The sequence below is a fragment of the Buteo buteo genome, chromosome 2, assembly GCF_964188355.1.
Source record: "Buteo buteo chromosome 2, bButBut1.hap1.1, whole genome shotgun sequence".
Taxonomy (NCBI): Eukaryota; Metazoa; Chordata; class Aves; order Accipitriformes; family Accipitridae; genus Buteo; species Buteo buteo.
In genome coordinates, this window is record NC_134172.1 from 61,083,889 (window position 1) to 61,660,604 (window position 576,716).

General features: G+C 38.5%; 10 protein-coding genes across 34 annotated transcripts; 5 read left to right on the forward strand and 5 right to left on the reverse strand.

The window, feature by feature from the left end:
• Positions 1 to 14,621: 14,621 nt before the first annotated feature.
• Positions 14,622 to 328,527, reverse strand: BBS9 (Bardet-Biedl syndrome 9). Of its 6 annotated transcripts, XM_075057110.1 has the most exons (25): positions 328,313 to 328,510; positions 327,898 to 328,053; positions 327,585 to 327,707; positions 327,092 to 327,212; positions 321,846 to 321,996; positions 321,210 to 321,274; positions 318,617 to 318,730; positions 295,895 to 296,069; positions 291,243 to 291,327; positions 289,327 to 289,510; positions 288,168 to 288,297; positions 271,975 to 272,156; positions 268,918 to 268,994; positions 266,563 to 266,616; positions 263,810 to 263,912; positions 262,749 to 262,853; positions 260,611 to 260,625; positions 256,585 to 256,725; positions 254,266 to 254,361; positions 249,384 to 249,556; positions 246,491 to 246,643; positions 191,165 to 191,347; positions 170,427 to 170,649; positions 141,025 to 141,135; positions 14,626 to 18,251 (listed from the first exon to the last, which is right to left on the reverse strand). In XM_075057110.1, exons 4-25 carry the CDS (start codon positions 327,201 to 327,203, stop codon positions 18,211 to 18,213), a joined length of 2,673 nt encoding a protein of 890 aa, XP_074913211.1. In that variant the 5' UTR covers positions 327,204 to 327,212; positions 327,585 to 327,707; positions 327,898 to 328,053; positions 328,313 to 328,510; the 3' UTR covers positions 14,626 to 18,210. The 6 variants fall into 6 exon arrangements, with proteins under 6 accessions (XP_074913235.1, XP_074913211.1, XP_074913202.1 ...); XM_075057101.1 differs by lacking the exon at positions 327,898 to 328,053 and having other exon boundaries at positions 328,313 to 328,527; XM_075057118.1 differs by lacking the exon at positions 327,585 to 327,707.
• A 319-nt stretch (positions 328,528 to 328,846) lies between these two features.
• NT5C3A (5'-nucleotidase, cytosolic IIIA) lies at positions 328,847 to 357,814 on the forward strand. 5 transcript variants are annotated; one of them, XM_075057085.1, is made up of 10 exons: positions 328,847 to 329,170; positions 345,288 to 345,394; positions 352,372 to 352,470; positions 352,921 to 352,990; positions 353,691 to 353,737; positions 354,139 to 354,224; positions 354,479 to 354,568; positions 355,845 to 356,007; positions 356,473 to 356,673; positions 357,436 to 357,814. In XM_075057085.1, exons 1-10 carry the CDS (start codon positions 329,059 to 329,061, stop codon positions 357,535 to 357,537), a joined length of 1,077 nt encoding a protein of 358 aa, XP_074913186.1. In that variant the 5' UTR covers positions 328,847 to 329,058; the 3' UTR covers positions 357,538 to 357,814. The 5 variants fall into 5 exon arrangements, with proteins under 5 accessions (XP_074913186.1, XP_074913154.1, XP_074913170.1 ...); XM_075057069.1 differs by having other exon boundaries at positions 329,054 to 329,196; XM_075057061.1 differs by lacking the exon at positions 328,847 to 329,170 and adding an exon at positions 344,784 to 344,908.
• A 7,239-nt stretch (positions 357,815 to 365,053) lies between these two features.
• On the reverse strand, positions 365,054 to 383,717 carry FKBP9 (FKBP prolyl isomerase 9). 2 transcript variants are annotated; one of them, XM_075057145.1, is made up of 10 exons: positions 383,238 to 383,705; positions 379,156 to 379,301; positions 378,383 to 378,572; positions 377,518 to 377,663; positions 376,076 to 376,265; positions 373,623 to 373,768; positions 372,213 to 372,399; positions 370,144 to 370,289; positions 368,454 to 368,617; positions 365,054 to 366,673 (listed from the first exon to the last, which is right to left on the reverse strand). In XM_075057145.1, exons 1-10 carry the CDS (start codon positions 383,489 to 383,491, stop codon positions 366,491 to 366,493), a joined length of 1,752 nt encoding a protein of 583 aa, XP_074913246.1. In that variant the 5' UTR covers positions 383,492 to 383,705; the 3' UTR covers positions 365,054 to 366,490. The 2 variants fall into 2 exon arrangements, with proteins under 2 accessions (XP_074913246.1, XP_074913251.1); XM_075057150.1 differs by lacking the exon at positions 368,454 to 368,617 and having other exon boundaries at positions 383,238 to 383,717.
• Positions 383,718 to 398,343: 14,626 nt separating this feature from the next.
• On the forward strand, positions 398,344 to 406,462 carry RP9 (RP9 pre-mRNA splicing factor). Its single transcript, XM_075057162.1, has 6 exons — positions 398,344 to 398,579; positions 399,997 to 400,027; positions 400,834 to 400,963; positions 401,283 to 401,374; positions 402,842 to 402,903; positions 404,058 to 406,462. Exons 1-6 carry the CDS (start codon positions 398,359 to 398,361, stop codon positions 404,308 to 404,310), a joined length of 789 nt encoding a protein of 262 aa, XP_074913263.1. The 5' UTR covers positions 398,344 to 398,358; the 3' UTR covers positions 404,311 to 406,462.
• Positions 406,463 to 409,600: 3,138 nt separating this feature from the next.
• On the reverse strand, positions 409,601 to 419,174 carry LOC142044576 (uncharacterized). 2 transcript variants are annotated; one of them, XM_075057182.1, is made up of 6 exons: positions 419,132 to 419,174; positions 417,707 to 417,869; positions 415,034 to 416,962; positions 413,910 to 414,035; positions 411,757 to 411,879; positions 409,601 to 410,542 (listed from the first exon to the last, which is right to left on the reverse strand). In XM_075057182.1, exons 2-6 carry the CDS (start codon positions 417,852 to 417,854, stop codon positions 410,505 to 410,507), a joined length of 2,364 nt encoding a protein of 787 aa, XP_074913283.1. In that variant the 5' UTR covers positions 417,855 to 417,869; positions 419,132 to 419,174; the 3' UTR covers positions 409,601 to 410,504. The 2 variants fall into 2 exon arrangements, with proteins under 2 accessions (XP_074913283.1, XP_074913274.1); XM_075057173.1 differs by having other exon boundaries at positions 418,852 to 419,139.
• On the forward strand, positions 412,435 to 434,793 carry KBTBD2 (kelch repeat and BTB domain containing 2). Of its 7 annotated transcripts, none has more exons than XM_075057221.1 (5): positions 412,435 to 412,639; positions 419,682 to 419,778; positions 428,017 to 428,543; positions 431,447 to 431,612; positions 432,052 to 434,793. In XM_075057221.1, the coding sequence occupies exons 3-5, from the start codon at positions 428,374 to 428,376 to the stop codon at positions 433,585 to 433,587; spliced, it is 1,872 nt and encodes a 623-aa protein (XP_074913322.1). In that variant the 5' UTR covers positions 412,435 to 412,639; positions 419,682 to 419,778; positions 428,017 to 428,373; the 3' UTR covers positions 433,588 to 434,793. The 7 variants fall into 7 exon arrangements, with proteins under 7 accessions (XP_074913322.1, XP_074913330.1, XP_074913313.1 ...); XM_075057194.1 differs by lacking the exons at positions 412,435 to 412,639; positions 419,682 to 419,778 and adding exons at positions 421,476 to 421,817; positions 425,820 to 425,885; XM_075057229.1 differs by lacking the exons at positions 412,435 to 412,639; positions 419,682 to 419,778 and adding an exon at positions 420,714 to 420,824.
• A 2,801-nt stretch (positions 434,794 to 437,594) lies between these two features.
• AVL9 (AVL9 cell migration associated) lies at positions 437,595 to 483,296 on the reverse strand. 4 transcript variants are annotated; one of them, XR_012654373.1, is made up of 17 exons: positions 483,122 to 483,296; positions 467,637 to 467,757; positions 465,505 to 465,590; positions 463,702 to 463,773; positions 462,837 to 462,926; positions 462,397 to 462,463; positions 461,678 to 461,718; positions 460,521 to 460,559; positions 456,797 to 456,866; positions 455,600 to 456,147; positions 452,597 to 452,731; positions 451,547 to 451,766; positions 450,083 to 450,200; positions 447,043 to 447,096; positions 444,999 to 445,087; positions 438,395 to 443,566; positions 437,595 to 437,644 (listed from the first exon to the last, which is right to left on the reverse strand). XR_012654373.1 is itself a non-coding variant. In XM_075057263.1 (16 exons), the coding sequence occupies exons 1-16, from the start codon at positions 483,185 to 483,187 to the stop codon at positions 443,472 to 443,474; spliced, it is 1,911 nt and encodes a 636-aa protein (XP_074913364.1). In that variant the 5' UTR covers positions 483,188 to 483,296; the 3' UTR covers positions 437,901 to 443,471. The 4 variants fall into 4 exon arrangements, 2 of the variants coding, with proteins under 2 accessions (XP_074913364.1, XP_074913380.1); XR_012654374.1 differs by lacking the exon at positions 437,595 to 437,644 and having other exon boundaries at positions 437,901 to 438,428; positions 438,928 to 443,566; XM_075057263.1 differs by lacking the exon at positions 437,595 to 437,644 and having other exon boundaries at positions 437,901 to 443,566.
• A 3,270-nt stretch (positions 483,297 to 486,566) lies between these two features.
• Positions 486,567 to 499,873, forward strand: LSM5 (LSM5 homolog, U6 small nuclear RNA and mRNA degradation associated). 5 transcript variants are annotated; one of them, XM_075057318.1, is made up of 5 exons: positions 486,567 to 486,716; positions 494,173 to 494,268; positions 494,502 to 494,529; positions 495,194 to 495,266; positions 497,046 to 499,873. In XM_075057318.1, the coding sequence occupies exons 2-5, from the start codon at positions 494,214 to 494,216 to the stop codon at positions 497,076 to 497,078; spliced, it is 189 nt and encodes a 62-aa protein (XP_074913419.1). In that variant the 5' UTR covers positions 486,567 to 486,716; positions 494,173 to 494,213; the 3' UTR covers positions 497,079 to 499,873. The 5 variants fall into 5 exon arrangements, with proteins under 5 accessions (XP_074913419.1, XP_074913428.1, XP_074913400.1 ...); XM_075057327.1 differs by lacking the exon at positions 486,567 to 486,716 and adding an exon at positions 486,902 to 487,013; XM_075057299.1 differs by lacking the exon at positions 486,567 to 486,716 and adding an exon at positions 492,994 to 493,174 and having other exon boundaries at positions 497,046 to 499,871.
• Positions 499,874 to 517,523: 17,650 nt separating this feature from the next.
• Positions 517,524 to 522,220, forward strand: LOC142028689 (uncharacterized). Its single transcript, XM_075022534.1, has 2 exons — positions 517,524 to 517,625; positions 519,942 to 522,220. Exon 2 carries the CDS (start codon positions 519,964 to 519,966, stop codon positions 521,158 to 521,160), a length of 1,197 nt encoding a protein of 398 aa, XP_074878635.1. The 5' UTR covers positions 517,524 to 517,625; positions 519,942 to 519,963; the 3' UTR covers positions 521,161 to 522,220.
• A 20,185-nt stretch (positions 522,221 to 542,405) lies between these two features.
• PIK3R4 (phosphoinositide-3-kinase regulatory subunit 4) lies at positions 542,406 to 568,318 on the reverse strand. Its single transcript, XM_075057350.1, has 20 exons — positions 568,210 to 568,318; positions 567,193 to 567,977; positions 565,709 to 565,842; positions 564,956 to 565,538; positions 562,572 to 562,706; positions 560,443 to 560,664; positions 557,842 to 558,015; positions 556,596 to 556,741; positions 555,926 to 556,129; positions 554,877 to 555,078; positions 553,119 to 553,318; positions 551,959 to 552,169; positions 549,879 to 550,044; positions 549,006 to 549,170; positions 547,606 to 547,817; positions 547,206 to 547,337; positions 545,703 to 545,803; positions 544,495 to 544,583; positions 543,960 to 544,068; positions 542,406 to 543,019 (listed from the first exon to the last, which is right to left on the reverse strand). The coding sequence occupies exons 2-20, from the start codon at positions 567,920 to 567,922 to the stop codon at positions 542,849 to 542,851; spliced, it is 4,086 nt and encodes a 1,361-aa protein (XP_074913451.1). The 5' UTR covers positions 567,923 to 567,977; positions 568,210 to 568,318; the 3' UTR covers positions 542,406 to 542,848.
• Between the last annotated feature and the right edge of the window lie 8,398 nt (positions 568,319 to 576,716).

Below are 576,716 nucleotides of genomic sequence, written 5' to 3' on the forward strand. Positions count from 1 at the left end.
GAAGGAGGAGAAGGTAAAAGAGGAGTAGGAGGGGAGGAGACGTGGATCCTCAGACAGGTCCGGTGCGGCGCAAGCCCCGGTACCTGGGCGGAGAGCGGCGGCCCCGGCTGCCTCCGGCGGGCTCGTCCCCGGCACGTGTCGGTGCCGTTCGCGCTTGCGGGCAGGTTTTACCGGCCGTCGGCGAGCGGGGAGAGGGAAGGAGGGGAGAGCGGGAGGGAGCCGGGGGGAGGGAGGCTGCCGGCGGGGAACGCCGCGGCGGGGCTCCGCTCCTCCGGCTGCCCGCCCGGCCGGGGCCGCTGAGATCCCCTCCGTCCCCAGTGCTGCCCCCTCTCTCACGGCAACCGCAGCACAAACTCCGGCAGCCGGAGCCGGCCGCTTCCCGGGGCCGCTGCCCCCCGAAGGGGCTTTCTCCGGCCCTCCCCGCCCAGCCCCGGGGCTCGGCAGGGCTCGGCAGGGCTCGGGCTCCCCCCGCCCGAGGGGCTGGGGAGCAGCGGGGCGGCTGCTACCGGGGCCTGACCTGCCGTGCGGGTCCCTCACTGTAGCCTTGGCAGCTTCTCCTTAGCGCTCACACTTTGCAGGTCCGCGCTTTGCTATCCTAGGTATAAACACAGGCGATATTAGCCACAGGCACCACCGAAACCGAGCTTTGGCATGCACAAATCCACGGATGGACTGGACAGGATGACACTTGGGGTGTGTGGCGTGAGGTTTTTCTGGGACAGACCTTCTTCCAAATCGTTTGCCCTCCAACTGTGATGTTTCATTTGGGGACATGTAGGCTCTCTGAAATAAACTAGTCTGACAACAAGCTGAAAAACGTTTTTGGATTTATACACGTTGTTATTTTCTTTCTTTGGGGGTGGACGTGAGCTGCTATTTCAAAAAAAGCTTACAGTAGTGGCAAACCAGGTGCATGGCAGGCTGGTGTGTACAGGACTACTCTAAATACATTTCACTTCCCAGTAAGATGCAAGACGATTAGATTTGCATGTTCATTTTAAGAATAAAACCCAAAAGCCAAGACCTCTGAAAGCCTGCATCTTTGTTTTAAAAAGTAAGATATGTATACCTCATTTCCAACACAATTTGCCACCTACCTTTAGGGTAGGAAGCAAAAGTCTTAAAATAGCTAAAATTGCACCTATGATAGGGACTATGGAAAACTGATACTGGTAAACTTGTGGACATCCCTAGCAAAATCCCTCTCTATGAGAAAAGAGAGCCTACTTTTTTCTCACCTCCCAACCTCAACTTGTACAGGTTGAAGCTGCATAGGCAAATATGATAATTTAGATGCCATTAAAAGAGGTTTATATTCCCTAAAGATACAAGTGGGATACAAAATTTGCTCCACATTGTTTGAATACGTAACAAACTCAGTACATAAATATGTGTGCCACCTGGATATATTTTTTCCCTGGGAAATGTCATCTTCACGATTCCCTGCATTTTAAAAATAGATGAGCCTGTAGAGGTGTGTATTATTATGCGCTACTCCAGCAGAGATTTTCACATGTCCGAATGTTTTTTCCATTGGAAAGATATACTGAATGTTTTGGCAAGCTGGCTTTTTCTTACTTCTCTATCTGTAATCAGTGGCTACATTTCCCTTTTCTAATTCCAGTGCAGCCACAGCCCTTCTAAAGCAACAGCCATAGGAAATAAAAATCTACCCTAATAATTTCTCAAGTGACAACTACCACAGGAGACTACTTATAGCATTATGTGCATTGAATCATCTCTTCGTGATAGTCTAAAATTCATTAAATATTAATGTCACCCGGTGTGAGAAACATACAAACCACAATGAGGGCATCAAATAGCAATTCAGGCATCCAAACAGCAGCAGGGAACTTGCTAAAATACTCTGAAAATGCAAAAAGTTTCATCTCCTTTATAAAATGAAGACAAGAGGTGGCAGCAACTGAACTTCACACTCAATCCCTGCCATAACTCATTCAGTTAACAAGAATACCTAATGAAATCACACCTAAGGCAAGGCAGTTACAGAGCAACACACCCAGACTTGTTACACAGTTTTACTTTTCCCGTGCAAAAAAAAAAGCGTGATCATCACTAAAGCACCTTCAACACACTAATTAGGCCTAAAACTTACCCTGAAACAACACCTGCGGCATGAAAATATTGTCCGTGGCGTGAGCTCCCTGGGTCCATGCCTCTTTCATGGTAGCACCGGTGCTGGGGTGAGGAATTTGCCTGTCTTCCTTGCTTGAAACACCTGCTGAAATGGGACTCCAAGCCTCCCTGTACCATGCCTACACCAGAATTCACAGATTGTTAGCTGCCCAGTAGAAGAGCCTGCCAAGGGCTGGTGCTGTCTCCGAGCCTCCCGATGCCCTGGTTCCCTATCTCCCCTCATTGGGGAAGAGGGGAGATGCTCATTGTTAGCAGCAGCCTCTGTTTCTTCCTGATATTGATAATGGTGACATGTCACGGAGGAAGATCGCTCTTCCATTTAAATCTCTCATGAAGTAAAACCCAGCCTGGGAGGGAAATATGCCATCTTAATCCTCCCACCTTAGTTTCACCCATTCAGTGCTACAGCTATGGTGTTTGTCTCAGCTTTTTACCTCTCGCTTACCCAATCTCCCAAGTCTACCTTATCAGAGGTCAGCATCCTTTCTGGTTGTAATGCCGCATTAAGTGCAGTTTCAAGGTTTTTTCCCTTTTGCATCCCTATTTGAAGAGGGATTGCTTATTGTTGCTTATTTTTCCAAGCGACATTCAAAGCTGTGCTAATTTTAACAAAATCAGAGGGTTGCACTGAAAACCATGTCCTGCTGTCAGGTATGCACAGATTTTGTTATATGCCAGCAGTTAAAACAGAAGTCATGTCACGAAAACCCTTACTTCTTTTGTATAAGCATTACATGGTATCAGTTGTTATTGCAAGTTGTTATTGAATTACGTTGTATGTAATTCAGCTCCCTCTCTAGTGATGCTTTCCCAATGGCCAGCCATAAAACTACATCAGCCATTAGCTGGTCATAATAAAGGTTCAACTTAGCACCCATGTAAAAAGAAGAAAAAAGCTTTATGGTTAACAATAGTAACAGTAAAGATGATGGCAGTGATCGCATTACATCTATCTTCATGATTATCTGTTTTACTGGCAAGTCGAAATCACTAGAAAGCCCATTCTTCATGGGCTAGAGAATTCTTCCAGAAGTGGAGGAAGGCACCAAATCACTAGAATTCATGTATATTTTCTTTTGTTTAGGAAATTCACTCTTCTAAGTCTTCAAAGGCCTTCCTAAGGGTCCCTTACCACACAAGAAGGTGTGCAATAAACATGCTACATAGGAACATGTATACATCAGCACTGGGAGTGTCCCTGCTTTTATTACTTTTATGTTGCTATACATTATTTTAACACAGTTTCTTTGTATTTATAAGGCATCTCAAAATAAAGAAGAAAATATGTCTCTGATAAACACTGTATTAAAGGCTATGTCAATTGGCACAACTCACTGTTTCCAGTTCTATTCTGCTAAATGACTATGCATACACAAGGCATTGAAGGTGGTTTGCATATCAGATTGAGTTTACACATTTCCGTTGTTATTAACAGTTTAAAAAGACAAAGGTTTCTCAAACCAATAACTTAGATAATCAGAAAGAACATCACACATCTGCTGTAGTTGAAGGCATGGATCTGATAAGCTTCAACCCTGCAAATTCTTGCAGAAACACCTGTAATTTGGGAAAGTATTTTATTATCATTGTGCAGCAGCACACGGCAATCGGGAAGCTCCGTAGTAACTCATAGGATCGTGATGGAGACATCGCACTTTCATGCAGGAGAGCAGATGGGAGTTACTCTACTGCTCATCCTTCGGTGGCCAGACAGGTCTTCACAGTTCAGTCACACTGAGCTGGGCTAGAGCCTTTCAAATGCTTATGCGTGTTCATTAATTTCTGTGCTTAATCATGTTGTAAAATTAAGAACCAGTGTGAACAAACAGTATTTCTCACATGGGCTCTTTTCCTCCAGGAGATAACGTTAATAAGCCTCGAGACTGACCTGAATGTGTCAAAGAGGTGCTCCTGACAAAGGTCCCCTACTGCAAAATATTCAGAAAACTAAATGAATGTAAATGAGGTCTGGAGACCACACTAAGACGTTTTAAAACTGTAACAGGATTAAAAATGGCATATGGTCAAAGTCCTTAAATAAAAGGAAAGTACAAGAAAGTATCTAAAAGTTACAGTGAGACTTACTCGAATAAATGTTTATAAATTTTATCAAACAACTCATCATTTTGACAGTTTTCCATAAACCCCTGGAACATGCAAAGCATTTAATTTATTTGCGGCAAGATAAATATAATGAGTAACATTTTAAAAGTTTATTAACATAGAATGTCCTGGCACAGTCAAACTTGCATACTCCAATTGTTTAAATTCTATTTTCTAAGAACTCAAAAAAAGTTAGCCTTACAAGAGGGAGTTTCTCATTGCAAAAGTCTTCAGAAGGATCCTCATCATCTGTACTGGTATAAATGCAAACCAAACGAACAGAGCCTAAACTAAACTGGATATAAATGCCACCAGTACCTCAAACTGAAAAATACTTGTATGCAGCAGAAAATATTGCTCCAATATGGAGACAATGGACTGCTATAGTAGTCCATATCAAATATGCTTAACCAACAAAAAGAGTAAATTATAACAGAAATGCTGATGCCATCTTAACGATGGGATTCCCAGCAGAAGCTATTCAAGAAGCCAGAGGCCAAGCAAACAGAATGAAGTGGCATATGCTCGTATTCCTTTTTGTTACTTCGCTGCTGTAAATAGTTTGTCTCCCAGAGATAATTAAAATCATTTTGTGTGAGTTATGTGTTTGTGTGTTAGGTTTACCCTTGAACATCTGCTGTGTCTGATAAAGGATAAGAGCTAATGAAATCACATGAAGAGTGCCAGACATGTGGTACTTCTTTGCTTTCAATTTGGGAGAGAAACCAAAACCTGCATTTTGACTGGCTGCCATACTAGCTAATAAATGCAACAAACAGAGTACTCTAGAAACATTTTTAAAAATGGACGATTGATGATAATAGATGAGGATGGACCCTCTCTGTACTAGAAACAGCCGCTCTGCATGCGCAGAAATACTTGTTCCCCCCAAAAGAAAACACATGCTTATTTTGACAGAAGTTTTTTCCCTCCAGCCAGGATCCAGTTCAAAAGCACCTGCCCCTACCAAGCACAGAAAGGCAAAGACTTGCATTTCTGCTAAAAGACAAGTTTCCAATGACACGCATCCTGTAGGAGCATCACTTCACCTACAGAGACTCTACCCCGTGAGCTCGTTCCTCCCGTTGCTGGTCTAGTTTTACAGCATAATTCCTCCCAGGACTTTTTTTGAATGACAATGAAAGGCTTAAAAACTCAGAGAGCTGAGGTCTAAGGAACAAAATACATCAAGCTGGAGCCTTCTCTCCTTCACATGGGTGCCCTCATTCACACTCAAATGAGCGAAAGGAGACTAAGGGCCATTAATTTTAAGTCATCTATAATAAAAAGTTACAGCTTGTCGACAACAGTAGGCGAAAAAAAGGAAGCTGCTGTGCGGTGCAGTTGCTGGCAGGTGGCAGCCTTGGGCGACCAGAGCCCTGCAGCCGGCAGCCCCCGGGCAGGGCTGAGCCGGAGCTGCTTCCACAGTTAACTTGAACCTCAGATGGGGTTACAGCCATCTAACCCGTATGGGCTAACGTCTTGCTCCTACACGAGCGAAACGCTCTCTTGGTTCTTTCTCAGAATGTGCTCTTTTTTTTCACTCACGTGGCTTTGGCTGTACAGGACATTCGCTTCTACTGTCCCTGCAATTAGTACAACATACCTTATCTGGAAACAAAACAAACGACAGTTTTACAGAGAATGCCTCTTTATTGTTAATTTCCAGATACAAAGCTTAAGCAATTTACTGATTACTTTTTTTCTTAAGAAAACTGGCTACACAACATTACAGCTGGTACAGGTAAGAAGTCCCCTCTATTTCTTCTGGGCTTCTGATTTAAAAGGAGCACACTCGATTAAGCATTAATACCCGATCTGTCCTGCTGACTGACAGTACCTGCACATAGAGAGAGCAATGAACTGACAATCATAAGCAGTCTTTTTCAGTTCCAACCGTCAGGATATGTACAGATAATATACATGAGCAAATTGGGGTAATCCTGCACTGATCTGTTGAAACTTCTGCTAGTTATGCAGTTCCATAATGAGTAATATAGCCATTATTAAAGAAGCAATACTACAAGATTTAATAATTATACTGAACTGCCCACCAATCTGACTGACTAATTAAACCCGGGGTATTTGGCATGTGCTTAACCCAAAAGTAGACAAGAGTAGGCAAAAAAAGCAGAAATAAGCAAGTATACTAGCAACAAAGTAGAAATTTGTTAAAGACCCATCTGATTTTGCTACTGGTTCACTGAGGTCAGATTAATCTCAGACCTTCGCCAAAAAGAAAACACACAGCCACTTGGGCAAGAGAAAAAATGTACTTCCAGAAGGCAGTGCAATTCATTTACTTGCCACGCAGCTATCTAAGGCTCTTTCAGAGGGAGATGAGAGCATCATTAATTGTGCCAGACGTGGGCTTTTGGTGTCATTACACAGATCTGCAGGAGGTTTCTGCCAAATCCCTAAGTTCTCTGACAGTAGCATACCTCTAAATACATCATTTAGAAGCATGAGGTGAACAGAGACACGGAATAGTATTTACTTTGGAAAAGTATCAGTCACATGTCTTGTATATATTAGCAGGTTAAACCCAAGAGAGTCAGCTGAATTTCTTATGACCAAAGAAAACAATCAACAGTTTTAAGGCTTCACAGAATTTTAAATATGTATTTACATGTGGTTTATGCTATTTATTTTAGGTATCTTTAAAGGTAGACTCTGAAGTTTCAAGGTAGTGGCTGGCAGGTATTCTGACTTACAAAATGTCATCTTGTGAGAGGCTGGTTGGTGATAAACTATTTTCAAAACAGAATTTGTGGCTTTGGGGTTTTAATTAAGCTAGTTTGAAAAACACCAGAGAGCTACCTCTTTACAAAGTCACTTAAAATTCTAACTGGTTTTAATATTGTTAGGGTTTGATCAAATTGGCTTTAATATTCTTATGTTTTGATCAAATTGAAGTCAGTCTGTATGTTTGTATCAGTATGGAAGTCCAATAATAAATAAGATAGCTATTATTAAACAAAAATAATGTTACAGTGCTGGATGTACTTTGGAAACCGCTCACCATGCTAATAGAACCCATAATTGAGACCCTTCCCTGGGAAATGTTCACACATCAGAGTAGCCCCAACAAGGTCAGTAAGAATAATCATATCATGGGCAGAAGGCCCTTCGGTAAGCACTTGTTGCAGCAGGTCCCCAGAGGAAGGCAGGATAATGCCATTCGAAAGCAGGGTGACTACAGCATTGAGGAGCCCCCGTGTTCAGGTTCACTCTGTGTTGGGTTACCCAAGGAACAGGTCTCTTCTCCCAAGGGAGTGCATCTCCTGAGGCCCCCAGGAGGAGGAATTTGGGTCCATAGCCCTCTGAAAGTGGCAGCGCTGAGTGCTGTGCACACAGCCAGCCACACCTTTGGCCTGGGGGTGTGTGATCATGGTCCCAGAAGCAGTGAAGGACAGTTCACCCCATTGCAACCTGTTTAGTTATCCCTCACATTCAAACTGGTGCCGGACCTAAATTAATCCACAAACTCAGCTAAGCAGCTGTCAGTGTCTAGGGTCTCCAAGGCTTTCCTTGAGAGCCAGTGGTTTCATGGAAGCTAGACAGAAAAAAAACCAAAAGTCAAAGTGGAAAAACCTTCAGAGAAAAGGCGTGAGACTGCCCATGTACTTACAGACTACACCAAGCAAGCTGCGTGACTTGGCTGCCCACTGGCGTTGCTTGGATGGCTTGCTTGGGACACACACGGTGTGGAGCACCTACAGGATGGAGACCCCAACCTTTCCCTAAAAGATAATCCAGGGTGGTATTCTTTAACTTTCACAATTAACTTCTTAGATGGACTTGTTTTGAAGCATGTGTTTACCTTCATAAGTGTTCGTATTAAGAAAGAAAAATATCAAATAATAAATCACAGAACTGAGGGTTTCGCCACCCCACAGTGGAGCTGCTTTCAGTTCTGTCGTGCCAGAAGTAACGAAAGCAACTGGACTTCTTAAATATAATTTCTGTGCATCTTTATCTAAAAATAAAAAATCATCCCCACACTCCAAATGATGATGAATTGACATCTGAGAATTCCACAAAATGACAATACAGGCCATCTATTAGAGAAAGTAACATTGTGAGCACTAGCCAGTGCTCACAATGGTTCCACACTTTGGTTTTGGATTCACTCCAACTGGATGAATAGACAGCACAATTCCCAAAATGCAGGAATTTTGCTGCTATGAAGCACTTGGAGGACAACAATCAAGCCACAGCTTTTTAATGATAGGATTTCAAAAAATGGCCACTTGTTTTAAAATAGTCTGTGGTTTGTAAAGCTGTTTCTGCAGAGCGCACAGAGGATAAAATGCACATACTTTCGCATGCTTTCCACTGCTGGCCCAAGTGCAGGAAAGGATTAAGACAAGACAGTTTGAATTTACATGATGCAAACTAGAAGAAACGAGGAAGAAAAGATGGCTCTGAAAGCTATACTTTGTTTTTTGCCTAGAAGAGGTGTAATGCAAACTATTTTTTCACAGCTAGCAGGATCCAACCAGATTGAAAAGGTATGAGCAGGGGAGCAGCCAAACAATAGCTCTATTCACCCACAACTCCAGATTCTCACTTTCTGGGTTCCCAGACTGAGCCACAAGCCTCGAATTTAATTGGGGTATCTAAAAAAATGAGCACAATCCAAATTATCAGTTAGTTTTGATAATGCAGGCCTTAGCGAGGGAAAGGACAGGGACTGAACCAAGCCTAGCAGAGACAGTGTGGTACGTTAACCTAAAAATATCCCCATGGGCACACAGTGAAAACAAAGAGAGACGTGGGAGCCAGTAGGGAGAGGCAAAAAAACTTTATACCGGTTTATGAATATTTTCTAAGCACCACCTGGTGCTATAGTTTACAAGGGGTGGAAAATATATAAAGGGGATCCAGATGACACCTGACGTGAGCCAGGCGGAAGCACGGGGCTGCAGAATCCGTGGCAAGTCCTGATGACTGCTGTGGCACAGCCTGACTGCCGACACAGCCTCTGCTGCAATTGTGTGCTGGAGCAGGAGAGTCACCCTTGAGAAGTAAAACTGAGCATTCCCACTTCTGCCCTGTTCAGGAGCACAGAGCAGCCTGTGCATGTGTGGGGAGAGGGGGAGAAGGGGAAAAGGGCTAGAGCACGGCTCTGTCAGCTCTAGCTGGGAGTCAAACCCACAATCTTCTCACTGCAGCAGCCACATGACGACAGTGTAGCCCCGAGTAACGATGAAGTAGGCCCAAGAAATTAAAATGAAGGGTGCTCCTTTTGCTTATACCCTCTTGCTGTTCTTCTTCTAAACAAAAATGTCTTCTGGCCATTCTGGTGAGTAAATTTCCCATTTTGGAAACTGCTCTGCCACACCCACTGGATGCTCAATCAGTGAGAGTTGTATACAACTTTGCTACTGACTGGTGGTTTGATCTGCTTACCTCTGCTGTGCCACTCACTTCACTTGCAGTAGTGCACGCCTGGTTTTGAAGGAGAGGTAGCTATCAACAGGTGTAAAAATGATACAGAGAAGGAATAATTTGTCTTTACATTTGGTGGCTGTGGGGGCACCTACAAATTTACAGTAGCAAGGCAATGACCAGTGAGTGCAAAAGAGAGGAACAAGTTTCAATCGGAAGTCAACATGGAAGCAATTTGGTAACAAACCTCTATACACAAAATCACAGTACATGCAGGTTTCTGTAAATGTTATCATAAAGCCTTCTCCAGCTCTACTATAGCAACCCAAATAAATAAACATACAGATAAATGCCCAAACTCACTTCCTAGCTTAGCCACAGAGGGATGGACATGCCTGCTGGTTTGAGACCTAAGAAGCCTAACTCAGCTAAAGAGTCAGGATTCAGATTTGTCTACTGGGTATCTCCAAATGACCGAGAGATGAAAGAGCATTTGTAGAAATTGCTTTTCTGGCCAGTGCAATAATCCTGAACAAGTAGGACCAGACTGTGGTTTTTTGCCTGTTAGTTTTTGTGCAATCAAAATTGTCAAGCTGAAGGTAGGAAGCTCACCTGGCTTAGCAATTAGGTCCTCTCTTGGCATGCTGTAAACTGGAAGCCAAAAATCAGTGGCCAGGTTTGAAAAAGTTGATCTTAATGAGAAGCAAGAAAGGTTAAATGTACGAACTCTGTTACTCATTGGGATTTATTTGCTCAGCTCTAACTTTATCTTTGGTTAGCCCAATAAAAGGTATCACATCGCTGTCTGGTTAGCTGTCATACAAAAAACAATGCAGCTACCAACTTTCCTCCATTGGATGACATACTTGGGCAGTAGCCCTTTAAAAAAAGCTTCAACTTCTTTAGAGCACATTTGGTTTTCCATTCATTATTTTCCTGATGCTGAAAGCGATGTTATTCATCCCAGAGAAGAATAGCTACATTGTATTTCAAAGGTTTAACCAAAACACTCATTTTGCTGCAAGTTTTCCTTCTTTCAGGATTTTAAAACACATCTACAAAGTGGCTGCTGGGCAAAATCATCAATTTATCATCAATGGGATCTGGTAGGAAAAAAAAAAGGCAAAAAGGAAAGGAAATGAATATCATGATTGCAAGAGTGACTGCTATCTACAAAAATGTGGAGGACGAGATGAAGGACTAAAAGCAAAGGAAGGAATCCTCTCCCCATGAGATGAGCTAATGAATGCTGAAAGTGGAATGACTTTGTTAAAAAAAAAAAAAGAGACAAAAATAGAATAAAATCAATTCTTAATACACCAAGTATGTACCATCCACAATCTATAACCACTTACACATTCACAACTCTCTTCCACCTTGTTTTTGCCAACCTCACCTGTAGCACTTACACAGAAGACCACCCTTTACCTTCTCCAGTCCTGCTGGCCTGCAGTAAGAAAGTATCATCCACTTCTGCTTGCACCTTGCTTTCCTGTGACTCTCCATCTCTTCATTCTCGGTGGTGGGGGACTAGATAGGTACAACTGACACAGCAATGACAAAACCATTAGCTATTCTGAAAGACCAGTCATATTGTCCATATTCTTCTTTGACTGTTTGGCCACAGAAACATTCATTTTCAGTTGTCCTTTTACTGATGTCAAGCTGGTTGTTACCACTGCATCCAGCCCTGCTGCATGACCGCCAAACACCCAACCGTACTAATCCCAGGGACACAGCCTTACCCAGACGAGGCAGGATTCCTCTTCTCAGGAGAATATATTTCTCTGTGGCAGCTGGCATGGGAGCTTTAGCACACGATCCAGCTGGGAATCCAGCTCCTTGGGTCTCCTCTTCCTCCTCCCAGGCCTTCTAGTCACTGCCATATGGGGCACATCCTTACAGCTAAAATACTGTTGCCCAGAGCAATGGGCAAAGCACTCCCCTCACAAGTCACACACCTCCCAACTGCTTGTGGGACTTGCACCCTGAAGTCCGCAAAGCAGCTGTCTGGTGTCATGATGAAAGATACGAGTCATACCACCATGAAATATCTAGTTAATGCTGGAACATGGCGCTCAAATACGCTGTCAAGAGAAACTCTCTTCTTTCTACTGGATCAGAAGCAATCACACCATGTTAACCAAGCTGTATTCTCACCAGTTCCTAGTTACAGTCATTGCTCAAGCAGAAGGAAGACACTACACGTCCAGACAGCTGGAAAAGCAGTTCCTGTTATATATGTAGCAACTTGACTGTTCTCCAATATTTATGGATCCCAATTGCCTCCACTTCATTATACCATCAGGGGAAGAAAAAGACAATAATCCCCTTTATGTTCTCTTGTAATTGAATCCAACCATGATTATAATATATCGTGGGCACTTGAAGTAACTATTAATTATTGAATGCTTGCTTCATAATGAATTGGAATATAATCTGTTATAGACCAACTTCTTTATAGATTCTCTAGCACTTCCAAGATGCTGTGGAACTGGTCTATCCTTTAAAATTAATAAAGTAATAAAACCAATACAATAAAAACTCATTTCTTTCCCAAACACACTGTAGACTTTGTGATACGGTCTCATCAGATTTAGCAAAGTAAGAGGACTGGTCCAAGCCATCCTTGGACCAAACCCCTTGCTGTTTCCTAAGGTTCTCTAAGAATAGCACCTATGCTACATTCATTAACAATGATAAAATGTCTCAGTATAATAAGAGGAGACTGGAGGTGCCAATTTTTCAATAGTACATGAAATTCAGGAAATAGTAATAATAACAACAACATCCAATTTAGAGAAACCATGGCAACTTTTTAAAATACAGAGAGACGAGCTTTCTGTTGATCAAATGTCACATTAAGTAAGTGCATTCTTCTTAATAGAATGTGTCCTGGAAATACTTCTCTCCCATACTCTCTCAGTTGGGGAGCAGAAGGGAAGCATGCTGTTCATTGCTTGATTTCCTAAACTACTTAACAGTGCTGCTTTCGTTGTTGAAAAGCTGCTATACATCACCCTGAGAGTGACTTCATCTCATAAGTCGCTGAAGTAACATGTATAAAATGCTCTGGGGTTTTATTTTGCAAGGGCCTATTTCACATGCAGCATCACTCTCTCCAGAGAAGCAACCACTTCTGGGGTGGAATGTAGCAGCTATTTAATTAATACTGACTAGCTAACCCTCACGCATATTTTATTTTGGGAATAGTACCTTTTGGAGTGACCCTCATAATTTATTACGTCATCTAGCTAGGAGTTAAATGGTGCTTATATGTCATCTTAATATGACATGCAGCCTCCCGCAGAAGGGTATGGATGTTCTCCTGTCAAAATTAATGGCAAAATACTCAAATTCAATGAAAGTAGATTTGGGCCTCTCACCAGGTTACAGTAATGACTCAGGATAACTGACCTCCCTTCAAGATTTCTCATCAGGCAACAGCTTACATAATTGGAACAGCTTTTATCCTGTCTCTGCAGCTGAATACGCTGCCAGCCTGCACCCAGCTGGAGCTGTGGTGGAGACTGAGCTATGAGCTGCAATGATCATTCCCACTTAGGAAGCACTCCAAATCTCTAATCTGCTTATAAAGATGAATCAAAATATCTTATCAAACACTGCTATCATTTTGCTCTGGAGCCTTAACTGGTTTTGCCAAAAATAATTTCCAAAAGACTTATTTTTTATGATAACAGTGTAAAGTGGTGCTAGCAAACAAGTGAATAATACAATGTGCTCATGCTATATCAAATAGAAAATACTCCCATTAGAGCTAACATCACTTTACATGCTGTAGCCTGAGGGTGTGGATCTCTTCCAGGGCTCCTACTTACTTTGAGATTTTTTTCCTGCTATAAAATCATGATTTTGCTCAATCCTTTCATTTTAAGAACAAGGATGGATACTGAAATCTTCAATACAGCAGGTTCATCTGCAAGCATGGATGCCTCATACACACGTAGTAAATCTAAGCACATGACAGTGCATGCAAAGGAAACATCAACCTACAATGACTGCATATGAAAATATAATGGTATTTTACACCCTTTCCTGCTTTCGACAACATGAAACTCTTGGAAAAAAACACAGTATACAACAATTATACTTCTTTAAATGTGCTTGCGTGTTGCATTTGTTTGTAGTCCTTGCTATAGCAGATGTAAAGATAAAACAATCGGGACATGTTGTAAGAGAACACCAGGTCAAATCAATTAACTGGGTTATGCTTCCATCCCATGATTAACTAAATCACTTGCTATACATTTAATGCTAACAAAAGTGCTAGGTGTCTCTGCTGTGATCTGCTGGTCTCCTGAATAAAGCATATTCCCCCAAATTAGCAGCTTCTATACAGCAACCAGCCAGCTATCTTGCAAAAGAGAAGGACAGAAATAATAATTCCTGATACTATTGACCATTATAAGGATTTACAAGAAGGAGATGGGCAAGTAGAGAGGAATTCCAGACTCTAAACCAAGCAATATTTTTCAGTCTTTATATAAATATCAAACTTGTGTTAAACTTGGTCTACCAGAATATTAGAATAAATTCTCATAGAAACAACGCATTCAAAAACACTTCTAGCTTGGGTCACTTTTGCTAATTATAAGCCCAGGTCTGCAGACACTGAGTGCCTCGGCCTCCTACTTGTTTCCAGAGGACCTGAGGGCATTCTGTCCCCTTGACAGGATCAAGGCTCATGAACCAGCGGAAAGCTATGTAAACTTTACCTTTGAGCTGCAAAGGAACTAAGTCACCTGCAAACTGCTCATGAAGATACCACATAAATACCAGAGGAACCTTATGCTACAAGGGAGTAAATGAACAAGGCAGCATGATGTCAAGGGGTGACAACAAACAAGGCTATGGGAAACTGAAGGTTAATTTCAAATAAAGCAGCAATAGAGAATCTTGGTTTCAGGAGTACGTCATATTTTACAGCACCTTTGCAGCAGTTTTTTTAACAGATTATTTATAAACAGGATATTCTGATAAGAAGGAAAGATACTTATTCAATATGATGCATACCCTGTTTGGTTTTTTTTTATGCTGAAAGGACTTCACATAGCAGTACAATCTCTGCTCAGGAAATTTCAGTTTATGGCAGTAAATTACTATTTATAAGCAAGACAAGAATATTAAATCTTATCCCTAATGCTTGCTGTACAATAAGTGCTGAAGAAGAGAAAAAGACAAGACCTTATAAAGCAAAACCCAGCCTCTTGAAAGTAGAGAAATGTTGTTTTTCTGTGTCATAGTTTAAGAATAGTTGGACAGAAGAATCAATCTGAGGCTGAAAACCACAGTCCTAGTTTGAACTTAGCATTGTGTTCAAAGCCCAAAAGATCAGCAAAGCCCAGATCTCCAGATTTTGGTCATCAGACTAGTAATTGTTTTAATCTGTTTTTCTAAATTGCAACAGCACAAAAACAAAATGAAAGAAAAGCCCATGGACAATAACATTCAGAAAATAAATTCCACCAAGAAAATAAACTCTATAAGTATTTACCTGTTTAACAGGAAAAAAAAAGTATATATTTTACGTTAGGACTTATTTTAGAAAATGCATTTCAAAGTGCTCTAGCACAAATATAATAAAGTTGCCATGACTCACAGCGTGGTTTTCAAAATGTCACAAAATTCCTTTTACATATATGTATATGAAATTAATTTCAATAAAATGGTCATTAAAAAAATCTTTTTTATCTGTGAGCCACCTAAACATATAAAATTCTCCTCGAATAGCTAAACATGCAGACAGGCTGCATATCTAAGCTGACCAGAACAGCTGACCAGGCATTACTTTAAAATCCTGTTCAGAATAGTTTGATGGCCAGCAATGTCTGTCTTGGCCTCAGAAACATCGCTGATGAGAACAAAACATTTGGTCCCCCCTAACTAGCAATGCTTCCTTACATTTTTCTGTTGGACAACTCTCTAACTTCAAAACTTCCTGTAATTGGCCTGATTTTTTTCCAGCCAAAAAGAACTTTCTTAAAAATTCAAACTACATTTGAGAACTGCTAAGAATTACTTTACAATATTTCCTCTTAGCATGCTGCATAAATGACTACCTTTCAATGACTTCCTTCCTCTGAGTTAGATGGACTATTTCACATTGGGGAAAACTAAGTAATTTTTACTCAATGCAACTTTTAAATCCTGATGATACTATCAAATACCACAATTTAGTGCGATATACAAAGAAGTCATACATTACTACTACAGACAGTTCTACCTTTTTTTTTTTCCTCTTTATTAACAGTATGTTTTTCCCCTTTCTGCAAAACTATTCCCATGAGGCCTCATTTTACAAAGCATAGAACAGAAAAGGCAAATAAGAGTGCTTCTGAGCCTTACATCTTAAAATGACATAAAATAACTTAAATAAGAGTGAATGACATAATTCACCTCAGTGCCTACTTGTTGTTTACCCTACACTCCCAATGAAGCCAGGCAGCTCTGACCACTGGGATCACATTCAATAATGGTAATTATGATAAAGTAATATATTTTACAGAAGTCCCATTCTACACTGTTATGGCATGGGGTTTCAGTAGTAACTGTGGTTGATTTTTCTAGATTACCTAGTAGCCGCTGACAAGAAGACAAAAGAAGATTTGAGAACCATAGTTAAAGTTTAAGCCTAATAGCTACAGTAATTGATTAGTTCTCCATGGATTTTCTTTGGTCATTGAGGTGCATACAGAGACTACAGGAGATTATTTTATTGCATAATTTTTGCAGTGCAGCAGGGTACCTTGACAATGGGTTGGATATCACCCTCCTGACAAAAACCATGGGGGAGGGATCAGAGTGAAGAAAACTCAGCCAGCAAAATCACTCCATAACAAGCAGGGGGTAGGATTTCCTTCCTGGGAAAGCAGCAAGATTTCTGGCCACACAACTCTGAGAACTCAGTAGATATCTGAGGTCTCTTGGGGGACAGAGTCATTTTTACAGGGAGTTGCTTCCCACTTCAGTCCCAGCGGTATCAGAAGCCTTACCCAGTTCCCTGGCCACTTAGTTCTATTTAATAGCTAACATGTTGAAAAAGGCTCCATGAAACATGGTTATATCAGGTTTACTGAACCACAGTTAGGACAGAGGGTTAAGCAGCAGATGCATAAGTGGTGCAAAGCTGGTTTTGTTTTGGGGGTGGATGCAAAGAGGTTGAAAGTAGATATGGAGATGATGAAGGTTGATGGCTTAAGACATCCTGAAAAATAATGTCTCATTTTATCCACAGATCAAGCGAGCACAAACCACAGCAAATGTCACAACCACTGCTGAAGCAGCACAGAAGTGAGTTGGAGGGAACTCTTCTACAGCTAGAACAGGAGTTGGTGAACCCCTGTTGAGGAAACCACCAGGAGTGTGGGATGTGGAGATGGCGCACGCAATTGCATCCTCCAGAAACTAAGCTGAGAATAGCAGCGCTTTCTGTATCTGCCATCTAAAAGACCGCAACTTGTAATTTAGTATGAAGCAGCAACAGCCAGGAGAGGCCTCGTTCAAATGCCTGTTTTTACACTTGATCCAAGTCTCAGTTATTTTCAGTTCCGAGAATCTTTTATTGACATCTCAACTCACTTTCAGGAATCCAGACATGAGCCTGAACACTTCCAAACCGTAGGCCAAAGTCTTCTCAAAGGTTACCTCAGTCGTTGGGTGTTGCATTTCAGGCACCTTGCATGGACCTGACTTTCAGAAGGTGAATACTCAGCACTTTCTAAAAACTCAACCCTCAAAGCACCCTCCAACTGGATTAATAAAAATTAAGGCACTCAAAAATTGCTAGTTAGTTTTGAAAAATCTTACCCATAACTAGAACAGATTGATTGACAAGAAAAACAGAAATCACAGTTAACCATAAAAAGATCCATGTCTTGCTGTGCTCAAGGTACTTATAGTGTAAACTTTATTCATATTCATAGTGACATAGTTAATGGCAAAAGGGTTTGCCCTTTATGTCCAGTAACCATATTTTACTCTGTATCTCTAGAGAGCAGGAGTCTGTATAAGCAATGAGAGAGGGGAGAAAAAAAGTTGATGGATTACCAGTTTTTCTTCTGGTGGTGAATTCAGCTGTCTGGAATCGTGAATGTTAGTACAGGAGGAAACGAGATAGTTATTTCTTGTCAAAACTGTGATATAACAAATGTTAATATAATCGCAAAGGGAGGTACAGTTCAGAATATCTTTTAAAAAAAAGATAAAACATATCCTGAAACAAAGGTTGCTTTTAACTATGTGTAAACAGTCTTTGATCAATCAACTGAATCCTTAGAAAGGGCTGATATATCGCAAAACGTAACACAACACCCATACTGCAGTTAGGAAGTGCTTAAACTTTGCTCACAGAAAGGATGCTAGTAGTTGGCAGGACACCCAACCAAAATTATTAGAATGGAACTTTTTTGTATAAATTAGCACAGTCCTCTCCTTCCGGAAGCTGCAATCAGTACAGAGTAAAGTGGATTGGTACTGCTGCATTATAAATGCATTTGACATCAGATAGAAATTCCTCCTGAGGGTCATCTTCAGATTTCATGGCTTTTCTGCCTCCTCTGCTGCATCCTCAGACAAACCTATAAAGCAGAAAAGAGATGCTTAAAAATTCAGCGTACTTGGCAACTACATGCACTATATTGTTGTAAAAGCCTTGGTTATAGCTGGAGGAAACAATTTATTACATGCAAAACAGGATAAAAATGCATAACTTGCAAATTCAAGCACTCACAAGTTTAGAAAATACAAAAAAATTCAGGCAATTTCACATCAGCTGTTTTATGCATATGATGGGTGATACAGTCTAAGTTATAAAATAATAGAATACTTTTACATCAGAAAAAAATGACCAAGAACAACTGGGCATATGATCTGAGACACAGTTACTCCATCTACTTGCACTTTGCCTGCCCCTTTTTCTAGGTAGAACTGGTAATACCAATTCCAAAACAATAGAAAATTAGGCTCCATAAACTCATTAACAAGGGGGGTTTTGTTGGTTGTTTTTTTTATATAAGACTAACACCTAACACTTTGGGCAAGGGGAAAATAGCAACACGCCTGTATCGAAGATAACTTCTGCCTTAAACCAAGAGTACAAGTTTCCTATTTTCAAATACCAGTTCAAGAGATGAATCCATCTTGGATTGGATATTAATCTTTGCAAATAAACCTGACAGAATTGGAAAAGTGGGTAGAAACTCATAAGAATTTGCTTGGAATGTCTAGGGAGGAAAAAGAACAGCGGATAATCACACAGATTTGTATATGCATATACCTGTATGACTTCAAATTAAAGTGATTATTTAACCCAGCAGTTTCTTACATGTCCACTATTAGTTTAGGTTGAAAATGATTTAACTTAAATCCTTTTCTAATAAATTTAAAGCAATCCAAAATAAATTGGCACCATCTCCAAATGATATATGAATAATAATAAAAATAACACACAGCTTTTATGGGTTGTGGGGTTTATGTCTTTTTTTCCTTATGAGCCATCTCTGAAGAAGGCTGAATTCCCCACACACCCTGTGAAGTGAAATGATCCAGCAGGTCAGCAGAATAAAATTTGAGCATGCAGGTCTTCTAAACCCAAGACACCAGTTGCTTGTCAGCCCGACTGCCTTCACAATCATGTTCAAACAGAATTTAGCACCAACAATCTATGTAATATTAAAAGAATATGCTTTCATTTAGGTCCATGCAATTCCACATGAATAAACAATCTAGATTTCTTTTTCAATTTTTATTTTACACTACCAGTGTTTTTTGGTGTTTGGGGATTTCAGTATTTACAATGGTTTTCATAGCTGATGGTGCTAAACTGAACAAATTTTATCTCAAGCCTTGAGACTGAAGGAAAGCATCAGTGAAGCTAACAGAGCAGGAGATCAAGGATAAAATTGCCAAGATACAAAAGACTAAAGCAGTAAATTTCAGCAACAGCTGGAAGCCCAAGGGGCTAAGAAGCTCCCCTTACTGAAGCTTCTACTTTTTTTTTTCTTAAAGGACAATTAAAAATACCATGTTAAGAGCTGACTTGGGTTTACAAAGGTCAGCCCTCGAATGGTAGTTCTTTTGTTTAAAACTCTTACCAAATAGCACATGCTGGGATGCCAAAGGGACCAGCAGCAGGTCCCATCTTGTTTCGTTAATGATCTCGGGGAAGGAGTTAGGCAGCATGATAATGAAATGTGCAGATTATAAGAAACCAAGATGAGCTACAAATACTGAAGAGGAAAGAAAAATATTGCTCTAGGACTAAGACATTAACAAGGCTGAGAGAAGATAAAAGGAGATACTGCTTGAAATATATCATGGAAATAATTTCAGACACAGATACTTGCTGAGGAAAGCCCTGCAGAAGTAGCATGGTGGGAAAAGCTGTTAAAGACATGCATTTGCAATGAAATACCCCATGTAGCTCAATGCAGTGTAGAAGCCACTGCAGAGCTCACAGTTAATACTGTTCCTGACTATATAGCTTTGTCGAGATCATACCTGGAGCTGTTTACAGCTCTGTACTACATAAAAAGATACTGGAGAATATCTTACTTTCCCACCATAATCAAGGAGAAGAGTTTGCAAGAATTGTGAAACTGGTTTCTGCATGCTCTTACAAAAGCTGGACACGCACATGTTTCTCGGATGAGAAACAGCAAAAAGGTGGTATGATTATGGTCAGCTTTTTGTACTTGAAGAGAATAGCCACAGATTTTCTAGAGACCAAGAGGCACTAACCTGTGCATTAGCACTGCCCACTAAGTTGCACACTTAAAACATGGTACACTGCCACTGCACAGTGCCCTCAACTTCAATACATTTCAGGACTGGCTAGAGGACATCTAAGAAGCGTAACAGTACAGAAATTAAGGAAGGGAGGTTTACAAAAATATTGGGGCGGGGGGGAAACCTTAATGAAAAGGCTGTAATATCCTAAAGCATCTTTTCCTTTATTAGGCTGAAAACATAACATGTTAAAAATTAAAATGTAATTATAAAATTATAACGTAAAAAAATTTGAGCCATAAAATAGTGCCCAAGATACTGCTTTCAAAACCTGTTACATACATGACATTGACTTCTTACAAATAACCCCTGTGTCTACTTCTACACATTGCCATGCCAAAATGGGCAATGTGAATGATTACTTTCAAACTCATGAAACACAGTGGATCCACTAAACCTAATGCGTTAACTGTAATTATGGGCTGGCAGAACTGAAGTAATATAGCAGGATTTCCCTCAATTTCACACAGCTTTGCCCAACAGCACTATACACAGCTATAGGGAACCTGGAATACTTCTGCATGGATCAAAGAACTACCACATGAGTAAACTGTGGGAGAGGTGAGCTGACAGGTGACGTACAGACTGCAGCTATTTTTATTGTGTAACTACAAAATGGGAGGCAGTATGAAAACATGGCTTGCAATAATCAGCCTTCCCACCTCTACCCTGTATTTTTTCAGCACAAATTATTTATTAGTCATCTAGGAGAACAACAGTAATTTCACATTGATCTAACTGGCACATGCTATGTCATAGTAGGTGAGATGATTAACATCAGAGAGGTTTATCATCAGTATATTCTGACAAGCTTAGGCAGATCCTAAGAAATACAGGGTATAAAATTAAAAATTCTGTAGATTAAGGCTCCTTTACCTCATTGCATCAGGACAAAAAGCTTCCTTCCATCTTCATATCCCCTATTATGAAGTTCTCAATGTTTCATGTTATAGATCAACCAAAAATCCTACCAGAATAATACTGGCCTGAGCACACACTTGGACAAATGTATATAAAAAGGTTTATGTCTCTATTTATCAACACCATTAGGAACTGGGAAGCTGCTTTTGGGAATAATTGTGATAAATTTTAACTCCTCTGCAGCAGGCAACCCCAGGAGTTTTTGGAGGTAAGTTTTCAAAACAGAGTTAAAATATATGATTAACTTAATATCCTGATTAGTAACATGAGATTGCATATATCCGAAGTGAAAACCAGAATCCACCTTCAGTCACTTAAATCCCTCAAACTGTTTTGTGTATTTGTCAATCAGAGCACATTAGCACCCTCATGAAAGCAGCTTCTATAAACAGACACAGAGTACCTCAGTCGTATTAATTTGCCTCTTGAAAAGCATGACTTAATGCATACACATCATTGAGTCACAGAAAGTTCATTTGCAGATCAAAATGTATTTTTGAGTCTTGAAAACTGAGAGTTCAAAGAAAATCAGTTACAGTGATGGAAGCACCAAAGACAGCTAAAAACCCCCAACTTTCCTGGAATTATTATTCATGCAGTTAGAGGAAAAAAAAACCCAACCAAACAAAAACCCCAAAATATTTAAAGGGAGGGATAATATTTGAGCATGATGGCAGAAGGGAGGAGAAAGGTTCATTTTCTGTAGTCATAAATTGTTCACACTAAGCATGATGGTGTAAGGTTTAAAGATGTTCAGGTTAAAGAATTAGGCGATGGAAGAAACTACCCAGGGAGGTGGCTGAGTCAAGAGTGAGAGAGGTTTGCAAAGACAGAGTAGATGAAATCCTAGTGGGGATTAGTGAAAAGGAAGATACACAGGCTTTGAACTGGATGACCTAAAGGATCTTCTCCAATCCTATCATTTATGCTGTTATGATTCATCCTAAGGAGAACATTTTGGACTCTCATGAATTACTGGCTGAGTTTCCTGGATACTATTGTACATTAGTCTACTCTGAAGCATGCATAAAACTAAGTCAAAGTTGGCTATGAAGTGTTTGATCTACAGTATTCAACAGTCCCCAGTCTCTTTTTCATACAGTGACTCAGAAAAAGGGCTGTTATAACAAAACAACAAAAGTTATTTTGAGTTCAGATTAAGTTAGAGAAGGGAGGCACCATTTTCTTCAGCTATTCCCACCTAAAAGAAAAGAGGAAAAAACCACCCCATCTCATGGCCTGATGGTTAACATTGCTATTTCTAGACCTGACATAAACTAGCCTTAGAACAAACTACAGCTTTAAAGTAACTGTTTTTCATAAAATTTTGGATCCTAAACTAAATGTTCCAAGTGACCAAAGCTAATAACTCTTTTTTACTTTTTTATTAACAAGAGATGACAAATTTTTCCCAGCGCCTTCAAGTCACATTTCTGAAAATCATGATAATTTTCTTTTTAAGAACTCCATTTATTCACCGATAATAATTTTCATTATCATTATAAACTGCTTGAGGAATATATCCTTTTTCTTAGCATAAAATCTTTATTCCATGGACACAACCCAAAAGGTTTTTCAGAAAGTTTAAGAAAGTGACAATATCTCGCTTATCCCAGGCAAACTGGCACAGTAGAGCTTGGAGTGCAAAAGGGGTTAGTGCAAAATCATCAACTTTAATGCAGTGCAGAAGATTTATCATGATGGACAAGCTACAAACTCTTCTACACTAACGGGAGAAACTGGACTTGATCAATATTCTATATCACTTTTTATGGAATAATAAACTGAGAGTGAGCCTTACCATTGCCTCCCAAGTCATCAGTGAGTCGCATACATAATTTAAAAATGATCAGAGTTTTGTATCTGAATGGCAGCTGAATGAGTGGGAAACATGGTCTGACTCATTCATTAAAGAGTTGTGTAAAACAAATAAATTTGTTTTTTATTTAGGAAGTAGTGTGACTGATAGAAAGGACTTCATTCAGTGAACTTTTCTTTGTCCTAAGGCACCATACACATCACAGGATGGATAATGTGAAACAACAATTTCCATCACTCTTAAATACACCCCCTACTAAGTGCAACTAACGTGACCAAGTCCAACCTGTATGAAGCTATCAACAGTTAAATTTCTAAACAGCCACAAAACAGCAGGGGTAGAAGTGGCAGCTCTTACCTTGAGGACAGCAGGGTCTATTCCCACAAAACTTAAAAAAACTTGCTAAAAATCTTCCTTTTGTCATTCAGACTTAATAGTGACATGTAATAGCAGTGTAACACAGCGGAGATAACAAGGAGGTAATGACAACGGTAGCATTTATCAAGTGTCCACGTATTTATTTTTTTTTTATTAACTTTCAAACACCTTACAAAGTTCTTGTGCCTTCATGCCCCCAGGCAGCAGCCCTCAATGGAGACTGCAGATGTGGGCTTGTGGCAACTCAGGCCGACTGTGAAAAATGACACGTTAGGAAAAGTGACAGTGCCCCTTCCAAGGCAATTTCTTAATTTTGTTTCTTTGTTTTCCAAAGTACAGCAACTAAATATCCCTATCATTAATTTTATCCTGACAATTGGTAACTTATGCTGTGCTTGTTTTGTATAATGCTGTTGTCTTCAACCTTAATTATATTATATGGTGCACACACACAAACTTACGTACCCATACACATCCCTACTACAAAATTTTCCGCTGAGAACCCCAACATCTAAAAGCATTAGAGCTGCCACCAATGGGTCCAAGGAATGAACAACTAGACTGAATTACTGCCCATCTGTTTTGGGTAAGGTAAGGAGGTGTGCACCAGGCCACAGTTCCTGGGATTATCAAGCACTCAAGCTGTAAATGGTAGAGTTCAGACTCCTACATTTATAATGTTGCAAAGTTTCTATGCTTTCTTTAGGTCTTTCTTCTGCTTTGTATTTGGAAAATGTGCAAGACATATGAAATGTTTCTAATATGAAGTTACTAAATTTGAACATCAGGAAAAACATCCAGTGACATGATCAATAATTCCCAAGGCGCACAGCTGCTTCTTCTAATGATCCCCCACACACATATATATACACACACTCCCCTATACACACATATATACAAACTGCTGGAATAAACACGTTCTGTAAGAAACAAGGAGCTGCTGAAACACCAAATCTAGCTTACATTTATAGATATCAAGGAGAGAAGAACAAGAAGATTGGGATGCTGTTTAGTTTGAAGCAATGTAGAACTCTGTAAGCAGCACTCTAAGCTCTGTTCCAGAACAAAAAAAACCAAAAAAACCAAACCAACCAAACAAAAAAAATTCCAAAAATTATTACAGAGCAAACTGTATATGCTTGCAGGAAGACAAGCTGCTTAAAAAGCAGTTACCTATCTGAAATGAAGTCATTGATCATTACTGCAGGAAATGTAAATTCAATGAAGCCAAAATTTTGGATGAAAAATGCCTATTTTCTCCAAATACCTGACTTATCACAATCACCTATCAAATCCTGGACATTTTTCTAGGAAAGTTTGCAAATTTTTTGAGACATGGTTGTTTTCATTTAGAGATGATCACAAGAAGTCATCACAAATGACACATTTTAGCTGGAACAGATATTTCCTGTCAGGAATTAAATCCCTAAAAATGAGTTTGCTTTTCAGTGGCCAAACCTCCCTTCTTTCTAATTAGCTATCAGCCTTTGTTAGGGCATTAAATTAATTCAGTGGCTTCTATGGCAAATACATACAACACAAATCTAAAACTTGACTAATCATGGCCACACAAATGTCAATGCTTCAATTTATTCTTCATCACGCTTATATCTTCCCATTCACTGAGACCCAAAATCCTACTAAGCTTTTCAGAACTGTTGGCTCTTGAATAATTTGCTGTCAGAAAAAAAAAAAAAAAAAAAAAAAAAATCAGGGCCATGTACACTGAGATTAGAGAGATAATAATATATTAAAAACAGGGTCTCTTTTGCATAAGTCTTATATAAGACATAAATCTTTGCTTTTTCCTGGGGAGAAGTAATGCCATAGTAATCAGTCTTTTGCCTGCTTGATTGGCTGTGCTGGTTTTTTGTCTTCCCAGACAGACAGACCGACCAGCCAGCTGACTATTAACAAATCCTTTATCTTCCCAGATGAGTGATCACCATGACAGATAGGCAAAACTCCAGGGGTAGGTTAGCTTTAGGGCAAGATTTTCCACCATTTTCATATGAATGGCAGCGAATCCTACTCCTGGAGACAGCCCCCCAGTGTCTGCCTGCAGGAAGATCTAAGATCCTTCACTGATATGATATACATACATACGTATATATATATATATATATTTTGCAGTCAATTTCTACTCCTTATAGGTTGGTTGCAACTCATAATCAACATCTGAAGACCTACAACCTCCCTGTTAGTATAACTTCAAACATTCCTCATCTACCTATGCAAACTTTAGCTAATACTGAGCAAACTTTCCAGCTGAGATGATCTTCCTTAGAAAACTGCAAATGCAGGTCAAACAAACCATCAGTCAAATTTCTGCTGAATTTGTCAGATCAATTTGTTTAAAAAAAGTAATTACAGCATTTTTTATATTTTCAAAATCTTTTGAATTTTCATTTCACCCTGAAGTATTGCAAATAAGCTTCCTTGAACATAATGTGCTTGTTTTTTTAAAAAAAAAACAAACAACACACTTAAGTTAGCAGATACAAAGTCTAAGCGAAATACTTCATTTGAGGAGAAAACGAGAAACCTGAATCAATCATTGGAGGTTGTCCCAAAATAACAAATTTTCTAATTTTTTTGCTTCAAGTCAGAAACTTAAAAAAACCCCAGTTATTCACAGTCCTCTACTCTTGTTAAGAGTGTACCTGTATCTTAAGTCAAAATAGTGCAGTTATCCTTTTAATATGCATGATACAATTGTCAGAATGAAGCTTTCAACAAATTTAGCTACAATATCTATATGCAAAGTACATGCAGCTTTATTCAACACCAGCTTCAGTAAAACATAGAATAAAAGCTATGTTAGGTCTATAGGGGAAAAAACCCACCTTTTTATAAGTTAGTCTGTATCAGACTTGCATTTGGGGCCTGTGCTGTGCTTCTTGTGCAAGTTTAACTTGTATGGCCACAAAACAACTTAGTATCTTCATACAAAAACATCAGTTTCTCCAGTAGAGATTTCCAACATTTTCTTTATAGCCTACAGTACGCATAAGCCCATGGCTCCTCAGTACCAGAAAGATAGTACAAAATAGAAGAAATTCCAAAAGGAACAGCATAAATAATTGTGTGATTTTGTGGAAAACAGAAAAGACGAGAGGGAGCAAAATAAAATAGCTAAAGGCAAAGCAAGATTAGGAATTGTTTAGTGCTACAAAGAGATATGAAAGAGGATCAAGAAGATGAAGTCAAGGAAAGGAATATTCAAGGCTGCTTTAATGATGTGTATTCTCCCAAGGCAAGTGGTGGAAGCCACATGGCTTATGACATTTGCAAATTAGTACCACAATGAAGACAACAATCTGGTGGTGTCAGGGAGATGGTCAAGCTGATATAACGAGAGTTTTCCATTTCTAACTCCTATTATCATACAACCAATCTGAGGTACTACAAATTCCTAAGTGTTTTGTAATATTCACCAAAGCATCAGCTTTTGCTTACCATCAAGTATTCAGCAACTGAATACTCTTCCGTATGTTGCTCCTTTTAACAAGGGAACATTACAGTGCAAATGATACAATCATATTCGAGATTTCCATGGTTTCTTCTGGAAATAACATACAACAGGATTTTACCATTTGATGTCATTTTTCCTTTGGAGTCTTGTGGGAAAAAGACATTGGTAGAGAGGCAGGTTTGAGGAAAAATGTGTTTAAAAAAAACAAAGGAAAAAGAATACTCGTGTAATACTTTCCAATCTTGAATGTCACACATTCCTTTTAAGCTACACTACATGAGAAAAATGCTGTGAGTTTTTTTCCAAATGCAATCTTTTGATAAGTCTCAGTGTTGGCTTAAAAGCAAAAGAACAAAATAAAAAGAGTCTGTATTAAAGTAACAGATGAAATTTCTTCTAAATGGACACTTAACTCCTTTCTATTGCTCACCAAAAATCTGTATCTGCTTTTTTGTCATTGTTGTTTTGGTTTTTTTGGGTCTCCCCCCCAGGCTAAAATCTTATCTTTGCAAATGCAAAGAATGATTTTTGGGGGTAGAAAGGTAATGTAATAGCAGTTCATATTTTTTCTCTGATATATATTCTACACAGTCTTAATATCTCACTATACCAAAGACCTGTAATGTAATTCTCCTTATTTCCACTGCTTTTCCACTGGTATCAGTCTTTTTTCATACAGATGGAAGTAGAGTCACCCCCTGCTACACCCTCTGGATAATATTTTCAGGCATATCTTGGCCATAGTAGCTATAATGGCAATTTCAGTACTCACAACAAAAATTGTAAAGCTACTTAGATTTGATGATCCAATTCAGGATTCCTTAAGGCCTGGGCATTTCTGAACAACCACTAGAAATTTCTGGGCCCTCCAATCTCACACCAAAATCAGCAGAACCAGAAGGAGGGCAGTACTTCACAAGACTGAGCCTTTTAGTGAGACAAGAGGAGTCAAAAGAATATCATTAGACATAATAAAGGGGGATGAAAGATGATGTTTAGCGCTTACATTGTTGAAATTAGCTGTGGCAGAGACTGTCCTTGATAAGAAGAGCTGGCCCCAAGAACTAGCCAATGAGGCAGAGACAGTTCCTGATAAGAAGCAGGAGTTGGCCCCAAGAGCCAGCCAAGACTGGTCTTGCGGCTTGGGTAAATACCAAGAAACCACTGAGCCTGCACAAGAAAAAAGATTATTAGCGATGACAAAGAGGAGTCATCTATCTTCATCTCTGCGGCCACCAGATGACCACCATAAAGAGGCACTGCGCAAGCGCAGTTGAGAGGAGACTATGGAAATGACCTCTCGGAGCTAATTTTAATATGAAGCGGGGATAGGTCATGCATATGTATAGGCGTATTGTGAATATGTAACACTTGACTGTATAAACTTGAGGCGAACTACCGAGTCGGGCGCGCACGACTACCTCCCGTGCTGCCCAGCACTGAATGAACATACCTACTTTACAATCTTACTGATTGTGGAGTCTGTTTTCTGCACGTCATTAGCACCTCCAGGAAGGGCAGTAGAAGCCAACACACCCGCATCTAAGGCTTGGAATGATGAAAGTAACCGTTTTAAATGTATTATGGATTTTCTCATGGGCTCAGGAAGCAATAAAAACTAAGTATAGTCAGACTGCATGAGAGCAATACAACTTTCATAATTTTCTGTGACTTTAGGGAAAACATGCTCAACTTTTATATACAGCCAATGCAGTATTACAAATTTTCAAGAAACGTCACTGCTACGGGATTCCTACAAAAAACGCAGGTTATGTTGAAATTACTGTCTTCTGCAAGGACACTGCTCAAAATAATTTTGTGTCATGTAAATGGGTTGAGTTTAATTACAGTGCAACACAACTAACTGTCCTAGATCACTGGCTTCTCATTGAACTGGATACCAATGATGCTAGGAACAACAAACAATTTCATTATGGTGGTAATGTAATGTTAAGATTATTTCCTCATTGACTAATAAGGTAAGTGCCCAAACAAAGCTAAGAAAGCTAAGACAAACATGCTAAATCAGAAAAAACCCCAAAGATCCAATAAGGTAAACAATTTCCAGAAAATACACTGAAATACAGTGAGAAGATCTTTTGTTATGCAGTGCTTCAGTTTATCAATCACTTTGCAGTTCTTTCCAACTTTGGAAGAAGTTTAAGCAACATCAGTGGCTTGGTACATTTAGAAACAAAATGCTAAATCCCAACATAGTTAAAGAGTATGCCACAAATATTTAAAAAAAAGATCTTTGATTTAAGGTCAGGTACTGTAAACACTTACCGTGATTTATGCATAAGTAATTCCACTGAACTTAAGGAGTCCTACAGGAATTCTCAAACATGTAAATGCTTGCAGAAGTAGAGCCTAATTTTCATGGTATATGTTTTTTTAGGCTGCTAACTGATTTTTTATTCTGATAAGTAGTATAATATTATCAATTAAATATTATTAATTAAGGCAAACAAATGATCTCTCTTCAAGTATGAAAGTCAGGTTTCCCAGACTCAGCAGTTGTATCTATATAGCAGAGAAAGAGCTGCCTTTGGAGCCGTTTTACCTCCACAGTCTGCCTCTTGTCCACCTGAAATAGCCTAAAGAGAGTTTAGTCATGCTTGAAAGCAACCTACCTGACAGAGGAACCTCACAGGCTTCTTTATACTTCAATTCAATTTAATGCTGTTCTTCACTACTTGATGCACACAAGTTCCACAAACCTGTGCCTGAAGACATCATCTAGGCCACCATCACCTGTCCTTATTTATGTAAGCAATAACATATGCCTCGCCAAGAAGGTGGACATCCAGGTTTTCACAAGCCACCTTGAAGCCAGTGAAAGTTTTCCTCAACAACATAAATCTGCTCCTGCTTAGAGTATAGGACAGAGCTTTAAGATTCAGGCTTACTAGTTCAGAGAGTAGCCAAGTACTCATGCATGATACTTAATCAGCTCCAATTCCAGTTCAGAAAACTGTCTCCAATCACTTAAGCATATGATCAATTGAGATCAGTGGAACTGAACGCACCTTGTATGTGTTCAAGTTGGGTGCATGCACAAGCACTGTCTTAATAAGGAATCTAAGTATAGTCTTAAATGCTTTCCTAAATAATGCCCCAGAATTCTCTAATGCTACAACACGTTAATTCAACCTATATTCCAAAAGTGGTGATATCAATGCATTTATGTATGTATTTCAATATTATTTCAAATTTAAATTTGCTAGAGTATGATTTTTGAAAAATCTTTGAAAAGTGAAAGTGGTTTTGTGTATAATTTTCTCCTTTTCTCTTCCTCTCTCCATCCTTGCTTTTGCTAATGATCTCTGAAAGTCTGGTATAAAACAATTGTGGTGAAACAGAAAATAAAATTAAAAAAAAAAAATCTACATTCATATTCTGAATGAAATGTAAAATGCTAATGAACAATGCTCATTTAGTAACAAAAAGAAAATGAGTTCTGGGGTTTTTTTTTTAATTTTTTTCATTTTGCTGTGCACAGGACTTGCAAGTAATGTTGGTATGCGTTTTTTGTGGGAGGTTTTAGGTCCAAAAAGAATCTGGTGACATCACCCAAGGAAATACCTAAATCATATATTACATTTAACTCAATACAATTTTGTTTAAAACTTTCTTAGGAAACAGATACTTTTCTGTCTCCAAAGTGTTCTCAAAGGAGTTTCTGCTTTTACACATGGCATTTCTGATCTCTCACTGCAGGAGAGCTTTACGTCAAAGTTCACACAGAGCTCCAAAAGCTCCATTGGAGCCTCTCAAGGTGATAGTTTGGGCAAAAATATAAAGAGAGATATGTTATTGAGAGAGATTTTGTTGCAGCAAAAGTGAAATCTAAATACAGTAGATGGAGATCTATCAAAATGTAGACATAGTCCCACTGTGCCTGACCATTATCTGCTTCTGCTAGGATCTTGCAACAAGCTGGATGCTATTCTTCTCTCCCAATGCATTTGCAGTTTAGAAGCCTTGTTGCTGTAATCAGGGATTTTGTTGGAAGAAAGGCAACATACATCACATGTAAGATGTTTTGGAAGGAGCTGTGAATTAAGGTCTAGATAATTTTTGCTTTTAACCCTTACTTGGAAAGGTAAGAGTGTTTTCCAATCTGTCATCCATGAAGTCATGGGTCTGCAGCCCATGAAATCACATTGAACAAGAAAATAAACATCACCCTTGCAATACTTTCAGCTAAAGGTGCAAAGATATGATCATCTGCAGGAAATGGGCCAGCAGAAATACATGATTGTGAAAGTGTGAAAACCACTCATTCAATGGTGTGTGAAGATGAAAAGCAGAGGATCAAATTGCAGTTTTACCAGTGTTCTTTTAAACTACAAATGATGAAAAAGAAAACAGTAAAACATATGAACAACAACAACAACAACGTGTAACGAAGTTTCAAATACACTATTTAAAGTAACACCTACTCTTCTCTCATGCCTTTTGGAAGGCAGTAAAACAGAAGCACTTTTCAGATAGGTCCGGGTATTAGCAACTCATTCCAGGCTCTTCCAGGAAAGACAGAAATATATAAGGAGAATGATAAAGTCTGAATACAACTGGAAACAAATAACTTATTTTTGTGAGATCTTTCTGTGTCGTTTTGACAGACTGAGCTCTGGATTGGACTTGATGACATACTGAGCTCTACAGTTGGACTCAATGATCTTAAAGGTCTTTTCCAACCTAAATGTTTCTATGATTCTATGATTAGTGCAATCTGTCTAAAACTTTGGGTGGAGACTTCTGTAAATCTGAATAAATAATTTTAATTAACTTAATTAGCTGACAGAAATAACACAAGGCTCTACCACATCTTCCCTAAAGGCATGTGCTCATTTGTCCACAAAGCACATAATCTACTTTCTTAATCAATGGGTATTCAACTCATGACAGGAACTGGCACTGGGCTTCAGGGTAGGAACAAAAAGTGACCGGCAAAACTCAATGGGATTATGAGTCAACTGAAGTCATGAGTCAACAGCAGCCTGTTGCTGATTGAATCTGCCTCACCAGTAGGTGTTACTTCAGCCATTAATGCAGATTGCTGTATGGCTGCATGGATATGCATGCCTGCCAAGGTACATTAAAAAATATCCAAACCAAACTAAAATCTGCCAGATTCTGAAAATATCGTGTAACACCCTGCTCTGTAGCTGCAACAGCATCCAAAGTAATGTTTGGGAGAGTTGACCATGACCACACCCATCCCTATGTCTGCAATACAGCCTGAAGGTTTTTCATTGACGGCCATTCCACTTAATCATTCAAAGCAATGCTCGGTTATTTGATTGCTGTGATTTAACACAGTAATAACAATAACCCAGACTATGCTTAAACCACTCACAGTACTTCCCAAACTGTTTATTAGCATTGGCTTCTGCTTTACTAGCTATTTTCAACACCCTTAATACTGAAGCTTGTCCTCTGGCACCTCCAAGAAGACCAAGACTATATGAAAAAGGTGGCCTTATTTTTTATTTAACTGAGTATTTGATAACTGCGCTTTAACTTCACAGTTTATTTAACCTCAGCTCAGGCTAAAGCCAGCTAAAATGCCCTGTGTAACTTTAGGTCCAAGACAAAACTGCATACAGAACACAGTCTCTTTCATTTCTCTGTTAAAATGAAATTCAAGAGCTCCTCTTCAACCCATGAGTCAACTGCAAGGCCATCATTTAATAATCCCATCCTCTTATCGCAATCATAGTCTGAAAATTTAGGTCCCCGTGCTCAACATCTCTGAGCAGAGTATCAGACATATCAGACAAAAGATTTCTGTCATGTTTTCACTAAATCTTATCTTTGAGCTAGTACCTTCCAACAAGTAATTGAGCCTCTTTCTGAAGACCCTCAAACGGGGAAGCTACTCACTGGCAGTCTATTCTATCATATTCTGTCAACACAAATAACTCTTTCCATGTACTGGAATGACTTCTTTCTTAATGTATTAATTTAATCCTTCTTAACATTAGAATTCACAGGAACTGAATGCGTAATTTAAGACTTACACCCCAACAGAAGTCAATATTTTACGAAGCAGTCATTAAGATTGGACAAAGAAAAGGGCATTTCCCCTTAAAAGTAGGTTTTGTTCAACAGGCAAGGCACAAGAGCAATATACAACATAACAAAATAATTGGTCTATTTAACATAAAATATCTCACATTTGTTTTCTGAAAAATGTTATCTGACTTTAATGTACGCACTATTTTTATCAATGTTTCTATAAAACTTACATGACTATTTTTGTCTACACAAATACAGTACGTGAAAGGCAGAAGTATGCAGCCTTTCTTCTATACACAATATGAAAGAACAGCATTTCTCTAGGAGACTTTTTTATTGTAAATCCAATGCTTATAAAAGCAGTACAATTAAAAGCAGGTGGGATGCAGTACAAGGGTTTCTCGTTGTTCTAAGCATACAGTTCGGCTCACTCAAATAATAAAGCCTCTATGCTTATTCAGTCTTGTACTTCTCTTAAAGCTAGGACAGTCAGTTGTGCCAAATAATGTGTTGTCCAACTTGGACTAAACTGAGAACACTGAGCTCATTTTCCTAGTGAACTGTGCTGTACTTGTATGATTTCTACATTACAAACGGACATTATCTATAAGAAAAAAAGAAATTAAAACTTTCTAAAGTCACCACTGCTTCCAATTTCTTATATTACTGGTGAAATCTTGAAGGATTATATACTTGAGATTAAAAATTAAAAGGAACATTATTACCATGATGTAAATATACCCACACGATCGTATATAATTAGGTAATTGTATACATACATATATTCACTCTGCTGAATTCTGCACTGTTGCTATTATTTATATTTGCTCTGATAGCTGGAAGACACTCTTTAGTCCATTTTCTTTGAAACTGTAAACAGTAGATAGCATCATCCTTTAGAGTCATTAAAGATTAACAAGTTGGGAACAAAACTTTTACTACATTCATTTTTTGCTAACTTAAAAGTAAGAAGAAGATAAAAGGGTAACTTGCATCTCATTATGTTGAATTGTAACAGTGAGAAAGAAAAACAAAGAAGATAAAGCAGGGGTGACATGGTAAATCTGCTAATAGCTGAACTTGTTGAGATAAAATAAAGCTATAAATCAGCTTCAAATAGTTGGAAGTATTAAAAAGAAGAGGTAACTTTCTGATGTCTTTCATTCTTCCCAACTCACATTATCTATTTTCATAATAATCTTTTAAATTTGGCTTGTGGCTGGTATCAAACACTAAAATGAGGAGTGACAGTAAGAATGGCTTTTTTCTTTGAAATTCAACTTGCCAAGGAGTGGATCTGTCACCCAAATTTGAAGAGGCAGTTCTTCTCAGATCTGCATATAACTTTGAAGTGCCATGAGGCCAGGAGAATGAAAACAGCATTTTTTAAGTCTGATTGTCAGTACATGTACTGGACAAATATATATACTCTGAATTATGCAAAGTCTGTGACTGCAACTCAGTTCTGGAAGCGGAATGCTTGCTTTATGGAAAATGTTGGTATTTGCCATAGGTTTTCATTCTCAGCTATATCAAAACATGGAAATAACAAAAAAATGAAACTTTTCACTAAGTTTCAGATTGGCAGTGTCACCATAAAACAAGTTGTGGTTATGAAGAACAGAAACAACAAAGTCTCATTTCCTATCCTGATTCCTATCCCTGATTTCTGTCAGATTTACATACTGCCTCTCCCACAGTTTGCCCAGCTAATCCCACCTATGTCCCCTCTCACCTCCCAGTACCTTCAGCTACCCTTCACATCTACTAATTTCCTCCCAAGCAAGAGCCACAAATTAGGCTGGTTTTGAGGTAAGGGCGTACTTACTCAAGATCTCATCAAACACAACAGGAAACACTGAAACTCCTCTTTGAGCGTTCCCCCTAGTAATCTGAACCTTTCCTTTACACCCACCTGACAACTTCTATGAAATTTGTATGAAATTATATATTTTTGAGATGTTTATCTCTCTTTAAAACGCATAAGAAGCTGGCAATGGGGGTTCAACAAGGGTGGGGAGAGAAGAACAAGAGACAACCATTGATTACATAAAGTTTCAAAGCAGGTTAAAAATGAAAGGCATTTTCGTTAAGATACGAAGTAACCAGACATAACTGGACATTTTTAAATTATAATTTTGAGAGATTCCAGTTCAGCAAATCCAAATGTTCCATTTCAATATGTCCAATTGCCTCACATCAAACAAAAATAGATGCATTTTCAGCTTGTTTTCCTGCAATCCATCTGTGTCTCAGAGATATTCACTGAAGTTGTGTGAAAACCTTTACATAAACTAATTCACCGGGGGGTGGGGGTGGGGTGGTGGTATTGTTGATTTCCCCTGGATAAGAGTAGCTTTAGATGAGAAATTTTGGAGAATCAAAAAAAAAACCAAATCAAGAACCCACACCCTGACATTTAATTATATAATCTACTAGGAAAACAGTCTATAAGGAAGCACTTCTAAGTTAGAGGCTTGTATTAAATTTAAAAAACAACCCTGTGATTTATACCACCAGTTAGCTTTATAAAATGCCATATGTTAAAAAAGAAACGTAATTAAAACAGCGGTTCTCCATCACCTCTGATGGAGGACACTGACCAAAGACTGTGGCTGGTGGTGAAATCTTCAGCCAGGTTTGCAAGATTAAATGGCACACAGGAACAAAGCAATGCAAGCTGAAACAGAGCTCTCTGTGAAACACTGGCTGAGCTGAGGTAGCAGAATTCATAGTGTAAACATGATGTTTCAGAAAAATATCATTTTACCATGTTCATCAACAAACCAAGAACAATACTAGGAACACAGTTACATCCATGTCTACATCATCTTTTACTAAAGCCTCAAGCCCTAAAGCTATTCCTGGCAGCTGCTCTGCAGAAGGTAGTATTACTAGACTAAAGACATCAGCTTCGTAATTTAGACATAGACCCTGGGACCAAGGTGCCCTGGTCGGGTCATCCTGCTGAGAATCAACAGGCTACTGTTGCTTTGTTTCTAACCACTTCCTGACTCTAGTTTAGCTATTTAGTCTTTCACCACCTGGTTTGTATTTGATTTTCAAAAATAAAAATAAACAATCTCTCCCAAGGAACACCAAGAATATTCCACAGTATGCAGTTTGTGACCAAAGAGGCTAGGAGCTGAGGCAATACGTTATCTGGTACCTAAGCCACAGGTCAGACTGGTTGCCAGCTAAGCCAATACTTCTGGTTTGAAGCATCTGCTGAACTCTCTCAAACAATAAGAAAGATATGTTCCATCACTGAAACAGAAAACCAAACTTAAGAACGGCTGTGTAAATAAAGTGGAAGTTCACTCAAAAACAGTGACCCAGAGGCCAGCTATTTCTGGAATATGAAGAAAATTAACCTGGGAGGAGGTCTTAAGTTTGGAGCTATAATTCTACTGATTTTCTTCAATATGAATGTAAACACAGGAATAAAAATGGCTCTGAAATATAAAATTTGAAGAAAAAACTGAAATTTTTTTCAGATGTTTCTCTGTGGATAGAATCCATGTTTTATTTTATTGTTAACTTTAAAAGGCACCTGCTGAATTAAAAATCTGGGATTCCTGTTTTTTTCTAGTAATTAATATTGTATGTTTTATTGCATATACTTGTATATAATACTGTAATACTGTAAATATTTTGTAAATAAATCAATCCATTATAACATTTTATGGATATCTCATATCTTATAATTTTAATTTTTCCACTTTTAATTAACTTTGGGATTAGTTGTTCCTACACAATCAAGCTTCAGGCTTTAAGTAAAATCTATATTCCAAATGCCTGCTTAGTTGCTCACATAGCATGTTTGCTTAAAAATATAACTTGTCCATCAAGGAAAACTGAGTAACAGCATTTCAAAACTCTGTGTAGAACTTATATTCTCAAATGAGTTCAGGGTTACCCAAATCTCAGTAAAATTTGATTATCATTATGCTCCTTAGCATTCTTTTAGCATGGTGATGGGAACCTGAAAAGAATCAAATAGGCACTTACCATCTATCTCCAGAAAGTATATAGCAAGCACATTTCACTCCCCTTGCAAGCTGTACAGTTAATGCTCAGTGCTGGCAGGAGGCCAGGGCAGAAGAGAAAGAAATGCTTCTGTTGACCACCACCTTACTTTCTTATGCCCCAAACCAGCTGCACATCTGGCTCCCTATCTACTGATTCCAATTCCCAAGTACTCAATCTGCATAGAAAAATCTGTTCTCTGGCAATGTCTACACTTAATTTCACATTGAATAGTAGTAGGAAAAAACCCCCAACTTTCGACTTGCAGTTGTACATGTTCATATGTTACCACGTACCATGGCACTAAACCAGGGAAGAAATTACATCTATGCTTACATTTTAGCATACACATAGTTCCATTTACTTCTGTAACAGTACTCACAAGTTTAAAGTCAAGCATGATCCAATTTTTTAGAATAAACTGGGTAACTCCTGCTTCCCATTTCCTTCTATGCCTTGTGTTTCTGCCTAAAAACAAACCTTTCTTTACTTTCAAGAAAGAAATCCTTCAGAAAGTACTTACGTAGAAGCACAGGAATGGCATACATAATCCTACTTAGCCCAATAGCCACCTTTTGATAGTAATCCAAAGTACATACTTTGGTAGTGTGCATAAAGCAGAGGGCAAATACAAAGCAATGTCCACCTTCTAGCACTCCGCAGCTGGAAAGTTTCCCGAGCTAGAGATCAGTTTTACACCTTTGTAGTTAGTAGTTCTCAACTGACTTTTTTTTCATAAATTCACCCAATCATTGAACCCATTTGTACTTCCATGTGGTTTCCACAACATACTGTGAGAAGGTGTTCTACAATTTATATGCCACGTAGAAGGGTATCCCCTTTATTGTTTTGCAACCTGCTGCCTGATATTTTACTCAGTGGCCCTATTTTTAGTATTTTGAGAACCATTGAACAATCCCTTCTAACTCCACACCATTCGAGTTTTCCTATGTCTCTATCATATCACCTCATGCCCTATTCACCTCTCTTCTATCTAGAAAATGCTACCATGAAGCACCTGGTCTTTAGCTTGAATTTTGCCCTTTGGATCTGTCTCCTCCCCCCTTCTTTGTCTTTGTTATCCCTACGGATTATGACCAGCACCTCCCCTCTTCATTTTCTAATAGATCCTCTAAATGTCTTTATAAGTCTATCACCTCTGCACACTGATCTCCTACTTCAAGTAGGAATTTGTCCCTCTTTGGTTAAGTGGTCACAGCTGGATAAACTAAGTCATGTCCCCCCCAACCCCCGTCAGACTCTGTTCCAAAAAGACTTCCAGTCACATACCCTTCCCTCCCGCACCAGGCCTGGGAGGAGATAGCACCAGTACAGATGACACTTTTATTTGCAAAAGGCCCCATTGTTCCAGCAGGTGAGAGACACATGATACCAAAATGGCTAGATTGCTTTCTTGCACCCTTCCAGACACCGTGCTTCCACCACTGCTCCTCAGGTGCCAAATTCCTGCCAGCAGAATGTCCTCATTCATGACTGTCACAAGTACAAACAGGACTCACAAAATAAATGGATTCATAACTGAACCTAATCCCCAAACTGTGACAGAAGCCATTTGAGTAATCCCTTATCTGTCAGGGCTGTGCTCCACTTCCTCTGCACACTCCCCACCAAAAAGGGCAGAGATGAGTAGAGTAGTTCAGTTGTGGGAAGCTGCTGGCATGGAAGGAAGCTCCAGCTGAGCTTATAATGGAAACCACCTGCCCCTTGGGTTATGACAGAACAGGATTTCTCATTATATTCCCTCTATACTACTTACTTACATGACAGGAGATTTTCAATGTCATGTTAAAAAGAAGGCAATTTAAAAAGATAAATGCATATGAAGAAGGTTAAAAATAAAAGATGACTTTTTTTTTAATTGGTACACTCAGCACTTTGTGGGTTAGTAAAACAAAACGCATACAAACAAGATGCAAAATGTGATGGAAAAGACAGAAATGGAAAGTAAGAGTTATTACAGCAATTTCTTTTCACCTAAAGATAATGCCATCATTGCAGAGAGTAGGAAAGAAATTCCTTCTGCTTTCAGTAACCAATGTATTGCTGACCTATGAATGTCCCAGCTCAAGTTCCCAAAGCAAGTACTAAGTACCACCAGCATGAGCGCCTTCCCCCATTCTCCACCTCAGTTAAGTTTTCTAATTTGGGCAAAAGTCATGCAGGGTGTGTTGAAAGTTAAAATTCCATAACCTGCTACTCTTCAAAGCAAAATAGCCACAAACAAGTATGTTTGTATTCTACAGCACTCAAAAAGTAACAATGGAAAAATGCTTTGTTGGGGGTCTAAGACTTTGGTAAAAGTAGATTCAATGCATTAGCTCAGTTTTGAATGTAAAAGCAAAATCAGCTACCAGAAATAGCAGTCCATCTTTTTTTTTGGCACCATGACATGACTTGAGAGGATAACTGTACCTTGCGCTATGATCCCATCAGAACTTACAAACAAAACTGGGATGGACCAGTGTCCTACTTGGCATGGTAAGCTTCCAGGCAAAAAAAGGTGCCGCCAGTCCACAACTGATGACAGAACAGATGATATGCTCCACTCTTTAAATCAGTATCAAACTATCAACGCATGAAAGTAAGAGACATTGTTTATTAGAGGGGACACCTCACTGAATGCAGTATCACAGCACTTCGAGCTAAATCACAGTTAGGCAAAGATCGTTTCAAGGGGACCTAGAAGACCTTTGCAGTCATCAAAAAGATGGTGGAATTTAACCTACAACTAAGAAGGCAAAGTAAGAAGCAAACAGATATGCTGTCTAACAAGATTCACCCTGCAGTCTCAGTGGGATACAGTATTTTCTTCATGCTCTCTCCTGAACCATTGTGTAGTGTTGCTATGTACTATTAAATACTTACCACATTCCACCCCAGGGGTGGCTCTGTTTCAGTGCTGGGTGAAGTGATCCTTATTTAAACATTACTTAGCTCACAGGAGTGCTGTGAAACTTAATTAAATTAAGGTCTGCAAAGCGCTTTGAGGTTCTCAGTTGAAAGGTGTTATAGAAATCCAAAGTACTATTAATGTTTCTAAGGATGGGTGAAGCAAATTGGGTAAACAAAAGACCTACATAAATCTTCCCTCAAAGCAAAAGATGTTTGCAGTTTCAGTTAACCTATTTTTTATTTTTGTTTTCATTTTTAAGACCTTTACAATTCCTGACTTCACCTTCAATTACAATAACCATTTTATAACTACACAAGACAAAGCATACTAATATCTCATTCATTTTCAGCCTCAACTTTACCTCTGCTTAAAAAGGCACTCTCAGTATTTCAAACCGCACTGCTCTCAAAGATCATAGCCATCTTTTTATCTGTGATCCATTACACAGACAACTTTATTAGATAAAAAAATAACCAGGTCTTGGATCTTCAGTGAATCTACAGTTACAGAATTAGCAATCAACTGTTACTGGAGAGTTAGCTCCAGTCTCTTAACTATATCGAGCAACGATAACATGCTGAAATGAAAATGCAAGCTGTAAGTACCATCATCTTGATTCTACAGACAGGAGAAACAATAGCTTTCAGAGAAGAAAACAATATCTTGGAGAGAGGGGATTTTCTCCTGAGTCTCCGTGACTGCCTTTGGAATAATACAGTTTTTTGTATGTCTAACCTAAGACATGTCAGAGAATCTTCTTTCTTAAAATAAAATAAAATAAATAAGTTCAAAAGATTATAATCAAAGTAGTCTGTTACCATGCAAACACAAGGCAGCCTTTTACATGACATGTAGCTGAAGACTACATGAGAAATGCATTTCTAAAAAGCATAAATACAGAGTATTATTAAAACCATGTTACAACATGTAAAACTTGTATCAAACAGAAGGCAATTAAATCCCAGAAAACTAATGAAAATGCTTGTTCTCATGAAATTTCCAGCTTAGTTTTGAAATCAAAACAATATGAATAAATACCCTAAACAGAAAAACTGCAGGAATGGAGCTTTCAATTCTTTCGAGCTTTGCCCCTCACCATTTATTTCCTTTGCAGTCTGGAGCTGAGGGGAGGAATGCTGCAACTCTGTCACCTGCCAGAGAGTACCGAGGGATATTGGTACATAAAACGGTCTGGCCACTCCACTTCAGTATCACTTTATGCAATGCAGACCAAGAGGAATTTTTATTGATGCAGTGCACTTTGGGGCTTTGGCATCTAGTTACAGGTTGTATAACACTACTGTGAGAAACCATTTTTAACCTTGACTGCTTATGAGTACTTTTATATTATGAGGTAACTATACAGGAACAGAGAAGGCTGTGGTCAAAAGGAAGGAAGTCCCAATCTTTGCCCTATATATATTCACTATAATTGCCATCTGCATATAAAAATATATGCTTGGTTTGACTAAAACCACATAGAATATATGTGTTCTTTTGAAAGTACACAAGAACATCAACATGAAGCAAGAAAGTATAATGCATCGAATGTTGCCCAAATTTAAAAGTGCAATTTGATGAGCAAATAAACACCCACCAGCCCAGAGACTGATCAAAATACAGTGTATTCTACTTAAACACAATCATAAAAGTGAAATCTGGTGACTGTACTAGAGCACACACATCAAAATACTACGTGCCACAACTTCCATGGCGAACGGGCCCTACCAGAGTCCTGCACATATTTTCCTTTCCTGTGTTGCCTACCACCATGGACCAGGAGCCATCCGTAGAGAGATTTCCATTCATTCAGAGAAGCCAAAAACCAAAAACCTCCTCAGTTCCTTTCACACATGGCACTCACATCTTGTCCACATCTCCTTGTTTTCTGCCCCAGACTCTAGTTCAAAAAGTCTTTTAAGACCAACTCTTTCAATTCCCTTAAAAATTACACACATTTTAAGTGGAATCCCTCTTACTTCAGTAGGATCCCCTTCTTTCCTAAAGAACTCAGACCTAGTTATTTTGCATACCTGGAACCCCTGTATTACATTATTCTAGCTGTCCTTTGCTCTGCTGAAACTTTTCTCCTTCTGTGTTTTTCACTCTTTTAAAATAACATGCATTCCTTACACAGACCTAAAATTATTTCCCACAGCTATTCCTGAAATTTTAAACAGCGTTTTCTGCAGTTTCATACAAACAGTATTTATACAATGCCTTCCATCCAAAAAGCTTGAAGAACTTAACACTTTACGTTAAGTTTTACCATATCTCCGTGAACTGCCTCTTTATTTACAACTCTCTTCCCTCTAGGCAAGTAAGACTATATCCGCGTTACAGAACCAGAATCTAATACAGTGGGGACCAGAAAAGCCTATGGGCATGGCTTCACCCTTGGCTGAAGCTCATCTAAGTATGGGCTGCAGCCCAGAAAGCAGGCCCACCCTTCCTCCTCCTCCCTCCTCTTGGGTCCCTGTGAACAGGGCTCACACAGCTAAATCAGGGAATGGATCCAGCTGAAAATAGACCTCTTTTCTTTTGTCAGGTTGCTAACTGTCTCTTAGCTCAGCTGACCATCCCACCATGCAGACATTGGTAGTGTCACCACAAGGCTGAGACAACACATGACTGAAAGGCAAGCAATAGCTCCCACTCCTTTCAGCAGGAGCTTGAACTTAAATATGATTCAGGTAATTGTAAAAATGCAGCCACGGTGTAGAGGCAGGTAAGATAGCTGCTCTATGGGTGATTAATACAAAATGGAGTCTTATCTCCTGTCTCTTACTCCAGCTGCTTGCTCCCATTCCTTCCTTGTGGTGCCCATCAGACTTCACAACCAAATCAACACATAATGCCACACAAAGCTAAACCAGCAAAAAATGTACAAATATTTATTTTCTGGTGGTTTAGTTAACAAAGTGCTAGCACATGAGCAAGGCAGGGGAGCGGGCTCCAGAGCTGGGGGACAAGAGCAGGAGGAAGAAAGGAGAACAATCTCCTCCCTTCAGCAAGGAGTGATCCTAGACCAGCTCAGTCATCTCACGTAACTCCACGTTAAAGGACTTCTCTAAAGGGCCACAGCTAGTGAGTTCTGAGAATTAACCTGGAAATAGGTACTTCCCATCTAGTGCTGTACTCACAAACACTTTAGACCTTTATTTCAAATAGCCTTAAAGACCTTTTGTCTTGCTTATTGTCTGCCAGTATTTGTCAACTTCCTACTTTCTTTCTCAATCTCTTAGTTTTTAATATCTTATAATTCACCTATTAAGCTCTATTGAGTGTTTACTGACTCCCACATTCCCCAGTTACCCAAATTCGGAATCACACTGTTCTCTCTGTATTAATCCCCTTCATCTTCCTTAACTGTTTTACCTTTCACCCAAATTCTTCAAAACATTTCTCATAGTACAAATGCTGTCCTCCTTTTAACTTTTTCTTCACTCGAAGTGGAATTTTCGTGGATTTGCTTTCAACTTATGATCACGTCTTTCCTTAACATATCTCTGAATCGCCAGTCTTCCCCTTTGAGCTAGCTGTCAGCAGACTCAGTTTGTTTCCTTCACTAGGGAAGAAGAGCCAGCTCTTTCCAAAGCCAAGAATGGGCAGTAGCTGTGTGGTACCCACCACAACAGAATCCCATCCCAAGCATAACACATACAAGTCAACAGAGACCATACAGCTACCAAATGGTACATTTAGTGTAAGAAAGCTGTTGCAGTCTACCAGTTACCTACATTATCAAGTGTGGTACAAGCACTGTAAGTTTTAAATTGGATTTCACCTTCTGTCTATTGGTTCTCAATCTTATATTCAGATCTAATCAGACTGTGTTAATAGACAATGTTGAATGGGACGGAATGGGACATAAAAAGGGACAGAACAAGAGCTGAGCAATATCCTCAGTAGAAGGGCCTGATCCCATGAGGTTCCAAGTGCCCAGACGTCCAACACTATTAATGTAAGTGAGGGTACCAACTGAGCAGTAAATAAATGTACTGTCTCAACAACAGTATGTCACTGCTAATCTGAACAAAGTTTATGTGACAGGCTATACAGCTCTGCTGCCGTGAATCTCTGGAGACTCAATTTACAGGAATGCTTTTCCAGAAAACAGTAGATGATCTCTTCCCTACATGGCACAATCACAGACACAAAAGCAGTTTTGAAAATCCCTCAGCATTGCTCCAGCCACAAGAACCTGTGGTTGCCCTTAACTTTAAACTCTTGACCAGTCCTAAAGCATTAAAGAGAATTACACAATTGTGTAAAGATAGACACATAGGCTTTTGCAGGCCTCTTCGGAGAATGAGATGTACATTCCTTTAAAATAAGAGAAGAAAACCTTTTTTATTTTTAATGCAGGGACACAATGTATTTTGTAATTTCAGTACTTATTTTTAATATCAGGGCACGTTTAGGTTACTGTGCTTTCTTACATAAACAGTCATGCAAAGAGTGAAACTCCCAAGGGGAATGTGGTCCCTACCTTCAGCTTAAGAAGCCTTCAAAAGCCAATTTTAATACATTACTACTAAGAGGACAAATTGGCTATTCTGTCAACAAAGAACACCAAGAAGTTGACTAGTCTTGTTACGAGATGGCCAAAGATGAAATGTGATGAATATACAGCTGATGAAGGAAACGTACAGTGAAAACTCTTCAGGATGGTACTCAGTCTGTTAGCAAGAGGGCTCTGCCTTGCCAGCTGCCAGAGCTCAAACAAAGCCTTTGATGAAATCACAACTACCCTTGTCTCAGTTTCGGGAAAAAAAAAAAAAAAAAAAGAGAGAGAGAGAGACTGTGGACAGTTTAATTATCACAGAACCATTACCATCAGCAGCAGTTTCATAATCTTGAAATGCTGCCATTCTCAAAAGCCATTTGCCTGGGAAAAAAAAAATAAATCCTTAAAACACAAGAGGCCGTCATGCTGTCCAAACAATAGAGCAATTCTTATACAATCTGATGCTACAACTAATTATTCAAAACAAAAACACCAGCCACCCACCCCTTAATTTTAAACAAGGGAACAAAGGATGTAAATTTTATCCAGAAATATTAGATTTTAAAAGGAGTAAAAATATCCAAAAATCAAAACAGATGAACACTGTAGACTTGCCTTTCTTTCATGCCTGTACATGCACAAAACTGATTCTGTGTTGAATGAATGAGTACATACACTGTTCGAGTTCCTAACAAATGCAATAAAAAATAATAAGTAATAAATGTAAACCCTGTAGGAGCTTTTTTGGTCACTTTCACTTACATTTCAAAGGAACCGCCTGCTTCATTCACACTCTATCTTATTTAGGTTAATCAAACTGTATTTTATTTTTTCTTTGGCACCTATAAAGATTGTACTGATATAGTGCCTGTTAAGATAAGTGTTTCAATGTTCTTTCTTCTTACCATTAGTCACAATTTCCTAATGCTGATATTTTGGCAGGAAGATGGAGGAAGCAGTTACAAATGCAAGTGATTAGTATGTGTGCGAGTGCCTTGACACACAGTTTTGGTCACTTACTAATACAAATACTGAGCTGGCCTAAGGGCATCTTTTTGTCATTTCCCATTAATAGAAAAATATGAACTCTTTGTAACAAGTTGCTACTAAGCATTAGTTCCTTGACTTCTACTGAGTTAACTTTTCAAACATCTGATGTTTGTTATTCATTTTGTACAGCGTTTGGACGTTCTAAAAACCTCAGTAATCAAAGCAATATGCACATTGGAGAATGTTCTTTTTGTTAGCCTATACTGGTCATATATCAATCATCTGACTACACAGAGACTGGAGTAAGTTCAGCTTATTTTTCTTTTATGAGACAGATCCATATGTAACAATTATATATGCAAATAGTGCCTAAACACATGAGAAAAAAATACACGAATAGGTAGATGGCTAAATCCTCAGCCAGTTGACTTGACTAGGGCCAGAATTATATTCCTAAAAGTTTGGCTTAAGACATCCTGTTTGAAAAGGTAAAAGGAGTCCAAAATGATGGAGTTTGTGAAGAGAAGGCTCAGAGGCTGGAATAAAATCACACTGCCAAAATAGGAAGACAAGTGAGGGACAGCTAGAGAGGAACTGCTGCAGGGAAAGCACAAGTAGAGCTGGAAGTCTGAAAGGACAGTGTGACAGCAGTGAAGTGACAGGACAGATGTAGGTGATTCAGACAGTAGTTAATGGAGGCAAATAAAACCAGTGGCTGTCAATAAAGGAAGCGATGGAAGAGATGTATCTAGTTTGCAGTACATTTCATTTGACATAACTGAGTGGGAGGAATATGGTTATTACCTGTCAGAAGGGGTCCTGGACTAGCAGGGGGGGTTCAGGAGAGGTCTGTAAGCAGGTCAGTAGCATGTTTGATCTGAGCCTGAAGTGGGCGTACAGGCCACACTTCTTGCTTCTGATATCCCAATACTTGGAGGTGAGGGTAGTAGCATGGGGATTTGAGAAGTCTGCACGGTATGTATGGGGAATGGATGCAGCAAAGGTGAGCAGAAGCAGCCCAAGGCTTGAAAAAAATGAAGTGACAGGAGCAGACTACTGAAGAAGGAAGGCTTGTACCTGGAGGCTGTGAACAGTGTTAAGTAGCAGCTCCTGTTACTAAGGTGGCTGACCTCCATTAAGATTTAAAAAAATCCTTTGGAAGAAATCCTGAAGGATTTCTGCTGCTATAGGAGGGTCCTGGGATTTGTGGCCACCTAGTGTCCAAGAGAATGTTTCACTGGCTGACCTGAAATGAGAACAAGGCAGAAAAGTTTTCTTTGCTTCATTCTTCCAAGCTGGCTGCTTTTCCTGGAGTCTCTTAAACCAGAAGCAAAATGTGTAAGACTGCTTCTACAAAGATACATCAGTGGCGATCCATGGAAACAGGTTACCATAACCAAGACAGGTCTTCCTTGATTTTAGCTAGGTATTTTCTAGCCGCATCAGAAAAGGAAAAATGCTTCTTCCTCTTTCTTCAGTGCCTGCTTTTTTTTTCCCCTAACAAACAGAAAAGTAACACATAAAGTCATTAGGGAAAGGTGTGCTGCACTACATGCATTATCTTTATTAATACATGTAACAGCCCACAAGGAGTAACTTTGAAGATGGCTTTAGGCCACATCCACATCCAAGTAAGTTCTGCACAGCCAGCAAGATGGGGACCTCAAAAGTCACTTCAGTGACATCTACTTCCATTGCCATCGCAACTTTCAACTCTGCCCCTAGTGAAAGAACCATGTCTAGAGCAAAATGTTTTAAACTCTGTATAGACATAAGGCCAGGAAAAAATAATCCCTTCGCTTTGACAGAATCAGTCGGGAAAGGGATAAATTACAAAACAAATTATAGATGTAACTAGAGTTGAAGTGAGGTGAACTAGTAAACCAGCAAGGTACTGCTGGCATCCTGCGAGACATTTCCATGAAGTCTACCTTTTTTTCTTTTCCTTAGAAGACACACAAAAAGGTTGTTCAAGCAGCATGCAGAACCCTAACTAACCACATTCTGAACACAGCCAAAGACTTGGAGTCTCGACAGCTGCCACCATGCAAACAGGGAGAGCAGACTGGTGTGGCAAGAGATTCCTTATGCGTGTGGCAAAGCACTTGGATCTAGCAGCCATTGCATCCACGTCACCTGCAAGAAGCTTGGGATACTCTGCTTGGCCGTTTGATAGGCTCCACATTGTACCAGAAGGTACACAAATGTCTGCGTGCCTGTGTGTATTTATGAGCGTGCATGAGTGTCAGGGACAGATACCAAAGCTTTTCTTAATCCTTTACTAAATACATAAAACTTTAACTTTCTATAGGAGCTAAAATACAATGCAGAGAATAGCCCAACCATCCTGATAACAATGAATTTAAGGCACATAAAATAATATAATGTAATATAGGTGAAATATAATTTATACTATCTGTCTTCTACAGAATTCAGATATATATTAGCTGAACTTATAGACAGGAGGAAGAAAGATTATTTTGAAAGATACCACATTAAACAACAGAACAAATGCATAAGAGAATATGCATCTTTTATTTGGGACTTAGCATAAAACTGAACAGAGGGAAAACCACCACCATACATTGTCGACAGAACAGAAATGTATTTAACACTTCTTCTATCTTATATAAATAGTAAGCTTATTCTATGAAGATTTATGACACTAATTCCACTAGATTATTTATTTTAAATGAGGTATTTAAATCAATTCACAAATGGATTGTTCCACGCCAACTTGGATAGCTCACAGGCACTGTACAAGGATTTTAACATAGTAGCCCTTTTGGCAGGGGAGGGGAAACAGTCGTGTTCTCCCTTCCTCACCAAAAAGGGCTTTTCTATTAGAAATACAAACTCAAATCCAGGGTGACAGCTCATCTCTGCCTAAACCTAGGCATGTTTTTTTAAAAAAGCCTATGAAATTATAAAGAGTTAGGAATTATATACAAAATAAAAATACGACAGAAAGGGAAGCTTTCATCTCTCATGGAAGCAAAGACTGTTTTTGTTGATACATATGGAAAAAATTAGGCCCAATTATATGTTGTGCTTTGGCACTGGGGTTCCAACTTCACCACAGGCTTATTTTTTTCACAGATATACCATTACAGCCAATTCTACCCTTGAACATTTGAACTCAAACCTTGTAACACAGGCATTTTTGTTGCTAGATTACTTGTACCCTGGATGAAATGTTCTGTGTTACTGTTGTACTACATTTAGAGGTTAAAAAAGGGTTATCTGTATAGACTTTGGAGAACATATATTCATAAAAACATAAGAAGCTTAAACCATCTTGTGAATAAAGCACACTTCATTGCAGTATAACTTCTCATTTTCTAAATTAGATCATGAATTACAGTCCTTGGTATCATGAGCTAAATATCCACTCAAATTAAGTTTTTAATACAGCAAAACCATTTTATTTTATGTGATAAATCTCTGAATGAAGATAGTTGCTTTTTCATGTTAAAAGGTGACATGATTACTGGGAGGAACTAGTCTAGCTAACCCTTCAAGCCAGAAATTTTGGCTGATAAAAGAGGAAAATTTCAAGAGTTTCAGAACTCTTTTGCTACAACAGCCAGAGATGCTAATTTACTAAAGCCTAATTTACTAGAGCCTGTGGACAGCTTAAATATGGACGGTCACACATTGACCAAGATAACACTGTATCTAGCACAGACAATTGGATGCTCTCTTTCTCTTGAGATTTTTCAGAGAAATAGAATATCCTTAACCAGTGGCGAGTTGGAAAGTATCTTCTCTGATTTCATAAATGCAGGATATGGAGGATCCATCTCTCCTTTACACCACAAATGAGACAACCCAGTTAAAGCCTACAGCCAAAACTTGTGATTCCTATACAAAAAGAAATGCAAATACAAGCATTTGTCCTCTGCACCTCTCTCTTCCCCCTGCAAATTAATGTAACTGCAAATATTTGGAATCAGACAAGCAAAGCCAAAACTCCTGAGAAAGATAAGGTGCAAAAAATGGAAAATGGAAAGACTCATCCTCATGACTGAGTGACAAAAATTAAACCCTGCTGCTCAGCAACAATGGTGACAAAAGCTTCTATAATCTTTATAAACTCCATTTCATAGAGGTTGAAGCTAGAAGGGAATCAAGTAGTCTGACCACCTGCATATAAAAAACACTAAAGTTCATCCAGGTACCTCTGTACTGATAACTTAATGCAAAACTTATGTTTGGTGGAAAGATAGCTTTCTGAAACACATCTCATTTTCATATGAACACACCAAAAATGCAAAGTTTAACTACTAAGCATTTCTTAATGTAGGAAATCTTAACAAAAGACAGTTTTTCAAATCCCCAAAATTCGAAACAGGGAGTCAGGCTCCAAAATTCATGACATTCACTTTAAAAATAAAGATGTTAAAAAAATAGTACTAGGGTGTTTTGGTTTTGCTTTTGCTTTCTCATTCCTGAGGTTTTAATGCACATCTTTCCACAACCATAATTTCAGGCAAAAAAAGTGGGTTTAATATGGATGTTGACATACTTTTCAAATCTCAAAATATCTTGTGTTCAAGAGCTGAAGGTCTTACTGAACCATCAGATTCTGCAAGACATACAACTGAGAGCTAGCAACACCTTCAATAATTTAGGCACCATTAACTGGAATCCCTTGCCAAAAAGCACATCACCTATGAGACATAAGAAAATGTGCAGAGGAGTAGTTAATGAAACGATGTTGTCCTGGTCCTGAAAAGAAGCTTTAGAAGGAATTTGGAAAAAAGGATTCTTGAAGGATTGTTTCAGGCCTGGAGCATTAAACACACAGAGAGAAAATAAGACTTGAGAAGGACTGTACACACCAGCACAGCGTACACCAGAAAGTGACAGCAGCCCAAAAGAAGGAAGCAAAGCAATGGGATTCTTGGCAGCTGGGGACCAAGAAACTGAAAGTCATGTGGTAAGAGACAGAAGAATAGAGGTGGTCAGAGAGACAGGGGAAAAAATTATCTAGAAAAAGATATTTGTACAATTTGTAACCAGGAGAGATGGAGTGGAAGTTGTGACGAAGAGGACCATAACAGTCAAGGTAATGACCGAAAAGAAAAGAAGGGAAAAATACGTGAAAAGTGTGAGTTTTACAGATGAAGGTTATTACAATAATTCTATTAATTGTCACTTTAGGAAGGACAATTAATAATACTAAAAAATAAGTGTCTTAAATTTTTAATCAATGGTCTACTTCTAAAGGCCTTGAAAAATGAATTCTCATTACAGTTCTGCAGCTTTTTTGGAAAAAGTGTCATAGTCTACAAATGAAAACAGTTTGAAAAAGCACTAGTCCCAATTAATCCATAAGGATCTCTGTGGCTAAGTCCTTATATAAGTTTAATTATATTTTATTATTTGAACAGAGAACACAAAGACACAGCTATCTTAAAAATCTACATTAAATAGATCTGTCTGAAATATCTATGAAGATCATTAGTCATATCTGGACTAAAGATACAAGCTTCCCAAAGATCACAGGCATAAAGTAAAGGTGGCCAGGCTGTCTATAACCTGGAAGAACGAAATGCCACAGCAGGCAAACCATCAACCATCTATCTGTGGTATTTCCTAAATGTCTAATATACCTCGATATACAATATCACTTAACTGAAATACTATAACAATAATTGGTTCTTCCTGTACTTAAACAAGAATGAACATTATACACAGAAAATGGAGAAGGACACTAAAACCAAACATAAAGGACAAGGGAGAAATATTCAATGGAAACATAACGCATGTAGCGAATACTAATAACTTGAGCTATTGTGGCTTATTGTGAAGGGTACTTCAGTTTTCCCCTTGTGTAGCAAGGGCTGCTGCAGAACAAGGAAAGGATTCTTTTCAAATGGATTCATCTTTGCTAACAACTACATGAGCATAATAGGAAAAAATTCTGCAGGTTCATATCAGTTTTAATTAAACCTTAAAATGACTACAAGTTCTTCAAGAATCAGCAAATTATGTATCTTAAATAAAGTTCACAATATCTCCTCACTTTAAAAATAAAGGGAGGAAAACTGAAAGTGACTAAATATACCCACCTTCATCTAATCTTTGGTGATGAAGACACCAGAAACATCTTTTCCTGATGCCTGTATAGGCCATGTAACTGATTTTCTTAAAAATTAATATTCTCCAAGAATGTCAACAACAGAAATCATCAATATTATTAAATAGAACATGAACTTAAATGGTTTATTTTAAACGAACTCCAGCCATCTTGAAAATACCAAAGATGCTTTTGTGAATACAGTGCCCCTCCAGTCTTTCACAGGAAAATACAGCTACTGTTGATATCTACAATCTTGACAGTATGGATAATCATGTTCTGATAAGATCATGTTGTCTGGGCACTGCAAAATTACATAGTTCTGTAGTCTGCTACATGCTTTTCATTACATGCACGAAGACAGAATAAGCTGCAAATTCTGAAGCAATGCAGCACTCTCTTTCAAAGCAATACACCTATCAGGCTGATGTCATGTTTTCTCTGGATTATCCAAATCAAATTTGTAACGAAAACCCAGAGTTTGATAAATAGACTTGAATATGGACTTTATGGTAGGATTTTAGAGCTGGTGTTTAAAAACCAGCAGAATAAGTATGAGATGAACGGAAAAAAACCCCCAAATATACAGTCTTTTAATATACCTATTGTTTATTTCCAGTTTTCCTATATTCCAATTTTCCTGTTTCCCAAAAACTCTATTAAGGTGTTTATGCTTTCAGAAAATTTTGGCTACCCTAAATTAGGAATAAAAAAGTTACCATGGATGAAGAAAACAACTGCATCAAGACAACATTATTAAAATGAATTGTTATTATATATTTGCCCTGGTATGGCAAATTTTAAAAAACAGCAACTACCATTTTTATCTTTTCTCTCCAGCCTTACTAATTCTGCTTCAGAACATAAAGCAGAAAATCATACATATGTTTGTAGAACTACTTTTTCACTAACTAAAAATGGGATAGCACAGTAAAAAGTTAAAAAAAAAATAATCACAAACACATCCATCCTTTAAAGGTAGGCACTCAATTACAGTACTCATTACAGTAGCCACATTTTCTTATAGGACTAGCTATTGATTCAGTGGTATTTGAAAAATATAATGCCATTTTACATTTTATGTTTCCTGGAAAGTTTCCTAGGATAGCTTCTTATGAATGACACTCCATTTAATAAGAGACCAAACTTTCTCACTGTAGTTTCACAACGCACAATGAGAATGATGCTGAGATTGCAGAAGCCTAAGCTAGTACATCTACATAGTGCTACGGAGTACCATATATATTTAACAGAGTGGTATATTTAACACAGTGGTTATGGGAGTAGCGTAACTGTCTTCGCATGCCACTTTCACTTTTGGAGTAGAAGGTGGTTTTGGTTTTTTTTTCATTAAAATAGAAGGAAAAAATCTTCCTATTCTGTCCACATGATGAAATCAAGCCTCAAATAAACCTCATGTTACCACCACAGAAGTGGAGCAGTGATCCACTGACTGGATTAGCCCCATGCATCTGGGTTCATTCAGGAAGTTTAAAGTGATTAAGCAAAAAGATTTGAAGACAAATGCATCAAATAACATTTGCTACACCTTGTGAAGGGAGTATTTTTAGCACCCTGGTGGCACACTCTACCATCATCTTAATTCCAGAAGGAGACCCTCTACAAGCACATCCATCCAATTTTGGCTTACGAGCTTTATTTCTCAATCTTAAATAAATTCACTCTCACTTTCTTAAGCATCCCTATATATACAAGCACTCTGGAAACAATTCACTGCAATCCTTTTCCTTTCCTCTGTCTCCACAGAGAATTATGCAGGCCACAGTTTTAAAGAAAACACAGTCTATGAGTCAAAAAGACTGTTTGGGGAAATACAAAGTAGATGACAGATTTGTAATACAATATGGAACTTGTATAGGTGTATGTAGGGGCACACAGGTTAAATTATTTCCTGATGCATTTCCCATGGCAGTGAAATACAGGCAGTCATTCTGACCTTTTAGAAATTGTTCATTGGTACTCTGAAAAACAATCATTAAAAATTATTTTCTGTAGTAAACAGATGGGTCACCTTTGCAAAGGAGCTCTAAGGTGTTCAAGGGCATTGGAGAATGACTCCTCTATTTCCTTACGTTCCACCTGCTGGTCACGAGGTAAGGAAAAAGGAGAAATAACTAGTGACCCTAACTCTGACTGGACTCTTGCTGTCAGACAGCCTTTTGGGCACAGAACAGGTACATGTAATTTATGACAGCTGTTAGAAGAATGATTCTGAAAACTACAGAGAAACAAACAGACCTCTACTGCTCATGTATGTTAGGTCACCTAAATCTCTGTTAAGTCAGTGAACGGCAATCCAAGAAAGTAATACATTTTTATTAGACACATTTTTGGGGAGTTTTGCCAGAGTAGCATTACTTCTTTCTGGCCTGAGCGGGAAGCCAAAATTTAGCATCCTTAGGGCATTTCTACTACAAAAAGAAAATGATGAGAAAGTCGCATGTTTCTTTGAAGCAACTTTTCACCAACAAGGTTATTTGCCTTTCACTCAGGATTGGGCCTGATCTTAGCTTGCTCTTTGCTTTCTCCTGAGGCTGCGTTTTCATAGTTTTGTGTCCCGCAATTCTCCACAGGCTCAGTTTTGTTTGTCTTTCATATATTTCCAGAGAGAGGGAAGGTTTACCAGGAGTTCTGATGGGCATCTCTGTGAAGATGTGGCACCACGGACAAGCTACAAGCCTGCCAAGCATTCTCAGTGCTCTTTGCGACTGCTGGCTTGTGCCACCTCATTGCCACTGCTGGTGCCACCAACACCCAAGTAAAGCTTCCTGTGCTGAAGTCACATTCATTTACTTGCTTGGACATACACGGAAACAGTATTCAGGAAGACTCCTCAGTCCACACATGTTTTGCTGATAGTTAATATTAAGTGGCAAAAAACATCTGTATTTTGGCTGGAAACAGCTTCCTCCCCTCGCCCCCCAGCTGATTCCACAGAAGTTTTACTGCTTCTTACTCTGAATAAAGTCTTAAATTGCAACATAATAGTGGTGTCATAAAAAAAACCAAAAAAAGCGATTGTTTTCAGATTTAAGTTTTTGATTGGATTCAGAGACAACATTGTTGAGGAACTGTTCAAAGATAATAAGTCTTGGGGCATAATCAAGAGAAATATAATTACCCTAAATTCACAGAAATAAAACTGGGCACTTACCATTCACTCGGAGCCACATAGATACAAAATCCAGCACTTGCTGTCACCAAGATGATGCCCACAGTTCAGACTGAAATTACCACAGACAATTTAAAAACCCAACTCTGGAAGATACTTTCCATCTTCAGAGATGTTCACTGAAGCTCAGACCCTCTCACAATAAAAATGTGAAAATATTGCAGCATTTTTTAGCTGCTACCCAAATACTATGATTTCACTGAAATTTACTGAAATCTGGACCTATCAAGGAGGATGTTTGGGGAATTTGGGGGGGTGTGTGTGTGTGACAGATTACACACATCTTAATTTGAAAGGAATGCTATTTACTTTTGATGTTTAGTATCAGTAATATATTTTTCCAGATTCTGTGTAATTAATGTACTTGTATCTATACAGATGCACAAAAGCAGTATTTTGACCATGGATTTACTAATTATTTGAAGTAGGAAAACTCCCTTTTTTAAGCTAACACTACCCCTTTGGTGGCTGTGGTACAAGACTACTTAACTAATCATTTCATTTTAATGATGCAATGAAAATACCGCAAGGCTGTCCTTACAGTCCTAATTACTACTAAAGGGATCTAAGGGGATACTTTAGAATATATTTGCATCCTGTACTCTGTATATCATAAATTCAATTAGCAAGCTATATGTTCATATTTAGATTAATATACTTTCAAGAAATTAATTCTTTATTAGTGACAGGTATACTAAATACTTCATTCCTGTTTGTACCAGTTGCTACCCTAATCATGATTTATTCCAGTGATTAATTTTAAGACTTTGATGTAATGTAAGATTACTGTTGACCAGTAAATAGAAGTGAGATTTAACAGTATATATATTTATCATTCTCAAGAAGTTGATATCAACAAGCCTATCTATCTTAAATAAAAAAATATTCCCCATTTCCAGCCAGCAAGTGTCCGAGATAGATGTAACAGCAGAATTTTAACCATGGTACTTTTTGGATTTCTTGTTTTATTGTCCCAGCTTAAGTATTTTTCTATGTAGAAAATAACCCATGTCTTCCTGTTTTTTACATTTAAGTTGTATTTAATTTTAAAAGGCTCCACACAAAAGGACAAGTTTAAACATTCTAAATAATGAAATTAGATCCTTAGGAATTTCTGAGGCAATTAAAAAAGCTATGCCCCAAATATGGAGTTTTATATGCTTGGTCTAAATTCTTCTCTGAAGAATTGTTAAAATAATTGTCTTCCTTCCAAATTTCCTCTTTCCAGGAGGATCTTGAATATGTTGTTAAAAATCAGCAGGCTGCTTATTAACTATAATATTCGAGATCAACATTACAACTACATTATTCAAGATTGACATTCTTAAAGCAGATTTGCCTTTTCTGAGTCTTTCAACATGTCAAAGAAAGAAACCATGGGTTCCTACTCATTTCACTGCAAGTGTATATAAGTCGCATTATTTCACTGTCCACCAGCACAGTTTTCTTTTTCTTTTACATTCTATTTATAAATGAAAACATATGAACTCAATAAAAGATATGTCTACAGAATTATGGCTTCCTTTATTCTAGTGGTAAAGTAGTTTATACATAATTGGCACATAATTTTATCCAGTGGTTTACACTTTTTCTTGAACTCGAGAAAGGAACCATTCTGTTTAAGAACCTGATGGTTTCATTTCAGTGCAATCCATCATATTTTCTGATACTAGTAAATGTGGATTGACTACACAGCACTGACCTACTATGCTGCTTGATGCTCAGGAAGGCTTCCCTATTTCAGTCTCAAGCCTGAAGTGCAGACCAGTACCGTGGACCAAGACAACCAGTAGCTTATCAATAATAAACACAGGGTGGCTTAAAAAGATGGAGGTCAAATTCTCCTTTCACATTAATGATATCAGGAAATTGAATTCCATTTAACGGAGAGCAGAACTTTGTCCTCTGTCATGCCAATACAGTATTAGTGAAACGTACCTCTCTATACACTTCATAGTTCTGTGCCAAGTTTTATTTGAGGTATATATTAGAGCTTAATGTTTTGGTTTCCTGCCAGCACTCAGATGGCAAAAACTGCTTTGTATTTTCATCTAGTTATTTCGGGGTCAAACAATCAATTATCAAACCTTCTATGTGGTTCATGAGCTATTAATAAACGTCAATTCTAAAAAGTGACTGACACAAATATATGGCAGTGCAGCGTGTTTTTGAAGGACTAATAAAGTAAAAGGTAAACACGAAATGTCCTCCACACTAGCTCCAGAACACAGGCCAGACCTTCAGCTCATGTAAAATCAGCACAAGTCCACTGACTTCAGTAGAATGGCACTGATTTTACATGCAATGAGGTTCTGGCTTTTTAGTTAAGGCACTATTTCTTTCAAAGCATGACACAAAGCATACACAACACACTAAAATAATGTTAATGTTTCATTTATTACCAGCTTCAGTTTTATCTAGCAATTGACTTCATTGGGGGGAGGGGAAGTAGGATCCAGCTCACCTAATGGTAATTGTGCAAAAATTAGGCATCTGCTTTGATATAATAGACTCCTTTGATAGCTAATGGAGAAAAGAATTCACAACCAGAGAGTAATCCATTGCTTTATGTAAGACATCCATCTTAGAGTGGAATGATGTTCCATCCTATCCTACTTTTCTGCATACTCTAAAGCCTAAGTAGCTAGCACTGATCACACATCCAACTTTGAAACTGTAATTGTGAAAAGTTCTTGATTTAGCTATTTTATATTTCTTTTTCTGCAGCTTACCTGGAGCTGAAAGACAAATTAATAACAGTGCAGAATGTACATAGTAGCTGATTCTTTGCTACATTGTGAACAAACTAACATTGATCAATAGTCTACTTATTTTTTAAACTATGTGGAACTGTATGAGTTGAAAATAGACAGGACGTGTAGCACTAACGTTTTTCAACACATCACTGAAGATAAGTGCCTTTAAGATCACAAAGCAGTACTGTTTCCATCTTAAACTACAATATACTCAAAACATATAGCTGCCTTGAAAAAATAAAATGGGAACAGATTATAAATTACAATCCAGTCATTAGCTTGAAGTTCATTCCACCATAAGGAGATCATATGGAATTGCTTTTCCCTTTTTAATCTCTCTCACCATTCAAAAGAAATTAGTTTTGGAAAATCTTAATGGTATGAATACATTTGTGTGGATGAATACAAAAATCCCACTTTTCAAGTCACTTAGGTCATTCAGCCAAAGACACGCTGTTTTATAATGCACACCTTGTTGCGTGCTGTAACTTGCACAAAAATATTATTCATACAAAGTTTGTAATAACATACTTTGAGCATTATGATAATAAACATTGTTAACAAATGTTCTGTAGTTGGCAAAGACACTGCTCCACCTTACACTAGCTACTAGCCTTGCAGAATAAAGTTTCACTTCTTAAATAAATAAAAAAAAAATTCAAAATCTAGAAGATTTTAGAGATCTTTTTGTGAAACTACTTGGAAACGCAAATGACCACAGAAGGAGATAAAAGACACAAAATGAAGAAATGTAGAATTAGAAATCTCAGATCTTACGTTACAGATCAAATTAAGCTTAGAACTCATCAAGAAGTTTCCAATAGTCTTTTTAAACTGGAAAATGCAAATTTGCCAGATTCAAAAAGGGGAATAGAGGATGACAAAAATACCTCTAGGTAGGACATTCACTTGGAAAGAAAGAGTCTTCAGTTTAACTGCTGGATTCCACTATTCCCCCAGATACCCAGGCATTCCCTACCTATCAGTCTATTGGCTCCTCAGAGGTGGTTGACTCACTCTCTGCAACCATTTCATTCTGGATAATTAAAATTCACTGAAGCAAGGATGCAAAGTCAAAAATCTCTACTTCCTAAGAATTCAATGGCACAACCCTTTACTGTGGTCCTTCCCTCACGTTAATAATTTATTTAAAGTGAAACAATTCCAACAGGAGAGACTGAGAAACAATCATTCCAAAATTATCAGTATACCTGCAGGTAAAACACATTCATTTGTGTCTTAAGAGAGTCATGATCATGCCTCTGCTTAAGTCAGTGAATAAATATCAATTATTAAAACACCCACAGGCAGAATTTAAATTGATTTTTCTCATTAAAATTACTTCAAAACTAAAACCATCTAGAAGTAAACTGGAAAGAAACAATAACTAGCATGATAGAATCTACTGAAGGTATTTAATTAAGCAGGCATACCTTGATTTTGCATGGCTGAACCAATCTTGTCCCTCAGCTTCTGCTCATGGGGCAGGATCTCCAGCCCTGGCCACCTGAACTTGCTCCAGTTCATTGATATCCTTCATGCATTGAAGGCACCAGACTGGATGCAGTATCTACACATGGTCTAACATGTGCCAAGTAGAGGGAGAAAAAAAATTGGTTCTCTCAACCCACAGGCTGTGCTCCTGCCCATGGAGGCCAGATGCTGGTCTCCATCGCTGCCAGGGCATGCTGGGGGCTCATGCTCAGCAACCTGCCCAACCTCAGCAGTCCCTCCCCAGTATCACTGTAAGGGATTTATCCTTCCCAGCTGCAGCACTTGGCACTTGTTTTTGCTGAATTTAATAAAGTTCCTATTGGCCCTTTCTTCCAGCCTGCCCGGGCCATGCTGAATGGCAGCCCTGACCTTGAGGATATCAGCTGGTCACCCTAATTTCATGTGGTGCTCACCTGATGAGAGTGCAGTCCATCACCTCCTCCTGCTGGATGATACAGATGTTCAATAGCATTAAATCACAGATAGACCTCATTTATGACTGGCCTCCAGGCAGAGTATGACCCACTGCTGCCCTCTGAGCCCAACCATCTAAGCAGTTACTTGCTCATCTACTTGTCCCCCTCTCCGAACCATCAGGCCCCAACTTAGATACCCTTCTTTTTGAGTTGTTATAGTATAGAGCTATGTTCTCATGTCAAATCTTTTATTTTATTCTTCATAACTCCCAAATCGCAAATGGTATATAGGAGATTTAAGACATGGAAGCCAAAGCTTCTTTAAGGAATTTATCTTGCTAGTGGACTATACATCATAATCTAGAGTCCAAAATATGACGCCTCATTTGGATAATTAAGATTTTTGGAGTATTTCTTCAATTTCCTTCACTGTTTTTCATTTTTATAGTTTAGGTTGCATTATCTTAATAATATTGTACCACGCCATATTTAAAATATGACCATTGCCATAGCAATTAAGTATATGTAGTTCATAGTTTCTTCCCAGCTCAGTTTGGTTACTAAATCTGCCACACTAGCAGCAGCATAACTTGGTTCAGTAGTTTTAGGCTATATACCTCTAAGACTTAGACAACTGTCTGGATTGATACACACGTTGCACTATAATAAATTGTGCATCTGTTTTATCAGAGATTTGTCCAAAAATGTTTACTATTTAGACTGTGATTTCTTTTTCATTTGAATGACTTGCAAATTTACTTTGCTGCTTTTTCAGCAAGACTATGGTATCAGCACCATGCAAACAAAGCAGCTAAATAAAATTGCAGTAAATGTCCTATTTAAGGGGAAACTTTCAGTTTGTTAAGAACCCCAAAGTGCAACATAACACACACTATATATTCTCAACAAGAGCCTTCTACTCCCACCCTCCTAAAAGTATTGTAAGCAACATTTTTTTGAGCCTTTGGAAGGCTATCAATAATTTAATGGTTATATCAGAAATCTTAATCCCTCCTGAATTTATCTTAAGCACTCTTCTGATTAGATATATCCACACCACATGAAGGCTCCTTTTGCTTTCTTTGTTTGCATGAAAAATCTTTACAACAGTAGCAAGTACGTTCTCATTAATTAAAAAATGGAGCCAGTGAAATAAACTAGGAGATGCACAGAAAGAACATCCTTGTTTTCAGTTATACACAAGGAAAGATTTAAAATTGAGGTTGATGAAGCATCTTGGAAAAGTTAACATTATCAGACAACTGACATTTGGTTCCTGTTCCAAACTTTGGCAGACACAGCCTAGTATTACAACCGGTAGTTGATCGACTTCTTGTTGGGAGTGTAGCTTCAACAATTTTGATCAGCCATATTAAACATATTATAATTTTAGCATAATGAAAATATGACCTTTATTTTTGTACTTGACTCAGTCACTATGCACTTAATGGGGTAAGACTCCAAATTAAAAAAACAAATGGATTTCTTTGGCAATTTGAAACATTTGACTGCCCTCTTGGTTTTAAAGAGTCACTTCCTTCTTTCTGGCATAACCTATAGTAAGGCCAAATGAAGAAACAGACCTCTGATCCCTTGATTCCATTGAAAATAATTGCTTTTTCTTTTTTATACAAGTATTTGAGTGGTTCTTTTGATCAGACAAGAAAATAATCTAAATAAAAAGAATGATGTTGAGAGGGCCTTTGATCCCACCAGTGACTAAAAGCAAGGTCAAAAGCACGATGCAGAAAGTCATGAGCTTTCTGGTGGGTTTTGCAAAGAAAGCGTCTTCAAAGGGGGAGGGAGGAGAAGAGTCAGGCAGGAAGCTACAGAAGTCATGCTCAGAGGAATGAGAGCTGGCTGGAACTAGAAATAGGGCCAAGAGAACAAACTCCTAGGGAAAGAAAAAGCATCCCTGTGTATTCCCTGGGAGAGAGAAGGACCACCTTTGTAAGTCAATTAGTTCAGCTACAAAAAGTCCGTAAAATGCAGAAGCCACTGAGTCTTGCACAAAGAATAACTCCTCAGAAGAGAAAACCCCAGCTCCTCCATCTAATCCGTTTTTCAGTTCAGAAAGAAACTACAGATGCTTAAAGAACAGACTTTCAGCCCAGCTCTCTCTGTCAGGAACAAGCTGAAATCCCAGGAAAAATAAAGTACCCTGAAGCACTCAAAACCTTTCAGAGTGTCAGCTAAGGTGGAAACAAGATTCATTGCTACTGTTACTCTTTGTATGCTAGCCACATCCTTGAGAAAAATCTGCCTAACTCTCCACAGCATTTGGACAGTATTTAGCCAACAAGTAGAAATTCATTACTATGAACATTGATACTCACTTCATCTTATGTCATTAACGTAATTGGCCTATGAGTTTCACTGCCACAAGAGTTTAACAGAATTTCCAGATACATTAGTCTGTCTATAATCTAAATACTGAAAACTATATGAAGATTAAGATTCATCAATAGGACTACTCTTCCATCTAAAGCTACTGAAAGGGTAAAGGCTCTTTTGATCCAACACCAGGTTAGGTTCTTTTTATTCTGCTGCTAGCATGAATCCTCCATGACTGCTTCAGTCTCATCTTCTGTCATTCAACCTCTAGTCATTTTTAGAATTCATGTATCATTTGGCTGCACTTTACAGTAAATGATCATATCTGCTTCTCTCTTACCACATTGTATCCAGGTTACCGGGAAAAAAGATTAGTCAGGAGTGCAGACCACAGCATTAAAAGAGTAAGTGTCTTGGTTTTTTTTGTCAGAAACATTACAGGAAAGCCAGAGATGGGCAGGTCACATTAGGAAAACAAGCTCATTTGAGGAAAATATAAATACTTGTTGTAGGTCAGAGGCCTTTGAACATTGCATAATGATCATTGTAAACCTTACATAGCACCCTACATGTAAGTGATTCTGAGAGTCATCATCCTAATTATTCAAATCAAAATATTTTAAAATCTTGCATAGATACACTTACATACTCTAAAGTCACAACAGCATAAAACCAGCAATAGAATCAATAAAACAAGACGGAAGCCTCTAGGCTTGTCTCCACATGCCCAGATTGAAAATAGTGCAGTTACAATTTGAACTCTGTAACAGAGATGGGTAAGTCATTCTCCCCTGCCTGTACCCTCATAAAGAGGTGATAATTCCAGCACTCAACAATGCTCCACAAAGGAAGTTTCAAAAATACCACCATGGGCTCGTACATCACTGCCTAACACAGGATGTGCTTAATGCTCGTCAATGTACCTACCTTCCATTAACACCTTCGTTTAATTGCTCAATTTACTAGCACATGATTCATTACTGTCAGGAAAATGTCTTGAAATTTTCTAAGATGACTCAAATTATTATTATAATTGGCATCAGCCTAAACTACATTTACTTTTCCCACAGCTAACTGTGAGCATCAGATGTGATTTAGAAGTCCTACATTTCTGGATAGAGGTATGAAAAATTGTAACACTTTTCTCTGACTTTAACTGGCTTTCTGGTTTGGTTCTGAAAAAAAGGTTTTGCTCTGGCTAAGACAAGTCACCACACTTTCCTTTGCCAGGATCCTATGACATATTCAGCACTTTCTATTCCTACCAAGTTGACAGCACTTTGATCTTCAACTTCATGTCACCTCCAGCAAAACATTTAGGAGGTTTGGGAGTAGCTGCTGTTTACTTCCTTTCTTTCTCATGAAAATGATAATGCCAAGTCACCATGTCTGGTTTGCAGCCCTGGATGTTATCAAGAACTTCCTGAAATTTTTCCATCATGTTGTTTTGCCTTTTTTGAAGAATACAAACAGAAATTCTGTCTTGAAGGTAAACAGCTCTGCTGTGAAATCTCTGATCCCTTCCAGCAATCTCTGTAAAAAGTTAAACATTCACATTTGCTTTTCCAAAGTCACTCACTAGCCTTTCCATAAGGAAAAATAAATCATCTTCACTAATGACCACTAATCACCATATTGGGTTAAAAAAAATTTCTCAAGTCCATTTTTCCTTTGATTTTGTCTTTGGGGAATTGGTTCCAGTTAATACATAGCACACCCCTCCCTTGGCTAACCAGCATTGGCTGGAGGTGATTTATCCGACTGCCATTACCTAGGTAATTTGCCATGTATCATTACACTGTTGACCAGTGATTTGGGAGTCCCAGCAGTATCCCTGGGATGTAAAACTAGTGAAAACCTACTATATGAAAGCTGGAGTTATTATACTGCTCCTCTCTGAGCTATTTAAGCTACTTTTAGGAGACCCTGGAGCTTGCTCCTTAAAGTCAGTATTTATTTTCCATGACAGTTACAGACTTAAAAGCTCAGTGCCTGATCCAGAGACTCTTGTAGTCAATGGCAAACTTTCTACTGACTTCCTTCATGTGAAGACTTCACACACCATTCGCAAAAGTTACAGCCACAATAGGAGCCTGTTTTAGACACAAATAATAGTTCATGAAGGGTGAGCCTTTACACTTACCCCTACTGCTGCTAACACCTGGAGAGAGGAAGAATATACCACAGAGCTGCTATATTGCCAACTCAAAAACAAGTATATAGGAAGCAAGAAGACCCTTGACTTCAAGTCCTCAATTTTAGAACTGGGAAATAGTTTGGTCTCTTGTCCTTTCTCTCTCTCACACAGAGGATTCATTTGGGGGGGGGGGGGCATTTTTTTAAAAAAATTGTATTATATACATTTTCCATGTGAACAGAAATATTTGAGTTCCAATGGCAGATTAAAATGTCCTTGTCCTTCTAACTGTTCAGGATTTTGCGGATGGCGTCATTTCTACATGAAGTTTGCAAGTATCAGCTCTGACTTCCTACTTGTAAGAATACTTACTAAGTTAAAAAAAAAAAAAAAGCCAAAAAAAAAAGCCCAGACCACTCAGGGAAAAAAGGGTATGGCTTCTGCAAATTATCCTAATCTGCAAATTTAAGGATTTTAAAACAGATACAACCTACGTACAAATATGTTACTCTCTGATACAGGAAATTTTAAAGCAGCATTAGACACGTTTTATACCACAATGATCGTGAATATAATTTTTCTTATAGTATAGAGGCAGTTTACAGAGCCCTGAATCTGTGATTTATCCATTGGGTTTGCTGCATATTTAAAATCTCATGTTTTACATTTAAAACATTTGTTGTTCTGAAAGTTCTTAGCAACAAGGAGGGAACAAAATCCAAAAGCAAGATCATAATATGGCTAAATCATTCCTCAGTTTTACTTTTACATTAAAGCTGCTTTGGGGTTTATGAGCCAGGGAAAGTTTGTCTCATTACCAAAAGGAAATGAACATACACCTTGAAATGACTGTGACTATTTAGAGCACAGATTGTCATCAGACTGGGAGCTGGTGCTTTCAGTAGCTAGAACTGAGCAATGACATATACTGAAGGCTATCAAAATAATACAACATGACTAATATTTTCAAATACTTTGGCCCATTAACTGTAATAGAAATTAATCTGTTTTTAAAATATGAAATAGGAATTCTCCCTCTCTTTAAAATATTAAATAGGAATTCTCTTCTTCCTTCTTTTAGGATCAAGCATGCAAAGTTCTATCTTTTTTCTAACATAGATATATAGTACAACTTGAAAAACTAAAAGTACTTTTACACCTAAAGAAAAGCAAGAACAGCAATAAAAACTTATCAAAAAGTAACTTGCTTTTTTCCCCTAGATATCAGAATGTTAAAAAAAAAGGAAAAAAATAAAAAAGGACAGAATAAGATTAAGCATGAAATTTATGTATGCAGATTTATATTTTTCACATAACAGAATGACAGCAATGTCCTAAAACATTTCTATTGTCTATTTCCAGACCACACATCCTCCTGGCCTTCCTCTTGACTCTAAAGCTAGCTGTAGTATCTTTCAACTTGAATATCCTTGTTTCACACCTGCCTTACAACAGTGACATATGTTTAAGTTATTGCATTATGCACGTGTTCATATGACATGCCAGGAGTTAATGTTTCGGATCTGTAAAGAAAACAATGGCTTCCTATTACCAGTTAACCAGTATATTGTGCATATGAGTGCACTACAGCACAACTGCTGGGAAATTATATGCACCACATACAGTTCGTTGACCAGTGCCAATATTTTCCCCTGTGTCTAGCTTTTACACTCTACTCATACAAACTCTTCTGAGGATTCCTCTACTTCATTTATTCCACAAACCAGATCTAAGCACACCTTGGGCACAGCAGCTGCAGGCAATCCTTTCAGGAGAATTCCACAAAAAGGTTAGCTATGCTTGTTAAGATATTTAAGGTGTCTGTTCTGTTTATATCAAGTTTTAAAAAATATATTGAATGGAGTCTAGTAAGAGAGAACAATTCCACATAAATGAAAAACACGTGGAAATGTTCAATAGGTCAACTATGTAAAAACGTGTTATATACTGTGTTTATAGGTATTTTATTCACAGACAAGGCTGGCATTAGGGTTTTATTGATATCCTGGTGAAAAGCAAGTTAATCTAAGGGTTGCAAACCCCTTTTCTCTGCATTCTAATGCAGACCACAAAACAGCATAGTAACATGCAATTATTTTCAAAACATATTAACTTGCACTTAATTTACATTATATTTTGATTGTAAATCTCTTCTGGCTTTGTATCCAGATTTATTTGCAGGTGAGCTGTACGTATATGCCATTCCCATTCATATGCTGTATGAACATTTCTGAACTTCAAAGATGAGATTATAGATCCAAAATCGGAATCCTATATTATACTACAGGCTCATCTTCAGTCAAAATTGCTGGACATTTTACAGCAGCTAATTAGACAATCTAATCCAAATAATACAGTGTCTGGTTTTGTTGTGCCTGGGAACATTCAAAATTTGCCAAAAGCAACTAGGCTAAGTCCAAATGTGGAAGTCCAAAGGAAAAAAGCTATCACATAGCAAAGACCTTGAGGGTACAGAAACATCTACACCCAGAAAACAACTTCAGAAAGGGGGAAATTTGTGCCTGTACATAATCTTTGCTTTCAGTGAAACTAATGATATGACTGTGAATAAAATGCAATTTAGGCACGGTGGTGTATTGAGGCCTCTATTTCTTGCTTCACTTTGAGGTGGTTTTAACCACCCTGCACTCAATGGACTTGTCAAGCAGCTTCAGTCGCTTCCTGAAATCCTATGCAAACTCTTCTTAGATCTGATTAGACTTTGGACTTTTTTAATCTGAAAACCAATCCACATTTACATAGTTCTCTAACTGTATCAATGTAGCACATTATATTTATGTTTGCCCCCAGAAACCATGCCAGTTCTGTACAGAGCACAGTAGTCAGTTAGGTACTGCTAGGTATCAGTTTGGAACCACTAGGTACCACTTTAGGAATCTCAGTACAACACATAGGATTCACTTTAAAATACCACCTTGGTAACTGTCCTTATCCAGCTATACCACTAATGCATTTAAGGAACTAGACCTCCTATAGGGAATGCAAGAGCAACTATGGCAGGAATTTGTTAGCTGCTGGGCTCACGACTCAGGAATCTGCCTTCCATTTACACCTGCTCCAGCCAGAGTCTGTAGACCAGAAACAAACCTTTGATTAAGATTGGGAGGTGTAACAGTAGGTGTGATTGTAGAATACAGGAAAACATTTGTGGGTTATGTTCTTTCTCAGACACTATTTAAGAATTGTGGATGCTGGATATTATTTTATTTTTTAATCAACCGGCATGCATGGTACAAAGGATCAAATTTAAAGAGAGATACCTATAGTAAAATTGATATTATAGACTAACATATTTGCTATCTATACTTCTACCTATAATAAACACATTCAATACATAAAACTAGGTTATAACCCTACAATATAAACCTATGTGCAATATATATTTATATTAACTAGAGAAAAAATATTGTACAATTTTGTTTTCCATTCACTAGTTTTAGACTTGGAACAAATTTTTTTATCTAAATACAAAAAAAATCAAGTGACGGTAAAAAAATCTTTCACCACAAAGTACTGTATTCTGCAATTAAAGGTCCTATTTTGCAATTGATATGAGTAAGAAGAAAATCTGAGTACTAAATACAGGTAATTTTCAAACTATGCTTTTATTTTTTCATGTATAACATAGCACCTTCAATGAATGTGGGAGGAGAGAGGGATATTAAAAAACTAGAAAAACTGAAGTTAAGACCGTCTTCTATGCATAATTAATTCCATTTGTAATACATCCAAATAAGAGCATTTTATTTCAGAGGTATAAAAAGTATATTTATCTACACCCTTTCAGAAAACAGCAGAGGCCTCAATAAAAAAGACATAGACTGCACTAATTAATTAAAAGGCCAAACAGGTGCTGGAAATGCTGCACTAACTTGGACTCATCTCATAAAAAGAGAAGATGACAAACCTTCTGATCCTCAGTAAATGATGTTAAGTCCACCATTTACATAAACAGATACTTCAGGTTCTATGTCACTATTCAACTAATTTCAAATCCTTTTTTCAGCCACTGATTATTCCACTGAAAAGGTAAGGTACCTACACATCTGAGCATGAACCCACATGTCCATAAGGGTTTATTCAGAATTTTAAATGGCAGCATTGAGGACATTGATCTGAGAACACTTATTTCAAAACACATCTAGAAGAATGAAAAGAAAAGATTATGTGAATGACTATGTTGCTTTTTAAAATTGTCATTAAGAGTAATTATTTGTTATGATAAATTCTGTTGATAAAATCTTACCATGGGATTTACCTGTTAAAAGATATGTTTCTACTAAACATACTCATTCCAATTTTCCATGGTAAATCCTAAAAACCATGCTTCCACTTCCTCCTCACACTTATTTCAAAGAGAATTTACTTATCTGCTATGTTATTCTCTTTAAATTATGCTTAATATCCACTACAAGAATTGAATAATAAATCTATATTCCCTGTTTCTTCAGTCTTTCCAGTGTTAAAAACATTGTTCCATCCCATAAATATGACAAAGTATATACACGTGTACACAGCACTTTTCTGTTTTGAGTATTCAAATCAGTAGCTGCTAAGTAAAAAGGAAAGCATTCTAGATAAAAGAAAACCTGCACAAGTTCCTGAGACTACCCTCAAGAAAGTATTAGGCATGTGATGTGCATTAGCCTCCTCTTTGCTGCCTATATGATTATTTATAGTAGTGCTGATGCACATATATTGGCTACTTCAGCACAGGAAAAACCTCACCCAAGGATAAGAATATTTTTCTCATGTCAGGCTCCAGAATCGGAAAGTGGTTATTGATCACTAAATCCCTATATGGTTAGTTCACATACATCAGGGTCAGATGAATTTTAGCGCAATCCAGGACTCCATATGTGTTACTGTCTGCTCCAAAGCAGAACATTTATCTCATTTGTCCCTTTCTCCTCCCCTTTCTTCCTCTTGTTCAACAAAAATTGAGATGATTTCAAGTCTCAAAGATCTTGGGAAACTGTCATTTTATGAGAAAACACTGTAGCCAGCTGAGTTTCAGATGACTTCCTTATTCTACCTACTTGGATTTTTCTTCCTCCTCTCTTTGCTCGGTAGCAAAATCACATGCAACAGTTTTATTACTTCTCTCAGAAAATAATCTGGGAAGGTACATACTTCCCAGCTGCTTTGTTAACCTAGGCCACTTGAAATATGGCGTATCAGGGTATCTCAAGGATCAAGTCATGGTCTGAATGTACATAAGCTTCTCCTTAATTAAGTTTCATCAGGATTTTCAGAAGTTGCATGATTCTCCAATATTCTGATCCAATAAATTTGCTGTACTGAATCATTTTGGATGTCCTTAGGCTCTTTTTTTAAAGAGGTACTTCTTAATTTACTCACCTATAGCTCTAAGTGTATAGACAAACCAACTTAGACTCTGGAAGATGGGGAAGAAAAAGGACAGAAATTTCAAGAGAGAGAAATGACAAAAAGGAGAAGATTCATTGGAGAAGGGAGGTAATCCTCACATTAACTTTAACACACATCTCCCACATCCATGCCCACTCTTCCATTCTTACTTTTTCTTGAACTTTAAACAGTCGTTATCTAAAATTGATGACACTACTTTCGAAGACACAATTACTTTCTGCTTGGCCACGATTTCTTCTGCCTTTATAATTAACTTCCAAACTCCTTAGCAAGTCCCATTTAATTAGAATATCACACAGATAAAATTTAATGAAATGTTATACGTGAACAACAAATCTCTGACAATTCAGGCAACAGTTGTCTGTCACTGATGAGATGGGTCAATTATAAGATGACTAAATGCCTACAGTTAAGCAACCAGAGCTGCTTACTTTCATTCTACACAAACATCTGAAATGCTACATAAAAACAGACAAATGTTTTAAATATTACAAAACTCCTTCTAATGGAATCCAGTCTGGGCAAATACAATACCCAAGATAAATGATCAACCTTAAGCTTCTACACAAAAAATGCACTTGCAAAAAGAATTTCAGAGAGAGTCACCATTCAACATACATGAATATGAAGTTTGAAATGCAACAGAGATTTCAACAGAGGAGCAAAGACAAAGACATTAAACACTGCCAGTGAGGAGAGGATGATATATACGAAAGAGAAACACAAACAAACTGAAGTTGGTGGAATTTTGCAGAGACAGAATGAAAACAATATAAAATTGGGACAGATAATGAGAAGAGTCACGTAGCTCAATCACATGGAGTAGGGTTTGGTACAGGGCATATTATTTGTAACAGTGTTCTAAAGATTGAAACTTCACAAGCTTACTTTCTGGGATTTGATCTGAACAAGATTTTCAAAAGCACTTAAAAGGAACTTTGCTTTTTCTGAATAAAAAACTCAAAACTCACATTACTCTTGAAAACACACTAGCTCTTGAAGCAAGCATTTAAACCACACACATCTTATTTCTTACAATTTCCATTCAACTCATTTATGTGGGGAATGAGTGAACTGCAAGAGTTTTTGGTAGTCTTATCAAAAGATGTAAAAAAAAATACAGATACTGGGAATAGGAAATCTTATAATTAAAAGCATGATACACAGCTCAAAATCCTGAAACCAAACTGTTTTCCCTAAACATCTGGCTTTTTTTGTGGGATTTTATTTCCATAATAATAAATAAGTCACGTTTAGGAGTGCCAGTTTATTAAGTATTTAAAAATGGCTAAGCCACAGCAGCTGCCTGGATCTCACAGCACATCCAAATAGACCAAATGTTCCCTGTTGGTAACAGTATATTCAAATACAAGGATTACTATTATGGATTGATACTAATAAACACAAGGTTTAATTTTAAATGGGGCTTAAAAATCCATTTCCTTCCCTTACCATTTGCTATTTCTTTTTTAGCTACTGAATATTCCTGGACAGTTAGCAAAAATCTTAAACTTTTCATCACTTTGCAGTACTGTTGAAGGCTTCGGATGTAACAGTACAATATTTCTGAATTAAAGTTACTTTTCTGGAATCAAGTAAGTAAATACATACCACGTCTGTATATTTTTCTTTTCAAACTTTCATATCGGTTCATGCCTTACAGTTTCAACTCATCAATTCCTATCATCTGCACTGAAGCTGAGGGACAGTGAAAGAACAGGCTTTTAATGTTACCACTCCTACTTTCTACTCTCTCTAGTAGACTTTTCACTCTTACAAGCCTATGAAGATGATAAAAAGAAAATATTTTTCATCTGGATTTAGTTTACAAAATGTGTAAGCTCCATTTCTGAAACTAGGCAATGTTCACAACCCGCTAATTAGGATTTTTGATCCTTTGGGTAGTCATTTGGATTAGGTCACTAGGAATTTTATTGCTTTAAAGGAAATCTCTGGGTAGCAGAAGGACAATTGAATTGTAAATAAAACTTGCTTTAGAGAATCATTGCATATCAGGTGCAGCACGGAGAAAGAAAAGAAGTTAACTATAGAGCTGTAGAGCTACGAGTGCTCTTGGTTAACAGCCAACAGCTGTAGACAGCTCCCACAGCCTATTTATCAGGTTGGCTAAGCTTTGTAATTTAGAGTCCACTACAGTGACTGTATTCTAAAAAACTAACTTTGTTTCCAGTTGCTTGGACATGAAGCAAGGAAGTCATGGAAGAGAACACTCTTCAATAGCTGCATATGACCACTGTAATGACTGAAAGGGTTTGAGGTCTGTTGTATGCACATGACAGATATAAAAAGACATATAAATACATAAGCATCTCTATTTTTGCAAAATATGCAAATTTCATCAAATATTCCAGTGTCATTGACTAGCCCTTCTCAAAATTAGAAACAAGATTGGACAAAGGTGGGGTTAATTTTGGAGACCCAAACAACCTATTGAAAAGATGATCTCTGCCTTCTGCCCACAATAAGACTGAATCTAACCCAATATCATGACTATGAGCAGTATGCATTCTAGTATTTGGCATGTGAATGGAATTTTTTTGCCTAACATTTTTGCTGTGATATAAGGATGACAATTAAAATAATTCAAGCCAAAAAGAAAGGAGTTTTCCTTTAAAAAATATTTTAATCATTTGGAATTTTTGGAAAAGAATTTTATGATCCAAAACACAGCCTGCATCAAAACTGAGTATGTTAACTAAATGAAATTTTTCTTTTCCTCCAAGAGACACTGCCAAAACTGCTTTTCAGATTTTGAGCTGAATTTGTTGTTATTTATTACTAGAAAACAAAAGTTTGGAGAATAACAAATATATACTAAGCTATTTGTAACTAACAATGGGTGCAAATAATCATTAAAATTACTCAAGGGATTTCACAGCATCACAAAAGACATTGATCTGAACTAGTTTAACGTGTTTCTATTCTATCGAATGCTATCAAAAGCAATAAACTTGGAAAATGGCCATTTTGCAAGTTTTCGTTTCCTCTATAATGAATTTCAATAAGCCAAAGTTTCCTATAGCATTCCATATATCTTTTTAAAAAGCATGAGAAATAGGGATTTATTAGCCAAAACTAGTAAATCTAGACTATTAGTCAGAATCAGATTGTATAAGAAAGAATCACCTAAATAATTATAAGCAATTACCTGAGTTAAGACACTATTTTTCAAGTTCTGTGTGGTTTACTTGATACATGCTCTGCAAGCCTCTATTTCAGTAGAGAAAGTTGATGCATGCTGAAGCACTTGCAGCTACTCATCTCAACGCTCCTCACCAGAAATGCCCACCTTCTCCAGACCAGCCTACAATCTACTTCCTTAACCTATTCCAGACTAAACAAGTGAGGTTAACTTAAGAATTTAAATGGTAGGTTTTTGCTGAGCAAGGTCATTTTGTCTGAAGCAGTTTAGACAATATTCAGCAATTAGCTCCACTCACAAGTCTAAACTGTTACTAGTCTCTGACAGGGGGAAAAAAGAGGGGGAAGAGGGAGAGGGAGAGGAAAATTATGTGTATCTGTGGAAAGATTATGGATTATTTCTTTTACTGACAAGCAGAATATGAAAGACTGGATGTCTGTGACCTAAAGCCTTAGACAATTGCACTTGTGAATTCCTATAATGCATATTTCATGGAATAGAAATCTTTGGGAATGAAAGCCTGTCTGGATTGGTTAACTCATCAGATGCAAAGTGTTAGAATTGCTGGTCTTGTTTCCCTGTTTAATCTCTTGTTGAGGGAGTCCCCAAGGTGCTCTTTAATTGTGTTTATACAGCAAAGCAATGCTATATCACATGTGGCAGTACAAAAATATTTTCATGCTGATTATATAGGTTTGTATAACTCTGATTAAGGTACTTCTCCTGTTTTAACTTTACAGCTGGACTTTCAAACTTACACATGAACTTATAACTGAACACTTGCAAAATTTGCACTCACATAATTAAAAATATTAGCAAAAAATTACATCTGTTTTCATTTTAATTGCCTTTTTTTTACATTATTATATTAAAACAAAATTTCATTTTGTCTACTGTGCATTTATTGCATGTACCTTCACAATCAAAAGCAAGCCTGTTCCTCTTGTGATCACCCATTCAGGTAACAGAGTAACTAAGATTTTTCTTAAGAAAAGCAGATTGCAATTGTTTTGTATTTTACTCACTTGTTGTTACAATGCTGCACAGTTTACAAGCACAAATTATATGAAAAGTATCAGTTATAGTCTTTAATTGTAACAGATTCAATTCTCAGAGTAGTTACAGTTTCACTTGTAAACTACCATATGAAGAAAACTCTCTTTTCTTTTGTAAAGCCTGACAGATGTCTAAGGTTTGGGGGGCGGAGGTGGGTGTTCTTGTTTCTTAATATTTGCATAATTCAGCATTTTTCAGAGGAGGCCTGGGTGTGGCCAAGAAAAACGCTCTAATGGTTTCCATTGCAAATGGAAGGCCAATGTTTCAGGTTGCAATCTAACAAATTCACATTATTTTACAAATATTTTTGGAAGGAACACCAATTAAAATTTTTTTAATAATGCTGGAGTAGGATGAGCTACATTTGAAGCTGCAAACCCAGAGGAAAAAACATCAGTTCACCATAAATACATGAGTTAGTACTTATGTTGCAGCACTGCCATGTGAAAAATGGAAGGATAACCAAAATGCAGCCCCCCAATAGAACTAGTCTGAAGAAAGAAAATTTGTTTGGTTTAACTCCTATAAACAGACTCTATACATGGCAATACAAAACATTGATTTTTACAAGCAAGGAAAAGGCATCTCAAGCCTCAAAAGTAGAAACAATCATACATTTCTAAAAAAATCTCAGGTCTTGTTTGTGAAGTTTGGGCTAGCAGAGCCCTGTAAAATCTTGTTTATATCTATTTTACACACAAATATATGCATTCTTATATACGAACTGTATGTATAAATGTTTATAGATACCCTAATACTATATACTACACAAGTAGACTGTGACTTCAATTCAACAGCATCAAGGATTTGCTTAATCTATTCTGAACCTGGGGAATAATGATAATCACACTAGATTTTATATTGTTTAGCATGTATAACAGCTTTGCTGAATGTAAGTATTTTCTTAAGATATAGTTGCATGGCAGACAAGGTATGTAAGCAAATGAAAGTTACTTGGGCATGTTCCTATATAGTTTGCTGACTTAGGCATCGCACATGGGGCAGGAATTGCGCCTCCAATAAACTACAGATTTTTTTCACTTTTAAGGAAAATTTATCAACACCAAAAAACAAGCCAACGTGAAACATTTCTCTTCAAAAGGTCCCGTATGGCTTGTGCAGAGACCTCCAAATACTGTAGTTGGTATTATTCACCACACAACAGTTTGACACAACAGTAGAAAGCCGTCAACAGTTAATCCTAACTGGTTTGCACTGGTTTCTGCCACTGCCAACACGCATTTGAAGTCAGATGTGCTTGTTTGCGTGCAGACCCTGTGCCTATGCCACTTTCATACTGTGACAGAACAAAGTCTTTGCACACTGTTTTCAAAAGCAATTTAATAAAAGCAAATGAGCCAGTGACTTTTTTTAAAAAGAAATAGCACTCAGAACCCAAATTCCATTACATTTCAAAGGAATTTAAGAGCTCAACTCCCTTAAGGTCTTTAATATAGGTTAGCTATATACCATTTATCAAAAGAGTAACTATTTGATCCCCACTTGTGTAAAAGAAGATGGGTGCCAAGAGGCAGCTTCAACATCTTAAAGTCAGTGATTTACATATATCAATTTAACCTTATACATGGTGCCTCCACAGTCATTACCTAATAACTACTTTATTGCTTCCTGACAGGGGCCTCCTCCACTGTACCACAGCCATTAAATAATACACTCAGGCTCCCACACCTCTTCCACTTCACAGGTCTATCACTGCATCACTAACCAAGCAGTTGTCATCCTAAGCCGGTAAGAGTTCAGAAAAAACCTGAAGACAAGACCAGGTATGATTTATCTTTTCAAAATAACTCAGGAGAACTTTCATAGAGTGCTATTAAATCAATTGGGTGCACCCAAAACAATTTATTTTTTTACATACTGACTTCATAACTGTAAAAATAATCTTAACACTGTACATGCTCTTTGAGGGAAGGAGATATTTGAAAAGTGGATGCTCACATGTTTTCCAGAATATCTTCCTACTGTGCCTAGGCATGGTTCTTCAATGCCATCTAGGCAAATTTTCATTCTTAATTCAGCAATTCTTCTTATACACTGTAGGAAAAGTGACTGCTATTCTTAACACGCAAACAGTAATAGCATGCAACGTTTAACACAAAAGCTAAGAACACAAATATATGAGGCAACTACTCCCTCAGTATAGATCAGCAAGAAAGAAACTAACAGCAGAATCTAGAGGTTGACCTTGTGTTGTTTTGTAACATAAGCACTTTCCACCCAAAGGGCAAAAGTCAAGGAGGGTTTGATTGTGGAGTCAAAATAGTCCTACCACTCTGTAATTTTAGCCTCCCTTTCTTCCTCCTGATTATTCCACTCAACATAACCTACAGCGTCTAGTGATAAACCTGCTGGCACACAATTTAAAGAGAAACAACACTTAACTCTCTCTCGGCTACTTATCTTTTTAAGCAGTCAAAAGAAAAAACCCTACTCTATATAGTGACTTCTTGGTGTCTGCCGTTCCCCTCCTCCCCCGCCCCTCTTTTTTCTGTATGCAAACGGACCCGAAGGCTTTAAGCACAGCAATAGAGAACAGTTCACTTTCCCAAAAGGACATAATAGATGCTTTTTCACAGAACCAAAGGCAGCTTGTAAATGCATGGTTGACCGTGAAAAGTAACTGCGAAGGGATGGTAAGATCGAGTATCTTTGCCTGTATTGAAGAACCCAAAGCCGTTAATAAGTTTATGCCACTAATTAAGAATTAGTATGTACTTGCATGTGATTCAAACAAAACAAAGATTATTCCATTATAAGAGTAATTTAAGGTAATAACAACAGCTTATTTTTATAATTAGACAAGTATAAAAACAGCAAGGGGGAAGGAAGAAAATTACTAAGTAAGGAAATGACTTTCCTATTCTCATGAATCTGGGAAACACCAGTGACTGATGTGTGGAAAAAATCGTGAGGGATGTGAAAGGCATTTTGTAACTACTTTGTCAATCAGTGGTAGAATTTATTTTTCCAAAGGAACACCTCTAATATTGCTATATGGTTACCTTATGCATCGTACTATTAAATGGCATAACTATTATGATTTTATAATTAGACAAATTAATGTACAGAAAATAAAACACTTAAAAAATTGTAAAGGGCACCCCAGCACTAATTCAAGTAATCAAACATTTTCAGTTCAGATTTTTAAAATATCAAACTGTTATTCCACTACTGATATAACCAGTGATCAAAAATAAGACACTTTCTCCTCAAAATTTAATTTGTAGACCAATGCCCACCACCTTCTCAGGTTGGAGACATAGCTTTTTATGGAGTCACCCAAATGTCATATTCAGTGCTGTATTTGGGCTTCTCTCTTTGTGTCCAATAACATGACCAAGAAAGAGCTGAAGGACCTCAAAGAAGGTGTGAAGGAGCAAGTGAACACTGGACTGAAGAAAAAATTAATACCCATTGCAGCCTGCATTCTGGAAAGATACTGGGCAGAGAAATTGGCCTCATACATCTCAGCCAAAAGCAAGTAAGTTCAAATCACAAGTGATGTGCACAGAAAAACAACACTTACTAATGCACAGAGAATTCTAACTTAAACCAGAGAAAGCAAGGAAATGGTGACTTTGCATAAAGAAATTAACCCAGAAAAGAGTAATTTGAAATGTCATCAAAATTTTAGAAATTTCAAAAAGTTCTCTATATTTTTTAATTTCTTGTAGCTTGGGCAAGAAAAGAAGAAAAAAGACTTTGCTCCATGTACTACAACCCTCCTCCTGTTATAGGTATCTTTCTCAGCCTGTATCTGCTCATTTTCTAGACAAAATAATAATATTTTCTTTAATCACTTACTACAAAACAATAAAAAGAGGCTACAAGAAAAAAAATCTGGATTTACACTTTTTCAAAATATCTAAGAAAGAAAAATATTAATAAGAAAGAATAATATCACTTAATTCCAACTGTGGGTTCTGCATGCCTATACGCGGATGACACATGAGCCTATAAGAACCTAACTTGATTTTTGTATAACAAGCTAAGTTTGCAGAATTGAAATTCACAAAATCAGTGGTTTGTGCTTTTTCATAATAGGAAAATGGATCATGTTTGATTTAGAAACTTTAATTAGAATACTAAAAATTATATTACTATTTTATTCTACAGTACAAAAAACTCTCTTTAAGGAAAGAGTTTATATTTTTTAAAATTTAAACTAGCTTATAATCAGTAACTCCCAAGTAGTTTCAAAACCCACCTTGTTCACAATCTGTGGTCAACATTAGGTGACTATTGAAGTTGACCATAAAAACAAATTAATCAAATTAAGTGTACTTGAGAAGGATGTTGGCCTTCTGAGAGAACATAACTGAGCCCTTTCTGCAAAGGTTTCTGCAACACAGATCTCCTGTCTGCTTTTCACAACTGTCTAACACAGATTAAAGGACAATATGAAATTAGGATAATGGTATCCTAAAAACAACTCTAGAGAAAGTGCACCTACAGACAGTGGCAATAAGTTGACTTGGCTCTTACATCAATAGGAGTGAGTATTCTCGTGTGCTGGCCATATGCAGACCGCGTAACAGTGTTAGAACTATGAAGAAACAGCCAAGGGACTCATTTATATCTGTTTTTGCAGATAAGACAATTTAATATGAGGATCCATGGGGTGGATGGCTGTAAATCTTTGACTGAAAATTACACATGGAGACAGAAATCAATGGAATTATTGCAATACTTTGAGCCTAACAACGAACATCTCAGAGCTCCTACAGCATCGGTACAGGGTGCCAAAGACATAAATCACTAGCCTGAATGAAAATGAGAAAGAAAATGTTTTATTTGTGTAAAACCATGAGAAAGGATGACTTAATTAGCGAACAAAACCCTCACTATATCCAGTTGATTTATTTATTATTTGATATCCAGGGTGTTTTTTATCTATGAGACAACAGTATTTTGCATTACATTTCTCTGCAATAAAGGGCATGACTTATCCTTCACTACCACAGTGAGCACAATAACACATCAAAGGGTTTAGGAAGGGTAGATTTGATGTTATCCCTTAGATAGTCCATAAAGTAAAACAACACTTATTGCCATTTCACTAATACCAACCATCCTGCCTCAGTAAGTATCTCAAAAGGCAGACAGGCTCACCACTATCTTAGCACAGCTTTACCAGAAAGACACTGCTGTGAGTCTCCTACTGCTAAGACAAAAACATTATACGATATTATACAGAATATTTTACAGAGTTTACAGTACTAATTAATAAACTATGAATTAATACATATATACAAGACAACCATACCTTTACAGAACAGAAACCTAAGTGTCTCTGTTCAATTCACTCCTGCCCACAAGCCTTCTCAGTGATCTGGAGAAGCCTTTAAAATTCTCCCTGCCTGGGTTCTGTGTCCTCCTGAGGTGGGAGATCGTGCACTCTGAAGCACAGGATGTCTTCAAGACCCAGAACTTAATATTCTTATTTGTCTGAGTTCAGGCTATCCCCATACCTTGCTTGCCCAGCAGCAATGAGGTCAAGCTTCTTCCAGCCCTCCTTCCTTATCATCACTAGTCTCATGAGGACACTTTAAGGGCAGGTGAGATCAATAAGCCCTCAGGCTATGCAGCATGCCTAGCTTTCTATGTTGTAGCTGAGTGAGTCTAGGATGTCCTCAAAGTTTTCTCTGCAGGGTTGTGACTGCATTACACTGGAATCAACACCTAAGCTCAACAGATAGCAAATCTGGCCTTCCTGTGCATAGCAGGTGCAGGCAGAGCTACTATATTACCATTCTCCAGTGGGGAAAACAAAATTCTCAGGTCCCTAATGTGCAAGGCTTAAAGGCAAGGGTCAAATGTCTATCTTAGGCATTATACCACTATACATTATACCAGAGAGCCTCAGTTCCACCTATGTTCCTGCACCACAATCTGTGGTACAAACCTTCAGAAACACCTAAACATAAAACACAAGGTGGAGATGTGTTACATGGAATTTAGGCTACCTGTATTTGGTGTTGGCCCCCAAAAGAGACTTAAGTAATTAAGCCTCTATTGAGGTGACAGAGTCAATTTTCTCCACCGTGTAATTAAGAAAAGTTTACATAATAAACAGAAGCTTGTAGTAACAGCTAGTACTATTACTTACTAGGATTCAGGCAGCATATATAACTGAGCAAGGCACATGTGTGCATCTACCTTCTCCAATACCAGCCTAGAGGACACAACGCTTTTGAAGAAGCAGGAGACAGGAATCGATTCCTTTTTCAGACTGAATCAAAAACATGCTGTGCTCTTCTCAGAATACTAAACTGCCAGGCTGCTGGCAATTTTCACTTCTGAACCTCCCCCTCCAGGACTTGTTAGGCATTTTAGAGCTTTTAAAGCAAAATCTTCCCAGAAGGATTATCAGAACACAGCTTTTACCACTCCACTCCCCCCCCGCCATGAAGTAATGATTCAGCTGCATAATAGTAAGGCTTAAAGCATGCCTGAAAACACTGCTTTGCATGCACAGTTACACTGTCTCCTTGTACTCCATTGTCTTCTCTATTTCCACTTCCTCCCTCCTGTTTTGTCCTCTGACTGAAAGCTCAGGCACGGGCTGCCATAGCGCTCTCCGTTTATACAGCGCCTACTGTAACAGGGTCACAGCCTGTGAAATGAATCCCAGTGCACTACAACACTATGAACAACCACCACCAACAGGCCTGTCAGAGCAAATTAATTAAGTATATTTTGGTGATGCATGGTTCCCAATGGCTTCTTAAGCAGTTCCTCCTACTGATTGATGAAATCCAGTCTTCCACAATGAATTAGATGGCTGTTAGTGCAAATTATGAAATTCTGCTTGACTTGCACAAAACACTTCACGGGCAGATCCTCTGCTGGTGTAAACTAAGAGCTTCAACAGAACAGTAAGAACAAAAACTTACACTGCCATCTGCCCTTTTATCCCCATCGACCTCAGCCCTCCTCATAAACACAGTTGCAAGGTTACGACTCAATCCACATCTGTATCTGAACTATCAGTCTTGTGGAAAAAAGTATCTATTAGGGTTGGATGCAGGTACGCTTAGTGAACTTTTCTATTGCACCTTGACACTGTACATACCTGTCGGTGGTCCTAGTTGAATGGGAGGGTGGAGCAGGGAGAGGGAAGGTTACAACTTCACCTCCACTCCTCTGCTATTGGCAAAGCCGTCCTTATGTTTCAACCACGAGACAGAAATGGATGGAGTATAGAGGACCTCACTGGCATGTAGAAGATTTTTTCCCAGCGGCAGCTGGTTGCTACAGCTTGGTCTAGACACAAAGAATTTAAGAAGTTTCCTTGTAACTCCCATGGGAAATGGCCAACTGTGAAAACTGCTGGAATTTCCTGATAACCACAGTGTCCTGCCCTGTATTTTAGAATAAACAATGTTGACAGCAATAGTGCGCCAGAAGCAGACTTTACCAGTTTGCTGCTGGGAACTTCCACCTACTTTTCACCACGAGCTGCTCCTGACACACTCATACACATTCCCACAGTTACACAAGTGACGACATATAGAAGAACAGAGAATATAGAGCAAAGCAGGATTATTTTGAAAGCTTATAGCCATTCTTCTTATTTCTTTCATTACACATCCTTATGACAAATACTATAATCAATACTCTTTTCAGCCTATTTTTATGAAGTAATTACACTAAAGTAAGATTTCACATACTGTATAAAATCATGTATGGGGAAAAAATAATATTTAAAGTATACATCTCTTTTAGCCCACCTTTACCTTGAACTACAGGCAGTCATAAAACCAGCTTTATGACTTTTCTTTTTAAATCAGACTCTGGATTGTACTGCCAGAAAGACTAAGAGATACAATAACCTCAAATACACACACTTCATAACTGTACATTTTTTGCAATAATAATTAACAGATTTTAAAAATCAGAACTAAGAAATGTATACTACATTATTTTTAGCTATTATCACGAACACTATCTTTATGGAAGTCTGAAAAGAAACCTTTAAATATCCAGTGAAAATTATTTTTACACAAGGAACAATATGTCAGGCCATGAACTCAAAAAAAAGAATTCATGCCGCCTACTCAACAATATGCTTGCACTTCTTAATAAGCAAAACCCACAAAACTTCAGCAGGGTTTGGTTTCCCCATATGATTCTAGAGATAGGTGATCAGTTCAAGTAACTGCATGTTCAGCCGTCAGCTGACTGAACGTGGTAGCATGAACATTAGCTATGGTGACGTGCCATTACGCATGATACAAATACATTACGCACGTATTCAGAATTTGTCAAAACCATACTTCAGGACTCCAGGAAACTCCTGCATATCCATCCGCCAAGCTTGGTTAGCCTGCAAAAACAAATGGGGGGGGAGTGGCAGCTACCAAAGGTGAGCTCAAGGGCAGGTCAGAGAGTAAGAAAGCTCCATATGAAGGAGGATCAGTTGGCTTCAGCTGCCTGCTGTATCATCAAGCAACATGGTAATGTCCCTCTTTCATTAGGACTACATCCCATTCCTCCATCCCTTTTTTCCAAACTAAACTTCAAGAGCCAACTAAAAATATCAAGCAGCAGACCCACAGCAAACGAAGGGTGACAGTAGCATCAAATGGACACAAATGCTCACAAACATCACCAGCTGCTTCTGGGGGATGAGGGCTGCAGGCGACCAGCTATACCTGGCCATGCTGGCCAAAGCCAAAGAGATGAAGAGAGTTGGAAGACGCCTGTAAAGTATCTTGGTATGGCCTTGTTGGGAAAGGCATAATAAAAGATGGAAATTCAATGGCTAACAGAGGCCAAGAATAAGAGAGAACAGATATGTTCAAACCAGGATCACACTTCTGATTGCTTTCAGTTAGACTAAGCCAGGCAGTTCATCTTGAATTACATTACACTACTGTGGCGCTTCTGTGAAGTCTGCGTCCAGCCCCTGGTGTCAAAGTATTAGTGCCAGACACACCGAGTTGCTCGTGCTTTCTGTCAGGCTGTTAAAATGTGCTACAGGTCCCAGACCTGGCCCAAGAGAAGTTTTATTTGACCGCCTGAGCCAGCGAAGGTGGCAGGCAGCGAGTGTGCGCTGATGTGCCTGCCACGGGAGAAGTTGAGTCACTGTTCACTGTGCCAGCTGGATTCAAACCCGAGTTTAATAAACTGGTTCACTGCAGTGATCATGCCTGGTTGCTGCTGGCACAAAATGCTTTCATCTCTAAATGTCACAGGCAGGTTAGTGCAGCTTCCCCCCCCAGCAGGCGAACAGAAATGTGGAAACTCCAGATATAAAACCCCAGAATGAAAGAGAACAGAAAAAAATTAATCTACTTTTGACATTGTTTGTTGCCAGCATAAACTGGCTCTGCAATTCTAGCTCCACATTAGGAAAGGGAAGCAACAAAAATAAACCTGTCCTCTGTGGTCAGTTATAATTGCTGAAATCTTTGAATTATTTTCAGTGCAAGTTCATTCTGCAAAGGTTTTCTTGGAATGGGTCAGGGAAATACCAGGCAAGGAAGTAACTTCTTGTCAGACAACCTGAAGAAACATGTCCAGACAAGTGAGATGTAAAGAAGCCATTGCTTGCCAGGAAAGTTGCATGTAAATGCCACTGAAAATCCTCAAGAAAGGCATAATCTGTACTGCCTTGTCATTTGCTAAATTCCTTCTCTGGTTGAGGTTGGTCCATTTTGAACTATAGTGCACTTCAGGAAACGAACTGATCTCTAGATGGGTATAAATGCTATTTAGACCTTGTTCAGAGCTTTTTAACCAGATCTCAGTGTGATACTGGTAAACATTCATCTTCTTGTACCACAAATAGGAACCACAAGGTCAGCAGCAAGATTTTCAGAAAGAATCTTTGAATCTTGCTGCCCTAGTTGATTGTAAAATATGCTTAGCCCTCACCGTTCCCAAAGCTTCCAAAAAGCAAGTTAAAGTCATCCCAAAAGTTTGTCACTCCCAAATGTTGGCACCCAGTAGCAGAGGGACTTTTATAAAATTCCAGTTTATCTGTTTTGCTGTCCCACACAAAAAAAGGCCAATGATAAAGAAAATGAAGGTAAAGGATTGTTTTTCATTCCTCAGCCATCAGGTTGCACATGTCTGCTGACCATTGAACTTGTTTTATTTGCAAGGGCAGCAGGGAACAATAACGGTTCTCCAACAGAAAGGGAAATAGAAGAGTTAGAATCACACATAACCCTCCCCTACATCCTTTTAACGATCAAAGGAAGAAAGATAACCATATTGACATTGTGGACAATGACATTTGAGATTAAGGTCATCTTCTTGCCTGCTTGTTGGCAGAATTAAGCTAAGGAGCAAGTCCCAGTTTCCCACTTCAAACATTTAAGCCATATTCAAAGATAATTTATACTTCACTTATCTTCTTCCATCAAAGAAACAGTACAGATGCAAAACTGGCTTTTAGAAATGTGAAGATCATAAATTTGATTATATTTAAAAGGAAAGAATGTTTGTGTATTTTTATACACTTCTCCAGCATCTAAATAGGCAAAATTACTTGCTTTGCTCCTGTTCATTCTGGATACAGGTCAGATGTGTCTCTCAACTAATCTGCCTCACCCATGGCCTCACCAACGACTGCCAACCCTTCACAAGGCTGTTCCTAAGCTTTGAATATTGCCAAGAGAGCAAAACTGCTCCAATATATGTCAGGGAGACATTGAGGAACTTGTGTATTATAATATTTGTGTTCTATCTGGAGCTGAGATTCAATGTGGTCTTGTTTCTTTGTGATAAAAGCTATTTCCTTAGAAATATAACAGAAATATAACTTTACATGGACAACCAACAAGTGAAACAAGATGAGACAGTTAGGGGCATTCACAGCATCACTACCAGACTAGACAGGCATGCAAAATACTATGCTCTGTCTCACAAGGTTCATTATATGAAACCATACAGAAAACAAAACAGGACTGAGTCAGTGTTTTCTGCCAGGAAAAATATTATACAGCTTACCAGCTACTGAGGACAGGAGACTGTGAATTCAAAGAAAAAGTAAAAATTATGTGATTCAGGACCTAAATGTCTCCTCAAAAAGAACTGGAGCGGGATGGAGTCAAGTGGTTCAGCCAGCCCACAGCAGGATGCATTAGCAGGATTACTGGAGATGATTTATACCAGTTCTGTACCTCAGACTAGGAAATACAAGCATGTGTATGTTCCTGCCTCAGTGCCTTCTTGGACAGCACATCAGACCTTTTAGTAATCTTCTAATTTCTCTTTCCTAAACCCATTTGCACATCAAAAGTTCAGACTGCAATTTCTTTTGTTAATATTATGATAATCCATGTTAAATCAATGATGTTGCTTTATACAAATGGTTTAGTCTAAATTGATGGCAGTAAATTTTTACCTCACTAGACAGTGTGGGGATTTGGGTGCTGCATTTTAATCAAACAGGCCAACTGTAATCAAAGCTTGGAGACAGATGCACAAATTTTGGCTTGAACCAAACACGATAAACAGAAACACGATGAAAAACCTCAAGCCCAATATTCTTTTTAATTATTTGCACAATAAAAATGCACTAACATAATTTCTCTTGTAGAAGCAATTAATTTTTCCCCACTCTACAGATTATGTGAGGTCTGACTTTCATATTAGGTCCAAAATAACCACCTCTCTAACCAAATTCCTTTGGAGTTCCCTGATAAGCAAACACTGGTCCAATGACATAACTGAAGTTGTTTTGGTTAGATACTGGTAGCCTAATAATGATTTCACTTTTCTAGAAACTCTGAAAAGCAGTGTACCATGTGGCTGGAAATACAGCAGCTTGGGGTGGAGCACCAGATTGCATCTCTTCAGCTCTACTAAAATTTTTAGTGACGATCCAAAGCAGCATTTGGATATCATGTGTAATATATATAAAAAACATTATAGCTGTCTATTTACCTCAGAAAAAAGGCAGATACTTAGGTCATTAACTACCTTCTCTTGATACTTTCAAAAAAATAATAATAATCAGTTCTATATTCCAATGTAGAAGCTGACTTACACTGATAGCAGATACTCAGTACTAGAGAATAATTCCTGTAATAGCAGAGCAAAGTTTTAGAATAAAAATTGACTGATGAAGCAACAAAAGCAGAGTTAGGCTTTGAAGATTCATAAAGACTGCAGATTGGAAATCTAAAATGTCAGAGCTAATTGCAAAGATTTTTAAAACGGGCTCTTGGCCCTTTGGGTCTTTTTTCCACAAGGCCAGAGAAGTTGCACAGGGCGGTATCAAATTATTTTAGTCTGAAACATTATTATCATTCAGGATCTTTCTCTTCCTTTGAACTTGAAGTGAAGTCAGAGCCATCAGTCATCTGCAACATTTGGAAAAACTCAGCTTTTCACAGTCAGCGCAGTGATTCAGGTTATACCTGAATTTTCTCCATGTCCTTATAACTAGTGAATTTGACTGGCATTAAGTGTAACACACATAATAAAAATATCATGGCCTAACAAACTGTGAGATTCAAGTTAAGGAAATTCTGTATTTTAGTCCTTGATTCCTCCTCAGACTTATTCAATTCATATAATGTGTCTGCTTTAGTTTCTCCCTGTGTACATACATATAATTACCATCACCTGCATCACAGTGGGGTTTTGCTGACCAATGAATCTACGAAATGCTTATGCTCAGATCTGCAGAACAATCATGCAAAAGTCTCTTGCAGATAGGTGCAACTACTCCCTCCCGTCCCTTGCAACCCTAATTTCCACAGCTGTCTCTTGCAAACCACTGTCAAATTTTGGTAAAGACATTCTATGTCGAGGAGTTAGCATCATTCCTGGGACAGAAAATAAGGCAGAGAAACAAGCAACTACGTAGCACATCCACATACATTACAGAAAATGAATCAGAGTTAGGATTCACCAAGTATTTTTCTTAATAATCTGTGCATCATTTCTGTAGCACAAATAAGACTACAGTTGAAAAAAGGCAGAAACTGAGTTAGAGACTCCTCCAAAAACATTAATACCAATATAATATAACCTGCTTTGGATACCTATACAAAGCATTAAAGATATTGAAATGGACTGGCCATCTGCACTTGGCAGATGTCCTTAAACAGAGATAGTTAAACTTTTGGGGGCTTCCCCCCACCCCTGGTTTTCTAAATTTCAGAGATGGACCAAATACAACATTCCCTCAGTTCTGGGGTGATCAATTTGTGCAACTGGAAGCACTTTTTATCCAGGGATTCAAAAGTAAATAGCTGCATGCCCTTCCACCATTCAAAGGGCTCTAAAGGGTAGAAGAAATGTGCCATTGCCAGTTCAATGACTTCTGCAACTACCACTCTATTGAAAGCAATTTTGGGAGGCTTAGCTTTAGACTTCCTTCTTCTACATAATCAATGACTTTTCCTTTGTTGTGTCTCTCAAACCTTTTTCCTATCAGAAAGCTCAGCATTCAAGCAATACCACCTGTGCAGATGAAAGTACTAAAAAAGACAGCAAAAATGAGGAAAACATGAATGTGATTCAGATGCCTTGGGTAGTTTGCAAGATCACAGAAAGCCACAATATGAAATTCTTTCTTCCAATGAAAAAGCAACTTCCAACTGCTTTAAATGTAGTATTTTCTATCTACCACAGTGACAATTTCCCACCCTGGTAAAATACTGATTTTTTAAATTGAAAACCTTTGTAGTAATTAAGGGTTTGAAGTGCTAGTATGAAATCTTTACTCTTGACTGATTATATTATATCCACACAACTTATTTTATAGTGTGCAAAACACAGAAGAAAATATCAATGTAAAAAAAAAAAAAAAGCTACTTTATTATTTACCTGCTGCTGATTAATTCTGACAATTAGCACCATTTGCATTCCTGTGGGCTTAATATTTTAAGAGTATTAAAGTGAACAACAAGTTGTGTGACACTTGTCAGTTTACTAGAAAAAAATGACCCATGGATTTCATTAAGAAAGAGGAAGGTCATCAGAAGTTATCAAGATTTGATGAAACCTTCTTGATCAAAAACGTACCCCTCTGACCTTTCCTTTTCCTGTACTTGCAAGAAAGTTATTCCATACAAAACATTTCTTGCAAATGCTCAAATTTCCTAAAGACGACTGGACTGTCTGTTTTTCCAACTGTAAAGGCAGCTAGCAGCAGTGTTAATGATATACCTACTTGATATTTTCATGCAATTACATTGCATACAAAGAGTAGAATGTTAGTAAATTATTTCCCTTCTGCCCATCAACAAAGTTATTTTCTGCATATCATTAGATAAACCTATTTAGACATTATTTCTCTAAATTATGTTGTAAATTACCTTACTTCCAGTATCCCCATGCTATCAGCTGAATGAATATGAAGAGAAGATGTTGCCATTCTCTTTAGTGACATGATATTCCACAGGATTAATTTCCACTATACCTTCATTATTTGTAGTGATGCTTATGCTAGTAATCACTGTTAATGTTATACTCAATATATTTAGCATAAAATTTTGCCAAATTGCAAAGGCAATGAGCAAATACTGAGAAAAAAAAAAAAAGAATGAACAGTTAGAAAATGAAAACAAACCAAACCATGGTCCAGTGAACTCTAGCTTTGCTTTAAACACATTAGCAAATATGTACCTCAGCTCCTCATTTCTCCTGCATTTCATAAAGCACTGTTAACCCCTTCCTTTTGGTTGTGGGTGGGAGCTCAGTGCATGGATAAGATTAAGTTCAGAACCAGACAGCCTTCAATGAGTTAACTGTTCTTCCACAAAGGTGAAGAGTTTTGCTGACCCAGTGCAAGTTGGCTTGAATAAAATCCAATTCTGCTGTAGTCAACAGGAAAGTAGGAAGGAAAATAGGATTTAACAAACAAAGTAAAAAAAGTCCACAGCAGGAAGTAATTATTTGGGCAATTGTTCACTTTGTTAAGAGACTGGACTGTACTAACATCTATCAGGGCATACTGCTGTGTTTGTGGTTTCTCTTCAGTGCCACGTCTAGTCTAATTAGTTACAAAGTGGTCGTACAGGCAAGCGAAATCTGCAGTTGTGTGAGGTTTCCGAAGAGTACAGAATACATATGTCACTGATGCATAATCTGGCACCAGTTTATTCTGGTTAAAGTTTGAGTAGTTGACTAAAATTAGATCAATACTGAAGGAAGCTCAGAATGCCAATAGAAGTGGTTTACAGAAATAGTTTCACTGACCATTACAACAGCTGCTATGGATTAGGCATGTTAAACGGTTCAGTTCAAGTTAACATTTTTAGTATAGATACACAAAAAACTGCAGCCACAGTATTCTGTCTGCATGTCTGCAGCTAAAAGCATTCTAGGCACACACATAACATTGATCCAAGTTACCATTTTACATTTATCAGTTTCAGTTGTGCTTCTCACCACAAGAAGGTTAAATTAAAATACATTAAAATACAACATTAAAATATGTATATATGTGTGTGTGTATATATATAACACTGCAGTTAAGAAATAGATTTGTAGACAAAAATCCTGTAAACCGCTGGGGAAAGCCTGACATTCTATAGGGTTTTACAGATCACAGAGCCTTACTCATATAGTGATCATAATCATTATATGATGAAACATAAAAAGCTATCAATAATAACTGGTGAACAAGGTAAATCAACGATGTTCATACTGGAACAGTTCCTTAACTTTTGTATGTATGAGAGCTGTCACAATCCAGTTTCTTTATATTCTGAAGGTTCTGGATACAAAGCAGCACCACAGGCAGAACACTCACCTCACGATCTAGCTATATTTTAGCTCCTCTTTTTCCAGCTAAAGGGAAATATTTCCCTGGCTGCCTGCCTTACTCAAGCTTCTTTGAAGCTACCTTAAAAGCTACAAGCAGCCTCTGAGAAATGAACTTTTGGTTACAAACTGCAGGTGGTGAGGTAAGAGAAGACTTGCAATGTAACACAGCCAAATTTTTTTATCAGACTCGGACAATTTAGATCAATATGAAGGCAGCAGAGTGATGCCAATTTACATTGGTTGTGAATGCAATTCAGTGGTTTGCACTGAAGAAAGATTTTGATTTACTTGTTTTAGGATGGGAGTGTGGCCCTGCCAAACACTATTTCCCAATACCGCAGAGACTTAAATGAGAGACATGCTGAATGGATCACACTCTGATCCATTAATTTATCATCTTTTATGGAATTTGAGGGATTTAATAGAGCCTCTTTCTTTTAACTATTAACATTTTATCCAGTTCACAGGGCATCAGCTTCTCAGAAGATAACTGGAAAAGGTCAATTATGCACAGCCAGCTATTGCAAAATGCATCACATGCATTGCATTTCACTCCTGACCCAGTATCCCCTTTCCCAACCTCGATATTTCAGAAAATGTGTCAGATAACAGTCAGTTATATTTGACACTTCGTAGGACTATCATTTGCCAGCTTTCACAGTACTATGCTTTGATCACTTTTCAAGGTGTGGGATCAAACGCAGTATCTGGCAAACATTTCTAATCTCCTCTAGATGGGTCTTGTGCTGAAATGTAGAAAACTGGTGCATGGCTCCTTGTAGCAGTTAAGCCCCACATAAAACCAGTTTGGGAATAAGCTGATGAGAGACCTGTGTAGGTTACCTGTTCCTCCTCTGCTTTTTGTCTCTCAGCTAGCCTCACATTTGAAAAGTCTCAACCAAGGCAGCCTTGGGCTTTAGATTTACACAGAACCAGTGACCCCATTTGCCTCCATAGCTAACATGGAGGAGATGCACTGGTATGCTTGTTCACCCTCAGCCGCAACTTTTCAAAAATTAAGTGGATAATATTAATTACATGTGCCTCAGTATGCTGCAGGGTGGGTTTACTAATCTATGTATCACAATAGTGCAGGAGTTTCCAAAATTTTATGTAGATTACTTGATTATTCTATCAACCATGTATTTATTAAAATTCTGTTTCAAGCAATATCAATTTAACTCTAAAATAATTATTTTCACTTTTAGTCTCTGGTAATTTGAAATCAGTTTCAGGTATGAACATTAACAGAGATTTTGCTGGAGTTACCTGTAATTTACAGATTCATAAAACCCCCCACATGAATCTGAGGGACAAATCAGGTTGGTAATAACCTGGATTTACAGAACAGAATTTGGTCTGCTTATTGTGAAAGGTTATCTTTTTGTCCTGGTTTCAGGTTAAAACATGACACTTTTATATTGTACTTACACTAACTGCCTTTTTTTGAGATAATTCACTGTAAAACTAACAACCCAATACTCACTGTTACACAAGATTGCCATTCATTGAAGTAATCCTCAGGGGTGAATTACAAAGCATTAAATACTTGGTTTCCACGAATTATTAGCAAGAATGAATGTCATGATTTATTTCAACTTCAGGTACTTGAATACCATCTCAGTGCACTGAATTCTGCTGGAAGATGCCATGATATTATTCAGGAAAAAATTTTGTAGGACAAATTCACAAGATAACATTGCAAGTTTTGTCAGTCAGGGCCCAAGTATTACATATATAAAACATTCGTTCTAATTATTAAAAAGAGAACACGATACATAAGTCAAGCCTCATAGTGAGAACAAGTAATCTTGTGGTTTTGACACTAGGCTGGCACTCAGGAGATGTGGACCCAGTTTAACTAAAACTACACTATGCTTTTGAGAATATAATTTGAAACATATTTAAGATGTCCCTCTGAAAAATGGGAAAAGTGATATTTTTTTATTTGGGATAAGATTGCCTCTCCTAGTAAGATCTCATTTGCAGTAGCACAACAATAAGATAACCTCGACAAAAACCTGTTCTAAAACTTCAGACCACAATCTGCACTGACCTGAATTCAGGAAGAAAAGAGGCACATATGGACATAAACGACTCTGAAGCAAATATGACAATAGAAAGAGGGCACTAAGTGCCTGCGAAGTGAAACCTAGGCATATTAAATACAAAACCTAACATGAACATGTAAGGAGAAAGTATCCCCAGCTATTTTATACTCCCTAAATTATGTTACAATCATTTAATGTCTTTAGCACCTCTTTTATCCAGTGGCATATGAATTGTATTTCAATGACATACCCAATCAATACTAAGACAGCATGAGACTTTTTATTCCTTACATTCATACAATAACCCTGGATACAACAGTCTAAATCTCATCTCCTGCTCAAAGCAGGGTCAACACTGAATTCAGACCAGGTTGCTCAGGGTTTTATCTAATCTATCTAGTTGTGAAACCCCCAACAAAGAAGATGCCATAGCCTCACTTGGAAGCCTGTACCAAAGTTTTACTGCTCTCATCATGAAAAGTTGGTTCCCCCCCCCCGCCCCCTTAATGTCAATTTGGAAACTCCCCTTTTTCAATTTACGACCATTGTCTCCTCTCCTGACTTGCAGGTCTGTGAAAAGCCAGACTCTTTCATCTCAAAACCTCCTCCTTAATGCTGGCAAGCTGCTTTCAGGTCCAACCTGAGCATCCTCTTCCCCAGGCTAAAAAAGTCCCATTCCCTTGGCTTCTCCTCATAGGAGAAGTACTCCAACTCTCAACTTTGTAGTCCTCTGCTGAATTCATGCAATTTTATTACCATCTTTCTTGTACTGGAGGGGACCAGAACTGGACACAATATTGCCAATGCGCACATTTCCAGTTTTTGTTTTGTTGGGTTTGTTTGTTTGGGTTTTTTTAATGTAACAATATTTTTGCCCAATTACTTGAGCTAATCTAAATATAGCCATTAACCAAAACCATTAATATAATCATAGAATGGTTTGGGTTGGAAGGGACCTTAAAGGTTATCTAGTTCCAACTCCCTTGCCATGGACATGGATACCTTCCACTAGACCAGGATGCTCAAAGCCCCATCCAACCTGGCCTTGAACACATCCTGGGATGGGGCATCCACAACTTCTCTGGGCAACCTGTTCCAGTGCCTCACCACCCTCACAGTGAACATCAACTTTTCATATTCAATTAATTATCATCTCCTCTAACTCACAATATTTGTGGACTAATCCCTGCATCAGCTATAATTATTCTGTTAAAGAAAGTACTAAAACCACTCTCATAAGCCCCCACTAGGGTTCTTTCTCCCTTTGGACCACATGCAATTTTTCCATCTGCCAAGCTCATGCTGTACTCAGTCTCCTATATTCACAGTATAGAAAACTCTCTTCCTGCACTATCGCTACCAAATTTAATCCTTCTCCATTGCTGTCTTTTAGAAAGCTAGAACTGTCATCCTTGTCTTCATAGACCTCAGTCACTGTTTTCTCATCTCACATTTTTCACTGGAATTCTTATGAATATAAAACCTTTTTCAGACTAAAACACCAAAACCCCACAAATCCCTACCAGCTCTGCAGTAACAAAGCTTGCCTTATTTGGTGTCATCTTGATCTTATCCGTTTTTCAGTACCTTCAATCTTCTCCCTCAACCAACATAAGTCATTGGAACAAAAAAAAAATGCCTTAAATCTTTTTGTAGGCAAAAATAATTATTGCAGTGCATGACTCCTGTTATACACAAAGAGCCATGCAACAATTACTTCATTTATTAGGAAGAGGTTAACATCACTTGTGGGCTCCTTGTAGAGCTCCAGCAGTTACAAAATGTCTTTGTGTAATGCATCAGCATTCCTGAGTTTTTGTGGAACTGGGGAAAAAAAAATATCAATATTAAAAATCAGGGAGCTGGAGCCTTTACATGAAATACAGTTTTGTTCCTACCACAAAGCTAAGTGGTTTTGATCTTTCTGAACTTCTCAATCATGTGTGACCAAAGAATTCTTTGCAATGAATTATGTTTGCCTTCTATGTTAATGAAAAGCCAACATGCATAATTTATAGAAGCTAAGAACCAAACATTAAAAAAAAAAAAAAAAAAAGCAAGCCATAGGAGTCTTTAATGGGAGAGTCCTCACCATCTAAATGTAACTGCTATACAGTATTTTTCTGTCAGATTTATTAGGTTTTATTTGAATATATTTGACTTTGCAATGATGGTTGTACAAAAATGCCAAGGAGCAAACCCATTAAAAACCAATAAAAATCCAACAAAGGAATGGTCACAAGAAAAACAGGGAGTCTGTAGAAGACTCCATTTTCTTTTAAAGCCAGTATTAGGCTTAAATCTCAATCACAAATATCTTAAAATGTCCCTCTTTCACAAACATGGATCCTGATATTTTGCTTTCTGTTTAGCTTTTATGCTGCTACTCCTTGGTACAATGACTTCCTGGAAGGAGTGGTATTCCATCAAAATAACCGTCACCCTCTTTCTATAGTGACAGAGAAAGGCTTCTTCAAGCGGCAGGAATTGAAGAAGTAGTGGAAAATAACATAACGTCTGAATCCTGAGCCACAAACATCAACAAGGAGCACTTCCATTAGCTTGTGCAACTTCAAAGTGTGTGCCACCCCCCCCACTCCCCACTCCTCCCCCCCCCCAAGAATAAATGAGATTCTGTAGTAAATATTCTATTGAAAAACAAGGCTAGCAATAGAAAACATGTTTTTTCACCCCATTTCTTCTTTTGGGACATACTATTTGCTTGTTATACAGAAAAATTAGCTTTTTCATGTAATGAGTAAGAAGCATCTCTCACCCTTTTAAAATCAATATACTTCATTACTTCATTTAAGTTTGTCTACATAAGGCAAGATTTTTTCATCCACACCATCTTGCAAATCTTGCAAGACAAGGTAGTTGCTAGACTACCACTCTAAGTCCTAAGCTGTCACTGTAGGTATTATGCCATCTGTGGGCTTATCTTCGCTGCAGAATTAACTGAGCAATTAATCTGAAGTTGCTCCTACCCTGAGTCATGTCTACACACATGATCTTTCACATGACAATCCAACTTGCTTGAGATGCATTAACACAGGTTTCCAGATAAAACAACTACTTTGTATATCTGAAGAATTGATTTTCCAAAGTACCCTCAGTAACTAAATGTCAAGTTAATACAGGCATAAAAAACTTGAGCAAATGGTGCATACAATATTCACATTTACCTCACTAGACCCCTGAAAATACTTAACTTGCATCCAAGTTATTTTTATTATTTTTTTAATATTTATTTGTAGGGTTCAGTTATAGGGAACTTAGCTATTGGGCCTAAAAGTAGCTTATGGTCACAAGAGCATTCCAGACACCTTTAGAAGGCCTTGAACAGAATAAACAAGAAGATAGAAAAAGAAAGATCCCAATTAGAAAAACACATGTGCACATTCCACAATAAAGGGAACTTGGCACAAACAACCTCAATTCAGGGGCTTATCTTGACCAACTGGACTAAGACAAGTCTTGCATGCTCTAATTAATACAGACAATTATGTCCTGTGTTTATGCGCGTGTACAGAGCGGGTATAACTAACTTTATCTTACGTTTGTGCGCGTGGACAGTACCGATGTAACCAATCACCATTTATGTTTGTGCGCGTGGACACCAAATGCTTGCATGCAGCAACCAATCAGAGTTTCTAAACAACTTAGAGAACTGTATAAAAATGATCAGCTAAGCTCAATAAAGGGGCGACTCTAATCATCATATTGGTGGTCTATCGTCCGGGCCCCGCGGAAATAAAACCTAAACCCTACATTTATTTATTTTTATTTATATATATTATATATTTATATTATTTATATAAATTTATTTATATTTATTATTATTTTTAATAGGAAGAAAGGGTATTGACAGAATATAAATCTCAAACCAAAATGTTCAACTGATAGTAAGTTTGAAGGTATGTATTGGGAAAACATTCACAAACTGTCAATAACACAATCTTATTCTGTGCTGATGCAAATTACTCACAACAATTATGAGTGAGGTTAAATAAGATTAGACTGCTTACGTGCTACTTGTGTAAACAGAGGAATGAAATAGTTTGTACTTTGAAAACAATTCAAGAGCTGGATCTCATTCCCAAGGAATGCCTCATCAGGCCCAAGTGTTTGACAAGTGAGCTGGTTAGACAGCACAAAACACCATTTACCTACAATAAAAACTGGATTGTCAGTGCAGTTGGGAAAGAGCTCTTTTGAACAATCCAATTCCCCACGTCTTAAAATCAGTAATTGAGAAATTTGTCCTATCCATTTCTTACAGCAATATTCTTTATGAATCATGAAAGAAAGTATTGATTTGGAGAGGAGCTGTTATGAAATCCATTGCTAAATTTAATAAGGTAATTAATTGGATCCTACATTGCTTGTAGCAATAATTGCAGATTACAAATCCAGAAACAACCTCTGTTCACTAAGCTACTACCTTTTGGCATTTCCTGTTCGCCTGTGGTAGGTCTGTCCAGAGGTTACAAAGAAAACAAGCTAGGAGAAGAAATGTGTACTTTTCACTCCAATAGCAGTCTTTTTTTTCCTGAGCATAGTTCCTATGGTAAGCCATTTTTCTTCTTTAGAAACATTTTAACATAAAAACCTGCTTCTCAAGGACAATCATAATAAATTCATCACCTTATTTCCAAGAACACATACATGCAAAGACCTGTTCCACAGGCTGTCAAAAATAATTGACTAATTTTCTTAAACAATTGAACGAAAGGAAGCACTGACAAGATATTACAAGACAAAAATTATAAATTAGTTTGGGGTTTTTTTTGCATTTCCACATATAAGTTTTACAGGGAAAATTACCTGAATAAAGAAAAAAAAAAATTAAAGAATTATTGTCAGGCATTTGCTTCCTGTGCTGCATGTAAGAGTTAAAACCATTAACTTAACTGCTTCAAAGTGTTAGCTTGGCTGTCATTATTACAGAAATTAAGTCTTCAGACATCTGCAAGCCTCACTAGCTTCATACAAAAAGTATAAGCAACTACATGTATCATCCTACACTTCACGATGGCATTAACTCCATGATGATTAAACAGATCAGGAATGAGAGAATAATTACAATAATTCAAAATCTTCATTTCATATGTGGTCTTATTCAGTACCGCTAGTATAAGGATCCTGATGACTTGATCATGTACCAGTGGGCAAGAAATCAACACCATAAAAAAATCTGTGCAGAATTTGACAAGTTTTTTTGACATTTCTATCATCCTTAATTACATTCCTCTCAGATTTCTATGGGAAGATTCAAATTTGACACTGACTTTTATTAATGTGTTCAGACATATTTACAACACACAGAGCTATTAGATCTGCTTGGAAATTTTAGGTCTTAACTATTATTAAATTTTACAGAACTTTGCATCAGGACCCTGGACACTAGCAAACATGTTGACAACCTCAGAGGCCAAAAATTAAAGTATCTTTACATGCTTTGATTTAGCTTCTCAAATACATGACAGACATACCATGGCGATATGGCGTGAAGGAATCTGTACCACTGCTGTGTTTGATGTTCCTTTTCTTTGGAATACACAGTTAAACAGGCAATGAAGTAATAACATGGGTTCTGCAGCAACTACTCTAGCAACCTACTGAATTACTGGAAAAAAAAATCTTTACTATTTGGAATCAATGTATAAAATCCCATAGCAAATAAGGGATTTTTCCCTACCCTATACCAAAGTCTTCTATAGGACAGTTCACAAAGATTATGCAAATGTAACCTCCAATACAAGTTAAGCACAGACCCAACTCACCAATCATGGTTTATCTTGCCGTAAGGAAAAAAAAGCCACTGCATGTAAGATGGCATGCTATTCATTGTAACGTCTCAGAAATGAAAATTCCATAACTACATTATTTATTATTTAATAGACTGCCATATTGAGTAACTAATTTAGTTATTGATGTTAAACAATGTGAATTAATAGTAAATACAATACTGAAAGCTGTAGATTTTGCTAAGGTACCTGCTGCAGTTAAAAGTCTAAATTGCTACGACGACCTGTACCCAAGAAGACATTTGGCTGAATTCCAGTCAGCATTCTACTGTGTTATGCAAATTTAAAGCTTCACAATTGAAAAATAAAGATTGTTTCTCAGTGTGCAAAAATATAAATTTTTTTAGTGTGAAAAAGTAATAGCATATCTGTAATAGCCTAGAAAATTCTTATAAGCTTTCTTCACCGATACAGTTATAGTAACAAAACCAGCAAAAATTCCCCTCCTCTGTCTTAATCATCTCAAAGTAAAATGAATATCAACATCAAATAGGGTCACTTAAATATCATTGACACTTTCCTTCACCAGTTTTTTTATAGAGAGACCAAAGGAAATTAATGCAATCCCATACTTTAATAGGAAAGTAGATCTCCATGGTTAACATAACCAAGGAACTTAAATAATTTCTAATCTGGTCAAACTGTCATTCAGGGTCCTTTCTCATAATGAGAGATCAGGAGAATGAAACTACTGCTCCATTATCTTATGCAAACACTCTAGATGGCCAAACATGACTTTTACAGTTGATATCCTTCTCATTTAAAAAGTGTGATTTGATCATGCACCTTTGATGCTTTGATAGACTAAAAAAGCTTCAGTGATTGAAATCATCAATGCTAATAAAAAGATAATTGGAAGACACATGCATGTGATGCTTTTTAATTCATTTTTATCTTTTTTTTATATTAAACTCTGAGTTATCAATCCTAAAATAAAATTTATTTTGACTAAGGCAGAATTATATGTACAAACTTGATACACATGCAGCTCAAATTATTCTTTCCTACAAAGTTGGAACCAAGTAAAGCAGTAAATAAAGCATGATCAACAAGATGACACAAAGACAAACCTGGAAATCTCATTTCTGATGACCACAGTTACCATATGTCTCTCTGCAAATACAGACAAGCAACTTGCTAGGTCGAATTTTCAAAAGTTATCAACATTATCCTAAGCATGGTTGTATTTAAATAAAATAAAATTTCACCTTATGTGTTTCTTTGGTCTGAAGACGATAAACAACCACTGACCAAAGTGTAAGACAGCTGGCAGGTTTTCACAGCTCAGGAAGTGACTACGTCTTTTACTGGCATGGTTTCATTTTTCAGTCAAACTTAGGTAAAACATTGAATGGTTTAGAGCCCCAGTAGTAGTAAGGGTGAGTATTCACACTCTTGACCTGTTTATTAGTGCTTTTTAATATAGCTATCAAATATTATTCAACTGTACATTAGTTCTTATTGATCAGCCTGCAAAAAAAAAAACCCTCCTAAAAAGGCGGGGGAGGGGGGGGGGGCAAAGCAAACATGGAAAAATGCTTTATATTAACTTTCTTCACATTTTGCAATCTTCATTGTCCAGTAAAGCAGCATTTCAGTGAAAAAAAACCCCAACAATAAACAAGTAACCTTAGCAAGCCTGTTTCTAGTTAACTATTTTCCTCATTTTGACTTTTTAACAGCAAGAAGAGAAACACAACCCATACAAAGAATACAAATCTTCCTATAAAAGCTCCTTCCCAGGTTGACTGTTAGTGCACATGAGAATTTAGTACATTTTCTGCAAAACTTCCAGTTTACACGTTGACGATTCAAAATATTACATCTCTCAAACTGACTTTCTATTTATTGGGAAAGTCTACAGGGGAGACTGGTTTTGGACAAAATATTTAAAACTGAATGTAGACACGGCACAAAGAGAAACACTTTTCACTTTATTATTGAAAAAGACTTGCCTTCTACATCTCCCATTTGATCCAAATACACAGATGATCTTATACTTAATTAAGCTGTCACTGTACACACACTGTATTCATCATAGGCCTAAGCAGCAGAAAATTGCTAAGGTCTAAACTATTTACAACCACCATCCTTTTTTTTTCCTGAAAGAAAACACTGGCAGCATTACGTAATTGTTTTACAATGTCTATTGTTGAAGATTTCACAAGGAACATACAAGTTTGTGTGGAGAGCTGTTGTCTATAAAGGGAGTAAGGTTACAGATCAACGGGAGAATTTTACAAGGATTTTCACTGTCACCAAGAGGTCAGTTTGGTTGACCCTTTATCAGTAAAGCTTTGCCTCAGGAATACAGAAATTTTCCAGTTTCAGAGACTTTTGCCCTTGCCTGTCCCAATAGCTTCACTCCTCCTCAGAAATCTCTGCTAATTTACTTGTTACAAATACTACTCCTGTCTTCACACTGTGCATTTTGAAACACTGCCCATGCTACAGGCACTTAAAAAAGTCTATGAAAAAAAAAAGTAATTATAAATATTCACTGCTTTCATGCACAGAACTGGACCAGAAATTCAATAATGTGTCAGCAAACTTTCAGAACTACATCCACATGCTCTCTGGCGATATGTAAACTTGCTGCCTCACCCTCACACATTTTTTTCTTCAAAGCAGGTACCAAAGAAATAAGTTTGTCCCCAGTTTTTTAACATCAGGTCAAATTAATCCCTAACGTAACTCAATGAGATTGTTCCTTGGTCTTATTCCCCAAGGAAAGCTCTATTCCAAAACATACATTTAACTAATATCCTCTCTCGTCTATAGATTCCTACAGGGCTTTTAAACTTTTCCTTATGGCATAGTATTTGCAACCAATGTAAGTTAATACAAAGGTCCCATCTATGCTGGTGCTTTATTAGTGTTAGGAAATAATAACACATGTGTTTAAAGATGTTTCCACAAGCACATGGATAACGTGGAGCGACCACTCAGCAGTGGAATTATGCAACTAACCTAAAGCAAAACCAAGGAAGTAGCTTTATAGTCTGTGACAGCATATGGAAAAGCAGTGGAAGAGAACGAGAAGCAATGCTTCAAGATAGATAAAACTGGTCACAGGAAAAAAATATTTGATTATTGATCCTATCTCACCCACATTAATAATCAAAGGCAAAGCTCCTATTAGCTAAAATTACATAGGATCAAGCTTTTAATGAAGAGGGATAAATGTCTCTCAGGGCTCACAATCAGAGATTATTACTAAATTGACTTAAGCATATGCTTGAGAGTTTTCCTGAAAAAAGTCATCTTGGGTGTACACGTAAACAAAGGAAAGATGGGCAGTTTTTCCTGAATCAGACCTCACATGAGTCAAATAGCAGCCAGGAAGGGAAAAGTGAATGGAAGTGTAATGGAGAGGAGTAATATAATCTTCTAAGTGCATTTAGCTTCTTGAAATTAGAATTAGACAAACCAGATAAATAAAAACTCAGGCTTCAGTGAGTGCCTGTTCTAAAAATCCTTTAACTGCCTCTGCATCCATTTATCCTTTCTAGCTCTGAACTGAAGCGCAGTGATGCTGGACAGCAGAGATGTGTGAATATTTTAGGTTATAATTTGCAAATGTGTATATTTTCAAAGAAGTTTTCTTGCAAACAAGAGACCACAGGACATAATTTCTGAATGGGACTCTTCTGAAAGGTTGGGACTACGAAATAACAAAAGGAAAAAGAGCATGTGGGAAACTCTCCATGACACTGAAACAAACAGCATTAGCACACTTAGCCTCCAAACACTGTTCTATAAGAGAGAGGGAGTGAGGAAGAGAGCATTAATGCTACTCAGAAACTTTAGTTCATACCTAGGCAAGTTACATAAGTTTGGAACTTTCACCTTGAGAAGAAAAATGTTAGAGGTTAGATTTGAAAAAGAAAAATAGTCTTGTTGTGAATTCACTATACATTAAAAAAAGATGTTTCCAGAACCTACTGCAACATCGTTCAGCTCCCCAGATTACATCTAATGTCGACATTTAGGACCAGAGATTCACAGAAGAAAAGATCATTGGAAGACCATGTGACCAAACCCAATGCTCTTAGCAAGGTATTTGTCAGATGAGGCTAATACTAAGTATAGAAAAACTGTTGAAACTTTTGGTTCTTGGACTTTATCCTCTGCCTTATACTTGCTCTGGAAATAGCCACCTGAACAGAATCACTAGCCATGCTAATGCAAACGTCTTTGATTACAAAGCATCCATGAGGCCAGAAAAACCTCAAATATCCAGAATTCATCTTCTGGAAGCATTTTAAATGACATCTCATTTTCCACAGCTGATAAGAATATGACTTAATAGAATATGCACTTTGTGGTGTGATGTGATCTTCTAGTAAGAAGGTCATGCCAAACATTCCACATTTCATTATTTTCTCATGTGTGCAGGCTTTTTACATTAAAAAATTCAGCTTTTATTGTACTATATTTTCAGCTGCTAAGATTCCTAAAGTACAACATGATTTTTTTAGAAAAAAAAATTAAAAGTAGTAAGAGCTTGAAAACAAAATGAAGTTGGTGCCTTTAAAATCTCTTCCCAAAATTTAAGTGATCTTGCAACACACATCCAATTCTGAGCACAATCCAGGTTAAAGTAATTGATCATTTGTAAAACCATTCAAAGATACAGTATTTACATGCTTTTGCAAGATAAATGGGGTAATTTATTGTACACATTGTTAATTTGTACTTTCTTTTCCAAAAATTTATAACTGAGTAAAAAAGCCCATCAGAACAGCACTCAAAATCACTCAAATCTCACATTTGGGTGAGATCCTAGACATATTGCAGTAAAAAGGAAAGTACTCCAAACTACTTCAGAGGAGGAAGCTTTCAGCCCTGATATGAAGTATTACTCCACAAGCAGTTCCACTGGTCAGCAATCATGCAACAGCAGCAAGACATGGTAGCTCTTTTCAATTCTCAAGGAACAGCTATGCTTATTTGGCTTGCAGTATGATTTTTAAGAAAATATTTTGGACTCTCAAACTTAATTCTGATCCCGACTTTCTGCATGACCTTGGGTGAATCTCAAACTCAATATACCTCAGGTCCTCCTATATTAAAATGAATGCAGCATAAGTTATCCACCTCTATAAATCTTTATCCTGCTTAGATGAAAGGCGTTTTGCAATGTAAGTGCAAAACCTTGTTATTTATTAAAGGAGGCTTCTACCACAGCCCCTCACTTAATGTTGTTAGGGCCAGCCTTTACCTTTAAATCTAGCAAGACAATTATTGATTAATGACCACATCACCTCTGTCAGAAATATAAAAGCAATATAAACATGCCTGTGCCTGACAAATCAGCCGCCTTAAGCAATGACTTGCGTAATTTTATCTTTTTATCCTAATGCACTCCCACTTTAGTAGTTTCTGGCAGTCTTAAGTGGATATACTTACATTAGCCAATCCTAATTCCTGTGGGTGGTATGCTGGCGCTAGCACTGAGGTGCTCTTAGCTTTAGTTTATGACCTACTCAGAGGTTATTGCACAGATCAGTTCTCTCTTCCTCACATTTAGGTTTCTCAACTCATTGCAAACACAGGTTCAAATTTCCAACCCAACAGGTAGGACTGAAAAGTAAAATATTGTCTTAACCTACAAAATACTTATAGTAGCTACCCTATTAAATTTTATAGGAGTCTACACTATCCAGGACAATATTGGCCAATTCATTTCTAGAAAAAAGAGAATTTACACTGACTTCAGTGACACCATATCACGAGTGATATGCAGTTGGGATTACTGTAGTTCTCAATACTGAATGCAATTTATTGCACACAATTAATACCTACCTACAAATAGCAAGGACTGAAAAGATATAATTAATAGTTATTATTAGTAAGTAAAAGCAGCCAGTTAAGAACCTATTTTTTGGAGTGTATCTTTGAAAGAAATTTCCCAGTTATTACAGGGACCAGTTCATTGGTGCTGCTGGCAACAATTTTGTAAGTTACCAAAATTCAACTTAAAACTACACTTTGCCTGAATGAATCCTACTGGCAAGCTGCTTAAGAACATCGCCGTGCTTTGTAGGTGGCAAACGGGTGACTTATTTGGAAATTATTTAACTTGGCAAGAAGTAATAAAAAGCAAGATATTCAGCTAGAAAGTAACAATCTACCTGAACCAGATTATATTTATCCAAGAGTTGATATACTTAATAATCAAATATAGATCTGCTAAAATTACTTATTAAAACTGGTAGACTGGAAAAGCAAAACTCTTTAAGAATGGTAAGTGCTTGCTGATTGAAAAACATTACATTAGCAATAGATAAACTGACTGAAATAATAGACTGTCACAATATGACAGGAGCAAACTCTTGCATCCCAAATATGAGGACAGGTTTTTTTAACATGGCAATAAATTATGACTAAAGAAGAATGCGCACAAATGACTTTTTCATCCCTCACCACAAAAATTCGTTACAAACAGTAACTGACTACACATTAAAGATAAAACACTGACAAAAAAAGTGAACTTATGAGACACAGGAATAGCAAAAGCAGTTTCTAAGACAGTGGAATTAAAAATAACCAACCCAAATATAGCTCCTCTCCATTTGTTGATTATTAAACCTATCTATAGCTGATTCTGAATTAAAAAAAAACAAAAAGGCACACACCTGCAACTCCCCGTAGCAGTTTTGGTAGAAGAGCAGCATTATTGTTTTTCTAACAGCTGTAAAGGTATATCATCCTAAAACAAGCAAAAGGTGTGAGGCATGCTCTAATTGTGAATCTAGGTCTAAAAAGAACCTCAAAACCTTATGAAGCCTAAAGGAAAACCAAAGCTTCAAGGTACAGTGGAGCTGTTGGAGGCATTTCTTTTACTGTACATTATACTTTGAAAGCATTAGTATCTGCTTTATTTAGAAACTGACACTATCAAATACAGTGTCTGGTCATACGCAGAAAGATTACCAAAAAGGAAGTGCAACCACAGTAAGAATCACTGCTTTAAAAACCCAGCCCAGCCTGAAATCAGGGACATTGATAGTTTTTCATCAAATATACTTCTGTATCCCAGTATCCTAACATTTTGCTGGAAGCATTTGTATCCAATGGGTATCACAGGCAGTGCTGCCAGGCCATTGCCACGTTAAGTCAAATGTCTAAGAATTTGTAAGAAAAACAGAGACAGCCTGTGCCAAGTTAAACACCTTGGTGCCTCTTGCACTAAGTTACTAGAAGTCCTGCCACTGGACCTGGCTGCTTTTGCTTTCTTTATGCTCTGTTTTCTTCCTTGCCCCCTGGTACATTTCTTGAGCAGAGATATTTGTTACCCCTCTAAAGAATCAGAAGCTTATAGTTCAGCATCCACAGATCTGCAGGACAATTTTGCTGCTGTCAATAATACAGCAGTTGCCTAAGTACAGTCTTGAAGAGCTTCAGTGTTTAAATGAAGAAAAAAACCCAGAATTTGGAAGAGGATCTAAAAAACAATTACCCTTTATTTAGTAAAAGAGATTTACATACCCAAGTAACCAATACATTATCTGTATGACCTTCACAGCCTCTATCTCCTCCCCTTTTCTGGGAGTTCAGTGAGTACAAATGAGATCTCTACTGCATATCCATGATCCCCTTTCTTTTTCTACAACATCGTGTTGCTCTGAGTTTTTCCTTCTCTCTTGTCCACTTGGTAGAAAAGTTACCTTTTTTAAAGTTGCTCTTCATCAAGCAGATGACCTTTGATCATCTTTACTGTATGATCTGTTCAGTATTGATGAAAATCATAATCAACAGAAACACTTAAGAAAAAGAGCACTGGGTTGTTTATAATTCAACACTGGGAAAAAATTATAAAGAACAAACTTTTAGCCATTTTTTCAACAAACGTGTTTGCCTTTGAAACAGTTATAACTTTCATAATATAACTGGATGGACCTGCTCTCTACACCTACCATTGCTAGCACTGTGCCATGAGCCTGGAATTCTACCACAAGACTTGGAAAAAAAGAGAGGAGGATGCAAGTAGCCTTAAAATAGAAATGAAATTTGCAGTGTGATAAAAGTACATGCAGGGAGTTCAGAATCTCAAACTGGTATGCATAAACTGTAGATACACACAGTCCCTATGGAAAGCTTTTATAGTTCTGCAGGAGCTGCAAATAGCATCGAGGCCTAAAGCAAAGCAAAGCCAAGGAACACTTGGAACATCTGAGAAATTGAATATCAACACAATATCATTTATGAAAGTATGCGGTGAATTCTGAGAAGCTGCCTCACAAGTCTCAGTTCAACCAAAGACTTTAGCAGGAGGCTTAACTGCTTTTCCTGCTACCCTTCTTCTTGAACCAGTTCTATTTTGACCATTGAGTGAAAAGCAACAGCCAGTGTAAATCTCCTAATCTCTCACTCATGACATTTAAACAGACAGCACTGTCATGAACAGCATGATTCAGGTTAAATTTCCATTAAAGGACTTCCTTGTTTTAATTATTTTTTCATTGAAAGTTGACAATAGTAATGCACACACAAAAAAAATCATAAATGGGCAAATAGGCTGGAACTCCATCTGGAAGCTGTCACTAGGCTCAGTGAAGAACTGAGTATCGGATGGTATCAGAAGGTTACACATCAACAGAATAAAACTCATCTCCGTATTAAAATGCTCATCTTTTGGGTCTGTATGAACTCCTGCTGATTATGACATGCTTATTGTTTCAAATATTTAATATTGGAGTTCAGAGGAACCAAAGAACTCTGGAAATTCCAGACAGCAGAAAAGCAATGCAACACAAAGTTTAGTGTCAAATAACTATTACTTTTCTCTGTATTAGAGCTAATAATTCCAGGTACTGATATAATGAATGCTGCAACCATGTAAGAATGTATTTAATATTTATACTGCAATGGCAATAGAAATACAGAGGACCTGTATATACAAAATAACTGTTCCAGCCTTAAATTCCAGCTCAGTGCATGAAATAATTACATGGATAAATCCATTCCACGTCAGTACAGCAGTCCATATCAAAACACATTCTGGAAACCATTAACGTCAGTGGCCTGGATATCACAATTATCACATTGAAACAGGTTACTAAAGAATTGGGTCCCCATGCGGCTATTTCCATCATAAAATGTATCTCATGACTTCAGTGGTTTAAATGCCATTACGAAGAGGGATAATTGAAAAATCTGGTGCCTGTTCATTTGCATAATAAATATTACAACTGTAAAATGGGATTTTTTTGTAATTGTTAGCTAGTAAACAGCTACTTGTTCTCTTTATGTGGCTGCTACTGTTTTCAACATATGAAGTCACAGTTGAAAATATATTAAAAAAAATTTACAACTGCAGGAGGAGTTACTGGATCAATATCATAATTTTAAGAAAAAATGTAACGCTTACAGAATCATACGAGTGACAAAATGCAGTCAATTCAGGAACATGTCCTTTGGTTGGACTGAAGAATATCCAATATATTGGCATCTGATAAAATACATAACTTAGTAAAAAATTATTCAAGCTGACCAAAATCTGTACTTAATTTTATGAAATGTGATGACATAACAATTAGATGAGACTTAAAGCAAGCTGCTTCTACTGCATTCCGCTTCATCAGAAAACACTGAACAAATTTTGAAGGACAAGGATGAAAGCCCCAGCATTTTTCTTACGTAGAGAGAACTATTTTGGTTTCTAGTTCTTGTGTCCCTCAAATTATGTCATTATCAAACATGAAGGAAAGCATAAGCTGGTTTAGAAAATCTATAGATGTGGCCAATATCTATAGGAGATAGAGATCTTTCTGAGGAAACTGGCAGCCTGTCTCATTCATTCTTCCTTTGCCATTAAAAACAAATACAGCCCCTGGAGAATTTTGGTTGGTTTTTCTTTTAACCTCTTTAACTCCTAGGTGGGACACAGCCACAGTCAGATAAAGGGAATATAGCTAAGAGGTGGTATGATAACCTCCCCCTCATCTAACATATAAAGCGTGCCACAAGATGCTAAAACTGAGCTCTGATGCCTTTTCGAAGTACTTCCCCTTTCTCAATATGACTGTGAACCCCTCAAAAATAAAACATCTTGTAACTGAAGCGAAGATGATATAGACAACAAAAAGGAGATCAGCAAAAGATCAGCAGGAGGAGGAATTAGTAGTCTCTGAGCCTATTCAAGTACATCAAAAGACCTGGTTCACCTCTCTGTTCACTTCAATTTCTTCCAACCAATAGCCCAATACCATCTTTTGCTTAAACATGGAATTCCACAGTCTATAATATGGGCTTCCTTTTAACCTCCTCAGACATACAGAAAATGCAGGATGGTTGGTTGAACACACAGAGATAAAATCAGACAAGGTATCCATGATCAATGAGGTAAGCTAAAACTGTATCAGCCCAATTCACTTCCATTTAGGCAGAGGGATATAATTAGTTCTTCAAACTGAAAGTCGGTACAATACAACACAGATCTTGCACCAACAATTTTAAAAAAAGGTCATTTATCTGAGCATATCTTTAACTTATACAGAGTAAATTTAAAAACAAATGATAAATTTGTCAGTTTTGTCACAAAGGCTGTTACTTGTAGTAATATAATTGTCAAGGAACATACACATGTTATAGTCAAACCTCAAGCACACAGCTTCTTGCAAAAGGCTATAGTGTCAAGGAATGTTTTTACTACATAGCATTTCCTGAATGAATGGGAACATAAGACCTTTTTACTGATATAAAACTATAAATATGAAAATACATAACGTTGATGATAGTATAGCTTAGGAAGAAATGAAAGTAGGGGATTACTTAGATTTTTTTTTCTTTTTAATATTCTACTTAGAGCATCCACTCAGTAATGTACCACATATGCATCAAGGAAAAGGGAGTGTGACAGAAAGTTATACTGTACAGAGCTATTAAAAAGTTTTTATTGCGTGTTTAACACATCGAAAGCATAGAGTTTTAGCTGCTACAAAAATTCAAATAAGCCCTTCAACTCAGTTGCACATGAGCAGGACCACTGTCTTCAAGCTAACTCATGCTGTTTCATAAGTAGTTATTAAAAAATAGTTATCTATTTTCCCAATGGATTTTTTGTTTATCCTCCAGTACAGTTAATCTTTTTTCCACAGAATAATATTGTATATGACCACAGAGTCTTTTAGTGCCTTGTGTCTAAGTCCCTAGGCCTACTTTTCAGAGAGCAGATCTGTCAGCCTAAAACCCAAGTCTTTTAAATTTCAGAGATACATTCAAAATGGCAAGGATTATTAGTTTTGCTGTCAACTACATTTTAATAGTTTTTACAAGTCTAATTCTGAAGTTGTGTGAGAACTAGCTGGCAAAAAAGTTAGCTATAACTTATCAGGGAAAACACAAAGAAATATAAGCTATCTTGAGTGATTCTCAACAGCTGCATTTTAAAAACAGAATCAGGACTGCAAGTGCATAACTCTGATGAAAGCACTGATTTATTTTTAAGTATGTTGTACTTGGAAAATCATTATAAACCAAAACAAGGCAGAGCTCGGCAATGGAAAAGAAGCTAAAAGAAATCCATATGGGCTTCATCTTTTCACATTTTCTCCCCAGACAAATCCCACTGCTCTCACTGTTCTTTTCCGTGCCCCAAACTGTATTCCCCTCCCTCTCTTGTATACCTGCCAGCTTCAATACAGACCTCGGAGTTGTTAGTCTCTCTCCTTCCCTTCCTTAGAGCTAATTATCCATATGCTTGTCATTCAGATCCTTCCCAAAAGTTCCTTTCTCCAACAAATTTTCTTCAACGCTCCACAGACATGCATTCATGTGTACCTGCAGGACAAACTCAAATCCAGGGGTAATTAGGTCCCTAAGTGTACTTGTGAACTTGGATCTGAAAAATCAGACTGGAAAAAACGAGAGCTAACAACATAGTAGTTAAATTTATTCTACATTTGATTCTGCAGATTGGATGACCAATGTGCTAAAAGTTGAATTGGAATTGTGGGAGAGATCCAAAAATACCTCCTCAGGAATCTCTAACTTAAGGGTTTAAATATCGAAGAAGTGGATGTCTGGTTCCAGAATGCAATCCTGGTCACTTGCCTACATAGCCTATGGACACAGCAAAATATCTTCAAGGTAAAGGGTCCAAAAACCCAAAAACCCAAAAACCTGTGTGTAGAGCCACTAAGGACAGCCAATAGGAAACACTGTACTTTACATGTGTTGGAACTTCATCTCTCTTCTTCCTTCAGGAGTATGACTGCCTACCAAGTGTCTCCAGTTGGAGTGGATCAAGGGCAGAAGTCTCCACTGAAGACAGGCACCTTAATAAACGGGGTTGTCTTCTTTGTAACACTCCTTTCTTGTGTTTTTGAATATATATAGCTGTCGTGCCTGAGTTTTGCTCTGAAACAGATGGTGCAAGCGCATTTTAATAATACTCAGGGAACGTGACTCTGGTAATACTTGCATATCCCCACTTACTCGGTGAAAGGCAGTGAAAGTGAGGGGAACTTTTAGTCCAACAGACATCCCTAGTGCACTTACGGCATCTCTAAGGTTAAAGTAGAGCATGAGCTCATTGTTGTTTTCTTATGATTTTTGTCCACTCCCAAGTCCCATTTTAAACACCAAAACAGGTGTTTCAAATCTTGCCTTTAGAAAAGGGACACTGTGAAAGCAATCTTTCAGTACAGCATCATGAAGACTATGTGATCTAATAAACAGATAAACTACTGTATATCTTAATTTAAAAATAAAGATCCAAGTTGTTCTTGAAAAATAATTATTGTCAAATGTATCATTTCATGGTGGCAGTAAGAACAAAAGCACTTTTATATGTTTAAAGATATAAAGACCCCATTATGAAAGGAAAAGAGATCATAAAACTGGGCTTCTACAAAAAAAAATAAAAATGCTGGCTTCATCGGAGAGTATAGACTGTACAATAAAAATATTCAGACTGAAAAAAAACCCCACAACACAAGAAAACATTATCTTTCCTCAGTAAGAAATTCTCTGTGGTATCTCAACTAACATTTATCTGTAACTGCAGCCCCCCCGCCTTCACTATTCATAGCATTACCTATGTAAAAACAGCCAGCAATTGGGAAAGACATCACCCAATGAACAATGACCTGGTATACAGTTTCAGAAAGGAAGAAGACTGAGAAAGACAATAGAGGAAAAGTAGTTCCAGTAGAAAGTTGAAGCTACGGGTTTTGTTGTTGGCAACTAACTTCTGTACCTCAGGAGAAAACTCCTTTCCCGCCTCCTTAAATAACAGCAACGGACATGCGCAAAAAACAATGAGAATACAAACCGCTTAAAATTTTGGCTCAGCACCATACTTATGGGCGATATAAAAGCACCAGATGAGATGGACAGCCAGTAGGTGCTATATGTTGGGAAGTGCCAAACGCTGCATGCAAGATACCAAGAGACTACAGCCTGTGCTGAAATAATTTGCAGGCACTCGGGATCATGCCTCTGGTTGTGCACTGCCAGCTGTTACACAACACATTCCTGGAACGAGATCAGTGTAAATGAGCAATGCTATGTTTAGTGCAGGACATAATGGGTTATGAATCAGAAGCACTAAAGACAAGAAGCTATTATCTTTTTTAAAAAAGGTGTATTTCCAACACACATTAAACACACCAGTAAAACAGTGACTGCAACTTTGAAAATATCACCGCAACCATTTATTCCACTTAACATACCACCTGTGTGACAGAAAACAAAAATATGTGAATACAAATGGAAAGTAAAATTCTACCATGGTTAAATATACCACACACAGAGACCTTTTCATACAACATTATCAGCCAAAATAAGAAATGTCAAAAAACATAACCTCAGTGAAATCTACTAATAAAATTAAATTTCACCAAGGCTCACGCCAGAGGAGACAGCAATAAAACCTTGGTAAACAATGTTGCACTATGCTTTAGAAAAAAAATTAGAGGGAGAAAAGTTAGTACTATTTTTTATTTTTATTTCAATCTAGACTATTTCAGTCTAATAGAGTTCTTTTTGCAATTAACTGGAAAATCAAATTAAGGGGTTTAGTCATCTAACTACCTAGTAGGCAGGTGCAATCAAGTGGCTAGGTGACTAAATCCCCAAACACAGCTGTGCAATTAAACAGCAGACATAAATTTGTCCTTACAAAATTGTAAGTCATCTTTCAAAAGCAGCCCCTTAAGGGAAGAAGAAGAAGGAAAAGAAGAGAGAGTTCCTTATACTTTCTGTAAGACTTGCAAAGCAACTGATCCTTATTCTTCATCGCCAGAAGGCTTTTCTGTTAGAATGAAATTTGGAACAAACAAACAAAATAATTTAAAATTAAAAGGACCTGTGGGAGGTACATTAGTAACAGGTATGCTTTTTTCAGTTTCCTTTAACCTGCCATATAGCTTTATAATTAGACAGATCTGATCCAAGTGAGCCAAATTAATCCATAAACCCAATTAAAGCAAAACTCTAATTGAGGTTTCTACTCTCTGTTCTGTGGATCAAGTTATTAAATTACTTTTGCCTATACCAGCACAGATATAATATGCTCTCCTTAAAAGCCAGCAGTTTTGTAAAACCATGAATTTTTTTTTCAGAAGTCTCTGGACAAGTTCAAACACATGCAGCCATCCAACCTGGCCAATGTGAAGTGGAGGTAGAGCAGAACAAACCCCTCTCTCTTTAACTAGCCCCCAAATTTCTGTTAAATCAAAACTATGAAGTTATACGGTAGGGCTAATAATCAAGTGAACTTGGTTACTTTTTCCTTCCTGGGTCTTTCCCTGATGTAAGTCTTTAAACTTCTGCCCATGCTAAGCCTGTGAATCAGTGTGATTTACAGCACGCATTAAGATAACTGAATGCGGTAAAGAGGAAACATATAGAAGACATCTACTATTTTATGTAGAGAGGATAATTTTGTCAATGAAGCAGTACACAACAGACCGCCTCATGGTGTTTTTCACACGCTGAGTTAAAGAAAAATTAAACTGCGAGAACACTTAAAAAAAACCAGGTTTTGTCCTACTCTTAATTTCAAAAAGATAGTTTTATATACTTCACTAAAACATAACAGAGAACCACAAATTCATGATACATTGTATAAGAACAACGATGAATGCTGCAGTTCAAAATGGTTAAAACAACATACCTGAAGAGCACAGCTCTCTAGTGGTAGTGAAGTGCTTTGGCTTAAAAATACTTCTACATTTAAACCAAAAAGCAGAGAATAAATATTGACTGCATAAACTAAAAGATCAGAACTAGCTCAGGCCTCAGTTCTGCAAACCACCTGCCTATGAATAGCACCACTACTTATACACTAAGTTATTGTCATAGCTGCACGACCAGGGCCCAAAATAAGCATACAATTTTGCTACAACATTGGAATATCCTGTTTGTAATATTAAAAACATGCATATAAAAGGTTAAACTCGAAGTGGTTACACATATATAATTGATCCTAAAAGATGACACAGTGAAACGTCAATGTTTTTGTTGGGTTTTTTTTCAGTATGCTGCTTTTTTTATCCTGCAGAGCAAGATGAGAGAATATAAAAACTAAACAAAACTTCAATTCAGATAAGAGAAAAGTGAGTTAAAAGATATTCAGCCCTTGTGCTGATAAGACATCATTCTTTTGAGAAAAGGCTTTGCTTATCAGACAAATGTCTAAGGGCAAGTGCCCTTGAAGAAGCACTTTTTCCTAAGATAATTTCTGTTTAGAGAAAAGAAAACATGTTTGAATCAGTGGCGTTTAGATGCGTAAACCTAGTAAGACACAGCTGTACTTTTCGCCTCTCCAAAGAAATAAGTTTAAATTAGATTGAGAAAACAACAGTTAAGAGTCTAAAGAGGGAGAAAGAAGAAGAAAAGTAGTTATGATAAACACTTTTTAGACTGACCTTCTCTACATATGTACATATAAAAAAACCCAGGTAGATGTTACTCAAACAACAGATGAGTAACCTCCTCAGTGATTACTCACATCCATGGCACACCACAAGCATCAACAGCCTACAGCTAAAATTTCAGCTAAAAAGCAGGATTAAAGAGCAGAGAAGGTTGATGCAATGTAACAGCCCTGGATTAAGAAGTATGGTCACTTCCATCCCTACCTGAACTGCTGAGGAGTGCTTTGCAGATAAGTGCAGACGGATAGATGTTTTATCTACACCTGCACAGCTAGACAGAGATCTCACAAATCTCATTCCTCGACCTCCTAGGAAAGGAGATAAGGGCTCTGAAAGGCCAGTAAATGAAACTCTGGCAGGGGAAGCTTTTCTGTAAATGATATAGGGGATCAAGTCAGATCAAAGTTGAAGCTGGTCAGAAAAACAATATCCCTATAAAACAATCTAATGGGAATGAAACTGTATTGTCTAATAAGAACCCTTGAAAAATCCAACCCACATGAAAAAATTTTGCAACTCCTGATTAATATTCTAGACATTGGGCAACTATTGAGTAACCCACTCTTTCTTAAACAATACATGGCTACTGAAGTGTCCTGAGCATGTTATTAAAGGTTCATTTCATTGACGGGTAAGTGTAAACTGATGACAAAATTTTGCACCTGAGCAACAAAATAAGAAGCTAATTTCAAAATTATACTGCAACTTTCAAGATTTCTCATGGTATTTGACTAGAGATAAACTCTCAGACTAGAACAATTCTTAAATTTCATCATCTCCTCATTTTTGTAATCTATAGATATATACACAGGTCTATACATTAAAAAGATGGCACAGCATGCAACCTAGTTAACTTTTATTCTGCTTATATCAACGATGTATCTGCTGAATGACAAATGTAAACATGACTGTTGCATGAAGACTAGCCTAATCTGAATGTGTAACCAGTACTGGGCATCCACAAAACACAACAGAAAGTTGATAAATTTTTGCTAAGTCTGTTTCATAGCCTTATAAGAGGGAAGTCATGGAAGGTAGTAGAAGGTAAACTAAAGTAGTATCAAGGATAGTCAGAAATAGGTTTTTATCAAAAAGACACATTTCTAGTTTTGCAAAAGTTGATCGTGGATCAACTGCACATATCTCTTAGGTACTTAAAAATTCAGCTTATGTTTCATTGCACTGATAAAGACACATTTGGCCAGTTCTTCACACAGTAAGATAGCCCTTACCAAGAAGTATGTTTAATTTTTTTTAGATTCATTGCTCTAAATTTCTACACAAAATCCACCTATAACACAGCAGTATAAAGCACTGATAGATGCACTCAGAAAATATCCTTTAAGTAGAGTATCAAAATGTAGCAACATCTCCTATTCCAAATTGGGGGAAAAAATCTAGGTATGTAGGTAAGAACAATGAGATTTGAGATTAAAATATACTTTTCAACTTTTACTTGCATGTGGAGGCACACTTAAATAGAATCCATACTTTAATGATCTGTAACAGGAAATATTCAGTTAAAAACAGAACTGGAGAACAAAATATTCTAGATGAAAACAATTGCATCCACAATTACCCTAAGAATATTCTTCATTTAAAGCTAAAATAGCATAGTGTCGTGGTTTCAGCCCAGCCGGTAAACAAAGGACCACGCAGCCACTCGCTCAGTTCTCCCGCCCCCCTCCGGTGGGATGGGGAGGAGAATCAGAAAGAAGAGACAACCCACTCCCACCCCCCCCACCCCCCCCCCCCCCCAAAAAAAAACAACACACGGAACTTCGAGGGTTGAGATAAGGGCAATTTACTGGGACAACACACACACAAAAAAGTTACAACAACAACAACGGTAGTAATAAAAGAATATACAAAACGAGTGATGCACAGTGCAACTGCTCACCACCTGGAACTCGATGCTCCGCCACTTCCCCCTCTGCCCCGGAAAGTCGAGAGAGCTTCCCCCAGCCCGCTCCCCATTTATATACTGAGCATGATGTCACATGGTATGGAATAGCTCCTTGGCTAGTTCAGGTCAGCTACCCCGGCTATGCCCCCCACCTCCCAGGTTCCTGTAAAAATTAACTGTATCCCAGCTGAACCCAGGACATTATCCACTCCTTATTCTATACCATCTACATCATGCCCAGATCCTATATTTTCCAATCAATCACCACCACTTTCCTTGTCTTATATACACATATGTATATGTATATGGACACCCCCTCCACACACCCACAAATAGCATTCCCTTAGTCGATGGGCTATCCCTCTAATGTGTCCACCAATTCTATTTAGTCCATGACTTTGGGGCTCCATCTGTTGTAACAGTCCTTCAGGACAGGAGAGATAGTGTGAGGTGTTGGGTTGTTGTATGCTGCCTCTGGAACTTGTGGCTAGTACATTTAGTGCAACCCACGCCCTTGGTCTGCAGGTCGAAGACATTGATCTTGAGGAAATTGCTGGGCACCAGTTCAAGTTCTATCACTGTTGTATCTGGCTCAGTTTCAAAGTCCATCCTTCAGTCATTTTGGGTAATTCTTACTGTAATACCCTTGATATGGCATATAGACACTATAGATACAATGACATACATTGGCAGGTTATTTAGCGGTTAACTTCATACAGCCTAATTCACTGACTATTCTCTCCCAAAATCAAATCTCCTTGAGGTACACATTGAACTTCCCCATCCTTCTGCATCACCCAAGTGTACCCAGGTCCTTGAGCAAAAGCAATCCCTTGGATGGGTTTGTCTCTGCTTGAGGCAGGACTAACCCAGACTGTCTTCCCTAACATATTTTTCATGTGCACTACAGGGACTCTATCTCCTTCTACAGTATGCGGAAGTCTTGGTTGGGCAGCGCCAGCCCAATTGGCAGATCCTCTAGCATTAACTAACCAGGTGGCTTTCGTTAAATGTGTATCCCAATGTTTAAAAGTTCCACCCCCCATTGCTCTCAATGTAGTTTTCAGCAGTCCATTGTATCGTTTGATTTTTCCAGAGGCCGGTGCATGATAGTGGATGTGATATACCCACTCAATGCCATGCTCTTTGGCCCAGGTGTCTATGAGGTTGTTTCGGAAATGAGTCCCGTTGTCTGACTCAATTCTTTCTGGGGTGCCGTGTCACCATAAAACTTACTCTTCAAGGCCCAGGATAGTGTTCTGGGCAATGGCATGGGACACAGGATATGTTTCCAGCCATCCAGTGGTTGTTTCCACCATTATAAGCACATGGCACTTCCCTTGGCGGGTTCGTGGGAGTGTGATATAGTCAATCTGCCAGGCTTCCCCAAATTTATATTTCAGCCATCGCCCTCCATACGACAGAGGGTTTAGCCGCTTGGCTTGCTTAATTGCAGCACATTTCACATTCATGGATAACCTGTGCAATAGTGTCCACAGTCAAGTCCACCCCTCGACCACGAGCCCATCTATATGTTGCATCTCTTCCCTAATGGCCTGAAGTATCATGGGCCCACCGGGCCATAAATAGCTCACCCTTATGTTGCCAGTCCAGGTCCACCTGAGACACTTCAATCTTGGCAGCCTGATCTGCCTGCCGATTGCTTTGATGTTCTTCAGTGGCCTGAGTCTTGGGTACATGAGCATCTACGTGACGTACTTTTACCACTAGCTTCTCTATCCGAACAGCGATATCTTGCCACAGTGCGGCAGCCCAAATGGGTTTACCTCTGCGCTGCCAGTTCCTCTTCTTCCATTGCTGTAGCCATCCCCATAGGGCATTTGCCACCATCCATGAGTCAGTATAGAGATAGAGCACTGGCCACTTTTCTCTTTCAGCAATATCTAACGCTAGCTGGATGGCTTTCACCTCTGCAAATTGACTTGATTCACTTTCTCCTTCAGCAGTTTCTGCAACTTGTCGTGTAGGACTCCATACAGCAGCCTTCCACCTCCGATGCTTTCCCACAATGCGACAGGACCTGTCAGTGAACAGGGCATATTGCCTCTCATTTTCTCACAGTTTATTATACAGTGGGGCCTCTTCAGCATGTGTCACCTCCTCCTCTGGCGACATTCCAAAATCTTTGCCTTCTGGCCAGTCCGTGATCACTTCCACAATTCCTGGGTGACTGGGGTTTCCTATGCAAGCTCGTTGTGTGATCAGTGCGACTCACTTGCTCCATGTGACATCAGTTACGTGATGTGTAGAGGACACTTTCCCTTTGAACATCCAGCCCAGCACTGGCAGTCGGGGTGCTAAGAGGAGCTGTGTCTCAGTACCAACCACTTCTGAGGCAGCTCGAACTCCTTCATACGCTGCCAATACCTCTCCTTCAGTTGGATTATAGCGGGCCTTGGATCCTCTGTATCCCCAACTCCAAAACCCCAGAGATCAGCCTCGGGTCTCCCCAGGTGCTTTCTGCCAGAGGCTCCAGGTGGGGCCATTCTCCTCCGCTGCAGTATAGAGCACATTTTTAACATCTTGTCCTGCCCAGCCTGGCCCAAGAGCTACTGCATGAACAACCTCCCGCCTAATTTGTTAAGGCTTGTTGTTGTTCAGGCCCCCATTTAAAATCATCATTCTTCTGGGTAACTTGGTAGAGAAGGCTTACAATTTGACTGTAATTCAGAATATGCATTCTCCAAAAGCCCACAACATCTAAGAAAGCCTGTGTTTCCTTTTTATTGGTCCGTGGGGACATAGCTGCTATTTTGTTGATCACATCCATAGGGATCTGATGACGCCTGTCTTGCCATTTTACTCCTAAAAACTGGATCTCCTGTGCAGGTCCCTTGACCTTACTTTCTTTTATGGCAAAGCCAGCCTTCAAAAGGATTTGGATTATTTTCTTCCCTTTCTCAAAAACTTCTGCTGTGTTGCCCCATACGATGATGTCATCAATGTACCGCAGGTGTTCTGGAGCTTCACCTTTTTCCAGTGCAGTCTGGATCAGTCCATGGCAAATGGTGGGGCTGTGTTTCCACCCCTGGGGCAGTCGATTCCAGGTGTACTGGACGCCCCTCCAAGTGAAAGCAAACCGTGGCCTGCACTCCACTGCCAAAGGGATGGAGAAAAATGCATTAGCAATGTCAGTTGTGGCATACCATTTGGCTGCCTTTTATTCCAGTTCATATTGAAGTTCTAACATATCTGGCACAGCAGCGCTCAGCGGTGGCATGATTCATTCAGCCCACAGTAATCTACTGTTAGTCTCCACTCCCCATTAGATTTCCACACGGGCCATATGGGACTATTAAAGGGTAAGCAAGTCTTGCTGATCACTCCTTGGCTCTCCAATCGGCAAATCAGCTTATGGATGGGGATCAGGGAGTCTCGGTTGGTGTGATATTGCTGTCGGTGCACTGTCGTGTTGTACTGCAACCCTCAGCAACCCCACAACCGAGGGGTCCTCAGAGAGGCCGGGCAAGGCGGACAGCTGTTCAATTCCCTCCATCTCCAATGCAGCTATACCAAAGGCCCAAAGGTACCCCTCTGGGTCCTTGAAATACGCCCTCCTGAGATAGTCTATGCCAAGGATGCATGGGGCCTCTGGGCCAGTCGCAATGGGGCGTTTATGCCACTCATGCCCAGTTAGACTCACTTCAGTTACAGATGCTTCCAATACAGTTAACTCTTGGGATCCCCCTGTCACACCAGAGATACAGATGGGTTCTGCCCCTTTATAACTTGATGGCACTAGGGTGCATTGTGCACCAGTGTCTACTAGGGCCTTATATTCCTGTGGGTCTGATGTGCCAGGCCATCAAATCCACACTGTCCAGTAGATTTGGTTGTCCCTTTCCTCCACCTGGCTGGAGGCACGGCCCCTCTAATCCTCGTTAGAGTATCTGTTACTCACTTTTCACGAACGTGAATCAGAAGTCCCTTCAAGAGGATCAGAAACGAGATCAGACCTTCTACTCCATCTGGGGGACTGCTCATGGGAAACTGGAGCAGCAGTTTTGCAAGAAGAATCCTCTTTTCTGATTGCTTTTTCTCACAACTCCCGTACCCGTGCATCTAGGACTGAGGTAGGTTCTCCATCCAACTTCCTCATGTCCTCTCCGTGGTCATGCAGGTAAAACCACAGGTTAGCCCGTCATGTGTACCTTCTATCTCCTTTCTCTTGGGCAGGGGAATGCTTACTCCTAATAGCTGCAATGCAGGCCTTTACAGGTGGGGAGGAGGACATATCCACTTTGAATTGCTGGAACTCCCAGGACAATTCCTCTACAGCCAAGACACAGGCCCGTAGGGAGGAAGAGAGACTTCCTTCATATTGCCAGAGTTGGACAGCCAGTTAGTCCACCATTTGTCCATAGCCTTCTTTCCAGGACATTACTGCCAATGAGTTGGCATAGGTTGGTGGTGCACTTCGTAGAAACTTCCACAACATTGGTTGTGTGCATTGGACTTCACCTGGATCTGTGGGTGACTGCCCATTTTCTGGATCATTATAAATCACCTCCAGCATGGCTAATTCCCTCAGGTACTGGATACCTCTCTCCATGGTGGTCCACTTGCCTTGGTGACATGTAACTTCATCCTTGAAGGGGTATCTTTCCTTCACACCTAACAGAAGTTGCCTCCAGAGGCTGAGGACTTGTGTTTTTCTTCCAATCACCTTGTCGATGCCCCCTTCCCTAGACAGAGATCCCAACTGCTTGGCTTCCCTACCCTCTAATTCCAAACTACTGGCCCCATTATCCCAGCATCGGAGCAGCCAGGTAACAATGTGCTCACCTCGGTGGCAGCTAAAATCTTTTCGCATGTCGCGCAACTCACTCAGGGATAGAGATTGGATAATTATTTCAGGTTCTGCCTCTTTCTCCTGTTCTCGTGATGACCCTGGTTCACTTTCATCTCTCACTAAGCGAACTGATTTCTTTGTGTGTTTCTTTTTCTGTACAGGGGCGACTGATACTGGCACAGGTTGGTTCTCCGGTTTAGCTGCAGTACCTGTCGCCGGGGTTGGGGTAGCCATGCTGCCTATCACCAGGGTTGGGGTAGCCATGGTGCCTGTTGTCGGGGTTGGGGTAGCTACGGTGCCTGTTGCCTGTGTGGAGGTAGCCACTGTTCCTGTTGCTCTGTTTTCCCTCTCTTCCCCCTGAGGGTGCTGCCAAATATCAAGCAGTGTTTGGTAAATACTGGCCAGAGCCCAGCACAGTGCAGTAAGTTGTGCGTCTCTGGAATAGCCACAGCATTTTTCCTTTCAAATATTCTATCACTTCATGAGGGTTCTGTAGTTGTTCGGAAGTGAACTTCTAAGCCACTGGAGGTGAGAAGTTCTCTAGATACCTGCCCATATACTCCCACATGCCGTGCCACCCATGAATATCCAGCTTTGGGGCAGATCTCTGGGTGGTAAAGAACCTTTCTGTAGCCCTAAACAAGACCTGAAACATATTCAGGAGACATAGCACTAACAACACGCTGGCTTGCACATCCCAAGGATATTCAAAATTGTCAAAAGCTGTTGTAATTAGCCGGAAGGAGAGAAGGGAGGTGAACGGAAGGGGGGAAGTATCCCCCACGACTTCCCCATGGATTGGGTGCAATTACCAATAAAATCCGATAGAAGGCGCCCGAAGTACGGAAATGATATCACCTGCTGCATACAGATACCAGCTTAACCTCATGACCAAACATGTAATCATTTCACAAGTGTACATTGCCCAGTATAGCAAAATGATAATCCCGATCCCTCTTGCAGAGGTGAGAAACGTAACTACAGGCAATACATAGAGCATGTAAGAACTTACAAAACGCCACCATGTGAACAAATGAACCAACATTGTGACTAGCATCTATTTATCTAACATAAGAAATGCATATGACAAATTTGTTTCAACACGCTCTGGCCAGATCTGTCGTTATCTCAACCCTTCGTGCCCCACGTTGGGCGCCAAAAAGGACTGTCATGGTTTCAGCCCAGCTGGTAACAAAGGACCACGCAGCCGCTCGCTCACTCCTCCCGCCCCCCTCCGGTGGGATGGGGAGGAGAATCAGAAAGAAGAGAAAAGAAAAAAAAAAAACTAAACCAAAACAAAACAAAAAACCCAAAACAAAACAAACCCCAAAACCCAAAACAAACAACAAAAAAACCCAAAAACAAACAAAAAAACCCACCCCCCCAAAAAAACCCCAAAAAACCACAGAACCTCGAGGGTTGAGATAAGGGCAATTTACTGGGACAACACACACACAAAAAAGTTACAACAAAAACAATGGTAGTAATAAAAGAATATACAAAACGAGTGATGCACAGTGCAACTGCTCACCACCTGGAACTCGATGCTCCGCCACTTCCCCCTCTGCCCCGGAAAGTCGAGAGAGCTTCCCCCAGCCCGCTCCCCATTTATATACTGAGCATGATGTCACATGGTATGGAATAGCTCCTTGGCTAGTTCAGGTCAGCTACCCCGGCTATGCCCCCCACCTCCCAGGTTCCTGTAAAAATTAACTGTATCCCAGCTGAACCCAGGACACATAGGCAGAATTCGAATACTTTAATAAGCAGAAACCAATTACTGAAACTCTTTACTCAAATATGAGTAAAAATTGACCAGCATGTTCGTTTAATTCTGCTGCCACTATCAGTGACCTATATTGAGTGCATCTATGTTACAATTTAAGCTTAGAACAGAAGTGAGCTTTTGAAGTCATCCCCACTTTCTGTACTGTGGTTCATATACCATGAAACAGTCTCAGAGAATACAGATGAGACTCCTTTTAGATGTAGCAATGCTAGAAAATGTACTTCAACCACTAATGGAGTCCATTGGACCAGATCAGAGAGAGTCAGAAGTGAAACACCCTGAAATATAGATAGTGTGAACATCAAGCTCTCTGCATAAACTGTTTCCTTCCACAAATGTTTGGGGGGGTTTGCCCTGCACTGTTTAGCATAGCCATTACAATCACTATTTAGACCACAAATTATGCCTACTGTCATACGCACTTCCCTTTAAGTACTGCAGAGTAAACTGGATAAATGGCGCTGCACCTGTTACTTATCCCTGCTCTTTGGCATCTGAACTTAAGAGTGCTTAGTCTCCACACTCCCAGGCAGACAGAGGTAACCTGCTGATACTACGCTTCTACAAACCTAATAAAAGAGCATAAGCAGTATTGATTCTGAAATAGGCAACTGCACTTTCCCAACCCTCATCTTTTAACTTTCCAGGACTGGCTCAAACATTTTTGCAGCTGTGCAGAAAAGTGGATCAGAGAACTGCTTGAGGTAAAAGCAGCTCAATGTGCAAGCATGGCATGAGAAGTCCCGAAGCAAAGACAAATTCAGTCATGGATGCCTGAAGCTAGAGCTTCCTCCAATACCATGTGGCTCCCTGCATGGCATGCAGGAGCTCTGAACTGCCATATGCAGGCATCAGAGTAAGCCTCAGAACAATCCATGGAAAGATACTTGGTATCTTCACTAGTTCTTCAGTTTATTCTTTGGAGGAATCTGCTTTCTTCACTAACTATCCAGAAGTTTAGGCTGCTAATGTAGGTGGAATGAATGACAAAGCCTGAAACAAACACTCACGTTTTCAGGTACTGAAATACTTTGTAAGGGGTGTGAAGCAAGCAGTCAAAACATAGCTCTTCGTGCTTGATGCAAAGTGCATTTAATTCAAAAGAAAGCCTATCAGTGGTATCGATAACCTTGAATTTATTGTGTATATATATCTATATACAATGTTAACATATAGTAACCAATAGTAATATTCAAAATAATTTCAGAAAATATTGTCATCTGCTTTCTCTATACTGAATAGTGAGGTCAGTGGAACAAAACTCTAACTTTTGGATTAACTGGAGACAGTAGAAAATTGTCTTCCCTTTTTCTCCTTTTAAAATGCTAGCAATCTGGTAGGGTTGACCTTTGCAAAAGGCAAAAGTCTGCTCTTTCCAATTCTAATAGATCAAGTCAATAACCTGAATATCTGGATAAACATTCCAATTAAATATCAGTAGTTCTACGTAAATCTTATACAGGTCCAGACGCGGAATTCAAAGCTACAGAGGCACAAACCTTCAAATAATAAATTGTATCTAAAATAACTCAGAAGTTCATTCCAGGAGAGATTTAAAATGTTCATCATTTTATAAGACATTTTTGTTTAAAGGTTTAATCAAGGAAATGTAAGATACTGGCAGCTTTGCCTCATTCCACTGCTGTGAGCTCAGTAGAATTAAAGGAACAGAGGTGGGGGGACATGTATTTCAAGTCACATAAGCATGAGAAGTAGGAGTGTCTTACACATATGGTTAGCACCGTTTTATTATACCATATGCTTAGTAATGTACTTGGCTAAACATATTTTCAGGTGCCAAATGCACCACTTGAGCATACTAGAGAGCTCTGCAGATCCTCCAAAGGTGAAAAAGCTCATACTTTCCTGTTCACACCCTTTTTCTCTTGAATCAATCTAATCAGTTACACTCAAACAGAACTGCACTACTTGTGTTTGGTATTGCATGGCCAGTGTTGGTGGTCTTAAACTTTCACTGCCGTCAAACCTCCCTGCGGGTGCTCAGTTACAATTTTTCCCTTCTCTATTAAATACCTGATTTCTAACACATCATCTAAAAGCATGGCAATGATTTGAGACAGCATGGAAGAAAGAGTGGAATACCAAGTTTGTAATGTAGCTCTGCCTTAATGCGCTTCACTGGATAGGAGAGTGGGGAGCCGGCATTTGAAGATAGTTTTCTGCAGTTTATTACTTAGAAATCATAATTTTAATTTAATTTCTCTTTAGTTTTTTGGAAAATATTTCCTTACAATGTTGTTAATCTCTTATTGGCCTAAGATACAGCAGAAGTTGCTATAGGGTATCTGTTACATACGGCAAGATTCAACCATACTGAAAATGGATTCAGAGTTTGTTCAGCCTATAGAAAAATGGACTTCATAAATGTTCAGTATATTTTATCTCTGTATAAATTAATGATCAAATAATTTTAAAGCATCACTAATCAGCAGGTTGATCTATATCAAGGCTCCTGTAACTGCAACATGACAGACTGTTTCTGATCTCACCTGAACTGATACTAGCCTTAAATGAAATGAATATGCCCAACCAAAGTTTGGGCAGAAGAAAAGATTGGAGCCTATGCCACAACTACCTTTCAAGTGCCAATGTTTTTATCATCAAAAGACCTGACAAATCAGTTTGTTTATCATTGCTCCAGTATCAGAATTCTTCTGCTCCTTCAACAGAGGTGAATCAATTACCAAGACATTCCTTTTTCTATTCGTCATAAATCTGTGTTGGAAAACAAAGTAAAATTTTTAACAAACTTCTCAAATTCAACTCAATATGAGACAAATTGCCTCTTGCCAGAACAACTTAAAAATACTGACTCCAGTTTCTACTGAAATGGCAGGTAGAAAGAGGTGTCATATCACAGGACAAATGGACATGAACAGATACGAGTGACAGATATTCTTCTGGAAGAAAGGAGATGCAAAAACCCAAGGGGAATGTACCTTGTCTATTTGGACATTTCCTGTGGCAAGTTTTGTGGGCTATTTTATACATCTATACAAAGACAGCAGGTGTCTTGGGATCTCTCTCATCATGAGACTGTTAATTCTACTTCCAGCAGTGCCTGCCAAGAATAGTCTCCCCCTGAACTGTTACTTATGATAAAACCAGGCAACATGCATTACTTAATGTACATTGCAGATTTTAAAACCCATCCTGTTTGCTGTAAAAACAGATTTTCTTTGTGGTGTTTTAGAACGAAGCACATCACCACGGTTCTGCAATGAGGACAACAATGCATATCTAGCAAAATCATTGTCCAAAGATCTAAAATGGCTTTAAAAACCTATCTCAAGAACTCAAATACAGCTCTTATTTTTCTGTGGTAGCTGACAATGGTGAGCAAGCATGCTTCAAACACCTGCTTTCAGAGAGTTAGCAGAATATTTCACTATTTAAGATTTAAGGAAGAGAGGGCAGGAGGGGAACCCCCTCCACCTGCTTTTGTGACATAAGAACCAAGTAATTCTCAAAGCTGGTATAGCCAAAATTACAAACATTAGCACTCAGGTTGCTTTTTTTAAAAAATCAACAACAAAACAAAAAAACCTTTACAGGTTGTCTCTCCCCGAACTACAGAGCACTCAGCAGGAAAACCATGAAAGATGACTACTTTGAGAAGTACTGAAACCACAGATAATTCAGAGACTAAGTAACTGTTGGCAAAAAAAAGAAAATAATTTGTATTTGAAGTACTGATTTAGGTGGAAGAATTTTTGAGAATTGGAGAATGGCGTATAATACCTAATTCATCCTAATGAATTTTTTAATTCCTATATTAACTCTAACTGTTATCTTCTTTTTCACAAATGTATTCCCACTGATTTGCAGAAATAAGTCTGAAAACACTTTCAGGTTCTCTAGACTAAACTGCATGGGTACTTAACATTTCAGTTGGCTACTTTTTGGTAATTTATTAACAATTGTATTAGATATTACTAACACCTCTGTTCTGTGATTCTGTAAATAACCTAGAATCTGATTTTAGGAGCAAATAAACAAAATCAGCTTCACACACAAACCTGTGAGGTATGCTTCTAGAACAGTTTTAGCTGATATCTTTGTTGCCTTATTTGTGACTGCCCGTGTGTAACTCCTGCTTGTATCAACATTAGTTCTCATTTGCTCTTCTGGAGAACAAGTTCAGGGATGCAACCTGGCAGAAGACCATTCTGTCAGGTATTAGGAACTGAGAGGCAGTGCTCAGTTCTGGAGGGAACGGCAACCTTGAGAACCATTGACCTAAACTGTTGTAGAAATAAGCCTGAATTTAAAAGAACAAACAAATGAGTAGTAAATACAGATAGGGCAAAGTTCGGTTTGGGGAAAACGTACTCTAATCACTGACCAAATTAATGAAACCTTGCATTCACTTCAACTACCTTTCTCTACATGCAATACAATAACTTTTAAGTGCTACCTATGATTGTCCTTTAAAATTCAGGAACATCCTACACTCTGAGAAACAGTTACCTGATTCTTCTTAATGAAATTCAGACTACAAAACCACAGAACTGAATATGCACAGCAGCCATGATATCTGGACAGGAAGTCCAGCAGCCCTGATCACCTTTGCCTTCATAACTACCAATAACCATTAACACCTTCTGCATCTCTACCAAACATTACAAGCTAAGCACTGAAAAGAATTCATTACTCTCCAGGAAGAAATTAGTTTTGGCTAAATCTTCTATGTTTTCTAGTTTGTCTTTGCATTAAAGTACACAATACTGGCCATGATGTATTACATGACTATAAATATCAAATATTGAGGATCTAGAAAATAAACAGTGAAATACAGGATGTGCCATATTAAGTCAGTGCATAATTGTCAGAACGGTACTCCAGAAAGCAAATGAAATTTAACAGAGGTTCTTGTGTTGCCCTCTTTTTTTATTATTATTATTTTTTAGTTTAGTCCCATTTATTGTATTACACTGTGCGTATCAGACAGCTCCTCTGAAAAATCCTTTTAACAAAGGGAAAAGAAAAGTAAGAATGGTAATTTAATTTTAGACCATTCCAGATTGATTTCTAGTCCATGCTCAGATGTCTGGAATTCAGCCAGAATAAAAATTGTATTTTAGAGAAAATGAACTAACACAGCCCATGAACAGTTTATTATCATAAAGTTTAGCTGTTAGCAATAAATATTCCAAAATGTTAAAACTGCTGCTCAAGGATATTTATGTGTTGGCTTAGCTTCATGTTCATGATGGAGTCTTGACCTATTCTCCATTTGACGAAACCAACAAAATGCTAAGGAGGACAGGAGAAGCAGCTGTCCTAATGCGACATTTCTTTCAGGCTTACAACCAATTTTACTCCAAGAAAGACCAAACACAGTTCATATAGAAAGACCAGAGGGCGTTTTCACTTTACTATACTCCCTTTTGAGTCCAGTGAGACTACATATACTTAACAGTGTATGTGCTTAAGAATACTGTTGGATTAGGTCCTGGTCTACAATTTTAGAGCTGTGAGATAATTGCCAGGAAAAAGCATAAATGAGTTCTGGCACGATGGACTGTGAACACAAGAATGAAGAGGCTCCCCATCATACACAAACCACCTTCCACAGCATAAAAATAAACTAGTGTTTCCAGCACTGGTTTATTAGGTAATGGAACTCAGAATAACTTTACGATTCCACTTAATAAGGCATAGTGCACAATTTAAAAAATCCTAATAGCATTCTGGGTTCTTTTCTCAGTGCTCCTGTTTACTGAGGGTCTGAATCTGCTTCAGCTACCGTGGCTTCGAGTTACATGGCAGCGTAAATTAACGTATGCTGGGGCAGTCGTGGCTTCCCCATTCCCTTCTCCTTCCTTGAACCAGCACTCATGCTCCTCCAATTACATGGTGAATGATTCAGGAAGCTGATCGAGTCAAAAGCTCGGACACAATTTCATGTTAGACTTAATTTGATGTATCTATGGCCTGCTGCCAAAATGGATAGTCATGTTCTCCTCCATGCATCATGATGCACATACCAACCTCCTCCACTGCAGAACTCGCAGCTTTGTACCTGTAGACCCAGTTATAACTCACTGACCCCATAAAATAGTAACCTTTCCTTTTGATGGTCGAACCATAATGGATAAAGACTAAGCAGCTTTAACCATATTTGGGGCAAGGTTTCAATCAGTTAAGCTCGCTAAAACTGCCTTATCACCTGGTCATGTAAACAGTAGTGCTGCCACCAGCAAATGGAGAAACACTTGGTAGCTGGAAGGAAGAGAATATAAAGCTGTGGCAACTGCCTGGATTCAGGCCATAGCTCTTTCAGATACAACCAATCTGGTTTTAAGTTAGCTAGCCTAGGTACTGCTAGCAGCCCAGCTATGCAAAAGTTAACTTTTCAGGCACATTTTGCAATGTGCACTGAGGAACAGTTGCAATGATTGTTTGCTTAATGCTGCTAACAATGCAGGCCAGATGAAAGCATGCACATGTTTTTAATCATGCTTTTCACAATTAAAAACTTTGCCAGATTATGGCTACAGGGGAGAGAACTAATACCCATGTGATGTGGAACATTTAGTGTATTTTCTATTTTCCTCACTTTCTACTGTGCTGTTATTCTATCCTCTGTTCTTACCTTGCTGCTTTTTCCTCTTTCCCACCTGCAATGATAGCAGTTGCCAATCTCAAAGTGACAAGTTGTTAGTACTCATGAAAAAAACCCAAACCTAACATTTGCTGGAATATTAAAGACACCAGAATAAATCCACAGAAGAATAAAATTTTCTTGATAAACAGAGCCACAGGAGAGCTCTAACTCTGTCTAACTGCATATAATTTTGGTATTTTTAACTCCTAACTTTCACATTCAAGGTTTTCTTGAATGAGATCAGAGATCACATCAAAATCCAAGTTACAACATTTTCCTAAAGCTACTTTCATGAAAACAAGCTCAGCTTCTAATTTTTAAAGTAGCATTCTCCAGGGTGCTAATACATTGCTGGGGTATTGCACAGTGTTACACAGCCCATCACTCTGTCCACGACACTCAGAGTACTAGACTTGAAGACAGATATAACATCTATGAGCCAAAATACATTAAAAAAAAAAATCACATATTAAATTAATTATTAACGTGAAGGTAAGGGCAACCTTTATAGAGAAATTTTAAAGAAAATTAAATTAAATATGAGTTCAGATTTGAGTAAGTACTATCTCACTTGCTGTCTTACTAGATAGGAGCTATAGGTAGAGCTGAAAAGTAATCTGGCCTAACTGGTGTCACAAAATCTTTTACTCTATTTAGGAAACGTAGCAAGCCAAGGAACTACAGGGTTTATGTTGTGGTTCACCTTCCTCTGTGAGGCAACATGGGCTGTAAATAACACACCACTGACAAAAGCAAACACGTCCTCAGTAAGTGGCATAGTACATTTGTTTTGAGGGTAGCAGGAAAGGAAACAGACCTAGTTGTAACGCCACTTCAGATACCACATCCTGCGCTGCTAAACGTTTTGGAACATCTTTCTATTTTTTCACCTGAAATAGAACCAAACTTTGAAACCAAAGTCTGCGCTAAGAAATACAAGCTGTTTTTGCATCCACCATACATTACCAAAGACCTAAACTTGATTAGCCTTATGCACTGGCTCACTGCTTACTAACACAAAGGCATGCATATAGATTTACTCATGCAATAACACAGGGTGGTAAGACACACCAGCACTGCTTCATGCAGTGTGAGTATTTCTGGTCATATGTTCCAGTAGCTATTAGAAAATTCAGCACTTACATCTTTTTTTCCTGCACTTCTACTTCATCCTCATATCCTACTTTTGGAAACACTGCAGTAGGCTTAATACTAAATTGGTGAAGGTGACACAATAACCACAGGAAATGGAATTACTGTAACAGGTGAAAAAGATGAGAGGATACTCTGTGGAGTACAACAATACAAAATAACTCAGAATTAGAAGGTGCTTAGCAGAGATGGCTGATAAACATTTGATGAGGCTTACAAAATGACTGCTGACTTCAGGGTAAGTAATAAGCACTGCATTGTTGGAACTGTTGATTTTAACAACAAGGGCTACTGCTCTGCTGTTCCTTCTCCCTTTTGTGGAAGTCTTCCTAATGTGTAATATTGTTTGGTCCCAAGGTACCAAATGATTCTTTAACAAAGTCATCCAACTACCCTCACCCAACGTGGTGAACTTGAATCAGTTTTTGAAGCCTAGCTTTTTGAATTCTGTTATTGTAACTGATGGGTCTCTTGATCAGAAAATGTCAGAAGACCTGCATTAACTATAGTCAAACTTAAAGAGTCATTAACTACTAAATTTTAATTCCCCACTGAAGTTAGAAATATGACACATTCAAGCATTAGGGACAACATGGTCACATGTGCTGCATCTCACAGCCACACCAACAAGAACCAAGTCATGAACCAAGGAGTTTGTGACAGGCCATCAGCTATGATTGTTGTGACAGCACGCAGAGGTGGGGCCCCAAAAGACATTACTATTAAAAGCAAAATGTGGTCTTCTGTGAATTAGACATACATTCACACTGGGGAACTGTGTCACCAAGCATTAAAAAAAATGCAGAAGAGCTCTTAACACTACTGCATACAAATGTAAAATAAGAATTTTACTGTCCATTTTAAGTCACCAGTTTTAAGAGCTACAGCCAGCATGACCAAAATGCGTACTGCTCCAACATAGCAAAGTGAGAACAACTTTGAGACACAATAGACTATTGGGATTGGGGGTTCAAGCCTCTTCTGAGACATGTCAACCCTAGCATCGCTGTATCACCTACCTGTCCAAACATGGAAATCACATTGCTTCCATAGGAAAGCTCCGAGTTGCAGAACCTTGGTGGTACAATAACATTTTGAATATTTCATTCTAATAATTAAGAGAAAAAATTGCTGATTCCAACTCTGGACATGTTTTAGTACTAATCACAGTATTATTTAACTAAGATGATATGCTTTGGCACTATACATCATCCATATTACCAACGATGCCCATTCCTTGAGAATTCAAAGCTCTAGCAATGCTTCAAAGGGGCTTATAATGGCACTGATAATTTCCACAAAACGACATGGAAAACCTATTTGCAATTCCAGTAACACTCTCCAACAAAGAGCATGTGGGAATGTGCTCCCTCATTTCAGGCATGTCAGCAGTTCTTTAAATGAGAGTCAATGTTTCCATTCAAACGCCTTATGTTTCAAGAGGTTGCAGAGTCAGCCCTCAGGGAGAGAGAACTGATACTAGCAGTTTCAGGTGCTTTCATGCAATCTAGTATCTCAAAATCAGCCTTTTTTTCTTTTTTCTAAAGAAAGCTTAAGCCATTAGCTCATAATATGGATGACTGCCTTCTGGAACTGGGAGGGGAGAAAGGGTGCAAGACACTAAAATTACTTCCAAAAGAAGATATTTTGGAAAATAACCTCTAACACCTCCACAATGTCATTTTTTTCCAGCAAACAGTTCCTAAAGACCTAGAGCTAGTCTCCCTTTGGTGGCCAATGTTGACAAGCTATAAAGTGAGTCTTGGCATTTTGTGTAACCTGGAAAAAAGGTCTGGTAAACCATTTTACAGCCTCATCCTGGATTTAATTAATACTTATCTGATATATCAAACAACTACATTAGTATTAATATTCTGAGAAAGTTAGTGAAACAGTTTGAGGACAAAAGTAACCTTTATTACGTGTAATCTGACTTTTGTATAAAACTTAAGCCATACAATTCCAACCCTGAACTTCTGCATCAGAAAAAACTCCTCCCTGGAGCGCTCGATGAGTTTTTGGAATTTCCTAAAACTTGCAGTACTGTTTTTCAGCAGTAGACAAGTTCTTGAAGTGGAGCACTTGGCTCTGTTTTGTGCTATAGAACATCTTACTTTTAATTACCTCTTTTTTTATAAAGACAGATGGTAAAAGCCAAAAGAGTCTATATTCTCCTCTGCCCGCCAACCTTGTTGTCCAGGGCCATGAACAACTGACCAGGATTCAATAATATACCTGGCTGCCACTAAATCCTTCTTGGCTTGGAATGCTGAGCAGGCATTCAAATAATGTTTTGATGAGTTTCTCTATACTCTTTCTTTCTTTTAAAATAATACTTCATTCAAAACCAGAGCAGCCTGAAATTTTTATATTTCTCAAAGACTGCCAAGAACGTATAGGAACCAGTAACATCTAACACAAATGCACATAAAGAATCAATAGTGGAAAGTAAATTTTATAGACACACTTCTGTAATGTCAAGAAAACAGCACAGATATCTGTGTACTATCTCACTAACCAACAAAGATCTAACAAAAGAAGTGAAGCCAGGAATAATACACTAATCCAAACAACATATGAAATTCAAAGCTATCCATGTTCTGAACAAAATGATGATTTCCCAGTTAAACAAAAAACTAGGTACAAAAATTTATGTAGAAGAATTGGAGAGCCAGTAAAGCATGTGGTGGGAAAACAAATGTCTTGAGAAACAAGCTTTACTGAGTATTCACTGAAAAGATTTTGCCACAGTTAAAGAAAACAATAGCCAGCAGCTCCTGTCTACCAGAAACAAAGTCCTGGGCATATCTGCAGTGCGCACTTTAGATGGCAACACTTGATATGATGGAGAAAATAACTGATGTGTGGAAAGAAAAGCAACACAAGAAATCTTACTAACACTAGCAAGGAAAACAGCATTAACCTTCACCATCACAGAGGAAAAGTAAGCAGCAGCAAATAACAGAGAAGTCAGACTAGTTTCTGTCCTGCCCATCTTTACTGGCAGAGGATGAGCGAGTGAATGAATCCTAGTGACAGACAATCATCTTCTCTTAAGCGCAGTTACACAAGATAACTGCCAAGGAAATATGAAAAAACAACATTTAGTCATATAAAAAGCTTTTAAATTTCTCTTTCTTTTGATTCCTTCCACTGTGCTATAGTTCCCCTTTCTTGCATACAGGACCTATTCAGAATTCTTAACAATGTGTTTAGCTTTGATTTTCATTTTGTTCCATATGTGGCATGTCCCTTCTTCTCAACCTATCTTTTATGTGCTCCTTATCTTCTATTATGCATCAGCAGTTCTCATATTCAGGACTTGATAAAAATAAGGAAAGGCTTTTTCATAGATTTCAAAAAGCTCTGGATATGGCCATGAGTATGTTGCTATGCCTTGTATCACTTTTTACTGCTCCCCTAACTGCAACAATAGCAACCATTTGCTAGTAATTTTAAGAGTGCCTTTGAATTCTCAAATCATAAAAGTGCTTTAAACAAATGATTTTTTCCATTAAAGCCACCGAATTTGAAGGAAAAGGTTCAGACTCTATAGCATGACTTGTTCATTTCACACCTTTTTTCTGTGATCTCATAGCAATTTCCAAGACAACCCATGAAGCAGAGTGTAAGGTACCCCTCAGTTCTTTGTTTCATTGACAGTCATGAAACAAACTGGAATTAGTCAAAGACTTTTTAACCTTTGAAAGGAAATGTTTTGTAAAACACTACCACAACCATTGGCATGGGGCAAACACAGAGAGACTGATCTCTTTACCCACTCTGGTGGATAATACACAATATAATATACTTGAATCTACAAATATTAGAACATAAATATGGCTTCCTATATTGTCATGTGTTGTATTACATTTCACAGGAGATGTATATACAAGCTCCTGCTAAAAATGAAACTGCACTTCATTTGGTATTGACTTAATGAAGGAATTCTCACGTTAATCTCTTAAGCTGTACTGCTCTTTAGAAAAACAGACTCTGTGGAAAAGAAAACCTCCATAAATCTCTTCAGCTCTCTCCAGAAAAATAGGCTTTTTGTAGCCCAGTGATTTTCTTTGCACCTTTTCTTGTGGAAACAATTAGCTTAGCAATTTTAAAGTATTAGGTGAGACCAGCTGCAGGCTCCTGGTATCTTTCCTATTATATATCAATGCCCATACAGAAAGAAACAAGGATCTTACTCTCATAGTACTACAATACGTCAGTGGGAATTACATAAGTGAGCTACTAATAAGGTTAGGTCTTGAAGGAGCTTTCACTTACCTGAGGCCATCACAGGTTTCAGCATTTTTGCCTGATTTGTTTCTAATTCAAGATTCTTTGTTAGCTCAAGGACAAAATATTGTGTTGGAACTCCCTTGTCAAAATGCTTGAAACTGAACTCAAACTGTCAGAAGCACATTTACCCCCTCAGATGAGCCCCATTAATTGGTCCTTCAATGATTGTCAAAAAATAAGTCTGAAGTCTGACTTCTTGTTCTTACTTTTGTCACGAGCATAGTAACCAAACTTCAGAGAGATGTTCAGGTTCAAAACTGTGGCCATGGACAGCTGAAAAGTCTGCATTGCCAACAATACTGATTCGTTCAACTGATTGTTTTGAAAGCTCATTATGGGCATGAAAACCTATTCCAGACAGCATGTACATTTTTCCAAAATGATCTTTAGCTTAATTTATACATTTCCCTTTTATTTAATCTCATGTACAATTCAGTTAGTATTAGGATTGATTTCTGTCCTATTATACTGTCTAACCTCAAAAAGTTAATTGCTTGGCTACATTCATTGAAAATACTTCTGCTGTAATTGGCAAGAACATCAGTATCCAAATGATTACCAGTGCAGCAAACAATGATAATTACAATAACAGTAGTAAGGCCACCTGTATCCTACTTGTGTATGTTGAAAATTTAGTGCCGCTATTAGTCCAATACATAAATAGCAGATGTCTGATCTACAGCAAAGAAAAATCTTTCATAGACCTGTTTTAGAGTTTTTACAGCATATTTAAACACCCTTCAAAATAAATTCAAGGATATGTCTCTGCTCATTTCTGTAGGTAAAAGATAATATTAAGAACAGTACAGTACAAAACTAAAAAGACTCAGTGGATAGCTGGCAACAATTTATATCCAAAAGCTCTTTACCATCTAACTGTACAAAGCCAAGTGTTTAAGAATACTCCTTTCTAAAATCAAATAAATGAAACACTATCACAAAACTTCATCTTATATTACATCACTTTGTGATTAGCTACTTCATAGATGGCAGTTTCACACAGTTGTGTATTCATGTAAATTATGAATTATAAGATAAATTAGTCACATAGCTAAATTTAAACGTGTCACTAGACTCTCTGAAGTAAAATAGTTGCAAACTTGTTTACTAACAAGAGTTGTTTACACAAGGTTGTGTAACTAAACATCTTTATGGGCTGGAATCATGTGATAGTTCCTAAAATTGTCTAGGCATAATAAGGACAGCAATCTTTGATTAGACGGGTAAAGTTGAAAGATCCTCTTAAATGGCACCCACAACATCTACATGAACATTGTAATGCAATGCTGTACATAAAGTAACAAATAAAATTAATAAAATACACTAAGTAAAAATCGTAGGAAAAGATGTGCAGCTGTGCAATGTCTGGGTGCAACTTTGGAGGGTGTTTTGAAAATTTGGCTCAGAATGTCTTGTTTTATTGGAATTCATAGCTCAACCTCACAGTCATTTATGTATAGCTGCCTGTGTATTTAGTCAAAAGTAATAAGCCAGATGCTTCAAATTAAAGACAGTTAAAAAAAAAAATCTATTTGAATACATAAATATAAATGCTGAGACAGTTTTTGGTCTTAGCTGCTATGAGTATTAAGCTATGAAAGTTTATTTACTTTACTAAATATAATCATACAAGTTGAGAACTTTGAAATTTAATCTTTAAGTCATCTAAATATTTGTATGACAGCAAAATACAAAGAATTTAACTAAAAACAGTGGCAGCACAGTAGCAAGTGCAAATGACAAATCTTTGGTCTCATTTGGTCTCATGAATAGCTTCTCAGAAATGTTTGTATTTAAACAATAAATGTAAATACTGGGCCACGTTCTCTGTTGCTCTCTCCAAAAGAGACAATGATTATTCTGAATTATCATGGTAAAGTGAGGCAAGTATTTCCCTTAATTAAGACTTTTTTCATTTAGATAGATCATTTACAGGATAGACTTGCAGGATCTTTGATGAAAAATTCTGCCAGGAAAATCAAGTCTTACAAGTTGTGAAAATTCCAGCAGCTGCATGACATGACACTTGACAAATCTGATGCCCAGTGTTGCAAAATCTTGAACGACTAAGCAAACTACAAAGTAATTGGCACCATTGTTAAAAAAAAAAATAAAAAAACCAAACCCTAGCAACCAAGATACATTTTTCAGCCCAATCATTCTTTGATTCATACTAACTTTTCATCTGGTTTTCCATCAACTTAGTGGAGTTACTCATGATTTACCAGCATAAAACTCTTTACTCATAAAAGAGCAACCAGATCCTCTCTGTCTAAATCATTCAGTGGGAATATTGGTTAGAAAAATACGTCTTAGGAAATTCTCTTTTATAGTAAGTAGTATGCAGCAGTAGTATATGAGGAATCCAGAATACTTACGTTAAGGGCTACATCCTGATAAATACATACGTTGTTATTTCATCCTGAAGCTCATCACCAACACAGTTTAATTGTTCAGAGAAAAGTAACTTTAAGGTTGTTCACCATATCACTTACAGATGTCTCTAAAAAGCCAGGATAAACTTCCTTATTTGCTACAAACCACATTTTCAACTCATTTCATCAGAAATATTTAAGTACAAGGGAGAACTGGAGAAGAAGAGTTCTGAAAATCTCCGTTAACTGTTACCTTCTGAAACATATGAAAAGTTCTCCTTGAAATCAAACCATTCACTCAAGCAGACTGCAACTCCAGTAAGAAATTCAAAGTTTGTAAAGAAGAAAATGGAAGACAGCAGGAACAACATAACAAAGAGAAAGGAAGTCCACAGGACCTACATGAAAGAGTCTACAACCACTGCATTTGTACTTGTGATTGGAGCAGATCTGCACTGGTATTGTAGCTGTGAGCTCATGGAAGAAGTAATGATGTAACAGCAGAGACTTGAAAGTGGACTCAACTTCAAATTATATTCAAACTCTCCATCAGGCTTTTGCAGCCCATGATGAAATCTGTGCTGCTCTGTCCTCACTCTTAACAAAAACACCAAGATTAAAGCTAGCAGGGATAGATTTATCATGCTAACATCACTCTTGCAAATGCAACGTGTGCAGACTCAGTGCCTTGAGGTGGTAAGCAGGAAGAATTATTTTCCATTCACTGAGATAGAGAATGTTCAAGGGAGTACTTTTGTACCCACTCAAAGCAAAAGTTGTTGGCAAGAAGCTACTCCTACAACTGCAATAATATCATTAACTTCCACATATCATGAACCTGATCCCATTCTTTACTATGGAATCACAACATACTTGGATTAGAAAAAAAATAAATAAGAAAAAAATCAGTTTGAACTATTTCAGCAATAAAAAGAGAACATCATGCAACCATTAACTCCCCTCCCTGTGATTGGGTCAGAAGCATTCATTCTCTCCTTGCACAGACTTGCAGCATGACTACTAGATGTCATTTTCTGCTGTCCTAAGTAACTATTCCAAATAAAGCCAAAAGCCATATTGACATGCTTAGCAACTGCCTGGAAAGTCTCAATATAGTATTTTGTATGAGAAAATTTGCAAGTCTGTGGCAGGATGCTACCGTACAGCACACTTCCTCATAGCACAGCACAATCTTCCAGGTCTTAACCCCCCATTTCCCTCACAGTTCTTTGCATAGCTCATATGACATACTTAAGGCAATGACCTCTTTCCTAATTCTACGTCTACTCATGAAATTCAAAAGTTCTTTAAAAATTCTCAGCATGTCCAAAGAGCATACTAGCATACAATGCAGTGACTGGCAGCTATCTCCATACACTACATACAACATCTCACCAGCAAGAGATTAGCAAGCTCAGATATTTATTAGCAGAAAGAGTTTCATGTAAATTAACTGTTGAGTATTTATTTTCAGTTCTGGTAAATTCTACAGCCAGGGTTTAATGCCATACTATCACAGGTAGATTGCTAGCAATACTGGAGTTAGCTAGCTCAAGACTAACTAAACATCATCTGTGCAAGTAGAAATCACAGCAGTAATAATGTAGACATACTCATATAGAGCTTACAGAGTGTGGCACAGAATTCAGGCCTCCTCTTGCTCTTGAGGCTTCCTCCTTTGCTCATCATTTCTCTATGTTCCAACCTTCTCGATAGCACTTCTCTTCAGCAGATTTATACACACAAGCAATTTAACTATAAGCAAGGGTGTCCAAGTACAGGACACCTCTGAGAGAAATTGTTTCTTCCTTTCTCAGTGAGGAACTCCCACTGCCTCCTGCTGAGACCTTTGCGATTCAGGTCTTACACTTCTTTTCAGTAGATAAGGCACTTTGTTCTGTTTTGTTTTTCTACCTCTATACTTGTACTTTCAAGAACTGCTTGAGTTTTTTCCTAATCCAGCACACTGTATCAGTGGGAGAAATCAGACCCTTTGTTCCGATATAGAAATACATATGTTCCCACTAAGGCAAGTTCATTACTCCTTTTTTTTTTTCTTTTTTTTTTTCTTTTTTTTGCATTACATTGTGTATAACTATTAATAGAATTCAACCTGTACAAAATCCCGTTGCTAAGATTTAGTCTGGCACCAGATGTTGCAAGTATGTAACTACACTTTTCACTCCGTTTCAATGGATGGTAGTCCATTGCATTCAGCTGAAGTTCTCCTGTGACCTACAGAATCCTTTGGAATATTTTAACTTGATCAGCTCATTTTATTCCTTTGATTTCCATCTTCCTCTGTGAATGCAGTCTGCTACTAGAGATGTTTGTCTTCAGGTTTCCTACACAGGGATATCAGCCATTGTGCCCATGTTCATACTAAACTGCAGCTGAAGAGACCCTGTTTTTTCTCTTCAGTTTTGAGCTATTTGGTGTTGTAACCTCAATCTACTTTTATCTATTTAAACCTCTATCATTAAACAGTGGGGATTTTTTGGTAAAGAACATTAAGAAGCTTAGGCAAGGCATATCAGTTCAGCTGATACAGCCCAGAGAAAAATACTAGCTCAGTGCAGAAACCACTCTAAAGCCAGTATAAGTTTGTATTGCCATTAAACTATCTGTATAGCTAGAGATATGGATAAGAAAAGCCATCTACAGGAAGAAAACAAAACCTCTCAACTTATAATCAAAATCTATCTTGAACTGCCTCAGGAAATGAAGGAAGATACATCAAGAAATACAATTTTTACTCTGTTTTGTCCCTTTTTTCTCTTATTGACTGAACATAGTTAAATTAAATGCAAACTCATAAAACAAGGTACATAAGACACAACAAATATTGTTTGAGGGCTCACTGTAATCTCCATGGTCTTGCTGCAGTCTCTGGTGCCTGAGCAAGAACTCAGGCCAAAAATATCATGTACAGAAAAACATTTAAATGCTGTGATTTCATGCCTAGTGTTACCTTATGGTTTAAGTAGCTCCCTTGGCTCTTACACTTGTAGCAATTGGAATTTCCAGACAGCTCAGTGGCAGATAATCTAGGTGCTCTCTATATCGCAGCACTAACTGGCAGATGGCAGTCAATTCTTACTGTGAATGAATTAAATTCACTGGTATAACACATGGCTGTAAACCTAAAGACTTTTTTAAAGCTTTCAAAGTTTTCATTCTGTCTTTTATAGTTATAAAGCAACAACAGCCAGCTATGTGATGTAAGTCTCAATGTTTATCATGGGCTAAGACTTACAGAAGGATACGCAGGTCCCCATGCTGCTGTTTCTGGATCTCACGAATACACTTCTACACTTTTCCTCTCATGCTAGTCTTTTCAGCAATCAGGTTATTTAAACATAGCAGAACACTATCTACTGAAGAACAAATATGTGCTTGATCAGAAGACTGGAGCATCAGACAAAGAAGAGGTATTGCCTGCCATATGTTCTTGATTTATTGGTCTAGTTGCCTGAAGTTAGAATTTTATCAGGATTGTATCCTACATCAGAGAGATGATATACTTTTCCATTACCAGAAGGGTACTTAATATATACAGATGACAAAGGTTAAACTATACGTACGTCAACTTTGACATTCAAGAAGAAAAGAAAACTTCTCAACTTATAATCAAAATCTATCTTGAACTCTCTCAGGAAATGAAGGAAGATATATCAGGAAAAAGAATTTTTACTCTACTTTGTCCCTTTTTTCTCTTATTGACTGGACATAGTTAAATTAAATGCAAATTCATAAAATAAGGTACATAAGACAACAAATATTCTTTGAGGGCTCATTCCCTTCTTATGAGCTGAAGTCTGTGAGGACAGCAAGTAATTAGCACTCTAGAAAAGTCAGAGCTCTAGGCCTTCAGTGGATTTTTCAGGTCATTTTTGTGAGCAGATACTAATTTCGGAGTTTCAAGTTACACTGTGGCATTATTATATATTGCTGCATTAGATGTCCTTCTTCCCTGCCCGCTATTAAAAATTTGCTCATGTCAATTCTGCTATTGCAATTAACTATATATTCCAACTCCCTGCCTGGCTGTGCAACAGTTAGCTGGGCAAACAAGCAGCTGAATGCATTTTAAACACACAATTAACCCGTTTTTGCAGATTTATAAGGATTTTCTGTCTATTTCTATTGTTGCTTGCAGCCTGGAAGCTGCTGCTCTTAACTTCAACACCCATCTCTATAATGAACACATTTGATTTACAAACAACATTCAAGTACATTTTAAAATAAATGCTACAGGGAAAAAAAAAAAACCACAAAACCAAAAACAACAAACAGACAATGAGGGGGGAAAGAGGAATGAAGGTACAACTTAGTAAACAAAATGGGAAATAGCTGCAGTCGAAGCCTGAGAGCTTACCAGGCACTTTATTAAACTGCAATGCACTACTTTACAGTGCTGCTTTTAAAATATGTTAACACTGTATCACAGTTCCCGGCAGCATGAAGACTTTCCAGAAAATGTGTCATCACTGTATGCAGCATATTTTATAGCCAGTATAATTTCATTTTATTATATACAATAATATTTTTCTGAAATTCTAGTAAGTCTCCCCACAAAAGATAAGTAATGACCATATTTTAATCAGCTGGCACAAAGTCTAACCACCACACTGCAGGAAAAAAGCGCCTTTATTACACCAAAATGTCCTCAGTTTCATTTTGCCTCTGTGGAACAGGTCATGAATAAAACCTGTGAGAATCTCATTCAAGTATTATGTAGCACAGAACCCTTTAACTGTGAAGTTATTTAATTCCAAGACTGATCTCTACAGTTTAACTATTCTTGATAGAAGAAGCTGAATAAATTCAGAATCCTACACATTGTACTATTATCGCAAGAAAAATTGAAAATTATGCTAAAAAAGCCTGAAATATATGTCGTTTGTTTCGTATGTCCATAAGCATTCTGAAAAGACAAGCTGTACACTTCTAAGTTAAACAACGTAATTTTCCTTTTCTTACCAGGCTTGGATTTCTGCTTTGTGATCTGCCCGTGACTGGGAAACATTGCTGTAGAGCCCAGTATAACCGTTCTTTCCTCTAAATCAGACTCTGTGATTGTAGTACAGCCACCTAGTTGAAAATGGAAGAATCTTAATGTGGTGTTTATGTAACAAAACAAATTTACCGGTGCATAATTAAGGAAAAGAGGTGATAAATTAGCTGACAGGAACATAAAAAACTGAAACAGTCTTTACTTTCACTTGCCAGAAATGTTTGTTAAAGAAAACTATTACCATTGTTTAGAAGGCTGATTATGCCTTAATGACTTCTCTCTACTACTAATGCTGGTTTGAAAAAAGTTTGAATGTATTAAGACCACAGAATATGTAAAACCGGTTCCACATAGAAGATAAAAATAATGTGATTTGTGTTAAAGATCAGATTATTGGGAGCTAGGTTTGTAATAAAAGTAATTAAGTGAGAATCAAATAACTTTACAAAGTCAACAAATCTTATGAAGATTGTTAGCTGCCACAGAGAATAACATACGATGATATTTTTTGGATGGGCTATTAAGTACAGCATTTTTATTACTTAGTGCTAGAGACGGAAACACAGGGAAACATTCACTGTCCAATAACACACTGCACTGGCAATGCCTTACTCATAAGTGATCTTAGGATGCATGGCATAATAGATTCTTTGTATTTTGCAATATTGCCTTCTGAGTATTTCATTAGAGAACACAATGACTTAAAGCCTTTCTTCAAACATGTTTAAAGGCCTATGTTAAAATATGAAGAGAGGGACAATCTAGTAGTAGTATCACCTGAAGACAGTTGCAGTAGCTTGCAGTGGAATAGGCTGATGTAAATTAATTTCAAAACAGCTGTGATCAGGACTTCGGAGGATGTGCCACTGTTCCACAGCAAAAACACGGCCTTACAATAACTGCATTGCCAAGAATACAGTACACAGCTGAGTGGCATCTCTTTCTCAGAGCCCTCCAAGGATCACCACTAGCAAGCAAACAAATTCATGTACTTACTGTGTTCTGAAAGCACATGTTTATAAACAGCGCATCAACTCCCAGTGGCAAGCATAGACTTTTCACCTTTATGTCAGAGTTGTTCTATTTTGAAAAGAAATGTTCTACTCCAGGCCTCATAACCAATATATCCAATTTGCAGCAACACAGGCTATTCTGTCCTTACAAACTACACGAGTAAAACAGTTGTTAAAAATAAGGTTGCATCACCAGGTAGGAGAGCTGCAATTTCACCAGCAGTTTCAGAAGCACTGGCAAAGCAATGCACCATGTCCTGCAGAATCGTACCCTGCTGTCTAGCTAGGGTAAAGCAATGCAGCTCCAGTGAACCCTGTGAAAAGATTCATTCCTACCAGCTCAAGAACTGATACAGCATCCTTTGCTTCCTAAGGAAGAGGAAAGACACAAGCTACTATATTCCAAATACACCCTGACAGAAAGTGCAAGATACAGCATGGGGTTTATGTTTGATTTAGAGCAAGCAAGTTTTTTTCAGTTAGAAAGGAAGGTTAAGAGTGAACGTGTCAGCAACATGTAGGCTTATGACCCATGACAGCTTCTGATATTTAGGGTGCCTGCTATGAAATGGAAGGAAAAAATGGGAAATTAGAAAAATATCTCCATGTTAAAATACTGTAACACTGGGGCAATGTCTGACATTGCATTAAATATAAATGTAGCTACACCCTAAATGAAAATAAAGGCCAGTAAACTAATACTTCTGTTCCCATTTGCAAATTGTGACTAAAATGTAAACTATGAGATTTGATGAAATGGAAACCACTGCTTTAAAAGTCAATTAAAATATTTTTCATTCTTATTCTTCAGATAAAATCTACCCTATTAAACAGTAATCTGTAAATACAGTACACAAAATTAAAGTTTTTTTGCACAAAAAGAACTATTAAGAATGGCATGATACATTTTAAAAGGTTTTATAACATTTCTAACGGCATGAGTGAAAACTCGCCTAGTAAATTAGTATCTATTGAATTTCTACATGGAAACAAAAGAACTTTTACAACGTTCATTCTAAAACCTGAAACTCAGTAACTTACATAGCTTTGAGAATTGATGGCTTTTGATGCCAAAATATTTCTTTAGTCATTAATGCTGATAGTAACTTAATAACAGTCAGAAAAGGTCTATTTGCCCTTAGGTACAACACAATACTTGCTGAAAGGAAACAAGACTTCCTGCTCTTGATTTTGATGCGAGAGATTTCTTAAGTTTTACTTGTCATCTGATACTATCAGAAGTTATTAAAATTAAAAGCAAAATTCACTTCTTCCATAACTTTATTTTCTTGACAGAGAATAGTGAGAACTGAAATGTTACCAATGATAGACTGTTTTACATACAAAGAAAGTGTAAACAGAATACACACAGAAATAGTATCAGCATCAATATTAAGAGCAGTAATTATTCTTACTTCTGCAACAATACTAATAACTGTTCCCTATTAATTGTTTTTTAAATATCACTGTTTCATAAAAAGAGCACTGTTCTCACTGCAGCAGGATTTCACCAGGACTCTTGCACCAGTAATTATTTAAATGAATGACCAGACAAGAAATCAAGATAAAAGTGATATTTTACTCTTCAGAGGCAATGAGGCTCACATTATCAAGGTCTTTGTGCCCCCGCATTTCCATCTTACTCTTCTAATACCCGTATGACCTTCTAACTGAAGGAACTACTAGAATTTGCTGAACTATGTCCCTTAGCTTGTTCAGATGCCTAGGACTGGGTAGAATGACTGGACCCTCATCTACACATCAACCTGCATCAGCATAAGTGGTATCTGCTTCTTCCAGTGGAATCAATGGCAAATTCCATTTTCTTGCTCCAATAGGCACAGGTACCCATCCTCAAGATAATGATGGATACCCTTGACACCATGCTATGATTTCCCACAGGAAGAAAAGAGTGGAGACCACACTAAGACAATTGTCACACTGAAAGAACCAAAACGTTCAAAGTAAATTGTAAGCTTTTACTAGACTAAAAAAGAGACTGGATAAGGCACAAATACACACCACTGAATATAATATTTAAACCACACTATACCAGGATTGTGCGATTCAAAAACATTTCACAACTCAGAAGGACAGCTATCTGAAAAAAAGAACCTTTCTTGCTAGGACTCTAAACTTTTTAATTTCATACTGCAGGGGTTCTACTGAGGGTATCTACTCTGACTTCTCTGGTCAGAGACTAACAGAATTTTTACTTTAAGTAAAAAATCTCTGAATTCTTGTGTATCTCTGTATAAATTTCAAAAAGTATCCACTGAATGTCCATTTTAGCAAGCATTTAAAATTTTTATGCACCTGGAATCCTAAAATAAATCAGAGCAGCAGAATAATTTGCATTCATTGGTAATTAAGTGAATAGTACAAATCAGAAAAGTGAAATATTTAAGGGAAAAGGAGGGAAAAGAGAGGCAGGAATAGTAGTACATAAATCTACACACTGGAAATGATCCAAGTTGAGAAGTTCTCCAGATGTCAGTCTGTAAACAGTGCTTCATAAAATGAATTTCCCCATTAATTGTTGGCAGGAATAACTTCTAGAATATGTTATTACATTTGACCCACTCTTTCACCCTTTTCTGTGTAGCTAAATTCTTGTCTGACATCACAGATATTTTATCAGTTGTGATAAATCCAAGAAAGCAAGCTTTGGTCAGCAAAACCGTTTGATAGGGCACAACACGCATAAAACTACACTCAAGCTAATTGTGAACTTTGTTCGCCAAAGGAAATGAGACTTCTCTTGTTTATTTTCACTACATCTGTTTTTGTAACACATTTGGTTCTTAAGTTGGAAAAAGGTACCCACACCCAAAGGAAACATAAACATGCAATACACGTTGAACAAAAATTAAGTACTGACAGTTTTCCTACAGGTTCCTCTCACCATGGTTTTTACACGTTTTAGCATGGCTCTAAAAGTTGAAAAACAGGAAAACAAAAGTAGTATACATTTAAAAATGAAAAGGCACTTTGAGGAAAAGACTATTTGGGTTTCCTTTTTCTCTTCCACTTGCTCACAATCTAAACTATGCATAAAGTTTCCATTTTCCTCTGAAATTAACTCTTGCAACAGTCTACAGAAAGAAGGAGAAAAAGCCTCCTGAGCAGTCTTTGGCAGCGAGTCACAATGTGAGCAGGAAGCTTTCCAAATAGCAGCTTTTGTCATCCACATGTATACCATTATACAATGGAGACAATCTAAACAGCAAAATTATTTCATAGAGATTCTAAGACTATATGCAAAACCATAATCAGTTGGGTTTTCTGTGCGGTCCATAATTTTTAGGGAAGTGTATACAAAAAATGCAGTCTAAGGGATTAGAGATTATTCTCTCTAAAACAGTGTTAATCAATTACTTCTACTGATTCTGCTAGCTACATTTATTCAAGTCCTGTAAATTTTATTACGATCTGCCTGTCAGAAAGTACCTTGCCTGTTGAAGTAAACACTGCATGCAGGCTTTGTAGATAGGCAGTGGAATTGCTGCTTTCTAGAAGGAAGACAAAAAAATAACATCTACAGAGGAAAACCATACATATTTGAGTGTAGGATGAGGTCCAGAGAGCATTTATTCACATACTGGGCCTGGATTAGAGTCTGTCATTTCAATAGACACATTCCAGAAATGCAAGCCTATTTCCACTGCAGAGGGAAAAGGGGAAAAGGGAAAAGGGAAAAGGGAAAAGGGAAAAGGGAAAAGGGAAAAGGGAAAAGGGAAAAGGGAAAAGGGAAAGAAGGTTGTTGTTTTTTTTTCTAAATGGGTGTGTGATAATGAACATGGTTACAATTCGCAATAGAAAACAACCCAGGTTTAGCAGCAAAATGTAGTCACTAATTAATCAGTTACAGATTTCAGAACATAGCACTTAAGTCTAACAGTGTGGCTACAATTGTGCAGTCACAAAATTCCATTGTTTTGTGCCTGATTTGACATAACCAAATTCAATTAAGTGATGGAAAATATTTCTGTATTACATTCCATTAGAATAATAAATTAATGAAAAATCATACCAACCGAACATGCAGTCCAAGGCTATTGAAGATCACCAAAACATATTTTCAATGGGAGTACACAGAGACATACCAGACTGTTGTTCTGCTTTACCCTTGTTTTACTGAAATGTTTCTTAACAAAACTTCCGGTTCATAAATTCCATAGCTTTTCTTATAATAAGTTGCCACTATCTGCACTGAGAGCTATGCAGAGATGTTTTGCACCAATTGCATGGCTTCAGTTTGAGCTTGTAACATGTTCAAATATTTTGAACATGCCTGAATTCATAAAAACTTGACTTAAGAAGTTCAGGGTACTTTGGCAGTATAACCTCTTTATGGGAGCAACTATGCTGTTTAAACTGTCAAATTGCCTTAGCCATTCTTCCAGGATGAGGTTCAGTGCCTGTGGTATGCAAGTCATACAAATGGCATCGTGAAACACATTGCTAAGAACAGATCTAACAGCTGTTTTCATTAAAGAAGCATCATTGGACGTTCAGCCAAGTACACAATCAAAATCAACATTCAGTAGTACCCTTACTAACACAGGACTGAGAATGCAGTAACATTAAACTACATTACGTCATTCAATATCTAACAAAAGTAATTTGTTACTATGAACAAAGGATAAATGACAACAATTGTGCTTCAACCACATAAGTGTACTGTTCCATCCAACAACCTATTCACCTGATGAGCACGGACTAGCTGAATGTCCTGGTTTCAGCTGGGATAGAGTTAATTGTCTTCCTAGTAGCTGGTACAGTGCTATGTTTTGAGTTCAGTATGCGAAGAATGTTGATAACACTGATGTTTTCAGTTGTTGCTAAGTAGTGTTTAGACTAAAGTCAAGGATTTTTCAGCTTCTCATGCCCAGCCAGCGAGAAAGCTGGAGGGGCACAAGAAGTTGGCACAGGACACAGCCAGGGCACCTGACCCAAACTGGCCAACGGTGTATTCCATACCATGGGACGTCCCATCTAGTTTAGGAACTGGGAAGTGGGGGCAGGGGATCGCTGCTCGGGGACTAGCTGGGTGTTCATCGGCCGTTGGTGAGCAATTGCGCTGCGCATCATTTGTACATTCCAATCCTTTTATTATTACTGTTGTCGTTTTATTGGTGTTATCATTATTAGTTTCTTCTTTTCTGTTCTATTAAACCGTTCTTATCTCAACCCAGGAGTTTTACTTCTCTTCCCGATTTTCTCCCCCATCCCACTGGGTGGGGGGGAGTGAATGAGCGGCTGCGTGGTGCTTAGTTGCTGGCTGGGGTTAAACCATGACACTGTTATCTAATTATGAGTAGTTATCTAACCATTAGGACATTAATGAATTACTATTCTCTATTTATCTAGCAATATTTTCACAGCATTCAAAGTGAACATGAGACACCACAAAAAATAGGCTACCTGACTACTTTAACCTGCTATAGGAAGTAAACCATCAGTTCACAATGGAAAATGAAAAAAATGTAAAGATTCTGGGAGCAAAGTATAATTGAAAATACTTCATTACAAAAATAGCAGTGATATTGTAAACACTTAAAAACCCTAGTTCTGACAATTCTGGTTCCCAAAAGTATTTGGCAAGCAAACTTATTAAATTTACATTTTGAGAGACACTGGACTATAAAATATAAAATGCCAAATGCTGAAATTTAATACAAGTAATCAGACATTGCATTTTTAAGGGGGTAATGAACTAGCTTCTGTTCTGCTGTATCTCTAGATACTACTTGGAAATAAACAATTGAAGTGATGAAATAAACATGGATACCAGCATCCTCTTTTAATGTTATTGAAATAAACCCTATAAACATCTATCTGGTGCCTTTCCAAGACAAAAAGTATAGAATTTCTTTGGGCACTAGGAGTCTAGGAAATCAAAGTATTCATAAGAGAGAAAGAGAATTCTCTTTTTTATAATGCAGAAGTTCCCTTCCACACTTGAAATGCAACCTTTGCCAAAAATACTTGTTTTTCATTAATTATATCAAAGATAGCATGTGGTTTTCATGTATTGTTAATTTCTACTTTCTCAATTGTACTCAAATATCAGATTTGTCCATAACATGTAAAACCTAAGTAATATTGTATTTGTTTAGTCTAAAAAAAGTCACTTTTACTTAATGACCAACATGATTTTTATTGTACTAGGAGCTAAGAACAAATCAAGTGATAATAACCTATCTTTGCTCCAATACTGCAATTAGAAACATACATTACTTATATTTACTTTAATCCCACTAGTATTTAATACTCCATTTACTATATACTCCACTGACCAAATAAATCCAAATATTATCTTGTGTTAGCTCAACCTTTTATGACATTAAAATCTCTGGGGTTGATTTTAGGAGGAATAAAAAAAAGGCAACTTTGGCTCCAATTATTATCATAATGCCATTCAATTAATCTAGTTTATCTGGAGGAAATGAGCATAGAACTGTACATAATGCTTCAAAATTATATCTTATCCTGCAGACAGAATTTTCTCTTTTGCTTAGAGGAACTTCCTATTCAGCAAATTTTACTCTACAAAATGCATAGAATTTCATTTTTTCACTAATACCACACCTATATCTGTGTAAATTGTGCAATTTTACTAACATCAGTAGCGTTCAAATGTTATGAAAATGATAAACTGAAAGATAAAAGTGATGTTGCATTACTGGGGTTACTTTGGAACCCAGAATAAAGGAGAATTCATAGAAGCAAACATTTTGTATAGTATCTTCTGCAAGTATTTTCAGAAGTAGCCAGGAGACTGGGGGGCTTCATGTGATAAACCTTAAAGAGAACCAACTTTACAAAACTGCCAAGTACCTTTCTACCAAACACAAGGTATCTGAAGATATGAGAAACCACAATCCCCCAAACTTCTAAACTCAGAAGAATCTTGGCACCGAGCTTTTCAGAGAGAAGGGAGAGACTTAATTTGGCTGTCATCAAATGAGTTACATCCACTAGAAGATAATGGATATTTAGGGAGAACTGTGTTTAAATCCAACCTGCTTTTTTTGGTAAAAAGCAAGGTCTCTTTTTACAATAAAATGCTATGTCTGAAACAAAGTGGCTTTTTATATGGGAAGGCACAGGATTAACTGTTCTGTTTCATCTTATTTAAAAGCTGACATTGCTGCTACTGCCCAAGATGATAAATAAAGTGACAGAGCAAGTAGAACACAGAGATGGTCTCAGTCAGCTACTTGTATACCTTACGCTTATTTCATTCTCTCCATCAACTCTCTAGTTTTTAGGGATCATCTTCTAGCCTGACTGAGACAAGGGGTTACTCATTTTAAAAAAAACCTATTTTTGTAACTGTGACTGGATACACTGAAATCTGCTAAAGTACAAAGTGAAAGTTGTATGACAAGAGTAGCCCCTACTTCCCTTCCCCTCCAAATCATATTTTTCTTGGTTTTGTACATTAGTACATGCTAAAGAAAGTCTATGTCAAATTAAACATAAATCTTGTAATGCACAGTTTAAATAAAACATAATTTAGAAATGTCTACCTCATCTGCATGGAAGCTACACAAAGCAATTTAAAAACTAAAGGATCAAATATGCTATTCAAAATACAACTAGAAGTATTAGACAAATAACCTGAAACTGGAGAAAAAAATTAATTGAAATGACAGAACTTTACAGATTACTTTGCACAATCACACCAATCAAGAAAAAGAGAGGAAATGAGTTTAGAGCTGCTTTTTACTGATTTGTATAATATTGTTCTGTGCCTGCATACCTCTTTTTTTAAAGTAAAAATATTTTTCTCCTTTAGTGATAAAACTGAATCTTAAACTGCAGCTTCACAGATATTTTAAGCCAGTCATGTGAGCCTATTTTTTGGTCCCTCCCTGTTATGTCCTCTGTGCTGGCACAAAGGTACACCTGAAGTTCTGTGATACATCAGATCTAGAAACTCATCTAGCTGAAAACACAACGGTAAAACGCACAAAGGCTGATCATGAGAATCATTAAATAATTTGTTACAAAGGACCTCTGGAGGTCGCTTAATCCAACCTCCTAATCAGACCAGGTCCAGCTAGATCAGATTGCTCTAGGACTTATCAAAAGGAGTTCCAAGCATCTCCAAAAGAGAGGTTTCCACCACATGTCTGGGCAACCTGTTCTGGTATTTGACACAGAAAAAAGGATTTTACCATGTTATATGTCACACAAATTCCCTCCACTTCCTTTCCTACTATCATCAGGCACCTTCAATAAGCATGAGGCCCCATCCAAGCCTTCCTTTAACAAGTCCTCCATTCTTAAACATGAAAACAGTTCAAAAAGAACTCCAGTAATGCAACACAAGTGCATACAAAGGAGGCACTCCATTCCATGTAAGTGCAGGACTTCAATACTTTTGCAATAACTAAACACAGTTATATGACACATATAACTAAACACGTATTATATGACATATCTAAAGAGCAACAGTTTTCCCACATTTTGCTTCTGTGCTGGTGAAAAAGCTGGTGATGCAGGACTTAGTGAAAGAAATGTCTTCCAGTGGATATGGTAGTCAAAAAAACCTCTTGGGCATGCAGCAAGAAGAGGGTGGACCTGACCAAGGGGTCTTTGAGAGTATTTCATAACATCAAAATTAAGTAATGATGTAAAGTAATGGAAATGTCAAAAAGTGGGGGTTTTTTCTCATTTATCTTAGGGAGAAAAATCACAGGCTTGTTGTGTACCACTGCATTCTGACCTTCTTTAAGTGTAATTTAAAACCTCTTCTTGTCAGTAATCTCATCTAATATATACATGCTTCATAACACAGCACTTTATGCACAGGAAAAAACAACAACATGACTGGGTCTCAGTTTCAGTGTTCTCCCTACAATCCACAATGGAAATCATAAATGAGATCTTATGCATAGGAACCTGTCACTTAAAGACAGATTTTGTCACACAATTTGAATTTAGTATTTACTACCTACAGTATCTACCCTATAGCATTTCTGAAAACTTTCTATATTTGATTAACAAAACATCTGATCCTCTATTTATCTCAAATATGCCATTTTCCCTACAGTGTAGTATGGAAAGATCAACCTTTCCTTAATTGTGAGGCTGAATGTTTTAGAATTCCTAAATAGTATAACTTTTTTCTCATATCTAGTGATATTATTCTTTAGGTTTTTTTCCAAGGAGAATTCGGTGACTCTTAAGTGACAGATTTATCAATACAGAGGCTTTTCAGCAACAAGCTAGGCTTGTTTATGAAAGCCATAAAGAATCCAGTTAGTAATTAGAGCTTCAAACTATAATAAAGAATTTCCCAAGGTCTAAAACATGTTTTTGTAGTTTACAACTACTCTGAATAACATTACACCCATGTGCATGGTGGGTTGACCCTGGCTGGCACCGGGTGCCCACCAAAGCTGCTCTATCACTCCGCTCCTCAGCTGGCCAGGGGAGCGAAAATATAATGAAGGCTTGTGGGTTGAGATAAGGACAGGGAAGGATCACTCACCAATTACTATCATGGGCAAAACAGACTCAACTCGGAAATTAATTTAATTTATTACCAATCCAATCAAAGTAGGGTAATGAGAAATAAACCCAAATCTTAAAACACCTTCCCCCCACCCCTCCCTTCTTCCCAGGCACAACTTCACTCCCGCATTCTCTACTCCCTTACCCCCCACCAGCACAGGGGGACAGGGAATGGGGGTTGGGGTCAGTTCATCTCACGTTGTCTCTGCCACTCCTTCCTCCTATGGGGCAGGAGTCCTCACACTCTTCCCCTGCTCCAGCATGGGGTCCCTCCCATGGGAGACAGTCCTCCCTGAACTTCTCCAACGTGGGTCCTTCCCATGGGCTGCAGTCCTTCACAAACTGCTCCAGCGTGGGTCCCCAACAGGGTCACAAGTCCTGTCAGAAAACCTGCTCCAGCGTGGGCTCCTCTCTCCATGGGGCCACAGGTCCTGTCAGAAGCCTGCTCCAGCATGGGCTTCCCACAGGATCACAGCCTCCTTTGGGCACCCACCTGCTCCCGCGTGGGGTTCTCCATGGACTGCAGGTGGATATCTGCTCCACCGTGGACTTCCATGGGCTGCAGGGAGACAGCCTGCCTCACCATGGTCTTCCCCACAGGCTGCAGGGGAATCTCTGCTTCCCCACAGGCTGCAGGGCAATCTCTGCTTCAGTGCCTGGAGCACCTCTTCCCCCTCCTTCTTCACTGACCTGGGTGTCTGCAGGGCTGTTTCTCTCACATGTTCTCACGCCTCTCTCCAGCTGCAGTTTTTGTTGTGCAGCAACATTTTTCCCCTTCTTAAATCTATCATCCCAGAGGCACTACCACTGTTGCTAATAGGTTCAGCCTTGGCTAGCGGTGGGACCGTCTTGCAGTCGGCTGGCATTGGCTCTATTGGACATGGAGGAAGCTTCTAGCAGCTTCTCACAGAAGCCAGCCCTGTAGCCCCCCCACCATGCAAACCCAATACACCATGTTACAGAATTAGACAAAAAGAACATGCTAGAATCCCTAATTCTAGACCATAAACACTAAGTGGTTTGGAAGATCAAGTTGAACATTATTTGAAATTGTCTTTTACTGTCTAAAACCATTCTCAGATGAAGCTAGGTTTTTGCAAATGTGGATATGCTTTAAATTATTTAGTGGACTTTTCTGTATGAAGGTACTGATTAAAATAGCACTGTGGCTGCTGCTCCTCCTATATTTCAGCAATGTCACTCATCCTTTAATTTTTTTTTTTTAATTCCACCTCTTCTTTAAACCCTCTAGCCACAGCACTAACATATCATGTATATTTTTCTCCTCTACTTGTACATCACTTGAAAGAAAACAACTTAAGTCCAAACACCTGTATCTGAGTGGCAAACCAAAGACCATCTAACTGTAGTTTGCTGCCATCAAACCTATGATCTTTTATATTAACTTCTTTTGACAGTGTGTTTTAACAAAAGATTAATAATAGCATGAGCAATTTCTTAGTCCCCACAATGTGCACAATAAAGTTATTCTGAATATTTTAGAGTCAAATTGACTACAAACACTATCAAATATTACCCTCTTTATATCATTAGATAACAGAAATATTTCATATGAAAAATCAATTACATCTTTTGACTGATTTTTTTTTTTTTTTGGTCTCACTTGATATCAGCTTTTACTCTGACAGCACCAAAACTCATCCTGACCTCAGTAAGACCCGAATTCCTTCATTAAAAGAAATAACTTGATGGCAGACAATTTCTGTTAAAAAAAAACACAACAAAAAAACCACAAACCACATACCCCACAAAAAATCCCACTAGGTAAACATTATGGTATTTAATTTCCTTGCATTAGAAGTCTGTGTTCTTATAAAGAATTTGTTGTATAGTCAAGCTCACTGAATGACTGTCGCATTCTGATTCTTTTGCCTACTCAAAATGACTGAAACACAGTGTAAGTTGGCTCAGCTCCCCTCCATAAAATAAGCTTAATGACTTTGTACACAGGATGAACAAAGGCCAAGGATACATTCTGTTGGTAAAAAAGTGTTCTTTGTCCCTTTGCTTTAATTTGGTCATATCTACAATACCAAGTAAAGCAAAGCAATAGTAGCCTTTCTTGAGAGTTGAGCACTTCACATTAAGGATTCAGCTCAGGATCAGGCTCTGACCATGTTTAAAAGATTTTTTTAACTCTGACCTGTTCTGAAACTTCAAATTCTGTTCATGATGTCACATTCAACAAACAGCTCCCTACAGGTACTTTCCTCCTTATGTAAAATTTATGAAATCAGACCAGTATCTAGAATGCAACACATCCCTCAACTCTCTATGAGTACATGACAATACATTATAGGATTTTAAAGACTTGAGAAAGCTTATTTTATTTGAGCAGTCATTTCAATACATGCTCATGAAGGTTTCTTCTATGTATAACTAACTGCCATTTCACAGATGGACTCAGGAATTTATTATTATGAAGCACTACAACATTTACATTAAGACACTAGCTATACTTCCTTCATATACAGAAAAAATATTTCTTAGAAATACTAAACAAGAAATTCCATTGACTGAGTATAGACTTTCCCTTTCTAAATGGCCCATAACTAAAAGAGAAATTGGAAAAGACGTTGTTTAGATAATGATTTGGCTAAATAGAGTTACTGAAATCCAGATTTAGTTTCCGTTATGTAGTCAAATAGCCTGCAGGTATAGTATCTTCAGCTGGCACCAGTCTTAATGCTTTTTTATCGATCTGCCCATAGTTTAAGTGCATACATAAGGATATGGATTGTTAAACAATTCTTGTTATCTATCACTGATTATGGAAATATAATACAACTAGCAGCAGCATCTGCACTTTCTCTAACATGAAATGCTACTTACAGCAGTCTGTTCATTTTATCCTGTGAACTCTCTAACATTTGTTGTATTTTTTGTGCATCAGCTAAATGGCTGAATTTAAGTACCAGTTACACAACAGGTCCTTTCTATTACAGCCTATGGTGTAAGCAGTAATGTATCATTAGATTCTTTGTATTTGAGTTGCATCAAATATAATATACCATTATCATTGTAATTAACAAGGCACATTCAAATTCTTTGTATTTCTTGTCTTCCCAAAGAGATCCTTAGCTTCTCCTCATTTGAAAATTTCAACCAATAAAAAAAAAATACTAGGGGAAATAGAGTATTTCAAGTTCACATTTTGTGGCAGTTGCTAAAGTCAGCCTTTGAAAAGGGTTTGGTACAGCTATTAATACCACATGCTGAGTGTTTCCTGCTTGGTGCTCAGTAGGAATTAATAGAAATGAATCAATGTAATTTTCATATTTTCTTTATGCTTTCATCTCTATACTTGTCATGAAGACAAGAGGTAGCACTGCTGTCATTGCACCAAAGTTACAGGAAAAAAATGAGGCTTTTACAGTCCTCTAACAGTTTTTTTCCTCCCAGAACATATAATTGTGTATTTCTATCTTCCTTTCTACTAACACCAAATCCGCAATGAGCTAAAAAACATCTTCTGTACCTTCCTTTTTGTCCACATACTGAATGAAAACCAACCTGAAGTGAATTCAAACTCTGAAGGTACTTTTAAAAGAAATCTGCTTCAGAGTTCACTCTCATGTGTCCTGCTAAGTCAGAAGGTTACCAACCACTACATGAATAAGCATAAAACAGTAACATACAGTACTGTCAAGTAAACAGGAGAAATCCTGACTAAAATAAGTCAATGGCAAAACTCCCAGAGACTTTAACGGGGCCAGGACTTCAGCCTTATCTTGTTGATCAAAACAATTATTTCGCTGTTCAGAAGGACCAGACTGCTGTGCCTGCCAAGAATTTCTTAATGCAACCTATCGTGGTGAGTCTTAATTGTATATACCTCTATTCCTTTTTCATTCTACCAAGGTAAACTGTTGACTCGCCAAAAATATTACAACATAATCAAACAGCATCCACAACAAATATCCATCTCTCACCTTAGCAAAAAGCCAGATGTACCAAAGCTCTCCTTAGCACAACCTTACCACTGGTCAGCAAATGAGTATTTATCACTCCCTCAACACCCATTACCAACCACTGATGTTCATACCTGCTGAAGTGGCATACCTGCATTAAAAAGGAATGGTTTGAACCAAGAAATAAAATGCTTTCTTGGGTTGGCAATGTTGTATGGCAGAAAGCTTCCTATTTTTCAGTGAATCACAAAGTACACAATTGAAGGAATATCTTCTACATAGCATGGACCCAAATTCAGAGTAGACTAACCATGAATAGTGTAACTGAACACCTCTTATATTTCTTGACGTGGTTTGCAGTATACACTGTAACTACACTAACCAAAATGATCTCATGTATATGCAATTCAATAGCCAGAGAGAATCAAGTTATCCAGGAGAATCAATTTTACACTAAACTAGAACAAAACTTTGTTTTTAATGTGCTGCAAAGACAACCAAAAATAAAGGCTCTTTTTTGACATAGATACCAGTACTTTTTCTTTGGAAATATTTGAGAAATATATTGTAAGATTGCACAACAAGCATATTTCTCTTGATAACTAATTAAATGAAATAATCAAGCAGAACCAGTTAATTTGTTGTCCTCAGACTGGGAAAGTATTGCAAAGTTTTAATTCTGCCAATACAGTGCCTTTGTAGGGAAACATGGCAGTTGTTTACTACCACAGGCATCATAAGAACCTGTCTTACTTTCAGAAGGGCTTTTAGGATAGAATCACAGGAACATAGGTAAATCCTATTTATAATACACAATACGGCCTTTGCTAGATCTTAACCTCTTTAATTACCTCATCATATCTGGCTGGATTCTACTTTAGTCCATAGAATTTCCTTCTTCTCAACAATTTATGGTAGAACATAATCAGACCCAGGATATCTAACATAATTTATTCCACTAATTTTAATCACCTGCGTAATTCCTGTCACATTAGTGCCTGCTTTATCAATGACCTGATTGAAATGAGAATGTCAGTTTATACCTTCATTTAAGTATGCCTGAACAGCAACCTAATACCCCTAATGACTACTCTGGTTACAAGAAACCCTTTCCATTTTAGAGAAGATAAAAAACAGGAATTACTAATTCATATCTATTTAAATAGATTTTAAGATTAGAAGGAAACAGTCTGATCATTCAGCTAGGCTTTATTCTTAAATGTCCTCCACAAATTCCTATGTGTAATTCAAGCATCCATTTATTTCCAAGCTGCTTTCAAAAATGTCACCAGCAATTATTTTTACTTAAAAAAAACCTCAGTTTTGACTGAAAAGTTTATTTTTAAAAAGTGCTAGAAGAAACACATGCTTATCAGTATTCTGGTACAGTTCTAAGATAATCGTGAAATATTTCTCAGTGCCACTATAAAATTTAATATAGTTCAGCACCACATAACTTACATTAAAAAAGGTTGTTCATAATATTTATTACCCTATAGTTGCACTATTTCTGTTCAGCCATCCATTCAAAATGAGGCATCCTTCATCATCCACATACATCAGACCTTCTCTTTGATCTCTAATGGTAAATTTAAAGGCTGAGTAAATGTTCTTTGAAACACAGTGTGGCACAGCTGGTTATTGTTACACAGAAGACAGTAGGTCATTAAAATTGAAACTCAATTAATACAGTGGAACATCCCCCTAATCATATCCCAACTTTGAAGTAATACCCCTTTTGCTGATATCTCTAATCTACAGTTAACTAGTTTTCTTCAACTGGAATAACAATCAAGCTTTGGTTAAGGTCAGAATTAATAAAGTAGATCTTGCATCAAAAGACAGAGAGCTACTGGCAATGCACCCTGCTGTGGTATTTGCACTTACAATACACAGCAAACACCCAACAGATATGCAGCCTACCATGTTAATTGCATGAAACTCATCAAGCCTGTGGTTTTTAACAGTTTGTTGAAGGTTTTTATAATCCTACAAGAAAGTACTTTAGCATTATTTAGTTAACTACACATTATTTTTTTATTAGTGCTTTAGCAACATTCTAATTAGCAGAGCATGAGCTAAATCTTTGCCTCAAAGTGTGACTGAATCAAAACAAAACCTTAGATATTCAAGTTTATGTAGCTTTTCACTTTTGCTTGCCCCCTTATCACCACTGTTGGTGATTCAGCCAGTGACACCATTAGAAAAAAAAGAACTATTTTAAAGAACTTTCAAATCTGCCAGCGTCATGAAGCATCTCATGTTTGATTTCATTACATTTTCCAGCTCAAATATCAGATCAAAGTATTAGAGATGGATGAATCTGAATAAACACAAGGCCAAGGAGAACATGAATTTATGGACCTTCACTTACCATATGAACACTAGCTGAACCATCGATACCAGCTTCATTGATAGACCAACAGCTGACTCCTCACAAAATGTGGAACAGTCATAAACATGACTGGCCTTCCAAAATGCTTTCATTCTTTAAAAACTAAGAAAAAAAATCTGCAAGTTCAATATTGATGATGCACAACTTTGTAACAATGTCAGGCATTTGGATTCAGGAATATGTCACGCTTTTTCTCCCTAAGAAAAAGCCATCAAGACCGGGGCGGGGGGGGGGCGCAATTCATAATGTAGCTACTGAGGAGCTTTACTGCAGCCAGACCTGCAACCTATCTGTGCTGGAGGTGACCACTCAAATAACCAAAACAATAAAAGGGAAATTGAGAGAGATTCTACACCTCATTGACCGCCATTCATACCCAAGACACTACCTTAAAACACCACTATTTTAATCTCAGGCTGATATGCAAGGGCACGAGCTATGCTTGCTGAGGCTGTGCCCCATGCTCTCTAAAACCCAGCCTGTCCAATCACATCTACCTCCAAGTCCGGTGATCCAACCACCCAGAGGCAGCAAAAACCGCCCTGCATCACCAGATGGATCTGGCTGCGTAATATGTTCCCTGAAGTTCAAGAGCTCTCTCTCAAATTAGTGTAGTTAACCTTGGGGAATTATTCTTTAATTGCATCATAGTTTTCCATCGCAGCAAAAAAAATAAATCATTTATTAGAACAGACATCCCTGGCTTTCTGAAACTCACAACCCAAGAAAATTTTAGCTAAACTTATAATAAGACTGTAATTTTAAGCTTTGTTATTATATAGTTGTGCATTTAAAAAATAATCTTCTAGCATAGAATTTGTCATGCTTAGACTAAGACCCAAGGCAATTTCAGCTTCAAATGTTAAAGCCACTCTTTTACCTACTAAAGTTATAAGACCTTTAAAATTACTTTTTTTGTTTCAGAAAAGCATTGGGAACTTTTCTGTATGCAACTCAAAACCAGCTGTACTTTGCAAGTAAAAACTTTCCAAGTGCCTGGCTCTGCAGATTTTTGGCAAATCTATTTGAAAAATTGAAAACTGGAGGCCTGAGCCAAAACTTACTGAAGTCCATGGAAAAACTCCCATAGATTTCATCAGGATTTGGATTAGGCTCTAAAAAACTCTGAAGTAATTGAAAAATCAGTTCTGCATGTACAAAATATGAAATTTTCACTCGGTTTAGATTTATTAGACTCCTTTATGGTCATGTGGAAGAGCAAATACATTATAAGTGGTGTTAGTGAAATACATATATATTTTGCTCTGCTAATTCACCACAGAGTTCCACAGATTCATACATGTTACTTACCCTGCCTACATAATAACAATGATGAAATCAATCCCACATACACAGACACCTTTACTTCATTTTAAAAAGACCTGAATATTAAGAAAAAACATTAATACCATCATAACTTGAGTGATTTTTTTTAATTTTTTTTTAATTTTTTTTTTTTAAATTGAGGACCAAACAAAATAGAGAGAAAGAGTTTTTCCCCTTCAAAAGCTGTAAGCCAAATTCAGTGATAATACAAAACAAAAATCATTCTGGGCACATTTGCTTGTAACAGTTTAGAATAATGTAACACTAGCAATTTCAGCTAAGATGCATCTAATTAATAGCAGCATAAGAGAAGAGTCAGGTTTACTCAACCTAAATATGCCAGAAAACAAAGAAAAATAGCAAATGCAAAACAAATGGGTTGTGGTACCTGAAGTAACAGCCACACCACCTCCTGATGCATAAACAGTTGCCTCTCTGCTGGCTAGTGGATGCTACTTCCAGTCAGAAGAAATTGAATAAGCCTTTAACCTTGACATATTCTGGCTTAAGCTACATATCACATTAAAAGAAATACTAACAATCAATTTAAGAGAAATGTTGCGCACACATATTAAAAAAAAAAAAAAAAAAAAAAAACAAAACCACCCCCCAAAAAAAACCCCAAAAGGCTCCCAAAGAACTTGTTTTCAGCATTTTAAGAGAGGAATGATAACCTGGAAATTATTTTTCACCCCCACCCTTCATCTGTCTGTAATATCTCTCCTGCAATACCTTTTTGTGGATAAATATGCAGTAATTTTGTGGTGGGCTTGTCTAGATAGGGGCTGGAAAGGACAATTAATGCCGCCTAAACTGCAGAGCTAATTATGCTCTTAAAATGCCTAGAGCTCATGTATGAATACCAATGCACTCCATCATATAGGCTGTTCTTGAAATATCACAGGAAACAAAAAGTTAAAGGAACCAAGGGAAACCTGTTAAGTGGAAATCCAAAGTATGACTGGACATACAAGACTGACTCCCCATTAATAGCATACCTTAAATAAAAGGATTATGCTACATTATTAAAGTTTGGCTTCATGTAAAAATAGATTACATCATTTTTTACAGCCTCTTAAAATAACTATCTAGGTTTTACTTTTACTGTTGTACTTGCTACTATTGAGTCTTCTGAAATGGAAGGTTAGAGGCTGTACACTTTCTCCTTTAGCAGCACTTTTTCCATAGTTTTCAACAATTAGCTTATTAGTGCAGATTTCAGAAGTTTATTTCTGCTTGTGGTCTCTCAAGGACTCAAACAACATAGAAAATAAAGCCCAGTGACAAGCATGACCATTAGAGGAAATTCTTTCAACTGACAATTATTTTCACCAAAAGCTTACCTCAACATTATGAATCATTTGTGACCACTTATACTTAAGTAGGACATATTAAAATTTAATGGATTTCAATGCAAAGAGCCAGCAATAGGATTGTACACATCAAGGCACTAATGTGTTGATCCTAACTGTACTTAGATGAGGCAAGCTGGAATTGCAATGCTGCCAACTAAATTTCATAGTACAATAAATGAATGAATCCCAAATCTCAAGGGGGATTTCTTTTTTATTCATTATGCATGACATTTTCCTCTTTAAATTATTCATTTAAAAAAAAATATTATTGCTTTAGCCTTCTTAACCTTTGTACTCCTTCCCTCTGTGGTTTTTGCCAGCTGTAATATCAATTGAGGGGGAGAGATTATCTAAACAACATAATAAAACCTTTTCACAACCCTGCACACAAATGTGTCTTGTTACACTTCCACCTTATTTTGCCTCTTTTCACAATACTGGTATCTTGGAATGTCCTGGGGAAAAAAAATGTATTTTCTATTAGTAGTTTCTTTTCAAGAAAAAAATTAATTCCAATGCTTTACCATTGTTTATGTAATCCCTGAAAACTAACCACTTGGAGAACCACCATTTGAGTCCAGCAAGCTGATGAAATTTGACTGAATTCATTAAAATTAAAGACCACCTCAGACATTCTTCTTCACTCTCTTCCCATGTCTGATATTTAGATTTCCATTTTTAAAATGTGTTCACCTGAATCATGCAGAATGACATAGCAGGTTGCAAGACAAGCTGCCACCACAATCTATTAATCTGTAACCTGTGTTTTAATAGTAAAACACCTAAAAACAACTGTACATAGAAGCTATGACACAAGACTGCAAGGCATATTTGAATTCTATTTATACACAGGTGTTATTGACTCATGGTATGACCTCGGGAAAGTCACTTAATTTCTGTATAGTTCAATTTTCCTTTCCGCAGAAATAAATTACCAAAGTTACTAAACCAACAGAAATAAAAGCTTTAAAGAGTAAAGAAAGTTACAATGGAAAGAAGTTACAAAGAGTAAAGATTCACATCAGAGAGCCAAACAATCAATGTTTCTGGCTCCACCAAGCTGTTCTTAAGCTTTTCTTGAGCAACCACAAAATCTTGTTGCTGTAAGCACTCCCAAAATTCTCCCTAATGATTTGCTACTCCCCTTCCTTTTCATTAAATCAGCTTTATGGGGCAAGGGATATATTTTAGTCTCAAAAATAGAACCCAAATAATTAGTTTAAAATGTTTGATATATTACTATTAGCTTATTTCTAGGCTTTTATATTAAGATAGAACTGTTTGTCATGAACAGCCGATGAATTTCTGCAAAAATACTTTAAACATGGAGAACTAGAAGTCACGTTAAAGTTGCAGCACTGTATCATGTTCCATTATATACCATATCATGTCTCATTATTAGCTGGCATGACACAATGTAACAGAAATGCATGACAATGCTAAGGGCTGTAAGAGTTATGGCAACTTCTTTGTTCTTATGATCATCCTCATGTGATTATCATCTGCAATTAGATGGAGAGAAGAAAGTTATGTTTAAACTGGCACAACAGCTCAGCCATGCAGAGCTGCACAAAATGGATAGAGAATTACACAGTGATCATGCTGTTTATGGATTTAATCTCCATTACACCTTTGTCGAACCTTGCTAAAATCACATTGCCAGATAGATCCACACTAGTACCACAGGATTTTCTCTGCAGTTACTGCTTTGGGCCGCCCAGATTGACAGCTGACCAGGAAAAGGGTCTTTCTACCCTTTTATTGCTACCTCTCACTGTCAGAGTCATTTACTCCCTTGGGTGGCTAGTGATAGAGCTACTTGCTCCAATTATCACAGTAAAGGAACTGCGCATATAGTTGTATGGACATCAAAAGGCACAGTATGGAGAAGGAAACCAGTTGAAGTGTAGTGTAGAGAGGAGAAATGCAAAAAAAATTATTGAGGATAACCAGAGAAAACCAAACAAAGCAGAGCCATACCGGTAGCCTTACTAGAAGGAAGAACTACAAAGAGAAGATAAAAAGTACACATTTTACCAAATGTTTGTTTGCCTTCAGGCAGTATGAGAAGTATGGGAAGTTTGAAAAAACTCATACAGTGATGATGGACCTGTTTTGGTTTCATTGCAAGTAGTACACAACTTCACACAGAGAAACCTTTATCTGGGTATGGGAACCCCAGCTTCTACAGGCAAGTGAGAAAAACCATGTACTTGTTAAAATGCAAACATACATTAATTTTTCAGTCCGATAAATATGTCTATAAGTTTTGAGCACTTAAGAAAATGAAGGTTAATCAATATGATACTTTAGTGATACATAGCTATACTTCATATATATATATTTATATTTTTTAAACAAATTTAGCCAGCAAATGTAAGAAAAAAATCTTCTCTTTCTGTTTAAATGCAGAGTTCAGTCTTTTTTTAATGTGTAAGATGATATAAAAAAGATATGTTTTCACTCTTAGTAAACAACCCACTTCCTGGGGGAACTGGTGTTTCAAGGTACTTTATTGATTAATATTGATTATTATTGATTTAAAATCATACAACCTGTACGATTTTATAGAAGCTAGAAAAGAGGAGTTAGAGTTTTCATTGCAACAGTTAAAGTGAGTTAATGTCATTTCATATTTAAGGGCCTGAGCCAACAAATCCATAGGAATGAATTGGCATGCAGTGTTTTATAACTGTGCTTTAAAAGCCTCTAGGTACATTTAAGAAAAAATTCCTCAGCAAACTGACTTTCAATGAGAAATAGGCACTTTTATTAAGGTTTAGATTCCTGAGATCACAGATACTTACCAATGTCCTCTAGACACTTTTGTAAATGGTACTGTCTCAGGAAATAGTGGAAACAGGTGAGAAACACTACGAAAAAGATGGGTAAAATGCTGAATCTAATTTGGTCAATGACAGTTTCCACTGACCTCAGTGGACTACCAGTTCCATCAATCAGTACTGACCAATCTTGAGGTATACAAAATCCTTGCAGCAAGCGTTGTGAATGAAACTTTACTTTCACTTTTCCTTACAGAGATTTAATAAGCATTGTTAAAAAGCTTTATGATTACACAATATATTTAAACTAAAGTAAGAAAAAATATCTAAAAGCATTATTTTAAGGGTTACTAAAGGGAAAAAAAGTAGTTTAGTATTTTATTTTTACAGACAACATATGGAAAATATCTTAAGTGAGAATCACACTTCATAATGGACCATAGTCTTCTGTGGAGATAAACACCACTGGACTTGTGTCACATCTATGAGAAAAAAAATATATTGGCAATTTTTATACACTTCTCTGTACCAGCATGGCGGGCTATAAAAAGCTGTTGATGCACCATGATCTCAGGCTCACAATACGTAAGTTACAGGAAAAGTTTTCAAACCACCTCCCGTGATTTTAAGAATATCTGCTGGTAGTTCAAAAGCGTTGTCTAGTCATTGGTGCTAAATTCTGTGCCCTCTTTGGGCTGCTAAATTACTGTTGAATAATTTCTAACTTCTCCAGGCAAAAAATTACTGTAGTTGCTACTGAGATAACATTACCACTACAGACGGGAATCTGTGTGAGCACAAATGGCAGGCACTACATTTTGCAAGACATTCTGCGTTAAAAGTCCACATTATGAAGTTTGAGAATACCTGAGTTATACTGCTTGTTCCTTTCCTCTAATGACCAATGAAGAATTGATAATTAACAGTGTAAGAGAGCAGTTTGCAACAACAAAAATCCTATTTTTTCAGATCAAACTATCACTAGTCTTTCTCTACAGCACACTCTCTGTATACTAAGAACTTCGCAGCAATGTTTATATCTTTTATATAGATATAAAAAAAAAATTAATATTGCTCTTCCAGGAACTCAAATCCACATGTTTTTCCAATTAATCCCGACATTCTCCTCAAGTTTAGTAGCATGTAAACAGAGTTCCTTAAGGAATATGACACATTCTGTTGCATCCCAGTTTTCCAGTTAAAAGCACAGCTTCAGAATAGGCGATATTCACTCATGGATATCAGTACAGGATTTTGTAAAGAGGTTTTTATAAGCTTATGCAAGAAAAAAAAAAGCAAACTAGAAAAACTTTTTTCTTCCAGAGGATGACTTTGAATACATTCTGGGTGCATATGTATGTTTAATGTGGTAAAGAACATTGTCTTTAAAGTTAGCATTTACCCATTCATAATATGAATGATAGAATCATGATTATACAAAGCAGAATTATAATCAACTTGATAAATTAAAAAAGCTATGAAGACAAAGTGTCAAGTCAAGTATATACTACCATGCTTAGAAAAGTAACATAGGATGTATAAATACAGAATGGGAAACATCTGGCAACAAATGCATAGGAAAGGGTCTGGAGATTGAGATGGAGCAGAGTATAGCAGGGTATACTCCCTGCTATAGACAAAAGGAATAGCATTCCATTTTGGAAAACAAGCAGTAAGAATTGAAAGTCATCATAAAAAGACTGGGATAATTTAGTCACAATTAGTACAAAAGAAAAAGTTACTGAAGGGATATACTAAAAATCTTCCAAAGCTTTTACCATTATAAAGAACATCATTAATTGCCACCTCCACCTTCAATATTCACAATAAACCAGTCTGATTTGCAGGAAAAAAACCATATATCAAATATTAGGAAAACCTTCCAATAAGGACACTAAGCTACCATATAAGCTATCAAGAGATATTGTTCAGCCTTGTCCAAGGTGTTTAAGAGTTCAGATAAACTTTGTCACTGATAGTCTGGATACACTAACCCCATCACAACACAGAGGAGAAAACTAGATGGGCAGTTGGCTTGACTTCTAGCTCTACTTTTATATAAGTCTTAAATATTACACTTACACAAAACTATTTGCAAATCCTATTTCCTGGCTGCAAAATATTCCTCCTTTTGCTTTTGATTTCAGTTCTGAAGATTCAGTTGACCCGAGGAGATGACAGTCTGGCATTCCCCGGATTTCAGTGACACAGTACTCAGTAACTGATTTTCACATTAAAATATTATTTTCTCTACTGCTCCAGTTACATTCAACTGTGTAAGCAAATCATGCTAAGACACAATACAAAGATCTCCTAACCAAACAAAAAGGAGAAAAAAATTACTGAAGCCCAATTAAAAAAAAAAGAAGTAGAAGAAAAAGGATGGTTTAAAGAAAAAAAAAGTCCTAATTTAAAATTAAAAATCCTTGCTTGAACAAAACGTTGAACCAATACAGGTGCCATTTGCACACCAGGAACTACTATAGGAAAAGCAGAATCACATTCTAGCCAAAGAGTAGCTGAGATACCCAAAATATAGGTGAGGCAATACTGCAAATAGAGCTCCAGTCAGACTGACACCTGAACAAGCCTCCAAACAGCCACAGCTGACAATGCTTAAGGTTTTCAAAGCAATCCTGCAAAACACACAGATATTATAAGAGACCTTTAAAAGCTACAGAATTAATTCACTGCAGGTCATCAGGATTTATGCTCTAAGTTCTCACACCCATTAAACTCAATACATGACAACCTGGGTGGTCTACAGCACCTTTCCTCAGCACTTCCCTGGCACTGACCAACACTTTTTGGGTTCACACCACTCCCTAAGCCCCTCACCATTCCTCTCATGCAACCGTTTACACATTGCCAAAGGCAACACAGTACATAATACAGCCTGATGTGGCTTACAGTTATAAACATATTTAGCCAATGATTCTGATTAACTTTTAATCATCCTTCTAAGAACATTTTACATACTGGAAAACTATCATATCCCTCCTCAACCTTCTCTTTCTCTTTCCCTCAGAAGAAAGAGAAAGCAAAATTGTTTCAGTCATTTATAATATTTGTGCTCTTCTCTGAACTCTATTCAATTTGTCTAAGTTTTCCTTAAACTATGTTACCCTGTAATTTCAACTGAATCTTTCTCATGAATAACAGAAAGAAATAATTTATCTCTTCATTAAAAGTCATATGACTACATCCCAAAGTTGGAATTCGCCTTTAATGGGATCATATCGCTGACTTTTATTCAGTTGCTGGTCCACTATAGCCCCCAGGAGTCAATCCTATGGCACCAGTGCTTATGGAATTATTTCTCAATTTTTAGTTTGTCTGATTCTTACTTGCCAGAGTCCTTTGCACTTATGTTGACTAAACACCATCTTAGTGACTTCAGATCGTTCCCCTAATTTATCAAGGTCAGAGTTATTGCTCTTTCAGTGTGCTTGAAACTACTGCTAGTTTGTTGCAAAACCACAATTTTAACATTCATGTTCCATATTCCATCACTGAAGCTGTTAAAGAAAATAATGAACAAACTCAGACCCAGCAGAGACCATGGCATACCTCTGACATATACTCTTGGATTAACTACAAATACTGATAACTATCTTCTGAAGGTATCTTTCAAATAGTTGCACACTTAAAGATAATCATCAGCTTTTTGATGTGGCTTCAAGCAATTTCTCTAGATTTCAGGGTACACCATCTTGAACCTATTAAATATAGCTTCTAGAAATGCAGCTTACTGTTATAGTGCTGCAATGCCAGAAGGGTACTAGGTACTTTTAAATAAATTTTTTAAAAGTTGGTTGCTATAGAAAAAGGAGTATCCACCATTAAGAAAAAGAATGGGCCTAAGAAAAAGTGGCATTGAACAAAATCCTCAAGCTAATGACAGCTACACTACTGAATAATTATGGGACCATCTTTGGCTTGGCTTGGAGCTTAAACATCCTGAAGAACTTTCCCCTACATTAACATCCAATATTTAACCATAAATCCTTGGATACAAATTCAATTCTCAACATCTCCCTCTCCATGTATAGTTCTACCTCATTTTCCTCTACCTATTCCTGTTCCCTCCTTTAAGAACTGGGAGAAGGAGTTCCTCAATTTTATAGGCATTATCAAAGAGCTCTTTACTCAACAGCATATAGTTATTTTGTATACCAGTTCCCCTTTATAAGACAGCATTCTCCATTTCTTCCTAGTGTAGACTGAACACGTAGTTGGAATCAAGAGTGAGGCAAATTTCTTTATTATCCCCATTAACTGCACTGTTTGCACACTGACGAGTGGTCTTGGGCACATGAACTTGGTTTTTTTAGGTGAATCTAACTGGGCAGATGAATCCCAGGAACGCACCTAAAGCACTCTAACTGCTAATGGAGGAACAGTACATCAGACAGGAACAGAGCTAGTTCAAACAGCCTCAGAAACACATAGATAATACAAGTCATGTTGCCAGGCTCGGTTACTTCCCCCTGCAGATCTGCTTCTAACAGACCACACTACCTGCCAATGTCGAGATAGCCAAAGAAAACCCAAAGAGGTGACAAACATGTTTAAAAAGCATCAGTAAAACCTTTATTCTCCCAAGAAAGCTCCCAGTTATCTCCAGTCTGTCCAAAGACAAACACCCACACAGTTTCAAAGCATACAGCACATCCTGCTAGAGAGTAACTATTTAAACACTATGCTATTCTAAGCATTTGGCAGAAGTGAGCCTGTCCTGTAAATGAAGGTGAGATTTCTTTTTTTGAAGCTCTTCCATACTTTTCCAAAAAGCATATTCTGTCAACAGTTAATGAGTAAATATAAATGTACAGAACCTTTTATGAAGGCTTCAGGCTGCACTCTTAGTGAACATAAGAAAGTTACATTAGGTTTTATAATTTCTTTAAATGATACCTTCTTGTGATACTCTGAAGTGTTAGCCTAATTAGGTCATAATTTTGATTCTTAATTAGGCGATTTGATATTCAAAAGGGCTACACACGAGAGTCAGCAATTTTGAAAGTAAAATTATTTATTTTGGAATCTGTATTTGGGTTACAGATTTTAACTCTTTTTAATGTAAGTCATGGCCAAAGGGCATTTCAAATATAGCTAAAAGAGTTTATGTTGGGTGGGACATTGCTATACCAGGTCTCAACCAGGTCCCTACAGGTACTTCATTTTTCACTATTCATCATAAGAAACTGTAAACCTGGTCCCACATATCATCAAAACATGGCTAACAGCCCACTGTCAAATATCTTATGTTTTGCTTGGAATGTACTTCTTCCTTGTATTATTTTTATTTGAGAGGTAGTATAACTGTACCACAATGGTAAAAATTATTGTAGTAGATGTCACTCATGCCTTCTTGGTGTTATTTTGGCCTCATGTAATAGAAAAAAGTGGGTTTAGTGTTTTTTTAAATTTTAGTCTTTATATATTCAATGTGGAGACCAGATGGTTTTCCCAAGGTCCTTCATCTAGAGCAGGATTTCTTCTAATTTGTTTACAATTTTTAAAAATTTTACTCTTTTCCTAACAGAATTAATCATAACCAAATTGCATAGTGCATTGAACCCAATAACACTAGTCAATTGAACAGGCAGAAGTGAATTTCCGTATTAAATCAATTCACCTTATTAGCTTAGGTGGAAAAAGATGAACTGCAGCTATTAACACCTTTTCGAAATTTTGAGAAGGAAAAACAATGCCTATATAATCTTTTCAAAGTTCAACAGATAAAATACCCTTAACATATTTTAGGCTTGCAAAGAAATACTAACAAAAATTTGTAAAACTAACTTGACACTTATTCTGGCTCACTTCTTCACTTCACATGATTATCAGTCCACTTCCAGATATGGGTATAGTGTAACTCTAAAGAAAAATTATATAGAGAGTTTCTACCACAGCACAGTCTGCAGCTGTTTGACCGAATCATTTAAAGTAGCACATGCAGAGGAGGGCTGTACATAGTAACAAGGACTTCTCAGTTGCTGAAACATTGCACAGGTCATTCAGATTATATTAAACAGGAATTAAATTATTATTTGAAATGTAAGAAAACAAATACAGAAAATCAAGATACTGCCCTAACACAACTCCAAACTTGATCAAAAACAATACCCATGAAGACAAAATAATAAACTCCCAATTTTAAGCATGAAACATGCATACAATATACTTTTCCCTACAGATGTGAAGACTGCTGTAGGTGAAAGAGGTCATTGAGGCCAAAGACCATGGTGATATTATGTGGTCTAGGAGACTACGAAGCTGAATGAACATCCAACCAAAATTCAGAGCACGAAGCTCGTAAAAAAACCTGCTTCCAAGTCAGCAGGAGTATCTGGTGTTTATTAAGAGATTGTCTGTCTCACTAAAGAAAAAAGACAAGAAGAAAATGTCTTGCAACAGTACAAAGACACTAGCCTTAAGATTCTACAGAAAAGATGTGGCTTTGCTTCCACTGTTATTAAAGAAGTAGGAATATAGAAAAGGACATGAATAAAATTTCTGTCAAAAATGGTAATTCCATGACATTCATTTAAATCATTGTGCAACACTCTGAAATCTTCTCTACATTCCTTTTCCAAATTAGAAATATTCTTCAACACCTACGTAAATTAGCTTCATCTTTAATTTCATGCTTTCTGTGAGCTATCACCCAGCCAACTAGTACTTTTTAAAGTTGCAGATTTTTTTATTCAGTGCTATCACTACTTCATAATTAGTCATAGGCATATGCCATAAAGCCAGTAATACAACCATAATCATTTCTCTATCAAGAAGGTAGGACTTTTCGCTCCTCACTGCTTGCTCAGCAGCAATAAGTGATCAAACTGAGATAAAACTTAGATTTAAAATTATCTCATTACCAACTCATTCTACAGGTCAGCAACACAATCAGTGTTTTGGTTTTTACCTGTTGTGGAAACCAACTGCTAACACAATCAGATGTGCATAATTTTTAATTTTAATATACAAATACATATTTTGAATTGAGAACATATACTTCATGTCTTACCTGGCATGACAGCAGCTTGCTGAGTGGCTGAGTCTGTACTTAAGGAAAGGCGACCACCTTTGGCCAATCTATCACAGAAGAGGGTGATGTTCTTCTTCAGTCTGCTAGTGTCTTTGGGCATGCACAACTGGCTGCTGAGAGTCAGGGCCTGTTCCTTAGAGCTCTTTGACAAACAAGTTCTTAACAAGTAAGAAATGGCAGCATCCACAGTTTCTTCCCAACCCTGAATTAAAGAAAAGGAAATTAAATAAAATTAGATGAACTGTAATATGATATAGCATATTAAAAACAAAGTAACAAATCAAGGACTAAGAATTTTCAAATTATAGCAATACATACAATACAATTTGAGGGTTAATGAGTGTCATGAACACCCAGTTCTTCAGCTTGTACAAGCAAAAACTTTGCCAGCGAGCCTAAAAAAAACCAAACATGTCCCAATGTTGACAGAGAAATATAATTTCAACAATGATAGTAATAATAATATATCAACAGTATTGTGACATAACAGTTAATTTCAGTAGTTATATTAACAACTGAAAACGAGAAGTTCCTGGATGCAACATTTAGAATTAAGAACAGAATTGAGATGTAAATACAAACATAATATGTAGTATATAACATTATGCTGAAGATATGTCAAGGCCAGGGAAAAAAAAAAAAAAGTATCCAGTTATACATTCTTTGGAATCACTGTCTAAGATTCTGACAACATGCCAATTGCACAGAACACCATGACTGAAACTCAAAGCTGCAGATATTCAGTATCCACATATCAGATTGATTAACTTCAAGCTATGATACCCACAGCATTACTACAGGTGTGTCAGCGCTCTGATGAACTGGGGCTTAAATTTCTGACCGTGTAGAGGGAAGCTGTAAACATTTATAAGAAAAGCAGCTTAGTAATCAGTTCAGTTAAAACAAACACCTATCTATGGAAAAGCTTTCAGGAGGAAAAGCTATATTCAGTATCATATTCAGTATACATACTTCCACAAAATAAAGTGTGGAATAAAGTTATTACTCCTGTGAATAACACTCAGTAAAAGCAAGTAAGTTTCTTTACATAAGGCACCTTGAAAAGCACCTTTAAAAGTCAGGTTCAAGTTTGTAATCTCTACTATGGTTTTCGGTGACACAAACAAATAAAAGACATTCCTTCAAGTAAGAATCCTGGATAGCAGAAGTCTTGTTATTTGCAACAACGTTATTAGGTTAATTTGTAAAATGTAATATATGACATCCATCTCATTTATGCAGTGTGCAGTGCAGAATTGACTCTTCCTGATGCATTCTGTAATCTTAAATTACACTCTATGATGAGACCATGTGATTAATCCAAAGTGTCTATAATTAATGAACCTGCAAGTTGATCACAAAGCCTGCTCACATCTTTTCATGACAATCTTGCAGAGCTTGGACAGAGTTAGCAACTCATATCAAGGCTTTGTGGTCTGCTAACTTCAGGACTCATAACATCTCCTAGTATTCAGCTACCTGTTAGCAAGTTTTATGTATGTGCTGCCTACATGTACACGGAAGTAATATTCAATCGCTGCACTATTAGTGTCTGCTCTCTCAACACTCCTCATTGGTTGGGACTTACTTTGGCAATAGTCTTTATTGACTTCAGAAGTTTTGAGGCTACAGTCTGGAAACACCCAGCTCTATCTGCTGCTAAGCTAACAGAAAGTAACACCAAAGTAGCTCTTTACATGGTGATTACTCAGACAGAACAAAGAGAAAACTCAAGTATCCAGTTGCAGTTAATACAACCCCAGAGTCTTCTCGTTTTTAAGCTCTTCCTCATGATGCATTCTACTTGATTGAAAATGCTCAGCTGAACTGCAAAATCACCTACCTATCCAAATTTCCATGACGGGGTAAGTGTAACATTTTAAAAAATGATGGCATCAACCCTGTTGGAGTCCACTGTCGAGCAAATAAGGTTTGTGAATCTCTTTTATTAGGTACATATGGCTTTTGTGAAAGCTAGGGTACTACTTGAGACACAGAGAAGCAAAGGCCACCCTTCCTGACTTTGTTACTTCCTAAGAACAGGTCCAGGACGGATGCTTACTAGTGGTGAAGTATATCAGTGAGACCACACAGTCATATGCACTTCAACCTGGTCCAAACAGACACTATTCCTAATAGTGTCCTGAAAACACACTGTATAAAACATTTACATTTTGCAGAGGAACAGGATCAACTAGTGGGGTTTCCTTAGTAAACGTTTGCCCTTCCTGATTTCAGAACAACGACAACAATAACCTATTGTCTTATCTGGATTTTCCCCAAAAAACCCTGCAAATTAGAAAAATCATGCCAGTCCATCTGTACTGTGGTAGCTCAGCATTTTTCAAATATTCTAGAAAGATTCCATTGGAGTGTAATACACCCACTGACCTGTGATGGTGACAGGAAATAATCCGCCCCACAGTCAATTTAAAGAGGTTAATGAGCTGGTAAATGCTGTCTCCATTCTCACATACTGGGCAATGAAAGTTAATATGTAGAAAGCATCAAAAACAGTCAAGCCAGGCACTCCTAATTATACTACAAATCATGAAAAATAAGACAACATAAACGTAAGAATCTGAGTTACACTAGAAGACAAAGAAACATGATCAACTGGTGTCAGCATACTGTAGCTGAGAAGCTGGCCAATATATCCCTCCAAATAAGTTATAAAAATGCAGGCAAAAGGAGCATTTAAATAAGGAGACTGAAATACAAGCTAACAAAAGTCAGGAAATTAAAAGTGGCTAGTATTCTCTCCTTGGCTCACACAGGTATGTTTTACTTTATACCATAGCCTTAAATACAAGAACAAGGGTTGGAAAATGTTAATTTCCATGTAAAAACTGGTTTCTCAGTAGACCATAAAACTATCTTCTCCAAGTCAAGGACTGTTGACCTAGTAAGTCCAGTCAAATCCAAAGCAGCCTTTATGATTAGTGAAAGAGTACACAAAAGCTACCTCTACATGGAAAAAAATCTTGATGGAAACCTGTTGAGGTGGTTTTATACAACTAGGAATTAATGGCCACAAATAAGACTGCTTTTGTCAGCAATTTTTATTGCCACAAGGGGAGAATTGAAGGAACAAGAAAAATTCTTCACCCTTTATGTATTAAAAAAACTAAAAGATGTTTGAAAATGAAAGTGTTCTAGTCTATGGCCCACACTGAAGAATGATTCTACAGCCATAGTTGTAATGTTCACTACTGGCTTTTTGTGTAGTATTCTGCATATTTGAGGTCTGAAAAGAACACCTTCAACAGAAGTGTGATACCAGTAATCCATCATCCTATGACCAGCAAGCATTGCCATAACTGCCACAACGAATGTGAGTCAAGACTCACAGAAAGAGGTATTATTAAATAATGCAAATTCTTCATATTGATTGTATCACCTGGAATAGATATGAAAAGTCCTTAATTCATCAGTTTAACTTTTTCATTGGGAAAGGCTTGGCTTCATATTTCACATGTATACATTATTATTTTTCTCTTGTAGATAATGGGTGGAGATTGGCACTTTCATTTTAACCAAATCATATATAACGCAGGAATCTGAAGACCAAATGTAGATTTGTGATACTAGCAGGACTAAGATTGTACTAGTACACACCACTTATATTCCATATATATTATCATTAAGGAGCCTCAGGTGTAACAGCATATCTGAGTGTGACTGTGATTATACATTTGATCTCACTTTGGCATAAGGTTTAATCTAGAGTACCTAATTTTTAGGAAGATTTTTAGGTTCTACCATCTGCCAAACAAGAAGAAACCTCCAAAATTATGTTCCCTGCAGGGTAAATGACTAACCTACTGTTATTCTAAAATTGTAGACAATAAAACTGGAGGCCCATTCAGCATGTGAGATCTCCCACTGCAGATAAATCGTCAGGCTGTAGAAAGGGCACTGATCCTGTGACACAATATGCAGGTGGGGAACGTGGTTACTAGTGACATTTGAGGGCAGGCCCTGTTAGAAGGCACAGCACTGCTGTCTGCCACCTGGCTTCAAGTCTCCACTCCCCAAGAGTTTAGCTGGTCAACAGACAAGGTCAACTGGACATACATAGCAGCAGGATCCAAGAGAAGAATTTCAATATTGTTGTTAAGATGCATAGGGCACGCATAAATAGGGAGAAGCAGATAGGGCCTAACTGTTGTCAGACTTGATAGGTTTACTCATATAGTTTAGATTCTTAACACATTCATACTGTATAACTGTCCACAAACATTTTCTTAAGTTTTTAGACTCCCCTTGACTCCACCAATAGTGTTATTCATAAATCACTGGAAGTTAATGAAGTGAAACATTAAGTACTGGTTAAGCTACATTGCTCCAACTGAGGTCCAGTCAAAATCCTATCTAGCTGCATGGCACAGAAGTTTACAGCGTTTGGTTTCCATTGCAAACATGTACAAAAATAAAAGTCTCAAGTGCAGTTTCTAAAGACACTAAAGTGATTTCACTTGGAAAACCCTAAGAATCTAACAGCTCCTGCTGCAAACATCACGCTGGAATTTCTGGTGGATAAAGTGGTCTTCCCTCACATTTCCCCTCAGAACTGGGGCGAACTGCTGCCAACACAGACAAGTTCTAGTAAGTATGAGAGAGAGCCAAGTAGATAATAATACAGCACAGTGTCACATCACTTTGGAAAAAAAAAAAAAAAAAAAAAAAAGGATGTTTTACCTACAAGTTTTACCACATGCATTTTCTATTAAAAAATAAAAGCATCTGTTGCTTTTTAACTGAAAATCTTCAACAAGTTTTACTAAATTTTAAGCTGTACTTATGCAGATAATGAATAAACTGAAAGTCTACCTTTCTCCATATTGTTTCACATTAGACTTTATTAAAATTTGTTCTGAGACATTGAAGGTTTTGACACACAAACCACCGATTTAGCTAATAGCAAACACACATCTAGATGGCCAAGCCAAACCTCATCTAATTGATGAACTCTATAGATAGACTGATTTCACTAATCATTGAGAAACAGTGGGCAGTCAAATCTATGATTTGCAAGGATAGCCTACATACAGGACTATCTTAAACACATAAAGGGTGGATAAAACCTCAGTAAAGATTTTTAAAAATATTATCAAGCCTTCTTATTATCAAGACCAAAGCATGGAAACTGAACACGCAGGGAGTTTTGTTAAGTGTGAAACTTTAACTAGTTCATTACATTGCATCGTAACACAAGTAAAAATAACATTTATATTCACAATTTTAACCAGATGACCCCAATGACTTTTCCTCTATTTTAATATAGATAAGCATGGAAACTCAATTTTGCCAAGCTATTAGTCTTCCAATGTTTTTCTTCTCTGGATATAAGAGATGAGCAAAGGGTTCTCTTTGAATGTAAACCCTAGTTCACTTTGTGATGCTTAATATAAGAAAAGTATATAATAGGTCAGTAGAATTAACTACTGCACCACTCAAACTGATGAAAACATCCTCTTATATGAAAGCAAAAACCAGTAAATCTGTTAATGCCAACCCCATAAAAGACATTATTTAGCCTGGAGATTATACCTACAAGGTTTGAAAAGATACAAAATTAATTAAAGATCTAGTCTGCAAAAGAAAGAAACATTGTTCTAAATGCCACAAGATTTTTTTGATAGGGAAATGATAAAAGAACCATAGAAACAGAAGATTGTTTTGACTGTAGTTGAGAGGTGAATGCTGTCTCCTGAAAGTGTGCTTACACCAAATACATAGACAGGACTGGAAGTTGCTGCAATCTTTGCCATACCTTTGACTCTGGTTAAAGGGCTTCAAGCAGAAGTGTTTGTACAAAAGGCTAACAACAAAGACTTTCCAAACCAATTCCATTCTTATACTAGTTAACGCAGAAGTGCAGCAACTTTTCAACAAATGATTGCTAATGATATAAGCCCACTACAACACAGTACTATTCTAAAATGGTTAGATGTTTTCATAGCTGTGTCTCCATTAGGCCGTTTAGTTTTCCTTCAATTATATCTGCCAGTTCCTTTTAGCAAGCCAGATAAACTGACTTGTGATCATCAGGGAAAAAAAATCTTTAAAGTTTCACAAGACCCACAAGAGCAAGAAAAAGTAGAATTAAAATAGCTACTTCAATCTGTGGTTACAATATTTAACACGATATTGTGCATATCCCTAAACTGCAAGAACACTGACTCCTATTCGGGACCAGAATCTAGAGGTACAAAAGTAGCTCTAAGCAAGCACTGCAATCAGCTGAACTCCATCCTAGTAACAACATCTGCTGCACTGCATCTAGAATACCACAACCTGCCATGCTAGGAATTTTTTTTTTTAACACCCCCCCTACCCCCCCATGCCCTAAAAAGGCCCAGTAAGCTACATCAGTACAGGATAACAATTTGGTTTATTGTCCAAATAATCAGAGAACATATAGAAGAACGTGTTAAAGTAAATTGAAAGATGTAAAAATATTTCTTAGAGCTCACTGAAAGGTAGTCACAGATGGACAGTTCATGCCAGTAGGATTACAAGTCTTCTGTACTTTGCAAAAGATGTTAATGATTCTCTGAAGAACCTTCTCTAAATAGGCTTAAGACCTTTGAAGGCAATCTTTTAAGCTACATGACTTCATTGCTGCTCAAGAAAGAAGTCACTTTGCCCACAGAAAGCTTCTATTTCTAATTTAGTTTATAAAATATGAAATAAGTTGACTTAATTTCACTCAAACACTAACTATGGTTACTGGAATTTTTAAGCAACAATAAAGCCTCTATTAAAAACTGTAACAAAATGCTTTATAACAGCAAAACAAGGGAAAGCCATAGATGCCTACAGAAATCTGTACACAGTAGTGCTTGCTGATAAATCTCTTCATAAGTTTAAAGCATCATAAAATTCATTCAAAACCCTTCACATAAGATATCTTAGACAGGAAACGGCATGATCTTTGTGAGAAGATTAGATTAAAATAAATTATAGTACTACTTAGGGCACTGTTTCTCCAACATGGAGGTAACCTGGACAGGGTTTCTGGCTGGGGAAAGAGTGCTCTATAGGGAGCAGACGTGGAGATGTGAGCAGAAAGAAGCAGCTCCTGTAAGAGCTCAGATATATTGTAGGGCTAACGACATTCCAGGGGAAGGATGGGGTGGACAACATGGAAGGGGGGGGGGGGGGGGAGTGACTGTTGGAAGGTAAATTTGAGAACAACTGGTTTATGGAACTAACAGAACTCTAGGGATTGTGAAAAATTTAGTTAGAGCGCTACAAATTCATACTATTTATCTTAAGTGTAAATCATTCTAATAGCACATCAGTCAAACTTGAACAAGATTGTTCCTAAGTTGTGTTCATGAGCCAGACAGATATGTGATTCTGTATCTTAAGAAGTCTTTCTTAAAAAGCCTGAATTTACTTTGAAAGCCTTTATCATTATTAATATTATTCCTAGGGCAAAAGCCATTTTTCAAGCTGCCTATGAAGTAATTTATCCTGGACTGGTAACCAAGATAGTTCTGAAAGAACTCAAATGCAATGTGAAACATACTGAAAAACTATGCAAAATTGGTGCAAGCCAAATTATGGGAATTCTTACAGCTGTTAACTCAGGAATTTGCCTGGCTTTATCTTATTTCTGAATTTTAGTCACAATAATGATTTCATCAGCTCTCAAAAATGCTAGAATACTTGGAAGCTCACCTCATGAATAACAACCTTGGCATTTGCTTATCCAAACCACCAAAGAAGAGGTTTCTGTATCTGAAAGCACTGTATATGCTAACTCACAAGAAACACCAGCCATGTGTCTTTCAACAATTTGCTTTTACAGTGATTAAAAAAATCATCTTATTGTTACACATACAAACTCGTAATCCACTAATCCAGGGCTACTGAACTGGTAGTTTCCAACACAGGCACAAACCATTAGCAAATTCTGCCAGGATTTCACTGTTCTACCAGTCATCCTAACCCACATTTTTCATGTATATTCTGTATTTCTAACTGACCTATTTGTCTCAAAGCGGAGATAACAGCCACAGCAGCCATGAAGATAGCACGTAACATTTGCCTGTTCTGCCAGAAATGAAGCTGGCAAGCTTTCCTTGTGAGTGTCCCTGAAAAATAACTACTGAAGTTGAATTGATAAGGCATTTGGGAGACCTTCTGAACAGAGTCTGAATAAAATGAAAGAAAAAGCCAAACAAATAGACTCTGTATCTACTCTATATCTATATTGCAGAAAAGATGCAGTAAAATATTACTGAAGTGTTAATGTATTAGCCTTTTAACACTCTCAAGACATAGTGTATTTTTTAAGATGCACGACTTGGTTGAAGAATTATCCTTGTAACAATGTAAAAACAGTTTTCTTCAACATAGTGCATTAAAAACACCAGTCAGACATTACTTTAGAATCTTCTACAATTCACTTTTGTAAAGAAAACCCCAAACAAAAAAAAAAATGCAAACACAAACAACCCCACAACACCCAAAAACAAACAAACAAAAAAGACTTACATATGTAAGTAACAAAAACCTACCACTGGAATACCTAAAAAGCAGGGAAATGGTAAAATCCTACAGACTAGTGGAACTCAAGTCTGATGAAAATCCAGACAAATGACTAAAGGCTAAATACATTTCAAATCTATTAAGTGCCTAAGAGGAACATTTGTCGTAAGCATACAATAGAAAACGCACAAACTGAAATCCTTATACTAATCCTGTTCTCTCTAATCATATCTTCCTTTAAATCAAATATTATGTATAACATCTAGAATATTAATTGATCTGATTTTTATTACTACTGGCATCTAAAATAAGTCGTTTCTAATGGGAATTTGCAGACTGATGAAAGCAATATCAAAATGAGGATATAGCTGAACATCCAAGACAAGGCAAAAGACAGAACAACTAAAATGAAGAAAACTAATAAGATACATAGTTCTAGAAGAATAGTTCAAAACAGCTGATGAATCAATTTCATTTTCATTCAAGGAAAGAATTTTAGGCAGAAAAACATCCTTATTTGTGCAACAGTACTCTGAAGTCTTAACCTAAAGTCAAGAGCTACATTATAGACATTTAAATCTTACTAAGGATTTGGACTTAGCATACTTACCTACTCCAAACAAATTACAATTTACTTAAAACGCAAAGGATAAAGACAAATGCAAAACCAGGGAAGTACAACGTAACATCTTCATAACTCTGATCACAATTTGTCACGTCCTGAACAACCAAGCTCTGTAGGGATCCTGATACAACGGATATTTAAGGTATAAAAGATTAAAGAGTCTATGAGCAACAAAAAATAGAAGAGCACAGAAAGGAATCGAGACTTATACAGGAAACTGTATGAGATCTCTTTACAATATTTATTGAACTAGTCTGAGTATAGCACAACAGATCTGGGCAGAGCTATTTAACAATAACTATTCATGCTAGCAACTATTTTCAAGCTACTTCAGAGCACCTATTTCAAATATTCATACCTCACATTTTTTGCTAGTGGATTGCAAATATCAGCTTTAGAAAAAATCCTTTGTGAATAAGTTTTTTTTTTAAAAAGTCTGTCACAGATACACTTGTCATTTCTGCACAGCTGTGCTGTAATTTCCAGCAACAATAGAAACAGCAACTTCATCTGTTCAGTTGAGAAATATTTATTTAACAAAAACTCCAGAAGCAAACAACTGTCTACAAGAACCCATTTTGAGTCCTGCTGAGTAAACGTATATTGATATCCTACGTCAAATTCACCTGAGAGAAATCTATACGACAGATTCTTTCCTGAAAAGCACACTTGGCATTTAAAAGTTTATTCATTCTCTGATATTTTTGTCCTCTGAAGCACAATTCACAAACCACTGAACACTTCCACACTAAATAACAGACTACAAGTTTTTGGAGGATTCTATTCTATAGACATTTAACTTTAAATCAAGATTTGCCAAAACCTCCTTCTATAATGTCTTCAGGTATGAAAGGAAAGCATACGGCTTAGAAATCAAAATAGCATTTTTAAAGATATCTCATAGAATATGCAGTATTTGTCTTTTAGGAATGGTGCTCCTAAACTAATATTTTACCAAGGATCTTCTAGAAAATTCATCATGTAGAAGAGTAGTGTTAAAGCAGTAGGTGTTTCAGGAATCTAGCAAATTGAGCATTACTAAACAAACGTTCTGAAAGCTGCGTTCCATCATGATGATGGCTGCTATCATTCAAGATTCTAATATATTTTTCAAGTCCAATTCAGAAGAAAGTCCTGCTCACAGAAACAAATTATGATTATTAGCAGTTGTAGGGTTTCATGTATTAATGAAACAACTGATAACATGATTAGAGAGTGTATCACCTGTAAGAAAGCAGAAATCCTTCAGGTGGGGACCATAGTCATAATATTTCTACAGCTGCCTAACTCTTCCATGCTTTTGGGTTTAATAATTTGCTCTCAGGAAAGTGCATGCTTCACCAAAACATGACATATCAGGATGACTATAGATGGTGGTTTTATTAGCTCCTTCATTAAAATGTAATTAATCTCTGACTATTGTAGCCAAAGTTCCACAAGGGCTGCGTCCTTTAGGATCAGATGTTCTTCATTTGCACAGAAAGACTTTCAAAATTAGGTTAGAATTAGGTCAGAATTAGACTAAAATTAGATCAGTAGTTTTCTTCTTGACGAGTAATGGAGCTATATTGCCCAACTCCTCTTTCAAATTGTCTCATATCTCAAAATCAGAGCAATACAGAGTGTGTCCTAACACCTGTTTTTTATTATTTTATTTCTGGACAACAATGAAAATTATGTAGATCTTTGAGGCAGAGTGGGTGAGAGGCAGTGAAGAGAGCATGTTTTTCAACAGATAAATTCTAAATACCTAATCGTACAGTTACCCCTGTAGTAATGGTTGTTTGTTGTAATACATCCTGTCTGGAATCGTGAAAGTTCACACACATCATGGGTTTCTATACAAACCATTCTTGAATCCTGTATTTTTGAGGGGGGGTTGTAATCTTAATTTCCTTTTTAACTTGACTTCTTACAACCACTGATCCCTTTCTGGGAACTGATGAAAGAACCTCTTGTATGCACTACATGAATGGATTGGGTTGTCGTCTTTGTTGCCAACTTCAGAGGTCTGTTGTTTTGCTTTTTAGCACTGAAATCATCTAACACATTATCTTTCTTTTCCTCAAGAACTTTTCACCAGTTGGCCAGGAAAACTGAGGTGCTGTTTGGGTTTTGCAGATGCTGTTAAAGCTGTCTGCAGGCATGCAAACACATCAGGAGTCATGCATCTTGCTGAAGAATGCTATACATCCAACAGTAGGTCTATACATGAGGTCTATAATTTCAGTGAGGTTCAGCAAGGTAATTTTTGATACGGGGAAGAGGAATCAGACCTTGTTATACTTGGTCTGCAGAAAAAAGTAGGTAAAACAAAAAAAAAGCTTCTTGAGACATCTCATTGCAACTCAGCCCATATTTTATTTTCATATCAGTGATACACTTGGGGAAGAACTTCTCTTACTACAATATCCTTTATTAGATTACCAATAGAAGATGCTATGAAAGCCTGACAAATGAGGTTTTGTTTCCAAAAGCTGGCAAACATGGAACCATGCCCACTTAAATATTTTAGCTCTTTTTTTGTGAAAAAAACACAATTGACAAAAAGTTTGTTTCCTATTTAAATTCTCACAGTACTTTACATCTACTCACCACTAACTTTAAACTCAGCTCTGTTGCTTCAAATTGTGGAATTTCTATTCTCCCAAAACGGAGAGGTGAGGACAATGAGGATAGTGGCAAACTGGACTTGCATGTTTACTTCAACAGCCAATTTTCAAGCTTATGCTAGAATTACTGGGTTTTTGCTTGAGACAGTAGCTTGAGCAAAGATCATTAACTTCTCTATTGTTTGTACAGCCTTGTCTTATGACCCATTTTCTTTTGAGGTATCAAAACCATATTTTGGCTATATTCAACTCACACTTCGTTAAAAAAGCCAGGAGAAGATGGCAGAAATAAACTATGCAATCTTCATGTTCCTTTAAATTGAACTGGCCTGTCCTAATGCAAAGTGAGTCTATCACCAGCTGTGCAGGTATGAGAGAATACTAGTATATCATTCTTAATCAAGGAGTTAAGACAAAGCATCTTACCATTAACTAAAAGGAAAAACTTCCATCTGAAAAAATTGCTACTCTGAAAATGGTAAAAAGAGACTGATTTATTTTTTTTCTGGGATCTTTTAACAAGATGAAAGATTCATATGACGTCTTCTCACACTACCTAGCAGTATCTTTGTAAATTCCAGTAGACAGATTATACAACAATGCAATGTGTGAGCAATAGCTATAGGTTATCTAACAACGACCAACAAATGCAACATTATGATTGCAATTTACAACAAAGAACAACTATCAACAACCTCAGAACCAAAAGCAGTAATACCACAACTGGTTCCCCTGCAAGAACAAAGATTGGATGGTTTGATCTTGATATACCCTCTCAGAAACATTACTGACTGTCAGATCTGAGGGAAATGATGAATTCAGCAGCATATCATTAAGTCATATGTTCAATATAAATGGAGAGCTTCATAAAATTATTGGGAGTATCTCTATCTTATTTTCTCAGAAAATGCCATGACACATGGTTGGCTTTTTTTAATCAGATACTAACATACCATTACAGTATTTAGAATAAAAGTATCACAGCTTTGAACTGGTGTGAGACAATCAGAATATAAAACCAACAGTAAATATGCAACTTTTCAGTCTATAAACCCTGTCCTACTATGTAATATAAAGGCCATACATTAATGATGCTGAAACTGATAAGTTTTTTCAGTATATAAGTAATTCCAGTGGAATTTTGCAATCAATCTTAAATCACATTATATTTCTAAAACACTACTACAATACTTTTCAATGCATAGCAAGAGCCTGCAGACCTTTCAATTAGGACACAATATCAAGGAATTCTCCACTGCCAGACAATCAGCTTCTTTAAAAGAAACAACCCAAAAGAAAGAGTGACTGATTAGGTATATCGAGTGTTAAGATGTTTTCGTGAACAACATTGCTGTAATCACTGTAATACATCATTCTTGTCATTAAGTAGTTTAGATGACAACTGATCTGAACTCCTGGTGTGCAATGCATATTCAGTAATTACTACTACGCTAAAATATTTTATCTTCTCTTTGTACCTGAACTAGATAGATTACACTACCCTAACAAAGAGAAAGTTTAGAGCTCCCCATTATAATATTACATAGAGAAAGATGTCTAGTAACAGAAACTTATTTAAGCTGTCAAACAAAGGGTATGTCTCTTGGGACAACTGCAATACTTTGTAGGATATCCAAGTTAGTTCTAAAGGAGGTAATATATGCTGGAAGCAAACTAATCACAGCAGAACACAGTTCTGCCTTGACTAATTTACACAAAGAAATAAGATACCCGAGTAGGCTTCTGCTCACAACAGAGCCCACTGAAGATTAACTTCAGTATCTCTAATACTAGCAGAATAAATAAGGTGATAGCCCAAGTTAAATACAAAATAAATTCTCAAAATGTTTTTTTAAAATACATCTAACCTACAGATATGTCAGATTCTCCATCAGCATAAGGTTTATACCAAGGCTGAATGTTTGTTCTGAGCTTAATACAAATTCCAGGGAATACAATTAAACAATACAAGAATACAATGATTCCTTCTGTACTTACAATTCATAATGCACATCAAAGCCTGTTTCTGCATAATTTTGTTTAAACTAATTTTATGCTATCTGGAAGAAAAAAAGAAAGCTTTCTGTTTTCAAAAGCAGTACTTTTACCAACCACCAGATGTGAGCCTTTTAAAAAATAAAAATCTCATGTCCCCTTCTTACCAGTCACTGCAAATGACAAAAAAAAAAGTGAAAATACAATTTGGCATAGCTTCTTCTGCTAGTCCTTTGAAGTGGGAAGCATCAGATAAAGATAGAGTATAGATTTTCATTAATACACAAAAGGTTTAAAACAGACCACACTAAGCCTTTCTTTCTGGAACCAACAAAACATTGGCACTTTTCTATTCTGCTCACAGAATTCACTGTGAAGAATCACATGAATTCAGTTTACAGATGAAGATGAATAGATAGTGGTGTAATTTGCCTCCAACTTGCTATGTTTGCCATAACCCACTGTCTTCTCAGTAAATAAAATTAACTGCAGGAAGAGAATGATTCACAAACTTTTAAAGGAACTGTGATAGTGCTTAAAGTAGTGGTGAGACCACCACCTCACTCTTCAAATTCCCTTTCCCCCAAATTACTTACCACAAACATTTGATCTTTCATTTCTAGACATTATAAAATTAACAAGTAATCAATCAATTTGAAACCCTGCTTTTAAGGCATCACAAATAAAAGTAAAGTAGAAATGGTTACACATCAACTTGCAGTAATTTAGTGGCTTCACAACCACATGTCCTTCTCTCCACCTACTCTAGTTGTCTCTGGGGTACTCTGGTCCTCTTGAAAGCAGGCTAGCAGGCAGAGTGCTCCGCAAAAGAGTTTAACTTCCATATCAAAAGATAAAATCAAAGAAGGCTGGTACTTGAGCCATGCTCTTACTTCTCTTGTTCTCCAGCTGGGTCACATATACATGCCCGAGCAAAGGGCACTGACAGGATCCAAGCACCACAACTCCATTTTTAACCTCTCTCCCTCATACTGGACCTTCCCGGCCCAGGGAGGAGTGGGAATCTCATTTCTTCACCTTCATCTTTCCCTCACTTGATAATCTTACATTGCCCTGAAGCAAAACTAAACTTCAGACTGAGGCTGACCTTTTTTACTCAAAAATTATGTTTTGTACCTGGAAAAGCTTAAAGCTCCTTTCTTTTGCTTTGGTGATTAAAGGTTTAAAACTCACTAGCTTTTTTTTACCACTTATACTGGACTTAGACTCTTCTGGTACAGTCAAGCATCTTTCTGAATGGTTCTGTTGCACGGTCTTGATTCAAATAGGAGGAAGACTTGTTTATTAGTTTTGATTTTTGAAAAAAGATAGTCAACATCATTTCATGTAAAGTATTTTTCCCAGCTGAAAAAAAGGTAACAAATTTCACATGCTTCTCCCTCTAAACCTACTTATTTTCAGCTGTATTATCCACCTTGTTTCTAGAAAGAAGAAGGGGGGGGGAATAAAAAAAATAATGTATCAGCTATAAACTTGTCCGTTCACAGAAATAAAGAAAAGTTACCCGTTGTCACTGCCCACTGCCTTAGGGTGGTTTTGGTTTCTTTCTTGGTTTGTTGGGTTAGGGTTTTTTTTGTTCTTGTTTAAGAAATTTTAAAAGTATTTACAAAATACCAAAAGAGAATTTGTACTGGCCTATGGCAAACAACAAAATATAAAATATTTCAGCCTATTTTAAAATACTTCAGTCTGTTACACAGTTGGAGTTTTCTGTTTAAAAAGTGGTTAAGACAACAAGCAGAGTATAGAATATAAGACACAAAAACCTAATTCCAGATGTATTTTACTGTGATTAAGACCTAGGTTGGATTATACTCTAACTAATTACAAGAATTAGTGAAAAGTGACAATTTCCAATAAATTCTATGAATTAGGGCTCATAAAAATTACTCTTGCCAAAGATGTAATTATTAGCTCAAAGCTTGAAAAGTACTAAACATTAATGGAAAAAAAATCAGTAAAAAGTTGGCTACTGACAGTCTTGACAGAATTAAGCCTCCTAGTATCACAGAAATAACCTTATCTTTAATTTTGAGAACTTTCACTCAGTAAAGGATTCTTTCCACAACAGGGTATTTTCTACGTTACTCAAGAACTCTACAGTAAAACCCATCTGGTATCATGCCTAAAACCTAGCAGGCTATCTACTCTTTCCCAAGTGACTGATCTTTTCTTTTTCTGGTGATTTACATTCAGATCATCTTGTTACAGAAAGCACAGACGCTTCTGATAGTAACTCCTATGACTCTTACTAGGCACTTCATGATTTTCTTCTGACACCATCTCTTTTTCATCACTGCCTTAAGAGTATTTTTCTACTTTATCTAATCAACACTGTAAAGTAGTAAATTTATAGTCACTAACTTAATTTAATTACACTAAATCATAGAGTCACTTAAAAATATGCATTTCACCCTGAGGCATTATTTTCTTCCAAATTACAACTTCAATAAGAAATTAAGATCGAATACAGACATTTACTTGGTTGGTATGATTCCAAACATAAATAAAAAGAGATGAAAATGTACTACTTTGATGCCAGTTTACAGCTGTTACTATTAACTATAGTATCACAGAGGTGACTACAACAAGAAAGGGATGACTCTGAGCCATGAAGCACCTGTATGTCATTAGTTGGTAACATCATGAGAACTATGAAAATATTTATTCTTCAGTAAAGTTATTAATGATGGCCATACGGCTGATGGCCCTCCATCAGTCCTGAAGTTAGAATGTTAGTATTGACAGACATTTTTTCCCTTTGTAATATCTTAAACAAAGAAAACATTAATAGCTTAATGATCAGACAACTGAGCTATCAGTCAATCCAGACACCATGCAACCATTATATCAAAACTATCCTGTGTAGCATGAACCCTTTGAATCCTTTAAATTAGCCTGGACAAATTCCCTCCTTTCCCAAAAGGATTTCCTATTGTAAACATAGGCTTTATCACAAACTCAGCATTTTTCAAATATCTTTTTCCATCCAGAGAACTCAGCTTGGTAAAGTATAATCACTGAAAAACACCCCATAAAATGTTCTTTGCTTTTTTCATTTTTCAGATTTTATAGTACTTCTCTCCCTGTTACAGCTAATAACAAATACACTAGTCTTGCAGAACAGTCACTAACTCTCCTGAAAAAAGTGAATTGCATAATAAAATCTCTGATACATCATTAATATTATTACGGTGATCATGGATTCTTTTGTCTCCAAAAGCACTCTAAAGTAGTTTCCTACCATGTATTTCAACAGATATCAAAACACAGAACTCAAACCCAGGATCCATTTTAAAGTATTGTTTGCATGGAGCTGTAACACTATGCTCCGAAATACTGACGATGTATACTTCTATATTTTGAATATGGGTTTAATTTTAGTCCCACAGTAGCAAAGTACATTGGACAAAACTGCACCTAACTTCCGTGTGAATAAGATTAACTTTTATTTGGTTTTGGCATCACTTTCTAAACGGTTTCATGAGCAGAAGGATTAGCTCATTTATCCCACTGGTCAAAAGCAGACACCTGAGAGATCTCATCCAATTTCTGGTGTTATACTTCTCAGACTGTGCAGAATTCATAGAAGAATCACTGAAAAAGGGGGATGTCCTTGTATTTCGAATACTAAACAAGAGCAACCGTTTTAGTCAGTTTAATCAAAGCAATACTATTTAGGTACTAGTTAGAAGTTTACTGCTGGAAATAAAATATGATGCCAACTATCTGTTACTCCCAGAAAATATGCACGTTTGCAGTATTACCTCCACTATATCTTTGTAGACAAGAAAAAACAAATTTTACATGTTCTTAGACAAAAGTCTGCAGCAACAGAAACCATTTAGCAGTCTGAGAAAAAATTGGTGATAATAGGAACACAAAACACCACTTTTGTATTTGCTTGCCAGGTGTAGAAAACAAGATGCAATCTGTTCTAAATGGAATGGCATGTATGAGAATAATGTTGCTGTTACGGTCAGAGAAGCATTTCTTTTTATGGTAGCAGTATATTCTAAACATTCCCCTTCTATTAAAAAAAGCACTTCCATAGTTTAATGCTCACAGGGCAGAAAATATTCTGGAGATGTAGACTGCATCCAACCTGTCTTCTAACACATTCTCTCCAAATAAAAATGCAACAAACCATTTGTTATGGGTCTGTGTGGAACATTTTTTTCGTAGCAGGGGATGGGATGCAAGGGGTGGCTCCTGTGAGAAGCTGCTAGAAGCTCCCCGGGCTCCAAGTCGGACCCGCTGCTGGCCAAGGCCGAGCCCATCAGGGATGGTGGTAGCACCTCTGGGAGAACAGATCTAAGAAAGGGAACTGGCAGTGAGGGAGGGGATTGGAATGTGAGAGGAACACTGATGCAGATACCGAGGTCAGCGAAGAAGGAGGGGAAGGAGGTGCGCCAGACTAGGTTGATGCCCCTGCAGCCCGTGGAGGGGAGCGGGGGAGCAGAAGCCCACCTGTAGCCCAGGGAGGAGCCCACACCGGAGCAGGGGGATGCCCCCCAAGATGGCCAGGATGCCATGGGAAAGCCCGCGCTGGAGCAGTCTGTGACTGAAGGTCAGCTCACGGAAAGGACCCACGCCAGGGAAGTTTGCGAGAAACTGCAGCCCGCGGAAAGGACTCACGTTGGAGATGTTCGTGGAGGACTGTCTCCCACGGGAGGGACCCCACGGCAGAGCAGGGGACGGGTGAGGAGTCCTCCCCCTGAGGAGGAAGGAGCGGCAGAGACAAGGTGTGTCGAGCTGACCCCAACCCCTGTCCCCTGTTCCCCTGCGCCGCCGCGAGGAGGAGGTGGAGAGAACCGGGAGTGGGGTTGAGGTGGGAAGGAGGGAGGGCTGGGGGAAGGTGTTCTAAGGTTGGGGTTCACTTCCTAATATCCTTGTTTTGTTTTGACTTGTAGTAAGTTAAACTGATTTTGTTTTCTTCACCAAGTTGAGCCTGTCTTTTGCCTGTGACCATAAGTGGTGAGTGATCCCTCCCAGTCCTTATCTGGACCCATGAGCCTTCCTTTGTATTTTCTCCTCATCCCACTGTGGCTGGGGAGGGGGGAGTGAGCGAGCGGCAGCATGGTGCTTTATTACCAGCTGGGCTTAAACTGTGACACCATTGTGCAGAATTGTTTGAAGAGTAAATAAAAATTCTTCAGAGTACTTTCTTTCACCAGCGTTCCACTCAACTGCTTGCAAGGAAACCTGAACGCTAGCTAGGAGCTTCTGTCTATAAGTACTATTGGTACATCAGAAGATTTTCCCCTTCCCTGCCTAAACTTCTCCTTAAATTGCATTCAGATTTCTGTTGTACCTTAACAACTTCAATATGGCACATATTTCCGTATTTTGTAAAGGTTTCATTTCCATTTCCACCTCCAGTTATTGCTGGTTTACATTTTTCATCCTGGCTGCTCTGCAGGATGTACATCTTTACAATATTTATGTGAGGTCTTACAGCTTTAACATTAAATATTGTTAACTACTATATCAAAACCACATTGAGATATATACGGAAGTGATATCCTGTGTTATAGGATACGCAACAGATTTCACCATGTTTTATCAAAACGTGTCAAAGCAATGCAATTCCTGATGGCAAAATTAAAGTGAGTCACACGAAAAATGGTTGTTTGGGCTTTTATGAGATTCATATGAACTTTCTTTCAATTCCATTCACGGGTACACATACTCCTCAGTTGTGGAGCTTGCTTTTTCAAGTTTAAATGAGAACCTAAACCAAATCTCAACAAAACCTTTTTGCTTTGCCTGCTAAAGGTCAATACCATGTAAAATGCCAAAACACTTTCAACCCCCCAGCAGAAATTGCAGATGATCCTAGATTCACTTGGAAAGCAGCACAAGCTTTCTAAATGGCCACAAACCATTGTAAGTATTCCAGGTATGTACCAAAATCTGGATTCACTGTACATTGCAAAAACCCTGTGCAAAGCATGAAAATTAAAATTAATGTGTACTTAGATAATTCTTATTTTTATTCTATAGAAGTAATTTGTGAAAGGTTATGCAGTATACTTTATAGTTCAGATACCTAAAAGAAATGGTTGAGATGTATTAATGTCAGAGTTTATTTCTCTTCTAACTGTGGCACACTATCTTTAAGTACTTTACCCGAGAACCTAGTAAGAAGGCTGGACTTGAAACTAATTGAAACTAACTTGAAACTGGAGATCAACTCTAGTTGTTTTAAGTTTAGAACATGCCTTAATTCAACTAAAGCAGTGTTTAGCTGGTGACATCTTGGGTGAGGACAGAATACAGCATTATCTTTCATTACAGACCATTCTCCAAATTTTGCACACAATCTCACATAGTCACACTCACAAAATCAGAGCAGAATTTGCAAGATACCTACACAATGCAGGACTATCTAGAGCATGGTTTAGAGAATACAGGTACATTATCTATTCACAGTATTTTCTTTGTATAACTTTCTTCCATTATATAAACCAATGTGCAAACACTGAAGACAAAGTATGGCAAATGCTTAATAGATTAAATATATTTTATTACTGTGTGTACATGTCTATATTTTATAGTTCTATTGGAATGTGTGCATGTGAGTACACATGTATGTGTATTATATAGCATTTACGTTAGTCTTCAAAAACTTGGGGCTATTCTGTTTGTGCTAACAACTGGACAGAAGCTAAAACCAGCTAAACTTACACGAGACACTCCTACTTGGCTTGATAAGTAAGGCTCAAGCACATGTTAAGTGGTATCACCTATATCATCTCATGAAACATTCTATAATCTACTCCTACTTTCCCACTTTCCTGTGAAATCAATGTAGTTTGCATCAAACACCTACTTAATAAGGCTACTAAATCACTTCAAAGGACAGTCTTCAACAAAGTACATGGGGAAATATGTGAATTTAAGCACTTAAAGCTCTGTCAATGAGCATTTTTTGAGCAGCTCTTACAGATTCTTACCAGCTCTTGTGTATCTTCTGCTAATGGCAAAAACGTAGCTTCCAGAATAGCAACTTGATCAGTGCTGAGCTTCTGCCACAGACTAATCAGCATAATCACCAGATGGGTGGCACTTTTCAACTTTGTGAATGCCTGGAATATGTTGGCTTGATTTTCTTCTGCTGCATCTGCTAGAGCTATTACCTGCAAAAATTACAAATGTCTGTTAAGTATAATTTTACCATCCATGAACACTCAACACTGAAATTACATTTGGCACATCCTTGTTTTCCTTTAGACGATACTGAGGAATTCTGTTTTTCATAAACACAAACCACAGAGTACTAAATGAGTTACCATTTATCTAGATTTTCCTTTTGCATAGGCAATTTCAAGTCCATATGGCAACAGGATTAATCTATCTGGTACAATCAGTGTAGAAAGGATTCTGTTTAGAGCATATTCTTAAGGCATTCCTGAAATTGATCCCCATCATATCACATAATACATGGTAACAAACTAACTTGCAGGTCTACACCACACAAGACACTAATCCCTATACGACCAGCAAGCCTACTGTATTAATAAAAAAACAATACATTGATTTTATGCAATTAAAAATGCAGTATATAATTATTTCCACATGAACGTAACCGCCATCTGTTATTTTATTAACTCTCGGGTCCCTCCAGATTTTGCACTAGTTGCTTCAGCTTTTATGCCAAAACATAAACATTATGGATCATGTATATGAAGGCAATACCACTTTAACTGCCAGACATTATGAAAGAGTTTGCAAAATAAAATAAAATGGCAGATTCACTTCTAAGTTGGTAAGATAGTTTTGCTGAGTACTTCAAGATGGGGAAAAACAGAAGAGCTATTATATGATATTCTACTCAGTTCAGAAAGAACTTGTCATTGTATATAACACTGTCCACTCACAGCATTACAAAAATTGGTATTTTGAAAAATATTGCTATAAATGCTTTCTTTCTTGAAATACAATGTTTAGACATTTTCCACCACTGGTGAAAAGTGAAGATGACAGTGATTTCAATATGCAATTACTATCATTTCAATATGACAACAAGAGATTTTCCACGGTATTTGCACTGAATTTCTTCAACTAAAGGAAAGGAACAAAGGTTAGGGGTTTATCCTGGCGGAGCACAACTTACAAGACCTGTTCTCTTGAATGCCTTTACATCTTCATGTTGTCTGAATAATACTTGGCCTACAGCAGTGCCGATTATCTTCACTGTCATTTAAATCAACAAAAAGCACCTCCCTCAACCACTTTCTCCTTTCTGTTTATTTATCTGCAAAATGGGGTAATAGGTGCTTGATTGGAGTTGTGGAAAGCCTCACAGAAATGCAGTTAAAGTGTAATTAGTATTACAACAGAATTTACAACGTTAAACTTGCAGAGCTTGATCCACTAACATTTGGCAACAGAGGGAAAACGAAAATACTATACGATGCATCTTCAGCTGGGAAACTTAGCCAACCAGCTGTTAGCATTTGGTGGAGGAAAACTATTTTTAATCTGCAACACTGGCATTAGAGATGTGTGTGTGTTCCCTCCAAGCTCCCATGTGACTGGGAAGATAAAGAAAACAGAATTTTAGGGAACTATAAATATGAAACATTTCAAACAAATGTGTTGATAGCTTTTAGTTTAGATTTTAAAATGCAATGTTTCCAAATAAAATGGAGAACCCACAGGACACTTGTGAGTCCAAACACTACATAAATTAGAGCCAAGTAACTAAACAAAACAACAAAAAAAAACTCAGCTAACCAGGCAAAGGAGAAGTGAGAGATTAATCCCAAATAGTGAAAACCAACACGACATACTTTGGTTGGAGGAGGGTAACGGTATCACAGACACATCATCTGATGTAATCGTGCCCGCATTCAGTTTGCTCAGACAAAAGCCCTGATGTTTTTCATACCTCATGTTCAGTACAAGGTGGAGTTCCATATTGCAGTTACTTTTCAAGAGCTGTGCGTGACAAAGCTACAGGATAAACGCAACACTACATAGTACCCTACATCAGTAGCATCTGACCAGTGTAACCAGTAACTGCGTGCACAACACAGCTTCATCTTTCTGAGGAGACAAGCAACAACAGTAGACAAGTTCTCCTCAGTCTGATAGTGCCCTTCACCTATCCTGCTCAATATGAGCATCTGAGAATTTTGGGAAGAAAAATATTCTAAGATGAATTTTACATACTGATGACAATCATCAGTACGCTTCCTATAATACCATTACTGGATGGGACAGTGCAATGGATAAATTCAGAATTCCTGGAATTTGGAATACAGGCAAGTTATCTGTATCCTATTACGGATAATGCTCAGCCAATATCAATTTTGCTAAAGAAGCAGGCAAATACAGTTGCACTTGTGTGACAACTACCTGAACCCCACTTACACAACAAAGCTAAAGGATACCTTCTAGACTGAGTCATTAATGAACTCCTAGGTGGTCTCTCATGCTGTGCTATATTTCAACTTACACTGTACTGTATAGCTCAGAGGTATAAATCACATAGAGAAGTAACTGACATGGCCTTTTACCTTAAGAATTCCTCATTTCAGAATTGACTTTCTTTCTATTTTATAACCATGAACAAAGGAGATGCTCACCTTTTCATAGGCTATAGATGTAGAACAAATATCCCAGTCCTTCCGAACAACACCTAATGTACCAAGCCTATAAGCTATTCTGAAAGCAGCTTCACAAAAAAACCTAAAAAGTACAACTGTTAAAAAAGTTTGTCTTTGGTACAAAATTTTACAGTTCTGAAGGCACAATAATACAAGACAAATATTATACCAGGGACAGGCCTAAGTTTCTAAAGGAAAAGCGCAGTCTTGGAGCGTTGCAGGTCACTGAAACGTACAGCCATTAACTTGTTATATGACAGCTTATACACAAGTTCTACTTTACCTCTTTGGTTTCTCTGCAAGTGTAAACAAACATTTCTAAGTACTAATTATTATGTAAATAGATGAAGAAGTGACCTAATAGAGCTTTCTCAGGTCTGGACTATCCAGGATAATACAATATTAATTACCATACCATAATGTAGGCACACACAGTCACCAACATTTTTAAAAAGCCTACACCACAGACAGAAAAAGGTTGTCAAAACAGCACCCTTTGAGATATGCTGAGAACAGAAAGCCAAGGCAACACAGAAAGCAGCTGGAAGGGACTAAAAATAACTTTGACAATACATGGTTCCACAGTAAATACTTAACATGAGGGGAAAACAAGAAATCACTCCTCACAGAGGAAAACTACTCTAAACATCTCCCAGGACATCAGCTATAAATTTTAGAAGTGTTCTGCAGTTCTTCATTCAAACACTTGCAGAATTTAAGGATGAGCAAGTTTTAAAACCATGACATTCACATTTTTAATTCTTTTACTTTCACCTGAACATTATGTCTAGTTGTATTTTACAACAGTTGGGGCATCCTGAAGAGACTAGGATTTCAGTTTGCAACTATTTTCACAGGGTAGGTGGAATAATATATTGCAACTGGCAGTCCCATGTGTAGCTTAGATGCAGATTTGTAGACAAACTGCAAACTATCAAGTAAAAGTCCATTTATACTGCATAAGGCCTATCATTGCCTAGTTAATGTTTTTTTTTCTCTTTCTTTAGTATCACAAAGCTTTCAAACAAAGAAAACTAAAATTAAGGTTTTCAAACTTTCTTTCTAAAAGCAATGGAGAAAGGAAAGTGGCTGATGCAGGAAAGATTTAAGAGGTGCACGAATGGGTTGAAAGTACAGTATCGAATATATATTTTTACATCTGATCAAAACTTGCTTTTCATTTACATCCTTTTATGTTTAACTTTTTCTGACAAAATTCTTGCTCTGTTCCAAAACACCTACCTACAGCAAAGTAAGGCAGTTGTTAATAAAAGCATGCTGTGAAAAGAAAAGAAAGAAAGAATAACTATTCTCTAAATTAAGATATTTAAGATTTTTACTAAATTTCATATTCACAGTTGCAAAGGTAGAGCTGAAATCCAGAAATATTTTTATAATCTTGAGAACTTCACCCCTCCACACTGTTACCAGGATTTGACTGCAATAATTTCCAAGCATAGAGCATTTCTCATGTTTTCAGCCTTAAGTTTTCAAGCAGAAAGATTTCTCTCTATGCTTATTTCATTGCTAAGCAGACCTTAGAAGATGTCAAGCATTTGAAAACTGTAAACTAATGGTGATTCAAGTTTTAAAAACAATCAGATTTCTCCATTATTAGTGCCTACCTAAGGATATTTTTTTAGGGCATTGTTTAACATTCAGCAATAACTTCAAAATTACTAATCCCTCTTGAAAAAGGCTTGCAACATACCCACTCTTGTATATTCAGACAAGTTTCTTGGGGCAGTAATGAACATCACTCTCACAGGCTTATTCCAATAATAAAAAACAACCATACAAATACAATTCCAAAAATACAAAATGCCTTCTTATTAGGTGGCTAGGAAGTTGAAGAAAACTTTGAAAAACTAAAGGGCAAGAAATTAGTTCCAATAAGCTTTCTTTTGATTTGGTAGTATATTTTCTTAGAGACCCTAACACCATTGGGACTGAAGACTCTCACAGGTTTTACGCCATATTCTAAAATGGAGAACAGGAAATGTGGCTGACAATTTGTTCTTCTTTTTTTAAAACAGCCAAGAAAAACGTAACTGTTCACCACTGGTGAAACTTTAGCCAACTAGTCTTACTGTCACCTAGTTCTATCACACTGGGTTCAGCTTCCAGTAAATTTGGGGTATCTTCACTTTTAGCAGAAATCAAATTGGAAAAGAACGGAAGTTTGGCATTTAAGGAACAGAGAATCTCTTTACTTTTCATCCACAGCACTTACAAGCAAGCCTTCTATGCAAAATTTGTTAAAATATGAAAAATAACATCAGAAATGTAATTATTCTCAAATGGACACAGGGATAATGAATTATCAAGGCTATTATGTACTCCACAGTAAATTAATCCATAATCAAAGCCTTTATACCTGGTTTCAAAAGAGCCATTCTGTACAAAATTATACAAGCAAAAACAGAGATCACAAGCTTACAGGTCTCTTCTGGCAATCTTTCTTACGGAATACTTTATTGCAAGGTAGTTAATTGATCTGACCCCTGCCAACTAATGTTAAACAAAATTAGATCTTCATAATGCAGGATTTTAATGCATATAAAGCAGAAAAAATAGAGATCTGAGAAATGCTAGGATGACTGCTTGTTCATTCCCATTGCAACAGGTCATTTACTACTACTCTATTTCACACTTTCCCCCATTCACTCATTTTACAGAAGGAAATACAACTCAGTTACTAAATCTATAACAAGATCTAACAGAATTTTTTGTTTGTTTGTTTGTTTTGTTTTCAGAAGTCTCCATCACATATCCTCGTTCACATAGAACATGTAAGCATTTGAAGTCAAGTATTTTCTTCCTTACAAGCCCCTTTGTTTACCTTGCACACATGGCACGCAGACACATACAAAAGCTAAGACACCAGCAAAGCAAACATTTAAGACAGATAAGACAACATAAAGAATAATATCAATTTAATTAAATCCTGAATATCCCTTATTCTTGGAGTAAACTCTTTTTTTTTTTTTTAGGGGCAATTCTCAAAGTAGTTTACAAAGTAACAAAACAGTGATTAGCAGCCTGATTCCCTGTGCAGACCATCTCACTCAGCAACCATTGTGTGCACAGCTTCTGACAGGTGACTAAAGCTTTATGGAATGCAGGCAAAGATATCCATGTCAGAGAGAGATCTTTATCAAACACTCCATCACCAGAAAGAAAAACCAGGTCAGTCCCGCAAGGGAGCACTTCTAAATGCTGTGGTGTTCCCACAGCGCTGCAATCTGTACGTGAGAGGGCACATTGGGATTAAGTACCTCAGGCCAGAATTATCTAACCCTTGTAAGAATGCTTCAGCTAGTGCTAACCATGACCGCAGTTTTTAAAACTGTGGCATAGGCCCACCATGATGACAACAAAGCATCAGTTCACTAGGCACCAAATACTCAACTTTCAAGTGAAGCTCAACATGACCTCAATCTAAGAAGACAGCAGAGACAAAAGACATTGCAGCATGACGACCCATGCTTTATCTGCATGCACCCAGCTACCTCCTGAAATTCTATTGCCTCACTTGACAAATGTGAAATAATTGATCATCACAAGTAACTACTATAGCAATCTGTGCCTCTGGAAACTAGAATAGACAGATTAAGGAAATACTCAAGGTTGCAAGGGAAGTTGTGTGGGTTTGTTTTCTTCTATGTTATTTCCATGACAGAACCATCATTAACAGCTCTACTGCACCTTTCTAAACTGAAATTTGCCACAAAGCACTATCATCTACCAGCACAACAAAGATTACAGGTTAAGATGACAGTTAAACACTCTTGTAAGATCCAAATGGATGTTCAGAATCCTCTTTTGAGACTTCACGTATATTAAACCTGTGTCTTACCTCCACAAACTAAAGTGACATAGTGGATTATTATCATGGAGAGTCATGCTGCATCATTTATTTAGTTTTTAGAACTAGTGACAACAATGTTAATAAGAAAATTTTTTGGGATAAAATAACTATCATTTCAGCTACACAGAGTCATAGTAGTATGAATATGGTCAGTTCAAAAGGAAAAAGAGATCTCTACCCTTTTCATTTTTCTGCTTTAGAACACTCGATAAGAAAACAGGCTATTACTTTTTCTTCACAAGTGTCTCTTCCCCCAGCTTTTATCTATACCACTATACTCTTAACTAGAAATTGTTTTGAAAATTACAGCAAAATATTTAGTGGGTTCAGAACCCTGGGCACCTGAGTGCACTATCCAAAAGTACTTGATGGTTAATACATTTAAACTCAAATTAAAAGCCTGATAGATTGACGTTACCCTGCTCTGTAGGGAATTTCTATTTTGTCTGGACTAAGTATTTAAACAAGCTATGACAGTAAAATCCAAGCATGAAGACCACCTGGTTAGCTCTACTTTAAATGGGTTCTAATCAAAAGAAGAAGATTCATATTCCTCTTCATATGCATAAATCAATTTTGAAAATTTTTCTGTCTTAGCAATACTAAAGTAGTGGCAAAAACCTGCTTGTATGCATCACTGTTGCCAGTTTACTGGTTTTATTTAAATACATCTTAGTGTTGTATACTGCTACCTATCATTATCTGAGAGCTTCCTTGTTTAAATCCATGGTAACAGAAAAGAAGAATTCCTGTTGTGTCTGGTGTTCCATCTGCAGTAAGGATTACAGTTAGGATTATTTTAACTTGATTAATATACTTTTCTCTATTTGCTTGTTTGGTTTTTTTTCCAAAGGGGTTTAACATTTTTGAGAAGCCAGAAAAATTAATATGGTCAATATGAATAATATGTAGAAAAAAATTATTTAAATACCTGACACTTGACCTCCTCTTGATAGCCTATCCATGAGTAAATATTGCAGCCAGTTTTGCATGTGAGTAATTGCTTGTTATTTGGTACAGCTATTAAATACCAAGATGGGGCAAAAAAAAGATTTTCTTGAACAAGGCTAAAAACATATTCAAAATACATATAATACTTTCCAATACATTTAGAAGAAGTTCTACATTATAAAATCCAAATGTAAAAGTGGAGTTATAAAATTAGTAGCTTATCTGAGTGAAGTAACATCTGTTAGAAATTACACAAAACCCAAGAAACCAGTGAGTTACAATAAACCCTTTAGTTACCCCTTCAAAACAAAAGTTGCATTTAAGCATAGGGATATGCTAAATAACACACATATGTCACAGAATCTCTGATAGTAAAAGAATATTGAAGACAGAGTTTCACTGTAAAGCTGTGGTTGAACTGGCAGCAATGTATAAAAAAATACAGCCAAACATTAGCTAAATGGATACAGGGAGGTGGAGAGCTTGGTTTATATCACCAAATAGATGTTATATAATGATGACCAAAAAAATTTTATAACAAAGGAACAAATTTTAAACAATGAAGTTGCATGGTTTGTATATTAAAATAAGCTGTGAACCTAAACAAACAGTTTAAAAAACTAACAAGGGCCTCGTCCTGCAAATTTCTAATGGTATTTCAGTCCAATGGGATCTACGGATGGCCAGAAAATCAAGACAGACCCATTAAATCCTACTTCTAAAAACATTAATATACAGTGAAGCTCAATGGGTAAAATCAAGGGTTTGCTAACTCCAGTGGGAACATTGCATTGCTTCAGTAAAGGCAGGATTTCATCCTATTAAAGACCACTACTCTCAGTGTGATCAGTCATATGCACCTAGTAGGAAAAAAGCATTTGCAGCATGTTAGATACCAGGTGATGAGTGTAGTTTTAGAAATCAACAATAAATGCACAAATCAGTGCCTCCCAGAAAGTACACAGTAAAACACATCCCCTAAATCAGGCTCATCTCATATTTATATTTTATTATAATAATGAAAAACAATAAACATGTCGACAAACATCTTAAATGGGTTAATAAAAACAAATCCACTAACACATAATATAGATATTTTTCCATCTGTATAGCACAGCCATTCCAGCAAATTCTATTCCAACACCTTTAACAATAAAAGTATCAATATCAAACAAATCAGCAAGCCAGTCAAGACAGTGAAGTTCTAAGCTAAATTCCAAGCAATTAAACTTGCCTACCCAACCCCACTAGCAATTTTGGCACTTCTGCTTTATACTGAACCACCTGAGGAAATTTCCAAACTCCCCATTCATGTTGAGCTAGCATATAATTTTAAGTGATCAGAAAACATTGTGGTTGCTAACGTCGTGTCTGGGAGTAACAGTAAGACTCAGAATGATTAAATTAAAATAATACACCCTGGAAACAAATTCTAAACATAGCAACCAAAGAAAATGGATTGCAGGCTAATTAGAAGCTCAAACTTAACTAGAACACTAATTTCAGGACATCTCTCATTAAAATTACTTTTCTATTTTGAGACAGTTTATAGAATTTCTCTATGGTTAGCAAAATCTTGAAAACATGTGCCAGTATATTTGGAAATAAAATGGGCTTCTCAAGTCAAAGCGCAAAGGTCACAAAACATCTGAATTGCTTGCTTGAATACCTTGTCTTTGAATTACAAGTTTTCCATAATTTCTTCTATTTTTTGTTCTAAGACATAACCATTTCAAAACAAAAGGACAATCATGATGAAATGCAGGTTTTATAAAACTCAGTCAAAAACACATTCTGTATAAAACTTTAAGAGAATTCAGCAAAGAGATTGGAGTTCACTATTGTTTACTGGATTTACTAGCAAAAAAAAAAAAAAGAAAGATGGTTTCAAGAGTCATTTACTGAAAGTAAAAATTCATTGTTCATGCAAGGTGCCACAATGGTTTCATACAAAGTAGACTCTTGCATTCCTCCACAGATGAAGTACAGCACAGACCACAATAATGCTTGCTCCACAACACCCCCCAGCAAATAACCTTTACAAGCTGGAGCTGCACCCTACTTCATATGATATTCAACTTCTATGCTAACAGTTATTGCCATACAGGTGCAATTTTCAGTGATGCAGATTTCGTTTTATGGGAGCAAGACAAGTATTGATAGACTAAAAATATCCTACTGCCAAGCCGCACAGCAGGCAGACTTAACCTAACAAAGAAGCAGCAAAGAGCTTATCATATTCCTGCCTGGAACCCTCCATCTATAGAAAAAGAAAGAAAATAAAAAAGGAACCACCTGAAGTAACATTACAGTGTATTCAACAGCAGCTCTTCAGGTGGTATCAAAAGGACATATATTTTTAGGTCACCGAATTAGTTGTGCTGCAGATAATGGCCAATGATGCTCATTCTTCTGCACACCTGGAACTGCACCTTCTAACTCTCTTCTCTCAAAATGACAAATTAAGAAAATTCCCACCTGAAATACCCTGCTAATTCACAAGCACAAAGCCCACAGGAACAGAATCAGGTGCAGTTTTCTTTACATGCACACCTGCCCTAGCCACACAATAAACTCAGGCAGTGCATTCTGCCAGTTAAGCCTAGGAGTTAGAACTTAAAACTGAAATAAAAAAATAAAACCAATATAAGCAAATATTCGTCCCCCAAACTGGTTCATCTTAAGTTCAAAATAAGACCAGCTGCAAAACTAGTAATTATTTTAGTGCATAAAAATTATTTTATCACAGGATTATTCTGATGAAGTAAGTATGTCTCACCATAGGCTATGGTTTGGTGTCCAGTATAGTAAATGCCAACATTATATATGCATGTAAATATTTACAAGATTGGGGCTTTACTATTAATCATAACATTCTTTGTTGTTCTCCTGCTGCACTTCTAAATAGAACTGAAGTTATATGGCTTTCTAAAATTCATTCCAAAATACATTATTTAACGATGCACTTATAATCTCTTAGCCTTTGAGAAATGTCATGAAAAAAAGAGTTCAAAATCAGCAGTATAGGCAAAAGTCCTTCACCTATGGCTTTGGAAATATGACTTTTTCCCTACTTTCAGTAGGGCAACTGCTAACTCCACTCATATCCCACATTGCTGTTCTTTTCCTTAAAATAAATGAAAAGACAGAAGGGTTAACAAACAGATTAAAGAAACTCCTTCCAATATGTTCAGCACCAGTTCTCTACTGAAAGAACAGCTGTGTGGCAAACTTGCCAATTTTTGAGATAAACACATTTTTCACCTAGCCTCACTACCTATGTACCCTGGTGTGCTGACAGAAAAGCAAGACAGTTCAGGCCACCTAGAATTAAAGGGGGAACAATCTCTCACCTTCAAAAAGCCTTTGGAGACACACTCAAAAAGATTCAAAGTCCAATTCAACTCTACTTCCCAGAAGAAAGCCATTTTTTCCATAAAGGAAAAAAGTGTTAAACAGCCTACCATCAAATGCACAAGAATTAATGCATTTATATTGCAGCCTTCCACGCAAACATTTCATTCCTCAACTTCTCCTTTATTCTAACAGGCAGTTGAGTCTATGGAGGAGATGGGACAAGATGTGTAATGTCTTTTTTAAGTCCTGCTGACCTAGACTAAGATTCCCACTGGGGCTGCTAGAAGTAGGGGAGCAGAGGAAAAAGATAGCAAGTGTCAGGTACTCTTCAGTGTCTGAAATGTGATAACTAACCTTGTAACTTTCTTTGTTTTAAATCTAGAAAAATCTCATTGTCTGAGCAGAAGTCTATGGATAGTTCTACTGTGTAATATTTGGATTAACAAATAGTACCCTCAATGACATAGAGCAGGAAAGAGCTCGTTTTTCAACACTAATATATAACCACACACAAACGCGCCCCACTAAATTATTAACAAATGCTCTTACCGATTTTGGCTAAGATAGGCTTTCTGATAAGAAAAGATTTTCCTTTCAAAAAAAGCTCAATTTAAACACTTGTCTTGTTCCCCTGATGTAATACAGCTGAAGTTCATGCCCTGGTTCTGTCAAATCTAATAGTTTTAACTTAGTTTCAACCATTACTGGTCGTAACAAGATGTATTCAAAAGTGTGTTTATGTTTGCTTTATTCTATTGCATCAAAGTTAGGAAAACACATCTGGGTACCGTACATTGTAGCCACACTGCAGACCAAAAATCCAGATAAACGTTTTGTCTAGAGAGATGACTAAATAAGTTGGCCAAATATCAGAACAAATTCACTTTGATGTTTCAAGTTGGTGGAGCTCAGAAACATGACCTAAGTTATACAGTTACATCCTCTGAAAGAGTAGCAACCATCTCTTCCTTTAGCATCTGCTGGGAGGAAAAAAAAAAAAGCAGCATTTGTTATGAATGATGGCACAACTTAACATGAATAAAATCATAGGAACCTAAAGAAAAACATTTGTCTACTTTCACTCATATTCATGAATAGTTCATATTCATACCTTTTTCAGGACCATCTCCAGTGCTTGCCTCCACCGTTACCAAAAATGCCTTGGAGTCTGCTTAGGAGCCCATAGAGAAGGATGGCATTTGAGATTCACATTGCAAGTGCACACAGCTAAACTCAGACTGCATGGACAGGTTCCACGTAAGCAATTCCCTCAGAGTGATATGGAACCACTTGTCAAAAATTAATGATGAAAATATATAAAAATAGATAAAACTTCATATGAGGTGTAGAACTAACTGAACTCCATTGATCACGTAAGAAAGCAGACAGCTGGCACGTTAAATGATAGGACTGGAAAGAATTACTGAGCACCATTCCTGTGGGAAGTAGTACTAAAGAAAACCTGCTGTGCAATGAGAATATGAACCAAACATTTTGTTCTTTTCTAAATGGAAAATTCCTAAGGGAAAATACAAAAGAAAACCCGTTTCCCAAAGGAAATAACTCCATTGCAAAGCTTACCGTTAAAGGAACTGGAGGAAGAAATGTCTTCTACCCTCACGAAGCAAAGAAACTATGAAGAACCAGGAAGATATGCAGCCTTGCTTTCTTTTGGAGCAAATACAACATAGCTGTTTAAAACAGAGTGAGATCCACAAAGACAAATTCTAAGATGAGGTGGCTAGTTTCCCTTAATTTCCTCTATAAACTGTGGAGGGACCACTGCCTTTTTTTTTTTTTTTTACCGTAGAACGTATCTAACTTTCAGTGCCTCTGACTCCAGAAGATCCTTCTTTCTCTCCATTGTCTATGGAGTAAATCTAACTTCTCTAGAGGAAAACCGCTTTTGTGAATCTCGCTCACCCATAGCATAACAAAGCAAACCCAATCTATTCAAGAGACATGCATAAATGATCCTTTAGCAGTAAATGCTGTAATAAAACATATGAGAAATAGTATTAAAGGACAATTTCATCTCATTAGAGTCAATCTTCATTATCAATAAGTACCTTTCCCTGAACTTTATTGAAATAAGCAACTGAATAACAGACTTTAAGCAAGATGTTGCTACGTGCTTAAGTACTCCAGTATAGATGTATTCTTGTGGCTCACCATACTGTACATCAGGACCCCCTTAAAATTTCTCCCTCCTCTATACAGTTTATCTTTCTTCTTCCTTAAAAACAGCTATAAAAGTTGGAGGACATTACAAATTTTAATTTTTACAATATTGGCTATCCTTAATACAGAATTTGTAGGCATGAGTTAGTGATCATTCCGTAAGTACTAATAAGACAGGCCAAGAGTAAAATTTTTGCAACATATATGCTTATGAATGGCATTTTTTCCACAGTGTTCACAATACTTCAAGACAGAAGTAAAATATAGAGAACAGCCAATTTCATGTGATCAGAGTGGTTTTCCAGATTTCCATTACAACTGAAGTACTGAATTCAAGGGAACATTTTGAAAAATAGTAACTTAACACTGCACTGAGTATTGAAGGATCTTGTTTGAATTTTTTATATTTACAAATTAACAAAGCATAGTAACCAATTTTGTAATTTATATATTGGTAATTTCCCACACAGACACACTTTGGTAATTCTACATAAGGGGCATTTCCAGCCTTTCACTACCATCTGGAGCTATTTCCATTACTTTCTACAGGGAAGTCTTTCAGTTAAAGGCACAGGTTCTTTCCCACATCACAGACAAAGATAACTATACACACGCTGAGGTTTCCTCAGCTAGCAGTTTGACTCCCTCTGTACATACTCAGTTGACAAAGCTTTAACTACCTTTTTTACAGCAACTGTACGTCACTTGCTCGATTAGCATTCTTCATCTCAGTAGAATAACTGAACTGCCAACATAAAGAGCCACGGCAGGTGAAGTAGTTTCAAAAATATATTAACAACCTGTATCCCTGAGTTATGTGTTTCCAAAAATCTCACTCTTCTTCAAAAGTATGCATCCAGAAAGAAGCTCTCATTGCTTTATTCTGTAGCAAAAAATAAAGCTATCCCCAAGACTGTCAGGTCACTTGGCACTACGTTAAGCCTCTAACAGCCACTTAAGGCAGAGAATAGAGCAATGACTACATCGCACCACTTACCAGCCCTCCTGTTCTGGACATCAGAGACACACCTCAAGTAACTCCTTAGGATCAAATACAAAGCTATCTACAATGTAGTTACGTTCCATTTTCCACAACTCCTGTTTGCCTGGGACAGTCCGTCTCCTGTAAATGACTACAGAAATCTACCTTTCCGCCCTTTACCCACTTCTCTTCAATATACCCTTGAAGGATAATAGGTGTCTTGAGGTGTGTACACATCAAGGCATGAATCGTCAGTGTCAAACTCAGGTCTTCACCTGACAGCAAAAGCATAAGGTCCAAAGTAAATTGAAAAAGGAAAATAGGAATAAATAAACAGTTCCAAGCAGGTTACATAGTGGTATTCACCACAACTTTTTCTTCTGCATAGTAGCACAATACTAAAGACACAAAATTCCCAACACTCTCCCTCACTGTGAATAATAACATGTTTTAAATCTGCAAAAGCAACCAAGAAAGCTGTCCACAGACAAATTAACCACAGACATTTTAATTCCCTTAAGAACAAAATTTTAGTACATTTGGTTTTGGATTTATGATCTATACAACTCAAAAGTTAAATAATTCTGGCTATAAGTAAACCCAAGCTTTACCTAGAAACTGTTAAGAATATTTATTTTCCCATTGAAACAAGCCATTCCAACCTAAATCTATATACCACATACTTCTGTATAAAATGTAAAATACAGTTTAAAAACAAGCAACACAAATCCAAAGCAAACCAGTATCCTTTATTTGGGACTCAGTTGGTTAAAGCATCAGGTTTAAGAAAGGATTGATGCGAGAGTTGTTGTTTGGACCCTTGGGGGCCCATCCACAGAAAACAAAGTTCCACTACTTCAACTGACATATGAACAAGGACAGCATGTAAACACAATACCATATTGAAGTTATTTTAAGTTGTTTTCCATTTTCTGTGCCACAGATAAGACGTATTCCTAGAATTAAAAAAAGCTACAGGTAAACAATATTTTGTGATAGAGGCAAGTGATTTTAAAATACCGTCAAAATGGTTATTCTCTGTTTGAACCTGAAGTTTTATCACAAGCAATAATACGCTGAATTCACATAGCAAGCACGTTTTGAAACAGAATACTATACATTGTAGACTCAACTACAATATGCATCTATACTATATAAAAAACAGAAGTATTACAAGAAAGACTTAAAAACTACAGTTTAGAACACACCTCACATGCCTCTGTGTCCTGGTTTCAGGACTGAGAGTCACAGTGCTTACAGGCCAAGTTATACACAAAAAGGCCTATATGTTCATTAGAAAGTCTCACTGATGTGGTCAACACTGGGGCAAAATGAACCACAAGTTGGGGAAAAAAATCATTGTATCCTGCAGTCATCTATTCTAGTATGTCCTGAGCACTGTAAAATTCATTAATTTTAAGTAAATTTCTTAAGTACAGAATATGTAGGTCAAACTTCATAGTCTCATTTTTTTTCACAAATCTAAAAACATGGATTTTTGCTCCACAGTTGTTCTATAGTAAGTCTGTAAAAAATTAAATGTTGACCAATTATAAAAAATAAAATTGACTCTACATTAATAAAGCCAGAAATTTTCCTTAAGTCAGAGAAAGCTTTCTCACTGACTTCAGCATAACTGAGATTTTAGACAAGGAATCAAATGCAAAATGTAAACAAGCTAGTAAAATACATTTCCTCCAATATATAATCCTAATTCTTAACAATATAATTATATAATAATAATAATATAAAAATATACTAAATACATGTAATTCTTAAGATATAATTCTATTCTTAAATAGCAATTTTCTGTATGTAGATAAAACATATTCAGCCTCTATCACCCATAACAATATTCACAGAAACAGAAAAACTGAAACTGCCCTGAACTTTAGCAAAAAGCTACCCTGATGTAATAATTCACTTGATAAAAAGTAGCTCCACATTAAATGAAGAAAATTCTTTCCCGCAAAGTTAACATTTAGCATTTTCAACATTCAAAGATCACTACCATTATCAGGAGTTATTATCAGAGTACTGATGGACAAAATCCCTTTCAAAATGGCAAGGGGGTACTTCTGTCAGTAATTATCCCTGCTAATTGGAAACTGCCCTCTTTCATTTAGTCTCTTCTAGTGAATGCTCCTCTTATCTGTTTTTCTCCATGTGATATCAGCCAGTGCCTCTCTCAATTCACCTGCTGCTTCATTTAACAGTCTTACCCCTCCATAATCACTTGTTTTCTTTTCAAATATCTTCCAATTTTCAACAGGTTTCAGCTGGGCGTTTCTCAATTTATTTATTTCTTACCAATCTATGAAAATATTGCAAAGATTTTTTTTTTTTGGTCACTTGATGTGACTTCTAATGGTAGATGAGTTAGGAGCATACCTTATGTGTGACAGGACATCAAGATACTTTCAGCTTTGATGACCATGTTTCACAGATGACATACAGACTTTACAAAAAGGTATCACCTGAACCTGTAATCCACCTACAGCTCTTTGAAAAGCAGTGTAGTTTTAGCCCCCTGTCCTTTATCTTCAGGTACCCCCATCTTCCCTGTCTTTTTGTGGTGATTTTGCAAAACAATATCCATAATGAACAGTAGAAATGGGAGGCAAACTATGCAGAATTAACAATGGTAGTTATAAAACAGAATCCTGAACATACAGCTTTTTCCTTAACCACTGCATAATAAAATTCAATAGCATATAATCAATAAGGAGTTTTATGGAAACTGAACATAAATTACTTTTTAAATAATTTAAACTAAACATATAATTAAAGGAATACAAATAAAAATCTCATATCTTTCCATAAATTGTATCAACTATTATTGATTATATTACACTCCTACATAACCTTCTAACACAACTCCATTTCAGCCATTCCATTATTTTACCCAAGATTAATGTCAGGCCAACATCCTTACACTACCTCAGCCTTCCTTTAATTCATTTGAACATCAGCTTTACCCAGTTTTCTGGAACCACCCTGCTTTGTCACTTCTTATTAACCTTACTTGTAGAGGGAATTGTTTGTCCAAACCTTTAAAATTCTTAAATATGAGCTAAACTGAGGATTTTTAAAGGTTTATAGTAATGTTTAATATTCTCCTTAGTGACTACTGGAAACTATTACATCATTTGATCAGAACACAACTTTTCCCTTCAGATCAATGAAGAATATATATTCAATATTTCTTCTTCTTGAAGATACTATGTCACATCACAGCTGCAAAAAAAATAATCCATAAAACAATTCTAATGGAAAAAGGTGTCTAATATGAATGCAACAGTCTCAGGTAAGTGGAACTTTTCAGATTCTTGAAGATTTAAATGCAAAATAATACTCTGACATCCTTGTTTGCAGAACGGCCCCCTCATACTGACCCTTATATGTACATTTCAAAATCCATCAGAAGAAAGCTGGAGGAAAAATATGCTATTAACTAATTAACTTAAAAACGCAGGGGATCAAGCAGGTTTCTTCTCTATTGTGCTGTGGTCTTTTATCCCTATCTTCTGTTCTCAATCTGACTGATACTGATTCAAGACACATAAATACCTCTGCAGGAAAGAAAACCCACACCTCCACTAAACTTATGCTTAGAGCTTTTCCTTTAATCTGTGTCACAAATGTAACTACAACTGAAATAGTTGTTAATTTTATAATTTCTATTTCCTTCAATTCCTCTCTGCTTTAAAAGCATCTGATGCCGCAAGTTCAATAAGCAAAATATCAGCACATTTGCTTTGTTAACCCAATAAAGTCATTACAACTCATTTTTTAAGAGTTCAGTTTAGATACACAGAAAATGTATGTTTTATTAGCAGTGTGTTCTTAGACTTCATATGATGAGAAAACTATGTCAGTATATATACAGATATTTTAGTATGTAAACACACTGTGAAATGTGTTTGAAAGCACCAGTGGCATTTATGATTATAATGCTGATGTGCTTGTCAATTTGCTACAAGATGATTATACCATCAAATAAGGTCTTGGGTGGCTGTAATTAAACTTTCCACTATATTTTACCTTATTCAAACTTCCGATTATATTACAAAAGCTTCATGTAAACTGGAAGCACGCAGGCAGTTAAGTTTCACCATAATACAGTATCACTCAATAGGTGTTTGCTTCTCAGTAAGGGTCAGATTTTGCTTATAATCTATGGCCCTCTAAATTGGCTGGGACACTAGTTTTACTCAGGATTTGTCATGGGAGTTAAGATATGCAGTATTCAACCACTAAGCATTCCTGGATTCTATTCTCCACAGCTAGGGAGAATAATGAGTAGGATATTTCTAGAATAGGATATTTTGAGAGAGAGAGAATTTGTATATTCTCTCTATATATGGAGAATATGTATATTCTATATATAATATAGAACAGGATATTTTTAGGGACTCGGCTTCACTGCTGAAAACTTATTCTCTCAAGAAAGCAATCACTATTTGAGTAACTGTTAGGCAAAACATGAGACTTCTCTGTCTGGTCCTATTCCTAGTCATTTTTAGGAGTCGAACAAGTAAAGAGCTTTTCCCTATAACCCATTACAACTACTTTTATTGATGTTCAAGTAATTGGTGATGTGGCAATAGGCACCAATATACCTGTCAAAACAATTACCTGAATAAGATCCCTATAATTGAAAGGCTAATACATTAACCCATGGTGCCATGTGCTATGTGGGTAGCAAGAAAAGCTTATGCTTTCTTAACGTCTTCACTGCTTTCTTTCCAACCTTATTCTGACTGCTTGGCAGCCCATGAAATTATTTTAATGTAGAATTGCCCTATTTTAAAAATAAATTGGGCTCTTTTATCCATAATATATTGCCTTAGTTCAAGAACTAATAGAAAAATCAAGAACAGTAAACTCCCATCACTTTTTTCATATTACTGCTAGAACATTGTAGTCTAAACTTTTTCTCATTATAACACAATTTGTAATTGCTTTAGAATGTATTAGTTGAGTAGTCTTTAATTTGAATCATTGATCCAGCTAATCTTTACTCTGGTTTGTTATATTTTGTAAATCTTAGATAAGGGTCTTCTGTTAATAAAAGGTATACTTTGATTCTGCTTAAGCTCACTTAAATTATCATAGCGCCAAATTATAGTGCCAAGACTTAAGGGCAGTTTTAGGACTTCATTTCCTTAAGTGGTATCAGCTCCTTATCAAAAATTTTGCATACAAACTTAATTAAAACATGACGGCAAACAAAGAATGAGTTGATTTAAAATGCAAATATAAAACATATCCAAAGTACAAAGCACAAAATGTACACCACTATAGGCTATATACTAAAGTACAACTCTTCATCAGATTATTTAAGTGTGCAGCAAAGAGTTTTTTGCAAATAGGACAGAATCTGTACAACTCCTTAGAAAAAGTTGTGATCATAAAGGCCAATTTTACAAGCAATGGTCCTCCAGGCCCATGAGGTTAATGTGAACGGCAAATACATTCCTAACAGCATAAGATGACCTTTATCGTTTCTAATTGGGCTTCTATGTCTTCTTCAAGCCAGTGAAAATTCTGTCTCATTAAACTGACAAACTTTTTACAGCCACCTGGTTCCGACAAACAGGAACACATCCATGTGAGAAATACCAGTGAACTTCAAATAGTACATTGTGCACTTTGACCTCTGAAGTCAAATGTACATGCAAATAAAGCCTTGAAATGGTTCAAGAAAGCAACTTTTACTGCTGCATATTAAAATGCAAATTGCAGGAGATTAGTCTAATAACTCAAAATTGGTGACCTTAAAATAATTTGCTTCTAATCCCCACTTAATTTAAAACCAAATATTTTAATAAACTGACTCTTTACCAACCATTTTCCCCATCAACAATTTTTCCCCTTAACATCTATATTATTTTTCACAGTGTTGATTTGATGATATTTTCCCTTCAATGGAAATTAAGCAAGGGTTGCCCCTGTACTACCAAAGAAACAGAATACTTTTTGACTGAATTCTTTTCTCTATGCATTTAGCTGCCTTCACACTTTCAGAACAAGCCTTACTACTTTCTTTTTAAACTTTGTCTCATCTAAAGAATTTGATGTAGTAGAAATGTTACAAGCTCTTTGCATCTCAGGGGGAGAAGAACATAATGTCACTGGGCATTTTCCTCTTTCTCCTAGTTAGTACTATTAAGACCTTTTTAATGAGTATTTTAACAAGTATACTCTTGATTCTGCACCTTTATCTTGTCAACAAGGTCTGCTCCCCATGGAAATAAACAATAGAAGACTAACTTGACATCTTTAACAAAGCCTCTGTCCTTCAAAGACACTGGGATGAAGGAACAGTTTAATTAAGATAGGAAAAGAAGCTGCCAATCAAATTTTAAAACACCATTCATTAGATGGGTTAATAGATAAAAAGAGTGCCACAATTTCTGGAATCCAATCTCTTTCACTGCTGCAAGCAATACCTCACTGAACATGAACTGCTAAAAGGATTGACATAATATATTTTGGGGGAGGGAAGGGTTAGAAATGTTCACATATTCCAGTGAATCACTCTGCCATAATGCTTGCAAAGTAACACTGGTGTGTTCCCCTTGGGCAAACACCTGTTTACAAATTGGGACATATCATTAAAAGTGACTTCTCCTTTTATGCTCTATGCCAAATTCAGTGCAACTTATTTGGGTTATGCCAGACCAGCATTCCATTCCCATGTTCTGGACAATTAATTGCAACCTTCAGTTTGACTACTTATCTAAGGTATCTAAAACAGTGCCTGAAAACATGGAAAGACACAGGAACTGCTTTCAGACTTTCCACCTAAAGAAATGGTGCAACTAGCTTAGTTAACACAAACACACCCTCGAAACCTATGAATGAATGAGGCAAATTATTAATTCACAAAGTGTACAGCACTTCTCATTTATCCATTGATGATTTCATACAAGTTTATAGAGGAACCTTTCTTAAATACCAGAAGATAAACAAACATGTCAGCACACTGCGGAGAAAACACTCTGAAAATCACTCAATGGACTAAAAAACCACCTTTGGTCATCAATAGCATTTTTGCCAAATTCAGGTATGCAAATTTTTTGCAGAGAATTATATTTTGTAGGTTTTGCTGAAAATTAACCAACTCTAAGAAATAATTAAAAAGTAAAACAACAACGTATCTATTGCTTTGAACACCAACATTAAAAGTCACGTGCAAAATCAGAAACCTAAATCGGTAATATGTAGGCTACTTAAGTACCATAGATTGATGTTCAAATACACCAAATCTCTTCCAGTAATTTTGGAGGATACAAATACTCTAAACAGCTGAAAGTTCATTGTTATTTTAGGTACCTAAATAAGGTGTAGAAACCTACAGTAGAGTATGGAAATTTGAAAGTGTAAAGACAGGTACTTTTAATGTAAAAAAAAAAAATTCACCCATCTGACATTTATTACTGTACATTCTCATTTTTATTATTGCCATCAGTCACCCCTTCTTTTGATTGTGCTGTATAACTGTACATAACAGTGGTTAGAAAAAACACTACAAAAAATTGATGGAACGTTATAAATGCACACTGTTTTAGTTGTAGCGGACCACATCCTGGTAACTAGGCAGATGTTTGCTTTCTGCTAACACAGAGTAAATGCATACCATCTAAGACAAAATGGGGTTAACTTCCTACATCGCTTGCTCCAGTATCAGAGACTTCAAAGCAGCAAAGCCAGCGCTGTGCCTGTAAGCTGCCCAACCTGTCTGTACCATCCCAGTGAGCACAGCACGCTCTGCCTTGTACCCACTGTACTGCTTCACGCAGAGCCTGTGAGCTGCTCCACAGCACACAAAGCCTGCAAGTAGTCCCAGCTGCCACGATCTACATGTGTTCCAGAAGACGTCTGGGACATGCTGGCGTGTCATCCCCACACACTACTTTCGAGGGGGCGCTGAAGCCTCTCTTTAAAAGTAATTATGGACACAGGGTCTATAACATATACATGACAGTTCCCTGTGTGTTTCAAAAATATTTCATCATAATAGTCAAATTAGGGAAATATTTACCTTATATATTAAGCCTGTAACAAAAAAATTATTGCTTGAGTTGTGAGACTACCAAAAGGAAGGATACATCTATTAACAAACTTACTTCTATGGAATTATGAGTAGTTTCAAAAGATTCCCATTCTTCACATCCCTTTCTCCACCCTAGACAAACTAAAAAATTTACATGTCACCCTGTCCTGGTTTCAGCTGGGATAGAGTTAACTGTCTTCCTAGTAGCTGGTACAGTGCTATGTTTTGAGTTCAGTATGAGAAGAATGTTGATAACACTGATGTTTTCAGTTGTTGCTAAGTAGTGTTTAGTCTTAAGTCAAGATTTTTCAGCTTCTCATGCCCAGCCAGCGAGAAAGCTGGAGGGACACAAGAAGTTGGCACAGGACACAGCCAGGGCACCTGACCCAAACTGGCCAACAGGGTAATCCATACCATGGGATGTCCCATTTAGTATAGGAACTGGGAAGTGGGGGCAGGGAATCGCCGCTCGGGGACTAGCTGGGCATTGGTCGGCCGGTGAGCAATTACACTGCGCATCATTTGTACATTCCAATCCTTTCATTATTACTGTTGTCATTTTATTAGTGTTATCATTATCATTATTAGTTTCTTCTTTTCTGTTCTATTAAACCATTCTTATCTCAACCCACAAGTTTTACTTCTTTTCCCTATTTTCTCCCCCATCCCACTGGGTGGGGGAGAGTGAGTGAGCGGCTGCGTGGTGCTTAGTTGCTGGCTGGGGTTAAACCACGACACACCCTTACTATATGGAAGTACAACACTATGACTGGTTGGTCCTATTGCCTCCATAGTATTTTTGAAAAGGTACAGATAAGAAATACATTTATGAAAACTATATCAAAGTATTACAGCAACCAGGACTTTTCTTGCTCATTATTTCAGATAGTCATCTTATTTCATGAGAATGGCCAACTAACAGTTTACCTGGAAAACTGACATAACCAATGCATTAGAGTTACACTGGAAGCTGGCATTATCCCATCACTCTAGAAACCTTGACACAGAAGTTCAGTTGCTGCTGCAGCTTACTCAAAGTCAGATAACCTGTCTCAACTCTTATTACTTAAGATGGGTTAGTTTCAAAAGATATGATATCTAGCTGAATCAAATTAACATCTCGACATTCACTTATCTGAAGGCTGATCCAGCTGTCTAAGTCTGAGCTTTTAAAACTGAGCTAAAATATTTCAAGGCCAGGGGAGGTTTTTGAGACAGTATTATAGGCCTGTGTAAGGATATGTGAAGAAAGCCTCCCTCATTCTGGGTAGATATGGCACATCTACCTCAAGTGACTAAATTCTCCTAACTTACTTACAGCCACTCAGCAGAAAGTTAACACTCTCTCAAATGAGACACGGTATCTGATCATGGAAGACCTTCTAAAACATCTCAATGCAAAGTATAATTCTTTAGTCCAAAATTTTGTGTATATTGAGCACTTCATAGTTGTAGTACATTAGGATTGATCATATATGAAACCAGAAGTAAAGCATGTAAAGGGGAGCCTGAGTGGCAACTTTTAATGCCAGGATAGGTACCACTCCAGCATATATCCATGCACTATGCATTAGTTCTTCTTAGACTACCTCTGCATCGCAAATCAGAAGGATAAATAAATAAAAGGATGATCTTTCATTTCAGAAAAAAGTGTTTGCTATTTGAAATTTAAATTGGAGACTAAAGGTTCTTAGCTGAGTTCTTACCTTATCTGAAGGTCACTTGTCTTTGTCCTTAACCTCAACCTCCTGACACTGCATCTTTTAAGCTTATTAGACACAGATGTCTACCACTACCCTCTTTTAAAACTAAGTACTATTGCAAGGATGTAGACTCTTCTTTGTAAGACCTGCTTAACAGTTGAAATCCATTAATTTAAATCCACCACTGAGCATCTGAACAATATTGCTTCCCTCTTGTAACTCTGACCTGAATATTACGGAAAACATTTCACCTTGTTTTCTGGTAGCTACTTAACCACATTAGAAGAAGGAGGAAATCACTTGCACTTAATTTTGTTTTGGTAGCTCTAATCATTAAACAATAGCTGCACTTTCAGAAACTATGGGAATTAGCGAACTTTTGAGGAATGTACCACGTGGGGAATGAAATTCCAGTAGTAAATGCCATTTGGGAGTGTCCTCAGAGATTATCAGTAAATTGCCTAGACATAAGAGAGGATCCAGAAGGAAACTAAATGGTCTGTCCTGAATTTCACATTTTCATTAGTCACCTGCAGCATGGAATAAAAAAACATACCCAGACACCAACGCACACCACCACATAATGAGGGCATACCAAAGAACAGGATTAAACTTTCAAATCATTCTGAAAAATTGAAGATTTAAAAAGTTTGCTATGCAACAGAAGCAAAGACAGTTAAGTATTTAGGCAGAAATAATTAACTGTATAATATAGGGGAGGGTTATGTAGCAGATCTGCAGAGAAGGATCTCAGCATTACAGCAAATCAAAATCTGAAAACAATTCATCAGTATTCTGCTGTTGCAAAGAAAAACCCACCAACAGGATACTGCAATGTATAAACAGTGATTGTGTTTATATATACACATAAACATTTTATAAAAATTGAAAGCATTGTTCCATTTTGCTGGAAATAAATCACCATGAAAGGACTAAATATTAAAATGAAAGACTCTGTTGACCAATATTAATCATTTCCATGCCACTCCATATGTAGCATTTCCCTCTAGATTTTTTTTCTGATATCTATGGCTAATTTGTTGTGCTGTTCATTATGCAAAAGTTACTTGCAAAAAGGCAAAACACATATTTGCATTTTAGGTTAATTTGTTGGGGAACACGACTAAATCCTTTATTTGTACAGCTTAACTGTAGACCATTAGAATAGCCAGGATATACAATCATTTTGCTATCTGTACCCAAGAATTACACTAAGTATTCCTGAAATGGACACTGCACAAAAAGAGTTTAAAACAAAACATTTTATCTTACACTTTGCTAGTAACTAGCACAAATACCTTAACCAATTTTTTTCACAAAACATGGCAAATCAAAAAAGCCAACAATAACTTTTTCCACAAAAAAACTGTTATTTCTTTAAAAGTAATTTCACACATCATCTATAAGCTCGGGTATGTAATTATATGAGTTCTGTATGTTTGAACATAAGACTTCTGTAAGTAACTTATTACATTGTAGATTTGAAAGATAGCACTAATAACTTGGAATAATGTAGAAGAAATAAGAAGTCCTGTTCTCCAATGTGGCTGAGCTTTCAGCATAAGTGAACTGAGCCACTTATGCTTAGTTATCTGTAGCCACAGGAACCATGCAGCTAGTCCCAACTGACCTCAGGGGTACTCTAGCATGACCCTATACAGGGATCTCACGAGTAACTGATATTTCTATATCCTTAAAGGAGGATCTGAAAAAAAAATCTAAGAAGGTTAAGTACAGATGGCACAAGATTCTCTAGCCACTACATGAACAGTTCAGTCATGTGCAAGTCAGCTCTAGTCCAGAAATTTTACTGAGGTGTATTTAGCACTGTGCTAACCCAGTAAGCTTAGGCACAGCACTTCACACCACAACTTCAAAACTGCAGCATGGCCAGAATTAACTCATATCTGCCTGTAATAAATGTGTAGACATACCCTACCAAATGCAGAAGTCCCATAGGATCATTTCGTATACTGAGACAGTATTGTTGCAGAGCCAAGGATCTTGCCCAACAGATGTAATGTTGAAATGTAAAATATGTATCATTCCAATCTTAATTTTAGCTCACATCTCATCATTATTACTAAAGAAAGAAAGTGTCTCAGTGTTGAAAAACAAGTGCTTCAGCTCTCAGCTCAACTCTCTGCCATCAATTCCTCATGTGCTAAATAACTAGAATAAAGTCTCACACCTCGGTCTCAAATGACAGATCAAGACTACAATCTGTGTTATCCAAAAAAGAACTCTTTCTATCACATTTCTGCCAAATTATATAACATATTAGGTCTAAACAAAAGAAAGTATAATATCCAACTTGGGTGATGTACAGCCATGTCTCCATCCGGCCATGGTGACATGGCTGTCCCACCTGTTTTATTACAAACACTTCACTCACATGTAAAACATCTGAAGCATTCTAGAAATCAAACTGAATTTATGCTGCTAGAGGTATTCTACAGTTATCTTTATAACCTCTGTGTTTTATATATATGTGAATATATACACAAATATATATTTGCACATGCTATATATTAACATACTACACACTATATAAATATACATCCACGTATCAGCTATGTAAAATAAGCATGAGGAATCTATGCATTTCCTATGCACTTTCACAAAATTGTTGTGAAATTCAGCAAAAAATTAATAGAATTTTCCTGATTTTTTATCTAATTTTCCTATTTAACGGGGCATGCTGCCTACACTAAACAGAACTGGCTCTTTTCAACAAGGACCAAAGCAGTGTTACAATACAGTTTTTTCAGAAGTGAACTGTAGCATAATGCAACTAATATGCATAGAGCACACTCTCTCGGGACTAGTATTCTGCTGCCAGAACAAGGGAGGCCCACTTATTCAGCTGACCTCCCATTCTGAGAGGTATTAGGACTCCTCCTCAAACTACCAAGTCTCAACCCTGGCGTAAATCCAGTACTGCACTCGTTTCATAAATGTGCTTTCGGAGCCAAGACATCTGCGTACTTCAGTGACATGCAAGTTATAAAAGGAGTGTTTATATCCAACTTCAGTATAATGTGAAAGTTTAGCAGCCACAAGACAGCTTTATACCGTGACTGGATGTTACTTAAAGGCTTCATTGTACTTCCAATGACAATACTCAGCAAAATAACTAGAACTCTATAAATTAATTACACTTTCTTCTAATAATTACTACACTCTCCTGGGTTTATAAATAAGATGGCCCAAGCATCAGAAAACATGGCAGGAGGCCCAAAGACTGATTTAATTTTTATCCCTACTGACCAGTACTTCCCATTATCATTGTTCACCACAGGAAACAAGAGAGTAAGCTTCGAATCGTACAAAATGTAGCACTGCAGCTGCTGAGCTGCACAGTCTTCTGGGTGTGCTTTGTCCCAACGGCCAGTTCTCTGATGGGGTAACCTGACAGGAACGAACTTCTTTCGTGCCCATGAATCCCATTCCTGACATGGCATTTAAAGCCTTCATTTCCGTTCCCTCACAGTTCAGTCTTCCTATATGTATCATTCACTCTGGTAAACTCAAACTAGCAAGCACCATGTACATTCAAATATCTTGCCAATGGTGTAAAAGGAATGAAAAACCAGTATTTTCAGATATCTGTCTAGCTCTTTCAAACAATAATGGTACATACTGCTTGCCTACAAGAATTAATTACTTGTCTTTCAAATAAAGCTGGACACACAGAAAGCAACTTATTAAATGAATTATTACAGTGTTTTTAAAAAGCCACTGCTATGAGCTCAGAGTGCAAATATGTTTTATCATCACTTATCATCATCTGAATCTGGGTGGCAAAGTCACAACTGCTAACAGAGATACCTAGATGCCATATTGGAAAAGGAAGGCATGAGTAAGGATGGAAGAAAACATTTGAAAGAAAGCACCATTTGTGCCTAATCTTCCATGGAAGATGTTCCAACATTCGCATAAGAACCATGTCCACTCTGCTTTTTACTTTCATCTAATGCTCCTGCTCTCACTTGCTAAAAATTCCCATTTTAGATTCTTAAATACGTAATTTATTAAAATTTATAGTGAAATGTATGGGAGTATACCTTTAAATAAATGAAGAATAGAGTGGTGTCAGGACTTTAGTAATTTCATAGAATAATCTACATAATTGCTGACTATAAATTATTTTATATTGTAGTATTATCCATCATACTTCCCTACTTTTGCTTTTTCTTTAAAGCTTTTAAGGCCAGATTCACTGGAACTTTGACTCATTTTCAGTAATAAGAAAAGCAGAAGCATGCAGTACCAGCTTGGAAAGCTTTACAGATGCTTTATTTCCTCAGAATAGCTAGAAAGCACATTCCTCTTCCTGCTTTCACCTTGCAGATTCCCACTGCTGCTTGCATCTTCCCACGACTTTCTATACACATACACCAAAGTCCCTGCCTGGTGGCTTTCACGCTCCCCTGCATAAATTCCCTTTCACTGCACACATTCCCTTGTGCTCCAGAATTAATAAATGTCCAATACACCACTTTCTATCTCCTTAACCACTGACACTGTCACAGACAAATATCTGAAGAGATAAAGCAGGCCTGATATAAACATTTTACACAGATTGGGATTTCATCACTTCTATCAGGTAACGTATGTTTAAAATTTAAGATTTTGATCATAATTCTTGGGCAAGTTTGTCAACAAATGTTGCCAAATAAATAGTCTTTTTCACATGGTTTACAAATTAATAAAGATTTGTCAGGTCTCAATTTTTTTCCTCCTCGCTTCACTGACTGTCAGGCAAGATGGTAAACTCTGTCTTTTCCACAAACAGTGAAATAAAATCCCCATCTTAAATGTGTAATTCAGCTCCACCTTAATTGCAAAGCTGCAACTGGCTCCTTAAAATGTTTTATACCCTTTCTAGATACGTCCAGTGCTAAGGCAAGTGCAAATAAATTCAGAATTCTTTGAGAATACAATATTTAAATACAGTACACAAAGCTGCTTCTGTGGAGCCTGGGTCAATACTCAATATATTACATTTTCTGAGACAGATCTACTGCCTCCTTTCCATAAAGCCTCACTTGTAGAGGAGGAGGAAAAAATGCATTTTCCTGTCAAAGAGCTCATCTGCTAGCACTGCAATGAATACGACATTTTTAACTACAAGATGAATGTAGTGTGAAATGAACACAGGTATCTATGATCCTTCCAGCTTTAACTGCAGTTGTGTTATGAATATTTAAATAAACATCTGGATTCCCTTTAGAATTCAGTTGGGAAGGGACTGCTATGTTGAGAATAGTGGATTGGGGAAAAAGGATTCAGACTTCTTTCTAACGCAAGAAATTGTTACATGGTTTCCATATCTCTAATGAATATAACAACATCCCTACATAACAGCTTGAGCAATATAATTAACAGAAAAGTGCAGATTTTAACATTTTCATTTTGCAGACGATTCAGCAATTTAAAATCTCAATGCAAACACATAGCATTAAAACTTCCCAGTATAATTTTCAAAATTATTCCATTTTCGAGCCATTTAATTTTGTGGGGTTTGAGTTTTGAAATGGTCACGGTCTCAATATGGGCAATACAAAATCATTTAAAGAACAAATAATGAAGAGTGGAAAATAATAATTTAAGTGAAACACTCATTTAGCTTAATTTCAAAATGTTACCTTTCCAATTTTCTCCTTTAGTCTTAGGAACTACAGATCAATTTATATTTTGACATGAACAAGAAATCTTTACATATGCTTCATATAGAAAATGTTTGAATAGAACATTCTGACAACTACAAAAAAGTGTGAAAACCTGGAAACTGGCTAACACTAGTTAACAGGCTAATTTTAGTGACTCATCATTTTCCAATGAAAAAATAGTCTAAAAAAGCTAAATAGCTCCAGAGAAGACACAAAATGAACTCCAGAATAATGAATAATGCTATATGTGTAGGAAAAACATAAAAAACGCAAGAGACTAGTTAAATGTGGCAGAAGAAAAGAAAGCAGAAAAAGTAAGAGCAAGAAAAAGGAGAGACATATCTGCAGTAAACATTCAGGATGCCAGAAAAAAGTCGCTCCTGGACATCTAGATTTGTAGGTGTTAAAATACGTTGAATTAAAATAAAACTGTAGAAGAAAATAAAATGAAAGTAATAAAATTACTTCCAATTCAAGTTCAAAATACTTTAACAACTATTCTTTTCAGATGACAACCTGTGCTATGAAACCACTGAAAAGTATCCTTCAGTATGCTTTCAATATAACAATAACCTTGAGCTGGAACAAAACATCCAATAAGGTAGTAGCAATAGCTTTAAAAACAGTGATTGTGGAGTACAGTTTCTCCTACTGTTTCACCATAAGGCTCTATAGTATAGTCTCAGCATACTTGCCTTTCGCTCAAGAAAAAAGATCACATGAACATAAACCATAACAAGCCCTCAGCAAAGCTCAATTACTCCCAAATCTCTTCATGGGCCACCTTAGATCAATTCTTCTAGCAGCACTCTACTGCTTCCTCGTAATAACAATCCTCACAAAGACTTAATTTGCACCTCTGAGTGGAGTATCAATTGCCACACTGGAAAACTGATGCTTGTGTTTAATTGAACATCTTCCTTCATCAGTCTTCTTCCCACTACTTAAACATCCCACAAGCTTGTAATGTGAAATTTGTGAAGATACAGAAAATGCCACTGTCTTACGGTTACAGGTTTACGATTTCACCACCAAAATCAACCAGCGGTTTAAATGGATGATGAAACAGGAGTCACATGTGGATCTTAAACTACATTTGAATGAATACTCAACACGGCAGAAAGACAGCATCCCATGAGCAAAATGATGTAACACTGTCAATCAAGCTTTATATTTTGAGGGTGAATTTCACAGATTAATCTGCTGATATGTTATTTTACATAATGTTATACACTGCTGTAAGCCTCCGACTCTAGCATCTTTGACATGAAATGTGTAAGGATTAAAATTTAGCAAGCCAACCTGGCAGAAATACAACTGTTGACATGTACTAAAATACACAGTGAAATTTCAATGCCAAAACAATATTTGTTCTTGTTGCTAGATTTTTTTTCCACCTTTTTAAAATTATTTGTGAGACAGTTGGGATTTTGTTTCAAGTGGAACTGCAAAATCAAGTATCTGGACAAAGATCTCAAAGAGGATTATCAACTCCAACAAATTTACCAGAGCAATAAAAAGGCACTTAAAAAGAGTATTTCAGACATTAACATGGAGCACAGTCTGCAAAATTTACAGAAAATAATGTTTTAATAGGAATAGATAGTTGAAAAACTGAAAAGAAAGGTAGATGGGGAAAGAATTTCCTAGGATCACAATTCTTCATTTAACTCAGTATGATTAAAGAAAGATTGAGACTCAATGTCTTAAGAGATAAGTCCTCTTATTACACTACCATTGGCAAATAGCATTTGCTGCTTACATTGCACTTCTAGCGCACGTGTTTTAATACCATTTACACACTAAAGTGTAGCAACTTAAAATTGTAAAAGCTGTCATAGTAAAGCTGAAAAGACATCCAGATCTTCCAGTACCAGATCTCATAGTATATTCACTGGATCACATTGCCCACAATGCAAGTAATTACCTGTGATATATAAATCCTAAACATCTAAGTGCCAGAGACTGCCTGCTGGACCTAATAATTTGTTTTCAACTGCTGTGTAATCAGTTTGAAGTAAGCAAGGAAAATCTGGCCCTAAGTGTATTAAACTTGAAGAAAAGAGAAACTGTTTACAGAATGAACCCAGAATTATATACTAGCTGTTTATCATGGTTTTAGTCCTGCCGGTTACAAAGCACCACGCAGCCGCTCTCTTACTCCACTCCCCCCTCCCTAGCCAGGGTGGGATGAGGAGAAAATACAAAGGAAGGCTCATGGGTCCAGATAAGGACTGGGAGGGATCACTCACCACTTATGGTCACAGGCAAAAGACAGGCTCAACTTGGTGAAGAAAACATAATCAATTTAACTTACTACAAGTCAAAACAAAACAAGGATATTAGGAAGTGAACCCCAACCTTAGAACACCTTCCCCCAGCCCTCCCTCCTTCCCGCCTCAACCCCACTCCCAGTTCTCTCCACCTCCTCCCCGCGGCGGCGCGGGAGACAGTCCTTCACGAACATCTCCAACGTGAGTCCTTTCTGCGGGCCGACCTTCAGTCACAGACTGCTCCAGCGCGGGCTTTCCCACGGCGTCCCGGCCATCTTGGGGGGCATCCCCCTGCTCCAGCGTGGGCTCCTCCCTGGGCTGCAGGTGGGCTTCTGCTCCCCCGCTCCCCTCCATGGGCTGGGGGGGCACAGCCCGCCATCTCACCACAGGCTGCAGGGGCATCAACCTACTCCGTCCTCCCCCTCCTTCTTCACTGACCTTGGTATCTGCATCGGTGTTCCTCTCACATTCCAATCCCCCCACTCACTGCCGGTTCCCCTTCTTAAATCTGTTCTCCCAGAGGCACTACCACTGTCCCTGATGGGCTCGGCCTGGGCCAGAGGCGGGTCCGACTTGGAGCCATGGAAGCTTCTAGCAGCTTCTCACAGGAGCCACCCCTGCGGCCCCCTCCCCCGCTACCAAAAAAAACCGTGCCACACAAACCCATAACACTGGTAGATTTACTTACTGTTATTTGGTATCTGCTAAAAACATATTGGTAGGGTTTGTATACAGTTTGTGTTATACTAGTAAGTTTTTACCTTCCTGGAGCTGGGAATAACTGATATTTTATCACCTGCCACATTTTAAAATGGTTTATATCTAGCATCATGCTGTTGTGCTGTGTATACTAATTATATAAAATTACTTTAAAAACTAGACACCAGTTTGCATTGAGTTGAGTAGTACCTAAAAAACATTTCATTTATTGTACTTCATTCAAATTTTACATCTGTATCGATCCTGACTGAAGATCATGGCACACCAAGGAGTTCATGATTCACTCAACAGTTCACCTGCACAGTCTCAGGCCAGTGCTGTGCTGCAAGCCCAGCGTGGCCTTTAGGCCTGGGATGTGCTGCAGAAATCCCTTGGCCAGAGGACAAATGGAACCTACGCATCGTAATAGAGGAGCCTGTAGGCAGCTCCACCTCCATACCAGCAATTATGCCACTTGCATGGCCTTGCCTCTACCTGAAAGTGCAGCAAGGTCTCCTAAGAACTTTGTTCCTTTTTGACTGTAGAAATGATAAAGAGTTGTTTCCTTGTTTTCCTAGAAAATCCTTTAATAGCTTGAATGACCAAAAGGGAGAATCTCTTCTATAGATGGTATCTGCCCAGCACACTGCACATGTGTTGGAGATGCATTTGAAGCTACATCACTCAGGGTTCCCAGCATCTAAAGGGACATAAGATTATCTATGCTTACTACAGTGTCAGCTCCAAAAAACAGCATCATGAATGATAACTTACAGAGTCAAGTGCCTTTCTTACTGGGGTCATAACTGACCAGCAGCTTCCAGTGCAAAACATCTCATGCCTGTATCCTCTTAACCTACCACTGGCTTATCACACTGCAGCTGGCTAGCCCGTAGTAGCCTCGGACTCTGCAGTAGCTCCTGCTACCCACTAAAAACTCAGAAAGCCAAATCCAGGAAGGCACCTAGTTGAAGCTGCGTATCTTTACACAGGACCCTTTACAGAGGAGTTAAAGCACTGCCCTAGGAAGTGTGATACCAGGTCCCAACCCTCCTTAATTCCTATTAAGCTCCCTAATCATTGGGATGAAAAGACCCTGGGATGGGACCCTCCAAAGCTGGACCCAAATGAAGTAGGGAATGCAAAATTTATAATGCCAGATAATAAAGAATACAAACTGCAAGCCAGTGAGAAGAAATACCTTACAATCTACGGAGCTGTTTGCCTATGGTGTATCCTACTCTGGCTACACCAAATTCTTTCCCCATAACTGCCCTATTCACTGGAATGCATTCAAATGTAACGCTCTTATGAAGGTCAAATACCTTTTCCCTCATGTGCTGGATATTATCAGGTAAAGGGGGGAGGAAATACACCAGGTAGGGATTTCACTGGTTTTGGGACCTTATGGTTAAAGCCTCTTCCCTGGTTTTTGCAAGCAAAGAGGTTCATCCTGTACTGTTTTAATTAGGATTTTGATCAGTTCTTTAAAACCAAATTGTTATAGTTGTCTGACATTATATATGTGCATGCTGCAATTAATGAAGATGAAGTATTTTACGCACTCAGTCTACTCAAACGTGTTTCTGAAAAACTGACAGAAACATGTTAGGCAATGAATTGAAGTCTATTCTGTAAAAACTAATGTAAAATCAAAGAAAGTCTGAATATATAAGCCCTCACTGAAACCAGTAACTTACCACATTTTCTATACTAAAATCCACTCACCACCTCACAGATAAAATTTTACTACAATGATGTGACAACACTGCTGTAAATAACTGAGTTTTCTCTACCTCATTTTCATTTAAGCTCTGAAAGGTCAGTGTTTTTAAGTTCCAGTATCCACATTTCCTTGTCAGAGAAACAGAAAAAAAAAATCCATATATACAAACAAGTACCTTTCAGAATATCCAGAGCCTGTTAAAGAATGCTAGCCTATTTATTCTCCAAAAGGCTGAGCAAATTTTTTTTCCCAACCCCAGTAAAGACCAAAGTACAACCATGCCTCTTAGAATAAGCACACACTTAAAACAAAAATACTCACCCTCCCTCACTATCATTGTTTTTCCTTTAAACTTTTGTTTTCTATTCTTTGGTATATTCTTCCTTCACTATTGAATCTATTCCTTTTGTACCTCAAGCTGTCTCCATCCCTCATTCTATCATATTTATCCCTTAAAATCTTGAGACTCTTTGCCACCCCTCATCTCATTTTTTCAGAACTGTAGGAGTCAGCTTGGTTGATCTGTGAGCTTCCAATTTCTCAGACAGCCCTTCCAACTTTGCTCAGGCTCCCCCATCTCCAAATTAAAAAATGCAAAGAAATATGGCTTCAGAGATGCCAGCCATTTCTCCTTCATGACATATCCACCTTAAAGCATGTGATTTTTTTTGAAGTATTCATGCCAGAAACAGATTGTTTCATTGTTTACACAGCTGTTTTAAAAAAATGAAAACATTTGGAAAAAAACATTCTTCAAACTTTTAATTTTATTTCCTTGTAATTCCACATCCTAAGTATTTAGGAACTAAGATATTTTTTAAATTAATCTTCATTCATCTGTCTAGAGATTTCAATTTTTTATGGCCTGGATTCTCAGAATAGTGAATGGTGAAGTCATTTTTTTCCAAGAAAAAAAAAAAGAAACCTGAAATATTCACCTAACCAGACCAGGCCCAAATCATTCAGTCAATGAACAGATTATCATTGAATTTGATGGACATTGGGCTGGGCCTATTGCACATGAAAAAAGTTCCTGTACTAAATGCTAAAGAAGCAAATATTAAAGATTCAAATGAAAAAGTTCTCTTTTTTTGTACTAACATGAGGCAGACCTCCAATAATCTTAACCATGCTGAGTAGCTGGCTTTAGCACATATTTAAATCAGTTCTATACACAACAATTTACATGATCAGAATTATACCCATAGGATCATACATGTGGACCAAAATGCCAGACTATTTTATCTGAAGGCTGTTTTTAATTCTGTTCTTGTTGTTTTTGTAATGTGATGGTTTTAGTTATTTGGCTCTTCTAAAGGCATTAGCTATCAGGAAAACAAAGATATAATAGAAAAACTAAAAATAAACCAGTTCTCATACACATTCTGCCTTTCACAATTTAGTTTATAGGTCTACAGTACATTTATGATTCTCGTTGCATTGGGGGGAGGAAGGAGGAACAAAGTCTGAGTAATATCAGTAAGGTGCTGTTGTTCACTCTATCTTGTCACTAAATGTGAAACGGGAACTGAACCACAGCACAAGTCGCTGTACAAAGACACTTCACAGAAGATTACCACTGCAGAATTCAGCATAATGTTGGCATTGCTAATGGGATGAAACCAGAACAGTATGAATAATACATTACATGCACCAATCAATGTTACACTGTAATGGACTGATGGAAAATAAATACTCTTCATGAAAACCAAGGAAGAACTTTCAAACACAAATATTTTATGATTATTCATTTATTATCTTTACTAGATGAAAAGAATCAACTGTGACAAAAGTGTAAAAGCAGCATAAATGCTGCTTTATCTTTACCAAATATTTATTATTGCTTTGAAGCATGACTAGCTTCTGTACTTTCTGGGTTTTCTTCCCCTCCACTCTCCTTTCCCCTCCCAATCAGGACACACAAAATCTAAATGCCCACTCCTGTTTTAAATAATTTCTAGGCCTCTATAAATCGATCATTCAGATTTAAAAACTAAGACAAAGTAGTATGTGTAAAAATAACTTGTCTCATTTTGTCTGAAAGTTCCAGATTCTCCTCCTCTCTTCACTGTATCATCTTAGCCATCTTTTCTTCCAAGTACAACCTCTACTACATTCCTCCAGCCCCCAGTCTTCCTAAACTCTTATTTTATTACCCAACAGCAACAGCCATTCACCCACATGTACATCCCTTGAGCTAAGATCGATCTTTCTTAGTCTTACTAGCACTGATAACTATACGTAGAAAGTGCTTTCCTACACAACACCTTACTTCAAAACAGTCTGCACCTACCTCTCTTCTAGGCTTCACAAACCCATCCAAGGCTCCGATCTCCTTCCCTACGGCCCCCACAACCCCCATGAACAGTCAGACTCTGTGCAGATTATAAATACCCCCTACTAGTTGCAGTGCCTGGAAAAGTAAAAATGAAGGCTGCAAAGGGTCTGGTATCATGATAACAAAGACAGCTCTGTATTCCAGGGCCCTGAATCTCTCCTCTTTCTCTGCATGCAGTTCATGTGCTATAGTCGGTCCAGGGACATGTAGTTTGTATCATCATTGAATCAGAAAAACATAGGCACATCATATTCTCTTCAACGCTCCACCTTCTCTTTTCCTCGTCTCAAAAAAACGCAAACAGTGAGCATGCTCTTTGTAGCCACTATCTTAACATTCTTCCCACTTGCTGAATTTTTGAAACTTTCATTCTATTACTTACACAAAGTGGCTCTCAAAGAGACGTTCTTTATACATTAATTTCAGAACCAACCTACCAACTCCCAGCTTGATAATTATCAAGGCATAATTATAATCCCAATTAGTCTCCTCAATACAAAGGGCTTTTATTACTATCTTCAGGTTCATTATTATTATTATTATTATTATTATTATTATTATTATTAAATCTTTGCAATGACACCTTTATCTCAGCCATCTGTAAACTCTTCAAGTTTTTCAAGTTGTGATTTCAGATCTACTGGTGGTCTTCCTAGCAGAATTCAAAGCAACTGGCAACTAAAAATACAAATAAAAACTACCTACACAGAAATCCCACTCAGCTGGCAGGTATACAGCTGGGCTTGCCAGAAGACAAAGTCAGAGGCTGGCTCCTAACTGCTGTCAGTGGCAATTTAAAATATCTGGTTTTATAGCGTTAAAGCAATGCTTCTGTAAAACAATGAGATGCTGTTTGTCTAAATTCTAAGCACTTTATTTTCTATCTTTCCTTGTTTCCAACTTCCAAACAGCAGCGGGGCGGGGGGGCTGGGGGGGGGGGCGGATCAATCAGTGTGAACGTACCCATTATGTTAGAAAAGGACAAAGAAATACTGTATTAGATTGTACGGTATTTGAGGAAATGACTGGTATTTTAAGTTTGGACTGCCTGCAGAAAAGGGTTCTAACTTGTGCGTGGCCACACTGTGCTACCACAAAAGAAATGTTAAGATAAGGAATACAGTAGGTCAGCCCTAAAATTAGTCATTGCCACATGTCCCTATTTGGAGAGAATTTTAAACTTTCCTTCATGATCCTTATGGCCTGTATTTGTTGACCACTTTTCCTTTAGTTTACCAAGGCTAACAATGTGCTGTGTAAAATAAAGCATCCCTTTCACAAGAATAATGGCCATTCCAACAATTGCATTTTCTCATTAGTGAGTGATTCTTAAATGTATTCCCCTCTGTCTTCTTGTAAATAAAGTCTTTACAAAGCTGAGGCAAGAAAAATACTAGATGAGCTTCGTACTGCTCTTGCTCTGTGAAGATCTTCTGGTATGGAAAAGGTCAGTAACTAATTCCCTTCAGACTACAGACTGAGACAGATCCAAAAATTTAAACAAAAACAGTATTAGAAAAGCCAAGAAATGAAAGCAGAATCATCTTATTGTGTAACAGCTTTCCTAAATACCTCCTAAATACTCTGACCTTCATCCTTACTCAAGGATGTTAGACCTGTTAAACTCAAAACTTGGTTAGGATTTGGTGTAGTGAAATGGAAAGATCTCCAGGAAAAAAAAAAACTTTACTCTGCTTGCACAGCATCCAATACACAGGGTGCCTTGAGCCTAACTGGAGTCTACAGGTACTCCAGAAATTTAGAGTTACTTCACACTGCATTGAAGATCCTGATCAAAACCAAACCCAGGCTTTTTCAACTTAAACAAAAACTTTTATTGCCATCTGAGAGATTCAAGGTCACAGTAGAAAAAAAATCATTCAGCATATATCAGAGGCTGTTACCACCCGCTGCTAGAGCCAGAGGACATGGGAAAATTGGGCAAGTGTTGGTTGCAGCAGACTGGAATGCTGGGGTAGCCTCCTAAAAGCCTGCTCTGATTTCTCTCCAAACAAACATCCCTACCCCTTCAGCATGGCAACTTTAGTTTCTCCATAGGTTACTTCTCTCATGATGCCCTGGGGAACTGTCCTCATCTGACCAGTGAGTAGAAGGAGGAAAGGACTAGTGCAACAAGCAAGACTCTGCACTTCTACTGGGCAAAGGTGTCAGGGAAGAGCCACTTGTGGCAAGAGGGGAAGGGGACCCACTGAAGGATGGGAGGGCATACTGTGGGGATGATGCCCACAAATGACTGGGTGGCCATCCCAGACTCACTCATCCTCAGTCTCTCATTTGACCTATTCGTGTTGATTAATGAGCTGAGAATGAACTCGTCTGGGAACATTTCCCACTTCAACTTCGGCAACGCAAGGCATTTTGAAACCCAGGATCAGGAGGACCAGGGGATCGGGCTGCAACCCAAACAGTGGGAAACTGCTTAGGGCTCTAAATCCAGATTCTGACATGGGAACAACACTAGAAACTATTAGTAAAAATGTATGGCTTGATTCAAATTATATAAATTTTAACAGATGGGTTAAGGAAAACTGCATTCCTTTGAGGTTTCTTAAGAAATATTTTACATATCCATTTTAATTTTCAATCTCTGAATATACATACATTCACTTTTTTCTTAGCTAAATATGTAGCTCTTACACTCATTAACATGTTTTAAGACTAAATTTCCTCTTTTCAGCTTCTGAAAACTACTACCGGCTTTAGTGTTATAAAAAACCATGCTTCTAGGTGGTCTCTTCACTATTCTTTTATAGTGCTAACATCCAGCAAAGCTATGCCTATATGAAGAAAAAATATCTTAAACTGAGTTTAGACATGCAGACTTATAAGGAACATGCAAGAATCCTTTTGCATCATTGGGAATTTTCCCCAAGATTAAACTAGAAGACTGACTCAAATTGTATACATTATCCAGAAACCACTATTCGTGCACTACTCTTACTTACATTTTGGAGGGTCAAGGTAACTATATAATCTTTTCTTAATGGTGTCATTTAGAGTAAGATTTCAAAAAGCTAATTTTTGCATGTTATGGTGAAACAAAGGCCAAAAAAATAAGGCTTGCTACCTTATAAGCAATCAAGCGGGGGGGGGGGGGGGGGGGGGGAGACACGACACGGACCAAAACAGTAGTAGCTAAAATTATAAAAGGCAGGGGAGTCCAATAGCTTAAATATGGGGAAGAACGGAAAAATCCTGAAATGCAATCTCAACTCTTCCACCAGCTTGCATTCCAGCCCCAGATAAATTACTAACCAGTAGCATTTAGCTACCTACAATTCAAAGTTCTGCTTCTATTTACCAGGAATGCTTGAGAGATCTTAGACTTTACTTATTCACTATATATTAGCACTTTAATCATTATTTTCCCAGTAAATTCTACTGATGTTTCAGAGTGCAGAAGGAAAAACCTGGAGAAAGAACTTAACTAAAGTGCAATCTTCTTATAAAGTTCCTCTATAATTTATTTGGTATTTTATGAATTATGAGCTCCTTATCTAAGTTCTTCCTTTTTTACAATGTACCAACTCTTGACAGGAAAGCTAAGCATATTTACAATATTTGTCTTTTGCTGCACTCTGCTGGAACAATCCATTTTTCAACTGAAAGCAACATTGTTCTGTATGCAATGCAAAAGTTAACGAAAGAGAGAGGGAAAAATCCAGGAATCTTATTTCTTGTAAGTATGTACTGTTTTGAAGCACATGTATTTTTCAAACCAGTATTTAGACATTTAAATCCATGTTTAGTTGACCTAATAAAGTGGCCTGTTTTAAAAGAAAGAGCACCTGAAACTGTCCTAGATAGAACAGGATTAAAGAGGGCTCTCTACTGCTCAGAATAAAACTAGAACAAATTAAGTGCCTCAGTAATGCACTGAAAAGCCTCTTGAAACAGATTGGAAGGGTCCAGACTTGCATGCACCATTTTAACTATCCTTCACCTGATAAACACACTATTTTAAAAAAGGAACATATGCACAGAAACCTAACCCTCTCTATTTGATACCTGATCAAAATACGAAAAAATTAAGTGACAACATAGGTTATTATAACATTTACAGAAAATGAGACAAGACTTTGAATCTCTTCAAAAAAATGACTACAATTTACTGGACATTTTATGAAAATTTAAAATTTACAGTCCCATTTGTCTCATTAAAAAATGAAGAAACTTAACCAGGCTAGAGAACAGACCTCAGCTTGTGTTAACAGTCAGAACTATTAACTCCCATGACAATTCATTCAGGCTGAGGATCTGCTCCAGAATCACCCAAACATGCTCACAAATTAAATGTGACCTCCTACTAGAAAAATGCACCTGTGATTGAAACAAAGGGCTATGACTTTTTTTCTTTCCTTCCCTCCTTGCCCCCAGGGAGTAAACTCCTTTGCAGTGACCATAAATTTCTCCCCCCCAAAAAAAAATTTTTCTTGAAGGGGAAGTAAATAACACAGATGCAACAGAACACAAATGTCACAGGCTTGTTCTAGCAGTCTTCTGAGAGCAATGAGGAAAAGCTTTCACTCTTAGACCTGTCTTGGGAGTTGCAAATAGAGATGTTGGCATCAGTCCCAGAACACAAAGCACACTTTTCAGTTTTTACTAATACCTGCTAAAATTGTATCTTGGCATTTTTGCTCAGAAAGAAAATTAAGGAACGACCCTTCTTAATGCTTTGTAATCCACACTAATCTCTAAAACTCTTCTCAGGGAAAGGTTTCCATAGAATTTAATTTATTTTTTTTTTTTTTTTTAAAAAACAACATGGCCTCTTAGGCAGTCATTGCCTTTACACCTTTACAGATTGCCTTGCTGAATTCAAAACCAAGAATAAATACAGACAATAATCAACAAATCAATCAAATCCTCACATAAGTAGTGAAGTAATGGTTTCAGAGCTTACAGACATAGAATGGATAAACAGTGACATAGGAAACAAAACATGAAAAGGAAGTTTATCTGAAAACTATCTACTTCAAAGGTTGAAGTACTTAGACTAAAATTGGACAGACCAACTGGTTTCTCTGTAAAGGCACTGCTAGTATTCCCCCCACCACTACCCTCAAAAAAGTTTAATTCAGAAATTAAAACTGGTTTTCATAGGAACAAATTTATATACTAGAGGCCAAGTGCTTCTCTGTTCCATAGATGGGTTTCCCACCGAAGAAAAAACACGTGAGCAAGATGAAGACTTGTATCAATGTGTTTTTCTCCATTTGTCTCTGGTGCCTTTGTTAAAAATAAATGGTCAGTGATTATCACAACAATAAACATAAATGGGGAGTTACACTTCAAACTGTAAACATGCCATGCTGCAATTTTTAACCCGTAATGTAAGAAAACACATCGAAGAATGGGGGAAGGAGCTTTTTGGAGACACTGGTCTTCCAAAAACAAATGGACAGTGCAGGCAACAATTTAAGAACTAGGTAAGGAGAGCAGTAGTTAAGTACTGGGTAGGAATCAAGACAGATAGACAAATCTGTTGTAGACAAGCTTCCACTACTGTGCATCTCAGGGAAAAAAAAAGCAAGAGAGGAAATCAAGCAGGATGACATGGGAATTTCACATCATGGAATTCTAACTAATTGCAATTACAAACTACAATCTCTTCACGTGCTTTTATACAAAGGAAAAAATAGCAAAAAATAAAGTGAAATAAAATGCAAAAATACAATCCAGTAGACATGAATAAAATAGTGAAGATTGAGTCAACCTGCAAGCTGTTCAGAATTTCTGCAGTTCATAATTTCTGCATACAGTTAAAAAAACAAACAGAAGGAGAAAGGATCTTTAAATTTGTCAGAAGAAACAATTCAACATATGTTTTAATGAATCATATTCCTTGTGATTCTGATCAAACAATACAGATTTCTTCTCAAAAAGGGGTAAAAATCTGAAAGATAGCTATTAGTAGCCAACAAGTAATCTGCTTCGTATTTGTTTCCACAATAAAAAGAGAAAAGAAATTGAGTGTATCAGATGCTCATAAAAGCTAAAAGGAATAAATGTAGCTAGAAGACATAGAACATACTGAAACACAATAGTCTTTTTGAAAATCCTTATTTTAAGACAGACTTCCAATTGCCTATTGGAATGTTACAGACAGCTAATGCACAATGAAATGCTCATTAAGGAGAAATGAAAAAACAAGGAAAATGCAAAAAGCTTACTTTTCCTCCAGCAAAGAATGGAATTTTCTCAAAACTCTGAAACCCCATTCAAATTAGAACAGAGGCAAGGGCTACTACTGTTTTCTTTAACATGACAAATCTAATTAGCTAGCAAATATCTAACCAATAGCTAGAGGTTGCTCTTTAAGCACTAAATAATGAGATGTAATTAAGGTAGCAAAGGCAAAAGGTTACTAATTTAGGGCATTTCTATGGTGTAGTGTTTAAATTATAGGTTTTATACAAAACACATGGGCCAATGCACAAGAAAAAATCTTAAAAAAAAAAACGGAATGCAGAACAAATTAAAATTCTAATATTATAATACTACTCAATTGTATAATGGAATTTTGCTAAGTGTCACAGAACAGAAAATAAAAGTAACGCTCCAAGGTATGCGTGTTAACCTCTTCAACCTAAATACATTGCGAGCCTGCTGACAGCAGTAAATAGACACATTGTAACATGAAAGACTCTGAATTCAAAGGGCTTTAATAGGTGTTACTTTTTCTAAGTATATTGTCCTTGAGAGTATAAACAATGAACAAGATAAAAATTATGTTATCCACACCAAATAATTTCAAATTTCCTAAAGGGAAATGGAATGAGTCCTTTAAAAACACCATTTAAAAAATCCAGTTCCTGTGATACATAATGTCTTTTTCTCCACTTCTGCTTCCCTGGCAAGTATAGTCTTCAGCACTCATACATCATGTTTTCTAGGTTGGCCAAAAGGCTTTTTGGAAAAATAAGGATTACAGCTGTCACTGTCAAAACCTGCCACTTCAACATTTCAGTGTCCTGGTCATCTATCCAACAAGGGACTCAAGCAAACACTTAATTTTCAGATAACTAAATAATACCAATTCTGTATCCATAACAAATTGCCAATATTAAAACAAGAAATTGGCAGTCACAGAACTTTGTCAAAGAACTCAAGGCAAGCAGAATGGGCAGAATATTAAATATAGAAGCCTTAAAATAATACCTCTGTAGTTATGATATTCATCATTACTGTCTTCTTCCTTCCTGACTTCTGACACGCTCAGTTCATTACACCAACTTTTCCTGCATTAACCACCTTTTTCCTTTTCATACTGGTTTAAATTATCCACAACAGAATAATTAAAGGCTTCACAATGTAGAAATACCTACTGTGTGGAAGTCAGTAGTTAAGCACAACTGAAACATAAAATAGACCTGTTGAGATGCCAACTGGCAAGAAGAAATAGAGAAGAAAGTTCTTTTCCCTTTTGTTTTTGTCAATTACAAATTTAACCAACAGTTTAGCTCCAACATAAACACTACCTTTTATTAAAAAGATCTAAATTGGGAGAATGACCACACAAGTTACATTTTTCCTCAGAGAGGTAGTGGCTAGAGCAGCAGCTCCAAGCTCACTGCAAGGAACATACACACAAAGAAACAGATCATTTTGTTTTTAATAAAGTGTTTATACTATTCTTGATTTTTTTTTTCCTTCAGGAACCCATTGTCCGCTACTATACTGCCTCTAGCAAGTAATACCAAGCAGAATCCTAGCTCAGCTGATCAGGGTGTGCAATGAATACGTAAGCAGAATTATTAGATGTACTGGGCAAGCAGGGGGTTGATGACCTGAGGTCTATCCTCACCTCTGACATTGGTCTACAGAGTAGACCAATAGTCTATACAAGTCAGTTTGGGCCAGCCATCATCAGTGACTAAATTAAATGTCACACCTATACAAGTACCCAAGATCAACAGAACAGTGATTTAGATGCTCATTCTCCATGTGTTAGTGGAAATAAGTAGTTATAGAGACTGATGTAAAATGATTTTAGATTAAGTTAGCAGATAAAATAGCTTGATGTTGGTGGGTTTACAGTAAAGATACAACAGTAACCAAATCCACTTCAATACTCAACTCACACCAAAATCTGCAAGCATTAGATGAGTAAATAATTTAGTTAATTTGGTCCTCAAATATTTATTTCCCAGGTGGGGTTTGGGGGGTTTTTTTGGGGGGAAGGAGGGTGGGTAGGGGGAGGAGAGAGGTCTTTTTGTTTTGTTTTGAACCAGAGTTTGGCATAAAATGCTATTAAATTACATGACATATGTAGCTTTCCCCCTAATTATTTAGTTGTTGGTATAATGAACATGTAAGTTAACATGAACCCAAGCATTTCACTGAATCCAAGGATGAAGGTCTCCGAAATATTTACTTAGCATGAATTTGAAACCAACATATACTTGCTATCCAACCACAATGCAATATTATCATCTATTGTCCATCAAATAAATCACTATCACTTTTCGTGTGTTTACACCAGAAAATTACCTAGTTCAATGTTATTTCAGCTACCTGAAGGCACAGCACCCATGGTCACGCTGGTAAAACAAGTATAGTAGCCACCCAAAAGCAAACTATTAAAATTCAATCAGAAGCCACTAAAAATGTTCTCAGTATTCCATGCAGAAATTAACCAAAACTGATAACTATTTAATATTCACTTAATTCATCACATCTAGACCACTCATTTAAACTGAGCAATTTCACAAAGATCATGTATGCAAACTCGCAAGGTAACCATTGTATCTTCTACCACGTATGCTCACTAATTCTTCTCAGCTGTATAGCTTTTATGCCTCAAATGCTTTTGTACTGCATAATTACAGGGCTCATATAGAAAACTTTCTAAGGAGCATGAAATAATTGTTTTCCATCCTTCTATGAAGACAGTATGAATTTTTTTATTCAAGTTTTGATTACACTACTGCATCGCACTTCCTCTCTTACCTATGGAGTACATTTCTCCCAGTGAAAGAGCCTGTCAATGATTTAAGCTTCAGCACAAGTATCTGATATTTCAGATTATCAGATATGACATTTCTTTCAAAGAAATAAGACTTATCAGTATTTCCTTCTCCGGGGAATTGTAGCCAACCGGCTCCATTTTCATTCATTCAAATGCACACAGGTTCCTTTCAGTCCCTACAGAAAGCCCTCATATACAGTCAGGTGAGCTCATGTTTAGGCTGAGGATACAAGATCTAACCCTAAAAAAGGAATATTATTTTTTCCCCTTCAAAAAGACATTAGCCAATGAAACAAATGTCACAAGACGTGCCAAAGAACATTTACATCACAAGAAGTAACATAAATCACTTCCTGATGTTGCCTTTATACAGCAGAGGGTACAACCTGCACATACCCCTGAGGACTGAATCAAAGTTTGGGGAACCCTCTGATAGGTCACATTGGTGCAACAGCTCTAAAGTGGGAACCCCACCCAGGGTGGAGTGGGGAAAAAAAATTTAAATAGAATCATACCTCTGGCCCTTTAGTGATTTGAACGGAGCAGTGTGTGTTCCAACCTGGCTATTCACAGGTTCAAGAGGAGTAATTCAGTAGATAGGGCTGTATGACACAGCACAGTGTAGCTGAAACCCTCCTTTATGGAAAATGTGACAGGCCAGACTGAATGCAGTCCAGCAGATCCCAGTTGAGGTGCTTTGTGCCACACACAAGGGCATTTTATTTCCAACCTCTTTCTCTTGTGACGGCTGTATTGTTTCCAGCTTTTACATGCATCTAATCCCCCTCCCCACAAACTGGCTGACCTGAAGTGAAGACTGTCCCACATTGGAGCAAGTAATTGCTACCACAGACCACTATACAGAAAAGTTGTGCCAGAAATCCTAATACATGCTTCCCAAGCACAGCTAACTACTTTCAGACATTTTTGGAATATATCTTCTAATAAAAAGGGGCTTTGATGACATTGTAAGTATTCCACTGTTAAAGCTAAATTAGTCTTAGGGAAACAGAAACATAACACTACTTGAACACCAGTAAAATAGAGAATTTTAATTATATGTAATAGCCAATAAGCTACTTCTACGGGCTATGAAAAAACTACATTTAGCAGAAACAGCAATAAAACAAGAGAAGTTAAATATAACTCCTCCAAAGAACAGCATAATTATTCAAGCCAAAAAGAGCTAATTTATACTATGGGTGTAGTTCTCACTGACATTATCTGGGGAAAATGACTATTACAGGAGCGGGTGTGATGTATAGCCTTTAAGTCATGCATGATAAACCCTAATGGTTTTGCTTTGAGGTAAAAGTCTTTACTAATCAAGGAATGAATCATTCCCAAAATGTGGAGTTCCTGAGGCCATGTGTGTCAGAAGTGCAATCTAGAGAGAATACTCAATCATTAGTGATCACTTTTGAGATTTTTATCAACCAACTAATAAGCAAGGAAAGGAGTTAAGGGGCTTGAACAAAGAGTTAATGGACCTTTAATGACATTCCATGTGTTTTAGTGAATAGAACATAATGAATTTTATTTGCCACGACCACAAACCACCAACCATCAAAGTGCTCCACACATTGCAAGTGTTAAAGTAATGCAAGGAACAGTACTTATGCTTTCAAAAGATTAGAAAATTATGTTTACTTTAAAAATTGCAATGCCAATACTTATTTTGCATTACACCTATGTAGTAGATTACAGATTAGAAATAAAGAGCCTAGCTTCCTAAATCAGTAGATGGACATGAGGTAAGGAGAAAAATGGGAAGATGTTTTCTTCTGTAGTATATTAGGGGCTGGACCTGTTGGTATCAACTATCACAGAAGTAAAATTCTGGCTCTTAAGATATATGATTCTAAAATGACATTCAGGAACAATTCTGAAGACTGAAATGAAGATATGATGAATTATGTGTATGTACACATATATATGCATGTGCACATGTACACAAACATGTATCCTTTTGTACTACTGCCTGTAAATCACCTACATCTAAGGAGGGCAAAGGCATTTACCTTTGATATACTCTTCACCTTTGTGCTGAAATCATTATGGAAATACCAAAAGAAATTACTCCACCTAACAGCCTGAAACCACAAAGGATTACTAACCTAGAGTATTTCCAGTTCCCTAAAACAAAAAAACCTGACTGTAGAGAACCTAGTTCAATCATGTGAGTCTGCAACCAAGCACTAGAAATAAGAGACCCAAAAATCAAATGGGAGTGTGTCATTTGATAGCTGGGGGAATCTTATTCTGAGAGCAGGGAAAAACGGGAAACAAACAGAAGCAAAGAGGGAAGGTTGTGCTTCCTCTCAAAAGACAGGGACAAGATCCAAATCTCTTGCTGAAGAGATGAAAGTAAGTTAGATCCTTCCAATCGGCATGGCTCTGTTTTCCACATAGCTGTATTTTTCATGCCAACAACAAAATGCACATGCACATTTAAAAATTCCTTTGCAGAATTCAATTATCATTTACTCCAAGTGTCAATACATATACCATCAGTAGTGGGGAAATTCAGTATCAGGAACTGGACAAAGCTGAAATAGCTGTCATCAGTTTGAGTTAACTGGACTCCAGGAAAGTCTGAGCAAGATACATACCAGATACGAGACCAAACCTAGAGTGCGTGCCTAGAGACCAAAAGACAGAGAGCACCTGCAATTGTGCTTGTCACAGCACCCAACAGCGCAGCAAAAGCGTAAAACAGATCTGCAGAGAAGGGTGCGGAAAGTCACAGAATTGTTCCACAGCAGCTGAAAGACAGGAGATCATGAACCATCTCCAACTGGGAGCCACATAACTACATTAGTGCAGTGCTATGAGGAAGGTGCAGTAGTATGGTTTTTGTTCAACTTTGACACAGGTGCAAAGTTTCCAGATGGCATCATATTCACATCTAGCTGGTGTTGAACAGAGGCGAAGCAGACACATGACAACATCCCCAGCCATAAAGGCAAGCCCCTTAAACACTGGGCCAGAACCCTGTGTCTTATAAACCAGGCTCTCTGGAATAATGGTGGTTTAAATCAGCTAAGGATCTGTTCTGAAAACTGATCAAAAGTGTTAGACAAAAGGGACAAAATATGCTTACCTTTAGATATTTGTGAACTGTTAATTAGAATATGGCTTTTCATTTGAAGTGCCAAAATTTCAGAGAGGAAATCATATGATTCGGAAGATACAATTCAGAATCAACTAGTTATCTCAATTGTGATTTACACCCAAAATTAATTTTGCCTGATAGTGTCAAATACTATAGAACAGACAAGAACTGGCACACAGTATTTTAATACTTAAAATACTGCTTGACAAGGTTTCAAGACTCTTGCTTGATCACAAACCAGAATGAAAGAGAGATATAACATGCATGATCAGCAGCACTAGGGTGAATATTCCTCACAATTGTCTTGTTAAGTAAGATGTGCTCAAAGGGATTCTAAGTTCCTTTAAGTTCTGTCCAAAATTCAGATTAATTACACAATCTGCTGAAACCTCAAGAAACATAAACATTTAGTGCATTTCCCATGGGCTCCTAAATTATGTCCAGGGATACAAAAGATTGGCTTTTTCTCCATACATTTAACCTTGAAAGTCTATTGTATCATAGCTTTCTCTTTTTGGATGCTTTTCTAAAAAAACATTTAGTTAACTCTTTAACATGAGCTGAATGTTCTTTTTGTGTATGCATTTTAGAGTAAACTTAAACAAAGCTGCAAGTCATATCCTACATGCTTTAACCAGGTGTTGCTCTAAATTTTTTTTTTCTTTCTTTGAGAAAAAGAATGCTACAAAGTTAGGTTTAGATTTGGTTATTTACATGTCAACTTTCAAGACTAGAATAGATCCTGTCAAGTAATATGGCTACTCAATGTCACTCTGAAAATAACATGGGATTGAAGGGCTCCAAAAGGATCAAACCAGTTGCAAGAAGAGTTATCCATAAACAAAGAACAAACGTAAGGGTACCTAAATACCAATCCTGTGCTGTGGCATGAAACTGTGGGCCAGTCCTAAGTTTTAGCAGCTGGCATGAATTCATAGCACAATTGCTTAAATTCCATCTCAAAAACATGAAATATTCCATCATTCTGTTTAAATTAGGCTATGACAAAGAAACAGTTGTGTTATGAAGTTCATAAAGTTCTGAAAATATTAGAAGCACCTTTCTCCAAAACTGTCATAGGAAAGAGAAAGGGCAACTCCCCTGACACTACTAATTAAAAAACCCAGTGCATTCATTTAGAGACATTTGACTTCCAAAACCTTCGCAAAATTCATCTTTCTCCAGAAGTCTCTACTGAATGCTCAAGATCCCCAACTAACATCCAGGGCTATATATGTCAGGGACAGCTCACATCACAGATCTCAGGGAAAATGGCTACCCTTACATGTGGATAAAGCTTTCTCAGTCACAGGTAACACATTCCTACACAGTTTACTGCTGTGTAAAGAATTAAAATGGATCCTCCTGATGGAATTGCCTTCTTTATTCTAAATGAGGAGTCATGGTATCTCTACCTAGAAGCAATTGTGTTTGTTGACCACTTCTAATAGACCGATGGTGAAATGCTACACTTACTTTCCAGTGCTGCTAGCTGTATGAACAAGATAAACAATATAGGAATGCTGAAGGGGAACAAATGAGGGACATTACACTGAAAAAAATCTGTAGGAATTGTGCTTGTTCCTGTCCCCCGTAAACTGTAACCTGTGAGCACATCATGAAATCTGAAAGACTACTTGAATACTTTCCCCCTTGTTTCAAGCAGAGTTTTTAAGTGAAAAATTCCTATGTGCGTGAATCTCTGCAGTTCATATGCAGAACTCACAAGATGCAAGACCACGACCAGACAAGATAAATACAAACCATATACTAAAGACAGAAGAATGAACTGGACAACTTCTAGTTGTTCACAGAGCAAGATCTGAAAATTACATTGAAAGCCACTTTATTGCTGCTTACAGCCGAGTATTTCTGTGAGACAGGTTATTCAGTAACAGTATAAATAAGATGACCACGACAAAATAGCTGAATTAGGAGAAAATAAAGGGAATAAACTTGTAGTATCAATTAGTTCTAGCAGTTCTGTTTAGAAAACCATGTTAGGTCCTCTTACTAATGGAAAGACGCTCTCAAATTTATAAAGTATCTTAAAGAAAGAAAAGCTAAAATGTATCACCAATTCAAAAATAAGGACCCATTGTTGTAGAACATGTAGTTATTAAGCCTACATGTCTCAGGTTATGCAACTGTGCTGACCATTTATATGGGACTTGTTCTGTCAGTCCATTCCTAGTAACTGCCACTTCCAATGACCACACAAAATTTTACAGTGACATGAAGATCCAGAAATCATTAAATTCCTCTATATATTTTCTAAATTAGCAGACTGGGAGAGGAGAGACAGTATTTCTACTGAGACAGGGGATATCATCCATCTTGTCTGGTTAGGTGGCTACTGCCAGTCAGCACTAGTGCACTGGCTTGACAGTGCACAAAAAAGCAATTGACGGTGGGTGCTGAGGCCATGGGTAAAACCTGAGATGTCAATATTAGAAAGCACAAGTGAATTAGTGGTTTTACAGGGTGGGGATGAAGAAGCTTCAGAACATGGGGAAACCTGAGGTACTGTGCAACAGTGGCATCAAAGAATAGGAAGGGAGCTACGCCTATTACATATGATGGAAGTGTGGGGATATAGGATAAATCTGTTTGATTCATGATTTGTCTTAATTTTGCTATCTTTTATTGTAATACAATGCAAAGTAGAAGTGATTGCTTTGTCATTACATGTTTTTGTAAACTTGAACTGTTCAATCTTCTCTCAGATTCATGTTTTAAGTACTTAAAATTGGTTAAGCAACAGTTAGTGCCCTAGGACAACTCCACCCCACATTTAAAATACATCCATCTTCCTCTTTCCCTAAAAGAATGTAACTGCAGTAGTCTTCTAAACATGGTTACAGGGTTAAACACAGCTTACACCTAGACACAGCTAGAATTGCTTAGATTCACCAGGATAAAATACATGTGGGTTGAAATAAGGAATTGAACCATCTGATTTTTATGACACTTGTTAATTCCAGCTTGTACCTGGAAACCCAAATAATGTATGTCAAGAGTTAATGCATGAAAATTATATTTCCAGGGCAGGCACCTGCAGCTACTGTCAAACTATGATTATTTCTTTTTTTTTTAATATGACAGGAAACACATTGTAGAGATTAAAGATTATTAAATTACACTTTCAAACAATAACATCTCTACTAGTTGAGCATTATACAAAGTACATGCTATTTACACCAGCTACTATAAAATTTGCTGCAATCTCATCTAATATTTGAAGTCCTCTAAACTACAAAACATTTATGCAATCTCAACTACTGTTCAATTGCTTTTAAATTTATCTAATTAAATTCCTTTCTTAGAACAAGAGCTAGCAGCACATCCAATTGCACTCATAATTTTTTTAACCAGAGATCAAGAAATTAATTCATAGGCATACAAATAGCATCTATTGCAAATTGATTTTTCCATTATTTTCATAGCATCTTCCTACAAATCATTCCTAAACATTGTAAGAATAATATTCCCTTTTTCTAATATAATATACAAGGCTACTACATATATAACAGCTTTTCTTTTCCTTCCAAAATGGAATACCTGATGTCACTATTTGTTAACTGTTGTTAATAGTCATTCAAATCTTTTTAGACCTAGAATATTACTTCAGAAAGACAAAGTCTAGAAGATTAAACTGGACTATAAAACTATAAGCAAGCTTTTCATCATTGCACACACTAATGCCTGCTTATACATTTCTCCGTTATTGTGAAGATGAAAAGTAAGGTAAAAGTTTCCTTATAGTAAACCCATTAGTAATTTTACTGTAGCACTAAATACATCCTGCTATGTTGGTAATGTACAAGGACTAATACAAAAATTTAGTTCATAAATAGAAATGCTTTTTACCAGAGAATCAAATGCAGCTTGATGAATTTTCTGTGGTTTGCCATCTATAGGTTTGACACACCTTGTACATCCACCTACATATCACACAAACACAACTTTTACTTGAAGTTGAAAATCTGAAAATTAACATTTACAATCTACTTCAGTTGTAAAACTCAAATCTGTTCAGCAATTCATAATAATTTGCAGGTGGGCAAACAAACTGTACAGAGTAAGTCTAAAGTAGGTATGTATCACACCTAGGCAATGAAACCACATGAGTTGAATATTCACCATTATTTGATTTGTATTTAAAAGGCTGTTCACAAAAAGGTTATATATCTGCTCTATAACTGTTCTGATGCAAGGAAATAAGGGAAGCAATAAGAGGCACCTTTATATCCCTGTGGATTTGGAGAAGTTACATTATAGCTCCATTATAGCTTCAATTTAAAAAAACATCCTAAGCTATAATAGTTATTCTATTAAGAATGTAACTCATATAGAGCCCAAATGCTGGGGAGTCTGGGTTAAAAAGAATAATAAAATCACATACTCATAGTAACTGGCAGCTCCTTCGTGTTCTAGATGAAAAGATTTGGAATATACTATAGAACCAAAACATCTACATTTCCCTTCTGACTGCAAAACCCAATGTAAAAAGTAACAAAACCTTTCTTTGTACATAACAGTTTCTTTGGTGAAAAATGAGGGGATAAAGCAATGTAAATTTTTCTTTTCTCATTATAAAAATATTTAACATAAGAGAGGAGATGAGATTCTCAGAGAATGCTAAGAGAGTAAAAATCAATTTCTTTTCTAACAGAGGTTTTTTTTGAGGGATTTATCATATTTGTTTTATTACAAAAAACCCTAAAACTTCTACATCACTTTTTCAGAGTTCAATCCAAATTACACTGAAGCAAATAAGAGTCATTCCACTAAAAGTCTATGGTTCATCATTCTTCATTGAATGCATTCTGCATTAGTAAAACTACTAAACACAACCATGGTGCTCAAACCAGACAACTTTCCAAAAGGAAAAATAGAGACAACTTGTTTGAACAATTCTTCTGAAAAGCAGTATTCTCAAAAATACAATCATATTAATTCCAATGTCAAAAAGGCTATATGCTTAAAAGAATTTTTGGGGCGAGACTTTATACTGTTCATATTTATCCAACCTCATTATTCCATTACTGAAAACACACGTACCATATTTTGAATACTTCCAAGTATTTGCATTAGATATACTTGTTCAAATAAAGACAGATGATGATACTGAATTAAAGAAAACAAGGTCTTTTCTAATATAGGGAATGCATCATCGAGCAACTTCATTTCACCCACACAGCAAAGAGACAATATTAAACCCTACCACAGCTCTCACTTTCAAAACAACATATGCAGCAGTGCGGTCTCTATGGCAATTACTATTTTACTACACTTTTGTTTGTACTAACAATAACAATGTTTCTTTGTTGCAAGGGGGTTCACATGAACAAAAGAAAATGACAAAGGAAATCTACCAAGAAAAATGTGAACTTGCCTAAACCAAAGTTTTAACAAATGTGGAAAAATGTGTTTGTTCTCTGGAAAGAAATCTTTTTCCTCATTCTCCTTTCAAATACACAAATTCTAATTAAAAAAGCTTACAACAATAATTGTTAAGAAATGCACCCATCTAATTTGGTTTGAGGGACTAAAATAAGTTTCTGCAATATGCATCTATTTCAACCACCTGATTTTTGTCATATCCTCAGAACTCATCTTTCAATTCAACTGCATAAGAAAACTGTCAAACACATCCCAGTTGCTTTTAAGCTTAAAGGCAACAGTTCTACACAGCAAAAGCAGAGACACAAGAGACTCACTTTTGTTTATCTTTAGGGCTTATTTAGCCATGCCATTTCAAATTGTTAAAGAATCACATATCTATATCAACAGTACCTAGTATTTCTTGAAGTTACCAGAAAACCTCCACTTCCAAACTTAAACCATCTCATAGTTAACTCATTCACAGTAAAGACTGAAATAAAGGCAAATCTGACTCATGTATAATCACACATGGAAAGGCAGTTTTCTCCAATTTAGAGAAATGTTTTCTTAAAGCAAAGAGTAAGGAAAAATATTTTTCCTTAACACATCTGGTTTTTAGTTGTGATACACAATAGCACATAAAGGTAAGGGGTTTTTTTTCAGCAAGTAATCTAATTGTGACTCAGCTTTTCTAACAAGGCATGTTAGAAAGTAAAATCAGATCCTCCAACAGAAAAGCACAAAACACATAAAGTAACTTCTTAGCAAAGGGGACACATCATGAAAAAAAAGGTTTTTCTAAATCAATGCAGGGCTGAGGCAGGAAAAGGAAGAAAAATTGTTTTATTCCTTGTGTACTTCCAGTATGGGGATGGTTTAGGAATGAATTTTTTTAAAACATTTTTCTTCTGCAGCTATCGCATTCTGAAATGATTAGAACATAAAATCCCCATAAGGAAAGACATGGTCAGCCTCAGACAATTTTGTTGTGAATGTTACACCAGCCAAACCATTCCACCAGTTTACAGTGTACCATAAAATATTTACACAAGCTATGAACTATAAAATATTTTCACATGAACTATAAAATATTTACACTATCAACATCAGTTAGGAAAGAATGATGTGCTGTCAAGCTGGTGTGACCCAGGAGTAAAGATTTTGTGGTCGCAGATTAAATAAAACCATTGCAAATCATCTGGAAAGTTACAGGGAATATTAGGTTAAACAAATTACTGCTTCCTGGTCTTTTGGATGGTAAATGTAACCAGGAAAGCATAGCTTATATTCTTCAAGCTAAGTTTTACCAACAACGTAAAGAAATGCTAGGCTCATAATCAAACTGTACTGACCTCTCTGAATGTTCCTTCTAGCAAGGTGTCCAGATGTTGAAGAGGAGCAGGAGTTTTGTCTTTGAATCGTGTCAGCAATCGCCGCTCAATAGCTCGAAACTGTACAGCCCTTTCAGATAATAGCTCCTGAAATTTTTCAGCATTCAAACGTAGCTGCAATTTAGGGGTTTTCAAGAATTCAGGTTAAGGGTCATATACATTACGTATGCACATTCCAAATGAAATGGGAGAATGACAGTAAAATTTTTGGGAGAGTGTGTATTATTCAAATCTGATAATGTCATTTATATCAGTTTCATATTTTACACTCCTTGTGAAGCTTATTAACATTTTCAAGAATGATCATTTGCCATGGAAAACAAAACTAATTTTCAACAGCCACAATAATCTGTGAAAAAGCATAAATATCTCATCAAGAAGCCTAATAACAAGAGTGAAATTTCACAACCAGGATCTCAAGGCTTCTTCTTGGTTTGGTGTGCTATTTATGACACATACACACAGTGTATTGGACTTGATATTCATTGCAGTAGAAAGTAAATGGTTATTGCCTAAAGTATAAGTAGAATAAATTCTGCAGTTTGAATTATTGTCTTTTTCTGAAGTAAAATCCATTTTCTTTTTATATATACTGATCAGCTATAGCAAAAAAACTCTCTTGAAGTGTTCACAAAACTTTGAACATTGTACATCAAATGCCCAGATAATAAAAACCCTTATTTTATCTTTTAATCACCTTAGCATTTTCCAGTACATGCCTCTAACACAAAAATCACTAAATAAAGGTGAGTCTTTTCAAAAAGCTGGGATTCTTCTGCAGAACTGGCATGCTGTAACTAGCAGAAGTTATCAGAAGAAACATTAAGACACACAGCTTTCCCAATGTGAGCATTATGACACACATCCATTTTAAAGTGCCCCAAAAGGAGCAGAAAAATTAAGTTTCCTAAATTTAGAAAACAGATTATATTTAAAAATAAGCAAATGTACCATTCCTCCACTACATTATTATTGAAGGACAGTTCAGGGAAGCTAAGAGAAAAAGAAACACTATGCAGCTTTTCTAGAAGTAGGAAGAAAGAAGAGACATCTTGGGTAAAATTCTCCCAAGCTTGCCAAAAAAGAGTGTGTTGAAACTAATAGGGATGGGACCATTAGGATCCCCTTGATAGATCATTTGATATTCTTTAGACCAGATAATTATTCTAAAATTTCAGAAACTTCAGAAAGTTTCAGCCAGCTGAAACATAAGATCCTAAATGAGCATTCCAGCAATCACACCTATATTTCAAATTTCAATGTATTTAAGCTTGTGATACAATCTAATGAAGCCTATGTTTAAGGCATTTCTACAATACCAGTCACTAAGAAGAAAAACCCAAACTATTGAATTTCAAATTAGTTGAAACACTAACAGAATAACTCATGTGCTTGAGAGACAGACATGGATCTAGGCTGACTCCCTAAAACATCCCAGAGAATCCCAGCTACAACTTCCATCTTTCTGTGTGGCAATGGCTCCACCTCACAGAAAATTTGGTAGCATGAAAGAACATCCAATAGTATGCCTCACTCTTACATACATATGTTGCTGGTTTTGTCCGTTACACAAGTTTAATAGAAATTTTCAAATAGCTATTCTCTTTTTTTTACTGGAAAGGTGGGGGGGAAGGAGTGCATATATTTTATTTTATAAATGTCCTGGTTTCAGCTGGGATAGAGTTAATTGTCTTTCTAGTAGCTGGTATAGTGCTATGTTTTTGAGTTAGGTATGAGAAGGATGTTGATAACACACTGATGTTTTCAGTTGGTGCTAAGTAATGTTTAGACTAAGCCAAGGACTTTTCAGCTTCTCATGCCCAGCCAGCAAAAAGGCTGGAGGGGCACAAGAAGCTGGGAGGGGACACAGCCAGGACAGCTGACCCAAACTGGCCAAAGGACTATTCCATACCATGTGACGTCATGTCCAGTATATAAACTGGGGGGAGTGGGGCTGGGGGGGATTGCTGCTCAGGAACTAACTGGGCATCGGTTGGCGAGTGGTTAGCAATTGCATTGTGCATCACTTGCTTTGCATACTCCAATCCTTTTATTATTGTTGTCATTTTATTATTGTTATTGTTATCATTATTAGTTTCTTCCTTTCTGTTCTACTAAACTGTTCTTATCTCAACCCATGAGTTGTACCTTTTTTTTTCCCCAATTCTCTCCCCCATCCCACTGGGTCGGGGGGAGTAAGTGAGCAGCTGCATGGTGCTTAGTTACCAGCTGGGGTTAAACCATGACAATAAGCTATTTCTACAAGCTAGCTGAACTATTTGGAGATTTTTCATTGTCATCTGCATGACCAAACAGGAAAAAGTAATTAAATTTATTTTATATCTGGTCTCGTAAACTCCCTTGAGTCTCCAATGCTACTTCTACAAGGGCAGTCAGTTTTTTAAATCTGAAGGGACTTTTTATATAATTACCAGGATGATTCAGAAAAAACAAAAGTGGCTTCATTATTACAGAAGAGTAAAGTAGTCTAAAAATAAGGACAAATTTTAGAAACAATTTTACAGCTAACATGACATTAGTGAATGAAGAATCCATGGCTTCTGTACAGGCAGTGAGCAGAAGGGCAAATACTAGTACTGTAATTTCTATCATTTGCAGACTGCACTAGCTACTTGCACTCTGCTAGTCACAAGGGCTGTTTCAGAGGCAAGGCATACTCTGTATGTTAAAAAATAAATGATGACATTTCTTCCACCACTATCTTAGATGCAGCTTTCTATTTTCTGAAAGACAAATGCCTGTGATAGCTATAGTTATAATCTGATAAATCATAGCACAACATACAATTTTTAAACTAGCAGAACATTAACAATTCACATATTATGTAACATACCTCAAAATGTCGATCAATTAGTTCAAAATATTCTTGCAGGGGAATTGAACCAGAAAAAGAACATGCAAAATCTTTGCAGTTTTGCTTCTTGAAATGTTCTTCGAGTCGAAGCATGAGCTCTTTTGTTATCAGCCAAAGGTCTTCTAACTGATCACTCTGGATCCTATATCGTTCTTTGAAAACAAGAACAAATACAAGACTAATAAACACACATTTAAGCCACATACTTTCACTACACAACATAGTTTAGATAACACACAAATTTAACTTGCTAACTGTATCCAAAGTCTATATGAGATTTTCATATGAGATACATGTTCACTAGTGCTAAAGAAATAATTGTATTTTATTTACATCAGTCCTAAATACTCTCTGTTTTATCCTAACTTTAACAGGCAATTTTGTAGCACAAAATAAAAGTATTTACTGCTTCAGGACTACTTACTTCAGAGTATGGGCCTGTTCATGAAGAACAAAAAGCTATGAAGAACTGCCATAATAAGGAAACAAGAGAATTACTGGATTATATTAAGTCATAACAACAGGCTGTCTGCAATTCTCTGCCATAACACAACCTTAGTGAGCTTTTCTGAGAGCTGGAGGCAGAATCAGGTTCAATTCACTTTGAACCATGACCAAAGCACAGCATCCTAAGCATCTGATAACATTGGTAACAAACCCACTCCAATCCACCTAAAATCTTGAACGTCTTTTGGAAACAGTTATTGAGTTTTTAGATAATACACTCAACATAAATTTTATTACATCTCCACTTCCTAGGGTATCTTCTAGTAGGAAAAGTATTACTCTAACTAGTCATAGACAACAATACTCGGTTTTGATAGTGCTATGCTTCACTCTAAATACTGCTAATATTAGTAGAAGGTGATTTTTATCCATCTACACACTATGGCTTTGTAAAAATGGCTTAGTGTAGAAATGAAAGTGTTAATATAGTCTGAAGTGAAAAAACAAATCCTGTTAGCCAGCATCTGTCCCAGCAAATTAATTTAACTTAGCACATTTTAGTGAATTTCAAATTATCAAGCTAGTGGCATGAGATTTTATTTCTGTTGGTTTTAGTCCACATTTATATAATCCTCTCCTTCAATTTCCAGGAAATCAGAATTAACTGAATGTAGAGAGGAAAATATTGTGGAAAATCATAGCAGCATTTTAATATTATTTTTTTTCCAGATAAACACTTTCAAACAACAGTTCTTTATTTCTTTTCAGTACTCATCTACCAATACCTTATCCAAAAGAATAGATAGAAATACGAGCTATGAAGAAAAAGAGTTGCTGGGGTTTGATACAAAATAGTTCTTTTTTTGCCCTTGTTAATAAGGTTCACAGTAAATCAAATCAACCAAAATTCTTTAGAACTTGAATATACTTATCTAAAATTTTCTCAACATTAGTAATTCAAGATTGTTTGACATTACCACTGGCATCATTCCCAGGATATGTATTCCACTGAATAGAGAATGACAAATTCTGTTTACAGTGTAACAGGAAAGAAGCAAGTTTTATTTAAAAACATGCCTGTTAAAGAAAAGAACACCATCTGCTAAAGATAACATTCAACTTAATATCCATTTTTTAAACACTCACAATGTAATGGCTGGACTTAGTTGGATGTATCATCATACTTTGCCTTAAGTGATTTTTCCTTGACGGAAATTAGCTCAGATGTTTTCAGGTGAAATCAACAGTCATTCCATTTATAATTGGCATATCTAATACATTAATGGTTTAAAATGGATAAAACTAATTTCCTCCAAAATGCATTTTCAGTTTCCATACATTGTTTTCTGGTCAATACAAACACAATCTAATTTTACCATGGCCTGAGTAGAGAGCATTGCAGTAATTTGCTTTACATGGTCTTCCAGTTCTCAAAAAAGACAAAGTAGATTTAGAAACTGTAGGAAACTGAGAATCTTTAGTTGTACTAAACACATGCTTTAAACAGAAATACAATGAAAAAAGCTAAAGAAATAACTGTGTGTCTGCTCAACCTGTGCTTTTATAATAGTTAACCAACTTTTGTTACCTTTTTCTTAAAATAAGCTCTGTTGCAAAAAATTACAATAGGTTTTCAGAAAATTCTCATACAGAAAAGCAGGTGACTGAGGAGCACCAATAGGTTACATAGGTTACAAAGGCTTTTAACACTGTCCAGCTAGCACAACCTGCATTAAGAAGAGTTGCCCTGCCAGTAGGTTATCTGAAGGAAGTCTAGAAGATTCAGTTCACTTCTCAACTAGGAAGCCCGCATCAGCAGAAAAAAACAAACACAATTAGCAGTCAAGCCTGCTTTACACTTTGATTAAAAGACAGTTTTAAAAAATTTCAGAAAAAAAAAATTAAAACCTTAATCTACATGGAGCAAGTTCCTTTTTAATATGTATTAACTGTCAAAATGAACTTCAGGCTGGGCTTCTTCGCAGCATCTGAAGAAGCCTGAGGTAACAGGTTGAAGTAAGATCTTCAATTACTACACTGTTCAAAATGGATTAGGTAATACAATTAAAACCAACTGTGAAAACAGATGTTATTCATGTTTGCAGCTTCAGCAGTGAAACCCAACTGAACCTGGAGACTTTCATTCCTACATGCAGTTCTTCCCATTTAGAACTTAAGGTCCATTTGATAAGGGATATGGAAAAAGATGTCTTCTTCCATTGTCCAAGATTAACTTATTTCATGGAAAACCAGAAATAAGGATTGATCAGTCCCAGTGAACTTTTGTACTTTTCTGAAACACCATTACTTTCAGTCACTATTTATCTACACATACAATTTTCTTTTTGAAGAACACTTCCACAATGATAATGTTGCATATGCACTTTTACAAAGTATAAAATCAGTGTTACATTACATAGCAGATTAAGGACCTCCCAAATAATACATAATTTCATCTGCATTCATTAGTTCCATAGAAGATCTGTCCACGCAAGCACAATCATTTTGGTATCGTGACACTCCACCAAACAATGCTTTTGTATTATGGATAGTCTCTGCTCATAAAAACATTCAGAATTATGCTTGAGTGTCAGACCTTTCACAATTTTATTTTTTTTTAATAAGTTTTACTTAGATAACATTTCAAATAAGAAACCCCCCCTAAGAAATTCTGAAACCAACCCAATGCAATGCATGAATTGGATGCTGGAAACAGGCTGCTAACATAGAAGGTGGCATCAAACAACTAATTTGTTTTCTAATTCCCAAACACAACAAATGAGTAGTCACACTAAGAGAAACGGGTATTTTGAATCTCCTTTGTAAAGTGAACTTCACAAGTAAAGTGTGGGAAAGTTTATAGTAAGACTGCAAGCATCATTCCTAGCTAGTGAATAAAAAAAACTGAGAGGAAAAGCTTGAGGGGTTGGGGTGGGGGAATTAAAAGGTAAAGCTCACTAGAAGCTAAAATACATTCATTACATAGATACAAATTTGTCCCTTACACAGTATCAGATTTAGCAACTATGCAAATCAAAGTCCAAAACAAAGATTTAAATTGTAATCCAAAAAAAAACCCCATAGTTATTTATAAATCCTTTAAATCTTTAGTTTTTAGAAACTATCATTGCATGTCTAGTTAGTTAAAACTGTTTAAGATCTACTATTTAAACAAATATTAAAAACCAACTAACAATAAAACAGCATGCAAATAATGCATACACAAACCAATACAAATGGGTTTCAACCTTAGAAATGTAAAGTGATTGTCGGTACAATGAAAGTTACTCTCCAGATGGTTTCTGTTTTTAACACATTTGATTACATTTGAAAAGGTATTAAATATTATCCCATAGCTCACAGCTGATGCCACAAATACTTACACAACCCATCATGAATACTGATTTTTGAAAACAGTGAGGCAGATTGTTTTTGTGTCAAAAGAATTTTGCATCAACAAACTAGATCCTGATTTCTCACTCAAAACAGTTTTCATAAAGGATTCACACAGTGTTCCATTTGAATTCTCTGGAATGCACAATAGATATTCTAGCTTTTCAATTTGTTAGTCTGCTGTATTAAATGAAGACTTTGTGCTCTGCTGGCATGCAAAATGCTAAACACAATTGAACTGATTTGGTTCCAATGCACATGCCAAGAAAGAGTTTAGCAAGTTGAGTAGTTGCACAGGGCAAGACCATAAACTCTCCAAAATGAAAAGAACCAATCTTTTTTAAAGAGCACAAACTCACAGGTGGTTGGAACACAACTACTTAATTTACAGACTGCCCTATATGAGAGACACTGGACTAGGTAACAGCATATCTACATGCAAGTTCATACATTCTGTAGTCATAATAGGAAGGATATTGAATCCATAATCCTATACTTATAAAGATAAACAGGCATCTAAAGACAGGCATTTACTTAGATGTAGAGAAACAAGTAAAGTAGGGTCTGATGCCTAAACTCAAGGATTACTGAAAGTCAGTGGAGAGTTAGAAACCTGCTTTTTAATCCCTTTCAAAAATTCCAGTAGATGACTACTTTCAAACAGAGTTGTTTATATACCTTTGAGGAAAAGAGGGTTTTTTCCATTATTATAATTACAGTATTACTTCATGAATAAAACCATTGCTAAAAACTTGAAGAAAATCCAATTTCTTCAGAGAATTGACACTGTAGTGTACTATATTTTGAGTATTATTTTTTGTTTTGTTATAAAATTTTGTGCCTTCCCTAGTAACATAATTAGATACTTTAGAGGGGATAAGAAACAGTCGGTTAACACTTTGAAACTCCTGCATTAATTCTCATACAGTGATTATCCTTCTTTGTATGATCTGCATTCTCATATTGTACGTATATTAACTGATGATCAGGCCTCTTCTGCATTAATACTAATAGCACTTACGTGATGTTTTTGAAGCAAGAAGAGTGGTTTTTGAACCAGTTAAAAACTGAAATCCCAGAACATTTGCCTGGTCATCCTCAGATGGATCAACAAAGTCTGAAAGAGAAAGTTAAATAGAGTTTTATATAATTTGACACTGGTATTCAACAAACCCTAAGCCATAGCCAGGACCATTTCAACATTTGCACAAGCAATGTAGGAAAGGCAATCCGAAGGAGACTGCTCCCCTTCTTAGGGCTCAGAAGTAAAGAACATCAGCAGTAGTTTGGTATACCCTCCCTTCATTCACAGATAGAAGCTGAGCCACACACTTCTTGTTCTCCAGCCTGGAAACAAAAGGTAGATTTCTCAGAGGTTCAGTCTGTACCATCTAAAAAGATCTGTGATTAGTGTACAGCCAAAAGACTATCACCTTTTACTGGAGGCAAGGTCACCTTTAATTCAGATATTTATGCAAAAATTATGTGGAAATTACAATGAAAATGTTTAAGTGCACTCTTTTTTCAGCTTTCAGCACAGAGCACAGCAAACATCTAGCTTGCTAAAACTAGGTACTCTGCAAAGTCCATGCATGCCCACCTTTCTTTGCATTCCATGTAGTGGATCATACCAGGTTAAAAGGCTCAATTTTAGAGTACCATATTTTAAAAACTACTCCATGTCACCCCTCCTCCCACCTTCCCCTAAAAATAAGGCAAAACGGGGAGTAGGAGAGATACAATTTTTATTGAGTATACCAAGAATCCAAAGTTCCTTCACAGATCACATCATAAACAGCATGCTGCTTTCCCTGCACACCTGCCCCCCCACCCATCACTGAAAATGGGATGAACAGAAGTCAGAAGGTTTTAATACCTTCTTCTGGAATACATTAGGCCTATGCTTTATGTTGTATTTTCAACAACGCATCCCTAGGTTAAAAATAAAATATCATGCTCTATTCTGAAAACATTATTGCTTAGCCATAATGGAAGCCTACCTATGATTAAAACCCCAAAATCAAGACAGTTGAGAAAAAGCTTCTCTGTTTCAAGTATTACACAGCACACCCTTTTGAGAGAAAAGGTATATTTACTCTCAGAGTGAAGAAAATCATGCTACCAAAAACACCAATCATGTCTGCTCCACTGCTCTCAGACAAATGTACTATATAAGCTTTTCAAAAAGAGATGCAGCTCCTCCTTAAAAATACCATATTAAAGTTGTTGGCCCATACGGCTCTCTGAAAACTGTTCCAGAACCCTGAAGTTCAGAAACTTAGTCACTGCCAGACTGAACTTTTTCACAATCACTTTATAAGCCCTGTTTATTCATTTATTCTTGTGCTAATATGATCATCTAGATCCATGACACAGCCACAAAATATTTACTGAAGGCAACTGTATTCCCTTTTTTTGCCTGTGTTTTATTAAGCTAAATGAGTCACTTTAATTCTCCTCTTCAAATCCCTAGATAATGTTCATAGCCTTTTTCTACACTTTTGAGTTTGAATTAATTTTTATTTAATATCAGCAACCAGCACTCAGTGTGCCAGTTCATAGTAACATGATATTAGTTTCTTGCATGGAAACATTTTGCCTAATGCATCCTCAGTTCTTATGTGTTTGCTTATGATTGTACCTTATTGTACCACAGAGAATTCCTGTGGTAACTTCCTCCTCCTCTCTATCTTCCAAATTATGAGCACATAATTACAGCTGAAATTATTTTCATAACATTACACTTTATAGTACCCAATTTCATTCTTCTTTTTCCAGTCCTAAATGGCACTTAATTCCTCCTTCATACTATTTTAATATTGTCCTGAATATAAAACGTAGCTCAGGTTTGCGCATCAGAAAATATCACTAAGTACATTTCTTCTTTTTGGTCCAAGAAGGCTAATGAAAGTATTAAATAAGATCAGGCTCCAGATCAATGCATCAAGAACTCCACAAGTCTTTCTCCAAAGCAACTGTACCCCTTACATAGAGTATTTACCACTTTTGCTTTGCCCTGCTTATGTTTTTTCAAATGAATCCCCATGTTTTCCCCATTACAACACCACTGATAGAATTTTATGTAAAATGATTTTCTGGATACATAAAAATTAGATGTCTATCATGACAACTGTGTAAAGAAATCTGCAGTTTTACCAGAGACAGATACACTAGCCCAGATGGATTATTATTGAAATATTATGACATTGTTTCTTTCAAAATATACTTTTTGAACATTCTAACATTAGCTTTGTTAATTACCTCATTACTTTGCACAGACAAACAATTCCTGTTGGAATTCCTAACACATTTCCTTCTATAGACATATTTAAAAACCTACCTGGAAATATGGTGAGAAAACTGATGGGAGACTTATTGGTATCAATAGTTAGCTTGTGGTTTGCTGCTTTTGAAGATTGAGTTGGAAAGCAAATTAACCTCAAAGGCAGCCTGAAGTTACACTGTGCAACTTTCGGTATTCCTAAAATGAAAGAACACAGATTCATCTTTCATATCCGTATTCTGAATACAAGATACTTCATACTGGTGTCCTCAAAGAGGTAAAACAAGATTTTTTAAATGTGATTAAGGAATATGTTAAAACAAAAACTGTGTAAAGTTGTCAATTTTTGTTAAATTTTGCACCTAAAATACCTTTAAATTTGAATACTTCTAATTACCTTTTCAGGTGAACATTTTCAACTGAATGGGAAAGCAAGAGTTATTAGCCAAATCCACTGCATACCTGTATTTGTACCAATTAAAATGCAGCGAAGATTAACTGTAGGGTTCAGCGTTCGGAAGATCTCGCGATGTCACGGAAAGTTAGAGGGTTAGTCGCAGCTTTGTGATGTACCTGTAATCCCGCCTCCCCTTGTTAGTATAAAAGCAATTAACTGCGCAATAAAAGGCGGAAGTTGGCGCTCACACTGTGTGTGTTATCTGTCTCTTTCCCTGGTCCAGGCCAACCAGTGATCTAAGTGTGGCACCTTGATATGTAGCGAATGCTACAATTAACATTTTCTTTAATGCTCTAGACAAACTATTCTACTCTAACAGAGACAACAGCTGTGTGATTACTTATGATGCTTCGAACACAAAATTAAAACATGTATGTTTTCATCAGGAATATCACAAACTAAATCATTTTTAAGAAGACATTTACTCTTTCTTTTTTATATTTTTAAATATCATCTATACAACCTTCATATCATCTGTCAGAGGTTTGTGGCTTAGAAAAAATGTATCTAATGGAGATTATTACCCAAAGGTATATTAAATTCTATCTTTCAACTCATTGCATCATAACAAAACAGAACTGTAGAACAAACTGGCTACTGTCCTTGGTATTGGGATCTAATATCATATGCAATTTTATCAGAATGGTGCAAAAGAAAAGAGGGAGTTTTAACACTAACATTTAGAAAACATATTCTTTAGAATGTGTAGAAAATTTGCTCAAATATAAACATTGTTTAAAATCATCGGCATGTCAGGAATTGCCCAGTATGTTCTATGTGAAGGGTAAAAGTGCTAGTTGCCATAAAATATGGAGTTCTTGCTCTTTTAGGCAGCCACATTATGTTTTTTTTTGAGGAGGATTTTTTGATGAAGCAGCTAACAGGAAAACCTTGTTTTGTTTGGGTACAGACATCACTATAGGCACCAATATTCATCTTACTGAGAATAGTATTAATGCCATAGCAACAATCACTCATTCTCTCCCAAATAACCCACGAAACTCAAACATTAACCCCCCCACTCACCTCAGCAGAATTTAACAAAGCACATTTTTCGAGAGAATAAAGTAAGTTACTGTCACAGATTATATGGAGACGGAAAAATCATGAAACTGAAAGCTACACTGAGGTTATCAGTCATGTAAGATTAGCAGGTTAGTATAAAAATAGAGCTCAACCATTTAATAGTCATTCAAGCAACCATTTTTGCTAACAATTTTGCTTGCTGCTTTGCTGATCTCTTGCAATGAAAAATTATTTCTAAGACTCATCTCAGGTGAAAAATGTTATTAGAAGGCTCAGATTTATCCCTCTGGTTGTCAATTCATTACATCTTTTGGCTGGCTTATAATGCCTCCAAGTAACTACTCTGCAGCAGCTTGTAAAAAAGCAAAATCAGTGTAAAACAAGCAGAAAGATTAAGACAGGTCCTCAAAACTAGGACATCCCTGGGTTCCAAGGAAAATTCCTGAAAAAATACTTGACAATATACCCATGACCTTTCAGAATGATTCACTCAACTGTATCTTGAAATATTTCAAAACTGCATTTTGAAATATTTTTATATTTAAAACAAGATGTTTTTCTTCTTCTTTCAAACCAGCTTTTCCTAGATAGTCTGCTCTCAGTCTGCCTCGTCATAAACATAATTGTTCAATATTTGAGACAAAGGTCAAATCAAAACTAAATCAAATCCTATCTCGCTTTGGGAGAGGCCTCGGGAGATTTCTACTTGATGAGTCCAAAACAACTATATATAAGAAAATAAAACAAAACACCTTCAACAAAATTTATCAGTACAGTGAAAAACTCTTGCTGGGAAATGCTTTCAGAGTATTACAGAATTTTAAATGGTAGTAAAGAAACACAAAGCAGTAGCAAAGTGTGGGAGCCAGAACTTCCTCAAGTCTTTGGTGGTATGTCTAGTAATACATCTCACCTCATCTACAGTTACAATACATTGCACAATATACAATTTTAGCACTGTAATAAAGAAAAAATGTGGAAAAAAAATCAGATTCTATTCTAATCTGAAACACAACAGAAATTTTGTAAAATTATCTCATAAGTTACTACTATTTAAAGGCATACTATGCACTTACCCGATAAAAGTATTAAAAGTTACATGCACTGTAGTTACAAATTCACTTCCAAAGTACTCGTGCATTCATCTTAATTATATTTGAAACATAACATTGATGTACATGACATAAAACATTAAAGCTCAGATCTCTAATTTAGGATGTTAAATATTCAGAGAATGTATGCTTTTTCTGGTATTGATGACCTTGAATCTAACCAGTCCAGTGCACCTCACAGTAACCCAAATAAATTTTGTCCCAGATAATTCTGCAAAGTTTACTGTGCTCCACAATACTCTCTTCAGCATCAGGATTTCATCTGGAGTAAAAATTTCTTAAAACAAAATTCAAGTCTTCATTTTTAGAATGTTACCCTTTCAAATTATGTACATTTATTTTTAAATATTTATATATTTACTGTATTTTTAATAATTTTTAAAATTACTTTGTATAGCAGAAAACTGCCACATGATGATAGCTATTCTTGCCAAAAATAGTATTTTATTGAGATAGTTCAAGCATCTATTTCCTGTATGGCACCTCAAGGTCCCCCAAAACATCCAGAAACCAGAAAAGGAAAGGAAGCGTTAATGCAGTTATCTACTTTTTTACTTCATTTGGTATGCTCATAAGAGCATAAGTATTGAAAAACAAGACTCAAATATACATACATCTATATGTAAAGCTTCTGTTTAGGAAAACTGCAAAACTGAAAACACCCTTTTGGTTGATCTATAAATCTATGACAAGCAACTTTTTTCCCTCCCTGAAACATGAAGGTATTTGTACTTATGTATCTTTAAAGTTAGTAAAATATCCCCTACAAAGACTGTACCTTTTCAACACATGTACACAATTACATTGCAAAACTATCCTTCTCTCTTTTTAGTCTAGCTATACATAAGCTAACTTTCCAGTCCTGTTTTGTCATTTAATTGTACCTTTTGCAAGTATCACATCTATCACAATCACAGCTATGTTTTGTACTGCTGGTATTCTCAGTTAGAAAGCAGCCTTTTAGCCTTGAATAAGATGTTTCCAATTGAAATTGGAATGAAGAGATGTTAAGCGACATCATTCTCGGAGCTAGTCAGTCCAAACAGCATAGCATTAGCTACAAATCCTTAATAGCTGTTTCAGTTGCACCAAAAAAGCTATAATTTAGCTGCCTAAGTTCTTGCTGAAACTTGAAAAAAATAGCTAAAAATATAGTAAAGAAAAAACATACAATTGTGTTTTCCATTTCCAATCTCAATGCACAAGGCACAAATTGCAAAATTCCTATGTTACATATGAGAAAGTGCAACATACTTCAAAAAAAAAACTTACAACTTTCTATTTTCCCCATGGGTAATTGTCTTCTTATGTCTAAGCCTCATTTACGTTCAATTGTCTCAAATATTCACAGCTTCATAGGGTCAAACCAAGGATAATAAGAACTTACAGAAATAATAGGTAAAATAACTCTGTTCCAAATCTGCTTTATTCAGCATATGCTGTCATTCATGAAACCATTTGAACTTTGCATTTTTTCCATTCACTCACCTTCAGGATTGAGCTCTACCGTATAAACAGCAATGGAACAAAAGAAAAAAAAAAAAGGATACATAAGATGTTACTCAAATAAGAAAAAAAGGAAATGTAGTAACAGGTTTTAAAGAACTTAAGCCACATTTGTTAAGTAGACAATACATAAAGACATAAAACTAGCCAAAAAGCAGACATGAGACCACATTCATCAAAAGTGCAATCCCATCCAACTAAGTGACTCATTAACCTTCAGCTGTATGAATCCCACAGAGATACACTGAAGACTGATTTGGCCACAAATATGGATATCTTAAACAAACAAAGGGGAAAAAGTCTCTATTCAGATAAAATGAAGTCACAAAGGCTCTTAACTTTTGTTTACTAGTATATTACACTTAAGGATTTGATTGCTTTGTAGAAGTAACACCAGTATGTGTATGTAATGTAATGGAATAGATTTATACCAGCTTAATAATTAATGAATACCCAAAAATTTAGCAAGATCTTAATTATGCTGCTTTATTTAGAAGTCTTCCAAATTCTACCATTAAAAGTAAGTTTTTAAAATTTCTTCCACAGTTTCCTAATTCTGTTAGATGTCATGTCTTCTGGGTATTTTTAATTGCATATAAACAAACATACTTAAGATACAAGATTTCTTTACTTCCCTAACCAAAAGGCTTGCAAAATCCAGCCTAATATCTAAAATATAAGCGTAAGTTTAACTAGTATCACCTGAAAGATATAATACTTTCATTTGCTGGTGAGAAATACCCTTTAAGTTTGAGACTCTGGTCTTGCAAAGCAAAATCACAGAAGCAAGACCAGGAAAACAAAAAGCAAGCTTTCAAAATCAGAGGATCCAAGATACTCAAAAGTATATATACTACCTATACATTCGTACCACAAAACCTGTCTAAAGCCACATCATTAAGTTGGATACTTATGAAGGTATAGCATCTCATTCACAAGGAATAAGCAGAGTCACAAGACAGAGGGACTGAAGTTGTACAAGCTGTTTGTGCAGGCTCTCAAGAAAAAAGGGAAGAGCATCCTTTCCTCTCCCACCCTCTGCACATATCTGCAAGCCTTGTCTACAGAGGGTAAGATCAAGTTCTTTAAAAACATGAGTTTCAGTTTTGTCTAGAAATAAACATTTCAATCATCACATAGCCTAGACTATCATCATAAACACAATGTTTCAAGTGAGAAGTGATGTGAAGTAAATGCTTAAATAAAAATGTCTACACAGGATAAGGTACTCAAGACCACCACCCTTCACAGAAGCCCTGACTCCACATGCATTTCTTTGATGCCAGTCAACTTACTCCACGCCACCCTTCCACTTGCACTGGCACAGCTCTGTGTTTGCACAGTGAACCAAATCAGCAAATCTGGCTGAGAAATAACTGTTGATTGCATAAGCACAACAGGGGAGGAGGAGGTGCAGGAGCAAAGCCAAGCAGTGAGAAGTGAAGAACAGACAGCTTAAACCAGTTTACGCTGCTTTTAACTTAATGTGGAATCCCTGCCTAAATACAGTTTCTCTGGCACCTGACACATTCACAAGGCTGTGTGTAGAAAACTAAGCTAATCAGTCTTCAGTTATGGATAGCAGTGTAAATTCACATATTCTATCACTAGGGTCATTACGGCATTATAAAACAGAACTACTTAGTTTCTGTTCCTTTGGGTTAGTTTATTTGTTTAGAATGAATATGTTCAACTGTCAAAAGGGTAGTGAGGAACAATCACTCCCAATTCTTATTCAAATCTTGTCTGTGGGGAGGCAGTTATTGTCACATTTGCTGGCAGCCCAGAAGGCTGAAGAGTCATAAAGATGTAATTAACTTCTCACTCCCAAACGTGGTCCCTTAAAGAGAAGAAGAGGAGCAAATCGATAGGACAGGGTAGGAAAGCTTGTACAGCTGCTTCCTAAGCCATAAGCATATGATTTTATCTCTATAAGACCAATTACATAATTTAATGATGCTACATAAAACATTAACTAAAACTGAAGACTAGACTCTGATACACACTATTTCTTTAATTACTACTGCTTCAGTATATTTCAAAAGAACATTTATAAGAAATACGTAAAGAAAAAAAAAAATCAAAAAAGGCAAATCAATTTGAAACCTCCAGTGGCTTACCTGTTGGTGTACTATATGAAACCACACAACTTCCTTCTAGTTCTGATGGAGAACAACTCCCCTTCAAAAAGACAGACAGGACCACGGTTTCAGATGAATCTGGTTCTAAAAACAATACAAAATTAAATCAAGTAATAGGAGCATCCAAATGAATGCAACATTTTCTAGCACTTTGGGAAATATCCTACTAAATTATGATAGTTGTTTTCATCAGTTCACCTTTATCAAATCACTGGACATGTTTGGTTTTTTTAAATCCATAATTTGTAAAAGGCAAACTAGTCTCTCCAACTTATAACTATCTTGAAGCATAACCAGTAAAACAATTCAGCACACTGAACACAGATAATATCAAAACAAATGCAGTTTTATACTGTGATTTTAATATTTTACAAAGCCATCAGCCCTTTGCTCCTGTCACATGTTGATAAAACATAAGAATTCTCCTTTCAGATGACAGCAGCAGTCAGTAAAGCCCTGTTTCATTACTGCATATTTCAGAGCAGAATTGGTCTGCAGTCCCAAATGAGGCAGCATAACATACTTCTCTGGTCTTTAGCTCCACTTAGTCTTCAAGGCAATTCCACCTGCAGCCTTATCAACAGAGCTGGAAAAACACTAGAATCACCAAACAATTGATGCCAAGTTGGGAACATATGCTAGACTGTCCACAGGTGAACAAGCTTTCTGTTCCTGCTTTTAGCTCAGCAGTGCCATTTCTACATAGACAGAACTGCCATCAAAACAAAGTGCCCCAGCAAAAGTACCACAGAATAACTGATTATTTTTTTTTTCTCTCCATCATGAAGCTGTCACCCTGCCTCTCCTCACCTGTCATGCATCATACCATAATCAAGGAAGCAACTCCATTCCTTTCTACTGTGTCTTCCTCCACCAAGCAGTATCTAGAAGCTGCAGAGTGCAGGCAAGGCAAATTTGTAATTGCTTTAACTGCAGTACATCTGCAGCAATGCACTTGATGGAGGCTGGACTATACCTTTCAAACATACTCAGAAAAAGTAATATGATACAATAGCTGTAATGGTACTATAATAATTTACCTAAATCATCAAAGATGAACTGGTCACAGGTCACTGCTAATGGAGCTTGTACACATACTGCCAGGTTTGGTTTCTGCGCAGTCACTCTGCTCTGTATTGTTATCTAAATCAAGTGACATACAGAAGTATTTAAAGGAAGCAACAAATCAATCTCTGTATAGCAGAAAACAAACATAACCAGCAATAAGATATGAAAAACCTGCAAAGAGCAATTCAGCAACAACATTTAAGAACTTCAAATTTCAACTTCAAAACCAGTAGTTTCCTTTTACAAGTGTTATTTACTTACAGCCAATAATGGAACACAATAACCTGAAATGCTACAAAAACCTGAGGGGATTTCTCATGTTCTTTGTAATTTTAACTCATGACAAACTAATGCTAAAGTGTTAATTAAAATGTTAATATTTTGCAAGTATCATGTGCCTTTGTTCAAATGTAATAAATAAAATGTTGCCTCTTTTAGGTGACTAAAGTAAAAAACCACAAAGAATAAAAACAAAGCTAACCAAATAAATTATTTCCTTTAACTACAAAGAGCAATACATAGTCTTCTGAGTAACTTCAGAGACACGTTCTATTTATTTTTTTACTGCAAACAAATTCTAAAGTTCAATATGCACGATACCCAGCACAACTACAACTCTAGATATGAGAGCTGACCTAACCATAAACCATGGAGTTGCCCTGGTTCCTTCTACTGTAGGCAGTTATTTCTCTGCTAAACCAATGGATATCAAAAGAATGTCCTTAACTGAGATCTAAAATGAAACCATAGCGGTGACTGAGATCTGAACATGGTCTGCATATATGGGCTGCATTTGGGCTGCAAACAGGCCCTCGGATCATCCATTGCTATTAATGCTAGCAAGGAATGATCACATCTACCTCTGTACCTATATCAGGTACACTTTGCCCCATTTTCTGAAGCCAGAATCTCAATAAGATGAATAATGAAGATGGAATAAATAGCCTTACAGATGTTATGCCAATTAAATGAGCTAAAAACATTCAGGCATGAGACTGCACACTTCAGAATTTGTAATCAAGACAGTGATATTTAAAGCTACTGGGGAAGCTACTTCAGTATATTTCTCAATTATGTTTGGCTTTCTGCTGCATATAGGAGCCTGAAGTGAAGAATCCTCTTATCCAGCAACTTTTGTCGAAAGTATCTAATTTTATTAAAACTTTTCTGGCAGGCCTGTCATTAGTGCAAAATTAAATTTAAAAATTCAGCTTTTTAATATAAAAATAAGTGTTACAAATTCTGGAATTTTTTTTAGAGCACGACCACCATTACAATGGCCAAATAATATTCATTAGTAACATTACCTACTTTGCAGAAAACATGCAAGGTATTAATATACATTGGTTGCAGTTGTGCAATTCAATAAAATATTTAATTTTAAAATTTATCAAAATTGTTCTCAACTTGTCCAGATTCAGTGGTTAAGTTCAAATTAGTCTGACAAGAGTCATAACATGCAACCATAATGTAAAATTATTTCTTACTTTATAAGAACCAATGCTTATAACTTTGTAAATATTAAAGAGTTGAATCCATTAATTAAAAGGACTCTTCCATCAATTGCTATTAATTAGAATGGAGTTATATGAAGATCAGTTAAATGAACTTATCACAGGAAAATATATTCTGGAAAAAGTTGAATGCATGGTAACTGCTACAATTAATATTTTTGTTTCATTAAAAGGTATAAGATGCATAAAAAAAGAAAACAGAAAGGGGAATTATAAAGTCTTCCCATTAAAAAGCTTATGAAATATATGAACACATCCATGCTCATTTTAAACAGTGTTTGCCATTGGCCTTACAATAGCAATAATGAGGAGATGAGGGAGAACAATGGGAGTTACCTGCATTCCCAATACTGAAATTGTAACTGCTCTCCAAAAATCAAATTTGGCAATTATAAACACAGTACTTTCTTCTGTAATAACTCACTTATACAATAAATTGGCTTCAATGTAAACTAAAAGCTGATAAATTCATACCTTTCTGGAGGTAATTTAAATTTACATTACATATTTTAAGGTACCCCTATATTCACAGCCTGATTCAAAGTCCAATGCCATTCATCTGAACTTCTTTGAGCAAAACTGTCACAGACTTTATGAGGATTAGGATTTTATTCTGTAACATTTTAGTATCTAAAAATGCAGAATATTACTGTATTTAGGCAATACTGAGGAGAAACTACACTTGCACACACGTGCATACCTATGCACATACACTTTCTTTAGAATCAGTTACAGGCAGCAACTCTCATGGAAGACTGCAATGATGTCAATTTTCAAATTAGATTTTCCTAGCAATTTTTTTCACTAGCAAAAGCTATGAAAGTCTTTTTACAAAAGAAAGTCTGTTTTTGTTTATTAACAACTAAAAAGGCAGCTGAAGATAACAAACGTCACACTTTGAGTAACCAAACATTTACTCCCTTTGAAAAGCATTGGAAGAATTATTCTTACAACTTCAAAAACAACTAACAATGTTTTCGTGTCTGCTTCTTGATAAGCCTATCAAAAATAAAACTCCAATCACTTTCTGACTTCAGCAGAAGGCTTGCTAGAATGACACCTTGTCATAGTAAGGAGAAAAAGAATTAAGTACATATCACATTTCAAATTTTACTCATTTTCATGATTTAAGTGAAATACACAGAAAGTGACAGGTTTGTTAAAATTTGCCACCGCTATTTGAAAGCTACTGTTTGAATCAGGCACAGTACCTTTACTGTAACTGATGGTACTGCCTCTGCTTTTACCTCACTGTCAATGGCTTGCTGTGAAGAAAAAGATGAAAACAGAGTAAATTCAATATTACACATGAATGAATGAACACAATGAATGCAATATTATTTTCCTACCATCAACTTGGTAAACCGGGAATTAACAGTAAAGGACTTATCATTCCTATGACAGATTAAAATACACAAAATACATTTCTGAGTTCCTTCTGAAAATGTAAAGTCTCTGTTTGAAATTGCCTGCAAAAAGGATAGCAAAAGGTCATGAATGTTGTGTATATAAGAAACTAATACACTCTGATGTATATATGAATATTTGAAACTGTTTTGTTTGGCACACTACTTTCCACTGTATATTTTATTTAAATTCTGGAAATACCTTCTGTTTTTCAGCAGGGAAAGGTGACTTCCAATCTGCCAATGTATTATATGCGCACCATAGTATGTGCTACAAAATCATCACACACTATCTTATAATCAGAAATATATTTTGAACTTCAAAAGAAAATTATAGCAGGCATCTTGCTACTCCTGCTAATTTCTATTTCAATAGGCAATTCCATCTAATACAAAATCCATCCTGACCTTGCTGTCTATTTTAATATCTACAGTTTAAGAAAATGTTCCTGTTTGTTTAAAATATTTTATTTTAAAGAAACACTTCACTTCTGCTATAATACCAAATTACTGACTTGAACTTACACCTTCTCTTGATAAAAGAGTATATTAAGAACAATCTGATGTCCTCTACCCACCCTCCTTTTCATCCCAACATGCCAGTATAAGATCCACATCTGCAAGGTTCCTAAGAAGTCAGGAAGCTGGTAGGCTCTCTGGGTTCTAGAAATAGAACTTGCATTTGTACATTGTGTATCTTTTTAAGTTAAAAAAACATAGCTACTTTCATACTGGTTGTCATGCCCACTGTTTGTGGTCACCAGTCGTTGATTCTGAAGCAACAATAGGGATCCAAAGAGATTGATCCTTACTATATTCAGCTTTCAGAAATCAGCTGGATTTCCTGGATCAGAGGCCACACACAGGAGGTGGTGTTAAATAAGCAAGTGGAAGACCATTCTGGTTATCTAATCCATTTTAATACATCTGTATCCTTTTTGCTTTTACCACACACATCGCACTTTGAATCTTTTCACATGTGCAGAAGTAGTATCTGCAAGCCTGTAGGTTCCAAGATCACTGCAGAAGCCCTAAAACTGTTCCCACATTTGCTGTATTGATCCTTCCCCATGAAGCATCTTATCACATTTTTCCTTTCTAGATGGCTACTGAAGGAACCCCCAGGAAAGCCTACTACACAGGAAACTAAGATATACAGACAGCCTTGGGAAATAAAGATTTAAGGCTGTGGTTCAGTTGAAACATTGAGTTACTTATATATGAAACAGACATTTTGCATCTGGAAGGTTGAGCAAATGAGCCCAGCAGCATTAGAGCATTCTATGGACTTAACAGTTCTAAGCGTTGTGAGCAGATTATTGCAGCTAGCCAAGACCATGTCACGCTGTCCTTTTTTCCACAGACAAGTGCTAGGACACTAGCACATTATAAAGAGGTCCCTTTATCACAGAAAAATAGTAGTAGAGGTAGCAGTAGTAATAATAACAGAGTTTAAATAAATATATCAAATACATATATATATACACACAAGTATTAAAAAGCAGCTCCTTGTGTATTTTTTAAACAGTAAGTAGCCCTGAAAAAACAGTTTTGCAGAAATTAGTGGCCAAAAATGACTAATTACAGATGTTCTAGTGCAATTATTACATTCTGAATTGTTACAGTGAAAAGTTTTAAGAGACAATATAAGCTCTCCTAAATCTTAATGTGAATTCATTTTTATAAACTACGCATGTATACAAGATGAATAAACTCATTAGGCTGCAACACCAAAGAATACTGAACGATACCTTGCCAGAGAAAGATTATTTCTTACAACACATCTTTGAGTGGTTCATGTATTCTATCTTTAAAAGATACACAGGGTGACACTTTTACTGTTTCCCCCATATTACTAACTGCTCACCATTAAAAATTCTCACTACTACGAAGTTATTCCAGATCCAAAGTTCTCATTCACTTACATTTGCTTAGACAGGAATCTAAAGGTCCCCAGAAAGAAGATGCTAAATAATTTTAATAATTCTAGTTAAAATCATTAACAAAAGTGCATTTTAATTAAAGGAAAACTGGGGGCTATGCAGAAGCTCAGTCCAACAAATACAAATATGTAGTAACCACTATCCATGATCAACCATTATCTACTCATGTATGAAACCGAAGTTTTCAGTGCAATTTTCTTTCTATACAGGTACATACAGATTCTGCATCCAAATCAGGTGAAACTTCTGCTGTGACAATTAGATCTCTGTGTTTTTCAGATTTGGGCAAAATATCTGAAACAAAAAGTAAATCAGCTCTCCTTTAACAAACATGCAGCTACGTTTCTAAAAATAATACAATTTCAACATTATATTACCTTATATTTCCTCCATCATTATATACTTATAAATATTTTATATTAATACATAAATGATTAATATATAATATTTATAATGTAATATTTATATTACATTTATATCTCAACGATACATTACCTGATGATTTCCAAGACTGCCAACATACAAGGCAAAGAATGCTATGAACTCATTTATATCCCTGATAAAGAACCATATGTAAAAAAAGTTGTAAAGATTAAAAGCTAGGCACTTAATAACAATCTCTTAAGAGTCCACAAGTCCAGCTCTAAGGTATTTGTGTTTTTCTGAAAAGCACTTTTATTTCTTAATACTAAATGTATTGGGAAAAGTAAAAGCCAAACAGGAAATGTATAGTTCCCAAAGTAACAAACAGTAAAGACTTAATGTAAAGGGGAAATTAACATATAATAGTTGAAGGCATGAGCACATTCAGAAAGCTGCAAGCATTTTATTACCCATAGGGTCCTGAAAATGACCCAGAACTAGTAGGCAGCACATTATCTCTTTCTAACAAGAGGGTCAAGGGAAAAGATTTTGATGAAGACAGAAAATAAGTTTTTATTTTCTTGTGCTCAGAGAAAATTGCCTCCCTTTACTACAAGGAAAAAATGCAAAACAAAAACACATTCCTCCAATAGCAACTACCAAAGAAGCCTAGGCCTGTTTCATACTGCCACAATTGCACACAACTGGTTCTGCCAATTACACCTAGATCAGCACAATCCATTCCACTTGTACAGGTAAGAAAATCTTTTCCTTTTCTATCCCTTCTTAAGCATTTCTCTTCAGGTTGCTTCTTCAAGCAAACTATGATGCAACTTCTGTCATACAGTTATTTTTTCAATTAGAAATAGGACAGAGATCACAACCAAAGTTTACATGTAAGTATCAGCTTTTTCTTACTATTAAACAGAGCCAAAACACCTATGTTTAATCACTTATGTCATCCAGAGTGATGCAAGTAACACTAGATTTAAGTTAGTATAACAGTTAAGATTTTAAAATATTTCATTGGTTTATAATGTAAATCCTTATTCTTCAAAATGTATAAAACAACTTAAGTTCAACAGTTTAATGGTCAGCACTGGACAGAAATACAAGATGTTTATGGAAATAACTAGTCTTAAGGTTTTTTTTTTATATATGATGACCTAATTCTAAATACCTTCCATGTTTGGAAGTCAAAATGAAACAAAGAAAAATTATTTCCATATAAGGGTAGGTATTTTCAAAACAACACAAGCTCTTACTGCACAAATGTGAATCCAAAAGACAGAAAAGTCAATGGCTCATTTTAAAGATTATGCTTAGGAGTAACTTCATGTTGACCAACGTTCAAAAGTGGTTTGTATTCAACTAGACATGATTAGCAGTTATTTTAAGACTTAGCTAAAGTACTAAGAAAAAAGCCAAAATGAAACAAAGCCAAAAATCCGAAACTGAATGGCATTCTTCAGAAGTAAAATATTCTGTTGTAAAAAAGGTTTTCTCACAAGTTTTACATCCAGTTAAAGCCAAACACAACATCATTAGAGCACCTCTCCACAACGGAAAGAGCATTCATAAAAACTCATCTGAAAACACCACTGTAACACCTTAGTTCAGATTAGAAAGATTGAGGAAGAAAAAAAATTAAGAGGAAGAGAGAATGGGAAAAAGATCAACAATATTCACAGTAAACTTGTCAATCGTAGTTATTAGAAAAGTTATAAAGGACAGCTGTGTTTCCTTTCTCTCTCTCTCTCCATCTTCCACACAATATGTTAAAGCTAACAAACAGATGTTGATTCACTTCAAATGGATTTATTCCTTCCATTATGCTTTTCTTTCCATTGGTTATGATAGCCAGACAAAATTGTCAAAACACTTACAAAGAAGGGCTGTGGTAAATATCAATGGAATTCACCCATACCTATATGTTTAAATAACCAATTACTGGATTTGTAAAATTAAAAAAACTGATATTAGTTTATCACAAAGTTACATGCAACTACGAAAAAGAAATATTTGAGTTGTAGCATCAAGCTCACAACTGCAGATAAATCATTTCTTATTTTCTAGTGATTTCAACTGTGAGCTTTTTCGCTCTTTCTCACACAGAAAGACATGACTATTTCTTTAATGCATTTTAAGAACATACTAACTATCATCAGGAAAAGATTTTAATTGGTTCTTTCTATTTGTCTAAGATTTTTCCACAGTTTCCTGTAAAATCACATGCTTCCAATTCCCTATGCAAGTTCAATAAACTGTTTTAAAAACTCAGTTATGAAAATACAAACTTTGAAAGATCTCTGTAGAAATTATGTGCCATTACTTGAACAAAATCAATGCAAGTTATTAGCAATGTATGTAAATTCCAGAATTTATCATGATCAGTTATTTGGGTTTTGATATCTTTCACTATGTTCTTCAAATACAATCGCTTTATAAAGAAGTTAAAAGAACAGAAAAGTTGCTCTAACAAGTGTCATTCTTTGTTAATTGCATGACTTAAGAAGCCATTTGTAATAATAAAACAGAATTTGGCAGTACTTTTGCTCTCTCTGAAGCCTAAGTATATCAGACTGTTTCTGTGAAATTTCTTAAACTTTCTTGCCTTTGGGTAGTACATGCTTGTCAGTTTTTGCTCTGAACCCTTGCACTAGTGAGAATTATCTGCAAACTGACATAAATATCTTGAAAGTTCCAATAGGCATCATGAAAATACAAAGAAAAAACTCTGTATCCAAGGGCCTTACAGTCTAGAATTTTGTTTGTCCATTTTTTTATTAAAACCTAAACTTTATTAAATACTACATTTCCTACAGAAATATAATTACAGTTAAAATATGAAAATAAAACATTTTAAAGTGCTAAAAGGAAAGTCAGAACTACAGAAAACGGAGAAGTATACCTTGTGTTTTTGTGGCCTCCTTGATGATTTTCTGAAGCTCTTTCATTTCAGCATTGAATTCTTCATAGTTTATTTCCCTAGAATCAACTCGAGGAGCCTGGAAGAGTGAAGGATCAGTTCCAAGGTAGGAACACTGAAGATGCCCATTGTCACTCAGAGTGACTATAACACCCTTCAAGTCTCTGCATAAAAAAAACCCACAGCTCATTAAGAAACTGGGAGGTATCACAGAAGCAATAACATTGAATTTGTGCTGCTTCTACTGTTCCATCTACAAATATAATAGAACTTCCTGGTTTTAATGAGATTCTTTGGCCAAAAGAAAACAACAATATTTATTCTTCAATTCAGATGTGTTTATTAATATTACTCCCACTTACTGCAATCATACCTAAGAACCAACCTGTGCTAGATAGGTGATTAAAACGTCACCCAAGTATCTCAGAATCTGTATAATCAAGACAGGTAAAGGAAAGGATTAGAACAAACAAGAAAGTACAGTTGTAGCCTTTTTTATTCACAAATTGTTATTTAAGTTTTTTGAAGTATGGATATTTAGGTCGGTATGCGGAAAGAGGAATTAGCTAAATGGAACACCAAGCAAGGGAAAGGAAAGGATGCATTAGAACAAACCACTAATGGATAGAACATGCTCACACTGAAGACAGCAGTAGGACTTTGATGGTATCAGTAGGTCCCCTAACCCATTCTTTGGCTGCTACTGGAGCTCCTGTGCTGGCTTCAAACCCTGGCTGGCTCTTCCCTGCAGCATCTTTCTGAAAGGAAGCCACATGGATCCAGAACATTCCCCTTACACTGCTCTGGATCAATACAAATGAGTGTTTATTAGCTACACTATGGTGTCTTTTCTCTTGAGGGAACAGTATGTCATTGAACTTATTCCTACAAAAATCTCACTCATTTTGTTTATCTGATCATGTACCACACAGATGCAAGATTTAGGAAAGTATTTAACAAATTATGAGACAATAGGGAGTACTGCCAACATTTTGCTTAACTTGGAGGTTATTCCTAAACAAAAGAGGAACTGAACAGTAAAGAAAGACTAGCATAAATGTTAACAGCGAAAGTTAGGAGAACGCTAACTTTCATTTTATTTTTTAAAATGCTTACTCAACTAAATTAAAAGTTTGTATTTATTTTCATAATCTTGAGGTGACACATTCATGCCAATGATGTGCTGTTATCCCATACTTAGAATTTCTTACAGCAGACACTGCCTTTGCATCAAATACAACTGTCATATAAAGCAAAGACAGATCAAATTTAATTCTTAGATATAAAACTTAATTTTCATAACAAAGCCTAATGCACTATCCCACTAATTAAAACTATGCAAAACATTTCATTTATATAAGTGTTCAAGCTATAATTCATAAAGAATTAACAAAAATTCTTTTTACTTACATAGGCTGATGCCTTTCAAGCGCCTCCTTTAGTACAATCCTCATGAAAAACCAGGTAGCTATATAAAAAAATAGAATTCTCTCTGATTTCCTATGTTGTCTTGTAGCATGGCTCCAGTACGCACAGATAGGAAACCTCATTCCAAAATTTTCCAGGGTAGTAGTAATTATGAAGGCAAACAGGTGTCACAGATTAATTTTGATAACTGATGGCCCAATTGGACAGTCCAAAATGCCTTTTTACAGAACGCTAAGGCCACAATCCCAGTGTTGGTTTCACAACTTCAATAAAATATTCTGCAAGAACTATGCTGCAACTGAGATCATCTGAACTCTGTACAGTTATAATATAACTGCATACAGAAATGAAGACCCCACTGGGCACTACACAAATAAGTAGTTTCTGCAGGTAAGTTTGAGCTTTTTTGTTCTACAGAAAGTAATTTTTACTCAGTGAATGAAATAAATCTCCTGGCTGAACAATGAATGTATGGAAACTGGTTGGGTTGGGGTTTTTTTGACAACAGGTATCCTCAGTTAGTCCTTCGCTGCAGGTAGAACTTGCATATCTGAACTGCCTTCTGGAACAGAACACACATAATAGGGCTCAAAACACACTGTTCCCCTTATCTATTATATAAGCTCATCTTAAACAGAAACAGTCTTCTCTTTTGGGACTACTGTTCCTATTGCCACAGAAAAGCTTCCAGCTACCACTGCAATTTTTAACGTATATTAACATTCACTACAAAAACTAAGCAAACTGTAATAGGAAGCTGTCTTTTTGAGCACCATAAAGCTGGAGATGCCAAGTGTCCCCCAACAAATACTTCAAGAAAAGAAAGTAGAAGACTTAATACTGATTTTCAACTTACATACCTAGTACCTGTGTTAGCAGCCTTCCTGTGAATGTGATGACCTATTTGTGACTTGTAAGCATGGGGTTTACATCCATTACTTCTGACAAATTGTAAACTCTCAATCCAAAGTGAGAGGAAGTGGAACTAAGCATGAGTCCTGGTTTCTCTGGCTGCTTGAGAATTTGTTGCCAACTATAGTTGGCTTCCTTGCTCAGGACTGGATCTGTTGTTGGAATTACATGCAGAACCACTCATCCTAGCTTTCTTATGTCCAGAAAGCTCTGTACAACACACCTGTGCTACATTTACAGAATTCTGGATGGAACAAGTACATTGGGCTAGCCCTGAGATCTGTATATGAACAATACAAGGAGATAGACTATTGTGAATACTTGGACCATAACACAGTCTTGGTAACATATGCAAATAAAACCTAATTTATAGGACTTTGCTTAATGACTGCCCAGTGCTTGCAAAGAACTTTGCCATACTGGTCACAGGCGTAGCAGTCTTTAAAAAGGGAATATTGTTGAAGCAGGTGCTACCACACCACCAAATGCTACCATGCCCCACACTTTGCTATTTAGTTATAGCGAATAATGAAGTTGCTAAAAAAAAAAAGGGACAACAAGAGAAACTGCATCATGAGCTTGTTCCACAACTGGAGAAAGAAAACTAACACCTGAAAACAAAACAATTTCTAAAATTCTTCAGCAATTGCTTTGGACCATCTTAAAATTTCTTTCCTGAGGCTATGAATCTGTTTAAGCTGAGAAAGAAAGATCCATGAGGACATCTGAATGTAAATCAAAAGGGCATGAAGAAATATAGCTACACTGTTAGCAATAAATCTTTGATGATATACTATTGAAGTATAATACATTCAAAAGTGGTTTGTAAATACAGTCCCTCCTATGTACCTTTAGGTTGGCAGTCATCTGCAAGTACTCTATCGAACGAAATCAACTCAAATCAATGAGGTGATTTTCCTGTATAAATTATGCTTTTCTTAACTTCTGAGTTTATGTCACCATTACAAAATGCACATTCAAAAACTCCATCTTAAAATAAACTCAGTCATGACATCCTTTAAGTCTGCACTAGCTCAGAGACAAAAGCATTGGTCTAAGAAAGCAGCACTACAAATTACACTTCCTTTGCTTCAGCTACTGTTCTGCTGTGTCCCAAGAATATTGTTCAACATGAAACACATACAAATATTAAAAAAAAGCCTTTCTCAGTAATCTTTCCTTGTTAAAACTGCCCATGAATTTGTACATCAATAGAAACAATAAGAAAAATATGAGTAACCAGTTACAACATATGATTTACAATTCATTAATTTCTCTGTTGGAATGTTTGTCAGCCAGTTAAGATTGCTTTATTTTCTCAAGCTTTTATAACAGTGGTTAAAGACAGCAGGGGGAGGGGGAGCATATTTAACAGTTTTATAGTAGTTTCGCCACAGCTACTGCACTCATACAACAACCCTGCAAATACCATTACTTCATTTGGCACATTTTGCACACAATCTGGAATTTCAATTACTTGTTAAATTTCTTTTATTGTAAACTATTTATTACACAATAGTCAAAGTAATAGAAAATCTAATGGGACACTTCAATAGTGAGGAACTCAAAGTATGAAAGAAATTATTCTGGTATCTAAAATAGCTTTACAGTACAAAGCAACTCCTACACACATATGGCAATAATTTGAAAAACTATCTTTTATTGGATTCTGGATAATAATAACAGCATATGCTTTTTGTAGGTCTTCTCTTACTAAACAAAATGCTCACAACATAATTCTCAAAGAAATTAAAATGCTTTGCATGTTTCCAGTTATATAATACCAAATTGATCACTCGAACAATTGACTTAGAAGTTGAATCTGTAATTCTGAGTTCTACTTGAATGACACAAGCTAAGCTTTGGACAACTCTTAGGACAAGGTCTGGTTATTGACACCATTTACAGCTTTATTTATATTTATAATAGCACATAAAACTTCCACCTCAATTTCAGAAGTAGTCTTAATTGGTATTACTTATACCAATTATTTTAGAAAACAAGATGCTCTGCAATACTACTTTCAGTCCTTTATTGATAGTGTATTATTTATAAATTACTAAATTAGGAAACTAATTCCTGAATTGCACTTAAGCATTTTGAATCCAATTGTCCCCTCATTTTATCATCCTCTGAAGTAATTACATGCAAGAGCATAACTACAATATTGCTTATTAGTTTAGTGCTTTTGAAAAACCAAATTGTTCTAAGTTTCACTACCATTTCAATGTCACTTTAGTAGTAACTGTGTGAAGTATTTGATAAAATGCTGAAGGAAGATCAGACTAGGAGTAATAAACTATTAGAATTTTCTAACATGAACTAATGGGAGTAAAAGTCAAAAGCCCATCTTACTCATATTACACACACACACTCCAAAATCAGACCTTCAGCTGAATATTTAAAATATGCCTCATGCAACTCAGTGCCAGCTACCACCATTTTTTAACTGGTTTTGGGTATCTGTGGAGCACCCTCAGGCTCCTTTGAAAACCCCTTCCTCATTAAAAAAATCTTTGTTCAACTTTACATCAAAAGTAATACTTGTATGTGTAAGACTTCCCCATTCTGCTATTACACATGAAAACAGATAATTTGTTTGCTCTCAGAAACTAAAATTCTTTTAAGGCTATTTATGTTATGTATTTAACATGCTTTGCACACTCTGCAGAGGGTATGCAAACATCATGTAAATATAGTGTTCAATTATAATTGTTTAACAACATGTAATTACACTGAATATCATTAAGTGGTAAATAATTTCTGCTGTTGCTTTACAGAAAGGCATTCTTCATCTTTTCCATTTCTGTGATGGTTCAGGATTGCAGATCTTAACAGTATACCAGACACAAATCTAATTAAAAAAAATATGAAATACATGTAAGAGGAAAAGAGAAATCAAACATGATTTCATCTTGATAACCAGTGAAAAAGCAGTTAAAAAAATAGAAGTTACGACTAGAACAACAGGTCAACATCTATCCCCTCTTATAAGCACTGAAATCCACTGAAAGTCAGAACTGAATAGAACTTGAATTTGGCCAGAGTGTTGACATTTTGAATGGCTGAAGGATTCTCCAGCTTCCAGGTCTTACCCAGTACTTTCACTCTTTACTTGGGAGTGAAGACATTTTCACTAGCACCCTTACATAGTGACACCACACAGCAAAACAGCAAACTAGTGCCTTACTGCACAACAAATTCAGACAAGTCTTTAGCTTCTGTAGTTTTTTGAAAGAGACTCTTTGCCTAAAAGGCCAAACGCCATCCAGGGACCAAATAAAAAGGAACATCTTGCACCAAACAACAAAATGAAAAAAAGCAATGAAAAGTAATTGTTTTTACTTTCACTGCCAAGTTAAAAATGAACCACTCACAGAAGTTTGGGTCGAGGTCTTTTCTGCCAGACCGCTACTGCCACCTGCGGGGCAGCACAACAAGGCTTGTGAGGGCAAGCCAAGCAGCACAGCTTTCACACAGGAGAGTCCTAAAAGTTACCATATCACGTTAAATGAAGCAGGTTTTTTGGGTTTGGTTTTGGTTTTTTTGTTTTGGTTTTTTTTTAACAGGGTTAGTGTAATAGCTTGACAGTTTAAATGTAAGGGAATCTTAACAGGTTAAGATTTAACAGTGCATGCAGAGGGACAGACATCCATGCACGACATCATCTTCTGGTTCCTTCAGGCAGGGAACACACATACTGGTATAGACAGGCTAGATACATGATTCAAGCTCATGCTACAAATTACATATAAAATTAATTTTTATCTGAAGGATTAACCAACTTAGTTTCTTGTTGTTTTAACTACAAAATCGAAACTATTTCAAAAGCAGAGAAGGTTTTATTAAAGTAGCCAGCTATACAAAAAGCAGATTTAAATGAAAATTAGCATTTGTCACAAAGTAGAATAAAAACAGAATAGAGTGATCACACAGGTCTCCAGAAATATATGATATTGCTTTAGGAAAAAAAAAAAAAAAGAGCTCTGAAGTATAATATATTCAAGGAAAAGTTCATAACTTCCACATTGCATTTCTTATTATCACAGTTCCATATCTAAGACACTTAATGGCATTATCTGAATTGAAAATGAATGTGAGGACTGATAAGAAAACCTAATTACTTTAAGTAAGAATGCAGCCTCTAAGTCAGAGCTCCAAATAATAAGAAACAAGAGAAATTACATTGTGACTTCATTTATGACAGTACCAGTGTTAGCAGTGAGAAATAAACTAAGTCCAACTGTGACACATCTAAAACATCTCCATGCTTCATTCCCTCTTACAGCTACATCAAGAAGTACATATTTCTTCATTTGCACCGCCTTCGCTGAAGTCTGAAATCTGTTTCAAGGCCAGACTCCCTCACTGGCAGACAGGTATATAGCAGCGTCTAAAGGCTCAAAGGATATACCAAAAGGTAGCAGTTAATGGCGTCATGAATATAGGATCTGGAGGGCCTCAGTAGTTTATCATTCATCTAAACCTTCTATTCTCCCACTTCAAGATATTGGTTAAAGTCCATTTCACTCTGGGCAAGCTGGAGAGGCCCCTAGCATCTCTGCTTCCAACAATAGAGATACAAGGTCCTATACAGATAAAACTACACTCTAGTAAGTTTATTGTTTTAGATAAAGCTTATTCTTAACCATTGGCTTCATACAAGCTACTATTAGACAGTGTAAGATGAAAATTAAACTACCCACAGACTACAAAGAGGCTAACAAAAATAACCATGATGTCTTTCCCACAGATTTTTTCTGAAAGGATTGAATAATTAGGCAACTTAAAAAACACTCAACTCTAATTTCCATCTCTGTCTCTTCACAGTTTGACAGTGATGTGCCTGCAAGCTTCAAAATTCACCAGCATTTCAGACAGGAGAAAGTGTGTACGCTATTACTTTTAACAATACTTATCATTGTCCCTTCATCCTGTCTTGTAAAGAGCAAAGCTGCTCTTTAAAAGCATCTCTGGCACTTTGCACTGCTAGCTGGCTCTCGTCTCCATAGCTTAACATAAATGTCCCATCTGCTGTTCCTTGAACGAAAAAATGTCCTAATCAAGACCTTCAAAATCAACAGCCTTAGACTGTTCATAATAACTGTTTTTCAAACAAGATGTCCAGCACTTCCATGGGCAGAGCAAGTGTCACAATGCATCCATAAACTCAAGCCTACTACTCAACACCCAACCCCAAGACTGAGTTCAGAACCTGATACACTTATATTCTACTCTGTCACAACGTGAACAGGCACAGAGAAATTGCAGGTTACCCAAAAAAAACCCATGCTATTTGTTTAAAAGCAAGTATTTTATTTTAAATAGTAGAGGGGAGTTACTTGCTGCCTTGGTCTTGAGCAGTTAGAATTTCCACTTTTAAGGCTTTCGCTAGAATCATGAGGGTAGGAATATTTTAAGTGTTACTCTAAGTTGAAACCCTTACAAAACCATATGACTGTAAAAAGTAGGCTTTTTGAAAAAGCAAGTAAATGCCATGCAATAAAATTAGGAGAACTGGCAATATGGGCATGTGCTTAATATCATACAGTAAATACCATTTGAAACTAACTTGCTAGAAAGCCCAGTCATGAATCACAGTATATGCTGGACACATCTATGTCTTTTTCAGGATCAGAATCCTACTAAGGTAAAAGAAATACAATCACATTCATACTTTGTGGCTAAGCTACACACATTAAAATTATCTCTTCAAAAGACCTTTAAAAGGGTAATATTTTGTACTTCCATTTCTTGACAATCCAGTAGCAATTTAGTGATGAAAAACAAATGCAATTTTTTTTTCTTAAAAACATTTCTTTAAAATGCAGTTATGTTTAAGTAGCAAGATTCTAGAATTCTCTGCATTTAACTTCCCAGATCAGGCAACATTCTTACAGAACACTCAAATAAAAATTTATATATATATACACATGTATATAACTGAACAGTTCATACTGTGTGTCATAACTGGCATTGCTTCTATTACAGTACTACTATACAGAAAAAGGAAAAACCTTTCAACAAACTATAAAGTTTGATTCCTTCAGTTTTCTTTCCATAAAACCATGTAATAAGTGCTAAGTTTTGCTGGTTTTATATGTAAGTTTTGCCATTTTTATATGGTGATTCTTTAACAGTTGTGGTAGCTGTGGTGATGTCAGTTATAATAAGGAATAACAGATGGGCTGGAACGAAGAACAAAGTCTTTCCAAGCATCTGGATAGCTAAAAAATTCAACGGAAGGAGTTTTATTTTGACTCCACCCTATATGTGATTGCACTTTTACACCTTATATACTTAATACAGCTACAATATTTCTTCTTTTTTTTTTTTTTCAGTTAAATTCAGTTCCTGTTGCTCTTCTACTGTTTGGAGAGCCCAGCTACACAAAGTACGTTCATCTAACCACCCAATGTACTATGATTCTGTGCCAGAAAACAAGTTTTAATTTCAAGTTCATATCTGGACCAGGCCAATATTTTCTCACTTGCAAATTGACTGCAGATTTTAATTTTCTTTAAAAAATATTGGAAGCTAAAACTTCATAAAGCACAACTTCAACCAATGGCTATACACCAGAATTCTGAACTCCAATCTTTTGATTCACGTACCTCATTTAAATTAAACTGACCAATCTGTTGGGCTATGTATCCGTTCAAATCTGGGAATTAATCCTATGTCAAAACAAAGAATTTAACACTAGCTTATGTTCTCTTTTTTATGGAGACAGGTTGCTGAATCAGAGATTTATATATAAACTTATTCAGATAAAGTGCCACGAAATTACAAGCACGTTAACTGTGTCAGGCTTAAGCTATTATTCACACACAGAAGACAAGTCTTGATTCTGTGAAGCCAGAGAACAACCATCTCCAGGGACTTTCTACCTCATTAAACAAATAAAGATACAAACCACATATTTCTTACTAGTCATTCTAATATTATGGAATACTAACAAATCAGAAAATCCAAAAGGAGTATTGTATTAAACATTTTTCTGGAAGGCAAAAAAGTGATTCTCTCCATGGATGGTCTAATAACTGTAAAATTCTTAATTGTTTGGTGTTGGGGTAAAGATGGGATTGTTTTTAAGTGCAATAAACACAATAAATGTCTCTTTCAGTAGTGTGTTTTCCTTCAAAACACAAACTGATTAGCAATCCTGAAGTGCAGCAGCACATATCACTTGGCTTCTGCTTAAAGTGCACTGGAGGTGGTGTGGGGACAATTTATTGGTTAGAGTCACCAGAGCAATACTTCTCAGCCTTGCAGTCAAGCTGCAGACTAATGGGAAGAGAGTGGACAGGAACAGAGTACTGGAATACACAGTAAACTACTAAGCCATAAAAACCACCCAACCCTTCCTCACATACTCTTTTGAACCTAGGATTAAAGCATCAGGAATTTTTTTTGCATTCATTGTTGCTCCCATGGTCCTCAAATAGCCAATGCCAACAATAACACTGACAGTTCAAAGGTGGTACATCAGACTATCAAGCCAAAAAAACTTCCCACTTTGTTCTGTAAGTATCCTTAAGTGGTCATCCCTGGTTATAAAGAATGAATGCCACATACTTGTAGTAGTAGTATATGGCAAAACAGAAAAGTCAAAGACACTACCTTCAAGCAAAACAGGCTGGAAATTACTAGATAACTAAGCAAAACTGTACACATCTTTTTACACTACTCATCTGTTATTCATATTACACATGCTTTTATCAGAAAAGATGCAAAAGAAATGGAAAGAAGGAGCTAGAAGTAAAATGATAACTCAGCACATAGCAAGAGACTATTGCTTCAGTAAATTAGAAGTCACTGTCTCCAAAACTAACTTGTAAGTATTTAAAAAGACTGTAAAATTCTCTCTTATAATGTACCTGTGTAACCGTAACACAAGTGGGGATTTTCCAAGAGACAGGGAAGTGCAGTAGCTATGGCTATCAGCATCACATAGGACAATACAAATATTCAACACTAATTAACATGATCACATAGAAAATTTTCAGTACCTTCATTAGTCAAATAGTCTCTGCTTATTTTAGACCTACTGAATTACTTTATTTTGTCTTATAAGTAGTAAGAAAATTGGACACTACTATAGCATATTAAGTCAGCAACTTTGAAGTGATTCAGTAAGCTGCACTATTTCCTGCATCTCAGCCTATGCAGTGCAAATTTAATTTTATTACTTTAAGTCTCTAATTCAGTAGAATCCATAATCAAATACGTAACAGGGTAAGTCAAAACCTGAATACCAAAAGCCAATAGCTGGGTTTAAGAGATGGCTGATAAATACATTACTATGTGATACAGTCTTAATGGGCTGGTGGTTCACAACACCGATGTTAGGAGTTCAGGCATGACCCCTATAGTCAAGCCTGCAGTGACCATACTTGGAGAAGCAATAACAAAAAAATTACCTAAGAAAATTTCAAATACCACAGACAGTTGTAATGCTAGCAATTAGCAGAAAAAAAAAATCACTTTTTGATTGCAAACTGAGCAAAACAGAATCAGTGGTGAATACATGGAACCCTGTGATATTTTTATGGGATCATTCCTCAGTATAAACCTAGGCAGACTTGAAGTTCATAAAGAGTTAAGTGTGGATAAAGCTTACTAAGTAGCCCTGCTTGCCATCTTGAACATATAAAGTCTACTTTTATTTCTTGGCTTTTTAACAGTTACTTTTGTTTAAAAAGAATATTATTTTTTCCCCCATCTCAAATAATGAAAATCTATTTATTAGCTTAACTCAAGCTAGGAAGTTGGGTTCTGGAAATTTAATATTTTAAGAAACTCAGAAATTCTTATTCTTTAGAGGTGATAAATTACTTCTGCACAAAAAAAACTCTCCAGACTGCTTTATATTTCCTCTTCAAAAAACATGCTGTTCCATTACCAAGTAAAATGATATTTATCTGTCAAATAAATGAAGGTGATAGCAAATATTCTAGTCATTTTCACCAACTTGTCCATACCTGTCAACCCCTTGTAATAAAAGGAACTTCACATTTTACAAGGCATACGCGGCATTTTGTGGGTTATTTGCTTCAAGAATCTTTCTTCTGTGAAGAACAGTCCTCTTGCTCACAGATATAGTAGTACATATAAAGGCTCACAAAAGAAAGTTGGTTCCTGTATTCTAACTCCCAGATGTAGCTCCTAAAAGCAAGAGGCACCACATATGCAAAGCATCCGATTACCTATAGACAGGCACTACAGGTGACTCTAAAGTTTTTTCCTTGGGGTATTTCTAATCAAATTCCAATGTAGCTGAAGGTGAAAATACCCTTCATTTAAACATGAAGTTTACTGACAAACTGGTGCCTAAAGTAATAAGAGTCCCCAATATATTAAACAGAGAGGGAAGAAGTATCTTTCCCACAATACATCACCTAAACCCTGAGAGAAGGCTGGTTTACTGCTTAGAACTGGGCCTGCTGATAAATTCTACACTAAATCAACATTTTTTTGCCATATAGATAACACCAGACTTCATTTCTAGCCAATAGCTGAAAGCACAAAGAACCATAATTAGGGACATCACAAAATACTGACTTGAAAAAAGAGGTATTTGGGGAAGTTTGCGGTCTATTTCAGTTTAAAAGAAAAAAGTCAGGCTACCTTTCAGCATTCACAGGCTTATCAGATATAACTTGAAGACTGTGTACAAACAAAACCAAGTAGTAAAATTAAGACTAGTGAACTTTAAAAATGTTCAGAGAAACAAAGTCCCTGATTTAAAGGCTTTACGCTTTCCTAACGCAAAAACAGGTTTTTAACTTGGAAGCGACCAAAGCAGAAATCCCTTTCCTGAGACTACATCCAAGCTATAATGCTCTTATCTATGTGGTTTTAACCCAACCCACAGTGGCATTTCAGATGTTTGTGATGGAAACATCTCTTAGGCTAGCAACATGTGTTATTGTGCCTGAATGCACCTTAACATAACGTTCTAGTTTCAGGCCAGCCAGGTCAGAGTAATAGTTAGTGCAATCAATCAGCTATTAAAACATGGTACTCTTAGGAACAGCTTTGCCAAGTGAGTTAGTGTCAAATAAATAGAAAAGTAGTTGTCTAAGTATTTTACTCTACTCCAGGGACCTTTTATGGTAAAGTATATGGAGATAGGATAATTCAGGCACAGAAAAACAAATACGACTTGTGATAGGCCCTTAAAAAGTGACTTTCTGCTACTTTCTGAACAAGTTATTTCAGATGATTCAGACAAACATAACTCATCTCTTTCGTGGGGGAGCATTAAGTCACTTGCCTTTACAGGCTCAAATTCCTGCCAGCAGGAAAAAAACTACTTTCATATGAGGCGCTTTAGCTAACAGGAACTCTACATAGAAGCAACATTCCTATGGGCTTGTTCCCCACACAATTACCTGAATTATGAGGGGGGCAGACAGAGAGAGAGAAAAATCTAACGCATCTCAAGAAGCATCAAAAAGTGACAAATTCATAGAATTGAGAATTATAAACATAAGAGATAATGCTCATGAAATTTCCTTTGCAAAGGAGATGTGGAGGTACAAGGAAAGTCTTAGAAAAGAGGTCTCTGATGAAACAGAAAAATGGAAACTAAAGGGCAAGAAAAAAGGGAATGGACTTTGAAGTCAATGCTGAGAAGATATTTATATAATAATGATGGATACCAAGCAAACACTGCTGCTCACAATTACCATTTTGACACTGAAAATTTGAGGAGAGTAGGAATTCTTGTAATTCCTTTGTGTAACTTCCCAGATTTCAGCTGTTCTAACTGCTGCATATGTACAGTTTCTCTTCAAACCACTCTAGAAGAGGTTTTTTTGTTGTTTTTTTCAGGTTTGTTTGGGGTTTTTTAATCAACTCAGGCAGAACACCTAAACCATTTCCTTCAAGAGTTTCAGCGAGAATGCTTTTGCACAGCTGTAACTTCAAGGATGACAACACAGGGCATGCAAAAATGTAACTGTCCAAGCAGGTTATCAATGGGAAGATGAATTTGTGCTGAGACAAAGTCTCAAGCAGTTTAAATTAATCCAAACTGTCAGTGTAAGGAGTACCCCGGACTTTAAAACAATGTCATAAACAGTTAGTAACTACTATACATTAACAGAACCAGAAAACAAACTTCTAAAAAAATAAGGGACAAACTTCTATAACAATGATTAGAACTGAACTTCCAGTTCAGTGATCATAGTTATAGAGATCTTCAGGTAAAACCCAGAATGAGATAAACTCTCAAATTTTTGCCTGTAGTTCAATTTTCTGATCAGAAGCTTTTATAGGAAATTTTCAACTTCCTGACAGAGAGCATTCAGGTTTTCAGAGAAGGCAAAAAAGTGTAGTTAAATGGCTTAAAAATACATCACTTTTAGAGAGCAGAGACACCTCACAAAAAATGTTGTAAGTAACCACTTACCTTTGATTCATTTTTCCTTGCATGTTTCTAAAAATGTGATGGAAATCATGCAGTTTATGGATGTTGTAGTGTGTTATTATCATTATTTACATTACTGGTATTGCAATAGGAAAATACTGCATTTCACATTATTGTAAGAGGAAAAATCAATTCATAAAGAATAAGGAGAGGCACACACTAGAAACACAAGTTACTTAGCTGGAATTCTCCGAAGCACTTGAACAGTTGATCTTAGAAGTAGACTATCAAGATTATAGGATAAAGTATATGACTGCCTTTATGAAGCAATCACTACCCCTGCCCCAAGGCATTTATATCAAATAGCTTCTAATAATGCTTTTCTTATCCAGCAAGCCAGAGCTATTACATTAGAAATAATAGACATTATGCCAACAAAAAAATACAGATGAATATATATGATCTGTCAAGACAACTGTTTTCAGAACACTCCATTTACTTTGTAAGTATTATTGCAATAAAAGTGGAAAGAATGTGAAAGTAATTAATTGACATATGTCATATTTAAGGCACTTTAATCTCTCAGCAGTGTAGGATTAACAACTCTATGCTTATTAAAGTACTTAATATTATTTATGTTACAGTAGTGCCCAGAGGCCCCAATTGAGACTGAGACCTCTCGAGTGGACTATTAGAAAATAATTATCACATTGGCTCGCAAAGAATTCCCTTTCAAATTTATTTTTTTATTTTAGAAAAAATATATGTTTTGTTTCAGCCAAATTACTACCTCTATAATCTTTACCACAGTTTTTGCTGTTTAGCCCGTCTTTATTTTTAATGTCAGAAAGAAGTACAAGCATACTACATATTTTTAAAGAGAAAGACAGAAGCATAGTTCTGAAACACATATGCCCTAGACTTCTCCCTGCCTTTCAGGCCATTGGGTCTAGACACAAAGACGTTCCTTCATTTACCAGCAGTTGTATAAAGTTTATAAAGAAGTTTGTATAACTAGATTGCTGTCTCTCCACCCTCTACAGAACAAAACCCCAAACCAAACCCTAGCGTTAGCAGGTCTGCAGGAATTCCAAATCTGACTAGCAAAATGATCTGGGACAAATCATACAAAAGTAGGCTCTCAAAATTCTCACTTAGATCAAACTACTGAGTGTTAAAGTTCACATGGAACAGCCAGAATCTGCATACACTTCTTAGAGGCATTATTGAAATAGATGGTTCAATAATAAGAGTTTCCAAACAAATAATGGTACATACAAATGTCAGTACAATCCACTGTTGTAAAAATCAATGCCTTTTTTTAATTTTTTCTGACACAAATATTTTTCTGAACTTCAAAAGATGTACTGTCATATCCTGCATAATTAACTTTTGGTTTATACTAATTGGCCCACTGACACTATTCATTATATTTTACTTGTAAGACCTGTTGGATGAAAGCCAGCACAACTCTCTCCAGAGAGCCTAAAAAAAATTTAAATTCTAAATTATTAAAAAATCATTAAGTAACCACTAGTATCAAACACAACACAAACATCCCTCAGATTACTCTGCAGAAGTCAGTAAAGCTAGTTAGTAAGATGTTGCATTTTCATTTGTTACGAGATGAAACGCGTGACTTATGATCAAGTATTCAACAATCCAGTGTATGTTGGCACAGCAGCCACAAACCTGCTGGGGATCAGAAATTATCTTCCTGACAAGGCCACTCCTACCGCATCCCATATGGTCACAGGCACTGTGCAGCCAGCACTCACCACAGCTCTGGTGGCACACAGTACAGGCATAAGATGTATTGTAAAAACACTAGCTGAACTTTTCTGTAGTTTGCTTATTTCAGTGACAGACTCAGCACAAGTTATCAGTATGTTGCAATTTCTCTACACTTGATCTCCCTGCCCAGCCAGTTTTTCCCTGACCTGTCTGTGTATTTTAAAGAAAGTTTTGGTCTGTTGCAGTACAATCCTCAGCAATTTAAACAGTTCCTTAATTTCTGGAGTTTAACATTGGAGTGTAATAATCTGTTCCAACAAATCATCTCTGGAATTCATATGCTCTTAAACGCTTAATGAAGAACAGATTTCCAGTGAGATTCCCTATTTTTCTGTCTCAGGGAAGGATCTTACCAGACTGCAAAGCTTCACTTTTCATTCTTTTAAAGAAGAAACTACTCCACTGGAAGTATGAGAGCCCAGGTTCTACATTCACTCAAGAAAAACCAAAAATCTAAAGCACAGTATAGCAATTCTAGTATTCTTCTAGAATTAACAGTATGCTCATTAATGAAATGAATATTTTACAAAACAAAGAAAAAACGCTGAATTTTCCTTTTACAAGTCACTTTGTTACATACCTCAGAAGTGTTTAATAGGATCTAGAAGCAAATCTCACAACGGGAAATTAATCTGAAAAAAGTAAACTTTAACAAGTTACTTACTGTAAATTTGCTACTTTCACTGATACAGGAATGTGGGGAAGTTGAGTGGCCCATTTCAGTGTAACATCTTGATAAACATTCAACATTTTACCATGGTTTCCAATTAGAGTGTTTATTGTTCCTTCTTCCACTGTTAAAGATATAAAAACAGTTTTAGGATGAAAGATTTTCAAAAGCCAGTACTTTTCTTGGAGGCTTGTATCATTACACTATTTTTTCCTTTTCCTTTTAAGCCATTACTTGTTATAAATGAATTTAATATAATTACAGTGTCAAAAGTTATGAAAGTTACATTGACAATAACCAAGGACATATGTGATTAATTATGGATACCAATTTCAGTTGCATACTACACAACACATGCCACAACTTTCCAAGGTTCTAGCCAGCCATGTTTGGTAATTTAAAAAATTTATGAGCAAAGACTCATAATTGCCATGTTGGCATGCCAGGATAGATATGACAAAATACACATTGGCTAAATATCAGCTACTTATACTCTTCATTAATTCATTGACTTGTGAATACTGATTAAACATGTAGGCATTTATAGGGTTTATTTATAATATAATTTAAATCAGAAAGTATAAAATATGAAGATTGTTAAAATCATATTCATAAAGTCTAAAATGATATTTTAAGTCTAAAATAAAAAATGGTGTAAAAATTTATCAGATAGTTTTTGAAACATTAATATAGAATAGGTATTAAGAATCTGTAGTTCTATAGTGACGTCTAACCCAGTTGCTTCCACACAACATAATAAGTTAGTTTCATCTCCTAACAGTAAACTTTATTTTCTTTTTTTTTAACTATCAGTGAATGACAGAAGGTCCTCAAACACTAGTTTAGTCTTCCAAAATCTCTCACTCTTTCATGTTTGTTGCTTTGGTAGCCTGGGCAAACTTACTCAAACACTAGACAAGTACCTCAATTTGGTGATGAGAAAATACTTATTTAGATTCTAAAAATTATGAGACTTCACACTAAGTAACATTTGAAAATAAACCTGCTTCATCCAAAAAGAGAATTATGATTCCACAGATTTTCTACAAATCAACAGCTTATTCAGAAAAATATATTTATTCAGTGAAAAAAAAATAATCTTAGCTGTAAAAGTAACCAAGCTAAAGTAAAGTTGAATTTTCCTTTTACAAACCTGAACAATAAGGAATGAAGCAACTCGGACTGTAATCAAGCTTTTTCATAAATCGAATTTGCCCATTATCCTTAAGGCAAAAGAAGTTTCTCTCACCAAGCACAAAAACAGAAGAAACTGCCTGATTAAAGGAGACAACGCATATATCCAGTGCTTGCTCTCCGATGTTTAAAACCCAATCCACCTTCAAAAGAAAAAACATACTCCAGAGATCAGTTGACAGCTGCGTATTAAAGACAAAACTTGGAGAAGGCTCAGAACTCATCAAGTTACATGAATATCATTAACATAGATAGAAAAGCAAAATCAAGGTCTTTTTTTGAAAGAGAGTTATCCTCTTATTTTAAAGGTAGTTGGTAACTTTCCTTATTGCAAGTGAAGCAGCAAAAACATCCACATTTTAAAAAAATCACGATTGACAGCTATGCAGTTCATTTAAGTATATTTAAATTTTAAAATACACACCCCATTCAAAATGAAAATGCTTTATACTTCAACTATTAAATCCAAGAACAGAATGTTAGAATCTTTTAAATCTGCCTCTGTACATCTCCCCAGATTAAGGGCAAGGTTAGAGTGAAAGGTGGTAACTTATTCTACCAATACATGTAAAAGGAAAAATAGACAAAGTTTGAGGTTTGTAAGCCAATATTCATGCTTGCAGTCACTAATGTACATCCTTCAATTTGAAGAACGTTTGTGTATACCATCGCTTGTTTACTTTTCCAACTACATACCCTGATATAATAAGCAACCACTTACAAATCCTGCCTTGCCTATATCGTTACTTCTTTAAACAACACTACTGCTTATTGATACATTTCATTGGTTTGTTACTTTAGCTCCTCTGAGAAATTTCAACTCATTCACACATGCAAAAATTGCTTTTTACTGCTGCCAAGGTGGTTAAACAGAAATTCAGAATTTATGGAGTAAAAAAAAAAATCGAAGTTTAACTGTCAGCACTTCCTATATGAACAGTATCAATCATTTTGCTTAAAGAACATAGAATGCATTCTTTACTGGCATATCTGATATATGAAGCTGGAAGTGCCATCTTAAAAGTCAAAGGAAAAAAAAGCCAGGCTTATTACATTTGTCTCCATGTATGCTTCTAATTTTAGATTAAAAAAATGTATTTAATTTGCAGCGTATCTGATAAAGCTTCCAAATTTCTTATTTCAAGATGTAGGATTCTGCCTGACTTACAGTTTGAAAAAATTCTATGATTAGCCACTGGAAGGAAGATGCTCTCCCAATATTTTACTGTCATACCTGAAATATGCTGAATCTAGCTAGCATTTTATACAGTATATTTAGCAGACAAGCAATTCTACTGCAGGACCACAGAGAATGAAACTGTCTTCCTCTTAATAGGAGGCAGCTCAAATATTAAACTTAGTCACAGGGACCTCCTGAAGACCATTGAATCCACAGGTTTTTGACAAAAAGAGTCCAGGATACTGACTATGGAAACATTTTTCACTGCTGAGTTTTCTCTAAGTACAAAGGATTCCCCAAGTAGAATGAGGTTAATTTTGTAAGTCCAATACAAAATCACAAATAGACTTAAATTAAAAACATGAGCACTATTTCATGTGTACCTATTTATCTATTTTACTACAGTTTAGGTTCTGCATTACAAAGACTGCCTTAAAAACAGTTATCTCCAGTACAGAGTTCTATCTTTTTTTTTTTTCCTCCTTAGAACAACAGTAAGTTTTAAGGCCCAATCTTAAACAACTGAGGCCCAAAAAAATCTTAATGGAAATCTACTGGAGTCTTTCCATTCCCTTTAATGGCCATTGGATCAGGTCCTTTGTCAGCAGACAATGTTTCCATTCGTTACTTAGCGTTGGTCTTTTTAACATGTATGCAGTGTACCATACAGGTTATGTAAAATAAACTGGGTTTACCACAAGTCTTTTTCCAGAACTAAGTTTTTGCTGTTCTGGTTCTTGTCTTTCATCAGCATCTGTCGCAAATGCCAGCACTTGGTATCTGTTATAGGAAGTTTAAAAAAGTGGGGGAAAAAAAAATCTTTGTGGTAAATATCCTTACAGTAAATAAAAAATAAAATATAATTATCATATTATGAGTAAACATACACAGTAAAAGCACAGTCTAAAAGGATTGTTAGAAAGCCTACTGCAACACATCTATTATGAGCAAAGGTGTTAAGGTAAATATCACTGTAGGATAACAGCTAAATGTAAAGGCAGAAATGAAAACAAACATTTCTATTCAGATTTTATCTGGTATTAAAATAAATTCAACAGCTAAATATATTACAGGAAAGAAATCTAGACCACAGAGGCAGAAGCAGGAAACCAACATATTATCAAATTGTGAAAATAGGATTCTAATAAAAAATAAACTTTTTTCCTCTTACTAAGCTTTAAAAAAAAACTCCTGAGCTACCCTGAAATACAATCTGCTATATTTAATAGTTACACTCTGAAGCACATCCATTAAGTAAACTAAGTGGTTCCAATCCAAGAGATAACAGTAAACTGGCACCAGTAGGTGGCACATCTTGCAATAGATGGGAGGTTTGTGGGTTTGGGGGTTTTTTATTATTTTGTAACTGCCAACCAACCATACTAAGAAAAATTGGCAATGAAGACATTAGAACAAAGATGTCAACTACCTCAAAACCTCCACGCCATCTATCCATCCTCATTTACACCTATGCAATCCTCAATGTTCAAACTATGTCCTCACTGACTCTTCTGTAACTATTTCTTTCCTGAATTTGTGCTGGTGTCCTAATTTACTGAACAACCCTGTTTCCCATGTATGCACATTACATAATCTGTAAAATACTGACATTTCCTACAAAAGTGAAATAAACAAGAACAACAACAAAAAAACAGCAAAAAACTTATCCAAAAAGATAGCATTCGCTTCTGGAAGTCATAGAGTACCATCAGCTCCTAAGCTCAAACCAACACAATTCTGAATGTTCCAATTTAACAAATAAAAGTATGTATTTTTGTATATCATCAAAGTTATAGATTTAAAATGAAGACACCAGCAACCCTCACATTTCAGATGCATGTATTGTGGTGCTCGCTACTGAAGGTTCTTAGTTTCTAAAATTATGTTACTTACAGAAGTAAACTATGTACTTGGAGTAAGAAATTTAATTGCTTAAGGTGAATGCTATGACCTAGTTAAAAATACTAAATAAGCTGCTTTTAGTACAATTATCATGTCTTTAGGCATCCTCTATATGAACAAATTCACTTCCCTTTTTCAGTTTAACACATTTTATAAGAGAAGTTGCAGATTCTGACCTAATAAAATTTTCTCTTTTCACCATATTTTATTGATAGTCTTGGCTAGCACATTGTCATTTTATTAACTAATCAGGGACTAATAGAGTTTTCAAACCAAACTCCCATTGAACAGCAATATGGATTGACCATACATACTGCATACAAGTCTTTCATCACAAAGATCTCAAGCCACAGATGACGAACACAAACTCTTAATTCAGCCATCACATGAAGTATTCGATCATTTAAATAGGACACATTTTGCTTTTAGACCTTGAAAGAATTCAGAATCAACACAGGAAATACTGCTTTTATATGAAGGCATTGGTCTGTATGAGCTATAGGAAGAGGAGTAATTTGAAATTTGGCAACTTTTTCTGCTAAAAACACTAGATAGAACTGCTGTATTTTTCATTTACTATAATATGAGAAAAAAAAAGTTTAATACAATAAAAATAACCTCTTCTCTTCTTACCATGTCTATTTTCTTTACTTTAGAAGGATTACTTAAATCTATTCTAATGTCCTAATAGTTTAGACACACACTAGAGATTAGTACCACAGTGTCTTAACACTTGGCACTAAAGACCAATAACCAAGTGAAGAGTTCCTTTAAAACTACACCTTCCTACAATAAAGGCAGCACCCTTGTGAATCAGTGACAGACTTAGGAAGGATTTTAGCCACATTTGTTGTAAGAGTCAAGAATCTAAACATAATGAAAATGCATGAGATAATAATTTTAAAGAAAAAATATTTATTTATTACCAATAATAATAAATCCTATGCTAATTTTTTTCTTAGGAAAAATATGAATTTTCTATTAAATTACTTTTACTTGCAACATATACATCTTCTCCTGTGTTAAGAAAACAATACATGATGTCTATAATCTGCTCATGCAATATCCAGAATCTAAAAACCATCCGATCAAGCTTAAGCAGCATAATAAAAAAAAGAGTATTGCTTGAGAAATTCAGTGATAGAGCAGGGTAGTGTGACAAAGCATTGTGTTAGATTAACATTCCCCAGATTAGATTCCCAAGGCATAATCTATAAAAAGTGGCATTCTTATTTTCTTTAATATGATTACGTCTGAAAAAATCCTTAAAGATACTTGTTAGCCCATTCCTCCAGCTTGATGAGATTCCTCTGAATGGTAGCTCTAGCCTCTTTATATTAGCCACTTCCTACAATTTGGCATTGTCCTTGAATTTCAGGACATGCATTCTGTCCTATTGTCCAGGATGAATATGTTACAGAAATACTGGCTCCAGTATCAGCTCCTAAGGAACATCACTCATCTATGGCTGCTAGTTAGAACTGCAGACAACTACTACTCTGTAAGCCTGACAGCTCTGCCACTTTTTCATCCATTTTTTAGTTCTTTTTTTATCACAGGTAGTAGCTCTACCCCAAACACCACACCACCCCAATTTACTGCTAGGCACAGAGATGCAAAAAGCATAAGAGCAGACCTTTTCAGTTTTAATGGAGAAAGGATGAGCAAAGCAAGCATTAAGTTCCTTGGTCTTTTCACACCTTTCTTAATGTTGCCCAATCTGTTCAGTACTGGGTCAGTTTCCTGGATCTACCTTTTTGCATCTGAGGTATCTGTGGAAGTCCTTGTTCTTCAGACCCTCTGCCAGTAGAAGTTTTAACCAAGCTTGTATCTTCTCAATCCCATCCCCTGCATGCCCACATGATATTTTATATTCCTCTTTAGTAGTCCGTATTAACTTCCATCTCATACATTTCATTTTTCCATTTGAACTCAGTCAGGAGCTACCTGCCCAGTCAAGCTGCCTTCTGCTACTTCTTATTTTCTTGAACATTGAAATGGATTGTTCTTACTCTTTGAGACAGTTACCCATGAAGATTCGGCAGCTCTCCTGAGCCCTTTTGCCCCTCAGGGCAGTCTCTCACAGGATCCTGCCTACCAGTTTCTTGAACAAGCCCAAGTATGTTCTCTTGAAATCTACAGTCTTTAGTCCACTGCTTATCTTCCTCACTTCTCTCAGGATCTTAATCTCTACCATCTCATGGTCACTGCAGCCAATGTCTGCAACACTCAACAGCAGATGCTGACTATTACTTCTCCAAACATTTCTTTCTGAGTTGTGGACTCAGCAAAGCATCTTCCCTAGCCAGGCTGTCTAGCATTTGCATCAAAAAAAGTTTTCCCTAACACACCTCAGAAACCTTCCACATTGCTGAAGTCCATTGTGTTGCCCTCCCAGCAGACATTAGTCCTCCATGAGAATAAGGGCCTGCAATTAGGAAACTTCTTGTATAAAAAAGGCTTCACAGCAGACATCCACCACAATGTCCCCTTCCTCAAGCATTCATCTGATTCTAAACAGATGAATGCTTAATAAACTCTCAACATGGTGGTTCTGTAAGAGAGCACCATGTATTCAAGCTGCTCCCTCCATGGTGAACACAAATCCTCCCACGTCTGTCTTTTCTTCCTGAAGAGCCTGGAGTCACTTAAAGCACCTTAGTCATGCAAGATACCCTGTCACATCTCTAACTGCACACACAAGTCCTTTTTGTTTCCAAGGCTTAAGTGTTTGTAAATATGCACTTAATATGGGCCCCCACTTATCCTACTTCCTCGAAGGTATTATGAAAGCATCCCCCTTGGTGCACTTGACCCTTATACCCTATACCATCACTTACATCCTAGATTTAGCACCTATCTGTCAGTCTAGCAGTCAAGGAGGTTTATAAGCCTCCTCTGCAGCTTTGTCAGGTGGATTCCATCTCTCCCCACCAGCCCTCATTCCTTTGAGAGGATCCTATGATCACAAAAGCCAAAGCCCTGTCTCAAATCTTTTCTGAAAACTGAACAGATTCATCATACTAACACCTACTTGCATCAAAATAAAAATCCCACTGAAATAACTGGAAGGAACATCTTGTTCAAGCAGTATAGTGCAGACAACACTGAAATCACAGATTAGACTGAAGCAGGGAAAAACCTGGCACTTGCAGGACAACCTGATGTGCCTTGATAAACTAGCAAACTTAACACCTTTATCCAAATAAAATAGGATAATAAAGTCCTCAGGACACACAGTATGCTTTCTTCTATGACTGTACAGAGATGGTAATCACTCAACAATATAGAACATTTTATTCTTCTTCTCTCCTGCAACTACCTATCACCTGCTTTGGATACAATATTAGTAAAGGCAATAAAAATTAGACATGATCACTTAATTTGTTTACATACTAAATGATAGCACCAAAATACACTATAATTACTGAACATGAACACATACTTGTAACTCTCAATTTGTCGACAAGAAGACACTGTAATGAAAGAATCTGTCCGAGAGTTGTAAGTCAAGGGACCAGGCAGAAGAAAACCAGGTAAAAAACGGCCAAAAGCATAGCTTTCCTGTTCAAACAACATAAGCATCCCATCCATGGACTGTATGCATATCAAATCTCGACCTAAGGTAAGCAAAAGAAATACAAATTAAACAAAGCAATGTTATTTATATAGTTTTAATCCTAAAGTTGTTAGTAAATTAAAATTGTACTCGTAAGTAATCCCAACAAAAATAATTCATTTTAATTTACATGAGTGTTTACTATGAGGAAGAACACTAAATATTCTAACCTCAATAAAAGCTTACTTACTAAAATAAACAAACTAGATTTGGGGGGGAATAGCATTCAGAATATATTAAGAGCAAAAAAAGAGTTAGATACTTTATTTCAAACCAAAATTCCTAAAGATATAACTATTACAATTTTAGTTTACAGAAATGTTTCAATACTCCCAAAATGCCAAAGTGTTCTGGTTCTTAAATGTCTCTACGCCTTACAAGCAGTCATAACAACTGTGGTTTAAAAATAACCTATTCTACTCTTCCAAGTCTACTTAAGCAACATAACAGAAAGTCCTACAAATATGTACTACTGTGAGAATAATACAATGGTAATGTTTTCCACACTTTGCATTCACATTTTCTGTCTTCAAGGAAAGAAAAAAACAAAACAGGTCCACTGTGTTACCAACAAAACTGGGGAAAAAAAAAACCTTAGCTTGGAGTAAATTACTTCAAGCCTTGTCCATTATTCAGCAGCCTCAAGACATGACTTAAGACATGACTTGTCATGCTTCAAATACACCAATCTAAATTCAATGTCTCATTTGGAAGACTTCCAAGATCAGAGGCTGATTACGCAGTTTGCTTTTCATATGCAGGGATAACAATTCAATCAAACAATATTTTGCATGCATTCCAAGACAGCTATACCAGTAAGATCAACACCTTCTGAAGCTGATAGAACTCTCTCTCCTGAATTCAGAGATAAGCCCCCATCTTGCAAACACAACATGAAACACTTGTAATTCAGAATGTCTATTCACCTCCATTAAAATACTCCATTGTGTCTCAGGAATTACTCTATATGCATGGAAGACCCAAACAAATTGTCTGTTCACTAAGCTCCATCCTCAATCCTTTAAGAACTGTTTTCTAACATAGGAAGGTGAAGCAAAACACGAATAGACCCAAACTTCATTCTTACACTTAGATAAAGGTAACAAAGGTCAAAGAGATATTCAGTATCTGAAAAAGGAACAAATGTAAAGTACAGTGCAAAACATTGTTCATCTTCACTATGATTCTTCACAGAATCTTCAACTACTTAAAAATAAATAGTAGTGTAATAGGTCAGCAGTACATCATGCTACTTGTCCTTGTGATTAAAACATACAATAAAAATTTAGCTTTGGGTGAGAACAGAAAAAAAACAAAAGGAAGGCAAAGCAGCTGGGTCCTTTCCACTTGCCCTCCCTCAACCGTTTTTCAGACTTTCCCATTTTCCAAAAATCAAGTTCTCCCACCCTTCTTTCCAGATTCTGCATGTAATTCACTACATGTTCTATAAACCCTGTTGCAAATATCAACCATTTGACAGGAAGGACATCTGGAAGTGTAATTCATGTTATTCATTTGGTAGAGGCAAAGTTGAATTTTCAGTCTCTAGTGGAAAAGTTAAAATACTTCAATCCTTCACACCAATGATTATATAGACAGAACTGCAAAACAATTTCAACAGTGTAATTTCAGGAACACTGATGGCATTTCAAGCATGTAATCACAACACCTGTTTCTTCCCTTACGTTCTACATAGACCTTTTCTGAAAACCTTAAAGGTCATTCTTATTTCATGGAGTTTTGTTGGGTTTGTCTATTTGAAAACTCCTAAAGTGCATACATTTTGAGGGATAACATTAACGACAATATCAAACACTGAAATTTTGCTTTAGCAAGGTAGTAATAGAATTTCCAATTGACAAATTAATAAATTAAAACATGGAAAAAATTTTATTCAACATTAAAAAAATCCCTTATTCTTTATTAAACATTAGAGAAGTACTCCATTAATCAAGAAACCTTGATGGTTTCAAAAAGAAACTTAGGTGAGAAACAATGAAAACTATCTTCCTAAACTGAAAAATATCAGAATCTGTACTAATAAACTAACATGTTACACAAAAGCAATTCAACATGGAAATCGTTAAAATACTGTTCAAAAGTAGTCAGAGTCAAACAAATATATCTTTGCTTTTTTCCTACTACTGCAAGTGAGAAAATTTAAATATGTCATCTTTATAGCAGCTCATTAAACCAGTGACCACTTGTAACTAGCTAGCAACTTCGATTTGATGATTCAAGTCTCAAAAGTTTAACCTATAACATTCTGAAATTTGTACCACTACACTGGAAACTTGAAACATTTAAAATGTTTCCTCTTCTATGTGCAGATTAAAGTCATACATCCTTCTAGGAAATGTAAACTCTTTACCTCTGTTAACAGCAAAAGTCAATGAGGAAATGTTGCCTGTGACTAAATGCAATCATTTTTGAGAGAATTACGGGTTTGACATAGACCTCCAAAAGCATTTTCGAAACAGACCAATTGTTTTAGAGCTATGATTTTCCCAGGATTTTCTACACAGGCTTTTTAAATTATAAAGCAGGGTCTAGGGTTTCTGTTCAATCTTAGAATTTATTGTTTATAAAATCAGAAACATATTCTACAGTATACAAACACATTAGATAGGCATATATACACACACACCCCTCTTCAATGTTCACAACTAGTACATTTCCTCTGAAATTATTTGTATAAAGGAGCTTTATTAAATCTTTAAGAATCATTTACCCTCTTCAATTTTTCTGCTGGTTTTGGCTGGGATAGAGTTTATTTTCTTCATAGTAGCTGGTATGGGGCTATGTTTTGGATTTGTGCTGAAAACAGTGTTGATAACCCAGGGATGTGCTAGTTACTGCCTAGCAGTGCTTACACAGAGTCAAGGCCTTTTCTGCTTCTCACCCCACCCCACCCCACCACCAAGTAGGCTGGAGGTGCACAAGAAGTTGGGAGGGGACACAGCTGGGACAGCTGACCCCAACTGACCAAAGGGATATCCCAGACCATGTTATGTCATGCTGAGCATATAAAGCTGGGGGAAGAAGAAGGAAGCAGGGGAGATTCAGAGTGATGGCATTTGTCTTCCCAAGTCATAATTATGCGTGATGGAGCCCTGCTTTCCTGGAGATGGCTGAACACCTGCCTGCCCATGGGAAGTGGTGAATGAATTCCTTGTTTTGCTTTGCTTGTGCACATGATTTTTGCTTTACCTGTTAAACTGTTTTTACCTCAAACCACGAGTTTTCTCACTTTTACTCCTCCGATTCTCTCCCCCATCTCACTGGCAGGGAGTAAGCGAGCAGCTGTGTGGTGCTCAGCTGCCGGCTGGGGTTAAACCACAACAATATCCTCCACAGGACACATTCCAGAATTGTTTGACTTATTCATAACTTGTAGCTGACGTTCTGCATCTGAAATATGTGGTATTATAGAGCTTACAGCAACTGCTGATCATAGTTAGAATGAACATTTGGTTTGCTGCTTATACTGAGTCTCTGAAGTACTAGCCAAGAAAAGTGCAATGACTTTACTAACATACGATTCAGAAATTAGTGACAGTGATCTATAAATAAGTACCTTATATGTTTCAATTAAAAAATAAAGCAAGATGCATTGTGAATTTTAAAGTTATTTAATATTAAGGTTCCTACAATTCTGAATGTCCTGCTTTTCATCACTAACAGTGGACTCTATCAACTATTAGTAGTGTAAATAAAAAAAGAATGTATTTATAAAAGAACTGTAGCAAGTATACAATTTCAAAGAGTATCACTTGAAGCACACTAAGGCTGTGAATATACAAATGAGCAAAACCAATCTAATGCTTTGCTACTGCTGGCAGAAGCAGTCTTGCTCACCTGCTTCTCCCTGGGGGGCCTCCAGCTCCCGTTGTTCAGGTCACATAGTTCCTCCCCACTGCCAAGCCAGATCTGGTACCTATCTGATGGCTGTTAAGCTGATAGTAGGACACCATCCTGAATTTGTGATTTTTTAAAAAAAGTTTCAAATGAGTGAATCATCACCCCACATAAATAACTCCATACAAGCTCAGCAGCTGCCAGGGGTGACCTGGAAAGTATCAAGTGTGACATGGCTCTGGAGGTGATGGTTAAGGGCATAAGGGCCCAGGTGGTTTTCCTCCTTGATCCTGCTGAGGAAGGGGAAGGGCATGAGGAAGACTGGGTGTATCCTGTGGGCCAACAATTGACCGCACAGCAGGTATCCACAGCAGAGCTTTGTTTTATGACCATGTGACCCTCTGAGGATTGACAGCTGTTTGGAAGATACAGAATCTTCTGACTAAATCCAGCAAAAGTATCTTTGCCATGACACTTGCCAACTCAGTAAAAGCAACTTTAAACTAGGAATGACAGGGGAGGGAGAGATTTTACAACAATCAAGCGAGGGAGTGGTAGATGGGGTAAGCAAGCAAGCAAAAGGCCCCAGGATAATGTGAACTAAAGGGAAATAGCTATCAACAAAATAGGGCTGAAGTGGAATCACCTCAAGCCCTAGAATCCAAGTAAGGAAGTGCCCATGGAACAGCAGCCTTATAGAGAAAGCCCTCATGGCCTTTTTGAGTGCCTCTCTGAAACGCCTCTACAATAACGCACATAGTATGGGGGAAAACAGGAGGAATTGGAAGTCTGTGTGCAGTTACAGGGCTACAACCTCACTGGGATCACAGAGACATAGTGGGCTAACTCACATGACAGGAGTACTAAGATGGATGTATCCAGACCCTTTATGAAGGGCAGGGAGTTGCCCCTTTTTAGCAAGACAGCACCCAGAATGCATGGAGTTCTGACTGGGGACAGATGATGAGCCAGTCATGGGTCAGAATTATTGAGCAGACCAATATGAAGGTCTGCCATAGGCCACCTGATCAGGAAGATGAAGATGAGGCACTCTTCAGACATCTGGCAGAAGCCTCACATTTGGTGGCTCTGGTCCTCATGGGGGACTTGAACCACCTTGATATCTGTAAGAAGGACAACAGCAGGGCACAAGAAATCTAGGAGGTTTCTGTAACACACTAACAAAAACTTCCCAACTCAGGTGACCGATGACCCAAAAAGAGAGGCGCTCTGCTGGACCTGATACTTACAGGCAAGGAAGGATGTGAAGGTTGGGGTACAGCCTTGGCTACAGTGACTATGAGATGGTCAGGAGGATGATAAGAATAAGTTCAGGAGCATAAGAGGAATGAGCAGGGCATAAAACAGGACCACAGCCCTAGACTTCAGAAGAGCAGACTTTAGCCTCTTCAGGGATCTGCCTATAAGTATCTAACGGGATATGGCCCTGGAGAGAAAAGGGGTCCAAGAGAGCTGGTTGAATATTCAAGGACCACCTCCAAGTTCAAGAACAGTCTATTCCAACAAGTGGGGAGTCAAGCAAAGGCAGGCAGCAAGACACCTATGAGGATAAACAAGAAGCTCCTGACTACCCTGCCATAAAGTGTAACAGGTATGGAAGCAGGAGCAGGTGACCTAGAGAAATATAGAGAAACTGTATAGTCATTCAGGGGTGGGGTTAGGAAAGCAATAGCCCAGCTGAGTTGAAACTGGCAAGGGATGTGGAGTGCAACAAAAAAAGGATTCCACAAATCCACAAACATCCAAACAAAGACTAGGAAAAATGTGGGACCACTGCTCAATGGAGTAGGGGCCATAGTGACAAAGGGCACAGAGAAGTCAAGGAGCTTGACGCTTTCTTTGCCTCCATCTTTGCTAGTAAGACTGGTCTCAAGCAATCCCAGGCCCTTGGGACCAAAAGGAAAGTCCAAGCAAAGGAAGTCTTATCCTCAGTGGAAGGGGGTCTGGTTAGGGAATATTTAAACAAAGTAAACTGAAGTTCATAGGGCTTGATGTGATGCACCCACAAGTGGTGAAGGAGCTGGCTGATGTCATTGGAACACCATTCAATTATCTTTGAAAGGTCACAGCAATCAGAAGAGGTCCCTAAAGACCTTAACTTTCAATGTCTAGCTTCAGTGGAACTCCCTGGTACCTGAAACCTGAACACAAAAAGATTACAGATATCAGCTTGAAAAACTTTTTTTAAAGGCACAATAGAAGGACACATTTATACCTTGTTTCTTAAGACTTCTTATCCTTCATCTTTTCTTCCTTAGAAAGATATAGATAAAACCAGAAAAGAAACCCCCAAAATTAAAATTGTGCATAAAATAAAGTCACCAAAAAATTATAACAGTAATTACATTTACATTTTTGCCATATTGCTATTCCACTGTTTTGAAAATTTCAAAATATTGCTTGATATATCATAAAAGACAATTGTAAAGTGAGTGCCCTTATTAACACAGAAATCTAATATATTTTGTAACAGAATTAAATTTCAAGTACTTCTGGTTATACTGATGGTAGTGAGAAAGCTACCTTTTAGACAGCTTCCAACCACAACCTTCAGGGTTTAAGCTTGTCTAAAATATACAAGTTGTTAATTTCTATTCTTCTGATGACATATAAAGACAAACACTAGAGCAGATATAATTGATATGCAGTGGTAATCTAGTAGACATATTACAATTCAAGTAACAGAAGTAAGTGAAGGTCAGTAGAAGTGTTGAGGTGTTACTGCTTAAGTAACAAGTAGCAACAGCTTCTGCTCTCATTTAAATTATGAATATCAACCTTATTCTTACCAATTTCATTACATCATGAAAATGATGAACAGAAAAACAATAGCACCTTCTGTAGTATATATGAAGCTACATGTCATATCAGACATGGAAGCATTCATCTTTAACATTCATAATCCCTAATCACACAAATATCATTGTTAAAATATCTCCTGTTTTAACAGCAGTGATATGATTGAGTATGACATGACATAATGTGACAAGTTCTTTAGAGCACTCCAACGATCTCCAAGCATACTGCAGTACTGAACCATACTGTTGAAGAAACAAATATAAGGCACCAAAGACTAAATCAGTAATCACTCTTTTTGCCTTTAAGAGCACAGCATCACTTCTTAATATACCTACCACTTTGTTCATCATATTTATGTTGTCCCTACTCACTAATTTTCAAATTTGGATTTTAACTAGCTTGTACTAGTGGTTCAAACTCCAATTATCCAAACTATTACACATAAAGCATAATAAAAGAAAATTAAATTGTGTATGAACTCTTATTTCCCAGTTTTTTATAGGTTAACATATTTCCTTTAGCCATTTGTTTTTAATGTGTAGCTAGTGAATGGAGTTTTTATGTTTCACTTTAAGAAATGCCGTCTTCCAAAAACTCAGCAAGAAATGTCCATTTCAAGAAAGCTTATTGCAGCCAGTTGGCTTTGCCAGTGACATATTTATAAAGTGAAAATATAACCCACAGTGTTTTCTGCAGATCAGATGGAATCACTTAGTGTACTCTACATAGTTTCAGCAGCTTGTGTCTCAAGAGGAATGTCCCTCAGCTAGAAAGTGTTACTTCCAAGCACAAGTCCAGCTACTGTTGTTTTGTAGTTTTGTTATTCTAGCATTATATGAATACATTTATGTCACGCTTTTAAACCACAATGCATTTTTAGAGCTAATGCAAAGCCAAAATGAGAGGCAGGTGGTAGCTCTTTGAAATAAGCTTCTAATTATTTTGGAGCTCAAGTTTTTTGCATGTTAATCATTTCCTCTACTCTGAGCCTCTCCTCTGGTACCAAATCATTTTCACAAAAAGTACATTATGTAATCACAAGGCCTGAGCACCATGTGAAACCATGTAATGAAAACTACAGTATCAAATGGGATAAATTAGAAATCAGAAAAAGTTTCATAGAGTTACAGATTTTAGGGAGACATCAGCAGAGATAACTTTATTGCCTTCAATGGTAATAAAAAACTTCAGTCAAAAGCCTCATGTGGAAGGAAGTGTCAATGAAATAAAATGAAAAGATAAATTGGCATTTATAAGACACCCAGGAACCTAGGAGCCCTTTAATGATACCTGGGAAATGTATTCCTAATATGATAAAAGAAAAGTTAAATCCACAGTGCATTGACCAGTGAAGCGATGCACACAAACTGTATTCTCACACACTGGAACAGAAATCACTGTCCTGACTTGAAACAAGCAAGTATGTTTTCCTTTTCCTTCATCATTGAAATCTGCCCCTCCAAATTTCTCCCAGCATAGAGAACAAAGCCTCCTCTGGTTCAAACCCATTTTGGAGAATTCAACTTATTGCTGAGTGTAGCTCCTGAAGCAAAACAGATCTGGGTCAACTGTGAGAAAACACTTCAGGAATCACTTCTGACTAATGGAAAAACCATTTGAAAGTATGTCGGGCAGTTCTTAAAACAATGTATGCCTCGTAAAAGGCAAGTCTTAAGTTACTTCCTTAACCCAAAGCAGGAAGCACAAGTCAGTGTACATTCAGAAAGAACTCTGAATTGACTAGCTTGGTGGTCTGGTAACTGCTCATTGCATTACTACAGAAGATATCAAAGTTCAGGACTTCAGCTACAGCCCTTCATTCTATGCCAGAGGATCTGACAGCACCACCAAGGCAGTGCAATACCCTGCACACATGTAAGGAGGAAAAGGAAAAACGTCCTGCATCACTCAATGCTAATGCTAGTACCCATCCCAAACAATGCACAAAGTGTACGTATGTTCCAGCTGAGGTTGACTAAGTGCTTTTCTGCTGGAATTGAAAACCACTCCAACAGGAAGGAAATAGAGACATGGATAGGAGTTTAAGAGAAACTAAGGAAAGTGTTTAAGGAAAACACTAAATCCTTACTCTACTGATGTTAGATTTAATTATTTTCTAATCCCTTCCAGATATTAAAATATTGCAGTAAAACATGTTCACAAGTCCCGATACAAGAGATTCTGTCTCTGCAACAGCCCACTCTGTAAGAAGCATCCCTCGTCAAGACACAGTAAAGCATGTGGTCAGAGCTGCCATGAGAAAAAGAATCTTTTTGCTTCTCTCAGCCATCATGCTGTATTCTACCTAACCTCTTGCAGATTTCTGCCTGCCATAAAGCATAACAAGGATATTAGATGGAAAGGGAACCTTGAACTATTGAAGTATCTCCAAAGGCCAATCAGCCCTCACTTGTACAATCAATCCTTTTAGAGACCTGTGATATACTCCTTTATTCTTGATCTGACTCTTACCACAGAAGATGACATAGTTAAATTATGCAACTTGGGAATGATCCCTTTAAACCTCATATTGACCTGAGGTGGCAGAAGGACCCTTAGGAAAAACACTAGTATGGTTCAAAGGAGCACAAAAGACTGACATATAGTATAGACATCCAAAAGTATCATAGCTGCAACATCCAGCACACCAAAGTTCCTACTGAAAGAAACATGATATTTGGCACTGTGTAGGCATGAGAAGTAAAGTCTCCATGCCTAAACAGATTATAGTACTAAAATTTGTTTACTACAACCTTCATATTAAGTGAATAATTTTTGCCACATTCAAAAGCGGATGTTTCTATCTAGTGCAAGAAATAGTCTCAGGAAAAATGTTCAGGCAGCTGTGAAAGCAGTATCACACAAAGTTGTTCTTTTTTCAATACAGCAGATTAATTATAGACATTATAAATAGACTGGGTCTTGAAAAAGAACATTAGCTGTGCATGGGAGAAAGGCTGTATGCATAGATGTAGCCTGAATAATGATGATTCATGAAGAAATAGTAGAATTCTTTTTCCTTAAATTCTATTTCTTGCCTTAACTTGTTGAGTAACTACTTTTCAAGCCCTAGCAACTGCAGAAATCACAGAAGCGTTACAATACTGACATATGCTTTTTCTAAAGAAGGTAGGAGAAATTCTAGTCTGTGAACATTTCTAATGTCAAGCTGCCCTCATGTGAAGTTATACACATATTATACATTATATAGATATTATAAAACATCTTGCTGAACTCGCAAATGTCCCCCAAATAAAAATGAAATAAAGTGCTGTCAGCAGTTGCCCTTCCAAATCAATAGCCTTTCACTGAATAGTTAAGGCACATGGATGTTTTTAATGAATCACAAATCAACACCAGACTTTTCACTCACCTCAACTGAAGAGGAATATAGGCCCTGTTTTGCAATATTTTAGGTACCAGTAGGATCTTAAGTCACCATCATACAATAAATCTACAATTTTTAAAATTCCATTTAAGACAGACCTGCAAACTTATAACCAAAGTCCCACTGTTAAAACCCAGTGAATTCCCCATCTTTCTCCTACTTCTCCATTCCCAGTCTCCTTAGAGTAAGAAGCTTCATGATTCCTAAGCACTTCCCAAAGCACTTTGATTCTTTACTGATTTTTTTAACTAGAGAATTGTTGAAAATATTTGCTGAAGAATGTTCTCCAGAATAACTGAAGTCACATCCAAAAGACTCATTAAAAATAGTTTATAGCAAAGTCTAACAGTCTAAAGCTTACAACACAAAACCTGGAGTTTACAGAATCTTAGGTGGAATACCTACACCTCTTCAAGAAGTTTCAAATATCCTATTAAAATTAGAAATAAACAGCTTGACTAAATGTCCTCAAAAACACCAATAAAATACAGCCACTCTTCACATTCAGATCATTTGTCTATATATACCCTAGGCTAGTAACGAACATACAGAAGGGACTAACTCCTACTTTGTGGTCAAATGAGTCAGTGAATTATGTAGATTTAGCAAGCAGGAACAATTTGTTACCTTGTATTTTAAGACTGTTGGAAGCACACTATGAATACTCAAATGATCTTATTACTTTGCCACTAACCTTTCAAAATATTATTTTCATACTTTTGCAGGTAAGCAAGATGACACACATTTTCATTCCAATCAATCATTATCCTAAAGAGCAGTTGCATACATTTCATTTCTGCTGTAATCCTTCCTTGTCCTTTTTATTCACTGTAGTCACCAAATACATTTTGGGGGGTTAGTCATGTTTATTAAACCATGCTTATAATCAGACTCAGTCATGTTAAAGAAATGCAAAAATCTAGCAAGGCTGCAGCATTATTTCTTTAAGTTATGATCACTCTCATCTGGTCTGACCTTATACAAGTGGCAACAGAGCAGACAACCACAGCAATGCATGGTGAAGTTACAGATTAATTTTGTTTAAAAAATGAATTTTTAATCCAATAACTCGATTTGGTTTCCTAAACTTTTTTTGTGCTGGCTTGCTTTTTTAAACCCTTTAGAATCCTCCAGTTTCCCCTACAACGTTAAAACTTTGCTACTTGAAATGACAGCATTGTATAGCACTAGCCCTTAAACTTCCAGTAGGCAGAGGCTCTGCTACTTAGCAAGAACTATGATTAATGTAGGCTAAAGTCTCATTGACCAAAGCTTGCATTACTACCCAGGGGAAAACATGGCAGTCCTACACAAAACAAGTATGTAAAATGAAGCCTACCAAAAATTTTAATTTTTTCCAGCTTGAATTTCTAGTTATCTGGCAACACTTTTAAAAATCTTATCCATCTGTATATGTGCAGCTGTCCAAGTTTCGCAATGATAAACCTATCAACAAGGACTAGAACAAGTTGTGACCATGATCAGCACCAACCGGATACCACAAAGTTAGAATTCTCCTCATGAATCTGAAGTAAGATTACCTTGTCACCTTTTCACTGTTATCTCCTCTTGCTAGCTTGTTCCCTCTCACTTTTGATACAAGCAAACTGTATTCATTGTCTTTGCTTTGCATTCTTTTCTGTACTTGGAGGATACACTCAGACCTACTCACCACTACCTAAAATCTCCAAGAAAATCTCTCTTGCATGATGTAGTAGAGTGATTTCTAATAGGAATTATCTGCACCAAATCTAATAACCCAAGGTACAATTAGTAGAAAGCATCATAGCCTGTACAAGATATATTTCACCCCTCTAGGAAAAGCAACTAACAAGGGTTTGGTGACCTTCCAAATAAATGTCTATAGGTTTTAGACTTTTTTGTAATGGAATAGTCACAGATGAACACTAGAAAAATAAACAAAAGCTACATACGCACATTTCTGAAAGACTCTTTGAGAAGACATAAGAGACTAAATAGTTAGAAACTAAAACTGCATTCCTTTGGATGAAAAAATATGGGGCAGCAAACAAATCTGACAGACAAATGCATCCACACGAAATGCTGGAACATTTAATAAGAAAGTACATATGTAAATAATAAAGGTACATAGGTTTGAAGTAACAGAAAATTCATCACGCCAAACTATTAGACAGGGTAATAATACATATTGCATTTCTAAACTTTAGAGACAGCAACTCTAAACTTAAGTAAAACATCTGATATGATCTCAGACAATTGTCTCACAGGAAACCAAAGAATGGCAGGCAATAGCACTAAGAAGAATAATCTGGGAATTAGAGTAGGACGATGAATTAAATATGAGTCAACAATATGTCACCAAAAAGACAAATGCAAGATTGGGTCATTATTAATATACATACACTATTAAAAACATATGAGGTAATTATTGTTCTGCTTGGCACTCACTGATTCTTGGCTGAGGTACTGCAGAAGCTGTAACCCTACATGCAAGATACAAAACATTTTATAATACCAGTGCACAATGACTGCACACATTTGGGTACCATACTTCAACAAAAGAAATTAGAAAAAGTATCATATAAAAATCTATCAAAGTTTTGAAAAACAAGGCTTTCACTTACATATACAACTGCTCCCAAAGTTATGTATTTCTACAATTGGGTTTACTTCATTTTAATTATAGTGCTTTGTTTAAATGAAATGCAGATTAAGTGATATATCTAGCAATTTATAATTGAAGCAAAGTTCTGGCATATTGAAGACAATGAGAGTTTTTACTTCAGTTAGGCTATGATCTTACTCATTACTGTTAAGAGAAGCTGAGGAAGGTGAAAGGAGACGGATGGCAAGAGATTCAGAGAATGTTTTCCTTGATTATATTTCCATTCACATATTCAATTTAGAGAAGAGGTTCTTATTTAAAAAAAAACAACAACACTAACAGGTTTCCAAAGTTACGTGAGAAACCATTTACAAGTAGTCATCAGCAGATCTATTCCATGAAAAAACTCACGAAGACCAAGCCTTTCAAATAATCTGTCTTTATCCAGAAGCAATTTAACGGGAAGGTAACAGTTAAACATTCTGCCCCTTAACAGATTTAGCCAATAAATCAAAGTCCAAATTTATACTGCCGCTGTAATTATACATAGTCATAAGAGTCATTTAATCTTACAGCATAAAACTCAGCTGGTAATTTTTTTCTTGCAGAATTGTGGAAAAGTTAAGCACAGTCTACCCTTCTTACAAAGTTTCCTGTTACAAGGTTGCATGGTTTACACATATGTTGTATTTCATTATTAAAAAAATTCCTCCATATAGCACCCTCTTTGTTGTAACAGTCAAACATACTTTGCCTTCAGGCTAGTGCTATAATAAAAGTAAAATGAATTCAAGGCTATTTGCTGAGAAAGATAGGTTCAAGGTATTTTCACACTTTTTTGCTTGTAACTTTTTCATGTCAAATCTGTATTTTCTTTTTCCTTCCTTTTGCTATTGTTTTATTACTTCCTTTTATTGGTACAGTATCCACTGAACAACTTCAAATAAATCTGAACTATTCTGGAAGCCAATTTAAGGCATTAAAATTTCAGATTAAAAAATAAATTCCAAAACCTGTGCCTTATTAGGAGGATCCAACTCTAAATCATTTACCAAGTCATTTGAAGAGGTTATATAAAAACAGGGTGAATTCACTGATTATTTAACTATTAGATAATGCAAGTGTATTTTGTGAAATCGCACAAAATGGTAATATTACTTTTGCAGTGAAAATAAAAAGCCGTTATCTGTAAGTGAACACCACTCAAAAAAAACTCAGCAACTAAGAAAGCAAGGTTATTAAACTATGCTTTCTCTCTGTCACTAAATAAAATTAGTATTCTATTCTAGAGCAACCCAAAAGCTTGTGTGTCCCACTGGTAAACTATCAATATGCTGTTTCTTAAGTTCTTAAGTAGAAGGCAAAATCTTAATAACAAAAATTGAAAAAGATAACTGGAAGTGTTGAGAATATTCATACACCCACCTTAATGTACCACTTATGCCCTGAAGAACAATCACAGAACTCAAGCCTCACCTGGGAAAGGTCAACCTCCTATTACAGCATGGGATCATTCACACACTTCCTAAGCATTTCAGACAGTAGCTCAGGAAACCTACACTTCATACACCAGTTCTCAAAGCATAGAATTTTAGTATTCACTCCTTATACACTGTTGTTTGTTCATATATAAGCTACTACCCTGCCCTCCATTCAGTCTAATGCATAACTGACCACAGGAAATTTATGCAATTATCTGTAAAGCTACCTAAGCTTCAAGTAATAGTTGTTTTGGTTTTACTTTAAAGCACTTCTCCATTCATTGTATCATTTCAGCAGAAATTTATTGCATATACTTTCCTGAAACATAAGTCACTTTGACTCAAGGCAAACAAGGTAAAGAATGAAATTGTGGCCTGATTTGCACACTTTTCCAAAGCAGTAGTAAGGGCACTTTTCTTTTACTACATAAGAGCAAAGTACTGTCATTTCTTATAATTAAGCTCCACATCAGCAATCTCTCAGTCAGGCACAAGTAGTATATTAACTCTTTCTCAAGATGTAGAAGGACTTAGGCTAACGACTATAAGCCAGCTGAGTTGTAATCCATTCAACAGAAACTGGTAATGTAAGAATAAGAGTGATTTTCCAAATTAGTGTCTCTTTCTCAGATTTCTCCAAGGGCAGGACAACACCCCATGTCTAAATATCCTCAATGTGAACAAGACAAAGTCAAGGCTCAGGACAGTTTATTTCTATATGTTGTAGGTAAAAAATTAAGGTAAATTCATCACTAATTATCTAAACATCACATTAGAAAAGGCTATAAAAATTAATTATGAAGTAATATGAATTTATTTGTGCTGAATCAAAAAAGTTTTGCTTAATGCCAATTTCCTGCATATTTTCTATTGTACCAATATGCAAATTTATGAGATTCTTAAGTAAGCAGTTAATAATTATCTCAACTATCTCTGAGTGATTACCCACCTATAAAAAGTTTTAATATTACATGAGGATAGTTCGCTGCTGTTGTTTCCTATAATTGAAGTCAACACTGGTAAATTGATTAACAAAAATTCCTGCACAGCTAGAACAGATCCAATTCAGCATTATTTTAATTTAAAGAACTGGACCTACATGATTTTGGTGGAACTGCAAACAAAAAATTTAAGAATGGAACAAAACTATGATCAAATTAAGTCAATCACAAAATTTAACAATTCTGGCTCAAAATTTAATCACTATGTAGCTAACAAAATAAAAATTTCACTGTTTTTGGAGAAACATTGTTTTAACTTTAATTGAAGATTAACAATATGTTGAATATTGCTTAATAAGACTTGACTACTTCTAGATTAATATCAGATTTATGCCTTAAGAACTGAACTGGAGGTACACTGCTGCATAAAGAACAAGAAAAGGAATTCTTAACTAAAACACTATCCCAATTCACTTGCTTCACTCCATTCCATTCTTTTAACAATGTCAAAACATGCAACTCATTCACTAGAGGCTTTCAATTAGCAGTGACTTTCAATCAACCAGATGAAGTTCCATCACCTAGGGTTTACCAGCCCAGTACAACATTTTAAACTCTTTTATTTACTTGTCCTCAAAAATCTTGATACTTCACAGAAAGCATTTGAGAGATGCTGTTCAGGCTACAAACTAGAGTTCTAAACCAGCACATCTCATGCTGAGTCTAGTACACACACTGTTTTAAAACTAGCACTGCTGCCTTTGCACCACATAGCAACCACAGAAGCATTAAGTACATCCTCACTCACATTAGAGAAACTCAACTCAGGTCTTTGATAGACAGGGTAATAAGGAGAGAGCTTTGCAGTTGGGTGACCAAAAATTCTAAACAAGCCTAAGATGCCCAACAACTTTCTCACTTCCCTCTCAAACAAAAATATAAACCAGACTTATGCAAACTATACTCTTCCAATTACAAGCTGATCGGGTTCTTTAACATAATCTTACCCAATAACTTGGTATTTGACTCAAATATCTTACAAAGACCCAGAATGACATACTACAGATGTGAAAACAGAAAATAATTTTGAAGATATTGTAAGCTATCAGCAAACATCACTTCATATAATGAAAGTTGAATCGTTAACACAGCAATCTCTGGTGGCGTAATTGCATGATGCCATAATAGTATAACCTGACCTTATAAAAATTATGTGATAAAATAGATTTATATAAAGTAAAATTTTTGTAGAGTTGAGTCTCACCCTAGGTAAGGCTGTAATACAAATCATAAAAGTGCATGTTTTTTCACTTTCATGTTCTTTAAAAAAATTAAATCAAAAGAGCTTACAGTATAGTCACCTCAAGTTCTTTAAATTTTATGTCTGAAGTAAAACATGAAGACCATACAATCTGTTCAGTACTTAAGGGCTGTGACATTTTGTGGCTAGGTCAAGAGTTCACTTGGTTGAAAACCAGTGTTCAGCACTACTAACTCATGGTTTTATCATGAATCATCCTTTCTAAAAAGACCAATATGCTAGAATCAGAGCATTGCAGGACAAACCCAACTTACAGCTCTAAGATCATGAAGAAGAGTTCAGAAATACGAAAAGCAGATATATGCATTCTACATAATAGAAGCAATGACTTAAAAATTAAGTTCAATTTCTGAAAGTCTGGGCTAACAATACAGAATGTTTTAAACATAAAATGATTAGTTGATCTTCCTATGTCACTTCATGATAGTTTCATGTTTTCACTTTAGCACCAGTGTTCAGAGACAGCAAGGAACAAATGTAAAGTTAAAGGAGCAAAGAAATGCAAAGTTCTGTATTACAATCCTTCCCTTTGCCACAAATTTTTAAAGTTGTAAGTCACAACTAACTCTGCCTACACTGTGCTTGATTTATATTTTCATCTTTGTAGGTTTTTTCCATTTACTTTTTTTAAACATTTCCATTAGCTTTGTTTGGGATTCTACCTAAACATATAAGGGATTGCCTTGTTATTTTCCTCATCCCTGGCCCCTTAACAGTTTTGCTGAAAGTAAGAGTCAAGTTCATTTTGCTTTTTTGCTAAAGTTCTACAACCAACAGAATACATTTTGTTTTAATCAATAAAACACTTCTAGCTATACAGGTTTTCAGAAAGTCCTTTTGCGGTTTCTATACTTGTCGTGGTTTAACCCCAGCCAGCAACTAAGCACCACACAGCCGCTCACTCACTCCCCCCCACCCAGTGGGATGGGGGAGAAAATTGGGAAAAGAAGTAAAACTCGTGGGTTGAGATAAGAACGGTTTAATAGAACAGAGAAGAAGAAACTAATAATGATAATGATAACACTAATAAAATGACAACAGTAGTAATAAAAGGATTGGAATGTACAAATGATGCGCAGTGCAATTGCTCACACCCAGCCAGTCCCCGAGCAGCGATTCCCTGCCCCCACTTCCCAGTTCCTAAACTAGATGGGACATCCCATGGTATGGAATACCCTGTTGGCCAGTTTGGGTCAGGTGCCCTGGCTGTGTCCTGTGCCAACTTCTTGTGCCCCTCCAGCTTTCTCGCTGGCTGGGCATGAGAAGCTGAAAAATCCTTGACTTTAGTCTAAACACTACTTAGCAACAACTGAAAAAATCAGTGTTGTCAACATTCTTCTCATACTGAACTCAAAACATAGCACTGTACCAGCTACTAGGAAGACAGTTAACTCTATCCCAGCTGAAACCAGGACAATACTTCATTAAGTCTCACAGTAAATACACCTGTAGAATCAGTTCAAGTATAAATGCAGCTTTAGAGATGCTGCCTAATAACCAATAAGTGTAATGAGAGGACCATCTAGTGGTGACAGCCACAATTCACACTCTGCTATTTTAAAGACAAATGCACTGTTAATCCATGCAAGTCACTGGACTTCTCAGTCTTTGGCTTTTTTATTCCATAGCTTTAATTGTTTAATTTAGATTTCAGCCTTCTATGATGAGACTAAATAAATGGGTCCGTTGATTTTCTTCATCTGTTCCTGTTACAAGAACATCTATGTCAATTCTTCCACATGTGAAAGTTGCTCATAGCATCAAATCATTACTTTAAAGACATGAGCAAGAATGAAGCTGCTAGCAACTAGGCTACAAAGTAGGTCTGTTTACATCACAATTCCCTCCTCAGAGAAATCTATAATACCTTTATTCTTAATAAAAGAGACCAAAAAAAATCACCAGTTCAGAGATGACAGTTGTACTTGGTATGTTTTACATCTCTATCACATTTCAGCTAAACACATGTGCAGTTTAACAGACCAAATTATAACATAACAAGGGTCGAAGATTGCCACAAACTAACAGGGACAGAGCAAAAACTTACATTGGAGGAAGCTGACTGAGAATGTGATATACATCTAATGGTGTGTGTTTCTGTATTTCGAACATGTCAAACAACTGCAGAGACATTCTTCCCCAGCTACCACAGTAATAGAAGCTGTGAGAAATCCTCCTCCCTAACAAAGCTGCAGAGAGTAGGTACAGGGAGAGGTTTATATAAGCACACATTTAACTACAAACAGCTGAAGGAAGCTTAGTGGAGCTTCATAACCAAACCAAAACATAAAACAGTAGTAGAGCATTTGCTTCTAAGACCTGTTCTGCTTAATTTCTGAAAATCTCCGATAGGACTCGGTCAACCAATACTCAAGAGAAAAATTTCAGGCAGTTTCTCCTTAAAGACAGGCATCCTAAAGCCACTCAGCTGCTTTGTAAATTAGAGAATCAGATTCTACTCCAATACAATCTAAACCAAACTTTGATATTATGAAAACTGAAAGCTTGGTCTGAACAAATCTCTGCCTCTTCAGCCCCTGTATCAGATAGTTAAAGAACTGCTGAATTGAAACAGAATGCAACTTCTGCACCTTTATGCATTCCTTGCTGCCTAGTTATGGAACTGTCCCCCAATTTTAGTAGCAGTCACCCAGCCTCAGACTTCTGTTCCAGCCTGTTTTACGCATCTCTTGCAACCCTACCTGCCCCATCCCATACCGTGGAAGGTTCTTGAGGACAAGAGAGCATGCTCAAGCTCTTTCCCCACAGGGTTCTCTCTAAAGCAGTGGGCAGCAGTAACCCTTAGCCAACTTCTTCACTGTTCAACCTTCCTCTTCCAAAGGAAATTGAAACTTTTCCCAAAGGAATGCACAGAGGCCACCACAGAGGCCAAAGGAGACGTAGGATGGGAAATGGAAACTATGTGCTGGCTTTACATCCCAATTTTCAAAATTGACTATGCAACGTTACAGCATCAAGATACTAACAAAGCACTTGGCATCTCAGTTAAAGTCACAGCTGTAGTGGCCCACTAGACAGCACAGACTGCATCTGCACATGGGTAGAAATCACATTATGAATGATTACAGGAGAAATCTGAATGCCAAGAGGCAAGTATTTTATCCGAGGAAAAAGCAAGCAGTAGTGAACTGATCATTTTTGGCAGTACCGAATAAATTGACAGGCAACTGTTTGGAAGGAGTCCAACAAAAACGAAACAGAAAGTTAACTATAACCCAAGTAACTGTTCGTCCCAAGAAAGGACAGGAAAACCCTCAAAAATGCGTTAGAGGAAACCAGTACAAACTACTGTACACAAACTCAATCCTATTTTTCTTTTGCCAATGTTAACTGGTATGGCTGGGTAGAATAAGTTTCTTTACCACTGAAGGTACAGGACTAAGACCTCCATAAAAAGAAAAAAGCATAATCTTCAGTAAGAGAAATCTGAACAAGACTGAGCAACTTCATAGATGAAGTGCTCTGTGTCAACTCCTACAGCATTCTTTGCTTCCTCAGATGAAAGACTACATTCCTGGGGAGACTGACATTCACATTCCTCCCCAGCACTCCCTCAGCATGCTTTCCACGTACGCATGCTTTCCTCCTGTTCAACTGACATTCTCCTGTGTCTGCTTCAGTAGCTCTGTAAACATGACCTCTAAAGTGCCTCTTTCACCTTCACATTGTTTCAAGGATACTTCAGTATAGCAGTAAGACACACATTAGTCACAGCAGTAGTAGAAGGCAGTAAATACAAAACCTCTCCCCATGTTTTGTTAGTCCGCTTCTAGAGTGTGGTGTAGAGGTCAGACTGTTAGCAAAGCAAGCTCAGTGCTGCACGCTTACAGCACTGTGACCACCACCACTCTACTGAAGGCAAGAGAGACTGTTAGCAGATGCCTGGCAAGAATTCCAGAGAAGCCTATGGAAGGCAGACAGTAAAAAAAAAAAAAAAAAAAAAATTTATTTACAGACTGGTTGGCTCTCAATTGCAGCACAGAATATCTGCCAAAGATACACACAGATAGTATGGCAGGCCAGACCAGGACAGGCACCTGTTTAGTAAAATTAACAATGCTTGATAGACCTCCTTTCTGGTTCACTCTGGCTGGTCTTGCAAGATAGAAATAAAACCACAATACTGTCATTCATAAGCCTCAAGGAGAGAACAGAGTATTAAAAATGATGCTTAAAAAATCTGAAATAGATTCACTGCAAAAGGCTAGGGGCAAGATTAAAAGCAAATCCTTGACAAGAAATCTAATCAGACAGTCCAGGAAAGCCACATAAAAAGGACATTCAGTCCAGGAAATCTACAAAAAAGAACATTCTTTCATTTCCCCAATCTTTCTCCAGTGTCCATTTTGCCTATTTCTCTGATGCTTCAATATATGCTTTAGCAGCCTGCTATGAGGTACCTGAACATTCACTATAATGAGGTCTTAAACAGAAAGCTTCTTCATCTTATGATATGAACATGTATTATTTATTACATAACACAAATCTCTGCCTTCTTTGTTTATTAACATTTTTGCCACCTCAAGACTTGAGGTCATTCTTTTTCCACAGTGTCTTCCAATAAAGACACTAATGCGAACTGGAACATGGGGAAGATGAAAGGAAAAGGAAAGGAGCTTGACATGCTGGGACAGAAGTGCTACTAGAAAAGAAGAAAAGCCTGCAGAACTTACCAAAGTTCCCTCTGCTGTTCTTGCTGCTTTTTCAGGATTGGCCCTCATTTTAACCATCCTATGTGTTGAGAAGTATTTGGCTGGCTGAGTAGGTTCTGAGGTAAACATTACCTTCTGTCTCCCTAGCTTGCAAAGACATTTTCTTCATTACATCACTTGCATACGCCATAGCTCATGATAAGGTATATAAGACACAGGTCTGGCATCAAGATTGAGCTGGTGGTCAGACTTCTCAGATCTCCATAGTAAACAAACATGCATGTCAAAAATCCAGAGAGTTTATTCTGCAGAACTGCATGGTGGTACACGGGTATTTGTTTTATTCTTCCTGAACCACTCCAGACACTCAAATCTCTTAGTTTACTGTTGCCTCACTACATCTGTTACTGCAATTCCACTACAGTATGTCAGGAAGCACACTACTCCCTCTTCTCAGATTTAGGAAACACTGCATTGTCTTTCTGCTGTTAAGAGGAATATGCCCATGCCCTGTACATTCACTCGTTAAGATACTCATAGCATAGATACCTTCTCACCCACATGAGCTGACTGTCTTTCCCAAGGTGGCTGTGCAAAATTAGTAGGTGAAAATCTCTTCAATCGGTATGAATTTTGGTTAGCTGAATTTAAGCCCAGGGACAAGCTTGCGTTTAGGGTAAGGCATTGGAGAATATTATAGACACAGAACTGAGGGACTGTCTGCATATATTTGCCATATTGACTCAGAAGACTTTCTGCCTTGGTAAAGTGATATCACTCTGCCAACAGTTTAGGGATACTACTTGAGTAGATGACTACCAGCCCCCAAAATCATTGGGCAAACTTTACTTCTGAAAAGAAAGAGCTGTCATCTAGAGCAAACCTAAATGCTTCCAGATTAGAACACAAAAACATGCATAATTGTGTCACAAGTTCAAAAAAGACTGATAACTATTAAACTTATTCAAAACTACAAACACACCATAAATACTATTTTCCACTGTTATGTTTTTCCAATCAAAGTTAATTTTTTTTTTTAAAAAGTCTCCATTACATATCTTCAAAGACACTTCATATTTTAGGTTCAGAGAATGAAGATGTTAACTATTTTCTTTGTCCAGGATAAGCAAGTTGCAGAAAAGCAAAACAGAATTAAAGCATAGAAAACAATTATTTTACATGTTAAAGTATTTTACAAGGGAAGAGCCAGGGTTTTTGTAATGTTTTTTAAATCAATATTATCCTTGTAAATTCATATCCAGTTCAAGATGTGAAGAAACAACTATTCTGCATTTAATATTTTTTGCCTCATTTTAACTTCAGTTATTTTCTATATGCATCAGATAAAAGGTACTATCATTTATAGAAAGATGGTTTCCTCTAGGCGGCAGCATCATGTTGCCTTTCAAAATATAAGTTAAACCTCACTTGTTCACAGTTAAACAACTAATAATAAAGAATATGCAACAAGGAGTTTACCTTTTACACCACCAAATGGACCATAAGTCATATTACAAGCTGTTCTCTGAAGATTGTGCTCATACATCAGTTTAATCTGATACTGGTTCCCATGTTCCACATTTCCCAGAGTTCCTACAAAAAACAAAGGGTTTATATTTACATCTTTGATCCATGCAATGTGGAAGAAGTAAAGGAGTACCAGTTCAAACAACCTGAAAAAACTATAACTTACTCCTAGTGACTCTGAGGTATGAAGGCTCACACTGCTGCTTTTTTTAAAAAAATCACCAAGCTACAAAATTCCTAAAGGCCAGAACCAGAAATAAGGTCTCATTATATTAAATATGGTATAAAGACTTAATGAGAGGCTGAGATTTTGTTACTTAAATGTATTTTTCTTCATGTTAGGCACAACTCTAAGATCAGAAAAAAGCCTGCTCAAAGGGGAATTCTTACGATTCTGTAGTTATTCAGTGAATATACCATATACAACAGCCAGCCTCAGCTGTAATAGTCTTTGCCTAAAATCAAGCTGTAGCTTGTCATTAGCTATAATTTGACAAAGCTATGCTTAGGGCACATTTATCACTTGCCTTTGCTCTGTCTGAAATTCAGTGCAGTTATCACCAATGCAAAGATAAGAAACAAACATATGGCAACAAAAATAATTTTATGATACACATCACATTCTCTGAAAAAGTCTGCATGAACTTTAATTTCCTGACTCCTTCAGGGAACTAGCAGTTATTAAAAAAATCTTTCTAAAGAAACTGAAGTTAAAGCTCCCCTTTTGATAACCAAGTCTTTCGTGCACCCCATGAAGAAAACAAAGTTCATCATGCAGAGTAACCCTTAAGGACTAATACTAGCAAGCAAAAAAAAAACCTTTGAGAACAGTCACATCAGCAGGGAAAAAGGTGTCTTGAGTGAATGTTATCTAAGCTAAATCCTACCACAGCTTTAAGTATACAAAGATTATTCTGACGCTATCTTAAACAACATGCTATGAAAGATTTGTAGCTTATGCTAACCTTTTAGGCAATTTCTCCAACTAAAACCCAATATAGCTTTTAAGAAATTACCCCTAAAGCAGGCCCACATCAGGGAAGGGAGTGGAACAGACATGAAGAAAAAAATCCTGGCTAGATAAGTAACTAGCTAAGTAGCAACACCAGAGGAAAAACAAGTTAGAAAGTAGTCAGTCTGTGTATACTGACTGTAATACAATATCCAGGCCATACTTTAGTCAGCCCTGAATGATGCTTTCATTTGTTGAGGAGAAGCAACATAGTTATTTTATTATGAGTAACAGATATGGCAAAATTTATAAAGCAAGTTAAGATCCCACTTCATGAAAGTGTAATTTGCCGTGGAAGCATAAAGAAATAATAATCATTATTTCTCAAAGGAGCTTGTTCAAAAGTACCTGTTCAGATGACAGAAATTACCATTACAACATGAATGCTTACAAATTAGTATGAAAAGTCTAATAAAGAATTGTAAAACTTTATTTTTGTAATTACTTAAATGCTTAAGCTATGTAGACCAAACAGCAAACTATAACTGGAAAGGAATTCTAGACTGACGTATTGTTGTATGCCATTAACACAAATTTTAAAATAAATTTTTTTAATAGAAATTGTACTGGTAGACTACAATCCTAAGACATAGCACTATTACAGAGAAGGGAAAGTACAAAAACTGCAGTACATCTCAAAGTACCACCCCTCAACAAAGACCAGTTTTACATGTGTCTCCCAATAAGATAACTAGAAGACAAAGAGAATCTGGAAAGTGAGCATGTATTTGCTACCTATCTGCCTAGGCTGTGAATAGGAAGCAAGCTGCTCCTACAAGAAAACCATGCTCTTATAATGAAAGGAGCCACAGCTGTCCCTACACAGAGAAAATGAACAATGTATAGTTGTCTATTGAATTTTGAAGATGGGTGTACAATCAATAGACCTCTTAAATCTGTGCTTTGCTTTATGCATATATTAGAATTCAATGCACAGAATACGTGTATTGTGACTTGCCTCTTTACATATACAGAGAACGCAGCATTTGGAATTTCCAGACAAAGGCAGTTGAAGAAAGAGGATTTAAGAAGAAACATAGTAGTTTCACCTTTTTACCTGTATTAACCTCCTATCTTCTCTTGGGCTACGTTACCAATGGCTTTCTAAGAAACTATCTGGATTTTTGAGTTCAGAAATAATTGTAATTGTTTCATTTTTAAAGAGCCAAGTAAGTTGTCATTAAACAACCATTTGTTCATTAGCACCCTGAACAGTACCATCCACTCCTAAAACTGGAACGAGAACGAGTTGTTCACAAGCACTACCAATCACAGACCATCACACACATCACAGCATCTCAAGCCCTGAGCAGATCAGCAAATCCCTGTTAACCATCAGGAAAAATCTAGACCTAATTACTAATATTTCCTTTTTATACATGAGTTTGAGTTAGAGAACATGACTACAGCTCTTCAGGGATGATGAGCAAACACTGTATATATCAAGTTTAGCATTACCAAGTTTAGTACTAACCTAATCCAAACTTTAAAATACACTTAAAATCACTGGAAAGCTTGTATCTGTAAACTAACCTGAAACAGCATATACACAGAGTTTTCGGCAATGCAACACAGCCAGATGAAGTCCTTCAGTACCACTGTAAAGAAGGTTAAAAAAGCAGTTTTCAGATAAATTCCAAGTACAATGCATTCAGGATAAAATTCAAGTAACATGTTGAAATTACTTTCAGGTGTGGAGCCTTTGGTCTCAGAGCACACATCTTTCCCATGGCTAGTACATGGTTAATGAATTCTTTAAGAGCATATATTTAATTGGCTGTAAGAGAATCTACTTAGGAGAACTTAATTTTAGATATTAGTTCTTAAAGGATTCATTTTAATTTTGAAATTAACTTCTAATACTGCAGCATGAACTTTATTTTAAAAATGAGAGAAAAACCTGTACTAACTTTCAATACGAGGTTTCTCCTGTTCTACATACTTTAAATAAATTGTACAAGTATCTGGAAGATTTTCCTCCACATACACATTAAGTAAAAACTCTCTCATATCAAGATGTTTCAAGAAGCAGATCAATGCATACTACAGCATTCATAGATGTGCTTAATAGTTGTCCATCTGGAAATTGAAAACCCACCCCCCAAAACAAAGAAAGAAAATCACATATAAGCCTTAAATAAACAGCAACACAGACTGTCGTTGACTTACGAAACAAATTTTCCCACTTCCACCTGCAATATTGGTTCTCGTAACTGCACTTCCAAGAGCAAGTCTTCAGGTTGTACTCCATCTCCAGGTTTCATAGGATGTGGATTAAAGATTCGGAGATATCCCATATAACTGCCCACAATAATTTTATCTAAAAAAAAAAATAAAAAATTGCCCACTAAAGGAGACTACAGAATACTACAGCTCATGTGGAATTAAATTTGCTGCAGAAGTGCTTCAAAGAATACCCTAAAAAGACAGAATATTTACATCATTCAATTAATGTTGATTATGCTGTGTCTTCTAGGTTAAGAGTAGCAATTAGCTTTTTTGTAAATCCATGAAAACCTGTCAGTAAAGGGTTCAATATGGCAATTATCAAGGTGGTGGCACTGACCATTGTTACTATTTCATCATTTTAGACTATGTTCACACTTCTTAAAAAGTCCCGTTCTGGTTTTGACAAGCAGTTCAAACTTTCAGCTTCTACATCTTGAATTTGTGCATACACATATCACACCAAAAGTGTGAAATTTTAACATTGGGACTGATGACATTTATCCAAATGCAAGCTGAAGCCAGGTAATTGCTACATTAGGTCAACAAAGCTACGCCTCGAGGTCACCTACTCTTGAGACAGATCCATTACCTCAAAGGGGAATGCAATAGTTACATCAGATTTATTCTGGAATCAGTATTTTAAGCAAGTAGTTATTTGGTTGTTAGTGAATAACAAAAAATTATTAATGAAAAAATCCCAACAAGGTGCCTCCCATGATAACTACCAACAACTAGAGTTGGTTGCCATTACTTATTTCCTCTAGATGTAGGTCCTCGTATCAATGCAGATCAAAATCAAAACCAATAAAACTTGTCCACAAGTCAGGACAACATACAAGTATCCTAAACAAAGTCCACCAGGCTCTAAAGGCTTGGCATAGTTCCACAGGACCCCACATCAAAAGCTCAGAATAGCTGCTTGCTTCCTCTCTTCTTCAGTCACAAAAAAAATTCCACACCCAAGTCCGTCATTCAGCGAATACTGACCGCCGTCCCCACTCTCATCTTATCCTCAGTTGAGTAACAAGTATTCCATCAGCAGTAAACTAAATCCATTTTAGTTATTAATTCCTTAAAAATACTTAAATGAGGACATTTTGACCTGTGGTTAGGCAATTGCAACTAGCTGATTCACATTTGGTCCTGAACTCTGGAAGAAAAAGAGCCTGGTCTAAAAACAAAAAGAAAATATAATGTTGAGAAAGTAAATAAAACAGCAGACTACCACTCCCACGACACTGTTTAAGTCATGCTTTTATATCAGTTGCATTTTTTTCCACTAGGAAAAGACTATTCAGAACTCTGGCAGAGTTTTGGGGTTTTTGATCACAGGTCAGTCTACACAACACCAAGTCTGCAGGCAACAGATGGGCTACACTTGTCCCAAAGGGGGAAAAGGATCTTTGCACAGGAGTTAGCAGGGCTCACTGAAAGAGCTTTAAAGTAGATGTGAAGGGGGAAAGAGATAAAACTAGGCTCGCTAGAGATAAGCCTGGGGACATGTCTCCAATGTTTGAGGGGACAGTGTGCTAGCAAGGTCCTTTGGTCTGCTGTCTTAGTGGAGGTAGGGGATAGAGATCCATGTGGCGGCAAAGACACAAGGGTTAAAACGTGTTAGAAACCATGGAAGCACCTGAGAACAGTCACATAGGAACTAGGACTTCTCCCCCAAAAAAGGTGGCCAATGCCATGCCATGCATGCAACATGGGCAACAAACAGGAGGACCTGGAAGCTATTGTGCAGCAGGAAAACTGTAATACAGCTGCCATCACGGAAACATGGTGAGGTGACTCACACAACTGGAGTGCTGCAATGGATGGCTATAAACTCTTCAGAAGGGATAGGCAAGGAAGGAGAGGTGGTGGGGTAGCCCTGTATGTTAGGGAGTGTTTTCATTATCTAGAGCTTGATGATGGTGATGAAAGGGTCGAGTGTTTATGGGCAAGAATCAGGGGAAAGGCCAACAAGGCAGATATCAGGGTGGAAGTCTGTCATAGACCACCCAACCTGGATGAAGAGATAGATGAGATATTCTATACGTAGCTGGGAGAAGTCTCACGATTGCTAGCCCTTGTTCTCATGGGGGGCTTCAGCTTACCAGATGTCTGCTGGGAGTGTGTGGAAGATAACTTCCTCACACAGCTGGTGAGGGAGCCAACCAAGCAAGGCGCACTACTGGACCTGTTGTTTGTGAACAGGGAAGGACTTACGGGTGGTGTGATGGTTGGAGGCTGTCTTGGGCATAGCAATCATGAAATGATAGTGTTTTCGATTCTTAGAGAAGTAAAGAGCAGAGTTAGCAGAACTGCTACCCTGGACTTCTAAAGGGCAGAATTTGTCCTGTTTAGGGGCCTGGTTGACAGAGTCCCTCAGGAGGCAGTCCTGAAAGGTAAAGGAGTCCAAGAAGGCTGGACATTCTTCAAGAAGGAAATCTTAAAGGCACAGGTGCAGGCCGTCCCCATGTGCCAAAAGACGAGCCAGCAGGGAAGATGACCAGCCTGGCTGAACAGAGAGCTTTGACTGGAACCCAGGAGAAAAAGGAGAGTTTATGACCTTTGGAAGAATGGGCAGTCCACTCAGGAGGACTACAAGGATGTCATGAGGTTATGCAGGGAGAAACTTAGAAGGGCCAAAGCCCAACTAGAACTCAATCTGGCTACTGCCATAAAAGACAATGAAAAACGTTTCCATAAATACATTAGCAACAAAAGGAGGGCTAAGGAGAATCTCCATCCTTTATTGGATGTGGGAGGAAACATAGTGACAAAGGATGCGGAAAAGGCTAAGGTACTTAATGCCATCTTTGCCTCAGTCTTTAGTAGTTAAAGACCAGTTGTTCTCAGGGTACCCAGCTCCCTGAGCTGGAAGACAGAAACAGGGAGCAGAATGAAGCCCCCATAATCTGAGGGGAAATCATTAGCAACCTGCTACACCACTTAGACACACACAAGCCTATGGGGCCAGATAGGATCCACCCAAGGGTACTGAGGGAGCTGGCAGAAGTGCTCACCAAGCAACTTTCCATCATTTATCAGCAGTCCTGGCTAACTGGGGAAGTCCCAATTGACTGGAGGTTAGCAGATGTGACACCTATCTACAAGAAGGGCCAGAAGGAAGATCTGGGCAACTACAGGCCTGTCAGTCCGACCTTGGTTATGGAAGGTTATGGAGCAGATCATCTTGCATGCCATCACATGGCATGTACACAACAACCAGGTGATCAGGCTCAGTCACCATGGCTTTATGAAAGGTAGGTCCTGCTTGACTAACCTGATCTCCTTCTATGACAAGGTGACCTGCTTAGTGGATGAGGGAAAGGCTGTGGATGTTGTTTATCTGGACTTTAGTAAAGCCTTTGACACCATTTCCCACAGCATTCTCCTGGAGAAACTGGCTGCTCATGGCTTGGATGGGCACACTCTTTGCTCGGTTAAAAACTGGCTGCACAGCCAGGCCCAAAAAGCAGTGGTGAATGCAGTTAAATCCAGCTGGCAGCAAGTCACAAGTGGTGCTCCTCAGGGCTCAGTATTGGGGCCAGTTCTGTTTAATATCTTTATCAGTCATCTGGACAAGGGGATCGAGTGCACCCTCAGTAAGTTTGCAGACAACACCAAGCTGGGTGAGAGTGTTGATCTGCTTGACGGAAGGAAGGCTCTACAGAGGGATCTGGACAGGCTGGATCAATGGGCTGAGGCCAACTGTATGAGGTTCAACAAGGCTAAGTGCTGGGTCCCACACTTGAGTCACAACAACCCCATGCAACACCACAGGCTTGGGGAAGAATGGCTGGAAAGCTGCCCAGTGGAAAAGGACCTGAGGGTGTTGGTCAACAGCCAGCTGAATATGAGCCAGCAATGCACCCAGGTGGCCAAGAAGGCCAATAGCATCCTGGCTTGTATCAGAAACAGTGTGGCCAGCAGGACTAGGGCAGCGATCATGCCCCTGTACTCAGCCCTGGTGAGGCTGCACCTCAAATACAGTGTTCAGTTTTGGGCCCCTCACTACAAAAGATACTGAGGTGCTGCAGCACTTCCAAAAAAGGGGCAATGAAGCTAATGAAGGGTCTAGAGCACGATTCTTACAAGGAGTGGCCAAGGGAACTGGGGTTGTTTAGCGTGAAGAAAAGGAGGCTAAGGGGAGACCTTATAACTCTCTACAACCACTTGAAAGGAGGTTGTAGCAAGGTGGGTGTCGGTCTTCTCCCAAGTAACAAGCAATAGGACAAGAGGAAATTAACTCAAGTTGCACTAGAGGAGGTTTAGATTGGATATTAGGAAAAATTTCTTCACTTAAAGGGTTGTCAAGCATTGGAACCAAGAAAGCGGTTGAGTCACAAGTCCTGGAGGTATTTAAAAGTCATGTAGATGTGGCACTTAAGGATATGGTTTAGTAGTGGACTTGGCAGTGTTAGGTTTGTAGCTGGACTTGATCGTAAAGGTCTTTTCCAACCCAAGTGATTCCATGATTCTATGAATTTCTACTGAAAAAGGTTGTACACCAAACCAGTAACAGCTCAACTTTGTATAAATCCTCCTGAAAAAAGGGACAAACTAAAATAAAAATAATTTTTAAAGTATATGGCAATGGTGAAATCAAACTCAAGTACCTCTACTGAGCAAAAACAAAGCTCTAAGATGAGCATGAGTGTATCAGAGAAAGATCCCAAATATTTATTATTTTTAAAAAACATACACATAGAAGAACACTCCCTGACAGCAAAGATCATTCCAAATTATTAATGACTACACAGAAAAGAAGAGTTTATTCAAGCAGAGTCACTTATTTCAATGGACCCTTATCTTCCAGGCAGAAAAGGTTATCTGTTTTTCTAAATTCTTAGCTCTCACCTTCCTTTTTTTCCTTAAGTTTTTTTAAACTACTTACAACATGTGTTTGCTCCCATGACTAACAAAATATTGTATTTTAAAGATATCTACCATTGAGGAATAAGGCATGAGAAAAACTACTATTGAACACAAGGGAGAATTTAGATGTTTAGAAACCTACAAATATACAAAGACAAATAGCATTGAATTTGTCTTAAGCCTACAGGGACACATAAAAGATAGCAGACTTTAAAATACCTAGCCAACCAGTCTGGCTAACAAGCTTTCAGCATGCATTTGCCAATTAAACTTGCAGCTGTATAGCTTAAAAGCCAGCAACCATGACATTCTGAATTTACCTTGTCCACTGCCACTATTATCAACATCAGCAACACAAAGACAGCCTTGGTCAAATTCTTCCTTTTCTCCAAGTATGGTGGACCACCAGTCTCTAGCTTTAAACAACGACATTCTTCTTCACTGAAAAGGAAACAAATCATTGTTAAAGTGTATACTAATATATACACAAATGTTTCTACAAACAACTTTTTCTCCATTAGCAACAACTTTCATTAAGTATATTACATCTCTTAGCTTCACATTGCTCCAGTGTGAGATGAATAAGTGGTGATTTTTTCAGGTATCTTGGGTTTATGGTTATGTAGTTCATAAAACAACCTTAGGAAACTTCTTGCCATTAGTTTACAAATTAGTTGTGATAGACACTGCTAGTTACATGAAGAACAAGCAAAATATAACAGCTTTTTAAAAATTGTTAAAAGTCTTCTGTAACAAGCATTAAGAAAGTAATATAAGTTTTCAAAGTCACAGAACTGAGGTTTTCTCTCTTACCAAGGTGTATCAGGAAAAAAGATTCTGATGCAAGTCTTCTGCAAGATAACTTATTTTTAGAAAAGTAAATGAAGACATAAACAGACATCAAAACCTCCACCAAGTAATCGCCTTGAAGATGCCCTAGTGACACAAGTAAAGAACCGAGTCAGAGAGGGCACAAATCAGCTTTTCTGCTCCCTACCTGCTGTTATTTTAGGAAGGGGGGGAGGGAGAGAGGAGACTAATCCTTTTGTAGGCAGCTTGACAATAACATTACCCTAGTTCAAAACTCACAGCTCCATGCCTATGCTCTGCCACGAGTGGGACAAACCTGAACACAGTAGACCCCACACAGCCCGCAGGGGAGGTGAGGGGCAGCCAGGCAGCACCAGCTCCAGCGGTTCTTTGCGGGAAGAAAGAAAAATGATGGGCTCACCCCTTGTTTCCCTTCGGAGCAAACGCAGCCTGCAAGCCCGCGCCTTCCCTCCTTAAAGGAAACAATGGCCAGCAAATAAAAACATTTATTTTTTCACCTTAGGCGGTTACCGTTGTCATGCCAGCCAGGCAACCCGCTGCAGCCGAGTGCAGGCTGGCGACAGCACAGCCCTCCCCACACCCCCTCACAGAGCCGCTGTGCAGCACCCACAGCACCTCCACCCGAGCCCTACACCTCAGGAGCCGCGCCCAGACACACACACAGAGACACCGGAGTGGGAGAAGAGAGACAGAGACCGGCAGGGGGTTACCTGGGTGGAAGACGGCACCTCCCCGGGCGCGGTGCGGTCCGACTTGCTCCGGGGCGGCAGTCCCCCTCCCCCCTTCCTCACGGGAGCTCCTCGCTCAGGCTCAGCCGCCCGAAGCGAAGCGAGAGACGCAGACCGGCACCGTTACAGCTCCCTCCCGCTTGCCGCCGCCATCTCCACTGTTCTTCTCACCGCGCCCTAAGTAGCAGCCCAGCCCCGCCCCCGCCCCGCCCGGCCCAGCAGGGAGGGCCGCGCTTCGCGCCGGCACTGGGAAATGTAGTTTGGGAAGGGGCGTGACGGATCGTTGGGCTCTCTCATTTCTTTCGCGGGGGGGGGGGGGGGGGGGCTGGGAAGAGAGGCATTCCTTTGTGTTTCCTGAGGCTGGTGCTTTTCTTTCCAAAGCCCTCGCAGAAGCCTCTCGCCTTCGAGGCCGTCCTCTGCGGCGCCCTGCTCCACCAGCCGTCCCCCTTCCTCCCCCCCTTTTCCTCACGCGTGGTGCCGCCTGCAGGCCACGCGCACGTGACGTCTCGCGGGGAGCCCGAGCCGCAGCCGAGGCGGCGGGGCGCGGGCGGCGCGCGGCGCCGTCGTTGCCGACTTGCCGGGTCTGGCCGTCGGTGTGGACCCGGCTCGGGCCGGCGCTGAGGAGAACGCACACACTCCGCCATCCCCGCCCCTCCTTCAGCGACGAGGGGGCGGTCCCGCTTCCCCGCAGCGGCTCTCGGCGCCTTGGCTTGCCCCGGGGAGCTACCATGGACAGGACCGCCGTGGCGAAGATGGGAGCGGTGGCCAGCGCCAGCGTGTGCGCCCTGGTCGCCGGGGTGGTGCTGGCGCAGTACATCTTCACCATGAAGAAGAAGACGGGTCGGAAGACCAAGATCATCGAGATGGTACGTGGTAAGAGGCCGAGAGCGGGGCGACGCCGGCCGCATGCCCCTTCTCGTTCTTCTCAGGCCGGCGCCTCCCTGGTGGGCCCGCTCCCACCCCGGCCGGCCGTCTGTGGAGGCAGGCGGATATCCCTCTCTGCCTCGGCAGGGCGCGGGCGGTCCGACATACGCCGCCCTCAAATACCAGCCCTTTGCCCAAAGCACGGGAGTCCCTTCTCCTTCACATCCGTGCCTTACAGACCCTGCCGTCGGCAGTTCGTCTGCTGGCTGGCACCAGAAGATGAGATAGGTCTCTTCTCCGGATGTGTGGGGCTGTCCGTGTCCTGTGTCCACCCCTCGAGGCGAGGGGGCGGAGGAGGGACGTTGAGCCGGTTTCTCATCACGAGGACAGAGGCTGAAGGCAGGCGCAGCTGTTCCACCACAGCGAGATCCACTGGCACTAAAAGTGTCTGCTCCGGCTTGTCCTGCCTGGCCTATATGTACCTATGCGTAAAGCTATAGGTCTTGGTGGTAACTTAAAAGTCTGCGAGTAACTTGTTTAAAAGAAAAGGGGGGTGGGGCGCATGTTCAGCCATCTGTTGAAACTGGGAAGTAATGTCTGTTCACAGTTACTGTAAAAGGAAGATGGAGCTGTCTCTCACTACCCTTGTTATACTTGTTATTTAGGATATTATTTAAATATCTGCTTAGCAGTAACTGGATGGTAAAAGGTCTTAGACAATATGCTGATTACATGGAAATCCTTCAAAATTTGAGTTTATGATTTGGACACCGCTGTACTGAAGAACTGAACTGAAAGCACCAAGTCACTTGATGTTAGCCAATGGATATTTTGTGATCTCTCCTGCAAAACCTTACTAAAAGCTCAGACTTTTTTTTTTTTAATTGCATGTGGAAACATGTAAATTACACATGCAAATTGTGAGCTAACTACTCCTTGACCATGTGATGCAACACTTGCCAGTAGAATTCATGCCATACAGTTTGTGATAACGTAAGTACGGACAAGAATTCCACTGTGCGTTTTTACTAATCATAGAGTCATACTTACTGTTGAAAAAATATCTGAATGCCATTTCTAGTCTTCAGTTACATCATTCAACAATTTGGAGGGGAGTGTCTTGCTTTTTAGTTTCTGTGAGCCCACTTAGAACAGCTTGTGATGGAGCAGAAAGTTTGGATTGCCATTTTAGAGAGGTTTTAGATCTGTTTCTAAAAAAGGGCCCTGGACTCTATAGTAGGATTTTACAAAACTCATTTGAAAACTTACAGTGGCATAACACTGGTTGACTATAAATTACTCTTTTTTTTTTTTTTTAAATTCTGGTACTGTAGTACTAGAACTTACTTCAGACTTATGTGGACAACAAAATAACAACATTTAAAAGCCTGATCATGCAAACACTCAAAAGGGAGGTCCTATAGTTTCACCAACTCGTATTCACAATATCCCATTTGAGCTGTAGTTCAGAAAGTGCCTGATAATTGCTGAAGGTGTATTTGTATTAATTTTGTGTACAATGTTTAAATGGTGTTTTGGCTGAGAAGACTTTAAATTTTATCTTTGTTGCAAAGATTTTGCCTTTGGTAGGGAAAAAAAATTGTTATGCCAATCTTAAATTGATTTCTGGTAAGTGAATTTCTTAAGTATGTACTTCAGATAACATTTTCAGAGCTATGCTCTTGGACAGAGATTGTGATCCTAAGTAGATACTTTGAAAAAATTCTGCTTTTATGATCAGAGCTTTTCTCAACTTTAAATTGCAAGGGAAGAATAAAGCTTGTTCAAAGCATGTCAGCTTTCTCATACGGAAACATTTTACCAATTGGATGCAACACGTTAATACTATCTGCTCACTTAGAGAGCTGGCATTTCAACCAATATTCAAGTTGGCAGCTTCCTCAGCTAATAAACATTTTTAGTTCATCAGCTGCAAATCTTTCTTCCTCAAGGAGTATTTTCAGCAGACACATGCAATCAGGCTGTGAAGTGTCTTTGAAATAAGTGAAATAGTTGTGTAAACTTCATACTAAGGAGTTTGGTTTGTCAAGTATGGGCAAAAATGTGTTTAGGTGTTTGTTTTACTTGAATATGCTGCATTCTGGAGAAATTCCTGAAATCCTGAAATAGTTTTATCCACCAGTATAGATTTGATTCAACGTTTGTTGTCTACAAGACACTGTAGCTGTTTTAGTTTATCACGAGAGAGACCTTCCTTCAAGCTTTGGAAAGAAGGTGCTGTTTTCCAGTCTGTAATTTAGTGTAAGTTAGGGTGGTGCTAACAATATTGCTTTATTGAAATGTGTTTTTTCTAATACACAAGTTTACTATACCAGGCTGGTCTTCGGTGTTAGATTAAAATTACAGGATTGTTCTTGTATTTTCAGCAGATTTTTTTGGTTCAAGTTTTCTTTGGGGAACATTAGACTTTGGTTAACATTAGACTTTGGTTTTATACCCCCATTAGACTCAGAATTACCTTGATATATAACTTTCATCAAAATCAATAGGGAGCAGACCTATTTATACCTTAGTTGTATGACTTTAATTCTCACCAATGAAATATTCTTTCATTATAATTAACTACAGCAATCACTTTTTTGACTTTTTTTCTTAGTTAAAATAAAATTAGATTAATATAAGACCCAAATGTAAGTAAAAAGCTGGCTTATAGCAGTGTTTAAATGCTAAAAAGACAGTGACCTTTACCAATCAAATAGAATATCTATAAGACAAGTTAATATCAGGGATTATGATGCCAAGAATGTTTAATGTGAAGAAAAGTGGAAAGGATTCTCAAGCATTGTGGAAAACACAAGGGTAACCATGTTTCCTTGTTGAATAATAAAAATCAAGAAATTCTTAAATATCTATCTCACAATTCAGTAGATGAATTCTTTAGCAAAGTAATTTGCCTGGTACACAAATTTAAGCTGAATAAAGACACCATAAAATTACTGCATCTTCTTTGGAAGCAAAGGTTTAAGTCTGGAATTAAAGTATTAATATTGTGTCTTCATTGACCATCTGAAGTTTGCAAATAGGGAGTTTGCCTTAGGCACTGATAAATGTAGACAGAGTTACTTCAGCTCCACTGCTGAAGTAACAGAGGCACTAATAGTAAATATATAGCCAGTCACATGAAGTTTTACTCAGTCTGTTAAGAAACAACTATCTCCCAAAACCTTCTGTATTACTTTGCACAGCCAAATTGCCATTTCTGTGAAACTGTAAAAGTATTCCTACAGTCAGGTGAAGGTAAACATTAGCTGCAATGTTGCTAACTTTAAATAAAGAGAAGGTTAATATTTAATTAGATTCTTAAAGTAACTTATTAGATAATGTTTGATAGCTACTTTAAAAAGAGATTAAACCTTACAGTAACAATCTTTTGGATTTTTCAGGCCTCAGACAAGTTTGCAATGAAGTTGTGGATCCTTATATAGCAAATCAATTCTGCTGACATGTAGACTTCAGTTTCTTGCTTACTCTTTCTGAAGCCTTTTAGAAACTCAGCAGAAGACAGGTGTTCACAAACTAGAGTGAAAAATGTTGCCCAAGTCTTTCAAAAACACTCATCTGTAAGGAATAGCCCATGCTAACTAAAATATGGGGTTAATGTAAGAAAAACTGCTTAATGGAGTAACAGTATTTTTTGTTGTTTGTCTGTTTAATAAACAGTTGTTAAAACCTTGGATTTTTTTCAGCAGCTTGTTCCTCACTCTTTAGTTTTGGAGCTTTTTATTGTATTTATTTTATAAGGTTGAGAAACAATAATAGAACTGGTTGAAAACAGAATAGCAGAATACCTTAAACTGAGACTTACTCTCTCAGGTTTGATTTCCGGAAAACTGGGCAAAAGCTTAGTTACATTTGTCTAGATCTCCATTCTGTACCTGAAGTGAGAGGATCCAATTACTCGAAAAACAGACTTAGTATCAAATTTCAACAACAGCAAATTAAAAATCAACTTAAAAAGCAGTTTCTTATTTTACAGGAAACCTTTCAACCAGCCATTGTGAAATGTCTCTGACCAGTTTCCTTTTTAATATGTTGGGGGAGGAAAAGAAATGCACGGATTTTGGCAGCATTAGAATTTATCTGGAGAGAAATAAGCAAATGTCTAAGGTAACTGAGGTTATTGCTGTTTACCTGCTTCACTAAGAAAGAAAGTAACATAGTGTGACTATCATAGGGTTTGCGTAGGGAGAATTATTCACTATTATTACTTTCTTTTACTTGCCAACTTCTGGTGAGACTGGCTTCTTGTTTCATAGGCCATCAGAGCATTTGTGCCACAGATGAAGAATACAGACCTTTACAACTGGCAGCAATCACATATCGCTCCACTTCTTTATTCTTGTCTTGTTGCTAGTAACTAGTTGTTATAATTACTGTGAGGTTACTCTGGCATGAGACATTGATGACCTCCAAGTGGAGGATAAAGTAAAGGAGTATGCAATATGTAGCATCCATATTCAAGAATCTGAATGGCTAGTATGTGAAACTCCTTCATACATACTTTTTCCTTTACAAAGTCAAAGAAGAATTTGAGCCTGAGCAAACTGGAATCAATAAAAGGGGGAATGGAAGGAACATGGGCTCTATCTACCACTGCAGGATATTATCAGTTTCTGGGTAGTGCAGTGATAATATTTAAAATGTTGTGACCTTGAGAGCTATCCAGTGATGTGATCCATGTGGGAATAATACTGTTCGAAGAGAACGGTGCCATGGTATGAACCTAAGTAGTGAAAAGTGAAAGAACTCCTGAGACCTGATACTGCCCCTACCTATTGATGTGTTACTGAGACCCCTTACATTACTAGCGACTAGAGTATTGAAATAATTTTTTAGAATGTCATTAAAATTTTAAAACCAAGTTAAATTTGATATGAGTACTGGAGTTTTCATATAACTATTTCTATAAAACTTGGGGGTTTGTTTAGACTGTACTCCTCAATAGAAAAATCACATTGACACAGTGATAAACACCAACATTACTAAAACAAGGTTGTGTTGCCCACAGGCTTTTTGCACAGATAATTTTAATATATAATAATCTAGAATGTGGCTTGTAAAGCAAGTTTACACAGGCCAGGAAAAACACTTTAAGCGTAGTTCATGTTGATATAACTTAGACACTAGTAATAGGTTTTTATTCTCACTGTAAAATAATTCCGTTGGAAATTTTAAAAATTTGGATCCTAGGAGAAGAAAAATTGACTCAATTTGAGTGTTTTCTTCTAACACTGTTAAGAATCAAAAAGTAGTCTACTATACAGATTATAGACATACTAATATTTTACTTTATTTAGTGCAATAAGTTGATCCTACAATTTAACCATCTGTTTCAGAAGTAGGTTTTAATTTTCTGAAATTGCTGCTGCCTTTTTTTTTTTTTAATTCAGTATGTCTTGAAACATATATTCTTACAAGGAATGGGTATGGGAAGATCAATTAAATTTTTAATTCTGCATTAGTTTCTTTAGAACTCATTTATCCTAGTTATAACAGTTATCAAAAACATGATGATGAGCTACACCTGAAAATTGAGCTCCAAGTAGTAAATATAAGTAAATGTCAGGATACAATATATATTGTATGTATAGGCTCAGAAGAACTTGTTTGCTGCTTTGTTTTATCTTTTGTATAAAGTCTTTCTCCAAGACAGAAAAGCTATCTTTCAACGAATCATTCTGCTTGGGAATATGTTTACCTTTTCATAAATGCTTGGTATGTGTTAAGTCATATTTTCAAGTGATTTTTCTCCTCTTTGCAATAACTCTTGATTATTGGTTGAGCTATAATGGCATCTGTTCTATTAAACTCTTTTTACAAATTAAGACCACTAGCAAATACTGCTAGTATTAAACATGTCACCTTTAACTGTCAAACAATATAAGCAGTAAGGTTTTTTAATTGTCTGAATATACATGTCATTGTAAATTTGTTTATATCATGAATTAAAGTTGCATAGCATTTCAACAGTCAGTCTTGAGTTAACAAGAACTATCAACTTTTATAAAAAATACCCAAATTGATCAATATAGGCATTGAAGAGACCCAGGGTATGGATCCGTACGTTTATAGGCAGGAGAATACTAGCTGTAAATTCAATAGCAATTTTAGGTGTACCTGTAAATGTAAGAATGTCACCATTTGTGTAAGTCTGGAAAAAGCTGCCTCTTACCTTTTATTTTCACTTGAATGAATTGCATAATGCAAAATACATAATCTTTTTCTGTGTTGGCTAGTTCCAGTTCACGTTAATAGCCTTCAAGACATCAGCCACCTTTCTTCCCTCCATGTGTGCATACGCAAGCATATTTTGTGCAAGTATACTACAGTATACTCTTCACTTACTGTGAAGAGTAAGTCTTGGAGAGAGTTTAAGGAAGAATACTGGAAGAGAAGCACACAGATTTTATTGCTACAATTTGGTGCATTTGTCAGATGGTAACTAATTTTCAAGATTTAAATTTTAGGTAGTTGAGCTGCAGCAGACAGCATAGAGCAGCAGGTGGCACTAGTGTGAATTTTGTGTCTTTGCACAGTAGATCTCTGAAGATGGATATGCACTGTTTTGTAAGTAACCTGTCATTTAAGAAATCTTGTCCTACAACGACTGGCACTTCTCAGCCACTACCTGACTCCAGGTCAGACATGTACAACTGAACTTCTCCTGCAGGCAGAGGGCCTAGAGTAGCAGCAATGTCTCTGCTACCTGCCAGATGCTCAGCACTGAAATTTGGCTGATCCCATCACATGCTAAGTGCAACTGAGAGGCAGGAGTAGCTCACGAGACTTCTTCCTGGCCTCCTTTCCTAACCAGCGTGTAAAGAGATACAAGACTGGGCAAGAGAGTTGGGTAAGTATACTGTCATGGAGGATGTGGAAAATAAAAGTTAGGACATGAAGTCTAACTTTTCCCCAGCCTTCCTACAGTCATGTTACTGTGCAGCAGATGACCTGTAGTGACTATTTCTTCCTGGGCAGAGGTCTTCATATAGCAGTTATGTTGACTAGTTGCTGGACATCAGCCACTTTCTCTTACCCAAAAGTAATCAATCACCAATGGTCAGCTGCTGTAAAACATCAGAGAACTTACGATGATTGCAGTAGGCAGATTTTTAGTCCTATGTTAATCGTGCAGCAGCTTGACTGGCACTGTGCCATTAAGTTGGAATCTGTGGCTGTTGTGTTGGTCACCTCTATCTTAGGTTATTTGTGTGGAATTTCTGACTTTAAAAAAAAAAAAAAAAATCAGTACTCATTAAAAGTCCACTGGATTTTTCTAATTGATCCTTGTATCAATAGAGTGTTTTACTTGAATGTTAAAAAAGGTCAGGCATTTTTCAGTACAAATGGACATATGCTTAAGGTTGCAGCATTCGGGTCAAAGAAGACACCATGTGTAAATGCTAAAAGTAACTATATTCTTTTTGTTCAGTAATGCCACAAAAGAATACAGAACTGCACTGACTTATCTCAGACAATAATTACAAAAATAATTTTTAATAACATTTCTATACATTATGTAAATAATGCCCATTGCTAGAAGGAAATGTGGCTTCTGCTTTCATATATGCCAACCTTTAAAAAAAGAGTTAATTTATTTAATTTATAATTATTATTTTTTAAAGGGGTGGGGCAAGGCCCAGACTTGGACACTGAAGATTCATTAAGTGTCTGAATATAAAATTTCGGGCTTCTTGAGCTCGTTTTGCCACCAAGAAAGATTCCTGTTCAAAGGTACTTCTTACTTGTTTCCCCACTCATTAGCTGTAGCTTCCTTCCTGCACCCTTATATAAAGTACTGTTTGTCTGCTTTGCAAATTGGATCACTGAAAAAATCCAAGTTTATTAGAGCTTTTGTTTTTCCCTAAGAGATTGTTTTACTCCACCTTAATGCTGACAGAACGAATACCACTGAAATGTACCATTAATCCTGTTCCTTTAAAGCTTTCCCTCTTTCTTGGAAACTTACTAGTTATCAGACTAAAAGTGTAATTTTTACACTTAGCAGTTATTAACGCAGTACTTATTATCCTGGATTGCATCTGCCTTTGCAGTGTAAATCAGTTATGGGTAAGCCTCAATCTAGTCTGCATGTTACCATGGAAAAATTGTATGTGAAACTGAAGGGTAGGAATTAGTACAAAGCAGTAGCAGTATAGTACAAAGTATAGCAGTGGTAGTATTACTACAAACTGGTTTTGAACATATCCTGTATCACCTCCAGAGGGCAAATGCAGAGAGATACAAGAAATAAGGAGCATCCAGTTGCATCTTTGAATGGATCCAGCAACCAGAAACACCCATAAAACAATGAGACACGGGGGCAAAACAGTCCATCATGCCTCAAATTATTATGCTGCCTGTTACCTTTAAAAGGAGTGTGTGGTAGCTGTATTTCATCTTTAGACTTAATGGATTATTTTTTCAAGACGTTTAAAGAAGGGTCTGTACTCAAAGAGTTCTTAACAGTTAAAAACTTCATTAGTCTCAATGTGTAAGTTTAACTGGAATATTAGCACTACATTCTTCCATCAGAATTTTAGTGTCTGGTAATGCATTGTAGATTAAACTTTGTCCTGCTGACTTTGCTTTCAAACTGGGTCCCGCAACTCCACTATTCAAGGGTCGGAGTTTATTTGATCTAGATACAGCATTCTTAGGCTTAGTGAAAAAAAATCTAAGCAGATGTTTTTTTCTTAGAAGCAGATAAGAGAAGAAGAGAATCAGCAGCAACTGCTTCAGTCCAGGCCTTGGGCTTAATGCAAATTCCATTCTAGTTAGTGTTACATGGGAAGCTTCTAGGGAAACAAGCAATTTTTTTCAAGTTCTTTCAATGCATATGCATATAAATATATACAGGATATTTAATTTTAAAAAGTATACATGCAAATCTACAGTTTGGGGAAAAAAATACTATAGGTCATCAAAATTACGTTATTATGCAAGGTGAGCTTTTGCACACCTAATAGCTAACAAAGAATTTATAAATATACCACAGTAGCTACATACTGCCAGTTCTTAGAATGTTCTTACTGTTTGCCTAGATGTTTTGAAGAAGGATTATTTGTACTAACCACTTCACCTGTAAGCATTCTTTCAGAAAGTGTTGGATTCTGTGTAACATGAGACCAAAGTGGATCTTTCAGATAGCCAGACTCCAACATCTATCCTGTTACCATAGCAGTATTAAAGGAAAATGAGAGTACCACTCAAATTAAAAAACTGTAATTTGACAAAAATTAATTTTCTATATCTGTGCTCTCTGAAGAAGAACCAATAGGAAAAAGGAAGCAGGGGGTAAAAAAATAAGATACTTGAAATAAAACTGAAGTACTATCATGAAGAGCAAGTGTTTCTCCCTGTTGCCACATGTTACAAACAGGGAATGTAGACTTACCTTCCATGAAAGGTCTAGCCTGATACAGATAGTATCATCTGTCTAGCAGCAGTCTATAGCAGAGGCCCAGGGAAAGCAGAAGAATGGGGCAAGTTGTCATGATTTTTTTTTCCAGAATGATTTCCCAGCCTCCAGCAGCTTGTATTTCAGAGACAGTGTCTGTAATTTAAGATGAGCTTTTTCCATGTTGTTTTCCAGTACCTTTTTAAGGCTCTGTAAACTTACAGTATCACCAGAAAGGAATTCCACATCTTACTACTTTACTTAATTGTGTGACCTGTAGCTGACTCCTTTTATTTGTTTTGAATGTGACTCCTGTTAATTTTAGTTGATGACCTCTACCTCTTACAATGGAAGAGACAGTGAAGAATCTTTCCCTATTAACCTTTTCTATGCCATCCAGTTATTTGTTTTCCAGGCTAAATTGTTCATTGTATGGAAGCTTTTCATATCATGGCTTATCCTTACTGCCCTTCTCAGGGCCTTTTCCAGTTCTGCTCTGTCCCCTGTAAGGTAGGGACACCAGAACTGCATTTAGTATTTAAGTAGGATTTATAAAGAGAGCTATCCAGAAAGCATTGGTGATAATAGGCACCAGTGAAATATAAGTATGAAGGCCAAGAAAAAAGGCTCAATTTTCTTCTGCCCTGCATCAAGTGAGTGTCACAACCTTGATTTCTTCTTTCAATTCTAGTGCTTTAGAAGCTCTTCATAAAATTTAAGCATAATATAATAACTTCTTAGTATTGATCTGAGCTTGCTTACATTTAGAATATTTTTGTATTCTTTTTTTGGCAAGGGTAGGGGAGGAATTGTTAAGAAAAAAAACAGATTAAATTCTGGCTCAGGCAGGATGTCATTTATAGACCAGTATTTCCGAGATACATTGTTACTGACTGAAGAGCACTTGGTCCTTTCCAGATACTCACTGATTACTAAACAATATATAACTTTTTTTTTTTCTCTCCAAAGTGAGGGAGTGAGAGCAAAGCACAGAGATGAGGTGATTCCCCTAACATAGAATCGGAGACAAGAGATGCCTGCCCTGAGCTGTATTTATTCAGTTCCAGAATCTTTAGAACTGGTTCTGTACAGTTTGCACCCCATATATTCTCTCAGAAAGAGACTAAATTTTTGCCTGGAGTAATAACTGACAGGAGGAGATCCCATGAAATACTGGAAATTCAGGCCCTAGTTACTACTAGTTCTTCATAGACTTCTATAGAGGATTTGAAATACTGCATGAAGTATCAATTTCTATTGCCACAGTTGTTAACAGTTCTGAGTTTTGTAATGGGTAACAATACCTTCATAAAATTTAAGCATAATATAATAATTTCTTAGTATTGATCTGAGCTTGCTTACATTTAGAATATTTTTATATTCTTTTTTTGGCAAGGGTAGGGGAGGAATTGTTAAGAAAAAAAAACAGATTAAATTCTGGCTCAGGCAGGATGTCATTTATAGACCAGTATTTCCAAGATACATTGTTACTGACCAAAGAGCACTTGGTCCTTTCCAGATACTCACTGATGTTTGAGAAATATGTCTTTGATTAATGTGCAAGTCCATCAAAACCTCTTAGCCCTATGTTCTATTACCTGGACTTCAAGATACCAAGTCAGCAATGCATTTGGCTTGCCTTCACTCCTACTTTCCTGTAAGATTCAAGATGTCTGTTGATTTACCACCAGCAGAGATCTCTGCTTTTAGAGTGGTTTTGTAAACACAAGAGGAAGATGCATAAGGGACAATGATGCTACAATATCTTTTATTCTCTCATCTGAACAATCATTTCCTTATAGAGTTGCAAGTCATGGTTTCCTACGTGTTTCAAATTGATGCTAAAAACTCTATTCATTTTAGATTTACAGAACTGCAGAAACTGCTTTAAAAAAAACAAACAAAACCACACGCAAAAAAAACCTTCAAATTCTGACCTCATAGACTTTCATAGAGTAACCACCTTGAGAGATCATTAAACCAGAATAATTTGTCTCACTACATGACCTTAACATAAGCTAATCATTGTTCTTGTGGACACTGCTTAAAACCTTTGCTTAGTCCTAATGAAACTGATTGTCTACGCCATGCTTAAAGCATGCTCTTATCTTGCTGGATTACAATGTGTCTTTATGTAGCCTTATTTTTTTAATGAATGACAGTCGTTTTATTGAGATAGCATTTTTTTGTGAGTACAACTTCATAGTGATTGTTGTATTAAACACAACAAGAATAAATACTTAAGAAGTTTAGCTGTTCTTTATACATTTGAGTGTATGCGTTAGCACTTACGTGTTTAATACAGCCATAAATGATCAGACTATAGATAATGACCAGTTTTATCTTGTGTTGTAAAGAAAGACTGATCTCTGATCAGATCTAGAAAATCCTTATAAAATAAAGTTGCTAAATATGCCTTGTGATACAGTGCTTACCTTCTCTAATTGGTTCTGTGCATGCATTTATTTTTGCCTTTTTAAAATATAGCTGAGTAGACAATAAAATGGTGCTGGTGAGTCTTAAAATTTTTCAGCTTAAGACCCTCACCTTCTTGGCATGTGTCTTCTCTGGATTTATCACAGTTTAATGAATTCAGTCTTTAATATCTTCTTAACACTTTTCCATAGCAAGTGCTGTTCAAGCTCTTTCTGTTCAAAGAATCTCTTACATTCCTCATGAGTGATCCCTATAATACACACGTGCTTTCATATATAAAAAATATTTCTGTATTGCATCATACCAGCCTTAAATACAGCTAGCATTTTTTTACACCAGACCTGTACTGGAAAAATAAGTGGTATCCAAAATTCCTGCAAGGCATCCTTCTAAATCTTTGTTTACCCCAGCTTCATCAAACTGAACATTTATCTTATTTTCCTTGTAATTGTCACTTACAAATATAAGAAGCTATTGCTGGAACCAGTGTGCTGCTCAACTCAGTTCACTAGGGTATGAATAAAAATCATGTTTGAATTAAATTATTTTATGTTGGTTCCTTTCTTCTGCTTGGTTTTGGTACTTGAGTGCTGAGGTTCAGTTAGCTTTCCCTGTCTTGTGGAGATTCTATCGAGTAGTCTGCTTAGGAAAATATATAGTAAGTAGACTTATTACAAAAGCAAAATTAGAAAACAAATGCAGTTCCTTAATGTTTAAAATTGATGCCTGCAATAAAACAAGGTATTGCTCAAGTAAAGTTGGGCAATATGCTAAATATTTGGGGATATATTCAGAGTTGTTCAGTTGTAGTAGGCTCACTAAACAAGAATAAAAGGTAGTAAGCTCATGAAAAGCCACTAGCTAATGTTTATACTGTAGACAGGATTCACTCACCTCTAATTTTTGTAGCAATATTCTAATTCTAATGAACAGAAATGGCTCTTAAATATGACTTCTTTCTTGATCTTTAAAAGCTGATATCAGTTTAGTTGAAGTATTCAACTTTTGCTTAAATTAAAAAAAAAGTTCAGCTTACTTGCTGACATAACTTATCTGTGCTGTGTTCGTTTCTTTCCACAAATAGGTGCAACTTAGGGCAGAGGTGCGTAAGGACCGGTAGAACCAGTTTTTCTTTGCTTCAAACTAAAACTTCCAGTGCTTCATACTCTTTGAGAGCATCCTGAATCTCTACAAACCAAGTTCACCTAACACATCACCATATAAAGTTGAACCTTTTCCTAGTCTTAAATGAATGGCAATTCATCTAATGTTTTAAGTGGTGGTGGGGTTTTTTCTCTCTCTCTCTTTTTCTGCATAGAATATTGTACAGTTGAGATATGGCCCTCAGCCAAAGAGAAAAGGTTAAAATAGAACCTATCTTTAGAAATAGCTATAGCTCTTTAGTTCATGGTTCTTAAAATATATTTAAATGACCTTCAGTATTGTGAGAGTAGAGATGTCATGCTGGACTTTGTTTCTCTCTCTTTAAAAAAGAAATGGTAATTTTAATTAATCTTTTACCAGAAACAGTAACAGAACATGGTCGGTAGTAGCTATTGTAATTAAAGTGTTTGACACAAAGGTTTCTTAGAATTGCAAAGGCAGTCTTCCTTGTTTTGTAGATGAGGAGTTTCATATACTGTGTTTTCATTAAAGTGAAAGTACATTGTTGTTAGAGATACAGTAGATGGTTTTCTAAGAATTAGGTGTTGGCTGTATTAATGTTTACAGAAATTTTGTTCACATCATTTGCTCTTTCACTAACACTGTAATCGTTCATTTAAAATGCTTTCTAGTCTGGCATACCAAAAATTAGTCTGTAAAAGAAGTTGGACTTCATTTCTGCAACTCTTTTCTTCAATCTTAAATCATGTGTAATTTGAAGAAAAAAAAAACCACACTTTTTTTTTTTGTTTCCCTAACTTTCATAAAGAGCAAGCTAACTTTCTTTAAATTCTTGATAGCATTAGAATTAATTTTCTCACTGAATCACATCTGAGAAGTACCAGAATATCAACAGGCCATCCCCACCACATCCCAGTCTCACCTATAAGGTTCACAAGACTCATTTATTTATATCAGTACCAGTCACCTTTGAAATATATAAAAGCTCAAAGACTTTGCAAATTGAATGTATAAAGTGATGCCTTTACCTGAACTACATGATCCATCTAGCAAGCATATTTTACTTCACTGTTCATAAGACTTTTTAAAATTGGAAATCCAGCACTGACATAAGCTACACATTTTTGTTGTGCAAATAATTCATATTTATTCAAGATACTGCATTATGTATACCTTTCCCAAACATGATTATGGAGATATTACTAACCAAAAACATGCTAACTATATTAAAATACTATAAAAGGTAATATTCCCTGTACTTTACCTATTACAACAGTGTACAAATTTTATAACAAGTAGATTAATGGGAGCTATGAATCCTGGCAAATACCAATGCCAAGTAAGTTCAATTTACTGTATATAGTCTTTGCAGGGATTATGTTATATTTTTAACATACCTTTCAAACTGTTTTGCTGCTTCAGGATACAGCAGACCTTAACATGTACATTTGGGGGGATCTTGTCCAATTCTAAGAGGATGAGTGTTGATGAAAGTTGCATGTTTTGTAGCAGCTGCAGTATTCGCTAGTTGTTTCATTCGGTCAATACACACAGAGCACAAAGTACTATGTGTAGGTCAGAGTCTGAGGAATCCTAACAGAGTACATACTGGCCTACAGTTGAAATGCAGACACAAAACATATGGATGCACTGTACCATTCAGAAAAAATCTATTCATTTTTTTAAATGTAGAAAAACAGAACATCCTCCTTAAAAGGAAATTTTCATAACTGATGGATTTCTAGAGTCCTGGTAGTGTGGTCAATTTTTTTATAGCACTAGGGGGTTTGTAGGTGCTACACTACTAACCTGCCCTTGCTTCAATTCTGACGATTGCACTGGTCACACTCGTGGCCACATATGAATTGGCCTGATGTTTGTGGTTGGTTCTGGCAGCCTGAAATAGGGATCATAAACCTAAGGTTGAACATCAATTATGGGATAGTATAGGGAAGCTTGCACTGTTGCTATAGCAAGAGTTAACTTCACGTGACATTTCCAAGCATTTACACGACTTCAAAGTGTAAATATGACTAGACAATACTTCCTTCATCCTCTCACAGTAAAAAAGATTCCTTTTAATACGTTTTCTGTGTCATCTAGTTACTGTCTTTGATCAGGCAACATGCCTAATGACAAACTTCTGAAAGCACATTGAGTTGCCTTGTCTCTCAAAAATCCTGACAAACAAGCCTCCTTGATTTCCTGTTTCAGTATCACATATATAAAGTAAAAAATTAATTAATTACTTTGCTGTTTCTACACAAATAAATGTGTGCTCCCTTGTATATGTTAATGAGACTGTGTCAATGAGCTGTAGGAAATCTGTGGCACTCTGCAACAGGAAATCCTAAAATATTTGGAAAGTTTTTGTAAAAGGGTTAAAAAGTAACAAAGTAGTAAACTTCTGCTTTGAAAAACAACTGCCTTCCTCTCTTAGAGCAGCCTAAATTTGCCTGCTGCATCCATGAAAGCTGTTCATTCAGTGAAGGTCAAAGGTTTTGTTGTTGGTACACCAGCTGATCATCTGTAAGCCTGTCAGGCTGTACTGCTGAGCATAACAAACTGCTGTGCATTGCTGACGTGCGTCACAGGACCCTGGGGTTTTGCACGGGGATTAGTCAGGCTGTATTTGGAAACGCCCTCAACTGCACCTTGTGCTGCTATATTAGTGTTTCTCAAGCAAGAGGAATTTTCTTTTGATTCTGCAGCTGCTCCTGCAAAACCCTCTGGTAAGTGCGCACAGCTTCTGTCAACATTACTGACTGTCTTCTGCCTGCATTTTTAAGCCAAGGTTATGAGCTGAGGCATTACTTACAGTTGTTTATTGTGACAAACTGTATTTTTCAAATAAAAATTTGATAGCGCAGAATTGGCAACAGCACTGAAGGAATAAACATATTTACCAGTTTTTACTGAATAGCTTAATTCAACTTAAATATTCCTCTAGTTTTAAATATGAATCAGAGTAGTCTTAAGTGTGGGTATTTTCAGAGTGATATAGCTATGTACCATGCATGTCTGCTTTTATTTCTATACAGCAGGAATAGCAAAGATCACATAATATAGCAGACCAATTCTTAAAAGGATTTGGTTGGTTTTTGTTGGCAGCCTGTATGCAAGCCCTGCATCTCTGGACTCTGCTTGCCACCTATGCTGTTGCAGTAGGACAAAATCAAGGACAGAAGAATCAGGAGTGCCCTAAGCTCAACGCACAGGTACTCTCCTTTAAAAGCACAAGAGGAAACGCTGTTGTCATATTTTCTGTGAAAGCGCTCTCTCCAGATTTTTTAATATGGGTTTTTTTCCAGACTAAATATCAGAATCCAGCACATTAAGTGTAAAAAGATGTAAATAATTAAACAAAATAAAATAGGAAAAATTATTTTTAGTATGCATCCTATTCCATTTCTTAAAATAGCTTAGGTATGGAAGCCACTTCCACTTATTTCTTATAACCTGTGCTGGGTATCTAGTTTTGCAGCATGTTATCAAGCAACTGTGAAGATACTCAATGTTCTGATGTTTCATTTCCATAATAACATTTGCCTATTTACTTTTTACATAAGTAGTCCTAAGGCTATTTCTTGGCAAAACTACCAGAAGAGTAATTTAGTAATTACTAGTTACTAGGGATTTCTTACCATATTTGAGTTTAAATCATATTAATATAAAATGTATTATGGTTTTGGGTTTGGTAATTATAAATTGATAAATATCTGTCCTGAGCTCAGGTTATTCTAGCGAACTGCATGATCACTAGTGCAGTTCTCCTGACTAGCTGAACATAATGGAGTGACTGATGTGACTACACTCACGTCCGGTAGCTTTTAATGTTCTTGTCTAAAAGATAAGCCTACTACAGCTGGGGCTGCTAAGAGAAACCTCTATTGTACTCATGGACCAAAATTCATATTGTCTGAATTAAAGCCAATCTTGCTTTATATATATATGAGCATATAAGCACATGTAGCTACATAGGATTATATACAGGTGACAGAAAAAGATACACACACACTCTCATTCTGTGGTTTTTGTTACAGCTCCCCCACTTACTGAAACTCATATATTGTAAATAGCAGAAGTTACATGAAGAACCTTGCATGCTTTTCAAAAGCTTTTTGGTAAGGTTTGTTTTCTAGATCTAGTAAGCAGTTGAAAGTAATGTTCTGTAATAACAGCAAAAAGAAAAAGGGAGTGGAAAATAAGATGTAAATTAAGGATTGTGCCCCTTTTCTTTATAATTTCACCAAACTTACTTTCTGCCACCAAGAACGCTGAAACCAATTTTCTGTAGCTTGCCAGGGTATCAAATTTCACAGCTATCCCTGATACCATGCCCTGCCCTTTTTTGGTACATGTCCATAAGTAAGTATATGTGATAGCTAGTCTCAGACCTTGGAATTGGGCATCTGCAGTTCCCAAAATAAATGTAATTTATTCTTGGTTTATACTCTTTTACCTGGAAGCTGTCACCATAGACTAGAAATAAACTTTACAAGTAATTGAATACTATCCATTTTATCACTTTGATTTGCATTTTCCTTGTTCAGAAGTAACATTAATAGTTCCCTCTCCTTGCCAGCCCACCCTTGTGTCTCCTCTGTATCAAAAGTTTATAGGTTTGGAACCTAGTCTAGTCTAAGGCAGGTTTACCAACAAAGTAGAAAAAAAGAAATTGTGTGATAATCAAAATTCACACTGTCAATAGTATTACAGCTCGTTTTTGTTCATTGTCTTACCATTTTTATGATGTTATGGTCATCTGAACTTTTGCAGAGTATTTTTAATATGTCTGTAAGTGTGAGAACAGTTCTTACTATTATTCAAAATTACTGACACCTAACAAAGTACTCTATCAATCATTGAGAATTATAGAGAAGTTCCTTTAAAATTTTATCCCCCCATAATACGGGCTGTTTTCTTAGCAGTGATTTTTGGGAGGCATCCATACCAGATTAGTCTTTGCAAAGTAAGAAAACTTTGTATTTGCCAAGTAGTGTAGGCTTACAGGGTATCAGTATAAAAATACTTTGCCCCATTTTTTTATGTCCTTGGTCAAAGCATTACTTAGCAGACTTATGATGATAACCTCTTATATTTTTAGTTATTACTAGTAATATTTCAGGCTGTGTATCTAGATTTGACTGTGAAATGAGCCATATCTCCATGTAGTTAAGATAGCAAGTCACTCATCAGCTCATCCTTCCTAACTTAAAATTGCAGATAATGAAAAAACAGAAGGTGCCACAGTCGTCCTTTATATTAAGTTTCCTTTTTTATTGGACATTATTTTTTAATCTTTTCTATATTATTTTTTTTTAATCATAGGGACTTACATTGTTGTTTTACTGGATAGGGGGAGGGAAGTAACTGCTCTACCTCCAGCTCTCAGTGGATTCAAAAGTTCAGTATAATCTTAACTCCAGAAGATGACATTACACCTTGTGCACACAATCAGTTATTAATTCCCTAGGATACCTGATTTGAAATGCCTATTATGGCAGCTGTGAATTCACTTAGATACCTGCCTTCCATTTGAGTGATTATCACCAACTCTTGTTTTATAATCGAACTGATGCAGCATGCACTTAGATATACGCTGTCTCAAATACTAAGAAAACTATATATATAAGCAGCACCCAGATACAACATAAAAGCATCTGTTTGCACTTCTACTATCCAATTGTATATAAGAAACTATATTTCAAAACTAGAATTCAATACAGTCTTTACAGTAAATATTTTTCCTCTTTATTTAACCCAGCTACAAAGATGCATGTCTCATGTACTAAGTAGACTTGTAATTTTCAGAATTATCCTTGTTGTAAATGACCCATTCTGTGGTTTGTAGGACTGAGGGATTTCCAAACCTGCGTGACTCCACTACTGTTAATTCTTTAAGGTATGACTAACAGTTAGCAGGTAACTGGAATAACGATGTAGGAAATTCTTTTGTAGCTATCATAAACAAGCAGATCTTTCTTCCCTTGTCATAAATCCAGTTAAGCTCAACCTTTCAAATAACCTTTTTCAGTTTTGTTCTCCTTGCTTCTCTTTGAAGGCTCCTTAAAAATGACGGAGACTAGAAACTTAAATGTATTTGTGGCCAGTGTATGTGCCAACCACAAATTACCTTTGGGAGTTGTCATCGTTTAACATGTGTTTTAAGAGAGATACCAGCCTCTGAGCTATTTCAATAACACATAGATGTCCTTGGTAAGAAAGCAAAAGTCTTCTCACACTTCCATAAAATGACAGAATAAATAGGGGCACTTAGGTGTTTCAATATGATGTACTTTCAGATGTCACAATGAAATATGAATTCCTTTTCTTGTGCTTGTAGAAGCTCCTTGCTCTGACAAGCTTTCTTGCCTTTGTTAGGTGCTGTGGAGAGTTTTGTTTCGCTGTTTCTCTATATGTGTTCTTCCCAGTCAACTGGTGCATCAGAATTTTGGCGCTTTTGTGTATACCAAGTTGACTCCTAGACCTTTCTTAAACAACTAATAGAAACACAAATTTTATCAAATTGACTGAACTTTTCTTATTAGCATTTTTTCACTCTTTGTTGTTTAATCTGCCTTACCAGTTCTTTCCAACTTGAATCTGCTTATCTCTTTCAACTCTGAAGAATAGCAAACATGCAACAAAAAAAACAACAGCTGGACGGGGCAGAAGTGTAAGACATTGAAGGAGACAGTTTGCCAGAAAACTGGTGACTGTTTATTAGACAGTTTCATTTACTTCTAATATAATAATGATAAAGCCTAAATAAAAGAATTGCTATTTAACATTCACTTGCAAATATGAATACAAGGAACTAGTGATGGGGACAGTGGCTATTTCAACTAACCATATTTGTCTGAGGCTTTATCAGATGCCGTATCCATAATGAAGACTTGGGTTTGCCTATTAAAGTGCTTGTGAGACTGACATCATCTGGGTTATACTCGCTGCAGAAGACACTTTCTTTTTTTCCCCCTAAACTAAAATACTCTTCATCTGACTTCAATTCTTGTGTAAAAATGAAAGATGTATTAGAAATAAATGAACCTTAAAATCTGATCTCGAGTAGGAGTATCAGTTTACAACATCAAAGCAGGAAGCTTTCATCATACTTAAAATCTTAAGCAATGTCTTGTTTAACATCATCTACTAAAGTGTTTACTAAAGAGGTTTTTCCTCAGGTTATTTCAGAAACTTAAAAAAGACCTCAGTCTGAAATAAAACAGTAGCAAACAATCCAACTTTCCTCATACAGTCTCTCCCTCTGATCTCTCCATCTCTCCCAACATATGTTCTGTTTAAATCCATTATATTAGATACTAAGCAACAGACTTCCTAAGTAAACCAAACAATGTTTGAACAACTTCTTACAAAAGCATGCATTTAGATTTCACTTTAATTTTTGCATTCTAAGTCTAAAAATACATATATAATTTGCCTCCTGAAAGACAAAGGAATTAGTCAATTTATAGTGAAAAAATTACAAAGCATAGTCAAATTGTGTTATCTTTCATTATAGAGAAAAAGTGCTGTATACCCACCAAACAAGTGGTAAGTTTACTTTTGTTTACCAGCACTGTATAACATACAAAAGAAATACCATAAAACACCTTTAAAGAGTTGCAGATTGTTAATGTTTTATTTCATGAAACTAGATCTGCTGATAATTGTGAATAAATATCTTTAAGTGATTTGTAAATGTATTTCTCAAAAGATTAGGCAATTCTTTAATGGCTATTTTCCAGAAATTTTGTTTTTGTTAACACTCACTAGCTTTCTCAATGATTCCCAGCCTGGGATGTAGCTGATAGTTGGAAGCCAATCCTAATGTACCTTTTTTGAATTTGCTGTGCTAATAAAAGTAGCAAGGCACTGCAACCACACAGAGAACAACTGTCTTAGTTTAGGACGTACAACTTTTGCAGAAAATGTCTTTGCCATAGGATGTCAAAGGAAAACCTTAAATCTTCCAAACTAAGTGAAATTAATGCAGTTTGTTTCTTTATGAGACTTTAAAAGCAAAGTAGTAGTAAATACCCTGTCATGACTTAACAATTTTTGGCAAGATATTCTGGTATAGGTGAAACTTTTTGGATGGGTGGAAAACCTTAAAAAATTATCAGAGACTCACGATTAGGGGTTTAGAAGGATTTATATTTTCTGTTTTCATTAGTGTCTTTGAGGATATCAGCCAGAAAGTAGCAGTAAGCATACTGTGGATTAGAATTATTTGTTATATTCAAAAATGGGAGCACTGATGTGGAAGAAAAGATACAATCCAGCAAGACTAAATGTAAAATCTAGCACTTTCTGCAACTACCTGTTTCTGCCTAGGAGTAATTTTGAAGACTACTTGACCATTACCAACTGAATTTGAATCATTCTCACTGTATTACTACTAACGAAGCAAGTGTATTCAGACATGTATGCAAAGGTATTATCTGAAGACATGGGCCAAAGTAGCCCTTCAGGTGAGGCCTTTTCGGAGCAGAGCAGAAAGGTTATACCCACAGTTATGGATGTTGTGTTTCAAGAATGATATAATTCAAATGGATGGGCTAGGACAACACCATGAATTGTCAGAGGTTTAGAAAATTGTGCTCTGCAAAAGAAGATTGAAGAAACTGGGGTTCCTTAGTTAGGAAGAAGGGAAAAATATCCAGCGAGCACCTGTGAAAAAGAATACTTTCCTTGAAGATGACTGACCTAAAATTACAGCAAGGAAGGTTAAATAGAGATCTAGCAAACTTTTCTGAACATGAAGGTAGTTGAGCACTAAAATACACAGTTGAGGAATATGTGAGTGGAGGTTTTGAAGAACGGGTTAGACAAGTATCTGCTGAGAATGATGTAGCTGTAATAGTTTGCTTTACCTGAGGGCAGAGTGGACTAGAGCCGACACTTAAAGGCTTCTCCAGTTCCTTCTTTTCCCTGACACACCAGTGTCTTTTCCATTACAAAAACATGTGTTTGCAAGACTTTAAAACGTCATCTTTTTCTTAAATGATAACCTAATTGCAATTTGACTGCAAGACAGTTGTTGCTAATTAATAAAAGGGTTGTTAGCATCAAGAGCAGGAAGAAAGCGTTGCATGACAATTGGTGATATGAAAACTCTGGTTCCAGAAATGTGTCTGGAAATAGAAGCTGCTTTTTTTTTTTTTTTAGATTTTATTTAGCTCATTGCAGCTAAAATTACATGCTAGAAAAGCTGAATGATCAGAATGTGAAAAATATAATTCCTAGCACTTCATCATCTCTGAAGTTCTGTGTGCAGAAAATAAATTTTACTACTCATAAATGCCCTTGTAGACAGATTGCAAATGTCTGATGCCTTTGCTTTAAAGAGAGTCCATACATGATTATAAAGGAAGGAAATACATACTAAATTGGGACATTTCTGTCAATAAGTACTTCTTTTACAATTTCTGCAAGGTTGAAGAGAAACTTTTAGAGTAAGCAAAGGCTTGGCAGGGAGGGTGTTGTTTGGGGAGCGGTGGGGGTTTGTGTTGGTTGGGGTTTTTTTCTTTTTTACCAAATTCAGCATTTATCATAATATTCAAGAAATGTTCTTCATTCAAAAGGAATATGTGGTGGGTTAGCACGTGTTTGTTCAAAACTGTGCAGTAAAATAGGTAATAGAAAATGATTGATGAACTGGCTAGGGAGCAGGAATTATTTACTCTACGGCCTTGGAATACTCAGTTGACACATGCAGCGTTCTCAACAAAAAAAACCAGGTATCTAAAATCAGCCTGTCTTCTTTATCTATGTTGAAACTTTAAGAGCCTATTAATTGCACAAAGAGCTAGTTTTCAGGTTCACCATCTCCCAGTGACATACTTGAACCACAAAGTGATCCCATATGTCCTGTTTCTATGTATCTCCCTTATTTCCTACAAATACAATTATCTTTTCTGTGAGTGTCAGCTTACTGAATAATTTAGTATTAGGAAAGGAAATGAAAACAGATGTCGAGAGCAAACAGAATTGTATGCAGTTGTCAGTTAATATATCCAGAGTATTTTCTGTATCTTCATACACTTAACTTGCCTTCCTGTCCTGAGCATGTCTTGATGTCACATGAAACTTTATAGATACAGATCTTCCAATTTGATGGATAGCTAGTATTACCTAGTAAGTTTTCCTCTGTAAGTATATTTCTGTCTTTGTTCTTAACTCTTCACAGATGCCAGAATTTCAGAAGAAGACTGTCCATATTAAGGACCCAGGAAAAGTAGAGGAAATTATTTGTGGCCTCATCAAAGGTGGAGCTGCCAAGCTTCAGGTAAAGATAGTAGAAGGTGCAACCAGTTCGGAATGAAAGCAAACACGTGGTTGTTGTTCTATGCCAAAAGATTTTAAGAATACATGTATATAACAGAAGTCAGCCTTCAAGAAATCTCCAAAACGTAGACATCTGTTAACTCTTTTAGTAGCCCTTGTTGACTCAACTGTAATTCAACCAGACACTAGTTAAGTAAGTGATATAAACATATAAGCTTAGTAATTTCAGGAAATATTCTGACCAAAGGAATTAGAAAAACAGGCTTGTTAGAAAAAAAGTTATTCATGTGGGATATTCTAGCTTACATTACAATAGTTCAACAGAATAGGGAGATTTCTGTGACACATGATACTCAGCTGCAACTATTGTTGATCGTTCAGAATTTCTAGGCATTCTTTATTTTATCCCTCCGTGTTGTAAGACAGTTTTGCTTTTTCTTTCCTTAAATAGATTATAACAGATTTTGATATGACATTAAGTAGATTTTCCTACAATGGAAAAAGATGTCCAACTTGTCATAGTGAGTACTTTTTTTTTTTTAAATACAGATTGTTCACTCCTTTGAGTTTTTCCTGGATTTTATTTTTCTATCCAATTTATTCCCTAATATGAGATTTTATATTGACTTGTTACCTAACCTGTACATTCTAATGAAGTATTCTAGTGACTGTCTATATGTGGGTTTATGTATACGTATTTTAATCACAATCTGTGTGAATTAAACTCAGATAAATTGTCATTCACAATTAAAACATTAAGTTCTGAACTATAAGATGTTGGTGGCTTGATATGGTAGGGTTGACTTTTATTTTTTAAGAGTTCATAATAGTCCTGATGCCTGCAAGAACCAGATAGTAAACTCATCAGAATTCTTGATATTTTTATCCCGTAGCCTTTTAGAACAAACAAAGAAAATCCATATACTAATGAAGTGGGAATCCTAAAACACATAGGATGCCTCATGATGATTTCAGAAACAGTTAAATTGCAAGAAACAGGTTAGAGAGCTTGTAATTGAGCTTTTAATTCAGAGATGAGGGAAGGACATCTTCATGTTTATGAAGAAAAATGTGCCTTTTACTGGTTGCTGGTAAGAAAAGTTCTGAGGAAACATAGTGATATGTCATCAAACATTGTCATCCATGCCATTTACAGTGTTGTAGACCAAAGTAAAAGAAATATACCATATTGTTTAACACTTTTTTTTTTTCACCCTCCAGACATCATTGATAACTCTAAGCTCATCACAGAGGAATGTCGGAAGAAGGTAAATGGAAAACCTGCTAGCTATTGGTTTGTCGTACAGACAACTGTTATTATCCACTGGCTGTACTGTGTATTGAATTACACAGCATGACAAGACAAGGGATACTTTCAAATCCTTAAAGCTCTCTGAGCTCTCTCACTGGCTGCAAGACATCCCATCACTAATAGAAGTCAACAGAAATATTTGTATTCTTGTTAATAGCATGTAGTTCAGTTTACTAGCAGCCACTTTTTCTTCTTAGATATATTTACAAGCTAATTCTTTGTTCAAAGAGCATTTCAGACTCCATTTTATCTAAATAATGTAATCAGAATGAAGAAATTTACTTTGATTGGTTAAATAAATACCAAGTGTTATTTTATAAAAATACATTAAACAACTGGTAGTTTTTTTCCTTTCAGTTATTGCAGCTGAAAGAAACCTATTATGCTATTGAAATTGATCCAGCTCTCACTATTGAAGAAAAATATCCATATATGGTAGAATGGTAAGAGACACCTCCCATCTTCAAATTGTACTAAGATTAGATTTAATAAGCTTTTAAAAGCAAATTAATGGCAGTAAGTAGCTTTTAGCTAACACATTAACTGAATTAATGTCTGAGTATTGTGCAACAACTGGTTTTGCTTTGCAAACTTGAATAAGCAAGAATTAACCATACAGGATGCTTTTCATCATGAGATTTGAGGAAAGGTGAATCTTAATAAGTCAATTTCAACCCATTTTTTGTTTCTATTCTAGGTACAATAAATCTCATGCACTACTCATTGAACAAGGCTTACAAAAAGATAAGTTTGCAGAAATTGTGAGGGAATCTGATGTTATGCTGAAGTAAGTCCTTTTTGACTTGAACAATACTGTTTTGGAGAGTTTTCTGTAGATTCTTACTGGGGGGGGGGGGGGAGAAACCACCACATATCTGAGAATGTGACACCTTAATCTTGGAACATAGTGAGCTCTTTATGCTCCCACTTTATTGATATCTTGTGGCTAAATGCCTACAATGATCACACTGTATAAACTAGAGATCTGAAACTTTTTTTTTTAGTCCCATCTGTACAAGCTTGATTTCTGTAGACCTTCATCCTCTTGAACTTGCACTGGTGACACTTTTTTATAAGGGGAATGTAGAGTTCAACATTGTTCTTTTAAAAAACATTCCCTGTGAGACAAAAATACAGCATCTTGAGGAATATGTCTCACATGTTGTATTAAATATTATTCTTCCTCTATGGCTAAAGGCAAGTTTAAAAGCCAACAAAGTCCTTGCTTGAAATGTGCTCTGGCTCCCATCTCTTTTAAAGTTCTCCAAAATTGTCTGTAAATTTTGGACTACAAAAGAAATAGTGTTTGTTTATCATACTGACTAAATTCTTATCTTTCACAAAACAGACAAGCACACCATCTCTGCCTGTTTGAAAGCCTAAGTCCACGTGGGTTGAATCTTCATTCACAAGCTAAAATTCCCTCAAAAACTTCTGTGATTTTTTTTTTTTTTTAAATGTAAAATTCTACCTGTCTGTGTGGAGAAGCTGTATAGAGATAATATTATCTTGTTCCTGGAATACTATACATAGTTTTGATTGAATACTAAAAAACTTTCAGGAAAGAGTAACAATAAATGTTTTCAGGATTTAAAAACAAAACAAAATTAGTTTTATGGTAATAACCCTATAGAAAGCAAAATATTTAAGCAAGAAAGATTGAAAAGAAATGTACAGCCTGATAGTAACTAGAGAGAGTTCTAGTAGTTGCTTTGTACAGCCTGATAGTAACTAGAGAGAGTTCTAGCAGTTGCTTGCTTATTCTGGGGTGTTTGGGGTGAGGTAAGTGTTTTTAAGTCTTTAAAACACAGTTAGAGGTTCTTGGGGAAAAAATTATACAGATCAAGACCAAACAGCTTGATGCAGAAGTTTCTTGCTAAAACTACATGCCTTGTGTTAGGTTGATGGTTATTGCTAACCTGAAAAAGTGCGATAAAAGAAATAGTGAGATGCTCAGGGAAAATTAATTTTCTTTTCCAAAGATGACATGAATGTCTTCTGAAAACTCAGACTTTTTTTTGCTTGCTTTGAGATTTGATTTGTATTTACATTCTGTGTTGCAGAGAAGGATATGAGAACTTCTTTGATAAACTCAGTGAACATAATATTCCTGTGTTCATATTTTCTGCTGGGATTGGAGACATTCTTGAGGAAGTCATCCACCAGGCTGGGGTCTACCATTCTAATGTCAAAGTGGTTTCCAATTTCATGGATTTTGATGAACATGTATGTATGAAATAACACATTCTTATTAAACATGACTCTTTGTGGTATTTAGTAGCTATTTATATATACTACAAGATGAACATTTTAATGCAACAGATGTAGCCATCTACCCTGCCATATAGCAAATGAGAATTGCTTACTCAGCACTCTCACAGGCAAAAAACAAGCAGAAGATAACAGTTCAAACACTGTTAGCATGGTGTGACTAAGATACCATTCATTTCTTTTAACAACAGCCTCGCACTCAGCCCAGTACAGCGCTACTCCTCCAAGCAGGGAGGATCACTCTCTGCCTAGTCTTAACAGTGCTATTACAGACATTACATTATTTAACAGTAATTTATCTTGTTCATCATTAGAGATTACATAGTTCAGTGTTAGTTCAACAGTAATATCACCTATTTCATTCTAGGTTCTATCTTGCCTATGTGATACTAGAAATAACTTCAGTGGGTTTTTTAATAGGGAATATTAAAAGGATTTAAAGGAGAATTGATTCATGTTTACAACAAACATGACGGTGCCTTGAAGAATACAGAGTACTTCAAACAACTAAAAGACAACAGTAATATCATACTGCTGGGTGATTCTCAAGGAGACTTGAGTATGGCAGATGGAGTAGCAAATGTTGAACACATTCTTAAGATCGGCTATCTCAATGATAAAGTAAGTAGCCTTATCTAACCTTGTAAACTTTGAGTGAAACATTGTGAGTTAAACAGGTTCATTGTAATAAGCTTCAGATATCAAACCAAGTGTTTGGCCCATATTTGTTTGGAGATTTTAAACATTTTTCATGGATTTCTTGCCTTCAGTTTTTTTCTAACCCATAAGCTACAAAAACACAAGTGTAGATTGCTTTGGTTTTTGTACTGAACTAGTTCCAAAAAGGTATTTTGTTGAGAAGTAAAATTCAGAGGCTAGAGAAATTAATTCTCTTAAATTCCTGTGCCTCCTCCCCCTCCTTTCAATACTGGATTAATAATTGAGCAAAATTATAAATCTTCCGAATAACAGATTTAGGCCGTGTCTCCTGTTTTAGGGTTGGGGTTTTTTTGAGGTGACACAGAACTGATTGTTTGCTAAGTTATAATGCACATCCGTTTGCATTCAGGAGAGAGAAAACTTCAGTTTTCTATTTCTCTCTGCCTTTTGGGAAGCTGAGGAAGTAGTTTTTCTTTCAGTATCTTTATGTGCAAGATCCTGGAATAAATATGAGGTGTTATATCCTGTAATGCACACATAGTTATGTCAGGCTACTCCTACGCTGTCATCCTGTGGAATTCACTCGTAGGAGCGATAACAAGTTTGCATGGCTCATTCCTTGAATTTGGTGGAAAGACTGGGCAGTATTTTAATGACAAAAAGCCTTTCAGAAATTAATTGTATAACTAAGTGGGTCTTTGTCTTTATCCCTTTTGCAATTAGGTAGATGAGCTTTTGGAAAAATACATGGACTCTTATGATATTGTCTTGGTGAAAGATGAATCCCTGGAAGTTGCCAACTCCATCCTACAGAAAATCCTGTAAATTGCAGTCTCAAGTCACTCCATTCCTTCCAGGAGGCAACTGGACAGAAGAGCACACATGTGCTGTCTTATATGTGTTTATTACTCATTTACAGAACTGTTTAATTTAATTTAAAACTTTTATCTTCATTTTGGTATTTTGAAATATATATATATGGAATCCATTGTCAACTAGAAGCTCCTTTTACAGCTCTTATGCTGTTCTTTATTGTCTCACACTCCTGTTATAACTATATTTAAATTGGATTTATAGATGTGATAAACTGCTGCTGATGGGATACTATGGTTCACTGTCTTTTAATCAGTCATTTCAGAGGAGCATTTTAGAAAATGTGGCTATTTTGTAAAATTGAAGATGTAAACATTCTGTGAATAAGCAGCATGCACATTTGTGTTGCCTTTTCTTTCAAAGAAGATCCTTCAGTCTCAGCTGTACTTTGAAGGATCTTACTTATATGCTACAGACTGCCACAGTATTTTTTCATACATATATTTTTCTTCAGTAAAAATGCTTTATTCACCCAATTCAGGCAAAGTGTTTCTTCGTAATAGTTTTTTATATCATTACAAAGTATTTTATGTCCTTACTGTTTCTTTATCCTCTGTGGAATGGGGAGAATGTTTTAAGCTAGTATATCTGAGGTAAAGTTTCACATATTTGTAACAACAGATAGTTTCACAAGCTAATAGTACACAGCTGTAACTTCAGCCCCTTTTCAGATCTTATTTTGTCTGCTGCTCCACTTCTAGGCTGATGTTTCATGTCAAAGCTAGCATGGGTCATCTGAAATAATTTCTCTTGCAATTCTCAGTGAGCTGCTCCAGGCACAGAAAATCAAAACAAAGCTAGATCTTAATCTTGGATTTTAAAAGCTGACTTAGCGGTCTTGCAAAACCAAGCTTTCTTGCTACCAGCCCCATGCCTCAGAAGCACTTAAGGAACACTTCTCCAGACTGGCTTTAAGTCACATTCCCACTGTCTGCAAACTGTAAGTCCAAGTATCAGCATAGCACCTAGCTCTTCTCGCTTCATTATGCAAGTCCTCTCTGTTTAAACACCTACTGAATCCTCATAAAATCATAGAATAGTTTGGGTTGGAAGGGACCTTTAAAGGTCATCTCATCCAACCCCTCCTGCAATGAGCAGGGACACCAACTAGATCAGGTTGCTCCAAACCCCATCCAACCTGACCTTGAATGTTTCCAGGGATGGGGCATCTACCACCTCTCTGGGCAACCTGTGCCAGCGCCTAACCACCCTCATCGTAAAAAATTTCTTCAGAAAGTATTTCCCCTGTACTGAACACATTACAGTACCTCTCAGCATCATGTACAGAATGATACAGCTTACTACAGATGCAGCTTTGGAAGCTTAATCTAATACGTTGCAGGAGAAGTTAAAGATGGTGTTGTGACCCTGGTCCTAAGAGGTCTCAGCTGTACTAGCTCTATTCATTAATAGAGGCAATCATACAACTTCTCTAACATGCAATATAGTCATTGTTCCCCTTTGCTTTCTTTTACATACAGCAGGGACTGTGCCATCATCCATTCCCTGAGGAATTGTAATGAAAATACGGGAGAGCCTAGATCTGCATTATTTCCCACCAACAAGTAATACACACCTCAAGAAGTAGCCTCTTTCTGTCCAACCTGTGGTCTGTTCTCTAAATTCTGACTCAGTAGCACCAGTCACATTTTTTCCAAATGAGCAGACTTACATCTGTTACCACACCTGCTAGAACCTTCCAAGGCAGCGGGGGGGGGGGGTGTGGGGGGGGGGGGGGAGTTAGTTTCCTTACCCCACCTCTGCATCCTCTGTGGTAAACTGAAATTAAATCATCCCTGTATTTTGAATGCATGGCAGAGGCTTGATGCACAATCTGAGGCAGTGTGAGCATCTTTTCATAATAATGTTGCACATGCTGTGCCAGCAGGGAACTGCTGAGCACAGGGACCTTTCAGAAATTCCAGCCTGTATCTGAACAGGCAAAGACTGTTTGAGGGATGATGTCCTCCTTGTATACAATCTACAGTCATCCAGTTCCCTACTCCTGGCACAGGGGCAGCTAGAGCCCCAGAAGCGGGAGCCCTAGAAGCTGTCCATTTGAGCAGAAAACCACTTAAACCTTAAGACAACCGGGGAGAGGATAGTGTCTTGGCTGCCTTCCATTTGAGAGCCATGACTCAGACAGCAGCAGACTGGAAGAGCTGGAAGTGCCCTGACAGTGCCAGTGACAGGAGGAGATGGGAGCAGCAGCTGCCTCAGCCCTGGCCTGCCAAAGCCAGAAGACGAGGAGAGCTTGAAAACAGTAGTGACAGCTGCAGAGTCAGTGGCATCAAGATTGCTGCTATTCACCCTCTCTCTCATACACATGCACCCAAAATCAAGTGCCCAGCAGCAGCAGGTGCTGCAGTTGATGTGTGGCTGACAGGAGCAAAGACTGGCCAAGTGGGAGACACTGCACAGAACGGACTGAAGGTGAGAAGGACTTGTGGCAGCGGGGCTGAACAGGGGAGATTCTGCAGCTCTAGGAGCTACAGGGTGAGCAGCTGCCTGGGGTAGGCAGAGTCACAGGCAAGGGCAGCAGGCCGCCTCAGAGCAGCCAGGGACAGAGCAGCTTTATCCAAGCCGTCACAGAAGAGCAGGAGGAAGTGTATTAGAACACGCCAACCATAGTGGGACAGGAGAGGCTCACAGGCAGGCACCCCGGACACCCAGCCAGGAGGGGCAGGAAGGATGTTCCCCAATGCACAAGATACACACTTTCTCCCTTTCCTCTCCTGCTTGGATGAGCCATCGAGCCAACCTTCACACCCAGTCCCTGTGGCCTCTCTCCCTGTTCCCTTGTTTGCCTGTGCCAGGGAGGCGGGCAGGATGGTCGTATTGCAAAACTGTAAGGGAGGGAGCAGCCTTCTGCACAGTTATCTTCTGCCCACACTACAGTTTCAGCACTGCCAGCAAGCTAAGCAGGGCAGTGTTATGCATTACTCCTCACAGGTCATCAGTGTGAGCTGCCCACTCAGCAACATGATCTGTGCCACCCTGGGCATGGCAAGGTGCTCAGGGAATGCCGCAGCGTTTCCAGGGGAGGTCAGCAGACACAATCTCTTTAACAGTCTACATTTTGGGTTTTAGGCACCTAGAGAATTTACGTTAGCTGAGCTAACATCAAGGGGTTTTTGGGGGGTAGGGTTGGTCGTTCTTCGTTTTGGTGTTTTTTCATTTTTTTAAACAAGCCATCATGCTCCATCTTTTGTCATAGCTGCCAAATAAAAGTCCAAAAGGCAAAGGCCTTCTGAAAAACACCAAGGTGTTTGGATGCACTGCTTACTCAGCCAGTCTCCCTTTGCAAGGGGCTAATTACCAGGCATGACTCCCAAAGTTTACACTGGGACAAAATTTTCCATCTACAGGCAGGTTACCTTTGGAATACAGATAACAGATAGAATTTAGAGTATGTGAAAAGTGGCCAATAGCCACAGCTCCACAGCACAAGATATGTCAGCGACACACTCCCTGGCACAAGATCATTCTGGCTACAAGTATAATGGATATCCCTGGCCATCCCAGCGTCGGTGAAAAGGAGGGGACAATTCTGGTGTCTCTATGTAGTATTTCTGAAAGGCGGGACTGCCCCATGTTCTCATCCAACTTGCCTCAGGGTTTCACATAAACTCACTGATCCTCCCTCCAGAATTTTTCCTCAGCTTCACCCAACCCTACAGGAAGCAAGCTATCAGTCCTTCAGCATGATGAGGATCTCATTGTTCCACCCACCCACAACTAAAAGAAAAAGAAAACACCACCACCACAAAAAAACCCAACCAAAACCATATGGGAAAGCAGTAGCAGAGCAATATGGAAAAGGATTAGACAACATCTTTAAAAGCAGTTACCAAAACAGACCTCCATCTACATCTTAATCTGAGTTACTGAAATGAGTATTCAGCCTGCCTAGAGCCCAAGCTTATCAGAAGTGATCCCTTGATGATTTCCCAACTACACAGACACTTAAAACTTTTTGCCTTGGTAGAGGATTTCAGATCAAACAACCATCTCTCAAGCATTATGTAATGAAGATTTTCCAATCTCACCTCCAAGCAGATGGACAACAAATGGTCAGTCACCAAACATTCAATCCACTACAGTCACTTAAGGAAAAGGATTCTTACCCTCCCACAAGGAGGCAGGTAAGTTAAGATCTCCAGCACGCTTTTCTCCTTCTATCATTAAATGCTGTCAGTCCCAGATTCTACGTTAAGGGTCTGCCAGAGCAGTGAACCTTTGCTAGGACATAAGAGCAACTAAGCCACATTGCAATCATCTGATAGAACCTATTTCCTGTACAAAGGGTATCTGCACACCAAATAATTTACTTCTTGAAATGCCACATGTATAGCTTTCTAGCGAAAACAGTTATTTATATGATCAACCTGAACCAGGAGGTCTGATTTAAAAAACCTACATAGTGCTGTACAGATTATGAATACCCTTTCATCATCTCACATTCCACTGTCAACTGTAACTCTTGCTTATATGGTAGTTAATGGAAAACACAAGATGCATTTTTAGATATCCTCCACTTTTTCAAAATCCCATCTTTTTGTCACTAGTCTGTTGGCTAGAAATAAGAATCGATACTATCAGTTGCCTCTCCAAAACCATGAGCAAAATTAACTGCAAACAAAATTTACACTGCAGCTACAAGTTAAACCATCCTTCTCCAGCAAGCCTAATTCTTGTAATTACTATCCAGATTCGCTTTTAGGAAAGAGACAGTATTCACAGAATGTCTTTCTAAATCAAATTTCTAACCAGAAACATTTTGCAACCCTAAAAGTATATTTTATTTATGATTCAATTTGGAAAGAAAGGTATCATAGGTTTTCCAGACCATTCTCCCATAGCCAAAAGAGTATATCTAAAGTTTAATGCAAGGTATAAGCAGCAAAGTTAAGTGAATTTGTGAGGTGGTTTTTTTTCCTCTCTACTCACAGTATGTGTTCTGTCTGTAGCACATGTCCAAGGTCAAGTATTTGGGACCCTTATTTAGCTTAAAATGTTTCCTCCTTCTGAGTGGGTGTTACAGCCAGCTCAAATATCCTCTTACTGTCAAACACACACTAATAGTCCTGAACTGAGCCAAAAACTTGCACCAAATACTAGCTAAATATGCCATTTTTAAGCTTAAAGGAAAATCTGATTATTTTTTCACACAGAAAAAAAAATTTGAGTTCAACAACTGCAAACTCTGATTTAAGTATAAATTCTGAATATACTTGGAACAGGCAGAGTTACACAGCAGAAAACATTGCTGTCAAGTTAGGACAGAAAAAATCACACAGGAAAAATATTTGTAAATACCTGGATTTTTCTGGGTACATACCCATGTTCCTTTTTCCTTCCAGTGAGCCTCTGACAATCCAGGAGGTGATTCCCAGCCTTGACTCCAGGCAGCTTCCTTTCATCAACCACCTGCCTAATAGGAGTCAGCTGCCCAGCTCTGAGAATAGCACCTGGCTGTTCATTACAGGAGTAGCAGCAGCCTGATTTCTGGAGAGTCTCTCGTTAGCTAAACTATCCATTTTCATCCGCTATTAATGAGCCTTAAAGAGTTACCATATATTTTTCTAAATAATTTATCTTAGTTACGTAGGGAAGAAAGTATGCATAAAAAAAATTATTTTACATTTCCAGGTAGAAAATATTTCCCTTATATCCATATCCACCACAGGCTGCCCTTTCTAACAGGGTGGTGATGTAGAGGGATTTTTTTATTGCTGGAGCTAGGGGTGCAGGGGCTGGGCTGAGCTCTTCCAGTCCATACCAGCACAATTTCACTTCCCAGACAGCTCCCCTGGCTCTGGTTCAGTTAATTGGCAGGCAGACTGCCCTCACTTTTGAACAGCTGCTACATGCCATGTGAAGCAACGGGTAGAGGATTCAACGTAAGTACAAACCTTTTCTGAGAGGGAAGGTGGCCCTGAGCTTTCCTTTGAGGTAGGAGCCGATAGCTGCCAAGAGAAGGGAAAAGAACTGACAGGGTCTGCCTAAGTAATAAAAAATTCTGGATTTTATGCAGTTTAGTCTAATGTAGCCAGGTAGTCCTGGCTGCTGTTGCCTATGTCTGGGCAAGTAAATGCCCAGTATAAATACAATCATTTGGCAGCAACTTTTTCCATTTATTCTCTGCTTTCCCCCAAAGCTGCATTTTCATCTCCAAAATGGCAGCCTCCAGATTTGGGGGGGATTAGGTGAGGGGGCAACAAAAATTTCCTTTTGGCAGAAAAACATCATTTAGATGGATCACAAGCCGTGTTTGCTAAGGCCTAAAGAGCAACGGAATGAGAATTTCAGATGTACTTACCCTAGCCAGAAGCACTGGTAAAGTCATACCTGCTATCCCATCATTGATGTGTGTTTCCAAGGAAATCCAGCATGGCAATCTTCAGGATTACCAACTGACTGCACTTCTGTGCATGGTGCTGGTTTTGTCCTGCATCTGCCCTGAAGGACAACTCTGCCGTCCTGGTTTACTAGGAACTCCTCAGACCACCTCCTGGGAACCATCTGGAACAATCCTCTGGCAGGAAGAGCGATTCACTAAGATTTTCCTAGATAAAACAATTCTGGATATCCAGAAGACAGACTTGGAGTTTGGGGGTATGTATGAGAACAGAGTAAGGAGTTGTTTCCACACTGAGGACTGCTCCTGCCAGCATTCAAATCACAACTTTCTTCCCGCTCCTTATCTCAGCTCCATAAGCACGCAGAAGCAGCATCTTTGAACCACAGTGACAAGTGAACAATCTACTTCCAAACAAAACGGAAAATTTTGTGCAACAGTCTTCCGAGAAAGCTGCTTTCACAAGATGGTAACGCTTCTAAGGAGCCATTCAGATCACAAACCTCTGGACTGTAAGTGCCATTCGCTGCTATCCACAATATTTACATCTGGTATAAAGGGCCAGTATTTACATCAAGCCCAAACCAGACCAGACTTCCAGCATTTTAGGTGCAATACATGCATTTTTTGAGCTATGGATGGAACTGAAAACACCAAAACCCAGACACAAAGGCCAGCGAGCGAGTTAGCTTTCACTAGCCTGGGGAATGAAAAGTTGTTTCTTACATAAGACAGTTTCATTCAAGGAGAGACTTGGAGCCCCCAAGTGAGAGAACCATCACCCTCCCAACTGTCACAGCTGATGGCAATAGGGGATGGGTAATTTAGGGACCTCCTCCTAAAGCCAAAGAATGACTTGACTTCACTTCACCTGTGGGAAGTATGAAAAAAAAAAACCCCAACTTTTATTGTGGTTTATTATTTTCAATTCTTTTGAACCAAATCATCTTAGTTTAAAATATTTTTCCTGAAGATCAATAGCAGCATTGAACATACTCAGGATAAGCCTGCTGTGTGCAAGAGAAGAGAGCTGCGTGAAGGGTATTTGCTTCAACTCAAGTTCCCAACCCATTAAAACGCCAGAAGAAAAAGAAACTTTAACAGTAATAGTTGATCAACGTTTTATTTAACAAAAAGATCAGTTATTCAATATTTAATGGTATCAAACTAGAAAAAAGTATTTCACTGCACTTTCTATAACAACTCTATTAAAAACCAATACAGAAGGTTTTCATCCAATTGAAATACCAGTTTTTAAAAAGAGCATCTTGGGGAGCCTAGAATCCACATGTATAGATCAGGAAAAGCAAGAAACTAGACACAAAGCAGATAATGGAAACAAAACTCCCTTTCTACTTGTCTTTGATAGTGTCACACTATACGTATTTGTGCTCTTTATATGTAATATACTGAGGGCGGATCATATAGCCTTCCAGAAAAACATGTCTGTTTAGTGTATTTTCTATTAAACAGCTTGCTACATTTATAGATCTAATGGCTGATTGTCTGAAGAGTTCACATAATCTAAACCGCACTCCCAGGCCTGATTTTGTATTGAGGGATGTTTGCAGACACAAACAGATGGGTCTGTTTCTTGATTCTATCACTGTCTTTTTGTTTATTGGCCATGCCAGACTGCTCTGCTGCATATGCTTTAAGTACTTACTCCTTAGTCTAACGATTCCCAAAACAGGAGACTGAAGTCCAACACAAAATCAACTGTATCCAGTACTTATTACAGTATTTGGACCCTATAATGCTAATGTTTAAAGTCTAACGGAACTATAAATAAGATTGCAACTAGAAAGGTTTGGGAATCACTGATTGGAACACTGTTTCAACAGGCCAGCAAGAGTCAAGGTTATTAATTAAATACAATACAGATGGTAGCAAACTTTTATTTCATAAGGAAAAACCCCAACACATACAGCGTTACAATTCTAGGCCTGTTTAATTTAATTCACAGCTTATGGAAATTCTGCAATGGCATTGCTATCATCTGCATGTCCTGCAATTTGCAAATCAGAGTTCCTGCTGGCAAATACTTGCATGAGTTTGTTCCATTACTGGAAAGAGTGCTCGTGCCTTCTGAAAGGAGCTGGGCTCAAGCGCTGATAATTTTTACAGGTTATTTTCATGAGGAATATTTTCTGGTTTGTTCTCCTGCACGAGTATTTCGGATACAGAAGGTTTTTTAAAACTCTTAAAAGCACTCAGTAAGTTTTCTCCCTACCATCCATCCATCCAAGTGACTGTATATTGTTCAATGAGAACTTCTAATCTTTAGCATAAAAACAGACCACGTGGTTCACAATACCATGTATGGCAGTACACTCTTTATCCATTTATATGTTCTATCTTGAGGCACTTCACACTTTTTTCAAATATACCTAACAATTCCAACTGAAAATCTCTTCCTATTTTAACAGTCTACCACCACATAGGCACAGGCAGACACAGGCTATCTATCCGAGTCCTAACTTTTCAGAAACATGCTTGCTGAAACCCCTGTCAGCAGGTCAGCTCAGGACTCTCTTCTTATCTTTACAGTTCATCGTGTTCCTCTTTGGCCTCCTGGTCTTTCAACTTGAATTCTTCAGCAGTAACTTTACCATTTCCATCCCGGTCTTGATTGGTGAACATATTTTTAACAATCTTTTCAAAATCAAAACCAGGAGCTAGTTTTCCTTTGCCAGAATCGACTTGAGCTTGAATGTACTCTGAAAACTAAGTGGAAGGAAAGGAGGAGAAAACAGCTCACAATGAAACAGACATTTAAAACTGAAGAATATTTACAAAAGTAGCATTTATTTGTTGTTGACTATTCAGCATTCTACTACTTATTAAGTGTATGTAAAAGTACACTCTTACTATCCTATAAAGCTGAAAACCTAAATTGGACTAATTAGGACTGACACATGAGGCTAAATCACTATTTGTGGAGCTTAGCAGGGATTTCCTCACTTATTCCAGTGGGTCCTGGACTCATAACAGAAAAGTTCTTTTTCATAATTTAGGGACAAGATGAGTTGAACAGACAGTAACATAGAAACAGATCTATAGGGACCGAGGGGGTTTAATTTCACATGCTGATACAAGAAGCTCACACTGTAAAACAGACATCTGCCTGCATCTTACAAGAAACAACACAAACAAAAAAAGAACAAAACACAGAAATGAGACTTAAAGTATCAGGATATCATGACATTTGTTAAAGGAACTTCAGGCATTATGCCTTCTGCTTGACTCCATGGTGGGGAATGTTACAAGGTTAGTTTTCCCTAAAAATCCTTTTCCTGATACGTATGATGAAATTATTCAAGGTGATTAGACATCTGACAGAAGTCATACTGCTAGCTTGCCAAAAACAAAGTCTACAATCAAACACAGCTTTTCCAATTAGTGTTATCTCTGGCACTACTTGTTAAATAAGCTTCAGCAATGAGAGCTACTGCTGACATTCATTTACACCTTTTAGACCAAGTATCCTCTCATATCTCCTTGGCTTCTCCTTCCCCTCCTTGCTAGGTGACCAGGAGGATGTGGATAACAACAGTCACTTCCTACCTCACTCATTCTCTAGACTGGTAAAAGCTCTTACCTTCTCTGCAAGGGCAAAAGTCAAGGTAAACACAAGAAAGAAGATGGAGAAGGAAGGAAAATAAAGAGGTGGAAAAAAGTGCTAGGAAAAGGGAAAACAAGGTTTTTATTTCATCCCATTAGCTTGTTAAAATGCTCAAAGGCATCCCATGCTGTTCCACAGGGACACAGCCTACCCCTTGAGCGCTGCAGGCGGCACTACTCCGGTGAGGAAGGACACAAAACAAAACGACAGAGAAAGGTGACAAAGAAGACTTAAGAGGAGAATAAAAAAATAGAACTCCTCAGTTAAGAGAAAACACAGAGGAAAACCTCACAGAGGTTTATATTATCAGAGATGATGTGGCAAAGGCAAGCAGCTTTCAATTAGGGCACTCAATGACATTCTCACACTGCAGATTTTAAAAGCAAGTAAGGGGAAGGACTTGTTCACACAGCACACAATTCACCTGTGGAAGGAGCAGCTGCAGCCACTGCCAGACTCCAGAAGTGATTAGACGGTTCCTGGATGCACTGCTGAAGGCTCAGCTTTGGCTCAAGAATTCACCATAAACTTCTAATTAACAGACACTGAGAAGGCTGATACAACAAAGGATCATTGAATACTAACTCTGCCTCTTAAACTTGTGCCCTAAGTATCTGTTGTTGACCAAAGAGACCACAATAGTAAATGATCTTAAGTAGTATGGCCATTCTTATATTTCTTTTTTCTTTTTGGTTCTATCTCTAAAGCTAGATAACCATGTTTTAACTGACACACTACGTTCTTCTTAACTTGACAACAAACACCATGTCAGAAGAAGAAGAGGAGAAGAGGAGGAGGAGGAGGAAAGACCTCATTCTTCAACGTCTGCATTGATGGTGGTAGGAGAAAACCACTGCAAGTGTTTTCATTGTTTCAGCTTACCTCCTCCAGAAGAACCTCTCCATCATGATTCTGGTCTATTTCTTCAAAAAGATTGGGAGAGACTTCCCCATTCCATACAAACATGTACCCTTCAGGCAAGCCAGACACCAGCTCCAGCAGTTCAATGTCGAAAACTAATACAGCACTACCAGGCACCTCTCCTTCTGTCATGACAAACAGCAAAGAGGGGCATTTATCCTCACTTACATTGAAGGGTATCTTTCCTTTTAATCCATAATTAAATTTCTCTTCCTGCTCCAACAGGTGCTTCTCTACTGTGTTCCCCAAGCCCCGCGATCCCAAGCCTACCAAATCTTACTGTTCACTTCAGCAGAGGTGAACAAAACGTAAAGGAAGCTTTCATAATAAAACTGCATCCATTTTTTTACTTATAAAACTGTGGGAATGAATCAATTTTCCTTTATCTCACCAATACACTGTGTATCAAGGTGCTCCTGACAGACTCAACAGTGTTGCAACAGCTTGGGGTGTTACATCAATGAAACCATGGAAAGAGTTTCATTTATCCTTGAATAAGAAAACTGAGGTCACCTCTAACTTCTCTCCAGTAGCAAACGAGCAATCTCTTCAGACATCTGGGTACACACCAAAACACTAACAACCATGCAATGTTTCAGACCGTGTGTATCGAATGTAATTTGAATGATGGCAAATACCTATGACAGGTATTTAACACAGCAGACTTTTTATGTTATGAGGAAATTTTCAATTTATTATATATAACTATGCAATTTTACAGTATAAAATGTTGCATATATATAATACTCATAATTTTTCATAGAAGACAGGTACAAGTGAAAATGCTTTTTTATCTCTTATCACAAATTAATCCTCCATTAAGCTTGACATGTGATGCCTGACAGACAGCCTTTATAAAATACAAACTGTTCTGGAGCTATTCAAAGAACATAGCAACTTATGCAACTGTTTCCATACGTACCAGAGTTTGTTGATCACGGTGATCTCCTGATAAGACTCCTTTCCCTCGAGACTTTTAACTCAGAAGACCAGTAACAACCACACATACTGGGATATGAAAGTTCTTGTCACTTCTATATTGTTCTTTTTATTATTGTTGTCACCGTCATTAAAAATTGGTAAGCCTCAATGCTCTAAAACAGAGCAAACTGCCTTAAATGTATTGGTGTTGGGGTTTCAACGGCACCAATACACTATTTCAATCTTACATTCAGCTTATGTAGTTTCTCAATTTTGAGTTTTCTTTGAATTTTCTAACATATTAGTGCTGAACAGTCCCCTTCAGTTTTGTTTCCTGAACACCACGTCGCATGTCCAAGCATGAGTACCCAATTCCCTATAATGAAGAACACTGTTTACATCCCTCTGCAACACCAGAGTGCCTGGAGCTTTCCATTTTGACAAAGCAACATTACTGAGGGCATGTGTTCCCTTCTCTACTGGGATGGTCTTTCTATTGGCCGCAGTAACACTATGACTTAAAACACAACACAGGATGTTCATTTCATTGGGGAATGGGGAGTTTGTCTAAAATAATGAAATGAAAAACCTCTAAAAAATTCCCATTCAAGTAGCTAAGAGACACTCACCTTATGTCACCTAATGCATAGCAAGTAACAAAACATGCCCACTTGCGTTTCAGTTACTCAAGAGATGCTAAGTGGATGTGCAATAGGTTTCACTCGCTTACCAACTCCATCTTCTCCATAACCAAGATGAGGTGGAATAACAACTGTTCGTCGTTCCCCAACACACATGTCTTGAAGGCCCATGTCCATCCCCACAACCACCTGTCCGGATCCCAGAACTATGTTGTAGGTCTTGCCAAGGCTGTGTCTGGAGAGGAAGGGAAGAAAAATTAAAAATTTCAACATACAGTAGAGAATTTATGTTGTTCAAAACTACCCCAGAAACAGCAGTTTCTAATTAGTGTCCTGTCATTGCCAAAAAATTAACTTGGTGTCCAATGCTCTGTTCTACCAAGCAGTTACCTGAAGTTGTTCTCAAGGTAGCGAGTTACAGCCAACACCAAACAGAAGCATCTCACTGTTGACAAATCTTCTGCTACTAAAATTATGAGCTTCTTGAATGAAATCCCATTAAAATAATTAATCCTGCCAATTAAGCCCCCAAAGTATTTTATCTTGAAATAAGGACTTTTGCCTTTCACACATTTTTAACTAATGAAGTTGGACATTTTAGCAGATATAAAAATTCCAGATGTACATTTGTCCCAGAACTACCAACCTCTAAGGATCTGGGTGCATTCACATGGATCAGCCATCCCTTTAATGAAATCAGTCGCTGTAATGTAGTAGTCACTTAACCAAGACAGCTTGGAAGTATACTACTACTGCTGCTATTTAACCATATTGTATTTTGAATTATACCTTGCTGCTGGTAGCTCATTTCTAAAATCAGAAATTAACAGGAGTTAAAATGCCAGAAGTTAAACACGTATTGCGATTCTAAAAGCAGAACATGCAGTGTTAAGACTTTTTACTTGGCATGTGTCATAGCAGCAGGACCCTTTCTTCTGTTGGTCTCCTTTCTTTGGTTATTTGGCTTGGCTGTACCACTGCACGATGTGCTTGTATAACAGAGTATTATTTGGAAAGAAAACAGTTCAGTGGCTAGGAGGTCAGCCTTAAAACTAGGAGCACAAGATTCATGATCTTTGATTCTCTACAAACTGCTTTAAGACAGTCTTGACATCCCTTGGTTCCTGCTACAAAATGGGAATTGAGCATTCCTGCCATATAAAAGGTGTCTTGAATCTGAACACATTACTTGCATTCATACTTGCCTACAGCATCACATCACGTGCTTCAATGTAAGCCAGCTTTTCAGGTCTGCAAGCTATAGTGTACACCATGAAAACTACGAGTGGTTTCCTATGTTAGTTATAACCTGTTTAAAAATAGTTTTTCCTAACTTGCCTTAATTATAAAATTATATTATAGAATAATATAAAATATTATTTAGATGACTTGCACTATCCAAACGATGAAGGCAGAAAAAAAGCTAGCAGAAGCATTCTTGTAGCTGCAGCAAACAATGCAATGGGCTCACTTTAGTTCTATACGAGACAGACGGGAGCGATCTCTGGCTTCCCTCATAAACCTACTGTCAACAGGAAGGAGGAAAAGGAACATTATCATCACAGTCATGATCAAGCCCTCTGATAGTCTCTCCATGCTGACACTTACCGCAACACTACAATACAGGAAAACTAGCACCCATGTGCGGTACAGATATGACAGGTGACCATTTACTATAAACCACACTCAAGACACCTTTAACAAGACTACACAAAGTAGCCCTACCAGACCTCTCTCAGGAGCACCGAATCAGCACAGAGCACAAATCCTACCCAAGAAACTGAATAAACCTGCACAATTCATTCATGCCGAGCCCTGTGTCGTTCTAGTATGACTGGCCCAGACACCTGAATTAGCCCACTTAAACAGACTGCCATGCAGACAACCTGTTTTGTCACTCCACCTGTAGTGTTTATGTTCTTCTCCAGCACATTCCTACATCCTCTTTGTTCCCAGGTCTCTCATTATGCTATGACAGATTTTCTTTTTCTTTTCCTTCTCCTATGTATCTTAGGCAGGCAGACATAAGAATACATTTTACATAAATACTCAATTTTGTACTTAAAAATTCTTTATTCCCTGCCAGCCCACTTTGCAGGTGATTCATTCTGCTTTGACAGCTGCTAGAGATATTTTCTTTACTAGGTGATAGACTTACGTCGAGTCCAGCAAAGTACCATCCTGGAGCGAAGCATTGTAGTGATACTTCAAGTAATCTCCCTTCTTACTCAGTACGGTGCAGTTGGAAGGTTTGTAGTTAACAGTAATGCCGACCGAATCTGAGGGATTGTGGAAGTCAACCACGTGGATGTCAAAGACAAGCACTGCAGATCCTGGAATCTTTCCTAAATAGGAAGCAAATTAGGCAAGTAGAGAAAGGAATGGTATCCAAACAGGCTTATGATGACCAGGTACTGCACCCTGTAGGAATATGTATTCCCACTGTGTCTGCTACTAAGTCATTTTACTCTTCTCACTCAGAATTAAAAGATTACACCTCCTCTGTATGCAACAGATGCAAGCTGCATCCCATTTAGGAAAGAGAATCAGTGGAAAAGCACTAAACACACCCACTTCAACAGTGAAGGAAAAAAATTTCCATTATTCTGAATTTGAAAATTATGCAGAAATGAAGCAATAATCATGTATTGCCTGGGACCACCCTAAATAACTGATTTGTGCTTCATGTACCAATTCATTATTGATCATCAAGATTCTTGTAGGACTTCTCATGCTTCAAGGAACGCCATTATGTCTAAAAGGTTACATTTCCTTAAAATGTCCTGAAAGCAAGCAACTTCTTCCCACACTTCCCAGGATAATGTGCAATTGCATTACCAGGACTGACAGACACATCCAGACCCAGGAATTGGGTTTGCTGGTAGAGGAATCTAATACCCAGATCAACAGCATAGAATTTGCATTCCCAGAGGAGAGGCTTTTCTTCCAAGTCACATTTTCCAAATAACATCCCAGGAGCTACCTCTTGAAACACCAGCCATAAAACTGTGATTGGCTAGAAGGGTTATCCTATTAGACCTCTCACAGCAATCTTTTTAGGTACTGAGTTTTCCCAAAGGAATGTTAATTCTCTGTTATACATACACACACTCTGCTGTTACATGCATCCACCGTTTACAGAGGTGGCTTAAGAGTCCACAAAACCTGTGGCTGTGGAAGGAATGGGGAAGAAAACTTAACACTATCAATTCCTTTAGCAAAAATAGCTTGTTAAGACACACAGAAAGGAAGATTTCACACTGCAGAGCTCCTGGCATCCAAGCACCAGTCTGCCTGAAACACTAATTATCCAAATAATTTAAGGTCACCAATTACATGTGAGATTGTTCTGCATTATTATTGTCCTACCTCTTTAGCTAATTAAAGTAATTCTGCAAATTCTGGGTGTAATCCTGTCAGTTGCATGCCCATAAAATAATGAAAAGAATAAGAATAATGAAAAAGCCTTTCAAATGCCAAAAAAACCCCCCAGAACTACACACAGAGGCACTAAACAATAAAGGAAACATCATTAATTACAGCAGATTGAATGAAAAGCCAAGCTCACCTCTTCCTTCTTCTCCATACCCAAGATGAGGGGGGATTATTATTCTTCTTTTTTCACCAGTGCACACACCTAGCAAACCTTCATCCATTCCAGCAATCACATAACCTTTCCCAACATAGGTGTCATATGTACGATTTCGTGAATAGCTATGGAAAGTATTTGCATTTTAGCAGTGTCAGGTGTATTCAAGAAAACACAGAATCTCGCAATAGGTCTGCAACACAATTCTTAAACCGGTTAAGGTCAAGCACATGGTCATTAACTAGCACCAGAGAGGCACAATGCAATCACCATGTTCAATGAATCTAGGCCACCAGGTTTCATCAGTCACTGATGCATGCATCAGTTATTAACCAGTACTGGGACCCTGGCTAGGGAACAGCTTATTTGCAAATATGTTTCTCCTGTATTTTGAAAGAAAATCTCACTTATTAATGTATTTTAGACTAAACAGAAAACATGTTTTGATAAGTAACTGAAAAAAAATCAGGTTTCTCCTTTAAATTTTCCCCTGCCCTGATGCTACTTTAATAAGTGCTTATCAACTAGATATAGTTTATGTTCATTTTCATGAGACATCCTTCAGACTGTCTCATTTTGCAACCACAGCTATGTAGTTCAACTACTATAAGGAAGAGGTGGGATAAATAGGTTCTCCTGGGATGCACAGCATTAAAATGAGTCATGACAACAAAACAGTGTCAATACTATCCCTCCCTTTCAAACTATGTAATCACTTATACATAGGTTGAAGGATCTGCTTCAACACCTAACAACAAAATAGAACAAGCATACAACAACAAATGATGTTTATTACAAGGATGTGTCTATCTTCTGTGTTTCTACAGAGCACGCTACACGAAGGCACAACCCAAGGAAGGGAAGGCAGAAAGGTTTTAATTCATCTTTACAAGGTAACTCTGGGAAAGAGCAAGACCAGTGCAGACCCTGATGTAATTCAGATGTTTATTCAACTGCTCTAAGTCCAGATAGCCCTGGCTGAGCTGCCTAGGGGCAGTTCTGCAGCTGAATAGTGCAGGGGAAAAAAATGAAGGAAAAGATTATTAGAGCTCTCAATCCCAGCCATTTGCAGTGCTTTTGGCATGCTCCCTGTACTAGTGAGAAATTTTCTCCTGGAGAACTCCAAGGCTTTCAATAACTATTGTTAGCTGCTCTATTTCTTCATAGATACTTGTAAGATATTGGCCTTTCTTGTAAATTCTGCAGGAAGCCAGGATACAACACTCTAATGAATAAGCCCTCTAATAACTGTCAGCACTTAGAATGATGTAGAGGCTACTGTCTACAAAGCACTTATTACTATTTATTGACAACAACCCTAATATAAACACTACAACCATTTTCAAAAGTTGTTTAATTACTACAGACAATGCTCATTTACATCTCAAAAAAAGAGAGATTCTGGGCAGGTGCACTGTGGATAAGCTTTAAGTTCTTAACTTAGAAGTTTTCATGAGCTGTACATTAAGATATACAGTGATGGCTGCTGATGCAGGTCTCCTGCTTTCTATCCTCCCACCAAGCTGGGCAGCAGAATGGGGAACTCAAGACTGATTCTGAACCTTACCGCACCTCAATTCAATTACAGGGGATACAATTCCTTGACTCCTCCTCACAGGAAGTAGCACACATGGCATACTAGGCAGCTTTTGTTTGCAAACTGATCTTCAGTTTGCAGCAGCTGTAGTAGTACTAAACATTTTTCCATGAGTTTATTATTTCGTAACATGTTTTACAGTGGCTCATTTTCAACTCTTTTTAGCTACTTGTGCTAGCTGTTCCGAAAGCTGGAGTGGGAAAGTAAAGTACTGCTCATTAAAGAGCAAACGAAAGTGACAGGAAGCTACAAGGGTATTATTCATCCTATAGTTCTGTAGGTGAAGCTCATGTGCCCAGAGAGCTTTGAATTTCATGTGACAGCAATTCCTCTTCCTTTATCACAGAAACCCTGTTGCTGAATTGAGTCTTGAAAGACATTAGCCTTCAAAATGCAAACAGTTTTCAAGTACAAATGGAAAGATTGTCTTGAGATTAACCTCAAACTAGCCACTAGCACGCTGACTCACAATTCTCAGGACATAAAATGGGAATCATATTTATTTTCTCTCTCTTCACTAGTATTACCTATTTGGCAGATAAACTCTATGGGGCAAAGAGTCTTCAGGCACAAGTGTCTAAAGCACCCATACCTTCACCAGGTGGATCACAACCCCTAGATGGCATCTGTGATACTGTCATAATACAAAATAGGTCTTCATCTCCCCTCCCATACTGAAAAGTTTTCTATGAGATTTTTAAGAAGAGAAGACTCCAACTCCACTCAAAAATTTCAAAAAGGAAGGAAAAGCAAAGAATTGTATTTGGGCATATTATGGACAAGACAGACGAGTCAAACTGGAAATGGGATCTGTAGGGCTGAACGGTTTGGTTACCTGGAATCAAACAATGTGCCATCCAAAAGTGTGCCATTGTAATGGTATCGGAGAAAGTCTCCTGTCTGGCTTCTCCGCTCACAAGATTCAGGCACATGCTGGTTCTCAATAGCAATACCATCTTTGGGGTTATGGAGATCTAGCAAAACCACATCAAAGACAAGGGAAGCTTGGCCAGGGATGTCCTTGCCTACAAAAGCGTTAGAGTAGAAAATTCGTAAGAAATCACAGGTGTTCTAGAAGGAGCTTAAACATGTTTCTTGAAGAAAAGTAACCCACTGCTGAATATCAAGCACCTCCCCTCCCAAAATAAATTAGTGTAATCTGCTTCTAGTCAGTCATTTTTCGTTTCATGTGTGGGTTTGTCACTCAATTCTCCAACTCAAGTATTTCTTTCTGTTCCTATTGCGATGGCACTGCCTCACTGAAAACATCAGCATCTTCAGTAACACCCATCCTAGTCAACATACACCAGCTCCATCTGAGCTGCATGGTTTAGTCTACCAGTATTTCCAACACCCTTCAGGAAAGTGCATAAAATAACCATTAGAATACAAATCTGGTACATCCGCTCTTCCCATCCTGTTAGTATCAAAACAGGAGACCACATGATGGAAGTTGAAGAAAGGTAAATTGAGTATCTCAGTGAAAATGTACTTTTCCATCAATACAAATTATAGTGTGGGTTGCTTTGACTGAGAACCATTGAGCTCAAGATCCTAGCAAAATTTTAAAACATAACTCCATAAAGTTTTGTTATCCATGGAGATGGCTATCACAGTTAATGGTAATGAAGTCATGGAAGGGGTATGAAACCTTGTACACCACAGACACATCCTTAAACACTGCAGCAGAGAAAGAATTTAAGGAAGAGTCCCAAACTATACCTAACTGCCCCCTCATTTAACACGAAGACCTCTATGTATGACCCACAGGCTGCATACAGCCTCATAGGACAATTAATCTACCTTGTAGTTATTACTAGAGCATCGGTTGCAAAAAAAAAAAAAAAACAACAAAAAACCCAAACAAACCTGGAACTAAAAATACGTATTTCCTTTTTTTCAAAAGTTTTTTGCTCTCTGTGGCAGTCATTGAAACAATTATGCAGTCACCAGACTTCAAGTTTTTGTAGCCACTAGATATTAATCACAGATTATATTCTCTGAATGAAATAAAATTTCAGTATAAAAAGATAACAATTGTTTCAACAATATGTCTGTTAAGCAATTTACTGTTTAAATTTTTATTTAAATCTTGTACTTTCTAATCAGTCCAATCATGTACATAATACATTTTGAATCTCTCTTTCCATTACTTTGTTCCATCTGCCTGAAATGGGTAATAATGCTGTCCATAAATTTAAAATACACAAAGTGCAAGTTTGTTTTAAAATATGGTTGACCTGGATTAAAAAAAAAAAAAAAAAGAATAACTTTTACCATCTCCTCCTTCTCCATATGCCAGGAAAGGTGGTATTGTGATAATGCGCTTCTCTCCTACGCACATTCCCAAGAGACCCTGGTCCATACCAGGAATCAGCCATCCAATTCCCACATAGGTATCATAAGTTCGCATCCGATTATGGCTAAAATGAACAACAACAAAAAAAAACCAAAAACAACACAACCAAAAAAACCCACAACCAAATGTCAGACAGGCACAGGAAAGAACAATATTAATCTTTAAAAGCCACATGCTATGCACAATATAACTCACAACCTGCTGCTCCAAAAATATTGCTCCTTGATTTTACCAAGGGCTGGCTGGGTGATGTTTTCCAGAGTGCTTAGCTATTTCAGGAACCTAACAGAGGCTCTGAAAAGTGGCTCACAAACATAATAGCAGCTGTTATTAAAGCATCATTTTCCACAGAACTTTAACAAAGTACACATGCTGTAAATGTAAAATCTCAGTATGAAAATGTTAGTAGCTCAATTTCATCACAAACTCTGCTTAGTTTATAAAGCTTGTATCCAACTTGAATAGCTATGCTGCAGTGGTTATAAAAACTACTAGTTGACTGCAATAAATAGTAATATAGATACAGGGAATGAAATTTTAAAAAAGAGGAGCCAGGCTGGTGATGCTCACACACAAATAATATACTGTTTTATTGGTTTGAGTCAGTACTGCTGTCCCATAACCCCTGAATAAATTAATGACACTTTTATGACGCTAGCTTTTGTTTCTTGTCTTTCTGGGCAATTAGTATTAATTGTTATACCCATGAAGAGTGAAGTGATGGTTTAAGGTGACATCAGATACCTATCAAAAGACAAAAAGACACACAACCCAGCTGCGTACCTTGAATCAAACAGAGTCCCATCTAAGAACGTTCCATTGTAATGGTATCGTACAAAGTCAGACACCTGAACTGTCCGAGGACACTTCTCAGGTTTGAAGTAAGTCTGAATCTGCACTTCATCCTCCAAGTTCCAGAGATCGATCAGAAGCACATCGAAATGGAGCACAGCATTGGGGGGTATCACACCAGCTGCAAAACCAGAACAACACAACCAGTTGTATTTTCCTTCTTCTACAGGATATCAGCAAAAAGGGAACCAATCTACAGATTCCCTAAATAAAATCCACGATGTACAATTTACTCCTTTTTGTGCTTATATCCCCCTGTCCCCTTGTCACTGTTGCAGCTACATAAGAAGGGGGAGAATCTGGCAACATGAACTGTTATCAAGTATGTCCATCAGGCAAACTGCTCTTGATTTAGCATTTGTTGCCTCTGAGTCTGCAGAGCAAAGCTGCTTTTGGCACTGGCAAGACCTTGTGCAGCACTGCAAGGCCAAAACACAATAACTATTTAACAGCGAAGTAGGTATAAATAAGTAGTTAACTTTAGGAGCAAGGTTCGTTTGCACAGCTCTTCCTTTGGTGCACCCAGAGGGAGCCTGGAGCAATTAGCTAGGCTATAGGCTTAACAAACACCCCTGAGCAGGGGAGAATCTCTCTGAAATTCACTACTTGCAATTTCTACCCTTCTCTTCTGCGACTCCATTTTCTATCTGCTCGGCTGAATCACTTGCACAACCAGCTATTCACTGGCCCGGTGCTGCACTTACCGACGCCTTCACTGCCGTAGGCAAGCTTGGGGGGAATTTTCACAAACCGCCGCTCGTTCACGCACATGCCAACCAGAGCTTTGTCCATCCCAGCAATAAGTTGACCTTTTCCCACAAACACGTTGAACGTGGATCCCCTGTCATAGCTAAAGAGGGAAAAGTGAGCAAAGGTGTTAGCGGTTCATTTACCCATCATTCCACTATTTTTTTGAGAGCTTAACTGTACCTTGTCTCCCACTTGCCCTGTCAGCATAACTTTATCGCAAGACAGCTGCTAAGAGAAGCGGCAAATCTAAATGTTTTTGAGACTTCAGCCCAGCTCTCCTGTTCACTGCTGACCGTCTATCTGGAATGCATTCTAGCTATATGCGACATATACTGCAGGCACCCAAAGCCCATAACTACAAACAGCTAATTTACACAGTAATAGTATAAGCTGCACTGGAAAATTATGGCCGAGAAAGAGAAATTAAACACTATTACAATATATGAAAGGATGACTGTTCCTACAGTAGAAGCTCAGCATATTGATTTTGGTGAGCAGCACCACAAAAATATAAGGCAAGATCGACAAGCTTTACAATGCGAGACATCATGGTTGGGGATTCTCTGTGGGAGAAGAGGAAAGGGAAAAAGATGCCTTTTCGAGTAATAGTTCTGAGATTTGCCAGTTGATTATTTATTTTCTCCAGTTGGTTACTTATTTTCTCCTCCACATTCCTAGTTCTCATGTCATTAAGACTTGAATAGCAAAAAATAGAGATGTGCTTTAAAAAGCGAGTTTGCCAGATCAGGAATTAAGATACCCAGCTAAATGATCTTCCACTGTGATAATACATGAACATTTGAAAGGTAAAAGAAATGATGCTCAAATGTTTTAGTTTCCAGAGAGCATGGACAGCAGCAGCATTACCACAGGAGAACACCAGCATTAGCTTACGTGATTAGTTTGACTATCTTAAATACACACAATGACGCCTCTTTCCTGTGCCTGAATTACTGCCGTTATTTAATTTTTTTAATCAACGTATAAACATGCAGCAGGAAGCATTTCAAAAGCTTCATGCTTATTCTTAAGCTTTTACTGCTTCCATTCTCTCAAATTCCTTTTCTAATTTAAAGGAACTTCCCCCCCCCCCCCCCCCGATAAAAGGCAGCACTGGAAAAAATAATTTAAAAAAAAAAAAAAAAAAAAAAAAAGGCTTGTGCCTCTTTGCCTGCTAAAATATTCTGGAAAACAGCCAGTAGCTAGATAATGCTAGGGAAATGACGTCAAACTTTCTTTCAAAGACTATACACATCACTTCCACAACATACCGAGCCTCCTAACAGTCCCAGTGCCTCCAATCCCTCAAATATTTTACTGAGTGATCTCTCTGTTTGCTCCATCATTTTTTTTTCTGGCAAACATTTCCCTTAAAATAGACAACTCTCTACACAGAGCGTTCACTTTCGGTTGCACAAATATTCCCACTCTCAGGCAAGGATGGAAAATATTTAAATTAGCTCCTGACAAATTCTATTATACACAAAAAACCATAATTAAGATGTTAAGACTAATAACATAAATGGTTCTAAGAAATGCCCCAAAATGGTATTTTGTAGCAATTGACAAAGCTTGGCAATACATCTGGGATGGACTTAAAACAGAAGAGCTTTTTTTTTTTTGGCCAAAAATAAACCTACAATTAAGAAAACATTGATGCTAAGCAAAGAATGGAACAAAACAATGAAGAGATCGTGCAGCTTTGCAGGACTGACTTTGCAGGTTCCTTAAAACTATGCAAAATTAGTTTCTATTAGTGGAATTTACCAAATTAACAGCAAATGACTAAGCAATTAAATGCAGACTTAAAAATGCAAATCCTTTTATGGCCATAGAAATAAAAATGCAAATACTGATAGGGAAAAAAACAAAAAGAATAAACAGGCACATTACATGTGACACAGTCATGATTACTAAGACTTTGCCAACAGCCTGTTAACAAGAAGAGCAGTATTACCACCTTCTACTGGGAAATACAGAAAAATAATTTTAAACCTCAAGAACATTTTCAGCAGCTGGAGAAGAAACAAAGTAAAACTGCCCTGAGTTCAACACCTGGAGTATTTTCTAGACAAATTTTATGGTAGTGTTTGACTAAACTGATGCTGGTAAGCACTTTCATAAACTTAAAAAAAAAAAAAAAGAACAAGTAGCAACTCTGACAGGTAGAAAAATGGGCTTTCTAACAGGCTAATTTTAGTACAACGGACCAAATATCTTTAACTTGTACGCAAGGAACACTAAAGATTTTACAACAAATACTCCAAGATATTTCTTCCATTAACGTACAGAAGATAAAACTCTCCTAATTTTCCATTGTCTTGACATGATAGACCACTGTCATCAATCTTGAATAAAGACCATAGTTAGTGAATAACAAAAATCTATGTCAACATGAACTGCCATCTAGAAAAAAAAAATCAGGAGCTCAACAAACCTGGTTCTTTGCACCCTTCTGAAATGAAGGTGGCCATACAAATACTTGAGTTAGATTAGACTATCATCTTTACTATTTATTTACCAACATTTAGAGGACACAAAGAGATAACTGCTGTACGGTTCTGCACAGCCTCTTCCTGCCCCAAATAATTCAGAGCCAAATGGCAAGCAACTTGGAATTAAATGAGAGCCAGCACCTGGGAAGCCCCTCCAGGTGCCCTGCCTCAGTGCAGAAATTTGCTGGTACAACTCAGAGTACAAGTAAGCCTCAGTATGTATCTGCACAAATCAGAAACACATTTCTGAACACAGGGCTGGTTTTCCAATTGTCGCATATTTGTAAAATGAGCCATGAGGATGCTGCCTTTGTGTGTCCTCACATCTGCAGCTAAGACTTATTTTCCGAGACCGTCAATTGCCAATGAATTCACTGTCCTTGCTGTGCCTTTTCACTGAAACTGCACCAACCCGCGCTGAACTGTCAGCTACCGTGTTCCACACTTTACCCAGGGAAGAAGAAGTGCTGGTAAAGCAGCACTACCGGCACACTGAAGTCTCAGAGGAAAAGCTGAGCTTACTTTGAAGGACAGTTACTTCCCCAAGGCTGTAGATTTTCCTTGAAACACAAGGAAGATTACCAGGATTACTGAAAACACATTTTGTTTTTTCTTTCCGAGTAATACTTTGATCAGTGGCAATGCACAAAGCAAGTAAAAACAAATAGGCTGTCAGCAGCATCAGCATCCTTCACAATCTCCTGATCCCACTATTTAGGCTTCCTGATCCCAAAATAACAGCAGGAAAGCGGCCAGGCGCTTCACTGTACGTAGGTCACATTTATTCAAGGGTAACTTATCCAAAAAATTCTATGTAAGCAGAGCCTGATAATTCTTATATTTCTGGCAAAGATAGTGATTTGGAAATGTTTGCGTTCGAGTAGGTTTGAGCCTGGAGAAGACATAGGAAACATACAGAAAGAAACGGGCAGGAAATCACTAAATACTGAGAGAGACTGGCATACCATATACACTTCTGTTTACCAGGCTAACCGAATATCCTTATGGTCTTCTCTCGGAGCAGAAAGCTCCCAGTCAGTGCCTTAAGAAGCAGCTGGAAGAACGTGGTGGGCATCTGTCAGGGCATGCCAACTACTGTGAACTGGACCCAGCCACCGCAGAGGTCTCGCCCCCAGTCCCCAGCAGTCACACCCCAGCTCTTTGCCCTTCCACATTTCAAAGGCATCTTCCCACGGCCGCCTATACGTCCTGCGTTCTCGCTTGTATTGCAAATTGGGCTTGCTCTCCACTGCCCAGCTCACCACAGACCTGCTTCCCCGCGGCCACCCCAAAAGGGTTCACAGGCCGCAGCAGGACACAGCTGGGAAGAGCAGCGGGAGCTGCGCCGAACCTCGACCGCGGCCCCCGCCCAGCCCCACCACCTCCGGACATCCCCAAAACACCCTCGCAGGGACAGTACCGCCCGCTCCCCTCCCCTCCCCTCCTCCTCCGAGCCAAACCCGAGGGGGCTGCGCCCCGGGGCGAGGGACGGCACAGGACGCACAGGGCACGCCGAGCCCCGAGGCGGGCGTAAGCCAGACCTGGAGTCGAAGCGGGTGCCGTCGGGGAAGGAGCCGAGGTAGTGGTAGCGCACGAAGTCTCCGGGCCGCACGGCCCGCGGGCAGCTCTGGGGCACGAAGCGCCGCTCGAGGCGGACGTCGGCGCCGTCCCAGGGGGGCTCGGCGGCGGGCACCGGCGGCGCCTGGCACGCCGCCCAGCTCACCAGCAGCGCCGGCAGCAGCAGCAGGGCCCCGCAGCCGGGGCCCCGCCGCCGGACGGCCGCCGGCCCCGCCATGGAGGGCTGCGAGCGGGGCAGCCGCAGGGTGCACTAGGCGGCGAGGGGAGGGAGGGGAGGCCGGCCACCCGCCCCCTCCTCCTCCCGCCGCTGCAAACTTGCAAACGTGGATTAAGCGCTCCCACCCTGGGGACGGGGGAGGAGCAGCCTCGGCGCCGGTTCCCCCCACCCCTGCGGCGGGGCTGCGCCGTTCGGGAGCGGAGCGGAGCAGCGCGGGCACCGCCGCCCCCCCGGCCCGGCCCGCCTCCCCGGGCTGGCGGGGGGTGGGGACGGCGGCGCGACGTGGCGCCGTCGCCGGGCCGCCCCCCCCGGCCGTTCCTTCCCTCCCCCCCGCAGATGAGGGCTCGCTGTCGGGAGCCGCGCTGGCGGCCCTGGGATGGAGCGAAGGCGCGACCGCTGAGCCCAGCATCAGGGCTTTTTGTTACTGCGCTGGCACCGCGGCGCACGTACTCCGTGCAGGGCTGCGAATGTTTGTAGATTTAAGATGTTCCGGTTTAGATCGTAACTCCAGAGATACATACCAGTTTGTCTCGGCATCTACTGCTTGATGCGCACCAGTCCTGCCACAGGTATTTGCAACACCCTGTCAGGGAAACTTTGCAAATGACCCGGAAAAAAATGACCTGACGAGCTCCCAGTAGGACACCAGCATCCAAGAGGGATCGCCGTCCCAGTCGGCCAGCTATCCGCTTTTCCTCTCTCCCTGATCTTGCACACGCCGGTGAGGAGGAACCGAGATTTTTTCTCTGTTACTCTAACTGGTTTCAGTGAAGAAGCGTGGAGAAGCTAAGCATCTGCACATGAAGCACCAAACCCCGAGCAAGATGAAGTCAAATAATACAATATTTTTGAAAAGCAGTGAATTTTATGACAGCAGGTTTGGGGCAGCTGGTTGGAAATGCAGGCACACCTAGGAATATAATTTATTTAAGAAACATCAGTTGTAAGATTTTGTTATTGATAAATTGTTGAACAAGAACAACCCACACTCGGGTGGACTGCTTGTGAAAAGAAACCACCAAAACCAGGGAAGGTGGTGTAGTGATAAATGCCTGAGCATCACAGCTGGGGAGACGACGGCTCACAGGCCCAGCTCCCCATTCTTTCTGCATCCGCCACGCAGCTGTATAACCACAGCAAGAGAAGAGATGCAGCCAAATCAAACGTTTTTAAAGTGCTTTCAAAAATACTCTTGTATAATATTGATGTATTGCTAGGAAATGGCTGCTGCTCGATGACCTAACCAGTGAAAAAAGTTAGCAACTCGGGCAGCTATTTAAAGATAACCAGATTTGCGATTAAAAATCACATCCTCTTTCCAACAACAGTCATGCTGCACATTCCAAATTAGACCTGTAAAGCATCCTTTAAACAAGCCATGTAAAATGTCTGGCAGTTGTCTAAACTTAAATAGCTTATTTTGATGTTGGTTTTTGTGGACACACTTTATCTTCTTAAGGAAAGCTCATATTTCATCATTGAAGTATGTTGATACAACCAACATCAAGATAAAGCTTACCCTGCATTTGGTACTTCTTTTTGCCAGGCAGTGACACGGTATTTATGCCCATTTATTTAAGAAGTTCTATGTTTTCAAAAAAATTCCTTGGACACTTTAATATTTATGCAGTTTTGTCCTCATCACTCATGACCTCCGTCAATAACAGTTCTCCGCTTCTGATGTAATTACCATTGCCTCAAGATGCTATGTTACCAGTTTTATTAACTCCTAAAAGAGCCATGTGTCCATTCTGTGTTACCAAACCTGCATGCTTCATGCCTCCGCCCCATTCTCCATGTAGCTGATGCACCATGTGCCTCTCTGTAAGCACACACAGAGCTTAAGATAGTTGTCAGCCGGGGAGGTGCGGTTGCTTTCCATCCTCCTAGTTTTTGGTCAGGGAGCACAAAGGTAGCAGGATGCAAAAGCTGTCCAGTATTTTCCTTAGAAATGTAATTTTTAACACTTTGCTATTTTTTCAAAGCACACACATGCACACACAAAACAAAGTCTTACTTATATGTCAGTATGTTTGAACACTAACCCAGCCTCCCCAGAAGCATTTTGGGGATGCTGATCACTATCAGATTGCCTATTCTTCAGTCAGCCCAAAACACAGCAATGACTAATACATTGTGAGCAGAGGGATAAGCACAGACATGCCTAAAGCTCCTAGAGGAGCTGGTCCTGGAGGGACCAGACTTAAATACACAGTACAGCTATGGTCCATTCTTTTTCTGAAAACTTAGCTTTCAGGAATGTCACAGGTCAGACATTAAATGCAGATTAAGGAGCTGGGATTCATGCCTTCGCATCTCCTTTTGGAAGATGCTATGTGCCTCATGTAATGTTCAAGAGGTTGCAGTTCTCCTAGCTTTGGGCTATGCTGTATCAAACTAAAATGTATCCTGAGGATTTGATACTGTTCCCAAATCTTTTGAAGGGCAAGGAAATAAAATGCCCACCAGCTCTCATTCTCTACCTGTGTATCACAGCAGCATTACTATTGGAGCTCGTCACACAGAGGAAAAATTCAAGAGCTCAAGTGCCAAGAAGGTAGATACGAAAATTCCTTCATAAACTGCTGGTACAAATCATGTCTCAGAAGCACTGAAGAAAGCTCAGGAGCATGCTGATGTGTCATTTCACTAAAGACTAATTTATGGTAACATGGGAAAAGGAAATAAAGCCTTAGCTTGAGTCTGAAGTAGGCAAGATACCACTGGTATGTAACTTGAGATGCTGTTCTGCTCCTTGGAATGTGCTTGAAGCCAAGCACCAGGCAGTCATGAGATGGTAGACCTAATGTAAATTAAAATGTTTGCAACATATTCGGTCACATAAACATAGGAGATATTGTGACTAGTGAAATATTCTGCTGAGTAGCCATTGGACTTACCCAGTACTTAACCACTAACTGTTCTCAATTACCCATCATACAGCTAAGGTTACAGGCCTGAAGATTCAGTCCCTGGATGCCTGAAGTATGTACTGTGTTTTGATATAAAGGTTTTCTAAAAAGGTGGCATACCAAGACAGAAAAATATAGAGTGGATTTGCAATGTTTTCTAAATACTCTATTAATTATAGATCAAGAAAAACAGAGGTAGTCCTTTTTTTCTTAGAAGGAATATGTCAAAGGCTGCAGCTTGCAGATACCTTGAAATTATGGCAGGGAAACTTAGAGAGAATTCAGGTACTAGAAGTAAAAAAGTGAGAGCAATGGGAAACACAGCTTGAACTGATATAAAATTCAGTTTTAAAAAAAATCAGTCTGCTTTTAATCAGTAGGTAATATTCAGAAAGATCACAGTGTAATGCTGGTTTTGGCTATATAATCTACAGGGGGATTGTGTGAAGGGACTCTGAATTATTTTTATAGTCTGCAGTCTTCCACAGCTGTTCACCTTGGTATGTACTCTCTTTCAAACTCCTGAGAAGCTCTTTAGAGAATAGTTTTGGGTTACAACTAATGTGAAAGAACTACAGTGCTCTCTCTGCTGAGCTGAATTTCAAGTAAGGAAAATAAAACCCCCAATTATAACTCAAAGCTAATTTCTCCTTCTGAAGATCTGTAAAATTCATGGAGATCTTCAGATACTTTGAAACAACCACAGAAGCACAGTGTATCAACACTGGTTTTAAGTCTTAAGTATGGCTAAACTATATCCATAAAACATTCTCAGTAAGTACTGGTTTTAGTAAACAGCATTTTGAACAAATACTGGTTTTATTTTATGCAGCTACATGGTAAATTCAGAGCACCTGGAACCTGAAATAGCTCTTTGTACCTAAAATATTTTAATATAAATTCTATCAGCTACACATAATTTAATTTTGTGTAATTTACTGTCAATGGTTTGACTCATGAGGGACTGACATGGCTTTAAATGCCTTTAGTGACCAAAGTGATCCAGGTGATTTGGGCTTCTTCTTAGGCAGGCCATAACAAATACTGTGACACAGAGAGTCATGCTGGATTGATCAGCCACCTCCACAGGCTATTTAACATGCAGATTTTATTCTGATTTGTTACTGTTAGTGGCTTAGTAGTAAACACAAAAGTGCACAGAGCATGAGAGAAATGTATACACTTTAAATTGCTGATACTGTAGGTACGTTTCACTTACTCCAATTCATCTTCAGTTTCTCTCTACTCCACCCACTAAAGACGTTCTAATGAAAGTCAAACAAATAGCAGGTAACGTTGTGAACCAGTAGCCTCTTTGCTGCTGTGCCAGGAGAAAGTCTTACTTGCCCCCAGGTACTCAGCAGCTCCCCTGTTGGAAGTCACAGCATGATGAGATACACCAACAGAGCTGTCTTAATTAGTGCTTATCAGTCTGTCATTCCAAATGTGCTATGCTAAACTACTATCCAAGTGATTTAGCAAACCCAGCTAATTTTGATGGACACGGGTTAGATAGCACTTACAAAAGCCCTCTGCCACCAGAGTTGAGGCAGTATCTCACAACAGCCAAACACAAGGACAGATTACAGTTAACATTGCCTTCCACCAGCAGTTGTCAAAAGCATAAGCCTAGATGGCAGACTTTTGAGGCATCTGTCATGCCTTCTTTTGTGTTTGCATTGCAATTGTTTTAGTTTGTACACTACTAGAAGTGAACAAATAATTGTAGCAAGCCAACTCTGGGCAAAACTATTTTCTAATTACACTAGAGCAATGGTGTTGGCCTCAGTGTAGATGTGCCAGTGTAAAACTGCAAAAAAACTACCCTATGCATCCAGTTTTTCCTACCATTTCTCACAACTCTATATGTAAATGTTACTGATCTCCATTCAATGTTCATGCATTTATCAGGTAATACATATATGTGTATTTGTTAAATAAGAAAATGCCATTATCCTCATCTCACAAAAAAAGGAAAGGGTTTTCAGACCTAAATACCCTTGAAAATAGAGACCACAGAGGTTAAAAATCACTTTTTCAGAAAAGCTGAAATTTCAACATAAGTATGAAAATCAGTTACCAGATTTTCAGAAAAGTTCATCTATGGAGGGGCTAAAATTTAAAAAAATCTGGTCATAAGTGACATACCTAATGTAACATAAGTAGCTGGAGACAAAATGGGAAATGTGTTGGTTAACAAATTATTAAAATTCATGTGAACTAAAGCGTATTCTAAATATATTGGAGGTACCACAAAGTCAGAGAATGGTTTTGAAACAATGGAGTGCTTATACTAAGCTTATACTAAGCTGCAGAAAGACTTGGATATTTGTAACAAAGGATACATGTGGCCAAGCTACAGGTTTTCAGTCTGTGGATTTCTATAGTATCGTGCACAAGTGGTAAGGAAGCCTGCTGTACGTTGGCCTAGATTCCCAATGAGTGGGGGTTTGCACCTGCAACGGAAACGATCTAGGAGACTGCTCACACACACACACACACACACACAAAAAGCAGAAAACCAGTGAGCTAAACTTCAGCCTTCTGCCATACAAAATTTGGAATACAGTGAGTCTCACTGAACTTTCATATGCAGCATGCACAATCTCAGAACTGTGTTGCATAAACTGTGCAGAAAGGAGTGGTTCCTGCAACAAGGATCATGCTGGTATTCTTAAAAGCATTAAAACCAATCAATTACTGATAGTTTGCCTAATTATAAAGGGTCTTCACTGAATCAAAAGGGAGGACAGAAGCATTATGCCTTTATTTAAAGACTAAAAACCTTCTCAAGAAGCAGCATAGACACTAACGTCTGAAAAGCATATGGTCACAATTGGGTAACTAATTTATCACGCCTGAGTTTTATCACGCCTAATTTTTATCATGCCCGATCTGTACTCTCTCTGCTAGAACTGTTATGGCTCTATATTTAAAAATAATAATGTTTTTTTCCAACGTTCTTTTAAAAAAAGCTGCCTTAATAAAGTTAATTTGTAAATTAGGTGTGGACTACGACTCCAGCCCAGAAAGACAGAACCCTTTTATCCCAGCTCCAGTCTCCCACCCACCCCCACATCCACCCATCCCCTGCCTATAGCATTTTGCCTGTAAAATGCCTTCTGGAAGCTCTATGTTTTGGGAGGAGACAAGGAAATGGTACCTCTGCAAACAGCTTGGCACAAAATAAACCATGCAAACTTTCCTGAAATGTAAGGGTATCTGTCCTACCAGAGGTAAAACCTGCCTGCATTTTGAAATGAGCATGCTGCAAACTCACTTTGCCCGTCTTGGGTAAAAGGATTATTTGCAGAGGTGATTGGAGAAGAGGCAAGTCAGGTCAGTCACTTCTCTGCACGCCAGCGCTGTAGCTGCCAGTGGTGACTGCCTAAGCAAACTGAAAACAGTACACCTTGTTATTTTTCCCCTCTTTCATTAATATTCATATGTGAATCCCCTGGGAAATGCCCGAAGTGCATAGGTGTTACAGAATAGTGCTCACTGGTTCTTATTAGTGTATGTAAGCATTAAAGCAGGTACTTATCAGGGGTCCTGTCCAAGAAGATCACTGCAGTCTTCTCCCTTAGTTAGTAAGCATTTAGTGACTCTTGCATGAATTTTTATTTACATTTTGCATCTTGAGAGAGAAAAAGTCATGTATTCAGACATCGACTCTTAACACTTCTACTAGAAATTTCAATATTCTTTTGGAAGCAGATCCACATGGATTCATAGGATACTAACTGCATTTCTGAACTTGTTTTTAACAGAAAAGAGTCCATCTGTGGAGCAATTGTAAGGTGGTATTCCAATAACCTCTTCCAGCCATCTGATCTGGGTAGTAAAGGACAGTTTTAGGCTCAGGCTTACAAAATTGGGTGCTTTCACATCACACAACCATTTTTAGGTGTTTGCACAGAGCTGGTAAGATCATACTGAGTGCTGAGCGTGTTCTGATCCCATTCCTGTTTTGCTGGGCTGTTGCAGCACAGGTCACAGCCTTTGTTGCCTACCTTCTCCACCAATCATTGCAGGCAAGTTTTATCTGTCTGTCCTTATGCCTAGGGTCCAGACCCAACACCCCATGCAATCTATGTGGGCTAAAGAAACACTCCATAAACATAAAGCCAAGAATTAAAGTCTTAGCAAATTAAAGAGTTATTATTAGTCCACTTACAATCATGCTAAGACTTATAGTCCAAATTAGCTAATTATTGCAGCTCATACAATAACGATATAATTAAAACTACTGTGCACAATATTATCTATGCCTTTCTCTGTTATCATGCTCACCCTTCCTCTGGGCTCAAAAGTCAGTAATACCAGTCTTCTTTAGAGAAAGCAAGGGTTGGTTATAGTAAATTGTCAGCGTCCCAAGTTCTTTGCCATGATTACAGTGCTAATATTTATGATTTCTTCTTCCTCTTTGCCAGGAGGACAATGATGTTGTGCATTTCTTCCTCCTCACTTGAGGGCTGCTGGGTGTCCTTTTTTTATGTTTGCTAACACTCTATCAACTTGCTCCTTCTTTGTTGGCTCACAGTTCCATGTTGTATCTCAGTTTACTGCATGTTATAGGCTTTACCTATGTTGCAGACTTGTTCTTTGTTCTCCTTGTTAACCCACAAAATCAATTGACACAACTTCTAAGGCTTCATTTCTTTGGTGACCTCTGCTTGCCAGTTTGTGTCTATATTCCTGAGGCCTCTGTTACTGTCCTGTGCTTGAATTTTCAAGACCTCCACTGTCATCTTGTACTAGTATTTTGGGAGGCCCAAAATGCCCTCTTTTTTTTTCCCCCATATCCTTCAAGATGTGGTGTCCAGATAATTTAACTAATACTTCATTAACACAGCCTAACCACCTGTAGCCAATATCTACTTGTTTTGGCAGTATCACTGGTACATTATTAAAATTACCTAATAACTGGGCAGAACACCTCTCATTTCTTTGTTGAAAGCATGACCAGAAAGTACCACGCAAGGCTGGCAGGAAAAAACCCTAATAGAAGATGCTAAATTGATCTTTTTTACACACTCCACAAGTGATGTATAGGAGCATAGGCCATACACAAATCCGCCTAGATACAGATTGGACTAGGAAAGAATGTGTTATCTCTATCTATAATGATATATTTATCCTTCCATTTCTATATCTGTAGAACTATAGCTGACAGTAACTTTCAAGCAAAAGTAACTATGAGGGAGTGTTCCTGGATGTCATTCATAGCAAAACTAGCATAATGGAATAAAAATATACAGGCTCCTAGCACACCATTGGAAAACATTATTTTTGTGTGTTTGGCGTGAGTTTCAACAGTCCAATATCAGAACTCCTTTCTCATTCCTGTCAGAGACACTCCTGGGTCAACTTGCTTAACCAACCCTTGCTTCATTGCTCTACCACTGCTACACTAGTTTTTCTATATTACCCTCTTGAGAGGGGCGGGGAAAGAAGAAGGTCTAGAACTGTGAGCTTCCATTCATTTCTTTTCAGTTACCTAGAAAGAAGCTGTTGGTAACTTGACATATGGGAAGTATGTTAGGCTTAAAGAGCTGCGAACTTTGGATAGTTTTGAAAAAACTATGGTTAAGTGGGAACAGCTGTTTTGCATGGAACTAGCAGATCAGCTATTTTAACAAGAGAAAGTAATCTTCCTGTTTAATAGGGGTGGCAAGCAGAACCAAGACTCTTTGCCTTAAACTTTTTAGATTGTATTTTTCATTCACTTTATTTCTGCAGTTTCTGTGACCCGTTAATAAACACTGGAGCCTTTTTAGGCAATTCAACCAGTGTTCCACTGGAAAGTTGGCAACTCGGAGGGGACATACCAAGGGCAGATGCTGGCACTGAAGAAGAATTTGCCTATTTTATTTGATACACCAGGTGTCATTTAAATGGGAACTGTTTTATCAGTCACTATATTATGGAAGCAAGACTCAGGAAAGGAATATGCTTTTGCAAGGGAAAAGTTCTTGGAAATTGACCACTGATTGAAGAATATAGCCAAAGCTCAGAAGGAGGAATTTCCTGCAGCTATGAAAGAAAACTGGCTACCAGGCAAAGAATCTAGCCTTGATCCCTACTAAGTCAGTAGCAAAACTGCTGCCAACTTTGATGACAGTAAGACTATAACCATTAGGGGCTAAGCAGCAGTATATATATATAGATTTAATACATGAGGAATGTCCAATCTGGAATGATTATCATCCCTCTAATAAGGGGTTCAAATTGCAGCGATCCTGACTCAACCTCTCATCTGCCAAAAACATATAGAGAATTATGGATATCATTGCATCTGGCTGTTTCTCATGAAACCAAAGTCCTGCCCACTCAGCTTGGGCACAAGCGATCCCACAAAGGATGGTACATTTTGTAAGAAGTTGGGAGACTGCCCAAGGGTTGTCAGCCAAAATCTCCCTTCCTTACTGTTGTTACATAACATGCCGTTAGCATCTGAGTGCTCCTGCTAACTCACACAGTTCCCAAACGTGCTCAGTCCTTACTCAGGCAAAGTCCCTTGAAGGCTACATGAAGCTTTGCCTCCATAATGACATACCTGGGGCCTTCTACTAACAGAAGAGACACCATGTCAGTGTATGCCCAGAGATAAAATGCTATATCAGTAGTGTACTACACAAATATACATGCATTAAATACAACTTCATTCTTGAAAAAATGGCAATGGCACAATGCAAAATGGCTGGGACTACATACAGTTATTCATATTTATTTATAAAGACCAGAAACCAAAAGGCAAAACCTCACAAAAAATGTAAGTTGTTCCATTATTTCATGTCTCTAAAATCTTAAGTGAGCTAAAATAATGAAGAAAGATCAAAGCTAGATTATTTTCACTGAGTGGTGGCTTAAAGAGATGGTAAGCATTACACTTCTGATGGAATGGGTGACTTTACCACTACAAACTCCAAGTGATCAGTAAGGCAGTATCTCCACAGAAGGATGGAGGGAGTTCATCCATGCAATCAACTACCACAGGCTTGGAGGACAGAATTTACAAAAAGGAACAATCATTCCTCTTCTAAGTACCAGCTTATCAGTCTTTGGGATAGGTCCAATAAAAAGATCTGAGTGTTTAAAATGGGATGTAGCCTTATGAAGGAACTTCAAACTAAAGCTGCAAATAACTTTGCTCAACTGCTGTTCAACCCTAATTTCCAAAGACACTTTCTTGCTTAGCTGTAAAGCTTTCCTGCAAGCGCATATTTTTGAATACCCTAGGTAGTAACCTAGTCTTTACAGAAACAAACAATTCAATGCTTAGTTCACACCTGTGCTTGGTTGGGATCCAAAACTTTGATGTTCTTCTGCCTAATTTTCCTAAAAGGCTTGCCCCTGTAGACATCTACAGAGTCTTGAACACTGGCAGGATTGGGACTGTACAAAATGCAGCTGTGGCCATCGTATTCTTTCAGACATTTGCTCCCTCGCTTCCTTTATGTGAGGATGTATGGCAGTAAACACCACAGTAAAGGTTCAGTTGTGTAGGAACACTTTTCACTGCTGAGCATTGCCATTGTAAACATGAGATCAATCTGAGAACCGGGAAGTAGGAGCATGGTATTGTCACCTGGTGCAGTGGTGCTAATCAAGGGAGAACTGTGCTTTGGCCCCTGCTTAGAGCACTGATTTTGTATCTTACAGAAAGAAGTACAGTTTCCAGTGCTGTGATGGGCACCCCTCTTAGTGTACTCACAGCCAAGTTCAAACACACTTGTCCTTCTGACCCCATGAATCTCAGATGCTTTCCTCTACTGCTTCCAAAGAGTGGAGTATGAATGGCGGGTGGCCCCCACCAATGCAGCTGTTAGCCTGATAGGGAATTTTTTCCTGGTGACATAGAAGCCACCATCACTGAATACCTAGACAGAGGAGGGAACCGAATCCAAGTCTCTCATTTTCTAATTGTTAAGCTAGTATACAAAAAAAAATTGCCAGCACTTCCACTTTAAACAAAACTTTTCATTTCTCTGTAATAAAGGATGTCAGCACCTCTCTTCACAGCTGAGGTTCCCAAGTGGTTAGAAGTGCCACTGCTGTTCTGAGGTAGCCTTCCCTGAGGTCAGAAATGGTCCCGATATTAGACTCACTCTATTCTGAATGTCCCCTATCGGCTAGCTTCAGGCAGCCACGGGCTGGCCATGCTGGATTTAGGCTGTGCTCTGCTCAGCCTGCTGCTTCTTCTGGATCCCATTAAGAGGTGCTTAACATCCCATGGAGCCCAACACGGGTTCTGGATTCCTCTCCTGTGCGTAATATCTGACACATAATCAGAAACAGATCCTGGCCCAAAGCTCTAGCCAGCCAAAAATTGAGAAAAACAGATTGGCTGACATTCCGCCAGGGTTATACTCTCACAGACATACTGATGCCCATGGGATGACATAGATGTAAATTAATTTGGCCCCGGTATGATCACTTGCAGTTGAAACCTTCAGTTGTTTATAATGAAGTTGTAGTGGATTTTATGAAACATATGGTCTTTCAGATACCTCACATTGTGACAGCAATTAATGTTTCTGCTTACATATTTTGGTGAAGCTGGAATTACAGCACCATGACAGTCAGCTCTTATAGTAAGACAACAGTTCTCCAAAGATCAACTTCTTGAAATGTCTGAAGCAGTACATACAAATAAAGGGAAAAAAAAACCCCAACACAACTTCAAATAAATATCCTGCTAAGTATAAGGAACCAGATCCTCAGCTAATATAAACCCTTTAAATAGAACAGATTTAAGCAATTTACAGATACTGAGGTTCTTTACTCCAGAATAAATAGAACTGAAAATAATGATTCCTTTTTTTCTACTCCCTCCTTCTTCACAATTCATTTTGTTTTGATCTTCCTAAGGACTGATACAAAAGCAATTGTCTCCTCGGGTTAAGTGTGCAACAGTCATAGGAATCCAGGGCTTTTCTCAGCAAAGGGGAAAAAAAGAAACTTTGAAGCTACCTACAGCTTCAAATAATCTCCTTCTATTAAAAACCATGGGGGTTAAAAAACACCTGACCTTGCAGGTAGGTACTTCTGAGCTGGACAGTAAAGTGATAAAGTCCATTTCTAAGACAGATGAGGAAATGCACAAGATGATTATTTGTATCAAGCCAAAGAAAGAACACATTTAAACCACTGTGGCTGAGCAGATTTATGTACCTATCTAATTTTACCTTCTGTGTGCCCCATTAAGATACTGCGGTGAAGAGTATTACACAAATGCCCCGATTCACTCAAAAATTAGGGCCTGGACGTACAAGCCACTGGGATGCAAAGAACACAGCCAAGCTCTCATTGACTTAACAGTAAGAAGAGGATAGTATACCATGGTCTGTCCTTCTGCCGCCACTTGCAACCCCACACTTCTGTTGAGACTATGCTCTTAGTTCCTGAATTTGTGTCAATTATTCTGTCAAAGATGAAGTCATTGAATCTGAGGTCATCTAAGCCAGGCCCTTACCTGCTCCAGACTGGCAGAACTCTTCTTACTTCAGCCAAGCTGGGACAGTCAAGGGTGTATGAAAGCAAGACTGGTAGGGCTTCTGGAGAACTCCTGTCTCTTTTGCTATTGCACACATCCCTCCCATAGAATACCATTCATAAACTGGAAACTCTCCATCTTAGAATTGACTCAGTTTTCTGGCACTGACCTAACGCGCTGGAAAGATGTTCCAGAGTCTGACTACTCTGTTGGTTTGAAAATGTGAAGTAAAAAGGCACTTGAAAATAGCAAAATAACAGTGGAATGAAAGGGGGGCCAAAAAACTCCATTATATCACTTGAGTTTGCTTCCAAAATAAAGTCTCTAATTAGTAGGCATTGGCCCCGCTGGTATGTAACTATTGCCATTTCTTTAAATAGAGTGAAAAATTGATGCTGTGTCTCATCTAAGTTTTTCCAGGCATTTTAAATGTAATTGCAACACCTGAAAATACTTCGCCTGCCTCACTCGTTGCTTGAAGATACATGACCATGTAAGGGACTGATTGCAATTTGACCTGTTACCAGACACTAGCAGTGTCACCACAGCAAACCTCTTAGCCTCCAGCAACCATCTGCTTAACCTGCTCCATAGTGGATTACCTTAAATCACATCACCTTGCATTTTGCTAAGCAAAACACATAAGACCCATGCGATGAATGAAAAAGGTTTTCTCACAACTTACGCACCATTTCATGACATCTTAGCCAGATGGGTATGTTGGAATTAGTTTATGAAGAGCAGAAGTTGGGGTTTTTTTGAGAAGTGTATCTGCAAGATTACGTCGCTTTGCTGCTGAGTGTTGTTTTTTGGTAGAAAGGCCGCTGCATTATTTCCAGTGCCAGTACACCTACAAAATTTGGTGCATGAAATAAAAATCTTCATCAATATTATATATTAGTGGCATGACATGCAAAAGCTAGATTCTTTTGTTTAAACCTCAAAATAAGCACCAAATCCTTGCAAAACACTGTGACAGAATTAACTGGACAAAAATAGTTTCCTGGGATCTGAAGTTACAATGGGAGCCACTTAGCTGAATACAAGTGAGAAACAAGACATGTGATCTTTCATCCCAAATAAGTAAGGTTTTACCAAGTAGAAGCTAAAATAATGTTAAAGTAGTGCTTGTTTAATAATATTACGTTGTTAAATAAACCCTAAGGTTGCTAATTGCCTTGTAAAAGATAGGCTTTCTCACAACTGTTTTGTCTTACTGTACTTCAGAACCGAAGTGTGCTGCAATAGCAAGTACCAGGGAACAGCATCCTTTGCCTTTGACATGCACTTTTGAAGCACCAAGATGATCCCAATTAAAATAACCTTCAATTCCTGTACTTCTAAGATCTATTTTTTGCGTTTCACTTGGCTTTTAAGCAATCCCTGAAATCTCACGTGCCCTTGAACTTTAGCATGAGGCTAAAGTAGAAATTTAAACTTTGCCTTCCCAACACTGACCTGCCTCCATTCCTCATTCTGCAACAGAAGGATCATGGCTGGGGCAGGAAACTGCAAAACCTGGGGCAGATTCAGCTCTCTGGGGTTGCTCACATGCCAAAGAGGAGGGAGCTGCCCTTTGCTCTTCAAGCAGCTGTGGCCACTGCAGCATGGCCCTAGCCAGACCTCGCTGGGCCTGTGGCTAGACCCTGCCGCATAACCAACGTGCCACCAACACACCCAATTAAAAAAGAAAAGAAAGAAAACCCCAAAACTGACTCCATGTGCTCTGGATGCTGCAAGAAATGGCCCTGACCTTCCCTTCCCTCCATCCCCACCTATTTTGGCCTCTGGCAAGTGTGGCCTGTGACCCTCCCTGCACACCCGGTTGCTCTGCCCACCCCCCCGACGCCCCTCAGCTGCATCCCCAAACGTTCCTGAGGCTTCGGTGAGGGAGGCAACCCCCTCAGCCTGCCTGCTCCCCGACCAACACCTCTTGGCTGCCCACCGCCATATCCCCCCCGCGCCTATCCATAGCCCCGCTGTGTAAATGATTGTGGCACTAAGGTATTTTTTGTTGTGTGGTTTGTTGTTGGGGTTTTTTTTTAATATCGGTGTTTTGAAGGCGCAACGGTCCACACGTTGTTTTTAATCCCCGCGAAGGGTGCCGGGGGTGAGCGGTAGGCAGCTCGGCGAGGCCGCCCTTGCCGCCTCACCGCCTGAGACGACGGGCTGCGGCAGGGCTGGAGCAGGGCCGCCCCTCAGGCCCAACCGGGCCCGCGGAGGGGTGGCAGGAAGGGAGGCTGCGGCGCGGCCGGCCGTGGCGGAGGGGGCGCTGTCAGGCCGAGCCGCACCGCCGGCGCCGGAGGAAGGCCGCGCTTGGCCGGGCGCGCCCCGCCCGGGAGGGGAAGTGAAACCGAAATGCGCAGCGGGCAGGGGAGGCGAGGGGAGGGGAAGGGGCGGGCGGCGTCAGCGCCTCCGCTGCCTCGCCGTCCGCCGCGGCTCTGGCCGCCGCCCCGATGTCCCACAGCGCGCGAAGGGGACAGCAGGAGGAGGAGGAGGAGGAGGAGGGGGCGGAGGAGGAGGGGGCGGAGGAGGGAGCGGCGAGGGGCAGCCAGGCGCGGCCCAAGAGCCATCTGGAGCCGGCGGCGAGCGGTGGCAGGACCCAGGACCGGCATGAGAGGAAACGGAAGAGGCAGGAGGCGCAGCAGCTCCAAAAACTCCAGCATCTGGAGTCCTTGTAAGGAGCGGAGGAGGGGAGGCTGCCCGGGGGGCCGGAGGGCGCGCAGTCCCCGGCTCCGCTCCGAGCCGCCCCCCCCCCCCCGGCGGCATCTGGGGCTCGTTCCCAGTGCAGGGTTGGGGTTTTGGGAGTGGGGGGGTGTTGTTGGTTGTTTTTTTGTTCCCCCTCCGGCCCCGCGGAAAGCAGGGGCCCGTTCCCTTCTCGCAGCTGCTGCTCCAGCTCCGTCAGCTTTTAAAAACAGGGCCCGTGCTTATAGAGAAGCAGGTCTGTGTTTCAGTCGCGAAGCTGCTGCCTCTCTCCGAGAGCAGCCAGCCTCCCCGGTGGCTCCGGCGACCCGAAAGCCGCTAAGGCGGTACAGCAGCATCCCGGCAGGGCTCCGGGGCCACTCTTTAAACTGCTTGGGGGGCTTCATAAGGATTTGGGGGCGGGCGGGGGAATGGGTCTCTTCCAGGTTCCTAGAAGTCTGGTAGGTTGCAGCGTAGAAGCAGAGGTTGTTCAGCCGGTTTCCACTAGGATGGATTAAAAAAAAAAAAATAGAAAAGGTTTGAGATCTGCCTGATGACTTCATCAGTAGCCCGTGGTGCTGTAAAAGGTTTACGCTATTTCATTGGAAGAGGTTTAATAGAATAAAAAGATCAGAAGGTTCACAAGAACATGATTTTTTTTTCCTTTCCAAGTGGAAGTAAAATTCTGTTTGTTATGAAATGCACTAAACAGCACTCAAAGTTATTGTTATAAATATCTGTTCATAGTGCGTTGGCATGTAACTCCTAAGCATATGCACTTTCTCAGTTGCTGTGCTCAATGTAGCATCTGCTTGCTATTTGGATTTTAATAAATTTTATATGTACTATTAACTGCAGAGCAATGCTGCAGGAGACATGGTACTTTGGTCCGTAAGGTTCTGTCTTTAGGTTTAATACAGAGAAGAAGATGAAATTATTATTATATACTAGGTTTGGCTGGCAAAGCTAGATGTAAGGAACTCTCTGACTTGACATTTTCAGCCAAGTATGTCTCTTTACTCCAGCACTGCTGAATCATAAATTTGGATCAGTGAGATCTTGGGGAGGGGTGCTACAGAAAGAGGAGAGAATTATGCATTTATGGTAACTGAAGCTGAATTGGATGTACCACACATCCCTGTAAAGCAGTGCAAAGAAAGTAGTTGTTCCCCCACAAGAATATGAATCTGAAGGGTGTTTGCAAGAGATGTGTGTGGTGTTATGACAGACACTGTCTCAGCCTGCTTGCATCCAGGTATCCGTGTTTTGCTATAGTTCTTGGTGATTATTGATAAAGTAAAATTTAAGGGAAAATGTGAAGGTTTTAACTCTATATCATTGAAATACTGTATTTTCTCAATCTATTTGTCTGCGCTCAGCTGCAGAGTAACAATATTTCTATTGCTTTTCAGCTATGAGAAACCTCCCCCAGGGCTAATTAAGGTTGGTAGATATATTGCAGTAAATTTTTAGCATTACAAGGGATTTTCACACAACCTGTCTTTTAATCTTAAGTGTCTACGTTACCTATATAAGTTGCAGAGAAAATTAGATGCTTCCAGGGGAAAGCTCAGAGCTCCTCAGTTACAGACCAGCCTCTTTGACTTGGTGAATCCAGAGTGAAATGCCCAGAATTGGATAGGATGATACCAGTTCTTTCATCACCTCTTAGCACGCACACTTAATGCAGTATTTAATAGTGCAGATAGAAGGGAGTCATTTATGGTGAAGCAGTTTTTCAGTTTGAATGGCATCTTTTCAGGATTCTTTTCCATTGCCTATGCTCAAATATTTGTGTAAAAATACTTTAATAATGATCATTGCTTTTGCCAAATTTATATACCTAAGGCATAATCTAGTGCTTTTAACCTAAAAAATACTGCTCTGTGTTGTAAAGGCTGTTTTAAATCGTTATGTCTTGTTAGCAGGAAGAGGAAAAAGAAGTCTCTCCTTATCTGTTAAGTTTTCATTTATATTATTTATTTAAATAAATTACTAAAATACACAGGAAGGAATGGAATTAATATGGCAATAAAATTCAGACTGGAAAATTCAAGGGTGAGGGAAGAAGAAAAGTACTTAATGCTGTTAAAAGAGTCAGGTGTTTTGGATCCTTTATGTGTTACAAGAAGAAGAAATGTTATAGGGGAAATAGGTTCCATATTAAGTGAAGGCCTGCACACTTGGAGTATTAATTTTTACAAAGTTAAAAAAAAAAGTGATTTTATTGTCCTTGTCTTTTTCTATAGGAGAATGAAATAAAACCAGAAGACTGCATACCTGATGTACCAGGCAATGAAAGTGCACGAGAATTCCTGGCACATGCCCCAACAAAAGGGCTTTGGATGCCTTTGGGAAAAGAAGTCAAAGTCATGCAGTGTAAGGCTGAAAATATTCCAGATGTCATTGGACCTTCATATAGCCATCCGTATACTCTGGGGGAGGGCAGAATATCTGGTGGACAGATGACAAGGTCCACGTAGATTGGCATCACATTGATACAAAAGCAACTGGTATCTTGAAGGCTGTAATAGCCTTGCATTTTATGGATGTTACATTTATCAACATAATATTTGTATCTCTCTGTTTGTTCCAACAAATCAAAAATACTTTGCATAAATATGGGGTTTTTTTCTTTTTCTTTTCTTCTTCTGATCTGGCTCAGAGGTGGAATTCACTGCTGCTTCTCTTTTTAAAGGTTGGAGGTGTAAACGTTATGGACACAGAACAGGAGATAAAGAATGCCCATTCTTTATTAAAGGCAATCAGAAATTGGAACAATTTAGAGTAGTAAGTACAAATACTGTAGTATTATTGCTTGTATTTTTTAATACTGATGATGCATAATCTTGCAAGTGAAGAGAAGCCTGTTAGATGATGCTTTATTAAGGACTTTTCCTCTGTCTGTACTATAATATAGATGCCAAAAATCTTCTAATAAAGAAAAATAGCTACAGATGTGGTTGGATGTTTGACTACTTTGCAGAAAATCTGCTCTTCAAGAGGAAAATTAGTAATTTTTACATTTAAATTGGAAATCTTCAAGAACCTCTTTCAACCATTACATTCAGTTTTTGTGATTAAAATGTCAACGTAATAAAAATTGTTTAGCCAAGCTTGAGCTGCCCATATTGCAGCTGCTTCAGGCCTTCCACTTTTACTGTGAACAATCACATCATGAAGCCTGTTGTCTAGGTCTGTAATCCAGTAGTCTACAAGTCTGATCTCTTGCTACATGAGGCTACATCTCGGTTCTGCAGATTCTTTCTGTGTGACCTCTTTAACTGTTCCTGTTGCTCTGCATTGTTAACCTATATTTCAAGCTGTCATCACTTTGTGTCGTATGTCCTTATTTCTATCCTTGAAAAATGTAATCTGGGCTCATTCTGTCCAGATACTGGACTCGTACCGATTGTATGCTACTGCAAAGAGTATTTTTAGCCCTCTCCCATGACCAGATATTCTTCATTTTTCCTCAGGCTTCTTCTCTGTTGCATCAAACTCTTGCTGTACATCCAACGCCCTTCATGGTGCATTCCCAACACCTTTATTTGCTACTGAAATTTTAACTCCCACCTCTGGTCTGCATCTGATATCTCCTCTCTGTTGAACTTGTTTGCTTAATCTTCCAACAGAAATGATCACCCCATCTTTTTGCCACATTCTTGCATGGCATAAGCTCACCTTAAATGTCTGCAAAGTTTATTTGCTATCTTCCTTCACAACTATCTTTTGCTGCAATGCCTGTTTAATTTTAAAATAACGAATTTAAGAACCAATAATGGTAGCACATAGCATGCTAGGACAACTCCAACTTTATTATCCATTTGTCTTATATTGCTTGCTCCTTTATTCCTGTGTGTTTGTATCCAAGTTTTTAAAATATGCTGTAAGGGCACAGCTCATTACTTTGAACTTCAATATTCCACCTCTGTCTAGCTATTCTTGTAGTATTTGTATGGGGTTCTCTTAGTTAACTGTGATTGGAGAGGGCAAGAGGTAGTTTATACCTAAGGAGAGTCCCCTTCATTGGTGATGTAACTAGATAAGCTTTTGCTAAAGTAAGAAAAACAGTTCAGATTAACAATATTAAGTCTGAGAGCATATTTGTGAATCAAGAGCTTGCTAAGTGTATTTCATCTTTTGATAAAAGCCTCTTGCATTGTGTTGCTTTGGTTTATTTTTTTAGGAAATAAAACAGTCAGTGAGAAATACTTTTATTTACCAACACTGGATTTTCTGTTTTCCACTTTAAAGGCACATGAAGATCCAATGTATGATATAATAAGGGAAAATAAACGTCATGAGAAAGAAATGAGGTAAGTGTGTCTCTGTAGGAAACTGCATTTTCAATTTGGTTTTCTTTTGATAACATGATACTAATGTATAGGTGAAATTTTGATAGAAGCTTACCCTTATCTCAGAACATTTTTTTAGTGACAGTTTCTTTATGTTGGCAGAGACTAATGCATTTCTACTTTCTCAGTAATCACTCAGTAATACTTCCTACCTCTTTAATTCTATTTGCTTCTATATTTTTTCCCAAAACAAAGTTTAAAGAGGAGTCATATTCAGTTACACAATAATATTCAGGTACTTGGGTTTCGTTTTGGTTTAGGCCTAAAAAAAGTTTGATTTTTTTTTTTTTTTTAATTTCACTGACTTCACTAAGGTGTTTTCAAAAATTCAGTGCATCAGAGTACCTTCAGTAGACACAAAAGGGTGGCTTTAGAAAGCTAGTTCTGGGCACCTGATGGTGTTCCTCATGTAAGGTTGATATTCAATATATAAAGCAGCAGAGTTTTTAATGCTTTCTTACTTGAACTGCATCAGTGAGGTAACTGAACAAACTATAGGTAGCCCATAGACTAGTACTGCTGCTGTGGGTGTGTTGCTTTTTTTTTTTTTAAAAAAAAAACTACAACAAACAAATCCTTGGAGCAGGTACTGAAGACAACAATAAAATAAGCAAATAGTTTGTCCCCATTTGCCAGTAATCCATGAAAGTTCAAAGGAAAAGTGCCTGTCAAAAATACCTCTGCATCTAAAGTGGAGTGTACTCCATCAGCTTCACTGACATCATCTATGGATCAGCAGGGCAATGAATATCAAAAAATCATAATCCCAATATGTATCTGTGTATGGATAAGCATAGAACTTATGGTGGCCTGCTGATAGCTGTTGCCTCATTGTTTTGCACACATAAATATTGGCCAATAAGCTAGTCTGCCTTTGATATCCCGTGGGATGGAAAGTCCCTGAAAACAGAACATCTGCTTGTCTCAAAAGAGGTTACTTTTATCAGTCTGTGAAAATTGTAATGGGTGTGTAATTCAGCAAAAGAGGAAGTATTCCCCTGCCCTTTCCATGCAGCTTCCATTTTTCAAGATAGGAAGGAAGCAGATCAAAGCCAGAATAAATTATTACACATAGAGAGCTAGAAAAGATTCTCATTCACATGTTTTAAACTCAGGATACAGCAACTGAAGCAGCTCCTGGAGGACTCTACCTCAGAAGATGATGATGATAGCAGTGATGACAGTGATGAGGATGAAGGTGGCAGCAGCTCCACTTCCTCAGAATGTAGAGATAAACACAAGAAAAAAAAGAGAAAGAAGGAAAAGAAAAAAAAAGAAAAGAAGAAGAAGAAAAAGAGAAAGCGTAAATCATCTAAATCTAACGAGAAGTCAGAATCTGACAGCAGTCAGCTGCTGTATGTTCCTTGACCCCTACTTGCGAACTGCAAGGAAAGATCCAAAGAATGAGGAAGAAACCACCAGAAAGGGCTTTATTAAAAACTCAGAACATACAAATGGTTACACACAGCATCCTACACTGGATGTCCATCTTCTGCCCCTCTGCAGTGCTGCAGCCAGAAAGAAGAGAGCTGCATTAAACAATACTCAATCAACCATATTCTTTATGCTGTAAAACCTGTGCTAAAGGTCGTCTGTCTTAGTCAAATCAGGCTTCTGCATTGCTGCCTGTGAGTATGAGCAGGAAGCAGTGACTACCAAGGTATTGCCAACAAATCTGCAGAATTAGTAGACTGTCTATGAAGTGTCTTTTCTCCGTGAAGTTATTTTATTATATACAAAGCCTCATTGTAATGGGACTGCTGTTTGCACCATGCAGAGCACTGAGAGTTCACTTACAGTGCTTTTATTATAAGCAGGTTGTACTGTATTTTTTGTTCTCTGCATACTGCCTATGTGCTGAAGTTCAGTGTACTTATCCTGTACTGGCAGCTAGGGAAATAAAGAGCGCTGTTGAACGGGGAAAGAGTTAATCAAGGGGATTTACTTTAAGACAAAATTGCAGTGTCAGCAAGACTTGGGGTTTTTTGTGTAGCAAAATCTCAACATCATCACTGTTAATGTGCACAGTTCTGTAACACCAAACCATAGGAGTGGGAGCCAACTGTAACGATGTTAGATGTTCAACTTTACTGTAAAGAGGTAGTGGTTTTAGTTATTTAAAAAGGGGTTTTTCATGTTAGAAATGGAAAAAGATTAATTTCTACATATACTTCAGTATCAGTTGTTTTGATACATTGGAGTTTTTTTTCCTTTTAAAAAGGCTTGGGGAAATAAATTCCAACTTATTTTTTATGTTTACTAGATTCTATGTAATAATATTTTATGAACCATCCCACAAGAATATAAATGTATAAGGCTTTCAAAATGGTTTTCAACTATATGCGCATAAGCCACAGAACAGTAGTAAAGAACTTGTAAGCAGGAAGAACGGAAAGTTTTGTGTACTTAATTGACCTTGTGGACTGACCACACTTTTCTTTTAAATAATCTTGCAGACTCGACTAGAAAGATTGAGGTAGCTATAAACTGCATTAGAGTAAACATCTCTTTTTGAAACGTCAAGGTACAGTGGTACAAAGCTGTGATTTGAGGACCTAGATGATACATACTGGTACTTTGCAAAAGGAGAAAGAAAAATAGGTCTGCTTTGAAAGGAGTAGGAAGGACTTATATAGAACTTAGTCTCTGTGTTTATGCTTATATTGGAAAAAAAAAAAAGCATGATAAAGCTTTAACATTAGTAGAGTGAACATTAACAGTGAAATCAAGGAACCATAGACTAAAATGCTTTTTTTTTTTTTCTCCTGAGAGCTTTGGAAAAAGAGGACAGGGGAAAGTATACATTAAAATGTGTTTCTCCCTCCTACATGTCTAAGAGTCATTTAGTAAAAATGACACACCATTCCTTGCCAGTCATTCACAATACATTCTGGGGAAAAACAAGGTAGTCAAGGCCTACTTACAAAAAGATCCTTTATCTTATTCCCAGAGCTTGAATGGGGAGTTGTGTTTTATCCTCCAGTATTATTTAGTAAATCTCCCTGTGATTTACTGGTGGCTCCTGATAGTTCCCTGTATCAGCATCATCATTGACAAATTCAAAGCTCCTGGCTCTTCCACCAGAAAAAGATTTAACATCTGAAATAGCACAAAGAGATTTGTAATGGACTGGTTCTCTGCATTGCCACATTTGCTGCTGAGAAAATCCATGTGTTTATAGCACTAGTAATTGTTGGACAGATGCTGAAAGCCACAGCTACTGTTCACCTGATGCATTCCAAGAGAATTCTTACTCAAGTTTGTCTAGAGCAGAGCTAACCTAAAGATCTCTTCAGTTACTTCAGCTTTACTCATTCCAGATTCTTCTGAAGTTTAGTTTAATAAAAACAAATTCAGTTTTTCCTTAGTCTGTCATCCCATTCCTTGTTAATGGGTCCTTCCCATTTTACCTACCAGGGTTTACTATTTAAACAATCCAGAAAAATACCATAAAAGACCATTTCTAACTTGTATCAAATGCAATTTAAACATTTGAGATACCAAATCACTGTTCTGTGCCAGACTAAAGGTCTGTTTATACCAGTATCTGTTTCTACTCATGGTCAATAGCAGATGCCTACACAACAAAGCAATGCAAACTCTAGTGGCATTATTTCTGTTATTTCACTGAAATGTTGTCTCAGACCCTACTGCTTGTAGTGCAGGTACTTTGAATCATAGGTTATATCTTAGTGTTTAGTAGCCTTGGATATATTTTTTTTCTTTTACATCCAGTTACTTATTGTAAACTTTGCAATTTCCTTTGGCAAGGAACTCTACAGATTAATAATTAATTGGTGAAGAAACATAATTTGCTTTCACACTGCTCCCTACTAGTTTCATTTCATGAACCCTAGTTCTTGTACTGGAAGGCATGTGAACAACTGATTCATATTAATTTTCCCCATATCATTCCCAGTTTTATAAGTCTCTATCATATCCCATACATAAAGATTTTAGTAGGTCTTTACTGAAACTCAGAAAAGTAGAGCCAGTTTCAAAATTAAAGCTGATGGTTTCAATAGAGTAAGATTTCTAGTAATGCTGACTGGCAGCCAGCACTAGGGTGCTGAGAAACATGATTCATTTCATCATTTAGCATTTTAAACAGCACCAAAGCTGGCATTTAAGAGACTGTAGGTCTTTTAGAAATATGTAGACTAGAGATAAATACCAACAACCATTTATATTAATGGAAAATGATTCTATGTAGGAGTAAATCCAGAAAGCAGGATAGGAAGCTCTAGTCTTGAAAGAATGATTAGCCTTATGTTTTAAATCTTAACCATTGGACTATTTAATGTTTTTGTTTGAACAACCAAATTTTTTCTTTCAAGTGATCCTTGCCTTTTTTGTAAACATGTATATTTCCATTTGAAAGTTCTGTTGAAGCCTGAGTGGTAGTAATAGCATAACCGTGTAGTCCCATGAATCTAAGTGTGAAATGTAGCTACAACATACCTTATAAGCAATACAGCTTCACAGGTCTCCAGCTCCCAGATCAGATTATCATAATACTCTGAACCATTCTTGTCAGAAAGATTATTTCAGCAAAAATACTGACATCTGTCTTATTTCTTTGGCCATGAAATTACTTGGGGTTTGTAGTCCTGTTGACCGAGATGGCTGGTGGCAGTGAGTCAGTCAGGAGAATGAGGACTCTTTATTTTAAAGAGTGCATTTGCTTTTCCTTGGTATGCCGACAGTTAGCATGCAATGAGTGGGTGGTTTGGTTTGGTTCCCCCCCTCCCATTGGCTCCTGTTTTCCATTGTTTGATTTTAAAAGAAAGACTTGTAATTAATCTTTTCCAACATAAGGCAGAAAACAGGACATTGTAAAAGGGAAAGCTTTATGCCATCCAGGTGCTACCAAATTGAGAATTAAAATACAGCATTAAAACCTGGCAAGCCAACATAACCCCCTGCCTCCACATCAGTGATTACACCACACCCACTTTGCAACAGAAGTTGAAGTTAGATACAAATAATGACTTAGTAATTCTGAGTCACAGACAGTTAGTCTATCCAAACAAAGCTCCAAGTATGGCAGTCACAGAGGCCTCCAAGGTTTGTTACTGGTGTGCCAAGCAGCAAAGATATTCTTCAGCTGCCCTTCAGTAGATGCTGCAGAAAGCATGTGAAAACTTCAAAGGCAATGCAGTACTACTACAGTTACCAGTTCACAGTACCACCAGCACTGCAGTTAATCACTGGGCAATCTAGCTTCAGTGGTAACAAAAGTTGACATATATGTGCATCTGTAAAACTAAATCTCAAATATCACTTGGCTAGTTACCTGGCCAAATAAAAAGAGCCTGGACTTTAATTCACAGCCTTTAAAATGCAATTTGTACTTCACAACCTTTCTGAAGCATGGCCATTTTACCTACTGGAACATTAAATATAGTGTTAAGCCAGTTGACTTAAGATGTAGTCCACATATCATCCACGCTGCCGAGTGAAGAAAAAGCCAAGCAGAAGATTTAGTTTTAAGGTCACAGCACTAGTACTGTTAGAGTAGAGTACACCTCATATAACATCATCCAAGAAGTATTTCTGGAACACTAGAACATTCATGCATACTACTTTAAGCATTGGTGTGGACACATAGCATGGGTACACTACAAGACTTTAAGCAATTAGTTTAAAATAGAATTTGTTTTCTGACAAAGAGCTGTCTAAACACTCCTACTGCTACTCCCTCACATCTTGGGAGCTAGCATCACCAGGCCCTAAATTGCTTCTACAACTGCATAGAAAGCACAGACTAGTGCAAGACCTGTGAAAGGATGGCTAGCATGATCTTGGGAGTACCTGTGAAATATTAGCCATTGCCAAAAATAAGAGTGACATCTAACTGTGAGGTCATGAATATTCCTTTATCAGATAAGCAGCAAAAGAAACAGTTAAGTCTGTCAGCAGAATTGGCTTAGTATTCAATCCCAAAGCTACACTCAAGTTCAGGGAAAAAGAAGTCAATCCTTACCTAAGAGTAATTCTCAGTTATAACTCACTCATAGTCCTCAAGTTGAAGAGATTCTACCACTCATTCTGCCATCAGAATAAAGTCTATCCCCCTCTAAGAGTAGCATGTTCCTGTATTAGATATCCAACAGCAACAGTCCTACATTTTCGAGTATTAAATAGCTCCATGCTTGAAGTAATTCCCTCCCTTGTTTATTCTTTGAGGTTCTGATGCAACAGAGGTGTTGTGCAGCACAAAAGCCAAATAAGAATTCATACTCTTTATTTTCTTGCAGTGTTTAGGGTAGAGAGGAAATAACATCACAGAGTTAAAGTGGATCCTTTCCCCTAACAGCTTGGGGTAAAGGCTATAATTACAGTAGCTCTTTAACAAGTAAGCAAGTGCTATTAAAAATAATAGATAGGGATCACCTGGGTAGGGAAACCTCAATACTCCTCACTGAGGGAAAACAGCATAACCTCAGTTACAGGTCAGACTAGTAATAGGTAGGCACAAAACTTGAATGCACTCACAGGAAATACTACTTTTATCTGTGTAGGTTAGTCTAGGGCACAGACAGAATAAGAACACTGGGAGAAGAGGCAGAAGACAAGTCCTGTCCATTGCCCCCCACCTTTTATTAAAGAAAAACTTCTTTTAGTTTCCCTGCCTTTTTCACTCACACTACCACTTTATTTGGGAATCATCCAAGAACAGCAGTATCATGTTTTTTCTTCTCACATGGTGATACTTGAAAAAGATCACACATTTTTGAGCTATCCACCTCATCTAGATCAGCCTATTTCCATTATTCATAAGATAGGTCAGCAGAGACCTAGCTTTATCATCCTAGTTCTATAAAGAGACTTTCCTGCAGTGAGTTGCCAAGGACAGTATCAACTGTAGTAGAAGTTATCAGTAAGAAGTCAGGGAACAGGGCACACCACTGTTGTAAAAACTTCTGTTTCACCTTCAAAGTCCATCTCTCCAGCTCAGGGTCTCCACAGAAAAAGAAGGGGAGGAGGGGGGAGCATCTCATCAACGCAGTGCTTTGGTTTTAGTCCTCAATCATGCATTTGAAGAGACTAAGATCTGAGGAACTGCCTTGAAACTTCAAGTCAGCACTTGACTTTATACAGCTTTAACTATATTCCTCTACACTGACAAAAACAAATCTAGCCAAAAATCCAGCTGATGGAAGAAAATCTTGTACTTATGTCCACATCATATAGACAAACTATGATGTGAGATGACATTGACAGGCTTCACAATCCTGCAGAGCTTAAGAACAGGGCAACAGTAAATGGTACGCTATAATAGTATTGATGCAGATACATCCCTGTCATAAGCTTTTTTGCTTCCATGTATAGATGGAATACAAGAAGTCTCAAAGTGCAGTTCTATTAAATTTATTATTTAAATAGTGGACATGCAAGTTGTAAAAAGGTGACTTCAGTGTTGTCCTCAGTCTTTACAGTGCTACTTCTTACCCTTTAAGAGTGCACAGCACAAAGTATACAAGAGAATAATAATTGAGTTTTGAATTTATGCAAACCTCTGATACAATTTTTTTTCCCTCCTGCCCCAATATTTGCAGTTATCTCTTCTTATGGAGGAACTTTCTTGTTCCATGTCCTAAAGAAAAAAAAAGAAAAAAAAAGGAAAAAGATTAAGGTATGCATTCTCCCTCCAAATAATATATGTCAATTTGCTTCTAAAGACCGACTGGACACCAGTGATTGCCTTTTTCTATTGCAGGAGACGACACTGATGGTTGATACTAGAACTATGTATTCAACTTCCCAGCAAGGATAAACTCTGCAGGAATGGTGTTGGACTTCAGAATATCCCAGTATAAGAGATAGATAAGAGTTCCATATGAAACTCATAGCATATTTTCAGTGTGCTCTTGTAACTACATTGTTGAACACATCCAAGAAACACCATTTCTGGGGCAAATAAAAGTAGTATTTTGGGATTATGCAAGCTTCCTGGATGGTTTTACTAAAAAGGATCAGCAATTAAAGGTTTAACACTGATGTTCAAATAATCTGAGTTCAGGACTGATGTCAGTTTTGCTGCAGTTTAAGTTTTTGTTTCCAACCTTGCAAATACATGGAAGTGTAATCCTCTGTTTAATATATGAGAAAGAGACAGTCTTTAACTCATGTATTTCCTGACTGAATATTCAAGTTTGCTTAACTATGCCAGCTTGTTCTTTTCCAGAAGGAACTCTGATCTTTTAGGTAGCTTCTTGTATGTAATGACCCTTTTCAACTTATAACCTTTTCAGACTCTCCCACAAAAGCATATTTGTTATTCAACCTGCTTAATTTTTTTTTTTCCTTCCATTGTTTTTCCCATCTTCCTCCAAAGTAGCAAGAAGTCCCTACTCCATAAAGTTGAAGTTCTTAAGAATTATCTATATGCATTGGTGGTGTATCAAGTTACAGTATTTTGGCTGAGACAGACCTGTAGGTTAAAGAAAAGGATATACTGCAAAGTGACACAGGACTTAACATATAAAAAAGTTAGTAGAACAGTTTGAAGATCAACTAGACTAAAATAGCAGGGTTTGGTGTGTTGTTCCCGCCCCACACCCCTTCCCTTAAATAAAGAGAAGGAACTTAACCTGGTCAAAGCTACAACAGTATTCATAGCAAGGTGAGTAAGTGTTCAAAGTTTAGCTTGCTTTTTTTCCTCATCTTATCTGCATACATAGCATTTGCTATAATTTCACAAGCTATCCAATATCCTTGCAGTTCAAACCAAGAACCATTAGTTCCCAAGACAGTAATGGAAAAAATGCTTATAACAGTCATTTTTGTAGCTTGTAACTGTATACCAACCTTTGTGTACACTGCTTTTGAGCATCTCCCATGCTGCTTCTTCTGCCTCACATCTTGTGTCTCTGCGTTTTGAAGGTGGCTTGCCTATTCTTTTCTTCTTTGGTTTAACCAAAGGTGGGCACCCTAAATAGCAAGATACAACTGGTGTTATTTCTGCAAAGCATAGTCTTAAAGGAAATTTAGGCTTGACTTTCCCCAACTGGTATGTAGTGTTCCTCTTTCTCCCTTCTCTCTATGTGCCCATTTTAGTGGCAGATAAAACTGACACTACATATGTCAAGCAATAGTCTTATATGTCTACAGTATTTAATCACTGTTTAACCATAATTCTGGATGCCTTTTATTTTGGGTCATAACTTGGATAGGTGTAAATGTGGCAAAAAACCCAGTGAGAGTTGGGTAATTCTGCTCTAGTTCACTTTTCAAGTGTTCGAGACTAGTTGATAGCTGTCCAAGTGACCCAACTCACCCATTGTCTTTAAAAAACTCAATTCTTCAGACCTGTTAAGTTGTGCACCACAGGTACACAGTTCAAGAAATCAAATTTAGCATCAATATTACTGCTAAAGCAACGTATCTCATTTAGCCAAACCCCCTTACTTGCAGGGCACTTAAGATTAATTTGAAGAAACGCGTCCTAAGGTATTACAACCTTTTTAAAATGTTGCTTTTTACTAGCACTTCTGAGGCATCCATTGGCATGAACAGCATTCAGAAGAAACTGATTCCTGCTTCCTAATACTGAATGTGACAGCTTCTGCAAACTACATAGGCTGGAAAAAGGAGGAAGAGAAAGCAGAGAGCAACACAAAGGCCAAACATCCTCAGTATGCTGCACCATCTATGACTTGAAAAGGGAGAGGGGACATGCTAGAAGTTAAAGGTAACAATATTTTAGAACTATTTTACTGTTTTTATGAATTGCTGTAAGGAGCTAAGAACAGTGCTGCTGAAGTAAAATGTTTTCAACTTTCATAGAGCAGGCTAGTATAAAAAAACCCACAACAATTTGAAGAAGTCTGTGGATAGGAAGGATAGAAAGCTTCCAATGCAGGAGACAAATCCCAAACCCCAACATACTCAAGCAGGAAAGCAATGCAGAGAGAGAACTCTAAGGAATACACTGTAAAGAATAGTCTGCTGGGCTGTTGATACAGGAAACCTGATGTGTATTATCACTGAACTGAAGAGAGGCAAGTCATCAGTCTGTTTGGAAAATAACTTCACACTCCATTATTTGATAGAGCAATACTGTGATACTTGAAAGCCTGTGACCCAGGAGAGTATTAATGCTCGGACTACAGCAAATTCTACAGTTGTTCCAACAGCACTTACACCAAGAAACACCCTTGAAGAACATCTAGAAAGAGAGCTGAACTCCAAGCAGCCATTAATAGTAAAAAACAAACAAAAAACCCAAAAAAACACACACCCCCAAACCCACCTCCCCAAAAAAACAACAACAAAAAAACACGCCAAAACCCCACAAAACCACAAACAAAAAAAACCACAAACAAACCAACCCAAAAAACCCACAAAACCATTCTGCTTTGGGAGGAAAGAAAAAGATACTGGAAACTATCTAACCTTTTACCTTGTTAGAATTAACTTTGAATTGTTCATCTTTTCCTTAACCACATCAAGATGATTTGCACTCAGACATCCTTGAGCAGTAGGGGGACAAATGTGGGTCCATGCTAGTTTCTCTGAACATTGGCCTATATAGCTATCACACAAATTCCTATATAGGAACATATGTTCTACTCATCAAGATTACGAACTACCACTGTGTATGCACTCCAGAGAAGCATTATCCAGGTGAAGAATTAATACTACAGTTTATGGCAGTAGCAACTTTGCAAAAATAAAGGCTTTGCTTGGCCACATTAAAGCATTTGTTGCTTTGATTTCCCATGGTATCTTTAAAAAAAAAAGGTAGCTATAATGCATCTTTATTCACATGTTTGAGTTTGAGAAGGATGTAAATATACCCTGAGATGTACTGACTGACAGGCATTTCATCAATATCAGAACAATGATAATTAGTTTTATTATCTTCAAATCTTATCCCAATATCATAAGCTTGTTGTTTTGTATCATATCCTTTTGAATATTCCTTAAGAACAGAAACACACTGAGGAAGTAATTTGTACCTTGGTCTTTGCTCTTGGCTGGGGATGAGAGACTACCATGTATTTGGCTGTTAAGTTTGGGTTTAGCACCACTTCTAATCCAATACTCTTCAGGTGGTATCCTCATGTTCTCCCTTAACAGCCTTCCTAGTAAAAAAAAAAAAAGTTGATTTAAGATTAGTATTTAGTTTTGCTAATGTTAATATACTGTTTGATCCACAAGTCAGAGTGCAAAGCTAACTACTGAATCTAATTGTAAGAGTCTATTAAAATAAAAACATAGTTTTCTGGAGACCACAGTTGACAATAATTACAAGCTACTTAAGTCTACAGATTTTGAACAAAGAAAATAAACTTTAAGAACACTAAGCCTATTATTAGATCACCCTGGTTTAGATGCCTTTCACAATACAAGACTGTACTAAACAGCAGCCACTTACTGAAGTACCCACGTAACCAGTTATGACCCCTGGCTGATAACTCTGCTTAGTCTCAGTTCAGATGAATCCAGTTTCTACCAATATCTACCTTTGAGTAAATAAATTGTTCTTTTCCAGATCAAATTTAGTATAGTTTCACACTGATTTTATGAAAATACAGCAAACCTTCTGTTGCTAACAGTAACAGAACAGCAGCTACAATAAAAAAAAATTAATGGTTTGACACCTCTTCTGCAGAGAAGTTACACAGGGTATGGCTGCCAGATTATAATGAACTTAACCTTGTTTAAACCACCTGACATGGATCTGTGATGAAAGAGTCAGAATGTTTGTATAAATTTAATATCTTGGAAACTCAGCATTTATCAAACCATGGTAAATGTGTAGTTTAAATAACCTTCAGCTTTTCAAATGAAAAAATTGCCACTAATGTCAGAAAGTTAAGTATATCAAACTCAAAGGAGAGTTCCTGCAAAATTCTCTGCTGGTTGTGAAGATGCAGAATCCTCATGCAATAGGTAAAAAATTGCAGTGAACCCCTTTTGCCTCAAAAAAAATATTCTGCAGTATTTCTGGCTCTAAGCCATACCTGAAGCTACAACATTCTCCCATCTGCCCACTGGTTCAAACTACAATTTGCAACTGCAATTAGGTGTTCTTTGTGTGTGCTATTGAACAGCACTTTGTCCTTGGCAATTAGCTTACCTCCCAAGAATTTCCGTAGCATTCGCTGCTGTTCAGGTCCTTCTCTTCTTGCTGTAGGCCTCTTTCTTCCAGAATACCCATAGTCACTGTACACAACTTCATCTTGCTCTTTATCCTTTGGCTTGTAAACTACACCAATGTTTTCACCAAGCCCACTCCTAGTTTTTATTTTCTCTTGAGCAGGCCAGCTAATTAATTGAGCCGGTATAGCATTTTTAGGTGGCTTCCAAAGCACCCTCTGGCCAACTTGGTAGAAACGTCCTTTACTAGGTGTCAAGAATCCATATGGAGTGGCTTCTTGAAAGAAATATTCAATTTCATCCATGTCATCCTCCTCCTCTCCATCGTCATCCTCCTCCTCTTCTCCCCTCACAGAGTATTCTTCGGAGTCTTCAACTTCTGACAAACTCTTAGTTGCTTTTTTGACAGAATTGATTTTTTTCTGACTAGAAGATCTAGGAAGGCCTACCAGCTTTCTATCTTTACTGTAAGCCTCTTTAATCTTCATGGTTGAAGAGGTTTTGACATCTTGGTCATTCAAGCTGTTCGTCTGCTCCATTCCTACCACTGCATCTTCATTAAGGGACCCGCCACTTTTAATTTTCTCTTTCTCTAAGCCCTCTGTACTTTTCTGGAAAGTGTACATGCTTTTCTGAAGCACATAGTCAGGGACAAAATAAGACACTGGGGCATTATCAATTGATGAGCCTTCCTCTCTGGAGGACATGTCATCAGAAGAAAGACTGAGTACACTTTGACGTTTTCTTTGTGGCAAACAAACATCGTAGTTGTAGTTTGTGTCCATATGGTCCAAATAAGCCAGCCAACTGTTAGAGGGAACATACTTCTCAACTGATTCATCACACCAAATACTTTTATCTGTTTGGCTTTCATTGGTTGTGCTGTGGCTTAGATTCAGGTTTTTCTGCTGAAAATTCAAGTCACTCATTACCTCCATACTAGATGGAAGTAGTCCTGCTTGTTGAATAAAGCTGGGCTCTTCCTGAGAAGTTTTTGAGCCTGTAGATTTTTTAGAGCTAGATTTCTTAGCTACTACCACATCCTGTCTTACCACTGGTTGATCTATGCTAACAGATCTTGCCAGCTCTGTGATTTGCACTGCCATGGTTTCACCTGGGGGGGATTTTGCCCATTGACTTGTATTCATCTGCTTTTCTGCATCCAGCTTCACTTCATTATTTTGGACCTCTTTTTCTGGCACAGTTTCAACACCCTGTTTTGAGGGGAGAACAGCTTTTCTTTCATCTAAGGAAGCTCCTGGCACTGTTTTCTCCCCTTCTTGAGGGCTATATATCATTCCTTCACATGAGCTAACAGAAAATAAGTCACGCTGCACTATATTCTCTGGGACTGGTTTACCACTTGCCACATCATACAAAGGGATAGTTTCTTTAAAGGACTTCCACAGTTGAATAGCTGGAGAGCCATTTCCATATTCTATCCTCACTTCTTCCTTCTCAAATGCATAGCTTCCAGTAGGAAGACTTCTATACTGTGCAGAGCTGGAAGGGCTCCTGTTATGAAACTCCCTATCTACCACAATGGAAGATCCAGATGAATCTTGTTTCTCTGAAGTACTTTCAGTCTCTGTACCTATACCAGAAGAAACACAGGCTGTATTTCCTGCATCACAACCTTTCGTTTCTGTATGGATATCTTGGTGGGTTTTTTGCTTGTTTTCAGGCTGTCTAGGATCAGTCTGTGTTTCCTTTGTCTCCATTTTTTTCCCAGGGGTACTATAGTGTCTAAATCTTGTTGCATGATAAAACATAGGGGAAGGTGAGGGAGCATTAAAATAAGGCCTTCTGTTAATTCTTGCATGCATTGGATGCTGCGGAACCAAAAATCCAGGGTACTCATGGAACGCAAGAGAATAAAATGGAAAATATGGATTTCCACTTCGGAAACCTAGACATTGGGGATTGAAAAAAAAAAAAAAAGACAAATATATCTTCTTTCTGAAGTCATTATGATTAATACCTGCTTACATTCACAGGGACAGCTACAAGATCAGACACATAGGCAAGTAAAACACTCCACCTGTCAATGCTTGGAAGCAAATCTGGTACAGAAATCCAGAGAGAGTTCTTTGTTACGGAACAGCTTATCTGGACAGCTACACTTTAACCAGAGGTTGATTTTATTCCTTGGAACATATACTAATTAGCTTTCCATATTTTTTCTATTATTTTATGGACTATGCTATAGAATTGTCTTTGAAAAAGACAGTTCCAGATAGAAGTTAACATAGGTATGCTATTTACAAGATACATTTAACAATATTGTTTCTGTGTGGATTTTTAAGTTTATATTTACCCATACCTATAATGTGTGCATGCATGTATGGAACTCATATAAACATGCATATTAATTGTTAGGCATATTCTAAAGCTCTGTATCTGTAGGATAATGATTACTTAATATTTTGCTTAGTTTCCATTCTCCAGAAACAGATGCTTTCCAGCACGCAAGCTATGCATTTAACTAATATTTCAGAAATCAGATCTTTGATAACCAAAACATTACATTAATGTGTTTGGGAGCTACCTTAAGCTCCCAAGAAGCTTGTTAACACAGATACACATTTGTTTCCTCCACTCTAGCAGTAATTTACTAAGCAAAGCTACCACAGATAGCTCTTATTTACCTTACCTGGAGCAGGTACACAGTACGGACTATATGCATGACTGAGGTACCATGGATTTGGAAAAGGCTGTTGTGTGGCTGGCTGTGCATAAAAAAAGGGTCTTGTGTGGTTTGTGGAATATGCTCCACTTTCTGAAGTTGAGGCAGTATTCATCTTTTTTTTTAATCACTGAAAGAGATAAATGATAAAGATTAACCACTTTAAAAACTGTGTGATCTAATGATTTTTATGCTCTGTCAGAATTCAGCAGACATTCCTCTCCCAGCCCAATGAAACCAGATCTTTCCAGAAAAAAACTACTGTCTTCCAAACAGAAAGTAGAAAACTGACATTACTATCAAGGTCAAAGATTTTAGTTCTCCTTTGCTAAGCAAGCTTTTGTATGCAGCTTTCAATATTAGTGCTTTAAGCCAACCTTATAACACATTTTAAAGCCACAGGACAGTAACTTTAATGTAGTCTTATATATGCACATCCACATAAGTAGTACTCCAGCCAGTTAAAAAGTAGCCTTCAGTCAAGTAGCCTTAAGCAAGAGGCCTCAAAAAAACCCCAAAACAAACAAACAAAACAACAAAAAAAAACCCAAACCAAAACTACCACCACCCAACCCAAAAACCAAACAACGGAAGGCTTCACGCATCAGAAGTTTGGTGCTTTGTAAAGAAAACACTTCTTAATGCCAACACATATGGTGTATTTGAGATCACAATAAGAGCTCTGTTAATTCAGGATTTGTACTTTATAACATACTTAAGAACAATAACAGCTAACATAAACCAAATATTTCAGTGACACCATGCTTCCTTTACTTAAATAATAGGTAACAAAAAAAAAAGCAAAATCCTTATGCATAATTTCAAGTTCAAAGCCATACAAAATTCACAAGACAGAACTTCCTCCTACACCTACGTATTTCCTCAGTTAACCAATATACTAAGTTCAGCTCATTCCAACCCATGCAAGTGATACAACCCTGTCACACGTAGCTTACAAGCAAGAATAAAAGAAATTGGAGAACACAGAAGATATAGTGACTACACACACACACAAAAAAAACCCCAAAACAAAACAAAAAAAGAGACAGCAGCTCAACTCTTCCCAGAACTTAAGCACTTCAAAGTTACAGATAAAAACTTGAATTCAAGACCTGTTACAAACTAGCACACAGTTCAGCCTAGAGTTTCAGAAAGCTTTCAGAAGCACTGGAGCCCTCTTCAGTTTCCATCTAGAATGGCCTATCCAGCCCTCTCTCTTAGACCAAAGCTCCCAGAATTATTTTGGCCTTTGAGAGAGGAGGGGGGGATGGGGACGGACGGACCCAAACAAGCAAAAAGGAAGCCCTACAAAAACTAAGCTATTCCTGCCCCATTAGAGCCCCTCAAAACAGGTCCATACTGCTGCTGCTTACAGCCCAGCAAGAAACTAACCAAGTCCTCAGCTCATCCTCTTTATGGCAGGCAGCTGCTACTTGTCCACTCCCCCTTCCACCTGAGGCTCATTTATCAACCGGTGGGAGGGACAATCAAAACATGAAGATAGGAATAGTGGTAAAAGCCTTCAGCTGGCGTACAGAAAGCTAGCAGTCTCATATTGCAGACATTTAAGCTGCATGCCTAAGTGAATCCAGTATTTCCCTTCTGTAATGCTGGAACTTGCATTTAAAACAAACAAAACAAAGGCGACTGTTACCAATCTTCTGCTTAAAACTACTGTTAAAGATGCGTTTTGTAGGAAAAAAACCCCACCAGACAATGCAAGGCAAAGTTTACATTTGTTTTGAAAGTTTACCAGTTGTTCAGTACTGAATAAATGGAGCAATGCTCATCCATCCTAACAGGGCTGAGCAGACTGACAGATGTGATGTTCTTTCCATGTGAACAAGGGAAGTGCTTATTCCAGTACAGTGTACTCTACCAAGCATAACAGAAATTTATGAAGTGTGAGGTTGTAATTTGACTCTGCCCTGGGTCTTTACAGGAGATGGGCATCTGAGCGGCCACTTGGGAACTTCATGTGTCTGAATGACAGAGCACCGGTATTGGGAGAGATGGTGAGAGAAGGAAGCACAACAAATGTGAGCAAACTAAAGAGGTGTGGATGCTTAGAGACCATTTACATTTCTAGGTTGGGAAATTCCTGTAATTTCTGGTTTGTTTTTTTTTTCTATAATGTTCAGGTTAAACTTGTCCTTTGCACTAAGGCACAAACTACAAAATGCCTGGGAAGCATTACTGATCTCATTCCTTGCAGACCTCCCCAGTCAAAGCTTGTCCTTTCCATTGAGGGCAGCTCTTGCACTTTGTGTGCAGGTCTCTCATGTGCCTGGTCCGGGATGCTTTGAATCCCCAACTCCTACATTCGTCAGATCAAGTCTTCACCTTTTTAAATTCCTAGCCTTTCTCTTGGTGGATGGACCCAAAGGGAAATAAAAAAGAAAACAAAAAAAACCCGACTCCCTAGCTTTTAAAAAGTTGCCTGTCTACAGGATTTTCCCTTCCCTTGGGCCAGACTTCGGCCTTCTGCCTCCTCACATCTCCCTCGCCCCTGTCGCTTGGCGGGCTCAAGGCCACCACGAGCCCCAGGCGGCGTTTCCTCAAGGGGCAGGCAAACCTCGCCTCTGAGGCTCCCGCATTTGACCAAAGGACGTTTCAGCTGCACGGTGCCTCAGCCGGCAGGAGGGCCCTTGAGAAAAACTGAAAAGGAGGCGCCGGGAAGCAGAGGGACACGGCTGGACCGGGCCGCGCCTCGGCCCTTCCCCGCGCAGCCCACGGGCTGCAGCGAGCCGCTCCTCCTGGCAGAGGGCGCTGCCTCCGCCCGCACGCCCGCACGCCCGCCCGCCCACTCCTCTCGGGGTCCCGCACCCGCCCTGCGCCGTGAGGCGGGCCAGCGCGGCCGCCGCTCCCTCTCGGCGCGGGCGCTGGCGTAGGCAGAAGCTGGAGGGGGGAGGAACAGGAAATGGGCCTGGCTTCTCCCCGCTCTGAGCATGCGCAGGACAGGCGGGCAGGGGCGGCGGTGCGCGGCGCCTCGTAACGGCCGCCGGGCGGCGGCGGTGCTGTGGGGGATGAGGAGGTGGAGGGCAGCGCGCCTGCGCGCCTAGTGGCTGCCGCCTCCGCAGCCCGGGTGAGACCGGATCCTTCTCCTCCTCCTCCTTCTCCTCCTTCTTCTTCTCCCCCCCCCCCCCCCCCGCTTCCCTTGGCTGGCCCCTCGCCCCCGGCCGCCTGCGGTCGGGACGCTGAGGCAGAAGAGGAAAAAGCGGCGGTCGGAGGTTTGTGCGGGGAGGGATGGCGGCGGCGGCTCTCCTCCCGCCGTAGCGGCCGCCGCGTCGTCTGGCGCGGCCGTCGGGCCGTTTCCTGTCTCCTCGCCGCCGGTGGCCTGCGGGGCCACAGCGGGGGTAGGCCGCCGTTTCGCCGCGAGGGGGGGCCTCGGCCCCCGCGGCGGGGAGGCCCGCGTGGGGCTCTGCCGCAGCCTGCCGCTCCCCACCCCCCCCCCAGCCTGGGCGCGGCTCCCGCCCGCCCCCTCCGCGACCTGCGACCGCTCCCGCCCGGCAGCTGCGGCCCCGGGCCCGCTGGGCGCCGGCGGAGACCCGCGGCGGAGGCACCCAGAGGAAGAAGGCGAGGTGGCGGCCGCGGCCGGCTCCGGGCGCGGCGGAGCTCGGGAGGAGGAGGGAGGAGAGGAGATGGGGACGCGCGGCGGGCTGTCAGCTGTGCGGCCGGCGGGGCCGTCCCTGAGCCCCCGAGCGCGCCGGTACTGGCGGAGCAGGAAGGTGCCCCCTTCCTTAGGGCTGGCGGGGGGGGGGCTTCCTGGGGAAGCAGGAAAGGAATTAAAGCAACGGAGGGACGGGACGGCGCACCCGGCTGTCAGGAAGAGGAAAAAAATGTGTTCCCTCTCTAGTACCGTGTCGCTGCGTACCGCGAGCGGGGGGGGACTGTAAACTCAGGCCTGTCGTGGGGTGGGCAGTAGAGCTTCCAGCGTTCAGGGCTCCTCTTTAGCTTAGCAGGTTGGGACGCTTGCAACTCCCGTGGGTTTTTTTAGAGACGCTTCAAAGGACAGACACGATGAAGTCGTCTAGGACAACAGCACGGTGGTGGCATTGGCGTTCCGTGTATTGTCTAGGTCTGTGCGTATACGTACTACTACTACCTACAGCGACCGGGGGTGGGCTTCAGTGTTTGTGGGGATTTGAAGAGTCAGATTTCTTAGTGAACTCTTATAGACTAAGTATATGCATAGTATAGCTTTGAAGTTAGCCATTTGTGTGCCTAAGATTTTTCCAGTATTTATTATTGTTTCTGTTATGAGTGGGATAGATAGCTGGTTTTGAATAACTTTAATTATGATTTAGAAATGGATTTGCAGTGTAGTTAGCATCTGCGTTTTTAGAGGATTCCTTGCAAAGCCACAGCTTGCCTTTCTACATTACTTTGTGATCAGAGTGGGCCTGAAAGGCTGTGTGCTGTTGTGAGCTCACCTAGAGCTGTATTTACATGAATTTTGTTGAGGTGATGTATTTAGGAGATCATTGAAATACATGATCAAATTAGTTCAGTTTCCCATAAATGTACCAGGAGAAATAAGTAATTTTTAATATTTAATATACTTTGATATGTAAATTGTGGTCTCATGATCTGGGTGTAGGTGTCACACCTCTTCCCTAATTATTTTTGTGTGTGGAGTAAAAGGGTCCTGTTATACTCAGTGCTGTGTAACTAGCATCTTGCAGGAACAGACCAAAGTAGAAGAAAGGATGTTGCTGCTTATTTAGTATTTTTGGCGGTGGTTGTTGGGTTGGGGTTTTTTTTTTTTCCGAGGCAGGCTTTTTTGTTTTGGTCATGTGATTATGAAACAGACCAGAATTGTTGCAAACCCTAAAATTTGTCTTCCTTAATCTAGTGGCTGTTGCATTTTGAGAACAAATTTTATATGCATGAATAAGATAACCATTATAAGACTCTTAACCTTTCAGGAACTAACTTATGGTTAGTTAAGCTGCATTAATTATTAATCTGATTTCTTAATGTAGAAATGCTTGCATTTATATTTGAACATCATCATATCTCATAGAGAATATTTAAGGGAGCGATGTATACATGTGAACTGGAATTTAAGCTCTTAAATAAAACAGACTAGCTTCACTAACATACCAGAGTTCAGAGAAAAAAAGCCACTTTTCTATACATACATGATATATGGCTGGATCTTACTGGAGACATCCATGGCTCACCCCCCCCCCCCCCCCCCCCCCTTAATTTTCCAAAACAGGTCAAGTCTTTCCACAAAACAGAAACGCCCTTGGGGATGGAAACTACCTGTGTTCAGCGTAGAAGGCCAGTTGCCAAGTTGTTGGTTTATCTTGTGCTAGTTTTATTTCTGAGCAGGTATTTCCTTTAGTGTATAACTTCCTTTAGGAGCAGAAAAACAGGAAAGAAACTGGTAATGAGGAGCGTGTTGTGACCAAACATGTTGTTAGCATGGAGTCTGACACTTCTAGTCTCTAGCTTCTGCATAGTTTCAGAAAGCTCACCTACCTCAGAGTTCTAACTCTCCTTCCAAGCATAATATATATGGAAAATAGCAGTAGTTTCCAAGTGAATAGTAATTCTCAAAATAACAACAGTGTAGGAATAAATCGATCCTTGTTTTTTGTGTAATTTCATGTTGTTGCCTTATTAGATGTGGATGTGCTTGGGTTTCTGGACTGCAGTGCTATCAAAGACACCTTTGATGGCTTTAGAAGAGAGGGAAACTTCCAAGTCTGGAACTGCTTAATCAATTACCTATTTCTTTTTCGTTGCCAAGGATGCAAATTTCATACATTACTCAAGAATCTAGAGCTTCCAACTCCTGTTTCTTCTTTCCTGTCTTTGAGATCTGTTGGCTAGGTGTATTTATTTACATAATTGATTTTAATCGTTTTTAGTGCTTGTATTCCCCCTTGCTATTAGTTGGCATAATAGTTTTGAAACATGTTGATTTGTAACTTGGCATATCCTTAATAGTAACTAAGTATTAAAGTGCCTGAGCTTGGTACTTTCATTGCTAGCTGGGAGGATTGCTATCTCTACACACATGAATTCTTGTATAGTTTGGTTTATGGTTGTTCAGTTCTTAATTCTGACATTTTATTATGTTAAAAATAGTGGATGACTCACTACTTCAGACATGTTTTTGCTTGTGATTTGTATGAAGCTACCGCTGCATGGAAATAGGAATTTGATTATAAGTGCACAGAAGTAGTATTTAAAGCTTTTTTTTTAATTAGTTAAAGCTAGATTAAGTAAATTAAATGTCCAGGGAAATAAGTTTTGGTGTTTTTTTTCTTTTTTTCTTTCAAACATACAGGTTTATTGAAGTGTGAATTGTAGTTAGTGAAGTTAGAATTCAAGAGATATTTAGATGCCTAAAGATGCAGATAGGAACCTGTGACTCTTTCATACATTTTAAGTGTTTTCCAGAATTCTGTTGAAAGTTAGGCATTTAATCTGGCAGACTTCTTAATGGGATTTTTCAGAAGAACTTATTTCTTCTCCTAGTATCAAAATATCTAAAAAAGAAAAAAAAAAAAGCATGTCTATATATCTGTTTTGCCTTTCTTATAAGTTGGAAAAAATCAAGCAAATCTTGTTTTGAATTAGTCCAGTTGAAGAGTATATATCTATATATCTTACACCTTTCCCTACTAATTAAATTGGCAATAGTCAATATACTTATTCCATGTTATATATTGAAGTATAGTGTTAATACTTCCATGTATGTAGTGCAGTATGTATCTCTGTTTATTGATCTTTGCCTGACCTCAGAAGATAAACAGATTCAAGGAAGGCAATTAATAGCCTGTCCCATAACTCATTAACATTTGATGACTAATTTTTGGAATGGTCTCATTCAGATTTGATGTTAAAATCACCTCATCAAAATTACTTAAGCTGAAAGGAATAATAAGTACTTAAAACCAAACCCTCTTACCAACCTGTTACTTAATGCTGCTCTCCAGCTTGATAGGGAGTTACTTTGGATCACCCAGTAGTAATTTGGTTTAGTTTGCAATCCAGTACTGCTGTGGCCTTCCAGCAGCTATACCAGTCCTGTTTTAGACAGCTGACTTCCCAGAAGTTACCCAGAACAAAATGGTCATTTCAGTGACTTTGTTGAAGAGGAGAGTCTTATTCATAGAACTTGCATTCAAGGATTATTTTTATTCTATCAGAATTTCAGTTCAGGATATTAAGCTAACTTCAGCCATAGATCTTTTAATCCATAAGTCAGAAATGTTCATCGCTGTGTAGTTATGAGAACTACAGGAGACTTGTGCATCTGTAAACATCTTCTCAAGTTCATAGTTTTTCAGTTATCTGAGATCTAAGAGCTGTATGCCAACCAAGCACAGTGCAGTGAGAGAGGTTAGGTTCGGACTGGGGAGAACTGAGCCTCTTACAGTTCTCCTTTGGCAAGTATGTGGCTTTGGATAAGCTGATTCTTACTTTGGTGCCTCAGTTTTTCAGCCTTTAAAGTGAGGAGAATATCTCCTTCAAAATTGTCTTGAACTCTTCAGAGAGGTGCAAGAGAGGTAGGTAGTATTGGAGGACTTTCAAGGCACAAAATGATGTTCCTACACCACTTATCCTAATGTTTTGAACAGATTTGCTTCTCTTGGGGAAGTGACAGTATAAATGATGGTAATTTTGGACCAGAAATTCAGAGATCCTTGATATATCTATTGTTCTCCTGAGGAGTATTTAGTATGGTTCCATTACAAGGGAATGGGATGCGACTCCTGACTTTGTGACAGATACAAAATTTTGTTCTTTAGCAAATGGTTATCACTGGCAGCAAAACACAGTATGGATGTGGAAAACAGGAATCATGTATGTAGCATGCTCCTACCGTGTGCGCCTCTCTGGAGCGCATCATGGAAATGAGATGGTTTCAGATCAGCTGTAAACCAAGGACTCCAGCTTTGTAAATTTACAGTTCAAAGGTGGTTCACATCACATAAATGTTCTGCAACAAGACTCCTGTCATCTCCTCAATCTTTTCTGCTACTGAAGGTCATACTCAAATGTTCCAGCTATATATAGTAATTAATTTCACAGTTTCAACTTGTCTTCTGTCGAACAGGTCTGCTTTTTCAGTTACTGACTGTCAGCCGCATGCTGCCAAAAATGTCTTTGATCTTACTAGCAGGTACATATCAATTTCTCCATGGCATCCTTGACTGGTTCTGTTACCTAATGTCTAAAACAGTGCATGTTAGTTTTACTCTTTTTTTCCTGTTTCTGAAGATTCATATTCTTTAAAATTACACCAGAATAGGAAGTTACAATATCAATGACTTCTTTTGCTAAAGCTTAGTACTACTGATGCTCTGCCTGGACAGAGCTTAATCCACTGGCTTGTATTGTTCTTGAAACTTTACTCCTAAGCCAGGAAAAACAATGCTGTAGAGAGACCTGGGATACCAGTAAAGCCACGAACTATTTATTTCTGTGGGCCTAACACACTTAGGAAGTCTGCATGTCTCTGTAGCCATTTAAAGTTCAGTGCAAAATCTGCCAATGGATTAGGTTGCATGTTAAGCTGTTATCAGATAACCAGGATAGTGGTCAGTGATGCAGAGATAGGATGCATACTAATTTGGTGAAAAGCAGCTGTGACTTGAAGCAGAAGGTCATTGCTTTAGATGAGCAATATCCTTGTATATCCTTGATATACTTGTCGTTTAGCCGCTTCAGCGGTTAACTGCACCTGAAACTTGAAGGTCTGAAGTCAAGACTTCTGCTATAACAACAGATATTAGCATATAGTAGGCTGTCCTTCTTTCTCCTCCAAATATTAACACCTTTTCTGTTTTTCTTAATTAACTGGCTTCACCTGAAGTAACAGTAAACATTGGGTTTGACTATTTAGACTGTTTTCCAGTTAAACAACTAGTAAAAACTAAGAGCTTGAGATTCCTGTTTGGGTATATTCACTGAAAAGGATCAGTGACACTAAATTAGTAGTAATTAAAGTGGCATTAATTAAGCATATCTGTTTCAAGTGAGTGAATGTTAAAAGACAGCTGTCTTTGAATTGTATTACAGGCAGGGCTCTGTTGAAATAGCAGATCTTTGATATGGCTGGAAGGTATTTCTACAGCCTTCATCTTACACTAATTGTGTATTTTTGTATGGAATTTAAAGTATGTCATTTCAAGTAAGGTATTTCTGCATTCACTGTTCATAATGAACTATAATGATACTGATGTCTTAGACATTAGACAAACAAGTCCCTGGTTATTCCTCGATTTTTGGAATGCGAAAGAACAGTGCAAGGTTAAATAAATCTGGAAGTATTTGATACGTGTGGTACTCTAGTGTCCTTTATGATGATGATTTTGTTGTCACAACTATCCCATTCTTAATTACGTTTCTGTGTCCACATGGTAGATAAAACCTGACCCCGTTTTTAAGAGGAGGAGAAATGTCCAAACAGGAAAACAGACTTTGGGAGCCTGTGGCCATTGCTTTATAACCACTCCCAAGAGTTTTAACCCCTGCCATTCCAGCATCCCTTTGTTCCTATTATCTCCTTATTTTTCTTTTCTCTGGTCTGCAGCAGTCATGCTTACTTGGCTGTATGGAAATGACTCAGAAGGAAAAAAATGGAATGTGAAATGTTAATAGGTGAAGCCCTTCTGCACAGAGAAGATGAATTAAATAAGTATTGGGAATATAGTTTGTTAGGTCTTTTTAATCCTTAGGTCCGGTTCTGCTTGTTCTCTAGTAGAATGCCAAAGGTGAAGTAAACAGGTTGATGATGATGTTGAGAGTTTAGTTGGAAAATGATGGAATGTTGAAGAAACTGCATTTATATTTTGAGTGGCCTGGTATTGATAAGCTTTAAGTAGACAAAAACGCAGAAGCCGAAAAAGTAGCTGTTTAATATGGAAATGAAAAAAATGTGGATATCTTATCAGTGGTTGAAGGAAATGCACAGGCATACTCGGTGGGAAAACTGGGTAATTTTTGGAAGAGGAATAAAGTCTTACTGAACCTCATTTTAACTCTCCAGCCTTAGAAGCTGTGTTGACGAAATAAATTATCTTAATTCATCAGTCTACGTCTTGATGAGAATTAATGTACAAACTCTTCTGCTTTTCCTTTCTCTTTGATACTTCTGTTGTAGAGAAAAAAAATTAAACAAGAGTTTTAGTGCAAGTAGTTAAGTTCTAATTTAGAAAGAAGTTTGTTAGACAATTACTTTTAAGGGGTAACTATGAAAGGTTTTTGAAAAAGTGCTAATGCATAAATTAATTTTATTTTCCTGCTTTCAGTCACTCAAGTGCAGCCACTGATCACGAGATGTTACCACGAAATCTACCTCAGACTTCGCTTTTGTTCATTCATTTGCTGCATCATAGATCTCAACAGGAGCTCTGCAGGCACTCTTGAAAGTCTCTAAACAGATTGTGGCAAGTCAAAGTGTGATGACCTAATAGGAGGTCAAAGTCTGAAACACTGATTCAGCAGTCCAAGATAACACTGCCTTTTTTTTATCAGTATCACTTCTGAAGGCTACAGACCTCCTGCGTTTCTTCCCTGGTTACTTCAGAAGCATTCAACTGACGTTTCTCTGGTGAAAAGATCTTGACTTTTCTCTCTGGTCCTGGAAATATTAATGGAATACAGTCATGTCTACCCAGGACGAGAGGCAGATAAATACAGAGTACGCTGTATCCTTGCTGGAGCAGTTAAAATTCTTTTATGAACAGCAGTTGCTGACTGACATAGTGTTGATTGTTGAGGGCACTGAATTTCCCTGCCATAAGATGGTTCTTGCAACATGCAGCTCGTATTTCAGGTAAGTATTCAAACTAGGATCTGTTAATTCTAGCAAATCTGTGATACCTGTTTTTGAGTGTAATATTACTTAATTGATTAATAATTAATGTGTGGCAGAGAGTTTTAAAGATCAGTGAAGTAAGTAAAAAAACCTGAATATCGTTACTTGCCAACACCAAAAGAGTAAAATAAATTTTCTAGCATCTTGTGACTTACTCTGGATAGGTAGTTGTTTTTACAGTAAATGAAAAAAACCCAAACCAAACCCCACCACACTTGTGATGGTTTGTTTTCTTTAGGGAGTTAATCCAGTCTGAATAATTAGTAGATTTCTTATTCTTCATACTTAATCTTTAAATATTTAATCTTCTTTTATTTCCCAAGGTAGGGTAACAAGGGATTACTGAGATTTGGCTATGGGAGTTCCATTGTCATGTTTATTAGCTGTAGTTTCTTAGCAGAGGTAGGGATTGCTGTGCAAGTTCATGGCTTTTCTGAATCATCAGGTTTTCTCTGCTCAGCAGAGCAGCCAGAAACTCTTTTCTTGCCTGAGAGCCTTGCTGCAGTGCAACAGGGTTTTTTGTGGGTGGGTGTTTTTGTTCACCCCCTGTCCCCAAGATGCTGTTGCAGTTTTTAATTCAGTAGCTCCTGCTTCCCAGGTGTCCTGTTTTTTGTCTTTTGAAAAGTTTTTATTAATAAGGTATGTCGAGTGCTACTACTTTTTGCAGATACCTTCATGGTAAGTCCTAGAAGATGAAGTACCATGAATTTTCTTTAGTGATTAATCATTTTCTGTTGGTAACACAATATAATTAATTTGCCTGTCTGGAAGGAATTTTGAAGCTTGAAACTAGTCTTGGTGACATCCATGCATGTTTCACCTTCCTGATGCATTGTGGAGGGATTATAACTTTTCTTTCCTGTTTAATCAAGGGAAGGTTTGCAAATTCTGTTTTCTTGTTGAGATGGGCTCACTATACAGAACATGTCTAAAACGTTTTCTGTATTTTGTCTGCTTTCTTGTATAGAACTATTCAAGGATTAATTTATTACTTCCACTGAATTTTTTGTTGCTGCTGGTTTTTGTATTAATTTTTTCATCTCAGATGTTGCTAAAAATTGTACCAGACTCAAGTATTGTGTGATCACTAGATAATGATTATTGCTGTTGGCCTTGTGCAGATGACATAGTTCCAACAGTCTGTAAAATAACAGCCACTGGAAATGTAGCCAGATTTAATGTGGGTGGCTAATGATAAAGTTGGAAAGCTGTCACGAGTCCACGCAGTGTGCTGCATTAGAATATGCAGTCAGATCTCTTATTCATATGTGTTTGTTTATTATTTATGGAATGAGGTTTTGGCACTGGTTAAAAGAAGTATCAAGCTTGTGGTTTTGTCGTGTTCTGTTTTTCTTCTCTACTTTGGTTTAGAAAAAGATGCTCAGCTTCCTAAATTTAGCTTTATTATGAAAAATTGATAGCCCTGAAGGAGGCTGTGGGGAGAGAGGGAAGAACAGAAAAGCATCTCTTAGTGTGATCCAGCCATTGTGTATGATTGCAGCCAGCTTACCTTCCATCTTTGTGCTCGAAGACTGTGCTGCAACAGCCCAGTTCCAGTGCAGGCCGCTCAGCAGTGTGTAAGCATGCACTAGAGCCAGATTCTCTAACAGCTACCTCTTCTTCTCTATGAAGAGGAGTCTTTGCTGGCACTTGTACTGTCTTTGTTTACCTTTAAAAAGCTGCATGGCAAGTTGATGCTCACTTGACTAGTCGGTGACCCCTCCTAAAATGCTAGTTGCCCTGAGTTAAGGAGCTTGGAAGACCAAGAGATGGGGATGGGGCAGGAGGGAATGGTGGTGGGGCACTGTCTTTGTATCAGACGCTTCTTGGAATGGCTTTGCTTAGGGAGTGTATCTCCATGTTGCCTTCACCTCTGCAGCTGGAGGCAGGACTGTAGGGTGCACCCACTGTCCATTCTAACTTCTCTCATATGTGGCTTCCTAAAAAGCCCCAAATAAATATAAAGAGCCTTGAGCTGAATTTTCCATACAACCATAAATACCAAACCTGGATTATTATAAAGCTCTTAAAATCAAGTGTCCCCCATTTTAAGAAAAATGACAAATACCTGGTTTACAGTACTAGAATCCAGTTAGTTCTTAACTATGTTGCAATTAAAAAAAAAAACCAACAAACCAGAATGGGCAATAGGTATATAAAGCATTATGGAAACAATAGCCTTTTTTTTAAATTGCATTCTGCTTTTTTCAGGAAGATGTAATGGAAATACTTGCACACACACCCACCCCCCTTTTTTTTTTTTTCCCAGAGCAATCTGATAGTTTTTTGTGTCATTCATTTTTGTCTACAAACTTGGAAGTTTACTGTGTATTATTATGAATGGTATATAAGAAATACTTTGTGGAGTGCCAGTCTTTGCTCCATTTTCCCAGCTAACTTTCTCCTTGTCACAGAGGAGCAGGCTTTTTTATATGACTTAGCTCACTCCATTGCATAAATCTGCTTCTTTTGTTTTAGAAGCTAAAATCTAGCTGCATATGTTTCAACAGTATTTTCTGGAGGCTGTTTCTTCCCTCTTATTATCACCTAACATAGAAGTTTTAAATTTCATCACTAAAACTAAATAATCTTTAGAGTACTCTGCTGATTAACACAAAAGCATTTGCATAAATATAAAATATTTCTACAGAAGGCAGTGATGGTACTTCTTGAATGTTCTGTACAAATGCTCTATCTTAAATACTAGATGGTAGCCTAAGGTAAATACTAAACACCTGTAAACAGGCAACCAAAAAGACTGTTCATCTTTTGGAGTGTAATCACTGAAGATTTACGGGTGACTATTTAAGATTACTGTACTTACTGTTGATCCTTGTCTTGATATGTATGTTCCTCCTCAGAGCCATGTTCATGAGCGGGCTAAGTGAAAGTAAACAAACACATGTACACCTGAGGAATGTGGATGCAGCCACTTTACAAATTATCATAACTTACGCATACACGGGTAACTTGGCAATAAGTGACAGCACAGTAGAACAGCTTTATGAAACTGCCTGCTTCTTACAGGTAGGAATGTTTTATTTTGAGTATGAAATTACTGCTTCTAATCTCTGAACCATTTTTTTCTTTATCCTGTTAAATAGTCTTCTGTTTAGTCATTTCAAAATACTCCTGTTCAGTTTGCTCAGTACAGACAGCAGTTGCTTGCCAGATACATTTCATGTACCCTTCTGTCCTTGCTTTATGGTCCCTGCGGAGGGTGGAAGTAAAACAGTGCACCTCTAACATTTAGCAAATTAGTTTCTCCAGCAGACATAATTCTGTGATGTACTTGATCTGCATGAAGCAGTTGAGGAAGTCACTGCTGTAGTTTTGTGTGTATATAGTATTCCAGGCCTAAACTCTGTTGTTCAACAGTAAATGCAGGTATTTTTACCTGCTGCTGGTACATGAAGAAATAGATGGTATGCAGTAATACTTAGCATGTGTCTTTTTTGCATTACAGGTAGATGATGTGTTACAGCGGTGTAGAGAATACTTAATCAAAAAAATTAATGCAGAAAATTGTGTGCGTCTGTTAAGTTTTGCTGATCTCTTCAGCTGTGAAGAGTTAAAACAGAGTGCTAAAAGAATGGTGGAGCACAAGTTCACAGCTGTGTACCACCAGGAGGCTTTCATGCAACTGTCACACGATCTACTGATAGATATTTTAAGCAGTGACAATTTAAATGTGGAAAAGGAGGAGACAGTTCGTGAAGCTGCCATGTTATGGCTGGAGTACAACACAGAGTCACGATCGCAGTATCTGTCCTCTGTTCTTAGCCAAATCCGAATCGATGCACTTTCAGAAGTAACGCAGAGAGCCTGGTTTCAAGGCTTACCACCTAATGATAAGTCAGTGGTGGTGCAAGGACTGTACAAATCAATGCCCAAGTTTTTCAAGCCCAGACTTGGTATGACGAAAGAGGAGATGATGATATTCATTGAAGCTGCTGCTGAAAACCCTGGTAGTCTTTATTCTTCTGTCTGCTATAGCCCCCAGGCAGAAAAAGTTTACAAACTCTGCAACCCTCCTGCTGACTTGCATAAGGTTGGGATGCTTGTCACTCCTGATAATGACATCTATATAGCAGGTGGGCAAGTTCCTCTGAAAAACACGAAAACCAATCACAGTAAAAGCAGCAAACTCCAGGCTGCCTTCAGAACTGTGAATTGCTTTTACTGGTTTGATGCACAGCAAAACACTTGGTTTCCAAAGACACCAATGCTCTTTGTTCGTATAAAGCCATCCCTGGTCTGCTGTGAAGGCTACATCTATGCAATTGGAGGAGACAGCGTTGGTGGAGAACTCAACAGGAGAACTGTGGAGAGATATGATACTGAGAAAGATGAGTGGACCATGGTAAGTCCGTTGCCTTGCGCATGGCAATGGAGCACAGCAGTAGCAGTTCACAACTGCATTTACGTAATGGCACACAACTTGATGTACTGTTATTTTCCCAGGTCAGATGCTTGGGTAGAAATGGCTATGCGACAAACAAGTAGATGTTTTGCTTCAGCTGCTGCTTTTGGTGATAAAATATTCTATATTGGAGGACTGCATATTGCCAGCAATTCTGGTATAAGGCTCCCAAGCAGTACTGTAGATGGGTCTTCCGTAACAGTGGAAATCTATGACGTGAATAAAAATGAATGGAGAATGGCAGCCAATATCCCTGCCAAGCGGTATTCTGACCCATGCGTTAGAGCTGTTGTCATCTCTAATTCTTTATGTGTCTTTATACGAGAAACCCACATGAACGAGAGGGCGAAGTATGCCACCTATCAATATGACCTGGAACTCGATCGCTGGTTTTTAAGGCAGCATATATCAGAACGTGTGCTGTGGGACTTGGGGAAAGACTTCCGGTGCACGGTAGGAAAGCTGTATCCGTCTTGCCTTGAAGAGTCCCCATGGAAACCTCCAACATATCTCTTCTCACCAGATGGAGCTGATGAATTTGAGCTGGATGGGGAGATGGTTACTTTACCACCTGTATAACTCCCGAATTAGACTGCACAACTGATTTTGTGCTCAGTTATCTTGAAATAAATGGTTGTGAAAGAACAGGTCTGGAAACAGAAGTGTCAAACCTGTCTTTCATGAGTTGTATTTTTATGCCCTACTTAACACTTGCCGCCATTCAGTATGAATCAGTGAAATGAGCAGATAGGCTTCCATAACCTGAAATACTATTATCTGATAATTGAGAAATGTAGATGTATATCATCAGCTTAAGCATCTGACTTGTCTAAAGAATTAATTTCTAGTTCTATGAAGTCTCAGTTCAGGAAAATTAGCTTCAGAAAAAAGTAGTTACTGTTTCTAGGATGATGTCACAACTCTCTTGAAAATATCTTCCAGTTATATTTGAATTACTTCTGGATATTCTACTTAAGTGCTAGTTATATAATTGTCAGTGTGGCCTAATCAAAGGACTGTGCTGCACTTACTTAATACTAACATCCATGTTGGTATAGTAATGCCATTAAAAGAAAAAGAAACAAATCCCATGGATCTACCTGTGGTAGGAAGGGTAGATCTTCCATTGTATGGTAACATGCAGGGCAAAATGACTGCAGGTTCAGTCACATGTATTATTAGGTGCATGTATTCTATTTTCACTAACTTATACCTGTCTATTTAGAATACAGGTCTTCCAAGCAGCTGGTGGTTTACCAGGTGTGGACTTAAGTTGCTGGGCTTGCAATAGGAATTGTCAGCCCTCATAGTGCGGGTCTATGTGGAGCTTTAATCAGTAAATGTCTCCACGGTCTGTATTACAGTAACGTTGGCTCATGTATATTACTTCCTGCTGCTGATGTATTTTTCCATTGTAAAACAAAGTTTTAGTGTGGATTAACCAGGTCTTTATTTTCTGTTAATTTAATAACAAGCATTACTGTAGTGTGATTGTGTATAGATACCCCTTAGCTATCAGGTTTTTTACTTTGGGGGGTGGGGGGAGAAGCAAACTGTTCAGGAATATCCTGTGCTGTGTGCAGGAGAGCAGATGACTAGTGCTGCTCTGGCATTAATCCCAGGAACCACTAGCAGTAGCGGGGCACCGCCAACCTAACATGAACACAGGTGCTTCATGACAAACCTTACTAGCATGTTCAGCTGCATCATGTTCTGGCACTGTATTTTGAATGACATTAATTTATTAAAAAAGACTGAATCCAACTGAGTTTGAGTGTGCTTTCTGGTTGAAGTCTATACAGTTACAACACCCTCCCACCGCAGGCACACTTCTAGAAAGTAGTTTGTTGATGGCAACTGGAAATAGTTAAGCTGTGAAAAGCCTGGAGACAAGTACATTAGCTGACTGTGCTTACTGGTCAGTGAAAGCTGGAAATTAGGTATTCAGGTCAAACTGAGGATTATATAGAACTTGGATCCCCCACTATGATTTTTGTAAATTAGCACTTCTCCAGTCACAGGACAAATTCTGCTCTACCGAGAGTGAAGAACCATGGGCATTAAGGAGGTAATGAGGAATCTTTTCTATATGCTCAGAAGATGGGAAACGTATGTTCAGTCTTTAATAGCAAGAGCAAATTTATTTACTCTATTGTCCAGACTGACCTGGCTTTCCCTTGAGTCTCTCTCTTACTCTAGCAAATACAATTACAGCTTTCACCAAAGATGACACCTATATAGTTTTGTGGCTAGGTCGCAAGTAGATTTACAAAGTTTTGTCACGTACAATTATTAAAGGTTTTGACTGGAAAAGGGACTTCAGCCAACAGACCTGCCTTATATAAAACTCTTCCTAATACTTTGGCATTTTGTACCATGTATGGATTTATGGGACCCAGAATAATGATGGCTCTAACAGAAGGAGGCAAGCTACTGATTTTTTTAAATGACAGTGACATAACATGTTTGCATTTACCATTACATCAATTTATTTTTTTTTTAAACACCTGAATTGCTTAGATAAGAGGGGAGAAGTGACTCAGGGGATCCTGCTGCTAGGTCTGTTTGTCTTGTTTTCGTGTATCAGGTAGCCTAGGACAGCCAGTTGCAAGCTCATTCAAGGGAGTATAGATTAAAAGAGTGATACTACTTTATACTCCGCTTTGGAGAATCGCGTACCTCAGGCATAACTCCAGCCTGAACAGAGTACTCAGTTCTGGGGGGTCATTCTCTCTTCAGCCTGTTGTATCAGGCTGCATTAGGCTTTAGGACTAGCCTGTGTTCTTCCAGGGTAGATGATCTATAGTTAGGGAAGGAACACAGTGGGTTTGCTCTGTTACTGAGAACTTCCAAATTAAGTTTAAAATCTTATGCATAGTTTCTTACCAGAGGAAGAAGGGGGCAGGGGTAAATTTGACTAGGAAGTAGGTCACTAAATTGCAGTGGCTGTGAGTCATGTTGCCTCACAGAACCTGGAGGAACTGTCCTTGATTTTTTCCATTTAGGAACATCTTTTAAAATACAGACAGTCTATGTGACTTCCTGCTAGTCTGCATTTTTTTATATATTATTTTATATTGTTTCTAGATATTATCTGCATATTTTTGTACTTTGTATGGTCTAAGATGATGTAGTACCTTATTTAAAATTAATTTACTATTAATAATACAGTACATAAGACTAGTGGTGTTGAACAGTTCTCTAGTGACTCTGCTAAAGACATACTTACCATTAGTTCACTTATACAACTAGTGGCTGCAGTCAGTATTCAACCCCAGAAAAAAACACAGCTGGCAAATGCTATTCTCAAGTCTAAATTCTTTCCTTGCATAATTTGAGGAGGAAACTCGGCAGGCAAAGCATTGTCATGTGCCTGGAAATGGTCACTAGTGGTCGAATTAAAGAAAGACTTCTGTAGGAACAAAGACAACAGCTGAAAAAAAAGCAGTTCTCATTTCATAAATAGAGCAAATACAATTAAAGCCTTCACAGAGTTCTAAACAAAGCTTCAGCCTAATACTAGCCTATTCAACCTATACTTGGCTTTGAAGTACATTTACATACAAGTTTCAATGAATCAACTTTGTATGTCCTCAAGCTTCACTGTATTTGCAAAAAGTTGGCTTCTTTTCTGGTAGAAAACTACTTGAAGTTAGTTCTACATAGTTTCAATTGCCCCTACCTGAAGTAATAAAAAGAAGGGATCTGGCCTCTGCTAATTTTTAATGCATCCACTTATTTTTACAGTTGTTTAAATATATACCTAATGGCAGGTTTAATTTTTGTTCTAAGGGGACTAGTCAGGTCTAGGGCAGTGAATTGTGTCAAGCTTTACAGAGAAGAGAATCAGATGGATAGTTAATTTCGGGGGAAAATTTGCTAAAATTCTGAAGATTTTTTTTTTTTTTTAAGATTTAAAGCACTGCCTGGTTTAAAACACTACATTTCACAACATTTCTGGTTTCACTCCTCAATGCTTCTGTTATGATGCACTAGCACCTGCCACACTTCAGTGCAGACCTGCACACCACTGAACATATTAGCAGGCTAGTGGTTTTTCTCCTCTGTTTCCCATTTACGGCTACCTTCAAATTGTTTTCTCCTTTTTGATCTGGATTCCTACACAAAAGGAGCTTTAATTTAGGCAGACTCTGAATTAGGCTTGCCCTTCCACTTCATGCTCAACATTAGCCAGACAAAAGTCTGTTTAGTTCCACTCCAGAATTCCTTAAAGTATCTCCCTCCTACAACATTTACCATGAGTACAATGCAGCCAGGCAGAGTTCTTACTCATAGAGCTTATAACCTGGAGGAGGAGTACTAGCAGACTGAGTAAAATGCAGTGATCACTCATGATGCCGGGAGGTAGTCAATATGAAATCTGTACATCTTCATATACCTCCCAAGTTCTGGTATGGAAGGGGTCAGTGAACAGCCTGAACCAGGAGGTGAGAGCAAGACCTGGGTCAGTACTGAGTTACAGAAACTTTGAGATGGAAGAAGGGAATAACAGGGAAGATGGAACAAGCATGAAGGTGAAAGAGTGATAAAAGTACCTCTGTGTGTGCTTTTCTCCCCTCCTGCTCTAGAACACATAGCTCTTCTGTGGCTTGGTCTAACTCGTGAAACCAGCTACCTTTATTTCAGCAAAGAAAGGGGTTCAAGCATTATACATACACCATTACTGAAGTATGACTGGTCACCTGAGGCATTTCATGACTTCATCTCTTAAAATAGTAAGCTGTACTGAATACATACATGCACTCTACTGCATTAATATGACCTAACAGCCAGTAAACAGGACAATAACAGGTACTAAAAAGGTAGTGATGTAACATAGACCTTACAGTCTATTCAGATTATGTGCTAAACATGAGGCTAAATCTTGATGCTAAGATTTTATTTAGAAAGTGCAAGAGGTATGGCTAGTTAATTGAACACATTTCTATTGAAGAGAAGAAAATTAAGAAACAATTTCCACAATTTAAGAGCGGACATACTCTTCAGCCAGGTCTTTGTCACAGCATTACACATGTCAAAATACATATACACACAATTCATTTAGAGCAGCAAAGGTCAGTAAGCACAGGTCATATTAGGCAATACATTAAGCTCAGCATTATTATTTTGCCACTTTCTGGTATGCCTGAACTTTTAAATTCTCCACTCTGTTTCTGTGTGCATTTCATAAGGTCTCTGAATTCCGAGGTGAGAGACCAATTGAGTTGGCTTCTTCAGTATTTTCCAGCTGTTTCATATAGTATGCAAGTGATGTTATTCCCCATATTGTTTTTCAGACAACAAAATACCTCTGTATCTGCCTTCACTTTAGATAACCGTTCTTCATTCAGTCTAAACATTCTTATTTGATTTTCTTTATGCTCACCTGATCTAGAAAGCAGTGCTACTTTCTTGAGGATCTAGATTAAGACAAGAAAAGAATATTTTATAGATGTTCTCTGCTACTATTGAGGCAAAGAGTAATTATGCTTTCATCAATATTAGTAAATTCAGGCAGGGAAGTAACAACTTTCTGTCAGTTGATTTTGGAATAGTATTACATGAGGAGCAATGTATGATTAGGCAATTTTGAGCCTATATAGACTCAAGACAACAGCTAGACTTCCAAGTTCCATCACAACTGAGATTAAGCCACCTGTGTACACACAGTATGCACATATGATGTCAATTTACAGGAAATACAGTAATCTGAGTAAGGCTCACTATTTAACTGACAGAAGTGACCCATCTCCATATTTTTTTTTTTATGAATCCAAACACTACTTCTGATGTTTGATAAAGAATGGGGTCAAGACCTGAAACATCACAGAACTAAAGCTCTGTGCCTGCTTTTTTAAGTCAGTTTCTCCTCTACTATAGTATTAAAGACTCAAAACACCATGAAGCAACTTGTCATACCTCTTTAATCATAGTACAATAATCTAGTGTTGCTGCCTTTAATGAGTACTCTGCATGTTGCCCTTTTTAATGAAAACTAAATACCTGCAAGAAAGTAAAATTACACTGCATAAACAACATGATGTAAATTTATCTTTCAGCATGTTTGCACAACTACTTGCATATGGTCGGAAAAATTTTAAAAAGTTTTAGAGAATTGCAACCATTTTCTAGACATAAGCTTCACATAATTCACATCTGAATGTTATTCAAGGCAGTTAGTTTCTTCCTACTGGAAACAGCAGTTCACCAAATCATTCTCAGCTAGGTACAGTGACAGTTACAGTAGAAGTTTTCAAGTTTTAAAATAGCCTACTATGGCAAAGAACTGGATGTGCAGCAATTAATTTACTCAGCATCCTGATTTTGACTAGATGTCACAATCCACATGAACTACGTACTATTTTGAAGTTATATCTACATCAAAATTTTACAGTCGCACTTAAAAGTTCTTACTGATACAAGGTCTGTGAGCTACTGAAGACTTTAATCAATTCACAATGAGCAGTACCCAATAGGGAATAAAGTCACACTAGAGGACCCTCTTGTCCTAAATTTGCAAAAAGCAGCATCCACAATCTGTTTAAATGGAAGACAAATTTCAAAAAGACTGCCAGTGTATTGCAAACAGCTACCAATATCAAATCCAGACACTGCAAATGTCTTCTGATGGGATTAGTTTCTTAAAATAATACAGCTTTTTGAGCAGACAGAACTTTAAACAGGCTGGATGTATTTATTTTTCAAGCAGCACAAGAAAAATCAAATACATTACTTGCATGTTCAATTATCAAGCAACAGTTTCTACGTTTAAAAACCTGCATTCACACCTTCACTTTTACAGTTAAATACTGTCACATTAGTTTCTCTGCTTAGTAATAATTTCTACGGAAATCAGAAGCTTGTTTAGGCAAAATACTAAATTTAATTACAAAGATGCTTAAAACGTACAAGGTTAAACAAGTGCAATGTACTAGGACACTGATCTAAAAAATTATAATTACATTGCGATATTTGAGGAAACTGGTGTCAGATATGCACAGGAATTGAGGTTATGACACAAAAATGATTGATGAAAAATGCTGAACATTTTAGCCAAATGAAATATTAGGTCAATGATACTTAATCTTGTGGGGTTTTGGGGACTTATATGCTCAATAGGCAGTTCCTCAAATGCTGGCACATACAAAAAGCAGAGGTTGATGTCTTTGATGCCAGAAAGTTGAGAGGTGTGCTGTTGTATTAACTGTAAGTCAGTTCATGCTGCACATTGACAGCCAGACATACCTCTGCAACATACATCACAACAGAGCTGTAACAATAGCTTCACAGTTGACTCAGAGACATTATCACCAATTCATTTAGGACTCTGTTTCTTGCCATGCAGAAATGGATGTCAGGGTCTTTGAAATAGAAGTCAACTGCCTAAATCTTTCTGAATAAGTAATAATGCTTGCACTGGAAATTTTAAAACAGAGGGGAGGAAAATAACTTGCATTTGCATTGGATTTAACTAAAAAGAGGTTACAACCATTAAATGAAGAAGAGGACTACATGAGCTTAGATGAACCACAGTGGCTGCATGCCTTCCTACAGCCCAAAATCAAGTTTAAGCAAATGTCAAAGAGCAAACATACATGTTAATGAAAACATGTATTATGAAGATCACTTCATCTCCAGCCACTGCATGAGTCTTAATCACTGTATGAGTTTAAATCACAGTCCAACCTGCTAGCAGATGTCAGTTCTCAAAAAGATTGAAAATGAATACAAGTTTCTTATTCTATCATTTGTAAATGAAGAAAAATACTCTTAATCAGGTTGTATGTTTGGCCCAACCACAGAGACAGCTGGGACAGTGGGAAAAAGACTGCAGAGAAAGATCTGTCTGGTCTTCTTGCCCATAAAAGAAATACTGTGAAGTATCGTAACAGAGTCCCTGTACAAAGCATCAAGCAGCTGTGCATCAGCTTAGCACTGCAGAGTGCACCTCATTCTGGTTTTCCCCAGATCAATCTACCAAAAAAAAAAAAAAAGTCAGCTTTCTAATATCCCTGGACCAGCGAAGGAGCCTGTGGGAGTAAGGGGAATGCAGAGAGCTAACAAATCAGCTATACAAATTAGGGGCATAGAATTCTACAGAAGAGAAACTCAGGTGAGAAGATGACAAAGACAAGGATATCGAAAAGGGATCCTTGAAGGTCCTGTTTCTATATCTTGTACATGCAAATACCAACCACTTGCCTGGCTTCTAGAACTAACCATCTTGAGCTCCTACACCTAAATTTACCTAGTGTGCCTTAAGGTGCTGAAGTTAGTTTTATAGGTGCTTAAATCCTGTATGCATCTTTATTCAGTCTTCACTAGAACATGAAGCCTGACCACTTAAATCCCAGACAGCAGATAATATGTTAGCCATTTCACAAAAGCAAGTGATTATTTTTGGTTATTTTCTTATCTGTGTGCTGAATCAGAAAGCTCTAGACTCATCATGAATAAATGCAGCCAGAGCTTTCACCAGAGCTTTTTCTGCATATCAAGTACTAATCTTTGAAAAGATATAAATGTCTATTACAGAGTTGTGGAATAAAACAGAAAAGACCATCAAAAGTTTTAGGAGATACACAAATGCACACAGAGACCAGAACAACAGCTGCAGTTGTATAGATACATTTTACTTGTATGTCAGCAGCAGTAGATTAGTAGAGCTTTACAGGCCTTTTTTGCCTTTCTCAAATGAAACTACTCAAACTAGCTGTATACTCTCAGGTTTTCCATGACCATTCTATCTAGTTTGTCCTAGAAAAAAATTAATGAAGGCTTTTAAACCAGATCCTGTGTTTTCAAATTGCTGTTTGAGGCAATAAAACTGAAAACTAAGTTGTTGGACGGTAACTACGTGATACAACTGTGGCTTTTCTATTAGCTTTTCAAATGCACCTAAAGAAATTAGAACTTAATTTCTTAAAACAAATTACATTCAAGCCTTCTTGTTTACCTCTTGTACAGCTGCTATATTTTATTTGAGGAGTAGAAGAAATAACCATGACTTGAAATCTTGGCCCCAGAAAAGAACAAGGCAAAATGCTGACAGATACTGATGAGGCAATAAACTAAGAGCCTTTTACTACAGAAAGTTGGAATGTTTGCTAATGTAATGTAGAAAATGTTAACAGCTATCATGTGGGGATGTTAGAAGGCATATAGAGGCACACAGGTTGCAAGAAACAGGAAATAATCTCTCTCAGAATCAGGAAATGTAGGAAGTCGAATACACTTGCAAACAGAAGACACTGTGTACATGTTACATACAAAATACAGCATTATGCCTCATCTTTTCATATAAACTATTATATTTCTTCACACAAGCATACAAACTGAGCCGTTTTAGTTACTCTCTCAATTCTAGTGTTACTTTCCTTATGAAAAAAGTAGTTATCCAAACAGAACATTCCCTGAGTCAACACAGAAAATCAATATAGCTGATTTTCTTTTGGAAGCGTCTTCGTAACTTTACTGGCAAAAAACCACACCCAAAAACCTGCATGCAGAGTTTGCTACTGTGCTACTTTTAGGTGGTTTTAGTACTTTGTATTTATATGTATGTAACTACATTGGTGGTGTAATTACATCCTAATAGAGCAAGACCTCACAAAACTGTCTATGATCCAACCCCAGTTTGGGACAATTGTTTTGTAATACTTTTCCTGAAGAGAGATCTCCAACTGGAATCCCGTTCACTTCCCAGGGTAAAAACACAGCCAAAACATATGCAGAGTTATGAAGGCCTACTGCATAACATGAAGAAAACACTAATTTTGCAACTGTTACACAGATTTGGGGACACAAAGAGAGCTAAAGACAGATTAATGTGAGCAACTGTACATGGCTACAGAGGAGAAAGGGAGAAAACCCCTTAAGTCATCCACAGTCTTACTCTGCACCCTGCTGATTTTAGTTTGCAGGTGAAAGCGAGAAAGTTCCACCTGGCTTGAACCCTTTAAGGGTTTCCACAATATACTTTTTGCAGAGATGTTTGCAAATCCAACCTGAAAGAGGAATCAGTATTTATACTCTGCTTATTTCTAACAAGAATTCACAAACATTTGGCTATTTGGATTGAAAAATATAACTAGTTTACATAAATATTTTCAACATCCAAGAAAATGTACAAATCTAAAGTCAAACATATTTGACTTACAACAAGCCCTGTTTGCTAATGTCTTTATAAAGGCTCAGTTTTAAGGAAAAGTAGTCATTTTAAATACAACAATTATACTGCAAATGCCAACCCATTGTATGGAGACACTCTTCTATATGGAGAACATTCTTCTATACTTCTAGTGAAACTTAATGGTAACATCCCACATCTGCTTGCAAACAACATATACCTTGCTTTGGTCCTTGGTAATTAATCTCCACTCCTATGTTTTGGAGTGCTCTTTTTACAGCTCAGAGAAAGCATTGCAACTGAAATATTCAGCAGCATTGTGCAAAACCATTGTTTAGTCCCCGAGGCTTTGGGTTGACTGCGTAAAAGTGGAAAACCACGATGACATAGCTGATTTCGCACTTGTGAAGGCTCCTCCAACTGATTGACCTGCATTACAAAATAAAAGAAAGAATGACAATAGTGTAGTGTTATCATTACTAAGCTACTACAAAGAAATATTAAAAAAAAAATTATTGCACAATCAGTTCTCCAATTTGGGATTTAAAATCCAAGTCCAGAGTCTGTGTCAGAAAATATTCAAAGAACTTGAACATAGTAGCTCAGCAGAAATGGCCTATGTTGTCCTTTGCCCTAGAAGGCTTGCTAGATTTAGGGCCAAAAGGCGCTCCTTGCCAACATGTACAACAGCAAAAAGAGTAGAAAGACTCTAATGGAATAGAAGAGGAAGCTAAACAATTTTTGGCCAAGCTACTGCAGAACAACTATCAGATTCTTCAATGGGTGAACTCACATTATCTCACACTGCAAGATGACAGCATGATGTTGTCCCTGTTCAAGTGCAACAAGTGCTTTTCCAGAAAATTACAGACTATTGCAAAACCTGCAGAAACTGGCACAAAGTCTTCCTCTGATTTCAGCCAGCTCTGAATAGTTTCAGTCAAAGTAATATAAAAATGAGAATAGCTCAATGCAGAAGGTGGTGTTGTGGTCTCAGCATTTCCAGATTACATGAAAGCTTCTACCTGAACATCTCTCTTCCCACATTCATCTCCAGCCCACACTGGAAAAGTGAATTTACACCAATTTCTTTGTCTAGCTGCTTCTCTTTCCACTATTACATAATATACAGGGCTCAATCACCAGCTTCACCCCTCAAAACCTTGCTCTGTTTTGTATGTATGTTATATACTTCGATTAAAAAAAAATATAACTAAGATTGTCGTGGTTTAACCCCAGCCAGCAACTAAGCACCACGCAGCCGCTCACTCCCTCCCTCCCCACCCAGTGGGATGGGGGAGAAAATCGGGAAAAGAAGCAAAACCCATGGGCTGAGATAAGAACAGTTTAATAGAACAGAAAAGAAGAAACTAATAATGATAACACTAATAAAATGACAACAGTAATAATAAAAGGATTGGAATGTACAAATGATGCGCAGGGCAATTGCTCACCACCCGCTGACCGACACCCAGCTAGTCCCCGAGCGGCAATTCCCCGCCCCCACTTCCCAGTTCCTATACTAAATGGGACGTCCCATGGTATGGAATACACTGTTGGCCAGTTTGGGTAAGGTGCCCTGGCTGTGTCCTGTGCCAACTTCTTGTGCCCCTCCAGCTTTCTCACTGGCTGGGCATGAGAAGCTGAAAAATCCTTGACTTTAGTCTAAACACTACTTAGCAACAACTGAAAACATCAGTGTTATCAACATTCTTCTCATACTGAACTCAAAACATAGCACTGTACCAGCTACTAGGAAGACAGTTAACTCTATCCCAGCTGAAACCAGAACAGAGATATAGGATGCTTCTCCAAAAAAGATATGGCTCAGATGCAAGCTGGTTTTCAATAAATTTCTTACCTACAGCTTTTCCTGTTTGTACAACATTTCTGCTAGTAGAAACCATCACATTTCCAATCTTCTTTCCACGTTCACTGTTTTGCACAGAGCTAAACAAGAGAGATACTGAAGACTGTTAGTTGACCGACTTCTTATTACTACCAGGTGTAAATAAAATACATAGTTAAAATATATATCAAAACATACACAAATTTACATAGCATACATATATATATATAGGTTTTTATATACATATGTATACATATATATATATAAAACTATATAAAAATATAACATCAAGTCCATAATTCCTGCATGCATCTTATCCACATAGATCACTTAAGCTTCTCAGAGGAAGAAAAGATACTGTCAGCAAGACAGGAATCAAAACATCCAATGGTTCACTCTTATACAATACACTTTATACATTTCCTAAATGTTTACCAAAATGCATTTATGTTCTAAATTACAAAGTCATATTTGCAGTAGTTTTGAGAATTTTTAGCCCTAATATATAAGCTTTAAACAAAACAGTAATTGTTACTGGTCAGACATTATTCTTTTATCTAAATAGTTTACTTTGTATCTTGCTTTAAAATTAAATTTTTCATCAAGTACAGTTTACACTCATGCTTTTGTTAAATGCAAAGAGACAACAGACACTACCACCACCTGGAAAGAAAAGCACAAAAGCAATCAGTTTTACTGCACAAGTGTGATCACTTGAAAATAATCTCATTTAGTTTTAAATGGTAACATTCAAATCCACATTTCAGGTTTTGCAAATCCATTTATGTAAAACTTAACAACAAGGCATGCCACATTCTTTTCCCACTTTCAAAATCTTCATTGTGGATGCAAAAAGCAGAAAGAATGAAGTACACCAAGAACAAGTTTAGGCTCAGTTTGCAAAAGCAAGTAATTTTTATGAGTATCTGATAGCAAAGTCACATCTGGAAAATAAAGGCATTGTAAAAAATATTTATTATTAGAGACACACTAAGAACTACTGGTCCTTTTGCATTGATTTCAGGCTACTCAGAAGAGTTAGCATCTCCTCTGTCAAACACGAAAATAGGGCAAGTAAAAGATGGACACCTCCACATCTTTCAAATTAAGTCTTTCTATAAAGACTGCCCATTAATAATAAGAGCTGCTATCAGCATGCACCTTATTGAAGGCAATTACCTTGAAATTCATTTGCATTCTCAATCACCATCATGGAAATTTAAACTGTCATTGGTCAGCAAAAACAACAAAAAGATTCAGCAGGCTGAAGTCTGAACCTTTTTATTCCCTAAGTTGTTCTTCTATGTTAGCATGTTTTAGGTCTACCCACAGGTTACTGAACATAACAGACTACAGTCAAGGCAGGTGCAGAATCAGCAGCACGTATGTACTGCTGATTTACAGGCATCTTAAAGAACCAGTCCCTGATGTTTCATGGTCAACATAGCTAAGTGAGAAAATCTATTTTGCCTGGTGCATAAACAAGAAGAGATAGTTAACTGCAACACCAATTCTGGCTTCAGAGCTGAACAGCTATGGGAATAACAAGCACCACTGAGTTTTAGACTTGAATACTACAGGTAAGAGCGGAGACCAACTTAAGGTTCAGTTGAGTGTGGTGTAATGAGAGATTATGTTAAACTCATTTTAAACTTCTAAATTGAAGAAGCTGAACCATGTCTCAGAACATACACAGCAAACTTCTAGAACAATGTTGTATCAAAACCCAGCTAATTAAATAAAAGAGCTGTTTTCTCCTAATAACGAGACCTCAAGTCAACATACAGAAAAACACTGATGAAAGTTTTAACAGCTTTAGTTTACAATTTAAAAATAAATATACAAAAGCCTTGTAATTGCAATGCAAAAAATCAGGGCTCTATTATGTAAAGTCCAACACAAAATAGTGCATTAGCACTGTTTTTCCCTATTTCAGGCAAATGTTCCATCTCTAGATGTGGTGATGTTTTCCAAGAGCACGTTGAGTATAGTTTCATGTACGTGTATTTGACCACACTTTTTAAAAAAAATACAAATCAAAGTACTATATACTTACTGTGACAATCTTAACTTAACATCTGATACAGAGTACTGGCCCTGGAATGGGTGGCTAGAAGAGGAGGAAAAACCCAAAAAAACATTAAGTATTTATTTTTTCCACAATGAATCTATACCACACAATTATTAGTTATACTCCTCTCTGTGGCTTAAAAAAAAAAAAAAAATTGTAGGATTACTACTATATCACTTTACAGAAGGCTAGGTCCCAGTGACTATTCAACCTTAGATTTCTTATGAACTACCTGTAAGGTGCCTTCTATTTACAGACCAGATATTAACAATCTTCTCACACTAAGGCAGAGTCATCTCTTTCTAGCAACACAGAGCAAATTAAAAAAAAAGAAAAAAGATCCCTTAATTAGACCAAAAGAGCTTTGTAGATCTGAAGAAAAACCTTCTTCAGGCTATAGCAGCTGACAAAACAAAACTTCCTGCAGTACAGTAATAAGCCATTAACCCATAATCCCATCACCAGGGTGGGGAGTGAGCGAGTGGCTGTGTGGAGCTTAGTTACCAGCTGGGGTTAAACCACAATAGTCCTTTTTGGTGCCCAACATGGAGCATGAAGGGTTCAAGGTAATGACAGATTTGATTGCAGTGTGCTAGATTGAATTTATAGCTGTTATTGCTGTTTAGCTATTAATTGACAGGCTCCTATGCTTGTCATGGGGCTTACTTGCCTTCCTGTATATTAGGGTCTAGCGCTCATTAGTGGCTGCTTTTTGCTTTTGCTGCTTGCTGTAGTGCTTATCTTACTCTGCTGTGCTGGGAATATTTTGATAACAGCAATGGCGATGCACCTGGGCTGGCAGATGGCCAGGGCATCGCTGCTGTACTGGACAGGCTGGAACTCCAGTGTGAACTTGAGTCAAAGGGACTGTGACCCGTGGATGAGTCCACATGGGAGCAGGACACCCCAAAGCGTCTGTGGCTGTGGATGAGTCCACACCAGAGCAGGTACACCTCAAAGTGTCTGTGGCCATGGTTATGTCTGTGCTGCAGCAGGTATACCTCTGAAGCGATTGTGGCCCAAGGATAAGTCCACGCTGGAGAAGGTACACCTCAAAGCGCAAGTGGCTGTGCATGAAGTGATGCTAGAACACCTCAAAGCATGTGGCCATGGATAAGCCCACAACAGAGCAACTACACCCCTAGAGGGACTGCAGAGATAGGTAAGGCCATGTCAAGCAGGTTCACTCCTGAAGGGACTGTGGCTGTGGGTAAGGCCACCCTGGAGTAGGTATATACCTGAAGAGACTGTGGCCCATGGATAAGGCCACACTGGAACAGGTGCACCTCAAAGCGACTGTGGCTATGGATAAGTCTATGCTGCAGCAGGTATATCCCTGATGAGACTGTGGCTCATAAATAAGGCTCCACTTGGAGCCGATACACCCCTAACAGACTGCAGTCTGTGGATAAATCCAAGCCAGAGCAGGGGCAAGGGGAGTTCATTGCAATGTTAAACCCTATGGTCTGGTCCAAAGAGACCAGGGGTGGAGATTGTAATGGAAATACTTTCACATTGTTGTAACCCATGATTTGAGTTGCATGTTATAGGAACTACTACAGCAGGAACCACCTGAACCAATGGAGGACAAGCCTTACAAGAAGCAGCGCAAGTGCAGCAGTGACCTGACCTGAGCTGGCTTTGGTGCCCAATAATTCCACCTGTCCTGTCCTGAGTGCCCACCATAAGAGATGGAGCCCAAAGTCAAGGACTAAATTAACTCAGTGGACATTTTGTGGACATTTCTGGACATTCTATGGACATTTTACAAAGTTGGTAGACTAAGGGAATGATATCTGTGTATTACATTGAAGGATGGGAAGAGGGGTGGTGGTTAGTGAGGATGTATTGGATAGTGTGGGACCTGAGCGTGATGTAAATGGTATGGCATAAGGGGTGGATATTGCCCTGGTTTCAGCTGGGATTGAGTTAATTTTCTTCCTAGTAGCTGGTATAGTGCTATGTTTTGGATTTAGGATGACAATAATGTTGATAACACATGGATGTTCTAGTGTAAGTACTGCTCAACAACAACTAAGTAAACGACTTTCCAGCTTCTCATGCTGCCCTGCCAGCAAAGATGCTGGGCTGCATAAGAAACTGGGAGGGGACACAGCCAGGACAGCTAACACAAACCGGCCAAAGGGATATTCCATACCATATGATGTTGTGCTCAGCACATAAACTAAGGGGAAAGCTGGCTGGAGAGCTGCTGATCGGGAACAGGCTGGGCATCAGTCAGTTGGTGGTAATCAATTGTTTTGCATTTGCATCACTTCTTTTTCTTGGGTTTTATTTCTCTCCCTTTTTGTTATTTTCCTTTTCATGATGAGTTATTATTATTATTTTATTTTATTTCAATTATTAAACTATTCTTATCTCAACCCACGAGTTTTCTCACTTTTACTCTTCCAATTCTCTCCCCCATCCCACCAGGGGGAGTGAGCGAGCGGCTGTGCGGTGCTTATTTGCCAGCTGGAGTTAAACCACAACACCCATGCTAAGCAAAACACATGCACAGCCAACAGTGTTACCAAGTCTAGCATCATCTAATCTTTGAGTGAAAATACACATAAAACAATCCAAAGTATAGAAGATGCAACATAAAGCAGCCAACTCCCCTCCATCCCCATCAATGACAACCGTGGACACAACTATTCCCTGCACACCTGGAAGCAATTAATAAAAAGCAGAACCATCTGAGGACAATTCCCAAGGAATGACAAACTTTCTATAGCTGGGGACAGCCAACAATCAACTTGAACAAGTTTCACTTCTCCTGACTCTGGATATATTTTTCTTCATAAAACTATAGCCCAGAATTAGAGTAAGGTATTGAAGAACAGAAATACTTTCTTTCTGTACTTACAGAACAGGGCCCCAAAGTTTCACCGTCAGGGCTTTACAGCAGGAACAAGGGCAATGCTGTAATTCTACAGAACACTGTGCCTGACTATGCATACTAAGAACTCTCCATGTTAAATGCTAAAAAAATTAAAATAAAATAAAATAAAATTTTCCTTACCTAGAATTTACCTCTGCAAGAGCTGAATGCTTGTTGCTATTCCATACTCTGTAGTTGTGGGTATTTTTCCAGGCTGCTACAAATGCCGTTCCAAAGTCTGACAAAGTCTTTTCGTTGTCTGATAAATTAAAAAAGATGAGAATTTGCAGCAATTCATTAGAGATGCAATACAAGACAAATTACTTTTTTTTCTTGTAAAAAAAATTAAAATTTTCCAGGCTCTTACCAAATCAAAGACACTTAAAGCTCTAGTACTAAGAACTGGGTACTTAAAAAATGTTTTTTTATTTTCATTTTAAAGTGTCCCAAATATACAATGCCAGGACAAGAGGGAGAAAAAAAAAGCTTAAAAACCTCCACTTTTCTTATTTTTAATTCATTTATAAAGTTCTAAGTAAAGAGCTCAACTGGGGGGGGGGGGGGGGGGGGGTGTCATCCAAACATGGGCCTCGACTTAGTCTCTGGGCAAAGACAGGAAAGGGGAGAGAATAGCCACATAGCAACTAAGAGCAAAAACATCATTTGCATTGGTCTTGGTCAGATACACTGAGCTTTGCTGTACTATGTTATTACTCATTCAAATTTAGTACACCCCAAATCCACACTGAAGAGTACAGGAAATAATTTTAAAGCCAGCCAGTGAAGTAGGATCAGTTTCCAGAAAAACCTGACATTTCATATCAACCAGGTAATCATCTTAAAAGATTAATGTTGTCAGACAAAGAACTTGGCATCTTCCAAACTTTAAAATCAAGTTCTCAATCCCATGGTTTCTCACAAATACCAGAGAACAAGATCTGAATTAGTTAATTGATATGAATACAGAATAATCATGACGAGAATGAAGTTAACAGGGTCAGCAATGGGCAAACTAAACATTTTCCACAAATAAAACACTGATTCTTTTAGTTATATTTATGGACAAAAGTTGGAACACAGAGAATTCCCTCAGAGTTAAGACAAAAAGTGTTGAGCTCCAGAAAAACGTAAGCTTATAAAGCCTCTAAATGACACTTTTCACTTATGTGAATCCCTACTTAAGATCATAGCAGAGAGAAGAGATGGAACAGCCTAGTAAAACTTCCCTGAAGACAGTCACTTAACTCCATGTCTCCTTGAATCCAATCCGTTACCCACAATTAACTTTAAGTTGCAACAGTCTGTAAGACACCTAAGTTTGTAAAAGTCTCACCATATATGGGGTTTCAGGTACTTCTGCTTAGGAGGAGAGCTTAATTAAATCAAGGAGGAGACAGTCAAATAAAATGTCTGTAAGGCTGCGAAGCAATTAGTAATAAGCTTGTCAAAGTATAACAAGAATAGCCAAGGACAACCGAAAAAGCAGCCTAAAATGAAATATTAGGCACAGAGAGATCCAACGATAGGCCACATGTTTAACACAACAAAGCAAATGCTTATTACACCCACCCTCATCTCAGTCCCTAGACAAGGTATCTGTTCTACCTGGTTGCAGCACAGCAGCAAGCAGTGCATGAAGATAAGCACTGAACTGAGCCCTGATCCACTCATCTCCTCCTTCCCATCCAGTGCCATCAAGGAAAACATCATCTCTGTTCTCAGTTACATGCTTCACCAAGTAATCTGCAAATCTTAGGTCAGCAGTTGTTGGGTTCAGGATCTTACGGAGTTCTGGATCGTGGATTTGTACATGAGCGTCTTCTATCTGTTTGAAATAATTCCAACGGTAAACATTTATCTCAATAAAACTACTTATACATACTACTATATATTGCTGCCTAAATCTAAATTCACATCCCCCAAAATATCAAGAAGAAACAAATGGCCAAAGAAATAATGAATTAACTGTTCTCAAAGTCAGATACTGCTCTGATATAACCAGATTATGATCACCTTCCTGGCACATAGTAAAAGCTGCTTATTTGACAGGATTTGGCAGGGGAAGTTTGGTGCTCACATTTATTTTCCTAGAGGCTCTTTGACTATCGCTTCAATTTATTAAGTTGGTTACCTATATGTAGCTATCTTAGGTTACCAAATGCTGATTATATAGTTGTACCTATTTGCTAGAACCAACACGGTGTTTTCCTAAGATACTACTTTTTTAACCTCTTGATTAAATCAGAAGGAAGTCAAGAGCAGTGTGCTTTATTATCCAACTGTATCTGTTTCTCAGCTGCAAGCACTTATTTTTGAAGACCTTATTACAAAGTCATGGAAAAAGCCCATGACATGAAAAGTAAAATTACACCAACAACAAAACAAAAATTTAAGAAGTGCCCTGCAAATTCAAATATTGGATAGAATAATATACAGAAAAACATTAGGGTTAGTTTTGCACAGCTTATCTAATCCTATCCTAACAAATGATACAAATTTAACAAGCTTCTGCATTTAAGAATTTATTTCATAGGGAAGTAATTCAAAATTTGGGCATGAATGTGAAACTTTAAAGCTATACTTAAAATGCAACCTCCACTTCCCCCTGCTCTACCCCGCTCATGTTCAAGCAGTTCAAATGCAAAAGATTCATACTTCCACAATTGCATCACTCAGATGTTTCTGCTGACGGAACAAGATATTGGTGGCTCCCGCAACAAAGCCACGGACTGTTACATCTGACAGGAGATGATGCTGCTGCAGTGCCATGTATGGCAAACAAAGGTACCCCTAAAGTAACAGAGATATTTAGTAGATTAATGTAAGGCCAAAAAAAAAAATCCAAACAAAAAACCCCCACCAATTATCTATATTCAGTTTTTCCTAATAAAAGTCAGCACATTCTACCCAGAATGAGCCTTGCTTATTACAATTTCAGCCACAATTATCTATTGTTTTGCTACATTACATCTGCAAAGCAAAGCAACCAGATTCCATATGAATTAAAATTTTCAATTTAAAAAAACTGTCACCTTTCAGTCTCAGGACTGAAACTGAAATACAATGCAAAGGACAGAAATCAAACATGTTTATAAGGCAACAGAATAAGCAGTATAAAACAAGAGTGAAATCTCAGGTCAGTTCAGAGACAAGAAGTCAATGGAAATAAAGATGCATCTCTCCACTTGCATACCGTGATGTCTTCTGGTAGTCCTGAGGCACATAATGCAGGAGACCTACAGAATGCTGTCCACATTTTATAAGTGGAGATTTCCAGGCTCCAGAGATAGCAGTCAATTTTTTATAAGCATATGCATGCCCGCTTTAAGAAAGAGCAGGATGGAAAGCAACACACTGTGCTTTTTAGCCACTCCATATTTGTAAGTTAATCTAGTATCCTACATTCCAATTAAAAAATCCCAGCCAACAAAACCCCAAACATTTTGAAAAAAGGCTTTGAGGGAAATCACTGAGAAGCAGCTATAGGTATTGTAATTTTCTTTTTAAATATAGCATCAACATACCCCTGAAGTCTAATACTGAAGTATAATTTCAGCTGTTCAATTGCATAAAGCACAAAGCAGTTTATTCACTAGTAGAAACCCTGAAGGGCTAACAGCATACTGGACAGAAACAAAGAGCATATGCACTTCATCACGTAGTACATGGTAATTGGAAACATATGGAAGAAAGGAGCACAACTATTCCTTTTTGTTATATTAGACACAGGGATGGCTTTCCAGATGACAAGCACTTATCAGCAGAAAACAAACAGCCTGTGTCAAAGGAACAATGGTGCTTTGAGAGGAATCACCAACCTAAAATGGAAATTCTTCAAAAAATATGGCTTAAGAAGCTGGCAAAGGGAAGGTTTAATTACTGTATACTCAAGTAGCAGTGTCTTGGAAATCTTTTACTATTTAAAGTATCAAGTGTCAGTTCCCAAATTCACATTTTTCTAAGTATAACAACTTTTATTTCCATGAACATGTTCCATTCTTTTTTAAAAAGTGCAAATGAAATGAGCATTAGATCTTACAGAACTGGTACTAAAGAACATATTTTTCCTTATGCTCTGATGTACTTGGATATGTTATTATGCCATCTGTCAAAATATCCTCCCATTCAAATTTGTCAGATTTTAGTCTTTCTATGGCATGGCATAAAAGAACACTGAGATGAGAGCTCTAAAAGAGATTTAAACTTTCCAGTAAGTGGTTAAACTATAACTTTGAAACACATTTTTCTGATAACTTAGAGATGTAAAGCCTTTTCTGCTTTAATTACAATTGGATGAACTCAAATGAAAAGCGCCTTTGTGGAACAGAAGGTAAACACGTAAAAACTGTCAGCTTCCTTAAAATTGTTTACTTTTCCATTTTATAAGCTTAGTAGCAAACTAAGTTTGCACTTGTAGGCCCCCTTATCAATTATTTTCTTCTTGCTTTCAATCTAGTATTTTCAATAGAACTAGACTAAATACAATTTACAGGCTATTCTCTTGATTAGACAGACCATAAGGACAAACACCAGACTGTAGATCTTTATTGAAAAAGCACTTCTAACAGTAACATGATGCAACACAGGGCAATGACATTTGAGCTGTTCACTTGGGCCCACACAGTGTACTGTTTCCAATGAAAGTTATTGTGAGAAGCTCAAACACAATCATCAAATACAATGTTCTGCAAGGAAATGCAAATAAGCACCTCCAAAGGAAGAAACACCACTTCAGACCTCATCAGCTTGAGGAAATAAATCTGAATCTTCTACTTCCCAGGCAAATGTTCATCTAAAAGGTTATTACATTAAAAACAAAACAAAACAAATGTAGTGTATCACTTCTCTCACTGGCAAAAGTATCTTTAAAAGGGACACAATTTCCCTGGTTTTTATGGGAAACCAGCCCTAGTAAAGGTATTGCTTGTTATCTGACAATGCTCATCAGAGTCCTTAGAAAGACTCTGGAACACCTGGAGTTCAGTTAGGCATCAGTGCAAGTTTAAAATTCAGCAAGTCAGCACCGTGCACAGGGAAAGAGCCACAGACAACCAGGAAGAGTTATCATGTAAAGAAGGGTGAAATTACATATATAGTTATATTTTTGTCTGTGTGTGTATACACACACAGACAGTATATACATTTTGTGCATATATACACACATACACATTTATAAATACATACATATATATAAATATAAAAAAATTAAAAGAGGAAAACATAGGCTTAGGTGTCAGCTAAGATACAGCTTGCAGAATCTTACTTTAGATTAAGGTATCTAAACACTTCTTAAGTACTCTGATCTTGCCCCATACAGGTCAGATCAACAATTCTTCAGAGTAAAAGAAAACAGTAGGTACTGATACATACCATTTACTAACCACAGTGGGGCTGCAGGTTACCATCATGTAGAATTGCAAATTGTGTGCAACTATACATATGAAAGAAAAGTGGAATGCATGTGTGCACACACACGCCGCTCTCAGACATGCACTGACACTTTCCACCTGCCTAGGAACACGGTCATTTGACAGAGACTGTACTTACATGTTTTGAAGTACTCTACTCTCCATTTGGAGTTGGGTAACCAAAATTATTAACCACTTTGAAAAACAGATGTCTTTATGAGTTACCAGGTATCATGAACAACATGTTTACCTTTGTAAAAATAGCCAACGGCATACCATACTGGTCCTCTTCCAACCCAGATACCAGTCCTGGAACAAGCACCGTGTGTCCTGTATTTGCTTGGGGCTGCACAGTGATTGGAAGGCTTTCTGAGCTCATGCCTTTGCTTGGAAGATTTTCAGCCTGTTCTGATGCTGTATTTTCATGTTCTCCTTTTCTCAAATTAGACTCCTCCAAAATGCTAGGATCTAAGGTCTCCCAGTCACTTTCAGAGGACGCTGGAGAAGTGCGGGAAGGAACTTTCAAGTGTTGCACAGTACCATTGGAGGACTGAGCTCCATTGCAAGTCTTCTCTGACTGGGAGAAAGGCATGTTTGCTTTTTGACCTTCCAGTGAATGGTTTCCTGCCATCTTCCTGCCTCCCTTTCCCATTCCTAAGTTTGTATTTGAATTATCAGCAGCAGACACAGAAACGTAGTCATCTAACCGTGGTGTATTTTCCTGCAACCCAGCATCTTCCGATATGCTCTTTCTTGGTCTATACTGTGAGCAGTCAGTAAGACCATGTTCAATCATACCTGGAAAGTGACAGCATGCATGAGTATCAGCATCTCAATAGAAATTTAAGTGACTTTTGTTAAAGAAAATGAACAAAGTCCTCTTGTGTTCAAAGTGGAAATCATATATTTCAAAACACCTCTTTGGGGAGGGGGGTGTTAAAAAAACACCACAAGAACCAAACCCCACGCTTTCTCTCCTAAAGAATCTGCCCCAACTTTTTTTGCTTTGAGAAGACCAGTTAGAAGCTAAGAATTAGCAAGGTTAGGGGTTTGGGGTTTGTTTGGGTGGTTTTTTTCTTTTCTTTTTTTTTTCTTTTTTTTTTTTTTTGAAGAGTGCATGTGGAAGGAAGAGAGAGGTTTGTATTTTTGTTTTTTTTAAGGAACTTGACAGGAATGTGTGACTTATTCAGGGTCCCATCTATGTTACCCACAGGCAATACAGAAGATACAGTGGCTCTGATTAAGCACAAGAAATAACCCATAGAGTGCAAGCAGTAAGTACTAGGAGATGTGTACATAGTATATGGACATGCACAGAAGTCACCCATTTTTCAGGCAAGATACCAACATAACTCGTCACATAAGTTGTTTTCCAAATGAAACAGTACAACCAGTCTCATTTATCAACAGAAAGCATATAAAAAGAAGTCCAAACTTCTCTTCTTACCAGGAAAGAGTGACAGGACAGTCATCAGAGCTCCCACCAACCTATTTACTGGAGAAATATAAAACAGTACCTGGTGGCAGAAGGGAGGGAGGTGGGGAGAAGACAGTGTGCAAGAGAGGAAAGGGGAATTAGGGAGGAGAGAATGAGAAACATAAAATTACACTTAAGCTTGACAAAGATAGAACAGATACAAACTATTCAAGGCATTGCTTTTTACATTATTTTAGAAAGTCTGCTTACCAACAAAAGCTCTTAAACCAGTTCAAAGTAAACATTTAAATGTCTACTGTATCCTTATATAATATTTGTAATATATATGTTATATATATACTTGTTAATCTTTCAGATTTTTCTGTCAATCGTTCAGATTTTCTTCCTAAATTGATCCAGTTACTGAATGACTTGACAGAAAAAAGCTGTTCCTGGCACGCCGCATAGCTTCTTGTTCATTTGTAGTACACTAAAATCTCTGTGTTTATATCAAAGAGGCCAGATAATCTCCGTTTCAGAATTTTGACAAAAACCTATGCAAAAACATTTCCTCTAAGAAAATATATTAAAGCTATGCAGATAAATGAAAAACAGGATAAATGCAGCCTGCATTTATTACAGGTATCTTCCTATGATTGAAAATAAAAAGATTTTTTTTGGAAACAGAAGACATGACTGATATTAACTTTGGTAAAACACTTAAGGCATAACATGGGAAAACAGAATCTCCTTAATTAAATCAGAGAGACTGGGATTAGTAAATTAGTTAGGAATTCAAAAGGGGGGTGTCAAAGGCTAGCAATGAGAGAAGAAACAGAAGGCAGACTGAATATTACTACTGGAGTTCCTCCAAGACAGGCCTTCGTGGGGAGGAAAGCAAAAAAACCCCAAAACCCCAAACATAAAAAACCCCACAGAAGTCAACTTGTTTAACAATGCCATTTTTGCATCCTCAAACAGCACAATACTAGTAAAAAATACCTCAGTATTACAAGGAATCAACAATGATGCAAAGGAATACAGAATGACCTAGCTTGATGACTTTGCAGGCCAGTTTAATAGGTATATGATGAAATTAAAGTGCAGGTTTGTGGACTTAGACTTAATAAAAGACTTCTGCTGTAAGCTAGGAAGACACTTTAGAAGTGACTGATTAATAATAACTCATGTTCCACTAGCATTTGCAAGTCTACAAGCTAGTGAATCAGTGGAACCAAGAGAAAGACCTATGCAGTCCTTACACATAGCAAGCGATGGTAGAAATAGACTCAGCTAGAAATAGATGATGTACATTATCTTGTACAATTTTTCTTTTTTTCTATGTTCAAGATAAGTGAATTCCGATTGCAACAGCCACAGAAAAAGCATGGTGAGAAGAACAAGCAGCTCGTCTGAGGAAAGAATTTCGGCTGACTCCAACAGGAATAAAAAAGTCTAACTTCTTTTAAGATGCTGCTCTATAATGCATGTATGAACAATACATTAGCAATGAACTACAACAGAAAGCCCATGATGACCCTACAGGTTTAGATTCTATGATACCATGTATTCCTAGCCAAACTTATTTTTAAACCTACAGAAATAATTAAGTCTATAAAGAAGTACCTTGTTTACAAGAAATCTAATCCAGTCTAGGTTTTTGTTTGTGTATACCGCTTACTTAAGCCAAGTATTTTTCTGTATTTGTTCCATCAAGTCCCTCTGCCATCTTTCCATCTACATGAGTGCACACCTCCTACCCCCGCAACCCCATTTATACAGCCTACAACATTTACATCAGCAAACTGGGTGGTCTGGGCAGCAGAAAGTCAAATGATCACCAGCTGGAAGTAGTCTTCTAGCCTAAAAACAGCTGAGAGGTGAAAAAAATTCCTTTAGCCTGTGGAAAGGCATCAATCGAATTGCTAAGGATTAAAGGAAATCTGTCTGTGGCATTCTTCAGCTCAAGGAAAATTGGCATTACTAGTGACTTCTTGCATATTATATTTAAGGTCTTTGAACATACAGATACCCACAGTTATTCTGGAACCTTAACATCTACCAACAAACAGGCAGTGCCAGAAAACCAAAACTCTTCCTTTTGAAATTGCAAGTGTTATCTTCCTGTTGGAGCTCAGGGAAAAACAAAAGCAAAGCAACCTGCCCGTTTATTCAATAAGCATCCAGTTATTTTCAAAACAATTTTGTATGTTTGAGTCATGAACTTGCTTGGGAAGCCTTCCCTCTCCCCTCTTCCAGTGCATTTATGTCTTGTGGTTTAAGCAGCTTCAGAAAAGAATTGTAGCTCAGTAAAGTATTTTGTTCATATATGTCTAAATGCTGAACTGACCTGACAAAATGCTATCATAAGTTTTTAAACAGATCAATAGAGATACTTCACAAAATCTTAACTGGAAAATATTTTTTATGTTTTTTCCACTTATAGTTTAAAAAAAGAATAAAAATCACTGTAGACTTTCAGAACGTATTAAGGTTTTTTTTGGAAAAAGCTTCCATATTGAGTCTTGATTACATACATCTCTACATGTGTACTCCTACTATGTCATAATCATATTTTCTCAAGTATACCTTCTGCATAGCCTTTAATATAGCAGTCTTTAGTATATGGCTCTTTAATGCAGAAACTGCATTTATTCTCACCTATAAATACTTAGAACCGTTAAGGTATACCTAACAAAGAATTAAGTGACAAGTGCAAAAGCTTCAGAAAGGCTGCTACTTCTATTTTTAAAAGCCATATTTTACTGCCTCACAAGAGGTACCTAGGCCTTGGATATAGACTTCAAAAAGCCACATGACTGTTTCAGTATCTTACAGATTAAGTCCTACTGACTTCCCAGTTGCAGCTAACAGGAAATTCTTATGTTCCCTCTCAGCACTCTGAAGAAGCTGGGGTTTAACATGGCAGGTTCACTGAAGAAAAAGTGACATTTGGGAAACGGAAACAAAACTTTAAACAAAAAATTTTTAAAAAGCAAACAAAAAATAATCCCTGCATAAATGTGTCTGGGAGCTGAAACACAGTCATTTCACTGAAAGTTCTTGTTCCAGGGTATTTATACATAGAAGAAAATAAACTACTATTTCTCATCTGCTTGTATATTTTGCATATTCCACTTAAATTACTAAGATAGCATTGCTTCTGAGGGAGTAAGGAAAGTAAAGAAAACACTGAGCCTAGAATTCAACAGTTTTTACCAATTTATAATCTGAGTTCAGCCTGACCTAACAGATACAGCTCTTTACACTGTCTCCTGCAGGTGTCCACGCAATTCAGGTCTGAAGGACACTTCTAGCCCAAACCAGAAGTTCTACTTACTGAATACCTGTAAAGCTGTACACTCCCTTTTAGGTACTAGCATTTCCTATTGGTTCTTTCACACAGGTACCTATTTGCATTAAGTGTATCCTCTCCTACCTTTTATAATACGTTAAATTTCTCCACTCATATTTAATCACATTTTACTTACTCTGGCTGGGACAGCTATTAATAAGGTGGAGTGTGGACAGAAGCAGAGGCAAATTTATACATCAACACACAGCAGTTATGTGTAGCATAATTTCCCAATTTATATATGGATGCAAAGTTGTTGATATGACTTCAGGTACTTTTATTTTACTTTATTTTACTTTAATTTGTTTTTCACTAGTATATTCTACACAATTTCATATAAAAAAAAATTCACAATTGCATTTCTATGTAAATTACCTGCCTTAGCCTACAAAACGTTACCTTTTTCTCTAGAAGAATCAATTTAAAAATGATCAAGACCTGAAAAAACACAAAAAGGAAAAAAATGGTGAGTGAACTAGTGCCATTTATCAAAAATACTGCACAAGCATAATCTCTTATCACGATTTCATGTTAATCACTGCATAACTGTTAAATGATCAAGTACAGGTGACCAGTAAAAACCAGTGTTCCAATACCCTTTCTCCACCTGAGCCCTCATTTTAATATAGCATTTGAGATGCACAAAGAAAAACCTGCACAAACAAGAATTTTTTGATTTGAATCATAAAAAGCTTATCAGAAAGAACACGTTGTATAATTCCAGAATTTTAAAAAACAGTAAACTGCATAAACATAAAAGAGCTCCTCCACAGAAATACAGAAAACAATTCAGCAAAATACCAAGAACAGCATTCACCTCACCTAATTTTAGGCATCTGTAGATGAGGCATCTAGATCAGAAGTGGCTGTCCAGATTCTCTACACTCAAAGAAAAACACTGATGCTTCTGGCACATGACTGGCAGACATCTGAAGTTAAACAAAAATGAGTTCTACCCCAAAAATCTACTGAGCAGGCGAAAATACACCATGAAACCCAGATTCCTGAATTTGTTTCCTTGATGCCTCTCAGTTAGTAAAAGATTCTAAATGCTATTTGTACCTTTGCTGTAGGATACGCGCTCAATTTCAATAGTCATTAAGAAAAAGAAGGAGAGGTGCAAGTCCCCTCAGGTTCTATGATGGCAGAAGCTGCAAACATTACAAGATACAGGGAAAAATGCTCCAAGTTGTGTCTGCATGGACTTTAGCAATATTATTCTATCACATTCATCTGACAAGAAGCAGGAAATAGAAACAAGATCATAAATGAGACACCACTTGCACTTTGGGACAGGACTAAAGACATGTTACACAAACCTAGAAATCTCCACGGAATCCAGCAGACAGACAAAACTTCTCAGTCTGGAACTTACTTTCACTGAAGTCATGTAGGCAGAAGGGAAATTAGGAGGCTGTAACCAGAAGTACTTAGGAAACAGTCTTCTTACTTGTAGTTCAGGTATGCCTAGACATGTTTATTTTTCAGTTCCTCACAAAGCATTTTACTCCACAAAATAAGTGCTGTAATTTATATATTTAACGGAGAACGCCTACCTTGTGTCTAAAGTGAAAAACAAGATCCCGAGGAGACAGCCCTGAGATACCAAAAAGAGAGCAATTACTACAGTTTAATAGCTAGTAGAGATACTAACTTACTTCTTGTCACCATCTTTCAGGGGAGGTGGACAGCCATTATGCATTCTATGTGAACCTGATTATTTCAATAGCAGAATTCGTATCAAATTCTTTCTTTTGAGCAGGAGCAAGAGTTAAGTCTACAATGGAGACAATAATAATGTAAATAGTCACACTCTGAGTTACTCCTGTTGGCTGCCACACAGCATTATGGAAACACTGAAGTAAATACTACACTGTGCATTCAGAAAACACAGGGAAGAGTCAGAATCAAATGGGAGATAGCCCAAATAACAGGTAGATGAAAGCTTGAGCACCCCACACCATCAAATAGTTCAATCTAAAAATTAAGAAGGTACTGTTTCCCAAAAGCAGCCAAGCAGTTGCTTGTCAGACTCTTAGGTCAAGAGGTAACACAGCTTTCAGCCTACCACTAACTCCTATTATAAAAGCAACACTACATTTATTTGACATTTATTTAAATCCATTAATAAAAGAAATGCATAACAGAATACTGTGCAGGCACACAGACCTCTGGTGCTTAATCTGTTAATGCACATGAATAAATTAGCTAAGGAAGGGAATGTGTTGATTAGTGTAACATTATCTCTGCTGCTTGTCCAAAAAAAGTCACTTACCCAGATAAGCTTGTGACCCTTCTAGCAAAGTACTGCCCAAGGAACTATTCATATGATCATAAAGTTCCTGTAAAAGTTAGAATAAAGGCAAAAAAATCCAGAAGCTGTTAATGGCATATGGTCACACAAAATTCAGAATAAATAAAATTCACTTATTCAAGGATTTCAATGTCTTGTTCCAGAAGGAAAGTAAAATTTTACTAATGGAGTCAACGGAGATACAGGCTGACAATCACACTCATTCTTGTGTTTCATTACAAATCAGAAAGCTGACCCTCTGTCAGACTAGGGTCGTTCATTTAGTTCACGTCAAATTATTACAAGAGCTGAATAACTGTATGACCTATGCAAATGGAACATTTGAGCAATAATTAAAAACACTGAAGTCCGTAGCCATACACTGAAAGCTTTGTTCTGTGTGGCTATTGCTTAAAATTTACCTTTAGAATTGAAATTTGCGTGAAGTCTTTTTCTTCAAAATATGCATGTGTAATGAGTTGCAGCTTTGCCTGAAGTAACCCATACAAAGGCTTGGAAGAAAAACAAACACAAAAGCAAGTGAAGAAAACTTATTTAACCACTCATTTTGAACGTTAATCTTCTCCCATTCTTATCTTGCAATATAGACACATTATTACCCATAGAGTTCATGGAGGGGCAGTCCTTAGTCACTAACTCACACCATCCTTCTCCTGTGCTCATTTTAAATGCCGATAATCCTATTTTCTTTCCATTTGCACGTACCATACCATAACTGAACACCTTTCTGGAAAAGTACTTTCCTGCTTTAACACTGCTTGTGCAGCTCCAGTAATAGCTCTTTCTTCAGCTTTAAGCACAGAAAGAATTTCTGTTCCCTGCCTGGTGACCAGTAGCTTTTGCTAAATAGGTAGAAATACAAGATGTTTCTTCAAAACAAGAGTATGCTGTATGTGTGACTACCTTAAAACCTCTTTCAGTTGTCAATAGACACTCTCTCCAGTTATTATAATGGCAACACCCCTCAATCCTACTACATGAAATAAAGTTAGTAGCACTTAATAATCAAACGTGCAAATAGATATCCAGGTCCCTGACAACAGGCAGACACTTTTACAATTATTCTTACAAAGAGATACCAATTCAAGGCAGCTCACTCAAATGCCATAGCCTTCCAATTCAATTTTGCTTCAGTATTTTGTTACCCTCTGCAATGATTTAAAGAGAGAGATGTTTGGAGCCAAAAGTTCCAAATAAGAATATGGAAAACAATTATTTTTAGTCTGTTGTTTGAAAATGTTTTTGGAGTTAAACAAGCATTCTTACCAGCTGACTGAGAACACAGACGCTTTTCTGTACTGTTTCTCGGGTGATGTCTGCTTGCCGTACTTTTAATGCCTAAGAAATAGAAGTATTACAGTATTTTTACCCACACACAATTTAAAAAAGAATTCTTTCACAGGTCTAGTTGCCACATACCACCCCCCTTTTTAAAAAAAATCCTAAAACTGTCTTCAATGGTGGAATACCCAAACCATGCAACAGTATGCCCTTACCTAGTAAAAATAGTCATAACACTGATATGTCAGAGTTGTGTTCTTATCTCTCTGGGCACAGCAAAGATCCAAATACAGCTGTGATGACAGGCAGAGGACTGTTTAAAAGACACTAGCATGAGAAAAAGGCAATAGCCCTGGAAAAGGCAGTGGCATTTTATGTCAGGGTAATGTAACAGAAGAGAAGCCACAACACATCACTCGTTCTTCTCTAACATTATCTGTGAAAATGGACCCAGTTGAAAAGTCTTTGCCTAGAAATTGTTTGCTTTATACTCAAGGAATTTCTTTGAGCCACCCATAAAATAAAGGAGGTATCATCTGCAGAATCAACTACATTCTCAGCCAGACCAAATGGTCCCAGCACTTAACAGCAGACCTACAAAGGATGGGGGCAGAAAGACAGCCAAGTGATTCACTTAATTGTACAAAACAGCAAGTGTGCGGACTGCAGCCCACACATCAAAAGGGACAGATGGAAAGAGTGGTAGAGCTGTCATATAAAACACATTGTTTTATATTCTACTTGTTCCAAAGAGTTCATTTTAAACACCTATTTATCTTCTTAATTGGTTACTAAACAGCATAAACTGGAATAAAGAGCACAATAAAGCCAAGTTATTGCATAGTTAAATAGAGCAAGACTCTAAATCACAGAATACAGTTAAGACTGGCTGCAAAGATAATGAGTGAACTGAAATCAACATGGATTTAGTTCAAAAGAAACAGAATTAAAATCTGCATGTGTGAAATTTTTCCTATAGCATAAACAGGAACTTGAAATATAATCAACGTATGATTAACACTAAACCCGAGTACATAATTTACATCTGAATACAAGACTCATTTAAAACTCAAACCCACATGGCATTCCAGATTCTTGGCACTTCACTGGAAAAGGGAGTAATTTTTAAAGGAATTTGTAGTAACTTCTCAATTGTAAGTGCACAGATCACACTACCGTAACTACTTTTGAAAATATGGACAGATTCTAGTACATCAAGTACATAATTTCCTCAGTGTGATCAGGTGCACATAATTTTTCAGCTTTACTGCTAAAAGTTCAGTATTGGTAAGCAGCTACAATGAATGGGAAGATTCTAGTCTACTCTGCAAGTGTACTTTTGGCAAAGGAGGTATGTGAAGAGAAACATCCCTACACTTGCATGGTCAGATCCCAGGAAATACTCTAAAATTTTTCATAGTCACACACTGGAGAAATTTCAACTTTTTCCACCCAAGAGGCCTACTTCCTGGAAACATGACTTGGCCACCTGACAGACTGTCAGCTTCATTTGTTACTTGGTGCTGATGCCTGGATTAGCTCTCAAGAACCAAAACATATTTTTCAATTGCCTCGAACATTTCAAAAGACCACAATATGCCTGCTGACATAAGGGAAAGAAATAGTTCTCAAATTCTGTAGCTACCTACTGTGCACATTTTCATAGACTTTTAATGTAAGCTGATCATGCAGTTTGACTGTTGGCATAATGCAAGCCACTGAATTTTAGGGTCGTTAATGCATCAAGCCTATTATTTCATTAATATAATTCACAACTTGGAAAGTTACCTTCGCTTCAATCTGCCTATAGCAAGAGACGCCATATACTGTGGTTCGATCCCCATATCTCGGTGGCAAATGGAAAAACACCGTATCTATGAAAAAGAAAAGACTGTTTTGTAAGTCACTAACAAGAGTTCAGTATTTTTATTTTCAGCATCACTTATTTTTAAAAAGTTTACTGCTGAAAATACTAGCACACTTATTTTTCTGAGACTTTAAAAAAAAGAAAGAAAAAGTAATCTATAAAGCTACACCCACACCCAAATTAGTTTCCAAATTGCAAGATGCTTTCCCAATTCAGTATGGAGCAGCAAAGACAAGGCACTATAAGGCAAGGTGTACAGCTGCAGCATGATGCCATTAAGAAGGTAAATGCAATGAAGATGGGGAAAAAAAAAACAAACCAAAACACTAAGGAGGACACATACTGTTAAAAGATTAGAGTAGCTGCTACCACTGCCAAGGTAGATATCCATGCACCAGCACTGCTACGCTAACAAAAAGGATTTGTGAATCCTAGTCTCACACAAAATAATTACTGTCTCTGTGCAAGTGTGACATGAAAGAAAAAAATCTCTAAAATATGATAAAAGGCTTTTATGGCTTGAGATATATACACACATACATATACACATGCACTTGCTACTACTGCAAAAAAGTTGCTAAATCCTAAGTAAAGGAGAGGATTACCACTGTTTGCCTTTCAAAACATGAGTGAAATCCGTTTTGAAACCAACTATTAATTTTTTGTTTGCTTCATAGTAACAAAATGAACAGAAGAGACAATCCCATATGCATTAAGTCTAACAGAAAGAGGGACTATTTTTAACAAAGCTTGCTTCCTTGAACAAGTTTAATTATATTATGGAGATTACCTAGGCTTTTAGAAAGCCTTTAAGACTATTTCCTGTATCTAGTCATCCTCTTTGCAAAACTGCAACTATCAGTGGGAATTAGTTTAAAACTCAAAAAATAGATATCTAATAAAGTTACAGTAAATGTAACATAACTATTATCTGAAACATATTCGCCTATTTCAAGTTCATGTGTATTCTTGCCTACAAAACACAAGGATATTTATCAGTTTTGTTGCCAAGTCTTTTTTTCTTACCAAAAAATACACATTGGTAATCTTTTAGTGCAGTGATAAAAATGCTCAAAGCTAACCATTAACTGGGATGGTACTGAGCCAAGTTAGAACAGTGAAGTGCAGCTGCATATGATTTTCCTAGCTTTGAATGTAGCCTACTTCTCACTATGTATTTAACAACACAGAAATTGAACAAAAATCATGACCCAGACCAGAGTCAGAGAGACTTTTATTGCTGCTAGGAAGGGGATTATTTTGATATGACTTCCTTTGCTTCCAAATGAGGTCTCTGGAAGCTGGAGAATTAGGAAACTAAGCACATGAAGTTAAAAAAAACAAACAACCTTATTAAAAGTAGCATTAAAGGGTTTCTGTGATTTTGCTATTTTAAGTGACTTCCTTGTTCACTGCTCTGCAGAAAAAAAGATGAAACAACTGAATATGCATATAAATGTCACAGTGATGAACTGAACTGCTGTTAAATAAACAAAGAAATAAATGCAATACTAAAAAAAAATAGCTGCAGTGAACTTGCTGGTAATTACATGGCAAAGGAATCATTTTATCTTCATTCTGCTGACAAATACACTAAAGATCCTGTTCCTACCCCTTACATTTGCTGGTTTTCAAAATATTTCATTCTACAGACGTTGAATGACTTGCAGGTCACTCTAAGAATCTCTAAATTAGTGGAGGGGAAAAAAAAATCATTACAAAGCTGAATTTTAGAATTTCATTTTTCCCTTAACTCAAAACTGGATTAAGGTTTTACTCAAGAGTTTATTCCCCTTTCAAAGAACTTCTGAGAAAGTCAGTAGCCTTGTTTTGCACTAGGACTACACACAAGTGACCTTTAAGCTTTTATTGACATCCGATTTCTTGATGTAGGAGGTACACCTTTATGATCTACTTTCACTTTAAACTCTGAAGCAATTATCATTACCAAAGTATTTTGCAGCTTAAACAAAAAGTATGGGAAGTCTAACAGTGAAAAGAAATGTTGGTTGCAGCAGAAGTAGTACATAAAACTTCCTCTCTTGTTTCTTACCTTCCTGATAGTTGTGAGCACCATCTGGTAAGGCGAGAAATGGCAAGTATTTCCATTCCTCTGGTAAACTGTGGCTGTCATGCCCTTCTCCAGGCTTTAGGGGAGGATAGGAAAATTCAACCTAAACAAACGAACAAGAATAGAGTGAGGCAGAGAGAGAATACATCACTGTTACCAAATAAGCAAGTCTCTGATTCAGCCTAGCACCTTTTTCTTAGCAATGGTATAAAACAAAGTTTTTCTTCCTACTAGCATTCCTTGTCCCTTCCTCCAATGCACCCATGGACTGACTCATGTGTGGTCTAACTGACAGGCCCTGGGCAGATGTGGCTTCTGCCCTGCTTCCATCCAGGCTAGTACCTTTTCCTCCAGAGAAATATGAAACAGATCTTTAAGCAGAAAACATCACTCAGCAGCTGAATACCTTCACCCCTGTATGCACATAGCCAGCAGCACATTGCTGCACCTGCAGTGTCAGCAGAGGTCATTGCTGGGGCACACTCATCCTGAAATCAGATTTGGCTTCTCAGCCCCTCCAGGGTAACATGCTAACACATGCAAGTGTGGTGGGTTGACCCTGGCTGGACATCAGGTGCCCACCAAAGCTGCTCTATCACTCCACCCCTCAGCTGGACAGGGGAGAGAAAATGTAACAAAAGGCTCATGGGTTGAGATAAGGACAGGGAGAGATCACTCAGCCAATTACCATCACAGGCAAAACAGACTTGACTTGGGGAAAATTAATTTAATTTATTACCAGCCCAATCAAAGTAGGATAATGAGAAGTAAACCCAAAGCTTAAAACACCTTCCCCCCACCCTTGCCTTCTTCCCAGGCACAACTTCACTCCCAGATTCTCTACCCCCTTCCCCCCAGCAGCACAGGGGGACAGGGAATGGGGGTGAGATCAATTTATGACACATTGTCTCTCCCACTCCTTCCTCCTCAGGGGCAGGACTCATCACACTCTTCCCCTGCTCCAGCATGGGGTCCCTCCCACCGGAGATAGTCCTCCATGAACTTCTCCAACATGAGTCCTTCCCACAGGCTGCAGTTCTTCATGAACTGCTCCAGCGTGGATCCCTTCCACAGGGTGCAGTCCTTCAGGAACAGACTGCTCCAGCATGGGTCCCCCACGGGGTCACAAGTCCTGCCAGAAAACCTGCTCCGTGGGCTCCTCTCTCCGTGGGTCCACAGCTCCTGCCACGAGCCTGCTCCAGCGCGGGGTTCCCACGGGGTCACAGCCTCCTTCAGGAACCCACCTGCTCCGGCATGGGGTCCTCCACGGCTTGCAGGTGGAGATCTGCTCCACCGTGGACCTCCCTGGACTGCAGGGGGACAGCCTGCCTCACCAGGGTCTTCACCACGGGCTGCAGGGGAATCTCTGCTCCGGCGCCTGGAGCATCTCCTCCCCCTCCTTCTTCACTGACCTGGGGGTCTGCAGGGCTGTTTCTCTCACATGTTCTCATGCCTCTCTCTGGCTGCAGTTTCTGTTGCGCAGCAATGTTTTTCCCCTTCTTAAATCTGTTACCGCAGAGGCACTAGCACTGTTGCTGATGGGCTCGGCCTTGGCCGCGGGCAGATCCGCCTTGGAGCCGGCTGGCATTGGCTCTGTCGGCTTCTAGCAGCTTCTCAGAGAAGCCACACCCCTGTAGCTCCCCCGCTACCAAAACCTTGCCATACAAACCCAATACAGCAAGCCTCTATTTTACCCTACTGGATGTTGAATAATCTCAGAAACTACAGTGACAGCAAAATACTGCTTTTAAGTATTTTTATGCCCTTGACTGCAATGAGTGCTACACATTGGCCTAAAGTACCTCCTTTTCCTTTCCTCAGGAAATTCTGCCTTTCAGTTTCACCTTTCATTTATTTGCCATTTACCTCTTTTTCCCAGTAAGAGGGACAAACTATCTATTCCTCACACTACATTGCATGTCTACCACAGATCTTCATAATCAGTATCTTCACAGTACTATTGTTTAATCTTCTTTTCCTATGGAGACCCCTCTGGGTTTCCAGCCACTTTCACCAACTCTTTTTTCCATACGTTCATTTATAAAATTACTGAACAAAATCTAACCACAAATTTATCAGTAAAAGAAACTGTTCAAAGATACTGCAACTTCTCTTGAAGGACATTTAGCAATAAACTAGTGAGCTGTAAAACATATACATGAAAATAAAAAAGCAGGACAAAGCAAGCACACAGAAAATATTAACATTTGATGGATGATAAAATAAAAATACTGTAAAGGACGAGAGTACTGAAGAAGAAATGGGAAATAAATAAAGAAAAATGAAATTCTTCACCTTACCACACGGTGTCACTCTTCCTACAACTGTTACCAACTTGGGAAAAAAGCACAAAGGACCAGAAAACAAGAAATCAGCCTTGCTACTTGCTGTATCAATTTCAAGTTTTCTTATTCCTCATATATAAAAGAGATCTTGAAAACATCCACAGACAATAAAGGTCTGGTGAAATATCAAAGCCCTGAGCTAAAGGTAAGTAAGGTGCAAAGAATATTTATACAAGGGGGTGGAAAAAAAGACATGCAATAGAAAAAGGATTAATTTTGGCAGGGGAAAGAGGGGGGAATCCAGACCCTGACTTGTAGTTAGTTATCAAGAATCCACAAAGCCTTTTAAACAAAATATGCCATTAAGCAAAACAGAAGAACATCTGACTTCCAAAAGCGAGACAAACACTAGAATTAGCATCCATACAAAGAGCAGAGAAACTGCTTGCATTTAGTACCTAAATCCTGAGAATTCCCTGCTATCCTTTTCAAATCACAGATTATACGAAAATTAAAATGTTAGAAGCTTCATGTAAATATCTGCAACACAGAAGAGGATTATATCATACAATCTGATACTGTCCAGATTCAAACTGGCTGGCTGAAAACACTGTTTACAGAATTATTACTGGATTCTCGCAGGAGGAGTAACCTCAGCAATAAATAAAGCACAGTTCGCAAGTTTTAAAACATAGATAGTCAGGGGGCATCTACACTAAAGTCCTAAATCAGGTGGTTTACTTCGCTGCATGGCCAACAGAGAGGGGTTTGGATCCACCCTCTGCAGGAGCTTCTTTCCATCAAATACAGAGGAAACCCTGGGTGCATTAGATTTCAATGAATACCTTCAAAGCGTCATTCTTGACAGGGAGATACTGCAAGTAAGGATCTAAGACATCATTGCTTCCAAGCACTTACAGAATTATGACTGTATTTTCCATTCCAACCAAAATAATGAATTAGAAGACACTTTTAAAGGAAAGAAGGGTAGGACAATTCAAGCTGTAAGAAAAAACATGTATTCACTAAGGAATACTCCTTTCAAAAGTCCAGAAAAAAGCTGGGAGATCTGGCTCCTGTGTTCTTTTGACAGCGCGAAATTTCCTGAAGAACGACTTTGTTCTAGCTCACAACATGCCATCAACACCTCAGCTGCTATCAGATACTGCCAGCAACAGGGATTTCTGCAGGCTCGGACTGTTCCCAATTCAACAAACCGAACAGGCATTAGTGACACTGATGATAATCTTGCTTTATATTAGACTGCTTCTTTCAAAAATTCGTGTTCCAATATAGAAACTTCTGTATGTGTGAAAAAATATCACAAAACTCAGATAAAGCAGAATTAAGATTGCTTAAGTGGCCCTAAATAATTGACTTTATGATATACTTTATGATAGACCTGATTTGCATTATGACATACTATTCCTCCCCCTCCCCAAGAGGGTCCATGTAAGGAGGAGCCTGGTTTGTGTAGTAGGAGGAATCATGTTTGTGTAGTTTAATAGATCACTGCTTGTAGAAGTACCACCTCATATTGCAGAGGCTGAAAGGGTGGAAGTGACAAAGAAGCAGGAAGAAAAAAAAAGGACAATCCAGCAGCAAGGACAGCATGGACACCCTGAAGAACTTCCTTCCACCCCTCCTCTGACTTAAAGAGTTCCCAGTGATTTAATTTCAAAGAGTTAAGTCAAACTTCTTCACAAGTAGTCACTGCAGGTGGGATTCAAATCAGCTGACTACATGTCAAAAAGCAAGTTCTCTGAGCAAGATCCTAAGCAAGATTCTGCGTAGTCAGAGAAAACAGACACCTGCAGAGGATGATTCATCTGATCTGTTTCTTTCCATTGTCTCTGAAGACAACTAGCTCAGACTTCCAAGTCTAACTTGCAGATGACTGAATTAATGCAGATGAAACTGACCCTAACTGTTCCTTACCTTCTAGACTTTCTGCTTGATTTCTACAGCTCAATTTGCAGACTTGCATCAATTGCAGCTGGAATCCTTTGCATAGAAAAAACATTATTTCAAAACCAAAGTAGTATAAGAACATTGAATAGCCTAATAAAAAAAAAATATATATATATATAAAAAAAGGCCAAAACCCCACAGTTCTTGAAAATCTTGAAACTGAGCAGTGCACATGTACCAAAGTGATAATAATGGGGTAGGGAGAATCTCAGTTCTATCACTTCTGAGTTTCCGAACAACTGGAGCTTCAGTAAAATTCTTCTCTCAGCCTGTGTGTGCAAACTCTACAGTATAGTATTCCTAGTTAAGGCAACTTAAAAAAAAAAGAAAAGGTGTTTTTTTTTTCCTCATCTTCCACTTTAAACCCAAGACCAACCATGACAGGGGAATGGGACTACAGAAAAGACCTGTCTTACAGCTCTTTTTCTCCCTCTTCACAGAATGAAGAAAGAGGACCTCATTTTTTATTTAAACACAATAGTTTTATGTAAATCCACACATATATGCATGTGCATGCACAAAAATGCACTTCAATTTCCCTATTTGTCATTAATACATATATGTATTACAAAAAATGCCTGCAAATGAGAAATAAAGTCTTTTAATAAAGCTCAGTAGTCAATAGGAACAAAGAAATACATGCAAGTTTTCAGAGCTGACTGCCAGAGCAGATTTTACAGGGTTTTGTCTCCTCAAGTGAATTAAAAAAAAGACTCCTCAACAAAATGAAATTCAAATTCAAAACTGAACTCCTCAGAGACTGCAGAATAAACTACATAAAACATGAACTAGAATCTCCACTCATTTCTTACTTTTCCAAGTGTCAGGAATATTCATTACAGCTGCAAATACTGATTATGCCTGTCAAGGGGTTTTGATGGCAATGCTTTCTGCCTGTTCAGATTGTCTTGTTCTGTGAGCAGATAGCTCTTGATTGATTTCAGAACTAAAATCAATAGAGAATATTGTGATTTAGTGGAGAAATAAATAACTGTGCTCTTCACTACACAAAGCTAAAATAAAATATAATTTAAAAAACTCTCTAAACTGAAGTACAACTGAATTTCTGGAACTTATATTTTTATTTTTAGGTAATTCTGCTACATTAACTAACCTTTTATACGCGGTTTGTACTGAATCGAACAGTTTGGATGCAAAGCACCTACTGATACACAGTCTGATCTTGTTTGTGGAATGAAAAAAAAAAGTCCAGGCAATCTGTTTTGGTTCCTTGTCTTTAAAGGGACTTCCTAGCCAGAATAAATTTACCAGACATTCATTAACTCACAGTAAAGAAAGGACGAGCGCAGGCAAGGGAAAGTGTATTTCAGTTCCTACATTTAGGAACTAACATGATAGTTTTTCTTTAAAAAAAAATGCATTGATATTGTCTTCTACTAAATTACAAGTACACAATCAGAAGAGACGTTAAAAAAGGACATTGATAAAAGAGGAATTTCCAAAATATATGTGCATGTCCACCTAAACTATCACACTCAAACATTAGACAGGTAGTTGGCATTAATTTTTGGTGAATTTCATACTCAGGTGAGGTTGTTTTCATTTTCTGTGAAAAGTGTTAAGTGATAGCAATCACAGCAAGATCCTCAGTGAACACTAAACAGTGATAATTTAAAATGTGCTGGCAAGTCAGTATAAACTCCCCATTCTCCGCACTCCATCTACTGTCATGTTTGCACTACTCCACTTAAAAGTTAACTCCTCTTACTTAGCACAGTCACAATATAAACTCTCCTCTTTACTACAGGTATTTTGGAAGATATCTCTTCAGACTAGAAATGAAAAAAAATCTGGACTGAAATAAGTTTTTCCATCGATTCAATGGAGAAAGGATTTAATCTCAAATCTCTAAAAATATCTGAAGTATTTAGAATGAAACTGGAACTTCCTCACATTCCTGTATTGCTAAAGCTATAGAGCAGCCACTTCCACAAGTTCGAAGACCCCATTTGTATTGCTATAGATGCACAATATAACCATTCAAGTTTGCTTCAAAAACTCCAACTAGGTCAGTAAAGTTTTGACTCTTAGGCCCTTAAAAGATAAAACAATCTGAAACACTGAAACTTCTGTATTTGTTTGTCTTCAAAAGTCATGCCAGTATGCATTTTAGACACTCTTTCCAATTACTTAACACTTTATTTTTATAGTCATACAGTTCAAGTCAGACATAAAACCTGTGCTTTGGAACTTTTGCTCCCATCAGTCTCCTCAAAGAAAAGTAAGTAACAACCCCCGCCCCAAAGAATAACATGATACTACTGCAACTATTCCAACCTAGGGGACTTGCTAGAGAACTCTGTGCCCTCAAGACAAGACTTCGTGGTCTTACAGGAAGTAAATTCGAATTCATACAGCATGAACTCTCAAGAAGATACAAGGTACCAGAGAGGGCAGTTTCCTTAATGAAACAGGAGAGGGCAACCCTCAGCTCTACTCCCAACTGACATCTGCCCAGCACAGCCGCTAGTATAGACTGGTTCCCAACGGGAAGGAGCCTATGCCAGCTGCCAGGGAGTTGTCAAATGGTACAGTGAATCCTCCTTCTCCTGGGAAAAATGGAGGACCAGGACTGTAGACACACTTTAAAGCACATCTGCTTGACAGTTTAGAAACAGCCATTGTGCGTAATTCATATGGCATATATTGCTGAACTGAGGCAGTCCAAGCGAGCAATTGCCTTGTCTTATGAGCCAGCAAGCATTCAGGTTCTTTACCACGGGACGTCTGATGTTCCCAGAATGGCTCTTGGTGAACATGTTCCTTCCTTACAAGTTTCAACACTAGATTTACTCATAAGAGTGGACAAATACAGCTTGCTACCAAGTATGAGGCTGAGAAGCTACAAAAACACAGTAACATCATGAAGTACAGAACGTGCTCTGCTCTAGGTAACCCCAATGAAGCAGGCAGCCCTGTGCCGTCTCCCAGCATGTCAGAGCAGGCAAGGAACTTGCTTTCACATCTTGTATCTACAACCTTCTGAGAGTAATTTAAGAAATATGCCTGTCCAGGTGTAATAGTTCAGCACTACGTACAAGCTATGGGATGGATTACCAAAAGGAGAGATATATCATAAAATAAGGCAATAATAGGACAGGGAACACAAAGCTGAGACTTGCAAGTTCCAATTTACTCCAATGTGAGTGACCTCTGTTCAGTGATTTTACAGCTTTGAAGCTCCCTCAATTATATATGTATGTATATTATGCTGCCATCTTTATACAAGCACTGAGAGCCCAAGTTACTATTTGAAAGCATTCTGAAATAGGTAGATGAAAGGTGCAACAAAGGTACAGAAATATGTATTTTACTGATTTAGCATTTCTTCATTTATTCAAGAGAAAGGTCAAGATTCCTGGTACAGCATGTTTAAATAACTACTCGAATGTTATGACACATACAAAAAACTGACAGATCGTAAGATGAGAGTCAAGGATGATGACTATGGAAAGTGTTACATAACTAGAAATAGGTAGTTAGGAACCTTCTGTCAATTCACACATCAGGGCAACTATGGAGAAAATATCCAGTATGGCATCCTTCAAAGAAATACTTTACTTCCTGTCCAGGACTTCAGGGAAGCAACTGCAAGATTATCAAAGCACAGCACTCTTCAAAGCTTGAAAAACTAAACAAAGAAACAAAACAAACAAACAAAAATCCACTATACCTGGGAGTTTTTCTTGAACAATGAACACAAAATACTAAATAGGTGGATTACGTAGACATGTGCAAAGAGTGGAACCCATCCTTAATTCTACACACGAGATCAGAATCTGTGGTGTTGTTTACAGAAGTGTGAGACAGCAAGTACTCTGTGTACTCAGCAATGCATTGTGTATTTAAAGCAATTAGCATCCCATGCTAATTTGAGTAGCCTTTCTAATAAGAGCTAAAAGCTTCTTTCAAAGTTTCAACTTGTTGAACATAAGCAAATCCATGTATTTTAGACAATGGGCTAATCTTTGACACTCGATGTATTCTATGATTAACTTCATCAAGAGATTTCATGCTCATAACAGTCCTTTAAAATACTTATGTAATATTATTACAAGCAGGGAACAAAACCAGAGGAGTTGTGCTAATGTTTACAGGTTATCATCAATAGAGCCGGGAACAAAGCCCTTCGGCTTGATTCCAGCCTAGTTCCTTTTCAAGTTGTTTTTTCTTTCTGTTGTTCTTTTAACAAGATCTTGTTTAATCACTAGAGAAGATTACCTATTGCGTAATACCTGCCTACTGTGCTCCCCCAAAACAAAGACACAAGGACTTTAAAGACAACAAAGCATACATTTCACTTATGTGGTTAAGAGTGTCAACCACATCTAACAGAATCACACCAATTACTGGGTTGGCAGAGATCAAGAAGAGAAAAAAGTAATTCTCCAGTAAAGCAGAGTGTTAGAAGAAAGACAGCAAACAAACAAGGACTGAGACAGGCTAGAAGTGTTCCCCTTAACAAAAGAAAAGAAAGATGCCTCCAAAAAGGCTGCCTGTGGAATCTGCTGAAGAGAGCGACTTCAGTATTTCCCTCTTGGAAACAATTGCTACACTCTAGGGCACAGGAGACCTGGAAATGTAGGCAGTTCTCAAAAGAGTTGATAAAAAGAGCAGACTGAACTCGCTCATTCCTTAGACAACTCCTCATTCTGCAAAGTCAAGCCTAACTTGCCAACAATGCTGCTTGAAGACACACGCTTCCTAGGCATAAGTAAAAAAGGCCACATGCACAGATTGCTCAGGCTGTGTTACCTGCTGATTTCTGCAAATCGCAACAAGCATTACCTTCCAGAGCTCAAGTACTTGAAGCTCTCAGATGACAGGAAGAGCACATACACAATTCAGGAAGGGAAGATGTCTTAAAGGGCATTCTTCCCTCTCAAAGATCATATTCAGGCTCTTCACTAAAACTTAGGTATCAGCTGTTTCATTCCTGATCTTAAGTTTCCTTTGCATGCCAGGAAGAAAATCTATGATCAGGCAAGACAGGGGCATTGGTCTTCAAACACAGTCCACACAAATACATACCCACACAGACAGGCAACTCAGACACTACTTTGGAGAAAGCAAACATCAAATTTATATCAAAAAGTTCAAGTACCTTGAAGGTCCTTAGGAGAAACTTTGGGATTCCACAGGAATATGCCTTTCTGTATTTACCATAATCCACTCCTATGTCTGTGACACCAGGTTTGAAATGTCATTCTCCACTGGTGTACAGACAAGTGGGTCAAGATCAGCTGCCGTTATTTTACAGAACAAGGATCCCAAGCAAACAAAAGTGACCAGCAACGCAAGCAGTCCAGGACACACACAGCACTTTCCCCACTACCCATACTTTTAATTTTTTTCCACAACACAGTAAGATATGTACATGTTTAAGAAAGTCAAGAGCAATTGGGAATACATTCAAGCCCTTGAGAGGATATGTGAGACAATGGTCACCCACTGTACAAGGTCAGAGGTGATCTGCAGAGCTGCTCAAGACACTGAGTGCAGAAAAGCTGGGCCTTGCCCCAGTGAAGTGAGATTATGTATGGCCTGAGTGGTGGTGACCCAGGGCCTGAGTTTACTCAGGTGTAATACCCTCAAAGCCTCGCAGCATCAGGAGAAGATGGGGATTCTTATGCCAGGTCAGGCAGTACAGTAGTAAAGGGAGCATCTGCTTCCTCCAACAACCAGCCAGGGGGCTTACATTGACTTGTGCGTAGCTCTCTTACCTGCAAGTTCTGCCAGCTTTGCTGACACTTCCCATCCTCTCCTTTTCAAATAAATCAGTTCTTATTTTAACTTTGCCTTAAAAATGAATGATTTTTAGACTACTTGGGATATTTTAAGCCCTCCTACACCCTCAGAGACTATTAGCTCTCTGCCTCCCCATGTAAATAAAGCTTAGAGACAGAGAGCTCAAACGAGGATCATGGCACACAGGATCACTAGTGGAGAGCTACGCCTCATGACTCTCAGTCTTCCACCTTCACCATAAAGCCAAGGTCTCTCCATGTATTTTTCAACACACAACTTGCATCTACTAGTCAAGCTCTGTTTAGGTTACATTTTTGCTAAAGACCTCTACCATAAGATAGATAAGGACTTTCCACACTATTTAATGCTTTCAAAAATTAAAATGCTGTAAGGCAAATTAAGTACTTTATTGCTCACTTGTATGAGAGGAAGCATTTCATGATTCTGAAAAAAAAAAAACCAACCCCAAAACCCTTTCCCTTTATTTGCTCCAAAATCACTAGCCACTAACTACTACAGCTCCTGAAAACTACTGAGGAATTTGTTATCAGCCTCTACAGAAGAAGGGCACAAACAGCCCCAAAATCCAAGTCTTACCATCCTATACTGAAGCAGGAGATCAACAGAACATAAGAAGCAGGGAGATGGACCAATAACCTGCTGCAGTAACTAATGAGACAACCAGCTACAGATACTCCAAAACAGATCACACCATTTCTGTGGCAGGCTTCCCTTATTTTCAATTTATGCTCCAGCGCTTTCGTGACCCGAGTCCCATAGAGCCCGAGAAGCGTGTACAAACTCATACCACACCAAAACCATGTGTTTTGCATTAATGGACAAGAGTATGAGCAACTACATATGACAAAGAGCTGTGTTTACTGTTCCTTTCACCTAAGGCTACTCCTCTTTCCAGCAGCAAACAGGTATCAAAAAAAGCAATTTTGGGAGGAATACTAATGAAGTGTTTGTCATTTCATTTCAGATGAATGAAAATCATGATTGAATGAATGCTACCCGTGAGCTCTGCCCATTTTGGGACTACTTAATTACACAGAGTGCTACTTAATTATGCACTGAGGAGGATTCCTGTAACAAGTCAGCCGATACATACAAAGCAAAGAAACCCATCATGATGCCTGCTTCACCCCAACTGTCATTCCCTTCTTTAACAGACCTGCTGAGAGCGTGTCAAGCACCAGGTGGACCTCATTTCTATCCAAGCTTCTCCTCCCGTTCTCCAAGCACTCTGCCATAACTACCTCTTCTCGTTGGTAAAGAGATACAACAACCAGCACTTTTTTATTATCTCATTGGTATCACAGTCCAAGTCAGTAACTAAGAGGCCCAAAGAAGCAGGCTGGCAATCTGCTTGCGTAAACAAAAGCCTACAGCTTCTCCAAAAGCTTACTCTGTACTTGTTAGAGAAAACCCGTTCTAATGTGTTCACAATTTTTAGTTTGAAAATGCAACATGGTGCTTTCACACAGCACAAAGCCTTGCTAACAGTGAGCAGCAGCTCTAAGTTTTTAACAACTGCCCAAGAAACTGCATCCTCAGACTAAACAACATACGTATGGTAAAACTTCACTTTGTTTCCTGCATAATCCTACTTCACCCAGCAAGAAGACCCACAGTCCAGCAGTAGGCCCTTGGAAGTAGCATGTGAAACAATCATCGTGCTCATGCTATCAAAAGGCACACAGAAATGGACCAATTCCCTGACTCTCCTTCTCTTTTGTAAACAAATGCATATAGATTGTTTTTCAAGTCTATGCAAAAAAAAGATGTTCCTATACATTTCCAAACTGCACATAAAAGTGCTCTATGGGCTAAACATTTCTTATACTGTAAGTTAACCAACAGGAAGAGCTGTACGCTTCTGATGATGAAGCTTCAGACAGGAAGTCAGCTAATGAAAACACCTAGCATCAAGAAATCCATTAAAATATCTAACTCCACATGCATTACCTAGTAAGACTACAGAGAAAACAGAGCTGGAAGCACAGAACCTGAAAGAAGCCTTCTCAGGCAAACCAGGGAAATTCCTGTTATGACAGGCAGGCTAGCTGTAGGATCTCTCGATCTGAAGCTCTCCAGATTCACTCTGAATTACTGCCATTTGAAAGGTGCTTTGGAACTTTGCTTCTCTGCAATTAGTAGTTTCTCATATGCAGTCTACAGCATGCCTGCAGACGGTTGGTATCCACTGGGTCTTGTGCTAACACTGTCTATTAAATTAAATGGTTGTTTTGTCTTCCTTATTTTTCACTTTCCAACAGCCTCCTGGAACACAATTGTGTGTAATGCAGTGGTTCAATGAATGCTCCAAACACCATGAGCAAACATGACAAGCTAAAAGAGAAGTCCCAGATTGCCACTTTCAAGAGACTCTTTTCCACCCCCTTACTGGTCTTCTCCTTGTGCCCATGTAGCTGTCTTCTGCAGATGTCCACTCAGCAAAGAGAATCTGTGAACCAACCAGCTCAAAACCAACCCAACAAAACAAGGCTTAATTTTTGGTCACTTCAGTTCCCCGTTTCAGCTTCCCACACAACTGCCTCTGCTTTCCAGCGTTGAAGAGGCACGAGAGGAAAAGGGGAGAATGTTCCCATATTTGCAGAGGTGGCTTACAGTCTTCATATGAATACAGCCTCAAAATCCATTTTGTTAGCCTACCTAGGCAAGGTCTTCTATGTCCTCCTTGAAAACAGACTGCCCAAGGACTACCTCATTTGTTCCTAGAAGTGACAGAGAGAATCCAAATCCGTTTTTCTGAAAGGTGGATCAGAATTTTTATACATCAATAAACATATTATTACACTATAGGATTACATTTGTTGCCACTCTTGCCCCCAAATCACACCAGTTCTGTGACTTATCCTTGATCATATGCAGTCTTTTTTCTCTTCCAGAGGTCTCCTCATGTTAATTCCCAAGCCTATACTGTTGTTATTCATTCCTATTGCATGACTTTATAATGCACCCCATTTCTACCATTTCAGCATTCCTTATCATCCAGCTCTTGCATGACGTTCCAGTCTTCCTTTGTAACACTGATTCCTCAAGTTTGCTCATCAGAGTTAGATTTTAGTGTGTAAATGCCAGCTCCACTTATGCGGGCCCAAATTCAGTGCAAGCACTTTTCAGGCCAGTGGTTCCTCTTCTGACACAAATCTGTTGCTTCTTCCTCTCCTTCATACTGTTTCTTACCCAAGTACCAGCTCTTGTACTAATTCTCCAGTATTTCCACCTTAAAAAAAACAAAAACCCAAACTTTTTTTTTTTTTTTTTTTTTTAGTGCTGTGTGATCCATTATCAAGTTCCAGGCAGATTCAAGCTACTCTATTTCTTTTACAGAGAAAGTAATTCAATCATTTATTCTTACAAAAGATGCAGGTCAGTCAGGCATGATCTATCTTTAGTGAATGCCCACAGGACTCAGTCTACTTAGTTTCATGTTGTTAATTAATTCTTTCCTTCACAAATTCTCTAGAGCCTCACACACTACTGATGTCAAACTCATTAGGCTATAGCTGTGCAGCTCCCTGTCTCCAGTTCTTTTAGGAAATGATTTTTATAGTTCAGTAACAAATCTGCTAAGTCAGAAGTAGGATATATTTAAAATTAGATTTCTGGTTAGATTTCCCTTAGGAAGTCTGGCTGGTTTTGGTTCTACCAATTGTCATTATGTTCCTGCAGTTCTTCTCCTTGTCACACAGTGACCCCCTCCCCTTCCCCAACCGCCTTCCTCTCCAACTTCTCCAGTTCATTTCTTGAGGAACTTAAAGACTTTGGTTCAGAGGTATTCCAACCCAATTTTTGACCATACCTGAAAACATATGTCTACATTTTACTGGCAGCAAGATAAAATTCACTGCTACTAATTTATATTTTGGTGTTGTTGTGGGTTGGTTTTTTTTTTGTGTAGCTTTGCATCAACACTGCATAATGTTACAAGAAAAGAAATACAGACCCCAAGAGAAGAACAGAAGCTACAAAAGCCACCTCTGCTTTTGTCTCCAACCTGTCTTGTCCAAGAAGCCAACAACAAGGTGAGGGCAAAAATGCACTCTTCCTCCTACAGACACCCAAATAACACTCATCTCCTAACGGTCTTTGACAAGGAAGTGACAGATAAATACTGCAAACCTTGCAAGCTAGACGATCTAATTACTTCACCGGAACTCATCCTTCAAACATTCACATGTGAACAGCCCCTAGACAGCCTGAGGAGAAAGGATGCATTACAAAACCATGCAGGTCTTTCAGAAAAAGTGATGGAAGAACACCTACAATGAGTTCTTGCACTTGTGCTTCAGCCTCTGTTGGTAGGAGGTTGTTTTACATGTTACAATGCTTGTTTTATTTCCTGAAACATTAACAAAGATTAATTTAACTCTCTGCTACCTTGTATGAAATGCATTCATGTCAGACCAATTCTTGTGTAACAACCACCATCACATTCATTACTGGTTTGGTAATTTTTGTAAAGACTAAGACTGCTCTGTGGAAAGACTCACTATAAATTCAACATTGTATCTATCCGCTCTTGTCACAGCAAAGCGACTGTGTGTGCAGCCCGGCTGGGCAACAACATCTCCTGTCTCAAGGGTTAAAAAAAATAAAATAAAATTAGAGCGTAAAACACCTATGAAATACAGAACATAAAATTCTTCTGCCTTAGAGACCACACGAAGCAGTCAAGCATTTATGAAAGAAGGGAAGAGACACACAGAGAAAACTTAAACCAAGGGTGGACTTGTGCCCTGGGGCCATCAGGCTGTTTGTGCACAAGTTGTACCCGTGAGAATTCAAGGCGCCGCTGCTCGGGAAGAACAGAAGGTAGGTAAAGAGATCATTTTTTCTCTCACTTCCCTGTCTGAACGCACTAAACACGCACGACTCACATTAGATAACGGGTGCCACGATTTGAGCCGTCTCCCAGCATCTACAGGAGAACGGGGGGACGGGAGGCAGGGAGCTCACCCCGCCGGCCCTCGCTCCGCCTCGCCCCCCGGCGGGAGCGCCGAAGCAGGACAGGTAGCAGTCACGTACGCAGCTCGGTAAAACATTAACTGCCCGGAGCGGGCTGAGTCACGGCCCCGCCAGGCCGCCCCGAGCTGAGGGAACCCCTGGCCCGGCCCAGCCCAGCCCCCTCTCCGGGGGAAGCCGGGGCTAACTGGGGCCCTAACGCACTTTGCTGGTTTCAAACCGCTCCCTAACCCACCCCCTGGAGCAAAGCCTCCTTCCCCTCCCCCAATAGGCGCGCCCCCTCCCGCAGGGGCTCAAGCCTTCCCCGCGGGACCGCAGCCGGGCCGCCCCGCCCCAGGCTGGGGGAAGCAGTCGGGCAGGCGCTGCTCAGCGCGGGGAAAGCGACCCGGGGCAGGGCAGAGAGCGGAAGGGAAAGGCGGGAGACGACGGGCACCCGCACCCCCTCACCTGGCAGCCTTTCTTGTGGTGGAAGCCCACCACCACGATGTGCAGCACTGGGCCCCGCTTCTCCATGGAGCCCCGGTGATGGCCGCTGGGGAGGATGCCGCCAGGCCCGGGCTCTCGCCCCGCCTCCCGCCGCCGAGGGTCCGACAGGGAGGCAGCCCCGACCGCTTGCGCTTCCGCCAGCGCCCGGCGGGGGGTAGGCAGGGCGCTGCCGGCACCACCTCCCTCTTCCCGCTCCTCCCTCCCCCCCAGCCGCCGGCGGGGTGGGGTTTCGCTTCGGCCCGTCCTCTCAGGAGGTGCCCTCGGCCGTGGGCCGTGGAGCTCGGGAGCCCGGGCCGCTCTCCTCCTGCTCCGCAGGGACCTCTGCAGGAAAGCTCGCTTCGTGGAAAGGACTGCCAGGGGAAGCGGCTTCGTTTTATCCCGCGGCCAGGAAAACACATCGCGGCCCGGCAGTGGAGTCGCCGGCCTCGGCTGAGGCCTTCCCGCCTAGTCCTGGCGGGCTGCGGCGGAGCTTCGAGCAGGGGCGATGATGGTGCCTCCTTCTTCTGATCTTCTTTTCTGAAAAAATCTCCTCACAAAGCCCCCTCCGAAGCACAGAGAACAGCACATCCTCGGGCTGCGTCCTTCCAGCGTGAAGTCGTGCAGATTAATGGCAGCGCAAAATGAAGTCTGGGATGGTTTCAGTCCAGGTTTGTCAGGTTGGTTGCTGGAGCTTAGAGATGAGAAAAGTTACGGCTTCTTCCGTTAGCACTGTTCTGTTGATGAACATACATTATGATACCCTAGAAAAGACAGTTCAAAGACTTGCCCAAGAGCACAGACAAATTTACTGTGAGAGAAAAAAATAAATCTTACTGCAATCAGACCGTGCTCCCTCTTTAACCTTTGCTATGATTCAGTTCTGGTTATTTAAATCAACACCACTTGGTAGAGTCTGTACTCTTAATAATTAAGATTCTCTGTGGAAATCAGAGGAAGAGATTATTTTTGAAAGAATTGTAAAAGAATAGAGCTGAAAGAAAATCTCATCCCTAACACAGTACCCAGAGGCTCAAATTATAACAATAAAGCATGTAATTATGTATTGTTCCTCAGCTCCAGCAGAAGTGCCATTATAGAAAAAATACACTCTTAAGGAACACAGGATAAGCTACGAGGAACAATCCAGCTCTGGCAAGTGAATGATTCCTTATTAGTTTTAGTCTGTAACTTACTGTTTAGTATCATTTCAAAAAAGAAAAAGGTATGAAATATTGGCCGTTATCTCCTGCAGTAATGAGGTATCGCCCAAAGATGCATGGAAGCATTCATAGCTCGTACTCGGTTCACTGAGGAAAATGCAGTCTGGCATCACTTGCTGCTATGGATTTTGCATTATGGAGGCATCTCAGTGATACTGCTGGATAATTGTGGCATATTGCTTCTCTGAATATATTATTAGATTTTTTTTTCAGCTTGAAATTTTCTTTCCCGCTAAGGCAATACAAATGTTGGACTGACAACATCAGCCTGTTCTAGGAAAACTAACATATCTCTGCGGTTTTTTTTTTCCATAGCTCACACTGCGTGTATTTATGAGAAAGGAAGGTGAGAGCTGCTACGCAACGGAAGCTCTTGGACAAGGCTCAGTCAGAACCTTTCCTAAAGGAGTTTTCTTTCTCAGTGCATAGCTAACAAATGGCAATGAAAACTCAGCCCTACAGTTCTTCTGTTACTCAGAGGTAATATTTTACTTAAGAACCACCAGCTATTCTATCATTACCATAGTAATTGTAATTTGTTAGTCATTCTGCATTTCATAGCAGAACAAGGAGTTCTCAGCTTGGTTTATGTGCAGTGTGACTTCTTGAGATGGATAAGCTTTACCTGAGCAGTATGGTATTTTAACTCTGGAAGTAGCATCACAGGTGAGCAGATCCTGTGGTAGCTAGTAGCTCCTCTCTGTTTAAGTATAGCTCAGCTTCCTAAAGAACATAATTGTGAGTTTGTGGAGGCAAGCATGTAAATAAAAAAATAATCATGCTGGGATTTTTGTTGAAGAAAAGCATAAATGAACTCCTGGCATGGATCTGAGGTTTGTGACCAATTTCTTCAGGATGGCAATCTCACTTTGTGTTTGGAGTAGATTTTTTCTGAAGCGCTTGTTGTAGATTTTAGAAAAACTGAATTGTATGTAGTAAGGATCATAACAATGGTTGGGATTATGATCTCTCACTTGGAAACTTCTGTAAAATAAATAGGTAAGAGAAAAGACTACAAAAGAATTGAGTGGACATAAATTTAATAAATGTCTCAGTATTACAAATTGGATAACATTTTACAAAGATAAAAATCTTAGATATGAATATAAAAATATAGAAAAAAGCCATTAGTTAAGTAAACAAACAAAAGTAGCAGGAAGAAGAAAGTGATTATTTTACGTGAAATATGGAAAACAGCAGTAAGGCTGAGACGGGCAACCAAAGGAACCTTAGTAGATATAGTAGATATATGAATGTAGATAGGAATTGTTTAATAATTATCTAGCTTATAATGAAGTTAAAGAAGTTTCAATAGAGGTAGACATGGCCCAAGGGGATGAGAAGCGATGTTTAACGTTTGCATTGTTGAGGCTGGCTGGGACAGGAGATAGTCCCTGGTAAGAAGCAGCAGTCGACCGGCCTTGTGATTTGGACAAATGCCAAGGAGCGACTGAGTCTGCGCAGGGACAGAAGGTTAAGAGTTCACCGTGAAGAAGACATACAGCCTTCATCTTCACGACCACCAGACGACCACCGTAAGGAGGCACTGCGCAAGCGCAGTTGAGCGGAGACTATGGAAATGACTTCCTGGAGCTGATTTTAATATGAAGCGGCGATAGTTAATGCCTATGTATAAGCGTATTGCGAAACTCTATACATATGTAACACTTGACTGTATAAATTTAAAGCAAACTACCAAGTCAGGCACGCACGACTTTGGTGGGACTACCCCCCGTGCTGCCCAGCGCTGAATGAACATACCTACTTTACAATCTCACTGATTGCGGAGTCTGTTTTCCGCACGTCAGGCAGGAGGAGGAAACACTGCTGTGTGAAGGGCCATCCACGTTCATTACAGTGAATGAAGGTGCACGAGAATTTCATTAATGCGATGATTGGCATAATCTGATCGTCCTAATTGACTACATCCATCTTCCACATACGGAAAACTACTTGGTTGAAGTTATTTTGGGGCAACCGGGGGCCGCCCTTTACTTCTGCGGGAGGCGGTAGCGATCGGTCAGCCCTGCGTCCAACATGGCGGCTAGCGCGACCGTCAGCCCGCCTCACCTCCTGTTGCCGGGGGAGCGCTGCCGCTTGGCGGGAAGCTGGAGTGGGGTGGGCGGGGTTGGAAGACGCCCGGCGGTTCCCGTCAGGCGAGGGTTTCCTCGGCCAGCCCGGGGGTGCAGTGCTGTGTGGAGGCGGCGTGAGGCGAGGGAGGGCGGTGGCGGCTGCATGGGGGCGGGGAGGCCGGGCCGCGCTCCCGTTTCGGCTCGGCGGCGGGAGGCGAAGCCCTTCGCCTTCGCAGGCGGGGTGAAGTGCGCGGGTCTGGCCGCAGCGTCCGGCGTTCTTGGCCGGTGAGGGAAAAATTGTCGCCGGCCCGGGGCTGAGGGGCCGGGGGTGTGGGCGGCGCGGGGCGGCCCTCCCGGCTCGTCAGTCGGGCGTCTGCGTGAGGCCGCCGGGGCGTCCCGGTCTCGGCGCGGGCAGCGAGCGGGGGGGTGGCGGCTCCGGGCCGAGGTTTGGGTGCGGAGCAAAGGCCGGCTGGGGACGAGCGTTGGTGCTGGGCAGAGCCGCGGTGATGTGCTGCGCGCTGTCGACACCGAGGTGTTCTCGGTGAAGGGAACGTGTTCCTGCGGCCGCAGAAACTTGTTGAGGTACCAGCAGCAGTAAAGCCTCCGAGGACACTAGAATGACTGTCTTTCCACTCCACTCTTGCAGCATGTAGGCAGGTGGCCCTTAGATGTAGTCACAGTGAATGACCCCAGTGGGGACCACACACTAGAATTCATTTTCTGTGAACTTCTCACCATCTACGATCCAGTCAACTGTTTCAAGTTTGGTAGGTAGAAGATGGGTCTCTTCTATCTCGGGTTCTGTTGAACTTCCCTCTAATCCTCCTTTGTGCCATTCAGAATGCAATTTTAGTGCTGTTTGAAGGCTTCATGGATGCTGTAGTTTCACTAAAATGTTAAAATAATCCTTTTGCAGTAAGCAGGACCAAATGTTATTTGAGTAGTGTATTTAATTGCAGTAGGGCACCATAAAGTAGGTGGGGTTCCAAATAGGCTTCTCCCTGGGAAATACTGTCATGTGGGAGTGATAGTGTCATTCTCCTGAGATTCACAGGACTCTCAAGCGTGCAAGCAAAAAAGGAGAGCTTGGGTTGTTACAGAGGTTTGCAGACACAAATGCAACATATCTTCGCCTCCAGCTTTGAACAGGACTAAATTTGGGTGGCAGAAACGTTGCTCAGATCTTAACCATTATCCCCACCCACATACTCTGCTGTCCCTTCTGCTGTTGACACTTCCACTTCCTGGGGGTCCCCACTTCGGAAAGGGTTTGCAGATCTCTAGCTCCTGTACTACTTCAGGAACTGCCTGTGCCTGATGAGATATGTTTAAAGAAGGTAACTGGTCAGCATTGTTTCCTTAGAAAATCTCGACTGAGGGTTGTAAAGCAGAGATATATTCCAGTGGGTTGTGAGGAGAGCAGAGAGAGGTTTGTGACCTCTGGGCACAGGCGTTAATTATTTGTGAAGTAGGAACTCCTCTTTGGGGCGTCTGGTCAAAGTGCTCCCCCCCAAATGCTAGCCACTAAAGGTGATTATTTTGTTTGTAATTCTGTGCTGTTTTCCTCAGATCCCCATTTCTGCCCTGGTGTCTACTGTGGAAGCTCTGGAGGTTGGCTACAGCCAACACAAAAATCCTTCTCATAACCTAATGCATGCTGCAGATGTGACACAGACGGTCTATTACCTCCATTTCAAGATGCGTGTAGTGCTAAGTTCAGGAGAAAGCCAGACAACACTGACGGGAATGGATTGAAGTCTTAAAGAAATACTGAGCACACAGTACATTCACGCAGTGGTTGTCAAGACAAACAACAGAACAATCTTTGACGATGGACTAGAGAAATTGAAGGCGGACAGATTCCAGGGTGGTGATCAGCCATTGCGGTTAGGGTTCAGCTGGTGGCTCAGGACTCGTGGCAATACTTGTGTCTCCCACTGTATGTTGATGATGCCTTTTTCTGGGCAGCTCAGTGAGAAACGTGAAGAAATGCTGCCACCAGCATGTACTGTGTGATGGAGCATAGGACAGAGAGGTGCAAGCTAACAAGGCATAGCACAGCTCCTGCTATGTCTTTAGGCCAGTTTCAACAATGGCTGAACTGACTTGCGCTCAGGAACAAACTTTTGTGCATACGGTCTGCCTTTCTGCGCTCCCTTGATTGCCACAGTCATGTTGCTTTCAGTTCTGAAGCCAGACCTGGATGCTCTTCCCTGAGGAGTAACATGCTCTAGTGGCTCCTGTATGCATGTCCCGAGTCTCCTGTGCTGAATGTAGCCTGCCCCTGTGAATTGCAATGTTTACTAAAGACATATTTGGAAGGAGTCGGGCCCTGTCTGTGTCAAGACCTGACTCAGACTGCCTGATTCTGACCGGTTGTGTCAGTTGCTCCTGATTGTGTCTGAAGTAAATAGGAATTAGGTCAAATTTGCAGCTAATACAGATGCATACTCAGACCCTCCTGTGAGATCCTAAATTGGTCACTGCTGCTTTTAGGGCCATTAGTTAATGAAAATGCACTGCAGGCTGTAGTCAGTAAGAATAATTCAGTGTTGAGTAATGCAAATTGCAAATGAGCAAATGGGTCCCCTTTCTCTCCTGAAACCCTTGAAGAAGGGCAGTTTTCACTTGGGGCTACTCTGCTCTGAAAAGGGGCTGCTGGATGGAAACAGCTGCCCAAGTGCAGCAGCCCTACTGCCTGTGTACATTCAGAACTGCCTTTTTCCACCTTGCTGCTTCTTGGTCTGTTAGTAATTTAGCTGCAACTCATCTGTGAATGAAGGAGTGCTATTTCATTCTAGCCCCTGTTGCCACGGTGCTGAATGGGGTTTCATATTCTGTCTGTGAGCACAATACAGCTAGGCAAGTGTTAAAAAAGAGAGCACTGGAAGGACATGAAAATACATGAGTAAGCGATGGAATAGTTTGCTTTTTTTTTTCTCTATAGAGCGAGAGAGATGGTGTAGCAGATGAAAAAAACAAAACAAAACAAAAAAAACCATAAACCAAACCATACCAAACCACCCCACTGTTTTAACTTACTTACAGAGCAAACTGGATATGAAGTCCTTGAGGTGCACCAGCACTGTCAGTTTCCTGTGTTCCTTGGTTTGGTGCAAGCCCTGGGCTCCAGTAACCTGTGCTGGATACCTGCCAGTCCACTCCATGGGTCCACATGAGAGCAAAGCAAACAGTGCTGTTGATTAGAAACCAAGGTGTAAAAAAGTAGTTGACAGCATGGCTTGCTCCCTGCTGGCTGTGGTGTTAAAGACCTTAAACCCAGAGGAGCTCAGGAGCTCCCAGAGGTATTTTTTTCTTGTAGAACCAGTTTTCATGGCAAAGCTCCACTTCCATGTTTTATTCCTACCATTGAGATGAAGCTTTTTTCTCACCTGTCTCATGAACTAGAGGTGGAATGCCGCTTCCCTGCATGTTGGCAAACAACACTCGCATTTGAATGCTCTCATACTTCTTGTTTGAGCAAGCAGACTCCGGAAGCAGGTAGGAGAGATGAGCCCGTGGGTTGTATCCTACCAAAGAAAGTAGGGATGCAAGCTGGGGGAAATCAAGCTCTCTCTATTTTTTTATTTTATTTTTTTTTTTACCCAAGGCCTTTGCTGTTCTGGATACCAAAACTAGCAATAGTGAAGTGCATGTGGGAGATAAACAGGATGGTTTTCTATGTGGTATTGGGTCAGGGAAGCAGTTGCTTTGCAGTGTTCTGGAAGATCAGCAGTCAGATCCAGCCCTGAGCCTTCTCTTCTCCCAGCTGCACAGCGGCAGTTTCCTCTGCCTGCCCTGGTGTGCCATGTGCCCTGGCCCCTCACCATCTTGAAGGCGCTGGACTGGGCCCGCACTGTGTTTGTCAGTGTCTTTCCTGTCCTGGGGACACCAGAACAGGACATGGGAGTCCGCATGCAGTCTCAAAAGTGGCAAATAAGAGAGGAGAGTGGGTTTTGGATTTTAAATTGGGTTTTATTGGTTTTTTTAATTGTTCATTGCCCGGTCTTGCCAAAACTACTTCCTGTCAGGACTGAAGGCTTCTCTTAAAGAGCTGTCTCTCCATCTTGAATGTTTGCAGGGATGGGGCATCTACCTTCTTTGATGACTTGTTGGTATTCTCTGCGCACTGCCAGCTTGCGTCTGGCTTCATCTTCACTCACCCGTTTGGTAGCTGAGGACAGCCACCCCCCACTGGTTTTGTCATCCTCGGAATGACAAAATGCCCCCTCCAGGCCCCAATAACCTGGGTGACACTCCAGGGGAGTCCAAGAGGCTGTGGTGGTGTCCAGCTGGAGGGATGAAACAATTGTCTGGTTTGTCTTGAGCTCTTGTATTTCAAGTATCTTCGATGAATACCTGTGCCTTATCTAGAGAAGATACATAGCATTGGAACAGTGTTATTGGTGTTGCAAATCCAACATTGAATTGAAGTGCAATCTGAAAAAGCACAAGCCATAGTTCTTCAATCTGTGTGGGCAATTACCCCACATCAGGTTATCAAACCCAGAGTAATAGTAGCTGAAGAAGCTGGAGCAACAGCATTATTTATGTATTACTGGAAGGAGATGACACTCCTGTTTTCCTTCCTTATCACAGGCTGGCTCATCATGGTTTGTAGTCTTGTACTACAAGCACATGGCCTGGATGCGTTTCCACAAGATCAATATGTAAATACTTGGATTTGGTTGGCCTCTACTGTAACTAACTCATCTGCCTTCTCTATTGTATTGATTAACAGCTGCAGATCTTTTGACAACGTTTTATTGGCTTGCAAACTCCAGTAGCTGTATTACAGAATTATACTATGTTAAGTGCTTTTGATATTAATGTTCCTCATTGCTATTTTTTCCAAGTAGGTAATGGCTGTATTCCCGGGAACATTACAAAATCAGCTGGCGGTGGACTCTCTCCTTCTACACCATAAACGCTGTCCCATCTTGAAGGCATGTGTTGCTTCAATGTAACTGATTAATCAGCCAACCTAGAGGATGACATTCAATGTTTCCAAGATTTTAACACATCAAATGAAACAATCTACTGGTGGTGCCTGGCTGGCTGAGCTGTGTAATTCCCTGACAGGATGGGTGGGACACTTGATTCAAAGCACTATTGTAGGGATAAGTTTATTCCTTTTTCTATATGTGTTCATTACATGCCTCTACACATTACCCTGCCCTGCACCCTGCAAGCCCAAATGGGCACCTCCAGCTTTGCCAGCCCCAGCGGAAGTGCTCCCTTGAGTGAGGGGGTGGAACGTGGGATAATAACGGACGATTGGCGAGGAGGATTATAAACATGCTCAAGTGACCTGCAGCTGGCGTGCAGAAGTATACATATATTATACTAATTGCTGTTTATCCTTACATGCTTGACAAGTAGAACATCTGTGTTTTGGTAACACAGGCCTGTGACAAACTTAAGAGGCACCCTATCGAACACGCTTGAGATTCCCGTCCTGGTGTGGGAAGGATCAAAGCACAGTGGATTGTGCCTGCACGAATCCCTGATAAACTGGTGAAAACAGCAGGGTCAGCAATCCCCTAGCATGGGCTGAGCTCAGCAGTCCCTGTGACCCTGCTCATGTGCCTGTGCCTGGGTGTTGCTTCAGGGATCCCCTGGTTGGTGAGGTAGCAAAAATAAATTTACTGTTTGCATTTAATCCGTGGTTTTGTGGTTGTTCCTGCGTCCTGCCTGTGCTGCCTCACACAGTCATTGTAACTACCCCAGCTGGCACTTCAAACACCCTCTGCTCAAGGAGACACACCAGCCCTGCAGCCTCACAGTGAGTCAAGTCCAGCATTCTATCTCTCTGCTCTGGTCACGGCAAAGCGCCCCTGCCTGGAGCCCAGTGGGGCAGCAGCACTCACCCATTTCAAAGGTTGCATTTAACTTCAAGAACAGAAAGTCCAAGCATTCAGTGTTACCTGGGAACTAACCACATTTAAGAACCAAGCCAGCAGCTGTTCATCCTTCAAAAGGCACATGTGCTTCTGGAGGCAGCACCACCTTCCTAGGCGAAGGACAGAGTTTATTCAGGCTCAATTCTTCTGGCATCTGCCCTGTCATAAAACGTGCAATGGCTCTGGAAGTTGAAACGCCGGTTTAATTAATGCTGTAGCATTAAGCAAGCAAAGCCTGTTTGAATGGCCAGTGGTTTTTTGGCTCCAAGCCCATTGTGCACAGGCAAAAGGGCTTCAAAAATCCTTCTTACAACAGCCATCTTGTGAATTGATAAGCAAATCTGGGGGAAAACATAACTACCAGCACATAAAACAGCTATGATGTACAGTGCATAAAATCCTTCCACCTGACGCACCCGAGGGAAAGAAGACTTATTTGAAGGGGAGATTGACACCCTGAGGCCGCCGGGCTGTTCGGGTACCGGTTGCACCGGCCACAGCCCAAGGCGGCGCCGGACGGCTGGAGGAGAAATAAAGGGGGTTTCCTTTAAAACTCTACCGGGATGCGTTCAACACGCGCGACTGCCAGGAACGCGAGCCGCGCGTTCAACACCCACCTCACGAAATGTCATGACTCCCGCTCGTTCCCGGCATTTATAGGAAAACGGTCGGGGGCGGGGGAGGGACAGGGAGGAGGCACCGGAGTGGGGGAGCGGCAGCTCTGCCATCCGCTCGTCGGGGCTGGCCCTCTCGGGAGGCGGTGGAAGCAGCGATTGGTCAGGTCTGGGTCCAACATGGCGGCTAACGCGACCACCAACCCTTCTCAGCTCCTGCCGCTCGGTAACCGGCGCTGCCGCGTTTCTTCCGCGCTCTCTTGGTGTTCGGGGGGAGGATTCCGTCTTGTGGGCGGCGGGCGGAAGGGAAGGAAGGAAGGAAGGAAGGAAGGAAGGAAAAGAGAGGCCATTTGCGGATACCTCTGGGTGATGCGAGCGCCGCTGCCGCCGCTTGGCGGGAAGCTGGAGTGGGGTGGGCGGGGTTGGAAGACGCCCGGCGGTTCCCGTCAGGCGAGGGTTTCCTCGGCCAGCCCGGGGGTGCAGTGCTGTGTGGAGGCGGCGTGAGGCGAGGGAGGGCGGTGGCGGCTGCATGGGGGCGGGGAGGCCGGGCCGCGCTCCCGCTTCGGCTCGGCGGCGGGAGGCAAAGCCCTTCGCCTTCGCAGGCGGGGTGAAGTGCGCGGGTCTGGCCGCAGCGTCCGGCGTTCTTGGCCGGTGAGGGAAAAATTGTCGCCGGCCCGGGGCTGAGGGGCCGGGGGTGTGGGCGGCGCGGGGCGGCCCTCCCGGCTCGTCAGTCGGGCGTCTGCGTGAGGCCGCGGGGCCTCCCGCCGGTCGGGAGCCGCGGCCGGACCGGTCGGCGGCCCGGTCCCTGCCCGCGGCGGCGAGAGGCGCCGGGGCGTCCCGGTCTCGGCGCGGGCAGCGAGCGGGGGGGTGGCGGCTCCGGGCCGAGGTTTGGGTGCGGAGCAAAGGCCGGCTGGGGACGAGCGTTGGTGCTGGGCAGAGCCGCGGTGATGTGCTGCGCACTGTCGACACCGAGGTGTTCTCGGTGAAGGGAACGTGTTCCTGCGGCCGCAGAAACTTGTTGAGGTACCAGCAGCAGTAAAGCCTGCGAGGAAACGGGTTTTTTAATGTTTTTTCCTCTTTTTTTTTTCTTCTTCTTTTTGTGTTTTTTACCTGTGCCCGTGGCATTTAGTTTTTTTGCTGCCACAATGTTAAGGTTTTTGTTCGAAAAATGTTCTATAAAACAATCTCCTGTGTCTTTCCGTTTATTTTTGTTTTTATTTACAGAACTTGTGGACAAATGTATAGGTTCACGCATTCATATTGTGATGAAGAGTGATAAAGAAATTGTTGGAACACTTCTAGGATTTGATGACTTTGTCAGTATCCTTTGATGGAAATGTTTAAGGCTGTCCAGTTTATGTTCCAGTTCAATTATGTTATTGCTTTTGAAAGGTTTGAGTTCACCGGATGGAACCTTTTTGTATGGATCCATTGTATTATTCCGACTTTTTTATTTTACAGATAAAATCACAGCTCAGTGTAAAATGGAAATAACTTTAAATATTTTTATTTTAAAATTCGGGGCCTTATTTTCCTTGAAACTGGATTTTCAGATATGGTATTAGAAGACGTTACAGAATTGTAAGTATTATTTCTGCCTCTTGTTGCTATTTAATGTTTGGTTTCCTGAGGAAAAATATTTTGTAAGATCTATAAGCAAAGTGTTTTTATATTTTTTGAATACTTGCCAGCTGAATGGTTTGTACCTTGGACTTTTAACTATAGAGGGTGATCTATTCAGGACAGCCATGTCACAGAGTAGCTGTTGCATGATTTATACTTGTAAACAGGTTCCTACTTTGTAGCCTTAACTTTGCATGGATTGTGTGTTGAACTTTTCCAGTAGTTTATTTGCTTTTACATTTCCTTAAGGTCTAGGCAAAGATTTAGAAAGTAGAAAGTTAGCAGACTTAAGGATAAGTATTTATTACTTTGCCATGCCATGTTGCTATTTGAAACCTATTTTGAGTATTGGTGGTATTTAAGAAGTTGCCAAGATTTAGAGGGTGAATCTGTATCTTTATGTGTACTGAGCAGAAAAGTACAATGGATCTTTTTAGTTGCCAGGTAGTTTTCTTTACCCAGGTGGTCAATTTATCAAGATTACACTGCAGTGTGGCTAATTTATTTGTTAGTTCCAACAACTGTCATCTTAATGTAGAGATTTATGTCAGCTTTGTAATCAAAACTGGAATTGTTGTCCCTGGTTGTGTGTTCTTTCTGACTTTTTCTAATGCTGCTTCAGTGAGATTACCCCTGAGGGCAGAAGAATCACAAAGCTAGACCAGATTTTGCTAAATGGAAACAATATAACAATGGTAAGTCATCGTTGTTAAAATGCTGCATGCCTTTATTTTCTGTACCTGTAAATTAATTAGTAATTGAGTTCAACTTCTTTAAGCTGATATTTCCAGACAGTTCAATTATATAAGGTGCTTTCAAGTAGTGTCTGGGGCATATATGTGTATGAATGATGCTGGAAAAGTGATCTTAATGTCTTAGTTGGTATATGTTACAGTTAAAAAAAAAAAAGACATGGCCCTAATTTTATTTTGGTGAATGTTTTTTGGTCTTCAGGTGTGCAAGGGAGTCACTGGCTTTGTTAAGCACTCTGTAGGCTGGTTCATACAGTGGCTTTTAACTCATGAGTGTTTGCCTGCATAAGTGTGTAGGTGGAATGCATCTACACTTTATCCATTATTGTACGTATAAATGTGTTTGCAGCGGTTTGGATGCTTACAAGCTTGTCAAGTTGTTTGGCAGTTATGATACCATGTGATGCCCAGAGATGCCCAGAGAGCTGTACCTTTATGTGCTCTGAAAAAATCCCAAGGTCTGTTGGATTATACCAAATCAGAAGCACTATGATTTTTAGTTTATCATCTGCTGATCTATGTAGATCAGTACTGAAACAGTAATTAAATACTGTGATTATGCATCCCTAAGCTGAATTTTGCAACTTCCTAAATACCACAAAAGCGTACCCAGAGCAGTTTTTTGCTTGTCCACATAGATGGCTACAAAGTCTGGACTTCCTACATAAGGGCATTCCTAATTTTGTGGGAAGAGGAGAGGAAGACTGACTTGAGTCAAAGTCAGCTCTTTGTGAACGAGGAATAATCTCCATTTTGCTGTCCTACCTACCTTGCACCTCCTCACTGTGTGTCTGAGCAAGTGTCATTTTGACTTAAATTCTAAGCCTTTTTCTGCTTTTGTTATTGTTCTGCCTCCTTAAAGGATAGTGCATGTTCTTCTTGTATGGGGTAAATTTACTACCATCCAGTTAAGCTGGTGGAATACTGCCCTTGAAGCAGAAGCTGGTGATTCTTAGAGTGCAAATTTTCAGGGAGATGTAGATAAGTTTCTGTATTAGACCTTGTGTCTCTCTTGTGGACACATCTTTGCATGTCAGGAAGATTATATGCTTTAGACTTTTTCTTGCTTTGGTCCCGAAAGCAGTGAAGCTCTTTTGTCTTTAGAAGTGCTCAGCTAATTATGAAGAATATATCAGTAAAAGCAACAGTTATCCTCTTCTTTTTTCCTTTATTCATGTTTTTCCTTCTGTATTTCTTTTCTGTTGTTCAGTTCTTTACTTTCTTCTCAGGAAAATTACTCCCTGCTGCCTGTAGAAGGGTTGAGACTCTTTATTACCTTTGGGCTCTGCTTAGCAATAGAAATTGGAAAGAGGAAACCAACTTCCCAGTATAGTGGCAGTCTGGGGAGGAATCAGCAATTGAAGAAATTCTTCACGAAAGGATGTTCTTTGTCCTTTTAAAAATGAGCTCTAGTGTTTCTAGACAGAATCATCTCCTTGAAGTGAATACCAAAGACAAAAACCAAAATGTGTGTTACCTAGGAACTCCTTTGTGTTTTGTTAAAGATTATTTGTATTTTGGAGATTCTTTCTGGCATGTGCTTCTCTGGCAGTAACTGACTTCCTCTCTTGGGAGAGGAAGATAATATTGAATCTAAAAAACACTTTTGTGGTCTACAAATGAAGTCTCCATCTGCTAAAATGTTGTAAACCAAGAACTGTCACGTGTGGGTTTGTAAAACTCAAATCTATGGCACTAACACAAAATTGTCTTCTTTTATAGCTGGTTCCTGGAGGAGAAGGACCTGAAGTATAAATTGATGCAGTTGTCATCTGTGAAGACATGTTATATATACATATGTAATCTAAATAGAGCTTTTGGGGTATGGGTGTGGGTGGGTTTTGGCGTGGGTCGTTTGGTTTTTTTACACACTTGCAGTTGACATTTGATAAAAGAGAAGGATTTCGCCTTCAGGAAGGGTGCATTGCTAATGATAATGCTGATTTTATAAGTTGAAATCATGATTTTCTTGTAAAGACGCACTAATTTGTTCAGAATAAAAGGCTTTCTTTTTGTTAGTTACTGTGTTCTGTTATGTAAGTGCGCGAGTTTTATAACTGGTTGATGGAGTGGAAAAATAATAGTTACATTCCAGTTGCTGTCAGTCTTCAGTTTTTCTACATCTGTTGCATTTGTTTATGGCCCAGGTCTATATAAAACCCAAGTTATGAGCCAAGAGATTGCTATTCTTTGCAGTACAGGCAGATACTAAGCTGGATGGTTTGTTTAAACACTGCTTCAGGCTGTGTCACCATAAACCATGTGGTAGAGTGCTGTAGAATTCTGAAAGCTCTTCAAAGTGGATGCATCTATTTGATGCTCAGCAGCTTTTGGTTCTGCTGGCCTTGAGGTTCAGCTCTCTTGGACTTCTTTTGCTTGGCAGATGTACTTTCTTATAGTAAAGGCACTGTAGTGGTATTTGGCAAGTGAGGACAGACAGACCAGACCTAGTTCATGACCGGGTGAGAGGGTGGGAAGGTTGGTGTTGAAACTTCTCATTCCTATCAGTGGTGAGACTGCTTGCACCACTAAGTGGTGCTGTGTATGTATACTTATTTAAATTGGGAGCTGCCTGTGCCTGCCTGCTTGTGTAGTTCGGAGTAGTCATTTTAGAGGAAACGTTCTTTTGGCTGCATTTGTTCTCCTGTGATACAAAAACTTGACAGTGCTTGGGGGCAACTACTACTTTAGGAGAATTTCTATAAAGTAATAAATTGCTGGTTTTATTTTGCCATGATGGACAAAAAAATAACTGATTCTAAATCACGTCCACGGCAGCTTATGCTTCCATAACACACCATTCAACTGATTTCTATGTGTAAATGTCTTTGGAGAGGAATCACAGGTGCCTGCTGTTACTATAGGGACAAGCAGCATGGGTTCACAGGAGCAGAACATGCTTTGCCTTTCCATCACGAGAAGAAGAAAGAAGAGTTGAAGAAAGGTGCTCAGGAGCAAAAGACTGCAAGGAAGTTGCTGTACTTGATCCTTTTGCCTTGCTTTATCTGACAGAAAAGCTACCTTCTGCTAGCTGGGTCTTGGCTTGAAATACAGTGAGAACTTCTTGCTTTAGCCTATTAAAGGAGAAAGAGACTCCCTCCCCTCTCCCAGGGATTGTGCTACTTTTGGCTCACTTGTTCTGAATATATGATCTGCAATTACAATGTTTAGATTGCATGGTGACAATCTATACTATTGAGTCCCTGAATGGGTTTTCATTTCTGTCCCCATTTCCTTCTCCAGCTTTTTTCAATATATCAATTAAAAAAAAAAGATTTTTTTTTAAACTTACATGAACATCTGTCAGCTTTGGCCCCAAACACTTTATTTCCTAGAAACAGTTTGAGTCTTTTCATCAGAATATTTAAAAGATCTCTAGCCAGTGTAGTACTATTGTGTTGGGGTTTTTTAATAAGTTTCTATACAGGTTCCAGTGTGTGAACTAAATTTCTACTGTGTTCAGTATTTTGAAAACAGTCTTAAGCTGAAGAGAGATTTCATGCTTGGGAGAGACAAAGAACAGGTCTTGACTCAAAAGCAACTTTTCAAAGGGAAAGGTAAACTATTTTATTTCTTTTGGTATTTTTATTCTGACAGCACAAACATCTTGTTCTCTCAGGATTTTGTTATCTCTGGAAAAAAAACCTTAGTATTGCCTCACTTCCTCTTTCCGTGGTTGTGGGTTTTTCACTCCTTTCAGAAGAAGTGCTGAGACTCTTATGTTTTAGGAAGGCGTTTTAACTCACAACTCAGAGGTCTGCAGACTTCACTGTAGAGGCAGTTTCTGTGCATCCAAATGCTGTTAATCCATTAAAATACAAGAGGAAAGATTTGTAACTTGGAGCTGAGAAGTCAAAGTATTCCAGATGGGTCTGGTTTACTTTGCATTCAGTATTCATGTAGCCTGTTGCTTTGAAAGTGCAGGTAATAAGCTTTTCAATTGAATAAACGAGTGGTGGTGGTTTTTGTTTTTCTTCCCCTAGAAATCCAGTGCTTAATCATACTGCACTGTCCTGTAGAAATTGTGGATGCTGTGGTGTTCTCCAGAATGCTACTTAGGCTGCCACTACAAGTAGGTCATTTATAATAATAACCTTAGACTTTAAAAATACATAACACTTAATGATGCTTAAAGTTTAGAGCAGGGTAGTCATCGGGTTAAAATAACTTCATGCTTGTGACATGCACAGTGATGGTTCCTTTCAGGTTTTTGAGTGTTTTTTTTCCTTCTTTAAGATAGTACTGGTTGCAGTGATCTTTAGTTTTACGATATGGCTAACTGTCTTAGTATGGATATGATTCCTTTCTGCCTACTATTTGAGTTTACTTGCAGACATAGTTGAGATAGCTCTTTAGAGTTGTGTGTGGAGTGTGTGCGTATATAGATATGGGTGTGTGTGAAAGTAATAAGACCTAAAGTGCCCTCCCCACATCATTAGTTTTTGATGACCTGTATTTCAGTGTTACCAAGATTTTAAAGCAACCTGAGTATTGCTATTGCAAATGTTTCCATGTTTGTCTAACTATTCTGATGAAATAAATAAAAAAAAGAAATCAAAACACTGAATGTTTTATTACATGCCCTATAACTATATAGGCTTTCTCTGTCTGATATCTATTTCTTTTTTCAGGATTCACTGTATTTTTTTTACCGTATGAAATGGAAAGAGATTTCTGGCTTACTGTTGGCTTTTAATAGATGTTTTGTCCTTGGGGAATTAATTCATAGAGTTTGGAATTTAACTTAAGGACATTTTGCATGCCCGTGTTCAAATATTGATGCTAACAAGCCACCATACAGTTCATGTTCATAGCCTTATGGATACTTAAAGATAGGCAATAGTCTTATTTTTTAATAATGCTTAACCTTTTTCTCTTTGGCAAGAACAAGCAAGTCTGCCTGGTTTTGTAGTACTTGCAGCTTTTCCTTATCATCAGATTTTGAAAAAGGGAGAACCAGTATCAAGTACACAGTTAGGATGGTGATTTTTACAATACTGAGTTGCATAACAGTCTCAGGAAGAACATATGTGACTGGGCGTGAGAGTCTGTGGTGCAGCATTACTAACATTTGCTAAAAAAAGTTTTAAAGAATGTAGCATTTGCTTTATGAATGATACTTGAGGACAAATTCTGATGCTGCTAAAGTATTGAAAAATATGCACTGATTTCAGTGATTATGCAGGTTTGATTTCTGCTCATGCCTTAAATCTGAAGAGAAACCTACATTTGAAGGAGGATTCTGTATGAAGGGTAATCAAACCAGTAACCTACTTCAAGAATTACTTTAAAATATTTGGAGCATCGGTTAAAGGCAAATAAGTAAAGTTTATCATATGCTCCTACATCAGCTGTGACTATTGAATACAGACAGCAGTCCACCTCAGAACTTTTTGGTGTACAACTGAAACATTTCAGTTGTAAGACTTCACAGCCATGAGCTGATGAGCCACGGTTCTCTCAAAGTGCTTTAAGTTTAGTTTCTTGTGTGGCAGTGACTCTTTTCAACATTAGGAACTATACAACAGGGTAAAAGACAAATTTAGTGAATGATATGCGTCATTATCAAAGCTGTTTGCATTTCACCATGATGCAGATCCTTTCTATAGGAGTTGTGTTGGCACATGCCTTAGAATTCAGCTAATCCTCTCTTGAACTCCTTTAGACTTTTGGCCTCCACTACATCCCTGACAATTATTTCCTTTACAAATAAAAAAAAAAAGGGGGGGGGGGGAAGAAGAAGAATGGGTGGAGGAAGTGGGGGTAAAAAGTATGTTGTCTGCCAGTGCTGTGAGCTGCTCACTCACTTTTTCTGTAGAACTCCTGGTTGTTTATTTTTCTACCTCAGCCTATTAGCCTATCCTCTGCACCTCTGGCTGTTTCCTGAAGTTCGTCTGTAGTTTCCTACATTAGTAGGTAAATGTATCTACTTTATTTTATAGAGCTTTGATAGTCTTTAAATTATAGAAGTATTTAAATCTTGGAAGAAATGTATTTGCTTATTGATTTTTTTGTGATTAGCTATGAAATTCTTATTTATTAGTTGCCCCTTTTTAAATTAAAATAAAAATTAATGTTATGCAAGAAATATATTGAAAGTAAACGTTAGGGTCTTACTACTGCTCGATGTCGAGAGATCATGGGAAATGCAGAGAATTTGTGTTAAAAGTTATGGACATTTTTCAAGATATTTTTCCAGGTCTGAGGCACACTGAAAGATTTCTTTCATGTGGTAGGGTGTTTGGTTTCATTGACTTCAGCAGAATACATTGACTTAAAATAGCTGAGAATCTGATTATAAGATTTTATACTCTACCTAATGTAGTGTTGTGATGACTTGTCATCTGAAATCAAAATTGTATTTGATCATCTTAACAGGAGGCTGGATCTTTGATCTGGAAATTATGCTGATAGGGATGTTACAGAATCCATGCTCGTGACTTAACTGGTTTCTTGCAGCCCCTCAAGTTCATTAAGGACAATAAAGACCCATTCCTTTTTGTTATGGTGCTATCATCAGTGATGGAGGTATTACCTTGTCAGTTGTAAGACGTGGTTTAACTGCTGTTGGATTCTGCTTTTATGCCTGAAAAACCTGTTGATTTAAATGGGTTTGCGCAGCTTATGCTAATGATATGGCTGGAATGAAGCAGGGTCTTGTATAGTCTGCAAGGACTGTATATGGTCATGGTTTATAGCTGGGTGGGAGGGATTCATTCAAGTCACTTCTTATTTGCACTATTTAATAGCTTAAATATGAGTGAACAGTATAATTGGAACAGTTTCATTTTTACAAGAGGAAATTTATAAATCAGTTTTTATCCTGTGTTAGAATTAAGATACGTATTTACTGAAGACAATGAGTCTAGCCCAAACACTGAAATGCTTCTGTTTTGGGTACACTATTGGAACTTTTGTAGAATTTTCAAATCATAACAGTCTGTCAGTTTCTGCTTGTTGAGTCAGACATTACATGATGCCCTTTGAACAGGTAAATACTGCAATAATTGGTATTTGGTTTGTAGACTATACCTTTTGTATGCTCTGAAGTCACATCTAAATAACTTCTATTTTTTCCTTTTCATTTATAAAAGTTCTGTTCATCAAACCATATAAGCACATACCTGAATTCCACTAAATTCGATGTTAAACTTCCTGAATTGCTATAAACTATTGTGTTGCTGTAAACTGTTTTGGCTGATAAACCTAAGCGGTCAGCTTGGTATTCCTACATGTATATGTGATTAAAATGCAATAGCTCAGAACAAGTTACCAGGCAACTGCACACTCTGGCTGCATAGGAGGCACAAAGCACCTGGCCCGTTCCTTTTAATCAGCGGAAAAGTACAGATTCTCCTGTGACCTTGGTCACTCTGTCTAACATATAGTTAAGAGTACTTTTATACTGCTCTCACAGTGGGAGAAACACTGTGTGTATTTGTGCAGTGTGTGAGAATCACTTTACCAAGATTCTTTCATTTCTAAAACACTTGGGGAAAAAACACCCAAAACAAAATGCAATTTTAAAACTTATTTAACCCAAGGCAGACTTACTTTACAATTGTACAACCTTGTAGACTGTACTGAGAATGAGTATCTTGTATGTGACATATTTTAAAGTTTCATTTTTGGTTTTACACACTTTTGCTGATCGTTAATGCCTTTGTTTGCTAATGGCAACTGGCAACAGACAATGCATATTGGTTTCAAGGCCCTGTGGAACAGAGAAGGTAGTTTGCCAGTGTTCTAACTGCTGTTGCAGACATTGTTTCGGTGGATTGCGAGTGACACATTGCGAGTACCTTTTCCTACCATTGCTGCATTTATTTTTTCAAATCCAGAAGAATGTTTCTGTACTTCCCTTCCCCATAGATGCACGTTGATCTATGTTGCGTGCTCTTGCAGAGTTCTTAGTCTACCAGTTACAGATTACTCCTTTCAGTTTTCGTGCATTTATGAATGTGTATCTACCTATATACCCACTAAACTAACATTTATTCAGAGGTAATATGCAACTGCTACAGAAGTCAGCTATTTTGCAACTTACGGTGTTTGCCCCCAGTCAGTTGTTTTACTATCTATAAGTACCTAATGACCGAGAAGGGGAATGTCAGAAAATAGACGAGTTAGGCTTTATATTAGAAATGGGTTTTGTAAGATTTAAGAGAACACAGTTTTGGAATAAGGATTTATGTACCGCGCTCGGTGTTCTGTTGGGCTAATGTTTTGCAAGAAACTGAGTTGTTTAACTTTCAAATGCTGTTTATGTAAATTGGCTTACCTATGAGTAATCTCCTTCAGCTGTGTGTAACAATGAAATAAATTTGCATATGTAGACATGTGCATATGCATACATAATTGTATGTGCACAGCTGGGGATGATGCTTGTGTTTGGTGAGGATAGAAATACACAGAGGCACAGCAATGGGGAAAGAAGCAGCTTTAAAGATAGTCTAGTGTTGTTCTCATTCTAAAGGTGAATGTTATCAACTTCCTGTATCATTCTTGACAAATGCCTGTCTAATTTATTCGTAAACATTTCCTTTAATTATTACTACTGTTGCAAAGATTGCTACATACCCTAAGTTTTTCAGGTTGTAATTCAAACCCCATTATTCTGTGTCCTGTGTGCAGTGGATGTACACAAGATTTTCTTTATAGCTACCTTTTAGAGTTTAAACATTGTTATTTCTCTTCAGTATTGCCTTTTCCAGGTTAAGCAGCTGTTTTTCAGTTTATACTTTGAAGTCAAACTTTTATACATCATTGACCACTTTGTGGGACTTCTGTAGACTCTCACCAGTTACACTACACCCTTCTTGAAAAGCAGTACATCATCTGGAGGGTTCAACAGCTAATCCATGCAAACGTAGTGCTGCAAAAATAATGCTTGGATGTACCAACTCAAGTGTGATGTGTGATGAGGAATCACTGGGCCTTTTAATTAGTGAGAAGCAGTACATAAAAACTAGGTGACAGAAACGGGACGTGAGGCTGGCATACTGGTCTTCAAGCTTGCAGTGCAGCTCTGTGGGCTTTGGATGACTAAAGAAAAGCATGAGGCACAGGAGAGAACTGCTGCTGGATCTTAGTAAATCATTTGGAGAGAGGTTTTCAAAGTCAGGAATTAAAGTTAGGTGCCCAATTCCAGATTGCCCGTGAAATCACTGTGTACTTCCCTTGCTTGTGTAACTTTGTGTTGTATATTGTCTAGCAGCTTTTATTTCAAAGTTAATTAATTGCATTGCTCTTGTTGTTGCCCCCAGGACTGTTAGCAGCCGGGATAAGTACAGAGGTTGCCTGGAAGGGACAGGTTAGTGCTGCTGGATGAGTACAGTGCACAATGTGCTGCCAGCCTCTGTTACAGAGTTGTCACAGAAAAAAGAAACAAAGTGTAAATTGTGGTTTGTTTGGGTTTTTGGTTTGGTTTGGGGTTTTGTTTTGGTTTGTTTTTTTTTCTCTCCCTCTGAAATCCCTCATTTTCTCTGCACAGTGAAAATCTCTCAATACGGGGGGATTTCTTAATGTCACTTCCCTAGAATCCTGTAGATAAATAACAGTGTCTGCCAGTAGAAACAACACAACTTCAACAAAACAAGACTTCCCTTATCCTTTGAAGTTCCTGAAGAAGCACCTCTCCCCCCTTTCCTTGCCCTTGCACCTGAGCTGTGGCCTTTTCTTTCTTTTATCTCCATCTAGTGACCACTGTGCTCAGCTCAGGACCTGAGTCAAACATAGTCTCCACTCATGTGGTACCCACCTTAGTCAGTGTGCCTACAAACACCTATCAGATCATGGGGAGCGGGATGTGGTGGAGCAAAATTTCTGGTTTCTGGACCAAGGTGGCTTTGGAAATCCTCTAGGAAATGCAGAGGTGAGCCTGTGCTTATTTTGCAGCATGGCAATGGGCTTCACAGATGGAAAGCAGCAGGGTGTTAGCGAGATGTATTACAAGGTGCCCCATTTCTCACTGCTGTGGCAGCTTACCAGAGTGTTCCAGGAATGCAGCCTTAAGATTTTTGACCCCAAATACTGCTATAAACACTCAAGCCCTTTTTAAACCTGGGAACTGTTTCTTATCGGGATACTTGAGAAACAGAATCTCCTTTTTAATGGAAACTGAAAGCTCTAGACTGCATCGTTATGAATAAATCTGGAGAATATGGTATGGGCGACTCTGGGCTCTGTTTCAGTTTAAGGCAGCTGCAAGGAGAAACTCTGCGAGGTGTGAATGCCTGCAAATTCCTCCATAGCACCCTGATGTCAGGAGTGGCTTACAGGAGAGAGCTTACCTCACCAGAGGGTTCTGCATATGGATGTGTCTGTATCTGCCTTGATGCAGTGCACTTGCCCAAGCAGGTGCACTCTAGCTGCTGGGTAAGTATTTGAGTGCTCCTCCTCCTTACACCTCCTGTGGCTTTTCCTGGAAAGTGGTGGTGATTTCTTGCTCCACCTGGAAGGAGAGGAAGTCTTTTGTTACAGCCACATCAGAGGGTGATCCTCAGACAAGGTGAGCACTTAAGGCTCCTGATCAGCTGGGTCAAGTCTTGACTTGAGCTGAGTCGTGAATAGCTCAGATATTGTTACTGGGGATATTGCAAATAGGTATGCAGCCTTATAGATATATACTCCAGAAAGCATTTTTAGACTGGCACTGAGGTTAGTGGCAGAGCAGAAGAAAGCAGAATGCCCATGAAAAAATATTTATACAGGGTACCCCCTATTTTCTTGATTTTTGTATTGCATTGACTATGTAAAGGGCTGGAGAGCCATTAGCAGGGTCTTCTGAGATTACTTTTCCTTCCTATAGTGTCTGGCTGAAGGTGAGGGTGTGGCAGGGAATTATATGCTCTGGTTATTTTCTCCAGCTGTATTGCATCTTTAAGGTCATGGCTAAATCTTGGCAGTATCCTTTATTGGAGGTTCACTTTTTCCCTCCAATCTTGCATACTTTTCTGTTGTTGCTACTGTTTTATATAAATTATTCTAAGATTAGTCTTGTTCAAAATGTTACCTGAACTGCCTTTCTTGGCAGACTTCAGTCAGTAACACAGTTTCATGAGGACTTAATCTTAAATACCGAATTCTATACTGTACATCACTAATCCAAAACATCAGAAAGAGCAATTAGGCAGGCTGGAAAATAAACCTCTGGGCACTAATGTCAAGCAGCTAGGTACACAGAAGCTCAATGTGTATGTTAACTGAAATAACACATGAAAAGCTGACAGTGAATGAGCCTGTCATTCATTCTGTCTTATCCTGGCACATGGAAGTAAACATAAATCGTAGAAGCCCCTTGCTGTATGGGACTGATTTTTGGTTTTTGTTGTTTTTTTGTTGTTGTTTCTGTTTCTTGGGGTTTTTTTAGTGGGACTGAGTGTGGGAGGAGAGGCTACATCTCAGTCATGACCTGGAAAAACAAATAATGTTTTAGGGAACACGGAACACCAGAGGTTTTTCTTCAGTCAACCACTTTCCTATTATTGTTGCTTGACAACAGGACTTCAAAGTCACTGCTGTTGCTTTCCTCTCAAAAGCAGATGATTCTGGAGTTCATAGGTAAATTCATTCCTTGCTTTTGCGGACCTGGTCAAGGCTGTGTGTTGAGCAGGATTTTGCGTGTTTGACTTCTCCCTTGTGCTGCCCTGAGGCTGGGGGCATCTCTTGAATCACGAGACTTTCTGGCACCCTGGAGGGAGGTAGTGGATGGAGGCACTCAGCAGGGCTGTCAAACTGCCAAGTGGGTCCACCTGTTGTGGTACTAGTTTGGCAGAGATGGGAGAAGAGAGGTCTGAGACCATCTACCCAACCTGACTCTCCAGTGTTTAACATAAAGTTTCCAGTCACCAGTTGTAATTGTCTGATTGCAGGGCAGCTTTCAGTGCCATTTTACACGTTAAAAGGTGTGAGGTCAATTTTGGCTGGTGTCTATCTGCTTACTCTATGCGTAGGAATAACGTAAGTTTTAAATAGAATGAAAGTGCTTCTGCTCTTTTTCTTAAGAAATTTTTTTTTACTTCCTATTGAGCTTTGCTATACTCTCTCTCTGCTCTATCATTGATAACAATGCTAAGTGATAAAATGGTTCTTGCCTTTGAAGTGAGGTCTAATAACACTAATTTTCAAACCAGTTTGAACTCTTTTGTGAAAGAAGGTAGGAAAATGATAGGGCAATCATTAGTTTTCTTCCCTCCCCTAAACTGGTATAATGTGTCTTCTTGTAGCCTTTGATAAAACCATAACCACAGCAACATACAGTGGTGGATATATTGCATTAGGGTCTCTCATGTCATTAATCATATTCTGCTTCCAGATGCCTTACAGGTCACAAAGTAAATTAACATTCAATGGCAATACATCAAGACGCTGCAGAAAATTCTGTTCTCCCTTTCAGAGAGATGATGTGGGTTGTTAGGGACCTTTGAGTAGTAGCTGACTTTTCCAAAGTCTAACAGTATCCCAACCTGACAGTTACTGAGCAGACTGCTGTGTAAAGGTTAATGAAGTTGTCTGGCCAGATTAGTTGGAGGGGCTGTACAGGAATCAGCAGGTGGAATTAAATTCAATGTATATCAGCAGAAGAAGGGGAAAGTGGCTTAAGGGGATGGGGTGTGTTGGAGCTTTGGTAGTAGGGCACTCTCTGTTGTGGGGTGGAGTTTTTCTTAAACCAAAAGCCTTTTAAAATCAAAAAGGTTTACATTAGTTTTAATTTGTTTTCTGCTGTTTTGCATTCCAAACTCTGGCCTAGGAGCATGGAGGGGCATGTGGTGCTTTTGGAGAGTATTTATGGTCCAGGCACATATGTGAGTGTAACACTAATGTGTCCTGTAATCAGAGGGAGGTATGCTGGTGCAAGAGGTCTCGGATGGGTGTGAAAGGAATTGTGACTTCAGAGAAAGTTAACGTGTCTGGCTTCCTCCCCAGTGTATTGTAGGAAGGACTGAAAACAGCAGAAAAAGTGATGTACTGGATGCAATGGAGAACAGCTGTACTTACATGAAAAACATATGTAATGGATCCTTATTTGAAGGGTTGTTAAATTACTTTTGGCTTCTTCTCTGAAATGAGGAAGGTAAATGTGTCCAGTTAAATTTCACATTTGCTGTGTAAATAAACAAGTTTAGAAAAGTGAATTTTTGCCCACCAGCCACAGGACGTCCTGAGATCAGTATGAGAAGAAGTAGGATAAATTGCTTCTGAGGAGTGTGTGTCACTTCCTAAAGAAGTTAAAAAGACACGTCCACTTTTACGTGTCTCAAGTCAGAAGAGATCTCAGTCCTATGGGGACATTTTGTAAAGTATTTAAGAGGATGAAACAGAGGTTAAAAAGATTGGTTGAGCTGCTTACTAAAATTACATGTGTGCGTGTTATTAAATCTCTTGGGCCCTTCAGAAAAATAATACCCTTCTGAAAAGGTACTAAGCAAAATACACTTGTAGATAGTGATTCTACATAAGGATGTAATACTTATGAGGAGAAATGTAAAGAAAGTTCTATTATAACAAATTTGCCTATGGCCTATCTACTACTCCCTTGTTACTAAAATGAATTTTTCTGAACAGTTCACAAACATATCAATTCTGTAGCTATGAAAATATATAAAAAGTAAACTGTACTTACAGATATATTAGAAGAAACCAAAAGCATTACACTTGAATATGAAAAGCTGCATCTTGGACGTAGCATCTGAGTACACAACACCACAGATATGACTGAAGAGAAATACCCGTGAGATTGGTTACTTGAGAATTGATGTCTTTCTGTTTGTTGATACTACCCTGATACTCTTAGGAGGATAAGGGAAAAAAATGAATACTTTTGGAAGTAATTTGTGTGTGTTTCTGAAGTACTGATTGATCATGGCTCAAAATACTTGACTTTATCTGCATGACTTCAATATACCTTATAAAACCAGATGAACTAGGATATTTCTGAGGGTTGTACTAATGCTCATAAGCACAGCTCGGAGATGCCTAGATTCCACCTGGTGTATTTGCAAAAGAGGCTCAGTCTATACTGCTGGTGCCTCTATTTTACGTAATTGCCCTTCAGGGGTCTGTTGCCTGTCTATGGGATTTTTCTCATACCTGGTTAAACTGTGCTTGTCACTGACCTCACGGCAAGCCTCGTCTGATCTATGAAATGTCCTGCTCCCAACAAGAGCATTGTCTTGGACAGAGGCTGGTCAGGACATGGCAGCCATTTACTGGCCACGCAAGGGCAGCCAAGGAACCCAATTGCAATGCATTTTTGCATGCAGGTCCCTAGATCAGCCTAGCTTTGCTCAGGCAGCTGCGGACTTGACAGAGAACTGTCTCGGGGCATGAATGCCTGCGTTTTCCCTACAGCTGCAGGCTAGTGGGTCTTTTCTGTTCCAGTCTGGGGCTGGAAGACTCCACTGGAGCCTGTTACACCTGATATAGAGTTAGCAACAAGGAAGCATTGCAGCTGCAGTCCTCCTAGGTGATACAAATATTGTGCCACTTGCATTAATTGGCTTTTTTTTTTCTGAAGTCATGTTCTCATTCTCTAGTAGCAGTATTGATATAAAGCTGCCTTAATCCAGTAAGAAGTGAGCACAAGCTCTAAGCATACAAAACTCTCTTACTGACGTGACTACATCCACTGCAAGGGTCATACTGCATATTTCTGCTGATGGGAAAGCTGACATTCTCTACTGACTTCATTTAACTACTGTAAAGTGGTGTGTGAAACATCTAATTTGCAGTATCTAGTGTTGTTAGACTCCTTATATAGCTGTGTTGTAATCTTGGAAACAAAATTCTGTTCATTCTCTATCAATTAATTACTTATAAATTTCTTTAAAACCACACTTTTATGTATGTTCCCATTTTCTCTCACAATTGTGCATTTGACTTGGGGAGATTTTAAGGAAAGAATTGACTTACCTAAACTGAGTTGGACCTTTAATCTAGGAGCGCAGGAGTGGAGACTTCCAGCCTCTGAGCGTAGGAGGAGGTGGCTGTTGTAACTTGAATGGAGGTGGGAGGAAGGACTGAATAGCCTGGAGACCTCTCCTTGTGGATTTGTTATGAATTTGAAATGGAAGGTGGAAAAGGTGGTGTGTGTATTTGTGCCCTACTCAGCCTTTTCTCATGGTGCTCAAGTCCAGGCTTTTGTAGTCACTCCTTTGGACCCAAATTGTGTGGCAGAATTTATGGTGTATGTATGAGTGGAGTCAGAGGTGGTTTTCTGTGGATGGCTGTATTGGAAATGAGAAGTAGGAATTCTGCTGGTGTGTTTGAAGAGCTGTTAGGAGGCATGTGTTGAGAATGGTCTGGATGGCAAGACTGCTGCAACTGATCTACTTCTGTGAGAAGTTGAGGCATGACTAATCTGCAGGGGTTTGTCTCTGCAAGAAGCTTCTCAAGCATGCATGTGAAGGAGAATGGTGGGGTGTTCTTGTGTTGGTGATACTGGAGATAGAGAAAGAGGAAGTACTACCTGGATAGCATTATAGAAATTTTTTTTTTGGAGCTCTACGACTCTAAGAAGGTTTTGTTCATGTTAGAAAATAAATAAAAACACAGCCTTGCTCCTCTGCCCCAGGTAAGCCACTCCTCTATTACAAGGTGGCTGGGTGTGTTGAGCAAAAGGGAAGATGGAAGTTTCTTGCTAATTTGTGGAAATTACCTACAGCTTCCTTACTAGGTATAATTTGCCCTGGGGAAGTAATTTGGGAATTACTGTGGTTCACTTAGGTCAGTACTTTGTATTTGAGAGTGACTGGAAGCTTGCGTTTCTGAGGAGACAAAACCCCTCTGAGGACAGTTACCAAGCAGTTGTACAGATGTGAAGCTTTTTTCTTAACTAGACCACTTAGCAATGGCCTTATGCTTTGCAGCAGGTACTTTCTACCTCTTCTATTAAAAATGTATAGCAAGTGTCTAGGGATATTTCTTCTCTTCCTGAAAATAATTGCGTTAGAATTCACATTTCCACCATACTCTATTACAGGTAGAAATAAATAAATCTGGTAAATGTTAATTTTTCTACTGAAAGCTGTCAGGAAGAAGGTATTACAAACATGTTTTTTCTCGTTCGGAAAAGACCTCCAGTCTTTTTGAACAGGAGATTGTTCTCTTTACTGATGTAGTTCAGTTTGTTATGTTACAAACACAGACAAATTGATACAGATCTCATGTCTGACTGCAGTGACAGTACAGTTATTGCTCCTGTTCCTGTTTGTGGCTTATGGTGGAGGATGCTGCAAAGGCAGGTTTGATGCGTCTGTGCGCTTGGCTAGTCTGCCTAGTGTAGATATGATCTCTGCTTGAACCAGAAGAAAATGTTGCAACTGGACTATGGTGGTGGTGAAGGATAGCAACTCCAAAGTGCCTATGCTGCTTCAAAGGTAAAAAAAAAAAAAAAAAAGGGTGTGGGGGGCAGGGGTGGATGGGGAAAAGACCGAATGCAAATCTACCAGCAGCATGTGTGGAGTTTTTGGGGGCCTTCTATAACTAATTTAGACCTTTGGTTGTTCCATGGTAGTGCTTTTCCCAATACATACCTATAAGATTGAGAAGGTTTGATTAACAAAGTATTCATTATCTATTTTTCCATTAATACTGACATAACTAGTTCTGCAGATGCACATGAGCCACCTTCCCACCCAAAATGCAAAATGCCTGTTGGTAGAAAACTGGATTTGGCAAAGTTGTAACTGGTGTCAAACCATTTGATTTGGCTTCATTCTTGAATTCAACATTTAACTGAAACGGCAGTCACACATGAATCTAAGCAGGTGTATGTGAATTTGTCTAGCAACTGTGGGCAACTATTCGTGCTGTACTGCATATGTGTCCTGCATCTGCATGAGACAATCATTCAAAATTGTTACATAATAGGTTAATTGTAAAAGTAATCCTGAGTTACAAAAACAAACAGAAGAGGCTTTACCTTTGGAAGGATTAATAATTTTAAAGCAGTGGCTGAATTTTCTGCAGTGAATTGTCTTTGAAGCAAAATAAGCTAAAATGAAAAACCCACTACCCTTCTGGAGGAAGCTTACTCATTACTGAGAATTATTTTACACAACTATAGGAGTATAATGATTTCTGTTATTTCCTCGAGTAAACAAGTTCTCAGTATGATTTAAAAAAAATCAAAAAGGGAGAGCTAACATTTATATCACTACAGTCTAGTAATGAAGAATAGCCAGGGTATTCCTTTGCCCTGTTGTTAAATGAGTTAATGCTTAGATTCAGCATTCATTAAAGGACATTCCTAGATGCTTGTTAGACCCTCTGCTTTTCTGGAATGTTTTAATTTGTAAGAGGGTCACTCCTCACTCCATGTGGAAACAACTGGCTTAATCACAGGTGGACCTGTGAATGGCAGCCTGTTTCAGAATTATTGTGTGCAAACAGTTCATAAATACCATAGCAAATTAGACTGCAGATGTGCATTGTTTTCCATTCTAATGAAATTTTGTGACATTTGAGGTGTTTTGTGGTATCTTTCCTCTGTTAGATCCTGCAGCAGATCTCAGTAGCTTAAATATTTCTGTGACATCACTCTAGAATGTTTTCATTGTGTATTTCTTTCCATTTCAGAAAAGAACACACAGAAATTTATGATCCTTGTTTTGAAGTATTTAATCGAATACTGCAATAAAATCACACAAAGCTTTGTAAATATGCAGCTTATATATATACTTAGCTTAATGTATGCAACACTTAAAAATTCTGATATTGTTGGTGTGTTACTTATCAGCCCAAATATCTGCGTGTAGCAGAACAAATACTCTCTATTAAAACATTCTCTACTACTGTTTTACTTCCAAGGCAACAGCTCATCCTGCAAAGATCACCCATCCAGAACTACCAGCTAGAGACTTTTGCATTTTGAATATACTTGATATTGTTCTCTGTTATTCTGGGAAATGACAGTTCTTAGAGTGAAAGATTAATTTTCAACCATGAGCGTCTGCTGGTGAACTGAGTTATTGGGCTCATTGTTTGACATGAACAGAACATATTGTGTAAGACTTGACATAAGTCTCTGTTCACCTCTCTGAGCTCTTAGAAATGTCAAATGGAGCAACCTGTCCCTTTTGAAACTGCAGCCCCTCCCTCTCTGCAGCTCAGGCACAGCAGTAGTGATCACATTGCAGTGTGCTTAGGTGCTCCAGACCCAACTGCTCGTGCTGCATCAAGTTTTAGTCTCAGTCTGTTCTCAGACCTCAAAACCACTGAGAATCCGAACACTTCAGTGCAGCTGCAGAGGGGACAGGAATGCTTCTGCAGTCCTTGGCACTGATATTCCCAATTCTAAGAACCTGGCCTTTTAAGAGAGACTCTCTATTCGCTACAGGGTGTTTTCATTCTAAAATCAACAGTAGCTATGTATCCATCATAGTGTGGGTGATGCTACAGCTGTGAATGTGCAAAATCAAGTCCTGACACATGCTGTTGTCAATGGAGCAGCTCTGGAGGCTCCCTGCTAAATGTCACCAAACTGTGCTGAAGCCATGTCACCACATTTGCACTGTCACTGTTACTTCTGTCAAGTTAACATCATCACAGACATGTATCACAGACAGGTAATCTGTAGCTTTATGCTTCATTGCACTAATTCTGTACCCCTGTGTATTTCAACCTTTAGACATTTTTCAAACAAACGTCTTTGGTTAGAAAATGCATATGTACCTTCCCTCAGATTATTTAATAAGAAACTGCTGATGTGTACATAACCTACAAAATGGCATTTCTTGGCATCATCATCCAAATAACTTTAGATTGCTCTTCACTTACTGAAACCTCTGCCTTTGTGGTTCCAAAACCATTACAGGTAGCTGAAATTCTTTGGATAATTCCCTGTATGTCTCGGTAGGCTGAGATACTGCAGAGCATCGTAGGAGCTAGCATTGTTTTTCATTTGATTGCTTTCATATGTGTGGTCTTGGTTCCATACAAATAAAGGGAAATGAGTGCATATCTGGAGAAAAACCTGTCATCTGAAGACATTTTTTGGAAAGAACCAAATTTTACTGTCTGCCAAATACTCAGTGGCTCACACTCATCTTCATAACAGCAAAAAGCTTGGTGTTTGTCTTCTGTAGAAGAGGATGATCTTTAAATCTTCAGAAAAAAAATCATATAGATAAATAGTGGTCTATTCTTTCAGAAATATTTTGAAAATTATACTAGCTAGTAATTTTGAATGACATCTTGCTGCAATAAGGAATTATTTATAGAATAATTGATGCAAGCAGTGACGTAGGAGAAAGTGCTAGGTGTGTTCAAGATCTGTATTTGTGGAAACCTGGAAGTTGTTTTGAGCAGTCAAATTAGAAAAAGATTAACTGACTTTAAATTACAGTGGCTGGGGCCATGCTTGGTTGATCGCAGATCTAATACTTACATGGGACACTGTTGTGACATCCTTAGATTAAAAGTATGTATTTTAGGGGGGTGGGAGGATGGGAAAGGAGCATCCTGATTCCCCTTGGAAGCAGCGGGGGGGAAGCAGGGAGCAGGTGGATACTTTTCCTGGGACAGTGGGAAGCTGATTATGAGCTGGGAGTTTCTCACAGGCAACCTGCAAGGCGGGATGATAAAGAGGAAGCTTAGACATGAGGGATCCTGGTACGCCTCTTTCTTACCCAGACTGAAAGGATCCTTTCATACCTTATGCAACAGACTAGTAGCATCTGCAGAATGTTGAGCAGTGTCCCTAAACCTATCATGGATTGCAGGGAACACCATAGTTTAATGCTTAAATTAATTAAAAGAATATCAATAATGACTCTCTTCAGAGAATGTCATGGTCATGTCTCATCAGGCAGCTGCAAGCATCTTCAGAGGTTAATATACCTAGTAAAGCAGTGTGTATGTGCCTGAGTTTTAGATTCCCAATTGTTGCTTTACGCTTTACAGCGCTATGGAGCTTGGTGTGTTGGAAGAAATAGACTTCTGCCATGGGCTTTAGAGACCAAATCCTCTCCAAGTGACCTGTAACTAAACACTGTGCAATGTTTTTGCACCATAAAGTATTTTAACCTGCCTGACTGCTGTAAAAAGTGTATTTTGCCATGATGAGTAGCTGTGGTATGGAACTCATGGCTACAGTACACCACAATGGTTACGTATCTGTATGGATGATGAGATCTTCTGTAGTTACAAAAGTAAATAAGTATCCATGATGACCATAACCCCAGGGCCTGGATGAACAAACAAACAAAAATTCTGTGGGATATCAAGATGTCGTTGGGGGGGAATCAGACGTTATTAGGGACAAAAATCATCTGGTCCGCTGTTAATATGGGTGCTTGTAAACTTTTCTGCTGTGATAAATGCAAGACAGTTCCAAAAGTAAAGTGTTCAGAGCATATATGGTTATCAAGTGCTATCTGAAATGTGGTATCTCAGTACCTTTCAGTAACTTCTTCAAATGTTTGTGCCATTGACCGAGACCATCAGAAGCACTGTAATGGAAGAAACTAGGAAGAAATCTTCCTTAGGCTTATCCATTTTGCTTTGGTATCATTTGGTTTGCTTGATAACCTTCCTTTGATACATCCATAACTGTTTAAAACAGGACACTACTAGTAGGCTTTGAGGAACTATTAATGAGTATGAGCTAAGCATTTTATAGTGTGCAGCCAGTAATTGTTCCAAGTGAAAGAAGTTCATGTGACTCACCAGAAATCACTGTTATGTGTGAAATTGCAGGTCCTTTACTGGTGGCACCTTGTGTGCACGGCATACGCTAAAAGCCTCTGCTGACTCTGTCTGCTTTCTCTTGTTACAAGAATGTAATGGCACTGTGTCTGCTGCAGCAGGATGCCTTCCTCCTTCTCACTTTGTAGATTCACATGCTGCCTCTTACAGGGACTGGTAGTGGAAGGATCAATGGGAGAGAGAAACCCTGCACTGAAGTAACCTATTCTCAGGAATTGTTTCATTGTATTCAGTGGGGCAGTAGCGCTAGAAAATCTGGGGTTTGTGTTTGAGAGTACCAGCGGTAGGTTCTTGCACTTGATTTGGCTTGGGTTGGGATAACAAACTTGTTCTACTGTACAGATTTCTATCAGTCCTTGGTAGGCGATGAGTGCCAGGATTACCAGGAGGTGGTTCTCATTGCCTTAAACTGTGCTCTTTAACACAGGAAGCAGGATGACACTGATCAAAAGCCTCTGAACACAGAAATGATTAGGAACACACATATCTCTGTGTGTGTGCCCGTGCATATATAGTCTAGTTTGTGCATTGTGAGCGTCTTTGTCATTGATGACATAACATATCCGTGAACATTGTTTCTTTAACCTGGTGTCTCTTGTTCCTGCATAAAATGAAGTGCTCTTATTAAACTTACATTTCTGTTCTTAATGCTTTATTTTTTCTCTTCTTACTTGCATTGCAGGGTGCCGGAACAAACTAAGCAAACTTTTGTATGAAATTTACACTTCTTAATCTCAAAAGGGAGCTCACATCTCCTAACTTTTTTTGATCGCAATAAAGAGTGGTTTTGTTCTGGTTTCAGCTGGGATAGAGTTAATTGTCTTCCTAGTAGCTGGTACAGTGCTATGTTTTGAGTTCAGTATGAGAAGAATGTTGATAACACTGATGTTTTCAGTTGTTGCTAAGTAGTGTTTAGACTAAAGTCAAGGATTTTTCAGCTTCTCATGCCCAGCCAGCGAGAAAGCTGGAGGGGCACAAGAAGTTGGCACAGGACACAGCCAGGGCACCTGACCCAAACTGGCCAACAGGGTATTGCATACCATGTGAGGTCCCATTTAGTATGGGAACTGGGAAGTGGGGGCGGGGAATTGCCGCTCAGGGGACTGGCTGGGTGTCGGTCGGCAGGTGGTGAGCAATTGCCCTGCGCATCATTTGTACATTCCAATCCTTTTATTACTACTGTTGTCATTTTATTAGTGTTATCATTATTAGTTTCTTCTTTTCTGTTCTATTAAACCATTCTTATCTCAACCCAGGAGTTTTACTTCTTTTCCCGATTTTCTCGCCCATCCCACTGGATGGGGGGGAAGTGAATGAGCGGCTGCGTGGTGCTTAGTTGCTGGCTGGGGTTAAACCACGACAGTCCATTTTGACGCCCAATGTGGGGCACGAAGGGTTGAGATAACGACAAACCTGACCAGAGCTTGTTAAAACAAATTTGTTATAAGCATTCATTACATTGGTCTAATAGTCGCTGGTCATTATGTTGATTTATGTGTTCTTAGAGTTGTTGCTCTGGTTTTTAAAGTTCTGTTATGTATCACCTTGCTTGCTGTATGTAGTTCCTCTTCTGCTGCTTATCATCCGTGGGAGGTGGTGTAAGAGTCGGCCAGAAAATCAGCATTGTCTCAACATCGTCATCAGGAACATGAACAGTACATTACCTGACAATGGCCTGTTTGGAGCGCAGCGGCCGGTCCCAAGGACGGAATGTGCGGTACAAGGTTCTTGGAAGGTACCTGGCTGGAACCGTTAGCAATAACCACACAGCTACTGTCAAAAAGGATGAATTGCCACTGTTGGCATAACACTGACGAAGAAATCATGAACTTTAGACGAACTTTGCTTCATTATAATACCAAAACACACCTCCTGGTCGAAGGCTACCCGCCTCCAAGACTAACTACGCCTCGGACACTGACCCCGCGCCTGCATGATAGCCTCGCTTGAGAAGGGCGGAGATATGATAATTGTATTCTGAGAAGGGTGGAGACTCCTGAGGCAGAGGTGGAGCAAGGTGTGTTACTAAGCATAAAAGATGACCAGTTCTGAACAATGGAAGTTGGAAGCTTCCCCACCAAGGACCACAACAATCGACAACACAGCATCAGCTGGACCCGGGACCGTTAGGACGTCGTGAGATCAGCAGTGGTAGCTATAACCCCTCTTTCTCCTCTCTCTAAATTTGACTTTACTTTTCTCCTTTCTTTCACCCATCTCTAACTACCGCGTGCCTCCTCACAGGCAATACAATAAAGTTTTACTGTGTGATCACTGCTGTCCCCTTTGGTGTTGGTCACCTTAATTTTGCACTTTCAAGATTGTAGCAAACGAACTATCACGAGTCCACTGAGTGGACCGTGACATTAAACTGGCATCACGGACAGGATCCTGAGAGACAGAGGGGTGCAGGTTTTGTGTGGTTTGTAACAGGGGAAGAACGTTTCGTTCCAGCCGCACCTGGCCCTACACCTGAAAGGGTGAGAGGTGTCCAGAAAGCAAGGGGGGCGATTCGGGATTCCCACACACCACACACACCTCAGTGTATTTCACCCCAAACTCAAATTGAGGGCTCTGTCTATCAGGATCAAGGGCAAGGATCTCTTAGTGCAAAAGGGAGAACTGTCCTCATTAGATGAGGCTGACTACCAGGGAAGTTGAAGGAACAAGCAGAGAAAGTCTGCACTTGTGAGCAACTAAGTTTTGACTCCCTGAAGTGAGATTTTGGTCTCTTCAGCCACTCGGGGAAGAGGAGGGTGACGCAGCAGTTGTTGCGTGTGTGGTGTAACTAAGTTTGACCTCCTCGAAGTGAGTTTGGCCCTTCACAACAAAAATGACTGAAAAGAATGGTTATCTAAACTCTCTATCAGTAAAAGATCTTGACTCATTTTATGCACTCTTGGCAAAGTATGGAGCTCGACCCTCCCCACCTGGGGAAGAGTGGGCTCGAGACAATTGGGCAAATTTACAGAGTGTAACAGACCAAGTGATTTCTATACTTAATGAGGCTAGAGCACGGTCAGGCAAAGCGACAATCTGTGCAGTTCTTGGAGCCAGCCTGCTCGCAGCAATTGAAGACCGCTATAAGCGGTGTAGCCAGGAAAAACAAATCATAGAATCCCTTGAAAATTTGGTACAACTTTTGCAGAAAACAACCTCCAACCTGGAAGAGCAGTTAACAGAGAAAGAGAGAGTAATTTGCTTGTACAAACAGCAAGCAGAGGAAAAGGAGGAAGAAAATCGTTGTCTAAAAGATGCCTTGAAAGAAGAACTTTCAAAGTCTGCTGAATCATTGAATGAGACAGAAATGAAGATGGAAAAGATGGGTATTCGGCAGATAAGTCAGGTATACCCCCAAAAGGAACTAGAGGAAGCAAGGAAGCGCTTCAGGGAAAACCCCCAAGTGAGGCCTTTGATTAAGTCAGAATACACTTATATAAATGATGAGGATAATGACCCACATATTACAACTAAAGAGGTACCATACACTCCCACTGAATTGGCCAAAATGAAAAGAGAATATGGGCGCCTTCCCAATGAATCTGAAACGGAGTATGTGTGGCGTGTATCTTTAACTGGAGGGAACCAAATTCAGTTAAATGAAAGGGAAGCTTCCCCACCAAGGACCACGACGATCGATGACACAGCATCAGCTGGACCCGGGACCATTAGGACATCGTGAGATCAGCAGTGGTAGCTATAACGCCTCTTTCTCCTCTCTCTATACTTTACTTTACTTTTCTCCTTTCTTTCACCCATCTCTAACTATCGCGTGCCTCCTCACAGGCAATACAATAAAGTTTTACTGTGTGATCACTGCTATCCCCTTTGATGTTGGTCACCTTAATTTTGCACTTTCAAGATCGTAGCAAACGAACCATCACGAGTGCACCGAGTGGACCGTGACAGGTGGATTAAGGTTTTCGCTTTGATGTATTGTATAACACTGGCTTATGGTATGATAGAGTCATCGGCTGTGGGATTAATCTGGTTTTTGCACTCAGCATTGTCACCTTTATACTGCGGGAGCCATCTGTGGGAAACTATTAATAATTATACCATTTACCTTTCCTCCTTGGAAAACCAGTCTATGGATGGGGTACCTTTCTTCCCCTCTCCTTTCTCCTTCAGTCCAGTTACAATGGTGTTTGAGAATTTTGAAAAATTTGAATACTCTTGGGATGTTGGGACCAGCATGGTCCTAGCCCTACTGCTAGGAATTAGCATGCTTCTGAATGTGGTTCAGCTCTTGTTTAAGGTTAAACAACTATTTAAGAAGATCACCCAGAGATCTGCCCCAAGGCTGGATAATTATGAGTGGCAGGGTGTGTGTGGTAGTATGGGCAAGTACCTAGAAAAGTGGGCACCTCCAGTGTTTTGGAAATTCACCCCCGAACAAGTGCAGAATCCAGAAGAACTAGTAAAATATTTGGAAAAGGTATGCTGTCACCCTGGCAGCTCCAGAGAGATACAGATCACTGCAACGTGCTGGGTCCTGACTCATGCCTATCGAGCCCTGTTCAACACCACTCAGTACCCTCAAGGGGAAGAGAAAGTCTCTGGACCTAACAACAAAACGATGAGCACCATGGTCACTCAAACCTCGGCAACGGGCGCTGCGGCCTCTTCAGCCCCGGCAACAAGCATTGCAGACACCCAGACCTTGGTGACAAGCACCGCGACCCTTCCAGCCCCGGCGACAAGAACTGTGGCTACCCGAACCTCAGCAACAGGCACTGCAGCCCCTCCAGCCGCGGCAACGAGCACAGCAGCTACCCAAACCTTGGCAACGGGCACTGAGGTCCCTCCAGCCCCGGTGATGAGTGCTGCTGCTACCCAAACCTCAGCGACAGACACTGCGGTTATCCAAAACCCGGCGAGTGATACTGCAACTGAACCAGCAGACCTACCTGCACCAGCATCAGTTGCCCCCGTACAGAAAAAGAAATATACAAAAAAATCAGTTCGCTTAGTGAAGGATGAAGGTGAACCAGGGTCATCACGGGAACAGGAGGAAGAGGCAGAACCAGAGGTAATAACCCAGTCCCTATCCTTGAGTGAGCTGCGGGATATGCAAAAAGATTTTGGCCGCCGTATAGGTGAGCATATTATCACCTGGCTCCTCTGATGCTGGGACAATGGGGCTAATAGCTTGGAATTAGAAGGTAGGGAAGCCAAGCAGCTGGGATTGCTTGCCAGGGAAGGTGGCATTGACAAGGTAATTGGAAAAGGTACACAAACCATCAGCCTCTGGAGGCGACTGCTGTCAAGTGTGAAGGAAAGGTACCCCTTTAAGGAAGATGTTATATGTCAATCAAGCAAGTGGACCACCATGGAAAGAGGTATCCAATATCTGAGGGAATTAGCTGTGCTAGAGACGATTCATCGTGACCCAGACAACCCACAAGTACTCAAAGATCCAGACGAAATCCAATGCACACGACCCATGTGGCGGAAGTTTGTACAGAGCGCACCATCGTCCTTTGCCAACACACTGGCAATAATGACCTGGAAAGACGAAGAGGTACCTACAGTGGATGAAGTGGCTCGCCAACTCCGTCAATACGAAGAAAATCTCTCCTCCTCCCTACAAGCCTGCATTTCAGCTGTGGAGAAGCTGTCCAAGGATTTCCAGCAATTCAAAGAGGATATGTCCTCTTCTGCACCTGTAAAAACCAATGTCTCAGCTATTAGGAGTGAACGCTCCTCTGCCCAAGAGAGAGAATATAGAAGGTACACACCGCAAGGTGCCCTGTGATTTTACCAATGTGATCATGGAGAGGACATGAGGAAATGGGACGGAAAACCTACCTTGGTCCTAAATGCATGGGTACGTGAGCTGCGAGGAAAAACCACCACAAAAGGGGATTCTACCAGGAAAAATGCCGCTCCAGTTTCCAAACAGAGTAGAAGGGCTGATCTTATTTCTGATCCTCTTGAAGGGAATTCTGAGCCAATTTTACGAGAAGTGAATACTGGATACTCTTACCAGAATTAGAGGGGCCCTGCCTCCAGCTAGGTGGAGGAAAGGGATAACTGGGTCTATTGAACTGTGTGGATTCGATGGCCTGGCACGTCAGACCCACAGGAGTATAAGGCTCTAGTAGACACCGGCGCACAGTGCACTCTAATGCCATCAAGTTATAAAGGGACAGAATACATTTGTATTTCTGGTGTGACGGGGGATCCCAAGAGTTAACTGTATTGGAAGCTGAAGTAAGTCTAACTGGAAATGAATGGCAGAAACACCCCATTGTGACTGGTCCAGAGGCTCCGTGTATCCTTGGCATAGACTGTCTCAGGAGGGGGTATTTTAAGGACCCGAAGGGGTATCGATGGGCTTTTGGTATAGCTGCCTTGGAGACGGAGGGCACTGAACAGCTGTCTACCCTGCCTGGTCTCTCTCAAGACCCTTCGATTGTGGGGTTGCTCAAGGTTGAAGAACAACAAGTGCCAATTGCTACCACGACGGTGCACCGGCGGCAATATCGCACCAACCGAGACTCTCTGATTCCCATCCACAAGTTGATTCGCCAACTGGAGAGCCAAGGAGTGATCATTAAAACTCACTCACCCTTTAATAGTCCCATATGGCCAGTGCGGAAGTCTAATGGGGAGTGGAGACTAACAGTTGACTATTGTGGCCTGAATGAAGTTACACCACCGAGTGCTGCCGTTCCAGATATGCTGGAACTTCAGTATGAACTAGAGTCAAAGGCAGCCAAGTGGTATGCCACAATTGACATTGCTAATGTGTTTTTCTCAATCCCTCTGGCAGCAGAGTGTCGTCCACAATTTGCCTTTACTTGGAGGGGTGTCCAGTACACTTGGAATCGATTGCCCCAGAGGTGGAAACACAGCCCCACCATTTGCCATGGACTAATCCAGACTGCACTGGAAAAAGGTGAAGCTCCGGAACACCTGCAATACATTGATGACATCATCGTATGGGGCAACACGGCAGAAGAAGTCTTTGAGAAAGGGAAGAAAATAATCCAAATCCTTCTGAAAGCTGGTTTTGCCATAAAAGAAAGTAAGGTCAAGGGACCTGCACAGGAGATCCAGTTTTTAGGAATAAAATGGCACGATGGACGTCGCCAGATCCCAATGGATGTGATTAACAAAATAGCAGCTATGTCTCCCCCGACTAATAAAAAGGACACATAGGCCTTCTTAGGTGTCGTGGGGTTTTGGAGAATGCATATTCCAAATTACAGTTTGATTGTAAGCCCTCTCTATCAAGTGACCCGGAAGAAGAATGATTTTAAATGGGGCCCTGAGCAACCACAAGCCTTTGAACAAATTAAGCGGGAGATTGTTCATGCCGTAGCCCTTCGACCAGTCCGGACAGGACAAGATGTTAAAAATGTGCTCTATACTGCAGCTGGGGAGAATGGCCCTACCTGGAGCCTCTGGCAGAAAGCACCTGGGGAGACCTGAGGTTGACCCCTGGGGTTTTGGAGTCGAGGATATTGAGGATCCGAGGCTCGCTATACTCCAACTGAAAAAGAGATATTGGCAGCATATGAAGGAGTTTGAGCCACCTCAGAAGTGGTTGGTACTGAGACACAGCTCCTCTTAGCACCCTGACTGCCAGTGCTGGGCTGGATGTTCAGAGGGAGGGTCTCCTCTACACATCACACGACTGACGCCACATGGAGTAAGTGGATTGCACTGATCACACAATGGGCTCGCATAGGAAACCCCAGTCGCGCAGGAATTTTAGAAGTGATCACGGACTGGCCAGAAGGCAAAGATTTTGGAATGTCGCCAGAGGAGGAGGTGACACAGGCTGAAGAGGCCCCGCTGTATAATAAACTGTCAGAAAATGAGAGGCAATATGCCCTGTTCACTGATGGGTCCTGTCGCATTGTGGGAAAACATCGGAGGTGGAAGGCTGCTGTATGGAGTCCTACACGACAAGTTGGAGAAACTGCTGAAGGAGAAGGTGAATCAAGTCAGTTTGCAGAGGTGAAAGCCATCCAGCTAGCGTTAGATATTGCTGAAAGAGAAAAGTGGCCAGTGCTCTGTCTCTATACTGACTCATGGATGGTGGCAAATGCCCTGTGGGGGTGGTTACAGCAATGGAAGCAGAGCAACTGGCAGCGCAGAGGTAAACCCATTTGGGCTGCCGCACTGTGGCAAGATATTGCGTCCCGGCTAGAGAATCTGGTAGTAAAAGTACGCCATGTAGATGCTCACGTACCCAAGGGTCGGGCCACTGAAGAACATCGAAACAATGAACAGGTGGATCAGGCTGCCAAGATTGACGTGGCTCAGGTGGACCTGGACTGGCAACATAAGGGTGAGCTATTTATGGCTTGGTGGGCCCATGATACTTCAGGCCATTAGGGAAGAGATGCAACATATAGATGGGCTCAAGATCGAGGGATGGACCTGACCATGGACACTATCACGCAGGTTATCCATGAATGTGAAACATGTGCTGCAATTAAGCAAGCCAAGCGGTTAAAGCCCCTGTGGTATGGAGGGTGATGGCTGAAATATAAATTTGGGGAAGCCTGGCAGATTGACTATATCACACTCCCACAAACTCGCCAAGGCAAGCGCTATGTGCCAACAATGGTGGAAGCAACCACCGGATGGCTGGAAACATATTCTGTACCCCATGCCACTGCCCGGAACACTATCTTGGGCCTTGAGAAGCAGGTCTTGTGGCGACATGGCACCCCAGAAAGAATTGAGTCAGACAATGGGACTCATTTCCAAAACAACCTCATAGACATCTGGGCCAAAGAGCATGGCATTGAGTGGGTGTATCATATCCCCTATCATGCACCAGCCTCTGGAAAAATTGAGCGATACAATGGACTGTTAAAGACTACATTGAAAGCAATGGGGGGCGGAACTTTCAAACATTGGGATACACATTTAGCAAAAGCCACCTGGTTAGTCAACACCAGAGGATCTGCCAATCGGAGTGGCCTTGCCCAATCAGAATTTTTACATACTGTAGAAGGGGATAAAGTCCCTGTAGTGCACATGAAAAATATGTTAGGGAAAACAGTCTGGGTTACTCCTGCCTCAAGCAAAGGTAAACCCATTCGTGGGATTGCTTTTGCTCAAGGGCCTGGGTGCACTTGGTGGGTGATGCGAAAAGATGGAGAAGTCCGATGTGTGCCTCAAGGGGATTTGATTTTAGGTGAAAATAGCCAGAATTAAACTGTATGATATTAGTTGCTATATAACCCTGCTACTGTATGTTATCATTACTATAATTGTTATATGCTATATCCATAGTACTATAGTAAGAATCACTTGGATCAAGCAAGAAAGAACTGTGATAAAACTGAGCAAAGCGCAGTAGTGATGGAACCAGAACTGACTCCAGCATGCAACAATCCAACGGTGCACACCATCCTCCTGCTGCGTCAAATGTCATCTGCTCGTCACACCGCACTGAAGCCCAATTCTGCTCTACCGACTGAGAGGACTTTGCACCATCCCTCCTGCCCAGACAGACTGGTATGACAGATGGAGCCCAGAGTCGGAAACTAAATGAACTCAACAAACATTTTATGAACATAACCCATGAACTAAAGGAATGATATCTCTGTGTGTGTATACTTTTTTATATATATATATATATATATATCATTGTTCATATGTCTCAAAGGGATGGAGAGGTGGTAATGATTGATCAGAATGTAACTAAAGGTATGGGAACTGAGCATGACGTCAATGGTATAGAATAAGGGGTGGATACTGTCCTGGTTTCAGCTGGGATAGAGTTAACTGTCTTCCTAGTAGCTGGTACAGTGCTACGTTTTGAGTTCAGTATGAGAAGAATGTTGACAACACTGATGTTTTCAGTTGTTGCTCAGTAGTGTTTAGACTAAAGTCAAGGATTTTTCAGCTTCTCATGCCCAGCCAGGGCACAAGAAGTTGGCAGAGGACACAACCAGGGCACCTGACCCAAACTGGCCAACAGTGTATTCCATACCATGGGACGTCCCATCTAGTTTAGGAACTGGGAAGCGGGGGGACAGGGAATCACTGCTCGGGGACTGGCTGGGTGTCGGTCAGTGGGTGGTGAGCAATTGCCCTGCACATCATTTGTACATTCCAATCCTTTTATTACTACTGTTGTCATTTTATTAGTGTTATCATTATCATTATTAGTTTCTTCTTCTCTGTTCTATTAAACCGTTCTTATCTCAACCCAGGAGTTTTACTTCTTTTCCCGATTTTCTCCCCCATCCCACTGGATGGGAGGGGAGTGAGTGAGCGGCTGCATGGTGCTTAGTTGCTGGCTGGGGTTAAACCATGGCACACATTTAGTTGAAATTGGCCAAGATGTTCACAATTCTACTGTGGTAAGATAGACAGACACTGTAACAATATTAACCTTATTTTTACTGGAAGAAGGCTAAAAAGAACTGTAGAAAAACAGGATCATTACACTCCACCCTCCATTCTCAAAATTGCCAAATTTTCACTGTACATATGGAAAACTTCCTTTTTAAAACTAACCCAGGTCATCAGATTCTGAAGAATTTTACAGAATGACACATTTTAAAACTAAAAATGAAACCTGAATTGAAGCAGGAAAGGGATTTCCAGCTAATTTTCTCTGACTAAACTGTCCAATAAAAGCTGGTCCAGAAATTTATTTCATAATTTATGTTATACATTACTAAGCTTGTTATTCTGGATCTTTACTGCACTTCTGTGGGAACAGCGCCAAGGAGCCCAGTGCTATCTTCCATGTCACCTCATTAGCAGAAAAAGAATTTCTGATAAGAAGCCTGGGAATATATTAATGCAGATAAAAGAACAATGTAGCACACCATTTTAAAGAAAAAGAAAAAAATTCATGGTCTTTCTGACCAGCTCACAAAACATCCTTACATCCGTGGGTTGTACATATATCTAATACTGTTCATGCTTTAAGGTCTGAATTTTCTGAGTCCTTCGTGTTTGCTGTGAAGGTAGCCACAGCACTACTTGTGATTATATGATTTCCTGTGGCTCATTTGTACTGACTGCCTCACTGAAGCATAATTTTTGAGAACACGTTCACAAAACACAATACAGCATAAAATGCTCATTTTCTCCAAATGATATAGAAAAAAACAATAGGTGTCCCAGCATAGTCTTTCTTGTGATCTGGTACACTGATCTGCATGGACTTTTGTGGCACATGTTACTTTTCAGTATAAGGAGTGGAGTTGCGTGTGATGGGAAAGTGTCATTGAATGCCAGGGGCTTTTTCTTTCACTCAGTCTTTTTATGGCTTAAGACATAATGGCCTTTTCCTGCTTCAGCCTTAGATTAAAATTTTGGCTTGTGCTGGTTAATACAAAGCTATACATTTACACACATTACCTTTTTATTGTAATATGATGATTTACGAATTTTAAAAGTCAAGTGTTTTGTCTCCCTAGGCAATCTACTTTTCATTTTGCCCTGTATATATCACTCAGCTGACATTTAGAAATAGATTCTTTTCAAAATTTGACTTTACAAACCACCCAGGAGAGTTTCCTGATTTTACGTGTTATCTTTACTTCTGTTTTCACTTCTGCTACTCTTTTTCTTGGTTTTATTTCATTTTCAGATACTAAGGCACTCTTTCAATTTTTGTTGGAGAAGTCATTCTTTTAAAACCATGCACAAGCAAGATATCAAAAAGAAGGATTTTTAAAATGTTGTTTGAAATAGATGTCTTTGCTCATGTATCCCAAAATAGCAAGAAGTAGTAATAAAAATGGTATGTCCAAACCTGGTTAGTAATAAACTCAAGAGAGTGAAGAGGAGAAGATTGACCTGCATTCTGGTGGCTGCTGCTGGTAATAAACCAGATGGTTAGGGCCTGACTTTCATTTCCAACCTTTTTCTAAGCATTCTGCCCTCTTTGGCACAAGCACAGCTTTCAGTGAGATTGTATAAACCATGTCAGAAGTGGACCCTGACAATAGCTGCATCTCACTGGCGGATATGATATTTACACAGAACTGCCAAGGTAATCTTACCTTGAAGAGATTAGTGGGAAGCCCAAGCTCATATTTTTAGGAAAAAAATTTGACATTCTGAAGACAATAGAAGACAACTGGGTCCTTGACATCACCACTCCTGAATATGGTAAGTTCTACAATGTACTGTAGCTCAAGTTGATCTGTGTATTTATGAATTAATTTCAGATTCAATGGTCAGTACTTTAGTGAGGTAAATAACTAAATGTGTTTTGTTTTTGCAATGCCACCTTTTCACACAGTGTACATGTATTAAATTCATTTCATTTGCAGTTTAGCCCATCTGACCCAGTTGCCTTCAAAGATGTAATATTCTCCTTACGATCACCTGGAACAGTAACATCAACCATCCTTGATTTGGGGTTGAGAGCAAAGTTATGTCTGTAACTCAGCTTGCTTGCATAATTCTCTATTCTTTGTCTCCCCTGTGATTTTTAGCCATACTCTTCTTGTCCTTTCTTTCCACAGATCCTTGAAAGACCACTTTCTTTAGCAGTCCCTTTCTTTTCTGTGTACCTAAGAATACTGACCTCTTTCTTCTTAATTATACTAGCAAAGTCTCTTGTGATACAGTCTCTTCCCAAGAGACTCTATTTGGTCTATCTTACCAAATCACTTCTAGGTAATATCCATGGAATATATTGTAATAATATTTTTTTACAGATATATGTAGATGATGGTTTTATGTGTAATTATCTCCTTTGAAGCTGACCCTTTGAGAAATCAGTGAGCAATGGAAACCATAAGGTTAGAAAACAGGTTTCATTTCAGTCATTATCCCTACCCTGCAAACTAGAGTATGAGTGCCAAAACGTTGTCAGATGGAATAGAAGAGACTCTTGGAGACTCCAACCAGCACAGCACAACCTCATCATAGTGGAGGATGAAAAACCAGTGATTTTTAACACTCTACTTTTCCCCCTCCTTGGTGGAAAATCTGCACCATTATTTCCACAGGTAGAAATAGAACTTTTGATTCTGCTTTCAGAGCTGTTGCCAGCTTTACTTTATTTGCAGTGCTAATGGGTTTCCCTCTTTTTTAGAATCAATGGCACCTGGCTGCCTTACGGCAGCTGGTTTAATTTTGGCAAGAAGTAAATTACCTGAGCAAAGCTATCTCTTTCTTTCTCTATGGTCAGGATATACTCCCCCATGAGAGTTTGAAGTTGGAAGGCAAGGGGATTTGTGATCCTGGCTGGATTTTTAAAATCTCAATATAGTCAGGTAATTCATAACAGTCTTGTTAACATTGAAACACTGTTCTGATGGAAGACTGAATTCCATTCAGGAAGTTGTTTAAATAAAAATATAATTTTCTCTTCCATTGTACAGAAACCTGTGCACACAAATAAGATTATTTTTTTCACAGACCATCCCTGTCAGAAAACTAATGCTAGAGTTATTGCAAAATCACATCTTTAATTTTCAACATGCCATTTTTGTATATAGCAGCTTTGTAGTTAATAACCTTAATGGATTCTTTTTTTTTTGCTGTGAATTTATTTAAGTATTATTTGAATACAGGCAAACCTTTGGTGTTCACAACAGCCCGAAGCAATGAGCTTCATTGCTTAATTACATGCTTTATGAAATAGTACCTTCTTTTGTACATGTTTATCTCATCTTTTATTTGATACTCTGTAGTTCTTGCATTATGAGAGCGAGCAAATAGTTATTGCCTATTCAGTTTTCCCTGTGTCATTGCTTATTTACAGATGTCTGTCATCTCTCTCTTCAGGCTTCTATTTTCCAGATGCAGACTCCTAGACTAGTTAATTATTCCTTATATGGAAGCCATTCTTTACCCATAATAGACTTTCTCTGTTCCTCCCATGGTTGTATTATATATATTTTCATTATTAGGGGGAAGGACTGCACACATTATTCACAGTAAGAGGGAACTGTGGTTTTGTTCATTGGTGTATTATCCTTTTCCTTCCCTGAAAATTCCTAACATTTGTTTCAACTTGTGTATCAATACTGAGCACTGAGTTCATGCTTTATTATAATACTGTGTTATAATTCCAACATTTCTTCCCTCAATAGGACTGAGCTATTCAGGACTCATTCAGCACTGCTCATTATAAACACAAAGTTAAGACTGGGCTGTGTTTACCATGCGCACCACTTTTATCTGCAAAGAATTTCATTTGACATAGGATCATTCAGTCATCCACTATCATGAAATCCTTCTGCAGTATTTTTGCTGTCAGTTTTCATTCCTACTGTCCCAAGTAACTTACTGTCTTCAGCCACTTTGGGCACATCACTGTTCCGTTCTTTTTTCTAAATCACTGATAAACATTATGAATAACACAGGTCTAAGCACAAATCCGCTTGTGTGTCTACTGACAGCTTTCCTGCACTGGGAAAACTAATCTATTCCTAATCTCACTTACTATATTTTAACTAGTATTAAATAGTGTATAATTTAATAACTGTATTTAACAATGTTAATCTGTGAGAAGATTTTATATCAGGTGACAATGTTAATTATTTTTGGAAGGTTTTCATTGGGGAAATTGTCGAAATCCTTCTGAAAATCCAAGACAATCAGACACACATGTATTTTTCACATGGCTAGCGATTCTTTCAAAGATAGGTTTATGATAAAAGACTTCACCTTACATGTTGACTCTTCCTTGATAGAGCACATTTACTGACATCTCTACCAACTCTGCTCTTTTTTTATAACTCATACTAGTTTGCCTGCTGCATATATTATGCTGGTCTATAAACTCCCTAGGATGATTCTGTAAGACCTGATGTCAATTCTGCCAATTTTCGTCCTTCTGGTACTAGAGCAGTTTTAAGCAAGAGGCTGCAAACCATAGTTAGCAGTTCAACTGTTTCATTCTTAATGCCATTTAAAACACGTCACCCTTTAGATGAGTGTTTTCTGCTCCTGGCACTTTATTACTGCTTAAAACCTCTCCTACCAACTTGGCAGATGTTTCAGGCTGGCAGATCCTCTGGCACATCACTTACATGTGCAGAAAAGGGACAGAATTCTAGCACAGGAACCTCCCTGAACTCCTCCATGGTGAATGCAGATGCAAAGTACCCATTTAATTATCTGCCATGGCCTTGTTTTCTTTGAAATCTTCTTTAACAAATTCAGTCAATTACAGGCCATATAGACTCTGTCAGATTCTCATTCCTGATATATTTGGAAAAGGGTTTATTATTTGTTTTTATGTCTTACAGACTTTTTTCCTGAGAATATATTTTGCCTTGCTTTATTGTTTTTTACATATGGTTTCCAAAATTTCTTTTTCTCTGTTTTTCATTTTACTGTAATTTATGCCTTTTGAAAAGTTTCTTTTACCTCATAGTAGCCTTTCTTATGTGTGAATGTGTTATCTAAAAATATTACCTTTGTTTAAATGTCACATGGCAGTAGGATGTCATCATCATGGCAGTTAAATGGAGTCTTTGATTGGGCTTTTCACCTTTGCAGCCTCTGTAATTTCCTTTAACACAGCACAGATGGCATCACCTTTCTGGTAAGATAGTCTAGGCTTTCTTTTGATGGGATTCTGTCTCTTCAGCCTCCCTTTTGAGTTTTGCCAACTTCTGCCCCAGGCTTAATCTGAGGATACAAAGCTTTTATTGACATCAACCCAGAGGAAACATCACTGCAAATATCATACTTTTTCACATCTATTCTCCACTCCCCTAGTCTTTCCTTTTAAATATTCTGCCAAAACTTTTTTAGCTGTTACTGTCAGCAATATGGTATCATTTTAGTTTAAATGAAGACCATCTTTCCTGAATAAGCTACAAAAGTTTCCCCTGGTACTCACTGAATCTCGGTTCTTCCTCCTTACACCAGTTTCCCATCAAGACATTGTCTCTGTCTTGCAGTATGCATGATTCTGGAAAAGAATTTTGGAAAATATTACTGTGCCAGTCCTGGCCCCTTACTTCCTTTTTAAAAGCCCAAATTTTCACTCCACAGCATATTTCCCAGTGTTTAATTTGTCATAGCTGTCCACACAATGATTCAGCCACTGAGCCTTCCCCAGATTTCCTAAAAGCCCATCTGGATACCTTGTGTTATGTTTGTACAGTGACCAGACAAGCCACACTCCAATCTTCTCCAACGTTACAAACCTGACTATCACCTACCAAACGCTATTACCTGGGGTTCCCATGCCATGCTGCTTCATTTGGTTTTGTTTGTCTTTTTACTGCCCAGGCCCCTGTCTGACTTCTCTTGTTTTGACTTAACTCTGCTCTTAAGGATGGAGAGAATGTCAGCTCCTTGCCCTTGCAGTGAAACTGCCCTTTACTTGTTGGCTCACTGTATGCTTTACCTGAACCATGGGAATTTTCTGGCTCACATGTTTATGTATGTGGCAGGACTTCGATACTAAAGATAATCTAACAAGGCTGCTTTCCTTGATTTAGCCGTTAGTGCTTCTACTTAATTAAGGATGATTAATTGGCTGTCACCGTGTTTTATATCTTTGTGCGAAATTCCTAAGCCGGTTTTGTATTTCAGGGTTTGGGATTAGTTTAGCCAGCTGCTTGAAATGTGTAGATGTGTTTTGAACTGTGAGTGAAACACCAAGTTCCTGGGCTGTAAGATGCTTTTGATGAAATATTGATGAAATCTTCTGACTTCCGTCTGCTGTTTCTCTAGGCTTGGGAAGGAGAATAGGGACTGAATCAGTGTTGCTACTGTGAGAACAGAGATTAAAATTAAAGGCAGATCGTGAATTACATGGGTAAATCAGCACTTCCACTTTAGCCAGAAACCTTCCCTGTTACAGGGAACATAGTGACTTAGTAGGTGGAAAATCTATGTTACTAATAGAGTAGTAATCTTTAAAGATATAAGAGATTTGATAAATATTATTGAGTAACACCATTTTGTTTTCCTTTTTCGGTTAGCTTGTTGGAAAACTGAGTATCACATGATAATTTAAAGTTGATTTATTCACATTGTAACATGTTTTAAGCAAAGCTAAAAATGCTAAATGCCACTAGCTAAATCCTGCTTTTGTCTGAACTTGTACCTGGGTTTCACCAGCTACTGACAGCTCCACTACAGCTAGTCTGTGAAAGGCAGAGCTCAATAGCAGCAGCTGTGTAGGGAGATCAATCATTATACTCCTTGTCTGTCAGCTCACCATTTGAAAATTTTCCTTTATTTCCTATTTCACGGCCTCTCTGCAAGCTTTCTTTGTTACTACTGTAAATTTTAATATAGCCATTAGCCTTGCTTTACCTCTGTTAATGAGGGCTTCTTTTAAACATATTCTCTCATCTTTTGCATCGAGGTTGTTTAGGGAAATGCAGATTAATGATTTCTTTTCTTCCATCCTCTGACTCTGTCTTCCTCTTAGCCTTTTGCACTTCCCTGCCATCATCATCTTACTCTCTGTTCCCTCTTCCGAAGGGGCACCAAAATTTAGTTTTTCTGATAAATCAAAGAAATGCCCTGACATTAACAAAGTGAAATTTAAAGGAGCTGAACACGGATCACTACTCCTAACAGGGACGAATTGTATGTAAGAAACAAGAAGGTGCTTTGTATACCTGAAGCATGGTGGCAGGTGTTTGTTACGTGCCACACATCACAGACAGACTGCAGTGAGTATTCGGCACTGCATCCCATTTTGCAGTGAGTAAGTGCCATAAGGAAGGGCTGAATAATTTGGGTTCACTTAGCCTAAAGATAAAGGTTATAGCAAGGAATAACAGTGGGCATGATAACAGTCTTCTCGGTGGTATCTTGAAGAAGAAAAGCGAAGTGCAAAGCAAGAAGAAATCTCCATAACTTACAGCAAAGAAGGTGTAAATCAGACTGAAAAGGAAGTAGCAAGAGTCATCATCCGTAGAGTAAATCAATGTTTGCTGGGGAGACTGACGACTTTCCTTTTCTGGTAGCTCATAAGAACGTATTATACAAATGTCTCTCAGGGACAGTGTAGGTATATTGATCCTGCTTCAGGCAAAAGGACACACTAGATGAGCTCTTTTATTCTTCTTTTACAATTCCTGATCTCCCTGTCTTTTCTTAAGCTGCCTTATTCCCTGCTTCTGACTGTCCTGCTAAATTAGCCAGTCATTAATGCTATCCCAGTTCTTTCTTGCAGGATGCTGTAACTGCAGTCATTGAAAACACTGGCATGGATTTGGGCAAGCAAATGAGCTGTACACCTTGAAAGCTTCTTTGCGAGGAACTGTACAAGTGTTATAATCTGATAAGCACAGCTCTGTGCAGTGAATAATGTTACTGTTTGAGAAGCTACTGTGTCTCCAGAAAATTGTCCTTCCCTGAACTCTCAGAAATGAAGTGCTGCAGACTTCCCCCTTTGCATCTGTCTATGGCACAGCAGAGAAGCGTGGCTGTCTTTTCCTACCCTGATCTGAGGGCGTTCCTGAGCTTACATAAGCCAGTGCTGATTTTAAAAGTTCAGGACTACAAGTAAACCTAGGCAACGGCAGAGAAGACCTCACTGTCTTCCTCAAGTATGGCCCAGCATGCAGCAACATTCTTCATGGGATGAGTCCTCAGTGCAATATATTGTGGGTCTGTGGATCAAAATGGTATTAAACATGTGAGAAAAATGCCTACTTTTATTAATCCTTGTGATTTGTGACTGCAGTCCTGAAGTGGAGTGAATTGGATACTTTTCCTGTCATTTTTGCTTTTAGTAATATCCCCAGCAATGAGAAAGTATTTGAGGTAATAAATTTGGTTAATTTTTTTTTTCCAGTCAATAGAAAGACCTACACAGGCTAAGAAAGATGTAGAAGAGGACAGCTTGACAGTTTAACAAAGCAATGTGGAAGGGGGAAGGGAGAGATTACAAGCAGAACTGCAGGTTTCTGTCCAGAATTAGTTTTATGGCATTACAAGAATCAAAACACTTGAATCTGGAAATCGGTAGTTAAGAAAACTTAAAGCGCCTAAGGAATCTGGTAAAGAATAGCCTGAATCTGACTGCCTCCTTATGGTTAGTTGAGAGCATAAGTTGATAACAAAGCTTTTAATTGTACCAAAAACCCCCATGGTTTTCCCACTACTTCTTTTCATGCTTGCCTTCCTCCCTTCTCTCCCTCTTCTCCTTCCCCTCTTCACAGCTCATCAATTCTGGTGTGTGTTAGTGAGTTGACAACAGTGTTTATGGGTTTTTTTTGTGAGCCATGCCCTTAAAACTTCCTGCCAATTCTTACAGGGTTGGTAAACCCCTGTGTCCTCTGACTACCTCTCATAACTCAGATGAGTCCTTTGAATTACTGGCTGTGCTGAGTCCTGCAGGGATTCATGGCCGATCACTGGGTGAGCGTATTTCTGACTTTTCCTACATTTGTTTCTCTTTCAACCTTGAGCTCTGCCCCATGGACTAATTCCACATTACTGCTTTCTTTTCCATTTTTGCTATCAATGTAAACTCCTGTGAAAGGCTAACATCTGGTGAGAATGCTTTATTTTAAAATATCATTTATAAACTTTGGGGACCATATTCATCCTAGATGTGACTAGTGTAACATGGAGTTTACCTAAAGATGAAATGGGTGCATATTGTGGGGGTTTGGGATCAGAATTTGTTAGGTAAAAAACTGTATACAGTAAAACCCCAAATATGTGACTCACAGAGCTAACCAAATAAGGTTGAAACTGAGCAAAATACTGTATTAGTGTATGTATTGCACATAGTATTTTCCTGCAAAGACATGCAAAATAGTAGATTTTCTCCAGAACTGAACTTTTTCAAGCTGCTGCCTTCTGTGGTAGCTCTAGTAGCTTACTTACAGAAATTCAATTACTTGTTAATCATCACTTCAATTACTTCTTAATTATTTCTCAATCATCTGAGTATAGATTATTGAAAACTTCATCCATCACAACTCACTTCAGTGCTAGTTTACTTCTAGGTGTGAAAGACAAGTTTATTCATAAGGAATTTTAGTATCAGCAGCTGTACTTAGAGGAAAGGTGGTAAAGAGTTTGCTTCATTGTCAGCAGTGTGATGTGATTATCTGAAGGTGTTAAATGCACTGATGGAACAAGTACAATTTTAGAGATATACGATACCTACCAAACCAGACTGCTCATTTCAGCACATGCTAAACTTTTAGTGAAGCTGATGTGGTTTCCATGCAAGCAGATACCAAATTAATGGGCCCCATCACTTTGTAAAGAGTATTCACTTTTGTGGACATGTTGGCTGAGCATTTCCCTTGCAATTAGAAATCTCGAACAATACCTCTGTGGGGAGCAAAAAAAAGAGCTCAGCATAGATCAGGAGTAGATCTTATCTTCTCATACCTGTCCTAACATGAAATACATACTTGTATACTCTATATTTATAGTCAGCACAGATTTATCACTGACTCAGGAACCCTCCATTAACTACAGACTCTCAGCCTAGATCCATAGCTGTTGTGTTGCTGAAGTTAAGGAAGATGAGGCCTATTCAGTCCTCAGTGCTACTTCATGCTACTAAATATGCCATTTCCCAGCCAACAAGCCTGTGAATACAACTGATTCCAAAATTGCAGTAGGTGTTTTGCTACAGTGGATTTTGAGCCATTCCTGAAATGATCCTCTGTGCTGCAGTAAGGACAACTGTCAGAGCATCATGTGGTACTTCTATTAATTGCAATACCTTATTTTTAAATTGCCATCCAGTGTTCACTACTTCAGAGAGAGTTTTCTGCATTAATTTCAGTGGATGTAGCTTCTGGCCCTCAGTCAACATTAAGAGGGAGCGTAGCCCAGAATATAGCTAATCCCCTAGGATTAGTTTGCAGGGCTGGATCTGAGTGTAATAAAGCCTTGTCAGAGACTAAGCCTGTGCAAGTTCATATTCTTAATTTTTTTTATTTTAATGTACTTTAACTTTTTTATAAAGAGAAGTACTAATTAATTTATATTCTTTTACTTACAAGTGCAACTTGGATCTTTATCCTTGTAAACATCACAGGTGTTTTCCACCCCAGGAATATGTGAATGCTGCTGTTGTTATCTTGTGTAGTTCATAGAAAATGAACAGCAATGAATTCCAGAAAGCTAGGGACTTCCTGATCAAAACACTTGATGCTTTGGAGATCTCCCATCAGCACAGTGGGGATAGAGTAGCTGTGGTGTGCCATCATGGTCTTCCAGGAGCAAAAAGAAACCAAGTGGAATTAGAAATGTGATCTTGTAAGCTACAATGCTAAAGAATTAATGACAGTGCATGTTACAGAATCCCTTCAACAGCTGAATGGAGAGGCTGCTGTTGGCTTTGCCATAAAATGGACAATTAAAAATATTTTCCCAAAAGCTACCAGTCAAAGAAACTACAAGGACATCATTATTTTATCTGCTGCAGAATCCAGTTAAAAGTGTAAATCTTTTTTCCATTGCCATTTTCCTGGGGTATCTGGTTTTGCATTTGTTTTTAATTAATGAGCAGAAAACACTGACCTTGTAATGTGCCCATAAAAAGATCCCAGCAAAAGCTTCTCATGGCACAAACAACAAAGAGGTGTGAAGGATGTATAAAAGGGACACAGCTTCTTTTTCCCAATCTCTACTGCTTTGCAAATTGCTGATAGACTAGGTTCAGAGGAAATAACATACTGTAACTGACTCAGCATCTTGACTCTCTACTATGGCCAGCAAATGGATATTGAAAAGAGAGAATTTTTTGATTAAAAAAAATTAATCTCTAGGCAAACATTAAAAGCTTAACTTGAAAAACACTTACCTGCAGCTCTGCTAACCATTGCTTCCCATGGGTGTAAATAATTTGTGTTAGGAATGCTGTGTATGCAGATAAAAAGATGCTTTTACATCTATCAGTAAGATAACTTTGAGAAAGAGAGCAATTTGGGCAATGTGGTAACAAATAGTGGAGAAACACACCCTTGTTATTGCTCAAGCTTAAGTGTATTGATATTATGAGCAGTAGAAAATCAAAACGTTTGAAAGTGAGTTCAAATTCTGATGATACATTTGCTGGTAAACTTGATTTCTTTGTTCTGCTTTCTTGACAGGCTCTTTCAACAGTCACCGACCAGAAAAATCTTAATGAGAGACACAGCACACACAGTCTCCAGTGACCCAACCACCAGCCAACAGACCCAAGGCTTTTGTGAATCCATTCATCTTTTTGCTTTGACATAAGCAGGCAGAGTGGAGACAGTGCACCAGCCTACTTGCTTCCAAGAAAAGTTTGATGCTGCAAGCATTGATGTGGGTGCTCATGTGCATGTGCACTACTAGCATGTGTGTACACACATACTTCACCTTTCACCTTGGCATTGGTCTTTTTACACTGGGGCCCTTTATGGTGAGCTGCATTTACTTTGGATGGTAGAAAATGGAACAGGAAACATAAAGCCCCCATGAAGACTGTGGGCAAAGTGGGCAGTTGCCTGTAGTGGGAAACTGCTGTGATTGCCAAGCAGCCCCCATTGCCTGTGACAGAGGAGGCAGGCTCCATTGTGTCAGCACCAACTACTGACTTGTCCCTGCTTCAGCCACTGCCAGGAAGGGGGCCAGGGTGTTTGCAGCAGCTTTTAACCCTGTTGAGGCCACTTCTCCCACCAGCAGCTGGTGGTATCTTCAACCCCTCTCTGGCAGCAGGCATAGAAAGCCATGCTCCTCTTCTTTCCCTCTCTGCCCCCACAGAATCAGTAAGCTTTCATCTTCCTCCCCCTCCTCTCCACCAGCATCCTGGGAGCTGCAAGACCCTTGCTAGTGTTGGAAAGAAGGGAGGAGAGGCAGACTCTGGGTCACAGGAATGGAGGTGGTCTGGAGAGGAGGCCCCACCAGGGCGCAGCCTGAAGAGGTGGAAGAGGCCTGACTTGGTGAGGAAGAGAGATGCCTTTAACTACTCACAGTTCCTAAACAACCTCTGCATAACTGATGCTTTCCCAAACTGTTGAAAAACCTTGAGTTGCCTCTGGCCAGACACATGACTTCCTGCTATCTGAAAGGTATTTTGCAGGCATTTGAATCTTAGGTATGTATTGTCCTGCAACTGTGTGTTTTGTCTTCTCTGTTAAGGGTGACTGGAAATTCACCAAAAAGTGACTCAGGGTGAATGATGTAACGGCTTAAGGTGGCACACTGCAAGCTCAACAAAATAAAAGTACTGTGGGTGTGAGCTTTCCTTTCCTTCTTCTCCTTTCAGTATAATACAGTGAATACACTACGTTTTGTTTTTAAATACGTACATCTAGATATAGCCATAAGTAAGCTCTTTGACTTCAGTGGATGAGGAAAGCACTTGGTAATTTACAGTATATCAAACACATATGAGTTATTTGTTCCTGAAATATGGTTTGATAGTCTTAAGACACCATGGGAGTTTTGATATAGATAACTCCTTGGGAGCTGCTATGGGGCTTCTATTTAGTTGGATTTTTGTACATCATCTATTGAAATAGCTTAGTGGGTTTTTTATTCATACACACACACACACACACACACACACTCCCCCCTCCCAGTAAGACAAAGACTCTAAGTTCAAGTGGTTAAAAAATTATGCAATATGTTTTGGTAAACATACAAAAAAAGGGGAAGCAGAAAATATTGCTATATAGCATTTTGCTGAACTCAACAAGACAAGATACTGCAAATGGATAGGAAATAATCAAAATTCCTTTCTCACTTGATTGCATAGTTGATGAAGTTGTCTTAAAAGCGGATTTGTTTACCTGGTGTGCAAGCCAAAAACACACAGAGTTGAGCTATTTTCAAATTAATTTCACTGATGCTAATGAATGAGTGCCTGTCTCAAGACAGCACACCTTTGTCTCAAAAATTCCCAGATTTATGTACTTAAGTAATACAAATTCATTACTATTTCCCCTAATGATTAGTTCTTTCTTCTTCATCTCTCATGTAAATTAGTGCACAGACTCTGTCTTGTTCCATCATTGTCTTCTTTTGAGCAGGTGGTATCATTTGAGTAGGTGGTCAATGAGTTGATGGTCGTGATGTCCCCCTGTAGGAATTACCTTTTACCTACTTCATACTCTGTCTTGGCAGTTCCAAGCGGTTCTTCAACCTTGAGGTCTTGATCAGACTACAATCCATTACCTTTTCTAACATAAGCATTCTACCTATTTACAAAGCCCCATTGTCTAATAGTTTATTCCTAAACCCTAAATCATGTCTAGTTATTGTTTTCCTATTTTAAATATTAACTGATGGGGGCTGTACACAGGACTTCAGCAGCTCCCTGGTTATTTCAATCATATTATACATATTAATTGATATAAAAATGACCAAAATTTTCTTGACTGTGCTTTCTGAGAGACAAAATTTCTTCACGTAGGTATATTTGTGCTCTACACAGAAAGTGTTGAAAGATTATCACAAAATCACTAGGTATAAAAACTATCAATCAGCTTCACAAGACACAGGCTTTAAGTGCATTGACCCAGTTTTCCAAATACTTGTGACTAGCTGTAATGCTATAAATTGTTTTACTGGAGCCAGCAGGCCAGTTCATGATGACAGAGCATGCCTAACACCAGGTATTCAAATCATCAATGTCTACATTCACTATAAATATAAAAAATCCTTCATATTTGATCTAGATATTATTAACAGACTGCCATCTCCTAAACAAAAATAAAAGTTAAAAGGAAGAATCAAAATTCTATGAAAGACATGTTATAGCATCTCAGAGGGAGGAACTACTGAAACTGTAATCTGTTGGAGTGAGTCCAGAGGAGGGCCACGAAGATGATCAGGGGGCTGGAGCACCTCTCCTATGAGGACAGGCTGAGAGAGTTGGGGTTGTTCAGCCTGGAGAAGAGAAGGCTCCAGGGAGACCCTATAGCAGCCTTCCAGTACTTAAAGGGGGCCTACAGGAAAGCCAGAGAGGGACTTTTTACAAGGACCTGTAGTGATGGGACAAGGGGTAATAGCTTTAAAGAGGCTAGATTCAGATTGGATGTAAGGAGGAAGCTCTTCACTATGATGGTGCTGAAGCATGGGAACAGGTTGCCCAGAGAAGTTGTGGATGCCCCATCCCTGGAAGTGTTCAAGGCCAGGTTGGATGGGGCTTTGAGCACCCTGGCCTAGTGGAAGTTGTCCATGCCCATGGCAGGGGGGGGTGGAACTAGATGATCTTTAAGGTCCCTTCCAACCCAAACCATTCTATGATTCTATGATAGTCACCATACAAAACAGTCCTGTGTTTGATACTACTTAAAGTATCTCACAAGCTTCATATGGTGTCAGTGCATTACAATACCTAGCCCCCCGCCCCCCGCCTCGTTCTACTTCTTTCATTGAACTATTTTGTGAAAGGGCAAAACCATTAACCAAACAATGTAGCTGAAGCGGTGATTCCTTTCAGGTGTATAAGGACCTGTTTAGAACTGCATGCCAAATGGATACAACAGTAGTACAAACTTGATTCACCACCCTTTTCCTTGCTACTCTGCAATACAAGTGGACTGAGAAAACCTACCTCATTACCGAGTTCATACAAGATAAAGAGGCAAAATATTTAATCTCATATGCAGTATCAGCTCCCCTATACAAGCAAAGAAAAAACTTTGTGTAGCACAACAGAGAGCAGAAATCATGAGAAGGTGTGCATAGAAATGTCACACTGTTCTTGAGCTCACTTCCTCTTTTTAACATGTTAAAACTTCAGGCAACTTCTGCCTGCTGCACTAAATTATCCAAGTAATGCAGTCTCTAACAAAAAGCAGGTAGAGTCTCTAAAAGCAGTCATCCTTAGTTAAGTTTCTTTCTCCAGTGAATTCTGAGACTCTTTTTAAACAAGTCATGTATTTCTTGCATTGTCTTTTCATTGAACCCAATTCACAAGAGCATTCCCTGCTTCCAGTAGACACTCTGCAGAGCAGTAGGCTTCTATTTGTTTCCAGCCATGCTCAAAAATTGTATGTCAAATTAGTGCTGTTTGTTGCCAGTGACCTTCTGAGTCCATCACCTGTTTTAGGGGCAAATAACCTTCTGTCCCTGTAAAGCAGAAACTGGAAATGCAGGTAAAGAATGAGTTACCTCATAGGATAAAGCTTAAGACAGGGAGACTGAAAAGCTGGATCAGACAGTAGAAGACTGGTGAGAAAGGTCACTGCTCCTGTCTGACCTCCAGAACTGCCTCCTGAAACCTTGTGTTTTGGCTATTTCTGATATCCATACTGAATGATAGAGAACACCATCCTAGTGGTGCTGTTCTAGGCTCCCACCACAGCAGAGCTTAGCATTAGACTCAAGTCAAAAGCAAGGTGGATACAAGGCACAAAGTACAGTTGAGGATCTGACACAAGGTTAAGCTGATCTCAAACTACAATTAACAGCCCAATGGCTCTGGCAGCTGAGACTACAGAACCACTGCAGAGGAACAATGCATTTAAAGAGACCCAAGTACCAAACAGGGAAGCTCAAGTGGACTTTATTATAGTTATTAGAATGTACAGGCACATTAGTACACTGATTCTTATTTCATTTCTCAAATTCAACATAGGGGCAGCCAGATACTGAAGTACTTGGACCAGCTCTTTGCTTTTTGCACATTTAGAATGTGTAATGTGGAACGTCTTTAAATCATTTTCTGAAATATCCTTGAAGAACAATGTAGGCAAAACCAGGCTAAACAATTTCTTCATAGACTGCTTGGTATTTCAAGGAAATGCTGTAGATACCAAACATTTTTAATAAAAGAAATGATTAAAAACTGCTAACAGAGTGGTAGGATACAGATAACCTTTACAGTCTTTAAAGTCCATTCTACTCCATGATCTGGAAACAGTCCTTGAAATTTTTATTATAATACTATTTCTTTATTACAAACATTTACATACTATATATTAGTACAACTTTTATTTCCACACTTTAACAATTCCATCCCTTGATGCAGTTACTATAAACCCTTGTGTGGTCTGGAAAGTTGCGATATCTGTGATAATATCATGATGTCCAACGGGCAGAGACTCTGGACCCTTCCGAGGGGTCTCATCAGTGGGACCCAGTTTTTGCTTGTTTTGAATTTCCTGTACAAAGTAAGAAATATTATTTACACAAAGGTAAGCATTTGAAAAGGGGAATTATCACACATACTAGGTTGTAAAAAGATCAAAAAACCTCTTAAAACAAACAAACCAACAAACCCACCCAACCCAAAATCTCCCACCCTTTGATGGTTTTCTTAGAATTACTCCTTGATTAATTTCTTTTCATCATACACAACCTAAATCTTAATCTGAACTGACATTATAGCTTTCTGACTAGGAAAAGAATGGTTTTTCCTCATATTTATTTCAATGACACTAAGATTTGATAGTCCTTAGGGGAGTACGGAGGGAAGCTACAGCAACACATACATCTTAGCTTTCCACGGTTCTAAAAACTATTTCAATAGCATGAATATAATTAAAGAACTTCACAGGAAACACTCAAATATCATGGTGCATAGGTAGACCCTCACTGACTTGGACTTTTTTTTTTTAACAGTCACCTTTGAAGTAGTATTCATTCAATTGCACTGAAACAAAACACTGTGCAAACAACTAGCAACAATGTCAGTTCCAAAAGTCACTCTGAAGGATGTAATAAAAACGGCAGAGTTCTGCTACCATATTATTTTGGTCCCAATATGTCTCACAATGCCTTGCTAAGATACTACACAAAAGACATTCCAAAGACTTAACAAAAATCAAAAGTGTTAAGACACTAGATTTCAATATCCCAAAAGAAATGTGACTCTGGCTTCTGCATGTTAAGTATTATTTGGTAAGCCTAATTCTGTCAAAAACAACTGATTTTTTTCTTTTAAAATAACTTCTTCCTAACTGCCTGAAAATGCAATGCTGACACCATCCATAAAAGGCAAGAGTGAGATAGTTATAATTAAAGCCATCATGCAATTAATGTAACCCACAGCACCATCCAAAACGCAAGCAGAATAGGTGCCTATCAAACACAGCAAAATACCTGAACCACCTCTGTGCCCTCAATTATCTTCCTGTAGTAGGAAACAGATGGACAATTAGGACTTCCGGCAACAACATACGATCTCTCAGGGTAGGCTAGATCCCAAAACCTAAACACAAACAAACAAAATCAAGTTGAGATGTTAAATTTTATCACCTTAATACAGCTGTTTAAAAGCTGTCTTGCTCTTACAATGAAAATGAGTGGGCACTCATTCTTTCTACACATAGCGGAAGAGAGTGATGCAGAGAAATCAGTCATATCAAGCTTACACAAGTTATTGTTTTGTTTCTTGTCACGCAGCCTATCAAGAACTTTACAGAAGGGTACACATTGTGTTTCAGAGAAGCACCGAGTTTTGCACTACTTTTGCTGAGAACAATTCTCTCATCTCACTGATGCTTACTAACAAACACATCTTCAGCATTATTGTTTTGACTTCTTGGAGCTTACTTAAGTAATACTTGGCAAAATTTAGTACACCAGCAGGGGTAGAGGGGAAGGTGTAAAACAAAAACATTGTTGGTTTTATTACCTTATTTTCATGTCTGAGCCTGCTGTCAGTAATATGGGATTACCAGATGCTGGACTACAGTATATTCCATGGATGCTGTGAGGAGAAGGCTGGTAGGGAAAAGGGATATATAAAAATAAATTAGCACCAACAGCTGTTGCCATGCTTCACAAAGAGAGTGCATTCTTTACCACATTCATCCACCCATCCCTCCACCCAATTTCCAAATGTTTCCGACAATGTCAAATTACTTTGTTAGCAGGTCACATCTTAATATATTAAGACAAATTGCTTCCTTTTATTCGTTATGTTTCACAGAGCAATGCAACAGATATAAGTCTGCATAATGCCTTTTTGGAATCTTGGAAATTACATTCTCAGTGATGGCATGTGCGAGAGATTGTTTCTAACAGAATCAGGCAGGCATATCATGCTGAAAAGCACATGGATGCTCAAGTTTTTATACTACGAAGGCATTAAGGGACAGACATGTAACAGAAACCTAGCCTGAATCACAAGTTCCCTGTGTGTGAAGTCTGTGACCAAAATGAACTGAACATGCAATCTTTGTAGCACGTACAAATTCAAGTTTAGATAGATTCCAGATCCGCATTTACAACATTTATAGAAACAGCTGTGGTTATTTTTGTGTATATATTTGTGTTTTAAGAAAGATATCCCAGATTGCTCCTTCCCCAATTAACTCCTTGAAGAGGAGGAACTTCGTGCTTTAAACTAACAGCTGAGTGTAGTAATGGCATTATATTACAGAAAGAACATGCAAAAAAGCAGATGCTTATTGAAGTATGCACAAACCCAGAAACAACAAGTAAAAGTAAGTACAAGATGCCATACCATGAATTTTGCCTTTGCCATAATCATTACAGGCTTGACCAGCTCACTGGTTTTCTAAGAACGTGACTGGCTATAGCGAGTGAGTGTTACAAGCACATTCCAGAGATAGTGAAAGATACCAGTGAAGATTCAGGTTACAGTGCTGTTTTACAAAGGGGATTTAACTTTGACAGCAAAACAATTATGGTGCCAAAATAAATCCCAGGGCAAGTTCCTGGTGCCAAACTGGCAAGGCCATAGAGACAGGTAACTATACTGATGCAGAGCATGGAGTCTGAGGTTGTTCTAGCCCCAGCTCCAGAACAGAAACAGGAGGAGAAAAAAAAAAAAAACCAAAAAAAAAAAAAAAAAAAACCAAAACCTCACGACCAGACCTGCAGTTCTGAAAGAGGAGGTGCACTGCTGGCCCACAAAGTGAAGCGTCGATCGCCAGTTTCCATATCCCACATGGAGACTTCATTATTGCCTTGAACAGCTATAGGAAAGATATTTCCAATGCAAAAAAAAAAAAACCACAAAAAACAGGTCAGTTGGCTCTCACTACCTGTGTTCTACTGACATGATATAGAGGGTATGATATAGAGAGACTCTCCACTTGCTCTCTGCAGCATTTGTGTTAGTCTTGCTTTAGCAGTAAAGCCATGCATGTGTTTTGTTGGTTTTACTGCTTAGTAGAAGCTTCCCTAGAGTGAAAGTGCCTCATTTAAGAGAGCTTAAATGAAACCTGCTTTAATCTTCAACCCTTTTTAAAAGGTATTAAAACCTCAGTTTCTTCCCTAGAAAACTTCTCAGCCTTCTTGGAGAAGGATGGATGGTCTGTTTCAGCATGGTCATCAGGGACTTCAGAGATTAATCCTGAGCAGGTGAGACAGCAATCCAAAGTTACAGAGTTCAGCAACTACAATGATGTTCCACACTCTTGTTTAGTGTGGACAGGCAAAGAATTCTGTTCAAGTGATTGTTTACATGTCTGGCAGCAACCTAGCAGGCAAGGACTTTTAAATAGTATTCCAAAGTGATGAACTTTGGCACTTATTTATTCTTTAGCAGGGAAGAAAAACTAGAAAGTACAGAGAAGCTTGCTTTATTTGCGTATTTTTTCAATAATTTTTTTTTATCTCCCAGGGTGGTTAATAACTAAAATAAGAAGTGAAGCGTAAGAAGCAAGTAAAATATGCAACTCAAATTACTCTTGTTTTACAGCAACTTTATCAATTTTGTTATTGTAGGATTAGTTTAAGCTACTTGTCCATTTCAGAATGTGTTCCTGACACAAACACTTAAAAGTATAAGACAGTGCTACATGCAGTGAGGACGAAGCAGCTGTGAGCATACCACATGAGGAATCTTGGGAGATTTTTGAAAGCTTTAACCCATGACACAGCTGGGTTAGATTCAAGTGGGAAATGGAACAGGACAACCTTTCAGTGTTTGCTCTACACAGGCACTGAAAGCAGTGGCAGAATTCCCATCAACTTCAATGTATGTCACGATTTTGGGTTTTGTCTTTTATAAAATTTTGTCTTTAAAAAGTGATGTGGTAGACAGCACACAGGGAGGGACCCTCATGAGAACTGTAATGCTCAGAAGATGAGAATTGTAAAGGCTGTCTGTCATTTTCATAATGGCTTAACACTATTTTTTTCCCCCCTTCCCTTTCTCTCTCTAATTTCAAGAAGCCAGGAAGAGCACAGTGGCAGAACACAACTATGAACCTTCCCTTTTTCCTCTCCCCAAGCAAAGCACAAGAAAAACTACAAGGAAGGAAAAAAACCAAAACCCACAACTCCCCCCAGGGCCTGAAGCAGAAGCTGAAACAGAAGCTGCTTTAATCACAATCTCTGGCAACTGTGTGGTAAGTTTAAGACGTCTTTTACCTGCAATTACCCAGGACTGATAGACAGGATGCATGAGCAGGCGTCTGATTCTGGCCTTGGAAGGATGAGAATGGCTGGAGATAGGCAACTGAAACCTCATGTCCCAGCATGCCATGGTACCATTGCTTGTTCCTGGTGAGAGAAAGCTTCCCATAGTCAGAGGAATAAATATATGGGGTTTTTGCCCATATCCTTGTACTCTGTTCCTAGCAAGGTGGCTTCAGCCTCAAATACTTAGAGGGCAGAATACCTCCCACAAATAGATCAGGAGGTATTTCTCTCCTCTGGTTTGAGAAAAGCATATTCTAGTTGAATCAGATCAAGCAAAAGCTTGAGCTATAGTTGTTGTAAAGGAAAACCAGAAGAGAGAAAGAGAAGCTACCAAGAAATATAGGCTTACCAATACACAGCCAGCATTGGTGTATATCCACAGCAAATGAAGTTATGAGGCCTAACTTCAAATCATGTTTCAGTGTCCAAGCGTTGCTGCTAGACCGCAAGTCCCATCCAACTAGAGATCCATTAACTGTACCATAAGCCAGTACTGACTGGGCTCCTGAATTGAAGTGATGCATATCTACCACACAGCCATCATCCTTCAGATCTAAGGACCTGGGTTAAAAGAATAAACTACTTCAGAAACAGATACGATTGCCTCCAAGTTTAAGACTCCTTCCAATAGCTAATGCTGAATAGCATTTTCCTCTTAAGGTCACTTCTCAAGGCATTTGCCAGAAACAACTTTCCAATTTTAGTACAACAGATGCTTATGCTTTCTCAAACCTTTCTGCTGATAGGGCCTACAAGCCTTCTACAGGCTATTAAAATGCTGTCAGTAGCTCTTTACAAACATAAACATAGCTCTGTGCTCTGGGTGTCTCAAGTGTGTTTGATATTTCTCTCCCATTCATACTTCATGTTTATCAGATATTCATCTACCCAGAGTTTACAGGCAGGAACACCCCTCTCCATGTTACACTGCCAGCACTGTCATCAATCACTTACTGTGTGCACAAATGGACACCTTCTTCAGGCACAAATGCAGTGTATAGCAAAAGGAAAAATCTAGTTTGTAGCTTCAGTCTCCATTAGATTTGGCTTATTTAATTTCTGAACTTAACCCCAAATAAAAGAGAACATTTGAGACAGATACCTTACTTTTACTTTAGACAGAAAAGAGGTCTTTGAGATGGCTGCTAGATTTGCTGGGGCCTGGACATGTCCCTCACTCAAGCTGGAAGATTAAGTTGTTGAATCAATGCTAAATATTCAAAAACTGCTCATATGGAGAGAGGTAAGAAAAAGCTAAACCACCCCCAAAGACTTCCCTAAATAGTAACCCATCCCCCATATCTTTGCCACCTTACTCACATTAAAAGCCTGAGAGAAAAAAATTGCAGGTCTGAGGCCAAACCACATGTTGTACATTTGTAAACATTTATCTAATGACCTGTAAAAGAACCTCCAAAATTACCTTATAAGTATTAACGTTGTAACAGAGGAGGTAATAAACTACCTATTCCAGTGCATAAATAAAAGAACTATTCAGACTGACTATTTCAAGGTTATAATGAGTCCAGTGACACCAGAGGCACCAATAACCTAGAGCTATGATTTCTCAGTCCTGCACAGTTGCCTTTCAATCCTTCTTTATGAAGCAGGATAAGATCATGGAGTACAGCCTTCCAATACAGCCTGGGCTCAGCCAGCAGGAAGCCTAGAGCAAATCAAGGAATCTAATCGAGGAATATAGTAACAGCTTGAGATCTGTGGTGAGATTTAACTGCTTTAAGTACATACCTGCTTTGTATTGGATGAATTTTAGGAGATTTAGGGAGCTTTGAAGCTTCAATACCAAGAAGCTGGATGGCACCATTATCCGAAGCTATAGCCAAGTAATGCGAGCCTTGGCAGAATGTAAGTGTCTTTACATGTCCTCCAATCCGAGAGTATGTCAAAATTGATCTAAACAGTACAGAGGGAGAGAGAGAGAAGGAGAGGAAAAAAAAGGAAATTTTTTTTGTCCCACTTTAAAAAAAAAAAAAAAAAGGAAAAAAATAATTACTTCTCTCAAACACCTACTTAAGCCCAATGGCTCTTGAGAGTGCTCTGAAAATAACATTTTCTAAGTGTTCCAAAATCAGAAAGCAACAAAGCCTGTGTTGCCTCTTCAAGCTTAACTCTCCATCTTTGAACGTCTAGGTTATGACAGTCTCCAACTGCAGAAGCACACATCTGTTTACCAGTAAAATAAAAGCCTAACCTAGATCTATATCAAAGTAGCATACCATACCACCTGTGTTTCAACCAGCAATACAGCTTTCCTGCATCAAGTATCAGTGGATGAGACAGTTAAACATAAAGTTAATTTGTTCCAAAAAACTCAGATGGCTTTAAACAGCAGCACCAGAATATATTTATGTACGTATAGAAATGAAACCAAAAAGCCTGTAAATACAACTGTGAAGCAATCCCTTTGCATTTGCTAGCATTTTTTTCTTTTATTAACTAATTGAAACAGCAACCTAATATTTTATAGCTGCATGTGCAAGGAACACCAGTATATTTCATTACTGATATCTCCAGCACAAGTGATTCATATTTTGCTCCCCACTCTACTTTATTTTGCACTCTAGAATAGCAGCCCCCAAATCCCACAAGTTTTAAAGCTACCTGGTTGTAGTGGTTTTTCCTTCCATTTTTTGGCCGTTCCAGATTTTCACTGTGCCATCATTTGAGCAGGTGGCAAAAATGGAGTGTTCATCAGAGACCCGAATACGGTTCACCGCAGACTTGTGTTCATGAAGGTGAGCTACCAACAATCCTTTGGGACGCCATCCTACAAGGAAAACCAAAACCATAAATTTTGGTGTTGATTTCATAAGTTAATTAGGAACATGAAAATCTCCCTGATCCCATCCACCAACAGCTATAACATGATATAGTCATTACAGCTGCAAAGCATGGAAGGCACTGGAAACAGAGCTAAGGCATTTTAAATATTAAAGGCAAAAGCCCATTTGCTCAACTCTAAGCTAAACCCTCTTGGCAGATCTGGGTAAGGGTTCCATGTACACTCAGTGAAATCACAAAGAGCCCTCCTATGTAGCCTTTGTACAGATACCAGCATGCAGACTGCTGTGCTGCAAATGGCAATCCCATATATGCCCAAAATGCACATAACGAGCAACACGTTTGAACAGACTTAAGCTCCTAGATTGTCTGTAGAGTGCTTGAACTGACAGGCTCAGTGTTGCACTACATGCTACACTGTCAGCCTTACATACCTAGTAAAATGAAGTAACAGCTCTTCTAAATCCCAGAGAAAATTTACTTCAGTCCTTCAAAAAGAAATTGAGGAGTTGAGCTGCCATGAAATAACTCTGGCCAAGAAATTGCCCACATTTGTGTGATGTTTCCTCCTCTGAAATAAGCAATGCAGAAGTATCTGGCTGCACTTCTAACAGGCATCTACTTTAGCAAAGGATTAACAGCAGATGAAGATAGTGAAGGACAGACCACAGCAAATTTCAGAATAAGACAAATTTTAAATAAGAACATTCTTCTGGCACACACTTGCATGGCAGAGCAGGTCAGCTGCTTCTATTGCGATGTGTTATTTCATAGGTTGTAAAACTCTCTTCAGAAGACAAGCACGTGGCTTAGCCAGTCAAAGTTAGCTATGTTCAAACACTATCTGGTTGGAGCATTTTCCTGATGATTTTCTACTACTTCCCTTAACTTGACACAGCAGCTGTATACACCCAGATATGTAAGTTTAATGCTAGGTTTCCCAAAAGACTTTAGCATCACTGTGTTGATTACTACAAGCCTAGCTGGTACAGACTCTGCTAGCAACATCTGGAGTTTAAGCACATGAACACCCATTAGTAGAGGCCACTTAAAAACCTCCATATGGGTTACCCAGCAACAAGAACATGGAGTGGAGAACACCAGCAGAAAATGCTGAGGACTAATCTGAGTAAACCCCAATCTCAGTTTGGAGCTTCAAAATTTCAATTGTGGCCACAGGAAGATGACTGTGATTTAAAGTTGTACATATTCTCCCAGAGTGGCTGCCAGAGCCCTAATTAGCAGAACCTGAGTGTTGCTACCAGGGAAGAACAAGGAGGAACAAGAGGTAAAATGTCTCTCCTTCCCTTCTGAAAGCAACAATGTAGTATGAGAATACACATCTCCTCTATGGCTGGGCACTGTGTCACTGTCACCACTGCTGTTTGGGACAGGCTCCTTTGTAAACAAGGGCAGCTCAAACAGCCCACCCCAGTATGTGTGCCACTGGGTAAGAAAACCTGGCCAAGAGGTTACAACACTCACAGGATGCCTGAAAATCTGGAGCCACGCCAGACAAAATACATTTCCCAAGTGTTTCTCCCCTTGCCCAAATCAAGCTACAGGCTGTTACAGGACGGCAAGTTATCTGGCATATACAGCAGACCCAACAAACAACCCACTTCAGAAAACTGACTGGAACAGAGTGCACAACCTGGGCTTCAGACCAGTGGTTTGGGTCAGTTACTGCAAAGGTAAAGATCTAGGTTCCAGACCCTCTTTCATAGGTCATGCATGTATTTTGCCAAACAGACGTTCTGCATAGCTGGCACATTTCGTAAACTAATAATTTCCTCTTTTCCTCATCTTTTGCACTTTTTCCTTGACACAATGATGTTTTGACTCAAATGATTTATTTATTTTTTTTTTTTTTGTATAACTTCAGTGGCCCGTGATTTACCTGGAGGTGGCGGCTTGCTCTCCCACTCAGCATTCTCCATCATCTGTTTGGCAAGTCTCTCTGCATTACACTGTTCTCGCTTCTGCTGGATCAACTGCTGAAGTTCAGTTTTGCAAGTGGTGATGCGTAACTGGTGTGCAGATGGGGACGCTGTACTGCTCAGTACCTGTATGGTCAGTTTCCTGGGTTGAAAAACTGTTCCATCAGATGCCTGTAAGAGATAAGCACTTAAAAATATATGCCTTACATTCCACACACAGATAAATCCTGCTCTTAAGATTACTGGATCACACTGAAGAAAAGTAGAAAAATCTTTTTTATTGAATCAATTAGCAATGAATTAGCATTTTAAAAATTTAATGCTTGCATGAAAACAATTAAAAATAGTGAAAATTATTATTTATAGAAAAGCTTAACCATTCACTTATTCTACCCTGTTTGCCTAGTCTGTTCTGTATTCTATTCGTAGAAACTGTAATGTGCCATGCACACCTCTTAATGTGATTATTACAGAAGCAGTTATTGCCCTCAAGACTGACAGAATTACAGGTTAGCTCTTGAACAATCCTTTGTTTATATTGGGCTTCAAAATACAAGTGTGAAGCGTTTCCCTGTAGCAGCTAGCAGAAGTTAATCTCCAACTAGAAACCAAACAGAAAACAGTGTTCAGTGTCAAGAGATGACTCCACAGCCTGCAGGGCTCCCAGTCCATCCTTCTGTAGCCAGTACTAAGTGTTAAAGGTGCGGGATGTCTAAATGCAGCTATGATGTGATACACCAGTTCCAAGTTAAAATCATGACAGCTCTTCTCTTCCCACATGTATCAGGGCATGCAATTTGAGGAAAAGTCTTCCCTGCCAGAACAGCTTACCTAATAAGCGGCTAATCCACAAATCCCCATCACTTCATGCAAAGCATCTATTTGTTAGTGAAGCTCTTCTGTTCAAGTGACCAAACTTATTTCCATCCTCTCTCAATCCCTATTTTAAAAATAAGAACTTGAAAGTCAGCTAGTCTGCTGGAGAAGACGCCAGGGAATAGTACCAGTGTACAATAACCTCCAAACAAAAGAAACCACCACATCCCTGTAGTACCACTTGGCTCTAAAACAATTGAATCATTTCAGTTTAAGTTGCGAAGATAGTATGTTTCAGCAATACCTGTGGGGAGGACGACAAAGTGGCACAAATGCCAGCTGAGGACTCCGAACGAAGTGGTTTCCCAGCCTGGATGGCTTCAGGATCAGTAGTTTGTCCATGTCCTTTGGGTACTGGCTGGGAGATGTTAGTTGGTTCCAGGGACCCAAACATGCTTTTCCATTCTTCATTTACATTTGAATCTTGCTTTACATGTTTTCTAGCTATAAGCAATCAGCAGGGAGGAGGAGGGAGAGGAAAAAAAACATAATCATGACAACATTCACTCAGGCTGGTCATTACTTTCAGACTACATGTGAGTCCAATGTTTATGTGCCAATTTTTTTATTTATAAAGTTAATAGAGAAAAACATAATGCTAGGTTGTTTAAGCCAGCTGACAGGGATTTATGAGGCAAACAGAACACACATGTAAAGCGCTCTGTTTATAACCTTCTTAATCCTACAGTTGACTTATGCACTAAATCATTCCAGTATGGGGAAATTTGTGCATCTAGAAGGCTGCAGGATTAGACTCCACAGGACAATTTTTTCTTATGAGAGTTACTCCATTACTGGCATAAGATGGGTAAATTTGTAACAGCACAGTATGCAAATCAGTGTCAGTGTCAAATACAATCAGTTTTCCATCACAATCACAACATCACCTGTAGATTCAAGAATGTTATCTGTAAATAGGAAATTTATTTATTTTCAGCATTCCTCTGGAGTCACTTAAAACTGTAAAATACAGGAAGCAAAATGAAAACATAGGGAAAATTAAATTTGGACAAAGTCAGTGAAGAAGTTAAAAGCATGAAGACTTTGCAGGTGACAGTCTGGGGTGAAGTCAATCAGTTCAAATACAGATTCATATACTAACTTTTAAATCCTGTCCACTCCTCACTCAACAGGATGCAAAAACCTGAAAAATCCTGTACTTAAGTACTTTCCTTTAAAATGATACGCAAAACAATTGTGAATTAGCATCTTAAGTCTGTAAATAAGATGGCAATAGCTATCTGGTTTGCAGATATTTCTGTATTTTTAAATCTGAAAACACAGAACCTATCAGTGGTGTACACAGGAGAGCCTTACAAGCTTGACAGACAAAAGAGGAAGCTCACTGTCTGAAAGAGAAGAATTTTGAGGATACAGGGAACTGGAATAGAGTTAGCAGCAAGTGGATTTCAAAGCTGAACAAGGAAATATAAGAAGTTTTTCAAGCTGAAAGAGGAGCAGGCAACAAGGTAAAATGGGTGTGGATGAGCAGCTAAAGAACCCTAAGGTCAAAAAGCACGTACTTGGTGGGTGAGCAACAGTTGGCACTCCTCAGTGCCAGCCTGTTTCAGCATCACACCTAGGCCTCAGTTTTCTCCAGGCTATCTCATGAAAACATCCTGGATTTTCACAGTTAGAGAGCTCATCACTTCTTGAGAAGAAACAGAGATAGCAGAAATGTAACCTTCATAATTTACACTGTTACTATCGTCACTACAGTCCTGTTTGTCACAATCAGCTAAACATCCTATGCATATTACTACTACAAATGCAGTCAAACTAATTCAAATACTCTCAGGGGCAAAATATCCTCATCTTTCACTGATCCAGAGAGCATTTCAGCACCTCACATTTCAAATAGCAGCAGTAATTTTCTTACTGCAAGCTCAGAGAGGATGGTGATATTTATGTAGGCTGAATTACTGAGAACATTAAAGACTTAATTCTCTGACCCTGAAAGAAAGGCTATACTTTAGCTATACAGACCACAACATATACCAACCACGTTTGTCGTCAGACTCCTGCTTTGTTTTAACAAGATCCACTTGTCTCCCAGTTATTCCTAGAGCTGACAAGTCAATCACCCCTTTCTGACTGCTGTCATGCAGGTGGCTCTGATCCACTATATTGGCTTTAGCTTTATTTGATTTTAACATAAAGTCCTTCAGTGCTATCAGTTTGTCTTCTTCCTCCTCAGTCATCCCCTATAGAATAAAAGAAAAGATATTATTATTTACTTTTGAACAAGAACATGCATCAAGGCATGAAGATGTAAGAGGCAGTAAGATTAATGACTGGCTCAGAAGTGGAAGGAGAGAGCACATGTCCAGAGTTCAAGACATCAGTCTATCACTCATATAAGACTTTGGGTAAGCTGCTGTAGTATAAGAATATCTTTCATCCTCAGGAACAGGGCTAGGAATAGTGAAAGGGCAAAACAGCATTTAATATCAGATCGCTGTCTGGTGCAATCTGCTTTGTTGCCACCTAGGCCATGCTTACAGCCCACAAGCCATAAGAAAAAAAAAGGGGGGGGGGGGGACCCAAACCAAACGTGACACCCCCCTCCCCTCAGCTGCAGTCCTTTCCTTTTCCCAGTTCTCACTACTTTGTGTGGGTGATTCCTAGTGTTCCCTTCGTCACATACAAGCCTCAACACTTTCCAGCTCCCTTTGGCTTTTGCACTGTTACTTGCATGTCTATCTGTTCAACAAATGCGTACTCTTCTCTCCAACACAATACACAGCACATATTCTGTAACACTGATACCATCACAGATGTGTCAGAAATCCGAGACATACAACTGAAGTCTTTAAAAAGAGGATGTATTTGGGAAATCCAAATGTAAGGTTGCCCTATTTCTGGCAGATCTTTTCAGAATCTTCCTTAACTTCTGAACTCTGTCCTACAAGCATATACTGAAATCAGTGAAGTCAATGGTTTGCAGGATCAGAACCTCAGACCAGCAACTGCAAGGTTAGTGTCTGTGGAGACATACAGAGCCCAAGAATCTCAAGCCTGACTTTGAAAGCACAAATAAAAAACAATCACTTGTGAAAGTAGCTTCTTCAAAAGCTGTGCAATGGCAGGGTCCTCTGGGGGTGGGCAGTCAGGGAGAGCACCATTCCTCTTCTTCTGACGCATCTGAAGGTGTCGGAAAAGGCTTGTGATATCCTTTGATCTTAAGACATAATCAAATATGGAACGGCTAACAGGCTCTTTAAGTACACTTAGCAGGACTATTTCTTTATCTATCTGCAATTCAAAAAGAGAGACCAGTCAACATGGAGGAGGATGATGTCCATATAAACATGGGGAAATCTAGCAGTAAATGCTGTCATCTCATGCCTACAATGTTTGCGCTTTTTTTTCCTAGACTGAAAGTCAGTAACTGGACATCTGCAAATATTAATATAAAACACAATCTCTTCCTCTGAAGGCATGTTCTAAAAACCAGTTTCCAGCTCAGTCCTGAAGAGATGCTTTCAAACTTACAATAACAAAAAATCATGTAAGACTTAATTATGTGCAATAATTTTTGTGCCAATAATCTAGATTCTACTTCTCTCCTTTCATGAAAAGAATATCTTTCTCTGTTTTGGTCATATCAGATTTTCTCCATTCTCTTTCCCTGTTCTTGTAGCCAGGACCATGGCCAAGACAGACTTAAGAATTATGACTAGTCAAGATATATTCACATTAGTATTATTTGAAGTCTTACCTGTATTATTGGTTGTGTGATAAAAGAATGGAGGTATGGCATTAGCTTGCAGTAGACATCAGCAATATTCAAATACTGTGCTACTACAGTGATAAATCCAACTGCACCGTAACGTATCCAAAGATTAGGATGACACAGGAAAGGTGCTGAAAGAAAATCAGGCTGTTAAAATACATTGTTCATATTAAAAAGAAGGGATCATCCTGTACACGGTGGCCTGTGGTGCCATTTCCTTCCCTGAGAATTACCCCCAAACTAAGTCTTTGCTCCTGCAGAGCACCAAGGTTAAAACACTCATACTGAGAAAATTAGTTCATGGACTTCACTGTGCCTGTGCTGCTCAGCTTCCTTGCTGTTGACAAAAAGCATATTTTTCCTATTTATTCCTTGCAATCCCTAATTGTCAACTCCAGATTTGCAAAGGAGACTAATAAAAAAATAAATCTCAACCTTACTCTGGACAATTATGGAGAATCCTAATACCAGTGATTTATTCTTTTTAAGTAAATACGTTATTCCTTCCTTCTTGCCCTCCCTTCCTTGAATAGTCACTACTTGCATTGTAAGATTATCAGACTCAGAAGTCCATCTCAATTATGTGGGTTGTAATCAAGGGACTGCATCTAGTCATGAGATGTAATCACAGATCATTTGCCCCAAATTCTGAGTACTTTTGAAAAGCGATAACATTAGGAAGAAGCAGACTATATCTCAAAAGATCAGTTGGTATTTTCATTTCTATAAATAGCTGGCAAATCTTGGGCACATCTAAATTAAACTGATAAACCTGATGAGGAAGGAGAAACCAACTCTGTATTCAAGGTTCTATTGAGTTAAATGGGTTTTTATGATGTTAGAAATAGGGTAAGAAAGGATCACGTATTGTCCGAAGGACTGGATTCCCCCCTTCATCAAAGGCTGATCGGTAAGAGTTTGCAATTTATGTGCCTGTTCAACTTCCAGGAGTAACCAGAAGTTTTTCTTTATAGGTGGTTGGCATGAAGAACAAGGAAAGATCTTAAAGCAGAGAAGTTTCAAACTAAGTGTTGTTTGCTGCTGTCCTATATAAAATCAGAGAAGATGCTTCCAATTTGTTCCACCAAAATTACTATTTTAGAGTTCTGAGCACTAACATGGCCCAACTAGCAATAGTTCATTAACACCATTTTGAGTAGATTCTAAAATAGTACTATAGGTTTGCATATTGGACAGCTAAGCTGCCAGTGAAGCTTTATGTAGTACTTACCAATATCACAAGCAAACTCGTAAATATGGGGCTTCTGCAAGAGCCCCAACTGGCACATACAAGTAAGAGCATTGAGGGCTTTATAAATGACAAACTCTTCAGCATCACTGAGACCTTGCTGAAGCAGAGGTTTCAGTATTGATGAGCTTTGCCAGCCAACATAAGCAGCAACACCTGAAACATAAAAAGAACATCTAAAAATCCAAAGCAGCACTTCCTTGCGTTTCCTCAAAGTTTAAAATTGCTATCCCACAGAGACTTCTCAAAACAGGTATTAATCAGTAGAAAAAAAAAAAGGAAGCTGCTTTTCATTCAAAGTTAGACCAATATTCAGAAAACTGTTTGATAAAAGCAGATGCCTGTATCTGCAAAGGTCCTTCCAGATGCCAGGCATAGATGTCAGCACACAGCTGGCCAGCAGAAGTCTGAAACAGGAAAGCAAAACCAGCAGTGCTCCTGATGGCAGTGCCTGCATTGGTACATGGAAAGGAAAGTGAACAACAGTGAAAGGTTCTGTTAGCAGGATTGTGTCTTTTAACTTAGCAGTGACTGTAATTTGAGTATCACTCGGACTCCTGAAAAGACTGAATGGGATACTGGACTAATTATCAGCAAAGAAAGTCTATAACATACATTCACTTAGCCACAAAGGAAAGAATCACTTATAGTCAAAAAGGAACTTTTAGAACAATCTTCTAAAACTCTTCCAGCCTGAAATGGCTGCAAGATTAGCTGTTTAGTTTACTAGTCTCAAATTATTTGCCATCATGAAACCACCTTGACCCTAGTTTCAAAAATAAACCCTATTTTAAAATATATTTCAAAATCTTAGAAAGAAGCCAAGATCAAAAGCAAAATGAAAGTAACTCCTCTGAAGCTGCTGGACAAAAATATATCAACTGCATCACAGTAAGAGAAACTGTTTTCCTATTCTTCTTCCTTTCCCACATGAAAACTAGCCACTGGCCACATGAAACTGTCATCTGGAATTGCTTGTTTGGATTAGATAATCCATCTACAATAATTAATCTCTGGCAACGTTCAGGGAGGTGGTCCTTGTTGGATTTCTGATCTTTCCTCTAGGCTTTAAATCCATCAAGCTAACATTCCTTCCCACAAACAACTGGGCAGGTCCTCTGATTGTTCTCAAGAGAAAAAAATTAGTTTTTCATTGAATAGCTCAGGCTTATTGTTGCTACTGTCATATGTGGTACACAGCATAGACCGTAACTGCCTCTGCTTCTAACCCAGTTATTTGGGATTGATAAATACTAGAAAATTCAATGTCTTCCCATCAGAATCAATATGAAACATAAAATAGCTTTATCACTTTTACTCTAATAAGGTAATAATCAATATACTTGTTCATGTATTAATGCTGGGCTTTGCAACCAGTTGCTAAAAGGAAGAGAGGACTAAGGGAGAAATAGCACAGGTAAGAGAAATTCCCTCAGTGCCACTTTTACAGAAGGAGATCTGCCCACAGCCACAGGCAGCAGCGCCTGCATATACTTAAACATGAGTTAGAGAGCTCAGTTTTAAAGATGTGCAAAAGCTTTAAGTAAAACAGTGTAAAACAGAAATATAAATTTTGAACTTTTTCTGTATTCTTCTGTGGAGGTTTTGAACAGATACTGGAAGAGGAGAAGTTAAAAGTATAAATTACATGTCTTGACTTTTACACTTAATTGCCTCACATCTCTCTACATGTCTTTTGCAAGAAGCCAGGATACTGTGCCTGTGCTTTAGCTACCCCACTGCTCCTTCTAAACAAATTCTGGCAAGTTATTGGCATCACATCTTGGCAGGGTTTGCCAGCTCAGCATTTTATGGCTTCCACTCATAATGGAACACGTGCCTACCATAATGGCCCTGCTGGAAGTTTGATCATGCTTGGTTTTCTTGCCCAGGTACCTGAAGTACTACTTTCCCCCCAGCTACTGCAATGGGAAAGTTTTCTTGAGCCACACATCCGGAGCATTGACTCTCAGCAATAGTCTTGTGGAATAATTTTCTACATATATGCAACATTAGATATAGTTAACAGCTGCAAGTAAGATTTTTAAAATATTTATTAAGTTTTCTGACCTGACAGGAATCTTTAAGTGAGGTTTTAAGGCACTAAAAATTTTTTTCAAATTATAATTTTAGCCTATACCAATGCATAGTTTTCATTGTATGAACAGGTCTACTGAAGTTAATGGGACCATGCACATATGTGGCATCTACTAGACAGCTTGCAGAAATCTTAGTATTTACTTGTCATAATTTAGCTTTTTGAGTTAGTGGCTTTAGCAAAGACTCAAAAAAAATAGCATTTAAAGTTTATTTTTTACTTTAATCTAACCGAGACTTAAATGCCTCAGTCTCATTTGTGTTAAGTATTTGGACTGAAAAAAAAATATATTTGTATTTACATTGTTTTGTCTTCACTCCCTAAGGAAACATTTACACCCAATAATTCAGCAAAGTCTTTTCCCATAAATTATAGAAATTAAGAAAGGACTTTTATATGACTGTTAACAGTTTCCAGGATATGCAAAAATTAATTTATTTACATTATTATCTCTCTACTCTGTCTGGCTGAAACCAAACACTTACCAACAATGCTGTCAAAGAAAGCTCCTCGAAGATGCCAGTCATTCTTATCATTTAAGAAAGTGATCATATGAGACAGAAGAACATCATTGGCTTTCTGACGTCCAAAAAAGACACAGAGACGTGTTATTCCATTTTCCATCAGTGTTTGTTTCACGATATTCTCTGGGTCACTTAGCAAAGTCACAACTTTCTGCTGGACCATTTCATGTAAGGCTTGCAACTCTGCAAGAGACAACAGGATGAACATTTAGGCTGGTGAGACACAATATATGCATGTGTACTACCTGCTGCCAAAGGAGTTACACCGATAGGTCATCCTGAAGAACACCTGACTCAGTAAGATGGGCAACGCAACAGAACCTCAACAATTCCAATGACTGGCTTACAAAAGACTTCAGACTAAGCATGAGGTGGTGGCAAAGCCAAAGAGTATAGAAATATGAGACATTCGTACCAGAGCAATATATTCTAAACTTGTCATAACTTCAACTAAGATGATCCATCTCATTGTATATATAGGTGAAAAGTAGATGTGAAGAAGCATCAGAATGAGTCAGCAGCAATGTTACAACAGTAAACAAAATGCTTCAAGGCAATTCTGGTTTCCTATGTTTATTTGACTGAGTTTCAAAATTTGTGAACTGACAACAGATCAGGAGTATCTTTTTAGTTAGGTAGATAGATTGGCTTCATTAAGGATACAGAGAGGAATAAACAGTACTTGAAAAAGTGAGTACTTCCAATTTCATTAAATATCAGCATTTACCCTAACAATACCGACAAAAAATTTGAAGATGACCTTGTGGCTTCTACTCCACATTGCAACAACAAAAAAATTTCTATTAAATAGAAATAATGGAATTGTTAATACACTGGCTATTACTGAAAGCCGTACAAGGGAGGTTCTCAAACAAGTAGCACAAAAATTTCAGCCACTGCTGTCCCAGGTTTGCAGGGTTGATTACCACTTGCCTGCAGTCAGAAGACCAGCTAATTTCCTTTCTATTGTGACTCTGTCTGTCAGTCACATGAGAAAAATGCCTCCTCAGTTCAAATTTCTCATGCTTAGTTTCTAAAAGGGTAAAAAAACCTCACCTATTCAAACTTCTTTCTTCCTTGAGTTACTTCTTTCATCTCATCTATTTTGAGGGATAGGGGATGGTATTTCTTAGAAATACAGCCTGTACAATGGGGCTTCCTCTCTCACTCCCCAGCAATTCTGAGCACCCCATGCCTTATGTGAAGGAACTTGAAGGGGATTTTTTTATGTTTGGTTTTGGTAGGTTTGTTTTGGTTTTTTGAAGTATCATTCTGCAACTAGTTAAGAGATAATTGAAACATGGCTTTTTCCCTATCAAGTGCGGTATGTGTGGGATGTTTACCAATTATGATTAGTCACAGATTGATCTACTTAGCCCAAAAGATATATGACAGTTTTTTAACCATGAACTCTTCCCAGCTTCGAAGGCTTGCCCGGCATTGTTCTGGAAATCTATGCATCGCTAAAAGGCACTGAAGCTGACACACAGGTCACTTATTACCATCCCTCCTTCCCAAGGGAAAGAAAAATAAAAGCCATCCTTAGGATTTTAACTCCTTCTCTGTGCAACAGTTACAATAGCACAGACAGCAGTGTTACTGCCCACTGGCATCCATACATTCAGCATCTTCAGGCAAAAAGATAGACAAGAATTGCCAGGCATAGGAACAGAAAAGGAAGAACAACTGAAAAATACAGTACTATGACTATGCTAGAATTAGACAGGTTTTTCAAAGCTAACACTGCCTGCTGCTTCAATGGAAGTGGTATTTGGAATACAGATGTTTTTGCAGCTGACTTGTTCATGAGACTGTGAGTGAAGCTGGATATGCAGCCAGCATCAGTTATACCTGGAGCACTTCTGAAGAAGAAAAGTGTGCTCATTTATATACTTGTCTTTCACAATGTTCAGAACAGAGGTATCTTTCTGCATGAAGCAGTAACACACACGCTTTGGGGCTGGTAGAGGCAAAGCATTCTTCTTCATCTCTTTAAGCTTAGTCTTCCTATTAAATGGGAAGTGCTAACTAGGAGCTTTCAGCCATGATCTGCTATTATAAGCAGGCAAGGTAAGTAGAAGTGACATTACCTGTGTCATAGTTATCACTAGGGTGAGACGTTTCATCCATTTCTTCACCATTTGGTTCATTTTCCATGTTCAGATTTTTCAGCTGTACTAACTCCAGAAATCTCAGAGCTGTTTCTGCCAACAATGCTATGTTTTCTGCAAAGGAAAATATTTTGGTTAAGAATTGTTCTACTTGGCCAATTTACATCAGTCTGATGATCCCCCTGATGAGAGATTATAACCACTTACAATACCAGTCACGATGGGCAAATGGGATTGAAATTACACAACGTGCTCTGGTCAACCCATTTCTGTTGACCCGGACCCCAGCAAAGCTACCAAGTACATCAAATCACACGGTACTTTTGTCATGTAAACAAGTGAAAAAATTGTAAAGATATCAAGGTAACAAGGACTAATTTCAGTCTTCTAAAACTAGCCCTAAATGCCACCTAATCTTAGGCTAATGACTAAATAACTTGATAGAACTTAAAGGCCAATCAACCTGAATTAACTAACATGCCTACATGGTAGACTGCAACAAAACAACAAAACCACCATGCCAGGATATGTATCCTAGCGAATAACAGGGTTACCCTTGAGGGCTGGATTCCACTTTTAGAACATTTGTCCCCATATCTATCCATGCCATTTGGCACCGTTCTGCACTGTCTGGAAGCTGCTGAAGCAACTCAGACTATATTATATGGGTCAGGCCACTCCTGGCACAGGAATAATCCCATCAAGGCAGACGTCCCACTTAAACAGCCATTCTGAGTGTCGTCCAAGACAACAGCAGCGTGCCAATGGAGCCTCTCCACAACCCAGATCAGATCCTGTAAGTCACCAGTCTGACCACTTCCAAAAATGTGCTATAGTAACACAAGTTAACTCAGGTAGTAGATGACCTTTAAATATATATGTATTTGAAATTTAAATTGCTTTCTTAAAAAAAAGCTATTTGAAATTAAGGCAATTTAATCAGACTTAACAATCTACAGTTCAAATAACCTTTCTAAATTTCAGAAAATATTCTGGCTGTACTCAGTTTGAAAATAAAGTCAAATTGCTGAACACAGAGAGAACCTTTGTGTAAGCAGATGCAACTCGACTCTACAGGTACTGAGACCTGTAGCCTTTTTGCACTTGCAGAAAAGGAGATTGCATTTTGTTTCTTCCATTTCAGCTTACTTAACAAGTTCAGCTTTATATTAGCTCATTTAAAAATTTATTACAAATAGACTATAATGTTACAAGATTTTTTTTTTCTAATCTACAAATAAAAGGCATGAAAAAATGGTTCTTTCATAAAGCCCTAAATGTAGATCAAGGTGACCAAAAGCAATTGGTTCTATTCATTAACTATACATTGTCTTTAATAATTATTTTATCAGCTTACTTCATAAACAAAAGAAAAATATCACCTGAGACATTTTCAACTGAATTCTGCATTTATAACTTTAAAACAAAAACAAAACCAGCACACTTAAAAAATATCCTAGTCATAGCAAACAAGGGTACATCATAAATGGCAAATATGGGCATAACTACAAAGCTTCTTCCTGAACCAGGCAGAACTCATATCTGAATAACGCACAAAGAAACTACAGTATAAGCCAGTCCTTCTACATAGCAAATAATGTAATTTCAGCCCCTGAATATCAAATTTCATTTTGTGGGAAAATAACTCTGAAGCATAGCAACACACTGATGCTTTAAGTTAGATTCATATTTACTCAGTTCAATCAGGCCACTCTAAGCAAACAATCTGAGCTAATGAAATGTCCATTAAGACAAATTAGTAAAAGCAGCAAAGGGTAGGCAAGCTCAGAAAGCCCTGTTCACATACTTAGCTACGCAAAGACTGCTTGGACGAGTACATTTCTTTGTTACTCTCTTGCTTACCCAGGGGATAAAGCCAGGGCTGCTTTCCTGAGCATGAGGCTCTGCACTCTGACCCCCTACCTTAGCTGTGGGCAGATCTGCTGTGTGCTACATCCAGGCCCTAGCCCAAAGCACAAGTATACATTCTGCAAGTTGCTTTTACATGCAGAACTACACAGAAGAATGAATGTTAATTTTAAAAAAAGTTAACTCATCTAGCAGAGAGCGAACACATTTTGTCAACTACTTAAAATGTAATTATTTACTCTGGGTACAGATCTACACTGGAAACTCATCTGTTAGTATAAGTCAACTCATTAATAAATAAGTTGCTGCCACCACCTGCACCAGTTAGCTTAAGTGAATACAGGTGTCTTTACCTGCAGTAATTTCTGAGACTTCTGGGGAGATTTACTGAAATAGAAACAGCAAGCTATGTAATGATTTTGAACAGAGAAGAAACCAGTTAAAGAAATACAGAAAAGCCCAAGATTTGGAGTTTTGACTGGATTTCATCTTACCAGCATATGCAAGTCTGACAATGGTGGCTTCATCCTGGGCCAAGTGTGCAATGCCTGGCAGAATGTATTCTGGGTAAATGTTAATGTCATTGCGTGGCACCTCTTTGACGAGAGCAAGAACTTTAGTTAGTGTCCTCACAGATTCTGCCCTCACCCTGGGCACAGAGTCGTTGCTGAAATGTAACAGATAAGGAGTAATACGATCCAGAAGAATCTCTACACTTAATCTTGGTGCTAAATGAAGAATCAGTTCCAAAGCAGCCAGTTTTGAATCACAGTATTTGAGAGTCTGTAAACAGGAAGTTATCATAGACACTAGAATAACCAGCCCATTCTCTTTTGTCTCTCCCTCGGCTTTCTCTGTGCGATCATGCCCACAGAGATTGTGAATGATGTTGTCCAGATCTTTACGTATGACCAATATACGTTCATCTGCTGATACAAACGTTTCCTTGGCAAACTGGGCCATGTAAGGCTGAAGGAAAGTGTAAAATATTTCAGGAAATGCATTGTTACGTTGCTGTTTCAAATAATCTTCAGCTGCTAAACGTTTATCTGGCTCACGATGGACCATCTGAGTGACCTTGAGAAAGGCAGAAGTAGGAAGGAGTGGGAGAGAAAGATTAAAGGTTTAGACATTTGTAATACAAAAAAAAAACCTAAACCCAAACAATAAGCAATTTGTCACCAAAGTAGGTGAAATAAACTACAAACACATCACACAAATGGTTCTAATGCTGTAGTCATCCTTACCAGTTCTCTGATACTACAATCTTCAATTTTGTTTAGGACTTGATCGGGGGAAAAGAGGCCATTTCTGTAAGCCAAAAGCTGAGATAAATCAAACAAGGGTACACCTTCTGTGAAGAGCTCTGCTATTACACAGCCTGGGGAACAACAACAACAAAATTTCAAAGATGTCAGAGGATTATAAACAGACACTTTAACTTTTCTTTCTATATGCAGGCAAGGACAAACCCTATGCAACTCATAGCTTGATTAAAAATGAGGCAAATGAGTTGCCAAATTAACTTGTGGAAAGGAGAAAGCTTCTCAAGCTCCAAAACCTGGCTTTTACACTTGATGCCTGAAATATCTCCCGAGTATTTTATTTCAAACATGCCAACAGCAGAGAAGTTTGCAACTAGGAAGCATGAGGTAGTGACTTCATCCACCTGCCAGCTGGAAAATACACCACCAGAAAAGGAACCCACATCACTCTCACGTGGAAGAAGAGTGCCAGCAAGTCAGCATGGATGTGGCAGTAGGTCAAAACTAAGCAGCCCTTTTACAGAAGGTAAAGAAATAACCTCCACTTCCACAGTGATGCTGGGAGACAGCATATATTCATTCACACAAGCTCATAAGCACAGTTGAGAAATAACGATTGAAAAACACGGCCCCCTTTGCTGTGTACATGATGCACATTCTCTTCAAAGGTCCCACTCCTGCAGTTTGCTCCCAATGGTCAGCATCTTGCTTTATCAGTGGAGTGCCCTGGAAGTTTGGCTATAAGAGTAGCTTGTAAAATGAAGTAGCCATTACCTTTAAATTCAAATTTTCAATCACTTTAAGAAAAAAAAAAAAAGAAAAAAAAAAGGCCAAACTCATGGCTTTCAAACTGCTCAAGGCAAGCTCAAGACAAGCCCAAGACTCAAGACAGGCTCCCACAGTCGGACTCTATCAAATATTTGCAAATGGGACTATGACAGGAGCTTACTTAGTTATCCAACTTCCTGCCTGCAGAGAAAACAAAATGAGAAGGGGCTTCTAAAGCCAATATTGCCAAATTACCCTGAAAGCTGGCTCAGTCCCCAGGTCAGCTGGACCTTCAGTGAACCACTGACTAGTTCCTCCTCTTTGGTCCCATGAGGGACATGCTATGCATCCCTGGAACCTCAGCCACAAGAAGATGATGGTCTGTCGCTTGCAGAACCATCTCTTTCCCAGGACAGAGTTGAGCCATAACAGAACAGTTTGTGATTTCCCTCTTCAGATAACATGGTGATGCACTTAAGTTATGTAGCTTACTTTATTGTGTCTGTACTTTTTCTGTGAATGAAGGGTTTGGGGTTGGGTCTTATGCTTAAAATATGCAAGTTTTTCCATGTGCTATCCTCTAAGCCCACTGTAAAAAAAGAGAACCAAAAAAAAACCCAAGACCCCAGATAAGCTTTTCTGCATCCTGACACACAATCATAAACAACACACTGGTCTCTCTCAATGGCTCCAAGTACCTGCAGAAAAGATATCCATTGCACGTTTTAACTCCCCTCTTGTTCGCTGATTGCTATTTGCCAAGTCTACCAATGGAGTTGAAGGGTCCCGCATGTTTTCCAACTCCATAGCAAACATACTGCCATCGACAAAGCGCTCGGGAGCGATGTAACATGTTCTCCTCCGTGATGTGTCAAAGAAATAATTGAAGTCAGCAGGATTGTCTTCAGGAAGATAAGTTGGTTTAAAACTGGCAAAGTCAGTTAGAAGAACCCAATTCCAGCTGGTCACCATGATGTTCTCTGTTTTAATGTCCCCATGGCGGACTCCAGATTTGTGCGCTTGGTCCACCGCAGTAAGGATCTGGAAAGCGATCCACCTTTTTTCAATGTTGTTCAGGAACGGCCTGGTACTAATTCGATCATACAGGTTGTCCCGTACATACTGTCTGAAAAGCATCGCAGCCTTCTCAGAGAGGGTCGCTTTCTGGAAGGGAAGGCAGTTCTGTGCCGAATGTAACCTGATTTTCAGCTCCTCCAGCTCTTGCTTGTAGCTCGTCAGGGGTAAGGTCGGATCCTGAATGGCGAACACCTTCACGACCACCAGCCCCTCCCGGTGCTTGGCTCGGGCGACCTTGAAGAAGCGGGTGCTCCCCAGGCTCTTGTCGTATTCGAAGTCGTGGATGTCCGAGAAGTAACTGTCCACCGAGAGGATCTGCGAGGGGGCGATGCCAGCCAGCTGGTTCCCCATGGCGGCACCTCCTCCCGAGAGCAGGCGCCGCACCAGGGCTCTCTCCCGCGTCCGCCTGTGCCAAAACACAACACTTATTTCACACCGGCCGCAGCCACGGGTTCGCTCCGCTCCCCCCCAGCCCCGCGCAGCTCATCCCCCGCTCCCCCGGGCCCCCCCGCTCCGAGTGGGCCCTGCCGCCGCGGCTCCCGCCCCTCCCCAGGCCGCGCCACCGGGGCAGCGCTGCGTGGGGCCAGGCCCAGGGGAACGGAACACCGCGGCGGCGGGTCCCCCTCCCCGACGCTCACCGGCGCAGCCCGCCTGGCGCAGGCAGAGCCGGGACCCCGAGCCCCGGCGGCAGGATGAAGCGAGGCGGGACTCAGGGCCGCGGAACCGGCACCGCCAGGCGGGCGGGGCAAGGGGCGGTGTCATGAGCTCACATCCTGCGCCGCCGGCCCGCCCGCGCTGCTGTGGGAGCGGCCGCCGGCGGGCAGTGCGGCCTGCGAGGCTGCCGGGCTGCGGCCTGCGAGGCTGCCGGGCTGTCCCCCACAGCCTGCCAGGAAAAGAGGTTTGCATTACGACCTGCCTCAGTGACATAATTTCCGGGTCTTGCTGTGATCTGGGCTAGTTTTCCTCTGACGAACTTTTTTTCCTAGTTATATTCCCTGGAAGGGTTTCTTCTTGGTTTATGCTTTGTAATGAGGAGAGGATGCGACGGTAGCAGCAACGGCGATGTGTTCAGGCGGTCTTTGTGTTATTTTTGTCTCTTGGTTCAGTGATGTCAAGGAAGAGCTGAGGGGGGTACAGCAGATCTGTTCCTGTGAGCTTGGTACTGATGCAGCATAAGTTGTGTGGATGATGAAAGTACTGGGGAGGAGATCGAGTGTGTTGGTAGAACCGGCCTTAGGTGCATCAGTCAGGACCTTCTCTCGGCCAAGCAAACAGAATAGCTACCATGCTTGGCATTAGATGCCTGTGGGGAGAAGGGTTTTTTTGATGACTTCACCACTAGGTCTGTCCTGACAGCGTTTCATATACGTGAGAGATGAGAAAAAGGCCTTTCATAGCAAACTCGGAGTGAAACAAAAAGGAGCCTTTCATACTCTTTGATGTGAAAGTGCTTGAGAGCCAGGAGAAGCCTAGGGCTGAGTTCGCTTTTGCTTCCCTTTGGTTTTTTGCATTTGCCATGTTGTTCCCTTGCTACCTGTAACGCCCATGTTACTAGAGGAGTGACATTTGGGTCCCCTGCGGCAGTGCCTATATGATGGAAACTTACCCAAATGTATCATTTCCACCAGCCATGCAAGAGGTCACGTAATCACGTTGCCTCCAAAGTAGTTCGTGTTGTGCTAGTGAGGGCTTCCTGCCAGCAGGACTCTCACACCAGCAGTTGAAACCTGGAGGTTCAGCATGTCTCAGGGCAGAAATCTTAGCCCAGGCCTAGGGTTACAGTTAGGGCTAGGACTAGGGTGAGGAGAGTGAGAAATAGGAAACCTATAGGCACTAGATCGGTGCCTAGGCATGGTTCCTTCTAGAGTCACAGCTTGCTGTTGTGCCCTTTTTTTTCCCCCTTGTGACACCACGATCTGCACATAACTGTTCCACTCACAACCCCTCTGCCTGGAGCGTGGCTGCCAAAAGGAATCTGGAAGAGAAGGAAAATTGAGTCAATTTTCTGCTCTGCTTGAGGCTTGGCAGGTCGGCTTCATGCTGTAACACTGACGCTGTTGACCGCCACTGTTTAGCTCCTCTCATAGTGGGTAGAGAAGGGAATGTGAAGTCAGGACTCCTGGGGTCCCTTTTTTACATTGAAACAGACAGTAAGCTCCTGGTACCTTGTTCTGATCACTCCTAATCACCTTAAACTTCATCCACTCCTTTTAGAGCCTAACATGGTTAGAGGTAGCTGTGTGGGGAGAAAACTGAGTGGCTGCTGAAAGTCTCTGGTTTGGGCTACTGGGAAGTTGGACATTTGCTTGTAAGTCAGTAAGTGGGTAATCAGAAAATCTCCATTGGCTTGTCTGCAAAACAATTATATAGGGGTTGCACTCTCAATGGAAAAAGTTATTGGATTTAAAGCAGATTTTCTCAGTAGATTCAGATGCATGGCGTCTTTTTCAAGGAATCAAATGTACAAGTTCAGAAGAAAGTATCTGGGGCTGTCTAGCAAGCATAAATCCCATGGAAGTGATGCTAACTATGCTCTGGCTGTGTGTTCAATGAAGAGCAGAACCTGTATTTGTGCTGTGACTTACTTCCTGCTCAAATTATGGAACTATGACTGTAGCTACGGCAGCCCCTAGTTAGGGATTTAAAACCGTCAGGGTTTGGTCAGAAGCTGGCCAGCCCACACTGGTGATGCGCCTCTCATGCTTTTTGAACAGGAAGCACATTACTGCTAACAATATAAGAGCTTACACCTTCCAAAAGAGTGCATGAGTGCTTAAGGTTCCCCCATGACTTAGCACCCATCTTAGTTGTGAAGGGACACCAGAGACCGTGTAGCCAAGCCCCAGACTTGGCTGGAGAGGAGCATCTGTCAGCCCCTGTGGCTTAGCTGTGCTCTCCTCCCAGTGCTTATATGAGGTAAATTCAGTTTTCAAAAGTAAGACGGTAAGGCTTTTTAATACTGAGGGCTTTTTGGAACTCCCATAGGCATAGTTTGCTCCCAGCTAAGCCATTAGTTACTGTCCCCTAGCTAAGACATATTCCTGTCTGTGCACATGGTCATGCTGGCCTAGAGTCACAGTTCAAGACAGTTTTTCAGCCACTTGTCTTAGGGTGAGAGCCTCTGCAGTACTGCCAGGAATACAGCATGAGTGGGCAGAGGTGCTGAGACAAAAATAGCGGCACATTTTCATGCATGGTAATTGGAGTTAATTCTAGTTAAGCTAAACTGGCTGCAACAAATGGAGAGGGTGCATTTGTGGCTTCAGAACAATAAAACAGACAAAGAGCAACTTGTGTATGCAGTCTCCTCTTACCATTCCTCCCCTTCCTAAGTTATATACTGTTTAGTTGCTCCTCCAAATCGAAAACTAATAGAAGGGAAAACCTACCATTTCATTGTTGCATCTTTGGTCCGCATTTGTTCAGATGTATACAAGAAGTAAAAAGAGACACTTAGCGGTGGCTGTTGACCCTGCTGAAGTTAATGGAAATGAAATAAGCTGCCAGGTACATCGCCGTCTTTTTTCCCTGTTGCCTAAATCTGGTTCCCTTCTAAAGGAAACATCCATGGGTACATGTGCAAAGTGTTTTGCCTTTCATCATGTCTTGAAAATGTCAGAACTCTGCTGCTTCTATGGAGCTGAGCTTAGATAAAGAAAAGCAAAAACATTATGGTACCAGTAATCTCATTTAAATCATGGATGAGGATTGGAAATATCCTGGAAACTCATTGTGCTCAGTGCTGTGTTCTATGGACCTCTAACAGTCCTGCCCTAGTACCAAGAATTTACCCCATGCTTAGAAATGAGTGGGTAGGGGTCAACATGCACATTGTTTAAAAATAGCAGGTTGTCTGTAACAGTGGGAAGAATTATCTCTGTGAACCACAAAAAGTGCTAGTGCAAGATTAACCAATGAAGGAAAAGATACTGAAAAAACTACTGGGGCTGTTTTTTGGCAAACTTAAAATCTTTGTCGTTGTGGAGCATAGAACTGACCGAGAATGCTTAACGCAACACTTATTAGCCTACTCTCCTGTAGATAAAAGGCTTAAATTAATCAAGCTCAGGCAGATTGTTTGTGCTTTGGGGTGCTAGTGTAGAAGTCCCTTCCAACTCTTGAACCTACGGGCTGATTTCTGCCAAAGTTGACAGAGAGATGCAGTTTCTAAAAATCAAATTTCTTAAAATGGGGTGGAGGGAAGGCAAAAAAAAACCGTCTAGGTGTCCTGGCTGGGCACCTGCTATGACTTCCCAGGTTTTTGCTGACAGAGAATCCCCAGAGGAGACATGTTGAGGATTTCTTGGCTGAGCGAGGACATGCAAGCAATCCAGCCTTTAGCTGGGAACGAAGCATAAGCATACAAAGTGCTGAAGCGGACAAGGACGCTGTGTCCTTGTACGCTGGGAAAAGGAAAATAAGAAGAGCCTCACAAACAACTCCTGGATGCCGAAGAATGAGATAAGCAACCACAAGATGCCTCATGAAGAAGCTTGAGCAGCCAATAAAGGATAAGATAGCGCCGCGTGAAACGGGATATTGTACCAATCAAAGCATTGTATAAAGGCGCGTGCATAAGCGCATAGGGTATATAACTGTGCTGAAAGTTGTAGTAAATGGGCTTCACTTGATCACATTGGTCTGTGTGTGATGTCCCCTGTGGGTCCTCCGCCGCATTTGGCGCCCGAACAGGGACCCTCAGATTGACTCTTTACCATCTCTGACAAGAATCTCTAGTGCAGCTGAACCAGCGAGGGAGCGGAGAAGCCGGCCGAAACCATCCCTGCTGCCCCGGCAGGATGGCTTGAGTCTCAGCTAAGCTGGGAAGACGAGGAGGCGCGCGCAAGTGAATAGAAGGTTGAATCTTGCCCTGATCAGGTGAGCGGTCGGAGAAGGAGATGGGGTTGGACAAAGAGCAAGAAGCGGTCCTGAAACTCCTTCAATATATTCTCTCTAAGAGAGGACTGAAATGCAATAACTCCGTGATAAAGGGGTTGCTTTTATGGGCTTGGGAGAGAGAACTTATTCCGAGTAATTAGTGTGGGTACAGCTTTTGAGCTTAGTACCTGGGAAGCTATTGGAACATCCCTATGGGATGAAATTAGTGACAGGTCTAAAGAAGTTAAAGGTCTTGCAACTTTATGGAAATTGATTAAGACAACTCTGCAAGAAATGAAAGCAGATCGTAAAGCTGCTGCGTCTGCTTTTGCTTACGGTCAGAAGAACCAAAAGTGAGGGGGAGATATTCATCCTCCCGAAAGGGTGAGCCGAGAAGGCAAGAGAATGAAGATTTTGGCTGTATGCCAGCCCCACCGCCCGCCCCATACCCCCCCTCCCCTCCGCCCGCCCGTCGCGGCCGGTGTCAGCCGGCCATGGAGCGGCCACCACCAGCCGCTGCCGCCACCGCTGGCCCCCGGGCAGCACCGTCTGCACCCCTGCCACCGGCCTTTAATCCATCCCGCCTCTCGAAGCTGAAGCCATCCGCACCTGCGATAGACGCAGAACCGCCTGTAATAGCCGCTGCAGATGAGGGGGAGAGGCATTGGAGGGGAGTAATAAAAAATGCCCTTGTGGAAGGGACTATGATCCAAGCATTCCCAGTTGTTATACAAAATAATGGACAAAAAGATGGGAGGTGTTTGACTGGAAAGTCCTTGAGAAATTAAAGACTGCTGTGAGTCAGTATGGAATCCGCTTATTGATAAAGCCAGTAAGAAACCCTCGGTCAAGTGTTTTAATTGCGGTAAACTTGGACACATTGGGAGCCACTGTAGAGTTTCTGCTAACAAAAAGTGCTGCAACAATTGTAAGAAAGATAGCCGTACCGCCCAAGAATGCAGGAAGAAGGGAAACTTTACACCGAGCGTGAAGGCCCCTCGCACGATGACACAAATGCAAGGGGTTTGGGCTGCCAGCCCTCAGCCAGCCTCGCAACTGCCAGATCCGCCACTGCAGGAAGCTCCGGAGCGGACATGGAAACCGCGGTAGACATTACTTTGGTGGATGCAGGAGTCCACTTGGTGGATAGCAACATAAAGGGACCATTGGGGTTTGGGCTTAGTGCATTTTTAATGGGGCGCTCTTCAACAACTCTAAAAGGAATTCTGGTAGTCCCAGGGCTTATTGATGCAGATTATTGTGGGACTGTGAAAATTATGATTCATGTTTTAATCCCTCCTGTTTCTATTCCTAAAGGTACCAGAATAGCACAATTAGTTCCATTCAGGTCGTGTGTTCCGAACCCAGGTGAAGTACAACGTGGAGATGGTGGATTCAGCTCCACAGGGGAACCGCAGGTATATTTTGCCATGGATATAACAAAAGGTAAACCAGAAAAGGTAGTGCAATTGGAAGGGCCTGACAGAGTTATCGTCAAGAAACCGATGACAATCAATACAGGAGCTGATGTTACGATTATTTCACGACATATTTGGCCTCCATCATGGCCATTGATCAATCCAAATTTTGGTATTGCAGGGATAGGGGGCACACAAGCCACCTTAGTAAGTCAGCTACCGATTACATTTGTGTTCCCTGACGGTGAGCATGTTACGACACGTCCGTATGTCATGACTACCCCAAAGGAATTTTTTGGCCTCATAGGCCGTGATTTATTGAGCCAAACAAAAGCAACGTTAGTGACCCATCCTTTTTAGGAGCGGTCACTGAGGGGCAGCCAATCCTAAAAATTAACTGGAAAACAGATGAGCCTGTTTGGATTGATCAGTGGCCGCTAAATTCTGAAAGGCTGCTAAAAATACAAGAGTTAGTTGAGGAGCAATTGAGAGCGGGACATGTTGTTCCTTCTACTAGTCCATGGAATACATCAATATTTACCATTCCCAAGAAAAGTGGGAAATGGAGACTGTTACATGACCTTAGGGCTGTGAATGCTGTGATGCACAGTATGGGAGCCCTGCAGCCAGGTTTGCCGTCTCCAGTTATGCTTCCAGAAGAATGGGATTTGTTAATTATAGATCTAAAGGATTGGTTTTTCACCATTCCCTTGCACCCAGATGACGCTGAACGGTTTGCCATTTCGGTACCATCAATTAATAAGGCAGAGCCCTATAAGAGATACCATTGGGTCGTGTTACCGCAAGGAATGCGCAATTCCCCCACAATGTGTCAGGTGTATGTGGCCTGGGCATTAGAGCCTGTAAGAAAGCAGTTTCCACAGTTGATTATTTATCATTATATGGATGACATTTTGATAGCAGGAAGGAACTTGCCACATGATGAAATTTTAAATCAATTACAGGACACCTTAAGCCATCGCGGATTAATAATCGCTCCTGAAAAGGTGCAAAAGGCAGCACCTTGTAAGTATTTGGGGTGGCACATAGATGCTAGCAATGTTAAACCTCAGAAGGTTCAAATAACATCAGAAATTTCAACGGTGCATGATGTCCAGAAGCTTGTGGGAGATATCCAGTGGGTGCGGAATCTTTGCAGTATCACTAATGACAATATGGCCTCTTTGGTAGAACTCCTGGGTACGAGCACACGTGCAGACGAGAAACGTGAAATGACAGGAGAACAGAAAAGAGCCTTTGAATATATATCAAAGAAAATTTCATTTAGCTTTGCATCCAGATGCAATGAGGATTTACCGATAATATTGATGATCGTTAATACAGGGGACTCTCAGAGACAACACCCTTATGCGGTAATTTGTCAGTGGGACACAAAGCGCTCAGATCCCTTGAGAATTTTGGAATGGGTCTTCTTAGCCATGCGACCGGACAAATCTCTTGTAACCCGATTGGAATTATTTGCACAACTGATCATTAGGGGAAGAACGAGGATTGTAGAGATTGCAGGGACAGAACCAGAAATGTTGCTAATACCTGTGGTAAAATGGTATTTGGAATGGGGAATTCGGCATTCTGTAGCGTTAAAAGTGTCATTAGCGGGGTTTGGAGGTACGATAAGTAATCAAGATCCAAAGCATAAGTTGTGGTCACTATTGGAACAGCAAACCTTTGAGCAAAAACCATGGAGGTTGGAAACACCTGTACACGGGGTAACAGTGTTTACTGATGCTGGGAAAAAGACAGGTACGGCCGCCTGTATGTGGAAAGATGCTAACTATCAGTGGTGTGACCATGTTGAAAAGGGAGAGCCTGGGGATTCTTTACAGATGTTAGAATTAAAAGCGGTGATTTGAGCACTGCAGCATTGGGCTAAGGAGCCGCTGGATATCATATGCGATTCTCTTTATGTAGTCGGGGTGGTACAAAGGATGGAAAGAGCAATGGTAAAGGAGGTCACAAACGAAAGATTGGGAATGTTGTTTTTGTCATTACTACGCTGCTTGAACTCTCGGAGTGTAGAGTATTTTATAACGCATATAAGAAGTCATCAAAAAACTACCAGGTTTGTCAGAGGGAAATGAAAGGGCTGACCAATTGGTTGCAGCGGCATGGGAGCCTCCTCCAGGGAATTGTTTTCAACAAGCATGGCAATCACATGCGTTCTTGCACCAACCCACTAGGATGTTAGCAAAGCAATTTGACTTACCACTCACTGATGCCCAAGGCATCGTTAAAGCATGCCCCAATTGTCAAAAGGAGGGGCTGGGCCTGGGCTGTGGGGTAAACCCACGAGGTCTTTTGCCATTGCAGTTGTGGCAAATGGATGTCACCCATGTCACGTGGTTTGGTGCGAAGCGTTATGTGCACGTGTATATTGATACCTATTCTGCTGCCATGTGGGCCACGGCACAAACTGGAGAGAAGGCCTTACATGTTGTACATCTTCATGCTTCTTTTGCAGTGCTGGGTGTGCCTAAAGAAATTAAGATGGACAATGGCCCGGCTTATGGTTCTACACGATTTGCTCGATTTTGTAATTTGTGGGGAATTCACCATGGTACGAGTATTCCACATCTTCCCACAGGACAGGCTATTGTTGAACGGGCCAACCAGACCCTAAAGAGCATGCTGCAAAGACAAAAGGGGGGAACCCAGGGCTTACTTCCAGAGGAGCGATTGGCCAAAGCCTTATTTGTGCTAAATTATCTTAGATTGACAGGTGATCACAAAGACCCACCAATGGTAGTGCATCATGCTCTTTTACAGGTGGAAAGGACACAACAAAGTACAGGAATCATGGTAATGTATAAGGACCCAGAGTCCGGGCA

Excerpts from the sequence above, each read along its gene's own strand:
- BBS9 (XM_075057101.1), bottom strand. The coding sequence starts at position 327,203 with ATGTCGTTGTTTAAAGCTAGAGACTGGTGGTCCACCATACTTGGAGAA. Across the intron at positions 318,731-321,209 it reads CTGTGTATATGCTGTTTCAG|GAACTCTGGGAAATGTGGAA; the intron begins GTTAGTTTACAG and ends TGTTTTTTGTAG. Across the intron at positions 249,557-254,265 it reads TCTTGCTTCAAAAACATCAC|AACGATATAGGATCCAGAGT; the intron begins GTAAGTGCTATT and ends TTGTTTTCAAAG.
- NT5C3A (XM_075057085.1), top strand. The coding sequence starts at position 329,059 with ATGGACAGGACCGCCGTGGCGAAGATGGGAGCGGTGGCCAGCGCCAGC. Across the intron at positions 353,738-354,138 it reads CAGAGGAATGTCGGAAGAAG|TTATTGCAGCTGAAAGAAAC; the intron begins GTAAATGGAAAA and ends TTTTCCTTTCAG. Across the intron at positions 356,008-356,472 it reads TCATGGATTTTGATGAACAT|GGAATATTAAAAGGATTTAA; the intron begins GTATGTATGAAA and ends GTTTTTTAATAG.
- FKBP9 (XM_075057145.1), bottom strand. The coding sequence starts at position 383,491 with ATGGCGGGGCCGGCGGCCGTCCGGCGGCGGGGCCCCGGCTGCGGGGCC. Across the intron at positions 376,266-377,517 it reads ATATGGAGAAGGAGGAGATG|GCAAGGACATCCCTGGCCAA; the intron begins GTAAAAGTTATT and ends ACGCTTTTGTAG. Across the intron at positions 372,400-373,622 it reads GTATGGAGAAGAAGGAAGAG|GAAAGATTCCAGGATCTGCA; the intron begins GTGAGCTTGGCT and ends CTTCCTATTTAG.
- RP9 (XM_075057162.1), top strand. The coding sequence starts at position 398,359 with ATGTCCCACAGCGCGCGAAGGGGACAGCAGGAGGAGGAGGAGGAGGAG. Across the intron at positions 401,375-402,841 it reads AATTGGAACAATTTAGAGTA|GCACATGAAGATCCAATGTA; the intron begins GTAAGTACAAAT and ends TCCACTTTAAAG. Across the intron at positions 402,904-404,057 it reads CGTCATGAGAAAGAAATGAG|GATACAGCAACTGAAGCAGC; the intron begins GTAAGTGTGTCT and ends TTTTAAACTCAG.
- LOC142044576 (XM_075057182.1), bottom strand. The coding sequence starts at position 417,854 with ATGAATACTGCCTCAACTTCAGAAAGTGGAGCATATTCCACAAACCAC. Across the intron at positions 411,880-413,909 it reads AGCCAAGAGCAAAGACCAAG|GGTGCCCACCTTTGGTTAAA; the intron begins GTACAAATTACT and ends CTTGCTATTTAG. Across the intron at positions 410,543-411,756 it reads CAAAAGCAGTGTACACAAAG|GACATGGAACAAGAAAGTTC; the intron begins GTTGGTATACAG and ends TTTTTTCTTTAG.
- KBTBD2 (XM_075057221.1), top strand. The coding sequence starts at position 428,374 with ATGTCTACCCAGGACGAGAGGCAGATAAATACAGAGTACGCTGTATCC. Across the intron at positions 428,544-431,446 it reads ACATGCAGCTCGTATTTCAG|AGCCATGTTCATGAGCGGGC; the intron begins GTAAGTATTCAA and ends GTTCCTCCTCAG. Across the intron at positions 431,613-432,051 it reads AAACTGCCTGCTTCTTACAG|GTAGATGATGTGTTACAGCG; the intron begins GTAGGAATGTTT and ends TTTGCATTACAG.
- AVL9 (XM_075057263.1), bottom strand. The coding sequence starts at position 483,187 with ATGGAGAAGCGGGGCCCAGTGCTGCACATCGTGGTGGTGGGCTTCCAC. Across the intron at positions 447,097-450,082 it reads CTTGCAGAGGTAAATTCTAG|CCACCCATTCCAGGGCCAGT; the intron begins GTAAGGAAAATT and ends CTCCTCTTCTAG. Across the intron at positions 445,088-447,042 it reads GTTAAGTTAAGATTGTCACA|CTCTGTGCAAAACAGTGAAC; the intron begins GTAAGTATATAG and ends TCTCTTGTTTAG.
- LSM5 (XM_075057299.1), top strand. The coding sequence starts at position 493,129 with ATGGCGGCTAACGCGACCACCAACCCTTCTCAGCTCCTGCCGCTCG. Across the intron at positions 493,175-494,172 it reads TTCTCAGCTCCTGCCGCTCG|AACTTGTGGACAAATGTATA; the intron begins GTAACCGGCGCT and ends TTTTATTTACAG. Across the intron at positions 494,530-495,193 it reads TTAGAAGACGTTACAGAATT|TGAGATTACCCCTGAGGGCA; the intron begins GTAAGTATTATT and ends ATGCTGCTTCAG.
- LOC142028689 (XM_075022534.1), top strand. The coding sequence starts at position 519,964 with ATGTATTGTATAACACTGGCTTATGGTATGATAGAGTCATCGGCTGTG.
- PIK3R4 (XM_075057350.1), bottom strand. The coding sequence starts at position 567,922 with ATGGGGAACCAGCTGGCTGGCATCGCCCCCTCGCAGATCCTCTCGGTG. Across the intron at positions 556,742-557,841 it reads CGAGTTTGCTTGTGATATTG|CACCTTTCCTGTGTCATCCT; the intron begins GTAAGTACTACA and ends ATTTTCTTTCAG. Across the intron at positions 555,079-555,925 it reads TGAAGAAGCTACTTTCACAA|GGGATGACTGAGGAGGAAGA; the intron begins GTGATTGTTTTT and ends TTTATTCTATAG.